Below are 534,589 nucleotides of genomic sequence, written 5' to 3' on the forward strand. Positions count from 1 at the left end.
GTGTACTTTGCAAAGTTACACTTTATTTTAAAAAAGAACACACACGCTTGAGACGATGACATTTCAACACTGAATCTAAATGAAATCTGAGACAGTGCTTTCAGTCACATTGCATGTGCAGCAGCAAGTGTCAGAAGCGGTCACCCTTTTCAAAATAAAACACCCACTTCCTGCTTTCAGTTTAATTTGAAGGATGGAATCATTTTCATACCCATGAATGCATTCAATGTCCTTACGGAGGCATATTCACCCTAGATGTGTCCATTCCCATCACAGAACCATCGCTTTCCCACACAAGTGGGCACAAGTGGATCTAAACCATCAAAAATGATGCTCACAGCAGAACAGAGACTCCTACATATCCCTGTAGGGGACAATGTATCTTTCCCTACACTTAAAGCTGGAGGCTGTTTCCTCTTTTTGTAAACAAATGAATGACCAGCGGACAACATCAAGCTTCCCTTTGATCTGTTAGTCTCCGTAGCTGCTGTTGTCTCCTTTAGAGTGCGTTTTAACTGTTGTCAACACGTCCCGTCCTCTGCCGTTGGCTTTCACATGTCTGTGAGCCCTGAGGATTGGCCATCTTTATAGATTTCCCAACGGGAGGTTATCTTGTTGATCACCAGGCTTGGGATGGAGAAGACAGCCGCCTGATTTATTTTCCTCCTCCTGAGTGAGGCAGCAGGACAAGGACATCGTGACCCGTCTGAAGCTCGGATAAGCCCGCGTGCCCATGCGTGTGCGTTTCACTGATGCTCGTTTCAGTGGGTGACAGTTTGAGCTAATGAGTGATGCTGGTGCCGGTGCTCAGGAGACGGATGCACGGGCTCAGCTCTTCCTCATATTTCAAACTCTCTGAGAGGCCTGTTTTGACACCTGGCTGTCATTGTTTGAGACTGAATGATGCTCGGATCCTCCTTAATTTATAGGAAAGGCACCCGGGTGAGGGCTACATCACACAGACCACATTTAAACGCTGAAAAATGGCTGTCAGCTCTATTTTCATATTACAGGTGGTGGTCACTTGAGAAAGCTACTTTCCAAATTTAGCAGAACACACCAGGATCTAAAACCTGCTCAGTTTTCTTCTCACATTTAAACTGCAGGTCTTAATCTCCACTTGAAAATGCACACCACTTATCTTTCAGTGGGCAATCAGGGACACTTTTCATTCTTTTATTTTTCTTTTTTTTAAGCATTTTTGCCTGAACTGGACAGAAAACGAAGACAGAAAAATATATAAACACCGCAGCGTAATATGAAAATTACACTTGGACTGGGTTGGTCCATCCTTTATATAAAGTCTGTGGTCTTGTCAGTCCTTACATTTGTCCTTTGTCTTTCCATGCCCCCCTGTCGAGTCCACCTCTTCTCCCCATGTCAAACTAATCCTTGTGCCCTGTTTCTTTGTGGTATATGTTGTTTTATGCGTCTGTATTATGCTTACTTCCCCCGCCTCGTTATATCTACAGTTTTCAGCCGTGCGTCCCACCTGTTGTCTCTCCTCCAGTTATCCTGTGAGTGCCGATATTGTCATCCGTCATCCGTCGTAGTTATGTAGTATGTTAGTTCTCCGTTTCCTTGGTGACATCTTGATCCAGCACTGCTAGGATTTTGGGCTTTTGTGTGTTTTTTTTGTTTTGTTTGAGTTCAGCATTAAAAATGCTTTTCTGAGTCAATCCCTCTTTACCACCACACTTTAGCCACAGATGGCAGACGCAAGAACCACACAGAAGAGGTAGACAGTGAAGGAAAGATGGGACACTTGTAGGGAAAAGTGATCTGACAACATGAAAACATGAACTAAATGCTGCCATTTAGGAGGAGCATTTATAAATGTCCCTAAATTATAAGTTTTACATAAATAAACCAAGTCACTCCCTTCTTCTTCCTCTGCTTCCTCAGTAGCAGAAAAAGGTGTTGTCTGTGTTAGCTCTTTAGTTTTAGAGTGGAATTTATCAATGAGATGTGGTGCATGGAGGGTATACTGAATATTTTAGTATAACAGGACTTTTGTTCGATCAGCCACTTTTTTTTAAGGATATTACTTGGACACACCCCACCTGCCTTTCTCCAGCAGAGCTGTTGCACTTCACCTGGCTTTTTCCTCACATTCTCAGCCCAAAGTTCAGAGTTCAAGCACCACATTCAGTTTTTTTTATACGCGTAGCCCCACTTCTTCTCCAAAGAGCCAAAACAAAAAATCTACATTTACACAGACAGCTTTGTCAGCAGAACTTTTCGTTTCCACAATCACATCCTCTTTACAATCAATACCTCAAAACAGAATGAGGAAGGTGTTTAACGACTGCAGCCTTTAAGCATTACAGACATAACATCCAGAATATATTTCTCTCTTAGACTGATCGCGGGCTCTGCGGAGGATTCAAGTGCTCCACTGGGTTGACTGAAGGGAAGCATGACGGCTAGAATAGAATGGAATATCTACATCATGCTTTACTCACATTTACCTGCTGAAACTGTCTCTTATATATAAAGACCAAATGCAGCAAACTGCTCAAACCCATTCGAGAATGGGTTCCCTGCCGGTTCCCCTCTAAGGTACGCTCTTAATTGCACTGATCATCTGTCAACAATTATAACAGCTTTATTGAGCTGTGAATGAGGAGGTGCACCATGCTGCGTGGAAAACAGGACTAACAATGTTAAGGCTGGAAAATATGTTGGTGGGGGGGCACTGAATCAAAGCAGGCTTAGTGAAAACTGGGGGCAGAAGTAGAATACAAATGAGGTTTAAGCTTGAGAGGACATCAAAAGGCTCCAGAGCTCGAGTAGCGACGCAGAGAAGGTTGTTATTTGATAAACTTGGCGGTGGGAGTTAAGAAGTGTGTGTGTGTGTGTGTGTGTGTGTGTGTGTGTGTGTGTGTGTGTGTGTGTGTGTGTGTGTGTGTGTGTGTGTGTGTGTGTGTGCGTGTGGATGGGTATGTTTGCGTCCCAGTGGACTCACTTATGAGTACACAGGGGAAACAGTAGAGGAACAGTACCTTTTGAGGTGTGAGTCAAGTGTTTTCTTGTGTGTGTATGTGTGCGTGTGTGTGTGTTGCAGGTTAACAGGTGCGTTTGTTTACAGTCATCATTTTGCAGAAGGTCACAGATCAGGAAGCGCGGGCTGAGTTTGTGTGCGGAAAGAAAGAAAGAGAAAGAAAGAAAGAAAGAAAGAAAGAAAGAAAGAAAGAAAGAAAGAAAGAAAGAAAGAAAGAAAGAGGAGCGGAGGGTATGTGTGTTGTTTTAGTGATGCTCATAGCCACCTTAGCCAACCATTAATGCTCTTCCTCACCGCGAGCTTGCCGGTTCCCATGGAAACGCCTCTCCGTGCTGCTGCTGCTGGCAGCATCCTATCACTCCCAGAGGCCTCTCAGAGAGATGACCGAGACGAGCTGCTTGGGATCGGTGGGGGCCTTGAGGAGCTGCGGGCAGAGAGTTTCTCCATAACTCACCTCCCATCATCCACGTACTCGCGAGCTGATTCTGTTTGTATATAAAAGGAAGCTGCTGGTATCAAACCAGATTTGAAGCTATGAATTATCTGGTTGATAAAGTGGAGTGTTCAGCAGCAAAAGAGTCAGATGTCGTCCTCGGGAATTTTAGATACCAAAGACAGTGAGAATTTGGACTCACCTGTCTGCAAACAAGAAGCAAAGTGCCAAAAACTGCAGTTCCTCAAATGGCCACTTGAGACTGGCTCCAAAAGTGATGTTTAAAGCCTTCACAGGTTTAAAGATGAAATAAACACATTCATGGCACTTCTCCAGAAGTTGATTCTGTTCATCTGGACGTAGCATTTTGTGGGAGAAACGTTTCGTCACTCATCCAAGTGACTTCTTCAGTCTCAGCTGACTGCAGGTTTCCCCAATCTTATAAACAGTACATTGCATAATGAAGGAACAATGGGCTGGTTTCAGCCCATTGTTCTGACCATTGATCAACAACCACTGACCAAAACCCACTGATCAATGGTCATGAGTGCCATTCACAGACAGTTGGGGAATGGCTGCAATCACAGCATTGTAAGATGGTGAAAGATGTACCCTTAGGCCCCCTCCTCGATTCAGAGATGGTCTTTCCCTTTTCACGTAAATGGCCTCATTGACTCTGCTCTCAAACCAGCATTCCTCCCTGTCCAGGTTGTGTACATCCTCATGCTTGAAAGAGTGTCCACTGGCCTGTAGGTGTAAATAGACTGCAGAGTCCTGGCCTGACGAGGTGGCTCTTCTGCATTGTGCCATCCACTTCGCCAGAGGTTGTTTGGTTTCCCCGATGTATAAATCCTGGCAATCCTCCTGGCACTTAGCAGCATACACTATGTTACTCTGTTTGTGTCGGGGGACCCGATCCTTGGGGTGGACCAGTTTTTGGCGCAGCATGTTTTGGGGTTTAAAAGCCACAGAGACCCGGTGTTTAGAAAAAATGCGTCTCAACTGCTCTGATACTCCTGACACATATGGGATCACTACAGGTTTTCGCTTAGGCAGTGGTTGTCCTTCTCTCCTGGATCGGCTGGAGCTTTCTTATAGCGCCTTCCCAGCTTTGAGAAGTCCAGCTGGGATAACCACATTTACTCAGGGCCTTCTTCATGTGCTGTTCTTCTGCTTCCCTGGCTGCTGTGTCTGTGGGGATGGCACTTTTTTTTTGGCATTTTTATAAAGGTATTGTCAGTCATTCTTAAAGATTCTTTAGTAGAAATTGTGAGATTTCCTTCCAGGCCACTGTATATATGTATGTATATACAGTGGCCTGGAAGGACATCAGAAAGAGAATCTGAACTTACAAAACAAATTTTAATCCTCTTTTCTTCTCCAACACAGAGGACACATCCTTAAATTTTCTCAGCAACCCCTTCAATCCATCCATCTATTTTGTGCTACTTACCTGGATTCGGGTCATGGGAGCAGCGATCTAAGCCATCAAAGAGACGTAAACCAGCATGTCCTGGGTCTGCTCCGGGGGTTTCTCTTGGTAGCACATGTTCAAAACACCTCACCTAAAAGGTGCCCAGGCATTTAAGTAAGATGCCTCAACTGCTCTGTATTTGTGATCTCATTCTTTCGTACAGCACACAGAGCTCGTGATGTAAACTGACTGGCATTAACTAAATAAAGAGATATTTTTTGAGATTGGTTGCTCAACATTGACTTGTACTGACTGACACATTGTTGGGGAAGCGCAATTTAGGAGCTCCAACACGGCGAAATCGCACTTCTTTGTTTGTGCCAGGTGCATTTTCCCTCAGTCAGTCATTTTTCTGGATTTTTTTCCCTGCACCACATCATCAGTCATTAGTGATGCAGAAAGAGGCAGAATGAGGGGGGGGGGGGGGGGGGGGGGGCTTGAAAGAAAGAAAAAGGAGGAGAACATGTACTCCCTGCCGTCACCGCACATCAGAGACACATTAGAAGTTACTGAAATGGAGAGGAGCAATCCCCCTCGGTCCGACTTCAAAGGCAGGCGGTTTTGGAGAGAAAATAAGGACAACCGTTAAAGATTCAGTAGAACTGCCAAAATCATCTGCCACTTCAAGAATACTGTCACAACATCTGATGAAGCAAAGAGCAGGGAGACGCCGCAGCGATTGATCAAACATGTAACATACGTTGGCTTATTGGGAGTGAAACATTCGTTGGATTGAAAGTAATCTGACCATCCAGCTGAGAAAATAAAATGTTTTCATTCCTCTGCTCTCACCTCACATGCCTGCTGATGCTGAGCTCCAAAAACACTAACGCTGTAGCAGGATTTCAGCTTTACTGACAGCAAACAAGGCTTAACACATGTTTCTCGTCTGTCTGGGCCTTGTTCTGCAGATTTACACCTTAGGTTCAGCAGTGGGAGCTGTTAATTAATAGGAACACCTGCTCTAAATCACTGAATCCTGCACACACACACACGCTGCTGATTAGGAAGCAGGGTCCTGCGTTACTCGAAGGGAAAAATCTGCTCTGGATTATGGTCAAGCGTGTCGCTGCGTTGCTCATATGATCGTGCCGATTACTCCAGAGGGCTGGGACATATGGCGTGGGTTTCAATCATGAGAAGAGAAGCAGAGGGGGGAGAAAACAAGAAAACAAGAGTCGACTTTTGTGTCGCATTCACACCACAGTGCTGAGGTGTTGATGCAATCCTGACACTCATCCATACAAATCCACGTATCAGTTGGAGCAGCCACGGCAGGCAGCCCGTCTCCATGGCGATGCAGCATCTCACTCATCGGAGTGCCGACTGGATCCTCGGCGCGGGGAAGCGACCTCTCGCTCCCAAACATGTTCAGCGCTCCAAAAAGAAATCAGAAGAAGCTTTGATTGCACTCATTTTTAAAACTCTGAAGAGAAGACTGTTCCAAGAAAAAACGACTTCAAACAGGAGGCGCCACAAAATGTGAGGCGGCATCAGTGTTTGGATGCAACTTCAGAAACTGTCTCTTGTGTGCTGTAAGGCAGCAGGGGGGCTCAAGCATTAGAGCGAGTATCTGAAGGAGGAAAACAATATCTGCACCCAGGAGGATTATCATAATAACTTCTATGTAGATTATGACTAAAAGAAAAAGAAGCAACTTTGTTTCTGCAGCGCAGCCCCAACAGCATGGTTACTTGAAATAATCCTCACATACTTGGGAAAAATCTGACTTTGTTTTCATCACCCTTAGAGGCTTCAAGCCATTTACAAAACATTAGACTGCATTATTTACCACAGTGGCGTGGTAGCTGTGAAAGGGCATGCCAGGTTGAGCAGCAGCAGAGGGATGCTCTGCATGTACTGAGACTGGAGAAAGAGATGGGGTTTTTTCTAAATTTGGCTTTTTCCAAAACTGTAAACCAAACTGCAACCAATAAATAAATAAATAAAATGTTCTTCTGCTGGCAACGTAAGGATGGATCCAGTGAGTCAGCTTCCATAGGTGCCTGAGTTTGCAGCATTAAAAAGCTACCAACAGTTAATGATTTTATAACTCATCCCTCTGGTTGATGGCTTCATAGCGTAGTGTTTAACAAGTGACATATCCCTGGTCTAATCCTGGGAGGAGGCTGGAAAGAGAACTAAAGATAAACTTTCCTGCATGTCTGTGCTACTAGAGCCTTGCCAACCAAGCTCGGTAGTGTTATGTCTGTGAAGGTTCTCAGTCATCCAGGTCATCGTAGTCAAAGGAGCTTGCAAAGAAAAGCATCTGGACTTCTTTAAGTTACTTGAAGATGTTTCACCTCTCATCCGAGAAGCTTCTTCAGTTCTAAGGTCAAATGGTGGAGAGTCCCAGATTTACTCGGTAGTGTTAGTTTATACCTTAACTTATCACTCACTCTACCCTCCAATCCAAATATGGTATCTTCAGACCCCAAAAGAACTGCAAAACACTAACATTGAATACATGGAATCTTCATCTCCTTCTTTCGGCTGCTCTCTTCCCTCGCCACAACAGATTATCTTCCTCCATCTCATCCGGTACCCAGCGTCCTCCTCTGTCACACCAACCCTCTGCATGTTCTCGTTCACTACTCTCCAAAATTTGATTTAGTTTTAGTCATAGTTTAGGCTTTTAAATCTTCACTTCCTAACTTGTCCTGACTTTCTTCACAACTTAACTGGTTCCGTTTGGATCTCATCTCTCCAGAATATTTTCATCACATTTTTATTTGTTGATTAAATTTACATTTCTTGGCAATTTTAGTCCCTGTTCATTAGTTTTTATTTAGTTATGATCAAATAAAGGTTGAGGATGAAAATTATTGGTCAGTGAAATGAAAACTACACAACACCCATGAATCTGCACTGGTATTTGTCTTTTCCTCCTGGCTGACAGCTCCATCCACACTCCAGCCTTTCCTTCTCTCTCGCTGCCTCCTAACATGCCTTCCCCCTCTCCTATTCCTGTGCACTTGGCCAACAGTAGCACAGTTTCCACCGGCACCCTGTTGACCAGCAGCACGGAAAGTTGTCGCTGGTAACCTGCACATGAATCATGTGGGAATCTCATCCTTGTTTGATTTGGTTTTTGCACTGGATGCCCTTCCTGACGCAACCCTCCCCATTAATCAGGGCTCGGGACAGGAAATAGGGTCCGACATCACAACAGCTGGATCCATTTTTTATACCATCTAAGCCATAAATACAAAAGCAAACACACAAAGATTGGATTAAACTGTGTTTTCCCAGTTAAAACAAAGTAGAGGGATTTCCAAGGTTAAAAGGTATTTCGCTTTTAATGCTGGGAGTATGAAACATGTGTGGCACCACCAGACAAAAGTATGCATAATAAACAGAAAAAGAAATAGAAACTCCTACATCTCCTCTGGGGTTGGTTTTCAGGGTTTAGAAAATCTATTTTTATTTTATTGGGACAACTTAGGGGGAGACAGGTACAGAGGTTTGGTGAGCTAACAGGATTCCCAGTCTTGAATGTCCAAACATAAGTACAAGCATATAAGCACCTAAACAAGAATATGCCAGAGTGAAATATGTAAGTCTGCTTTAGTGTTTTTCACTGTGCAGGAGCAGGCTCTGGCAAAACAAAAGCATTGTTTGCTCTTCTATTTTTATTTCCACATCCTCTGCATGGATCATAAATTGACGGGGAAGTTTCACCTGCAACATGCTGTTTTGGCTTTGCTGTCTCTCAGCATGATATCTTGTACTACATAACCACCAAGTAAGTGTTTAATAAGCTTTTACAGGACTCATAAAAGATATGTTTGAAGGTTTTCAAAGGCAAGTAATGTTAATCAGTTTAATTAACTATCTCAAGCTGCAAAAGCAGTTTTAACCCCACACAATTGTCCAGCTTTTTTGTCCTCTCTTTCAGTCGGTCAATTAGCCTTAAATGAATGATGAACATAATTTTCTGATTAGCCTGCTCTCATTGACAAACCTCCCTCGACTCAGAGATGATTAGACTGTAAAGTTGATCAATGGTATTGGATAGTCCTCTCAGGAGACCGTCCCCCAAACTGACCTCTTTTTATCCCGGGGTAAAATTTTATTTGCTTTTACATAAATTGAATGAAGGCAGTCTAATGGCTGAGGTGGTCCTACTGCAAGTAAAATAAAGAGCAGATTATTTCTTTTCTTTTTTTTCCTGACTTGAAGTGAAGTCTCTCTTTGAAATGTGGTTTCGCTGTTTCTGTGCCATTCTCTGATGGAGCAGCTCTGCCTGTCTGGTGCTGCATTTCTAAGCAGCTGCTTTCCTTCCCTTCATGTCAGAAATAAGGTGCATTGGGATTCCAGTCTTGTAACCCTTGTTTCTGTTGTATCCCATTGGTCTTTACTTCGCCAAGCCTGAAAATGACACGAGTATCCAGCTTTCATTTTCTGTCCTCCTAACTAATGATCACATCTTCTTTCCTCATTGTTTTTTGTTTTTGTCATCCTGCGCTGCTGGTGTTAACCTTCTCTCTTCTGCAAACACCACACAGACACAAATGTTATTTTAAGCCTGAGCTGTGAACATCAACCACTTCCCTGCTGCTGTCACTCCTCCTCACTTCTGTCTCTTTATTTTTGCTTTTTCTTCCCCACCTTTACTTCCCTCGCTCCTACCGCTTTATCGCGCAGCGACAACAACAACAGCAGCATGGTGTTTAGCTGTTGTTGGAGGTGGTGAGCAAGCCAAAAAAAAGTGTGGATGGGTGGGAGGGTTATACGCTGGCGTGCATACACAGATGCTCAAAGTGACCTCGGTCAGGATCTGAATCAGAGAAATCTTCAGGCTGTGTAGTGCAGAACAGAGGAGCGGGAAACAGCTGTCAGCCCTGGTTGAGATTTCAGCACCACAGGGAGGGGACAGCTCCCTGTGAGGCTTGCACTGGTTAAAGTTCTCATAAGATTAAAGTGAGATATATTTGGTTATTTGATATTTCTGCATTTGTTGTGTTTCCAGCAGATGATCCTGAATGGTTTGGAGAGTTTTCATCTTTCAGTGTCATGTGCGCTTGCAAAGACAGGGAGCCTTGCTGCTGATATAAACAAAACTTCTTTTTAATGATCAGTAAAAAGCACTTACTCAGAAAGCACTCAGCACTATCACCTCAACATCAATAAGATTTCTGGCCTTCTGGGGCCAGACGGACTGCATGGGTTTCCTCTGCTTGTCCCCCTCAGTCCATAGATTAACTGGGAGTTCTAAATTGATTGTAAGGTGTGGACATGCGACCTGCCCAGGGTGCACCTAAAGTTTCAGATGAGGAGGTTGCCATCCACACAATTAATCCCTGTGAGACAAATGCTCAGCTTCAGACAGTTGTTTCTAGTCTTGCATCTCTATAAAAACCTAGAGAACTTTTACTTTTATTCTTTTTTATTTATATATATTTTTTATTTATAAATTGTGTTATTTTATTTATTATTCTGTATTTATTATTTTGTACTTGATCATTTTCAGAGGAATATGTCTTTTATGTTAAGGTACTTAATGCTGATCCATGAATCATTAAAGCATGAAAAAGGCGCCTAACTGGAGGGATGAACCCGGGCTGTGTCTGCACATAACAGACATTGGCAAAGAACCAATTTTAAATTGTATCTTTAGGCACTTTTTTACCAGCTGTCTGTCAAAAAAAACCACATGGGTTGTTTTTTTTTTTTCCATTTCTTTAGTTGGGTCTATGAAAATTCCAACAATAACACAGTTTGACAGGCATAAAATAGTATTTCAGCAAATCTCAGCATGATGTCCTTAAAGAAACTGAAGAAACTGGACAAGTGGAAGATAAAAGAGAAAGTGGTAGGCCAAAAAACTATCAGCAGCAGGTGAACAGTATATGAAAGTCCTTAAGAACAGCCGGGACCTCAACATAAAAAAAAAAATAGGTTTTAAAGTGTGTTTTATTCAAGCAGTGTGTGAACAACAAAAGTGAGCCAACATCCAAAGAAGGAAAATACTTTAAGAAGAAATTACAACGAGGTTGTGTTGTAGAATGAAGGTGGTTACAACAAATATTCACTTACACAAACTCTGTTTTTGCTTTGTATGTTGTATTCCCAGAACATTCACACATGTCAGTGGTTCAAAAAAATCCTGTTTCCAATTTTCTCACTAAATTCTAAAGAAATAAGAGGCCATTAAAATGAAACTCTTTTCACTGACTTATCAATATTTGAATAAATTTAAACCTACTTTAGACTCCTCATAGTTCATCTGAAGCGCAGCTTAAATGCTTCTCTCGAAATCAATCGGAAAACTTCAAACACTACGTGAGCAATAAATAATGTCCACAGTAAAGTCTGCAGAGGTTTCCTTATAACCGTCCAAGCCAACTTAAAATCAGTGTTAAGTAACTTCAGTTTCAACTAATACATAGAAGATGCCCACGCTACTAGACTTGCATGGAAGCAGACCAAAGAGACTTAAACGGAAGCCTGAAGGAATATAGGTATAAATAATAATATAAATAGAAACGTTGGCGTTATGACATTGGCTGTAGCGAAAGAAAATTAATTATAAATTTATGTTGACCTGATGTCCCTCTTTATGTCGAACTACAGTATTTATAACCCTCGTCTTGTCCCACACCTCGAGACAGGCTCCCATGATTCTTTCACTGACTCTGCAGGATGTGTGCTCAACTATAGTCTGTCTATTACCCAGTCCATGTGAGGAAAGCATTTTATTATCAAATCTAATGCAGATTTTTGGTGAATATGATGGAAACTAGCACAGAGAAAATGTGGGTTTTTTTGACTGGTAAATACTTTATTTTTACCGAGCCCCGCAATGAACATTGAAAAAAAAAAATAAATAAAGATGAACTTTTGCGAGATCTCGCAAAAGTTCATCTTTATTTATTTTTTTCTCCAATGTCCCTTGCGGGGCTCTGTAATTTTTTGTCTCATTGGATACTTTTTTCCCCTTTTAATTTCACAAAAGGAGTAAGAGAGTATAAGTGTATCAGGCCAAAAGAAAATTGCTAGTGAAATAAGAGACTATCAGAGCAAGCTTTACTCTTTTTGTATTTATAAAAAAAAAAAAAGAGAGTTGAAAAAGTCACATTCAACATTTATTTGTGTTTAATGTGCTAAATGCAAAACCAGAAACCTGCTTCTCATTCCATTTTTATTTTTACGTTGGACATGAACTGCTAGCATATCCCATTTTGTCCCGCATTCAGTATTTTAGGATCCCTGTTTAAGTTATGTGAGCATTAAGATGACAGCAGTTACACTTCTGGCTCCATGCATATCTTTTAGTGATGCAGATGAAGTGCTGAACAAAGTGTGTAGTAATGCCAATGCTCATAAAATGATGATCATATAGATTTTATGGGCTGAGCATGCAGGCACTCACTCTGTTGCATTCGCATCACTGCATTTTGTTGTTAGCTTTGCAGTATTTGCAGTATCGCCTGTTACAGGTGTGAGTTTGCAATTCAAGTGCTGCTTTAGCTGACATTTACCTCTTTTCACATGAAATCATATTTTCCACTCTACTGTAGCACACAATGTGTGACGCTGTAAGACATGAAGCCTGGAAGTGCAGCGACTTCTAAGCAGCTCATTAATCTGCTGTGCCAGCAGTCGATAGCGCACACCAGCCATGTGAAGCAGTGAACGTAATACAAGAGGTGTTAATGAGGATGGGGGCATGCAGCAGGATTCATGTCGCAAATCATGCCTTATCTCTCAGCTCTCTTTCTCACACACACACGCACTTTCTCGCCCCTCTGCAGGGCAGAAGGATTCAGGGCAATAGGGTGGAGAGAGGTAGGAGGAGGTGGAGGAGGTATTCTAGTCCCCTTTCATTTATCTGCCAGTTTCTGCCCCAATTAACTCCCATTAATATCACTTGCCATGCTCCACCTTGAAGCTGATGCACATGCATACCTTACGAGCGCACACTCACCTGAATATGTGCACAGAAGTCAGATGAAGCTGGGCCTGTGAAATGCATCACAATGAGTGGCTTCACATGTGTGTGAGTGTGTATATGTGTGTGTATCAGTGTGTGTATCAGTGTGTGTGTGTGTGTGTGTAACATCATGTGGTGATTACAGCACCTCCTCCTCTGATTGTCCTGGTGTCGCTGCCAACAGCTGTCAGCTGGAAAGCCTTCAAGGAGAGAGGAAGTGCAATGAGGACGTGTGTGTGCGTGTGTGTGGAGAGTTACAGAGACTTCAAGGTCGTATGTAATCACTGAAGAGATGTTTGAGAAACTTTTCAGTGGCAAATTTATTTTTTCTACATAACCTCTGACCTCAGTGAGAAGAGATGATTTCCCGCTGAGTGTCAGTATGTGGAAAAGAATCTAACAACATTAGATATCATATAGTGAGTTGAACTACATACCATCCTGTCTCATTATCAGCTTCCCTCAGCGCAGCCAGAGGTGTGTAGAGTCAGGAGTGGTATGATGAGCGAGCGCCCGTGGGAGATGAGAAATCTGTAGTCCTTTTTGATCTCTCTGCGGCTCACAGCTCCCGAGCCTGCACAAGTGTGACAGTAGCGACGCACACACCTGAATGAAAAGTTAGGTGCGCACATGTGAAACCTGCCAGGTTGGCTTAATGCAATATTTTAAGCCAGGGAAGTCAAGTCAGTTATTTAAAGTGGAACTACTCTGCTTTTCCTTATTTTCTGTCACATGCATATACTGTCATTGTAAATCCAACTGAAGCTTCAAATAATAATGTAAAAGTACTCCTTGTCAAGCTTCAGGGTTTGTTTGTTTTTTACTTTTGGCTCTGTGTGATGTCAGAAAGAGTGGACATCCCTAATGCTATCTCAAGCCTAAAGCCTGCTGTTCAAACCTTGTGTTTGCAGATACAGTGTCAGAAGAAAGCTGGATTTAAGGGGGAGGAGCCATAGGAGCTTTTTTGACACTGAGAATCAAATCCAGAGATGGAAATGACCATAGTAGGTCCGCTTTAAAATCTGCTGGCGTTTTCCTTTAGAAAGTTTATATCCTCACATGAACACATTAGATATTATATTTTATATAGCTTCATTTTACAACTACAGTTTCCTATGGGTGATTTATACTGCAAGGTAAAGATCCTCTGGCACTGGAGTGAAAACCTCAGCAATCAGATTGTTCTTTATGAGCTGCATTTGTGGATGGTGGGGAGAAAGAACCTCCTCCAACAGGAAAAGACCTGATAGCCCCTCCCTGACATTGATTAAACAATCAATGTCAGGGAGGGGCTATAATATACGGCAGCTGGTTGGGAGGTGAGAGAAAAGGACAAAACAAACTATGGGAAGAAATAGGATGTGACAAAGTGGGTGAGCAGACCATTTGTCTACATTCTTAGTTAACATTCTTGTTTTGATTTAACCATATTTCACATGTAATCTGCAATAGGCAAACATCTACTATCCCGGGTTTGTTTATGTTCTGCACTTTTACAGATTATATAATATAACATCTTGGTTTAAATCAATTCATACAAGTTTGTTAAGTTAACATGTTATTTATTTCAACTGTTAATTTGTATTGTTTTGAACTTACCTTTACCTACCTGTCTTCCAGAAGCAAAAGGAGGAAATGTAGTTCTACTTCCTGCTTTATACCTTCTGGGTTCATCTGAGGTCACAGGAAGGGACCAAGGGCAGGAGGGGAAGAATTCTTATAATTTAATAAAGTTGATTTTAAAGGGTTTATAAAGAAATAGATTTAATGTTGTGATATGTATTGATTACACCAGAGTTTATGTTGCCAGTCAAGAGGAGTAGTAGAGGATGAATATAATCATGTTCATCTCACCTACCTACTGAATGGAATAGTCCAGGGGAGAAAGTGTTTGATTAAGGGGACTATTTAAGCAGACGAACTCAGGTGTTTCAGAAGAAGGGTTCAGGTCAGTGTAGCTGTGTGCAGTTTGACCTTAATTTCCGTTGATTTAAGTTCAGTTATGTTTATTTGAATTGAGTTAATTATAGAGTTGAGTTTCTTATTTGTTTCTTTGTAAATATTCTTGGGCCACAGAATGGTGAATAAATCACTTGCTACACTGGACAGCATCAGTCTCCTGCACTTCTTTAACCGCTTAAGTCGAGTCCTACCACATAGGGGCATATATTACAACAGCGGTCCCCAACCGTTTTTGCGCCACGGACCGGTTTATGCCCAACAATATTTTCGCGGACCGGCCTTTAAGGTGTCGCGGATAAATACAACAAAATAAAACTAGTACCGGTACCGAAAAAAAGAAGATTTATTCATAACACACGTGAAAAGACCCAGGAAAACAGAGTTAACGATAAAAACGATGACAAAATAACGCTGAAAACCGATAAAAACCCTGAAAACCATACATTTCACACCTGAGCCTCAACCTTCGCGGCCCGGTACCAAGCGACTCACAGACCGGTACCGGTCCGAGGCCCGGGGGTTGGGGACCGCTGTATTACAACACTAGTGAAAAGAGGAGGGTAGAGAAGAAATGCAGAATCACCTGATCCAGCTATAACTATATGCTATATCAAAAATGAAAGTTTAAAGCCTAACCTTAAAAGTAGAGAGGGTGTCTCCTCCCGAATCCAAACTGGGAGCTGGTTCCAGAGGAGAGGAGCCTGAAAGCTGAAGGTTCTCCCTACTATTATACTTTGACAAACTCCTGAGAACCACAAGTAAGACCGCAGCCTGGGGGCAACTGAATGAGCCCCTGCAGTCAGCTGGTGGAGTAACTTATCCATTTTGTCCAGTTGTTTGGTTGGATTTTTTTTGTTGTTGTTTTTTTTTTTAATGTAACAGTAGGGACCGCCAGCACAAATTAGCAGGAATATAGTGCTGGAAAGCAGGAAAGTAAAGGAGGTGAGGATAAACACATGTCTGAGGGTGGCTTTGTGGGGGCACCACTTCCTGCTTTCATGCTGTCTGATCTGCCATTTTTAGGTAAGATTATAAGTAATTTAATATAAGATCAGTCTTTCCAGATATTCTCATGTCGTAACATTGTATCTAATATAAAACTACAGGTATTTTTCATGATTATGTTTCATAATGCTACAGTTATAAAGTCAGTGCTTTGATCATTTAATTAAACCTGTGATCATATATATACGTTATCATCAGAAATATTTCACAGGGATTTTTAAAAAAATCATTTCTTCAGGTGAAATAAAGTGTTTAAAAAAGTTTCTCTTCTTTGAGTCATAAATACTTTATATCTGAAATTTGAGACCAAAAAATGATTTGTTTATGTTAAGAGAAAGAAAATCTACAAGAGAGAAGAAGACGAAAAGAGAGGAAGAAGGTTGACTAAGGACAATTCTCCATTTAAGTATATTATTTATCGTGCACGGCTGCTTAAGATGTTCTAGAGCACCATTTGAATATTACAAAAGGTTATTTATAGAGAGATCATCGGGTATCATCTGGTCTCTAGATACTACTCTGAAGAAGTGAGTCTCTAACCCTGATAAGATGACTCATTTTTTTCTTTTAGCAGTGTTGTTGCCATGTTATCTGCCCATTATTTGATGTGCCAGGCTTCACAGGGTTAATTCCACTTTGCTTCAGTGGATTTCTGCATTGCTAGCACAGTAAAACATGAAATTACCATTGCAATATGTATGAAAAAGCAAAATTAATCCGTCTGTGAATTCAATCTCTTTCATTGAATTCAGTCTCCAGAGTGACCAGAGAGGAATGAGAGTAATCGAGCTCATCTCCTCTCCGTGGTGGAGAGTTGCTCTCAGGAGTCCAATGTGAAATTTAGCTCATTACTCCTCATCCCCTGCAGCGAGTGCTGCCATTCTGAATGAGGCCTTCAGTTAAGAACCTTGTTTGGAACATTTCTGAACTGCTCGATTTGTTTTATTATTATTTATTTAATTTTTTCGTAAGTCGACCTCAAACATCAGGAGACTTTAAAACCTGGATCCCTCAGCTGCTTTCTGCCAATATAAATGTCACAGTCAGCTTTTAGTCTGCGCCGTTTCAAAACATCACTCATTTGAAGACTCAAACTGAGCTGACACGAGTCCTCGGTGGAGGATTTCATAATATTTTTCATTATTCATGACAGCGATTGTGTGCAGGCAGCTACTTTCTCCTCTGCGGCTGAGATGAGGGGGCTTTATCAAACAGGAGATGAAGAGGCTGACCCTGTTGTTGCTGCATGTTTTTACTGTTTTAGCTGCATGCCATCTGTAGGATTGTTGTAGCTGCGTGGCATGAAGATGAACGATTGCTCGCAGCCTTCTTTTTTAGACAGTTTTGGGGATAAAATCAGAATCAGAATCAGAATCAGAATACTTTATTGATCCCTGGGGGAAATTTTTTTTTTTTTGTTACAGTGCTCCATTTTAAACCAACATTAAGACAAGACAGACAATACGCTAACTAAGAATAGTACAATATATACATATATATACATACATACATACATACATAAGTCACTTATAAATAAATAGTTGGAAAAGAAACGTGTAGCTGTAGCAGCAAACAGTGTGTTAAGTGGATGCGTTGTACAGGGAGATGGCCACAGGCAGGAATGATTTCCTGTGTCGTTCAGTGGTGCTTTTCGGTAATCTCAGTCTCTCACTGAACGTGCTCCTGTGACTGACCAGCATGTCATGGAGTGGGTGGGAGGTGTTATCCAACATTGTCTTTATCTTGGACAGCATCCGCCTCTCCGACACCACCTTGAGGGAGTCCAGCTCCATCCCCACAACATTGCTGGCCTTACGGATCAGTTTATTAAGTCTGTTGGCATCTGCGACCCTCAGCCTGCTCCCCCAGCATGCAACAGCATAGAGGATCGCACTGGCCACAACAGACTCATAGAAAATCCTCAGCATTTTCTGGCAGATGTTGAAGGACCTCAGTCGCCTCAAAAAATAGAGACGACTCTGGCCCTTCCTGTAAAGTGCTGTGGTGTTTTTAGCCCAGTCCAGTTTATTGTCAATGTGTACTCCAAGGTATTTATAGGAAAAAAAAACAATGTTTGTCTGAGCGTTTCCAGCTTTGGAGATAACAGCAGAAGACAGAAGTTACACATTATCTGAAGCTCAGATTCAGAACATGTTTGAAAGCAGGAAAAAACAGTATTTACTATTAAAGATGGCATCTAACAGGAAAGCAGTGCGATCAGTTAGTGAGGTAAAGAGGGACATACATTCTAATTCTTTAGTACCCTCGTGCAAAGACTGAACCGTGTGTATTTGGCTTTAGTTCAGATATATGTTGACTTTTGTGGCATCAAACCTCTGTCTACCAGAGGCTGGAGCCTGGAACAACACTGCATATCTCCAGGCTTTCAGATGAGAGTCAGGAAGACAAACCCGGTGTCTCTTTGATCTCCTGTATTTGGCTCTGTGGGAGATTTAAGGCTTGCCGTTGAGATGCCGTGCGCTTCATCTTATTCTATTAATATTACAGCAGAAAGCCTACAGGAGCAGGTTGTTTACACAGGAGACTGTTCACTGTACCAAATCCTCTGATATAAATAAGAAGAAGTAATCACTAATGTAGTGGTGAGGACATGGTGAAACGTTTGAGTTTCAGCAACTATTTCCTAAAATGCTGTTTGTAGAAAGCTCTTTTTGAGTTGAGAGGTGATTTTGGACATTTTTTTTGGGTCTCTTCAGCGATCATGTTCTTGGTTTGATTTTTGTATTCAAGTTGTTTTTCACTTGAAAAAACAAAAGTGCTGTCACAGTCCTGTGTTCTTGTGTTTTCTTTGCTGAAGAACAATGAGTACAGATCCTATTAAAATTAAATAAATCCTATTTTATTTTGATTCCTCTGCTGGAGAGAGATCCTAAACTGCAACTTGTTTAGGATTACTGTGACCAGTACTGAAGCAAAGTGAAGTAAAATGAACTTTAAACATACTTTGATTAATTAATATAGCTCATAGTCTTGATTTAGAGAGCTTATATGAATGCATGCCAACACTTTGACAAGAAGCAGATTTTATTTTATTTGAAATCTATTTATTAAGACAAAAAAGCCAAACCAAGCAAGTACAACAGAAAAAAAAATCACTGATAAAGTAACCATTACTTTGGTTTTACTTTCAAAAAACAAAAAACAAGAAACCCTAATTCACATGCACATAATCCTCATGCATAAATAAAAGCTAATAAAGTAATTTTATGAGTAATTTGAAAAACAAACAAACAAACAAGTCAATAAATAAAGGATTGAGCAAAATGGGAGGATAGGGAAGGAGATCACTGTAAATTTGTATGTACAATTCAGCGTATTTTCCGCTAAATGAAATAATAAAGGAAGCACTTAACTACTTGTCTTTAGTATTTGGAGAATTAGTATTGACTATCCAACCATGCCTCCCCATGCAGATATCTTGTTGTATCATGGTGATTGCTTTTCCTCTGCCTTCCTTTCTCTGTGAATTACTGCCCCGCCTCAAATATCGCCTGTGTTTGTGCCTAATGTTCTGCTTTATCATTTGTCTCTTTGCACAACCTTTTCCCCAACTTCACTTTAAGACGAATGAATGATGAGCTAATGTCTTTTTAGACGGAGCTTTTGCCATGGACTAGGGACTAGGATGTGAGGGGAGGAATCAAGGTTGCGCAAGAGGCAGAAGAGAGGAATCAAAGCAATAAAATGGTAATAAAGTGAGACATCCTTGCCTCTGAGCCTTCAGTTAAATGGTCAGATATACTGGCAGGAAATGTGTAGAAGTACTCTCTGCAGGGTGGCAGATTTCTGTCAGCATATAACTGTGGAGGGGTACTGCATTACTCAAATGTCTGGAAACCTGCAAGAGACAGATTACGGATGAATGGCAAAACTGTTGCATCAAGATATTTTGACTTGCAGCCCCTAGCAGGGCTTAATCATCCAACATTATGTATCCTACAGCTTCCTCTCTTTTAAACTTCAGCTGTCAGCTGTTCAACTGCCTTTTGCGTAACATTTTGGTGATGATCAGAATTTAAAGCCAACATGTCTCTGTTTAAAATGAGTCCAAGATGTAAACCTGCAAAAGATCCCATTCAGCCCAGCAAAGGTAAAAACACCTCGGTAAAGGACACACCTGTGTATCCTCGATTAAGGCCAGCCTCCACTGTCCTCCAGAGGTATTGAGACAACCTTCAATGTGACACATTGAGATTGATGTTTGGGTTAAAGGGAGAAGGACATAGAAAAGCTGCAGGTGTTTCTCCTGTTTCTGTTTTGGAATTTGCTGGTTTTGTTACCCTCCTTTTGACTTTTGTGTATTATTTTGCTTTTTTGGCTAACAAATTAAAGCTTTTTTTGTTCCCTCATTTTGTTTGTTCTTGCATCCTCTCTCCTGGATCATGACAAACACTGCTGGAAAAAGAAAAAAAGGAAACACCAAGCAGCAGCTTTGAGCATGTCAAAATAAAGAAATACTTAAAATATCTCCTTTTCACCCTCAGTAGAAAAAACATGAAATGTTTTCTTGTGAATTTCACTCTTTACACATTCGAATCTTTGTCTTTCTGTCTTTGTTTGGATGACGTGCTGAACTCTGTGTTGACACGATCACAAGCCGAGTGGGGAATATATTAATGAATGCGATCGGACGCCAAATGAGTGGAAGCTCATTAGGAAAAAATACCTAATGAATGCTTTATAACCACCCTGCAGAAAAAGACAGAACTCTGAGGTTCCTGTGTTTGTGCTGCGTCTAATACAGATAATATAAAGAAATGAATTGCCAACAAACACAACGCTGCTTTAATTCCCTGACACTGAGGAAATTGATCTCCAAACTCAGGAAGGCAGCGGGGGAAGTCAATACCCTCATTGCCTCCTGGGAATTGTAGGCATTACAAATGGATTAGAGTGCTTTTACATCAATACTGGTTATCATTACGGTAGCCTGTTGCTGTTGTGAGGAGGAAGGCTGGTTGTGTAGTTCATCTCTGAATAACAAAGACTACACATGTCACTACTGTACCATCAACTTCTCATGTTCACTGCTTAGAGATGATGAAGGGAAAGGAGCAGGATTGAGAGGCATGAGTCTCTGACATTTCAAGAGATCATCCATCTTTTTAAGCTACTGCAAGCTCACATTAGTGTCCTAACTTGGTGCATACACTCACACAGGTTTAGGCATCTGTGTTTGTGAGGACAGTGAATGGCATAATGCTTTCACATTAGAAACAATATCCCTTACAAGACCCTGATGCTAGGATGAGAAAAGCATGCGGAAGCCATGTGCTGTCTTTTGTTTTGAAGCGTCATCTTGTTTTTTCTTCCTCTTTTTATTTGTTGGATCACTTCTTAATTCTTCCTGCAGTTCAGCTGAGATAACGACAAAATCTGCAATCTGCACACCGTGACAAAAAGAAAGCAATTAAGGAAGCAGTCTGTTAAAATCACAGGAAAACATGTGGAACTGCTGGATGAGAAACGAAAATCTGAATCCATTTTTCCTGTGCAAAAGTCTTGAGTCACCCATTATTTCTTTGTATTTTGTTTCCAAATATCCCAAAGAGCTATTGGCTGGGAAATTGGCATATATGCCTTTAAAAAACTGAGGAAACTGGATAAGTGGAGAACAAAAGAAGAAGTGACATGCTTAAAAAACTGTCTACAGCAGATGAACATTATCGGAAAGTCGTGTCCTTGAGAAACAGGAAAAAATCCAGACACAGGCATCTGTCCTTTCAGCCAATCATCTACTGATCCCTGAAGCCTCAGCAGAAATGGTCTCAGTGAAAGGGTCGCTGTCAAAAACCCAATATTAAGTAAGGGAAGAGAAATCAAAATGAAATCATTCAGTACCATCTGGAAAGCATCTGAAACAACAGCTTCATTTTTCAGCATGACAATGATCCCAAACACACTGCCAGTGCAGTAAAAGCACACCTGGATAGGAAAACACACAGTGGAACGCATCAGTCATGGACTGGCCTCCCCAGAGCCCGGACCTCAAAACAGTGTGGAGTCATCTTGACAGGATAAGAAAGAAAATTATAAACAAAATGTGTTTAGAATTTTACATTAAGGTTAACTGTGTGGTTTAAAGTAGCTTGTTATGTGCCCTGTAAAGGTGACCCAGTGCATAAGTTTATTAATTAGAAAGTATTTTGCAGTGTTCTTTTAAATGTAAATTTAATGGATCTTACTGTGCAAGCACAGCTGCACATAAGTGACTCTGTGAATGTATTTTTATGTTGTTGTTGTTGTTTGTTTTTCTGTTAATGAAATGCCAAAGTGAGCAACCAGTTAACCTTACAAGCCTGTGTTTGGACTGTGGTAGGAGAAGCCATGCAGTTACTGGGAGAACATGCAAAGTAAACACAGACAGGCCCCAGATGACCAGAATGGTTTTTTTTAATCCAGAGCCTTCTTTTGTAAAACAATCAAATGCTTTGTTGCTAGTCCTTAACTCATTTTAATTTCTGTAGCATTTATTTCCCCCTTTGGACTCCTATAACTAAACATCATAAATCGTAAATATATCTGCTCCTTCATATCATCCCCTGGGCATAGTTTCCTCTTTTTGATTTAGTTTGAAATGTTTCAATAAATATACACTGACAGGACTGTATCATCTCTGTCAGCCTGTCCCAATTCTTCACTGAAGCTTCATGATAAAATAAAATATTTATACCAAAGACCATCCACCCATCTTTTTTAACCTCTTATCTGATATAGGGAGCTTATCCCAGCAGTCATATGGCGATAGGCAGGACACACTCTGGACTAGTTACCACAGAGAGACACACAATCACACACTCTCACATCAGCACCAATTTACAGGCACCAATTAACCTAACGTGCATGTTCCTGGACTTCATTAGTAAATCCCTGCAGGCACAAGGAGAACAAACCCGCTTCAACATGTTTTTGTGTGTTACGTTATACACATTTCCCTAAAGGGAGGGCTTCAGCATAAATTTGAAATAAAGTAATGTGGATTTGGGGTGTGCAGTGGATGTAGTTCATATCAAGAAGGTTCTGGGTGGCTGCCTGTGCCTGCATGGGCTCTCTCCAGCTTCCTCCCCCAGTGCAGAGACATGAATGTTAGGATAATTGGCGATTCTAAATTGGCAGTAGGTGTGGATTTGAGTGACAGCAGTTATCTGTGTCTTCCTATTATCCCTGTGATGGATAGATAGATTTAAACATAGCTTGCCTCTTGCCAAATGTCAGTTGGGATAGACTTCAGCCCCCCCACAATGCTTGTTGGCTAGGCTGTTAGGAAAATTGATAGGTGGACTAAGGGGAATTCAATCAATATATTATTAAAGTCATTTAAATATATGGATACATTGGTAGAAAATATAGGAATGGATGACAAAAGTGCAAAATTGTAGACCACAATTTCAATTAATCCTTTCTTTTAAAGTTCCGTTGTTAAAACTGGCTCACACTTAAAATTTTAGTGACGATCAGGGATAAAGCCATAGATACGTCTGCCTAAGGCTGCTAAATTATAGATAAAAATCAGTGGATTGCCCCTTTATCTTTAGCCCAGCAGTGTGCTAAATGCAGCCCAGCAAAGGTCAGATTCAACCCAAATGACAGCTTTTTTTAAAAAGTTTTCTTTAATGATGAAAAACCCTACGACTCCCAGCCTAACTGCACAGGAATTAAAATTCATCATTCATCATAAAAAAATCTACTCGTGAAGGTTTTGTGCCTTTCCGAAAAGGCCAAACTGTCTCTCCATGAGACACAAATGAGCATAAGCATGCACACACAAACCCTCCCAGATCCTCTGACTTAGCTTTTGGCAGCAGTGTCACAATTACTACAGACCTCACAGCCTCACCGTTGACTTCGCTGCCTCAACCGACTGTGAGAGCGAGTGTGAGAGTGAGTGCGAGCGTGCGATTGTGAAAACAACTCCAAGTGTTGTTAGATGACTCTACTCTGTAACAGCTCGCTGTGTCAACGTCAGCCGTGCAAGCAGACGGCTAACGAAGGCAGCCCGAGTCGCCACATGGTGCCGTGTGACATGTGCTGGCATCTTCGTGCCTCCTTCACCAACTTTGTTTGGTGACTCTGCACTCCAGAGGATGTGTCTCCTTTTAAGAGGGAATAAATATTCATTGTGAATTCTTCTTCAGCTCAACAAACAGGAAGAAGAACAACATAAAAAGTAAACAAATGTAAATGTCATTGGCTTAAAAATTCTCATCTGTCAACCTGATGAGAGCTGATGGCTCTTGGAATGAAGCCTTTTTCAACAGCACATTGCTGTGGGCTATAAATATATATATATAATAATCATTCTTCGGTCACCCAGTCCTATCATTTGCTCACGAAGGCATCACTGTCATGCAGAAATGCACCATGAGGACTCGTATATGCCAAATTCTTGTAGGCAGTCCACTTTAATCCAAAATAAATGTGAGTTATCCTTTTTTAAATGCTGAGAACACCCATAAGACATATTTGAGAAGAATTGCATAGCAAAATGCTTTCACATTAAACACTTTGTTAAAAAAAAATAGCTGCTGGACTTAACTGTGTGTGACACAGAGACTTTAAGCTAAACTACAGGCTAGTGAGGTCATAGACAAAGTTGAAGTTGAATGTCCACCATAAACTGGCAGCCCACACTGGCTGAGGAGAGGATGCGATACCAGAATGCAGCCACATTTCTGTCCTTGATGACTGCATTAAGATTGGATAAAGAATTTGATGGCAGACAATTACCTGTCCTTAAATATAGAAGAAAAACAGAACTTTCTGGAATTCATTCTTACTCTGCCTGAGCAAATCATCCCTGGATCACTTACAGATGAGACTGCTCACCAGGTCATCTAAAACCTCCCATGTGACACCAATTCTGTCCTGTTGACACCAGCTCCTCATTAGGTTTAAGGTTTTTCACTCTCAGAGCTCTTCATGGTCAGATGCTTCCCTAAATTAGTAAATGCCTACATCCATACCTAACTACGGGGTGTATGAAGTGAGCTGATCGATGCTTCTTAGAGGTACTTCAGTCCAGGTTAACGACAAAAGAAGATCGTGTTTTTGAGATGCGGCCTCCAAGTTGTGGGATTTGTTTCCAGTTGTATTGTTGTATCTTATTTTATCCTGTAAGGCACTTTGTGACTGCCTCTTCCTTTCTGTGCAAAGTAGCTTTGTCGGCTATTTAGGTTACCTTTGAAAAAAAAAATGTCACAGTTAAGTACACCAGCCTGTAGATCCACCTTTAGCATCAATAACTGGAAGTGATTGTTTCTGTGTGACTTTATCAGTCTCTCACATTGTTAAAGAGGAATTTTGTTCCAATATGTTTTTTGGCTGTTTATTTTCTTCCTTAACAAAGGTGGTGGAGTTTAGCGAGTTTTTTCTCAAAGCAGACTTGATTGGAAATCATGGAATGCACAATAAGTGAATGTGTGTGCTCTGTGTTTTACATTAATTGTAGTCAGTGACATTCATAATTTGACCAATTATAAATCAAAGTGTGACATCCTGGTTGAATTTCCCAGCTTAAAGGTCAGTTTATGCAGCTTATTTACTATACCTAAAGGTTAAAATGTGCATAAAGCCCTACATCACCTCCTCAGACCACAGTGTACACTGAATAACATGTATTACTACACAGCAATGTGTAACACTGACATCTAATATCACTTGTCTGTCACTGTGTCCTCCTGCTCCAGGTACGTGTCTGATTCTGGGCTGCATGATCTACCCAGATGGCTGGGACAGCGACGAGGTGAAAAGGATGTGTGGCGAACAGACGGATAAGTACACACTAGGCGCCTGCTCGGTGCGCTGGGCCTACATCCTGGCCATCATGGGCATCCTGGATGCTCTCATCCTCTCCTTTCTGGCCTTCGTCTTAGGAAACCGCCAGGACAGTCTGATGTCTGAGGAGCTGCTAGGAGACAGTAAGAAGACACCTGCACACGCTTCCTCTTTGGGGCAGTTTTTATGGTGTTTTATGGTAATATTTCAAGAAATTACGTTATCTGCACCTCACCAGGTGTGATCAATTAGCAATTAAGCCTAGGCAACACCTGAAGTGTCTGAAAAGACGATAAGGGGTGCAGAGAGGTTTAACAATATAAATTATATATATACCTATGGTATGGTAGAATTTTTAAGACTGATATCGATGTGTATACCGATACCAAAACCAACATTCCAGTATGTCAGCCGATTACATTTTCTTTCAGACAAACAAAAACACAATCAAATTTCTCTAATATTTGCTATGTGTAGTTATTTATTCAAATAAATGATTCAAACAGGGAAGCTGCAGAGTGCCCTCTGGTGGATAAACTATGCAACATCAACACTCATAACGTGGTTAAAGGGTGTATCTCCTGTCTCTTTATTTTTTACATTTTCATATAAATGCAGAGGCCAATAAATTGACAAATCGGTAATATTGGCTGATAATATGAGCCTGCTGGTAATTCGGTTCAGATGAATCAGTCAATCACATCAAAACACTTGTTGTTAGGCACACTTATACAACCTGCTCAAAAATAAGCTGGAAAAGTTTTCCTGTGATTGAACATCTAAGCCCTGCAGAAAGTCATTACCCGTTGTTCGTCAGATTTGTGTCGTCATTGCAAATGCAATTTCTAAGAATAAATAAATAAATATCTTTATTACTTTCCAAACCCATTTTATAGTAATTGAGGCAGTTGGGTATACAGCAAACAAATAACGGCTGCAGTGCAATTATACCTGAAATGAGATCCGGGCTGTTTTCAAAGAAAAACAAAAGAGGTGCTACTGAACTTATTAAAAAAATCAATTTGACTGCTGGACTAAGAGAATAAGCAGCAGGTCCCACCAAGATTTTATTCCACTTCTGGCCTGGGGGATGTTTCATAAGTATTCAAAGTCTCAGGTGAAGTCAAAGCATTTTGTTTGTTTTGTCAAGCCTGGATACATTAAACCTATGACTTCAGTCCTCACTACTTTTGCTGTGTTTTTCTGCTTAACTGGCCTTTCTTCTCACATCAAAGACATCATGTTTCCCCACATCCCAGCAGCAGCTTTAAATAAAGAAAATGCCTTTTATTTGCTTGCATGATTTCACATGCACGAGCTCTTAATTTGCATACATTAGACGGGACGTTATACACCACCTGCTCGGCTGGTTTTGTTTGCTCCTGTTACCAGTGAGATTTTTCTTTCTTTGACTGGGCTCAATGACAACTACGCTCGAACCCAAAGAGGATGATTTAAAACCGCGAGGAGGCTGGAAGGAGGCAGGAATGCAGATGAAGGAGGACAGAGATGAAAAGCAATCGGAGATGGGCAGAAAGAAAAAGACGGGCAACTGAATGGAAGAATGCACCAATAGCAAGGGTTAATTGAAGCCTGGGGATGCTGGACAGAGTCATGAATTACTAATGGCTGTTTACACAGCTTGCTGCCAGCCTGTCTAAATGAATCACAGCCACCCTATCAGCCGGGACACAGTTGCCTGTTAGCTCATATAAGCAAAGTGACTGAGAGGAAGAAGCCATTATCAACCTAGAGACCGGAGAGTGAGGACAAGACAGAGGGAGAGGGATAATGAGGCGAGGAGGACAATGAGAGAGGGAGAGAGGCAAATGTAGATGAAATATGATCCCCAAAGTGAAAATGGGGGATTCATCAAACAGCAGATGAAGTGTAAATGGGATGTTTTTCTTATCCTGTCACTCAGGAGGATAGATTGTGACACCTGTCCAAGTTTGAAACCTGAGGAAATCAGAGGAGGGGGAGGTGGGCTAATTGTATGATGTTTGATTCTGTAGGGGCAGGAATGTTATGCAATACTGCCGCCTGCTGGTTATGACAACTTCTTCATACTTTCCACTCACATCCCTTTCTTCTTCCACCCCCACAGAGAGCGGTAATAATGCCATATAACGTCTGCTGATGCCATTGCAGCAACACACACACAGGTAAGTGTGTCATTGTAGAGCACAAGAACAATCTCTAAACATTCAAATAAAAATAATAATGTCTTTCCTCATTACAAAAACATTTTATCCCATCCTTTTTTCTCCTTCTTAGGCCCACTAAAACCTAAAAGCCTAATTTACTGATTGAGGTGAAATAAAGGGTTTCGTGGCAATTAAAGTGAGACTATGAATTTTAAAGCATTCTGCCTCTCTTACAAATCAATACCTGAATTCCTGAGTAATAAAATTAGTCAATAAACTTGGGGTTTTTTGAGCCTGTACTGGCTAATGTTAGAAAGCTGTCTAGAAACAGCAGATGTGTTGCTGTATTACTCAGTTAATTTACTGACTTCATTTTCTGGCTGTGGTCCCTCTCGCCTCATGAGTCAGTTTGCCTGTTGACTGTGCCTTTAAACTTTAAAGACACCTCAATCTCCTCGATCGGCCGCTTTAAAGTTTAAAGCGGCTGAAAGTTTAAAGCAGTTGATTGAAGTGCAAACAGTGGCCGCAGCTCATGAAAGGTAGCAGTCTTACTTTTTAAGCTACAACCACCACCACCACCGTCGCCACAAGCAATAAGAAATGATAATCTATTAATAATAAAGCAATAATATATTTTTGACAGTCTGTCACGTTATGTTCAAACTCTCGCATTACCCCCCTCTGCAACCCCTACTTACCTTACAGTAATAGTGTGAGAGCGTTTGGTGTTTTTGGTGTTTAACTGCTGATTATCTAAGGTGTGGATAACGGCATGCCTGATGCTGGCTTCTCATATGTAGTAATTTGAAATATAGTACACTGAAAAAAGAGAGGTGAGTTTTATGTTTTTGTTTTAAATCCATTGCTCAGTATCTAATTTTAATCTCTTAGAACACCCAAACAGATTATCTGAGTAGTTTTCGGTTCTGGTTTATTGGTTTTAGTCAGTGATGGGATTGGTAATTTTGCTTAACGAGCACAAATGAACTCACTTGTACAACTCAGAACTGATTCAGCGTGCTGTATTCCCAGGCCAGTGGTGTCAGAGCACTAAAAGAACAGTGTACAAGACTCTGTCATCGGCTCTTGCTGAAGCCTTGTACATCCATGAGAGCACCATCTCTGAGCTGACTGTTCTTGGTGGAAATGTGATTGGATAGAGGTGCTGAGATGAGGCACTTCAAACTGTACTTCTGCCATTCTTGTGGCAAAACCTTACCCATGACTGTGCCCACACCCACAGCGCCAGATCATGGAAGGTCTTTCTGGATCAGGAGCATGCCCAGACACTTGCCTGACCTGTATTTAGCCCCGATATGTCTCCTGCTGGGGCAGCACAGTGAGACAGTTAGCTTTGTTTCCTCACATAGAGAAAGTCCTTGGTTTGAATCTACTGGTCAATTGGGGCCATACCCATGGGTACTCTAGCTTCCTTACAGAGTTCAAAGATAGGCATTGGTTAGGTTAAGAGTGCCCCAGCTTGCACTCTTAATTGAATAAGATGATGGGGCGTATACCTCTCATATATCCATTCAGAAATGTGCAGTATTGTGAGCAACCCGTCACTTCTTTAGGTTCTACAGCAACTTATTGAACAATGTGCATGCATGGAAACTGAGTATATAAGGCAAAAGTGGAGTTTGTACAACTCTAATGAGCTTGAAAGTCAATATTTGGTGTTACTGCCTTTTTTCTTCAACGCAGCCTGAAGCCATGCTTTCTTGTAATTTCTTTAAGTAGCTCTCGAAGCTTTATGAAGGACACTCAAAGCTCTTGTTGGAATGTTGGCTGCCCTTTCTTCTGTTTTCTGTCCAGATAATCCCACACTGCTTCAGCAATGTAGGTCTGGGTTCTGGGGAGGCCAATAAGTGTTTCATTGTGTGTGTTTTTCTATCCTGGTATGCATATGGAGCTTGGAAAGAAAACAACTGGACTTCTTCAAGTTTAGTGAACACCTTTCACCTCTCATCCAAGAAGCTTCTTCAGTTCTGAGCTTCTTCAGTTCTGAACTGAAGAAGCTTCTTCATTCTTTATAAGTCAATGCTGAGTGTTTCAACCAACAACAAAAAAAGACTTTCCACTGAAAATGGTCAGGTACAATCACTGGACTGAAAACTTTGAAAGACCTTCAGAAAGCTTGGAGAACTATTGCTCAGAACCACTTTTTAAAAAATGACAACAATTTTGAGGCAACTCAAGACTTTGTACAGGACTGTATATTATAGTGTTTATCTATAAAAATCTTAAAAAATCAACTTTTTTTTCGACTCATAAAATAACATTTCTAAAAATGCTGGTGTCTGTCTCCATTTTATGTTGCAGCATATGAGCCAAATATTAACATTAAATCCAGGACACCAGAGTTTGCCAACCTCAGGCATGCTGTTATCCACCCCTTGTCAGGTGCAGACAATCAGCAATTAAACTCAGGCAACGCTCTCAGACTGCAGGCGAGCACAGGCGCTTTTTATCATACCACTATACGGCCACACTAACTGTGAGTTAAGCCACATTTAGTAATCTAAGTCAATAGAGAAACGATGAGAAATGGTGCGTGTTTTAACAATGTCACGTCAGCTTCTATTTAAACCAAAATGTGAAGCATGCATAAAATCTGTAAAATAGAGATGAAAGAAAACAGTTGAAAATAATCAGTCTGTCTGTTCTTTCGTATAAGAATAAGTCTTGTAATAAGTTTATGAAGCTCTCTAAACCTTAGTATGTAACATGGGGCATTTACCTGAGCATCTTTATGTGTGCATACAGTCTAAACTGCATATTATGCATTTATATAAAGATAAAAATAACATACAGATTACAGTTTGTTGCAATTTCTGAGGTATTTTTGCCCCCCCCCCAAAAAAAATTTTGATCTAAGTATGAAGGGTCTAAATAAATACTGCAAAATGAGTCCTTAAAATATTCAAAGGCCAAAAAGAATCAAATTTTTACAATTCAAATCTTATGTTAGGAAAAGATTTTGACTTCCATCCATCCATCCATCTTCATCCGCTTTATCTGGGGCCGGGTCACGGGGGCAGCAGCCTAAGCAGAGAAGCCCAGACCTCCCTCTCCCCAGCCACCTCCTCCTTCAGCTTATCCAGGGGAACACCAAGGAGTTCCCAGGCCAGCCAAGAGATATAATCTCTCCAGCGTGTCCTGGGTCTGCCCCGGGGCCTCCTCCCAGTGGGACATGCCCGGAACACCTCACCCAGGAGGCGCCCAGGAGGCATCCTTGTCAGATGCCTGAACCACCTCAGCTGTCTCCTTTCGATGTGGAGGAGCAGCGGCTCTACTCTGAGCCCCTCCCGGATGACCGAACTTCTCACCCTATCTCTAAGGGAGAGGCCAGCCACCCTTCGGAGGAAGCCCATTTCCCCCGCTTGTATCCGCGATCTCGTTCTTTCGGTCACTACCCACAGCTCGTGGCCATAGGTGTGGGTAGGGACGTAGATCGACCGGTAAATTCAGAGCTTCACTTTTACACTCAGCTCCCTCTTCACCACGACGGACCGGTGCAGCGTCTGCATTACTGCAGCCGCAGCACCAATCCGTCTGTCGATCTCCGGCTCCCTTCTCCCATCACTCGCGAACAAGACCCCGAGATACTTGAACTCCTCCACTTGGGGCAGGAACTCATCCCTGACCCGGAGTGGGCACTCCACCCTTTTCCAGCTGAGAACCATGGCCTCAGATTTGGAGGTGCTGATCCTCATTCCCGCTGCTTCACACTCGGCTGCGAACCATTACAGTGTGAGCTGGAGGCCATCACCCGAAGTCAACAGAACATCATCCGTGAAAAGCAGAGATGAGATTCTGAGGCCACCGAAGTGAAAGCCCCCCACCACTTGGCTGCACCTAGAAACCCTGTCCATAAAAATTATGAACAGAATCAGTGACAAAGGGCAGCCCTGGCGGAGCCCATCACCCACCGGGAATGAGTCCGACTTATTGCCGGCAATGCAAACCAAGCTCTTGCAACGGTTGTATAGGGATCAAATGGCCCATAGCAATGGGCCAGACACCCCATACTCCCGCAACACCTCCCACAGGACACCCCGAGGGACACGGTCGAATGCCTTCTCCAAGTCCACAAAACACATGTAGACTGGTTGGGCAAACTCCCATGCACCCTCAAGTATCCTTGAAAGGATAAAGAGCTGGTCCAGTGTTCCGCGACCAGGACGAAAACCGCATTGTTCCTCCTGTATCCGAGGTTCGACTAGCGGACGAACTCTCCTTTCCAGCACCCTGGCATAGACTTTCCCAGGGAGGCTGAGGAGTGTGATCCCCCTGTAGTTGGAACACACCCTCCGGTCCCCCTTCTTAAAGATGGGGACCACCACCCCGGTCTGCCAGTCCACAGGTACTGCCCCTGATCTCCACGCAACATTGCAGAGGCAAGTCAACCAGAACAGCCCTACAACGTCCAGAGACTTCAGGAACTCGGGGCGGACCTCATCCACACCAGGAGCTCTACCACCAAGGAGTTGTTTAACTGCCTCAGTGACCTCGCCTCCGGAAATTGTCGGGTCATTCCCCTCATCCCCAGACTCTGCTTCCTCCTCGGAAGACGTGTCAGTGGGATTAAGGAGGTTCTCGAAGTATTCCTTCCACCGCTTGACAATTTTCTCAGTCGAAGTCAGCAGCGCTCCACCAGCACTATACACAGTGCAGGTAGAGCACCGCTTTCCCCTCCTGAGACGCCTGACGGTTTGCCAGAATCTCTTCGAGGCAGTCCGAAAGTCTTTTTCCATGGCCTCTCCGAACTCCTCCCACACCCGAGTTTTTGCTTCAGCCATTGCCCGAGCTGCATTCCACTTGGCCTGTCGATACCTGTTGGCTGCCTCCGGAGTCCCACAGTCTAACCAAGCCCGATAGGACTCCTTCTTCAGCCTGGTGGCTCCCTTCACCTCTGGTGTCCACCATTTGGTTCGGGTTTTACCACCACGGCAGGCACCAACCACCTTGCGGCCGCAGCTCAATGCAGCAGCTTCGGCAATGGAGACGCTGAACATGGTCCAATCGGACTCAATGTCCCCAGTCTCCCTCAGAATGCTGTTGAAGCTCTGCCGGAGGTGTGCGTTGAAGATCTCACAGACTGGGGCCTCTGCTAGACGTTCCCAGCACACCCTCACTACACGTTTAGGTGCACCAGGTCTGTCCAGCGTCCTCCCCCGCCACCTGATCCAACTCACCACCAGGTGGTGATCAGTTGACAGCTCAGCCCCTCTCTTTACCCGAGTGTCCAGAACATATGGTCGCAGGTCTGGTGATACGATTACAAAATCGATTATCGACCTGCGGCCTAGAGCGTCCTGGTGCCACGTGCACTTATGGGCACTCTTATGTTCGAACAAGGTGTTCGTTATGGCCAAACTGTGATTAGCACAGAAGTCCAATAACAAAACACCGCTCGGGTTCAGATCAGGGAGGCCGTTCCTCCCAATCACGCCCCTCCAGGTCTCGCTGTCGTTACCCATGTGAGCATTGAAGTCTCCCAGCAGGACAACAGAGTCTCCAGGTGGAGCACCTTCCAGCACCCCACCTAGGGACTCTAAGAAGGCTGGGTACTCTGAACTGCCACTCGGCGCATAAGTGCAGATGACAGTCAGGACCCGCTCCCCCACCCTAAGGCGCAGGGAACAAACCCTCTCATCCACCGGGAAAAACTCCAACGTACCGGCAGCAAGCCAAGGGGATATTAGAATACCCACCCCAGCCCGCCGCCTCTCACCAGGGGCAACTCCAGACTGAGACAGAGTCCAGCCCCTCTCCAGGAGACTGGTTCCAGAGCCCAAGCCATGCGTAAAGGTGAGCCCGACTATGATTAGCCGGTACCTCTCAACCTCACTCACTAACTCAGGCTCCTTCCCCACCAGAGAGGTGACATTCCATGTCCCGATTGCCAGTCTTGGCAGCCAGGGATCAGTCCGCCAAGGCCTCCGCTCCTGGCCGTCGCCCAGCACACAATGCACCCAACCCCTATGGCGCCTCCTGCGGGTGGTGGGCCTGCGGGAAGATGGGCCCATGTCCCCTCTTCGGGCTGTGCCCGGCCTGGCCCCATGGACTATGGCCTGGCTCCAGGGCGGGGCCCCGGTAACCCTATCCCAGGCAGGGTAAACTGTTCCCTCGATGTTTTCTTCATAAGGGTCTTCTGAATCGCTCTTTGTCTGGTCCCTCACCCAGAACCAATTTGCCATGGAAGACCCTACCAGGGGTCAAAAGCCCCCAGACAACATAGCCCCTGGGATCCCTGGGACACACAAACCCCTCCACCACGATAAGGTAGCGATTCACGGAGAGGACTTATTCTGTAATTTGTAGCTGACCCATTATAAGCTCACTCACAGGGGGAAGATATGGTCTCATAATCTGATGAATATATGAACTATTGATAAGATTTAATGTATTTTACATACATAATTTTAAAAAAACTATTTTATACATCAGTTTAAAGCAGATTTTCCTAAAATGAGATGTATAGACTCACATGAACCCTGTTCTCCAACCTCCGTTTCACATAACTGTTGCTCCATTCTCTCCTCTTGTGTTTATCTTCTCTGTCATGATATGAACACCAGAGCTGAGAGGCCACAATAACATTAAGCATTCACTTTACTTGCATTATGTTTTTTACTGCCACCATTTTGGCAGTTTTTGCAACCATACTTCACAAGCGAGAGGTGGATCTAACTGAGAAGCGGAAGGACACAGCACGTTCACTGGGTAGAAATTTGGTAAAGCACACCCTGATGCAAAATGGATATTAAGGGCTTGGACACCACAAACTCACAGTCTACACACATACATGTAAAGCAGAGCCCAGAATAATGTTATAACATGAGAATTGGCTGAATTCACCCAAATCTTCCCACATGGTTCTTAAGTGGAAACCAACCAGTACGAAATAAACAAAAAAAATTAGTAATCACAACCCCTCCTGTCATTTACCCTCCAGCTTTCTTACCCACTGCTTCTGATGAGAAAGAGCCAAGTTTAATTGTTGTGTTTACAAGCAGTTGCCAATTATTTTTCTTGCATTATCACATCATGTGCTTAAATTATTTTTTATAATAAATAGATGATGTGCGCACAAGACCTACTCTTGGATTTAAAGACAAAGATTTTATTCAATTTTATTTATATATCTCGAAACCATAGCAACAGTCACCACAAGGCATTTAATATTGGAAGCTAAAGATCATCATGGTTCCAAATTATGTTAATGTCAGCTGATTCTACATTATTTTTCTCAGTGTCTGCAGGTCTTACCACCTAGATGTAAAGTCACTTCAGGATCCAGCTTTCCTCTCCTAGTCAACCTTGGAGCTTGGATGCAGAACTGATGAGTGGAGAATCAACATCAAAGAAGAAGAAGGACAGGAGGAAGTCTGGAAGAAGCCACACAACCTCATTATGGAGACTAGGAGACCTTTTGTCCTCCCTGGAAGCTCTTTCTGTAAAATAGTCCTCAGTTGCATCTCAAACTGCTAATTTTTGCAGGATAAATACTTTAAAAGACTTTGCCTGTCTTGGTAGGTTCATCATCACACCTGAGCTGTTCTGGAGGCGAGGATTGCAGGAGTGCAGAGGTTCAGCTGAAAAATAAAATTAAACAAAGTGTGAAAGACATGGCACATCAGCTCCAGGACACAGTTTGGACAAATACCACAGAGTGGCATCCGCTCAAATTGAATTAAATCAGAACGCATTAACAAGACTTTGACCGACACAAATAAGGTCTTAACAGACTTGAGGTCAAGGCTGTCAGATCTTCTTTCTTATCACGTCAACAAACTTCCTGCAAAGGACTCCAGCTTCGACACAGTTTGACCTTTTAATTTAAACACGAGCATTGTCTGCAGAGATGTGAGGGACTGGAGAGAATGACAGGCTGGATAAGCGAGCAGGAAGAACACAGCTGTTTTCTTATAATTAAATGTTTGATGTGATAGAATCAAATGGTAGTAATTAGAAGTTTTTACTGGTGAGGACTGTGCAAAAACAGAGTAAAATATAAGAGTACTAAAAGGGCGAAAACATTGGTTATATAAAGTCTATAATCTGTGTATAGCTGTATGTTGATTGTGTCCCTGTGCTTTGTCTTAACTTTAAATTGTACATTTTGAAATGTCATTTTATTGTACCATTAACAGTATGTGCCATAGAGTATCTTGTAATCTGGCAGTATTGTGAGGAACTAAAAAGGGAGTAAGTGCTGGACTCGAACTGTGGATAGGTTTTGTATTGTTGTATCTTTCTTATTTTTGTTTCCTGTCATCCTTCGCTGTCTCACAACAAGAAAAGAACAAAAGGAAGAAATGAGTCTAACTTACAATAAATGTGTTAATGGAAAGAGCAAAAGAACTTAACAGGTTATGTGTTTTTGTTTTGGTGCTGAGGTTAGTTGCCTTCAGGTTGGTAGGCTACCGGTTTGGCCTACTCAGAAGGCCGAACTACTTATACCCGTCTGAAAAACGTAACTTACACATATCTGTTTTTCTACACCCATTGGGTTTAACAAATAACTTACAGTTTTGGTCAGAAGTTTACGTACAGTCATCTTGGGCATGAATGTCCAAAAAAAAAAGAAAGAACTGGATCCCCAAGTTTAACATAGTTTTGGATTTTCTCTAAAACATAAACAGGCACAGACCTGGCTTTTAAGCCTAGTGCACACATTTTCAACTGGGTTGGTCGTAGCTTTGGTCATTCAGGAAGCTTAAACAGCTGGAGGATCATCATTTCAAGTCCAGAAAAATATGCAAACTGTCACCCTCAGATGAACTGGTTAGGATGCTCAGGAAGCAACAAGGCTCAAGACTGCAATGAACTGGAAACTGCTGGAACACTAGCATCAGTGTGCACAGTGAAGGAGGTTCTATATCCTTATGGACTGAAAGCATCCTGACCAAGAAGGAAGCCCCTGCTCCAAAATCAGAAACTTCAACCTTGACTGAAATTTGCAGATGTTCACACGGGCAAGCCAAATGCTGTCTGGAGAACGGTTTCATGGCCAGATAAGAAATTAAAGATGTATGATGCACAATCTTTCCAGTGTCACAAAAGAGCAGTTCAAGTAAATCATTAAAAACCCCAAATTACCATGACATTCATGCCCATGATGGTATTTGCAATTGTCTGATCACAACTGCATAAGTGATTCATAAGGGACTTTTAGAGATGCTGTTTGCTGGAAACTTGCCCTTACTCTGTGCCAGGCTTGCTAACAAGTGCTACACCTGTTTCTGTGACCCCCTGACATTATGTGACCTGAGGTAAGTATTTACTTACTGTTCTTGACACCTGTTGACCAAGCACTAGCACTTATTCTGTATATAAAAAAAACTATAATCTGACCATGACCTACATTGTAGCCTGCTAAATATGTCTTTAGAGAAATCATCTTCCATGAACATACTTACCAGCTATCAAATACTTACAGATTGGAAAACATGGTACTCATAACAAAAATGGCTTCATAAGACATCACATACTCTATTCTGTTTTCCCTCTCTCTCCTTGAATAAAAATATAGGTTTTGCACTTGAGCAAGATGCACTTCTTTTCCACTGCATGTGTGCCTTTACGGGCCTTTTTTCCAGATCACTGAGTGAAGTAAAAAGCCATAATAAAGCACTCCTAAAGAAAGTACTCCCCCTATAATAGGTTTTCTCACAATCTTTAGCGAGTAAACACAGTTAATAAGTGGAGATTAATCAGTTTTACATTACACCTGTAGATGCATACCATCCTCAGCTCGTATGTCTCACTTCTCCTAGAATTTTTTTCAATTGTTAGTTCAGGTAATTAAATATTGAATTGCTACTATGTTCATACAGTAAAATCAAGAAGCACTTCATAATACAGCCGATGACCTGTAGTGTGATTTACCCACATTTCAGTACCTGAAAACAATCTGAAGACCTTAAAGGAAATAAGAAACAAATTATATTTAAGTATTTTTAAGTGATTGTTATTTTCAGATTATTTCTGCGTAGAAGTAGATGTGAGCTGGTTTAAGTTGGTTTTTGGAGGGGAAAAACACTGATAGTGTAGAAGTCTTTAAAAACTCACAAAAACTGTATGTATCAAATATGGTGCACTAGGCAGTAAGGGGTTAAGCCTCTTCACACTGACCTATGAATTATTCAGGCAAAATAAAGCCATCTAGTGCCAAAACTGTGGATTCTGTCATGGAACAAAAGACAGCCAACATCCAAAGAAAAGCTTGGAATGACCTTCAAGAAGCCTGGCACACAGTTCCTGAAGACTACTTAAAATACAAGAAAGCTTGGCTAAGATAGTTCAGCCTGTGTTGAAGAACAAAGATTGTCATAGCAAACATTGACTTTCAAGCTTCTTAGAATTGTATAAACTGTTTGGAGTTGGGGGTCTTTTTTTTACCTTGTGTGCTACATTTTTCCATTTTCGTTTGCAAGTGTTTCAGTAAATCACTAGTAAAATATTTATATAGATAAAACAAAATGAGGGGTTGCTTAAGATGTTTTTTCACTGTACTATAATAACCTATAATAACCACTGTGACAATACATCAAGTATAGTTTTTGCCTCTTTTCTTTTATAATATTAATATTTTAAAAATACTCTTGCTTGTAAAACACTAACAGTATAATTAGCATTTGCTTATCAAAAATAAATAGATAAATTGGAAATGTTGGGAAATAACACTACATTGTCAACTATCATAGCTAATAGAAATACAGTAAGTAATATAAATACTTAATTTAATACTAATACTGCATGGTGGTATAAATTTGGTAACATCACGATCAAAATAAAAAAATACTTATTTTAAAAATACATTGAGCTGCTATGCTGCTGGCATATTATGGCTTCTGCACCTTTCTGAACAGAAACGAGAATTCCTGTTACGTCACTGTTACCACAGCAAGCTGAAGGAGTCCTGATTGTTTGCCTTGCCACCCAAGGACACCCATCAACATTCTTGATCCAAAAGGTCCACATACCACTTTTAAAATAATAATAATGACAATAACAGAAAGGATTAAATATCTGGGTTGCTATACAGATGCAACCCTGCAGCACATTATGAAAGATATATTTTTTAAAATAAAAAACTTCACATTTTCTTAGAACACGTGATGGATTGCCAGAATCTCTTCAAGCCAGTCCAAAAGTCTTTTTCCGTGGCCTGTAAGAACTCCCCGCACACCTGAGTTTTTGCTTCAGCCACTACCCGAGCTGCGTTCCAGTTAGCCTTTTGGTAGTTATCAGCTGCCTCTTTAGTCCCACAGGCTAACCAAGCCCGCTTGGACAGTCTTGCTCAGGCACCAACCACCTTGCAGCCACAGCTCAGTGCAGCACCTTCATGGAGGTGAAGGGGTCCCTGAACATGGTCTGTTCTGACTCAATGTCCCCAGTCTTCCTCTGAATGTACTTGAAGTTCTGCCCAAGGTGAGGGTTGAAGATCTCTGCCAGGCGTTCCTCCGCCACCTGATCCAACTCATCACCACTTGACAGATCATTTGACAGCTCAACACCTTTCTTCAACCAAGGGTCCAGAACGTATGGCCACAGATCTGATGATATGCTTCCAAAATTGATGCCCTGTGGTCTAGGGTATCCTAGTGCCACTTGCACTTATCTACAGCCTTATGTTCGAACATGCCTGTTATGGACAAACTTTGGTTTGCACAGACACCCAGTACAGAACACCGCTTGTGTTCAGATCTGGCAACATGAAGTCTAAGTTTGATTACAGTTTGTTCATCCATGTTCCTACTTGCACCTATGGTCACACGCTCTGAGCAGTCTAATTGAAAGAATGAGGTTAATATAGGTGGATATAAGCAGTGGAAATGAGCTAGGGTGGCTAGGCTCAGCCTTACAAATAGAATAGGAGGGACTTAGGCTACGTTTTTTGTCTGCTTGTTCACACTACAAATAAAATGCGACAGCAAACGCTCTCTAGTGTGAACGCTCAAAGCGGTCCGCATGCGCAAAAGAAGACGTCACACACAACGCACTCCGTTTATACCCAGAGCAAACAATATTGTTTGGCTGATGGCCCTTAATATAAAGACTTCCGACTTTACGTTTCCCAATTTTTGCTTTAAGTTATTTTGTTATTTACATAATAATGTAAATAACCTAATAATTATCCTTATTGCTGTTTTAGAGGAGCGGTACTTCAAATGATAGTTGCAGATTTCTGTCAGAATCTGCAGATTATACAGTACAAATAAAATGTGCACGTTTCCCCAACGTTGTCTTCCCAACAGATTCACTAACATCTACACAGGATGACCAGGAAGCGTTCGCGATGTCTTATCGGGCGCTTCTCCGGAGCTGATAACTGGCGTCTGTCTTGTGTCGGTGACGTAAAAGACGGATTTAATGCGACATGACCATTCACACAGCAGTCGCTTTCTAAAACATCGGATATGTATCGGATTCAGTACCACATACGAAAGTGACCCAGATCGGATGTGAAAATATCGGATTTGTGCCGTTCACACTGTCATACCATGATCGGATATGGGTCGAGAAGTTGTTCTTTTCTGCTTAGGCTGATTTCCACATGACCCAAGGCCAGATAAGTGGGAGAAAATGGATGGATAACTGTTGAAAGATCTTAAACTTTCACAAAGTTGTAGAAAATAACAGAACTGCTTTTATATCCTTTTTTGTGATGAGTAATGACTTGTAGGTCTAAATGTGCAGCAAACGGAGAACTCACATGTGAGTCCTGGTTGTTACCCTCACTTCCAAAACACTGAAGGGCAGAGGCAGCATCATAATCATTAAGGGGGGGGGATATAATTTTTGGCATGCACACCAGCTACTTGATTAAAATCAAGACATGTGCACGGCCATCTGCTCACATGAATCCTAACAGCCTTCAGGGGGCTGTACACCTCTTAGAGGGAAGATTAGTCTCTTTGTTAGAGGAAGTTATGAGTCATTATTGGCTATTTTGTTTCAACCAGAGACTTAAGCCTAATCACTATAGTGCCTCATGAGGCCGTAATGCTCGTTATACACTCAAGGCAAAATTGGATGGATGTATGAATATAGACGGTGTTGCTATTATTGGAACCACTACAAGGGCAGGATGACTTCAGAGTAAAGCCACACTGTGCCCTAAATCAGAAGGGTCCATCCTCTATACGGTGACCTTTTCATGACATCTCAGCTCCATGTGATCTCACTTGGCTCAGTTTCTTTTATTCTTAACTTTACTTTGAGCTGAATAAACATTTACTCTCTGGAGGACAAAGCCATCCCCACCCGCTAACATTAGGTGTGTAAATAAATCCTCGTTAGACCTTCCTCAAGGGAGTGCCTTTCCTTATTTTTGGTCATATATATGTTGCTGGAGGCTTTAGGCTGCTATAAATGTTCAGTATCAGACATTTTTTCCACTCTTTGACAAATGTCATTATTGCCAGTAAGGTCATCTACTCCTGTCCCACACTTTTTATTTGCAAGTGGCAGCCAATCAAAAAGAAAGTTAGCTTACAGGGAGAGGAGGGGTGATGCAACAACACCCACTACAAGAAAAATAAGGATTAATTTGAAGTGCAAATGATGCACAGCTACTCTATAAAGGCTCTTCCACACCGATGTGTGGTATTTCATGCATTACACATATTTTGGACTCTACTTTAGACCTATTCTTAATGCAGCTGTACACAGACTGTGTTATTTTGCAGGATGAATTTGAAGCCAATTGGACCACTGCATTTGGCAACAAGTGCACTCTTAGATGAAAACGTGCATCAGTACTGAATATACAATGATCTGGAAATGGTAAAATTCCATCATTTAAACTCAGACACACAGCTAGACGCTGCTCTGGATCAGCTGGAGTTTGTGATTCCAGGTCTCACAACATGAGCTCAGACTACCTCACTGACATGCTGAAATATGTATGAAAGCGGTCGCAATTCAGCTTCAACTACTGGATCAAATCATAAAATTCTCCCTGCTGCTGCCTTCTCCTGAGATGAAGGATAAACCCCAAATCTCAGTGTCTTAAGTTTTTTTTCTTGCTTAGAAACATCAGGACCAGCTAATAATGGCTTGATGTTGACTTGCCTGCCCCCACTGCATTTATATACTTATTATACAAGTTTGGATCTTTGTCTCACTGCTCCGTGTATAACAACCTTAAAGTTGAGGGTTTTAAACCTAAACACCGTATGAACTGTTAAGCACGATGGTTGTTGACAGTGGTACTGGTACAGTTGACAACGCTGCCAACGCAGATGCACCTGGGGTATGAATTTGAAAAGAATTACATTGCCACGTTTGAATGATCTCAGTCACAAGATTTTCAGAAAACCTGACTTTTGACCTTGAGGTCAAGGTCACCAGGAATCAAACTCATCTGAGTTTTGTTGGCTGCACCTATTGCATGATTTTGAAAAATCCTACTTCCCTATATTCTATAAGTCCACTTTAAGCACTAAATAACATCTTCAAATTTGCCTTTTGTCTAACTAGCAGTTAAATACCTACAGATATCAATTTTACAATAATATGAATTAAGAAAAAAAAAAAAAAAAAAGGTATTTTTTCTATTAATTCTGTTCCACCTCTGATTTTCACTTCTAACATTGTTCCTTTTTCTATGCTGCAGAAAAAGGATGTACTCTCAACATATCTACACAATTAAACAACTTGCCAAAGATTATTAATTAAATTTAATTTACAAGGAAACTCATTTTGGGAAAATAATGGCACACAGTTAACCCCTATCAATTTTTATTCCTATAATTATAGTCCAACTTTAAAGATTTCCTACTGCGTTCTAATGTTCCAGTGTTTGGATATTGATTATAAATATGCTGTAGGTGGGCAGTATTATTACCTCTCAGCCTCAGTTTTCTGCTGTCCTTGGATGATTTCAATCTGAGCGGATATTTGTCAAAGCAGCCGGCAGCAAAGACGACGGCACAAATGTTCCCCGGCAGACAAATGTCACGACAAGTGGTGTAAAACTGTCATTACAGTGATTTATTATAATGAACCATGAAAATAGCCAACCAGTGCAGTGTCTGTGAGTCTCTCCCCTCCACACAAACGTACACTCACACACACAAATGATTTAAAAAAAAAAAAAAAAAAAGAAAAAAAAAAAAAAAAAAAAGACCAAGTTGAATAGTTGAGGATGGGAGGGTGGAGGGGGTTAGAATAAAATAAAAATAATGCTACAGTCACAGAAACATTCAGCTTTGCCAAGAAGAGTGTTTGTATTTACAACAATATTTAAAAAAAACAAAAAAAAATAAACAGTATGGGAGCAAATTGTACAAGCATAGAAAAAAAAAAAAAAAAAAAAAAAAAAAGCGAATATGTACAACCTGTTCTTGGTGAAAGCTGGAGTAACCACCTATACATTAAATTACATTTTCTACAAATAACCATTGATATTCAAAAATAAACCGCTAACATCCTATCTGTGGGCCAGACCACCCAGCCTACCTCAGAAGACACTCGTTTTTACATGAAATCTCACGCACGCTTTGCTTATCTAAGCAGCCACACACACTGAAACACACTCACACACACAAACGAGTTCGGCCTCCTGTGGCAGTGAGGCAGGTTCCCCCGAAACTGGTCTTTTTTTTTTTTTTTTTCTTCTTCTGAATCTGCAGCGGTGAACAGATATTTGTTGTCAGACAGAGGAATAAAAAAAATATTTGTCTTTTTTTCTTCTTCTCTATACAAAAAGAGCTTTCTCTGCGCTATAATGAACCACTAGATTAAAACAAATAAATGGTGTATAGAGATGACAACAGATGAGTGAGAGGAGGAAGTAAAATGTTTAACTGACAAAGGGGAAAGGAAGAGGAAGGATATAGGCTGGAATGTCCATTGATAAACAAAGTGCCTTACAACGGGAGTCCAAACAAGACACAGAACAAAGATCCTTCCTCTCCATCACAGGAAGGATATTATAAAAACAAACATGGAGGCCAGAGAGAAAAGGGCTATGAGCACCGGGGAGAATCGTCTATCTTTATTTTTATAGTCTGTCTTGAAGATTTATTTCACTGTCCTTTTTTGTTAAAATTTTGTGTCTTTTTTGTTTTTCTTAAAAAGTACCCTTTTATCCCACAATCAGCTGTTTTTCCACTGGCCATGTGTACAGGTACATAGAAAACGTATCTACAGCGTATGGTACATGCCCCCTCACGATGAGTTCTCAGGGGCTGCCAGACACCGGCAGCAAGAAGGGGCGGGTCAGTGCCACCCTGTGCTCAGGTACCCCGAGCTGTGGAAGGGGGTCGAGGATGCAGGAGCTCCACGAGTCCCAGAAGGCATCTGGGAGGCAGCGGCCTGAGACTGGCCTTGTTGAGTCTGTTGGGGAGGAGGTGGGGGAGGTGGAGGCAGTCCGGTCTGCTGAAGGGGTGGGGGGTAGGAGGATGGGGGTACTGAAGAGTTCGCTGCAGCACCAGGGTGCATCAGTGCCGGCTGAAACCCCCCTAAGTTCTGATAGTGGTGGGGCTGCATTGGGGTGTTGGTAGAGGGGGCTGGAGGAGGCGGAGGAGGTGGTGGCGGAGGGGTAAGTGACAACAGGGTGCCTCCTGAAGGAGGCGGCTGCTGCTGTTGGGAGGTCTGACCCTGTGGGGGAGGAGGTGGAGGAGGTGCAGTTGTCATCATGAGCTGATGTTGCTGGATAGGAGGTGGCTGCAGGTTGACGTGTAGCAGGGTGGGGCCAGGCATCGGGTGTGGAGGCGGAGGAGGTGGCGGCGGAGGAGCAGCTGAACTCTGATAGTGCACGCTGTGGGGAAGAGTCTGTATCAGGGGCTGAGAGCCTGGAGGATAGGGCGGCGTGACAGAGGGTTTAAACCCAGGGAAAGGTCCGGCAGGTGAGGGGCTCTGGCTTGGAAAATAGGCTGTGGAAACAGGCGGTGCTGGCGGTGGTGGTGGCGGTGGCGGTGGAGTGTTCTGTGTATTATACTGCGGAAAAGCACTGGGCCCAGTCTGAGTCTGGGGCTGTGGTTGGTTCTGAGTTTGGGCAGAGAACAGCGCCCTCTGGCTGCGATAGGGCGAACCCTGAACCTGAGGCTTTGGAGAGTGGAGGAGGGACGATCCAGGGTAGTGGACTGGTGAGGAGGGTAACGGGGTGGGGTGAAGCTTTGTCGGTGTTAGCGGGGCCGATTTGGGTCCTGTCGGCTTGCTTGTCAGCTGGCTGGTCAGATTTGGCGTCCGAGGTTGACCATCGCCATCTTCCTCCTTCGATGGCCGACCAGAAGGTTGGACAAGAGGGCCAGGAGAACAGGGCTGCAGAGGAGACGGACAAAAGTAAGCAGAGATGAGTCAAATTAATCAATTTAATCAATGAAACTTTAACAGAAAACATGACTAAAATTAATTAAATTTAATAAAATAAAAAATAAAAATAAACTGGCAATAAAACTGGTGATGATAGCCTGACGTCAACTCACTGTGTGGGTCGGGGTCTTCTGGACACTCGGAGATGCACACTCCCTCATCGAAGGCGTATCTCCACCTTCTGTCTCACCATCTAAAAAAATAAAAATAAAAATACAAAACAGATCATCATTTAAAAAAAGAAAAAAAACATGAAAAATATAAACAGCTCTGATGGAGACAGATCTGGTTGTATGACCATTCATGGATGGTTTAAAATGCTTGCAACACATTGATAGTAAAAAGCATTTCAATACAAATACATTTAATCACAAGCCACTCAAAACACACTTAAACATTCAACAAAGAATGGCACAGTTCTTTAGTTAAATCTAGATTGTTTAATTCAGGTTATGAGAAAACAAATTACTTTATTATTCCAGGATTTCCTGCACACCAGCTGCCTTCATATTGCAAAAAAATAAAATCCCAACTAATTTTACTCTTACAAAGAAACAAAGCATTCACCACCACTTCACTCACAAACAAACTAAAAAAATAAATAAATAAATAAAAAATAGGGAAATGGGGTAACTACAGTCTTCATGTACTACAGCAGCGCACCCCTCAAACTGCTACAGGTATTTTGGGTGCTGGTTCCTTGAAAAATGTCAGTAAACATGATCAACTACTATTACAAAAGGCTTAAGGGCACTTCTGTACATGCACGAGGAGTTTCTGCCCATGGTAGGCTGTAACATATAGGGTTTGCTTCTCCATCCTCACACCGTACGATTTCCGTTTTCTTACCTGTGTCTTTGTCTTTGCTGAGCAGCAGAGCTCGGTGGTAGCTGCGCTCTCGGGCCTGCTCTACAGAAGTCGACGATGTCCTGAAGTGAAACATCAATAAGAAGACTTTATGTACTAAGGTTTGCTACCATGAATGCAGAGCTTTTTTTTTTTCTGTTTACACATTTCTCTGTAGTTAACATTTTAACACATTAAAGCACACACCACTGTCCTTCTCCTCCCTCCTTCTCTCCGGTGGACTCTGCCTCCTCGTTTGTCTGTGGCTCTCTTAAAGCTGCGGTGGTGGTGTTGGAGAGAGCCGTGGAAGCAGGAGGTAGAGGAGGCTCGCTGGTGGTCTCTAGAGAGACAGAGAAGGCGTCCACAGCTAGAGGCGGCACAGTGGAAACGGGAGAGCTGCACTCGGTCTTGGAGCCGCTGCGACGGGCTTCGCGTTGACGCTTACGGTATTCTAGCAGGGAAACCTGGGAAGAAGCAGAACCACAAAAACCATTAAGTCAAACCAGTAGAGGGCAGCATTTGAAGAATAATAATTCAACCTTTGGAAGCATCAATACTTCTGGAGTCCCGCTGCCAACCTCATTTGTTTGCAATGTATTGGTACTCTCTCTGCAGATTATATAAGTAACTAGTTATTTTTTCAGACTGTTGACTAATTAACTGTTTGTTTAAACTGTCTGGGGGCAAAATGCATTTACAATCTCATTAAGGGCCATTTAGTGTTTTCAGATAGCTTCTTTTTCATCTCTATAGGTCAGTAATCTCACCTTTTTCTTCTGTGGGGGGTTCTGTGCAGAGCCTCCTCCGTCACCAGCGCTGTCCCCATTCAGCGAGCGTGAGAAGCCAAGAGAACTTCCCTCCTCAGAGCTGGGGTGAAAGAGCTGCCCTTGGCCTTCGCTAAACGAGGGCTGGGAGCCAACCAGTGACCCCGTTCCTGCTGAGGGTCCTGCTGCAGCCTCAGGCCTGAAGGGGGCTGCCAGAGGCTCCAGAGTATGGGAGGGGGTGAGGTCCCTTAAGTTTGAATTGACTGGAGAGAAGTTCAGGCCAGCTGGTGCAGTCGGGCCCCTCTCTGGGCTTTTTATCCAGCCAGAATAAGAGGAAGCACATGCTTCTGTAGACAAGGGAGCCTCACTGGTGCTTTCTACACCCCCACTATCAGGCCTGTCCTCTCCACAGTCCACCGACTCAGCAGGTGGAGGCTGTGGACTCTCTGGAACTGACACCTTGGCTTCTGACGGGAGTCCATCTGAACTAGGAACCTTGATGCAGGGAGAGGACGCCAACGAAGGAGGACGATCGGCCTGGGTGAGAAGCAAGGGATGAAAACACAACATGAACACTGATGAGGCATAACACTAAGAACATGTCTGCTTAACAGACTTAAATTGACATTATGTTTTGGATTACTGGTTTATGTTTGGATGTAGCTGGACATTTTTATTATAGAAAAACTATTACAGCAATACTACCACATTTTCAGATAGTATAATACTGGAACTGAGGGAGACTGATGGTTAAAGTCATTTCCAAATTAAATATATTAGAGGTATGATCTTACCTCCTGCACACAGGGTTTTCGGTTGACCTCTGGTGAGTTCTCCCCTGAAGATTCATTCTGTGCAACCACAAACACACTTAGCCACTTTTTCTTCCTCATGTAAACAAACATGTAACGTTTACAGGCTTATGCATAAACACAGCTTTACCTCCTGAGGGGCATTAAGCGTTGGCGTTGGGATGCTGGGCAAGGGCTCCATGCTTGGCTCCTCTGTTCGGGGACGTGGAGGGGTGGCCATTAAGGCTGGTGTCAGCAGCGTCTCCAACTGTTCTGTCCGGGTGGGCGTGGCACAAGGGGAACCGTAGGGCGTTGAGCTCTCAGACATACAAGCGTCCAAAGGACTCAACCTTCGCTTTTTCAAAGGCGTGGGCAACTCTGCAAGATGTCAAAATGAGCATGGCATCTATGATTTAAAGTTGGCTTGATTATTTACTGTTATTAAGACTGGTTTCCTTTACCATCATTGAATAAATGCACAGTTTTCTTTGTTAGGTTTGTAGTTTAAGTGGCATTAGATTGATCTGTTCGAACCCAGACTTACCTGGTAGCGAGCAGATGCCATTATAGGGTAGGGGGCTGTCTGAGTCTCCGTTAATGGAGGGGCTGAGGGGGCCTTCACCGGGCATGAGAAGACTTGGCCGTCTGCCTGGGCTGGTGGAGCCTTCCTCCTCTAGAGCTTGCTTCAACCATCGCTGTAAAAACAGAGCCATTATAACAAAGAGAAAGAGTGCACAGGAGACATTCACAACAGTTTCAAACATCTAGTGGCAGGTAGATTATATTGTAATAAAAATATAGAAACTAACCTAAATGGTCATGGTATTAATCAAGTTACCTAGATGGTGTGTAAAAGGAGAGAAGTTTCTAATTTCAAGCTTAAAAAAACCCAAAAAAACCCCAAAAAACCCCCCCCCCCAAAAACCTCTCCTTATTCATTTAGATAGGGGCAAAATAAGTACCTATAGGTTTTAACAAGATAGCTGCTGAATGATAAATTCTGCTTCTAGACGCACTTTAGTAAAGGAGAATATAAATTCAGCAACTTATTAAAGGAAGCTTCTAAATAAAGCAGCTAAACAGTGACAGTCCTGTCCCTCGATAATATTCTGGGCGACTTCAAATGAGTTCATCCCACTGGAAACTTTTTGATGCATTCACGGAGACGGAGTTAACAAAGAATGGAAGAAATTCAAAGGCTGTGGCATTTTGGGAAAACTTAGTTATTTCCTATGTAAACAAAGATCTACTTTCCAAATCTAGCTGTTTAAGTTTTTCCCATGAGCATCAAAGAAAGGCAGGATTGCTTTTAAAAGCAGAAGTCTGTACCTTCTTGCAGGAACCAGTGGTTGGTGGCATTTCGGGTAGTTCTCGGGAACGCCGTCTCCCGGTGGGGACCCCGGGAGATGTGGGGCTGCGGTTTGCCAAGAACGGGGACAAAAAGCGGACATAGTGTTTGGGCGTGCTGTAGACCTGCTGGGAGCAGGCCAGGCCTGGCAGGGCGTTGAGCTGCGTGGCCAGCACTTCAGGGTCACTGCTTATTCTCAGTGGCCTTTCTGGGACTGGTTCTGGTGTTCGTACAGCACCACGGTCCTGCTGTTTCTCGCCTACCCACTCATTCACAAAGTGCTGTGGAAAAGAGTTTGAGAAGATGTAAAAATTCTAAAGGGTTCCTGAACATTTTTTAAAAAGCCAGAAATATGTTTCATATGCAGAATTAGACATGTGCCTGTACCTTTTTTGTTCTGAAAGTCTTGCTCCCTGTTCGGTTTCTGTCAGGTGCAGGTGAGCTGCTGTGCGGAGGACTGGTGTCGGGTGCTTGTGTGGAGATGGCCTCCGGCTCTGGCACAGTGGGTGTTTCTCCTTCAGGGGCTTCATTGGTCACAGGCTCCACAGACTCAGTTGGAGAGCTGGGAGGCAGGTCAGAACAAGTGCTGATAGTGCGAGCTCGTCGCCGCTGTTGCCCAATGTGAGTACGATTTCTTGAGAAACTTTTCCTGTTCCTCGTGCCTTTAACTTTGGCTGGCTTTAGACCTGGCTCCTCTTTTACTTCCAGAAGTGGCTATAAAAAACACATTTGAGAGTTCAATAACATCACATTTGAATACATAAATCTCTTAAAAATCTGACAATAGCTTGCTCCAAACAAAAACACAAATTTTTTATAGTACAGCTCAGAAGAAGCATTTGTGCCAACATCAATTAAAATATAAATAAAAGTAAAGTTTTTTGTTTTGTTTTTTTTGTTTATCTGTGCTCTGACCTGGATAACAGCTGGCGAATCTGCCGTCTCTGGTGTGGCTGGAGGCTCCTCCTTAATGTCACTGCGGCCCCCAACCTCGGACTTTATGCTGCCGATTCTCTCCAGCGCCTGCTCCCGTCGTTTCTCTCTCTTCTCCATTCGGGCAAAGGCTTGCAGGATGGCCTCCATCTTCCTCTCCTCTCGTGTCTGCAGAGGGTTAGATGTGGGGCATGGAGGAGGGGCGAGGGAGAGGAAGAGAGTGCGCATAGATTAGTTCATGGAGTACTACTCCCCAGAGGTAGCGGTGCAACTGGTTAATGTGTGCTACGCAGCGAAAAGCATTTCTATCTGAGTGCAGAGTGCCATATGCAGAGCCAAGTAGAAAAAAAAAAAAAAATGTCCCTTCATTTTCACAATAAGAGCAACCAAAAGAGGAGATTGGAGTGAGAGAAAAATGTAGGAGAACAAGGTGTTTTAATTTAGCTTGTACGCAAATAAATTTCCCCAGGTCCTTATAAAGAAACCATAGCTACCTCCACCTAAAACAAAGCACTCCATCATTACTCAAAGCACACTTTTGGAAAGGAAAAAAAAAAAAAAAAATTTTGCCTGCATAGGCTAAAGTTTGCTGTAAAGACAGGACTGTTAGTACGCTTTTAACTCAGTCAATCACCACTACGAGGTTGGTAGATGGGTGGGGTTGGCCATGTATGGGTCAAGTTTACCTCCTTGATTTTCAGTCCCCTCCAGCACGAAGCCGCCCCGACAGGTAGATGGGACTGCTCCGCTGGGTTGGCCTGAATGTTTAATAAAGAAACAGCCCAGTTTAGAAGAGACATGTCCCACCTAAACAAGGCTTCACTAAAAATGGACATGACTGGACTAAAGGATCTCTAATCATCTGGTGAAATTTTTCCAGCGCTAAGGTTACCTAGTAATATGCAATAACACTATGCAGGATATTTACAACTATAGAGCATCTTCAGGAATGCACTAACAATGCCAGGATGTAATTGCCCTTTTCACAGCAGTGAGAAAAACATTGGTGCCACTCCAAACCCATAGTCTAAGACCCCAAGGTCATGCAATTCCACTTGTGGCTTCTTTGGAGCTTTGGCTTCCAAAGACAAGGCGTCGACAAGTATTCAAAAATTTAGGAACAATCTCTTATAGCAGGACTCCTGCTGTAAACCGAAATCTTCACAGAATTTCCTAAGAACTAAGTTTTACAAAAACAACAACAACAAAAAAACACTACAATAAAAAGGCACAGGTCTTTTAATTCCTTCTACCAAAAGCTGGGCATTCACTACAATCACTGACCAGCAGCTTATTACACCCATCTCACAAAGAGAGTCACAGCACATCATTTGACATATTCTTAAAATCTTGATCTTTAAAGTGAGATTTAAGGTCCTGCTTGTCTGGTTGTGAATTACTGGACTTCAATCACATGTGTTTGCTTTTTGTAGGGCTGCATGCAAACAGTAGCACCAATGGCAATGATGCTGTATGTAGGCAGAATATTGATCGGTTGAAGTTTGGCTCGAGTAGTAAAGGAAACAATAGCGGAGTTCCCCACAATGAGGAAGAACAAACCGCAGTGGTAGTAAAGGGTTATTTTTAAATGTCCAGTTTCTTTGTATATTCCGACTTCTATCACAGAGGCTAAGCTAAAGGAGCCCTAACAAAAATATAAAGAAAGGGGGAGCCCATGTTAGCAATGATTTGACATTTTGACTCTTCCCACAGGCAACAGAACACCAAGGGTGAAGTGTTAGTATACATAAAATATCTAAAGAGCTGGGGTAGTAGGAAGACAACATAAACCCAGGATGCCCTTTCCACCAATAGAACTTTCAGTAAGAGCTTAAGCAGGCAAGATATTTCTCTCCCATGCAGCATCTCCACCACACAGATTTAAAAATGACCACGCACACCTACTACGCTTGTGACCGTCAGTGTGCAAATGTATGCTTCTTTGCTCGAGCAGGGTGCCCTCTTCTGCCATGTTGCATAGAAGGCAGCTTATTGGATCTCCCGTAGTCAATAAGGCCCCGGCAACAGGGCTCTACCCTCTGCAGTCACTCCCTCCATCTATCCATCCATCCATCCATCTCTCTGGCCAATTATAAGAACTGTACCTTAGCCAAAGATGAGTCAGCGATTTACACCTTGGGTCTACCATGTGAAACGGAGCTGACTGCAGGGTAATTTCCTGTGTGTGTGTGCGTGTGTGTTTGATCCCATCTCTCGGGGACATACGACCATTTGGCAGAGAGAGTGGTTGAACCCGTAACAGGCCATTTCAATCTCATGGCTACAATGAAGGTGAGAAGAGAGCTCTACTCAAACTGTAATACACACTGGGGGATAGTTTCAGTGTGCATAAAGACACAATACACTGGCAAGGTTGTCAACAGGCATGCGGCACTGCAGGCCTGTTCATGTTCTCACATGGTGAAGGGGCAAAAAAGAAAAAACAGGCAACAAATGAGAAAATAAGCGTAATGACAGACAAGCACAAAGCCTCAGCACTGTGAGAAAAGGGGAAAAGTCAAAGCTGAAGGAGGGAAAGCACAGTGGGTTTGAACAAAACAGCAACAGAGGCACCGATAATAGTGGGAGCACTAGCAGTAGATGAATGGTGAAGGAGGAGGCTGGTTTTATGGAGGAGAGGTAGAAGACAGCTGCTCCTATCCAAGCCCTTAGCAGACAAATAGTTAAGTCCACACCCAGAGCAACAGGGGACAGTTTTTATTTTTGCTCTTTCTGCTGGGTGGTAGCACGGCAGCGGGGGAGGGGGGTAAGCTGTAGCCCCTAGCTTGGCACACTTACCATCTTCCTCCTCCTCTCTGCAATCTGCTCCTCTGACTCCATCTCTACTTCATTGCTAACGGAGGTTTTGTCTTCTAGATCCTCAAATAACTCAGGATCCTGTAAGAGGAGGGGAGAGCGGGGTATGGCGCTTTATCATGGCTGATCATTCAGTCTGGCTACAGACTAGAAGGAGACAGGTAAGAGTGGAGGAGAGGTGAGGTGAGGGAGAGGCTGAGGAAGAACTTTTTAAAGATACGCTTAGATAGGTGGTTGGTCTGTGCACATTACACAACTGCTAAGTGGCCTTCTTGAAAGTTATGACTTTATTAGCACCCCCTTATTAAATTATTGGTGTAGCAGCTTGAATATTGTCATGTCCATTGGGTATCATCATGATATTAAAACCTCCTATGTCTTACTGGGACAGGTCTACTCATGTTTCTGCATTTCTGAAAGCCTGAGGCAGTCCTTTCTAATTCAAATGGAACTGGTTTCTAAACCAAATATTCAAGTCACAAATAAGATTTCCCTGAATCATGAACTCTAAAATAATTTCCACAACCGATAACAAATGAGACTTTTGTTACCGTCGGCGCCTCTGCTTGTGTTACTACTGCACATCTCTGCCAGACCAGTGGAACAAAAGTGCAGTAAGATATGGTCTGTATAAGGAAAAAAAATTAGCTGGGAGGGGACAAAAGTGGATGCATAACAGGGATGATGGGAGAGGGAAAAAAACTAAAAAAGGGAGGGAACTAAACAGGATGTACAATAACAAAGAGTGACTAACAATGGAAAACACATGCACAGACCAAAATAAACCACATGCATGGACTATAAGGGTGAGTGCATTTTAATAGAATAAATCTAAATTAAGAAGTGTTAAAAAGGGTGACTGACACCAGGCATGTTTTGCGCACCGTACATTAAAAAGTAATCTTGCCTGGTTGTTTGAGATGGAGAGGCGGAGAGGAGAGAGTTTTCTCTGCTTGCTGTCGCCTATGTTCTTGCCCTTCCCCTCGCCGTCCAAACCCACGTTCTGGTTCTGGGCCTGGTCGTCCCGTGCCAACTCCTTGTCCTTCCGATTCCCTCTGCGTCTGCCTCCAGAACCCAGGTTCTCTGTGGGCTCTAGGTTGTGCTTGAGCACCGGGCACTCCTGGTTCCCCTTCACACAGGCACAGTCCACCTTGTATTTACTACAAAAACAAACAAATAACCCAAAGCAAACAAACAAAAACAGGAGAAATTTAGTGAAACGATCTTGTCTTGCTAGCAAGCAATTGCCAGTTTTACTCCTTAACACTTACCAGCTGCCATAGTCAAAATCAAAACCGATTGTGATCTCTGTGCCCTTGGATATCGGCCGCAATGAGTAGATGTATAAATGTAACATGCCGTCCTCAATGACATGACGCACCTGAGGGACGTTCAGAAGAGTATTGGTAAAAAATAGCGCTTGCAACTATGGATAAGAGTTTTGGTTAATTAAGTGAAAAGAAGCAAATTATTAAGCACTTTTGAATGTTACATACTTCAGCATTGGGAGTACAAGAGCGGCGAATGAAACGTGCTTCGTTTCCAAAGCTGCGAGCGTCTACACACATCTCCAGTCCATCAAATTTTGAATAAAATAACACAAAAGGGTATGGCCTGAGGAGAAAAGCAAGGTCAAAGGATGAGTGGGATCAATGCACACAAAACACCTCAATTTAACATCTTAAATCATCTGCCATTACATTAAGAGTTAATTTATTTGACCTGCACTAAAAACGAAGTTGCACTCAATTTAGATTGAGACAAATCCAAGAGGGAAAACCCTTTTGACTCGTGACAAGCTTCCTAACCTCTTGAAGAAGTATCCGTTGGCCTCAAACTGCTGTCGAAGCATGAACTTGCCCCTGTACTCAATGATGAGGGAGTCTGGGGCCAAGTCTCGCACCGCCTTGAGGATCTTCTTGTTCTTCTGAACTTGACTCTGGGAGACACAAACCGCCTGACATAAACAAACATCTTGAATTACATGTGAACCCCAAGAGGGAAAGCTAGTGCTGCAGACTGCTAGAGACAAACAATGTGTTTGGGTGTTATCATATTTGTGTTACCAGTGGAGATTCACTCAGTGTGTATATTTGTACCTCTACAGGGGGTTTGAAAGAGGCTGGGTGCGTGTTGTATGCCAGACTCTTGCCGTCGCCTTGTTCTTTAACACGCAACAGGACCTGAACATCCTCAGTGTACTGATTACTGCTGGCCTCCTCGTAACGCTCCATCCACGTTTTGATCTTGTTCTCCCACAGAGACGGGTGCTCTGTTGGCTCCTGTTCGGGAGCTGCACCCTGAGAAAAACAGTACAAATGTGACTCACAGCTCAGATTTAACAGGAGCATTCTGGATTCTGGAAATGGTGGACGTGAGAGTGTTCTGTAAGTTTACCTTTACTCTAGAGGATTTTCTGGACCCCTCTCGAAAGGCCTTTAAGGTAATTAAATAAATTAAAAGTGTGAGGTTAATCGGCATTCCAAACAGGTGTTTGTAAAATATTAATTTTGTAAGTGAATGAGTAAACGTTGACCTTTTTAGCTCGAGCAGAGGACGCTGGAGGCTCTTTTTCACCACTCTTTTTGCGCTTTTTATCAGATTGCTTATTGCCAAGGCGTCCAGTGGTGAGGGTGATGGTGGTAGGCGTGTGCTGGAAGGTGGAGTAGAGCTCTAGCGGAACCTCATCTCCACTCTCTGTAGCACTGGTGTCCCCGTCTGAATGAGCAAGCGAGTTATTAGGCGTCAGGCAGGGAACAAAGAAAGTGACACACACAAAGATATAAAAAGCTACACCTGCTTCGGGCAAAACAAAAGCTAATCGTGTCATACTAATGGAAGACAAGGCTTGCTACATCACAAACTAAATTGCAGTTTTCTGCTTGACCTGCAGGTGTCAGTACATCCTGCTCTCAGGCAGAATTATATCTGGCTGTCCTGCAGGGGGAGGAGGCTGCACCCTGACACAGCTTACAACCTGCTTTACTCTGTAATGAGCTGGCCATTTACTGCAGCAAGGAAGCCAGTAAAAGCAGAACTGAAACATCTATCTGTGGGTTCTTGCTTCTAACGCCTCATAGTTCAGCTCTCAAAATAATCTAGTTTCTCTAGGTTTTCTTTTTGTGAATTACTGCAACTGCATTGAGATTTTTGTCAACAGAAATTTTTTAAAAAAAGTACAAGGGTAATGGGAAATGTTGGGAGCTTTATAAATGTGTTCCCTTACCAGATAAAGACTCTCTTTTACGGGTCTGCAGCAGGACGGCCCTCTCTCTATCGAGGTGTCGAGGTTGGCAGCGTTCACACAGGTAGGTCTCAGGAATGTTCTGTCTGTCAATGCCCATGCAGTCTATGTGCTGCCAGGCACTAAAGGGAAACGTTAAGGAGTTTTAATAAACCTTCAAGTCACATTTTCGTTCCCATTAACCACATGAAGTTACAGAAAACTGATCTAGTGAACACAAGGAACAAAAACAGGCAGCTAGATGAAAGAGGCCTGAGTCAATACTAGTCAAAGCTTGTGACTACTTGTGTCTCACCTGCACTTGTCACAACAGATCATGTAGCCATCGTCATGGGTGAAGCCACAGATGCAACGGGTGATGTCAGCCCCGTAGCTGCCATCCTCTGAGGTGCTGAGTGTGGTGCCCCTGGACGCTTCGTCCTGGCCCCCTGGAACAAACAGCCCCCCCTCTCCTTGTCGGATCAACATGGAGGGGGGTGGGGAGGCTGGCGGTGTAGGTGGGGGCCGCGCCCCATAGTTGTGGTCCTGAGAGAACAATTGAAAATGTACCTTTCATGTGATATAGGTAAACGTTGCTTATCAAAATAGTTTAGTTTACAAAACAACGTTGCCACAATGGGCATGCACTATCACTGGCAACAGAAAATTACCTCTACAACCAACACACTACTTAGCAAATTAAATGTTTAGTCTTTTTTAGGCCAAGATGTGTTAGCAACAGGTTTAGTAAGGTCCAAAGCAAAGGTTTTACAGCCCTGACTTAGTTGTTTCAGTTTCCATTTTATAGCATCTATAGATCATTTAATGACCAAACAATGAACAAAGTTCTATGTACTATTTTAAATATCCTAAAAAGATTAAGAATGTCAATTAACCAACAGCAAATCAGTTTCACTCAATGACTGAAAAAGACAGAGGTTTATGTGTTATAATTGCATTTTCCCCCTAATATCCAAACAGCCTGCCATGTCCTCCTTCCTCTGATGCCTTATGACAAGGAAGCAGTCAATATTGGTCTGTTTTCTGGGTTTCTTAAATCCTCGGGACAAGCATGTTGTGCTGCCTTTAAACCCAAACACTGCTGCATCAGTGATCTAACATGACCACCTTTCTTTAGTCTGTTTTTATCTTGGCAGCTGCTGCCATTCGTGTTCGTTTGACTGACAATGATTTTTTTTTTTTTTTAAAGAAGCGTTTACACTCATTAATGCTTGTGTTGTATAAGAAACAGCATGAAAGCATGTACTGAAAGCAATATTTTCCTTGTTCACTGTAATTCTCCTGCTCAAGGTTTGCAGGTTATCTGTATAAGTTTGAGGAAGGTGAGGAAAGAGGTGTGTGTGTGTGTGTGTGTGCTTACAGCATAAGGCAGGCCTATGTAACTGTGGGAATGGTGCGAACTGCTACTGTAAATCTGGTGTGGGTAGCTCGACTTTTCCACCACCACAGGGCTGGCCTCCACCGACTCTGGTCTTTAAGACAGAAACACAAACAAAAATTTGGTTAAGAGCTGAAAAGCAAAGTAATTCAAGGACAGTTTCCTTACAACAGTCTTAAGGATGTGTCTGCATCTGGGTAGCTACTGGTGGTGACACAGAGGTTACAGCTGCCAGAGGAAGGCCACTAAACTGTACCACCACAGTGTGTGCTATAATGTCACCTTATCCGGGCTCGTCAGGCCTGAGAGCCCCACATAACTGACGTTTTAATCCCTGAACCCACATCTGTAAGTCAGACAATCATCAGAAAACACATGCTATCCGTCACTCACACAAAACACACACTTGCACAAGTTCGTTCCTACCAAACCAGTCGATCCACTTTTCTGCCACGTTCAGTGGTGAAGAGAGAGCCTGTTTGACCGTTTAGGACCAACCCACCCTTATTATGACATGATTAATCTGTTCTTCAGTTGCTCTGTGGAAGAGGGAAGTGGAACTGGCAAAACGGATGACATGAGACAAGACGGTCCAGTATGAAAGAGGGGAAAAGAAAAGAAAAAAAAGAGAGGGAAGAAGAAGAGGAAGAGAGAAATACCAGTGCAACATACTGGATAAACAAGATGCATTTGAGATACGGACTGTTTAAGCTATGGTGCCGCAGCTATTTGTTTCAGCTCGATATCCACATGAGTGAATGGCTCAGTCATGTGAAAACACATTTGATTCAACTCTTCCCAGAGCAAGGTGTAGAAAACTGCTCAAAGGTCATAAAGACAAAGTTTTTTACTCTGCTCTCTCCAAGCTACAAAAATATCTAGGCAAAATACAATAAAGATGCTCAATAAGCATAAAGAACTGCCTCATATGGAGCTATTTTAGCAGCAAAGACAATGAGCACCCTGACCAGGCCATGTGAGACTCTGACTCTATAACCACGTTATTTTGAAGCTCGCACTCAGGTTAAAAAGCACACTAGAAAGAGCCAAGGCAATTAGGAGATACAGTGAATAATTATATAGCTTGAACAAGTACTTAAAAACACCCCTTAAAGTTCCCTTTAAACAGCGAGTCCCCAAGGCAAGCTGGTGATACGGTACCTGTGGGAGCCCTTCTCAGCCCTATTGCTCCTTTTGCATGCCGAAAGAGCACTGTGCAGCACTTCCTGTGTGTACTGCCACTCAACTATTCACTGTCAAAGTGAAAACGTAAAGTGCATGCTTCAAGTACAGAGGCGGGCCCAGTGTAAGAGGGGTGTGTATGCGTACACAACAGATTAACTGCCACAGATTAGGTTTGCAGAAAGACAGAACATATATACCTGGGTGCAGTTGGTTCACAAACTTTCTTCCATCAATGATTAACCAGATCAAAGTCTACACTTTATAATAAAGAGATGTGGGTGTGTATCACTCAGAGGAGGAAAGAAGGATTTTTTTTTTTTTTTTCCAACAGGTTGAAGAGAGACACAGGTGTTACAAATTAGTCTGGGAGGGGAAAAAAATATCAAGATAATGACAAACGAGGCAAACAAGTGAGCGAGCCTGTTCTGTGGGAAGGAAGGAAGCATGTTTGTGTGTGTGTTTGTTTCTGTATGCGCATAATTGGTGGGTTTGTATTATTCATACATTTACTCTTGAACAAAACTGAAAGTAAGTAGGGAATACCTTTTGGACTTTTCAGTTTTTATTTCTTAAAAATGGGTTATGCCATGAAAATTAGAACTGTTAATTTCATCCAGGACAGAGGGTTTGAAAACCTTCTTCCTGACCAAAACCATCCCCCACGGCATGTCGTACAGGTTGAAGAGAGACCGGTAATAGATAAATTACCTGTCAAAATAAGTAATAGATAAGGTAACAGAAAAAGTGTGTTCAATTGAGTACCAGAAAAGTACCTGGTTTTTCAATTTTCCATTATACGTTCTTCTCTGTAACTGATTTGCCATTTATCTTAAGTCACCTCAGATTTTTCCATTCAGGTGTTTAACTGGATAAGTTATTAGATATATGAATCTAATTCTGTAAACTAAAAGAAACGAAAAGCTTTTTAAAAAAAAAAAAAAAAAAAAACCCAATAAGCTTTTATGTAGCCTGCAAACAAAAACAAGTTTGACGCCGCTGAATTACAGGCACTGTGTGCATATATGTAGTGGGAGGACTGCAGATATACAGTCCAATAATCCGTGACTGCCTGCCTGCGCACAAGAACAGATGAAAGAGGGTGGAATGAGGAGAGAATTTTTGTAACAAAGTTTAACTTAAAGGTGGCAGTTAGCCATTTTCTAGTTTTGCCTAAAAGAACGCCACAAGTGTAAAATAAATAAAAGCATGGAGAGACAATATCATTTAGAAGATGAACATCTGGTGCGAGACTGTAAAGAGGCAGAGTGGACAAGCAGAGTGAACATGAGAGAGCGCAACAGCAGGGAGAGGAAAGAGAGCAGCCCCCGAAACGCCACCGGCAACGCCTTCACTCCTAAAGAGCTCCTGCTTGCTACCATGGCAACACTACGTATTCTGTCAGCAGCGTGTATGCGTGCGCTGGGCTCTGTGTGTGTCAGCGTGGACACACACACACAAATGCATGCACACACTGCATTGGCCAACAGCTGGTGACACTGCTGCAGATTTGAGGGAGGACGTGGAAAAGACGTGACGCCGTTTCTCGGGCGAGTAGCAGAGGCTGAATATAAAATAAGGAACGTAGCCAAAGTCCTTCCAGAAGTCTTGCCGCTTGGCAGCCATCTTGAAACGCATCTGGGCACTTATTTGGGTGGTCATTTCAAGGCATGATTTAGAGCAATTCTGATTTTGGTTACACCAATTATCTCACAGATTAAATTTAGGAATTTGTGCGGTAAAGATTTAAGAATCCTTGGCAAAAATAATGCTACTGCTCACTTGATTTGATATAAATTATGACCTGAGGTAGGTTAAAATAAATCAAAAGGGTTTAAATTCTTTAATAGCCATTAGGGGGCGATTCCTGTGGGTGCATAAAGACTTCTAGTTGCAGTAAGCACTCTGTGCCCTCAGTAAACACTTTCCTAACCAGTTTATGGGCTCAGTTGCAAGTTTCAGGTCATACTGAAGTGAATAGGAAAGGATGATTATCCAGACGACACTTTTTGGCTAATTAACTGTCGGTCACAAGTCATTAGGCCAATAAGAGTGTGGTTTCGTAGTTGGAGCCACCCCTCTCATCACGTCTGGCAAAAATACTCAGCTCGAGGTTTCAGAAACAGCACAGTGCCTGCATCCATCTTTTATGTCAAACATGTTCCTGACATCTCTACAGAGCAGTGTGAGCCCAACTATGCTGTGCCTCTGGTCCAGACAGGACCTGCACAGCAGCAGGTGGAAGCCCCTTTCAAGCTTGTTATCAGCCTTTGAATAAATCTGCAGCAGGCAGTCGGACACAGAGCACTGACGGACAAAGAACAAGGGAGAGAGTGAAGGCGAGGGGCTTACTCGTAGCCCCGGTGACAGCAGCACTCAGGGGGTGGGGGGTAGCTGGCTGGTGTTGGGGGAGAGACACCATATCTATGCAAGGACCACCTGTCACTCAGGGCAGTGTCCATGGCAACAGGCCCTGCGCAGTGCAGAGAGGAAAGAGGAAGGGAGGGGAGTGAGGGGTAAAAACCATGGCAACACATGCTGTCTGGGTAACAGCTCTGATGAAGGCGACAGTGGTAGCAGCAGGGAGGGGAGGGCTCTCCCTTGTTTTTAAAGAGACAGGATCCCCTGCATAAGCAGATGACGTGTGTTATTCTTTAGTCGTACGCAAACCTCTTGCTTCATTTATTTGACCACAAAACGCCGCGGCAGTGTCCTTGACAAGACTATAAGGAAACCGAGAGGATGGGCGATAGGAAGCTTGTTGCCATGGCTCCATGCACCATTTCTGCTTCACTGACTGAATGCAGTGCACACATGTGCAAACGTCAAGCTTACAGCATTAGACAAGGATCAGGGAAAAGGAGGAGGAAAAAAAAAAAAATCATACGTGGTGCCTCTGTATACTTCACACAGTCAGCTTTATAAACAGACTGCACACATACAGTGCAGATTCACATGGTAGATGTAGTTAACTGCTCAACAATGTGAACATCTACAGGAATCAATGACAACACTGAACAGTCCATTAGAGCGCACACTAGAGGGGCCCTGCTTCCTGCAAATTCCTGTCCCATTAACAGTAGCTTTGTAAATATACGAGAAGAGATCTGTCTGGAAAAAAGAATTATTTTTTTTTATTTTTTATTTTTTTTTTAAAACAGCAGCTTCAGTTATTACAGAGGGCATGTTGGGGCCCCTGAAAAGGAGAAGGCGACAGACGTGCTCAAATAAAACTATATACGACACAGAGGAGGGGTGTAAGATGAAAGAAAGGAGAGCAAAACTGAGAATGACATTTTGGTGATACAACACAACGAAAGATGGTACACAACAGTGAATAAGAGGAAGTGAGGGGGCATAAAAATGTGCACAGTAGAGGCCTGGTGTTACTCACTCTGAGCCAGCAGCCATGTCCAGGTATGAGGTGTCTGCAGTGTCCACCCCTACTGGGATGACTATGCTCATGACGTTCTCTGCTGATCAGTTCTTGTCCTACTGAGTCCAGAGAAAGGGAGTCCAAAACACTGAGGCATGCCAGCCACAGCACTCATTGCAGACATCTAAGTGCATCCACAAGGCCTGAATATAGAAGGGGGACAAAAAAAAAGAAGGAAAAAAAAAGGAAAAAAAAGAGAATTTATTAGTAAAGTGAAAGTGAGTTTAAACACAGGAAAACTGCATGATCTACCAAACCTGAAATCACAATTCATAGTGAAAATGGGGTATTTCCAACACATGTAAATGTATGATTCACACTTTCAGATGAGCAACGTTTTTCACAGGGAAGTGTTTGCCAGGAATTTCCCCCCTGACAGGGTTACCGAGCTCAGGTTAGTGGCTGATGAAAAGCGAGAGGGGAATGTTTCTGTAAGGTGAAGCCTGAGCCGCCACCAACTGCTGCTGCTGAGTGAACTGCGCTAAAGCGACCTCTGCACACTCTCCGCCATGCATGCAAGAAAGGGCTGCACTGCAAGAAAGCTCCCACAAAGGGGAGCAAGAGAACACATAGCAGTCGACCGCCATGAAAGGAGGGAGAAAAATGCAACATAAAGGCCATTCCCCCCACCCCCTTTTGACTGAATAGAAGTGCTCCGTTTTAAATAAATCTAAAAACTGTAGTGTACTGTATTTGCATGTCCACACACCTACACAGTAGAAAAGTTTAGGTTATAATCTTTTAACGGACATTGAAAAAGCTCCCCAAGTTGAGAATCAATAATTTAACTGTTAGGTGTCAGGCAGGTGTATGTAGTGCAGGAGACTGGCTGGACTAAGAATTTTTCTGGAAATAGCATACATGGGAATATTAAAATGCATTTGTATGGAACTTGAATCCAGACGGGAGCATATGTGTCAGTGTGGCTGCCCCTGATACAGAGCTCTGTTGATAAGCGGGATTAGTGGGAGGGACAGATGCTGAGACAAAATAGGCTGGAGGTCACACCTTCAGCCTGCTTATGCACTCTGGGGCCCAAACAAAGGCTCGGATCATGGCTAAGGTTTTCGTTTGGGGGAAGGTTTACAGAACATGTCATGTATTCACACATTTAGCAAGCAAAAACACACTCTCTCAAGAAAACCTGTCTCTGCATGCCTGTGTGGGTTTGTGAGGTAAGATCATTAAATCCTTCTGGAGCACTGCAGGTCTGCACATATACAGGACGACTTTCCAGGAAAGCTTTTATTTCCCAAAAGCCCCCGCCTCTCTCCCCCCTCAAACAACACAGCATATATCAAGGAAACCCTCAAATTTTTCACACTGAGGCACATGTACACCAGGAGCTTTTTAAAGTAGACTCCACAGCCGTGATGATGGTAGTAATTTCAGGTACCAATTCACCCAAAGGCACTGTTTAAGCCAGGAGGACTGGTGAGAGCCTCACAGACATGACAGCTGTCAGTTCCAGGCCTAATTAATAGAAGGAAGAAGACCCCTGTGAGTGTGCGTGTCGGCCAAGTCTGGGATCACCTTCTAAATCCTCTCCCGATTCTTTGTGGGTTAAACAGGACAACTGTATCACAGGCAGGGGCATTTCATGATAGACGCTGACGTAACCAAAACACTTTCTTTCAACAAGAATAGGGCAGTTTGCCAAAAAACACAGAAATGACAGATCCCCCCCCCCCCCCTCCCCGTATTATCAGAGAGGCCCAGTATGTTTTAGCATGGGTAAAATAGCTTCCCTCTAAAGCAAGTCATTTGTTCTCTCTTCCACCATGTTTGCCTCCACTTGGTGCAATGAATCTTGCTGTCACTACTAAGGAATGCAGACATTTAGCCCCCTTCCACTCATATAAACAGATAATCTCTCACTTTGTCCTTTCAAAAATACCTCTACAAGGAGGCTTTAAGAGTAGCATGCACACATGTGTGCACTGTGCTGCAGCCAGACACACTAAAGACTGACAAAGAACAACGGGACAAAAAAAAAAAAAAAACAAACAAACAAACAAGTACAGTACAGCAGTACAGCAACATTCCTCAGTAAATCGGCGTTTCACTGTGACTGCCTCTGCCTGCTCCTCCTACTTCCTTTAGAAGGGCCGTCCATCACCCTGGAGAAATGCAGCCAAAGAGAGAGAAAAGACACCCCCCCCCTTCCTGAGCCCAGTCACCCCGCCCAAGCGGATTTCTCTCCCTCCTCTGTGCACTTCCTAAATAAACCTGAGACAGTAACGCAGAGCTGAGGGAAAGGGGAGTGTCGCAGACACAGCTCCCAATTACACGAGTGCCAGGAGAGACCATTTAAAGCCACCTTTGGCTAAATCCTCTGCTGTTATGGAAACACATGGAGAGTGGGGAGGGAAAAGCGAGGAACGTGCACAGGGGAGGGCGAGCAGACAAACGTGAAAAAGAAATATGGCAAAAAGTGGGTAATAGTAGAAGAAGAAACCGCAGCGTGGAAGTGGTTTACATTTTCTTGGTGTCTCAGTTCTCCAAATGTGCTCACTGAATAGATTTGCTCATCCCGCTGAGAGCTTAAAAAAAAAAAAGAAAAAAAAAAAGAAAAAGAAAAAAAAGAACGAACAAACGAACGAACGAAAAAAGAAAAATAAAATTACCAAAGGCTTAGAGGGCGTGGGGTGGGGGAGGTGTACTTGGGGTATGTCTGACAGTGATGCTGCACAGCCCCGACCTGGGTGGACTCTGGGTGGCGGAGTGGAGCACAGAGCGTAAACCCAGTCTCTCCTTTCTCCTCCTTCCCTCCCTCAGCGAGGGGACACAGTCACGTCATTGTGTGTGTGTGTGTGTGTGTGTGTGTGTGTGTGTGTGTGTGGGGGGGGGGGGGGGGGGGGGGGGAATGATTGCTACCCTTTTAAGACAGAGCTGCACTGAAGTCGGCAAGGGAAAACCCATACCATCACCATCGTATTCAAATGATACTACCACAGAGAGCAGCTTTTCTCTCTCCTCAGTTTATCACCACTGCTCTATGTGCAACAGCATCGTTATTCTCGTTTTCGCAGCAGATCATGTTTTTCCTGAAGTGGGAGGAGCAAGAGGAAAATGAGGGATTCCAACTAAATCCCAGGGCCCTCTCTGCCAAGCAGATGTGACTTCACACCATCCTCATAGCTGGCTGCAATGACTCAGCTCGGAAAACGGATAAAACAAACTCCCTACACATACACTCATGTAACAGGAAGCATGACCCAAATGGATTCTCCCCCCCCGTACCCACCGGGAGACACACGAGATCTGCCTTTTTCTTCATAAATCAGTGTGCGCATGGCTGCCAGCAACACTCCCTTTGCACTCGAGCGCTGAAGGTGAAGTCATACATCAATACAGCAGGGGATATGGATGTGAGCGTTCACACAAGCACTTTTTGCTACAACAATAGGAAATGTATTGGTACGCATGAAAACCAAAGGCTCATTAGACTGTTAGGAACAGTCCGTTTAAATGTCAGGCAATGAGGAGAAGGTATTTATGCAGCTGTTTTCAGGTACCCTAAATGAGAACTAGTAAATAACTGACTAAAAGGGGAGAGCAGTGTAGCAGCAAGCGGCGTGTAAGTTCAGACAGCGAGCTTGAGCCCGTATGGCAGCAAAGCTGGGACAGCCCTCCTGTAGTCTGAGTAATGTCCTGTACAGGAGATCCCTGGGGGCACAATCTCTCCATCTCCCTCTCACTGCTGCTTCCAGAGTCAGAGTAATGTATGGCTATGTATGGTCAATGACAAGTCTCTTTAAACATCTGAAAAGTAAAACTGATGTACTAGTAGGTTTATGAAATCGACCATTCTCATATCTGCTCATAAAGTAGAAAATAATTTTTTCTACTTTTCAAGGGTGAAAAAAGTCAGCATTTGGAAGCCAGAAGGGTTGGTGGTGACGGTGTTTAAAACTTTCAGTGCTCACATTGAAAACCAAAGTTACACATTACCATCATTACAAAAACCTCTGCTAGATTTAAACACTAAAAATTAGTCATCTGAGCAAAAATACACTAGTTCAATATACTTCCTGTAAAAATACATTAGTTTGAAAGTCACGCTAAATGACAACAGGAAAAAAAAAAAGAAAAAATTGTGTTCATGAAGACAAACAAATAGGTTGTGCTTTCATGATTATTTTCTATTAATTTACACCGGGTTTCTTTAACAGTGCGAGGGCCAATAGGATTCATTTTGTCCCTTGGACTTGGGAGAGCTATCATGATTAGAGACTGAAATGCAAGCACATATGCAGCTGCTTCCTAATTACAGCATTTGGAGAATGCACTTCATAGCTAACTAAAATGTGAGCTGTGTGTGTGTGCAGAGAAAATGGGGAGCGGCTACTCAACATCTACAGGGCAAAAGAACAGCAAGAGCCACTCAGGACCCATTATAACAGTGTTTGATGATCAATTTCACGCTTGGACCGCAGTGTTGTTACATCACCAACGTCGATGACACGGCCCCTCTTTATTCCACAACCCATGAATGCTATTGTAACCCAGGCATAGCAACAGGAGAAGGTTGGGGAGGTGTAGTGGGGCTGTGGCCTCAGTAGCTCTAGCCCTAAAGCCACCTGTCAGGGAGGCAGCTTGCTAGTTTAAAGAGGGATCTGTTATGCCTGAGCTAGCGGCACAAAAACAGGTCACCTGAGCTCTGGCTTCTCCTCCCAGCTGGGATACCATGTGACTCTGCTGGGCTCCTGAGCCAGGCAGCTTTGTCTCTGGTGTTTGGGCACTACACATGTGAGATCTCTGGAGACCAGGCAGCATCTACACAGCTTAGCTCCACATGGCGAACAGACAGTTACTACACAGAGGTGCTACTGTTTCAGAGAATTAATGTCTGGAGATAAAAGAAGGGCACAAAAACAACAGGGGCTCTTCTTTCTGGCTTGTCAATACATCAATATACCAACAGACATCCTGCACACTTGTCTGGTTTCTTTATTGTCTCCATCTCTCTCTCTCTCTCTATTGCATAGTATGCTGAGAAAAATTAAACTGGTTTCCACTTAGTGTGTGGCTTTTTGATGGCACAAGTCTGCCTTGGGGGGTCAGGGTGAGAGGAAAGGTGCGTCACCTGAGACTGCCATGTCTCCAAGCTGCCTGGCCAGAGCACTCTGTCCCTATGGCAGAGGGAGAGTGGCACCTCACCTCACCATCTCTGTTAACACAGTAAACAAACACACACTTTCCTGCACAAGGCCACCAGGCACACACAGAGCCAATCGGGAATTTAACACTGGCTGGTCTGATATTCTGTGGACAGAGGGGAACACCACAAAAAAAGAAAAAAAAAAAAGACGAGGATGAGTGTTTGAATAGAGGCCTCTGCTCCTTTACAAGAACGAGCAAGGCGGCTTGGGATTTTGTGTATTAAGTAGCAAAGACTAATTAGCCATGATAGTGCCTTCTAATTCATCTAGTAGTAAAAACACCTCCACAGAGAAGATCTTTTAACACTTAATCTTATTTTGAGACAAACTGGGTTCATTACAGCATCAGATAGTATACTCCCAGAGGTTTGGAGGGGTTGGGTCATGCATTATTCCTCCTGGCCTTACACTTAAGTCTGTATTAAGGTTTAAAACAATAAAAAGTGCACACACAGGCAAAATACAACATGGCCGTTTTGATCCAACCCGCAAGACCCTAAAAGGAAAACAATGCACAGCCGAAAAATCCAATAAGAGGCAACGTTATTCTGAGGAATGACAACTGTGGGTATGTACTGCTACTGAACTCATTTCATCACTGACCTATGCAGTGGGGTATAACAGAAAATTGGCGTAGGCTCATTTAAAGGCTGAGTTAGGTGGGTTTTTTATGTTGTCATGTAAATACTTTCACTATAACCTTTAACTATGTTTTGATTCATACTTTAGTATATGAATGGTCCTTTATTTGTTCAATTTAAGTCACTGTCGCCCTGGTTTAAAGTGGGTTGATAGTTTATTAAGAAAGACCTGATGCTTTCTCTGACATGGAAGATGTTCTACTTTACACATCGTAACAAAATGATCAGGGTAAAAGACAAACAAAGCTTCTTGGCAAGAGTCTCGAAGAGGCATTTGAGCTGAACAAAGTGCCAGAGTTTTTCCCACAGGGTAAAGTAGAGGAAAGGACAGCTGTGCCATGAGCTCAAAAAAGTATCCCGGAAACTGGCTTTGACTCGTTTCCCTCCACATTTTAATTTTGAAATCGCCAGAAAACTAATGCGCAAAATTATGTTGTCTGACATGAAAAAAAACAAAGCATACACAAAACATATTAGTATTACAGTTAATTTAAAACATAAATTAAAACACGGGAGAGTACTGAGGCAGTCTGCAAGACTGCTATGTGACACGATCCAGGCAATGTTTTTCTTACTACCAAATACTTGGCATTAAATGTTGTGCAACTGTATGGTATTGTATTATGTGAGAAAACATAAATATCCCTCCCACACTGAGACATACCCAGCATTTTACAGCATCTAATAAAACTGATTTCATCTGAACATAAAGTGCAAAAGCACAGCTATCTCTTGTGACTCTCATCTTGCACTTACCAGAGGAGAATCACTAAGACTATTAGAAGAAGAAAAAAACAAAACATGTAGGGCTTAATTTACTCACGCTCAATGACAGGAAAATACAAAGCAACATTCTCTGAGGCTTAACTACATGCAGAACAATTTCCCCTAAACAGTTTGAGCTGGGAAAATTCACGCATATGTATTTAAATTTACAATTCTATCCATCACAGCTAACATATTCAGACCCTTAGAACACTGGGTGCACTTCTGTTACACTAAAGCGAATGAAGAGGAAATGAAACCCACTATGGTGATGGAGAAACTGCATAATATTGTTTAGGGTTCTCAGGTGAGATGCGGCAAAAAGAGCAAGTCTTCTATCTAATGTCCTTTGATGTCGTTGCGTTTTTGCACCGTTTTGAAACTTGAAAAGTACACCAACATGCTCCTTCTATGTCAAACAAAAGTGTCGGATTTTCTGTGGTAACATCAATAGTGCCCCAGCATTAAAACTCAAGAAAATCGCCCAAGAAGTGACGCACGTTACAGGGGTGCTATGTAATTCGTTTTGGGAACAGGAAACAGCACTAGCAGTTATTACCACAGCAAGGCAAAAGGCGCAATGATGCCGATGTATGATCCGGATTCTTTCACGCTATTATAAGCCCAACTTAAATACAAAATAAATAAACAGCATGTGTTGTGTAGTTGCTCCTCAGTGAGTACGTCGGCGCTGCAGTCAGTCCCCGTCGATAGGGGTGTGGAGGGTACAACGTTGCTATTATGTTACCACAACACCCTGGCGCTGTCGCCATTTTCATAGCGCTTTTTCTCTGGACGGCGAGACAACCGTGTAGCCAAGGGAGCCTCGCCATGGGAAGAAACCCCCCCAAGAATGCATTCAATCGCCTTTCACACACTCTACCTTGAGTATCACTCTGTCGGTACAGTTTTTGTGTTGTTACAAGTAGGGGTTTGTGTGAATTCGTCGAAAGCGAGGCCAGCGAGCTAATCGGCTAGCACTGGCCTCTAAAAGTGTAATGTTAGAAGGCTACAAGGCCTTTTTTAATTTGAATGTTAGCAGAAAATATGGGGAATCTCTTCAAATCTGTGCCGTGAATAGAGGCCAAAAATAGCCTCGGAATGTAACGACGACAAACAGCGTATAGTTAGCACAGCGAACTAGCCGACACGAATTAATACGCTGCTTGTCAGACAGGAAAGAGCGACAACATCCGCGTTAAGACACAAAAACACCACCACCAAAGCTGATTGCGCATTCACACGGTTATACCAGGTGAGGGGAAAGCGACAAATTTCCTTCATTTGTTTAATTCTGCGTAGCTTGAATCGCTAGTACAGCTGGAGTAGATGGGGCGAGATGCCCAAAAGGAACATCCCCTCCCCCACGCTTTGCAGCATTTGAACCCAATACACCCTGAATCTAAATTAAGTGATCATCGCGAAATGCACTTTTAAGTCAGAGTGTAACAAAAGAAGAGTCGCCAGTTTCTCTCCGTTTGACACCGGACGTGCTCTCAACTTCTTTATAAAGCCTGCGAGATTACTGCGTAAGAACAACTTCATAAAAATCGGTGTAGCTGCATGTAAAATGCTTTATTTTCTTTCGGGGCTTTTTTCAACGCATGAACGGAAATAATGTTTCCGTTCTATGGCTAAAGAGAGATGAGAGATGACGCTACTGCGACGGATTCAAGCTTTTAAAAAAAACACTCATGAAATAATATCGTTTTCAGTGAGCTATCGCATCTGCTGATAGACAGTACGTGCAGTAGTTTGGCTGATTATGAATAAAGCGGTTGTATTCGAAGAGTATTATTTACACACACAAAAAGGCACGAAAGTGTGCGCAATATGGCCTGCAGTGTCACTGTGTCAAACTAGACAAGAGACTCCCTATCTGGCTCCAATTATCCCGAGTCAACGTGCAAAAAACGGCTGTAAAACCGTTGCTTTTAAAGATTTTAAAGGCAGCTCACGGTTGGCAGCCTTGAATGTTGTTGACTGGACGAAGGGCTGTGAGGTACACTTGTCTCAATGTTTCTGGTGTTAAGGCATATTTTTATTTTTTAAAAACAAGGTGATCACTTGTAAATAATATTTACCTGATAACTTTGTATGACGTCTCGTGTATTGCCTCACTATCAGCGAATAGTCAGTGTCAGGCTAATTTGAGCTAGTAGCATGCGCTAGCTAGCAAGTACTGTTGGGTTGCGAATTTGATACTCACACAGCCACTTGCGTCATTTACTTATCAGGTTTTTGAAAAGAAATTATGAATATGGTAAATATGAACGAAAACCACTTGCCACTTTACGACCTAATGGTGTCGAGCAGTCCGCTTTGGAAGCTAAACTCAGCTGGTTACTGGCTTACGGTTAGCCAGCATCAGCATGATGTGCCTGGCCAGCTAACTAAAAGCCAACAATACCCTCTTTCCAAGTCGGATTTAACTAATACTTAATGCAGTTTACTCACCGTTTTATGTCCACTCTGGAGGATCCGAGTAGCGAATAAGGGGACCTGGGTAAGACCCCCGTCGCTTTCCACACAGTTTCCACAACCAAAACAATACTTCTGTACACACACACACTGCGGATCTCTGGCCAAGGTTTAAAATGTTTGTATTTAAACGTGTCCTCTAAAGACTCCTCTTCTGAGAGGGGGGTTCCCTTGCCTCTTGTTTAAACTCGGGGACCCCAAATGTAGCTAGAAAATCAATTCGAAACTGCTAAAACTACCCTAGTCAACGGAGACTTTTAGAAATTAGATCCCCTCAAAACCAGTCTCTTTTCCCTTTGCAAAAATGGCGGCCCTACCAGGACTGCCTTGACTCCGCCTCTTCTCCGTTCCTCACTCCCTCTCCATCGCTAAACCCGAGCTCCGCCTCCACACACTGCGGGGCTTACAGTCCCCATTTCACAGGGGCGCCGTGACCGTGCTCGGCGCGCGTCCACCTCGACAATTCCTCAAGAGGGCTGCCGTTTGTGTCGGTAACGCTACGGAGTAAATTTATCTTGCGCGATTTAGACGATGCCCGTAAAATTAAAACGGACAGTATGTCTGGAATCATTTTAAAATGTAAATTAAATGTACAGATTCTGAAAGATAGCGCGTGAACCTTTTTTCTTTTCTTTTTTAAACAGCTTGTTTATAACGCCAGTGCTATCTCCAAGATCATGTTTTGAAAGTGAAGTCAGCTGTGGGAATGCTGTTATCTGGAGGTTTTGTTTAAACTAATTGCTCTTTCCCCCTCCCGTTTCCTCCTCTTCCTCTCAGGATAAGAAGAAGCGATAGCCTGCAGTCTCTTAATGGGGATTTTACCTCAACACGACCCCACATAGGAAGTTTACATCAAGTGCAAATGCTACAGTAGCTATAACCTAGTAATTTGCTTTTTATTTGCTCTTATATTTGTTTATAATACACGAAAAGTAACACTTGAGCAGTCTGAGTAGATCAATCCACAATTTTATTATTAATTTACAAAAAACTATAAACTATAAATAAAAAAGCAACAGCTGAGCAGTCCCGTCTGAGTAGGTCAATCCACGTTTTTATTATCACGAGCAAAACAACATACATATAAATAGCCTGCATTTGCCACTGGCACTGGCTGCAAAGAAGCACCCAAATCCGCTACCCCAACTCAGTAGGAGGCAACTAAGCTGTTATGTAACCCCTTACACAAGACATTTTCTATATTAAACTGATATTAGGAATAAATACCCTGTGAAACATAGCGCACTGAGATTTTAATCATGGATAACTAACACCTGGCGAGCAGGAGAACACTTTGAGGGCCTTATAGTAAATAAACTTGGAAGAAATCAGTAAGTAAATACAGACTTAACGGCTTGGAGGACACATCAACTCACTTCAGTCCCATTTACAGACTTGCAAAAATCTGAGTTGCTCTTCATTTTCATTTAGTATTTAGTAGTGGATATCCGTTTTATGGCCGGTAATTATTATCAAGGAGACTCTGCAGTTAACGGCCCGTTTATTATTGGGTGTAAGCTGTAAAAGTCATCAGTCCACTTGGAGATTCTAGCAGTTTCCCCACAAATTTTATTATGATTGTGGTGAATCTGTTACGGCCCCCTGTCCAGAAACATGTCTGTAGAAATCCCTTTGACATCATATGTTCACAGAGGATGTTCTCATCGTTTCCATTTATCCACCCTCCCCCACCCTAAAACCGCATCCATTCGCGCATGCGCCCTCTCGCAGGACCGCTGCAACGGCTGGTGCACGGGCAGACAGGGTTCGTTTGATAAAAACTCGGGGGGAGGACGGAGGCAGAAAATTCTAGCAATCGTCACCCGCTTCAAACGGAAATGTTCGTAAACGACTAGAGTGGAGGTTACAGCGATAAATCTGCCCCTGTCTGTTTTCTTTTTAATTTTTTTCTTGGAGCGGATGCCATTTATGCCGTAGTGCCCACCAGCATCGTGTTGTCGGTCCGAAGACGATCCAATCTCTCCTATGTTAGGACGGTGGCGCACAGTTGGTGGGGGATTAGCAGTGGTCCATAAGCAACTGATGAAAATGGTCATTTTTGAGAAATGGTTGGTTTCTGATGACATCATGCAGTTAGTATTTGTGGGCGGGCTCTGAGCTGCGAGGGGAGAGGGGCGCAACCGGAGAGCAGCTACTATCAGGCGCCATTAGGTAACAAAGTCAAATTAAGTTTTAAGTGTGTGTGGTGTAAAGAAACACCCAAATTAACACTTAAAAGCGATGACATTTCTGTGTACATTGCGTGGAAAAGGACTACCAACAACAAGCGATAAACAAGCTTCCTTCCCTGAAATGAAGTCTGTTATCGTTGTCGTTTGAGAACAAGATGGCGTCGATGACTTTTTTTTTTCTGTTTGGGCTCAGTTCGAGCACTTCTGGGCGGCGGCGCCGTGCGCGTTCTCGCCAGTGTGATATTATTTCCTGTTTTCGTATCCTGCAAAGTTCAAGTTATGGTTTAATTTACAGGTCAGCAAACCAAGGGGTGCACATATACATTGTTTTGTGACTAATGGACAAAAAGTTGATTTTTTTTCTCGCCACGGAAATATAACGTGTGAACCTCAGTTTGAAGTCAGTCCATCATTGTCAGTGCTAGTGATGTTTAGTTACACAAGCACTTCATTTGCCTCTGTTTGCACACCAACAAACACTTCAACTTTAACAAAAGTGGATACGTTTAATTTGTAACATAAAAACATTCAGCGACACCACCCGGACTACATCTGTTTAGCTTTTGACCCCATCTAGTGGCACAGCCAGGGGACTTCATCTAGCTTTCTATAAAGTGGAAATTGGGTTTTTGGGTATAGTCTTATGTATTTCAGTTTTAATGTAGAACAGTAGTTTGACACAATGATAATATGAGTAGCCTACCTTTTGCATCACTGTCATGTATTAGTTACATTTTTTTTAGCTAAGTCATATATTTACATAAAGACAAAGGTAAATAATATAAATAAATTCCATTGTCTAAGACTGCAAAATCATATTGTGAAAAAAACCCTCATTGCTTCACTTCACATCAGAGCCTGTGGGATATTATCCCTACAAGTTGGATTTTAAAAAAGGAAGTACTTATAATTTAATCCCTGATCCACAATATAATAAGAAGCATCTGGATTTCGAAAAGATGAAACCTCATCTATTCAAAGGCATTTTCTGTAAGCCTGTGACCATATCAGATTAACCAAAAAAAGAAAAGAAAGAATAACAACAGCGTTATTGTTGCAATGTTCAGAGAAACTGACAAAAGAGTTGTGGTGAGGCCAATGATTACATTAGTCTTTGTTGAGTGTTTATTGCATCTTTTTATTTGGTTAATTAACTCGAAATGGAAGTTCACGGAGGTGGAGAGTGAATCTTTAACCCTGATTATACAACAGTGTGCAAGCATGGCAGATGGATGGCCTTCCCTGAGCCTGGTTCTAACAGGTTTTTCTTCTTGGTAAAAAGGAGGGTTTTTTTCCTACTGTCGCCAAGTGCTTGCACATATTCATCATTGGATTGCTGGGGCTTTTTTTTAATATTGTAGGGTCTCTACCCAACAATATAAAGCATTTTGAGGTGACTGTTGTTGTGAATTTGTACTAAAGTAACTAAAAGTAATTGAATATCAAACTGAAAGATAATGATTGGTATGTGATTATCGTATCATTACTCATTTACTCGAGTTAGCTGCAGTGTGCCGAGGTGGCTCAAACCATATAAAGTGAGACCAGTTCTTTGTTTTTTGTTTCTCATTATCTGACAATAAACAAAACAAAAAAACTTATGTTTCTTATGTGTTATTGTGATATAAATCTGAGAAAATTTCAGAATAATTCTTGCACTTTTTAGTGTTATGATTTTCTCCTAAATGTATCATTTCAGCCTCATAAATTATATGGGTCATTGATTTATTTAACTATTAAATTAAATCTAAAATGGCCCTAATAGACCAGTGTACTCATGACCTAAATTAAATGGGGTTTATTCAGTACCAGGCATTATTTTCTAATTGGGTGCTAACAATGGAATTAGTGTCACTGCTGTTAGGCAAATACAATCTAGAGAGTAAACTGGGCTAAATACAATATCAGTTTTTCTTATTATTAATCATGTCCAAACCATCTCAGTCTTGTGATCCTCAGCTTCCCTCTGAAGTACTCATTTCTAATCCTCCCAACAAAATGTTCACGTTTTCAGCTCTGCCACCTCCAGCTCCACCTCCTGTCTTTTTGTTAGTACCACTGTTCCCAAACCATACACCATATCAGGCTACTATCTTGTAAACGTTCCCTTTATACTGTTGCTGCTATCCTTTTGTCACAAATCACCACTGACACTTGCCTGCACTCTCTTCACCCTGCCTGTGCCCTCTTTTTCACCTCTCTTGTGCACAGGTATTTAAATTCGTCCACCTTCACTACGTCTAGTGCCTCTTCACTGTCATTCAAACGCTAAAAAATACATTGTAATTAGATTAAAATGTAAAGCTTTACATACTACTACAACGCAAATAAAATCTGAGGATGTCACAGCCCAGCAGGGTAAAATTTCATTTTGCCTTGTCAACAAAAGGGGGCGCTCTGAAATATAACACCCCTAACTTTCTGTCCAATCAGACCTGGCGTTGTTTGGAGGTTGCTTGTTGACAAGAGGAGAAGGTGACTTCTCAGCCAGCGGAGTAGCACCTAATCTAGATCTTTACAGAGTCTAAGAAAGGCTGGATTTTTGAGACAAAAGCAGCCATGTCTTCATTTGGGAGGGCATTGGGAGTCCTTCGGACCGGAGCGCGACTGCTACGACGCGAACCCGCGAGAATAACAAGCAGAAAGTAAGCCTTTAGCACGCTAGCTACTCTGTTAGCTTCAGCGGTTAGTAGCTAGCACGTCGATATATTCAAACAAGCGAAGTCTGAAACACGGCAAAGTAGTTAGGTTGCTTTCTGCATTATTTAACTTGAGTTAATGTGTGCCTTTTTTTTTTAAACACTATCTGTTTGTCAGGGCGAGTGGCGGACCGCACATTGAGCCACAGTACAGACAATACCCGCAGCTGACGAAGAAGCAGAAGTTTGAGTCGGAGCTTATCAGTGGTGTCATGTGGTTCTGGATCCTTTGGCACTGCTGGCATGACCCTGATGCGGTTCTGGTGAGTAGATACAGTGTAAACAGTAATGTGAAAATGAAGGATGGCTGTAGTCCAGAATAACACTGCAAAACCAGGTCAAATCAGGCAGAATCACAGTACTGTTAAAAAGCAATTGTTACTCCTAGCAAAAAGCTTTAAAGTAACACAAGAACAGCTGAGAAACAAACTGATGGAAAGGGTTATAAAGCCATTTATAGAAAAGAAACGCATCTTGATCATCCCCAAGGTTTTTTTGGGGAAAAAATTTATTTGAACTGAAGCGCGAAAAGCTAAAGTTTGAGAAATTTTGAGCCTTGTTACGTGTGGCATAAAACTGACCTCTACCAGAAAATCCTGAAGGAGAATGCCCTGTCATCATTTCATGCCCTGAAGCCCAAGAATACTTGGGTTATGCAGCAAGATAATTATCCAAGACACACCTGCAGGTCCACCTCTGAAGGGCTTTCACAGTGATTTAAAAAGCTCAAGGGTGCCGCAATCATTAGGTTTAGATGAGCATTACTGGATGAAGTTTTTCTCTCGCTTAAGGAATGAAATAATTTTAAAACTACAACTTGTATGTACTCTGGTTATTTTTGTGTAATAAAATTTTATTTAAACGGAAACATCTTAGTTTGGCAAATATGCAAAAAAATTAGAAATCGGAAGGGGGCAAATACATTTTCACAACACTGTATGCCTACCTATTCATGCAGTAATTAAATTAGCCCACTGGTTCTTGAACTTCTTATCAGTCACTAACAATAAAAAGCAATCAAAGTTGAATTTTAGTTAAGACAGTTACAACAGTAGCATTCAAACATTCAAAACTCAAAATTCATTCATCCTAGTTTGACGTCACTTTTTTCACCTCAATCAAACTGCCCCATCCACAGTGTTTCCTTAGACACCACAGTCTAGTGTGCATAGAGGTGATGCAGATACAGGTTTTTGTTATCACATTAATGATAACCTGCTTCAGAGTAGGTTACGTTAGAGAGAAGACATAAACAGGAGTGAAAACACCACCTACTGACAAATTAATTCTGGAAAATGGCATCACCAACGTTTGAAGATCTTATGGACTTAAGAACCCACGGCTAGAGCTCAAAGTTCATTTCAGTCTAGTTATCTATGTAGACCAACAGTTCTGAACAGCAGCTGCCTCAAGGCGCATCAGGAGTGTCTGAAGGCTTTCTTTCTCTGAGCACAAGGAAGAAATTTGTGCATATTCAAGGTATGAAACTTGATCCGTTTAAACCTTGTAGTACTCGCAGATCTCCTGACCATGAGGGTGCGAATATAGGTGCACCAGTACATCGACAGCTTTGCTTTGATGCTCGGCTCACTCCACTGTGAAGGTCTGGTGCAGCACATAGATTACTGCTGATGCTGCACCCTCCCATCACTTATGAGTAAGATCCCAAGATACTTGAATCCCTCACAGCTTGGAGCAACTTCCCTCCCTCAACCGAGAGGGAGCAGCCCAACCCTCAGTTTCCCAGGAGAGAGCCATAGCCACACTCGGAGGTGCTGACTCTCATCAGGGGCTCACTATCATGTAAAGTCATGTGATCTGGGTAATGAGAAAATCACTAGTATGAGCGGCTGAAATTAATTTCCCCATAGGCTGTTTTTATGCTCACCGCAGGAAGATTTTATAGTTAAATAAACCTAAACTAAATATAAAAACCATTCTAGTGAACCCTTTTACCCCTAACCCATCACTGCAGACAGGTTTTTGCAACATTTATGAACGGTTTGCGCTATGGTTTCTGAAAGCAGTGGTTCTGTGCTTTTCAGTGATATTGGGGTCATTACAGTAATCCCAAGCATCGTGCCACAAGATGAAGGTTTAGAGAGAGTTTGATGGAGTTATGCAGAAAACTGGCATTTTGTCAATATTTTAGTGGCAGTATTGTCTGAGTGGCAACACCGATCATTCAAGAGAACGCTGAATGTGTGACGTTGGAGTGGTGGTGTTTGAAGTGAACCATGAGGAGGGTATACTGGTCCTTTTAGGATGGCAGGCGTCAGCCTTATAGATACTTTAAGATGCTCAAAGTTTTATTATTTGAAGAACACTGAATATTTCCTTTGATAAACAGCCTACAGATCAGTTTCCTAATCTGTGTTCTGTTAATTGCAATACTTGTAGTGTGAAAGGCAGGAGATTGGCACCAAACAAAAAAAAAAAAAAAAAAGGAGAAGCACCTTCATGACACCGAAAACTCAGACATTAAGCTCAACGTAGCTCTTTAAGCTATTAATCTCGCTTTGTAGTCCATCCCCGTAGGGAGATGATGTAATGGTGTGGAGGAGGCACTCTAAACTTTAACTCCAGTTACTCTTTCCATCCCACTTCTAACCAGTGAAAGTCCAGGAGAATCCAGTTGAGGAGAGTTTGGATGAGGTAGTACAGGAGCATGAAAGTACAGCTGATAATCTGCAGTAGTTATGTGATAGAATTATGTCGAACCACAGCTGTGTCAGTATGGCATTCCTAATAAAGAGTTTGCTGTGCACAGACTTGCCAGGAACAGGATTTTATTGATATAAATTGATTGAGTTAATTGATTAAGATTCATCCCTCCTCTGCAGGGTCACTTCCCTTGGCCGGATGCTTCTGAATGGACAGATGAGGAGCTTGGTATCCCTCCAGATGACGAGGAATGAGGTGATTTATACAGTTTCCAGGCAAATGCCCAACAGGACAGCAGAGTTAACTTTCACAACATGCTGTCCAAATGTAAAGTAGATGACCAGCTCACGGTGTAAAAGTCACAACAGATGACTGGAATCTGCTATAATAGTTTCAGCCCTTTAAACTAAAAGTAGAGGTTTTGGCAAGTTGTGTTTTTGTTTGTTTGTTTTTAAACAAGCCTTTCTGAAATATAATGTCCTTCTACTTTATTTGAAATCTATGAAGTAAAAAGTACGTTTTAGTTGATCCACGGGCTTCTCCAGATTCACCAAAAGATTGAAAAGAGATCACTTTTAGCTTTATTGGTCCGCTAACCTTGCTTTGCACACATTCAGCTCCCTGCATGGCTTCAGTTCAGTGCCTAAGGTGAGAGGGCATTTCCTTTTTCTTTTCTTTTTGTCTTTTTTTTTTGAGGATTTGCAGACTTGTCTGAAAGGTTGACTCTTCAAATCGAAGGATTCTGTTTTTGTCATGTAACATCTGCCTACACATGCAGGCACTTAGCACTTTGAGGATGTTTGAAAGGTGGTGGCATCTCTTATCTGATATAGTTAAACATTTATGTATTTAGCTGTAAAGTTTTAACTAAGTCTGTAAAAGTGAGAGTGGTGCACAGTAATTTTTTTCATGATAAGAGAAGCAGTCAGATTTGTGAAGCGCTCTGGGTAACTTGGGGATATTTTCCACACTTCTTTCTGGAAATGCTTTTTAGGTGAGCGCTGCATGGGTGGAGCAGCCAGACTTCTCCCGGAAGTTGAGGGCTACAGTGCAGCTGTGAAAACCTCCAGTTTCACATGATTACTTAAATGCTGTAACCTCAGAAGCAGCTGTACTTCAGTCTGAACCCTGCAGAGGGCAGTGTTGTAAAGGTTTACCTTAAACCTTTTGCACACCTGGTTCAACTGAGGTTACACTCACAAAGTTAGTTACAAGGACAGGTGTATACGGTGTATTTTTGTGTCTTTTGATTGTCAAGCACTATATAAACTTAAATATTAACCTTTAAGTGACACGTTTGGCCACTTAAAAGAATTATCCCAGGTGCACCAGGCCAATGTAGTGTAATACATGTAATTAATCTTACAGGTTATCATGGTCAGTGTGAGGGGTGCTGATGGTAGTAACGGTAGTGACATGGTGCCTGCAGGCATCGTCAGCACATTATGTTCAAGCAGGGCAACTTCATGAAGGGCGTAAGCTGTTTATAGACAAAATGGTTTTATTCATGTAAACCATTATTCTACTTATAATGTAGTAATAATATTGTTTATTTGAAAAGGTACCGCTTCACTTTGGTGTACCTAATAAAGTGCCCGTTTCTTCTTTGCAGGTCACCACAGAGGATTTGGTTTGCCGGGCGAGTCTTTGGGCTGTTCTGAAAGTCATTGTTGTACATAGACTTAATAAACTTATCTTTAAATTAAAACAGGAAGACCAGCATGTCATTTCATTACTTTTATTTATTTACACGCAATTTCTGAAATGCATTAACAGTGTCACAGTTAGCCAGTGTTTGTATATTTCAAATCATAAGCCATTTAAATCTGGAAAAAACCATTGCAAGAACCAACACATATTTAAAAAAAAAAAAAAAAAAAAAAAGCTGAGAGCTGCATTTCAAGGAGAGTGAGGGGGACAAATACTACAGCTTATTACAAACCCTGCCTGCGGGCCAGTTCGTGTTTTTATTCTGTGAGTTAACATGCAAAGACTTCAAAGATTAAAGTGTAGTGTAAAAGAAAAAGGAGGGGTACAAAGGAAACACTGTTTTTTTTTTTTTTTTAAATGTTAATTCTGTGTTTTGGATCTCATCACTCACCTGAGGAAGGCTCACACTGTTCAGAGGGCGCTCTTAAAGCTACATGGGTGCAGAGTCAACTTAAACTAGGGTGTCTTTCCACTTAAACAATGAGCTGAACACGTGTTTGGAGGCAGTGAGTGGGAGTAACACCAAATGGGTAAAAGTAGCCTAAAGATACAATGACTGTTAAATCTGACCTGTTGCTTTTTTTTTTTTGAGCTATAAAAACTGAAAAACACTGAAATAAGAAGTTATGAGTGTCTGCATCCATGATGTGTGGCTGGTGGTTAATCGAAGGTTATGTCCATGGCATCATTCCCTGAGAGTGAAGAACTGCACACACACACCTCACATTAAAGAAAAGAAAAAGCCTCAATCATCCACATGTCAGTTCCTCAATCGCTGACCTTTTAATACATCATCTACTTTGGATCAACCACAGTGGCTCAGAATACCTGTTGTTTTGTTTTTTTTGCTAAACGGTGTGGCACTAAGTAGAGAAAGCTCAGGAGTAGATATGGAAGTTTCTTAACCTAGACTATCCGCACATAGCCCATAAACAAACCAAAAAAACCTCTACAGGAACAAAGAGGACGAGGATCGACACAGGCTCTACTCAGCTGGGAAGGGAAAGATGGGTAGCTACTCAACAGATGATCACATGAACTCTAAAAACATCCACATTTACAAAAAAATTTTAAAAGGTTAAAAAAAAAATAAAAACTCCCTACAAAGGGGGGGGAGAAACACCCTCAGGCTCACTGAGGTTTTTAGGGTGAAAATATAATAAAATCATTACCTCTGTTCAATTAATAAATAATTCAGAATCCATAAAAACAATAAAGAAAAAATCACATAAAACGCGAAATAAATTAAGCCAGAGTCGTTTCAGAGGTGACGACTTGTAATTCCTATGGGAAAACAAATTCACAGAGAGGCAGCATTTTGAGTGACTCCACCCCCACCTCCAACACTAGGTGCAGTTTTACACCTGTTAAAATTCTGCGAGCAGAAGAAACGCACCAAAGTGCTGCCTCTCGCCCTTACCTCTCTCCTTAAAAAAAAAAAAAAAAAAGTTATTGCTGGTGTGATTGAGATAAAGAGGAAGGGTGGGACACAAGCATGAGAGAGTGGAGAGACGTACAAACAAATAAGCACCATTTTGAAATTTCAGTTTCACCACCTCCTCTTTTAGCACCGCGTTTCACCTCCACCCATCCAGGTAAACAGACCCTTCGTCCTGTTCAGTTTGTCACGAATAAAAAAAAAATTAAAAAAAAAATATATATATATATAATAAAAATTAGGCCAGGGGAGAGGTGGAGGGGTGATCAGCAGAAGGGGGAAATACTAGCAAATGTGACGCAGGTGATCTTGGCATCAGAAGCAGTGGACGTCTTGCCGCCTCACCCTCTCCTCCCGCCCCCACCAACATCTCTTTTTTTGTCCGTCCAAAATGCCCACAGGAGCTTCAAGTCCACCGTTCCCTGCAGCAACATGCTCCTTTCATGTTTTTGTCTTTAGTGTGCTTGTGGTAAAGTCGTGCGCTTGCTCGTTTCCAATCCGATACCCTGTCTCCTAAGCATGCACAGTGAGCGTGTTTTACGTATCAAAGATTTGTTTCATCTCCAGGCAGTGTCCATGTGATTTCATTTCTTTTTTGTTTCATCCACCCTCCCCCCGATATATTTTAACTGTCTGGTAAAAAATACACAAAACTATCTTCTTCTCTCCCCCTGCTCCTGACTCCTCGCCCTTCTTTCAATGTCTGGGAGGGTTACACGAAGACGCGGTTGTGTCTGCTGAGCTTCAGGATCTTCCCCAGTCTCTGCTTGGCTGTGGCCATGCCTTTTTTGGGCCGTTTGCCTAAAAAAGAGAAAAATGAAAATATTAGCGGGATTTATATAGTAACATCAAATAGTGAGTAACATTTCAACTAACTATCTTCTCACAAATCTGACAAATAATCCATCAAGTGGCCTAATCATGATGATAACCATAAGTGGCCCTTAAAACGGGCCCCTGACACCAAAGAAAGCACCTACTTTATATTACAATAATTAAAGAAACTAATACAAATTAAACTAAACATTGTCAAACAGCAAAAATGAAATAAAACATGATAATGGGGCAGGGATAGCTCAGTAGGTAGCGTGGTGGCCCCATGATCGGAAGGTTGAGGGTTCAAATCCACTGAACGGCTACCCTGAGGTACCCCTGAGCAAGGTACCGTCCCTACACACGGCTGCCCACTGCTTCACTGAGTGAATGGGTTAAATGTAGAGAGTATTGATCCCCATGGGGAAATTAAAGTATACATTAATCGAAATAAAATATACTAACACTTCTTGCACGACAGTTAAGTCCTGGTTAAAATTTGTCCTGATCTTTGATCAGCTTTATTTTGGAAAGGTTTTTTTCTGTACTTTCTATTTAATTTTAAACAGTTTTTAAACACTGAATACCACCTCTCCCACTGTCAGAGAGCTAATCAGAGAGCTAATTCCCACATCCTGCACATTCCGTATTGAACCATGCTTTATCTTCTGTGCCAGTTAGTGTGGACTGAAACAGCTTCTCCATTTTTCTGCATATTAACAAGCAGAAATGATAAAAGTCACATTTCAAACCTTTTGTGGCCTGATTGCTGATTGGTGGAGGGTTCGGGGCGTGCCTCTTGGAGGGGTGCAGAGGTGGAGACATTGAGGGGTCACAGTATTGGTAGTCCATCTCTGGGCTGGGGAGCCCTTGATTGTCCCAGGCTTCGCTGCTGCTGTTTCCCTGGCTGTCTATCGGGCTCTTGTCCCCCTGCAGTCGGCGCTGGTGCTGCGCCTGTTCCAGCGGGCTGGGCCACCAGGACTCCTGGAGCGAGTCTGCCGTCTCCGACTTGGAGGAGCACAGCAGACCAGCCATAGACAGCATCCCCTGAATGGCCTCTGCTGTGCTGGGTGAGGTAGGACATTCTCTGTAGGAGGAAGACGAGACTCATTTTTAAAAAAGGTGCCCCGATGGCGCCGTGTTCACGGGGGCCTTTCAAGGATTTTGTTTTATTTATTTATTTGGTTAAACGGCCCACGGATAATCAGAATATTTGAAGAAGCATAATAGTACTGGTCACAGGCCTGCCTTGATCTGTTTCCTCACCGTTTGAGTGGTTTGTGTTTGTGCCTGAGTTTCTCGCCAGACTGGTCCAGCTTTATGTGCCCTGAGCCTGTCTGCTGCTCATCCTCGTCCTCTTCATCCTGGGAGCTCTCCGAGTCTTCGTCAGAAGATGATGACGACGATGACTCTTTATGCTACATTGGACAGAGAAATTTCAAAAACATGCCTCAGAAGACAGCGTAAAAAATGATTACCCAAAGTACACTCTGTTCAGAAACACTGAGCTCTTAAACCGGCTGTGTTTGTATAAATCCTGCACATCGTTTACCTCTGTGGGAAAGTCGCTGTCTGACTCGACATCTGACACACTGGAGTGTCCTGAGACTTCTTCCCCGAGTTCAGTCTTCATCCTCTCCAGATCTCCTGAGACACAAAGGAACACATCGTCAGCTAAATGCTTGCATGGCTACAATCGTCTGTTGGTTTAATATTCACTGAAGACTTACTGAGGAGTGCGGATTTCTCAGCTGTGCTGTGCTGTTCCTGACTGTCATACATCCTCTCAAACTTCACGTCCATGCAACCCTTGGGTGGGCCAACAGACAGTCCCTCATCTTCGGACTTTACAGGGCTGCTGCTTCCCGGTCGTCTCAAATCTCTGCACACACAAATATAAAGTTCATGTTAACATGCAGAGCAGGTGACTAATTTATATTGTAATAAACAAGAAGAGGAAAATAAATTGGACTCCTCATCTCCTGACGGCTGCCTCACAGCTCAGAAGAACAGGCTTTGTAGATTAACAAATTCATAGTTTCTGTTGCTGACTAGTAAACCTTTCTAAATTCATTTTTACTTCATGTTATTTTTTTATTCACCAAAGTGGTTTTATGTTGGTTTCTGGAGTTTGTCACCAAAACAAAAGTACTAGTTTGACTGGCTCTGCACACTGATTCACTTTGCTCCCCCACCTGATGATTCTTCCGTTGACCAGCATTAGCCGTATGTGGTTGTCTTCCAAAGACTCTGCAGCAGCAGCTGCAGATGCAGTTGACACTTTGTTGAACTTTGCGTGAACCTTGGCACCAAACGCAGGATCCTGGATACAGAATATTAAAAGTATTGTATCAGTCATCAACAACACACACAGAAGCATTTACAAAAAGCTTTAATCGGTGCAAAGCTGCATTTAAGTGAAGACTCCAACTACAATAATAAGTACATAGTGCACCTTTTGGCCTAACTAACGGCATTTTGGTTTCTTCCTTTAATGTAGATTAAACACACATTCTGAATGTTTGCTCCTTGAAGCTCACCTCCTCCAGTGGCCCGACCTCCAGCCTCTTCAGCACATCCCTGGTGTGCTGCTCTAAGATGTCCAGGTTAGTGGGTAGCTTGGGCGCATGGCGCTCCTGCTCCCTCAGTTGCCTGGCGGCCCTTCGAGCTCGCCGTGCCTGGCACAGCCTCTCCACCGTAGCTCGAGTGGACAGGCAGCCGTTTGATCCCGAAGGTACTCCACTTCCCTGAGATTTCACTAGCTTGCTACCACCCACTGGTTCCTCCTAGGAAATAAATGTAAAATAAATCATGCAGTGAAGGTTGTTACAATGTGCAAAAAATAAAAACAAAACCTACAGAATCAAATGATCATTTTTTTTAATTTAATAAGATGTACAGATAAAGCACATGTAAAACTGTAAAGGGTCAAGAAATGGTGCAAATTAATGATGTAAACACTGAGATTACAGCTTGTATATGTCTAAAATGTGGGTCACTTTTATTAATCACTGACAATACCAAAAGAGCGTCAGCTTTTCTCCCAGCTGACACCACCATTTGCATGAAGTCTAAAAAGCTCCTCACCTCTAGGTAGCGGATTTCCTTGGTCAGTTCTTTAATGAGATGGTTCGGCCTGATATTGTCTGGTACCTCGCTGGTGGGTTCGTTCACCTGCAAAGCCGCAACAGTTTACATTCAAAACAGAGGAGTGAGCAGAGAATCTGCCGCCTGCTGCTGACAGATAAGACTAAACGTGGATGCCTCCGGTGACTCCTGTGTCACAAGAACCATGTGGACTGCAGACATGTGAGGTGTAATCAGGCAGAATTTCTCACCTCTCTTTTCAACCAAGTCTTCAGTGCACTGATTAAAGCCTTGACTCCATCCACTAGGTAGGTCGGTGGAGGACAGTTGTCCTCTCGAAGCTCTGACAAAATCAAAGAAGGGAAAACTGTCACGAGTTTTAAGCGAGAAAGCTTCAAACCTTTTAAAACAGTAATGGATTTCCAAAAAGGTAGCATTAAAAGTGGTGTTCAGCAATGGAAATTTCCTGTGGATATTTTGTGTTTTTAAGTTTTGAGGGATCAAAAATAGTGGGGAAAAAAAACAAAACAAAACACGTCACACTTTGACCCTCCACTATGTATTAAAGGACTTGCAACCCTGAAATTTACTGTCATATGCAGGTAAAATTTTGCATGACTTCATTAAATATACTAATTCTGAGGGGTCAGGTGGGAGGAAGTCATTGATTTTTCATGGAAAGACCCATAAATAAATCTTACTGACACCATTATTTTCTTGCCAAATGTTTTGAATTTTTATGTCAAAATGTTATGTTGCGACAGCTCTTATACACATCTCTGTGGCTTGTGGTTTTGAGTTTTAGACTCTCACCTTTTAGCATTTCCAGGAGGTTCTTTGCCACATACCAACAAATGGCCTCAAAATAGGGAAACTTAAAGAGGTCTGGGGTTTTCAGACGACGCTCCATCTCATAACACCTACAACGCGAACCAAACGTTAAGTGCTAAAGTCTCTAGAAAACACACAAAAATCAAGATGCCACACCAGTGGCAGGCGAGTGGTTTACCTGAGCTGCATGCCAATATTGAGGTTGTGAAGGAAGTTCCCTCCGAATGCCATGCAATCCTGAGAGGTGAGAACAGCGTGGATCCAGCCTGCAGAGGGCAGCAGAGCACAGACGTTTACTCAGCTTATCTACTCTCTGGCTTAGAATGATAACATTCTTAGGGTGGGGCAGAGAAATTACACATGAATACCTGAGGAAATAGGGATTTATACTTCGCTTAATCATATTTTCTCAACATGCAGAAAACAAAATTCGTGACAACAAGACTGCAAGAAACTTTTTTATCCTGCTGAGGCACAGTCACACTCAGCAGCAGGAGATAATGCTGTCAATAACGGCTTCCACCCCAGATAAACAGTGCTCCTAATACAACACAAAGTAGGAGAAAACAGATTCTTTTGGGGGGGGGGGGGGACTGACAGAGGCTGACAGACAGGCCTGATAATACGCTTGACTGACCTACTGTGCTTCCTGACCCCAGCTTAATTCCCACCTCTCCACAGCCTTTCTGCCAAAAGCTCTCTTTCACAATGCTGCTTGAGCTTTCTGAGAAAGCATGGCTGGAAGACTGATTGAGGACATCCAGCAGTTGACGGGCTGAACTGAGCTTTGTCTCTCCGTGTGCCGTAGGGGGGCAAGGGTGAAGGAGCTCTATGGGCTTAAAAAGTCCATTGAGAGACTGATGGACAAATAATGGTATGACTGGATCCATTAGCTTCACTTCAGCGAATCAAAGCATGCTTTGGTGTCATGCTCAGTTAGTGACATGACATCAAAACATCTTTCTACCTTCTTAATGCAACATCAGCAGCGCCACCACAAGGCTGCATAGTCACGTGTAGTAAAACGCCTCAGTGCTACTTTCATCATATGACATAGGAGCTCTGTCTCTCTTCATTTTTCCCTGTAATTATGATCATTAAGAACTGTTTGGGTTGTTGCTCAGGAAGAATTTCCCTCTCTGTTATTTTCCTTTGGCAATAATAGAGGACCTTAAAGGAGCCTGTATTTTCCTGGCAGCATCCATGGGAATCATGATTATTTTTCACTTTTAAATGCACATGGGGAAAAAAACAAAACAAAAAACAGGCAGGTCAGCAAAGCTGGCGCAAAACTGTCAGGCAGTCACCAGAAACAATGATTTAACATCAGCGACACAAACAGCTGCACGTCTGAGAGTGTGGAATTTATTGTGCTTGGAAACCACACACCATTATCCAAGACTTTAAAAGTACTTTGATGACTAGTGTGTTTAGTTTGGTTCAACTAAAATGTGTGTGTGTGTGTGTTTGTCTGGTCAGTGATGTTTGTTTAGGCTGGTGTGAAAGCTCTCAATCACATCCTGGTGTACCGACCAAAGATCCCTTTCAAAAAGGTGTGTCAGGATAGCGGACGTGACTGAGCACGAAAGGCTGAGCTGATTTTAAACCCACGTGTAATATTACAAATAAGCTATGAATACATTTGTCCAAATCATTTGAGCTCTGCACTCGTGCTGACCTGCATGTTTTACCAGTCAGTCAACTGTGCTTGCATCCTTTTTTTCATAAATACATTATCTTTAAAGAGTGGATGTTATAGTGCTGTAACATGCCCTATAATAACAATAACATTGCTCATCTCATCATAAAACATATCATAGCTGACTTTTTGAGCTAATCGTGACAATTAGTAAAGTACAGATGATAAGCTGCCAGTTATCCAAATTTGATTTCTTCATACGTCCAATACCTAGAGGTCTACATAACTGCCATGCTCACGGATCATAGCCTGAACATAAACCATCATTTATCACAATCGTCACTTCTATCAAACAGTTCTTGAACATCCAGAAGATGGCGAGGTTACAACTTTCCAACTGTTTGCCAACCAACAACCAACTGTTGTACTTTCAGAAAGTACAACCCCTGTCAGGTGGGACTTTTTGTGGGGTAAAATAATCTCCCTGGAGCTTAATGTGCTACATAGTTCCTGTGATAGAAATACAGAGTTTCTCAGGAGGTTCCCAGTTCAAACTGACCTTAAGAAAGTTTTGAAAGTACACTTAAAGTCCTTTACTTATCAAATGTGACATTAAAACACCTCACTGACCTGTAGGGATGAGCAGCGTGGTTCCTTGGGGTACAATACACTTGTAACACTTATCCACTTTGTCCCCAAAGAACACTTCGCTCTGATTGGGCGAGGAGCTCCATGCCTCATATAGTGCAAGATTGGTGAGGGTGGGCTTGATCAAGTAGAAGACTTTCTCACCCTGAAAATCAAAAGAAAAAGGTATTTAAGGTAACGAGAGGTTAAACTTGTGAATGTGATGGCACTGCTCTACTAAACACCCGCCCCTCATTCAATCACAAATTAAAGTTAGCTGTAGTTTTCAGAAGCGAGGGGGTGAGACCATCATGATGAGTGCTGCTGGCTGTTTTATGAATTAACTGGATGTGAGAAGCAAGGTGACCCTTCAGAGAGTGCTAGTCTGACCTAAAAACCTCAGTATTTAAAGAAACACTGAATCCCTGAGCTTGATGAACATCAGGGTGGCATGTTCCTCTCTTTAAAGGAGAAAAAAAAAAAAAGCTCTTTAAATCCACACACTCACCCAGAGAACATGATACCAGACAGAGGTGCCTCCAAAGTCTATGTGGAAATCTGTGTAGCTGTCTTTGACCCCCATAAGGCAGTACTTCTGGACAAAGGGTTTAGGGAAGAAGGAGTCGTCTGGCCAGTAGTTCTCAACCCAGGACAACGTCTGAGCCACGTCAGGAACCTCCACCAGCTTTGCCATCCTGCGGGTGATCAGAATCATGCAGCACACTGAGCTTAGGAAAGTTTTAAAAACATATCTGTAGGTCCCTGATTTAATCTCAACCACATCCAATACTGTAGAGAGACTCGACTCTACCCTCAACAGAATAACAAGTCACTGAGGTGAGACTGTAAACGTCCAGCACAATCAGATCTGATGGTAGCTGGTCTTTAACCTGCTAGGTGCCTATAGTGCAAAGTCCATACGATGTCAGACTGCACCAGTGTTAGAACAAAGCAGAATAATATTCTCGGCATTCATCGTTATCAAGCTGTCATCATATAAGGAGCCTCCAGCATGCTACATGCTCCCTCACCTTCACAGTACTCCCAGTAGTGCAAATGCCTGTTTTGTTGTGTGCTACACTTAAAGAGAAACTGAGCAAAATATCCCAACCTGATTCTCACAAATCTGTCTAAAGTGCACGTGTGAAAACAGCTTTGGCTACATCAGAAGGACTTTAAATCGAATGTTGTTCCATTTCTTTCTATTAACTCAGGCAACTATTAAATCAGCTGGAAGCTTCCATTCAACTTTACATTGATATAGATGGCCTTGGTAAAAAATACATCTGGAAGTTTTGTCAAACCTAGTTTGCTGACTCTTGAAGATACTTATTCCTTTTTCGCTTTTAAATCACAGTGACGGACCTGCAGCATGGCTTACTTCGTGTCAGAGAACTCCAGGCTGATGAGGTTGAGGACTTTGGGTCGATGGGGATTGGTGAAATACTTGATAAACTCGCTGAGCTTCATCTTGCTGTCCGCCTGCCGTGCCACATCTATCACGTCGATGACTTTGTTACCACCTAGATGGGAATGAAGTGCCTTTTAGTTTGTGCAATATCAGATTAGATGTTCTGCAGTCACAGACTCCTGAATGAAAATCTTCAAACTTTTTAAATGACTGCAGAGTAGGTGATGGGGTTCAGAGGGGTCAGCAGCCTGCTGGCATCCTCATGTGCTTTTAGAGATCAACCCCTGAGGAAAACTGGCATTAATATGGCAGCATGGGGAGGGGTTGTAGGGGATGCAAGCGAGACAATCTGTCAATCTGTCCAGACCACCAGTCCCAGAGGAAGGGGAGTGGGTGGAGGTGAGAGGGCTGCTACGTTTAATAGCTGTGTGTGCGTGGGAGATCTCAAGCATATAAGGAAATATGTCTGTAGATGTGAGAAAAAGTGTGCAAAAGCTGTGTGTGCATGTGTGTGTTTACTCATGGGATAGAAAACAGATGCTAAAAAGGAAAAGAGAAAAAAGTCAAAGAGAGAGCAAACAGCAAACAGCTCACAGTTGGGAGGCTACAAATCACACGCAGTGACACGCAAGGCCGGAAGTAAGACTGGGGTGCAGTGTGTAGCAAGACAGCTGGTGGTTGTATTTTCCCCACACCCCTCCCACACACCTTTTTTATTACCCCTGTGCACACTTGTACACACACACACACACACACACACACACACACACACACACACACACACACCTCTCTAAAGGCCCAGCTGGCCAGCGTCTGATGACAGAGAACAGGTGGAGTGAAAAGCAGTCAGTCACACAGTGCGAGACAAAGCTGCCTGGAAACCCTGCAACGCCGAGCTCGAGCACTGGGTTCACAAACCCAATTCAATGTTTTTATTTAGTTTTTTTTTTATTAATGTCAACAAACTAAAGCACCGCTGAGCCAGCTCGAGAGACACTCAATCTAACCGACATCCCACCATAAAGACAATGATATATGACGACACCCAGTTATGTTAAAGAGCCAATTAACTGAGATAATTGTTGCAAATATGTCTTTGTCATCAGACAGGAACCAGAAACTTGTTACTCACTGCATTAATTTTAATGTAAAACAATTATTTCCTCATGAATCAAACGTTTTGGGAGCAAAATGCTGTAAAAATAATTAACTCAACACTGAAATCAAAAGATGAATCCTACTTTATTTTTGACCGTTTTGTAGGAATGAACATGATTGTAACTATGAACATGCACGGCAGGGTTTGTTATATTAAATACTGGGATGAGGGACTGGAATAGCTCCTTCTATAATAGGTTTTTGTGAATCGGGCTTTAAAAAAATATATACTTTTAATAAAGTGCTGGTAATAAGCCATTGCCTGTCAACAGCAACCTTTACTCTTCCTCAAAGCACCAGTTGGGTGCTTTAACAGGTGACCTCAAAGTTGAGCTGAGTTTAATTTGGTATCCACCCATTTTGTGCTAAGTGTCATAAGGAAAACTCATATTAATATTAGTTTAAGCCAGTCAATGTGATCTGATTAGTCAATAACAAGCATCAAGACAACTTTGATGGTGCAATACAAACTTGGTTTTCCCTTTCTGGTTTCTTTGTCAGGTTTTGCATAGTTTCATGTAAAACCTCAAACCATTTCTAAAAAGCTTTGCCCTGGAAGGAGTTTTTCAAAATCTCCAATGTCTGTGACCTAAAATGCTTTTCATGTGTGAATGAAAGACCAAAACGCATTCAAAAACCAACTTCTCCAAGACACCTTTCTAATGTGGACAGGGTCTCAGTGTAGTTAGCTTCTCAAGTGGCTTTGCTCATTTGTGTTTAGTTTTATTAGCTTCAATATTAGTTCAGTTCCTATGACAGCTGGGACATGCTCCAGCTCCTGCTACAGCCCTGAAATGGGTAAGTGGAAAAAAATTGAAGAATCGATAGTTTCAGGTTTGGCGTTTTTATTATTATAAATGAGAAGTTATTTGTCAGGGTCTCTGTACACAAATAACAATGTTCATCAGGCAGACTGTGCTAACAAATTCCATCAAACAGAGACAAAAACTAAAGACATTTTCTCATTTTTTTAAAATTTCAGTCAGTTTCATTTTTTTCTAAAGTTAGCCAAAATATTTTTTCACACCCAGTTTGAGCCTTTATTTTAGTTTTAATTAACTGTAATGCCCTTGCCAACATCGGCTGTCATCCTTCAGTTGAAAGTTTACATGCCAGTTTACTCTGAAACAGCTGGCATTAAACCTAATTTTCTACATCAAAGTACTCAAGCGGTCTAGAGGCTGGTCTCTGCAGCTGTCATCTGCATTCTTCCCCTCACAGAAAGAGAGAGGGTTGCTAACGGTGGGTCGCATTGTAACATCTTAGGCTGCGTCTACACAGGAAGTGATTTACAGAGAAACGGAAACCAGAGAAAGTTAAAAACATTCGACAACTACAGCCAAAAACAGGAAAAACACAGAGCGGGCCAACGCCAAGACAAACTTCACTCAACTTCGGAGCAAGCATTTGATACCAGTGATTGGCACATAACAAGTTAATAAATGCATAACAAGGTAACCTAGGCAACCAGAGCCTGTGTCCAGAGATGAGTGAATACTTGTTGGTAATTAAATAAATTAAGAATAATTAGGTTTACTGACTGAACCCTTACTCCTTCCTAGCAAGGGCACCTCGCCCTGGTTTCCATTCATTACAGTGGGGCAAAAAAGTATTTAGTCAGCCACCGATTGTGCAAGTTCCCCCACCTAAAATGATGACAGAGGTCAGTAATTTGCACCAGAGGTACACTTCAACTGTGAGAGACAGAATGTGAAGAGAAAATCCATGAATCCACATGGTAGGATTTGTAAAGAATTTATTCGTAAATTAGGGTGGAAAATAAGTATTTGGTCAATAACAAAAATACAACTCAATACTTTGTAACATAACCTTTGTTGGCAATAACAGAGGTCAAACGTTTACTATAGGTCTTTACCAGGTTTGCACACACAGTAGCTGGTATTTTGGCCCATTCCTCCATGCAGATCTTCTCGAGAGCAGTGATGTTTTGGGGCTGTCGCCGAGCAACACGGACTTTCAACTCCCGCCACAGATTTTCTATGGGGTTGAGGTCTGGAGACTGGCTAGGCCACTCCAGGACTTTCAAATGCTTCTTACGGAGCCACTCCTTTGTTGCCCGGGCGGTGTGTTTTGGATCATTGTCATGTTGGAAGACCCAGCCTCGTTTCATCTTCAAAGTTCTCACTGATGGAAGGAGGTTTTGGCTCAAAATCTCACGATACATGGCCCCATTCATTCTGTCCTTAACACGGATCAGTCGTCCTGTCCCCTTGGCAGAAAAACAGCCCCATAGCATGATGTTTCCACCCCCATGCTTCACAGTAGGTATGGTGTTCTTGGGATGCAACTCAGTATTCTTCTTCCTCCAAACACGACGAGTTGAGTTTATACCAAAAAGTTCTACTTTGGTTTCATCTGACCACATGACATTCTCCCAATCCTCTGCTGTATCATCCATGTGCTCTCTGGCAAACTTCAGACGGGCCTGGACATGCACTGGCTTCAGCAGCGGAACACGTCTGGCACTGCGGGATTTGATTCCCTGCCGTTGTAGTGTGTTACTGATGGTGACCTTTGTTACTTTGGTCCCAGCTCTCTGCAGGTCATTCACCAGGTCCCCCCGTGTGGTTCTGGGATCTTTGCTCACCGTTCTCGTGATCATTTTGACCCCACGGGATGAGATCTTGCGTGGAGCCCCAGATCGAGGGAGATTATCAGTGGTCTTGTATGTCTTCCATTTTCTGATGATTGCTCCCACAGTTGATTTTTTTCACACCAAGCTGCTTGCCTATTGTAGATTCACTCTTCCCAGTCTGGTGCAGGTCTACAATACTTTTCCTGGTGTCCTTCGAAAGCTCTTTGGTCTTGGCCATGGCGGAGTTTGGAGTCTGACTGTTTGAGGCTGTGGACAGGTGTCTTTTATACAGATGATGAGTTCAAACAGGTGCCATTCATACAGGTAACGAGTCGGGGACAGAAAAGCTTCTTACAGAAGACGTTACAGGTCTGTGAGAGCCAGAGATTTTCCTTGTTTGAGGTGACCAAATACTTATTTTCCACCCTGATTTACGAATAAATTCTTTACAAATCCTACCATGTGAATTCATGGATTTTTTTTTCACATTCTGTCTCTCACAGTTGAAGTGTACCTCTGGTGCAAATTACTGACCTCTGTCATCATTTTAAGTGGGGGAACTTGCACAATCGGTGGCTGACTAAATACTTTTTTGCCCCACTGTATATATACACACAATATATAGTTCGGATTGAAAACAATAAATAGGTCAATTTAAAGACTTTCCATCATGTGTAGAACTTTTTGACCAATCTTTGACCACACACCGAGCTGGCAGCAGAAATGCTCGACAGCATCGGCGTTTACTCCAGTTGTCCCATTGTCTTCAAACTGGAAGAACTGTAATCCCACACTCAGACCCCAGTCACAACACCTGTGCCTTGGCTTAATGCTCAATAGGGCATGGGAGAGAGAGATAACGTGAGAAAGGGAGTCTGTAATCTGAACTTAATTATAAAAACACTGGTGGGCTTGGTAATGGGCTTGTAATAGGAGCTGGGAAGTAGCAGGCTGTTTCGGTAAGGAAGTGCAGTGGTCATGGAGAGGGCAGTGAAAGCTTAGCCGTCGCTCATTTAGAACGCATTCAGCCATCGTCTGATGCCTGATAAGTGGGTTAAAACCCATGAACCTGGAAACTGGTTCATATTGACACACACAGATGGCGCCTGCTCAGCAATGGCCACTTAGCTGGCTGGTGTAGCGTTATTTCATTAGCTTTTAAGCAGCTTCCAATGATGCTGTGTAGTCCAATCACAGAAGTCACATCCTTCCCAGACAATAAACACTAATGTTTTGTTGTAAATTACATACATACATGTGACAACAAAGCCAAGTTTTCTTACCCACATACTGCTCCACATCTTTGACAGAAAAAGTAGAGGGGGGTAGTTTCAGACCCAGACCCTCCATTTCGGTGACTGCTATGGGGTAGTTGAAGCCTTGCCTCTCCAAGTACCTGGTAGTCACCAGCTCACCCTTCATCCGTATCAGAATCTCCTCGGCACTGAAAACCAGATTGTAATAAGTTAATTCAAGCTGCCAGTGTTCTCAAAATAAAACCATAATGGTTTTAGCCATGCAGAGAGTTGCTTTGTTTACTTTACTACCCAAACCACAACACAATATAGGTGAAAATATTATGTTTGTGGTGGTGGTAGCATTTTGACCCAAAAAGAGCCTACAGACATGCAAGCTGCTCTGTGAGGTGGTGATTAGGCACACTGAGAGGATTACCCAGGTCACTACATATCACCCATTTAATCCTAACGACAACCTTGGTTTTTCACCTGAGATAAAGTCAGGTGAGCCACTGACTTTTCATAAAGATTTCTACAAAAATGTGATCACAATCAATTACTGGACCCAGTAATGTGTTTTTCTTTCTTAAAGCCACACTGTTTTGTGTGACTAAAAATATTCCAAAGCTACACATTTTTTCCAGAATCAGTGGTCGTGAAAATGTAAATAATCCACACACTGGAACTATTTTCTTTTATAGAAACAGAATCAATCAAACTCCCACTAGATATCTGTAAACGTGAGAACACAGAACAAAACAGTTTGCCTGGCTTAAAACCAAAAGAAGCAAGCGTGTACATATTTATGTCTTCTCCTAAATCCACTTTAACCTGTATGAGCATTAAGTTAAGAATTTCGAGTTTTTTCAGCAAATTAGAAAAACAATCCAGTTGGTCAGAAGGATTAAGTATGAGAAAAAACATTTCCAAAATGAAAGAGAGAACTGGAAAAAACACAAACAAATTCTCATACATTTGCAGTTTTTCTCTTTTCCTTTGTAACTTTCTAATGCAAAGCCTTACTTAAGCCTTTAACTGCATAGACAACTTTACAGGAGCCCAATTTTGAGCCTTCAAAAGTAGACATGATTCACAAATCAGAAAATCGCACTTTTAGTTTACCTGAATAAAATATTCCACTAGGCAAGGCCTTTAGAGTTTTAAAAGTGTGGCTCTTTGGGGAGGGGGGGGGGGGGGGGGGGGGGTGTTGATATCTACCTGGGGAATGTCCTGTTTTGGAGCTCCTTGATAAACACTGAGGTGCCAGCCTGCACCGGCTTCGATCCATCGTCTGGCTCTGTGTAGTCATGCCTGTGCCAGTTGTTGCGCTTTTTCACTGCAGAAAACAAAAAAAAGTAGGTTTGAGTTTCACTGGGCTGTCTCGTCCTAATGTAATAATGCCCTCTTGAAGCACCTTCACACAACAACATTGTAAATTATGCAGATCACAATCACTTGTCACAAGCACATTAATTCACTACTCAGCCCCTGTGCCCAGGGGTGGATATCGAGGGGTTTGTCCAATCAAAGTGGAGGGTTTACAGCACCATTCAATTAGCTTCTTAATGTCTGCCCTCAGGGTTGTCAAAGGTTAACCTATTCCCCTCCCCCCCTTAACCAAAAAAAAAAAAAAAATCTGACTCGACTAACACTGCAGAGAGCGGCCTTCCCCCCGGGACTGTCCAGCATATAGAGACATGGGTGAGACAAGGCAGAGAATCAGAGTATGGTGCTGTTTTCACACATGCACCTCAAAGAATTAGGTCATACTTTCCGCTGTTGTGCTTTCTCACATGTAGCACACATCAGGAAATAGTTTGCTTCAGATATACTGGCTAATGGAAACACTTTACTGTTTAGGCTTCAGAGCTGCCAAGATAACAGATGCAAGAGGGTGCCAGGGCTCTAGAGTGCGACCAAATTGGTCGCAAATGCGACCAGATTTTTCAGTGGTGCGACTAAAAAAAATCTTAGGTCACACCGGTGCAACCAACTGTTCGAGTAAAAAAATAAAAAATTAAAAAAAAAGTCTCTGCAACTCGGAAAGTCTCCGTGTGGTCAACAACAACATATCATGCCCATATCGTGGTCTAAACCAAGCAGAGACAGTCAGGGGCGGTACCTCTCTGATTGGTCATGTACGTTTGAAAGTGCAAGTGGATAGAGAGGGGTGAGCTTGAATAAAGCGATATCAATTCATTAAATCCTGAATCGACTTTTAAATATGAATATGAATTCCCTCTTTGCTGTTTTGCTTCCACCGCGATTTAAAAAAAAAAAAAAAAAAAAAAAAAAAAATCACACTTTATGCACAGCTCTCTCTCTCTCTCTCTGTGTGCACTTCAAGAACAGTTTCCCCATCTCAGATCTCTGTTTTCTGCATTATTCATTCGCTTCTTACCCACCAATATACCGTTATTTACCGCACTCTTTCTTTCTTTTCTTTTCTTTACTTAAATGACCTCAGACAAGAAAGCCTATTTTCTGCTGTTCAATACTGAAAATATTTAAACTTTTTAAAATTATACAATATTGCAGAATATTTTTAAGGTTATCTGCTATAAAAAGCCAGGCCAGGAAAATCTCCTTCATGTTTTTCTGTGTTTTTTTCTCAGTTTGACACAAAGGCATCTGCTGTGATGCTCACAATTCTGATGAAGTCTCATAAGTGTCAGTACTGATAAATGATGAGAATTATAATATTTCTGACAGTCTGAGGCAAAAGTGAATCGAAATCAAATGGATTATAGAAATCAGTGATGATGCCCAGCCCTAGTGAGTAGCCTAGGCCTGACAGAAGTGGATGTAGCTGTGGGTAATAAGAAAGGATGAAAAGAACTATTTATAACTTTTTGGTTAAGTTAAGGCCTGATCCATCTGAAATTCATAGCCAGTGCTCTGACACGGAGCCATCAACCTCTGAACTTTGAAAAAGCACAGTGTATCCAGAAAACACATTATATGCTGCAATAAATGCACTGCCCAAGTGTCCCCTCTCCCCACTGCCTTTCAGCGGCAGGCAGCAGCAAACAGGTCGTCAGAGAAGGCCAAGATGATGATTAAGTTTAACATTGTCTACAATATTGCCAAAGAGTGCCAAAGCACTTTAAGCACAAGATTGGTAGTTAATCATTTACAAATCAATATTGTCTGTATAGACAGCAAAACCCCCCACCACTACCACCACCAAAAAAAAAAAAAAAATGCACATGTAAAACAGCGGTGTTAAGCTATGCGGTTGAAAAATTTGGGTGCTCCCAACTTTTGTGCTGGTGGTTTCTTAGGCGCACCAGTGCAACCGTTGCAAAAAGTTAGTCTAGAGCCCTAGCGTGCACAAAACAACTATTCATAAGTAGTAAATGCACACTAATATTTACTGAGATATTTGCTGCAATCTGACATTAAATGGACTATGCACTATGAAACTGCCAGGTTGCATGCACCAAGGTGTCTAGAAAAGTTCAGGACTGCAGTGTGTGTGAGTGTGTGCGTGAGAGAGAAAAAATGGCTTCAGGAAGCAGCAAAGACTCACTCAGGGAGGGTCCGTGTACGACATCACAGTTGGGACAGTGGTAAACATCAATATCCACAGCATGGTGCTCTTCTACCTGTACACAGCTGGAAAGAAATGAGATACAGAGTTAGGGCAAGTCCCCTACAGAGGTTTATACCGTTTTTAAATTGCCAGGAAAAGAAAACACGCCATCACAAGATTTTGCCCAAACATATACAAAGCATTTACTATAATAATGTATGTATGTAATAATAAACCCTACCAGCTGAAGGCATTCATTGCATTTACAATATATATGGTCTTTCCTTATACTTTAAAGTTCCTTCAGATAACTTATCCTGTAAATGGTGGCATATAAACCACTTTCAATCTAACTGAAATGAGTGGAACAGGTCTACTGCTTTACAAGCCCGTTCAGAAATGAAACGAGGACACCACAATCTTTATCTGACCTGGACAAGCTAAAGCAGATGAAACGCTCCCAAACTCCTGTCAAATGCTGTGTGTGTTTCAAGCAGAGATGCCAGGGGTCACAGGTCAAAGATAAAAAGAAAGAGGAAAAAGCAGCGCACACTTAGGTCAGGAGACCAAAGATAGCAGTTTTATTTTTTTCCCCTCCAACAAATGTTCTATCATTTCACAGTTATGGCTTCATTATTATTATTATTATTTTTTAAAAAACAAGCTGAATGATCTGGCCTCTTCTCATCATATAATTTGCAGCGCATTTATCAAGAGGAGCTGCAGTACAGCGGTGTCACTCATGCTGCTACTACCCCTGAGTATCCTGCAACAGCCAAGCCACAGGAACCAACTCACATGCATTCCTGGGTTGCATACCGGAGCAGCATGGGTTGAACAGCAACTTTGTTCGGATTGTGGACAATGTGTATAGTGTGATAAGCCAAAAAGTACAAACTAAAACTGAACTATCCTAATTCACATGACCATCCATCCATTTTCTACCACTTATTCAGGTCTGGCTCACAGAGCCAGCAGCCTAAACAGAGATACCCAGACCTCCCTCAACCCAGCTACCTCCTTCAACTCTTCAGATGGTCAAAAGAGGCAGTCCCATCCATCCGAGGGACGGAATCTCTCCTGCATGTCTTCAGTCTGCCCTGTGATCTCCTTTCAGCTGAACATGCTTGAAACACCTTGTTCCTTAAAGTCCCAGGATCCTTTCGCTTTCAGCTCTGCACACATCTGACAATCCTCCCGTGTCCTCCTTTCCTCACTTGTTGAGAAGTCCCTAACATAATTCAAACTCCTTCACTTGGGGCAACAACATATTACCAACCAAGCATGTAGACTCCACCCTTTTCTGACTGAGAATCGTGGCCTTAGAAGTAGAGCCCTGGCAGTTTAGCTTTGAGCTCCAAATCAGCCAAGTGTGAGCTGGTGATCAATGAAGCAAGCAGGACTGTGTCATCCACGGAAAAGCAAACACTTAAACTTCAGGCCACTGAAGCCTGCACCATCCAAACTAAGATTGTCTGCAATTTGTCGACTAGATGACTAATCACTACTGTCACTAGTGTGCACCTGACCTCTTCACTGATACCCAGTGCTGATAAATCTGCCCATTAGCCACTAGATGGAAGTTAGCACAAATCTATAACATTTCAGATTCAAACCCCCCCAAATGATGCAATTAGAAACTAACAAATAACTTAGACTCAATGCCCCCACAGTTTTCTGTGAACATTGAAAAAAGTAACCAAAGTAAATTTCAGTTTAGTTTTAAATTTAGCTTCCTTCTACATTTTGCCCATAGTGTCACAGTTTGAGAACCACATTAGTGTTTTACTTCTTCTGACTGCACGTGGCATCAATTTGTGGAGATTCTCTTCCCCTGAGATCAGTACTCCAAAAACAAATGAAGAAATCTTGTTGCTTTTTTTTTGTTTTTTTGTTTTGAGAGAACCAGACAGACGCCAGCTTCATTACTGGCCTACAAAATCCCTTCCTGCAGCACAGCAAAAAGAGGTTTATAAACAGGTTTGTTGCTGATATAACCTTTGCTTTTAAAGGTGAAAGCCTGCAGGGGGGATAGAGCTGACCGAAGCCTGCTATCAGCTTTGATCTACAAGGAACTACAGGAAAACTGTAAAGGAAATAAAGCAGAGGGCCATTAACTCATCAGGAAATGGTGAGCTTGTGTGAATGCCTGCCACCCCCCACATCACCCTGGTGCACAAACAGGATATCAACCATACCACACAAAATCTGAACTGTTGTTGGTTGGGTATAAGGGCAAACAAATGCATTAGTACAGTAACTAATTAAATATCCATTTAGCTGTAAAGAACTCACATTTATCTCTTTTGAAAGTTACTTTTCCACTCTCCTACAACATCCATAAAAGACAAAAAAAAAAAGCTGAGAGAAGCACTCCTGCTCCTGCACGTGAGCAAATGGATAACTAGTAGTAACAGTGTACAGTGTTTGGCTGGCGACTAAGCCTAGCTCATGTATCAGGAATCTTTGTTCAAACATGTGGCCGTTCGCTGGGGGAAAGCATGAGTCACAGCTCTCTGCCGCTGGGTTCGCTGAGACGTGTGAATACAGCGTGTGCTCTGGGCTGACGTGACCTTCTTGCTACTTTCCTTTATATAACACCGCAGTGGGAAATAAGGGCACTGTGCCACATACGCCACCCTGACTCAGCGCGCGTGTTACCTGTAATGATTACCACTTTAACCCGAGCTTGTGAGTCTATGTGGACTTGAGACAGCAAATGTAAAAATGGGAGAGGAAAGAAAAGAAAGGGGCCAAGTATTTCCTGCTGCCTTACTCGGGCTTGATGACTCACCACAAAGCGGGGTGAGTGTGCAAACAGCTCTTGAACCGACATGAACCTCATCTGCTCAGTCATACGTCATCTCAACTCATAAGATAGTGTTATCATGCATTGTAAGACAACAAAAAGGTCAGAGAGAGTACAACCAGGGTGAGCAACACAGATACCCCACAAAACCTTGCTTTATTCCCTGATAGAGCTGCCCTCTGACAGCACTGCAGCAGATTACCGAGCTAAACATCCCTTCCTGAATGAGCGGAGATGTGTGTACTTGGCTAAACCCTCGCCATCAACAGCCCCTCTCCTCCACTTCCTCTCATCAAAGGCCTCCTTCCTGTGTAACTGAGAGGGTTTATTCATTAGTCCACGCACTGTGAGGGGGTTCATTGTCCTCAGTGATCAGTGCAGAAACACAAAGGCTGGAGGCTGGCATCGCCATTATTTTAAGCTCTAAATAACCGCTCCGCATGGGGTGTCGACACACCTACATTAGGGAACTGGCAGATCTCTAATGGATGGGTGGTGGAGATGGAGAGGATATGAGGGCAGTTAAACACACCTGGCTGTCTTTATGTGCCCCAGAGGAGCACCTGACTCGTCCGAGTGCGCTCAGGCAAGGCTTACATAAACAGAGCCGGACTTGGACAGCAGTAAGAGCCACTGAGGTCTGACAGATGGATAAGGCTCTGTCATTCTGCCCTCAGGGGTTAAATCATTTTAGCCAGCTAGGCATAAAAGCAACATATCACCCGTGCATTGTTTACAGTTTGAAGGACACAGCAGGGCTTTCTGTAGTCAGCTGGTAAACAACAAAAAGAGGATCACTTTGTTGTTTATAGGGTGTCAGGGAGCCCCTGGGAGTTTTAAACAACTTAATTGTTTTCAGTGCAGGTTGAGCTGCCCTGAGGCCCGCAAGCACTGGGACTCTGTTTTCACATGTCTTCAACATGGCTGAGCCCCATTTAAAACCTAACGAGTCATCAGTCTTACGAGTGTTTGCTGCTGAAAGACGCAACACAACAAACACAGACTGAACTCGCTGTGCAGATTCACAGTTCATAACATACAAATTATTGATCTATTATTTTGGTACATCAGCTATCAGTTTGATATTGTAATTTAAAGTGGTTTTCTAAACTTCCTTTAATTTGAACTGTGTGGTATATTCTTTACTGTTATAATTCAAACTGACTAGTAATCAATACATGATGCTTTTGACCCTTAATCGACTTTGATTGAGCCAAATGTAATGTTATTTCCACCCCAATGAGAGTCAGCTGAATATAAACAAGAGCTATGAGGCTGTCTTTACTTCAGCCAATCAACTTATCAGACATCTAAACAGATGATCTGAAACATCACAGACAGCAGTAGTTTAAAAAAAAAAAAAAAGGGGGGGGGGGGGGGCACTTCCACTTAGCCTAAACACCAAAAAGGCTCTCCACAGAGGTGATCTATCTCTCTTTAGTGTGCTCACACTCTGTGCGACATTGACAGATCGCGCATTGAACTTGGCTCGCCGTAGCTCCCATCAGTCATTCGCTCCATCTCATTGAGCACCACTGGTCTATCATCGCCCCCACTGTCCACACGCACATTAGACAATGGGCAGACCGGAGGGCCTGACACCTACACTGTGATCTGATGTGACCTACCGGGGATTTACATCCATAACACTGATGTAAATTTGCATCTAAGAAACGCATGAAGCAGAGGCAGAGGCATTTACAGAGGCAGGTCTTGCAATCAGGTGAGGCTCAAAATGATGAATGGCCCTCAGACTTACACCTGAAATCTAAACCAAAGGGTATAATAGTGGGTTATACTGCTTCAGGGCACTGTTACCCCTGCAGATAGTCAGGACAAAAACCTGAAGGGGCAGCAAAGTAAACCAAAGAGGTCAGAAGATTAGTAACAGAGACCCTCAGAACATTTCTTCTGCAAACAATCATTTTGTATTTTTTTCAAATGCTTTTTTCTCATTCAGGTGTAAGTCTACCACTGTAGGCAATGTATAACTTTTAGATTAAAGTATTTATCAAATATCTAATAGGCACCAAAAAATATTCTGTTGGCCCATGAGGTTAAAGTACCATTTTTAGAAGCAGTTACAATAAAAGACAAAATTTCTCTTTTAGCACATAAAAGAGAAGATGTACACAATGTGGTCATTTTTAACTTTACACAATCTACCTTATTATCTAAGCACTAATTCCACTTAATTCTGGAAATAGTACTTTCCAGTACTCTGAAAGTAGTATGACTTTAAAGTAAAAAATAATAATTATTCAACTTTATTCTTGAAGTAGTACTTCTATCTTGTTCTCATAACAGTACTTGACTTTATTCTGGAAATAGTATTCAACTTTTTCCACGAAGTAGTAATTTTATTTTCATCTTGAAGCTACTTCGAGTAGTATTTCAACTTTATTCTCATCATTGCATCTGACTTTATTCACAAAATAGTATTCTACTTTAGCCTCAAAGAGGTATTTCCACTTTAGCATCAAAGCAGTAGTTGTTCCCAACTGGAAAAAGTATTTCTGTCTTCCTCTCAAAGCAATATGTTGACTATTTTCCTGAAGTAGTAGAGGGCTATGCTGTAGTTAATGTAGATTTAATGCAGTATTACAAATTTTGAATTATTAAAGAAATACTATAAACTAATAAAACTGAAGTGAATAAGAAACACAATGTGGAAACTAACTGAACCACAACTGAATAAAAACAAAAATGAATATGACTGCATTAAACTGTAATAAAGAGATTACTGAAAACATGGGGGGAGTTTATCAGGACTTTTTTTCAGCTTTCCTGTAACCTCACTCTTTACAAATCTGATGCTGATAAACCGTGACACTGATTCAGACAGCCTTACCACATTAAAGTACAGCTTGTTTTGTTTACTGAAACACAGGTGATAGAAAACAGGACACTCTCCAGCAACCAAGACAAAAGTCTCCCACACAAACACCAACAAGAACTAGCAGAATGAGCTCCTCCGCTTTCCCCTCCAATGGCGTGCCATCACCCACAGCCAGAGAATATCCCTTTCCTTCTGGCCTGCCTCGTGGGAAAGAGGCTGGAAATGTGGCCGTTTTTGGAGCTTTGCTGTGAGTATGTGCGTGTGTGGTGTGTATCTGCTTATTAGTCATCAATGGGGGAAGCTCCAACATTTGTTCCTTTTCTTGCTGGCAGATGACACACAGCTAGTCTGTTTTGGCGCTGACACACCACAAATCCTGGCTGCTGAGTTTTTTGGCAGCACACTTGGTGGTTACGCAATGGCTTCCGTCATTTCAACATGAGCAACCCCCCACCTTAAAAACCAAAAAAACAAAACAAAACCCAGATTATTGTATTCCTAAGCAGTCACTGTGGAAATGCACCCACACAGGCTGACTTGAAGAGTTGCCTAGGTCAGCCCATGGACTTAGAGCCACATTAAAAAAACAAGAGAAAACTGCAAAAGAAAGAAAGTCGGATGCTGAGAAAATCTCATGCTCAAGCAGTGCGTCACAATATTAGGTGTGGACTGAAATTTGTACATTTTAGGCAATGTACATTACACAACATTAAGATTCCCATCAAGATTTCAACAGCTTCCACCTACATCTACGCATGAATCACAAAAACATCTGCTACCTGCAATCACAATAGAAAAGAAAAAAACAAACCCCAAAACAAAACAAATACAACACACACACACAAAACCCAGACACGTGCCTGCTTGGTACCTTTAAATAATTCCCCTGCTTGCCACTAGGGGTCCGAGGCCATGTGCCTCCTCTTTCTAAATAGGGGGGTGGGGGATTTAAATTTCGCCAACTGTCAATCAAAAGCCAAACCATAACAATCTCCTCGTTTCCCCCACTTACTTTCTACCAATATCAAACCAGCATTTAAAACAAAGCTCATGTGTATTAAATAATAGATATAAACTACCAGCTTGCTATATAATTAACGTACAGGTTGTGCCCAAACAAGTTGAAGTTGTTTATTAGATCTTCTTGTATCATTAAGTTTAAAATACAACTCAGACGCCGCCCGAGGCTGCCGTTACCTTTAATAACCTGCCAGCTCTGGCACACTTTGTACACTAGGGCTGGTTTAACTGGATTTAAATCGACTGAATCACAGCGACATCAAAATTAAAGTTATCCTTTAAATAACTCTACGGAAAGGTAGTCACGTACGCTTTTGATCACCCGTGTTGACTGAAACAGCTCGGTATACCATCAGCTACAAGATCTACTTTCTATTGGGCTCTATTTAAGTAAATGCCGCTGATTATTATAATAACTACAAAGAGCTGGATCATGTCGTTTTGTTTAAACTTATCTGCGGCACGATGGAGTTCATTAATGTTGTTTTTAGGGGCGCGAACCCCCACTTTCGCCCGTAAAGTCGTGTCAATAGACGGTTTAAAACCTCCGTCGCCCACCGCTAACGGTTAGCACGCTAAGTTAGCCAAGACCGCTCAGAGAACCGTCGCCTTTTCTTAAAAAACAAACCGTGTTTCTCGCCTCCATGTAACTACACCTCTTTAGGATGTCGCAGACTACATACCTGCCGTGAAACCAGTCTTTACAGATGTCGCACTCGATCATAAACCGGCTCACATCGTAGGGCTGCCGGCAGACACAGTACAGCGGGGCCGCCGCCATCTTCCTACTGTCCCCAAACAACGCAGGAATGAAGCGGGCGGGGATTTAACCCAACATCCGGAAATACCCGAGGGGAGAGCCGAGCACGCACGAAATCCGCCATTCTGAGGCAATCCCACCTCTGACGTCAGTTTCCAGATTATGCATTTCCATCTGGTTGTGTGGGCACACCAACAATAGACGCAAACTTTTTTCCAACAAAGGAATGACATAAAGGGCTTGGTTTTAGGCGTTATGCTACAATCGGATAAAAGCGAAAAATCAGCCTGTAATTTAAATTATTCTGATGAAATAATCTCCATAATCTGCTATATGTATTATTTTACCATATTAAGATGTTTCTTTAGTCGTATTACATTTTAATATGGATATATTCATTGTGTTTATTGAGCTTCACCTTCCCGAATTTATTTAAATATTAAATATTTCAGATCAAACAAACTCTAATTTTAGATAAAGTTTTTTATATGATCATTTTAAGGGAAACATCTACCTGGCGCTGTGTGAAAAAGTAATCTCCGCCTAAACCTAATAAGTAGCTGTGCCACAGAACATTTTCCCAAAAGTCTCAGGGATTGTCAAGATGTTGTTGTTTTTTTTTGGCAAATGTGAGACGAGCCTTTGTGTTCTTTTTGTTCAGCAGTAGTTTTCTCCTTGGAACTCTCCCATGGATGCCATTTTTGCCCAGTCTCTTTCTTATTGTTGAATCATGAACTCTGTCCATAACTGAATCAAGTGAGGTCTGCATTTCTTTAAATGGTGTTCTGGGTTCTATTCGGACCTCCTGGATGAGCCATTGATACACTCTTTGAGTCATTTTGGCATCCTAGTGACTCCAGGGGAAGCTTCACCACTGTTCCAAGTTTTCTCCATTTGTGCATAATGGCTCTCACTGTGTTTCGCTAGGGTCCCAAAGCCTTAGAAATGGCTTTGTATCCCTTTCCATGACTATGTTTCCCAGTTGTTATTGAATTTATTTAGATCGCAGCAATGGTGTGTTGCGTTTTGACATCTTTTAGCCTACTTCCCTTCATCAGATAGGTTTTATTTACATGATTTCTTGATTCAACAGGCCTGGCAGTAATTAGGCCTGGGTGTGGCTCAGTCAATTACTTTTTGGGACAGGTAGGTTTGGATAGCTTTAAGACAATCTTCAGTTGTAAAAATCACAACAGCCCTCTTACAGAATACAATACCCCCTATATGAAACAAAGCATATAACTTCCTGCACAGTTGGCATGGAGCTTATTGTACATTAATGCTATTCTCTTCTATTCAGAACCATGTAAAAGAAGTTATCTTCACTTGATGGTCTGACCCTTAAAGCTTCACAGAGCATGCTTATATCTTAATTGATGCACAGCCACTTATAAGGCATTTAAATGTAGGGGGAGTTATTTTGTGCAATACTGGGTGTTGCATCTTTAAATAATGCAATTAAAATGTCCACAATACATGGATAAAAAGTGTTTTCTGATTGCAAATAGCATTAAATACCTATATCAATGCATATGCGCTATCAACACTGACTTAACTGTAAATCCACAACACAGCTGATGAGCTGCAAAGGCAAGAAAATGTAAGTGTGTCACACGGTCTTTATCTTTCCTGCACTGTCTTCACTGTGAAGATCTCTTCAGAAGGCGTTTTCCAGCCTGGTGGCAGACGGCTCAGAGGCATCTTAAATAAAAAATCAAAACACAACATCCAGCCCTGGTATGTCTCCATGGAGCGTGTCTGACATGCCCTATGTGCTTTGTGGTGAATAGCAATGGGACCACCGACCCACAGCTTGATCTGTGAGCTGACAGCACCCATCCCCCCACATGCCCATCTGTGCTACTCTGCATAGTCAAGCAGCCTTGGTGCATGCAGAGGCTCCAGAGTGCTCACAGCACAGAAGACAGATGTGAGGTTATCTGCTAATCTCTGCCCATTTTTTTTCTTCTTTGTGCATTTTTAAGCATGCACCAAGGTGTAAACATCCCCTTTGTCTTCAGGATGATAATCACAGCCTTGTTTGTAGTAGAATCACTATCAGTGCTTCCTATTATAGGTTTTCTCTCTCGTCAGCCCCGGTGTGAGCAGCTTCATGTCTGGTGTGCAGATCCACCGCATGCACGTAAACACTATTCCTGGAAGTTAATAAACACTTGTGAGTGTAGGCTGGTGCTGATGGATGGACATGAACAGCTCTTCTGCAGAATAAGGTGTAATCAGTGTACTCAGCTTTTTGAAACAGACGAAAATGTTGACTTTGAGTTTCATTGCAATCACTATGAGCACCACATAAACATCTATTAAATGTGTAAATAGGAAAAGAACGTGACAGTCTGAAGGCATTATAAGGAAACATGGTAATGGAGGTATAGGTTACCATTATTATAGATTTTATAACATGCATATTAAAGAACAGGATTATCAGGACAAGCGAATAAATACTACATGAAGTCAGATGAACAGACATGAAGATAATAAATGCAATAAAGATTTGAAAAAGTCTGAAAAACAAATCTAGACAAATCTCTGTGAAAGGGACACCATTGAAAAGCAATACTGGGTGCCCATGACCTTTGGTTCCTCAGGAAGCAATGCTTTAAAAAAGGGTGTGTTTTTGTCATGAAAATCCCTGCATGTTCCCGGGAACACTTTCTAAACTCATCATCTGTGAACATCAGTTCATTATGCCACATATGCCAGTTAAAGTTTTATCATGTCAAGAAGCTAAAATGTGACATATTTTTAATGGAAGATCTTGCATTTTTTTAGAAAGACAATGCTAAGCCGCATACTGCCTCTATTACAATAGCGAGACTTCGTAGTAGAAGAGTCCGAGTAATAAACGGCCCTGCCAGGAGTCCAGACATGTCACCAGCTGAAAACATCATGAAACGAAGAATGCAATGCAAAAAAAAGAATCTTATATGAGACAAAAATGGGAAAACATTCCAACATGTGCGTATTTAGACATGCAAAAATCCTCAAATAAGCATAGTCTATGTACCAAAAGCTTCAGTATGCTGGCTAGTTATCCTGATAATTTTAATTTAATTAGCTAGTGATGTGTTCAATGTGCATATGTATGTAAATATACACATTTCTGTCATATTTTTCTTGGTTTTTACACACCCAACAATTTTCACTGTAGTTCTATCAATCTAGTTTTACTTAGCTTTAGGCTTAGTGTTTTTATTTATTAAAATAATTTAATATAACTGTAAAAAAAATACACACGTACACATATTGAATATTTATTAAAGCCTGGAGTATTTCATTTATGTGATTTTACTGTATGCTGAATTATGGTGTTACAGCTTCACCTCCTGATTGAAGAGCGCAAGTGCGCTTACTGTGCGTGGGCGTGAATGGGCAGCGCGCGCACGCTGCAAACGTCACGACGAGACGAAACGAGGCAGAAGCCAGCGCGCCCCGCCCCCCTGTGTGTTAGCATCATGGATGAAGGTGTAGAAAAATCTGCCAGGTATGATTTAAACAGTAGGCAGCTGCTGGAAACGGGTGTCCAGGGACTCTGCGTCAAGATTTAACGTCTAACTAGATGACCAAAAAAGGTAAGATCTAAAAAAAATAATCGGCACGGTGTTGTTACGCTAGTGATGGACGTCTGGTTTCAAATGATCGTTAAATGTGATGCTTTCGCCTAATAAAACATCTATTATCGATACTTTTCCGGGACATTTCTGCATACAAACAGCGTCAATTCAAATTTTTACTACTCTGCCGTTTCTCTTCGATGATGTAATGCGACAAAAGATATAATAATATATGTGATGTGAGTGAGATATTTTCACATTAGCAGCCATTAACGTCGGCATCAGTGATATATTCACAGTATTTCATTAAACAGAATTCGCTCAAAAGGATTATTATGGACAAATAACTAAAGTAATCATTAATGTAATGGTATAAATGACGTTTTATTGTTATTATTATCATTGCTGTTGTAGAAAAAGTGAGCCTGGTTTAAACAAATTATGCAAAAAACAAATAAACACATTAATAATAAGAATAAATAAAAATAATAAAAGAAATGTATTATTATTTATTGATTTTTTATAATAATAATAATATATTATTATTATTATTAGCGATTATTACTTAAAAATACTTCTGGTTCTGTTTAAATAAATATTTGATTTTGTAGTGAGATAATTTTGATAATCACCATGTTTTTTTTTACAACAATTGTTTTTAATAACAATTCTATGGAACTTTGTTTCTGCCACAATTCTTTTTAGGTGTCCAGAAAACTTCAGGTTATTGCTTCAAAACTTATGCTTGTTGTCTTGACATTTTGACTTACTCACAAGTAACTTAAGTTTCAAATAAATTTGACGTTATTATTTTATCCAGTGTTTAGCATTTGGTCCAAGAGTTTCTTTCCAAAAGGTTCATTAATATTTCATTATTTTTATTATAACTGTAATCTTTTTTTTTTTACCTGATCTGTTCCTTCAACCTTTTTGCATTCAGTCCACTTGTTCTATACATTTCGATTATATTGATTTAACATGTTTGCATTAAACAGGTGTACTGTGTTAATCTGAGGCTTGTTTTAATTGTGGTGGAGGAGGTGGAGAACTGCTGTGAACCTGAAGATGAGGCGTCTGTCAAGAAAGAAAGCGCTGAGCCTGGTGAAGGAGCTGGACGCCTTCCCCAAAGTGTCAGAGAGCTACGTGGAGACATCGGCGTCAGGAGGAACAGGTGAGATGTCCCTGCGAGGACAAGACAGCAGGAGCAGCAAAAGGGAGGAGTAACACTCTCTGCTCATCTGTCTCCTCCACAGTGTCACTTTTAGCGTTTAGTGCCATGGCACTTCTGGCTGTCTTAGAGTTCTTTGTTTATCGAGAGACTTGGATGAAGTATGAATATTCGGTCGACAAGGATTTTTCCAGGTGAGATGTTATTACTAGGTTATTAAATGTTAATTAATTGTGACTTCAGTCTGTTTTTCTTTTTTACAGTATGATGTCACGGTAATCTTTTTATCCTGATTTCAGTAAATTGAGAATAAACATTGACATAACAGTCGCCATGAAATGCCAGCGTGAGTATCTCACCTTGTTTGCCGTTGTCAATGTGGAGAAGTTGCTACCTGAAGCGCTTACATCACATTAGCGCACATATTTCATCTCTGATTGTAGATGTGGGAGCAGATATTCTGGACCTGGCTGAAACCATGATCACATCTAATGGCCTGCAGTATGAACCTGTGAGTCAAGCATGTGTCTGAAAAACCTTAAGGTCATTTCTGAGGTGTCGCTTCTGTAAAGCAAACGCTCCTGTTTGTGTCTTTGAGCAGGTTATTTTTGAGCTGACCCCGCAACAAAGACTGTGGCAAAGGTAAGGTTTTGTGCAGTAAGTTTGAAAAAATACAAAATTCTGGTAATGCCTAAAATTTGGTTATCAAGTTATAAGAGATTTCTTGTTGTTTGAAAGCTTTTAAACTTGTTTAGCTAGTTCTGCAGTCTGTTTGTTTTCCAGGACGCTGCTTCTCATACAGAACAGGCTGAGAGAGGAGCACGCTCTGCAGGAAGTCCTTTACAAAACTCTCCTGAAAGGAGCTCCTACTGCTCTGCCACCACGGTCAGTCTCCTATGGGAAATAGTTTTTAATAATCACGTCTCCATTCATTTTACAAAAAGGCAAACACATAAGTGCCCACTGGATTTAGAGTGATGGATTTAGAGTCTGTTATAATAAAATGATGTGCTCAAACATTATGTGCGTAGGGAGGATGCCTCCATGGAGCCCCTCAATGCCTGCAGGATACATGGACACGTTTACGTCAACAAGGTAGCAGGAAACCTGCACATCACTGTTGGAAAGTAAGAACCTCTGTAGCGTAATAAGCATGAGACAAACATTTCTGATGCTGGAGACTAATAGTGATTCTTGATCTTTTTAAGGCCCATTCACCATCCTCAGGGCCATGCACACATTGCAGCTTTTGTGAGCCACGAGAGTAAGTTAAAATCTGGTTTTCTAATAACACTTCTAATTACACACTTTTATAATCTACAAGCAGACCAGGGAACATTATCTGTCACCATAATCGGTGCTCCCCTCAGCTCTCCCTTTTTCTGCATTCAGCAATAAATACTGAGGAAGGCCGTGGCATTTAAACAATGTTTAGACGGTACTAAGGGACTCAAAGCGTGCCAAGAAAATATCCCATTACATTACCAACAGCAGCCTGATTTGATAAAAGGCAGTGTGGATCCATGCTTTCATGTTGTTTGTGCCAAACTGTGAGCTGAATATTGCAGCAGAAATTGAAATTCCAGGTCTGGTGAGCCTGTGTGAGTCGTAGCCTTAGTTTCCAGTTGACAGGAAGTGGCACCTGATGTGGTCTTTTGCTGCTGTAGCCCATCTGCTTTATGATTTAACATGTTGCACATTCAGAGATCCTCTTCTGCAGTTTTTGGTTGTAACGTGGGGTTATTTGTGCTCTAGTCATTTCCTTCTGAGAACTGGCTCAAACTACTTATTTTCTAGTTTTGGGAACATTCTTGAGATGGTTGTGTGGGAAAACCCGAGTCGATCGGCAGGTTCTGGAATACTCAGATCAACTTAAATCACATTTCTTCCATATTCTGATTTGAACATCAGCAGGTCATCTTGAGCGTGTCTACATGCTCCCATGTGATTGGCTGTTTAGATATTTGCATTTACAAACAGTTGAACAGCTGTACCTCAAAAAGTGGCTGTGAGTGTATTAAGCATTGTTCTTACACATTTAATAGGGAATAATTTAACAAAAACCCCTGAAAACATTAAAGATGTCAAATATGTGAGCCAGATTTAATGGCATTGGAGATAAAAAGTGTTTTTCTGTTACTAAAAGAGACCAAAGTTGGCCAGATGAGAGCCTTAGGAAATCGAGCTTATAAGGTCCTGCTACTAGTTAGAATGATTGTCCACAGCCTTGATTGAATCTGAGGGTTCTCTCATCTTTGCATTACAGCGTACAATTTCTCCCATCGAATCGACCATTTATCTTTTGGGGAGGAGTTACCAGGCGTCATCAATCCTCTGGACGGCACAGAGAAAATCACATATAACAGTAAGTCACATGATTTCAGAGGATAAAACATGCAGGAAACATTTGAAAAGGATTTTCCATTGAATGAATGAGTGCATTTTTTTTTTCATAAAACCCTCAATTATTGTTTCCTGTGTGCTTGCATCCCAGATAACCAGATGTTTCAGTACTTCATTACAGTGGTGCCCACGAAACTGAACACATACGAGATATCCGCAGACACACACCAGTTCTCTGTGACTGAGCGAGTGAGTAGCTGCTAAGCGCAGAGCTTTAAACACAGGCCAATGTTGTGACAGCAAGTAGACTAACCACCACAATGTCTGCTGCCAAGGAACGGGTGATAAACCACGCCGCGGGCAGTCACGGTGTTTCCGGCATCTTCGTCAAGTACGACACCAGCTCTCTGATGGTGACGGTCAGCGAGCAGCATATGCCGCTCTGGCAATTCCTGGTGCGACTGTGTGGTATAATCGGGGGCATATTCTCCACCACAGGCGAGTGGGCTTGGACATTTAGAGCAAAACAATTAAATATGGTTCTAGCTTTGAATTCATGCAGTTATTTTATTCTTTTTTTTTTTTTTTTTTTTTTTTACTGTGCTCTTCTCACTTTTAAGGGATGCTTCACGGGCTCGTTGGCTTCTGTTTTGATGTCATCTGCTGCCGCTTCAAACTGGGACTCTACAGGCCCGGAGAGGTGCTAAACCAGGACACACAGCTGCACCAGATGAATAATCTGAACCACCACCATACTCCTCTGCTGGCTGACAATCCCCCTCGGTAGTAGACGCCGATTCCTCGGCCTGCACGGGTGACCCGACAAATAATGATCACAGTTGCTGCTTTCTCATCAGAAACTTGAGTTCGGATTTTCAGATATTTGTTTATTTATTAGAGTTTATAAAGGTTTTTCCATTGCCAGCATTACCGTACTGTATATCACAATGTTTTTCTTCCAAATGACCAAAAACATAAAAAAAAAAATAGTAGAGTTAGCACTAACTATTGCACTGTAGGAGAATGTGTACCCTGTGACTCTGGTCACATTTGATAACGGTGATGCTGACAGTTATGTTAAAGTTTAAATTCCCAGGAGGTCATTAGCACCGCTGGTTTGTTTCACAGCATTAAAGTGTAAAAAAAAAAGAAAAGAAAAAAAGAAGCCCAAAACAAATAAAAGTTGATTCCTAAATGAAATAACATGCAGATGGTTTTTAAACAGGTAAACCATGAAATGATGGCAGTCAGGTTCAAGAAGGATGACTGAGCAAGTGTCATGTTGCCTATTAAGCAATCCTCTATAAGGAAGACTTATTTATTTTATTTGACTTATTTCAATAAGTCAAGAATGTCTTTAGCAGGTCTACCACATGACATGAGTCTTTATTTAACAAAAATTGAGCCAATGTGTCACTAAATAGGCCCTTACTGCTTCCAGGAGCTGCTAATCAAACCTGCTTGATTAACTGATCATCAGCCAGCTGGCTTGGTCAGAACTGAAGTGGTTCCAGGAAAAATATATCTTTCGATTTTCATTTTCTCCTCTGTAACCATGAACGAGTGAGCTGGAAGGCGAGCATGAAAGACTGCAGCACATGTGCACCTTTACTCTTCGAGTTTATTTCAGTTTTGCCAAGCAGACTTGAAAGTGTTGTCAGAGCAGGGAATACAGGCAGTCGGACGTTTTGCAAATGACACCAGAAGAAACATGAAGTCATTGATTAAGTGATGCCGTTTGTTACATACAGTAACAGTAGCTCCAGTCTGGGGTTTATGGCACCAACAGTGCTCTGCGTTTGAAAAAAAAGAAAAAAGAAAAAAAGAAAGAAGACAAGACAGACACACTGAAGAGCAAAACTCCATACTGACAACATCATTAATATAGCCCTGTAGCTCTTTGAGAACAATCTGATGCAACTGCTTCATCGTGCAGGCCTTGTACGACGTTTCGGGTCTGAAATTAAGAGGACGGTTATCATGATTTCACCAGACATGGGCTTTGCATAAACATTTAGTTTTGTCCCTTTTTCTCCCATAAAGACTCATCACTGTTAAGTATTTTTAATTCTGTCAAGAGTAATGCCTTGCAACATATACAATACTGTACACAGCTGTCTCATTCTTTCAGTAAAAATCATACCAGCCGGTCACACTTTTGGTACACTCTGTGGGAAGCTCTGAAGACACTCAACCAAAATAAATCAACAGTCAAATAAAAGTTTTTGGTAATCTATAAGAATAATATGCAAGCATCTATTTACAGATATTCCAAATATGCAGAAAGGATGTAATGCCAGTAGAGTTTTAACGTGTTCCCAGCCCTTTACTTGGGACTTTTTAAATATAAATCTGGACTCATATCTCATGGCTCTGTCTTGGTCCAGTTATCTAGTTTTTACTCAATTTAGGAAGAATAATTTGAAACTGGGTCATGAACTTTCACATATATATGCAGATGCAGCTCAATTCTGATTGCTCAGTGCCCTGCCCCTTTAAGACGATGAAGCTGAAGTACTCTGGCATTGGGGATACAATGCCAGCTTAGATTGTAATTTAACCAGTACTTTTAAATTAATTATTCTGCAGAAGCCTCATATTCACACTGTATGTGATTTAAAAGTACCTCACGAGTCTTTAGATATCTTAGTCTGCGTCCAGAAATCAGAAGAGAAAAGAGCCTTAATCTGCACAGGTGTGGGCCTTTTTTTCTTTTTTTAAACTGCAAGCTGTTGGACATCCCAGCAACTACTTCTTTCCATTTTCTTTGGATCTACTGAAGTTGTAGTGTGTGTGTCTCTTATGCACTAACATAATGTTAAAATCACAGTGGTAAAAATCTTTTTTTAAACAATTTTCCAGCAGTGTTTGAAAAACCAGGGCTCGAGATATAACAACTGTATTTATAGGAACCTCAAAATCAGACATTGTCTTCTGAACAATTTGACCCATTTCCCCAAAATTGTTTGGTTTGGTAAATAAAAGTGCACTCTGTTGTGCAGCAGGCAATAATTTCATCCAGACAGTTTAGATTTTTAGTGGTACCTAATGGGTACTGCCAACTCAAATTTCACTCATGTTTACCACTGTGACAAGGCTGGTGAGGTCTCCTCAGGATTTCAAGTGACCTGACTTTCTATGCAATTAAACTGCCCTCTCCAACCCCACGCTGTAAGGCGTGGCATTCCTCAGGGCTCAGTACAAGGCCCACTTATTTTCTTTCATCTTCCATTGGATCATTTTAAATATGCATTATTAAATGGATCAGTTTGTCGTAGCAGTCCATTTCTCCATTCTGTGAGGTGAGGCATCTCTTATGGCTTTGTATTTAGGGTTTTAGGAAGAATTACTTGAAATTGGGGCATGACTTTTCACTCATATGCAGATGACACTTTACTCTGATCACTAAATCATAATTAATATCTCAGGAGCACTGAAAACATCTCTGGATAAGTTGAATGGGTACCACTGCTCAAATATAACTCATGTTTACCACTCTGACTTGATACTACACCAAACTGCCCTCTCCAACTTCACTTTATAAGGTGAGACATCCCTCAGGGCTCAGTAATAGACCCACTTTTTTCCCTTTTTAACCTCCACTGTGTTGTGCACTTGCAACAAGGGCATGAATTCAGGCTCCTTTGCTGCAAGTAGCTGCAATGGTCTTCAACTTTCATCTTCTATACTATGAGGCATTGAACCATTTTAACTGAATCACTCGCTCCTGCTTTGCCTGTGAAATATCTTTCCCTAACGTGCTAACCTTTTGGGGAGTTGTCTTCTTACAAAGTTTGCTTAGAAACTGTTGGGAAACAATGTGCAGTATATACTGGGCTATACAAATAAAGTTCACTCTGATTTACTCTTATTTATAAATTCTACACAGCCAAGGTCTACCACATATAGTCGGACTAGCCTTTGGCGCAGGTATAAAGATGTAAAAGTAGTAAACTTAGTTTCAGTACAAACTGCTGTACAAACAGGCAAAAAAGTGGATGAGCATTCAAACAAGACGCACGGACATCAACATCTGTGGTCATAAATAAGTGACAACTGTAACAATAGGAAAGGTGGCATCTGTATTTGTAGCCATAGGTGACTCATGTAGTTTGAGTTTAGCTTTAATACTATTCTTAATATACTTCAGATCGGTATTAAGATGGAAAACCACCGGTGAGTTTTTTTTGGGGATGTTAAAAAGGCAGTAGATTCACTCATTGCAAAGACATACAGATATCGGAATCACCCGTGTATTGAAGACAAGAACTGGAGATCCCCACAGTAAAAAAACAAAACCGAAAAAAAAAAAAAAAACATGAACTACAATGATCTCATAGAAATTTTCCTCCAACGATGCAGTGCCAGTATTATTCAAGTATGAAAAAAAGTACTTACAAGGCAAGGCGATGTATTGAGATTTAAGAGGGTGGAAAAGAAAATGGAAATCACACGAAAGGCTTATTGTTGCATATATAATTGGCCACTTTGAGACGAAAACAGTAGGTACAAAATGAATGACAACACTTCTTTTTGGACGGGGTTGGAGATTGAAGAGTGCACAAACCGATGACAGATATCCAAACTGAATGCTTAATTCATGGCTAGTAGACCTCATTTTTCCCTTCTTCTTCACATAACTGCCACCCCCACGTGTGCAGAGCCCCGCTTGTCCACATTAAGAAGGATTTAGAGTGTCCACAGTGGATGTTTTCCCTCCTGCTGACAGCTAAAGGCGAGGGCTGCTGACTCTGGCTTGAGGCGGTGAGGAAGACTCAAATGGTTAAGGTGCTGGATGCACGGAAGTAGGAGAGGAACTTGAAACAGAGGCTGACCACAAAGTACCAGATGTTTCTGGCCATCTGGGAGCGGGCGATAAACACCCTCCAGATGAAAACGATCAGCAGGGTGTTGAAGGTGTAGCGAATGTTTCTCAGTCTGGAAGAAGACAAGAGGGAAGCAGATTAAAGACTTAACATACAAGTTCTTAAAAAGCTTAAAGATGTAAATGAGATGATAAACAAGGAAGCTTGTGCATAGGTTTTCCTAATTAATTATCACAGTGAAATTCTTCCAAAAATAGAATGATAACTGGTGGGGAAACACATACTTGAATCCTGTACTTTTGAAGGCTTGTTGACTTACTTTCTCAGGTGCTGCCTGGCAGCAGGAATGTCAGACATGTCTTCGTTCAGGACATACTTCTTGGTGCCGATGCAGTAGTTCTCAATGTACTCGGGCCAGTTCAGCTGGCGCACATCAAAGTTAAATGTCTGCAAATAAGATGGCAGAAGTTGAAAATACTGAAAATAGAAACTGAAAATAAAAAAGCTGCTATTTTTGTGACTAAAAGTGCATGTTCACAAGTGTTTTCTGTCTTGAGCTCTGTTGCAGTTGTGCATGATGTGCTCAGCTCATTTACTTATTTACAAGTAGAAATACCATTATGTACTGAGAAGGTCATGGATTCATTTTTGGAGTCAGTGTTATCTATAAAATTTAGGCTCCATGTGCGGCTGCAAAAAGGAGAATTTTTATGGAAGCTTCTTTCTGCAACTAGGTTTTTTTTTTATTTTTTAAATCAATCCATAAAGTCAAAGTTTTGGGTTATTATCTCAAAATGTTTAGGTAATGAGAAGTTCAATTTGTGAGATAATAACTTGAAATTTCAATTAAGCCCCGACTGTTTTCCCCCTCAGTGGCATAAAAAGGCTTCCATAGAGGTGTTTCACAAACTAAACTTTATTTATACAGTATGCTTCTTTCAAGGTGGTGCTGCTATAAAACTAATAAAGTAAAACATTAATATTAATCCAAGCATAATTAAAAACAAGCATGCAAGTTAAAAACCCATTAAGACAACTTCCCCATCCTCCACAAAAGTAATAAAGTAAAATAAAATTATGAAGACCAAAAAGTTTAAACCAATAAAATAACTAGATGGTGAGGTAAGTTCTGAATATTATTATTATTATTCAACAACACCTGCATCTTTATGTGACCCTAAAAGGTGTATTATTGGTCCAAAATTTGCACCACGTACATGGTTAACCCTACCTTCCTGTCCTCAGGGGTTAGCTGGCCCATCAGCATGCTCATGTTCTCAGAGTTCCACTCCCAGTCCTGGCTGCTGAAATACTCCAGCAGGCCGATGGCCTTGTGCAGGCGATTGAAGATGCGCATCATCCTACAAAGACGGAGGAGGTGCAGATTACAACAGGCACAAATTGATTTCTCTTTAGGCTAAAAGTGGGATTAGAAGGAAGCTGGTCTTACTGCGGCTTCTGCCCGGAGAGGCGCAGGAAGAGGTCGTAGATGAAAGCGGGGAACTTGTGGCTGACCAGGATCCAGTACTGGTTTATCAGGTAGTTGGAGGTGATGTTGGCGTTGGGTCTTCGGAAAGCCTGCTCCAAGGGGTTTCTCTTAAAGGAGGACATCACGTGGTGCTCTGCAAATCGAGATAATTGAGGAGGATTAGTCTCAGTGCCGTATTCACCTCTGAGCAGGAAACAAAAACAGCAGGAAACTGGTTACATTAATGAACGTTTATGCACCACCAGGAAGTGACCAGAGTTTCTTTAAAAAAAATAAAATTATTAATATAATGGTGACAGAAACCCAAGGCCCCTTGATTTGTGGCGGTGATCTGAATATTCGCCTGCGGCCGGATTTAGATAGCTCTAATAGAAGAATGCCGGAATCAAGTACTTTGTATAAAAGAGTCTCTGCGCTTTTTGAAGAGGTAGGACTTAAGACGTATGGAGAAATCGTTTCCCTACATGGAGAGATTATTCTCATTACTCAGCTCCACATTCCCTTTACATGACGTTTGGAAAAGATAGGGATAAAATCCAATCATGTGAGATGGGTACAATAGACATAAGTGACCATGAACCACTGTATCTGACAATTGATTTAAACGTATACCCCAAAACATCAACTTGAAACTTGAACTCATCTTTGCTTAAAGATGTAACATTTAAGAAAGAAGTAATGAAAGAACTCAAAGATTACCTTGAAATAAATGATAACGGAGAAGTGTCACCTCCAATACTATGGGATGCATTAAAAGCTAAGAGGGGAGATCATAGCATTCGCCTCTTTTCAGAAAAAAGCAGACACAGGACGATATACGCAGAACTCTTCACGTAATAAATCAGATACAAACATCTAAAAGTAAAGCCATGCTTATGAATATCGATGCAGAAAAAGCTTTTGACTCTGTAAATTGGGACTTTCTTTACAAAGTCTTGACCAAATTTGGCTTACATAATAGAATTATTGATACGGTGAAGGCATTATATACTAACCCTACTGCAAGAACTTTTATTCGCATTATACTTAGAACCTCTGGCACAATCAATCAGACAAAACAAAGACATCAAGGGAATAAACATTAAAGAACAGGAACATAAGCTTGCTTGCTATGCAGATGACATATTAATATACCTAGAACAGCCCACAAGCTCCCTACCTGAACTGATGAATCTATGCCAAAAATTTGGGAAACTTTCTGGGTATAAAATTAATATGACCAAAACTCAAATACTTAACTATAACTATAGCCCCCCAGCTCACTTGGTTGCTCAATAGAGTTGTCATACCTAAAGACTTAACTAAATTATTTGAGGAGAATTTTGGTTCCCTGCAAAAGAGAATAGTAGATGATATCAAACGATGGGACATGATTCCCTTTCTAACTTTATACTCACGAATTGAATCAAAATGAATATTCTGCCGAGATTACTATATTTATTCCAAACACTACTGGTACAAATTGATCAAAGCCAATTTAACAAACGGGACAAAATTATATGGAGAAGGAAGAAACCAAGGGTTTGTTTTAAAACTTTACAATTACAAAAAAAAGACAGGAGGATGGGGCTGCAGTCACTAAAAAAATATATATATATATTTTCGGGCTGCTCAGTTTAAGACTGTGATTAACTGGTGTGATATAAGCTATAAAGCACATTGGAAAAATATTGAGGAGAGCATGTTTTCTTTTCCAATACAAGCTGTCCTGATGGACTTAAACATTCAAAAATATATAGACAAGGTCTACAACCCTTGGGTGAAATGTAAACTTAATGTATGGAGAAATGTTGTGAGGGAATTTAAATTGGAACAGGACTTGGCTTGATTTAAATGTATGCGTATGACTCTGATTTTGTCCCAAATAAATTGGACTCACGTTTTAAAAGTTGGTCTGCTAAAGGATTACCTACATTCGATAGTCTGATTAAAGATGGGAACTTAATAAGTTTTGATACATTGAAACAAAAATACAATCTGGAAAAGCAGGATTTTTATTGATACTTGCAAATAAGACATTATATAAAGACAACAATCAGAGTGGCGTCGAACACTAATGTAGATTTGATAGCTATGCTTAAAAAGGCATATATTGGCAACGTCAATAAAAACACTTTTCCTTTTTGTATACATTTCTTACAAATAAGCTTTCTCACTCAACTGAATATGTGAAGATATTATGGGAGAAGGAGGACTCAAATATGGGAACGTGGAATCCACTTCCTCACGAAGATGGAGAGAATTTGGATGGAAAACTATGATAAGGTTCTTATCACCCCTTGCCAAAAGACTCATTATGACAGGAATCCCCCTGTATGTTGGAGAAAATGTGGACACCAACGAGCACACCACGCTCACATAATGTGGGACTGCCCTTTGATCAGGACTTACTGGAAAGACACTCACGAAACACTACAAGAAATTTTCAACTGTACATTCCCTTTTGGAAGGAAAACAATTTTTTTTGGATGTACGCCACAGGAATGGTTTAAAAAAAAGATAAAATGTTTACTAAGTGCCTTGCTAGTTGCAAGTAAAAAATGTATAACAAAGAAATGGCTATTACAAGATGTACCAACTTTATCATTGTGGTGGAAAATAACACTAGAGATTTATAGGATGGAGGAGTTAACAGCATATGTGAATAACAGTAAGTTGGTTTTTGTCGTGCTGGGATAAGTGGGTCCAATACACTAATATACATAAGCGAATTTAATTCTCAAATTTTAAAATCAATAATCTGGCAACTGGTCGCTCCCGATTGTTCAGTGTTTCTCTTTTGTTTGGTATTTTGCAAATTGTGTTAATCAATGCCTGTAACCAGCATCGTAAACTGTAAAACTCAGACAACAAAACAAAAAAGACAGCAGGAAACTTTTGGACTGTGTATTTTAATTCAGTTTCAGGTCAGACTGAGGTTTAAGTAGGAGAGGGTTTATTTCCAGTTTACAGTTGCATGCACTTCTCCAGCATCCTTTACTTTAATGAGCCTTCTCATTAAAGAATTGCCAGGAAAAGGGTTCTTAACTCTATTCATTCATCCCTCCCATTTTAATAATTAATTTGTACATTTGTTTCATGAATTATTAGTTTACTTTCTGACTGCTTTTACACTTTGTTTTTAATTTTTGGCAGTCTTGGTCCTCCATATTCGAGCTCTATGGTTCAAATGGAAGCGTGCTTTTCAGAGGTAAACAAAGAAAATAAAAGGTCCTTTGAGGACAGGGTTTTAATACAAGGATCAAGACTTCCAGAAACTCAGCTGGCCTTAATCATGGCATGACCCTGTTTCCTCTGGAGGATATCAGGCAGAAAGTGACCATTCAATGATTTCCCCACTGGGCAGCGTGGGTGGCTCCTCCTCTTCCTCCTCTCAGCATCCAGTGGCGGCCAGCGGCAGGAAGCAGCCATGTGACCACAGACATTACATCACATGGCATGCAAATGAGGCCTTGTAAGGTTTGTTTCCATGACAACAATAATGTAGTGGTTCCAGGGACCGAGATGACCAGATCCGAGGTGACAGCCAGCTGTGGCCTGGCTCCCTGCAGCCTGGTTGGAAGCACCGTGGCAAACACTGAGCTGCTCTCAGAAACCTGGGACACTTGTGATATAAATATTTAAAAAAACAAACAAAACTGAGCTGCACTAGAGTACTTCTTTTCTTAATGTCATATTTATCTAAAAAAAAAAAAAAAAAAAAAAATCTGTTTTCTCTGAGGGGATGTCCAGTGTTACTGGGGCTCTTCTGATCCTCTTGTTTTAAATTGGCTTCATTTCTAGCTCTCTTCTGGCCCAGTGAGAGTGCAGAGTCCACACTTCCTCTTTCATAACGCGATGAGTCGCAGTGATCAGACCTAATCCCGCCACGAGCCATCTGGTCACGATTTCCTTGGTGAAGAGAGCGTGCTTGTTAATCTGAGGGTCACTCGACATCCTGCCGGCCGGATATCCACACCCAGAGGGCAACGATGTGAGTTTTTTACTCTTCACATGGAATCCAAGCAGATAGATAATCTTTTTCCTAAATTCTGTGAATTCATTTTGAGACATAGACTTTTAAAATAATCGTTAACAAAAATCAACTAGAAAGTATAAAATAAAACACTTTAATCCGCCTTCAGACACTAAATGTGTTTACTTTTCAAACATATTGCAAACAAGCTTTAAGATTAGCCTGCATCATTCACTCGCCACCAAATCCATCAAAAACTTAATTTTCTGCTTCTTGCCAGCAGGTGGCAGACTCCCTCCTCTTGAAGCCTCCACCACAAACATCACAACTACATCACAGACACATTATGTCACAACACCCGAGTATTGATTTATGACGAGGAAAGCGAACACAGACGACAGTGTTGCGGGATGCCGGCAGGCAGACAAAAACAGCTCTATAAATATCCGCCTGCAGTGACAGGTTTGTGTTACCGCACAGCAAAGAGGGTACCTACCGATCTCTCCCCAGTGAAAAGGGTTGATGCCGCCGGTCGTGCAGTTGTACACCAGGGCCGTTTTAGGTCTGCAAAGTGTGGAAGATGAAGGTCATAATGATGTCTGTAGAAGGCATTTGGTGTATAATTCCAGCTTATCTGTTTGTGTGGTGAAACTGTGCTGATATAAAAGGCTGATCTTATATTTAAAACTGTTATTCACCAGTGTTTTTAACCCTTACAGTGCACATAAAATAAGTACATAAGCCTGGTATTGCACAACATTCCAAATGCCTGTACATTACAAAATTTGAGAGGTTAAGTGTTTTCATCAGCCTCTCTTAGCAGTCTGAAATGGGTGTGGATGCCGCATATTTTCTCTGCACTCTGTTTCCCGTATGGAAAATCTGACCCTCTGAGTTTTGGTAAGACTGCAGCGAAGCAATGAGTCAGACACTCCCTGGGAAAAACATCTGGCACGGCGTGGAAATGACCCACTTGAGTTTACTAGTGTCTTCTTGTTAGTGCCAAAATAAATTTGGTAAGAATCAACAGAAAAATCTTTCAAAATCTGGCATTTAACTGATTTTCCCAGACCATTCTGGATTTTTTGTGACAAGTTCTCAGTGCAATTGTTCTCTTCACATCAGGGCCAGGTTTAGATTTACACTTACAGCTTCTTTTATCACCTCAGGCTGTTATAAAAGTACTGAAGTATTACCGTTACTCTGACGCTCACTAACAAGACACACAGGAAGACCGCGACAACAGGTTTGTGTTGGGCTGCTGGTGGAAATAGCTGCACAAAGAATGTATGCAACTCTATTTTTAGAGTCACTGTTAAAGCATCTATCCAGGTGCTTGTGCCTGAACTATATTTGGTGTTCATAGAGTATTACCCCCACTCATAACAGATGTCTTCTGTCCATGTCACAGTTTACCGAGGCCAAGTAAAACAGAGTAACCTGGGAGATTTACTCTATATACAGACGTACGACATATTCGGACATAAAACTATGCAGAATATCTAGAAAAGGGACAAGAGATTGGGTTTCTGAAGCTTTCTAGCTTCTGCTTTGACTGGCCAAACTTGCCTGAGCAGGCAAGCAGCTATTGTCATATGATCATAACTTTAAGTTTATTTGCTTGTTTTGCCTTTTGTATTGAGCCCAAACATCTGCAGGTTACAGCAGAAATCCCCACAAGTTGGCCGTTGTCCCTATACCTAAAGTGCGCTTGGAAACTACAAGTTTTTAATGGAAAGCCCTCAACGTATGCATTATGGCAAATGGAGGACATTTTAAGTTTAGGGACTGAGTTTTGGGGTTTGTTTACTCACCTGTGTACAGCAGTGTACCAGCCAGCAGCCAGAGTGAGGCTGATGACCACATCCACAGGGATCAGATCTGCCACCGCATCGTTGTTGGCCCTCATGGTGCGCAGGATACCCTTTCCCGCCTTATCACAGGATGACATCATCTGAAAACTCCAAATCTTGCCACTGCAACCAAGAGCTTTGAGATTCAAGGGTAACATGTCTTACTTACAGCTATAAAGACGCCGCTTGGCCCGTTGAAGTTGTCGATCCAACCCTGAGGCATGAAACGGAGAAGAAAAGAAAAACAGCAATGAGACTGAATCAACATTAATTGATTAATTCCAACAGCAGCACACGTGTGGTTGTGTTTCTGTGCGCTAAAGCAGCTGTTCGGGGTTATGTTACTTCCTGCGGTGGGAGAACAGAGAAGCGGGGATTGTCGGCTTCAATTAGAAACCATTAAAAATGGATGAAATCACTGGTAATAGACTGCAACAGTCTCTAATGTGCGGGGCTATGGATTCATTATGTGGGCAGAGCTAAGCCTTATCCTCGCTCTAATAATATGTTCTGGTGCAGATAAGGTGCACAGAAGAAGAGCAGGCCACTGGGGCCAGGGGTGTTTTTAGCGTGGCGATCGGCTGTCGGCTTCACGCCAAGCTGAAGACGGAGATGCAGCTTTTATTTTGCACAGCGTGTTGGGTTAAATGGGACATTTCTAAAAGCACAGACTCCCAGAATGACAGGCGCATACTGGGGTTATAAATGTACACAACACATCGACACAAACACGCTCTGCCCATCCCCCACCCGCCTCACAGCGCCTGCTGGCACGGGCTGCCAAGGCGATTGCAGGGCCAAGCGTGAGTAAGGTCTTTTGAAGAGTTGCTGCCAGGCTGAGTTTAAAACTGCAGGCAGAGCCAGAAGCTACCAACAGTCCCACTGCACAAACACAAGACCTACATTTCCTGGCTCCACATAAACAAGGACTTTCCTGTGTTGGTCTGGTATTTGTTTTCTTTTCATGCTGCATCATCTCTTCAGAGCTAGTCCTTCAGATGAACTCATGTTTTTTAATTGGGAAGAATCTGAATAGGCTGTTAGATTTCTGCTGAACATCTCTTTGAATAATCGATACATTTATGTCATCACGAGTCTAAGGCTTTTTCTGCAGTCATCAGCCTTGAGTGATATATTTATAGCTTTAACGAGGAGTCGCTCAGCAAAAAATATATATATAAAAAATAAAATGAAATGAAAGAATAAGTAAATATCTTATAAAAAATGAATAATTATTGGCAAGTTTAAAGTTTAACTCTTTCCATGCAAAATCACATAATTTCAATTAAATATTTACTGAGAAGCAATCTCGCTCACGCTGATTAGTCTGGTGCAAGTTTTCATATAAAGAAATCCACCAGAGACTGACAGCAATAATGCACTCTTCAGCTTTCATGTTTGGGTCCTTAGCGAAGCGGCCTTCAGTCCACAGCCTCCGATTTACCCTTCTGTCCTTGACGTCCGCCCAAAATCTCCCATCCCAGCAGCTGTTTAGCTTGATGAAAGGTGACTCGGGTGGAAAACGCCGGTCTTTAGCACCGACATTAGCCAATTTGCTTTAATCCAGGGCCACTTAAGATAAAAGCCACAGGAGAGCAGCACTGACCCGGGCAGGATTAGGTTGATCAATATCTTATTTCAATTTGTGTCAGGAGGACACATAATGAGGGGAGGGATTCTAGAAAAACTAGTCCGCGTCATTCATGGGTGTCCAACATGCACCTACAAAGAAACAACCAAGTCAAAAAAGGGGGCACGTTCTGAGCAGAAAATGAGCCAGCGATGAAATAGGAAAGCAAATGACTTGCACTCTGTGAGGATCCAAGCACCACAGCTCTTAATCACGACATGCATCACAGACTGTATAGAAAAGATGCAAGCAGAAAAAAAAATGGTCTGAATTTCTAGTTTTGACTCTTGTTTGTGTTCATTTTCAAACACTATGGTTCCTTTATGAAAAATGACCAATGACGACATCTGGTACACAATCCTTTAAGCCTGTTTTTATTAAGCAAAGTAAGCATAAGCATGAAGGTGGCCCTACTAACTCGGCAAATCACGTCAAATAAGGATCGTACAACCATCGCAAGAGAAATGGCTGAAAATAAAGAGTGGAATATATGTTACGGAGCAATTAACTCATAAGACTTTGAGGAACAGTGTCGAGAGAAAAGGACCATGTGTAGGTGTCAATGATTGGGTGAGAACTGAAATGTTGATGTCACAAGATCAAACTGTAGAGATTAAGCTATCAGACAATTAATTTGTTGCTTTGTTTGATTTCAATTTTTTTTATGTGATTAAAATGTAGGTGTTCACAACCCAATGACTGACATCAGTCGCTGCATCCATCGTTTTTGTACACGTCTTTACAAAAACTATGTCCTATGTCTTTGACATATAGGCTCGTGAAATTCTTTCACAAAGACGTGAGCCATAGTGGGCGTGTCAGTTCTCTCTCAGCAAGATTAAAACTAGAAAAGGTCATGGAACTTTGTCAATACTTAAAAAAAGAACATATATAAGTGTAATTATGCAAAAGTAGCTAATTTCTAAAGAGAGCAAAGTATTCAGTGAACTCACAGGAAAGGGCTCTTGCCAACTGGCTCCCACTATGGAGGGTCTGATGATGCCAATGTTGAGCTTGTCTTGCTCCTGCTGCACCACGTACTCAGCCAGGGCTTTGGTGTAGGTGTACGTGTTGGGCCTGTCGCCGATGAGCCGTGGCGTTATGTCCCGCACGATGCCATCGTCCATCCACCTGAAGCCAGAGACATAAAGCTTCAGCACTAAGCACCCATTTACAACATAATTGAGCACTTATTTTGGTGCAGTCTGAGATTTATTATGATAAAAACAATTTTTAAAAACATAGGTAGCAGGTTTGTTTTGCAGAAGAACATTAGAAGGTACAGGTTTATGAAAAAGCAATTTACAGTCCCCAGGTCATGTACGCTTACTACATTTAGACCAGCATTTTAACTCTTTACCCTGTGAATGCTGTAAAGGTCGTCATGTTGTCTTTATGGGAAAAGGAGTTAAGGCGACTTCACCTATAAGCACTGCCAAATAAATGCATGAAATAAAATGAAACGGAAACACTCCATTAGGCAATGTTCTCAAAGTTAAACCAAACCTCTGGTCCTTACACTTGAGCTGATGACAAATCTATGTAGGACGTGGCACTTAAGCTGCTTTAGTCACCCTGCAAGCCGCTATCAACCCATCTCAACCCTAGCACTTCCTTTTCATGCCATTTCAGACATTAGTGTAATATCTGCTGTCTTTTATCATTAGTTATGCATCTCTGCCTCCCCCGCTCCCCCACAGTGTCTCTTTTGTCCCGTCTTCCTCCCCTCATGCCCAACCAGTCACGGCAGATGGCCACCCCTCCGTGAGCCTGGTTCTGCTGGAAGTTTCTTCCTGTTAAAGGGGAGTTTTTTATTCCCACTTTTGCCACATGCTTGCTCATAAGGGGTCACCTGATTGTTGGGGTTTTCTCTGTATCAAATAAAACACCTTGAGGTAACTGTAGTTGTCCTTTGTTGCTATATGAATCAAATTGAAATTACTGTGACCTTTGATATGTAGGGAGAGTCTTTGTTACTGCTCTTCAAATGCACGTGGAGGTGTTAGTCCTGGACTACATTATGAATATGAACAGTTTAAAAGCAAAGAAAACCTCCTTTCACACGGAAAGGTGTGCATGTTGCCCAACTTTTGCAATAACTTCCATGGCGCAATCTGACAATAAAGCGCTTTTTTTGACAGCCAGTTGGCCAAATGTGTGCACAGGTGTGAAAACAGGCACATAATCATGAAATTCGTGTCTCCACATTCCTGCTTTTATCCCAGTCCAGGTTCACTGCTGAATGTAAGTGAATGGATGAGATCTGTGTTGGTATCGTGCCCAGGGTGGTTTAGGCCCAGCTGGATGTGTTGTGAATGACTGCATTGTTTGTTCGTTCCTCGTAATTACTGGGCTTGATTCTGACACACTCGCCAAGTGATGCAATAGTTTATCCACTCACTATTTATTGATCTTTTGAGCGAACCTTGTTACAATCCCTTGTTTGGGAGGCCCTGTCGCGGTCTCTCCCTTGGTTGCAGCTGTTGCACAAATATGCAACTTCTCTTTTTCTTTGGGATTAATTTCCACATCACATGAATTAACCCCAAGTGGAAGTATTTCTGTGACATGGGTGAACAAAAACATCATCCACTCACTCAAGGGAGTCTATGAGTTTCTTGGGCTCGACGGGCGGCGGGTAGATGACCTCATCAATGTGCTTGCGATTGCAGTTTGCATAGGCGGTGGAGATGTGAATGAAGGCCTCGAGGTGATGCATCTGCTGGGCCAGGCTGAGGAGCTGCTGTGTGGCGATCACGTTGAGCTGCAGGGCGTGTCTGCAGGAGAGGAGAGAGAGATTCATACGGTGTTAAAAAGACTGCACGTCTCTGGGAGTGTGTGTATGTAGATGTGGGAGGAAAGGTCGTGCAAATGAGTCTGTGTGGGAGGGAAAAGTTTGTGTGTGCGTGCTCAGGTTCAGTGTGTGCAGGGAAAGTCGTTGTGTGTGTGTGTTCGTGTTTGCTAGACTACTACTATCTTTGTATTTGCATGTATAAGCGTTTGTTTGCTGACGACTGAGTGTACCATTCAAATATGAATTTGCAAAGGAGCAGGAATTTGCAAAAAAATTCAAGCCGGAGCAGAGTGACACGGCGGGATAGAGAGGCATGAAATCAAACAGAGGAGAGGGAGAGAGAACAAGACTAAATGAGAAGGAGGGGAAAAACATGTATTAGCCTCATCATTTTCGCTCTTTTCATCTTGTAGTACCAGTCATAAAGCCAAGACTGAGCATTACAGCATCTACTGCGGCTCTGAATCGATGCAGAGAACGGTCCTGAACAATGCACGCTAGGGCTGTTCGATATAACGATATATATCGGATGACAATATAAAAACTTCTATCCTTTCATTTTATGCTATCGTTTGTTTCGTGGTGTCGCAAAATAAACTGTTTACGGCAATATTTTTTTCATCGTTTTGATGGTCACTGTAGTGGCTATATTAATTTCTTAAAGTTCTCTCTTTCTCTTATATTTAATATAACCACACTATGGACAGACAAGCGCCTGTTTTTATGCGTTGTGGTTAGCAACAACGACGGTAACACCATCGCCTGTCCGCTTGTTTATGTTCCACATAAACCTTTCACAATAAAGCTCAAGATCCTGTTGAGACTTTTCAAAGTAAACTGAATTACGTGAAAGTGCAGATTAGGATGAGAAGTAAAAAAGAGCCATCAGGTGCTAAAAAATAAACCTTAGACTCAAACTTTAGAACAGGCTTTTCCCCGCAGCACGCTGTGTAATAGAAAACGGCGGCCGTTACAACTTATGTCTAAAAATATAGTTTCATGCATCTGTTAAAACACTGGACTCCAGCTACATGACTCGCAGCTGGAAACGCTTCCCGCAAGACGAGCTGCCCGAGATTCACAGAACTTACAGAAAATGTTACATTTTTGTGATTTATATCGTTATCGGACGACAGAATTCTTATATCGGGATATGAGATTTTGGTCATATCGCACAGCCCTAATGCACGCCGCTTTACACCTGCAAAATCTGGCAAAGTGATAACTTGTTGCTCCTTCTTTTGTTGACTTTCTCTTCTTAAACACAGAGACTATAACCTTATAAATGACGCAGCAGCATTTCACCTCAACAGTCCAAAAGCAGAAACATTTTTTAAAAAAGTGTTTCTCTGAAGACAGAAAAATCCCGAGGACCACAAAATGAGAACAAATGCAGATAGAGTAATGAAGTTATTAATTGCATGATAGTTTAAAAGATTAAATCCCCCCTCCCAATTTAAACCATTGATAAAGTAGAAAATAAACATAAGTAGGGCCTAGCTGGCCATTTATTTATACAAGTCTAATAGATACTGGTCTTATAATGATGAGACAAGTGTTGTAATTAGCAATCCTCTGACTCTATACTGTCTAAAGCTGTTACAGCCTCCTCTTTCTGCTCTCCCTGCAGGGTTCCCTCCAGTAGGAGGCAGTGAGGCTTGTTAGGAGAATACTGGCTCACCTGTGTAGGCCTCCACATAAGCAGCCAGCCACTCATAACACCATGGCACATCTCATTCATCACCACTCTTACCCTGACTTCTCACGCCTCATGTTTATCGCTGCCATCATCTTCATTCTGCCAATGAAATCTATAATTGGCGTCCTCACCTGTCTTGCGTCACCTCTATAAAAAGACTCCATCTCTGGTGAAAGGAAGCACGTGTATCCGACTCAAACTTATGCAAGAATAATCAAGGTGCTGGCCTTTATCGTTTTAAAAATGTTTTCTTAAAGAGATGACAACAACAAAATCCTAACTGCCAGAAGAAGAAGAAACAAAAACAACTCAACCCACATGTGATTGATAATCCTCCTGTAGGCCACCCACACAACACATTTCACTTTATAAACCTCAGCCCTCAGCTGTGGATGTGCGTCAGCTCTGCAGCAGAACTACAACAACATACAGAGTCCATTTTGCCTAGAGCAAAGACGAGAAACGCTGTGGTCAGTTTCAACAGACACTGCATGATTCTCCGGCTCAGCGTGGGTGTCAATCACGAGGTCGCGGGAGAACCGAGAGGCAAAAAGCTGTGGGCGAACGGTCCAGTGGCACGAATCAGGTGCGGTCAGGCTGTTGGCAGCGGCAGGACGATGAAGACTGCGGTGGCGATCACCCGGTGAGCTTTTGAGTGCTGTGGGGGCGTGTCATCGCCCCTCCATCTTCTGGGACCATATGCAGGGCGTCACGCCAGCGGGACTACAGGGGGAAGATGGAGGCACCACTGCGCCCCTTCCTGCTCCTGACTCATCACCCATCTGTCTTTGCAGTTATGACTCAGATGCAACAACTACAGACCAGTATAGGCACTCATCAGAAACTACCAGCTATTGAGATCTGCTGACTGTGGAGGCCCTTTGAGTACAGCGTTCAAGACACTGAAGACGGTCCAATGTGGTCATAAAGCGATGGACATGGTCAGCGACAATACTCAGGCAGGCTGTGGTGTTTGAAGAGTGAATAACTGGTGCTATGGGTCCAAAGTGCCGAATGATTCATGCTCTCATGTTGTTTACAACAAATTCTTATCCTAACACCTGAATGTTGCTGCTCAGACGCTTCTTCTATTGTCCCAGTTTTCGTGGGCCAGTGTGAATTGTAGACCCAGTTTCCTGTCCTTAGCTGACAGGAGTGGCACACTGTATGGTCTTCTGCTGCTGTAGCAGCAGGGTTCAATGCGTTTTGTGTTCCGAGATGCTATTCTGCATATTTGGTGGTTATTCGAGTTACTATTTCCTTCCTATCCGCTTGAAGCAGTCTGACCAGTCTCCTCTGTCATCAACAAAGCTTTCACAAAGCTCACTGGATGTTATCTGTTTCAGACAGTTGTCTGTAAGGGTCACGGTCCTTTAGAGAAAAGCTCGAGTTAGCAAACAAAAGAAACTCCCAGCTGCTGATTTTTACTCATATGAAGCCACCGAGGTTATAAGACTTCAAAGTAATAATCTTAGAATAAAATCACTTTAAGGGTTTTTGTAGAATTTGTTTATCGGATAATTTTCCTAAATTTCAAGAGTCGTTTAATATCTGCTTAATGCTTAGACTGCCCCAAGTATTATCATTACTACTGTACATTTTATCAGTACTTCTCTGAAGCACAGAACTGTGTATTGATAAAGTGACAGATCGATGAATCAATATTAAATCACTAGCAGCTCTAATATTAACACTCAGTGCTGCTTTCTTCTTTAAAAAGGCCACTTCACCCCAAAAATCAAACATATATTTTCCTCTTATGGCTTTCTTGCAAGTTCATTTAAAACTACAATGTCAGGAAGCAAGCTAGCAGCTACCTGACATTGTAGTTCAGCCGAGGGGAGGATACCAGGAATGTTTACATCCTGTCACAGCTCATTACGAAGAAGAACCTCTACCCAAGGGTAGAGGGGCACTTGTTTCTGCAGTTCCTGGTAACCAGGTCATGATTTCTAGAAATTTTAACCCACTGCACAGAACATTATAGGGTGAAAATCTCTCTTTACTCACAGATTACCTTAGTTTGATCAATCCTATGATAAATAGAAATAAGTTTCAAGTTAAAACCAGCTTTCAATAAATAGCAATGATCCTTTAAGTGTGGATAAAGACTTGCACAGGATGAAGACCAGCTGAGGTGTTGGGCTGAAAAGCCCTGGACTGACTCTCGAGCCTTAAGCAGACTCTTCTGATTTATGGCCTCTGCACTGCTTACAAGGCTGCCGGTCACCAGACAAGAATAATGACTCTGAGATGACAAAAAGGGGAGGCGTGAGTAAAAAACCCAGTGAAGTCATATGAAGAAATAAAAGAAGAGAGAAGATAAAGGCCACTGAGAGAGAAAGATACAGAGACAGAGAGAGACTAAAGCACTAAGAGATCGATATGAATCGGTGTGCAGCTCAGTGCAGTGCAGCAGTCCTAACTGAGCTGTCACTCAAACTGGCCCGCCTCTGAACACCCATCTTCAGGGAGCTTTTAAAGAGCAGCACTACACCACGTCAGACAAATGATCTACCTCCACTCATCCATGCACACGGAGGCTGCAAACACACTGAAGGGGCGGCCTCACTCGCTTATCTTGGGAGGAATTTCCCTGCTTAAAAGAAGCTAAAACTGAAGATCTAATCTATGAATACCGGGATCATCACGTGGGGTCAACATGTGTGTAATCAGACTTACAAAATCCCAAAAATGCAGTGCAACTGAAAGTGTCCAGACACAAGCTATAAGCAGGAATGCCAATCATTCTTCTCTTTCCGGTTTCTCGGCTCATCCGTTTCACTCTGCAGATAATTTTTTACATGAAGGATCCAGTGCAGTCCAGGCTGGGCATTTGTACAGCAAGACAAAGAAATCTGCACACCATGTTTGTATATTTTTACACAAGCTTGCAGGCTCAGGCCCAGTCTATACAAATGGCTTCCCTGCCGCCTCCCAGCTATGACCAACTGACCTCAGACCAGACCTCACCGGCCTAGGCTGCCGGGGGCTTCCCATAATGGACTATTTCTTCTTCACTCCCTCTGTGTTTATACAGGACTCTGGATTTAATCATTAGATATTAATCTCTGGCTCTCAGACACAGTGAGTCTTTTGTCCGGTCTTCCTCCCATCACCCTATAACCAGTCACGACAGATGGCCGCTCCTTCCTGAGCCTGATTCTTTCAGATGTTTCTTCCTGTTAAAAGGGAGTTTTTCCTTCCAACTTTTGCCAAGTGCTTGCTCATACTGGGTCGTCTCATTGTTGGGGTTTTCTCTGTATTATTGTCGGGTCTTTTGGTGAACAGGATTCGAACATTATAGGACGGATCGTTGTTGCTTATGACAGGAAGTTACAGGTATGACTAGTCGGAGGAGAACATCAACACATTATCTAAAGGAGCACAACATAACGAGGTCATCACAGTGCTCACATCAGAATTCAACAACTCTACATTCAGCAAAGCTCCTCATAGACCAGTAACGAGCGAGACGTCCTCACTGGGACGTTGGAGCCTCTGAAGACTGACCGGCTATCTTAATACCGACTCAACACTGACTGAATCGCATCCTACCAACACTCCGAACATGCCACGACTCCCTGAGTAAAATAGGAACCATCTATTTTCTTATAGGTGATTTTACAAACTTGTAGAAACGGTTGATTTCTCCACACCCTCATCCTGCTCCACTTCCTCTTTGCGTCATGTCAATGAAACATTACCGTCATGCTCATTGAATTGCACATCCTCTGGAGTGCACCCTCTCAACAGCAAGTTCCTGCTACAAGCAACATTTACTCAGCAATAAAGACACCTTGCATAAAGTGGAACAGGATTGTAATGAGGTGTAATAATGAAACAAAGCAGCAGGAGTCTGTGTGTTCATTGTGTTGGAAAAAAAATAAATAAATAAATAAAAAAATGGATGAAATGCACGTGGTCCTCACTTGAGCGGCTCATCGAAGCGGATGGTGGCGGCGCAGTGGAAGACGATGTTGATGCAGGTGGTGAGCTTCTCCACATCCTCTGGGCTGATGGCCAGGCCCGGCTGCGTCAGCTCGCTGCTGATTGGGATGATCTTCTGGTGGAAATCGGGGTTTTCCTCCCTCACACGGTCGAAAAGCTGCCAGACAAAACAGAAATCACTAAAGGAAAGACTTTTATGTCTTAGCTAATTCACCAGCAGCGTTCAAATAATCGAACATTTAAATGCCATATACATTTTTCTTAAACTTGAAGAAGGCTGTGCTTTCTCGTAAGATGTGGACATTGGCATTGCATTGATGCTGTGTACGAAGTGAGCTGTATAAACAAACTTTGCTTATAGCTGTCAGGGAGAGAAGAACTATTACAGTCGACTCAAACACTAAAACACCATGGCAAGGAACGCAAATGTACTTTGCATAATCGCTTCAGGTGAGGAGATTGTTCTGATGCAAATGACCTGTACATTTTCATTTCACCAAAGCAGCGATAGTCAACGTGGACGAGATAAGACCGGTCAGACTGGACTGTTTAGAATCGCAACTTAACTCAAAATGTGGAAACGGCACATAGAAAGGAAAGCAAACAGACTGAAAAGTAAACTCACCTCATGAGTAGTAATGTTGTATTAGAGTGCATCTGTTTTAACAGGGTGGACCTAGTAACTCTCATTTTGCTGCTCTACCTTATTGAAAGCTACTAAAACAAAAGGAAAGATGCGTCCAATTGAGTTTCAAAGCAGCATTAATTCCAATTATAATCATGACAGTTAATCGATAAATGAGCTCTGTGAATTGACTATGAAGTCTTAATTAAAGGTGCCTTTTTTCACTAATGAATGGCTTCAACTAAAAGAAGATGGGACTAGGTGTTAAGCCAGGTAGGCTACAGATGTGAGAGCAGAGAGAGAGAAAAAAAAAAAAAAAAAAAAGTAGCGTGCCTGCCATCGACCAATGAGATTTATCCATCTGTGCCATGAGTCACACTGTGGAGTGTTTCTTGATAAATGTCTCAAAGTAAACACGGGTCAGTGAGTCAGCTTGCAAAAGTAATCTCCTCTCTAAAGAAAGGAATTCACTCCCCGTTTTATACAAAAACACTATCAGGGCTGTAAACCTCTGACCTGTATCTGACAGGGCCATTTGTGCCGCTGTTCGCCGCGCTCTGCTGTACATTCATGCTGAAACGCAAACCCTACTCGTGTTATTCCACCTGTTTACGCTGCCGTTCGCCGACTTCGTGCCGGAGAAAATATTCCAACATGGAGGCGGGGATTATGTGAAGTCTCGTCTAGATTTACCGGCTTGTGTATCACACGCCGTTCGCTGCCCGACACCCTGCAGAGAGCTGAGCATGTCAAGCCAATGTTTGAGTCAGGAGATGCTTCCCAAAGGCAGCGGAGTCAGATGTCATGCATTTATCTGTGCAGCTCCTACCAGGAAATTTGGCTTTGCCTTGCTGCACAGAGCAGCTGTGTTCAAAAGGCCTTTCACAGACAGATATTAAAGGATGAGAAGGAGAAAAGAAGGGGAGTGAGAGGGGAAGTGAAGGGATTGGCATCAAAACGCGTGCGCTCTGTTATGGAAGTGCCACCCTGTGTGTGTCAGCTGTCCTAAAAGCAGAGATCTCTCGCTTAGAGGACAGAAGTTGACTTAAACAGCTCTTTACAGTCATGCTCTGTATCCTCATCAATCCCTTGCTTTTTAATGGCACCCTACTCGCTCCCAATACTGTACATCATACTGCCCATATTAGGAACGAGCCCGCATGTACAGTATGCACTGTCATAACATCTGAGAGAAAGGGGTGGGGTTGGGGGGGTGTAAGGGATTTTCTCCATGCTCATGTAGAGCCGTTATTATTACCGTATGTAATGAAAAGTAACAGCGTTATCTCCCTCTGCTCGAGGCCAACAGCTGGTAGTAACGGAGTCTGCAGGGAGCAGGAGCAGAGGAAAAGATTCTGTGTGCAGCTTTCTCCAAAAAATATCAGCACTGCAAAAACTGTCCTTTCTGTGCTGCATGATTCAAGGAGCCGCCTTTTTTGGTTTTTCCTTGAACACAAATATAACAAAAACTGAACTTTCCCCAAGTGCTTATGCTCTGCTCTACTCGCATGTGATGAGGCTCAAGGGTAGCTGTCATCAGCTAAAAGAGCTCCGGCGGTAGGACAACGTATTCACAGCTCTGACACTTAAAGAAAGAAGTGTTAAAACTCCAACAAGTGTTTTCACAAATGCCGCCCAAGCACACGCAAAATTTGACAGTGCAACTGTGGCTTAATGAGATTTGCAACATTTCTTCAGGCTAAAACCACGTTAGCAACCCAGCAACTGAAAAAGGGTGAGCAATTTCCTCCATCCTCTGACCACAAACGGTGCAGAGCATGACGAACATAACAGATGTAAGCTGATATTCTTGATATAACACAGACAGTGCAGAAAGACTAAACTGATGAGGTTACTGCTTGCCAACTTTAAACAATATATAACAAGCTATATAATGATAGTAAAGCTGCCATTTCTCCACATCAGAAGTAGCCAGTTGAGGTGGGAATCTGGGCATCTCACTAGGATGCCTCATTGGACACCTCCTAGGTGAGGGCTTTAAGGAATATAGGGACCCTGGGGGAAGTTCCAGGATATACAGGAGAGATTATTAATACTGCTAGCTTGGGAACGCCTCATTCTCCAGAAGAGTGGACATATTGGATGTTGAATGTGGAACTGCCAGGAAGGAGGAAAAGAGGAAGACAACAGAGAAGATTCATGGGTGTAGTGAAAAATGACATGCAGGGGGCGAGTGTCACAGAGAGGACACTGGGGATAAGATGAGATGGAGGCAGATGATCTACTGAAGAAGAAGGCAAGTATTTCCTGGTTAACAGTTATCGCAGATATCGGCGCATCTCCAATATTTATACTTAAAATACTACTGTTCTTTGAAAACTAAGTTTATTTTAAAAGAAAGTGAGTGCAGCTTTTATGTGTAACAGTCCTCATCCTTCCCATAGTTTATGATTTGCAGTAGAGCTTCCTGTGATGTTCTGGATGATCTCTTAAGAGACAAGTGCCACTTTGTTGCGACAGCCCCGTCCTGACTTCACCCTACCAGCACACGTAATAAAATAAAAATAGGGAAATACAGCATTTACTCAACAGCATACGTTTATCAACTTACTGGCAAAGTCCGCCTGCAAAACATAGCTCAGATTTTCTTTGGCAAAACGAGAAACGAGCTGCCAGGAACAAAGAAAGCCTCCTCTACATTTGAACTCGTAGTAGGTGAGCAGGTACACAAGCAGCTCTGAGCAAGAAGCTGCTTCTTTCTCTCCCAGCTGCTCACTTCTCTCTTATCTGGTTGTGTGAAACTGTACTCTCTGCTACACACAGAAATGCAGTCTTCATGCACTACACAATCAGTATGCACATTTAAAAAGGATTAAATGAATAAATATTACATTTTGTCGTGCACTCTGACTACAGCTCACCAAATCATGGCACGTGCAGATCACTGAAGCACTTGTAACCCAAAGTTAAACTACAGAAAAAGCCAGAACGGAGAAAGAGCATCAGGGTCAAAAGGGTGAAAGAGGGCGTACAATGTGAGCTTCAGAGAGCTCTTTGTTACAGGCGCAGGCAGAGAATGGCATTGTGGGATTGAGGCCCTGCTTTGTAAAAAGCTCTCTGGGCGATAAGTGGCCTGTGCCAGCCTTCCACTGCACGTATTTACCACTGCACCCTTCTCCAACTCACGGGTGTTAGTGAGCAAACCGCCTTGTACAGGAAGACAATAGCCCACCAGTTTGGAGGATGCTGTGAGGGTGGGGGTGGGTGTTGGAGGGTGAAACATCACCACAGCCAAGTGTTTCAGTGCTGCATCCTGAAACAAAGTCATGGCCTTGAACAAGCAGCAGTTTCAGAAGTATAAAGTAACTCCTTTGGTTTAACGCACAGGTCTGAATGTGGTCATCACCTGTACTTCCAGTGCAATCGAGTGTCATTTTGTAGACCCAAAGGGCAATAAATCCTCCATCAAGAGTGCTTCAAGCAGCCACTGTGTGGACTTTCACAGAAACCCAACACTAATGGCACTTTCCTTTCAGCCCACCAAACCGAGATGCCATTTGAACAGCCTCACTTCTCGCTAACTGCCCTTTAACTCCACTCTTCTTGCGTGTTTTTTTTTTACTGGACCCTTCACACAGACCATTTCCTCGATTCTCCAGGACCAAAAAAGTTCAAAGAGAGCTGCACAAAATGAGCAAAAAGACGACACACAAAAGCTGTGAGATCATTGGCGATGTCTCAGACTGTTATGCTGCCAAAATGTCAGGTAACAATGGGACACAGCACAAAGCAGAGCTAATGATAGGTATGCTTTGCACGCTTCAGGTCCAACGTGACCTCCTGAGAGGCTGGTGGCCCCGGCAGCAAACCAGAAGAGTCATAATGCTTTTAAACAAAGTCCCACATTTCTTTCTTCCTCTTTGTCTTTCTTATATCAGACCTAGGAGTGTAATTTCTGTAATTTTTCTAAAGCCGGCACCTCAGTTTTGTTTACATGCAGCTCTTCTGCACTTTGAATGAGTGACAGTACATATAAAAACATCCTGTTTGGTCACCTAGGTGACAATACATCCTGTCACCGCCTGTTGTCTTTGTTCCCCAACACGTTTTCCAGCACGGCTTCCACAACAAATGCATGCAATACCCTGAATGTTTTCAATGCTTCCGTCAGACACAGGGTTGCATAACCTTGCTGGCTTCATCAGTCTTTTCAGCCCTGCAGCATGCAACAGTCCCCCTGTGGATGCATCCTGCTGCTGTCTGATACAAAATAAAAGTTTCATAAGATAATTTTCTTTTTAAAATTAAATTGACTTTTTTTTTCTTCAGTTGGATCTCGTCAGAAGTCTATTTGTAAAGTAAAACTTCATTTCTGATCCTCACAAAAGTGCAAAATAACGGACGGCTGGCTTAGCCTCAACTTTATATCGGCAAGAAAGTTTGAAATGCACTGCACAGCTGGTTCTATGGACAACGAATGGGAAGCATAGAGCAGATATTTTGATATTAGCTTGACTGCTTTGAAACCTGCACATGTAGGTTACTCAGAGGTCATCAGATTAATGGAAAAGAATGTGTGTGTTTGAAAGGAGATAAAGACAGGGGTACACAGCTACTGCCTAATGCCTCTCCATCTTTAATCAGTAAACAAATTCAGTTTCTTGACCTCGAGCCAAGACTCACATTCATGGAACCCTTCTCTTTTAATCTGTTCATTTGTAGCACCTTTCCCCGCCGACTACCTGAGACGACCATACCGGGTAGTTTATATTAGCCGGGGAAGCTCTACCACAACATGTTAGAAAGAAGCAATTAATGTATCTGTACCTCCAGTGCCGACCTCCATTTCCTGGCATGCACTGACTAAATTAGTCAAATAATAGGATACTCGCACAAACCAAATCTCCTCCTGGGCTGTCAACAAAAGGTTCTAGATAGGGTGAAGGATGCTGAATAACCATCATTATATTTCCAGATACCAGTGAGGTTCCCTCTCTCCCGTCTGCCTCAGTGACAACACCAGCGGTAAGGATTAAGCGCTGAGCCAGGGGAGAAATCAGAAATGCAAGGACTCTCATGGGAAGCTGTGAAGGAGGACAGATGTGTCTAACCCTCCTGAAGCTCTCAGCAAATTAAGGAAAAAAAATGGGTTCATTTCCAATCGTCTCCCGTGATATAAAACATACATTTTACAATCCTGTGTCACAACACATTTCAGCACACTCCTCCTCACAGTTAAAAACAAAACAAAACAGAAAACCCCCCCAAAACAATACCTGCCGTTTCAGAAATACCGCCTTAATAACGATTAGCTTTTTCTGGGTACCTGGCACCAAGATACCAAAAAATAGTTGATGAAAATAGGTGGAACAAGGTAAATGCAGGAGTGAGAGTTCTGGTTTACCTGGCAGCAAATGCCGCCTTTACAAGGCTTTATATTTCACGACTTGCTTAAGAGAGACAATACCCATTCTCTCTATTCAGCCATCTCATCCAACTGATCACGATTTGTGGGGAACAGCTCACTAAAGCAAAGTAATGAAAATGGAGGGTTTTCTCATGCCTGTGCTTACGTCGTACACTCAACTGAAGCGATCAATACGAGGGCAGTAATCAAGTCTGCAGTGACAGCAAATGCAGAGTTTCTGGGCTTGGCGTTCGGGAGGCCGCTGGCTTCCAGTCTTTAAGACAATGACCTCCTGCTGAGCGAAGGGGAATTTTATTACCCTCCAAGAGCAAAAGGAGAGACATAAGCAAGATTGTGTGCGCTGCTTGCTTTTCTGCCCATATTAAATGCTGCAGATAATTAGCTGTGCTCTCTTACCATTTATAAATGCCAAGTTCACTTGATAATTAATTCCAGCACTCCCCTCCTCAGCGTTAACTCTTTGTGCTTGCCACAGGAAAGCCCATCATTGTTTGAGTACCGGATTTACAGCAGTCTGGTGCCACCAATCTACAAGGCCTCTCTGGACCTTTTATAGTTTTGCTCAGGCAGTAAAAGGTCAGAGTGACATTAGCTCAAAACAAATCTCATTGCATTCGCAGCCATTTGCACTCTGCTTTTATGCAGAAAGAATGTGATCATTAACCACATGTGATGCACTGGATTAGACAAATGATGTCCGATTTGAGTCAATAGTCATAGTAATGATTTATTAGGTGCACCTGCTCAGCGACTCATTAATGCAAATATCTAATCAACCAATCATATGGCAGAAACTCAGTGCATTTAGGCATGCAGACACGGTCAAGTCGACCTGCTGAAGCATCAGAATGGGAAACAAAGGAGAACAGATAACCACAGTGGTAAATAACCCAAGCACCACTCCCGTCAGCTTGCTTTACCCACTACCTGGGGACCACTGGGCATCACCATCATGCCAAAGCTCAAATCCTGAACATTACCATTAGTTCACGGCTCTCAAATGGCCTCGACAGCCAGCAGATCTCAATCCTGTAGATCACCTTTGGGATGTGATGGTGCAATGCAGCTGTGTGATGCTATCATGTCAACATGGACCAGAATCTGAGGAAGACTTCCAGCACCTTGTTGAATCTGTGACATGACTATGAAAAGGCAGTTCTGAAAGAAAAGTGGGCCGAATCTCTAACAATAAAGTGACGTTAAATATTTCATTTGAAGACATTCTTTTTGAAGAATGTGGATCGTCAACAACTGTGTATATTATTTCCGTCTACTATTGAAATATCATCTTTAAGGCAACACGTCAGAAACTAGGTTCTTTCACACTGATCTGAGGGTGTTTCCGAGGACAAAACCGCCTCTCTGTGACCCTCTCTGCCCCTTTAATGACAGGAAACAGGATTGCATTCATCTCGACCAGACCAAATCTGAAACCATGTGTTTTCGTTCTTTAGTTAAGCCCCATTTGTTGACTTCACTTGCCTCCAGCTGTTCATACAATATTAAAAAGCCTTGATTCATGATTTGATTCTTTAAATACTTCAGGGTTATTTTTCTTTCAAGGATGAGATACAGAACATAAAACACATTCTCAGACTAGGGCTGTTCGATATAACGATATATATCGGATCACGATATAAAAACGTCTATCGTTTCATTTTACGCTATTGTTTGTTTTGTGGTGTGGCGAAATAAACTGTTCACGGTAATATTTTTTCATCTTTTGGATGGTCACTGTAGTGGCTCTATTAATTTCTTAAAGTTCTCTCTTTCTCTTATATTTATTATAAACACACTATGGACGGACAAGCGCCTGTTTTTATGCGTTGTCCTTAGCAACAATAACGATAAAACCATCGCGTGTCCGATTGTTTATTTTCCACATAAACCTTTCAGAATAAAGCTCAAGATTCTGTTGAGACTTTTCAAAATAAACCAAATCACGTGAAAGAGTATGCAGAGTATTTACGGATGAGAAGTAAAAAAAGAGCCGTCAGGTGCTAAAAAATAAACCTTAGACTCAAACGTTAGAACAGGCTTTTTCCCGCAGCACGCCGTGTAATAAATACTCAAAGAAAACAGCGGCCGTTACAACTTATGTCTAAAAATGTATCGTTTCATGCATCTGTTAAAACATTCGACTCCAGGTACACGACGCCCAGCTGGAAACACTTCATGCAAGTCGAGCTGCTCGAGATTCACAGAATTTTCGGAAAATTTTAAGTTTTTGTGATTTATATCGTTATCGGACGATAGATGTCTTAAATCGGGATATGAGATTTTGGTCACATCGCACAGCCTTATCTCAGACAGACATAAAAGTTGGCTAACAGACACAGATACCAGCTGTATAACAGCCTAATAAAATACCTGAATTTCATTCATCAAAACTGAAGCACAAACTTACTGGACATTAACATTTTAACTAATTAATTCTAGTAAAAATACTCCAAAAGACATCAACACTACAAATAGAGACTTGAGGTACGGTTCAGGGACTAATGGTGCAGCCGGTGTTGGGACACCTGAGAGAATACACCCACTAACTTTAAGCCAACAATCTGTTGAGGTAGGAACAGGAAACTGAAGACGTCTGGAAGCAGCCACATGTGGCACCTCCAGGGACTGCAGTTCTCAACACTTTCAGCCTCACAGAAACATGGCGTTTCAGGTAGTCAGGTAGTCTCCCTCCACATACATCTGTGGAACACTGAGCAGGGCTGAAACAAGCTCCGGAAGAACACCCCCTCTTCCCAAACGGCTTCACCAGCAACCTTTATTATGCTGGTCTGTTTCATAAACTTGACTTAATTTGTGGACTAACTACATGCAATCCTTTTCATTCTCTCTCGAGGGAGGAGTGTTAGAGCTTTAGGTCACCTCATTCTGTTTGCCTAATTCATGCTATTGCACGACAAACAACCACAGAGGAACAAATGGCATGCTGAAGGCCAGACTAGCTGCCATATCATGTGCTCTAAATAGTCATCTCTTTGCAGGAGTCAGAGCAGCAAATGCCAAGTCACTGCACGCACCTTCATCCTTAGATTGCTGTTTAAACATACACACCTCAACACACCTTAAACACACTGCAATGCACACTGGCACACATTAAGTGAAGGATTTAGCTAATAAGCACTAAATCAGGAATTAACATTGGGAAACAGGATAAGAACAGGCTGACGTTTCCCCGGGGAGCGATAGATAGATGCTTCAGATGCTGGCAGCTGGCACGAATTTCATGCCCAGCTCCACAAGTGAAGCCCAGGGTTGCCCGTCAGGGACAGCAGCAATCAATGAAACTTGAATATTTATACTGCTGGAAAGATCACCTGGCTGTGGATGCAAACAAGAGGAAATCAATACAACAGTGCAGTTATATTAGATCAAAGTGTAATAATGGGTAAACGACTGAAAACCACAGAGAAGGGAGAGGACCCCATCCATAGTCACGGCTGTTTTCACATTGACATTTAATTTGTAAAAAACGAAATAGTGTCACACTTTTGTTACTTGTGTTTCACAGAGCTCAGTACTTTGGCATCACAGACAATGATAATCTTTATGCTGGTATCTATAATGGATCATATCCGTAAGCACGTGTTAATACTCGAATACTTTTTTCGCTCCACGCATACTCGGGTGTGACCATTTCCATGACGTGTCTTAAGCGGAGGTATTTCAGGCATCTTATCATACATCAAGCAGTGATGCACTACATTCATACTAATAACTCTCTTTATGTTCAAGTCTGGGCAGCTTCACAATGACGCAAGTCAGCCTGCCGTAATTGCAACGTCTCTAAACATTCCAACTCCTTCCTGAAGTGCCTCCAGATGAACCTAATGCAGGCAGAACGTTTATGATCATTTAGAGCCATCTGTGCTCCAGCTGCCACACTGATCAGTGAACAGCCTCTCCAGCATGACTACAGAGCCCCCCCCCCGGTTACAGGATCCTGCCTTGTCGGCTAAATTCCAGAAGACCCCAGTTCCTACCGCAAGCATTCCACTTTCCACCTCTTCAGCTGACAGCCCAGCACATCCTTCACAGTTACAGAGCTGGTTCTGCAGTGTGCTGTAAAGCCTCAAACACTATGACTAGGCTTCAACAGCCTGCTAGTGGGTGGGAAAAGCATGCCACAGAGCAGGAGAGAGGCTTTTTTGTACCCAAAGGCCTACTTATCAAGTGCCTGACATGCCATTCGGCACCCGGTACCGCAGAAAGAGCTGCAGTCATCCAAATGTTTTCAGTGAATCAAAGAAGCCTCAGCGCAGACAGAAACAGAGAGAGACAGAGCTTAAATGTCAGAGTCGGAGCAGCGGAGAAGCACAGAAACAATGAGATTCCTATCGGTTTGTCCTTTTCCTGCTCGGGGCAGCTCATCTGATTGCATCCTTTGAAAAACACAATGGGACAGATCTCTTGGCCGTTACCTAGCAACAGGTGGTAAGAAAAGATACTGGCCTGGTTTGAAGGAGGAGAAGAGAGGCTACTTGAGAGACGAAGCGGTTCGCCTTCATGAATTATCCCAAATCTGAACAGAATAATACTGACCCGAGGTCTTGCATGAATACCAATTAGTAGTTGAAGCTTGGTCATGGAAACTTAATGACATCACTTCTGAATGCAGACTGAGCATGAGCGAGCCTGCGGTTGGCAGAGCATCAAGCAGTGACCTGATAGCAGACACTAATAGACGGATGCCAAAACCAATGAAAAACCTGATGGCAGGGGAAATACTGCAAACACAAGTGGGAGATGTGTTAAAAATAATAAAAAAATCTGATTGTACACAAACAATTTACAACATTATATTTCCTTTTATTGATTTTTTTTTTTTTTTTTTAATTTGCCTGCATGGTGCTGCTGTGTGACACAGATCTGCTAGTGCGGCTTTGTGGGGTTTCCCAGTGACTCCTCCAGGACTTGTTCTTCATACAAGGCTTCACTAATCCAGCTTAATGAATCCTCATTAGGCTGAAATTGTCTTGGAAACTTCCATTCAGCTAATTTGGCAGCAGTAAAGAATCAAACTGGCACATTATGATGACTGACAGATTTCATTAAAGAAAAAAAACATGTATACAAAAGGTGGACGACTGGACAGCTTCCCAAAACACAGATGTGGGGAGAGAAAAAAAAGCCAAAGTCTAAATTAGATAAATTTCCTTAAAGATGGCTTCTGTCATTTATGTAGTTGTTATAAATGTTCAAATTCCTTTTTCCCTTGGTAATTTTGAATTAAAATGGCTAACTGATGCCATAAAAAGGCAGGCAATGATTGATAACCATAATTGGTAACTGACTGAATCAGACTGCTCCCAACTGCTGAAGCGACTTCTTCTGCAGTAAACTGGAGTAAATGACCTTTAGGGGTCTGAGCAAACCCACAGTAACTAACCAGAAGCAGTGTATATATGTCAGATGAAGTGTGATTTGTTTGTGAAGCCTCGAGCTGAATGTTTCTGCTGTTGCCATCTTGCCAACAAGAGAGGCATGGATCTGCGACTGCAAAACAATTAACAGCGCACATCCTAATAATCCTGCCCAAAGAAACTTGAAATAAGCAAAATGTACAAAATGGGTTTCATTTTTTCTTTAATATGACCCGAAGAGAGCCAGGACCACGGGTCATTTTCCGACAGACTTCAGTAAGGCCACAGATACTGCCCCCGATGGGCTCTAAGAACAATGGCCTTACTTTTCAAACCCAGAAGCTGTCTGATGCCATCTCAAACGATTTTACTTTCACAGAGGCCAAATGTAGAACGCTTGAGTTAGCTATTGTTTTGAAGCCACTACATTAAACTAAGACACGTGCAACCCTAAAAATGGACTTTTTGTATGCATTTTGAAGAACTATATGAAAGATCTGATGGACTCTGTCAGTCAGTGCTTAGCGCTCCTACAGTTTCCCCATTGTTTGCGTTGAGTACCCTGGCTTTTATTACACAAACACCGTGTTATTTACTTTGTTTTATTTGATTTATTTAGTGCATAATCATTGTTCATTTAGTAACTTGTATGTATAATGTATAAATTAAAAGTGCTCTTTAATCCAAAACCCTTAGACTTCTTACAGGTTCAGGCTTTCTAGACTTGCAGCATTAAACCAAGTTAACATAACCCTAAGTATACAAATTATGCAGCTCTGTTGCTGAAGCGTCGACAAATAAACCGTTTGATCGTCAACGATTACTTTTCTCCCCTGAAAGCCACAGCAGAGGAGGGCCGTGCATGTGAAACTCCTCTCCTTGTCGCCCACTCTCGCCATTTCTGCTGAGCCTAAATTACAGGGTGTTATAACTGGCACTTTTACAGCGCTGTTGTGTCAGAGTAAACTAATTACATGGTGAGAGGCAGTCTCTGAAGCGGAGGCATCGCAGTCACCTTGACAAGAGGAGGGAGAAATAAAACCAAAAAAAACCAAAAAAACTAATACACCCCCCCCCCCCAAAAAAAGTGTTGTGCTACGTTAAGGTACGCATTCTCCAACTGCTGCTCCACTGCCATCACAGCAGCTGTGAGAATAATGAATGCAGCAGCAAGGTTCAATGAGAGCAGTAAAAATAGATGCTATCACAGGAAGGAGGAGTGATACAGAGGAGGTTTTCTTAGGTGTACTGACAGTTTGAGGCTGATGGTACACAGAGAGCAGAGGCCGGAGCACGCATCGCCTGCGAGCGAGCACATCGACGCACAGCCAGCGTCAATCCTTTGGTCCTCATCAAGTCGAAAACAGTTTGGAGGTTTTTGTTGAGTCATGCTTTGCTGCTGATACAGCTGACGCCACATATTCGGAGCTCATCCTCACCTCTCTCCTCCTTTCTTCCCTCTGCTGTTGTCTCCTTCACCCATTTCCTCTCAACCCGCAGCTTTTCTCTCTGATCTTTTTGTCCTTAGGACATCCTTTGCCCCAAAGCCTCCCGACTTTATTAAACATCCAGTGCACTCATATTCTCCTACTTCTCAAAGCACACCAGATACACAGGGGTGAATAATGAAGTGGACCCCCGGATGAACTCAAATCACTCCGGTCGGATTTTGGAGCCAAGTTGGACAGCATCGATATAAGACTGACTGGGATGGCGAGCGCAGTGACTGCACTGGAGGGTAAAGTCTCGGAGGTAAAGCAAGACATATTGAACCAGGGGGCTCATATCGAAGAGGCCGAAGCCCGCATTGCCGAAGTTGAAAGCACACTTGAGAAAACAGAAACATCACTGAACTCGGCTATCAAACGAATCGCACTTCTTGAAGCCAAAACAGATGATTTGGAAAACCGCGGACGACGAAAGAACCTGCGCGTCTTCGGCATAAAAGAGGGAGCAGAGGGGCAACAATCACTCTTCCACTTTATTAACATCCTGCTACCTAAGTGGCTGGGGCTAGCGCCCGACAAGTCATTCACACTGGAACGAGTGCATCGCACGCTTGCCTCCGGGAAACCAAACCAGAGCAGAGCGGTGCTTGTTCATTTCTTAAAATTCCAAGAGAAGGAACTGGTATATCGGGAAGCAAGAAAACAACAAATTACACATGATGGGGCCAAGATCACATTTGCACAGGATCTGTCTGCGGAGACGGTTCGGATCCGACGGTGATTTCACCCGGTTGTCAAACTGTGTATTGATATCAATGCCTTCCGTGGATTCCAGCACAACCCGTGCAGACTCGGGATCCTGTACGGTGGAAAGATCCACCTCTTCTCAACACCTCAAGAAGCCGAAAAATTCTACAAGAATCTGCCGAAGGAAACAGCAGAAGATGCTCAACACCAGTGAGTCGGTTAAACAACAGGTTAACCATTAAGACACTCCATAAGACTGCCTCTGCTTCAACATAACTGACCAGTAATTGAGTCACTGATAAGAGACCGATAAAATTTTGAGCTCGAATTTATGTGGGACAGACACTATCTCTACTTTCAAGATTAGGCTTAAAACTTTCCTTTTTGCTAAAGCATATAGTTAGGGCTGGACCAGGTGACCCTGAATCCTCCCTTAGTTATGCTGCAATAGACATAGGCTGCCGGGGGATTCCCATGATGCATTGAGTTTTTCCTTTCCAGCCACCTTTCTCGCTCACTATGTATTAACAGACCTCTCTGCATTGAATCATATCTGTTATTAACCTCTGTCTCTCTTCCACAGCATGTCTTTTATCCTGTCTTCCTTCTCTCACCCCAATCGGTCGCAGCAGATGGCCGCCCCTCCCTGAGCCTGGTTCTGCCGGAGGTTTCTTCCTGTTAAAAGGGAGTTTTTCCTTCCCACTGTTGCCAAAGTGCTTGCTCATAGGGGGTCATATGATTGTTGGGTTTTTCCTCTGTATCTATGAAGCGCCTTGAGGCGACTTATGTTGTGATTTGGTGCTATATAAATAAAATTGAATTGAATTGAACTTATGTTAACATAACTGAGCGTTTTTAAGCGCATATTCGTTCTAAGTTTGATCGCAATCGTTTTTTGGTTGTATATTAACAGCTGAACCTCAACTAAGTCTTTTTTTGTTTTGTCCTACCAAGGGTAAACTTTACTTTATTACTGGGGAAAAAATCTGTATCATATGGTTAGTATACACTGTCTGATTTATGGGGTTTTGGAGAGGTCGCGTTGACTAGTTACTCCTCAGTGACGTGGATTAACGCCCTCCAAATAATTTGTTCAAGGGAGGGGGGAGACATTTCCAACAAGGAAATGAAAATGTTCAATCAGAAATTGTTTACAAGTTCTTTATCTGGTATGTGTGAGTGTGTGAATGTATGTGCAAACCTGCTTCTTCAATTTTTCCTTTACTTTGTTTATTTAAGTAAACAGTCTGACAATATTTTATGGAGAGGACAACTAAAGAAAACATTTTGAACGTTAACATTACGACCTGGAACGTTAGGGGGATACGGAAGTTAGCTAAACTGAAACAAGTATTAAACCGACTAAAACATTTTAACTCTAGAATTATTTTCCTACAAGAATCTCATCTTACTGCATCAGAGATACATTTATTAACCAAAAGATGGCAGGGTCAGGTCTCTTCTTTTACTAGACATGCCAGAAGAGTCATTACTCTTATACATAAGTCAATCCCATTTCAAACTACGAGGGTGATTACAGATCCAAACGGGAGATATGTAATTGTGCAGGGCCGTATCTCCATGTTAGAAATAAACCTGATAAATATCTATGGCCCCAACGAGGATAACCCATCCTTCTATGAAAATCTATTTCTCACAATATCAACCTTGGAGGGCCTTTATATCATAGGAGGGGACTTTAATTGCGCCCTGGACCCTAACCTGGATAGGTCGTCTCAAGCTGACACTACTCATACCCAGACTAGAAAAATACTTTTTAACTATATGAAAGATTTGAGAATAAATGAGGTCTGGAGAACAAGGAATCCAAATAACAGGGAATTTTCATGTTATTCTAGTTCGTATCAAAGTCATTCGCAGATAGACTACTTTCTTATCTCTACAGAGTTATTACCTTGTGTTGAGAACTGTTGGTATAACAGTATTGTGATTAGTGATCACGCAGCAGTATGTCTATCAGTTAGATTGGGTGAAGTTGATCAAGGTGTAAAGCGATGGAGGATGCAAACATTTTTGTTAAAGTACCCATCATTTGTCAAATTTATAGAAACTTGCATTGATCAATATTTTCAAATAAATAAAGATGAAACCACAGCTAGTATTAGGTGGGAAGCATTTAAAGCTTACATAAGAGGGAAAATTATAAGCTACAGTAGCAACAGGAGTAAGCAATATAACCAAGAATTAAAATCGTTAGAAAGACAAACTAAATCTAATGAAACAGAATTTTACCAGAGCAATGATCCCACTAAACTAAACAATTTGACTATTCTAAGAGCCAGGTATGATAAATTAACAGCAGAGAAAGTGGCAAAAAGTTTAATGTGGACCAAACAATTCTTTTATGACCAAGGAGAGAAGGCAGGAAAATTATTGGCCTGGAGGATAAAAAAAGATGCAAGCGGAAAAGGCCATCACCCACATAAAGTCCAAATCGGGTATTATAACAACAGACCCTTTAGAAATAAACGAAAATTTCAGAGAGTTTTATCAATCTTTATACCAATCTGAATATACAGGAAACAGAGAAACACGATGCATTTCTTGATCAGTTAAAATTTCAAACCCTCTCAGAAGAGGATAAAACAGCCCTTGATAGTCCTTTAACAATAAAAGACCTGTCAGAAGCCATAGACGACCTGAATAGCGGTAAAACGCCTGGCCCTGATGGACGTCCAATGGAATTCTATAAAACATTTAAAAATAAATTAATGCAGCCACTTCTTAACATGTATGAGGAGTCATATAAGTCCGGAATACTCCCAGACTCACTGAGATTAGCTACAATAACCCTTTTATTGAAGCCAAATAAGCCTCCGACTGAATGCTCCTCTTATAGGGGAATTAGTCTTATGGGATGTGATTGTGTGTAAAGCACTCTCTAGGAGACTAGATAAATATGTGCCTAATTTGATAACAGACAATCAACAAGGTTTTGTTAAAACGAGACAAGGCTATCATAATATAAGACGTGTCCTCAATGTACTTTATGAGAAAAACAATAGGGAGGACACTGCGCTGCTATCACTAGATGCGTGCAAAGCCTTCGATAGAACAGAATGGAATTATCTCTTACAAGTGCTCCCCAGATATGGACTAGGTGAAACATTCCTGAAATGGATCAGATTATTGTATACACATCCAACAGCACAATTTTTAACTAATAATAACGTATCAAAACCTTTAATTTACAGCGATCAACCAGGCAGGGCTGCCCTCTGTCACCAATTCTCTTTGTGTTAGCAATAGAACCTCTGGCCATAGCTGTGAGAGCAAACGCAGGAATATCAGGGATAAGAATTGGAGGAAGAGAAAATGCATTTCATATTTGAGTAAACAACTCATGTGCTGTTCCTTTAGAGCAAGACAATATCTTTCCTTATGTAGGAAAGACCCTGAATATTGTATTTATCCCCAAACTCTATTGGAGAGAAATTACACTATACCAAATGGCATCCCATCCTTGTTATCCTGGAAGAGAGCATGATCATAAGAATAAAAATGTTTTTTTAAACCAGAGGATAAACAAGACTCCAACCTATCTCAGTAATACCAAACCTCCAGATCCTCTTATAGATTAACTAGTCTCTTGTTTCCCCTTTAAGCCGTCTGTACTTCCAATTAAATAACGTCCATTTCATTAGCGTTTTGGTATTTTTGATCGGACCCCATATATTCTCTCGGTGCCTCTTCTGAAGCTCACAGATGAACTACTGGACTCTGGAGACCAGGGGCTGGATTTCTCATGTCGTTAAGCTTATTTCGCCATGGCAACACAAGCTGGTGTTATAATTCAAAGGCAAATTTCTATCGCTCTGCAAACATGCTTACAGCTGGCAATATGAATAAGCGATGTCAAATGTGCATATTCACTAAATGCCACATGGTTTAATTAATGGCTTCACAGAAGAACTTTTTAAAAGTGACTGCTGCCTTTCCTCATCAATTTCATTCATTTTAAAGCCTTAAAGCCTTCAAAGAAATGCATGGGTTCAAAAAAATATATGTCCAGTGTATTGAAATATCAGCAATACAAGGTGTTTCTGCTCATAACAGATCAGTGGATCATAAGGTTTTTCTCTATAATCTTTACCTTAAACTGCCCGGAGACAACTACGGCTTAAAACTGGTGCTTAATAAAAACATTTGAATTTAATGGGTTTCCCCCCCCCCTATCTTTAGTCACAGGAAGAACAAGAAGTCCCACAACAGATGGTTTGGCCGCCGATAGGGTCCTAATCTCTACATCATGGATTCAATTTGAGATGATATGAAGAGACAGACGACATTAAGAGAGAATAAATCCACTGAAGAAATGTGCCAGGTTCTCCAAGAGCAACAGAGTTGCCAAACATCTCCACAAAAAACAAAACAGTGTGCGCATGCATTTTCATTCGTACTTTATTAAAATAAATACATAAATAAAATTGATTTAGCCTTTTGTTTAGTTCTCATCCTACACCTTTTAAGCATGTTATTTACTGAACTTGTCAAACATACATACAGTGAACCGTGGCAAAGCTTTCCAAAGTTCTACTATACTATGTGTGGTAAAAGATCAGATCATATGTGCCCATTCGGTCAGAACATTATGCACTTGTAGCTCGTACCTTGCACTTCATCATGTCGCTGACCCTCTGCTGCATGGACTGCCCAGCTTTGGGTCTGACCAGGATGTAAAGGGCTTTGACCTCAGGGCAGGACCTCAGCAGCTTCTCCACCAGCACTTTTCCCATGAAGCCCGTGGCTCCCGTGATCAGCACATTCTTGCCAGCGTAGTATTCCACTACGGACGCCATGCTGCTACCCGTTGCGCCACTGCAGATGTCTGTCAGTCTGGTTTGTGCGTCTGTTGCTTGCTCTCCTAACCCGTCGAGGTCCCGGCCTTCACACAAGTCCTGCAGAGCGAGCGGGAGGATAAGAATGAGGATAGGCAACCTCAAACTTTAAATACTGTATCAGTGTCTCTAAAGCTGGTGTCAGTTTAAGCAATGAAGCATGCAGCAAGAAGCTAAATATGAACTGTGAATCGCACTAATGCAACAAGTGCACAGTTTCGCATGAATGTCCAGGCTTTGACAGATTTAGTCTCATGTATCTGGAAATGAAAACAAGCATTTCAATAAATTGAAAAATATGCATCAGTGGTGGCACGTCTCTGTTTTGACCTTCAGAGAAGAAGCATGTAACTAGTCTGCAAACTTTATGAATATTTATACCATGAGGGGGAGGGAGGGTGATGCTCAGGGCAGTGTGACATCAGCTGCATGTGTGAGCGTGGGTACGAGTGTGTCAGGTCCACCAGCAAGGGTTCAGCAAGATTTTAAGCAGCAACTGATCACCGCTAACCACAATAACCTTTATCATTTATTCATGAATGCAAAAAGCAACAAATCAGAAATTATTTTTAACTGTACAAAATATAGTAAACAATATAATTTGGTCATAGATTGACTCTTTGAATACCACTGACATGAAAAAGCAGCTTAATATTTGATTAACAGATGAGCCATTTTAGAAGCAAACTAGTTTAAAAAAAACAAACATCAAAGTTTAAATTATTCTACTAAGGTTCAACTCACTCAAATTCAGTTTGATAGAAAAAAAAAAAAAGAAAAGAAAATATCAGTTTGGACTCTGTATCGGTCTTGAAGGGACTATCAGTGAACAGAGGCTATGATGCAGTCTAGAGATCTATTCCCAGGTGATTCAACCTCCACTTATACCTTGACTCATGTGCTTAATGACTCCCATGACACGGGAGAGTTGGTCAGTGACTCTCAGGACCATCTACAAGGTGACAACCCTATTAGAGGTTAAATATCTGAGTCTCCTTCAACAGTTGGAACTGAAGCAGCCTTTTGGATGACAGGAAAAGCATCTTCAAGAACCTAAAACAAATTCCAGCTGCCTTCTGCTGAAGCACTTCAGACTAAATATTCAAACTGTCTGCTAAAAATTCCCAAAACTCCTTTTATCCATGCATCCAAATTAAAACCAAACTTAGTTTAGAAACAAAGTAGGGAAGAATGCTTTCATGTTACTCTACTGCTCTGCTGTGTTCAGATTTGGATATATAATACGTAACTGAGGACATGCAAATATATCGCATAATATAAATAGCTTTTTATGATTATAAACCGATTACAGTGAGGATTGCTAGAATCAAAATTAGACTATTATTCCCAGCTGCAGTTACTGTATTTATATGTCACCGCTTTGATCTCGGAAAACCAAACCTAAAACAGGGAAGGCGTTAGTGACAATCAGTGTCTGAATATAAACACAGGCTTCCACATACATCACAGTTAAGTCAAAATGTTGAATGTTGTCATTGTGTTTCTTAAATTTGTAAAGTCTTGGTTCAAACTATAGGATCAAAGGCATTTCTTTGTCCCCCTCCCCAGCCTCTCATGCACTTGAAGTGAGCAAGTGCATGAGAAATTACATTACGCCAGGGGCTTGGAGGCTGAAAAGACTCACATATATTAAATGTACAAGACTGCTGGTATATTGAAGTGAATGGTATGATTTCAGTAATGACAAAGTGAGCTGCAACCTTCAATCCCAGCAAACAAGTTTGGTTTAAAGCTATAATAAAAAAAATAAAATAAAATAAAATAAAAAATTAAATGCTAAGGCTTATCTTTAACCATCTGACATTATGCGTATTCCACATGCAATAAATCACATAACTGGGTTTTATGGCAGTTTTTAGTTTTATTTGACACCTGTGTTGTAACACTAACACTGACTCTGTTGGACTTTGCCCTTATTTCCTGTAGACAATAGACGACTATAACTGAATGCAACCTGAGAAGTCACATGGCCGCAGATAAGCTGCGTTTGTGACTCAGTGAGGGAGGTTGTGCCATGAGTCCATCTGATCAAAGCACTGTGTTGATGTGTGGGCTAAAAGCTCACCAGCACACTGCCAGCATTTGTGTGCAACCACGCCAACTAAGCATTGATAAATCACACGGCTCTTAAAGACTAGATGACAGCTACCGGTCTCTGGTTGGTGTCACCCCCCCATCCCCACCACACACCAACCAGTCACACAGGGAGGGTGGCAGCGCGCCCAGTCTCATCCAACTTTTTGGCAGCAGCCAATAAAAATGCAGGACTTGACTTGTAAAATTTTCACTTGGCAACAATAGGCACAACATTTAGCCAAGACTGATGCTTGATCAGCACCTTCAGTGATACAGCAGAGCTGTGATTGTACACAAGATGAAGCTACGCTCCTTCTCTTTGCTTCGTTCATCCTCTCTCCTGTGCTGCAGATTCCCAGCATGTCTGCCCAAAGACAAAAACCAAATCCTCCTGAGCCAAACGTGGCCCAGATAACAAAAACAATCTTGTATTTACTTGCTTTCCCTCCATTCTGCAGTCTGTGCATGCAATTTTAAAAATCAGATTCCCTTTCCACACAAACACGAGGAAAAAAGATGGGTGTGTGCATTCAGTTTGGGTTTCTACATGTCTGCACTTGAAAAACAAAAAATGTGTTCCAGAAACTAAACGCCGGGGCTCCTACTGACATCTATGTTTAATCCCAATTTTGTCCCATTATTTTAATTCGATATTCCCCATCTTCAACTTTCAGACAAGGCAGTATCTCCAGATCTACCACTCTGTACACACAGATGACAACAAGAAGAGGTCACAGTCAAGGTCCTCTGCTGAGGCCCCAGACATTTCAGCCTTGTTCTTCACATAGATTCCCTGTGGACAAGAGGACAAGAGCACATGGGCTGAAAGTCACTACAGATTAACGCCTGACAATGGAAATGTTCCTGCAGCTGGAAGAGTGTTGGAACGGCCATGCATGAATCAAATTCATGAGACTGAATGCTTGTGAAACACACAAGGTTACACAACTCCACCTCCTGCTTCTCTCAATGCCTGTCAGTTAAGCTGAAGGTGTCCACCCTCTACAAGCCAACATGGAAAGTGGGGCGAAACTGTCCATTATTCTCCTTACAGGCCTTTAGTTCAGAATTATGCATTTACAGGATGACTACAAGAAGTATAGAATACATACATCCCAAGTATTTGCTGAAAGTTTATAAATTGAATTTTGGTTCATTGAGATAACTAGTAGCAATTAAAGACACTTGATTTTAAAATGACACACACACACACACACACACACACACACACGGTAAACTATATCTAAAGGAGTTTAGGCACCGCCTCACGTTAACAAGAACTCATATGGTGAGATCATGAAGTTCAGGGACAGCTCATTTTGAAAGAAAAAAAAAAAACATTTACAATTTAAATTTTGCATCTATCGCCTTCAAGATGATCTCTTCGTGTACCTCAGGACCCCCTTCCAGCATCCCTACTAAGTTTAGTTTACTTTGGGGCGATCGTGGCTCAAGAGTTGGGAGTTCGCCTTGTAATCGGAAGGTTGCCGGTTCGAGCCCCGGCTTGGACAGTCTCGGTCGTTGTGTCCTTGGGCAAGACACTTAACCCGTTGCCTACTGGTGGTGGTCAGAGGGCCCGGTGGCGCCAGTGTCCGGCAGCCTCGCCTCTGTCAGTGCGCCCCAGGGTGGCTGTGGCTACAATGTAGCTTGCCATCGCCAGTGTGTGAATGTGTGTGTGAATGGGTGGATGACTGGATATGTAAAGCGCTTTGGGGTCCTTAGGGACTAGTAAAAGCGCTATATAAATACAGGCCATTTGTAGGAGCACCATTCTGACCAATTGCATGTGTCCATCTAGGATTTCATCATGGACCACAAACCTTCATGTCGATCACTGGTGATTACGACTCCATCCAATTTGTCCCACCACCAGCCCTGTTTGCTCACCTTTCAAGGTGAAGGGTCACATTTCTGACACACTGGAAGAGGTTGGAGGTTTGCCCAAGTCAACCTCCATAGAATCTCATGTTAAAATCTCAGATTTTGCAGCGTTAAAAAGCATGTTCAAAGACTGGTGCAAAATCATGTTGCACCAACCAAAATGCAGCCAAACCCAATGACTGAGATCACGGTGGCTACAACTTTTATACCGTCTCCAGGTTTGACATGCAGTCAGTATGAGACTTCAATACAACAGATGTCCAAGGAGCTGACCTTCAAGTGCATAACCTCAAAATTTAAAACATGAAATAAATAAGCACAGTCTGAACTTTTTAATCACCTAAATTTCTGGGTAACACTAGAGATTCAGGATCTCAACATGGATGAAGGGTCTATAGATAGTTCTTTTTCCTCAGGCACCCAGCATATTCTCTTGGTTTATTTTTGTCATACTGAATTAAACTTTACTTTTAAATCCCTCAGCCTGTCCTTGTCAATCACACAGATTATGAAGGACAAGCAGATATGAGGTCTGTCAGCAGTGACCTTGTTGTGTTGTCATTGGTGAATAAGACTGCATCTTCTTTTAGAGTCTATATTATGACTTGAAAGGAGAAGTGCTGGGCAGCAAGGACAAGGCCTGAAAGCTTAAGGGACAAGCTTCTCAGGTTATGATGCCATCTTGACAAAGTACCACATCACATCCAAAGTCACTCGGGGGTCACTTTAAAAACAGAGCTGGGTGACGCTCAAGGCATACAGCTCAGCAGCAGAGGTTTACTGTTGTCTGCAGCTAATGCTGCTGCACTCCGGCCTTATTTCATGTCTCCTTTTCTTCACACTGAGGGCATTTTTTGTATTATTCCTCAAAAGCCACTCTCCACAGGAAATCCACGCCGTTTGTCTGAGGAAGCTTGTTTTAAGCCACAGCTCTGCAGTCCTTCTGCCTCCGGCCTTTCCCCACACAACCCTTCCATTACTGGGTCAGCTAAATGCAGCTGGAGACGCAGGCAAAAATCGAGCTGCACAGCTGCACACTGGCTAAAGCCATTATAGCCGGACAAAAGCTGGCAGCGGGAGGAGGGGAGTGAGTGTGGGAAAAATAGAAAGAGCAAAATGATGCAAAATGCAGCCAATAATTAAAGCAGCATTAGTCAGTGCCAAGCAGCACAAAGGAACAGTCAGGCCCTTTCACTATCGCACAGTGATGGCAGTGACAAAAAGAAACCTGAAAAGCTCTGTTAAGTATACAACCACTACTGGCTGCAGTTTCACAGTGCTGTGCCAACATGGGACTCCAGGAGATGCACCTTTATCCGCCATCCAAAAGAACCACAAAAGTCAATACATCCTGCATTTAGAGACAGAGGAATCACCATCAAAGGCTTGAATCAACAGAAGCAATAGTGGTCATCCCAGCTCCTAACCCACAAGTCCACATTTCTAAATTTGGTTTTGTTAGGCTCACCGTGCTGTTTAAGGCAGTTTCTGGTTCTTGTCTCAATGACAATCGGAAGAGAGGAAATGAGTCTCTTTTCCCTGTCCCAGAGAGACTAGATGAGGGTGGGGTAATGACCTGACCACAAGATTAAATAAAATACATTAGCTGCTAAAAGTAACACTTGAGAAAAGCATGTTAATAGTGACTACTGGGCAAGCCCTTTAGTCTTTTAGTTACTGCTATTATGCCTGCAATTTACAGTGATAAGTGAAGTAAGCTAAATTTACAAGCCTCAGATAAAAATCTCACTAATATTAAAAGCTTATAATCATACTTTATGCATGCTATTGGAAAAACATATGTAGCAGAAAAATGTAGAATGAGGAGAGATCTATTGTAATAGTCAAGCTAAAGTACTAAGTGGACTTGAATAGGTTTGAGCTTAAAAGTTAACTAAAGCTAATGGATTAGCATTACTCACTTGTAAAATATATAGCTCATAGTTTTAAGTTATGATCCAATAGTATAGATAAACAGAACTGTCAGCAACTAGTTAAAATTATAATAAAAACTGTATAAAACATGAGTAACAGTTAAATTGTTAGGCATAAATACAGCTAATAGCCCAGCCCAGCCTCACATCTACTTCACAGCTGATCAGGTGAGAAATCAACTCAAGAGGACGAAGGCAAGGAAGGCAGCAGGTCCGGATGGAATCTGCTCCAGACTCCTCCGGGACTGTGCAGACCAGCTCTGTCAGGTGGCCCTGTACATCTTCAACCTGAGCCTGAGCCTGGAGAGGGTTCCTGAACTGTGGAAGACTTCCTGTGTGGTTCCGGTGCCAAAAATCGCACACCCCAGGGAGCCCAACCACTTCAGGCCTGTTGCCTTGACTTCTCATCTGATGAAGACCATGGAAAGGCTCATCCTGCACCACCTTCAGCCACTGGTGGGCTCAGTGTTGGACCCCCTGCAGTTCGCCTACCGTTCTGGAATTGGGGTGGATGACGCTGTCATCTACCTGTTACACTGATCCCTCTCTCACCTAGAGCAGGCGGGGAGCACTGTGAGGATCATGTTTTTTGACTTCTCCAGTGCTTTCAACACCATCCAACCCGCACTACTGAGAGGGAAGCTGGAGGGAGCCGGAGTAGGCAAACAGCTGACTGCATGGACCATCGACTACCTTACCAACAGACCCCAGTATGTGAGGCTCCATGACTGTGTGTCCGAGGTGGTAATCTGCAGCACGGGGGCACCGCAGGGCACGGTTCTCTCACCTTTCCTGTTCAGCCTTTACACTTCAGACTTCTGTTATAATTCGGCCGATTGCCATATACAGAAGTTCTCAGATGATACAGCCATCATTGGATGCGTATCAGACGGGAATGATCAGGAATACAGGGGGGTCATCAGTGACTTTGTTGGCTGGTCTGAGACCAACGTACTCCAAATCAACGCCGGCAAGACAAAGGAGATGATCATAGACTTCAGGAGGAAGTCACCCCCTACAACACCGGTGAACATCCAAGGGAGAGACATTGAGATAGTGGACTCTTATAAGTACCTGGGTGTTCACCTCAACAAGAAACTGGACTGGACAACAAATACAGACGTCCTGTATAAGAAGGGCCAGAGTCGACTCCACCTGCTGAGGAGACTGAGGTCCTTCGGAGTCTGCAGGACTCTGTTAAGGACATTCTATGACACTGTGGTAGCATCTGCCCTTTTCTATGCAGTGGCCTGCTGGGGGAGTGGATGCACGGACAGGGACAGGAGCAGGATTGACAAACTGGTGCGGAGGTCTAGCTCCGTGCTGGGATGTCCCCTGGAGTCTGTGGAGGTGGTTGGTGAGGGGAGGATGCTAGTAAAGCTGACATCCATCATGAACAACCCACGTCACCCACTGCATGAGTATGTGAGTGGTCTGAGCAGCTCCTTTAGTCAGAGACTGAAACACCCTCGCTGCAGGAAGGAGCGCTCTCGCAGATCATTCATCCCAACAGCAGTTAGACTCTATAACTCCTCAATCACGATGTCATAAGTCACTGGACACTGTGAACATCCACGGTCACCACTTCATGCATAATGGACCTTCCATGACCTTCCAAGCTATATAGTTTATGTCTTCCATATTTCAAACCATATCCATAATCACATACTGTGTATGCTACCATTGTATATAGTGTATTATCTTACTTTTTTTCATTGATTGTACTTAATTGTATTTTTGTATTTCCTTCATATATCTGTACCTGAGCTGAGGTGACGCAAAAATTTCCCCGTTGTGGGATCAATAAAGTCTTATCTTATCTTATCTTAATAGTTAGCCAAGCCAAGCATATGCTATAGCAAGGAGCTAATAGTGAGGCTATTAAATACAAATACAGGCTATTAGCGCCTTGCTAATAGCATTACCATTAACTCCTTTATACAACATTAGCTAAGACTGACATAGCTGTAACTGTGAAATTGTTTGTTACATTGCATAATATAGACATTGATGGATCTCGTTAAAAGAAGAGGAAACTACACAGTAATAAAACATCACCCAAATAATGTTTTTGTTCTTTTCGTAATAAAATGTGGTTCTGATGTTTTCTTGAGATACTACATAAGATAAATAAAAGTGTAAATAACCATCAATATAGAGGGCACAGAAATCAATAATAATATCCTTAAGAAAGAAATCATAAATAAAGATCAGAATATTTCATTGTTACAGTATTTTGTCTGGCTGCTTAACTTACATATGGCTAATCGAGTGTCAAGTTCTTCAAGACAGAGCTACTAGCATTAGCCATTTGAGCATGACTACAGCATAAAGGACATGGTGCCTACATGATGAATACGAGTGTGCTCCAGCAATGGCTTAATGTATGTTACATCAGATAAACCCACTATAAATGTGACAAGTTATACACTACAGTATTAAAGACTTTTTCAGCATACTGCAGCTCAACTCCCCCGCTCTGGTGTATGAGGCAGTAACTTTGTCCCTTACACAAACCCACATAATTGCGCAGCACTTTTTAAAAGGGCCCTTATCCAAGACTGCATTATCGCATAAAAACGGCAGGTCTTCTCTCTCCCACTCCATTTTTTTTTTCTAAGGCAGCTAAATGCTAATCTAATTAGAATTAATTATATTGGCCGTGGGCTTCAAGGATTTAAGCAGGACCTCTTTAATTCAACCTTTTCACTAAACTATGAGCAAGTGTCAACACAAAGGTCAGCGCTCTCCGTTAGATATCTGGCCGTGGGAGCGCTGGTGTGTGAGCTAATGTTTCTGTGTGCACGTGTATACGCTTGCGTCAGTGCGTTGTCGACATTGTATGCGATGGCAGAGGGATTCTGTAATTACACCAGCTGTCTCTGAGTGACAGAGCCTCCGTGAGCTGTGGTGTCCGTTTACGCCTGGCTTAGACCCAGGCTGCCAATCGCACCCGCAGTGCAGCTCTCAGGCCAAGAGGTCAGGAACTTGTATTGTGTGTTCAACATGGTATGAAACCCGTGCACGACTTTCAAGTAATAAACACTGTCCTCCAATTATTGGCTGGAATCAGCAGAGTTTGATGACAACTTTTCATTTTCTGTAATCTGTGTATGATTTCAACTCTTACCGACTCTTGGGAACAAACTGCCCTCCAGCTTTTCTTGAGGACAGTTGCAGTGGTGTGTGTGAAGCATATGCAAGTTATACCTGTGTACCAAACCAAATTTAACTAATTAAAAATAATAATAAATAATTCTGTAAGACTAAACCTGGCATCAGAAAATAGTTACACTAAGAAATAAATCAAAGCAATGCATTGGAAGAAAGAAAAATGACCTACACAACTTGTATCCTTAAATATATAGTTAAAACAAAATTTGCAACACAGTGAGTTTACATCAGATGGCTCAGTCATCCACACCTTTTTAAACAGCTTCCCTCAAGGCTGAAAAAGATATGCATGCTGCCATAAGCTTCACATGTCACATGTTCATTTGAATTCAACTTTCCATATGGTAAACAGTTACAGTGGAGGAAAAAAAAAGTGTCATTGTACGTTTATTCTGAAATAGCATCGCTGGATTAAAGTGGAAAAGGTGACAAGGAAAAACTACTGGAGTTTCATGGAAGCCACAATTACTCTGATTCCTAGAAACTCAGCTTTCATGCACTGAGAGGAAACCGATCACCTGTCCCATTGTTTGAGGGCCATGGGGAGAACAGGCCTCTCCCTGAACCATCAACACCAACTCACTCACTATAATACCAAAACTGCAATGTTATACTTTGAAATTAAAATTAGAATAATTGTTTATCATGCTGATTTTTCCCTTAATGCAAATACAGGGATGTAAATGGATTCATGGACTGCACAGAGCCATAAATCACTGATTCCCAACCAGGGATCAGTCTTCAATCCGTCAACCAGACCAGCTGAAAACTGGGTTATTATCAAAACAGGGAAGACAAAACAGTGCCTTTGTACCCCTTTGTCTTGATGTCTTGAATCCTCTTTTGTTGAATTTAAATTCAGACTTTGCATCAAGAATTTGATTCAGTTCCTCCATTGTGTCATCATGCATTTTAGCGGTAGGGCAAAAAGCACGATCCATCACTTGAGTGTACAAAAATTTCAATTTACTTCTCACTACATCATGTTCATTATGTAATGAGTGATTTAGGACACAGCCATATATTTCTTTGATTTCACTGAGCAAGCTGCTGGCAGTACGAGTATCCAGTTCTTTCAGCTAATGTAAAAAACACCCATGCAAACTCAGGCTGCAGAGAGCCTGCCAGTGTTTTATGATCTATTTGAGGGAGCCATTAGCAAAATGGCTGACCAAAGTCTCACTTTCCATAGCCAGTCAAGCTTAAATACAGTATCTAGACATGTTGTGATGATGGGTGAGGCGGTCTCAAAAACCTAATTGCATAAACAGACCAGTAGCACAGGCCATAGCCGCTCTGTTGCTTATCCCGCAGGCTTGTTATTTCTAATGTGGAAAGAGGCTTGCAGGATTTAAAGCTGCCATCAGTTATCCATGCAAAAGGTTGGTGGCTCAGTCAGAGATTGGTCCAACCCAAATGCTTTCACCAAGTTCTTTTAGATTTTTGCCAAATTTGGTCTACTGCCTGACAACACGCCTCCTACTGTAGATAGCAGTAGTGAAAAGGTTTAATACGCCAACAAAAGCCCTTGTTGCAAAATGTTTTCTTCACATCAAACAAGACCAAACAGTCCAGGAAAGTTAATGCTATACATCCACTCAATACGCGACGTCCAGATGAACAAAATCAACTTTCTGGGATTTCCTAACCTGGATGATCGAGCATGCATCAAGACATGACCAAGCCACGAGAACAATTACCCCATGGTGGATATTATTAGCCTCAAACTGAAGCTTTAATGGTGTCATGTAGTCAACAATGGCTAATGATTGGTTCGTTCTTTTAACCAATGACACAAAGCTCCCTTGCATGGAAACAGGTATCTGTGACCAAGTGATTTAATGAGCTATCCAGAGCAAAGATGGATTACAGTGAACACAGAGTAATGTAGTCCTTAACACACTACAGCATCACCTTCTGTCAATGCCAGCTAGGTTTGTAATTAATGACAGAAGAGCTCTCCAAGTACCTCATCCATTTATGCATCCTTCTAAAAACCTCCACCCATCCATCGTTCCTATATGCAGATTAAAGCAGATGGTTGTGAACATGAGAGGTATGAAAACCCACAGATTATTTCATCTGCTGCTGGACAGATTAGGTTACATTAATGCAACGAGATCTCTCCACTATACAGTTATGGGGCGATCGTGGCTCAAGAGTTGGGCGTTCGCCTTGTAATCGGAAGGTTGCCGGTTCGAGCCCCGGCTTGGACAGTCTCGGTCGTTGTGTCCTTGGGCAAGACACTTCACCCGTTGCCTACTGGTGGTGGTCAGAGGGCCCGGTGGCGCCAGTGTCCGGCAGCCTCGCCTCTGTCAGTGCGCCCCAGGGTGGCTGTGGCTACAATGTAGCTTGCCATCACCAGTGTGTGAATGTGTGTGTGAATGGGTGGATGACTGGATATGTAAAGCGCTTTGGGGTCCTTAGGGACTAGTAAAGCGCTATATAAATACAGGCCATTTACCATTTATAATCTTTATCTTTGGCGATTGATTTCAGAGAGGGTGTTCCTTGTGTCACAATCACTGATCATTCCGGCACGGTTGTAATAATATCTGAAAGGTGTGACAAATTTGATAATAGGGCACATACACACAAACACACGTAGTGTTTGGTGTCAACTTCTGTGAATGGAAAGCAAATATCTTTGGGCCAGGAGAACATGGTTATTGTTACTGCTGCCACTGGAGTGTGTGTTGATTTCAGGGAAAGAAAGCATGCAATCGGCTTTGGCCGTCTGTTGGCAGAAAGATTAGAAGAAAGGCTGCTCTCTTACTGGGACTGGAGCATGAACGTGGTCTCTGAGGGCCCACTTAGAGCTCTACCTTCCTGCCAGAATAACACATGTTCCAAAAATGAAGGGGTAACTGTGGCGCACTTCAGACAGATTCTCTTCAGCTAAAAATGGGTTGGCCTTAAGATTAAATGTGCTTTATAATTCAATTTGGTCTGGAGGTAACATTCATAAAAATTCATGTTATTTACTTGTGTATCTCAAAAAACATCCTTGATTCCTAATACATCACTGATATTTTGACATGTCAATATAGCAACACAACGTCTAATGTGTTTATTCATAAACCAAACCAGACGACGATATGAGAGAAGCACATTTTTGCCAATTTAGCTCAAAATGGAACAAGATGAGCGCTCTAGTAATGTTTGAGGTTGCTTTCACCCTTATACTGCACATCTGTTTCTCTTTGGGTGAATCAACAGTAGTCGCTCATCATGCTCTTATTAAATTTGGCCTAATATCTGGTTTTCCAACAGTTTTATATCTTGATTAAGTTTATCCCCCATGCTCATCGCTGACACCGTCCAGTTTTGATGGGAAAAAGTTGAGATGAGAACGTAAAAAGTGCATTTTCAGTGATATTCTGACACTCATCAGCGCATTATCCAAAAGGTCGGCATAAGCCTCTGCTCTGAGAGTGCCAAGAAAATTCTGGAAAACCTGCATAAATACTTCCCATGCTGCCGATTCTGTTGGCTTCAGTTTCCTTTTTAATTCCTCTTCAAGCATCAGTTCACAGATTATAAAACCAACAAAAACACCTCAACTAGGTTTTAGCATCACTTTTTACTTAAGTGCTGAAAAACATTGCGGGATAAAATGACACCACACCATGAAGCTGATACAAAATTATTACGTCACAACCTCAAATCTCGATTCCACTGGATCAGACATTCTCGTATAAACAGAAAACAGCTAACAGGGCTGATTTAGGGCCATAATTGTGCCAACTTTTACTGCCTCCAGTACGTGTAATAGAAGGCAGCGTTTGAACCCTCGTTAAATCCTTACTTAAACAAGTCAGCGTTCCAACAGATCCATCAAGCTTTGACTTTTAAATCACATGTTGTGACCGCGTGCCTCAGGCTTTATCTGGAGATGGGTCTTTGCAAAACCCAAAAACAAAATTGCAAGAAATACATTAATATTTCATCTCTTACTAAGCAGATGTTACAACTCCAATTCATCTGGAACACCCCCTCAAGTCAGACAAGTGGGTGGCAGTGTATGTAAACATTAGTAAAACTTGCAACCTATACTACTGTTGTGTGACTACCTAAATGAGTCTTTTAAATAGATTTCAGAGGCGTTTTTAAGCTAAAAACAAAAAGAGCAAAAAAACCCCCAAACAAACAGAAAGCTTGCTTAGAGATGCATTAATTGATTCTTACCAAGTTGGAGCCAAACAAGTCCTGGTTGTCCCTGGTTTTCAAATTTTACTATCGGAACGGACTCGATTCAGTAGTGCTCTCACTCCCAGCTCTGACATAAGACTTCCAAGGTAAATTGATCATCTACGCCATCCGTCCTTTTCTTTGCATTGAGTTGGAAGTTTCCCGGTCGATGTCAGTCTTGTTTATCCTCCTTCTCATACTGTATGTTCCGAATACAGTCGGGAATTCTCACAAATAATAGGCTAAAATTTCTGGATTTACTTCAGCTCTACCACCATTTTTAATAGAAACTCCTTTTTAACTGAGAGCTGTGGCTGATGTAGCCACAGTAATCAAGGCGTATCTTAGCTTGCTGGATGAATGACAAACTACTGGATTAACAAAGCTGTTCAACTAGTCATTTCTTGATATAATGGTTTTAATGTGCTGGTAAATACATTTGCAAAGGTCAAAAATAATTTGCTAAAAGGCTTTGTTAAACACTGAGCTGTTTTCAATGTGTGTTGTTACAACGCTTAACTTCACAGCTCAGGGAGTGGCAGCCTTCGTCATCAGCTCTGCTGTAGATGGAAGATGCATGACAACAACTTTGACTAATCACTGGGTGAGTGAGATCTGTTCGATATTTAAAACTAAGGCAGTGCTGAGATAGTCGCTTTGGCGGCTAGCCATGTGTCCTTGTATAAAGGGCTGGGCATTTATCCAAAACATCCCAGATGCAGACAGCTGGGTTGGGCCACCCTGCCACAAATGGCCCTAATGGGGTCCCAGACAAACATCAGTCCAAATGAGCCCCAAAGGCTTATTCCATTTACTCCCATAAAAAGACAAAATCCAGGAGTTGTACTTTATGACTTAGGGTAGTAAGTTTAAGACACTCAAGCAACCAAACAAACTGAATGCCTCAGCATGAGCAGTCTGTCAGTCCAGTCAATCAGCCAGCTGTTACATCATTCAGTGGAAAATCTTGCTAGACTTGGGAGGTGAATGAGGATGTACTTGTTTGACAGGCAATACAAACCAAGACAATGTAAGAGTTTAAGATTAAAATGAGGAAACCATTTGGGGTATAGCATTGTTGAAGTTCTATTTAACAAGTAAGCACAACAGCAACTTTAAACACTAGAAGTTCATAAAAAAAGTCTAATTTTACCATCTTCGTAGGGCACGTGGAAGACACATTTAGGCTCGGAAGATTATCATGCAACAAACTGGATGAATGGATCAATGCAATTTAGGCATTTCTTAAATACTGCAGATTTATATAATAAATTCATTTTCTCTAGATTTGCAATAGAAACAGATTAAACCTCTTTTATTAGCACTAACTGCTAAATGAATCAAGGCTAACAGCTTCAAGAAGCCCCCATCAAACAAACAGTTCAAAGCAAAAACTAAACTAAACTAAAAAAAACTGTTTAGAATGATATAGAACCAGAGCTACGGGTCTGATTGGAAGATAACATCAATAGACACCCAATAGACACCCAATGCTTTTCAAACCATGTGCACAACAATGAACAAAGGAGTCTACAAATCCTATCATAGATATTACCGTCTGATTAAAAAAAAAAAAAAAAAACAACCCCACTTAAAATGTTTAAAATTTCAACAATGACTGAAAACATTACATTATATTTTCAGTATAACTCACATACTGTCGGAGCCCTTCAAAATAAAACTGAGTTTAAATCCAGAAAATATGATTATAACACACATCTCATGGCTTGATGCTGTGGAGGCAACGCATAAAGAAAAAGACCAAGTACCTCCCTTCTTATGAAGTTAAGCAACTCTTCAAAACCCTCACCGTGTTGGTTCGGAGGTTAGAAGCGCTTTATTCAGCCTGTTTCAAAGGAAACCCTGACACATTAAAGGAAGTAAAGACACAGTTCCCTTTGATATCCAACCTTTTTTACATCAAGTTTCTTTAAAACCTGGAGTGTGGGAATATATTGCATGTGGTGATTGTTGTAAGCCTTTGTGTTTGCTGAATTGTGTTTTGAACACACACCCACTAAGATAATGTCCAACCTATTATGCAACACAGGCCAAAGACTCAAATTATGTTCAGACATTGTGCGGTGGTTTGGGTGTTTGTCTTTTCTCAGGAAGTCTTATCAGATCATGACTGACTTTGTTTTTTGGGTTGTTGTTTTTTTAAAATTCTTGCTCAATTACTCAAACGATGAATCGCTTCTTAAACAGTCACAGGTCATACATTAAAGTTAGTTAGGACATGCAGGAAACCCAAATTACATCCCTGAGGCTACAACATGCTTGTAGCCATGTGTGAAGCGGCATTCAGTGAAACTGTGAAACCCCCGCTTCACTCGTAGGATCGTGTTTCTGGAAAAGCTGTCACGCTCGCAACAATGGTTTAATGCAACTGAGAAAGTAACACTGCAACACAAACTTGAACTTTGAGCAAGTAAAGCCTCGAGTCTGAAAGAGGCGAGCCATCACCAAACATGTTCAAATAGGCCAACTGATAAAACAAGATTAAAGTGAAGACTAATCTGGTCTCGCCTACATTTATTTACACTATTTAATTGGCATCAATACACTGTAAAGAACTGCCTAATAACTACAACCAAACCAGAAGTGCTACCTAGAATCATTTTCTGGCACGTTCTACAGTTGTTTGTAATACACAACACACATCTATCTGTCCATCTACACACAAGAAATCCTGATGTGAAATCTTCTTCCATGCTCCGCTGTGACTTTGTTATGACTCTGAAGCGAGTACGAATGGGAGCTCCTGGTTTAAATCTCCCGAATTTAATTCAGACGTAACCTCAGAGTGGTCTTATGCTCCAAAATACTCCCCTGTGCTGTGGTTGGTCATTGACAACATTAATCAACACAGACAGAAAAAGCCTCTAAATCCTCCAGTGGGTATCACCCTCCAGTGACAAGCGGTCATCAGAGCACCCATGTCCCTGTGGGGATCAATGTCACACCGTCGCTTCGATATTCCCCTCTGGTTATTAACAGCATGGAGGCTCACAGGAACCACAGATGGAGAGAGAGTAGCAAGGTGACATATGCTAATTTACAACATCTGCTCAAACCTTCAATTTAAAAAGAAAAAAAGGGGGGGGGGGGGGGGAGTGGTGGTATTGCATGTTTAAACCTTTACTAGTAAAATCTGATTTTTCAACCTGATATGGTCTGAAAAATACACTGATAGAAAACACTTGAAGATGTATGGAAATCTTAATATTTTCAAGATTTTTCCCCATTTACACAATAAAAGAAACTACTGTCATACAGGAAGTTCACCTAAAATAAAATACAGATAATTAGTAACATAAGGATTCCACCCTTTTGGTCCTACATCTCTTTTTCAGTGCGAGGCTAATCTGAGGACCAGTGTTGGGTGTAACGCGTTACTGTAATTAAATGACATTTATCCTCACCATCCACAGCCTTAAAGCACCAAACACTGATTCAGACGTGTTCAGGTATTCCTATGACAAAGGGCAAACCAGGGACATGTCTTCTTCATTAAGCCTGTCACAGGGGTGTGCTACTTTTAGACTATTTAGTCTTTTGGCATCTTTAAAAGGAACTTTTCGGTGTTTGTTGCCAGGGATTCAGATGTTTTGATGACATTATGCAAAAAAGTAATGCGCCTGCAAAACAAAGTAATTCTCCAAAACGGTACTTTGGTTAATAAACATGAACTTGCTTTGGAGACCATGACAAGCTGCGGAAAGGCGGTTACACTCCTAACCAGGGCTGCAACGATTCGTCGATGTCATCAACACATTGTTGACGCGTCATATTCTAAAACCACGCAAATGTGTTTATGTAAGGAAGCTAGGGGGCACAATTGCCTCTATCATCTGCCAAGACTGCAGTCAATACTAATGAAGAAGAACAGAGCGAACAGCACAACAGCTAGTTTGTTTTTTCCCCCTCACATTAATCTTAAGGTTTATTTTGAATGGTAAACCTCTTCAACCTAACATTAGGTAGTTAATCTATGGGTTGGACCATATATATCAGTTTAATTGGTTTTGAACATGACACCATCTGAGACATGATATACAACCAATATACAAGCACAGGAAGCAGAGATAAGAGTTACTGAAATAATCACTGACTAATCAAAGAAAAATTGGCTGATTAGTTGAATACATAAATATTCATTTGTTGCTGCCCTACTCCTAACCTGACACACAGTACTAGGAAGCCCAGTGTGACTTGGCCCTCATTTCCCCATCATGCAGATACAAATGACCCCAACAGAGCACTTTGCTCCTGGGCTGCAGGATTACTTTTGGTTTCTTGAGTTTCTGAAAGTAGAATGGGAGGCAGAGCCTTCAGCTTTCATGCCCTTCTCCTGTGGGCAGGATGGGACTATGGGACTGAACTGTCCGATAGTTTGTGTTTTACTCTCGTCTTGGAGCTCTTCTGTTTCTCTAACTGGTAGCAGTACATGGCCGGCCCTCCCTGATGCCGTTTGCCCTATATACACACACTAATGCCTACAATACTGCATTGATGTATTTTATTGTGAACTGAACTTTGACTCAATTAAACACAAAATAGTTTTTCTTCATTCATTCGCAGGCTGCGCAGTACATTGCCGAGGGCTGCTGCTGGCCTGTGAGATACAGTTTGAGATGGGTGGATTTTGGCTTCTTTTAGTGTTCCTTTGCAGCATTTATCATTTAATAGCCAAAAGCATTTTAGCTCCTCACCAGTTCTTGCACTGGCTTAGCTGGTATGACTGCATGATTCTGAACCCTACTGTGATGAAAAGGCGGCACAAGTAATCAAAGGAGTGCAATCTGTAGTTTTCCACATATTCAAATCATCACAAAGATGAAGCCTCTTATGTGTTTATGAAGCTGCTGCTGTTGTTGTTGTTGCCATGAAATGAAGATGTCAGATGGGTCAGAGGATATGAATGAATGCAGATAGACAGAGATAAACGGCACACCCACCAACAGGATGAGCTTTTATTTCCTGTTAGCCTTTTTAAACACTCATTTCAGGGCAGTCCCTTTTGTTCTAATTAGAATGAACTGCCACAAAGTGACAATTCTTTTTTAAAATGTATTATTTAATGCCACCAGCAAATGCTAAATTCCCTGTTTACCCCAAGGAGTCTCACAGTCTAGGTGATAGATTGGCACAAAATGTTTCACTGTGTGGACATTTATGGCTCCGCGACCAATTAACTGACCTCTCTGAGGCTGTGTTCCCCTTTTCAGAAGACCTCTAAAGAAAGCGCAGTGAAATTGAGTTGATGCAGCTCTGTTTCCCTGAAAATTAATCATAAGAACTTTCATGCATAACCAGGCAGTTGTCATTCCTGAGACATAAAGCATAGTGTAGCTTTTTGCTATGGCTCAGTTGCACACAAGCTTTTGTGGGCATCACATGGCAGCGCTGCAACAAAGAAGGCAAATTTCCAGTGGAGTCCCATTGAGCATTAAACGTAAAGCGCTATACAAATACAGGCCATTTACCATTAAACAACCTTTAGCCCTCCAGCTCCCAAAGAGCAAAGTCTGTGCGATGACCAAGAGTACAGCTAACTATCCCTAACCCTAATGGTCGATCTCCCTTTGTGCTGCCTCCTGCATGTTTTACCCATGCAGCACCCGTGACAAAACCAAACTGAGCATTTTCTGTACAGTTCATCTCCTAGTTAGATGTGAGATCAGTGTCCGAGTCTGATTGCATGTGAAAGAACACCCCTTCCTTCATTTAAAGGTCTTGAGTGTTCCCCTGGAACAAATTAACCTACACACTTTAACTGGTACACTTCACAATATCCAGAGGTGAATGCATGATATGTTGCAGGTTACAATGGTTAAGCAGGATCAAATGTTCAATATGGCTCTCTCTCACCAGGCTGACTGACGACACTAACAATATAAAGAGATTTAGGGCCGTGCGGGACCCGCTTATCTGCCAAAGAGGAAGCGCAATCCCCTCACCTCAGACCACAACTTTATATCAAAGCCCTCTTAAAACTGCAGAGAAAGCAAAAGAATCATCTTCCAGCATGCAAGTAGGCTTAGTGTGCCATATACTACTACTCTGTGGTATGCACATGCACAGAGGAGGTGTTTTGGAAAGAGCAGAAGCACATCTCCGGAGCATTTAAAGATTTATTAGATACCTGAGAAAGGAGGGCAGAAAAAAAGTGCAAGTGTAAAGCAGCTGTTGAGAAAGAAGTTTGCAAGAACACATGAAGCAATCCGGAAGCTACATGAGGGACTTTCTTTTTTTGTGTTACAAAATGCATCAAGATCATTTTAAAGTATGTGCTGAAAGAAAACATACATGTGATTTCAAACTGGACTGCAAATGCAGGAAGGCAGCGGGCCTTACCTTTCTGCAGTCATAAACACTGTCTAAACGCACACACACTCCTGGACACGGTGTGCACACTCAGCTAACACTTATCTGAGAGCCAAATATAGGCCATCCCTTGAAGATAATTAGAACTCATTTTGTGATCCCAATTTAGAAATCAGTGCAAGAAGCTTCTCATGTCGTCCTTTACGCCAGAAAGTTATGATAAGATACGAAATAAAAGACGCTCCCATGAGGAGATGCAAGACTCAGAGAGGGGACAGCCCCCCTCAACCCAAAAATGAATGATTTTAACTGGTTTTCTCATAATGCATGAAATCAGTATTATAATCTGCTTTGCATATGATCGACGAGGACAAACAGGAGGGTGTTTATATCAGATATATCTGATTTTTATCTGCCATCTTCAACTATTTGTTTGACCAGTCATGGAAAGACTTGGTATTGTGTGGGGAGTGGATACTGAACAGCGAGGGAGAGGCAAGTGAGTCACATAAAAATAAGTATTAAAAGAAAGAGCTAGGCAGATGTCATGATTTAGTACCATTTTAGCTGTTTATGTGCCTTTCTCTGACTCACACACAGTAAGCAGCCTGATGGACAGATAAAGCTCCTTTAACAAGCGCACGATGGGGAATTTATGGTTCAGAGGTGTTAGCACACGGGAAGCCTGTGGGCAGCTACTGACCATCTGCATACCTGCAGAGAGCGTCTGTTTTCAGATGGTGGCAGAGTCAAATATACGTGGTACAACTGGTCTGTGTGTGAGGTTGTAACATCTAAAGAAACAAGGGAAAGTTTAAAGCAAGTCAACTACCTTTGCTGTCAAACTACCACTGAAATTAATCAAAACTAAAGTAAAACAAGCAAATCCACTGTTCTAGAAACCTGCTGAAACTAAACTATATTCACAACAAAAGCTGAAAACCAACTTTAAAAGAGTAAATGGAAAACGTAAAATCATAATGACTACAGCTAAAGATGGCCCACCTCTTCATTAGATTTTTCATGAAGTGCTCAAAGTGCAAAAACAGATGCACTGGAGAAATTCAGCAGCGATGTGTTTCACTGGAAATCCTGATACAGTTACCAAGAAAACAAACAAACAAACAAACAAAAAAAACTGGTTGTGAGCACTTTCAGGTGGGAACTATTTTCTTCCACCAACCAGCAGAAACTTGCATCTGGCTGACTTAACAGCTGAACTAATGTTTACCTTGGTCAGACTGAGCCTCTAGTCAATAGCTATAGGGTGACATATTTACTGGGTGTAGTTTATTAAAAAAGAAAATTGTTCCTACTTGAAACTGCAACAACAAGCTTTGCTGTTTTTTCTGACGAACTTGGTGATGAGTTCTGGAAAGGGACGCTGTTAGAGAGGTTTTCAAATACCACACACTGAGTGCCATTTAGTGTAATAATAGTTAAGAGAAGGCTGATATCAATAAAGGTTTGGGGACAAATGGTCAAATATCTTTAATATAATTATACTTTTTGTTTATTGCAGGGTGAACTGTCCCTTTAACTCTCTATGGCGATGACAGTTAAATTCACAAACTTCATGTACTCCAGCCTGAAAGCAGAAAAATCACATCTGTAAGGGAATCTGTACTCAGTTTATTTAGTTTCACGGGGCTCTGATGTGCGCTCAAGTGGCTCCAGAAAAATCGGAAAGTGATAATAATAATAAAAGAAAGCAAGGCCCTGAACACAAGCTGGTCACCACCGACTGACGCATGGTGGAGAGTGATCCCAGTCAGACCCCTGAGCAGACAGGAGGGGACTGAAGTGGGTCGTTTCCACATGGCACACCACACAGACACGTGACCGTCACCGGGTCTCTTACCTGTACCCAAAGCTAACACACACACACACACACACACACACACACACACACACACACACACACACACACACACACACACACACACACACACACACACACACACACACACACCGACAGTTAGAAAGCAATTTAACGGAATTTACATCATCTCAAATCAAGCAAACGCTCTCCACTTCAACTGCGTCAAGACACCGAGCTCCACAAGCACTTACTTCCGGTGTAAGATTTCAAAGTAAAAATAAGTAACAGGGAAAAAGAATGGTAGGGTACCAACATTATTTGTTTTTAATCAATCAATGAATCCCAAGATTATTATAGTAAACTGAAAATAACCTAAAATTATTAAATTAACATTAAGCACACTTCTGCAAACTAAAATAAAATTTTAAAAATTGAGTTTTAGTCCAAATAATATAATAATTTAAAAGCCAAAACCCAAATAACTAAAGTTAAATAAGCAAACAAAGAAAGGGACTGAAAGGCATGCCAAGGTGATGATCAAACACTCCAGAACTATAAATGTTTTTATTTAACAGGGATCTTAACATCTGACAAGCTGGAAACAGAGACTATTGGATATTTTTTGCCTGAAAGTCAAATTTCAGAGTTCAGGATTCATTACTTGGCATCAAGAAGCCAAGTAACCACAAATTAATTAGATAGACAGATAGTACTGTGAGGTACTACAAAAAAGCTAAAGGAAAATAAAAATTAGACCATTAATGCGCAAAAAGTAGAGCAAATAAATCATATGCACACTATAAATCTAAGAAACTCAGGCACCAATTTCCTTTCTGCTGTACACATAGCTATATATTTGGGGATTTGAAGCTAATAACAGTATATATATTTTAAGTCTTTATATATATATTTTATTTATTTATTTATTTTAAATGAGCAGTGTAACTCAAGAGTCGATCTAAACTATTTATGCCAGTGTGAAGCGACTCAAAGTGTACAAAGCCAAACTTCAAACCATCACTTTTCAGTTTCTAATCAACTGGTGTGGTCTGACTATAAATTTTAACCTTAATATGCAGATTTAGGCAGAAGTGTTTACCTGTAACAGATGGTATATTTGCGCCAAATCTGATCATCTTCAGTACAATGTCATAAAATGTGCAGAAAGCAACAAATAAACAATTAAAATGAAATTATTTAACAGGATCCTACATGTGGTTAGCTATAAAGCCATAGTTTTTTTTTTTTAAATTGTTTTAATATGAAACCCAGCATTCCCACTTCCTGTCTAATTGGCACTATCGGCTGCCGGCTTTCCGCAGATGCTCCACGCCGACTGCGGCTCCCTCTGCCCCGCTACCCGCCGCCCTGACGTTCGGAGGCGGCTACAGCTTCGTGCTAACAGTGTGCTCTCTCTTTCCCTACACAACCCCCACCTCTACACTCAAACACATCACGGTCAAAAAGCGAAAACACAGCGAAATGTAGCAGCTGGCTGTTCACACGGACCCTCTGAGCGTTTTCTGCCCCGGCGTGCTGATGCTCAGTCCCGACCCCACATCCGACAAAACGGGTATAAGATGCTCGGCCAGCGGCGTGCCACGACACACCACCGCGTCCCTAAATCATTATCAACCACTCACCGTGAAAAGGCGGTCGCTTATGCGTGAAAGGAAGAAGAAAATCGCTCCCTACCGTAGACATCGGTCGGTGCTGGTGGATGCTTCCTCTTGAAGCTGTCAAAGAGGCTGTGCGGCGCAGCAGCTGCCGTCTCTTTGCCTCCTCCCACCGGCCGCCCCTGGCTCTGGCTCGTCAGGATACCTCCAGGGTAAGAAAAGCCCGGTTCTATAAAGTCGACAGACTGCCTGCTTGTCTATCTGCAGACTAGAGCAGAGAGACAGACCGCTACACCAATATGAGCCTCTGAGTGAGCAGGGCGTGTCACACAGCCCGTGACCCTCCCCGGTCCTGCTGCGTGCTGAGCCGCTGAGCCAGCGCCACACCAAATTTCATTAAAAAAAAAAACTGGGGAGTTAACGTAGCATGCTTGGTATGCACAAGTCATCTGTAGCTGAAAAAAGAAAGTGAGAGCTGTGTAGTGAGTTATCAGATTAAAAACTTTGATACATGACTGACACAAAAATAAAGTAGGATATTAGTAATTGTGAACGATTTGACGGATTTCATGGCTAGATTAGTACTATGGGAAATGGGGAATGTAGCTTGCAAAACACAAGAAAATGTAATAGCAAGAATATATACTAAAAAGACAAACCAGTTAATACTTATAATAAATATAGATGGCTCCAACTACGCAGAAGTGTAACGTTTTGTGCATACAAAATCCTCCTGAGAACCGACCTATGCATTTTTGTCCTCTGTAATGGACATTTGTTTTTGGTCTATGTCTTTTGATTTATTTGAGCCACCTTACTAAGTCCTGATGTAGTAAATACAGGACTTTTCATTGATATCTCATGTGTTTGGGTGGCCTCTTTCAGTGCCAAAGAGGAAGGAAATCACAAAATAAGTTCAATGTAAAGATTCCTTTCTCTAGGTTCCCAGGAGGATATGTGTCTTCTCCGTGCACTGAGGTGAATCATTATGTCCCCCTAAGACCCAGCAATTACATTACATCTGACATTTTTAGCCATCACAAATAAGAATGTTTTCAATTTAATTCACAACCAATCCCACACATAAAAGCTAAGAGTTTGATTTCCTGTTTTATCCTGTCAATTAATGGAACTCATGATATGTATGTATATGCTTAAAAGTGCATTAAGCTATACACATCCTGTTTTTATCAATTCAATTTCAACCTTACTGAAATCGTGTTGAAATTGTGGTTTTTTGCATGAAACATGAAAATAGGACAACCCTGCCCACAACCACCAAATGGGTGATCAGTGATCCTCTGATTACATCAAACAGAAAACAGGAAATATAATTATTTATTTATTTTTTTGTTCTTCTGGGTCTCAGCAGCCTATATGTTTATATTAACTGCAGTAGGTAGAAAATATTTTCCTACCTGATACCTGACATTTTATCACTTATGTTGAGCTCAGGTTGTTCAGCACTCTTCTCTCAGTGACTCCAAAGACAACTGAATTATATTAAAAGATCTAAGCTTCCTTGTGTGTTTTTGGTACACACTGGATTGTGCGTCATATCTCTTATCAGGGTTTTAAAGCAGACAAGGAAATTATGGCATGTGAGCAGAGTGTCCACATCCCAGCAGACTAAATGTGGGACAAAGATACAGGACAGTAATGCTGAGAGGCATTAATCATGTGAAGGACATATTTTATTTGAACATGACCTTCCCAACTCCCGTCAAGTTTAGTTTGATGTCATTGTCTTCCTACTCTGCGCTTTTTATCCAAATAACCTTTGAAACAGATTATTTCAGTTGTTGCTTTGTCTAGACATCATTGCGAGGATTCACCCATCGACTAGTAAATCGCTACAAAATCAAAATGTGGAAAAAAAAACTTTATTAACTACAGTTGTCAGCAGAAGTTCACATATACAAATCATGGGGATGAATGTGATGGCAAATTTGGATCTTTGATAATTTCTTTGAACTATTATTTCTATTGTGTGTCCAGCATACACCTTTAATAACTTTAAAAAACAAGAACTGGGTGCACAAGTTTGAATTTATTTTTTGTTCCCTCTTGTTCACATAGGGTCAAAGGTATACATGCAGATTCAAATGCATACATACAATCACTTAAATCTTTTAATAAGTGGTGTTGAAGGTTCTATAATGTATTGACTCTGACTTTCTACAATGAGAAAGTCCAAGCAACTCAGTAAAGATCTAAGACAAGGAACTGTAGATTTACAGAAGCTGGGAAGGTCTGTTGGAGCTATTTCTAAAATACTGCAGATTCCAAGATCATAAGTTCAAACATTTGCATGTCAGTACAAGTTATTTGGATGCGTCACTACTTTGCCAAGGTCTGAAAGAAGACCAAGCTATTACCCTGAGATGAGAGAAAGTTGGTTACGATGTAGGGAACAATGCAAGAACTAGCAAAGATCAAGCATGCCATGAGCTGGAAACTGCTGGGACACCAGCATCACTGTCCACAGAGAATGATGTCAACACATAAAGGAGGATAACATGAAACTTCTGGAATGACCTTCTCAAATACCCAACCTCAGTCCTAAATTTTAATCCGGAAATTTATGGACTATGCTTAAAAGTTTCAGGTGAGTGCCAGAAAACCAACTAACTGACTAAATGAACTCCAGTTATTTTGCCAAGAAGAGCGTTCAAATATCCAGCCAGAACTATCCCAGAACCTCGTTGATGGCAACCAAAAGCATCTGTTTGAGGTGTAACTTGGTAATGGAGATTTCATCAAATATTAATGGGGGTGTGGACATGTATTTGAGCATGTATGTATACTTTGGACAATGTGTCGAGGACAGAAAAACCAAAATAAATTCAAACTTGTCGAACCAATTCTTTCATTTTTTAAACTCGTTAAAGAACAGTTCAAATAAAAACTCCAAACTTACCATCATATTCACGCCCACTGTGAGTGTATGTGATCTTCTGACCAAAAAGCAATTTTGAGCCTTTAAAAAAACCCTCATAACAAACCCACTAATCACTCAATACTGAAATACCTCTCACAGCAAGATACTTAAAGCTCCAGCTGATACTGTCATTTCCTATCCTACATCTTTGCGTAAATGCAGGATGATGTGACTCGTGTTATGACACTGAATAGGTCTGGCTCATGAGAATGTATGGTATGCACGAACATGTGTACGCTTGTGAGTGGAAACCTCCATTCAGTGGAAGCCTTGTCCCTAATGTGTCCCCTCATGATGTGAAGTCAAATCCACTTAAAACCACTGTGTCAGGATTCATAAAGAGAATGGCTGCAAACTGGGCTTTGACCCACAAACCTCGAAGTGGCTCTCACACGCTGGCAGGATATGTGGCGGCTGAGCTGGCTGTAACAGGACAGTCTCTCCTTTTTGATAACAGGGATACAAAACACGACAGCCTTCTTCTGCCCCAGCCCTTTTCTATAGATTATCCCGGTTATGCAACATATCGTTTAGATCTCAGCAGTCAATTTTTGCTGATGTTCAATATATAAAGCTGTGGTTTAAACACATTTCACAGATGGTGCTGGTGGATTGCATGAAATAACGCACACACAGAACTTTCCAGCTTTTTTTCCGTTTCTAAAATGACTTCATTATTTTTCCTGCAACTCTCTGAAAATCTGTCCACTTAAGGGAGGGAAGGAATAGACCTTTTCTGTTTTGGAAGGCTTCACAGCTTCTCTCACATAGAGCTCTGTGAATACTGTGAAATGAGGAATAACCTGCTTTTAGGTACCAAAACAATTACTGACACACCTCCCAGCTAAGTATCAATTATGACGCTCAGGGCTATAGTGAAACAATCTGAGAGCCACACCCTGAAACCCTGACTTCTAATGAGGGACAAAGTCATTTTGATTTATCATTGCGCTGCAGTCATTTTACTGGCAGTATATTTAATACTGATGAGAAGCTACAGAAAGATTGGAGAACACCGGAGACATCCATCAAATACTACTGCTGCAGATATCTGACTCATGCCTGCTGGCAACTGCATTAGTGTGTGTTTTAAAGATACCATTAAGGCATCATGTGGAGATCCAAGTCTGTGAGGCATAGTGTTACTAGTGTATGTGTGTGTGTGCACGCGTGCATTTTAAATGAACAATTTCAACTCATGAAATTATCTTCTTATACAATTTAGGTGTTCTACTGTGATTTGAGCCTAACCATGTATAAATGGATGGGATTTCCTTTAAAAGGAAATTGAATGGCACTTTTCTTTTCTTACTAACCGATCAAAGCACTATAAAACACATTTGCTCATGCAATCATAGGTAAATGCATTTGGATGGTGCTCTAGTCTATGCACTGTAAACACTTTACCTGACATCTGTGGTAAGTTTAGCATCACAGATTATCTCAGTGAGGACGAGGACGAACGTGCACGCACCCAAGACTCGGAAGGCTTTTGAATAGAGGACCTTCTTGCTCTATTATTTTCTGTTATACATGCATTGTTGTAAAGGTGGAAGCTCACATTAAACAGAGCCAAAATTTCAAATAACGAGGTCTGCGCATGGAGACATAATCCTATTGAATCAAAAGCTCCAGCTTCAGATGGCTTTCTCTACTCTTGGCTCTGTATGATGTCAGAGAGAGAGGATAGCCCTTATATGGTAATCTGAAGCGCAAAGCTCTGAAGCTCCACCTACCTTTTGTTTGTGTGTGGTAGCCAATTAGAAGAGAGCTGGCTTATAACAGCATGTCCCACCTTGGAAGCTGAAAAATGTTCATACCCCACATCCCATGTTTGTTTGTTTTTTTACTATTAACAAAAAAACAAAACAAAAATCACTGAATTTCATTGAAGGCCCAGCATCAGTAAAGTCTTGCTTGTTTATTTACCCTTACAACAGTCATTAATTCACTCTGAAGCAGCTCTTCTTAGACAGGATGAACTGTAGGGCAGCAGTTTTTCTGAACTGTAAATCATTGAAAAATAGTCTTAGAAAATAATAATATGGAGTTGGAATGAATGCTTAATAGGTCCACTTTAAGTACTGTTTGAAAAGCATTTAAAAGGAAGTCTTTCATCTCTGTCCTCCTTAGATGGAGCTGAGCAGGCTGTTAAGGTCTGTGCTAAGCTTGTTGTTTTCCCGGCAGAGACACGACTACGGCTCTGGATTGATTTGCTCCTGCGGTGAATACACACACCAGCCAGCAGCCTCCAGCTGGCAGCAGGAAGACCCGACCAACGTTGTCTCCGCAGGAGAGCTCATTGTCCCGCCCCTGCGGTGCATCATCTCACACTCTTCCTGCCTGCAAGATGCAAACATCTATATATGCATTGGAGACACCCTATTAACCAAAGTATGACTTTTTTGTGACATCATTATACCTTGGACACCAAAGTGCAAAGCTATGAGAGTGAAATATTGTGCATGTGCATGTTTTAAGACCAAAATATCACCTGGATGATGTGTAGTGCTTTTAGGAAACCATAAAATGCTGTCCTGAGCCAAGAATGTGGTACATGATGTGACAGACAGTCGTTTATGAAACTATAATATCCCACTGGGTGATGAAATCCTCTAAACATTTTATAAGAGGAGATGTCTGACTAATAACTTTATGTAAGTTATTACAATTATGAAACCAAGCAGCATTTAAAATGAAAGCTTGGCCTACACTGACCTCTAGTGAAGACATGACAAGTGTGCACACGGAGAACAGAAGGAGCAGATTCTATTTCATTTTTTCTCCAGCATATGAAAGGAAATCCCTAATAAAAAAAAACAAAAATATTAGCATGAACAGTTAAAACCATTAACACCAGACTATTTCCTTCGGTAGTTTTGTTGTTAGATTACAATCTGGTTACCAGACGCCTCCATGTGGCCAAACTGAGACACTTCATAGGCAAGAGTTGAGCAGAGGCAGACTGCAGAATATAGAGCAAATCAATGCAAAACGGTTTGCTTAAATAATTTATGAATGATACACAAACAATGAATACATGGTTTATAGCAGACTGTAAACTTACAATTTTAATGTGTATCAGATAGAGCTGTGAAGGTAGTAACTGCTGTTTTATATTTACAGTTTGAGTTAGAACTCGATGTAATAAATCACTTAGTCAGCTGATTTAGACCAGGGCAGACTCAAATAGTTTACTTTAAATTCACTAACTGCAGCTTTTTCACTGAAAATGTAGCTTCTTCTTTTTTTTAAAGAACATTTCCACATGCGAACTTGTGTTCTGGTAAACTGATGGGCTCAGCACTGTGTATTCAGGTGATCATTAACAACATCTATTCAACCAGTCACATGGGAGTAAATCAGTTCATTTAGTCCTGCAGACGTGGTGAAAGATGACCTGCTAAAGTTCAGCTCACATAACCACTCATTACAGCAAAGGTACATTGAGCCTCGAAGCAGATTGGATACCACAGCAGAAGATCACACCAGGTGAACAAGAAATCAAGCTACAATTGGCAAGATTGGAAAAATCTTTCCTGATCCAAGTTTGAATTTCAGATGATACATTTGGATGAAGGATGAGAATTTTGGGTAAACAACACAAAAACAGGGAAAACATCTTGGCTTGTATCAGCTGTTCAGGCTGGCAGTACTGACGTAATGGTGCAGAGCATGGTTTCTTGAACATGACGTGATGAGTTCATTGTACTCAAATTGCCTGTATAGTTACCAGATGTGAATCTGGTAGGGCACCTTTGGGATGTGGTGAAACAGAAGATTCAACTGTGTGATGCTTTCATGTCAACATGGACCAAAATCTCTGAGGAACCTTTCCAGCACCTTGTTGAATCCATGCCATTAAGAATTAAGGCAAAGCGGAATCTCTTATACTCTTCATATCTACTTTATCCTTTGTTTAGTGGTTTGGTTTATGCATTATTTAACTGCTTGACTCCCCTCTCCTTTTTGGGCAATTTTTAAAAATATTTTACATATAAAACTTATTTGTTGATTAATCAAATCTTGCATTTGGAAACCTCTGCGGCCATAACAGAGCAAACAAAAACAGCATCCATACATCCACAAGGACTCACACAGCGGCACATCCTAAGAAATTTCCCATCTTGTGTCAAGAGTTTAGTTTATTTTGACAGCGTTTCAGAATATCATACAGGTAAACAAGATTTTTGCAAAAGTTAATATATTCATAGTGTTGCATTTCATAAAAATAGTTGCTCCACTTACAGTCTTTGTGACCATCAATAGTACACCGAGTCATATTTATAGAGATATTTGTTCAGGGTCTACACACTGCTATTACACTACACAGTGATACGGAGCCGCTCAGGTTGTCGGGGTTTATATTGTGGTGCGAAAGCGTGTCTTTGTTGTTCTCAAACACACACTTTAACACACCCCTAGGTTTTTTTTTTCTTTTTAAAATTTCCCTAGAAAACTACTTACAGTTTGACTCGATGGAGACAGCTCAGATGTGGAAAGCAGTGATTTGTGCAAAGGCAGAGCAAAAAAAGACACACGTTTCCCTGCTTCTGCTCAAATCTGAAGTCACAAAATAAAGGAGTAGTCCAACTAAATGGGTGTGATGTGACGGTGTGTAACTGAGGCATTTTACAAGTGACTGAAAAAGCTCAATTGTTTGCTCCCGGCTGGTGATTCCTCCATTCCTCCCATTTCAAACCCTCTGTGTTGGATTGTGTTTTTAAGTCAGTCTGCTTAGTGCGTGTGTAATTACGGATTACAACGGCAAACATAATGACTTGTGTCCCTCTGCTCACTCAAACACTATCAGTATGTCCCTCAGCAGAAGAAGGAAAGGAGGTTTTTTGTTTTTTTCTTAGGCTCTTTGATTCTCATTCAGAGAAAAATACTCAAAATTAACAGTTTGCTAGATTCCTCCCATTCAACAGCCATTCAGTGACTCAAAGAATGCACTGCAGCCCTGTCAAGCTTTGGATTCATGCAGAGTGTGGTGTGCTTACTGTTTGGCACGTTTAAGGGTGGGTGATATCTCGGTGCAGTTATTTAGCCTCAAAACTAAAAACAATAGCAAAAGGAATTAATGCTTTATCTGTAATCCTTTGCAGGGTGACTTACAGTGTTGGGGAACAGAGAACTACATGTAACTAAATTAGTATTTTTAACATTATTTTATTATTATAGCTTGTTGGCAGTTGAACATTTGTTTTGATGCAGTGATTCATGTAATCCAATTACATGAGGGTTTTTCACTACAGAAACTACAAATAAATGTTCCATAAATGCAATGAAATAGTCCCACCCATTTTTCTGTCAGTCTGTGGGTTGATCACAGGGATTTTGGTTATTTTGTAGGGCTTTTCGGTTTCATTTAGTATTACCGAGTTTTTAATTCAAAGGTCTTTTCTGAATATTTTGATGGAGGTATCTTGAGATTTTATTAATTTATTAACTCAAGATTAGGATTAACGTTAGTCCTACTTTAGTTATAACTTAAAATGAAAAATAAAACTGAACTGTTGATTGTTATAAACAGCGACGGCTTTGGCTGCGCACTAGGCTCACATTTAAGACCCACACTGAACACCTCTCCAGACTATAAAAGTGTGGATGACACTTTTATGCATGCACAATTTAAAATGGGAATTTATTGCAGTCTGGAAATAAACCAAGATGTTTTTATTGTCAAAAGGAAAGAGGGGACTTTTTTAGCTTTTTTTTTTTTACTGTAATCTACTGAATACCAGCTACCGTTGCTTATTTTTAGACTCCAGTACATTTTTTTCTGGCCACTTTATGAGTGTGCAGCTATCTGAACATAACACTGACATACTGGTATTATGACTTTAATGCTGTTGTGGCTAACAGGCTAGCAAACAGCTTTTTACACACGCATATGCATATTTGACCTCAGTGCAGTAGCTTTTTCTTTTGAAACATTTTAGTAATATTAATACTGTGTAAAAAAAAAAAAAAAAGAACTGACTTTTATCAAATTTTATTCTTTTCTTACTCATCATTGCACCTTATATGAAAACCGAGACAGTCAGCAAACATAAAGGAGCAGCTTTGCACGCTGCAAAGGTTACTAGGTTACCTCTTCTGTCTTTTTACAGGTTTGTTTTGTAAAATTACTAATTCAATCAAGTTTCCCCAACGCTCTTTATTAGTATCAGCGTAACTTTTGTACTTTTGTGTAGTTTATGTTCCAGCAACCTCAGGCAATGCTATCTGAGACAGATGAGACATTTTGTCCAACTTCACCTGACAGTCTTCATCCTAAAAATCTTTCCCTCCTGTGACATTAAATGTCAAGCTGCTTTCAAGTACCTCTGCCTGTAATCAAGAACGCGCCGTTTGAAGTCTTAGCGTCACCGTTTTATCAAACATTGTGCAAGAATAGAAAACTTGACAGGAACTGTGGCAGTTACCAAAGGCGGCAGGGCTTAGCTAGTTACGAGCTTGATGTATAGAAATACAAGCGTTGCCTTCAAAGTCAGTCAGATTCTTGGGCAGGAATGCTTAAAAAAAAAAAAAAACAGGAACCCTCAAAAGAGCTTTGGCATGGATATATATGTCTCAATATCACACAGTGTAGACAGAATCTCTTAAAAGAAATTTAATTCAGCAGCTGACAAAGTGTCACGTTCACATGAGCATTCAGTCCTTCCTTCGAGATGCAGATTGTTACGCAAGCGAGCTTCTGAGAAGGTGAGATTGATTCTCTACTGAATTAATATCAGATTTTATTAATTTGGTTTGGTTTAGGGTGCAAAGCTCTGTCTGCCATGTGGCGACGTTTGATTACACAATCTCATATAAGCAATTCTTCATGGAAATTACTGGTGTCAGACCTCATTAAGAAATCAGTAATGAAAAGCATCATGACCCGAGATGAACCACAAATAAAAAGGGACCGTGGATACCTCCGCTAATGGACTCATTTTCATACATAAGCTTGTGAAATAAATTGTATATTTCACCGTGTCACACTAAAGAAATGCAGTTTATATTTATATCTGTAGAGTGGGTGTTGTATAGCAGCCTCTGTTGAACCCTCTGCAGTATTTTCACGGTTGAACCTTTTGTCCTCAGTCTAAGGCACTCTGCCCCTTCGTTGGTATCACGCAAGCTCCTTCTCTCAGTGTCCGACAGGACACCGCTGTCGCAGATTGCTTTGATCGTTAAGCACAGAAGAAAGGAAAATAGATTGAAGAGACACTCCCACTGAAGCCCGAGTGATTCAAACAGGCCGTGCAGTCGATCGCAGCAGGCTTGCTGAGACCCAGACCTGTGATCGCAGGGCGGAACAGGAGTGTGCAGGAGCAAGGAGCTACCTAAAGATCCGGGGCACGTCGTGCTGCTTCGCTCATTTATTTGTAGACTAGAATTTCTATATGTTCACTTAAAGATGATCTTATTTACAAAATGTTCCCACATATTCATATTCGTTATAATATATCTATGTCTATAACCATCTGATAGATTATTCAAGACAGGTTCAGGCCCAATACAGTCTCTGTTAAGGCAAAGTTTCTGCTGATGAGTCGATTTCATTTCTGCGGTCGCTCTTTGATCCATTCACTCTCCTCAAAAACATCCGTTAAACATTCCTTTTCATAAAATAGACTCCACTGTGTAGATATATATAAAAAAATCCATCCGACATTTACTTCCTGCTATGTTGTTTATATTTGCATGTTTGCACCCCCCCTCAGTTCAGCAAAATAGAGGTCTTCAAAATTCATTTACTCCACAAATGATTCCCACCACGCTACACAAAGACTCTATTTGCTCTTCTTTTGTGTGTGTGTGTGTGTGTGTGTTAACTTGGATGATTTTCCAGTTCTTAAGGTGGTAGGTGTAAAATATGTTTCTCCAAAATAATTTAAAATACAGTTCCATAAATAAAACTTTAAAAACACGTGGTCCAGATCACCCTGCCCCCCTCCTCTTGGTTTTGACTGTATGGGAGAACAGGTCGATGAGGGGATGCAGGAGCACAGGAGGGAGTGAGAATGGTACTTTCATCCAGATGGGGTGGTTTAGTTCAGATGAGTGTGGCCACTGCTTTCTGCTGAAGCTGCGGGGTTATCTGCTCAGAGTGGACGTGCCTGTGCGCAGGGTGCTGGGCAGCTTGTCTGATCCAGGGATCTTCCAAGGTCCAGGAGAGACTGTGGCCTTCCTCCCCGCTGCGATGCTGCTGCTGCTGGTGCTCTTGTTGGGTAGGCTAGGCCAGCTCTCTCCCTGGCCCCTTTCTAGTTCCCTGGGCCTTGGCTTGCTCTGCTCCAGCTCCCCCTGCTTTGCTCCACTCCAGCGCTCTACATCTTCCCTGCTGTTCCCGTTAATGTGTGGGAGCTTAGAGCTGCTAGGAGAGTGAGTGGACTCTCTATTGTCCCTAGTATTTCTCTCCTTGGACCTTCCTCTGTTGCTTCTGGAAGGTTTAGGCTCTCCGCTCTGCCCGTCCTTGCCCCCTTCCCCATCAGGAGTTGGCTGCATCCTGAGGCCCTTGTGGGTGGACCTGCCACCCTCCTTCTTAGCTCTGCTGCTCCCGCTGGTCGCAGCCGCTCTCCTCGCGTGGCCGATTGGGTCTGGGTTTAGCAGCTCGGCTTTCTGGGGGCTCTTCGAATGCTCCGTCCTGCTGTCTCGTGCCACCGGGTCTCGATGGACATCCTGAGGTGGCAGATGAGGAAGGTCGGGGGCTGGGGCTAGATGAGATGAAGGCGATGACATGGAAAGGCTTTCGATGGGAGGGGCTATTTCCGACAGGCTTGGGGAGGCTGAAGGGCGACCATCCCATGGGGCGGCATTGTCTGGAATGCATATGGATGCAGTCAATAACAACATAACAACACCACTCACCCAAAAACATTAAAAAAAATAAACTCTAATCATTACAGCAATCATGCCTATTCTACAAGCTGGAAGCACTGAGGTAAATATCAGAACAGGACGATAACCTACTTTCAGACGTGTCACAGGGCAACTCTACTTTTAGACAACATCCATCTGCCTCCCATAACTCTCTTAAAGGCCTTGGCCAACCGAAAATGTTGGCGGAAAATCGAAAACAGGTTTAATGAAATGGATGATGTGTCCAATAGGGTGGTGCTTTAGTGAGAATGAAAACCATAGGGGCAGAGTGCCTCTCTCTTTTTCTCTAAAGCTGGAGGAACTCGGTATCGGTGTAGCTTCCGCATTGAATCTGCGGTGCATTCCTCCACAACTCTCCACTCTCACAGACTGTTAGCTTCTGTTTCCGCACCGATGAGCCTCAGTCCCTGGGCCATCAGTCATTTTCAGTGGTCTAGGCAGGGGGCAGAGGCTAGGCTTGCTACACCGGCGCCATGAGGCCCAATTATAAGAAGCTCTGGAGCATTTTGAATGCAGGACGAGCAGGAGGTCATTTCTGAGCAAACTGGAGCTTCACAGTGTCGGATCACTTAATCTCCCTAAATTTCAGCGGAGTCACTTTAGCACATTACAAAATAAATACCTAGATCTGTGCTTATCAAAATCATCTGAAAAGCTTATTTTTAACCGTTTAGCAAGAGCAGAATCAGATAGAGGTCAGATACTGCCAAAGATCACTTCTCTGACTCACAAAAACTATAATTCATTAATGAATGTATTTAAAAACACTTTCAGTGACAGTACTCACACTTCCACACATTTTTCATGTTTACAAAAGATTTTGGGGTGAAATAAATAGGGGAGGAATGCAATGGGGAAATACCAAATACATACAAAAATACCAACTTAAAAAAACATGACAGAGCCTGCAATGTATTTTACAGACTTCTACTGTAGACAGTTTTTTAAGCGTGCCATTTATTCTTTTGTCCTGGACTTGTCCAGTTTCCTCAAATCTTTTAAGAATATGCTGCACACCACGCAGAAATATGCCAAGTTTGAACCTTGTAATACAGTTTTATGCCTGTCAAATTGTGGTATTTTGGCTTTTTGTTTTGGTAGATTTAGCTGAAGAAATTGCAACAAATCATGTTTTTCTGACAGGCCGGTAGTAACAAAAGTTACAATTTAAAACTGGATCTTCACAAAGTCTGTTCTGTGTAGACACAACACTGATTCATCCCTTGAGTTAGATGCCTTTTAATGCTAGAATGAGTCAAACAAAAAAAACATTCCCCTGAAAGGACGGGAATGAAAATGAATGAAAAAAGACCTTTAGAAAGCGGAGAACTACTGCTCAAGACCACTTTAAACATCTGGGTCCTTGGAAGCAAAATATAATGCTGAGGTCTACAGTTTAGTGCCGAGCAGTTAGTGTGAGGGTTTACAGCAGTTACACAGGACGTATTACTCAGCATACAAAAACTGTATCTGAACTGATTTCTGTTTCTGACAAAAAGCTTTTAAGAGAAAATTACTACGCAAAACAGAAGAAAAGTTTTGAACAGAAACATGCTAAGTGCTATTTTTACATAGTTTGCTTTCATGTTTCTTTACTAAAAGTAGCAAATAACTTTGACCACCTAAGTAGCAAGCTTAAGTGTAAGTTTTGATAAATTTGATAAACGCATACCCTTAGAAAGGGCGCACTCAATATCTCAACGCCACGCAGATGAACACAAAATAACATTTGTGCTCATACTCACAGCTACATCACACAGTTTATACTCTTGATTTTTGGTGCTTTATTTTGCATAAACCCTTAAAAATCTCACAGCAACCCGAAACAAAAATAGCTCGCTCCTTTGAACATTAGTATGCTAATGCTTTAAATAGGCAAATTAATCACAGCGCGTGATTTGAATAACCTTCCAGTATGCAAATGAATTGCTTGTAAACTAGGAATGATTAAATGTTGAATCAAACCCACGCAGATTAGGCCATGTGGGTTAAAAAAATGTCGCTTCTAGGCTGCAGGGGAACTCGGATAACAGTAGCTATCTACAGATAGGGTGCCGTGTTGTCTGGCTGACCACACCGGGACTCCTTGTGTGCATGTTTCAAGATTGTAGCTCAAGGCAAGTATTAAAAAAAGCTCTCCACACAGAGAGATTAAAACCTGGGCTGGAAGGGGACTAACAGAGAAGGGCAGACATGGGGGAGCGACAGGGGTGACCACCAAGGCCAGTTGTTGATGAATAAGCCTCACAGAGAGGGGGGTTAACAGATAAGTGAGCATCATGCTGACGCAGAAGCCACAGGAGTGAGTGATGCATTGGAGTTTTACTGCCCGCAGTGTCATACAAATAAATGTCCCCTTCCAGGCTCAATTCATGCTGCGCTGAAACTTTACTGGGTAAATAATCTGCTGTAATATTTCACGTTCATTTCCCCTGGCTGGCTCAGGATGCACGCTTATATAGCTTTATTTTTGAGCCCATAGGTAGCTGTTGGTGGCTGATTTATCTTTCAGTCAGGAACAGAGTTATGTTCACTAATTTTAGAACCTCCTGCAGCTCGGTGTGATTTTTGTTGATTACTCCTGGAGCAAAAAAACAGAACAGAAAAGAAAAATCTTCAAGAGTTTGGGGCTTTTCAAAGTTATAAAACAAGTTTTGATGTGAAAACAACGCACAATACCAAAGCACAGAAAGCCAGGGTTAAGTGAAGAGAAAGAAACATTCGTATGGTCACAAACCGTGTCTTTAGAGTGGCCCGTTAGGAAGAAATAGGGGGAGCCATGCGTGTCACTTTTCATGCACATGGAGAGACTGGAAGATACCATTCCTATAGAAGGGGAAGTAACAACCTAGACCAATCAATTAGTGATAGATCACTGAAATGGACAGAAGATAAACTAGTGTTAGTTAAGACAGAAGAGACAATTAGTTTACAGCAACAGTGAAATACAGAACTAAGAGATTAAATACAAAAGGATGACGGCTACAGAGGCAGAAGATACAATATGAATAAAAATGCATGTCAGATTAATATTACTAAGAGTCGATGTGATACTAGATTAACAGTGAAAAAAATACTACGTGTTAAGAAAGAAATGATCTGAGAGACAAATAATTTAAAGTCTAGAACCTTACCGTACTCTGGGACCTGCCCTGTACCCCTCTTTAGGAGGAGACGAACCCGCCTGCCCCCAGACTTGATGAGCTCGATAGCCCTAGCATGGGTCATGTCCCGAGTGCTCTCCCCATTGATCTCAATGATCTGGTCCCCAACCTGCATGTCAGAAAGTTTGCAAAGAAAACAAAGAAAGAAGCTAAGAAGTCTGTTTGTACTTTCCTTGCAAGGTCAAATCAATAAGACATTTTAGTTATAACAATATGCTTACAGCTTTTGGTCACATGCTAAATCTAAACCAAAGCTAAGCAAAATCTTTCTGGATTGTAGACTGGGGTTTATTTGCTTTAGACTAAACGTATGGATGGTTTTTAAATAGTGCTTTTAGGCATTTTTGCCTTTATTTGATTAGTGACAATTTAGGGATACATCAGTGATGTGTCATGTGTGTAACTTTAAGCCACCAAAAAGCAAGTCTGATATATAGCCCTATTTTCCTACTTTTGTGGTTGCTTGGTCTCTTGTTATTAAATTGTTTGCATCATCTTTGCTGTGCAACAGACCAGAACATTCATACACAGCATTTATCTTCCATCCTTGCTTTCAGATCATGCCCTTTTTTGTCATTTAATTTTTCTTCATGACATACACTCGGAAATGACTCTTCAACATCAATAAACATGAAGCAGTAATTTAGAGTAAAATGCAACTGAAACATATAAAATCAAAGGCATTCATTGAAATGATTTGTCATTGAAAAATGTGCTTTGTATAAACTAAATGTATATCAGCGAAGTAAATCTGATTTGATCAGATTCCATTAAATTAAACATTTTGCATTGTACCAATGTAACAAAATTACATAGAACATTAAATTAGTTACAGTCATCAAACAATGTAGTGGTAGGCTTGAAGACATAGGCCTCACAAAGGTAACAACTACACCTATAATATAATTGAATAAATCAAACGCAGTCTAGAAACTGTCAACCTGCTTCTGTTTGAAAGAAAGAAGAAGTATTTTTTCAGCCATGAACTTAGGGCAGCTTTGTTCTGTGATCGATAAATACTTTGCTGGCTGTATTCAGAACAGCCAAATACAGCAACCACTGGAACAAGTCTGAAGCTGTGTGCATCGATTAGACGGAGTATCAATAAAGCTCAATGACCACTGAAGGGAAAACCAAACTGCCCTCAATCAATCCAAAACAAAGCAGTAAGAATGGAGCAGATAAATCTAAATGATTAGATGACCCTTGCTATTTGTATGAAATGTTTCCTTGTGAGTTTATAAGGATCAATACAGATTTACAATCACTGGCCCCTTTATTAGTTACGCCTTAATAGTACTGGATTGGATTTCTGAACTTTTGCCTTCAGAGCTGTTTTAAGGTATTGGAAACATTCTCCACAGATTTTGATCCTTATTAAGACTTTCCCGTTCCACTACATCCAAAGGTGCTATAGTCGCTTGAGATCTGGTGCCTGAGGAGGCCATTTGAGTACAGTTTCATATTCAAGCAACCAGTTTGAGATGATTTGAGCTTTGTGACATGGTGTGTCATCTGGTTACTGCTGGGGACACTGTGGTTATTACACCACCAGCAGCAGCAGCAGCAGGAGCTAGAACCAAGACTTGTTTTGATCATGTCTATATAACTACATGCATTGGGCTGCTGCTATCTGATTGGTTGTTTAGATATCTGTGTTAATGAGGTGTTAATGAGCAGTTGAAGAGGAATACATAATACACTGGTTGTTAAGTGTATAAAATAATCATAACAGCAGCAGCTCAGCTAAAACCTAAAGTTAATATTCCCAGGCCTATCCCTTCTTTATGTGACCACTCCTTGGTGTATGTGAGGATGGCTCAAATATGAAACACTTCAAAGCCCTTCATGTGAGGGCCCTGAGGTTCACTAATGGGAGAAATCATGAGGAACAGGACAAAACATGCTGAGCCAATTACACTAACAAATGGAGAAGTCTCCCAGTAATGGTAAGAGGGTAATTTTAAAGTTAGGAGTGGACTAGAGTCAAGAGAGGGGGAGTCATTACGTGTCATTACAGTGGTCTGAAGAGGTGGAAGCCAAGACTGTTCTCATTAAACCTCAGCCCCTAACAGCAGCAGAGAGTGATCTCCATTTTCATCTTTAATAAAGAGGGAAAGAAAGCTGAATGGACAGCACGTGAGCTCAAAAAGCAGGAGATGGGAGCGAAGCTCGGAGAAGTAATTAAATGTGCTGAATGATTATCGGTAAAAATCAATCACTTCATACAATTTTCTTAACAGCATCTACAGTGACATTTAACCTAAAAAAAACAAACCTGTTAGAAATTGTAAGCGCTCCTTGTTGCTGATTATTTTGTTCGCAAGAGGGTTTTTTTTCCTCCTTTTTAAGAGCCTGTTGAGTAGAAACTACTTGGCTCAAACTCAAAATGTCAGAGTGACTGCAGGGAGTCACAGAGCATGTGGGCTTTTTGGTTTCCACACCTGAGTATGTTAAAGCGCTACTCAAATCCACAGTGACAGCCATGCTTTTTAACTACCGTCTCGCATTTGCTTAAGTTAAATGCAGATTGATTCCTCGCCGCATGCAGCGGTGTGGATACGTGGATTGCTGGAGGAGGGATCACACGGCTTACACTGTTTGATCAATCAACGGTGACAAATATGAAGCGCATACATGCGTCTACTTAAGTAAAATCCTGGGGCATTGGCTTTATTTACTTATTTTACATGTCATTAGGACACAAAATAAAACTTTACAGTTCAAAATTAACCCGAGAGGGTGACCGCATAGGTGCCCTCTCGGGTTTGTAAAACTTCTGTTTTGTACATTTTATATTTTGCTTTATTTGGTAACAACTGAAACTAACCAGTTTATTATGTACACCTGTTCAACTGCGTTTTAACCGAAATATCGAATCAGCCAATCACATGGCACCGACTCAGTGTACTGAGGTATGCAGACACGATCAAGGCAACCTGCTTGAATGGTCATCAAAATGGGCAAGAAAGGGGATTTAAATGACTTTGAACATGGCATTGTTTTTGTTTTGAGTATTTGATAAACACATTTAATTGTGCAAAGCGTGGCTCCAGTTAGAGTCAAAAAAATCAATCAAACCAGGGTTTGCTGTAGGGCGCGCCTACCTTCTCACTGACACAGTTATTCATGTGAACTTGTCCTTTTTTTTTGTTTGTCAGATCCACACGTCACTCGTCCACATCTACTTCAAAATGCTCAACTTGAGGCTTCAACAAAGCACTCTAAACTAATGTGTTAGTTACTTCCATGTTTAATGAGAACTGAATGCAGCTCTTTCCAACTTAAAATGTAACTTACTGTAGTAGACTGCTACATCAGTTAATTGGTACAACATGAAACCTGTCATAGGAGTTTTTTTATGTCCAGAAACTTTACTGGTAATCAGTTTGACTTTTTCTTTCTCACTTTCTTTGTTTAATACTAAATACTTAAAAAGAAACTATCACTACTTCACAGCAGTTTGTTTACTGATTTTAAGTAGAGCTCCACAAGTATTCCTGCTTCCTTTTCCACGTCCGTCTGGAGCCACTGGACTACAACGATTACAACACAGAAAAGGAAAAGTAATATCTCCCTCAGGGGCATTTTACACCATTATCTTTGACAGGTTCATTACAGATAAGCACTGTAGTGCATACTGAGGCTAACAGCCGCAGATGTAAGAATCGGAGGACATGCAAGAAAAAGAAAACAGGACTGAGGGAAACGCCAAAGACAGAAAAGCTGCTGGGGAAGTGGAAGGGTTTTATTTTCATTTCCACTGGATTTATTGTTATTACATATATATATGTAATTCAGAAAATGTGTGTGCTGCTTTGTTTTTTTTAGCTAAAAGGATAACTGTGTAGCTGTGGAGACCATCAAACACATGACATCATGATGGCCCCATTAAATGATTAAATCTGTCTTTAACCTGCTGAATATCACCTGATGCTAAACAAAAGGAAGAAGTTAAGTTTTGGGAATTTGGGAGGAGACAAACTTGCGATCAGCATCAGAAGGACAAACCATCTCATACATAAGTTATTTTGACAGATTATTTCTTAGCTGGCACAAAAAAAAGTTGCAGTTGCAGCGTTGATAACATCAGACAATTACAGACAACACCGTGTAATGCAGCAAAGATTGAAAGCAGCTTAACTTTTAACGATGGGGTAATCGCTTTCTTAAAGGAAATGATGTCATCAAACCCTACCCTCATCCTCCCGTTGCGAATGGCCGGCCCGTCCTCTGCGAGTCGTAGGACAAAGAGGTCCATTTTGTACTCCCGCCCTCCACGGATGCTAAAACCGAAGCCCTTCACGCTCTTCTCCAGCTCCACTGTGAAGAAGTCGAAGTCCTGTGTAAGCTGAGACAAGCAGAGATCACGCATGATCAGATGCAGTCGTACTCGAGCACAAAACAGACTATGACTGCAGAAAATTGTCTCCAATAATAGTTTTTTTTTTTGAAGGAGAACGGAGCAAAAGCAATGGGGGAGGTGCTAATAAGACCAAAACTTTAGCTTCAATACATGAGGTTTTGAGAAATAACACGGCATTTACTTTGACAGACAAAACCAGCTTTAAATAGAAAATACAAAAACTCAAAATATCTAGAAACAAGCTTAGAATATAATAGAAAAACAATCTCTCTGGAAATATATTTTACTACATTATTGTACAAGAGACTGTGCAATGAAAAATATGTTTGAGGTAATTCAGTGCCACGTAACAGCTTTTTCACCATGTGAGCCCTAAAACATTATTTTAGACCCTGAATTTGTAACTTTAAAATGTTCCTCTCAGCATGTCCCTGATCACCAACCAAATTTAGAAGTATTTATACATTTATTGGCCACTGGCAGCTGAGCTGTGAACACAAGGTTGATATACAGCTCAAATTTTAAGTTTACTTGTTAGGAAGTAGTTTCTTATTTACACATCCAAAATATCATTGGTGAAATATTGGCAATTTTTTGTCATATTTATGGCCACCATACAACTTTAAGTCCATTTATCGCTCTCCTTTAACCTGCTCAGTAAGGAGAAGGAAGGTTTCTTTACACCTGCAATAATTTATAAGTGGTGGTACAGCTCTGTGCTGGGAGCCCGTTTCCCTTCTATGGAGGAGTTTGTATTAGTGCAAACAGCAGCAGGAAGACAGTCCATACATAACGGAGCACAGAGAACAGATATGCAGCATGAAAAGTAGGAACTGTGTTGTAAGTGTGCCGCAAAATGACTTGGCATCTGTAGGCAGGCCTAAGATTTGTCAGTTGGATGTGTACAGGGGTACCAGCTGAGCCATTAGCTCCTGTAAGCTGATCATGCAGGATTGCAGGCTGAGCTCAACTTTGTGACCTGCCTGAACGAACGCTGTGCTCAGTTTTAGGTTTTCACCAACTCATGTCTGGCTCTTAATTGGATTTGTGCACAGATAGCAGAGATAAAATTGAAAGAAAAAGAGTTAACAGATACTAAAAAGGCTCCGTAGAGCTGTAGGGGACTGATATGATATGATTATGTCCTAGATTTCAAATATCAATGTTCATATTGACAATCCTGTATGATTTGACCTTCAGAAAAGAGTCTGTTGAAGGATGAGTCACTCTCATCCTCAAGGCAAAGTCCTTCCTTACTTGAACTGGTGGCATTCGGTACTCTGGGATGGCAAATTGTCTAGCATCTGTGGCTAGCTGTCGATAGTCCAGCAGAGGCGGGTGTCTGTAATCCAACGTGGGCGGCTGCCGGTAGTCTGCCACGGGAGGGTGCCGGTAGTCCACCGGCGGCTGTCGGTAGTCTGTGAATGGTGGCTGTCGGATGTCTGGTTTAACATCTTGCCTCGCCTTCACCTCAGACCTGTAACTAACAGACCAATGAGAATGAAGGAGGAACTTCCAGGGAGGATTCCTACAGCTGTCATCACCACCTTTGGACATGGAAGATTACTCGTGTTATCTTTCAGCGTGCTTAGCAAACAAAAGAAACCCCATCTCTAACAAACTGCTGGGTCATCCGGCGCTGACAGAAATGGCTTGTTTTTAGTTTTGAAATGACAACCATTAAACACAACTTAAGTGAGGAAATTAAACATCACATAAAATGTTTATAATAAAAACAAACTCTCTCTCACGCTGATGAGTGCAAAGATATCTGAATACTGTGTAAAGCAGAGGGAAAGGAAATGAGGCTGTAAATTTTGGGACCCCTGTAGTTCTTGGTAAAATATTCAACAGATCTCGATAAAGAAGCAATTTATGTAAATAATTTAGCACTCCATAAGAGTTAAGTGATGTTATACAACAAAATAGTGAGCGAGCGTGAGAGATGAACAAAGAGAAGGGACAATAAGAGAGACAAAGATGAAGCTGGAAAAAGAAACTGAAAAGGGGAGAAGAGAGAGGCTCGAGCGCAAGGTGAAGAGAAAGAGAAAGGAGATATCTGACTCGCTCAGGGTACCTTTATTCCCAGAGGAACGGTGTTTCACCCCAGTGGCAGATAAAGAGCTAGTCTATAAAAAATGCTTCACTGCGTCATAAAAAAAAAAAAAATCAAGGCAGCTGCTTGTAAACCGACTCTTACCTGCTCTCGTGGGTGTAGGTCTGAGGTGTCGGGGCAGGAAGCTGAGTCACAGGGCTCTGGTGGGGCATGGGGTTGGGCTGGCTGGCAGAGGGGCTCGGTTCTGTCACTGCTTGGTTAGACAGGGAGGCTGCAGTGTTTAGCTGGGCCTTAGGGCTGTGCTGGTGAGCCATGGGGCTCTGCTTCTCCGAGCTGGGGGCTGATGGAGGATTGCTCACCTCTGAAAAACAGAATGTGATGTAAGAAAATCAAACCATAAGGTATCAGCTAAGGCTGTCTTGTCACTATAACTTGATTGTCTTGGCCACTTGAGGGCAGCACAGCAAACCTATTGTCCTCTGATAAAGTTGATCTGCTGGAGTAACGGCGCTATTTATTTCTTTTCAACTGCTAAATCTGAGCGGAAAAGGAGATTCCTGTTTAGGTTTTCACCACATGCCTAAGGGCATATTTGAGTCTTCACTTTATTTACTATGACAGAAATGAAACAATGGCCTGAAAAAAAATCAAGCGGCCGATTAAAGCTGGGTGGTGGTGAAAGTGTTCTTGATTTGAATAATTCTTAATAAAAAATATTGATATGTAGACCTTTATTTTCTATTTTAAATAAAACACAACTACTGGCAGGGTTGGCAATTTCTATGGCTACACAATATCCTCAGCTGCTTCTTGCTGTGATTGGCCAGCAGTGGAGAAGTACAATGGGTTTAAATATATCTAGCAACACAACTGCAGCTTTATCAAAGTCTATTGTGTAATCATTTGGTGAAAGTGTGTGTTTTTTTCCGGTTTTGATCATCAGTGAGTCTCGCTTACTCCTCATTGTAATGTGCATCCCTTATTGGGCCCACTAACAGTGGTCAAAAATCTACAGGTATTTCAAACTAATGGGAATACAAATGTCAGTGGAATATCAGTGGGAAGTGATGCAAAAAGAAAATCCTTTCTCGGCAGCCTTGGTTGCTGTGATTCAAGTTTATTGTGAGTAGTTAAGAGTCTCTTGTTGAATTGAAATCTTTCTCAAAAGCAACAAATGAAAAGAATCACTTGGTAAATGGGAGAAGGGAACACATTTCTCAGTGACACAGCCGGAGTGTGTTCTGTATTAGTGTTATTGTTAGAGACGTGCACTTCTGTTCCAAGCATCTGCATGCAGAGGTGTCATAAAAACAGAGTATGACTGGCTTGTGAATGTGACACAAGGCTTTGCAGCTTTCATTTAACAAAGCTAATTCAATATCTGTCATGAATCACCGTCAGCAGGTGTTTTGTGTGCGTGTGTGTCCATGTCTCACCTTCCTGTGGTATGATCCTCAGGGTGACACTAAGGCCTGCATCTTTGATCAGCTTAACGATGTCAGCGTGCGGCATGTTGACGATGGACTGGTTGTTCACCGCCAGTATCCTGTCTCCCACCTTCAGCTTCCCGCAGCGGTCTGCCGGGCTGCCCTCGATGATGCGGCCAATTTTGTGGGGCACAGCTGTTGGAGCATTCACACACGCAACAGCGGGTAAAGACGCGCTCGGCAGCAGATTGGAGGATTACGCTAGTCTGTGCTCACACACCACTCACTGCCTGACTGACTGAACATGTCTCTGCCTCTCTCATTTTGCTATTCACCTCAGGCTTACGTAAGGCATCCAGTTTTTCTTCATGTGTGTGTGGGCGAAGCACTGATGCTCAGAGCAGTGCGCCAGATATGTGTGTGACTGACGTGCTGTGGGAGGGCATGTATAATTGAGGAGCTAGAATGAGAGGCGCTTCACTTTTTACCAAGCCGTGACCTTGCCTACCCTAACCAATAAGTTTTCTTCACACTATAAAGAGACTACCTGATTATTGACAAGCATCTATGAGCTTTGCCACAATGTTTAGCACTCGAAGCAGTTGTTATGCTAAGCAGAGAATGACTGATGATGCTTAAGCACCTACTTGACTCTTTAATAATCACTGGACTCACTGTTAGTTGTGGCCGCCTCAGGCCGGTTGAGCGAGCTGATGATGACGAAACCGAAGCCCTCGCTCTCCTTTCGGCTGATTATGACATCGCTTGGTTGTGTGTTCGAGATCCCGTCTGAAGTAGCACCGGTGTTGCCCATGCCAGCGTTGGGAGCCTGGGGTGTGCTGGTGCTGTTGCCATACGTGAAGTCACTACGTGGGGAGCTGTGCTGCGTGGAGACAGAACCTGGGCTGCGGCCGTTTTCTGGACAAGACTCGCCTGTAGGGCGACGCAGAGAGGAATCAGAACAGAGGTATGTAGCTGAGTTTGAGAACCCTTCCCAAATGTGCAGATTAATGTCAAAGGCATAAAATTGTATGTTTGCACCAACAAGGTGAATCTTAAAGAGCTGTTAGCCCTAAACCTGACATATCTCAACTTGGTGTGAAGTGAATTCTTAAAGGTTGAGTGAACTGCACAATTGGAGGACAAAAGAAAAAAAACTATCTAAAGCAGATGAAAAGGATCTGCAAGTCACCTCCTGAACAAAGAAGAAAAACCTGTTAGGAAATGTTTGTCAAAATTGATGAAATTACGAACAACGAAAAGTATTGTCAGCTTTAAACCATCTGGAAAGCATCTAATTGGCAACGACTTAATTTTTCAGTATAATACTGATCCCAAACACACTGCCAATGCAGTAATAGTATACCTGGATAGAAAAAAAACACAGGTGAAACTATCAGTCATGCACAGACCTCTACGGAGACCTAAGAGGACGCAGTGTCGGATCATCTTGACAGAGAACAGAACAAAGTAAAGACAACATCCAAAGAAGAGCTTTGGATGTCCTTCAAGAAGCCTGGAGAACTATTCCTGAAGTCTACTTAAAGGAATTCCAAGAAGGCTTACAGGAGGTGCTGAAGAATAAAGGTGGTCATATCTTTATTTCAAACATGACTTTCAAAGCTCATTATAATTATAAAAATGTAAATGCTTATTTAAGATATTTTAAGACATCGGAGACCTTAAGGAGCCTAATGGGAGAGGAAAGGACTTACAAACCCTATTAACACTTACAATGTATACATTAATGATCCAGATGAAGGCCACAAGCTAAAACATATCAAAAATACATCATTGCTTCATAATACAAAAGTGCACAATGAGCATTTTCCTGTTGCAGCCAGCTGAGATGGAGTTTTTTTCAGGACCCTCTCTACAACGGCAACCCTGCTGTGTCGCAGCATTCAAATAAGGCAGCTTTTTTCGTGTGTGGATTTTTTTTTTTTTTGATGATGTAACCCTCTAGCCCTCACATTGCTATTTTAAGTAAACCATCAGAAAAGTGTAGCAGTTAGCAGCTTACAATTTAGACTTCTGAAACACAGTAAGAACAAAAATAATTTTTTTCTTCAGTAATTTGATCCTTAACAATTTGCTGCATTTAATAAGATCGTGAAATCCTTTATTTGCAGGTGACTCCAGGTGTCAAATTATTGTGGTGCGCTGAATAATACAATATTAAGTTCTTAAATGAATTAAAGTACCTTTAAACTCTTGTTACCTTCTATCAGTGCAGTTCATGCTCGCTACTACTGCTCTTGAGAACGGCATCTCATCCCAAAAATGATGTTACAAACAGCTGGTGCACCTTACAGGTTTTGTAACCAGGTGTGCGCATAGCAACAAGGCTGGAGGCATGAGCGATCTCTACATATATTTCCATGAGATGCTGTTGGAGGATCATAGAAATTCCCAGGTGGATTCCAGGGAGCTCCTGGAACAGTTTAATTCTTTGTTTCCTGCTTCTTTAATTCTTCTACTCACAATCCAGTGATAAAGCAGTGTTGTGACACTTTGAAGTAGTGTCACTGTTACATTTTTCCATGTACAATACAGAAATGTCCATCTCTATATTGCTTTTGCACTATACTAGAGTAGCTTTGCTTGATTCACAGGATCCCCCAACTTTAATATGATCATCCACAGTTTTGAAATGTTCAAGTGACATAAAATAAGTGAAAGCATAAAAGTCCCCTTCAAAGAAGCTAAAGATTCCTAACTAGAAAAAAAATATCAGCAGGATACAGAGTTACTTTCATAGAATCCAAAGATCATTTTGCATGTGGAAAATCTACACAGTTTTGCCAGCAAAGTGTTTTTCATCTTCCCCCCTAAGCTGGAACTAGACCTCATCCCTGTGAAGAATCAAGAAGCGAACATAGGACAGCAATTCAAAACACATCATTAAAACGCTGCCTTATGTCAATCTGACTACAGCTAAAGTAGCTTCTAGCACCTCTAGCATACACTGACAAAAGTGTGCATATGCACTCTGGCACACTGACTGATCGAACCCAGTGTTGTTTTCATAGTTCACTAGTAAGTGGGGCTGCGCTCTTCTGTAGTTAAACAGTTCAGGATTTAAACTGTAAATGTGAGGCTATGACAAGCTTTGTTATCATTAAAAGGTTTGAGCCCACATTTAGTATTTCTTTACCCAATGAGTGCACAAATTATTATCACATGAGGAGGAAAATAGTGAAAAAAGCCAATGATTTGTGCAAAATGTGGGTTACTGGGTGCGGGCTAAAGTGTGAGCTCGGAGCAGAGAGAGTCTGATACTTCGTAAAGTGCGAGTGGGAGTCAGACAATTAGGATGGAAGTAAGGGCCACACAAGAGGCCAGGCATGAGTCAGACTGTAGCCTTTGGTGGAGAAGAAATTGACAGACAGGGCGGACTAGAGTGGGAAGAATTTGATTGGTGAGAGGAACATGTGCATGTGTGTGGTGGAGGGCGTAATAATGAGAACAGGACAGGCTGTAGTTCAGAGGAAGAAGCGCCAGCTCAGTCTCCACGGTAAAGAAACTCAAGTAAGGAAAGGGAGCGAGAAAAGTGTGTGCGTGAGAGCGAAGGTGTGCTAATGTGTTTTTCAGAGAGGCTTCAGCATAATTACTCAGAGATTAGTATGTCGGTTTTCTGACTAATTAAACCTGAATCATTACAGGACATGAATGAGACCAGGAGAGGTAATAGAGGAGGACGAGAACAGACAGAGGAGAGGCACGCTGCACACTTTTATAATCCAGAGCAGTACATTTATGCTGTGTTAAACAGTGGATTAAAACAATCTATAAAGAAGGAATCCCAGATTGATGACTCTGCTGTTTCCTCACCTGCCGCCTGAACCCTCCTCCTGATAACCAGATTCACCTGGCCGGTACGTGCTGCCCCGTGCATCAGGTCAATGACATATCTGTGTGGCTTCCCCACCACTGGGATTCCATCAACAAACAGCAGCTCATCGCCGGGCCGCAGGCGCCCATCTAGATCCGCTGGACTCTTCTCGATGATCGCCCCGATGAGAATCTGTTTTTAAACGCAGGCTGTCAGAAAGATTTCGGACTCATAAGCCCCGAGACTCCGGAGTGTAGACTGTGTGGGTCACATGCAAGTGGGTGTTAAGTGGTTGTTATACTGACACATTAATAACTCAGTTACATGGCTAAAATATTGTTGTGTTACAGTAAAAAACAGCAATAAACACCAAAGCAGCCACAGCCAGCACTCTCTCAGGGGGCAAAGGTCAGGTTAGGTGTTCACAGTGTGTGTAGTGGGTTAAGAGAGGAGAAAATGACAGGGTTCCACGCCCACTGCCATACGAGCCTTCTCACGCGTCTCCGGACTCACAGGCTGCCCCGCCTCATCCCCGCCCAGCACCCGGAAACCGAACCCGGACTTCTGTCGGCGCAGGTGGACCTCGATGTCCTGGTACTCTCCTCCTGAGGCAAAACAAGAGGAAAATAATTAAAGTCCTGGCCTGACAGTGTGCGGAGCTCCAGCGTCGCTGTAAGGAGTATGTGTTTACCTGAAGAGTCCAGAGGGAAAACAGTCCTTGGCTGCCCAGGATCTAGATTAAAAGATGAAGACAAAGGACAGGATGTCCCTGTAAACAATGCAAAATGCACAAAAAAAATGCTCATACACATCCAAAGAGTACACCAGTAAACACAGACGCTCCCATAAAGGCTAGAAACAAGGCAGAAAGGCCCTGCCTCAGCATTATGTCACTGCAGAATTTCAGCATCATCCATAAAAGTCGGGAAGTGCTTACAGCGTGTAATATACCCATCCCTTATTTACAGCGTGAGGTGGGGTGCAAGCACTGATCTGCAATCAGGAGCTTTGCACGACGCCATGATGTGCAAAAGTAGTGAAATGAACTCAACCACAGACAAGTGGCTGTGAATGAAAAATTGATTCCAGTTGTAAGTGTTTTAATCATAGTGAGCGCTCTGCTGCGACTCCACAGGAATGATGAGAAAAAGAATCAGGACTACAGGTGAGCAGAGCGAGGCAGCTATTACCACAAATATACAGTTCTGTTTATAGAGAAGTGGTGGATTTCTTCAGTATGTCTATATTTTTTCTTTATATTTTAAGAACAATCAAAATTACAAAGTCAATTTCTACACTCAAAAACATCAAATTCAGGAAATAGGTTCAAGTATATCTGTATTTTTGGGGGTAGTTTATAATATTAGCTCACTGTTAGCTTGAATTAATTAATGGAGTAAACCCGAAAAAGTCGAACAGGTTGGCTGACTAGATAGCATGAACAAATAAACAATGCTGTTAACAAAACTTTACATCGAAATGCACTTACTGGCCACTTTATAAGGAGTACACCTGTTCCTCTGGACTTGAATAACTTTGCAAATATCTAATCAGCCAATCACATGGCAGCCACTCAATACATGTTGGCATGTAGACGTGGAGAATCTACAACATGTGAACCTTTAAGCAGATGGGTTACAGCAGCAGAAGACCGTACCTGGTGCCACTTGTAGCTTCAGACGCTGAGGCTACATTTCACACGGGCTCACCAAAACTTGACAATAGAAGATTGGAAAAATGCTGCCTGGTCTGATCAGTCCCGATTTCTGCTGCAGCATTCAGACGTTGGGGTCAAAACTTAGCGTAAAACTCAGACTGCTGCTGCTGGTGGTGTAATGATGTGGAGGATAATTTCTTTGTACCTTTTCAGTCCCTTTGTACCCACTGACCATTAGTGAAACCCGGCAGCCTACCTGAGTACTGCTGCTGACCATGTTCATCCCTTTATGACCATAATGTACCCATCTCCTGATTTCTGCTTCCAGGCATGCCTCCAAGTTCAAATCATCTCAAATTGGTTTCTTGAGCAATTGGACCCCACAGTCACCAGATCTATTTCTCCAACAATCTACAATCATGCAACTTCAGGATATAGTGTAACAGAAGATTCTCATCATGGATGTGCAGCCAACAATATAATGGAAAAAAATAAAGAAAAGGTCGAAACTGTACACACAAAACTCGAAAGTGGTGAAATTGGTCACCAGCTATTAAACTGAGCAGTAGTGACGTATGGCTAAAATAACACGCTAACAGGTAAGGACATCTGGATCAGATAACTATCTACAATTGAAAATTATGCCAAAAGTGTTTAGATGCAGTTTAAAATAAGCTCAGTTTAACAGATTTAAAGATCAAGAATGTTGTGAACAGGTTTTTAGAGTCCGTCTGACAGGGCTGCAGTAGTAGATGTAGTCAGATGAAAAAAGGTTGGGAGCACTGGTCTAAACAATCTTCGAACAATCTTCTTCAAAGATACAAACACACGCACACAAAATCTCGAGTGGTTTCAAGCAATGCAGCCTGCTTGGGATTTATTCACTCAGGATCTCACATGTCCGTCTTTGAAGTGTCTTTGACTTTAATGCGTATGAAACTGTCAAATTATATTTAAGAAAACACAACAAAACAGGAACACCTGCTTTTCCCTGTCACACTGAATAACCCACAAAACCTACTGTGACCATTTTTAATACAGGCTCATAAAGCTGAGAATGTATGCTAAAGAGTTTGAAATACCTGATCCTATACCTCAGTCTGTTTATGTAATCGCTGACATTAATTTATTAAGGGTCAGAGAAGACTGAACTTAACCACAGCTGACGGAGTCTGGGCTGGCCTGAGGTTGTGATGCTAAATAAAAGGTCACACCCAGCTTTACCTACACCAGTGAGGCGGTCAAATGGAGCACTGCTAAAATCTGTCTGTGTGTTTTTCCTACTGAGCATTACCAGGCACAACCCCTGACCTTTACTGAGAGGAAGGCAGCAGTGATCACGGCATCCGCCACAGAAGAGGAGGAAGCGACAGTGAGCGAAACAGGAAGATTTGATGAGAAGACTTTCTGACAGCCGTGTCCTCTTGAATAGCAGGTACCTCATATACAGCAGCCTTAACAATAAAAACTTTACTGTAACTTTACTATAGCAATATCCTCCAATAAACCAGAGGAAAGATACTGTCAAGCCATGAATCCATGAGACCTGTTATCAGTTATATGCAAGGCAGATGTTAACCTCTAAAGAGAATCAGTGAAGAAACTGGCTTACACACCACTGTGAGAGTGGAAAAGCCAACTCAACATAATCCGTATTTCACTATGTTTCCCAGAAACACATTTTACTTTCAAGTAGGAAAGAATGTGAAATGATGATGTGAAATAATGTGAAAGAAACACAATAATATTTAGTGTAAATGTCTCGTTACAGAATTTAAGAAAACTAATTCTAGTACCTGTGTGCTATGATAATATAGATCTGTGATGTTACTAAAATCCTTATTCTGCAAATACAAATGTGCATAAAAAGCATGTCCTACTTTCTACTGATTAAAATGCTCAATTGAGCAAAAGAATGATGTATGCACAATCGCAATAATATGTAGAATTTTATAATTTTACAAGTCACAGGATGGAAATATAACTGTGCAGAAGCACCTGTCTGATTATTCAGGGACACTTCTCAGTTTACAATGATCAGTATTTCTAGTTATCTACACAGCTTCTGATTTTTATTTTATACTCGTGGTTATTGTGTGGAAAGTTCAGACACAGATCTTCAGCTCTGAAGAAAGAGGTCAGCAAATTTCAGAAGACTTTTTCAGATTTCTGTGGAGCAACAAAAGTGACAATGAATCAATTCTGTGATTGAGAGAAAGAGTGATCGCTCTTCACTCCTCTGCCTTCCCTCGTAGAAGCTGGCCTGCTTGATTTCTAGAGAGGAGTGTGTTTTCACAGCACTTCACCTGCAGTATCAACGCTGGTACTTACGCCTACTCTCAAAGATAGCCCTGGACTTCTCATAAAGGTCATATGGGTCTGGCTTTGCCAGGGCCAAGGCCTCGGAGGCAGACTCAGGGACCGAGGCCCTGTGAAGATGGTGTGTTGGGAAGGGGGCGCTGTGGGGGATAACAGGAACCGACAGGCTGGTCTGAGCAGGGCTGCTCTGGCCCTGCTGGGACTCCCACTGCTCCAGCACCTGCAAAGCACAGCGGCATGAGCGGTCAGTATTTCCCTTCCTGCTCTCCCACTCCTGATGCTTGATTTCATCCTCAAAATCACAGTAAGAACCGTAAACTCCTAGGCACGGTTTCGTTTAAGGAGCTGTGACAGTTCACTAAACCCTGCCGCGCCCATTTATGGCTGCTACACCCGTCAAGCTTTGCCTGCTCGGACATATTTACAACTTAATAATGCATGTCTATTTTCAGAGAAAAGTAAGGAAAACTACTCATTTCTAACAAAAAAAATTATGCTTTCGACTCACAAAAAGGTGCCTGTCAATTTACATGTTTTCATGTAACCGTAACATCTGTCTCCTTCTCATTTTAAGATTAAAACATGTGGTGAAAGAAAAAACATACTGGAAAAGACTTGATGCTTTTAGCTTTGGCAAAAAGACAACTCAGGAAACTGATGATGATGCCCTGGGCATTAAAAAAAGCACCAAAGTGTGTCAGTTACAGACTCACTTGAACTCGCCGTTTACTGTTTTTTCCAAACTGTTTTAATGATGATGTGTATTCAGAATTATAATTTTACATCTTTGATTGAAACATCAGGAATGCAGCATTTTGCAAAGTCAGCCTTCGCCTTGTATTTTTGAGATAACTATGACAACTAAAGAAATACCCCAAATGTGACTACAATAGGCAGCCCTGCTAAAATATTTTAACATCTGGGAAAGAACAAAGCTTGACAGGCCTGCTGCACCTAATTGATGTGGTTCAATATTTCCTGTTAGGGGGCAGTGTTTCGCCAACTGTCAATTCAAGCATGTTAGTGAGGTTAGTAGTAGAAATAAGCAAAATACTGCCAGCTGTTTCTATTTGGCATTCAGATCACAGTGTTTATGGGGATGTGTGCAGGGAGGAAAGCACCTGACATATGTGATTGGCACATCTAGATGGACATTTAAAAAAAATGATAGACGATTCTAAGGGCCAGAGCAAAAGTTATTCTCTATCTGTAAGGTAGAGTGTGGTATATAATCAGAAATCGGATAACTTTCATCCAGAAAGACATCTGAAAATGTGCTGTCAAGCTTTGGAGGTGACAAAGGCAGTTTTGACATCACCAGTCAAAGTGTCAGCCTTGATGTGTCAGATAAGCGGGGCCGCCTGAGTCATGGCATGACACTAAGCAGATAGCCAAGATGACATGTTGACATGTCAAAAAAGGGTGAGCGACAGATCTGGAGGGAACAACAGGCCTTTTGAAAGCGAGACGGCGAGATTGGCTGCATAGTGCCATACTTTAATACTGAGAAATGCAGGTCATCTGGTTCCAGATGTACCGAGAATAAATATCAACTTCATGGAAGCTCTGGTCAGGAATGAAAAGCAGCTCCGCTCTTTGCAGTTTTCAGTCGCGTCTGCTATTGATGTGAAGCACGTCTGCATAGGGCAGGCTGCTGAGACTGGGGACCTTGTTAAGGCGGGGAGTAGACTTCTGCATCCTGATCTCTCTTTCACTCTGTCTCTTCTTATTTGAGAATAAGACACTGAAGCAAGCACACTATGGCGATGATCTACTTGATCACATGAATAGAGCGCACTGCAGGCTGACAGCATTGCTGAATGAAAAACACCTGTATGTGTTGCCACATTAAGCACTGTTCTCCGTTACCTACAGTATCGGCTGAGTTTGATTGGCAAATCTTAATAAGCTCATTTGCAAATAAAACTCTTGGGAGTTGTGGGGTGAGTGTTTGCAGGACTATAGATCAATATGGCAATTAGGAGATTTCCTGTCTTCCCTTATTAGCCAAAGTCCTCCATATTTCATTCTCTGCTGCAGAAGTATTCCTTTAACAAATTACACCTAATTATACGAGTACTAAAGTCTAGTGTCGGGGGCTTTAGCAGCTAAAAGAGAGGGGCAGGCGCAGGTGGGGCATCCAAAAAGGTGAACAAACAAGACAAGAGAGAGGTTGTGTATGCTGACTGCTGCACTACAAAAGAGTTTAGGATTACAATTATTCTGAGAGAGATGAAAGACGATGATTGTGTTGAGATGGAAGGAGAAACGATGAACAATGAGGGGATTTCAGCAGACAAAGCATCTTAAAAGCTGCACAACTGAGGTTTCCTCTGATGTTAGTTGGGAACTGGAATGGGGACAACATTAGCTGGGGTCAGGGACTGGTCAGAGCAGTGCTGGGAAGATGCCAAGGCATGAAAGGAATATGAGGGTGACACAGATAAAGCAAAATGAATCTGATCTGAGAGGGTGTTTGGTGGACAGAGTTGTTAGAGGCCTGTAGGGACAGCAAATGACAGTGTAGTAGTGTATTTATAACAGCAGTGGAGGCAGGACTCGAAGCTAAAGGCAAGTTTGCAGAGATGCCACATGACGGGTTTTTGCTCTACTGGGTGGAAAAAAAAAAAGAGAAAGAAGGTGAAAGATAAATGACCGTGGAAGAAAAGCAGGGTATAGATGTGCAGAAAAGCTTTTGAAACATTTTGCCAAATGGACAAATGTTATGAAATGAAGATTAAAAAGGGGATGAAACATATCTGGCTCATGCCAAAGCATTGAACACAGATGGATAGCAGCACTAGAGCTGTAGCATAATAGTCCTAATGCCCTGAGTGTAAATTACCCTGATGGCACCCAGCCAGGCTATGAATCACGCCTGACTTGGAGGATACAAGTCTAGTGATGTTATGAGTGGGCTACTTGGACTTTCTGCCATCTCATAACGATAAAGAAGGGCTGAATATCAAAAGCGGGACACGGACATATAGTGAGTCACCAGTGGGGGTTAGTACGACGGACAAAAGAGCAGACAAGTCACTGCTAAATTTAGAGTTTTTCCAGTTAGCACATACGTATGCACACTGCAGCCACTGGTGGTAATCTACAGAATAAAAAAGCAGAAATGTGGATAGTCTGGATTTCTGAGGATGTTGCATGTTACCTGCTTAGGGGTCTTCCAGGGTGAATAGTGACCTGTAATGTTGAGAGAACAAAAAAACAACTTATGTTTTAGACGGAAAAAGATGAGATGTGAGGCTTATTTTTACCCAATGAAGCCAGGGTTTCCAGGGTATATCTTAGAGGATAATAAAATGAAGAAAACATCTGAATTAAATTTAAACCAAATGAAGACAATAATGGGACATGACAGCAGTGTTTGTAAGTGGTAGAAAGGACGAAGAAAAGGAAGTCTAAAACATGATGAAAGCACAAAGCAAGCGATGGCAAATACATTTCTATGAGGCAGAAACCAACTGTGAATGTAAAGTGAGATTAAAATAAGACCTGAGAAAATTCACTGCTGCACATACAGAGTATTTGCTACTGATAAAACGTGATTTTTATTCTGATTTGGAGATATCAGGTAATAATGTTTGCCTTCTGTTAAATAGAAAGCGAGGCCAAACTTTATACTGATGCATTTTAAACCTGCGTTATTATATTTATAGCCACTTGGGGCAGCGGAAACAAGCTGTAAACACAACACTGACAAATTATTACATTATTACACAAGTATTCCTAAAGGAAATTCAAATCTCCTCAGCTGCTAAATGCTTATCTATGAGCAGGTGCGATTATTAGAGAAATCAGCTGCATGTTTGCTGAACATTTTAGGCCATAAATCCAAATCAGCTGCATGAATAAAAAACATTAAAATGTAGTATTACAAATCCTGATCCTCACAAATACAGACACTCTGGTTTTACTAATGTGACATAGACAAACTGTTCTATATTATCATGTACTGCACACCAAATGCCACTAGAGGGCAGTCTACTGGTGACACAGGCTCCAGAGCTCAGTCAGCTGTGACAGGTAAAAAATATAAAAATGACTCACTGATAAATGTGCACCAGCCAACACACTTGAACATGTGCACACTTAGCCTCAAGAGAAAAAGTCACGGATACAGATGTAATCCTACAAACTGAGTCTTCAGTGAGCTCGCTGACTTTCAGTGTTTCAATGTCTGTCACATGGACAGCTGTCAGCAAGTCATCCAACAATAATCAAGATAAAGGTGGGGGTCTTAGTGGAGATTCAATTCCTATGTGATTAAATAAAATCTTTAATTCAGATTAAGCTCAGATTGAGCATCAGAATGGGGAAGAAAGGTGATCTGAGTGACTTCCAATATGGATTAGCTATTGGTGCCAGACAATGTGATTTATTTTCCCACATGTGCATCTGCAGGGTTTACAGAAAATCCTCCAAAAAAAAAAAAAAAAGAGCAAATATCCACTGAGCGCCAGTTCTGAGTGAAAATGGCCTTCAGTGGTCAGAGGAGAATGAGCAGACTGCTTTGAGCTGTCAAATAAACACTCATTGCAACCAAGGTATGCAGAAGAGGATCTTTGAACGCAAATCTTAAAGCAGAGACACTACAGCAGCAGAAGACCACAGCTAAGAACAGGAAACTTAGGATCCAATTCACACGGGCCCACTACAAACAACACAAAAACATGCATCCATCCTGCCTTGTGTTAACCATTCAAGCTGCTGCTAGTGGTGTAATGGTATAGGGGATATTTTCTTGGTACCCTTTGGGCACATCACAGCCTATCCCAGTACTGTTTCTGACCATGTCCCTCCCTTTATGACCGCAGTGTACCAGTCTTCTGATGGATGCTTCCAACAGGTTAAAATGCCGTGTCACAAAGCTGAAATCCTCTCAAACTGTTTCTTGAGCTGTACTCAAATGGTCTCCACAGTAACCGGATCTAACTCCTATAGAGTGTGGATGTGCATCTGACAAATCTGCAGCAGCTGTGCAATGCTGTCATGTCAGTATGAAGCAAAAATGTTTCCAGCATTTTGATGAATCGATGCCACTTCTGGCAGTTCTGAAGGGAAAAGTTGGCCCAACCCAATACTAGCAAGGTGTAGCCAATGAAGTAACTGGTGATTGTGGGCTACTGGTAGGGCTGCACGATTTTGCATAAAATGAGAATCACGATTTTTTTGCTTAGAATTGAGATCACGATTCTCTCACGATTTTCTTTTCCAGTATAAATATTTATTGCGCTTATTAACTGCACATCAACTTCGTAACAGTTGAGACTGAACATAAAAACAATAAATAAACATAAAAACAACAAATGTCTCGTTTTGTTGTTGCCGCAAAATGTTGTACTGCTTGAAATTCCGTCTCCACCGTTGCTCGACACTGCGTGTATAGAGCAGGTAGTGCAACAATAGAAAAATAGTTGCGGGACGGCACTGTGTAGCGTTTGTCTAGGGTGTTGATCATTTTCCTAAATCCCTCGTTTTGCACAGTGTTGATGGGAGCCCTATCTTTGGTCAGGTGATAAGTGATAGCCTCCGTAATTTCTTTGTGCCTGCGGGAGTTCGACGGGTATAGGGAAGCGCTGTATAAGGTTCCCGTTATTGATGTTTGGGTGGTTGACCGGGACGGATTTTCTCCTGTCACTTTCTCATAATCCCTGACGTGCTCTCCGTTGTTTTGTCCCTGCTAATTTTAGCATCACACGGCACAGCTTCTGTATCACGTGGTATAAGGCTCCGCCCTTGTCATTTGTTGAGCAGGAAGAGTGAGCGCTTGTTTTCATGCAGATTACGTCCCGGATCAAAATGCGGTACAATCGTCGTCTTTTTTTTTTTTCTTTTTTTTTTTTTTTTAAATCGTTGTCATTTGGAAATGAGATCGCACATAAGTATGAATTGAGATCGCGATTTTCTAACGATTAATCGTGCAGCCCTAGCTACTGGGCTACTGTGTAACCAAACATTTAAACGGTGGTGTACATTAAATAATATGAATTGTTTTCAACTTAATAAATTAACAATTCTAAATTTTCTAAAGGCAACTAGTTGCTAATTTGTCTAACTACATAACCACCCAGCTACAATGATTTACCATAAAAGCCATCACATGTCCTATCCCCAGGTGATGTTTCACACCAGGAAGGTATGAAAAAAATTAACCTAGGTCTAAATCTGTTCATCTAAAGGTAACTAGGGGATCCAGAGGTAGTATAAAAGAACTGAACACTCAACATGAATCCATTGTTTCAGTTTTCACTTGAAATGAGGAAAGGCTGACCTCACTCAATACCTCTGATCAATCTTCAGCAAACATTTCATTAAAGCATTCAATATCAGCACTCAGCAGGACGGCGACTACACTAGGCAAAGAGACGTTTGTGAATATATCACTGATCTGTCAGTGCCTACAGCAATAAAACTCTGACTTTCACTTAAGTTCAGGGTGACCATAAAGTGGTTTTAGTTTGCAATGCAGTGCAGCAAGTTAAGAACATACTTTCTCCTTTCACTTCCCAATTCATCTTGCTTTGACCTTTAAAATGTTATTCCACACATTTCAGCTGCTTACAACGTTGTCCAAGCACAAGAACCAGAATTCTGAGTTGAGCGATGAAAGAAAATCATCAGTAAAAAAGTACAAGACATGCAGCAAGCATCAAACACTTGTATATATGCATTCATATACATGCAGACACAGAGTAATGAAGCACTTTTCTTTAGTGCAATTCACAGGAGCATATTAAGAAAAGGTGCATTCTCCATCTTCTTTATTCACTTTTTCTTTCTCTTGTCTTTCAAGTGCTGCCACAGTCTTCCCTCTGGGAAGCTTCAAGCACATGCAAATTGAGGGATCAAATTAAAGGGTGACTGCTCGAATTATGCGCCAGCCTTCCCAGTCTTGGCCTGGCCAGACTCCAATCGCACTGTAAAAACATTCGTCTCACTGAGCCACTAGTGGAATGATGACAACATGGAAATTAACAAAGGCTACAAAGAGAACTCCAGCAATGTTTTTCAGAGCACTGGCTCTTCTCTGTCAAAACTAGAGATGGCACGATACCACTTTTTTATGTCCGATACCGATACCGATATCATAAATTTGGATATCTGCCGATACCGATATGAATCCGATATAGTGTGTTTTAATCAACAAAACTGTTTTTTAAATATCTTGCTGCATTTTGTATAAGTTCATACTCAAGTTTAAAACAACAACTACACTAAAGCTATTCTGTTATACCTGTATGCAAAAAAAAATATTTCATAGTTCAGCAATACTGATCAATCTAATAAACTTAAACCTACACCATCCTCCCTATTCTGGTATTTTAAAGAGTACTTAGCATAAATATTAAGCAACCTAACTAATAGGGTTCCAACTCCCAGCAACAACAAAAATAAATAAATAAAAAATAGGGAACCACCCCTCACGCGCCACCTCATGATGCTTAATCGACGTAATCAACCTTAATTTGATGCAGTGTGAAAAAAAATGCACAGAAATCAATTATTTTTCAAGAAATATTAAATAGATTCAACATCTTTCTTCAACAAAATTGCAGACTGCACAGATGGTACCTTCCCAAAGGAAAAAGTACTATAGCTTACTAGGGTATATTAGACTTAACAGTTACTATATACAATAATGGACTTCTATACATTTTACATCAGATTAAAACTTTGGGTGTAAGATTCAGATAAATATTAAATAATTAAAAGCTCGACATTTTAAATGAGAATAAGAAAGAAAAGTATGTCTTTGTGCCCTCTTTTCCCTGTTAATGCCCTATCGGCCCCCCTGGCTAAACTTTGCTAGATCCGCCCCTGCACAGTTACCAGCCGTCAGCTACGTAGAAAAAGATCCTGGAGTAGAAAGTAATATTAAATACATTCTAACAACAGCTGATCAAGCTTAAACGTGCTGCTGTTGTTCAGCCGCTGGTTTCCTCTGTCTGGTGCAAAGTGGGCCAAAAGCAAACAAGAGACACGGACTCGCGACAGAAAAGCCGATCAGCTGATCATTAAGCAGTTTCATGATTGAAGTAGCAGCCGGAGAGCGAGAGGCAGTCGCTTGTTAAGCTTAACGCGGGAATGCTTTACAAACATTCAGAGATGGACTTACACACTTGCTTTACTTCTCTCGGGGATAACTTTGTCGGAGATGAAATGCCGGGTTGCTAGCGAAGCTCCAAATGCTATCCAGACCACCGACAGGTCCCGCATGCCACAGCCGCTCTATCACGTGATGCATACTGCTCCGACGTGCTAACGTTCTGAGGTGAGTTACAGCGTGTTGCAAGTTTTGTGAGGTGCTTTCGTGATATTTAATGGATCGGATTACATTTTTTATTTTTCTCCGATATCCAATCCAGTAATTTAGGTCAGTATCGGACCGATACCGATACGTAATATCGGATCGGTCCATCTCTAGTCAAAACAAGCCAAATAACATTTTTAGAAACAAACCAGTTACAGGAGCTTATCTAAAACTCAATAACAATTTCACTTTCAATGCACATGGGAGCATTTTTATCAGCGCAAAAAAAGAAAGACTTTTGAAGTGTTATAACTTGAGGGGCAGAGAAGGATTTTTGCTTTTATTCCCAAAGAAGGTGAATCAATGAACAGCTTTCCAGAATACCTAGATTTGAGTCTTTGTGGAGGGTACAGTTAGCAAAAGAGGCAACAACAGAGCAGAACCTCCACATGGGTAAAAGAACCTGAGATAAGCCAGACCGACAGAAAGAGGGTGAACTACCTGGCATCACTGACGGAGGTGATCCACGGGTTAAAGACACTGTTAGCTCAGGCATACCAGACATTTATGCAGACGTAGGTGTCAAAGTGCCCCATGGCTAGAAGTTGAGAAGGGGTGAGCGGCTGAGAGAGAACACCAAGAGAGAGAGGGAGGGCAAAAGGAGCTGTCCGTGGTGCTGAAAGCTCTTAGCCCAAATGCTAATCAGATCTGTCAGCTCAGCTACAGAGAGCTACATGAACCCTGCAGCGTCCAACTTGCACTTAAGTTCTGAGCTAACTGGTGTCCTGTCCTACTGTATGCGTCAGCCTTTTCCAATATAAGTATAACAACAGCAATACACATCAGTAAAAGTGCACAGGTAATGACTGCGTCTGACTCCACTCCATCCATGGCACAGCTTCAGGTAATAGTGAAGGGCATTTGGTTGAAGTTGTGCCTCATTTTCAATTCCTGGTTTCTGGGCAAAACTCTAATTAAAGAGTTTGGAACTGGAAATGTTTCCAGAGATGCTGGAGCTGGCAGGGACTTCACAGAAAGCACTGGTTCTCAAAAGCGCCAAATTAAATCTTACATGTTGGCTCATTAAAACCTGCTGCTGTCAAAATTAGCTTCCAATGGGGAAAAAATGGGTGAATGTCATTAAAAAAAAAACAGCAAAAAATATCAGCGGTTGTGTTACTGTTTGTTCAGAACATAGACTGTATTTAAAGTTCTGTATTGAGAGTTCTTAAGTGCCTAAAACCTGCATTATATGTAGTGACCATTAGGGGGCTCCTTGGGTTACCAAAAGTAGTCTAATTAAATAAAAAAAAACTGACAGAAAACAACCCTATTTCTTCCTTGATTTCAGCTTGAGTAAATGTTTAATTTTTATGAATGTGATGGGTCTTCGGTTTCTCAGTTCATTCAGCCGTAGCCATGCAAGCCTAGAGACCAGCTATCTGGCAACCACTGATTGCAATGCACATTCCCCAACTGGTTGCTGAGTTGTTGCTGGATGTTGTTATGAAATTTGTTCCTAAAACGTGAATGAATCAGGCCTTGAGACTGGTCAGTGATCCCCTGGCAACTGCTGGTCGCTAGGGAAAAATGTGTATTCTTCAACTGATTGGTGAATGGTTTTTAAAGGTTTTGGGCAGTCGCTATTAACACTAACTATGGGTGACTGATGAAATCTGCTGGTACCCAGTAAAAGGGCAAGGGTTTTTTTGGTGAAGCACTGTCTTTCCAACTGATTTTACCCAGCCAACAACTTCCAGCTACCCCTTGCCAAACGGTCCTGAATTGCACATATTTCCCTAGTGACCTAGAGCTTGCCAAGAGGCTGCCAACTGGTCTCTTGGCCAGTGTGATTGAAGCCTTACTTCTGGGGAGAGGTCTCAAAATAGAAGAATTGCTGTAGGATATCCACAGATGTGTAAGGAGACAAAACAGGGTGGTTGCCAATAAAATCACCTCTTACAGCTCATTAAACTGTGACCGGTGTGAGACTCGCAGCACCACCTGTGAGATTTGAGTTGCAGGTCTTCCCTGACCCAACATGCTCAAAAAGACGAGCTGTAAATATTAGCCAAGCTATTATCCATCGTAATAAAACTGTCATAATGCTGCTGAAATGATGATCTACCTCTTAACATATAGCAATTTGGCTCGCTTCTTTAGCCCACTGGAGGCTGGCCACACTTTCTAATTGAGCTGGCTGTTTTTTGTGCCCCACAGCAGAGTAACAGAAAGTGAGAGAGAGAGAGATGAGAGGAACTGACTGATATCTGTCACCAAACAACTGTCATGCTTCAGTCTCTGACACGTTCTCCAAATATTTGCCAGTTCAGGGCCAGGCACACAGCTCATCCCTTTAACTGAAATGGCAATCTGATGCGGAGGACTGAACGAGCACCACAAGCTTAAGTTTAAATAGTGTGTATATGTGTGCATATGTTTGGATTTGATTTTTTAATGGCCACTCTTTAATCCTGCAGACAGATCTACCACCTTGTGACAAAAACACACACACACACACACACACACACACACACACACACACACACACACACACACACACACACACACACACACACACACACACACACACACACTTAAAGTCAACTGGAAGTGAGATTGACAGCTTTTATGCTTTCATAACACCCACATATTTCACAAACTCCCACAACCACAATCCGACAATACTGTTATGGCTTTTTTTATGATGGTGTTACTATGACAACACACTTCTAATGTCCAGCATCAAAGATCAAGAATGGCTAGTGAGGCGAGGAAGGTTCAATTACAGGTTCCCCTCACACACTTAGACAGTGCATCCTGTTTGTGTCAGTTCCACAGCTGTATGTACAAACTAGAAAGAAGTAAAGTAACTCACTGAAGTAGAAACAAGAAGAAGCACAGGAAAAATGCGACTTCACAGGAAAAATTAAAAACAAAGAGAGTTAGTATGATCAACTCTTTGTTCAGCAAGCCTTGCCTTGCTCAGCTTGGTGTTGTCATGGACACAGAACCGAACATTTACTACTGTAATGCAAAGTGCACATGACTTCTCAGCTTTGGAAAGTCATTGTCGCACAGAGAAATAGAGTAGTTTTACTCACAGAGAAGGTGGCAATTCCTGCAATCTTGACAATGTGTATTTAAATGACGAGGGTCAGAAATGATAAGATCTGCTGTCAGTACAGTTTAAATAGTAAATGGTGAGTGGACTGGTGCTTAAATTTACAAACGGACCACTTTTTAAAATACATGTTCATCCATTCATGATAAGAATTAATAAAATTTTTTATTCACGCTATCAGATGCACACTTACACTCCGATCGCTGCATCTTGGGATATTTAGGATGCAATTTCTTGTATTTTGCCCTTTAACTTGGGCTCCACCTGATTAGCTAGATTCCTAGTGCAAGATAGTAAATACCTTTGTATCCATCCTGCTACTATTGTCTTCAAGTTTAAAGTTGGTCATACACAATGAACTATAGTAGACCCCTTTTGTTTCATTGAAACAGCTCTGATCCGTGGGACATGGACCTCTGCGGTCTCCTATATTTCTAAGATGATACTTAGAAATATGATACTTAGAGCCCAGAGGTCTACCCCACCTCTGGGCTGTGGGGTAGACCCTCTGTGATTCAAGCTTGTTCCTGCTGTTTTCCCAGGTGCACCAACAGTTTGGGATCTGTGGAGGCCTGCGCTCCTAAAGCGCGATCCATGATCAGTTTTTGCAGCATGGCAGGCTGTTTAACTTTTGTTTGTTTAAGTTTTGTCATAAAAGCAACTGATCATAACAAAGTATTTTCTTTTAAAGTTCAGTTAAATCTGTTGTTTTAGTGGTTTTTCTTCTTTTTTTAACTCAAGCTTTATTTCCATGACTCCCAAAGAACTCGTTGTTGAAATCCCGACAATAGAAGCACGCTGCCTGTTGACCAAATGAGGACATTTATGATCAAACCTTCCAGTCAATTAAGCCTCATCACCTTGAAAAAGCCAACGCTCATAATATAGTTATGATATTTATCCATCCCTTAAATTTCAGTTTGACTCCTGAGCCATTTTTGCCCAACAAATGGCCACTCTGTCGCTCATCACCAGTAATTATTGTGCCTGTGTGTATGGGTGGCACGTGTATGTGTGTCAATGCCAGACAGGCTCATTAGTGGCGATCTAGACCATTAACAGTCTGTGTCCTCGTTGCAACACCAGCAGAGATGCAGGGCTGTAATTAGCTGCCGAGACTATCATCTCTTTCACATGTATGCTCGACCATTTAGCTTCCACTAACATGCCACATTCTCCCTCACTGCTGCCCGCCCACGCACTCGCACAAACGCCGAGCCACATGGTTTGATTCACACAGTTTGTGCGCACACCTACACAACAGCCAGGCACACACTTTCCTCATCTTATCCGCACAGATCCCCAGACAAATTTTGCACGTAAGCCCCCGCACACTTACATAAACTCCCCTTGCTAGTAGTACCATGAGTAAACTGTACATTATGCCTGGTTTGACATTTCGCCTCATGTGACCACCAGCTGCTTTAGAAACCGTGCAGACCTCAGGTGAAGGTCTGCTCTCTAGAAAAGGAAAAGAAGAAAAGAACAAGGGTTTGATTCAGTGAGCCTCCTCTAGCCTCCCAGGGAATCAGTGTGTAACTAGACAGTGATTCATTGGCTGTGTGTGTTCAAGATGGAATAGTTGGAAACAAAAGAGAGAAAGAGAAGGGGAGGAAAGAGCAAGAGAGCGATGAGTTCGGCTCTCTGCCAGTAAGCCACAGTCTGTCTGCCATGTTCACACTTGCAGCTCTGTCCCCACCGGTTCCAAAGCTGAGGCGGTGCCCGCCAGGGATCAATATCCATTCCTATCGGCACAGGGAGGGAGCCAGGGGGTATTGTGCATGAAGGGCGAAATGCTGAGATTATATCAAGTAGAAAATGCGATGGGAGCCTTATTGCCATCAAACTTAGACCACTGAACTCTATATTGTGCTTTGAATCCCTTTCCTGTCTGTGGGAGGAGTAGAGTCACTGACCTCGGTTGCCTCTTAAACAAATCAAGCGCTCCTATTTGGCTTTTAATGGGATGGAGTGATTACCCAGTGACTGCACGAGCGTGTTTGAATAAATTCTGCTTTAATATCACGCATATTCAACCGTGTACCTAGAAATGATTTTGTTTTGCATACAACTGCAATGAGGCTGATTTTTTTTTTAAAACACAAGACCAACATGAAACAATTGATTCAATAGAAGTGGATAGAATCGGTTTTCTGCTGTAGCTTTGATGTGAAGCTGGCAGGCTCCTTCATGATATGAGGATACATTTTTATAAAGGGCCAAAACATTTGCACACTCTACCATCATTTCTAGTGCTATCGTTGTCTCGTTTAAATAACTGAAGGGCTAATGTTAGCCTCTCACTGTAAAATTAAAGAGATCTTTTTTATGGTGAACAAATGTAGCCTAATGCGTTTCAGATGGTTGACTGTGTGTGCACCTTTTGGCATTTATCTTTTTTTTTTTTTTTACCTCCCACGTGTAGGATTTTTAAAAATTTTTTATCAACTCACAGTTGGCTTTCAGCAAATCTAGAAAGATGGGTAAACATTAACATCATTAGAAATTATTTGATCTCTTATCAAAATTCACCAGAGACCCCAGTCTTCCTCTCTCTGTGTTGCTGTGTGTGAATTCAAGCACTGGATGAACAGATTATTTTTTTGTGCTTGGGTGGAGACAATTTCAGCTCTTATTCGTGCAGCTTATCCAGCTTGTTCTTCTCCAAGTGAATGTGCAATTAAATTTTGCCCCGTTTTTAAAAAAAATAATATTTATTTATTTTAAGGCCACAGCAGTCAAAGCAATTGTTCCCTGCCCTGAAACAAAGTGGTAGTTCCATCATCAAAACTAAAAATTGAAAGCCATCCAACTTGTTGTTAAATGTTGTATTTGTTAGTTAAGATTGGTGCTATCTAATATTTCCATAAAAGATAAAACCTTTTAACTGAGATATACAATTTTGCTGTTCCCTTATGTGAGAAGTAAGATCGCAGTCACCCAGGCCTGACGGAAACAGGAAACAGACCCTTTGCAGCTAAATCCAACATGTTTCAGAATGCGCAACTTTTACCTTGAATCTCTCAATCTCTGCTTTACATCATACTGCTCAGTTTCACATCCACCTAGTAGTAGTTGGGGAGTGTTGGCATCGCCCAATGATCTACAGGCTTGTGTGACTGAAGCCTAATATAAACACTGTTGATCATGCTCCTGAAAGGACTCCTCACCTGATGTGCCACCTTCAACCTGAACACTGTGGACTACACTGAGGTGTGGTGCACATGGATTATTTCAGTTTTATGGACAGAAACTTTGGTAATTCTTGATCAAATCTTGTTTCTGTCAGTGAAAATTGTGTGTCAAAAAATGGAGCTGTGCGATATGATGAAATATATTGGATGACAAAATTAAAACGCCTATTGTTTCATATTATACGCTATCGCTTGTTTCGTGCCCCAAACATGACAAACCTCTTCTACCATCTACCCAAGAATCACGTGAAAGAGTGTGGAGAGAGTTTACGGATGAGAAGAATAGAAATCACAATTACTTATTTGCAGAAATTGGCAACATTGTAGTCAGTTGCTACTCTGCAGTTCAGTGCATCCTTTTCCTTAACAGGAACAAACATGTAACACTGTGAACAAGCTTGATAAGCAAAGTATTCCTTTCACAACCCCAGAGGATCAGACATCGTAGTCAGAAATGGTAATGATTTAAGCATGGAAGGAGAAGCTGCAGCCATGTCTTGCTCTGCGTTTGATCTCACAATCCTGTCTCTTTCCCTCAAACCTACGCAGCTCCTATATCCTAAATATGGGATTCGATAGGAAAAAAATTCAACTTCTTTATTCAGACTTTATTCAGTCGAAAGAGAAATGAAGGCCCATGTTAAAGTCCCATTTCAACCACAGGTATATTCACCATAGAACCTTTGGAGGGACACAAAAGAAATGATCCCCTTGTAATCCCTGAAGATGGGATGATCACCCAGAACAACTGTTTTAATGTGCAGTGACCAACTATCCAGCAAAATGCCCCCTGGAGCACAACAGAGCCACTGCCCACTCTTTATAGGTGGTGGTGGTGGTGGTGGGGGTGTGTGTCAAAGGTTTAAGCATTTTCAAATTTTTCACCATCTATAGGTTTCTACTTTAACCCCATTTCTCATGTTAATTTCTACCAACAAAGACTTCTAACAAAACTGAAAATAGTTTATTGTGATCATTTACTCTCAGAAGAGTGTGTACTTTGATCTTAACAAGCTTAAAGTCTGGCAGAATTTTCCTGCTTAAATCCCAAAAATACTCTCAGGAGATGCACGATGTCTAAAAACTCCACCCCACTGGTACATTTTCTTAACTTTACTCACTTTGACACAAATTTGTGCCGTATGTAGTTGTGCTGCAGTAACAGCAAGCTGGGTGGCCCTGACATTTGTTCCACCTTTCGCATTTGCAACTTGTCATGTCACAGGCAATCAATGCCATCGGATGCGACACTACGCCCTGATGTATTGCAGTTTACTGGCGCTAACATAACACAACCAGATTTCAGATTTTTTTTGTGATGCTGTTTTTTGTAGATTTTTTGGATTACAAACCCCTTCCCCCCCAAAAACCCAAAACATTATCTTCCCATGATAATACCTCATGTCATCCCTCTATTCCCCCCCCTGTTTGCTGGCTCCCTGCTCACTAGCAGAGACATGGGCAGCCTAATAAAGAAATAAATGGGAATAAATCTATTCAGTGGCCGCTGCTGACCTTTGCGCGTGAGTCTCAGTGGTGTCTGTGGCACCCAGGCGGTTGGCATTATGATTGGTATGCGACATTACACTACACAAAGAGGCAAAACACAGAACTACAAATTGGTTGCACACAAAAAGAAACAGCAGTGTCAGTTTTCCAAACGAGTTGGCTCAGATTCCAGCTCGCTCTGCAAATGAGAGCGTGCTAAAGTTCATGCATCATCACTTAGAGGATGCCAAGATAAATCAAGGACAGGTAAACGCAAAGAGAGGAGTCATTTAACAACATTTAACAATAAGGTTCCAGAGACAGATCCTATCTGCTTGGTTGATGAAGAGCCACTGTTGCCGTTTCTAGATTTAATTAAACTCTCTAACGTTTTAATCTTCAACGTCGGTGCTTCGGCTGAGTCATCGCTGACAGATGCACCGCCGCCACAATTCAATAAGAAGGCAATCTCAGTTTGTAGGCAGATCACAGGAAGCTTACACACAACTTATGCTCTGTCATTTGAGTCATATGTATATTTCCCAAAGACAAGACAGCAACTCTCTCATAGACATTGCCATTAAAAGACAGCAATATAAAGGTTTCTGGCCTTCTAGAAGAATACGGACGTTTGTACACACTTAACACTCAATGTCCTCCATCAGTCCGCACACACACTCAGCTACACGTAGATTCGGCAAATAACAGCCCTGTGTGTGACTCATGACAAAGTGCAGTGCATAATTATGATTGTCAGAGAGTGTGAGAGGGCCTCCCATTCTGAAAAACACAGAGTTGAAAGCACTTCAGAGCCATTTACCAGTGTTTCAAGGAAAAACTGTGCCAGTTTTGACATGCTTTGATTTGCGGGCTTTTATTTGGATCTTGTAGAAAAGGTAAAATTCACTATACATGTGAAAATGAAAAAAAGAAAAGAAAAAGAAAATCAGAAAGTGGGCTTGAAAATAACACAGAAAAAGCTTACGCTTTCAGACGCAATCAGACTATACTAGGGGACCCCTAGTATAGCTGGAGTGGAATCTGCTGTCAATGAGGAGCAAGGAACAGCGAACAGTAAAGCGGACTTAGCAGGACATCTGAGAGCAGCTGAAGATCAGTAAGTCATTGCTGTGCACTGAGGGACTGTAGCACAGATTTCTGCTGTCACTGGACTAAACCGCACATGCAAACACACCAGCAAAAGACGACAGAAATGAACAAGCAGACAGGAAGAAGGACAGAGATTCAAGCTCTTCTCCAAAGCCAGCAACACTACCTTTAACACCTTCTCACCTGTTCCACCTCTCTGAACCAAGAGGCAGGTCTCAGCTCCCACAGGGCACTCCTTGAGCAGCTCCACCACCTGTGTGTGACCGAATCCCTGCACGGGCTGCTTGTTAATCTCCACAATTAAGTCGCCCTCGCACAGGCCCGGGCAGCCCTGAGGCTCCAGGACTTGTTTAACACGCTGACCTGTGGCGCTGTCTGCAATCGTGAAGCCAAACCCATCCACGCCCTTCACCATGGTCAGGGTTAGTAGCTCTCCCTGGGTCGCGCCCGATGATGCCATGGAGACGCTGTCTGGTGGCGTAGTACCCGTGGTGGGAGGAAGCGAGCCATCTAAGTGGGTGTCCGCTGGGTGACCAGTGAGCAGCTGCTGCTGGGCGCTGACCGGGTCCTGACTGGGGTCTGTAACAAAGCGTGTCGTGCGGGTGAGATAATCTAGGTAGTTATCGTAGCCCGTCCTGCCGTTCACCATAATGGGCCGCTGCTCCATGATGCCCAGTGGGGAGATGATGGTGGTGGTGTTGTTGTTGGTGTTGGCAGCTTCCTCTGGCTCATACGGCAAAGGATAACCGCGACATAATACGAGAGTCACGCTTTGGCCAATAGGTACAGACTGGAAGAGTTTCACCACATCAGCATGGGTGGTACCCAGGACGCACACATCGTTGATGTAGACAATAACATCACCTGCAGAGAAAAAGCATGGACAAAAATATAGTGGTTAGGCATAATGGAGCTGGAACATTAGAAATAATGGGCACAGATGTGGGTGGCTAAAGGCGATTAATCTCAAGAATTGTAATAAACAGAAGCCACGTTCAGGCTCTTTTTAATTTTATATTGTACTTTAATGGCACATCAAATTACAATTAAAACAAAATGACCCTGAACTGAACCAAATTGCCATAAATCTAATTGAAGCCACTCTTTAACTTTGCCCAAAGTATTAAGTGCTTTTCTTAAAAAAAAAGAAAGAAAAAGAAATCACAAAGAAAAAATATTAAATATTAAAATTCAAATTTAAAAATACAGCTCTTCATCATAACCTTGGTCAATGGAATTTCAGTTAAAACCACTTCATTTAAAAGAAGACTTATTCAGTCTGCAGAAATTTGACAGCAGTGTTCTGGGTCCTAGTTGTCTCACTGCAGAGCAATAAAAGACCCCCAGCACAGAACAGGCGTCAGTGACATCAAACGTGATGTACTGATTATGACATAACAGAAACAGCAGGAAAAAGCAGGTGTTGGGGTGGAGGTAGTTTGCAGGGGTACCAGCAACTGTATATGGGCTAATGGCTCAGTCACACCAGAGTAAAGAAAGGATGCAATCTCTTTTCAAATAGGATAAATTGGTGGCTGCCTGCTGATTGCACTGGATTTTTTTCACATTTGGCAAGCAGTTGTGGCAAACAGCTGAGCAACTGCCTTCAGTTGCAATGTGATGGCAATTGAAGGCAACCTATTTCCATACAATTGCGCTCCAACTCAGGCTGACAGCAACCACTCTCAGAAAGACTGGCAAAAGTTTGCAAATAACAAGTGTCTAATTTATAAATGCAGATCAATCCGAGTGTAGACTACATCAATGAGCCCAGTTCATCTGTGTCTCTTTGGTAGAGGGCACTCGACTGGCTGCCAACTGTTTGCATTCTGGTAATATTTCTGTAAAAGCATTGTTGCTAAGCGCCTGTGTCATTTCGCAGGTAATTCGCAGTCCTGCAACAACTACCCTTGGCGAAGTAACTTTTGTTTCAAATCAGGCTTTGTGCGGACTTTGAATGCAATCAGTTAATGTCATTTTCTGGTTAACCTCTGTAGATGTAGATGGCAACAGATTTGTGATATTTGCCCATCTATCACAGTTACTCACTGCATTATTGCAAACAAATTGCATGTAATTGCCAATTTGAACCCATTCAATCACAAACCGATAACAGAGAGACTCGTATCTTATTTTCATTTTTATCACCACCTCCATGCACCAAAGTTGCCCTGAGGATGTCAGCTGAGTGTGAGTGGTTGTAGAACTGGTGCCCATCTTTAAAGCAACCAAAGGCAACAAGACTGCAAGTTCATTGCATACGATCATAATAACTTTCATCACGCCACAGTCTCCAATCACTGCTTCCTCTCATTCAATGGCAGCATAAGCAGTTTAAAATAGATTTATCAATATCATGTGCAGAAGAGTATCAGCAGACCCATCAGCTGATGGACCCTGGCTGGTACTGAATTCAGCTGATTGTAGCCAATGTACAGGGACTATAGACTGTCCTAACAATGCTAACAATCTGTCACACTTCTACAAAGGCAGTGGTGATTTAAGAGAACAGAAACAGCTTACCATAGTGGAGAAAATCACTATAAGCAGGAAAAATGACAGCTATAATAGTGAAATATTGTGGGATAATAATATACATATGGGAAAAGCAATCATCACGGAAGGGCTTGAGCCTATCCCAGCTGTAAAAAAGAGAAAGGAAGGCTACACCCTGGATGGACAGGTAACCAGACAATTTACTCCTAGAGCCAGTTTAGCATTACCTGATATCCTTTACTGTGAGAGGAAGTTTAGAATCAAGCAGGCACACTCTACACAGACCCCACCACGGTGTCACTCCAGAAATCATTATGTAGAATATCAAATATGCGGAAGAGCAGCTGGCCTGGATTTAATATCAAGACTTCATCTCTCTACAGCTATTCACATTCTCAGCTGTACGCTACATCTGCGCTGTCTCTCCTCAGATGGCTTGCAGCTATAAACCATTTCTACAGATAAACATTACCACCGATAATGTCTCAGCTGCCTTTTAAGTATAAAATAGTGCATATGACAAGTGGCTAAAATGTTTGTCTTTTATGGTCCCAAGTGGTTTTATTTGCTTGCTGCAGTGTACTGCACTGTAGATAAAAACCAAGCCAACAATTAAATGTTCCCACACAAAAGCTCTTAACATCCAGGCTTATCTTTTTCTCAACCAGATTACTAAATATAGTGTTTTCTGCTCCACTGTGGAGGAACCATGCAGCTTTTTCAAAACTCTGGGCAAGTGGGACTAAGAAGCACAATCCACATTAAAGTCTGACAAACAGCATTACCTGGGTTGATAATGAAAACAATTACATTCTAATTGCAGGCATAATTGTCACGCTCTTTGGAGAGAGGGCAGGGTGACACTGTCAGTGTGCATTGTAAAGAGAAGGCGTTAAAAAACAGCGATCTTTTGTGATTAATAAGCAAAGCATGTGCTTTAGTGATTGGCTCTCACCTTGCTAACCACCCTGCCCAATTCTCATAAAACGTGAACAGCACTAATAGATGGTTCAATTACACTTTTATTTATTTATTTATACAAAAACAAGGCAATTTTTTTATTGATTTTCTGGATTGGCTGTGGAACTGCAACCGAGCAGCTAACCCCTCTGAGTGACAGCACACGTGGAAGTTAAAATATCACCGAAACGCTGTCTATCTTTGTAAACGGTGTCTCAAAAGCTTTTCGAGTTTAAACGCTCTGCTGGTATTGACAGAGCCAGCTCACACCTCTGGGCAATGTGACGTGAGGGACTTTTTAATTAATCTGGGTAAACGTAGCCAACATTTGCCTTGAGCATCAGTGTCAGAATCAATAGTTGAGCACACTGGCAGAAAACAAATGATGGTGCTGTGACCTCATGGCGCCCTCAAACCGCACATGTATCTCATTCTTTATAACCAGAGATGAAACGCAGATAAACCATCAACAGACACAGGCGGGTAGGAACTGTGATATAATCACATGTTTTACCAGGAATCTTTATTCCTAAAAGATGGATTTCAACTTCACACATGTGTGCCAAATTCTACCGCCTTCCCTATCTCCATATAGAAGTGACATTAATTTTGTTTATTACAAATTGCATAAGAGCGACTCATCAACTCCTCCAATAGTTCCCCTGTTACTCTGAATCTGTGTCCCCAAACCTTTTTGGCTCATTATACTTTAAAATGATGAAAAACACTCAATGATTCTCAAAAACGGAGAGTGCACACTCTCATATACTCAGAAAAACAGTTACGCAAAGCACAGGTGAGCACTAATCATAGGTCGATACGGCTGGCATGATAACAAAGCAAAAATAGCTCTACAAATAATTTTTACTTGCTTTATTTGATCTACTCATCAACTACTTGTGGCTTCACGGAGTAGCGGTTAGCATAGTTTGACACTGAGTGGGGAAACAGACACAGCCTGTGTACTCCTACTGCCCATCCCAGGCCCGGATAATTAGGAGGGATGTATCAGAAGGGCATGTGGGGTAAAATCTATGCCAAATCAAATATGTATATCCACCCACTGTGGTGACCCCTTGGGAAATAACGGAAAAACCAAAAGTACCGCATGTATTTTTTCTACTACTGAAGCAAAAGCCCATGCTACACCTTGATTGGCCTGTTTGTGTTTTTATAAGGTGATAAAGTGTTGCACGTGCATAAGTAAAAAAAGAAGGAAAAAAAAGAAAAAAAAAGGTCATTTTAGCTCATAGCTAGGTGGTTGCTAGGCAACATGATAATGTTACCATACATTCTGTACAAATAAGCTTTTGTGAATATAAATCAAATGTTACTGTTGAGAAATTAAAACCTCAGTTTGCATCCATAAGGTGTTGTCGGTACATAAATGAATAATTTTTAAAAAATTGTCATTTTAGCTCATTGCTTGGTGGTTGCCAGGTAACATGATTACATTATAATATCTGATATAGATAAGAGCCTTTAGCGGCTTAAGATATGTGCCATGTTTTGCACACACACAGACAAACAGAAAACTGGTATATTGTTGGTATAAAGATATAAATTATGTTTATGTACTGTTTATGAGACAAAAAAAGCCAAGATGCAAAGCTTCAGTTTTAAAATAAGCTAACAAAAACAAAAACAGCTAGCTACTGTATTGAAATAAGTACAACTTTGCAAAAGGAAATGTGAAATGAGAAGCAGTTGCACTGTGTAAATCCGTCTGAAACCAATGAACCTTTGAAACCAAATATTCTGTCACAACTTAACCTCCGTATATTTAATTTGAATTATTATTCGGTAAATGTTATTACTGAATAGCTATATCCCAGAAGAGGAATGTCCATTCAGTAAAAATGAAAGACAAGAACATTTATTTACTTAACATTTTTAGGGAGCAAAACTCATTTTTGTTCTTTTTTGCTATTTAATTAAACACATCAAGAGCCTACTGTCATTTTACTAAAAGAGCAATTTTCCATCACCATGAGCAGAACAAATTAAATCCATGGGAAAAGTGTCAAAATATCAGCAGATAAAACAAATTATTCACGGGGATCCAAAGAAAATGATGTATTTTTGCCATTTCGGTGAAACAAGGACAAATAAACAAACATGGCCACGAGCACGAGAGTGGAAAAAATTGAATCATCAAGAATGAGAGCTCAGACAGCAGCCCACACTAATTAAAACTGCCCTCGTTCTCTCGGTCCATTACAAAAGCTCCTGCAGGTCCCTTAAACAGTCCACATCACATTGACCTTATCTGTACACACCACGCTCAGTGGGACCAAGGCCCACGCTCCCACCTGCTTCATCTTCATTGTCCCATCCTTGCACATTCGTTATGACATATTCATCTCCATCTAATGGTGTGCTCAAGAGTCTGTCAATATAACGAGAGTTCTCTGTGGCCCTGCTGAGAAGATGAGGCCACGATAACAGAGCAGTTAAGACTCTCAGCAGGGTGGGCCGTGGTACCGACTGTGGTCGTCTGAGTGTCTGTGTGCGTCAGGCTAAATGTTAAAAACAAACAAAAAAAAGATGAAACAAATAAAAAGAAATCAAACATCTTATGGAGGTAGTGTACTTTCCCTTTTTTCTTACTTTTCGTGCAAGAATGCATTGAAATTAATTGTAAACAGATATAACACAAAATCAGGATGAAACTGCAAGAGAGAAATATTATTTCTTGACATGAGAAAAGCCTAACTGTAAGCTTAAAGTTATAATTTTTGTACTGTGTAAGGTGACACGTGATTCTAAGCGCACTATGGCCATTTTGACTGAATGCCTTTAATGATAATAAAGGTACAAATGGTTAACTGCTCATTAATTCACATATCTAATCAACCAATCACAATGCAACAACTCAAGAACAGGGCATTTAGTCATGCAAACATGGTCAAGATGACCCACTGAAATTCAAACAAGCTTAGAAATTGCTGATCAGCTGGGATCCACTTGTTACAACCAAGGTAAGCAAAAGAGCATCCCTGAACATATAACAGGTCATAAACAGGCAGATGGGATACATCAGCAGAAGACCACATCAGGTGCCTCTCCTATCAGCTGAAAACAGGGAAGCGAGGCTATTATTCCTAAGGACTCACCAAAATTATACAAATGAACAAAAAGGTTTCAGGTTGATGAGCCCAATTTCCCAATTTCCTCCACAGTCTCAATCCAATAGAGCACCTTTGGGAAGTGGTGGAACAGGATATTCTCATCTCGATGTGCAGCTGAAAAATCTGCAGCAATTGTATGACACTATCCTGTCAACACGATCCAAAATCTCTTGATGAATGCCACAAAGAACTAATGCAGCTCTGAAGGCAAAAAGGGTGGTCCAACCTGGTACTAGCAAGGTGTATCTAATGATCTATCACTGTATGGGCAGGATTTTGGCCAACAGGTTGCTAAACCTTTTGAAACTTGCTTTAGTAGTTAAGATTTTTTTTTCATTGCCGTCTTTGACTCGTGTTTTTCATAAACCTTTTTTTTCTTAAATAAAAAACATCTAAGCAAATATGGCAGCCTTATCCAAATAGGCCACACACTGTAAAACAAGGGTTGACTGTCCTCCACCTACAGACCCATTTCATTTCACGTTAAACACTTTCTGCCTCCTACATTCAAACCAAGCCTCTTAGCTTTTTTTTTTTACATTAAAAAACAATTATTGCTAAAAAGAATTATTTTCTCTACACATCAAGCAATTTAATGGAAAAAATGATCTAGAGTACATTTGGTCTTATAGGTAATATATATAGATATATAAATATAATATATGTAACTATCATACATATGTTTTTGTAGCTGCACAATCACACAGTAGATAGAGATAGCCAGGAGGTGTCATAGGGAAAAACCGGCAGGAATCAGTTATCTGAAATTGGGAATTTCACACCTCTGCCGGCCTGGGCTTCCTCCGTGTAAGCTCTGAGTTAGCAAGCTAGCACTGTTCCTGAAGTAGGACACAAAGTCTGTGGAGGCAAAGTTGGAGGAACGGGTGGGGGAGTACAGAAGGATATGAGCTGACGAGAGGAAGTGGTGAAGAAAAGATGTGTGATACAGTAGTAGAGAAGTGGGAAGGATATTTTAGTTATTTTGGGGGAAAGAATACATAAAAAAGAAATGGGAATTGTAAAACAAAGCAGGAGGATTGGACGAGAAGACACAAAACCCAAATGCTTTATATGTAGAACTATCAGGACAAGCTTTATTAGTCACCAAGGGATCTATTCTGGGCTGCTGCACCAACACATTTGTAAAAAAAAGAAAGAAAGAAAGAAAGAAAGAAAGAAAGAAAGAAAGAAAGAAAGAAAGAAAGAAAGAAAGAAAGAAAGAAAGAAAGAAAGAAAGAAAGAAAGAAAGAAAGAAAGAAAGAAAGAAAGAAAGAAAGAAAGAAAGAAAACAGAACAATTATGAGCTAGTGTTCTGCAGAAATCTGTTAAAACATTGGTGTTTTGGAGAGGAGCATTACTACAGAGGAAACACCTTGACCAGCTTGCTTTATGTGTGATAAATCACCACTATAAGCTCTGCATTTGCTGCAGAGTATAGAGACAGACACATCACTGCATACTGAGAGCATGACAAGCTGGCTACTTCTAGTCCCTTGACCTTTCAGTACAGATGGTTTGCCTGTGTGTGTGTGTGCTGCAGTGCGACCCCCCCTGTGGCCACAGCCCAACGTTGTGGGGCTTATAAAGTCCCTTTCATGATTAATGAAAGAACAAAACTGCAGTTGGTGCACGGGCATGTGCATATGTCCACACAGAGAGCTAAGACAATGCAAGCCTGGCAAGCTGCACCAGCCAAGAATATATGCAAATGGATAATACTTTTAAGTGTGTTTGAGTGTGGACCCAGTGCCATTTACTCTTGAAGAGGAAGCTCCACATATTTCTGCGTGAAGAAGTGGAGGAAGACGTACTTGGATGGTTTCGAGTAAAAGTACCCAAGTTATTCTGGAAAAAAGTAAATAATACAAAATACAACAAACCCCCCCCCCCCCCCAAACACTTGGCTTGGATCCAGAAAACAGAATTACAACACAATTATTAAACCTCAGTTTCTTTTTAAAATACAATAGCTTTAGACTTGAATGAATAACATAAACACTGAAGGACAAACAAAGGATGTCTGAAAAGATTTGGGGACCCTATTTGGAAGTCTGTAGGGGATGTGGATCTAATGGAAAGTCAACTGGATTAGTGGTTTGTTGTGAACCATGCAGTTTTCTATTTATTTATTTTGTAACTTAAAGGAGAGGGCTTGTGTGAACTTGAACACTGCCATTGCTCCACTTGTCCTCTGTCTTCAGGTGAACACTTTTTTGAGGATGTGGATTTTCATGTGCTGAACGGGAGCAGCAGGTTGTTTTATTTTTGCATTTGATTAGTTCTAGAAGTAAAACTGCCCTTTCTTAAAAGGTACGCACGTTTGTGTTTTTTTTTTTGTTTTTTTTGTTGAGTAACTGGGTCCATCCCTTCTCTTCCACTTGTCCTTATCAGGGTCCTTGTGAGTGGGGCTCTAGCCTATCCCAGCTACCACAGGGCAAGTAGTGGTGTCCACCAGACAGTAACCATTTGCACTCACATTCACAGCTAAGGGAAATTTATAATCACAAATTAGCCAAACCCCACTAACTGCATCTCTTTGGGAGGAAGCCAGAGTACCTGGAGAGAACTCACGCAAACATGGGCAGAACATGCAAACTCCACACAGAAAGCCTCGGCCAGATGGTGAAGTCTAACTCAGGGGGAGCAATGCTAACCACTGCGCTGCCCGAGTAACCGGGTCATAATATTATATTTAATGACATGCATACAGTGGGGCAAAAAAGTATTTAGTCAGCCACCGATTGTGCAAGTTCCCCCACTTAAAATGATGACAGAGGTCAGTAATTTGCACCAGAGGTACACTTCAACTGTGAGAGACAGAATGTGAAAAAAAAAATCCATGAATTCACATGGTAGGATTTGTAAAGAATTTATTCGTAAATCAGGGTGGAAAATAAGTATTTGGTCACCTCAAACAAGGAAAATCTCTGGCTCTCACAGACCTGTAACGTCTTCTGTAAGAAGCTTTTCTGTCCCCCACTCGTTACCTGTATGAATGGCACCTGTTTGAACTCATCATCTGTATAAAAGACACCTGTCCACAGCCTCAAACAGTCAGACTCCAAACTCCGCCATGGCCAAGACCAAAGAGCTTTCGAAGGACACCAGGAAAAGTATTGTAGACCTGCACCAGACTGGGAAGAGTGAATCTACAATAGGCAAGCAGCTTGGTGTGAAAAAATCAACTGTGGGAGCAATCATCAGAAAATGGAAGACATACAAGACCACTGATAATCTCCCTCGATCTGGGGCTCCACGCAAGATCTCATCCCGTGGGGTCAAAATGATCATGAGAACGGTGAGCAAAGATCCCAGAACCACACGGGGGGACCTGGTGAATGACCTGCAGAGAGCTGGGACCAAAGTAACAAAGGTCACCATCAGTAACACACTACAACGGCAGGGAATCAAATCCCGCAGTGCCAGACGTGTTCCGCTGCTGAAGCCAGTGCATGTCCAGGCCCGTCTGAAGTTTGCCAGAGAGCACATGGATGATACAGCAGAGGATTGGGAGAATGTCATGTGGTCAGATGAAACCAAAGTAGAACTTTTTGGTATAAACTCAACTCGTCGTGTTTGGAGGAAGAAGAATACTGAGTTGCATCCCAAGAACACCATACCTACTGTGAAGCATGGGGGTGGAAACATCATGCTATGGGGCTGTTTTTCTGCCAAGGGGACAGGGCGACTGATCCGTGTTAAGGACAGAATGAATGGGGCCATGTATCGTGAGATTTTGAGCCAAAACCTCCTTCCATCAGTGAGAATTTTGAAGATGAAACGAGGCTGGGTCTTCCAACATGACAATGATCCAAAACACACCGCCCGGGCAACAAAGGAGTGGCTCCGTAAGAAGCATTTGAAAGTCCTGGAGTGGCCTAGCCAGTCTCCAGACCTCAACCCCATAGAAAATCTGTGGCGGGAGTTGAAAGTCCGTGTTGCTCGGCGACAGCCCCAAAACATCACTGCTCTCGAGAAGATCTGCATGGAGGAATGGGCCAAAATACCAGCTACTGTGTGTGCAAACCTGGTAAAGACCTATAGTAAACGTTTGACCTCTGTTATTGCCAACAAAGGTTATGTTACAAAGTATTGAGTTGTATTTTTGTTATTGACCAAATACTTATTTTCCACCCTGATTTACGAATAAATTCTTTACAAATCCTACCATGTGGATTCATGGATTTTTTTTTCACATTCTGTCTCTCACAGTTGAAGTGTACCTCTGGTGCAAATTACTGACCTCTGTCATCATTTTAGGTGGGGGAACTTGCACAATCGGTGGTTGACTAAATACTTTTTTGCCCCACTGTACATATCTCTATCTATAAAACTCAAACCAAAACAGTGTAAATGGATATAAAGCATCAGGTGTGAATGTGAGTTTGAATGGTTGTATGTCCCTCTCTGCTAGCCCTGCATTAGCCTGGTGACCTATCTGTGGCATACCCTGCCTCTCGCCCTGTGACAGCTGGGATGGGCTTCAGCGTGTCTTGTGACCCTGAATCAAATAAGTGGAAGAATATGAAAGGACGGCACTGACATGCAAGAAGCAAAAACTGCAGCCGACTGGGGTAGAGCTCCTTTTACTGGCAGTATAATTCTGTATCATTCATAATGTCAGGTTTTTGAAGCTGGCATGCAATTAGCTGCGTTCCCTTTGAAATATCATTACAAGCACAAAGTTCTATACAACAAAAAAACTCAAGGGGAGCTCAGGTAAGTACTGCTGTGAAATAGATACTATACTGTGTGCTGCTTTAATGAGCTTTTATTTGACTTTGTTTAGGCTGCACTCTGAAAGAAAGGCTGACCTCATTTCTTTCACTGCATGCTGATATATAGAATAGATACTGCAAGCAGAAAGGCCACATATAATTGCTCTTCTCTGCAACAATCTGTGAGTGCGATCGTGTGCAAATGCATGCCAGCCATGAGAAATGCCATTATTTTAAATTTGCAAGGATAACTTATCTACGTGACCTTCAGCTTCTAGTTTATTGAGCAGAGATCATTGTTTGGTGTCTGTGTGTGAATACGGCTATAGATTACGTACTTAACACTGCCTCAAGAGAGCTCCTGGTTAGCTACAGGTAAAGAAAAGTGATTCAGTGAAAATAGCCTCTCTCTCAGTTTGTGTGTCAGTCACGCCTGAAGCTTACCTGTAGCCATCTTTGCATCTGCTGCGGCGGGCCCATCGGGGATAACGCTTTTGACCTGGAGGAATTCATCGGGCTCATCCCCTCCAATGATAGTGAAGCCAAAACCCATGTTGCTCTTTTGGAGTGATGTGGACAAGAAACTGCCTTTCAGCTGGGTGGGGTCCCGCGTGAACAGCGGCTTCTCTACAAAAGGATAAAAACAAGAAAATTAAATAAAATGTCTTTCCCTATAAGTTTTATTGCAATCACTAAAAGGCCCTAAAAGCTGGTGCAGGGGCTGCGCTCACAGGGTGGGGGGCAAGGGCAAAGCTTATTCAATAAGATACGGGTGTAGCCACAGGAAAACTGGAAGGGTATGACCACAGTAGCAAAACAGCACACTCGGACAAAGGCGGTATTGAAAGATGCAGGTGTGGGTCAAACGTTTTGCCTCCCGTGCAGGGCACCAATGCAATCCAAGTCCCTCTTGGCACACCTAAAATACACTAAACTGACACTCTGTCCTCGCCTCCCATGCTGGGACACAGTGGGCAGAAGAGGTGCAGACAGCCACAGTGGTGCAGTTTCTTCAGTTCCATCCCAAATTTGCAAAGAAAGCAACAAAATTCAGCAAATGCCATGCTGCCAATCAGGGATCAGTTCCAGGAGAAGATGCTCAGGGAGGTTAGGGAAGAACTGGGAGATTTCTGAAGGAGGAAGAGCTGGGAAATTTTCTGATGGAGGAGCGCCTGGAGTCGGAATGAGAGGATCTCTGCCAACAAGCTTAGTCACACTTAACCAAGTCCCTCATCTTTTTGACTCGGAAAAGAGACATGGCTAGCGTGCAACTTTGCATCCTTTGTAAGCAGTCACTGGTCCAGACTAAGCGATGCCCCTCTGTACCTGCTCTTCCCAGGTGATAGGGCAGGTGACAGGGCATGGTCACTGCACAAAAACTACCTCAAGGGAACAAGCTTGCCTGCCAGTTACCATGCTTACAGTGCGTCAAACAAGCGAAGAGTCAGCCTCCTGTGCATCTTTCTTGGCCTACTTACTGACAAAGTGCCACAGGGAGTAGGGGCTACAGACTGGCTGCTCTAGCACTACAGCGCAGGCGGATGTGTGAAGAGGCCGCTGTTTCTGCCTGTGATTGGGGCACATATTCATCCGCCGAGTCAGAACACGCCGGAGCGGGGAGACATCGGCAGAGGAGGATTTGGTATACGAAGCAGTCCTGCAGCCCAGAGCTGGCGAGCGGGAGAGGTCGCTGAGGCTATGGCAGCGCTCGGGCACCGGGCCGACCTGGACGTGGGGGGATCTGGGGAGGGTGGCACAGGGGCTGGCATCCTCCACTGGTGTCAAAGTTTGAAGGGAAAAGAAGGAGTAGAAGGAAGGAGGAGGCAGAAGTGGGTAGAGAGGAGGAAAAAGAGCCTCACTGGACTGAACAAAAGAAACAGGCTCTTCACTCAGAGTCGCGACTAACAACATCACTACAGAAACAAACCTCCACTTCTCGGATCCAGACAGTTTTTTCTAGCAGTACACATCCTACTGTAACAAACTGATAGAGAGCAGAATCAGGTAACCAGTCATTAAACAAAACAGTGAATCACCCTGAAACCCACATGTTCTCTTTGGAAGACGTCTGTTTATATGGCAATAAGTATTATTAGTCTGACCAAAATGCATTCCACCCACTGTTTTAATGAGGCATAGGTGTGAACTGACTGATATATCCTACCGTCAATCACTATAAAAATAATCTTTATGAGTAAAGCCTTTGGGGAAAAAAATTAACATTATTTTTTGGTAACATGCATGTTTTTTCTTACTTTTTCTTTCAAACAGCTTTTTACTCGTACATGCAGCTTTCCTGATTATATGACCTTGTGTGTATCTCTAAGGCCATGGCTATATAAAATTGCATCAGTGCGTAAATAGTTTGCTACATCTATTCAAATAATTTTATGTTGTTTGAAAGTGTTAGTGATTGCAGCACTGTTGGACATAATATTCAAGGATGAGGGGCTTAACACCTTGTTACGTTGCCACCCTGCTTCATTTTCAAGCCTAGAAATTCATATCTAGGAAATTAACATCTTTGTTTTCTGATACAGGATGTGATACATAAGATCAGTCTTAAGGTCAGTGTATACTAAAACATAATCTGCTTTATTATTATCTGTATTTATCTATTTGGGAGGATAATTCACAAATTAAACTCCACATTGTTTTTAACAAGACTTAAATATATCCATCGAGACTATAAACTCATCAAAAAAATTCTTTACCGAGTTCATAAATTAAATTAAAAGTATGGTCAATTCCTTATAGACTTTTTAAAATTAGACTGGTTATGCAACCAGAAGGAGTCGCCCCTTTTCAGATCCTGGGTTTTATGTATTTTGTGTCCAGCACACATGAATTTTCACTTACTGACAGGTGTTTTAAGCCTGTCATTGTCAGTTATATTTACATTTACACAAAGATTGTTCTGATTAGATAAATTACTGTTTATATATTAGCTTTATATATTGCCTGAAAAGTCTGCTCCAGTCTCCAAGGGGTGCTCTAAGAGGGGATCTGGCTTTCACAGAGCTCTGATCTGAACATGGTGGACTTAGTCTGGGATTGCATTAACAGAATCAACTTAAAAACTCAACCCCAAAACTTTGTTGTTAAAGATGCTTTGAACAACACCTGCAAAGGACTCCAAAAATTAACACGCAAGTGGACCTAGAAGAATTAGGGCTCAAATACTGAATTTATTTTATTTCATGTTGTTTATCATTAGTTTGACAATTAGAATGAATCACATTCATTAAAGCACCTTCCCAGCATTTGCATGTGTAATTGAAGGTATTAAGAGAATTTTCCTGCATCTGCTTTTATCATTAAAGCTCTTGAGAGGCTTTCTGAAGCACAATAATAAACACAGAATGGAGTTTTTTTTAACAGATATCTTTATAAATGTTCCTTAATTATAGTGCAATATTAATCTCTTAATACACAAGTAATTAATAAATGGATATATATACCCTACTAATAATTTCCCATAAAGCCAAAGGCCGTTCTTACCTCTGTAGATGGTGGGAAGGGGCAGCGAGGACAGGCCCTGGCTTTGCATCTGCTGCTGCTGGAGTCTCCTTTTAGCTTCCAGGACTGGGTTCTCAAACTGGGTCCTTCTATTTATATGACTGAGATGATAACACCAGAAAAAAAAAGAGAGGAGATTTTAGATCTCACACTACACCAGCACACCTATCTCAGCCCCTTCTTGGAAAAGATCAGATCTAACAAACGTAGCACTACAGCAGCCATAACTATGATGATTAATTGAATGGCCAGTTCCCAGATTATGTAACAGCCGCAGAACAGTTCTGCTGAGTAAAAAAGAACAAACGATTGATTTCTTCCGTAATTCAACTCGTCTTGTAACCAGAATTATGTGAATCAGTGACTGGGAGTAACCCTGCACATGGAACAGCGATTTCCTTTAATGTCCTACGTTGATCTTAATTTAGTATGTACAGGGGGGAGATAGTCACTGACTACAAATGCTGTAATTTGCCAGTGTGAAATAATTAGTCATCATTAGATACTTCTCTCCATATTTAAGACCACACACACACACACACACACACACACACACACACACACACACACACACACACACACACACACACACACACACACACACACACACACACACACACACACACACACCAACGTTCTCTCCTCTCCTTATCTTTTAATGAACACCCCAGTATCACAGTCCTAATTACAAAACAGCTTAACTTTATTTCTATATAGTTATATAATTTCAAGGTCTTGCAGCTTCTTTAATGATATTTACATGATGACAAAGGGAGACACAAAGAGCATCTCGAGAGGGATGCGCAGTATATAAGGCAGAGTGTATTCAAGTGTCACTCTGCAGGTTTTTTAAAGCAAACTCAAGCCAAATGAATTCCCCCTGCCAGTCTAAAAATAGAGCAGCATCACAGTGCCCCAGAGTGGAAAGCATCCAGCCACAAAAAATAAGAAAAAAAAGGCACCCCTGAAACAGAGAGGGGACGTGCAGTTCAATACAGAGGACAGGCCACTGCAGCAGTTCCTCTGTAGCATTCAGATGCACGATCAGGGCTACAGATAAGCACATAAACTTGCAAACAAACAGTGAGCCGTCAGCAAGCAGACATTAAGAGTAACTCTTTTCTGGCTACATCGCCAGTTTGCTCCTAATAAATATGATTAATGCGACACCAGCGGGTGATGCTGAAAATCAAAAGCAAGTCATTATGTATTAAAGATGTACTGAACTTACTCGACATAGTAGCTGCCGTAAATGGGGTCATCGATTTTCTCCCAGCCGTACGGAAGCTCTGTTAAAAAAACAACAACAACAACAACAAAAAGAACAGAAGCGATAATGAAGGACTTGTTTATTCAGTGAACTTGCATCAGCATGTTGATGTTGCATGAAAAAATGTCCGTGGCAGATTAAGTTTACAGTGCCATTTTACTGTTTGGTAATCGTCAGTGATTTGATGGTACATTAGCATGATAACTGGAAGGATTATTTCTCATCTATATTTTGGAAATTTCATCTTTTATAAAAAAAAAATAACTTATGGCAATAAGACACAAGATTAAAATCTAGCTATGTTTCCTTTGCAACTTGTCACATTGACGTGCATCAAATGCAAACTTCTTTCAGAAAAAAGTTGTAAAACTGCACCAAACGCTGTTAGATCTAGTGGCTGAATTTAAATCGGTAAAATATTTATGTCCTGCATCTTCACCAGGCTGTAAATATACTTTAAAAATATGGGAACATTTTCCATAAATTAACAGAATAAAACTAGAATGAGCACAAACTGTCAGGCTATTATATCTCAACATTTTAGTGAAGTTTTACTCTCATTTCACCTCCAAATGTCACGAGTTAGGGACTGGCTTAAGTTCCCAATAATAAACAGTACATCACAGATATTGTAAATGTCATATCAAACAATACAACACTTGTGATAAGCATCTAAATGACATATTAATTAAAGAGCAAACTCTTGGTGTAAGCAATGCAGCCAGCACAGAACTAATAAAAAACTGCAGTTCCATGAGTGGCCACTTGAGGCTGGCACAACAATTGATTCAAACCCTGTGACTGACATTTATATGACACGTGCATATGGAAGCACAAGTATTCCCAGATGAGACGGAACTCATGGAGGAAGATTTCTGCAGCAGTCTGGAGAAGATTACAAATGGACAAAAGCGCCATAACGGCGAGCTTAAATGATTGTGGCTGCTTGACGATGTCATCATCAGCGTGCGAAGCGACCAATGCAGGGAGGATAAATGTGCCATAAAGGTGTAACTTTCCCAAGGGCTCAGAAGGTAGGGGAGGCCCGGTTGACATAAATATCCAACGAGCATCTCTGGATTACATGGCAGGCATACTTGCTGCGTTCATACTGTAATATATATGTGTGATATATGTAGAAGCTGCTCCATTAGAAATGATTGTTGAATCATGAATTCTATAAACAGATTAGCTCGTCAGTCTGAGGACCTGTTGTTAATGGGCTTCTCTGTTTTCTTCCATGCTTGCAGACATTACAGTTGTCTTTCTGTTAATGTAGCCTGGTAAGCTTGACTAAATGTGTCCATTCCCCAACCTCTAACTGCAGTTGCTGTCCATGGTGCTAATCAAACGTGGGGATGATGCTATTGATATTATTGATTGCTGCTGTATGATAGGGCAGCACAGTGGTGCGGTGGTTAGCACTGTTGCCTCGCAGCAGTCTCTCTGTATGGAGTTTGCATGTTCCCCCCAGGTCAGCAGGACTTTGCTCTACTACTCTGGTGGTACTTCCGCTTCCCCTCAGAGTCCAAAGATATGCATGGGGTTAAGCTAATGGACGATTTTAAACCGCCCGTAGGTGTGAATTTGAGTGTGAATGGTTGCTTTTTTCCTATGTGTTAGCCTGTGGCCCGTCCAGTATGAAAGCAGGCAAGGGCCCAAGAAATACCTGCCTCAGTGCCTATAACAGAGCCTGTATGCCTGTGTAAAAGACAGAAACGTGTTTAAGTCAGGTATAATGAAATACCTTTGGTCTCCATAGATAATATTCCTGTATTTCCCTTCCTGTTATTATTATGGTGTACTGGAGCTTTGTGGTAATATGTGTTAATTTACAGCCCAGTTTAAGTGAAGGAGATTCCAGCATTTTATTAGTCCGTTACTTAATCTAATTAGCAGATATGTATGTCTGTGTGATGAAACTTCGCAGTCTACAGATGAACCTGGATAGCCAAGCTTGCTTGATAATTAAGAACTCCATCATCTCAGGGTGGCAAATGGCTCCATCAAGACCATTAAGATAAAGTCAAAGCATCAAAATGTAAGTTCACAAACCAGGTGGCGTAAGTCACTGTAGCGTTGTTCATATTTTATATACAGTCTATACATAAAACACAGACTATGAGTTAACAGCACATAAAATATATGCAAATATATTTAATGATATGTATTCTGGGATGATATTTGCAGGAAGCTAATTTCAACTGAACCTAAAATGTATCTCCATTTCTAAAAAAAACAAAACCCAAATCACCTGAACTCTCAAACTGCCACAGAGGCCAAAACAACAGATGTGAGTCATGCCCACCAAACCCTCCACAGAACAACATTGGATGGATTTACCACAGAAAAACCTAATTAAATGAGAACATTATGAGTTAACGAGCAAAATTAAATTGAAACGCTACGATTTGGAGGACCTCGTTGCGCTGACAAACGAAAACCTTCATCTAACACTTCTAAATGAAAAGTATAATGTGTATAACTTTTTATAACGAGAGGAAATCCATGCAATACATGTTTGGGAATATCACTCAAAGCAACAAATGTAACCTCGCAGGAAAGAACAATCTGAAAATCCCCTTTGTGATTAATCTTCTAGAATTGATAAATGATCCATAAATGTCAAAACAAGATTTTGGCAATGCCTAAAAAAGCAGTTGTAACAGCTGGCATTGACTACCTGGTCAGACTGAGAGCTTTACTTTTTTACACAAAGTGGTGTATAACTTTTGAACAGAGTGAGTGCACCTTGGCCTCTTTCTATATGTGAGATGTGCTGCAGAACACGCTGCAGTGATCAAAGGAGATCTTCCTTCCAGCTCTGACAGTTATCGGTCATACCGGACAGGACTTTGAAAGTTTTGCCCCATCTCCTCTTTTCTATACCAACAGCTCACTGGCAGAACACATCTCTTAAAAAAATGCCTAGAAGGAGTTCCCCCCTTTGCTTTCCAGGATATGAGCAATTAGCATTTAAAACATATTCCCACATGTAGACTGCAGAATTTTAGCATAATATTGTAATCATTGAATACCAGCTTGGGTACTCACTGTTAGAGGCTCGTACTGAAATAGAATCTAAGCTGAATCTAGCGTGGAGCTCGGGGACAGTGTGTTCCGGTCCTGCTCGGCTTAGATTCAGACCAGCTTTGATTAGTGACAATGCAAAGTTAATCAGGATGAGAGCAGAGATAACAGCAGAGAAAATGCTTCCTAATCAGAAAGGGAGGCAACCAGAGGGAGAACTAAAGCACCTCAGGCTCTCCTGGACTTTGCAGCTTGTTGTAGGCCCGACTGCAGCTTGTGACAAAGACACATAAACAGGGATTCACCAAAGATATGATACAATCTATGGTCACTCTGTTCAGTGTGTTAAATATCACCCCTTGACCTAGTTAGCAGACTCGATTGAGTGCATACTGCTCCTCTGTAGCAGACAGCACCTATTGCACCAATGCTAAGGAGTGTACGTGCCATATGCCTCTCTGTACCCATGCCCCCATCTCCTCCAAACAAATGATTAAAGTTTCATAAGATGCACTATTTTTTCCTGCACGCGCACGCGCACACGGTTGTGAGTGATACAGCAGTGCTGTGAGCAGGTTGACAGCCCATGGGAATTCCTTCTGTGAACAGCAACATTTCATAGAGTTAATGTTTTTGTTTTTTTAACTAGACCTTTGCTAAGTTCTACACACCTGTATACAAAGTACATACAAATTATATTACTTACTTTACACTCATGTTCAGAGGTATAACCCCTTTAGTTATTTTACACACACACACACACACACACACACACACACACACACACACACACACACACACACACACACACACACACAGGAGATCAAAGGACTCAGTCATGCATCCCAGCACTCTTCTAATGAAAAGCTTTTCTATTAAAACGTCCACAGAATATTTACAGAAACAAAAACAGTCCCTGGCTTCAATAACGAGAAGAAGACAAATTGATTCTCTGTTAAGGATAGTTTGATTTTATTAAAACTTGGCTCTTATTTTTATTCTTTTGACTCATTTCTGACAACAGTTCTCAAACACTAAAATCTGGCAACACAGCAACATAGCACTAAAGTCTGAGGGTAAAAATACACAAGTAGTAAAATAATGGAGTCACTGGAAACGAGATAGCTACAAAGCACAGAAAATATAAATAGAAAGTAAATATCTCCTAAAGAAATATTTTACCCAAACTATGAAAGTGACAAATCAGATGTTTAAACAGTTTAAGCCTGAACTACAAAATAATTGCCAGAAAATGCAATTTTTTTTATTGAACCTTCTGAGAAACTTAAAAAAAAAAAGAAATATTATTTTACATACATTTGTATATTTTTGCTACATTTGCTACATTAATTTATTAATTTACATGAATTATTTTTTTCAGGAAAGAAAAATCCCAGTAATGACGTAAAGGTCTCAAAAAACCTCACAATAACATAAAAAAAATGAGAAACACTTAGCAATAAAGGGTTAAGAAAAAATTAGCACTATTTGAATCTGATGCCGATGTTTACTGCTGTTGAGAAAAACCACTAAAAGCAAATTTCATGACTTGTTGGAATTCACTGACCTCCAGAGAGCGACCCATTCTTTCACAAACGTTTGTAGAAGCAGTCTGCATGACTAGCTGCTTGATTTTATACACCTGTGGAAGTGATTCACCTGAATTCAATGATTTGGACGGCTGAGTGAATACTTTTGGCACTATAGTGTATCACTCAGCACTGATGGTGCCTTTCTAGATGTGCAAGCTGCTAGACGTCGGGGCGGAGGCTTTTTAACTGAGCGCAGATAACGAGCTAAATGGTCCTTTTCCTCTTTATTGCTGTCCATGTTTTCCAGAAAGAATTTTAAATTTTGATTTGTCTGACCATGGAGCAGTTTTCCACTTTGCCTCCATCCCCTCTAAATGAGCTTTGGCTCAGAGAAGATGGTGACGTTTTTGGATCATGCTCTCATATGGCTTCTTCTTTGCATGGCAGAGATTTAACCTGCATTTGTGGATGGCATGGTTAACTGTCTTCACAGACAGTGATTTCTGGAAGTAGTCCTGAGCCCATGTAGCAATAAAATCATGCAGAATAATGCAGTGCCACTGAGGGACAGATGAAAACAGGCATCCAACATTGATTTTCTGTCTTGCCCTTGGACACAGATTTCTCTAGAGTCTTGAATCTCGAGTCTTTTGATGAAATTATGTACTGTATATTATGAGATATTCAAACTCTTCACAATTTTCTCTTGAGGAACATTTTTCTGAATTTGTAGATACAGCTTTTTGCTGATCGGTGAACCTCTGCCTCTAAGATCCTCCTTTTGTACCCAGTCATGTTGCCAATTATTGTAATCAGCTGCAAAAGATTTCTTTAGCTTTTTCTTTTTAGTGCCAAGTAACCAACTAGTGAGGCATTCAAAATAACCAAATTTATTATTAAACTTCTACATTTTCTCAGTTTAAAAATGTGACATGTTTTCTGTGTTTTATTGTGAATAAAATATTGAGAGTTGCAAATCAATGTGTTCAGTTTTTATTTTAGATTTTGCACAACTTCCCGACTTTTTTTTGGAATTGGGGTTGTAGATTGTCTAAACTAACTGTTGATAACAAATGTTTATATCTCTCTGATTCCCTGATTACTCATGTTTCTTGCTGATAAGACTTCCTTGCAGCAAAATCATTTTACTCCCAAATCAATTCAAGGGAACGGATTCATGCGTTTCCAATGATAGTTATTTACCTCCTCTCTTAGCGAATAAACCTTATGAAACAGGGGAAGTCAGTTTGCAGACTTAAACACTTTTCTTTACTGTTTTAATGTCTTTGCTAGCTGCTACTTGTGATTACTGGCTATAATTCAGCATTACTTACATAGTCTTTGTTTAATGTGTTCATGTGGTATTATGGCCTCAGTGCCTTACATGCTTTACACAAATGCGCCCACACTGCAGTGCTGTTTTTGTTACTGTGCAGCATGATGATAAATGCTGAACTTAGGAGGATTGTCTCTTTGCTCGCTTTCTTTTGTCTGGCTCCACTGAGTGTAGTCTATAACCTCTTTGTCAGCAGCCTGCAATGAAGCACTCACTCCTAGGGACAAGTTGGGCGAATGTGTGTGTGTGTGTGTGTGTGTGTGTGTGTGTGTGTGTGTGTGTGTGTGTGTGTGTGTGTGTGTATGCAATATAAAACCAATGCTTCTTATCAGTGGAAGGAAATGTCAAGCCAGTGTAGAATTTTCAGGTAGGAGCTCTTATTATGAAGCCCTGAAGCGAGGGGAAAAATGTTTACGACTGCTAGTCATGCCACCACATTCATCCTGCAGTCACAGGTGGAGCGCCTCTTACTACCAGCAGGAGGTATCCTGGCATCTTCCCATATTTTCTGCCACTATTATGCTCCATAATCTCTCTTTCTCTTTCTCTCGCTTTCGTCCTTCCAAAAGTATCCTTCTATCTTACATTACCTTACCACATGCAGTCTCGCCAAAACTTTTTGAAGTCAGGTTTCACGCTCACAAGTGTATTTTTTATTCTACTTTTTCCAATTTGGTCTTACAAAGAAGGTGGCGAACCACACAGCCCTCAAACACCGCAGGGATTCACCAGGACCTTGTTTCTTGCCCCCCCCCCCCATTCTCCCCCCCCATTCTTTCATTTTTCCACCTTTTGAAAAGCAAACAAGGTGAACTGAATCATTTTCAGTGCCCTGAGCCTTTTGTAGTCACCAAAAATTAAAGTTCTGTCTTACCGGATAGTGCACTGCACAGGGCTTCATCTATCATGTCACCTTTGAATGCAGCCCACTCGAGGGCTCAGGCTCAGGCTCGATCACTGAACCTACTGGGAGAAACTTCTCTCAGCTGATTAATGTACGTTTCTACTGATCAACACTGGCACAAAGTCCACTAACTGACAGAAGGTATGAAAAACACATTTGAGAACACAAAATCAGCTCAATAATTCAATGAAATACACAATATATAAAGATCTAACAAGAAATAAATGGACCGTTGTTGTCGCAAAAGCTTAGACTTACCTACTGCAGATTGCATTCTTTGTAAGTAGCAGCCCAGCATCAATTCTCTAAACTTCAAATTTAAGCTGAAAAGTGTATGAAAGGCCACGGACGACAAAGAAGCTGTTTCAATACTACAATACCGGCTTAATTATTTCAGCTTCTTTTTGAATTGCCACCTGGTCTGTATTCAGAGGCACATTCCCTGCAGCTCTGTGAAAGCTTTTAATACTTTTATTTTTATCCATCACAATAAGACAACTAGATCATCCAAGACACTTTTTACATAAGGGAGGCATCTGATTAAGGCTAAGTTTATTCTTAAACATAACAGTGAACCCATATATATATATAGTCAGACCAAGAAGAAGTCTGAAACAAGTGGTAATAGATCCTTAAATTACAGGCAGAAGTCACAAATGTGCAAACGTGTGAAGAGACAATTAACTTTATGTCCAGTGACTGAAGTGACTTCTAATATTAGGTTTAACTGCACAACTGAGCCTGAAACCCATCACCAACTGTCAGCTAAAAAAGAAACAGGTAACTGTATTAGGTATGAGGTTCAACTGCTTAATGCTTAATGAAAACATCTAAAAAGCCAATCACACGCTGTTTTAAAGACAGACACACATAAAATACTTATTTAAATCAATCAGATAATTTTCTCAGGGAGGTCAGGGATGAGTCCCTGCCCCAAGTGGAGGAGTTTAAGTATCTTGGGGTTTGTTCACAAGTGACGGGAGAAGGGAACGTGAGACTGACAGACGGTGCTGTGGCCGCAGAAGCTCTCAATTTACTGGTCGATCTACGTGCCTACAGTAGTGACTGAAAGAACGAGATCGCGGATGAAAGCGGCAGAAATGAGCTTCCTCCGAAGGGTGGCTGGCCTCTCCCTTAGAGATAGGGTGAGAAGTTCAGCCATCCGTGAGGGGCTCAGAGTAGAGCCGCTGCTCCTCCACATCGAAAGGAGCCAGTTGAGGTGGTTCGGACATCTTACAAGGATGCCCCCTGGGTGAGGTGTTCCAGGCATGTCACACCTGGAGGAGGCCCTGGGGCAGACCCAGGACACGCTGGAGAGATTAAATCTCTCGGCTGGCCTGGGAATGCCTTGGTCCCCCGCCCGGACAAGCTGCAGGAGGTGGCCGGGGAGAGGGAGGTCTGCCCTCCCCGCAACCTGGCCCCGGATAAGCGGTAGAGGGATGATGGATAGAAATAATTTTCTCCTTAAAGCATTTTATAGATACAAAGAAACGACTTATCTGCATATTGCTTTATTTTAAGATAAAATAACTTTTTTTTTAAAGATAAAGAGGCCTTGTACATTTTCACATCCTAACTGTAGCTGTAAAAAAAATACTTTCTTTTTTCAACACTTTTTATTGTATCTTTCATTCAATACTAAAGCCAACGCTCAAGGCTTTTTGTCAACTGTGTTTGCAGTGGAGCTCAACAAACAACCTCACATTAATAAAGGTGTCAGTCAATAAATTGGCCTCTTAGCAGGACACAGAAAATTTGGTTGCCGAGCTACAGAGTAAAAGCAAAGTACTCATCAGCCAGCTGTTTGCACAGCTATTCTCTTCCAATATTTAAAACCTCAATAAATAATCAGCATCTTGTTTTTTTTTAAATGCATTTTTAACAGTGAGGCTAACCTGGTTGATAAAAGCATTTCCTGTGACTATTTCACAATAAAAGCAAAAAGCAACTTGTAAAGCATATAAAGAAGTGTAAAAAAAGAAAAATATGATAACTTATTGAACCTTTTTAAGCCTTTACCTGGCATCTGTCTACTGCAACTTGACTTGACTTGGCTTGCAACAAAAACTCTGCCTGTCTGGTAAAAATCCCACTGTAGACATCAGCTACTGCAGAAAGAAGAACCACATTGTGCACACATTTAAAGCCAGCATGTCTCGGCAGATGAAATAAGGTATTAGCACTATTTGTTTTTGTCGCAGGGACAGAACTTGCTGCCCACTTGCTCAGTTGAACATTAATATACTAGACTACCTGTGAATTCAACACCCACTTTGTTCAAAATGATAAATAGTGGTGTTTGCAGAAAAACGGAGCCATTTATTTTAAGATTATCCACGGCCCACTGTGAAGCTCAGCAGAAATTTGCAGTACTAAAAGCCTGAATGGAAAAATCAGGAACATTTAACACTCAAACATTAGTATGTAATGAACCGTGTCTATGTAAATGTATATATCTAAGCGAAGGTCTTCCTGCTCTCTTCAAGTCTTTTTCTTCATAACGCCGCCATCATTATTTCTCTCAGGAACCACCAAACAACAAAGAGCTAAACCTACTTGGTTGTGACTGAAACTGAATATTTTCAGAAGACCTGAAAGTGATGATGAACTCAGTCTCAATATTTTCTCAGTCAGTCTAACCTATAATTCATGAACTCGGCTGCCTCTCCAATCAGCACTTAAAAAAATACTCTACAGTTTTGTGCTGATAATGACTATCCTGTCTGTCATAATCAAAACCGCAATCAAAGGGGGCCTGTGCGCTTTGAGAGCTGCTTACCGGCCCCGTCGGATGATTTCTGAGACTTTCTGGGCTTGTTGATGGTCAAACAAGACGTAGCAGAAAAAGCCTCACCTGCAAGACAAGCGCAGTTTACCATTTTCTGTCACACTAGAGCAGAAGAACAGAAGGCATTTTAAAAAAAGGAGGCTGGAAAAGTGGGGGTTGCTAACTTATTCTTCCTTGATCAGGAAGTGTAGGAATATCACATCAAGGAATATAACAATGAGTCGACAAAGAGAGGGAAGATAAAAACTGTTAATATGGTGGTAAACTGAAAAAGGCGAAAATTGTTATTCCATCTGCAGTAATCTACATTTGGTGACATGCTCTCCCCTTCTGTTTGGAAGGGAAGAAACCAGACCCTCCAGTACGGAAAACAACAAGCATCGATGATAGTAGATATGAAAAATATTAACAAAGACAGGGACGTGCTGTCTGTCAGAGGGGCACACAGAAGCAGAAAAATCGAAATCCTAGTTATTATGTGGAAGCACGCTTTCTTCAGGTGAAGTAATAAAAAGGCTTTTTTTTGTCTGTCCTTGAACAGAGGGGTACACTTTCCTTTGGACACAAAATCATGGGCAAAGGACTAAGGTGGAGGTGGGTTACAAAGCGGCTTGCGGAGGCACAGCCTGTACGGGAAGGTATCAGCTGGGTCATCCCATGATGCGGTCGAGATCAGATTTTATAACCCAATGTACTGTAATTGTGGGCTAATGCTAGGTTCAATAAGTTAAAAATGCATTTAAACAATGTAAGTTTAAATGATTTTAGCAAAAACTGTCATGCAAATGTTTTATAGGGAAAGAAAATAACTGTGCGTTCTACAGGACTTTATTTCTTTAACAAAAAAATCTAACTGAAATGCGTCAGTGTCTGTGCTTTGGAAGTTAGATCTGTGGTTTTCAAATGTTAAATGCTTAAGAAACACCAAAGGGTAAGCTAAAATTTTAATGCAACAAACATGTTGGCAGTACTTCTTATCAGTATACTAAAAGACAAAATCATTTTAGATACCCCATTTGCAGCTTTTTAACTTTGCATGACTTTTTCTTAAATTTTGCAATAAGCTCCACTACAAGAGAAATCACCTGCATCAACTCATCAGACACACTGACACGGTCCAGAAAAAGCTCCTGCTTCCTGTGCTCCTGACAGAAAGGATGCTTGGTTTCTAAATGTGTCCTCAGCTTGCTTGGCACCATGTTAGCATTAGCTAACTCCTCTTGACATGATGCACTTGGGCTGAGGGGCTGTTGACATCCTAGCTCCAGCTGAGACCATAAGACCGATCTACTGACAAATCGCCCCCTCCTTTTTTCTTTAGTCGGTGCGTCACACTGGTGGATAGTTGTGCTTTGCTCCACACAAGTAAGCGATCTGCTGCTCCCATCACAAATTTTATGAATCTTCTTGCTATCAGTCATGAACTTCAAGTCCAGCAACTACACTGCCTTTCATGGAGTGTTTAAATTTTGGCGGCTCTTTACTATCAGTGCAGCAAACTTGTAGTTCAGCATGTGCATATGTTTCTGTGACTACATGGCCAACAAGCTATGGCTCCCCGGGGACAACTGCACAAGCTGAGTCATTCTAACAGCTGTCAGTTAATCATACGGCTGAATCTGCTTACAGTGATTTAAAACCACACAGGCTGTGACAGGGTTTGATACACAGTGATGTGCTCATGATTTACTGCTGTATTTGTCACATGCGGGTCCAACAGATATATACCACACATATTTTTTCCTACTGGGCAAAGATTGTTTACTCAGTCTTTCAGAAGATGATTAATAAACCAATACATCTGCGCCGTGACAGGAAAAGTCAAAGCAACAGCCGTGGCTTTGACAGCAAATCAGTTAATTGTGTCACTTAATGGCAGCAGTGTTTTCCTCTGTTGTATATTTCTCCATTTCAATGAGCTGCCATTTTTTCCACAGCTTGTTTTCCTTTTAAATGCACCTGCGTGGCGTGGAAACCCTCCTTTCCTTTGCTCTACTTCAGTGTCTCACTGGTCTCTAACTCAAAGCAAGCAGACAACAGTTAAGCAGTAGAATAAAAGTGAGGAAAAAAAGCAGAATTCACAAGCTTGTACCTTATCAGGGCATTCCAGTGACAGGAGGAGATGTACTGAAGTGTGACCTGGCACTTATCCCCTCCTCTGTTGTCTCCAAAGTTCGGGTTTATTTGGATAAACTCTTTGGGAAAAACACTTACAGCTGCATGCAGCTGCAAACAGACAAGCGCACGCTTTCTCCTTTTTATTTTTTGTTTCTAGCGTTACCCTCCGAAGCACTCTTTTTTCATCCTGCTGGGGTCAGAGAAAAATTTGTGAAATCCTTTTGTTAGGTGTTAAACAAGGTAATTATGTAGAGTATAGTGTTTCGTTATAGCCTCCAGGATGCTGTGAATAACATAAAATAATGTATTAGGGTAGACTTTGTTCACATACCTCTGTAAACAAGTTTGTATAAACTAACTGATATAAAAATGCTTAATTTTAGATCAAATGATCCACTCAGACATTTATTAGGCACACCTTGCTACTGTAGCCGTTACACTTTCATGTTTATGAAACCAGGTTGAGATGATCTGAGCTTTGTGACATGAATGCAGCCATCAGACGATGGGTACCCGGCAGTCACAGAGGGATGCACTTGGTCAGCAATACTCAGGTAGGCTGTGGCATTAAAATGATACTCAGGTGGTACTAAGGGGCTCAAAGTGTACCAAAAGAAATATCCAGAACATCATTACGCCCGAATCATTGATATAAGGCAGGATGGATCCATGTTTTTATGCTGATTATAAAAAAATTCTGATCCTGCCTACCAAATGCTACAGCACAAATCAAGACCCCCTGGTGAGCAAGTGCAAATTGTAGTCTCAGTTTCCTGCTCTTAGTTGAAAGGAGTGCCATCCGGTGTGGTTGTCTGCTGCTGTAGCCCATCTGCTTCAAGACCGGATGTGCTGTACACTTCTACATACGTTTATTGTCATGAGACATAATTTGAGTTACCGTAGCCTTCCTATCAGCTTGAAGGATTCTCCTCTGATCTCTGGCACACAACAAGGCATTTTCACCCAGAGAACTGCTGCACTGGATATTTTCTCTTTGTCAGACTTAGAGATATCTAAAAATATCTGAGAATGCCTCAGCAGATTAGCAGTTTCTGAAATACTCAGACCAACTATTCTTACTCATTCTGATGGCTGGTCTGACCTTCGCAGGTCTTGACCATTTCTTCATGACTAAATGCAACAAGTTGCTGCTGTGTGATTGGCTGTATGGATATTTGCCCAGATAAGCATCTGACTGGTTCCTAATCTGACACTGATATCTAAGTACAGAAGAACATAACAAACACAGACCTGAATCAGCAGAATTATGTACTGTTCTTTTTTTAAAAGTCACAGACAAAGCACTTTAAAGTGAGCTTACTTGACATCTAAATCACGGGTGTCACTCTTATTTTGCCTCATAGACCACAGAAAATGTGCCACCACTGCATAATAACCCATACAAATTATATCCTTCTTTTAACATAATAAAGTGCAAGTACACTCGGAAAGCTTTAAACTTTAATGAACCATCCATTTCCGATACAGATGATGAACAGCCAAAGATGTGTTAAGAAAAATAAGCGCAACTGTGAGTCTACTGTCATTACAAAGAAATGCTACTTTTGTAAATCAAAGAAACCCATTGGCGTGGTATGGTAGGCCATGGGTAATGAAAAAAACCATTAATAACTTTGCAGCACAGTGCTTTCCACCATAAATCATAGTGGAAAGTCCAAAAACAATGCCGGTCTTCCCTGTAGTTTTCACACTTTGCAAAGACATCCACCTCGATCTCAAGTATTAAAATCGGCTCTGAATATTTGAATTAAAAAGGAAAATGGAGTTTAAAAAGTCTATAAATTAATCTTTCTCTCAGCTCTTTACCCTCTTTTTGGCTCTCAGACCCAAACCCAACAGTTCCTTTTGAAGAAGTAAATCTTTTATAGAACGCACACAAATATAGCTCCACTTTTAAAAAAGGCTCAGTATTTTCCTATCATAGCCGGACAGTGTAGTTTGCAGCAAACATTACTCAAACAAAAGTAAATAATGCATTGGATCGTTGCTGTGGAGTAGTACACATTTAATGCACTACTGACTATTCTGGGCAGCAGAATTATGTGGGTCATATTCTGCTACTTCCTGAACTTCAATACCCGTGTGGAGGGATATAACGGTGTGACCTTTTGATTGTTAGTATCTGTCATGGTCCTGGGCCGTGTTGGCCCAGTATTCTTAGTTCTCTTGTATTTTTGTATTCAGTTCCCTGTTTAGGTTCTGTTTCCTGAGTTGCCCTGTTATGTGGTTCCCTGTGTGCTTTCCCTTTGTGACTCTCACCCCCTGTGTGCCCCTCTATGTATTCATGAGCCCTTGTCCCCTTTCGTGTTTTATTCCATGTTTTCCCCAGCCTGTTATGTCTGTGTTCTCCCCGTGCTCTCTCCTCCTGTCTGAACCTCTGTACTTCCTGTTTTACTTTGACAGTCTCTCGTCAGTATGCGTCATGTTGTGTTCACTCCTGCCCTGTCTCGTTATGATTATCTGTGTCAGCTGTGTTCCCCGTGTGCTCCCACTTCCCTCGTTAACCCTCTGTGTATTTATGTCTGCGTCTCCCTCAGTTCTGTGTCGTAGTCTCCCTCATAGCTGCGTGGATTTCCCTGTGTCTCTCTGAAAGTATTAGTTATTGTTCCCGGTTTAAGTTTTGTATTTCTTGTGATCTGCCTTCCAGCATTAAAGCTGTGATTTTGAGTTTATCCCCTGAGTCCGTGAGTTTGCATTTTGGGTCCTCATCCTGCCTGCTACACAGCTATCATGACAGTATCCTTTAATAACTTTGGGCACCAGGGAAGCTCTGTGGCACAGTCTTAGGTTCATTTTGCTTTTTGTCTCATTTTTTCAAAAGAAAATAAATAATAATGCTTAAAGGTATCCTTAAAATCATCATAAATCAACATAAATTACCTTAATGCAGTATTGTATATATCATCTAGGTTTATTTATGCTAATTTAAAAAAAGTGCAGTGCTGGTATTTACACTGTTATTCACACAATGACATTTAATTCAGAAGCTGCATGTCACACAAACACCTGCCACACAGTCTTCCTTGCATCCAATCTCCAGGCCTCAGGCATGCTCTACTGGGGATGTTCTCAAAATACACCCATCAATCATGCTGTCGACATCTACGCCTGCCATCCCCAACCCCTCCGACTCCGCTCCCGACTGCTGCAGAAAGGCTCAAGGTGAAGGAGGGCGCTGCGTTTCGCCATCTATAATAACTCACCTGTAGAAGTGCACACACACTCACTGCAGGGTGAGTGTGTCTTCACATTCACAAACAACACCCTGCACCCCACAAAAATCACAAAATCGATCTACAAAGTCCCGCTGAGCTGGCTAAATTGACATCACAGCGAAAGGAGAGATGGCATTTCCCAGGCTGGAGTAGCGCTGTCCCATCTGGACAGAAGTGATGAAGTATCGGAGGGACACACAAATACATGCACTGGATGCCGTTTTTTTTTTTTTTTTTTTTTTTAAATTGCAGATGTGAGAAAAGCAAAGAAAAACGAGTAAAACGCTGGTCCTGCTAGTTCCCCTGGAGAGAGCACAAGAAGGAGGTGTGAGCCCAAAGCTAGCCTGTGAGACACGATAATAACTTTGTGTGTTTGGCCGTGAAGCTCCTCACATGACCAGAATGTAATTACTTGTCTGCGTTTGCTGCCCTCTGTATGCACGAGCCCCGTCTTTTGGGATTCACAGAGGCAAAAGACAAGAGGCGCTGTAATACGATTAAGCACGATCAGAGTAATAATCCCTCCCTGCAATTTATGCGTCTATTCATACTCTACGTTATACTGTATGTAGTATAACTTCCCCTGATATATAGCATATCTTCTCCAGATAGGACAAACTGACAGCTAATTAAACATGAAGAAACAGTGAGAACAAACTGCTTTTAGTTTACTTATCGGGGGAATTCTCTTTCTCTTTACCTGTGAAGGCAAATAAAAGGGAGAAAACCAGCTGAATAAGTAAAGAGGTGAGACAAGAGTATGGCCCATTCAGTTTATTTTTTTCCAGGCCAACAAATATTTGGCAGGATAGAAAAAAAAAAACACAACCAGGCAATTTTAAGTGAGAGAGTGGGAATAAAAGCAAAGAGGGAGGTTCTGTAAAAAGCCTGTCCTAGTTTTTTTTTAAAAACCAAAACAAAAAAGAAGAGGCACGAGGACACGAGGGAGAGAGGATGATATAGAGGATATAGAGGTAGAGAGTGGAGGTGAGAAAAAATATAGGCAGAAAGAGTGAGGGAGAAATATAGAGCGAGTTATGTAACTACAAGGCGCCTGTGATGTCAGCTGCTCTGTCTTCACTGAAGCTGACGCTCCTTTGAACATGCAGGAATGAGCACCCTAACCCGAGCACACATTTCTGCGCATATTTTGACAGAATCTGGTTGTATGCGTTGCAACTGACTTTAAACATGAGAGGGAACAAGTTGTCTTCACCAGAGGTGAAAACATTTACTCACATATGGCTGTTAGGTACAGCGCTGAGGTTCTAAACAGTCAGTTGGGGTTTTTTAAATCTCTATTTCACCTCATTTTAGGAGGGAAACTAGATTTTAACAGCATAACATCTGTCTGACAGCTGCAGTTACCAGCTGCTTTTAAGATGAAAGGCTTTACGTCCAAAACACTTAAAATATCATGCATTATACTAAGATTAAACACGTCACTAGTACTTAAAGCAAATTGTGAATTGTGTATTTCAGTATGTATGACCTATGCAGGCAGCTTTCGTATTCCTTAGTCTTGTGTTGACGTAAGAGATTCGGCTCGTCTGTGAGCAAAGAAAATTCTCCCTCCACAGAATGAAACCTACCTCAGAGCCGTGTAACATAGGCATGGTCACAGTGGCTTTGTCGATCACTTAATCACTTTATTTTATATACATTTATTTAAAAAAAATTTCATATTCACACTTTTCCAAGTACACAAGTCCCTCTGACTAAGGTTGGTGATTATCTCACAGGATTAGGAGATAACAAGCTCGATCATCTGGCTCCTTATTTCTTGCCTTGTTAGCCTTTTGTTTAATCACAACTGCTAGATAACAGTTGACTTAGAGAAATGATACGACCAGATACGAAAATAATTTGCAACAAAGCAAAGCTTTCCTCCTTAAGTGTACTCTGGTGACAGTACAATTCTCCTATCAAATTTGTAATAAAGAACCTTAAGTATTGCGGTTTAAGTCCAGTGCATAAGCACTTCTTCCATGTGTGCTCTTCACTTTCACTCCTCTCCTCTACACTCAAAGTCTGACTTAATACTGTACTCCTCTTCCTCCTCCTCTCTCCCTGTTGTCTCGTCACACCTCAGAGACTCCACCCCGCGATCCTGTTAGTGCTTATCAGAGCATGGCTCGGGTTCAAACATGGACACGCACACGCCCACACCTTTCCCCCAATCAATACCGAATTTACAGAGGCAGCTTTTCTCTCCTAACTGAGCTCAGCTCTCAGGGGTGGCTGGTGTCACCAGGCTGTGGAAGTTTGGCTGAACTACATACATCTCGTATGGCTGCTGACACAGAAACACACTTTGAGTTACTAAAACCTACAAAGCAGAGCAAAGTGCACACCACCGTATTATCTTCCCTGGCGGATCTTTAAGTCTTGGATCGTCAAAAGAAATATATCTGAAAGCTAAATAAATACAGAGGTCAACAGCTTAATTATGGAATTAACAAATCCCCGAACACAAAGTCAAATGAACCAAAAGCTGTGTGAGGCTGAGATGTTGATGCAGTGAGATGGCTAAAAAGATCCCAGAATTAAATAAGATTCTTTAAGTCGAGGTTTAACCCACATAACAACGTGCGCTTGCAGTTAACACCGTAACAAAATCAGAAATCTCTTTCAGGAAATTCAATATTCCAAACTATAAGGAAATTTGCCCATTTTGACCCACTGAGGTGCAGCATTCAGCTATAACTTATTACTGAGCTCAACAATTCTCCTGTGTTTTCCACTTGAGAATTGAGCAGTCACAAAGTTCAATGACTACAGCTATAAAAAACAAAAACTGTAACTAATTTAAATTTGGCTGTTGCATCCCTCAAGATTGTATCCCTGATGAGCCACACTGTTTTCCCAGGACTCCATTAAATGTGAATTTCAATATGGGAAAGAGGAAGAAGTTGCAAAGACTTAGCTTTGGGGAGGAAGGTGATGGTGAGAAAAAAACCTACTTATATTCAATATCATGTGTACTGGCGATGATGACACAGAAACCACAATTTATGCTTCGTTGACCGTCCTTAAACTTCAAGAAGTTAAAATAAACTGAGACCCGTTTCTCATGACCAGAGATCCTAAACATTAAAGCTGCGTTATTTCAACACAGAAGCCGTTTGATCTCTAAACCTTTAAGGCGCAGTGAACCTGCAGATAAGTGCTGAAGGTGCACAAGGAGAAAACCTTGAAGGAGATAACAGCTATATTTCAAACAGGTGCGTTTTTTACCTTTTTTTTTTTTTTTTTTTTTTTACAGGTGCAGTCACTGAACTTTTTCATGCGGCTGATCCCGACCTGAAGCCACTGTTATCAACTGCTATACAGTTGACTCTCTTGCCTGACTTTGATTCGTACCGCTGGGACTAACTAAGTGGATGAGACGCCCCGAGAAGATCAGCAGCGATCCTTGCAAATATCAGCACATCTCCTCATGTGGTGTGTCCTTGGTGGATAAATAGGATTGGAAGTCTTGGAGATGAAAGCACAATCACATTTGGACTAATTCCTCACAGGCGCCTTTGTCTTTGTTTCTGTGTCATTTCATCATCTTGGAGATCATTCTCCCTTTAATGTCTGAAGATTTAGAGAGAAAGGGGAGTTTCAGTGACTACATGGGGGTTCTTTTGAATAAGAGGCAATTTTTTTGGAAGGTTAAAACAGGCTATGAGTCCCCATGTTTAATGCTACCAAACCGCAAATACAAATATTTCTATTTTCACTTAAAACATGCCGGAATCCTTCATCATCTTATGTACTTTATGTAGGATGTAGATTTTATTTAACTTCATGGTACACACCAGGGAATATTTAATGTGTAGTTGATTGAAAAACAATAACCATGCAGCTCTGCGAGGCTGTAGTTATGCAGTTATGAAAATGAAAACATGTTGAGCAGGAAGTAGTTGTAGACAAAACAGTGCAAGCTGGTATGAATATCATTCGTTTTCTAGTTTTTTAAGGAATCTGACTGGTGTTAGGTCAAGAGCTGTGAAAATTAGATTTCTGATCAGGTGTTTGTGCGAGATGAAAGGTCAGAGTCACTGGAATTCATTTGTAGGTGGAGAGGAGGCAGTAGTGTCTGTATTGAATTTCTAGGGCTGTGCAGGAATATTGCACCATTTGAGTATTTGTTCAGCTAATTTTTAAATGATGGACTTGTGTAGAATCTCGGCTTGGGCGACCTTAAGGTATATTTTATTCCAGGTAACTTAATTATGCAACGTAAGTATAGTCAAAAACACAGCAGGAGAGGAAGAAGAGGATCACAGAATCTCTGGAAACACTCAAAACTACAGAATTCATTTAATTGTTGTCGAGGCGTTTCAGATATCAGTTACCTTGTGCTGGCAGATGAGCACCAAAGCTGTTATGATTTCAAACTCCATATAATAGCTGAGATGTTTTATACTGAGGTGGTTGTTCAGCTTTATTTCACAAAAGCTTGTTGTCTAATCTGCCTATGGCTCAGTGACAACAGAAAAAAAGTAAAAGAAGGATGGCAGCCTCCTTGAAACTAGGAAAACATCAGTGGTAGCCTACTGATTTTCTTTTCGCATTCAGCTTCTGATTGCAAGTAGCTATAGTGACCAACTGGTCCAAAGATGATGGCACATGTCACCTTCTGTCTCTAAACTTCTGTCTCTAAGACCAACTGCAATCACTCTGAATTTATAAATGCAGAAAAACTGCCAATAACTCTTTGCAACAAGGGACTCAACTGCCTGCCAACTTGTTGCATTCTGGTTATATTTCCATTAAAAGGTAAGCTGGCTGAGTGTCTGTGTCACTTGCTATCCTGCAGGAACTGTGTCATTATTTGTAGAGGAATTTCTGAACTTCTGTTTCAAATCTACATTTCTGGCTGGAGTAACTGGTTAATGTGAATTTCTGTGAATGTAGATGGTGACAGATTTGTCATTTCTGCTGATTTAATCACAGCTACAGACCGATAGCAGACTGACTCCATGTTATTGCTGTTTCGACACACCAAAGTCAGTTTAAAGACGGCAGCTGACTGCGAGTGGTCGCAAAGCTGGTCTCTGTTTTCAAAGCAACGAGCTAAAAGGGAACGAGATCACAAGTTCATTGCGCACTTTGGCAATAATTTGTGCCAAGTCTGTAATTACCGTTTTCCGTATTGTGACTGTAGCCTCATGAAAGTTTATTAGTACACTTCCAATTATCATTTGCCACATTTCCAAAACTAAACAATACACCAACATATGTAACTGTCTGTCATACAACTGGCAACACAGGGCAGGTTAAATTTGACCTGGGGCGAGGTGTCATTTGCTCACATGACTTGCCGTCTGAACACTCATTCAGTGTCCAATATATTTATGTGCTTCCAGGAATATGCATCCTGAAAAAACCTTGCTGCCCTCCCACCATAAACAAGCATGCACTGAAAAGAGAAACAAGTAAGCAAGGTAGTCACTTCTCTTCTCTGTCTCTGTCCATCCTATTATTCATATTCAACTCATATTCAACTGCACTGCTCCCGCAGCGCCTATAACTCAGTTGATAAACCCCCTCTTGGTCACGCACAAAAAGAAAGGGGAAGCAGGAAGGCTGGATGTGAGAAAAAAAGAGAAAGATACAACTCACTTGTGTATTTGTATTTGTCTATAAAAATGCATTGACATTCATCTCCTTTCTTTTTGTTGTGTGTTTATCGAGTGTGTGGGTGGATAAAGGACACTTCAGATCTCGCTCGGTTGAGAATAAAGAAGTCTTTGTAACCTCCAGTCTCTTTGGTCCTGGGTTTTAAGCACACATATCACGGGGCTTCCTATCAACTGCAGCGCGGGCTGCCACACACATTAGCGCTGCCTCTACATAACTCCTAAAACATACAAATCCTGTACCAGCGTACACAATTTAGCAAATGTCCTTCCACCGACTTGCAGGAAATCATGCCACTATGCAGCTCATCAGAGCAACAGGCAAGATTTTAATCTCTTGAAATTAATGCCGTGAGCAACTTACATTCCAGTGTGTAGTTAGCATCAGTGAATGTAAGAGGCAGAAAAGCATAAAAGAGGAAAAACGAATAGACGATGGAGCTGCTGTACTCACCATCCTCTTTGCATTCCTCGGGCGGCTTTGCTTTCTTGGCTAGCCTCGGGTCCAGCCACGATGTTGTCTTAGTGTTGTGGCTGTGAAGAAAAGACAGAGAGAGCGTGAGAGGCAGTGTGATAGATGGCGAGAGAGAGGAGACTTGGCACAAAGAGAGAGAAGGAGGTTGGTGGATTCTTAATTCAGCCAGAGAATCATTTCAGAGAGGAAAGATGAGACTCCCTTGAGTGCCTGCATCTAAAAAAGGTGACAAGAGAGACGAAAAATGCTTTAGGTTAACAAAATGGCAATCAATACTTTTAATTTGCTCACTGTCTCTCATTAGCGGGCGGGGGAGGAGGAGAGGAGAAGGGATAGGAATGGATAGAGGGGTGACCGGGGGAGTGATGGAGAGGAACAGCTGTGGGCTTGGCAGATTCAGCCAGAGCCCCAGGCAGAGAGCTGGATCTAGATCAGATATGATGATGTGCCAGGGAAGCGCAATGCATCTACGCGGCTTGTCTGAAGCTCTGGACCCACAATGGCCTCCCTTCATGATGACAGAACAATAGTAGGAAGGGAAAAGTCAGGGGAGGTGTTGAAAATGCCTACAGTAAAAAGATAAAGGAAGCGAGAAGATAAAGGAAGAGGATGCAGCGAGGAGACCTTCTTATATCTTTTTTTCTCTTTAATACTTTTAACTTTTATGTTTTCCCGCAGGATATTTTCTTTGCAGCTAGGCGTCAAACACATATAGATTTACAGAGAGGAACAGTCTTGAAAACATGCAAAATGCAAAATATAGAGATAATAAAGTTAAGTTAAGTGATGGTCTGTTGATGACAAAGAAGACAAAGGGAAAAACACAAAAGTAATCACCGAGCAAAAAGTAGTCTGGCATGTTTCTCTCACCTGATTCACTGAAGTGCAATGAATCAGCTTCTTTTAGGGCGTTTTCACACCGACACACTTTGTTCACTCTCGTCTGAATCAGCTGGTGACTTTGTGAACTAGTAGTTTTTCTCTGTGGCTTGGTTGCTTTTCACAAAAATAAAACTCCAAACAGACTCCAAGAAAACCTAATTGTGCCACAACAAACCACGTGAGAACTCTCAGACCACACAGCAACAAAATAAAATACAAGAAGTAGTCGCTTTTGTCTGGCCTGGTGGATAACACAACTAAGTGAGTCCCTGACTTATTTTTCAGCCAGGGGCTAGAGTTGGTTTACTCTTACAGTTTACAGCATGCAGCTGGTACCCAGGTCAGATTATGAGTAGATCATGTTAACATAAAGGAAACATTCTCGTTTAGAAACGGACCTGAGACAAACTGCTGAACTGCTCCTCTTGATGCACTTGAGTGCAAGTCTGGTCAAATCAGCACAAATGAACCAGAGTTGGATTTAAATGGACTAAACAGCGCAGATGTGAAAACACCTTTAGTTTCTGTTAACACCTCCATAGAGCTTATCGCTGTTAGGAATGTGGGGCTAGGACCCAAATGCAGAGTCAGGAAGCAGGCAAGATAAACAGAAAAAAAAAAACCAACTCCTGTTTATTGGCATAGAGTCCGTAAGGTACCATACATACAGGAGTAACACCAGGAAACACACCAACAGGGTTAATGGACACTGAGGCAAAAGAGAGAGGGAAACTGTGGCTATTTATACACATAAAAACACTGAGGGCTAATCAGGAAATAAGACACAGCTGGGAGGAAAGAAGACACGGGTTCACAGATTCAGCACTATCACAGGGGAGGTAGTAAAACTAAAAGTAAGTCACAAAAGACAACTAACTGCCAAAGTGCAACACGGAGTAAGCGACAGCAACCAGGGAATCAGACGCAAGACTGAGCTTGGCACATGGGAAAGATACAGGAGGATAGACAAAAGGAAACACATGAGAATACTAGAAACAGTAATGAAATACAACTAGAAAGGAAGATTCAAAATACTAGGACTAAATGAGAACTGAAAACTTCCCAAGATGCAAAAAACTAAACAAAATCCAGAAACAAAGCCCACAGACCACAAAAACAGCACACAGCTCGATGCTAAGACTGTAAATCTGATAGCCAAGTGCATAATTTACAGGATATTAAACTGAAATAATAAGCTAAAAAATAAGAACATCCTCTATACAGCTGCCGAATTGTTGTTGGTTCTCGGTGTCTTTTCAAATTAGTCATTTACTCAATATTAAGAGGTTTTTGAAAAAGAGGTTTTTGATCTCAACGGGACATTCCTGGTTAAATAAAGGTTAAATAAAAAAATAAAACACAAGGTTAGGGTTAGGCTAACTTGTATAGCTGTTAAAGTATATAATTTTATTTGAAAGGGAAAATCTTCTGCTTTTATATGGATAAAATACATCCTAACCCCAAAAGAGTGCCAACAACCTGCTGGATGATGATGTTTATCCAGAATACTAATTGCTGGAATATTAGAATAATTAAAATAAATATATATAAAAAAAACTACGTAGAACAACCAGATAGTTGTTATAGCCCTGCAACATTGTGTTTGCGCTGTGACTAGCTTAATTAACTGAGTTAACATGTTGACATTTGCTGATTAGTATTAAATGCTGCACAGAACAAGGCGTTTCTGTCATACAAATCAGTTATTTTAAATACAAATAACTGAAATTGAATAACTGAAAATAAATAAAATAAATAAATACATTTCATTAAAATATATATTTTCTTGATCAATCAATTAATTGTTTAATTAGTTATAGGCAAAACATGTCAGAGCAGAGATCTTTATATATTTACAAGGTTGAAACTGCATCTTTGCCAGAAATCACAGCTGTTTCATTGTAGATTTTTTCTCAAAGTGTATTGAGGTATTTTAGTCTGGACCAAAGTAACAGACTGATTGAATGGTGCATTGCTGTCCTTTGAGCTATGAACAGAAGCCTGAGTAGAAAAAAATGGACAGATAAAAGAGGAACAAGAAGCTTCATGCCAAATACAGAAGAGCATGAAGTGAACTTCAGTGCAAGTTAAAGTCTTTGGCTTAAATGTTGAATCTTTTTCATCAGAGCTTTTTATTCTCTTTTCTTTCCTCTACTTTAGCCTTTCAGTCATTTCTTCTCCATTACTACCTATAGTATATAAAACGTACTACCTCCTTACTCATTTTCTTGTCCTCCCTGTCACCCTCTCTTTTTTCCGCCTTTGCTATTTTTAATCACTTTTTTTCCCTTCCCTCTTCCTCCGTCTATTCCTCTTCTCAGACACCTCACTTCAAGAGCAGTAGGTAAACGAATTGATCTTATTTGGAGGCCAATCAAAGACAAGCATCCTCCTGGCATCACTTATGCGTAGAAAAAAACCCCTTGATGCTATAAATGCGGTAGGCTAAGTGAATTAGTTGTGTAATGTGCTTGATGGATGTGGGAGCACGAGGTTTCTCTGTTTGGGGTAGGAGACATATGGCGAGTTGTCTGCAGAGGATAGGAATTAAAAGTTTGCATCTGTGGCAAATAGACATGAAGAGACAACATGTGCCTGGCTGGCTGACAACCCTGTCTCATTTCTTACTTTGGTGCTGCTGCGAAGCTTCTAGCAGTTAAAAGAGTGCGCTCAAGCAGGCTGGGATTCAGCTGATTCTACGGAGAGATTTCTCCTAATCACTGAAATGATCAACTGGTGCAGAAAAGCCCCCAAACTTTTTCGCAATTGCAAAACCCCCTCTCTGCTATATCTACATTTGTTAATGTTTTACAAGAACTCAAATGCACACGCAATTCCCACCACACCACTGCAAAAACACACAGCAACTCAATTATTCTTATGTAATAAAAATTCACCCCATGGTTTTACTGCAGCTGTAAAATACTAACAACTCCAATGAATTAAACTTTAGAGCGTTTATAAGAGTTCTACGTAGCAAGGTATTTCTGGGGAGCTTTAAATCTTTAAAACCACCATGTATCACATATAGTCTGTGTGTGTGTGCTGAGCACAGAGGCAATTAAACAGTGCTGAAAACATAAAGTGACCACATCTTTAGCAATCTTCTTAGGATGTAAGGCAAATGACATGATCTCTGAGTATGGCGCTCAGATTCAGAGCTGTCCCTCTGACGTACTCATTTCTAATCCCGTCCATCCCGGTCACTCCCATTGAAAATCTTAACAAGCTGCCTCCAGCTCAGCTTCCCGTCTTTATGTCAGTGCTACTGTTTCCAAACCATACATCATCTAACGCTCGTCTCTATCCACTACACCCTGCCTGCGCTCTCTTCCTCACCTCGGTTTGGCACTGCCCGTTCCTTCGGACGGTTGACCCCAAGTATTTAAACCCCTTCAACTTTCACTACCTGTGGTCCTTGCAACTTCACCTTTCCACCTGCCTTCCTCTTCTCCCCAGAGCATACCTCCCACTTCACCAGACTCTCTCCCACCTGGTCCCTACTCTCACTACAGATCACAATGTTGTTTCTGAGCATTATAGTCCATGCCTGACTTCACCTGTCAACCTGTCCAATCAGTTCAATCGATTATCAATTTGTTCATTTTTCTACTTTTGTTTTTAAGAAATGTGTAAGCTGCTTATTATTACAGAGCAATGCCTTTAATGAAATTCTTGTATAATCCCAGCACCAATGTTTAAAGCAACAGTTTGTCTCATAGTTGATACCGATAATTTTTCGTGCCATGATATTTTTTAACATGCAGCCAACACAAACAGATGATTGGCAAGCAGATATTTTTATTGGTGAAGTAATATCAGCTGACATCAATGGTCAGCTGATATATTTGAGCAGCGGTCCCCAATCACCGGGCCACGGACCGGTCTGTGAGTCGTTTGGTACGGGGCCGCGATTGTTGAGGCAGGTGTGAAATTTATGGTTTTATCGATTTTTATAGTTTTTAAAAAAAAATCGTTTTTATCGTTAACTTGGTTTCCCTGGGTCTTTTCCTGTGTGTTATGAATAAATCTTCTTTTTTTGGTACCAGTACTGGTTTTATTTTATTGTATTTATCCGCGACACCTTAAAGGCCGGTCCATGAAAATATTGACGGACATATACTGCGGCACAAAAAAGGTTGAGGACTGCTATATTAAAGGATTTATAATTATTGTGACGTGAGTTTGTACAGATATCCATTCTGTCCACAGCTGCACACAACAAATGGCTGACGGTAAAAGAAAATATTCCAATAACTACGGGAATGCAAAACAACGTTCAAATTCCAATTTTAAAAGTTTTTTTGTTTACATGTATCATCAAAACAGGCTTGATATAAGTTTTTTTTTTAACATAATACTTTAAAAATGGCAAAAACAAAAGTGAAGGAAAGGAAAGTTCTAGAAAATTATATTTTGCTCATTTTTCAGAGACCTTACTTTAAAAGAAGAACGTTTTTTTAGCTAAAGTTTTTTTTGTCACTTTACACCCCGCTGAGGTCTTTAAAAATCACTTATAAACATCATCAATTTCAAGAATATCTGAGAAAAGTCTGAATGCATATATCATTCAAACACTTACTCTATGAAGTAGACTTCTCCTTTCTCAGTGTATGCCATCTCCCAGTTGTCTGGCAGCGGCCCTAGCTCATCGTTCTCATCTGGTTTGGGCACTGCCATCTTCGGGATCTGTCCATCATCTTTGGGTACCTCGCTCGGGGCCTCTGCTGGGTTGATCTGCGGGCCGACGTCCCCTGAAGCATCTGTGCTCTTGTCCTCATGTTCACTTGATTCTGAGGTGACAACAGGACAAGATGAGTCAGGCATGACATTATCATCGGAGAGGAACGGGGGAGGGCGAGGAGAGTGAAAGACAAGGGAGCTGAAGTGTGGAAAATGTGAAGGGACTGATTGAGAGAAGGGGCTAGGGGTGGAGGCAGAAAAAAGAGGAAAGAGTGATTAGAAAAAGGTGAGAGGAAGTGGTGACATTGGGGAAAGACAGGAGGGACCAGAGGGAGTGATTGAGGTTAACAAGACAGAAAGATGAATAAATCAGAGGAGACAATAGAGATTGAGAAAGTAGCAGGCGGTGATGCCCTACTTTGAGTTGTGGCAGTGTGTGAAAGTGTTAGCGAGAGAAAAATGGGAAGACAGAGAAAGAGATGGCAAGTGTGAGCTCATCCCAGAGGAAGTTTGGTGGAGGGAAGTGAAGAGGGGACAAATGAAAGTAGAGGATTGAGAGATAATCTATGGGAGGGAAAGCGCGAGGTAGTGATCTGCTTAGATCACAGAGCCTGCTGTGCTCTATTGATTCCCCTTCTGCTCTCCTGGTCAGCCCACACTCGGTCCCTTTCAGAGACAAAACTCCTCCTGAGCCGAGAGAAGCTGCCCACTTTAACAAACAACATGCCTCAGCATGACGTTTTTGAGCATCTCACTATTGCTGAAGATATTTCCACTCTTGATTTATAAAAACTTTTCAACACTTCATGTACAAATTTGAACCAATGGCATTCTGGTCATAAAAGTGGTGCTCTGCTTCAGTTTGGGGTCTCCAAAGATGACAAAAACCTTTTTAAGAAACCCCCACTACCACTAGATTGAGATTACTGTTAATAAGCAGGTAAAAACATAAAGTCTTAGCTTTTACATGCTGGGTTTTAATGAGATCACAATGTCAGAGATTTATATTATTTTATCATCCACAGCAGGCTCCAGACAAAATGAAAGTAAAGTCAAAGTGTAAAATAACATGCAAAAAAACACACAATCTACTTTTTAAACTTTTTTTTGCTTCTGATTTCCTTTCATCAATTCAGGTATTTTATGTCTCTGATCCAGTAAAACAAATATGATATTTAAAGGAAAATCATCACTTCACCCTTAGAACATTTAATCTGAGTATTTTCTGTTTGTTTTTCTTCCGCAAATCATGAATCTTACCTTGTTTGACCTCGTTGCCAAAAGGAAACCAATATTGCATCCTTTAACCAAACTTCCCTTCTCAAAATATCACCTTAACAGCTCCATAGTATATAGCCGTAATTACATCCAAAAATACAGCTGCAGCACAATATAAAAGTAAGTGCAGGGATCAGCTGAAATCAGCACTCAGACTCCTTGAGCTTCTGTGCTGCTCTGACTGATGCTGTGCAGTGAAAGTCTTTTCCTGAGGCCATGAAACCATCTTAGAAAGTCACAGGACCGAAGCGTGGCTCTGGATTTGGAATCACAAAATTCGAACTCATAATGGTGTTTTTATGATCGCCTATTCATGTGATCACGGGTTTCAGTGCGTGACGGAGCAACTCCATGTATCTGTGTTTGTGTGTTTACTTGTTATAACAAGTGAACACACTAGAAGGTATACTTAGATACGTCTTTTTAGTCTAGTCTTTCAGTGCAGAGAATGGCACCTTTCTCTATCAGTTTATGGATAACGACAAGCTCTAGAGGTTTGGCCTTGTTACACAGAATGTTAAACCCCTTTTCTGCCAATTTTCTGTATTTACAAAGAGGATAACAGCACTTTCTACAGGGCTGATTCACAAATGAGAGAAAGCACTTAATAAAATGCCCTTGTTGATTTTTAAACAGCCTACAGGCTTTTGTTGAATTGGGGAGCAAAATATGTGTTTGCCCCTTGCCTATCTGTTCTGAGACACTGTTTAAAAATGGTACCTAATGAATGATATCAAATTCTAGAGAGCAGCAGCACTAATGCTTTAATCATAAACTGTTTGTGCCGCAGAGGTAATCACTGCGAGAGCGAATTGCCGTTCACTGTTTATATATCACGTCATTAAACTACATATAAAGATATTTGTGTAACCAATTAAAAGTGATAATCTGCCGTAAAATCATTTTCAAAGAAATGCATGTAAAAACAATCTGTTCCTGCATCTGTTGCTAGGCAACCGCCCTTAAAGAGACTGTCGCTGTAACATGCAGATCAGACTGAGCCCAAGCGTGACCTCAGACCCTGCTGTCATGATGAAGCCTTCGGCAGAAGTGACCTTTGCCTCTGTGCGTCTGTGGAGGTTGCTGTCGGGACTGACCTGGGGTGACAGCAACACCGTTGCCATTGACAATGGGTCTCTCCTCCTCCTCCTCCTCGGGGGGCTCGATGCTGGCTTTTTCCATGTTGCTGACTGACTTGTTGCGTTTCCTCTTGCCCTCTGAGCTGGGTCTGGCGCCCGGGAGCAGCTGGTCCGTTACATTTAGCAGCAGAGCGCTGGGCTCAGCCGGAGGCTTTGGGGTGCCGTAAAAGTTATCTGGAAAACAAAGTTTAGCTATAGACGTACAGTAGAGTGCAAAGGAACTTTAGATTCTCATACATCACATAATATCACCAAGTTGTCAAATTCCCTGTGAAAATGAGAGCAGGATGAAGGGATCTAAAAGATGGATATCACTGACAAGCTCTGGACATCTTAAAATGCAAATTTTAGATCAAAGCAACATTTGGCTAAAGCGCAGCCTCACTCTGATGGTATATGTCCACAGCTTCTGTGATTTCCACACTTCCCAATCACTGACTACGACAGCAGCTGGGAAATGCGTTCTGTTGCCAAGGTGTTGCAGTTTCACTGAATGGATTTGATTTGGCTTCTCCCCATTTGAATCAAGTTTACATTTAGCCTATTTTATGCAAATCAGAGCTCCCCAAACCTTTTAAACTAACCACACACACACACTCTAAAATATAGACCCATTGAACAGTTTCAGGGTTCATTGCTTACCTTGGTGTTTAAAGGAACACGTTTAGTTAAAGGTTTGCTAATATATAAGAAAGCAACTAGAAGAGCTGTTATTTTGGCCCATTTTATCCTCTCCCTCTCTACTGGGAAGAACCTCAGTACTTCAGAAGGAAACATGTTGGACCCCCCCTTTTTAAGTGTCTTAAAAGTAAATATATCTGCTTCTGTTAATCCCAGGAGATGACATGACATTAAAAAAAATAAAATCTGCATTTCCATAAAATTTTAATAAAGGAAAAGCAGCACTGAAAAATAATTCCTGTGTACATAATGTAGATGCAAAGAGGCAGCAGAACGGGCACGGAATAAAGAAAGTAAGGATGAGAGAAGCGAGAGCGGGTTAGGATGTTAGCCTTGTAATGTCAGATGAGTTCTGCACTTGAGATGTTGTTCCAGCTAATTCACCATCATCTGCACAAAGACGTGCACACTTGCAAAGTAATCTTGACCTGCACACATCTAATTGCGAGCTAATCGCAACCATTTAAAGAACAGCATATTTATTATTGCGAAGTTCTTCCATTACCTCCTCTGCATATAAATCACTTACTAGCCCAGTGCCTGGATTTCCGTGGAATATAACTATGGGTTTCTGCATGACTTGGACTGAATAATAACCATCTCTCTCTTGCTCTCTTAGTTTCGGTCTCTGCTCAGAACCAACTCCCCACCTCTGGGAACTGCAGGTTTTCATTTGGCTGTGATGCAACAGCTCCTTCCACAGTCGTCTAAGTTGATTTTACATTTTACTGTCATTCAGTTTAAGTACTGGCAGCAGTCCAGTACTGTTGACAGTCTCCATCAGTCAATGTGAAAACCTCATAACCTCATGTTTATGGATTTATATATTTTTTTATTTTAATGAGTGCTGTTGAGATTTAATGTGATAAATCATTTTCTTCCAAAAAGCTGGAAAATGCTATAAAATGCTCACACAAAGGGTAACTGGAAGAGCCAATACCTCAAAACCTAAGGGAAAAAAAAGTGTGCTGGCATTTTTAGATGTGAAGTGACCAATAAAACCACAAAGTTACAGTCTTTCCTTAAGCCATTGCAAGTCTCAAGCTTCTAAAACTGCAAGTTTTATGTGACTGGCCGGACTTTTTCTTTTCGAGTTTTTCGCACAACAAACAGATGAGAGAGAGTGAGACATTGGATTATATTCATCCAAAGTCTGAGAGATTCTTCTGTCACTTAAAAGATCAGACACTACTTTCCTTGGAGGCTTCCTTTTAAATCGGTGACCTCATCCACTCAAGTGTGCCTGCTAGAGCACATGAAGGCTCTGCTTATGCGCAATTAACTAGGCTCAAGCATCTGAGACAAATTTTTACACATATATCAAGGGAAACATGAAGAAGCACCTATTGAAACATCATGTTCACATTGTGAAAAACCTAAAGGCTGCAATAAGAAATAGAAGCGAGCAGCTCTAAAGAGATTACGGAGACTGGTGGGATTAGAACCTCTGAACCAAAGACACGATTCCCGGACCCTTAATGAGCTGAAGCTGAGGAAAAAGTATACGCCGCGTGTGAACTTAAATAACTCGAAGCATCACAGAAACCTGGACTTTGAAGTTTGAGTAAGTGGTGGAAATGCTGTCACATCTAAAAGCCACGGTGATTTAAGTCTACAGTGTTACTGAAAGTAACTTCTTTTCTTAAAAAAAACAGAAGGAAATCACCTCAATTAACAAAAAAGATCAAAAATGAAACAAAAGGAAGGAGGAGCTGAGATTTCTTTGTCACAACACAATCATGAAATAAAAGCAGAGATGGTATAAATAGATGGACGCAGCGATCGGAGTGGGTAGTGTCCAGTTATGAAGCTTCACACTGAAGGTTTTCCCTTATGTAAACCTGTCATGCAAGGGGTGGATCTGACACAGAACTCATTGGCAATAATCCTCCTTTCTGACTCTAATAATAACCATAATTTACAAAATGAACTTCATATTTTATTGAATATGAGTTGGAACTAGAGATTTAGCCAACAAAGTCCTCAGAACACAAAGCACAGCAAGGCAGCTGAGAGTAATTTTCCTATAGACTTCTATACAACTGGACAGCTTTTTGCAACCAGGGGATCCAGCCCCCTGGTGGTCATTAAAAATAATGCAGCCTTTAGGTACTGAAGGCCATGTCTATCTTGTATCCATACTGTTAAGGATTTTTTTCTTAGCAAAAAAAAGAGAAAAGAAAAAACGACGGATAAGAGTTTATTCGGAGACCTCATCTCCGCCACAGCATCTCTGTTCCTTCAGCAGACTACACCAAACTCATATCCAGATAAGTGAGGATCTCTCCTGCACCGCTGAACAAAATCATCTGCTAGTACTCCTCCCGCCCATCATCATTTACAAATAACATTTTGCTATTTCATTGCCTTTTAGTTATTGTCATTGTTTTGGTAAAACTTGTTCAGGCGCACTCCAATGCATTTGTTTTTGCAATTTTTAAAGCTTAAGCTACACTTTTCATGTACCCACCGGATTCTGCAGAGGTAACGCCCCTCCCCGGGGCATCCTCGATGGGGAAGAGTGGTAAATGTAAACATCTCTTTCCATAACAGCCAACCCTAAAGCTATTTCAAATTACAGTCACGAGTTATTCTAATTTTGTCCATTTCATATCGCTCTGTGCAACAATATATGTAGAAATGTTGCAGCTGGTTTTGGTTGGAACTCACTACCTAGTAGTTAATGTTGGCTCTAACTGGCATTCACATGGTGTAACAGATGGCTTTATCTATCTGACGAGCTTCATCATTACAGCAAATATAACCTAAGGTGTACGGTTATTGTAATATTTAGAGCTCACAATCAAAACATGAAAAAACAAAAAGATTATTTTATTACGCTGGAATAATGAAAATGAATGGCAATGGCATATTTTTACGCTATCATTAAATTACCACCCAGACTCCTGTTTTATAAGTTGAAGAACACCAGGGATGTAATTAAAATAACCACTGTGAAAAAGTAAGTGGAAATTAACTGAGGAAGAAAAACTGGAGTTTCTTTCACTTTGTGACTCAGCTGATTAAAGATATTTGTTAAAAAATAGAGCAAAACAGTAAGATGTTTGGACTTTGGATGTTTGGATGTTTGCTTTTCTCTGGGAAATGTTTTCTAGGAATTGAACCTGAGAAATTCCTATTTTTTTTCCTACTAACAAGTCAAACCTCTCTCCTTTTTTTTACCAGGCAGCTCTTTCCTTTAAAATTCATGCCTTCCTTCTTTCTTCCACATCTAATTGGCCATTAAATTATTAAAATGTATAAAAGGCTGTATGATGGCCAAGCGACCGCGCAAGAAGGAACTCTGTCTCCCTCTCCCCATGGAAGGCAGCTCCCATCGCCAAAAGGATCTAACATTGCTTCTGGCAACCGACCATTAAATTGGCCATCTGCAATTTCCTTTTTTTTTTTTTGCTCCATCCTGCAGGGGCGGCAGGCTGACAGAGACTGGAGTCAGGTGGGAGAGAAGAAAGTCGGCTGCTATGTGTTATCTATATAATGGTAGGGGTCTCCTGAGAGTTGGAGGTGGACAGGCAAACTAGGCGCTGGACTTTTTGAGTGGTTTAAAATCTAAGCCTCAGGCCTGTCTGACCACAGGAAAGAGATGGAAGAGAGTATCTGTTTGTCTGGATTAGGAGCCTGAAGAGCCACTGCAGCTCAGGCTCAAGTGAGCCAAGAAAACATGAACGTACTGTGTGTGTGTGTGTGTGTGTGTGTGTGTGTGTTTCATTGAGAATTTACTTTAGATTGGTTTTAGTGTCCTTCATGTCAGATTTCACTCTCATCTCCATAGAGCCAAAAGATGGATAAATGGAAGCAGACTTGTGTGGGGGAAGTGTGGACGTGAGGTGATGAGCCCCATTCATTCAAGCTGCTGAAAACTACCCATAGTGCCACACTGAAGCATACATTCCTTAAAAAAATATAGAAATATCACAAAGAAGAATGGCCGCAATCATACGCGTTATTAAGCGTGTCTTAAATAAATCCTTACCTTCATATGTTCCACTCTCTAGCAGGGCTCCACTTTTCTCCAGTTCCATAAACCGGTCAATGGTCACGAAATTATAATCCACCCCCGGGACCTCTCCTTCCTTGGGCTGCCTGGTTGTGCCTGCAGAAGATAAGCAAGAAGAGCTATAATGTGAATAACTACTGAATGAGAGGGGGACTTTGATTAAGGGTGAGTCTTTTTCAGTGTTTTCGAGACGATCAGAACAAGCTGACCCAGGCCCAGCTCTATTCATTAAATTCCCTATCTTTACATTCCTTTTTTTGTCCCATCCTTTGTACAGCTGAGACTGAATATTTAACAGAGAGGAGAAGTGGCAAGGTATGATTTCAGGAGCTAAGTGATGCAATTTGGACACCAAGAGGAGAAATCAAATCAATTTGCATGGAGTTGACAGCATGTCGAGGACGGGTGTGGTGAAAATATTTTACCCTGTGGTAGCAGCATTTTAAGTCAAGTCACGACCATCATTTCTCCTCCAGTTACTAAAACAAAGTGTGTCAAAGTGTTTACAATGTTAAAATGAGGTACAAATGACTTCCTAAATACGTTCTCATAGCTGTGTGCTAATTAGACTAGTTAAAACTGATCCCAGCTGTGATAACACGCAGCACTCTACCCCTGAGGTGCTGAATGGGTTTTCACATCTGAGGGAGCGTTACTCACACTAAAGCAGAGCCTGTAAACCACACTTGTTAAAGCCTGACTATAAAGTATCCAACTGTGTGTTTTAAAGTTAACGGCGGAGCGTTGTGCCACCGATCGCCCCTTGTACGCAGCATGGGGTGATTTGACTTTATGTGAGGCCAGATGACATCGCTCCTGCATTACAAGTTTCAAACAACGCCTGTAAAAGTTTGTGTGTTGTGTAGATGTGGGCCAAGAAAAGCCAAAAGTACGCAGGTTTCAGTTTCCATAAACACAGATTACTGCACTTTTAACTGTATAAACAGAGCTACATCAGTTAAAGAGCTGATCTTAAAACTACCAAGTGGGAAAAATGGGTATGCTTAAGAGCCCAAGAGGATGAAATTGTTAGTTTTTCTTGGTTCACTTCATGAATAAGAAGAAAGGGGATAGAATCAGCAAGCCTACTTCATCTTACTGCCCCTAAAGGGTTTACATTGAAGGCTGAAAAACTCCTTGAGGTTCTCGAGGCTGCAAGTCGGCCAACATCAAGATCGGGCAGTTTAGAGACATTTGCATGGTTTGTGTTTTATACTTGAACTTTTCAGCAACAACAATCAGAAAATCTTGCCCTCTTTGGCAACGCGCGTGGAGGTGAGAGAGCAAGAAGAGGGTTTGATCTTCTCTCAAGCCGTCTGATCACTTCAATCACTTCTCATATGTACAAACAAGAGTGAGGCTGAATGCTTTGAAGGAGAGAGTATTCAAAAAAGTGCATACGCTATTCGCATTTGAAATGCTGCCACTTGGATCAGGTATAAACAACTTTGCCATCAGACGTGACTGAGCCTCACATGGGGTGTATGAACTCACTGAGGTCTGCTTCTTTCATGTGTCAGCGTTTAGACAGTGTGATCAACATCATCAGCCCGAGCTTAAACTTCTTAAGATTTTAAAGTTTGGAACTGAAAAAATCTGAATCCAATTAAGATTTTTTAAACCCCCTAATCTTCAGGGCACCCAAGGGTTAAAAGGGGTCACCGCTTTAAATAGTGAAGTTTGGACAAAAGCAAACAGGTAAACAAAAAGCTCATGTTCAGAGTGTTTGAAACACTTTTGTCTGCTCTTGGTTCTTAATAAATTCAGAGAATCAATATCCCTAATATGGTCCTGTCAAAGGAAAGGCTTTGCTGTGCACTGGTCCTATGCAGAGCCTACCCACAGCTTTGCAGACCATTATCCACATGTAGCCATTTACTGTCATCACTGCCAAAATATATGAAACCACCGATCTGCTGCTGGTCCTTCAGCTTCTACCTGAGACTGAAGTTACAGTATTTTGTCGTCACAGTTTTCATCGACGACTGTTTGTTTTCCAGGCGATGTCTAAATAAAAATGTATGCATGAGGACAAAAAGTATGATGAAATGTGTTGACACTTCCGTCAACAAATAAAAAGTTAAACAAACTGTTCTGGAGAGATGAGAGAAAGGCGGAACGAGTTTGGAAGTGATCCAATGAGAAGTAATCTTCTGGTGCTGTAAGGTTAGACGGGCACATTTTCTCTGCCACCAGGAAGCAGTACAGTACAACAACTAGCTTCTATGCTTCCTGATGCTCATGAAAACGTGACAAAATGTCAGCGCTTGGGAGGAAGAGAAGATTTGACATATAGACACATTTTGTCTTTGTTGTCAAGGAAACTGAGATGCTTTGTTAAATGTATGGAGCAACTTGCTGGTAAAAAATGACAAAGCAACTTTAGATTTAGTCTATCATAATCTTATGATATTTAGTTGACTCAAACTAGACTAAAATAACTTAGGTGCCTAAATTAGGACTAAAACTAAATCAAAATTTGTTGTCTTGTCAAAGTCAACACTTCTGTCTACTGTCTGTGTCAGTCACTCTGTTCCCTGTTCAAGCCCACATTACAACTAGTCAGCGTTCAACCTACGTATAGCATCATCCCTGGTAGGCTACATGCTGTCGGGTTTTGGAGGACTGCACACAACCACATCTTCGTAGTTTGCTTACCTACAAACGTCACTTTGTGTAGCCAAAGGGACATGAATGCACCACGGTGAATCAGGCACAGAGATCTGGCTTTGGATAAGTGCACAGATGCCCCATCCAACGAGTGTTAAATGCTGCATTTAGGGTGTAAGTTTAGCTCACTCTGTTGAGCAGCCTCATGTTGTTATTGTAGGCAAAGGCACAGGTTCAAATTTATGGTGTGTGTTAGCCCTGCTCTTTTGCCCAGCTTTTTTTATCTTACCTTATCACATTAAGGCCCAAAAATATATTAAAAGAAAGATGGAATTTAAAATCTTCCTTAAATCTAGATAACTGCAAACCCTTCTGAAACCTAACGTGCACTTCCCTAGCCTACATCGTCTGTGAGTGTCCTGTTTCATAGCTTTGTTTCCTCCGATTGATTTCTGGCTGTTTGTTCTGCCACTGCTTTTTTAATTGGCTCAAAATGAAATGAACTCTCCAGAAGAAAACGTTAGTGTTTTGACAGTGAAACGGTGGAGCAAAGTAGGCACACCACACACACAAGTATAAATGCTCTTCATAGAGTCAATGATGAAGTTTGAATAAGCTTAATCTTTTGTTGATGCGTTATAGCCAGTAAGATGCAAGCTAGCTTAACAGGGGAAGAAAAGGAGCTAAAATGTTTTAATGCTGATAAACTGAAGGGGAGCTGCAAGGTCTAGTATGAGATAAATCTGAACCATTTTGAACTATGGATCATGCAGAGCTATGGTAATAGAGTCCAAAAATAAAATATGCAATTGAAAATATATACGCTTGAATCATTTTTTGTGTGTGTTTCTTGTCATTCCCAGTCTCTATGTTGATAGATTATCTGTCTTTTCAATATTTTGCTCTGAAATAAAGGCAAAAACTATCCCAGAATTTTTTACTTAATTTAAATTTTTTTGCTGTGAACAACAAAACAAATCTTCTTTACTTCAAACCAGCTGCATGCCGTTAACCTTCGTGTCAAACCTTTTCATTTCTTCTTGTTAACAGGTTGATTATTGGTGCTTAAATGGAGAGAGCAAACCCCGAAAAGAATCAATGATCAGCTGGTGTCCTGGGGACTGCAGCGCCCGACTTTGTTCGCATAAGATTCACTCAGAGGAACCCTTTCATTTCTCGAGCACATGATACTGACATGACTATTTCATGAACTAAAGTGGCACCCTGTATGCACTTTTTCAGATGCTCAAATAGAAATTTACTGTCAAAACTAAAACATCAAGCTGGAACCTGCTGAGAGAGTAAGTCATGTGAGCTGATAAGAGCAAATGAGCAGCAGGGAACACCGTGGTCTACGCAAAAAAGTATTTTTGTGTTTCTGTTTGTGCTGCACCTCCAGAGGAGAAGAGCTTCTTGATTGTGTCTGTCTGCATGGGGGCTTGTGTACTCGTCAGATTAGCCTCCCTCCCAGGCAGAGCTCCTGACTGAGCAGCAGACACACATACACACGAAATTTCAAAGAGGACCTTTGATGTTGGGGGGCTATATTTAGCCGAATCTTCTGGTAGGACTTCTCTAGGGTGACAATTTCTAAAAGGAAGCACCCACAATGCCTCTCGATTTTCAGTCCTTTGTATGTGGGTCATGATCCTTTAGTGCTGATCTGTGAAAATAGAAACACCCCGCTCAAGTGCGCAGTATTTCTTTAGGAAGGTAAGTCATGATTATGTATAAAAGCCTCGGACACTTATCAAGATTTACTACTTTGTTCATAATTTAGTTAGTTTACCAGAGTCTGGGGTTAAAAAAAATCCCCTTAGGTGTGTTTCAGGAGTGTGTGAAGCTCTCCTTAAAAATAGGCATGCATACAAAACTTGAGCACAAACATGTTTCATTGATGTTTGAAGTGGGAAAAACTGAATACTACCCTAGCAGCAAAAATATTCTACCAGTTTAGAAAAAGAAAGAAAGTAAGACTTCCCTCTTAGCATTTGATTAGCATTTCAAAAATGAACAGGAGGTGCAATTTGACCAAAAGAATTGTAGCAGTTTCAGTTTTTGTGTGTGTGTGTATTTTTAAATCACAGTCATCCTCTTTTGCTACGGTCTTCTTTATTTTGGAATAAAAACTGAAGATAGAGAGAAAGAGAAATAGACCTTAGCAGATAACCAGAAGTGATTTTCACACCTTCCAACTTACACTTTGGACTCTGATTGGTTTTCCCACTTGGTCCAGGTGTGATTTAGGGCAGGTGCGAACCCAGTAAATTCACGTGGGTGCAGACAAAAACAACTGCACCGAGACTCTTGAGTTGAAATGTCTAGAACTCAAGTGCTGTGTTTATCCTCCCTTCAGATGGTCTGCTAGGGCTTTACTGCAGACACCTTCAGTTTTGGGTTGCTTTTGCTGAATGTTTTGGGTCATTATCCGTTTGCACAGTGATGCACCAACTGACCACTTATGCAGCATTTGGCTGTGTCTGAGCACAGAGTATAGCCTTGAATACTTCAGGATTCATTCAACTACTTGGTGCGACTGCTGATAGAAGTATCAGCAGTCGCACCATTAATAAGTAGTAATAAGCACTTGTGACCCAGTTCCATTGGCAGCCATACATAACATTTCCTCCACCGTGTTTCACAGATGATGTGTGTGTACTTCAGTTCGTGAGCTGTTTCTCTCCTTCTCCGGTTGATCTTGGATTCATCTGTCAAAATAAAATCCTGGTAAAGATCTTTCAGATGTTTCTTGGTAAAGTCTAATCTGACCTTCCTGTTCTTGAGTGTAACCTGTGGTTTATACCTTGTTGTAAACCTTCTGTATTTCCATTGATGAAGGCATCTCTTTAGACTTTGACAATGATACGCCCACCTACTCAACAGTGTTCCTGGTCTTTCAGGCCTTTTAGTGTTGCTGAGTTGACCAGCACATCCCTTCTTTTTGAGAATAATGTATCAGATTGTTGATTTTGCCCTAAATCCTAAAGTTTTTTGGTTTCTCTCTACAGCCACACGTCTTTGGACCTCACACTGAGAGTTTCCCTGAGCATCTACATTTCAGTTCAACTTCAGATCTTCTCTCTGATTACTTGCTCATAAAATAAAAAAGCAGCAGACCTCACCCAGACAGGAAACTCCTTGTCGGTCAATTGTCCAGTTACTTCTGAGACTCTAAAAAAAGAGGGCACTAGTGTAGTTCAATGTCTGCAATCAATCACTAATAGTTGTTAATTCAACCTACAAGCTATTATTTTTCTGAAAGCAATTGTGCAAGCCTGACAAGCTTCAAACTGAAACTAAATCATCCGGCCTGACAATGCATGACACAGTTTGGTGGTACTGTGAAAAAATAAAATACATCTCTAAAGAACATTTAGTTTCTACACATGAGGCATCCACAGCAGACGTGCTGCGCTCTTAAACAGACGTATAAATCCACCTTTACATCTTTAGAGTCTAGGACAGTCTTCAAAGGCAGGGGAAGAGATAGACAATGCCATTGAGTACTTTAGCAAATAGCAGCTCATTTCCTTGTTGTTAGCATTTGAAAATAAATTATTGTTTTCTCCCAGGAGATGCAAAACAAGAAACATAGAATGGCAGAAAGTTAACAATGAGAACATCGCACTGAGCTGTTTGTATGCTGAGTGAGAGTGAGAAGTGAGTACAGGTGTAAAAACAGAGGAGCGGATGAGAGAGCAGCTTAAGTTGTAGCGTGGGCTGCGGCCCTCGTAGCCTACAGCCATCCTGCTGCTCTCAAGTAAGTTCTCGAGCCAGATACAACTCCACAGTCACGGGCCACGAGTCCAGCCCTCACTTGTGCAGCCAAGCACCATTATCGGATGCCCCTGTCAAAGCTAACACCTGTAGTGGTTTCACACTGGGACTAGTGCTCCTACAGAATACATTAACATAGCTCGGAGCCCATCTGTATGTTAATCAAATACACCAGATGAAATGCATGACCTCTGTGTTCTGCCTCACAGTTGCACATTGAGAATAAAATCACTGTAACCTGCGCACAATTTGAACTTAACTGTAGGCAATACAAAAAAGTGCAACAGGGACCCAGACAGTCTCTGGAAAGCAGAAACATTGGCCTCTATTTAAAACAACAGATTCATATCCAGAGTATGTCCTGAAGCATGACAGAGAGATGTTGTACTGTGTATTTATGATAGGGAATCAAAGCATGTGCACGGGCCCTGAGGAAAAGATTATACCATAAGAATTCAAACAAATCATTTCCATACAGTTACACAGTGCGGTCTAAAAGCAAAGAAAAATATGGAAAGTAAAGCAAATGTTTATCTTTGATGTTTTTGCTTTAAACTGAGCGTAATGTCCTCTTACAGAATATTGGGGTAAAAAAAAATTAAGGCTCATTTTTGCAATTTCAAGGTGATGTACTTTTTCAAAATCTGCCCAAGGGCTTTAATAGGATCAGCTTAATCTTTGGTCAGTAAACCTAAAGAGTTTGATGCTAAAGTGGGGATTTAAAATTTCTGTCATTGGCTGACACTTTGTCCAGTTTGTCATAAACGTTATTTATGATTCATCATGTTTGATAAAGGTCCGCCCCTGTATGCCAATTTTCAATAACAGTCACAGCACCACCTAGTGACAACAGGAAATGACCAGAGCCATCTGCTCAGCCTCTTTAGGTTATATTATTTTGAAAACTGTGACTTTTCATCAAATGTTGCGACCCTGGCAGCATGGCCCATTTTGATATTTTGCCATGAAGCACGAAATTGCTGTAACTCAAAAACGTATTGTCCAACCTGCTCCAAACTGGCCCCAATCTGAATACAGATGACCATTAGAGCGTTACCTAGAAATGCCAGATTTATATTTAAACTGCTTCTCCTCCTCAAAAGTGGTGATCCAAAATCTTATAAAATCATGAACCTCGGCAAACTCATCAGGCATAAAGAACTGTTTGGATTTTATGGGTTGTGCATATGTGTGTGGTAAAATGGGTGCATAACGCCCATAATGATCTGCTAGATTATGATCTTTTAATTAATTAATTTAGAGATCAAAAATTTGCTTTTGTACAGATATTTTGTTATGTGTCTGTTTGCCATGCCCAACAAAACTAACGTTTTCTTACATTTATATATTTTTCAATTGCTATTGTGGACGTGCAGGTCTTTTACAATTGCACTGGAGACCAGTACATTCAATTAAATCTATCATCTCTTCAAGTAGATCCTGATTCATAGCCACTGTGGATTTACGGTGGAACAAGCAAAGTGAAAACAGTTCACAAAGTTCCTCCATTTGTCATTAAGTGGCCAAGCCCTTTGGGGTGCAGGCTCTGATCATTTAAAACAACCCTGGATAGTGGCGTTAATATCTATAGCACTAATTGGCTATTCGTTAGTTCTCCTGCGGTGCTCACTGGACCGTTCTTCAATTAAAAAACATCGGTTTCCTTCACAGTGTTGGAAAAATCAGTCGGCTTGGTGAAGTAGCCAGGCAAGGTCGAAGGAAAATATCTTACTAAACATACCTTGGCTCTTATTGGCTGCAAATGATTTTTTGGATTGTTTACTATGAGAAAACATGTTACATATTCCTGACAACAAAAAGAAATGAATTTTAGCAATAAAGTTAGGGTGAAACAAGTTGTGTTTATTTTATTTGCTTTCTGTGCAGCCCACTGTTTTAACTTTTCTTCTGATAATTGATAATGGCAGTTGTTAACATTCTTAAATGAATATAACAACAATAGCCCCACATGTATTTTATTGTTATTGCAACAGCTTTGGATGGACATAACATAACAGCTTGTTTGTATTGTTACTTTAATGTGCCCATCTCATTCTCTCTGGTTTAAATAAATAAAACATGTACAATAAAATACAGGCGCTAGCCACAGAGTGAGTGCTCGTCTTGAATCATCTTAGTGTCGTATATATGATGCTGTGTGTGAGTGTGAGAGTAGGTAGTCTAGGTAACAGCCATAGTGAAGTGACAGACTGCAGGAAAGGAAAAAATAGTGTCCACATGTCTACTACTCTTTGCTAAAGTCTCTCCTCTCTTTCCATTTTCCCTCTTATATGTTTCATATTCTAATCACACAAATCTCCTATGGGCAGAGTAATAGCATTTTCATTTAGCTACGGAGTTGCAACCTCCCCTGCATAATCTCACCGCATCAAAGCATAAAAGTCATTGTGCAATTTACCTCCATGAATTCATTTTTAAATCTTAAAGAAACTGAAAAGAAGAAAATGCCTCTACAAGTTTAACACTACAGTACCACATTCATCATGTTTATTCAAATTAAAGAAAAAGTAGTTGTGTTAAGATGTTGAGGTCAAAGACAGGATTAGACACCTTACAACCTCAAAAAAGACCAGTTTAGTGCTTAAGGCCGACCCTGAACTCCTCCGCCCCAAAACCCTTTGTTTTGACTGTCTAAAACAGTGTCAGCATGGCCTATTGTAACCATCCAAATCTAACCATTAGCCAATTAGGAAGTGATGGGCAGCTGTAATGCCCTTGCATTAGAGGGATGGATTAGTTTCCCATTCAGCAGCTGCCTGTGGGCAAATGGACTGATGGAGGACAGTGAAATGCTGTACCACGCCACTGAAAGCTGCTTTCACTGCACTTTGCCTTCAAAGACAGCAAGAGTAGCAATGTGCTTATTCACTGTTTCCAGCGATGATAAAGAGCAGGGTCTTAATAAACTGTGATTACGTATCATTTAGGTGGCAATAATGTGTGCTGAACTGGGAGTGTGAAGGATGCTGCTGTTTTCACGACCAAAGTTAATTCTGCTCCTTTAAAATCTAATCATATTGAATGCTTTGGTTCATAGATACAAAACCTCACTCTTGGTTCCTGACCAAAGATACGTAATATTTTTGTCCTATAGCCCTCTTAATGAAATTTTAGGTTCATTCGAGTTCAGTCAAGCTCGGTGAGAATGACTGCGTGTTGCTCTCCTGCTTATTGACAGCCAGTAATGTGGGATAGATTGGAGAAAGCCAAGCACTGAACCACACTCCCCTGCCTGTTGGCCCTCTGCCGCCCTCCCCTGAATTCCATTAATAGCTCTGCCCTCCAGGAGGTGCTAGGTGGACCGCCTGTAATGCAGCCAGAGATATTAATGACTGCTTCCTTCCTGATAAAGAGAGGGCTGATAAAGAGATAAAGAGGTGGGAAAAGCGGGGATTAACAGGGAAAATAATTATGCAGAGCAGAATTTTCTATGTTAAAGGTAGTACTACAAGACATTCACAAGCATTCCTTAAATAAATTATAAATTTTAATGGACATTAAAGAGATAAACCAGCAGGAGAGATATTGCAGGAGATCTGCTCACTTCTTTTTTATTTGTATTTTGTCTGACTAAACAGTCACTTGGGTTTTCTCCTATGCAAAGCACTTTGCATGATATTTACTCAGCATCAGTTTCTTGCTGTTTGTCAGCTCACAGTAGCCAATGCTTGCTGCATAACAAATGCACAAATAACACTCTGCTACACCAAAAAGACTCTCAGTGGACATTTTCCCAACAGCTCACATATCCAAAAGGGCACTTTCCTCTGAATCCTATTGTAGGAAAATAAAAGTCATATATAAATACCTCAAATACTATTCTACTGGTGCAAAGATGCAAGTAATTATATATTCACAGAGACTCAGTTGCTCCAAGCTCATGCCTGAAGAACAATGAGAGCTGCTTGAAATCTAATTTATTCAATCACATGTCAGTTTAAAGTTGGAGCAGAGCCCCGAAAATCCTACCAAACTACTGAAGTTGGAACAGGTTGTAGCATCTGATACTGCAATAACCTGTCAAAATGTGACAAGATTTCCCCGTAGATGGGATGAACACGTATTAATGCAGTTAACTGATGTGACACATAAGCTGAGCAGAGTTTTTCACTTTTTATGGCATAACACGTTGAGCGGTTCTGACATCTGAAAGAGTTTAATAACTTGCACTCAATAAAAATGGAGCTTCTAAACATTAGTAAGTCAAACTGTGAGTTAAAAATGTTTTTATTGCAATTTAAAAGTCCTGCAATCTGAATAGCTGAGAGGTTCTTTGTATTTTTGTCTTGAATTATTTACGTTCAAGTCAGAGTGTCACCAATATATATGAGCCAACATATTGGTCAGTATACTGTCATGTGAAAAGGACTCACATGACAGAAAAGGCCGCATTCGTCCTAGGTGTAGAATTCAGGATCAGACCATGCAATACTTGCTTTGCTAAACTGCAAAAAATCTGAGAGCAACATCTCAGACTCTACAAGCCTCAGTTAGCATTGTAAATGTTAAAGTTCATGACAGAACAATTAGAAAAAGACTGAATAAGTATGGTCTGTTTGGAGGAGTTGCCCTGAGAAAGCTTCTTCTCTCTAAAAAGAGCATGGCAGCAGGGCATATGATTTGCAAAGCTGCATATGAACTCCTCTGAATACCAAAGTATTCTAAAGTCAAATGTGAGGCCATGTGTCCGACAGCCAAAGCTTGGTTGAAACTGGGTCCTGAAGCACGACAAATCTACTGGCTGAAAAAGAAAAAGAAAAGAAGGTGTGGTAATGGTCCAGTCAAAGTCAAAACCTTAACCTGATTGAAATGCTGTGACGGAACCTTAAGAGAGCTGCGCATCAATAAATGCCTGCAAACTTCAATGAACTGAAGCAACTTTGTAAAGTATAGTGGGCCAAAAGTCTTCCACAACTGATAAAAACAAACAGAAAATGATTACAACAAGCTATTTCTGCTAAAAGGGGTTCTACAAGCTGTTAAATCAATGAAATGGTGCGGCTGCTGTCCTTAAACTCTAATTTTCACGTGACTGTATAAAAGCATTGGTTTATATATTGTCCAATACGCACCTATATTATATTTTGACTGTCTGCAGTACATGCAGCAGCTACTATAATTTAGTCAACAATTTTACAATTAAAATTAAGTGTGCATGCAATTGGATTCAACTCTATTTGGAGCTGAAATGATTAATAAATGAGCATAAAATTCATCTCCATAATGTCAAACACTAACTTCTCTAATGATCTAACTTTTTCCAACGATCTGCTATTTTTAATTGTCTTATAAGCTAGTAAATTAGACTTGTTTGAGTTCTGGGCTGCAGCTTGAATCAAACTGAGTGTCATGGAGTTGTACTGTGTAATACTCATCACATTAGTCCACATCCACACCCACTCAGTGTAGATGTTTCTTCATGCAGAGCTGTCACACAAACAACTGATAAATTACTAGTGACAGATCATCCAGTCATTTAAAAGACCTCTTGGTGTTGATTAAGTGCTGTGACAAACTCATTTAAGGCAAGACATGACTGTGAATCCCCAAAACTGGCAGCAACAAGTACCAATGCTGACATTCAGGGTGTAACTCATATGGAAGTTTTTTGTAAGTCTATCCTACAAATGTAATACAGTATGCAGAAAAGATAAATATACAGAGTATAAAAACAACCTACCCCTACACAGGGATGTCATCATGAAGTCTTTTATCATTGAGAGATGAGCATGCTCTTCTATTCTCGCTCCTGTTTCTCTTGTGAGAAGATGTGAATGGATTCTTTAACTGTATCTCAAGCTTCCTCTAAGCCTTCGTGTTTCTCCAGAGGCTAAGAGAGATCTCCTTTGGTCTTGCTCAGCATCTCAACTTCCACAGGGATCAAAGCCATCACGTTTGCGGCAGGCGCGAAGTTGAAATGAAAAAGAATAAAAGCAACAAAAAACACTCCTATAATTATTCAGAGCTGCGGAGGAGACCCCTGACAGACAGCAGCTGAGCGAGCGTTCGTGTCAGCGAACTTTAATCTAGAGAGATGCCCCCCAAAAATATCACGGAAAACGCAAGAAGGCCGTTTCATTTTCTCTGCAGCTATTTCAATATCTCTCAGAATCCGGCGAGGACGGGTGCATCACATTCACACACACAGTGGACGAGGAGGAGGTATAAAGAGAGGGGGGAAAAGAACATGAAGGAAAAAAGAGGGCAGAGATATAGAGATTAAGGGAACGCTGATGTCATTCATTTGGGTGGGTGTTTTTCAGAGTGTGCATAGGCAGTGATCAGGGACGTGAAAGTGCTGTTTTGTCAGGCTAATCCTTCAGTAAGGGCCACTCTGGCTCGAGCACATTACCATCCAATGACACAATCCTGTTCATCAGGATGGCCCACACCATTTTGATCAGTTTATAAAGCCTGTCATGACTGCTTAGCCATAAGACTTAGACATGAATTTCTATCAGAACAACAGCTCAAAAACTTTTCAATCAATGCTCCTATTTTAACCCTGCTTGCTGTTCAACACCATCTCCCCTCACAGTTCTCTACTGTCAACAGCTGCAATGACAGGCGAGCCAACTCGAGGGTTTCCAGTAACCTCTTTGGATAAGGTGAGGGATTTGAGCCAGTGGCTCTATGGGCCACAGAGGCTGGAATAATCATCACACTCCACATGGCGGTAATCATCTCATACGGAGACCTCCTGACCCCTTAATACTGGAGGCTAAGCTGTTTCACCCTGCCGTCACCTCTGCCCCTTTCCCACTATTGGATCTACAGCGGCTCAGCATGTGAGAGCGAGATGTGGAGAAGCCTAAGCATTTCAGTTAAAGCTATAGGAGCTCACGATTACAAGGGCAGGAAGTTAAAACCACGGTTTTAACTTCCCGTGACGCATCAAGACGTTTCTAAATTGCTTAATCCTTTTGAGCCGGAGGCTTTTGTTTTACTATCAGGCTGATTCCCACAATGTGCGGTGTTAATCATTTGGATATTATCTTAAATTTTAGCTGATTTGTGTGCGCCATTTTCCTGGATGTAGCTCCTGGATGGATCCTATACTCAAAGTTGAATAAACACATGTATAAAGTGAAAGCATTAAAAACCTTACACCTGGCGCTTGAGTCTGATCTCAGTCTGAACTCGTCACATGCTTATAATTTTCAGAACCTGTGGAATCACATTTTAACATACTGGATGGCCTTAGCATAATTCTTTATTGTCATGGCAGGCATAATGTAATCCAAACTTTGATATTTCCCCAAAAACCCAGAGAAATCCAAAGAAAAGACAGAAAAAGCTTCCACCTACGACACAAACCACAGCCTGTTTGCTGACAGCACTATGATTTACACCACTGCCAGCACTCTTGCATTCTTATGAAGACTTATGTTGTCCAACACATCGCAACACTCCTGCAAACTTGTGAAAATCTGTGTCGGCATCACTGTTGGCTGTGACAAAACAGTGGTATTTGTTGCCCTAGGAATGATAACAGGCTGGTTTGTGTCCATGTTGTGAAGCTCACTAAGTATGTGCAATACTGGCTCTCCCTCTGGTAGACCATGAGGATTAATGGCAAGCCACTGTTATGCTGTCACAAAAATAAAACTTTTCTATGTGCTTGGAAGTTTCTTCAAATATGAAACCTTCATGAACCTTCACGAACTTCATAAAACATTGAAAATTGAACTAGCTAGCAGATTAATAATAAACAAATTCCTCTAGTTGCTTCAGCTTGTAGAAAAACATTCAATTTTGCTATTTTATAAAACTGTAGTGAAGAAGAAAACATTTATAAGAGCTGGAATTGAGTGGACACATTAGTCTGTGCCGAGTACAGCAGTATGTGTGTGATGTTTTTGTACTGTCATTTATGCTGAGTTATAGGTACAAATTACAGTTAAATTAAATGTTAAAAGTGACTCAAGCTTATGATACATAATTCTACCCAGCAGCAAAAGTGAGTGAAAACACCCAAATTCTGATAATTTTTCCCCTGCATTGCAATTACTCTGTGACAGTGAAGAGCACCTCACACTGTGAAAAATATTTTCTGCAGAAACCTTCCAGGGCTGGAATTATTGTTTGTGTGATCTGTGCTAACACACTGAAGATTTTTCGAAAAGAAGCTCTAATAACAGCACCTGTGATAAATTACAAGCGCCATCATGGGGAATAATGCTGACCTTCTCAAAAACAAGCACTGACATTTCTGTCAGTGGTGCATTTAAGTCGTCAGGTGTGTTTTTTATTTATGCCTCAACTAGAGCTGGGCGATAGAACGATAACGATATGTATCGCGATATAACTTTTACTCGACAGAGAAATTAAGCTATCGCGATAGACTTCGCCGCTCTTGTCCTCTTAAAATAAAAAAAAAGTAAAAAAATAAGGTCAGCCAATCCAAACTAAGTAGCGCAGAGCCGAACCAATCACAGCCGCAGCGTCACGTCGCGTGACTTGTTACGTACAGCACAAGTGCCAAGCCGCACGTGTGTTTGTTTGGGAAGCAGGCAGTGGGTAATAATAATAATAATAATAATAATAATAATAATAATAATAATAATGGATTGGATTTATATAGCGCTTTTCAAGGCACCCAAAGCGCTTTACAATGCCACTATTCATTCACTCTCACATTCATACACTGGTGGAGGCAAGCTACGGTTGTAGCCACAGCTGCCCTGGGTAATGGAGCCAGCGCGTAATGGAGGAAATGAGTGTGCCGACTAGAAAAATCTACCGAGCGTGACCGAAGAGAAAACAGATGACGGTTCCAATGCCGGAGAGATTGTCGAACGGAAGAGCCATAGAAGTTCCGTAGTGTGAAGGTATTTCGGCTATTTCAAGTCTGACAAAAAACAGAGTAGCGTGCACTGTAAATTGTGCCGAAAGCAAGTCTGGAAATACAATAAACTGGTGCATGCGTCACACTGTGCGCCACGTTATTGTTTCGGTGAAATGAATTTCTACAATACTGTTAATTCTACTCTGCAGTGTTTAAATGCTTACATATACACACAGTTACTGTCCCTCCACACATACGACTCGGTTCTGCTTCTATGCCCCAGCTTTGTTTACTTTTTCCCACCGAGGCTTCTAGACTTCTGATTGGCCAACATTTCTGCACGGTTAGGAATCTAGCGCCACCTGCTGCTTTGGCATGTTCATAGCAGCGTTTTCCTTCATTTCTGCCTTTATGTGTGGACGGGATTATTTTTTAAAACGAAAACGGAAAATCTCCGTTTTCAAAAACACCCGTGTACGTGTGGACGTAGCCTCAGTCTCTGACTGGAAGCGCTAATTCGTCATTCGGCTTTTGTCAGACTAAAGTAACTGTTAAAACTGTTTGAAAAGCTCAGCTATACAACAAGGAGAGATTGAGAATTTCCTTTTAGTTCTCAGTTTATTTGATATTGACAAAAGTTAGTTTTGTCTGTTCTTCTGTAAAACAAACTAAGATTTATTTTTAGAATTAATATTTTGTTTCTAAGTGGAATTGACAATTTAGTCTGTTTTTGTTTGTTCTGTTTTGAAACTTAAACGCTTTAGCGGCTGCCTTTTGTGTAGTTTGCAATATTTGCCTTTATTTATCTGAAAAAGTCTCATGTTCCTTAAGTACATCTACCCTGTTGAACTTATTATGGGAAATAAATATTTAAATAAAAACAAGCTGCTGATTATTTCACATTTTACTTGTGAGCAACGGCACATTTAAATCTTACAAATATAGTTATTTGGCTTATATCGTGATGGATATCGTTATCGCCTGAAATGAAAAAAACATATCGTGATATGAAAAAATCTCATATCGCCCAGCTCTAGCCTCAACTAAAATCTACTCCGAAGTTGTTCACAAAATTGTTAAAACATCCGAGCTAATACAAATCCATGAATAATGAATAGTGGTTTTTTAAAAAGTGACAGAAAATTATTCATGAATTCTATCTTCCTTCCTGTTACTGGCTCAAGGCAAAAAAATAAAAACAGTTTTAAAAAAATGTGTTGGCAGAAGCTTCTAGAATAATGCGCTATACTTGGTATAAATAATGGTTTGTGGAAGATGTTTCTATAAATAATAATGAAGGTTGTGTTTAGATAATCTTGATCCTCTGAAGGTGGACTGAAGGATAAAGAGAAGCTGTTGGCGCCAGTAAACATATCAGAGGTTTGTCAGGACAGCAACTCGGAAAAAGCCCATGAAAACTTTACATTCCTGCACTTCAGTTTTTCAAATGCATTTGACAGGGTAGCTGTTTCCCTCCCACTCCTGTTTCAGACTTTTATTGATGTGATGGTTTTCAAGCACTTGGTTAATATTAAACTCCTTGTGGGATATTTGCTACAAAAACATTTTATAACAGCACTTAAATGTTGGCTTGAACTCTAATAAGACACCAATCTTCTGACTTTACTCATATCTAACAAACAAATCGCCTTATTTATTATCTATTTATAGGAATAAACTAAAATATGTCAGACAATTTGATTAAAGAAGACCTTTTAGCTCAAATCTAACATAAAGAAATTTTGGCTCACAGGCGGTAAAAAAGGTGGCTTTCGGGCCTGCATAGTGAAGTTAAACCTGCATCCTTTTTAATGGCCACCAGGGGAATACACCTGTGGTTGGAGCTGTTGGTGTTGGTTGGTTTGAAATCAATATTGATTTCAAACCAACCAACTATTGAGCCCCCACTGCTCAATAGTGGGGGCTCCCGGACAAGCCCCCACTACTGAGCCATCGGACTTGACCTCTGTAAACACTTCACTGATGAGTTTCTGATTTTGGGTCATGATGAATAAAACAATGCATTTTTAAAATTTTAGTCAATTGAAATGTTAGGCCTAGTGTCATATTCACATCCTTACTGGTTGGACACAGCTGGTAATCATGGAAATCTGCAAGAACCCTAACCCATCGCATGGAGATTTTTGCTGCTATACATTCTTGTAGACTGATTTCACCTAGCGACAACCAGTCGCAATCCTTGTGTAGGCCCGTGTGACCTTAGAAGGCCTTAGAAAGGAGGATTATCCAAGATGCCAGTGAGCATGCAACCTCACAGTCAGATTCAGCCTTCTGTTAGCAAGGTGAAAGCAAAAATAATATATCATATCCTAGTCTGAATCACCACCAAAAGTAACTATTTTCTTTTGGCTTTGCATTGTCCAGCATCTTTTGTGCTAATCCTTTGAAAAGCACTGCTACAAACCCAGTTGCAGTCAAACATACTGTGACCTTCTTTGCAATAACAGCGTAGATTCTCTTACTTAAAATCACATCAAACAACAGAGTACTTTTTGTGTTCTGTCCTCTCAGTGAATTCATGAGCACCCTGTCTTCCATTCACTTATTTTTACTTACTTTTCTGGTCTCTCTTACACTGTCACTGTATTTCATTCCCTCTTTGACACAAGTGTCCATTAACACAGGATCCAATTACTTGGACTGCTCCGAAGACCCTCCCACCCGCCATCCATCTGCAAATACTCAGCCAATGTACAACTCTCCATGCGTCAGATCAAATTCCACCTCCACAAATAATCCCTCACTAGAATGCTGCTGCCAGCGTCACACAAACTTTAATTGGATCCTTTTAATAGTCCTCACTATGGCCACTTTCAGCCATGTAATTAGGTTTCTCATCCTATAGAGTTTAATGGTTGTGGGATGGGTGAGAGAGGGAGAGTGGATGAGGGAAAGAACGGAAGAGACAGAGAAAGAGAGGAAAAAAGGCCAGACTCTTCGTTTTACACTAGACTTAATCCAATTTCACCCACAGAGAAATCATCTCATGCCATATATACTTTTTCAATGGGGTTTTTATGGGCCACCATAAAAACAAAAGACTAGTGTTGAATATCCAGCCTCATTGATTTTTTTGGCTGTGAGCAAAGTGGCCTTCCTTTGCTCTCTTTTTGGCTCGCACCTTTCCAAACTGGCTTCCCTGGCTAATGCAACGCTCCCAAAACGGCATCACCAAAACTCCCCGAACGGGATGCAAATGATGGGATTTCTGCAATGATTAATTCCTTCCACTTGTGAGGCGATTAGAGGGAGTCAATCAAATGAATAATATATGTATAAGCGCTCTATCAAAAGGCAGTGGCACAGTCTCAGGGATGGATGGATGAATGGATGATGGGAGAACATAAGCAGCTTAATAACAATAAATACAAAGAGGCACTCCCCCAGGGACAGAAAAGGAACTGACAAAAGTAGAGAAAGTAAGAAGAAAAAAGAGATGGTGCTATATAAGCCACCGTGGCTATACAATAGATGGATGGGTCATCCACCTGTCCAGGTGAAAAAGGACTTTCAATAACTCTAGGTGACTGTTTTGACAGTTCATACCTCAGAGGCAAAAAAGTGCATTTGTTTACACCCAAAAGTCGATTCCAAGCTGTTTTTATCATGAAGACTGATCATCTTGCCCTTAAAAATATTCCCTGCTTAAAAAAAGCAGTGCAGTCCACTCAGACCACAGGGCAACACTTCTCCAAAGGAAGTCTGATCGTGCTCTCCGTCATTAGTACGTATCATCAATGTTCAGCTCATACTGGAGAGTTGGTGGTTCGCTTGTGGAATTTTCCCCTCCAAAATAAAATATCTTTTGAAATTTGGTAAGGGCTAAAATTTACTTTGAAGGTGAATGTTTTCTTTTTCAAACTTTGGGCATCTCGTCATAATTTTTCAACCTCTCAGCTAGTAGTTAGTGACTTTTCTATATGAGTTGGCATTTTTCTGAGTGCCTCATGCACCGATTGTGGCAATCAAAGGGTACCAGAAGCCTGTGTGGCTGTGGCCTTAGTAAAATGCCATCATCATGAAGTGTGTTATGGATGATGTGTGTGTGAATGGGTGAAAAGGGCTTGTAGTAAAAAGCTATGTATTCTATTTTTGTCCAAGTCACCTTTGTTGCCATTATACTTATTTACTGTATATAGTTGCAGGATGAATGATATGTACTACATAGTCCAGCATAGTGCACATGCAATCAATACAACACTGACTGCTCACATAAAAGCTGCATGTATCATTACTAACAACAGTTATATGGTTGCCACTTTTAACCACACCAATCAAACTGCATTCTTCTTTTCACCAGTTTACAAAAGAATCAGAGTCGGCCCCACTTCAGACTAAAGCACAAGTGACCAAGAGAAGAATCTGCACTTCAGTTGCTCAATTAAAACAATGACAGTTAAAGCTGAATAAAAACAGGCTTTAAAATGGTCTTTAAATTATACACAATTGGCCGAGTAAGCTGGTTTGTTCAAGGTAATTTGACGCTAATCTCATCAATATAGTGGTTAATTCAGCATCCTGGGTATTTTTAAACTCTCAGATGACAATCCTTTGAATCACTGAGCTGCCTGATGACATGAGCACCTGCAGGTTGTAACCACAGATCATTTCCCCCTTAGAGGTAAATGTGGCATGATGCAATATAAGCTGAAACACTGGGATGATCAGATGATTAAACACTATTAAGAAAAATAAATATCTAGAAGCTATTTCAATAAGATTTTTTTCAGTTAAATATCATTTTTATTCCAGTTGTAATGCCTTTCTCTTTCTTATATGAGTGTAAAGTGAAAATCTTTTGGCTTTCAACTGTAGATCGGACATAACGAGAGATGCGACGATGAAATGCTGAAAGAGGGTTGGGCATTTTCTTAACCAATAATCAAGAAGATCAAATGAAAGTAATTGTAAACAGAAAATATGAAGCAGAAAAACTTCAAAGCAGCATTTGGCTATAACTGAAGGAATGGGATGCCTGTGTCATGACTCAGGCAAAACATGCATCTCTCTAGAAGTAAGACTAGAAATTTTAATCACCTGTCTACTTCACCTAATAAATTGTTGGGGGAACAACAAATTTGGAAGAACACAAGAAAGATGAGAAGGCCCGAATAAAGAAAAAATGACATCATTACACCCTTTCTTGAACAACACAAAACATTTATATTCAACCCTCTGCCACAACATTGAAATGCATTATAGGTTTATAATGTATACTATAAAACATGCAGCAGTGTAAAATAACCAGCAGGACCATCTGGCTGAGGCTTAATTAAATACACTTAATCACATTGGAACATATGCAACGCACTCACATGCCACAGCAGTTTAGCAGGGAGGGAAAGACAAAAATAAAATCCATTTTGATTAAGACTAAAGGACAATTTCTGAGTGGCTCAGAAAATCATTACAGCTACAATAGCGGAATATAACGAAACAATGGCGCTCAAAGTGATTCATTCATCACTCCTGGTATGTTAACCTTTCTCCCTCTTCCACCTGCTGAAAACCTCACAAATGAATCTGCCTCCTTGTGTTGGAGTTAATGACAGCTGAATGGAGAGCAGGCTGCACGCATGTCGAGCCTGTGAAACACCGGCTGTTGAATAGAATGGAGAACAATGAATGTACGGTATGCGCATATTCATAAATGTTTATAGTTAAAACTGTGGAATGTGGTGTCAAGGTTAAAATGTAAAGTAATTATGAAAATGTAATCATGATTTAGAAATGAATGTACTTCAACGTGAAGCATGTGTCATGCATGCAGCAAGTAGCTTTGGAGGTCTCTTTGCCAGGCAACCATGAAAATGGACTTTTGATAAAGTGGCAACATACACCCAAACCTTTTCCTCCTGCCTTCCTCCGTCTTCCCTTGTCTCTGTCTTCATATTTAGTTAATCTTAATATTTCAGTGTTTACTAGTTGCCTTTTATAGTTACAGTTTCATTTTAAGGATAGCTTCTTGTCAGTGTGTTTTTGCTCAGTTTCTTTCATTGCGATCTGCCTCACCCTTATTGGTTTCATTTGTGTGCAAATGTTCCAACCTGTGATTCATTAATGCCCCACGCCAGTCTGTGACCACTTAACAACCAGTGGTTGCTAGGGAAGAATGTGTTTTGCCTGATCAGCTGGCAAATGGTTGATGAAGATTACTGGCAGTTGCCACGTGAAATTAATCACAAAAAGGTGTACATTACAGCGTCAAACAACTACTTGTGGTTGTGTTGATTGCTAGCAGATTGCCAGAGTCATCTACAGATTTATGCAAGACGCTGACCTCTCCACGAGCACTCACCTTAACTACTTTCTAAATGGCAATGCTACTGTGCCAACACGTTTCAAAATGCACAACCTCTGCATTCTCCAAGTTTTATTGCTGGACTAGTAGTTAGCAAGTTTTTGCAGACATATTCTCCTGTTTTAGCCACACTACAGGGGACCACATCAATCTATTAGCAACCAAAGCAAGCAGGATGCTGCACCAAAAACCTCCTTGCTGCGAGCAGATTTGCTGCAGCCTTTAGTTTTTATGGAAGATGCCAACTTCCATAAAAACTAAAGACTGTAAGTACATGCTTGGGAAGCGGTAGTAAACCTCTGAGTCAAGTAAAGTTTCAGTAGTGCTTGGTGGTTCATTATCAGTTGTTTTCAGAGATCTCATTGTACTACTACCAAACTTCTGCCAACCACCATGGCAAGCTGCTAGACACCAAAGCACTCACAACATTGTTTTTGATGCAGAACTCTCTTTCTGACCAGTGTCACCCACCGACTGCCAGAAACCTCCAGCAACCACTATCAACCAGTCATGAAATAGAATTTTTTCCAACCAACTAGTGTTTGCCAAAGGGTCGCCAACTGCTCTTTAGACCTGTGTGACTGTGGTCTTCCTATAGTATGTGTGTATTTCTTAGATCGCTTGTTTGGACCCTTTAGACCTTGTTCATCCAATAACTGCTTTCTTTTTGCTGCTTCTTTGGCCTGCATCTTGCTTTTGAGTCTGAACTTTCTGACCCTAACCATGTAGTTTTGCTGCTATTAAGTATAAAAGAAAAATCTGGTATCTTGTGTGAGTGGCAAAATGATTCATGCCACTCAATTATGCGCTCTTGAATCCTAATGTTGACTTGGTCTCCATTAAGAAGTGGAAACTCTTCACTTTATGGACACTAACACAGATGAGATTGATCTGAAGAAGGATTATAGTCATATAAACAGATAAGATAATAAGGTGAGGGAAGCTCTTGAATCTTGTATCCAGAGACACTAATAAACTGGAAAATTATCCCATAAAACTGTGATAGTGAAGGAGAAGGAGAAGAAAAGTATGCATAATTATCCCTTATCTGCTTGCTTTTTCTGAGATTTAGGGATAGCATGCTGCTGGGCCTAAAGTTTCTTAGCTACTAGCAATCCTATATCCTGTTGTTGACTGCACGAGCAAGGGTCTTTTTAAGGGTTACGTTTTTAACAAAACACATTTTAGTTAAATGTTGGTTCGCATGTTAGCATGTTAGTTGTTTAAATTCAAAGTTCATGTGCATGAAAACATGGCCCATGTGTTTGTGTGTGTCTTCAGATAACTACGCACTGTGCAGCTTACTGTTCACCTATCTAGCCTGTCCCTGCATGGAGTCAATGGAAGGCCCTTATCACTGACTCTCAGAGCCCCCTCATCCCTTAACTAAAACCGCCTGCAGAGGCAAAAATAAATAAAATATGGGGGAAATGAATAAAGAGAAACCCTCTCAGAAAGTGATATTTTTTCCCTAGAGATGTGGCATGCATTTGTGTTTGTTTATGAGAGTGTCTGCCTAGACCTTAATGTCCTGGGTGGGTAGAAATGAAAGAGGGTTATAGAGAAACAGAAAGGCTGAAGAGAGGGAGGCAGTGGGAGTGAAATAATAAGTCTTGGTTTTTGATATAGAATGAAGTTATTACCAGCTGGTGATAGAAGGTACTTGGAAGCCAAGGAGGAGTTGGAACTTGAAAAGGCACAGAATAAAAGAGCCAAGTTCATATGATAGAAATGAGGGGAAGAAAATTGTGATAAATGTCTGTCATGAAATGAAAATCCACAGACCGTCTCCATGTAAGAATGGGCTTTGAACATTGTGAAGGGATGAAACTGCAGTTTGCTCATGTGTGAGCATCAGAGAGAAAGAGGGGTCAGCCAGGCATTTTCTATATTTCCAATAATCCCATGGGCTAGGTGGAACAGAGCTGAGAATCATGGGACGTGTTCTTCACAAGTCCCTAAAGACCAGGCGGCTCATTTCCCCCTCAGAGCTGGTTCGGATTATAGAAAAGGAAAAAGTAGAGAAGATTTCGTGGGCATAAAACATCCCTTAGTTTTAATGACTGGTCTCCGGGCTTAAAAAATAGTAATAGAGTTTCAAGAGTATTAAAAAAAAAAGGAACGAACAGGAATCAAACATTTTCTTGTTCATTACATTCAGTGAAGGTGAAGCTGTAACACTGAGTTGAAGATTGAGTGAGTGATCATTTAAGCCACAGCAAAAGGGACTTTCTGTGCTGCACAGGTTAGGAGCTCCAATTTCTCTGATCACAAAATCCAAGCTAGCTTATTTCTTTCCGGCCTTGACCAATTGCAGAGTTTATAGAAACAACTACCCTTATTCTGACCAGCGGTAGTTAACAATATGACAAATTACTCCAAGAAAACAGGAAAAATCACGCAGTAAAATACTGTTTCCCATTGAAACACTATGTATTCTGGGCATATTTGCAGATCCCCCCAAAAGGAAAGATGTCCAGATCCCATACCAATGCTATATATATTATCCTTTAGACAGCCTGCAACTACGTTATCTCCTGGCTGCAACTTTGTATTTAAGCTACTTTAACTGCTGTTCTAGTCAGCTGATAAGCTGCTCTGGAGACATCAGTAGGCACCTACTTTGGGACCATTTGTCACTTTTTTCTGACTTTTACTGACAGAAAAAAAATAATTAAGAAACCCATTGATTGTCTTGTTGTATCACAACAGACCATAAAATCTCTATAAAAAGATGCTGGGATGTGTTAAAATGAACTAAAATGCTCTTCTCCCAGACAGTTCTTCAGTGATGGATGCAGGGAAGTGATGGAGAGGTGCAGGCAGGCCGTGAAAATATATCCTGCACCCCTGGCCCGATTATCCAGGGAATATAAACCAGGTTGGTGGGAGTCTGACAGCACATCATGATGGGAGGTTGTCTACTTGAGTGACAGATGGGAATAGCCCTAAAAAACTGATGGATAGGTGAGAAAAATAGCTGAACAGTCATCCCTAGAGACCATGCAGGCTGACAAGCACAGGGAAACTAGTTAAATACAACAGTTCAGTTCAGTTCAGTTCAAATGAAATGTATGCTTAAACCTCCTTCTGACATAGTGCCGGACAGCTTTATTAATGATGTTCCGGTAAGATATAACTTGATAAGTGTTAGATCTGTTAACTGCAAATCTCCTTGTTCATCTAATAAGAAAAGGCCTTGAATCACAAATGATGTCAGTAATGGATGCACTTAATTAAAGTCTATTAATTCAGAGATTAATAAAAAACCTTTAATTAATGAAGCTAATAACAAGTGCAGCTTAATGAGAACAGTAAGGCAACAGAAGAACATAACTGGGGAATCTGGTTGCAGTCCATCATAATATGTGTCCATTGTTTTTACTTGTAGGTCACAAATTAAAGACTCTTGATCAATTGAAATTAGTGCAGCAGAAACAACAGTGGCAGTATTTTGTGGTTCGTGTTGCTGCTCCACTGCTTGTTTGTGATGTAGGTAATGGGTTTCCAATTCTGGACTTGACCTGAGTAGGAATAGTTGGCATCATCTTTATCATCTTGGTGGCCCGACACTACTCTGACTTTGTTGGTAATGTCTCAGCCACACTAGAGTAAATAGAATGGAACCCCCTCCCAAGATTGTCATCGTAGGAACAATTGATGGTTGCCCCTGCGACGTTTTTTGTATTCAACAACCAACTGCAAGTAGTTGTAGCAATCAACTGGTTGGTTAAGCATGCAGCATCCTCAACCTCTTTTGAATGCAAGTTGACTGCATAGGTTGCCTGGTGAGAAGAAACCCTGCAAACACAGAGTGTGAACTTTCAACACTTTTCCGTGACCTTTCTTCAAAAAGGTCTAACATCTAAAAATGTATGTACTGTACAGTAAATGGTCTGTATTTGTATAGCGCTTTATTAGTCCCTAAGGACCCCATAGTGCTTTACACGTTCAGTCATTCACACACTGGTGATGGCAAGCTACATTGTAGCCACAGCCGCCCTGGGGCGCACTGACAGAGGCGAGGCTGCCGGACACTGGCGCCACCGGGCCCTCTGACCACCACCAGTAGGCAACGGGTGAAGTGTCTTGCCCAAGGACACAACGACCGAGACTGTCCAAGCCGGGGCTCGAACCGGCAACCTTCCGATTACAAGGCGAACTCCCAACTTCAAACCTTTTGTTTGCATGGGGCAACCAATCAGCAGAGAGATAGCTTGAAGGGTGGGCTGCCCCAAGCTAGACAGGTACTTTAGGTTGCTCCTTTTTTCAGCACTTGGAGGACAGTAGATTGTGACAACCTGAGGCTGGGTTTGTGTCTCCTCCCAGAATTGAACTGGGAATATGTAACCCCAAAGTATTAACCATTACAACATGCCCCACAAAGTCCAACAAAACTGGAATTATTTTGAAGTGTAAATCTAATATTACTGGAGCTAGAAATGAGTTTAATAATAATCATAATGAATCCCTTTGAAAATATATAAATTATCTATATCATTCAATTCATTTCTTGTTGGTTTTTTTGGTGCTCATATAAATGAACAAAATTGAACAACATAAAGAAAATGAACAAACTATATAGAAGGACACGACATGCGTGATGAGCACTCAGATTAATGAAAACGTGCATGAGGCCTATTTTGTGCTCACCCTGTTAGCATTTTGTGCCCTTGATGTTCTAAATCTTGGCCTTAATGTTGTTTTTTTTCTATGTCTCTCTTTTTATTTCCCCATGAGTGCCTCCCAGTCTCTTTGGTGCACTGATATTTTTCCAACACAAAAAATACGACAAAAGGGCAAAATAACAGTGGAGACTAATTAGGACAAATTCTGGGATACACAAAGGCAGATGAAAGAGATTTAGGAAACAAGTGAGAGCTCGGGAAATGCTGAGGTGGGTATTAAATCTGAGCCAATCGAATTCATATAAATTGTCACTGCTCTGTCACTGCAATCAAGTGCACAGTGAATCTGAAATGTTGGCTTCAGGTTATTGCAAATTCAAACCAAACACAGAACACGAAGAACAACTGCAAAATGTAAAATAGCAGCAATATCGGTGGAGCCAAATAATGTAATATATTTTAGTGCAGCAGGTTTGCAGAATGTAGGCAAGGGTTAGGAATGGTTTTCAATCAATATGTGTTTTTTCCCCCAATTAATTTATAATTTAGTTTATAAAATCACAAAAGCATGTCTAACAAGCTGTTTTAATTCATTTCACCCACAATCTAAGGCTCAGAATTACTCTGTATCATTAACACTGTATGCACATATACCAGCTATTTTAATAGATACACCTTAATAGTACCAGGCTGGTGTTGGTGCTGCAAACATTCCTTAGAAATTTCGGTCCATCCTGACATGATCGTGCGCTTCCATGATACACCATTCCTTCCCAAAGATGCTCTGTTGAATTGATATCTGGTGATTGTGAAGGCCATTTGAGTACAGCTAACTCTTTATAATGCATTCATAAAGAGAAAGACATGGTCTGGACAAAGTACTAGACAGCAGGATATATGGTTGTTGGTCTGAAATATTCAGACCAACAATTTTGATGCTCAGTTTGAACAGGTTATGTACATGCCTAAATGTATTGAGTTGCTGCCATGTGATTGGCTGATTAGATAACTGTATTACCGAACAGGTGGTGAGTGTAAGCGTTTATATAGGCTACCATATAAATGTATACAGACTGAACTATTTATATCAACAGTATGAGCATATTGTGTCTAGTACTCCCGCAGTTTTATTTTTGGGCCATTAGAAACTTAATCTGTCATGAAATCACTTGGTTCTGTCAGTGTTCAATGAGCCTGTCCTGCGGTCACATGGCCTGGCTTCTTACCAGCTAGACTGCTGCAGAGCATTGAGAAATATCGAATTCTTCCAAGTGTTCAAGTTACATGTTCGTTTTCATCTTCATTTTTGTTGTTGTTGTTGTTTATTTATTAAAACCGCTGGAACCTCTGGTCTCAAAACACCTCCCTACAACTTTTATTGTTAAGAGGTAAAAAACGATGGATCACACACTGGGAAGTGTCGGGCATTTAATCACGCTACTAAGACACAATTCTTCAGAAGTTTCTTCAAACTATTTAAATCCAGAGGTCCAGAAATGTATCAGTCTGTTTAATTTATAAACTTTTATACTGCATCTCACTGACCTTGCAAATCCATTATCAGCTGCTCATTCCTCCTAAAGTATTAAGGCTTGAAATTTAAAAGAGGAATATACTGAATAGAATTTTTTTATTATTGAATGATCCTTTGGTCTGTAAAATGTAGGCAAATACTGAAAAAAGCCCATCACTTCCAAGAGCCTGATTTTGGAACTGCGAGGAGAGGTTTTTCTCCAAGGCAGCAGTCCAAATGGTACTTAACTTACACAATCACATTTGAGCATCTGGAATAAACAAAACCTTGGGATTTATTCTTGATCGTAACCTGGGAAACAATTGATTAAAACTGTCTCTGACTCAGTTTTTGAACATCTTCCGTGAAGAATCAGCTACTGCATAATTAGAGTTGAGTATGTGGGTCATTATTGTGTTTGCCTAAGTAAACTGAAAAACCATCAAGCTTATCTCAGCTAGATGCATATTCACCCCCCCCCCCCCCCCCCCCCCCCCCCCCCAACACCCCCTTCTCATTATTTTCCATTAATCTGCTCCAGACTTTGTATGAGACATTCTGTGTCAGGGAGAGGCTACTCAGAAACAACCTTGGAGACAGAGAGAGGGGGGAGAAGGAGGCAACAAGGAGGAGAACTGGTTTATTACCACTTCGCCTCTTTTTGATCTCTAATGGAACAGGAGATGTTTATGAATTTGGCGAGGAAGAGGGGGGCAAGTGAACAAGACATACATAGACATAGACATACATAGACATAGAAACCCCATCTGTTTCAAAAGTATCCCACATTTAAATCCAACCTAGTTTCATTAGTTAAAGCTTTCCTACCACAATGATCAAGTGCACTCCCTAACCCAACCGAATGATGCAGGCACCGCTGTGCTTTCACTATACCATGATGTCTGCACCTCGGAGAGCATCTGTCACAATTTTACATGCAGTGTCAGTGTGGGTTTGCTTCTCCGTGATTATTTCATATGCGTGTGTGTGGAAACAAATGTAAAGCGCGTCTGCTTTCATGTCCAAGCATGATAGAAGCACTCTGACGTGCTGCGCAGCTTTTTCGAGAAAAGTGAAACAAGTCTTCCCATCCTTCTGCTCCTGCTGTCGAGTGTGCCAGCATAGATGTTTGGATGCCTTTAGCTTTGGAAGAAAATGCTTAAACGTATGTTTGAGTTTTTGTGTACTTTTATGGGAGTGTTAATGAGATTTTTAGGGGGGAAAAAACAGCATGCAGAGTATGCATTTGGGAACATCTTGGCAGGCATCTCAGCCGCATGATCACTGAGCCACAGTTGCAACTTAGAAATGTAATTGTTTAAATTTGGCAGTGCTGCACGTTATGTGCTCTTTTTGTCTTTTTATTTTAGCGATAATATATTTGATTGGGAGACAACAATGTTGATTATTGAGTATTAATTATGAACAAAATGGATGGAATACATTGTTCGATTTTTTTTTAATGCTGTTTCATCTAAGAGGTTTAGATGATTGGATAGGACATAAACTGAAAGTGTGAACCACAGAGCTGACGTATTGGAATATGAAATGTTCACTTTTTGGATATTTTACAGACTAAAAAATGAAGAAATTTATTGGCAAATCAGGGCTAAATGTCTACCTTTACTTACTTTACAAACTTTAAAAACTTAATTTAGTGTTTACCGTGGAAAACTTTAAGTAAAGCTGAGGCCTATGGAGATGTTATCTCATTACAGATATTAAGCAGGGAGAGAAATGCAGACGTTGACCTTCACTGGCTTTAAGAAAAAGTTAAAAGGAAACCAAAGTACTTGAAAGGGCAACATTAAGGTTTGCACTGAACGCAACAACAATCTATAACTCACAAATATCACCTTTGTGGTTATTGTAATCACCTCACTAATAAAAATACAATAATATTCTGTTCTTTGTAAAGATTGCTGAACACTGTAATGCCTTCAGAAAAAACACTATGCACGGATCTAAAAATAGAATATAGTATTTTTTATATATAAGAACATAATATTTTATAATATTAAACTCCGAGCTTTACACTGCAGAATAACAGATTTCAAGTAAATGTAGCAGCCAGCAGTTTACTGTAACTTATTAGGGACGTTTGTTCATTTATCATGTGACATTTGTTACGGTAAGCACTGATGTCGCTGATTATTGATACAGTAAATAATGTTTAGCCAAAGCCCAAAAACAAACCTTGATATTACGCTGTCATCATGTCGTGCTAATCCATCTCTCTAACAGCCCCTGTGCCACTAAGTCCTTCATTTACTGGAGCAGCCACTGTCCGCTATGCTCCTGTCTCATTAAAGACATTGAAATATGGTGGCATTTCACATGCCGCCGTCACATTAAAAAAAAATCCTCCACAGGTCGAGGGGGAGTGTACGAGTGAAGGTCAACTATGTCCATTTTCCACCCACACATGCATATACTCACTAATGTGGCAAAGACTTTAGAAACACTGTTATAAGAAGTCCAAAGTTCACCTATTTAATCTTGGTTTGAAACTCACCAAAGATTTTCCAATGATCGTAATTTGATCACTCACACTCAAAACACTAGCCTTAAGAAAGTCAGCAGTTGGAACTAACAATCACTTTAATAAATCAGTGAATCTGCCCAATGCAATTATCTTAATAGTATTTTCAAACCTGGAGCTATCTGGTTTACCATCACATAGGAATGTTAGATTGGATCTGTAAAGTTTCAGGGAAAATTAAAGCAATTCTGAGAATAAGAATCAGTTTTTTCTTCCCCTACAATATCGAGACTAAACTTCAACAGTAGTACTGCACGTGATTTGGTGAGCTGATGATCACACCGGCTTGCCAAGGAATGTATGTTGAGTATTTTACGTGTGAAAGAGAAGATGGGAACTATGTTCTTCCCTTGCAGCATACCACCCTGCTGTGCTATATTAAATAGGAATCAAAGAGAAAAGTGGGCTTGAGCTTTGACGGTTGACAAAGCCATTGTTCATTATCTGCCTCTCTTTGATGAGTATCTGCTTTCAAAGAAGAGAGCAAATTATGCAATAGCACTCTAGAAGCCAAGGGGCCAGCATGGCATTTTCCAGAGTGCCTCTTTTCTGAGAAGAAGTAGCGCACAGGTGAAGTCAGCATCAAGTGCAGGTGAATTTTTCCAAAGTCACTGGGCTGAGTGACCTCTGATCACGGCATCTGCACAGCTGCTATAGCATTAGGCGGAGAGCAAGGAGGGAGACAGGTAAAGTGCTTTGGCTATTTTGTGATCCGTCACAAACGACGGTACACTTTAAATGTCTTGATGGACCATCTTTGATGCTCCACTGAGTAGCGATTACAGAGCACTGTGTCCATTCAGCCCACATGGGTCAAACTATAGGGGGACAAAGAGAGATCTGTGGCAGTAGAACAGAGAGACAGAGAGAAATGCACCCTGGAGGCAAATAGACCCATATTAGCTAATTAGCTTCCGCCGGTGGGCTACAGGGGACAATGACATGTGAAGTTATTTTCTAAGGTGTGTTTTTTAACCTTATTATAGCCCGCTAGGTTGAAATTCAAAGTGCTCATTACCTCTGTGGGGGCTAAAAGTCTGAAATCTGACAGATGGATCGCCATTATCTGTTATTTGGCTTTGTCTGTCATTGAGGGGCAATTTTAGACAGTCACAGGTGTACGATAAACCCCAACCTGCTCCTGCTATGAATAAATATATAGAACATTATGCTGTTAATAGGGGTGCAACTTTTGTGTTCACTATAAGCCAAATACCATTGAATTACTTTTTAAAGCCAGCTCTAAATAAAAGCAGCAGTGCATTTGTTAAATTCTGGCCTGAAAACGCACAAATATGTGCACAGACACATACAGTGCGAAATAAGTATTGATGACTCATTCAATCAATTTTCAACGTAACACTGATTTTATTCATAAACCAGAAAGATATGGACAAGAAAAAAAAAAGATTATATCAAACTTAATTTTTGTTCATTCTTAACCTTCTAAGATATTCCAGTATCAAGGCTCATCATTAAAGGAAAGGAAAGAAAATAATCCCACTTGCTTATGAAGCTCTATAAATTGCTATTTTGACCTTGTGAACATTTTGGCAGCTAAATTAAACTCTCATCACATACGATGCATAAGACTTACACGGGTGTCAGGTGACTGAATTTAGCAGAAGTTAAGTAACAAATGTTTATGAGATCAGAGATGCCCAGTGGTCTCCTGAGAGGAGTTGATAAATAGATCTATATATAAATAGATAAATAGGTTTTGAAAGAAAAGGGGAAGATATTATAAGTCACTTTGTTTGTCACTGTCATTTCATAATCATCTGGTTTAGTGTCTTGACTCATACTTGACTTTTAACCATTGATATTCTTGGTTAAACATGAATGAAAAATGAATTTATTTAACTTGAACTGCTATTTATATTGTCTGTGTATATTTAATATAATGTAGCTGCTCTTAAAAAAAATCTAACTGCTACTTGGGATTGGCAATTTGTGCAACAATAGGGTGGCTGTGGCTCTAGAGGAATATATGCTTGGGCACAATATTGAAGTGCAATAAATCAGAGTGTGAGTGTGTGAATAGACACCATTTAAATCACACAGGTCAGGAAACCCTGGAAACCACCAGTTGCTAGGGTAAAATGAGGATTCTTCTACTGGTTGGCTAGATGCCGATAACAGTCATTCAAACTGTGGTCATCAAGCCATGGATGACCTCGGCCAACTACTTGCCGAGGAGTAGCAAAGCTTGAAAAAGTGTGATACAAAAAAGGAAACTGAAAATTTCAAAGTAAAACTTGGATGCAGCAATAAAGAACAAAACCCCACTAGGGTTTATATACCTGGTTTTAGAACTGAAGAAACTACTCAGATGACAGGTGAAACGTCTTCAAGAAGTCCAGTTGCTTTCTTTCAAAGCTCCTTAGACTAACATGACCTGGATGGCTGTTCAATCAAAACTCTCCCTTTCTGCTTTGCGTTGCAGTTTTCAGTTTTACTGCTCAGGGGTGAGCAACTGACTAGTTTTTGCAACAAGTCAGTGTGTTTCATGCAAATGTGTGACTGCAGAAAACTGCGACCAAAGCAATCACCAGAAGGTGACTGAAGATGCAACACCGTATGTCTCTTTGAAACAAATTCAGCAACTGCCAGCAACAACTTACCAGCGGTTGGGGAATATACAGTTTACTAACTGATCTCTAGGCCTGTATAAATGAAACCATATTTAATAAGTGGACTATTGTAGTGGCTTGATCAATACAATATTAGATCTGCTATATTGGTTAAAAAACAAGAATACATTTATTTTGAAAATCAACCACAATAACAGGAGCAGTTTTATCCCAAAGCAGCAAAAACTCACTCCAAAATCAGTCTCGATGTGGGACCGAATCTAATTTTAAAAATCAGATTACATATGTGAAACACAACACTTCATTTTGAACATCTATATTTGATCTGCAAACCTGACAAATACGGTTTCATCCACAGTTTATGACACAACACTACAGAGTGATAATATTAAACTTTCCATATATTTATTCATAACTGTCACTACACATATCTGTGGTAAAATATTCCAATATCAAGGCTCTTTTGGAAGATTACAATGGAGCTTTTGACTGCATTAAAGGAAGCTGCACAAATCCCAGCTTCTTTGCACTTCTACAATACCTGATAATATGGTGACCTTGAAACCCACACTGACAGGTAAATTGAATTCACACCACATACAATGGATAAGGCTTCCTCAAGAGTCACCATGTGACCAAATTTAGCTGTGAAGTCACTGAAAAAACAAAAAAAACAGGGCTGTGGAGATGAATCCGTTTTATTTCTAGCCTTATCTTCACAGCACATCGCATTATTCATGTCTTCATCTCTTTTTCATCATGTGCCATTCACAACGGCGCGTGATGAAAATGTCTCACCAAATAAAGATAACACTGGCTTCTCCTTGTGGGAAATTGCAAACGTCCAGGGTGTAAATATGCACAAATATAGTAGAAATATATTACCAGAGACAAATGATATGCCACATTAAGTTAAAAGCACAATTTGTGGAGATATTGGAAATCTAGTCATAATATATTCTGTATATAGTTCACTGTGCCACCACTCCCAGGCTTGCGGTGTGAATTAAATATAACTGTCATTGTGTTTCAAAGGCAGGATATTGTGTGGAAGGCTGTGAAAAAAGGTTTATTTCTGCCGTGAAAAAGTGTCAGACTACAGAAGTGTTGCTTTCTCCAGGACAGAGACAGAGAGGTAGCGCCTTGTTGTAACTACTGCTTTATAATGCTGTAAATACGCTGCTATCTGGACAGCTGATGCTGAGAAGGAGCAAAAGATTACGTCCTAGATTTTGCTAAGCATGAATTATGCTGGAAGTAAGACATCAACAAAGCGCTCCCCAGCCTGGTTTAAACCTGTGTGTGTGTGTGTGTGTGTGTGTGTGTGTGTGTGTGTGTGTGTGTGTGTGTGTGTGTGTGTGTGTGTGTGTGTGCATGTATGTGTGTGAATGAGCTCAGGAAAAGTTAATGAAAGCGTGAAAAGCAAGATTGACTGATGCTTGCAAGTCAGCGATAGAAGTAAAACATCTCTAGAGTGCGGCGGCGAGTCCTTCTGGGGATGCAAATGAAGGAGGAGAGGACCCTTTAAGTATGCACATGCGCATACACACACACACACACACACACACACTGTCAACAAGAGAGGCTAGAGTAATAGACCATGAAGCAGACAGAGCTGGAGAACAAGTGAGGCTTTGATGTGGAGTGATGGACAGGGCCAAGGCAAGACTACACTGGCATATTAGCAACAACTTTGAAAAGACAGGAAAAGGAAAGAAAACAGGAGGAAGAGACTGAGATGAAGAAAATAAATATCGACGAGGGAATTACAAAAAAGAGAGAAGGTCTTGGAGATAGATGCATAGCAGATGAGAAACACCAAAGATATGAGGATGACAGGGGAAAACACTGGTTGCAATAAGTATTTTCAGTTTTACTTGTGCTCTTTTTCAAGCAGTCGGCAGTTGAAGATTTCTGAATTCGAACACGGGACGTGAGTAGAAAGGAAAAGGAATCGAGTTGTGAACACGGTGTTAAAAAAAAGAGGAAGGAAAGAGAAACAGAAGACACCAGCTTCGAGAAAACAAACATATTTGTGAAAAGAATGCGGCTGCTGAGAAACTATTAGCTTTACATCTCAATCACATGGTTGCAAACATAGCACTCATACATAAACCATAGCCTGAGCCCTCAAATACATATTTCATGGGTCACATCTGCGCTTAAGTCAAGAACTACATAATTTGCCTACTTGGATCTCATGATTCACCGTCGGAAAAAACAGACAGTCATATTGAATTAATGAGAAAACCCAATGTAAGTGACTAAGCGGCAGGGGTTAAAAGGGGCTGAACGTTTCCTGCTGGGGCTTGTCGACACAGTGTTCACACTGGCCGCCGAGAGCGCTGGATCCTCATCTGCTTTGACAGCGCTCATATAGAAGCCATTACACAAACATTTCCTATGGGGATGACCACACAGCGAGAGCCGTAGATCAATCTGAGCTTCCCACAATCCCTGCAGGAGATATGTCAGGGAGAAGAGGATGAAAAACGCATAGAGGGAAAGTTGAGAGAGGACAGCATCAACTGCAACTTTTGATGTAGACGAAACAAAAGAGTATGAAAATTTGAAGGGCGGCACACTGTTCACACTCATAATGGCATAGTTACCGTGTAATAAAGAAAAGATTCCTTCCTTTCAGGACTTTTAGTGATGATCACCTCGCCGCAAAGAATGAAATGGTTTTTAAACAGTGAAGTAAATTAAAAGACAGGAATGGTTTTTAATATCCAGTCTCATTTTGGATCTAACATACCCAGATTTATCAAGCTCTGCAGCTACAGAATCCTCAATCTTTTATTCAGGCCCTGCATTAGTTAGTCTCTTTGGCATCTATCTCTGACACTGCGAAGACTGTTGTTACATATATAAACGAGTGATAACTCTGCTAGAAAACATGGCAGGCTGATTGAAATCCTTAAACCAATCAAATAACTGCAAAATGTCACATCTGTGGAAACAGTGGTGGAGAACCTTTCTCACTTTGAACGCAGCTAAAGTACGAATCCATCATATATAGATAAAAAGCTAATAAACTGACAACGGTACAGACTCTTAATATTCTGTATCCCAGACCTTTGCTTGCAGGTGACATTAAGAGCAGTAGCAATAGCAGTTATTTAGCTGACAGATAAAAATAGTTTTTATTTTTTCTTATTCTGCAGCAGCAGCAGGAGCAGCAGCACAGCCCACCTGCTGAGTAAACTGAGTCAGGATGGGGTTAATGAAAATATAGCTATAAGTCCTACAATCCTTCAGGGTGATAGCATATCCTAGTTCTTAGATCAAAATTAAAGCATGTTTCTAATACTCACTAAAGCCTTGTCTGGTTCAGAATGGACGACTGGGAGTGACTACACACAGAGGCACCACCGCTCTATGTGCAGCATGGCCTGATTTAGATTTCTGCTGGGAAGCTTTGTGGAGCCTACGACACAACATTACCAGCATTTATGCTTGTGCACGGTGAATTATGTGTTAATTACTTTGTGGTTATATCCTGGTGTGGTATATGTGGAGCCAGCCGATAGGAGCAAATAAAATGGTGGGATGTTTTTTTCCCCACACTTTGCTGTGGTCAGTTTTTGTGGATTTGTCCCTCTAGTTTTTCCACTTCTTTGTACATCCCCTCACGTCCACTCCGATAGTTTTGCCAATCTCTTTCCACTATGATTATTTTTCGTTGTATTTAACGGTCAACTGTAAGTGGTGTTACTGCACAGGAGAAGTGTTTTAAAACCTGACCTCGTAGTGTTGAGTGGCACCAATCAACTGTAGAGTTTCAAACTTCCTCTGGCATTAACATCAGCAGTAAAACTGTGTGCTGGGAGCTTCATGGCAGTACGTTTTTTTTCATATAGTGTATTTTAAGATCCTAGTATGTAGGTAAAACATCCACAGGCAGACATCTACACTTCTTAATGATCAGACTGTTCAGAAAAGGATTATCCCTAAACTTCCATATATCCTTGCACATGCTAGTCGCATTCCCGATAGGGCATTTAGCCCATTGCACACCTACCCTTACATTTTGAAGCTACCTCATTGCACGGCAAATTGATTTTGGTAGTATTTCTTACTCCATTTAACCAGCACCAAGCTAATTAATTTCCTTTTGTGAAGCTTTAGCTGCTGGAGCAAGTGATTACATAAATAGCTAATAGAGCTGTTCATAGTGATGCGGCTCTTGTCAATTTCACCTATAAATTCTAAATAATGTGAATCATCGAGGTACGGGTTGTCCTCTGTACCATCTTACAAGCTGAGTTACACACGTTCACTGTCATTAACAAAAGACTGGATGCCTTCCACGAGCACAAAGCTACCTGCCAAGAAGTACGAGAGAGACAGAATGAGTGCAAGTGGGGGATTTTTATTGTTGCTGTTTTGTAGCAATGAGGAGAACAGGGAAATACTGAGACAAAGGAAGTACGAAACTACTTGAATAATAGTAGTTTTACAAAGTAACACAGTAAAGTAACTTGGTGAAGAATAAGAGCTGCTTTGCGGAGTAACCAAGCAGTGGCCAATATTCAAAGACACACTGTTATACAACTCTTTTGTAAAACTTTTGCCCAAATGGACCGTAAGCTTAATAGTGACTGATTTGATAAGGTAAAATTATCAGCCTTATGCACCTGCAGATATAACTTGATAATGATTATTAAAATCTCTGCACTACTGAGTTTTCTGCTGTGCTAAACCAAATGATTTTAAATATCCAACCAAACATTTCTGGACACACGCTCTTTTTATAAAAAATTAAAAGTATCTGTATTATTTTGATAATGTGCAAAAGTATATAAATATAATAGAAGTGTTGAGGATTAAATGATAGAAATAGTAATTCGAAATTGGCTTGGCAAGGAAATAGAGTTCCACTGGTGCCATAAACTAGCTAACTGCTATGTCTGTTTATTTAAAGCAATGTGGACACAGTAATAGGGATATCCTCAGGGTCCAAGCCAGCATAAACTCTGTAGAAGGCTTGCATTTCCTTATGCTGACCATCCATCAAGTTGAAGTCCAGCCAAATTTACTGTGAAAAACTCAAGAGAACGATTGGCAGACTTACAATACAGCTCTTGAGAACAGCGCAGGGGGTAAGGTGGAGGATCAGAAGGTGAGAAAGCAAAAAATGATTTAATAAGCTCCCTACCCCAGGAAAAAAAGGTAGAAAAAAAGTGGCAGAGAGCAACTTGTGAGAGTGCTGCAAAGCTGAATAGAGCCTGACAGGTCTAAATGAATGTTAGCCTTGGCCAGGTCTCAGAGCTGAAGGTCTACATCTCATCACCTGAATAATTCACCTGCTGGGATACTGATTCACCCCTTGGCCTCAGTATGATATAACCTGACTCTGTCACTAGGTCGCTGCCACTGAAACAGTCTCATCATAATCGCTAGGAGTGAAGTTGTTGGTCAGAAAAGTAAAAGACCCCAGGAGAAGAAATATGACTATCCCATTACAAAGCCCAGACAGGACCGATATCCCGTGTTATGGATGGTTTCACCCCCGAGGCAGTAAATCTTTCTGCCAGGCTTGGTCCAAGCTGAAAGAACAACAAATTATTATGAAGAAAAGTCCTTATTAAATGTAATATTTTTGACAACTAAGTGGTCAGTTTAGCTCTTTCCGTTCATTGTTAGATGACATGATAAATATCACTACATACATTATGTAATTATTTATATGGTATATAAGCTTGATTGACAACAGTCTGCTCATAGGACTTAGGTAAATGTTGAGCTATTATTAAAATCCTACATTAGCCAGTCCCTCTCCACCTGATGTGTAATACAGTGTAGTGAAAGACTGGAAATGATCAATAGCACACGGTTATCTACGGGCGGCTCTAAAATAGTGGATTGCAGTGTGACAGTTTAGTCCAGATTCAGTGCTATACTGACACTAATCTGGGAACCCATGCTTACAATCTACAACAAAAATCAAACAAAAAGACATTTATCTTTGTGTTATTGCTATGTTTTAGAACAGGTTAACATTTGTCCAAATCTATTTAAAAGCAATAATCAGACGCAAGTGCTAAAATGGATATTAGATGGTTTCTTTACAGAGGTTTGTTCAGGTGTAGTGGGGAAAAATGACTTTTCTCAAAATAACTTCCCATCTGGTTTGAAGATATCATTGCTGCTTTCCAAGCTACAGTCAGTGTTACATATCAGCTTTGAAGACCAGACTGACTAATGGCCTGTACCAGTGCAAACCTCTTTTCTGGTGCTAAAGAAAAGTGAATGTGAATGCAAAAAAAGCATTTTTACTTGTGTGACAGTTGTTGCCATTAACATTAATCTATTTGGTGAGAATTAATGCTTAATTTGCATAGGTGGATCCCTCAACGCAGTGGCTTACCCAGGAGTCCTTATTTCTTAGGTAGTACCTGTAAGATAATCCAGAATGAATGGACACCTATGGAGATGTATCTGTAAATTGCTATATTTACACGGTGAACAAACGTGACAAAGTTTGTTGTTTTTAATAGAAGAAATCGAGACACAGATCCATCTCCTCTGCTTTGACACGACCACACTCTCCTGCTATAGTACAGCCACTAAGAGAAATTGTCCTCCTGCAATCACTCATCTAGAAAGGGATCTTTGACAAATGATGGTATAATGATATTCATGGGATTTGAACAGGGTCTCCAGATAGTCACTGGTAAAGTTAAAGTAACGGGGGTATTATTCGTTTTGAAACTGTTTGGTCATAGTACAAGGAATTTAAAATCTGTGATGACAAGATAAAATTTTGTGAGGAGTCAGTGACCAAAGATATATATTGCAGTAAAACTACATGCCTTTAGAACTTGAAGTCAGGGGTTCTGTATCCAGTGAGGGTCCCTAGGCTAGACCTTCACATGCTAACCAAGCCTAGCTCGGATATGAGTGGGAGAGATAAAACTGAAGCCATACTGGTTCAGACGTCACCTTCCTAGCCAAACCGACTGGCCAGGAAGTGACATCACTGGAGTCATGACACTAACTCCTTCACAAGAATCAATCCCAGCATCTTTGAAATCCACCAGTAAAACAAAAACATACACAAAAACCAACAACATGGTCCAGCAACTACATGCAAATGTTCCTTGTGTTGTGTTTGTGTCACATACAAATGATGTCATGAGAGTTTCGGGCCATGTTTCTATAACAACCCCACCCACTTTGAGATGATACTCAACTGCATTAGAAAACGACTAAAACCTTGAGTCCAGCATACTGTATGTCTCTCAGCTGGCTTGAGAACACCTAAGTGTCCTACCAGAAGACCTGGAGGAGGTAACTGGGGCGAGGGTGATGCAGGCAATTCTGCTTGGACTGCTGACTCTGAGCACATCTTAAATTTTATCATTACAATGAACTAAAATGGAAAAGTGTTAATTATACGGTGAAATGAAAGCGGTTAATAGAGCCATGATATCAAGAAGCAAATCAGCAGAAGATTAAAATGTATTAATGAAAACAAAAAGAAGGAAATACTCCATCTTAGATCCAGGTGGGATAAAAGGCTTGAATGGTCTGCAGACGATTTTCAGATTTCGATGAGCTGTAGCAATCTTAAGTTTGCGAATGGCTGGACTAGACCAAGACTGTTTGCTTAGTCAGCGCTGGCTCGATCAGCACAGAATATTAAACACTTCTGTGGCACCGTTTACATTCATGAGACGGACAGAATACCAGAAACAATATAATGAACCACAACAGTGGACCTCACTTCAGCCTCAGACCGAGCATTAAGGTTTAAAACATAATGGGCAACTCAGATAGAAAGGATATATTATGTTTGCTGAAAAAAAAAAACCCACGGGGTATAGACATGTATCCTGTTAAATAACAGAAGAAACAATCAGCTGTAGCTGATCAAACAGTCTTTCATAAACAAACTTTTTTTTAATGTAGTCTCTGGTGACAGCTTCCTTCTCCATTAGCCCTTCCCTTTTCTTTCCTTCAGAATTTAAAAACTGATGAAAGCCAAAAGTGCTTGTTAAACTAATACCACAATTACTCTTCGGCAGACAGTTCCTTTCTGCACAAGCAGTCGTTAAAAGCAACACGAGCTGGAACTGTTAGCTCGCGTGTTGCAGTTCACTTCCTCCCGACAGTGCTGATCAAACAAGCCATGTTTTCCTAAGAGTTACGTGACGGTCTGATAAACATGCTGCCTTATACTGTACACCATCAGGGCTTTAGATAAAAGAGATCTTAAATCTCTACACAAAGAGAAGACAGAATGACAGGCAAGGCCACACTGCTTTTGATTAAAGGGCAAGTTCACATGATTAGACAAGGCAGTGCCCACTTTTATCACACATATATTCAAGTAGAAGCAAAAAGATGACATGACACTGCCTATGCATGATAATAAAGCAAAATTAGGAAACTAAAAAAAACAAAAGTGTCACACCTTTTATAAAGAATTAAAAGGAAGAAAATAACTGAGGCAGTGGTGGAGATGAACACTCTTTTCAGTGCTCAGACTGACAGCCGAGTTTCTGCTGTCCTGAAAGATAAAAATCTGGCAACCAATTACAGCATACAAGAGGTGAATCTAAAATGGTTTGACTTAAAAGGAACATAATGGCACGCAGGCAAACAATATACAACAGAAGAAGGCTACAGAGCATTAGGGAAGGACTCAGAAACAGATGAGTGCATTATTAGTGAGTCCTCAGTATGAGCTAGTCTAGGAAAGTAGAAACTGCTGACAAGAATTTCTAAATCAGTCATTCTGCCAGTTTTATATAGATTCAAAAGTCAACATATTTTTTATTATCATTTTTCAGCAGAGGAATGCATGCCAAAATCTAAATGTAGTCATTTCTGCTACTCATAAAAAACAACAAAACAAACACATTTTATATGCTTCAGGAAAAAAGGGTTCAGAGATGTTCTGGGTGATTAGCTTCACCCTCGGTAGAGCCTTTGTGCTCCTGGCGATCTCGTAAAATTCCTGAAGTGCATTTTTTATATTTGCATCTGGAGAAATGTAACAGCAGTGGCAGATGCACTGATAAAATCATATAATAAAACAGATGTGTTAACATTACTAAAGTCCACATTAGGTAACCACTGTCCTTCTAAAGTGACTGCATTTAAGCACCAAACACTGACGATACGAACAAAGAGTCTCCTACTCCCACTGGAGTCTTGTATGATGGATTGTGATGGAGTTCGGTGTCCAAAAAAGATGCGGGGACAATATTCTTAGGTTTCCAAGCTGACCTAGCTTTACTTTAATCAATGTCCTCATAAATGATTTATTTAAAAAATGCCACGAGTCATTTAGACAGTCAGTCATTCAGCTTAAAAATGAGAAACCAAACACTGTTATATATATATGACAAGAAAAGCATCATAACCTCTCATACAATAAGCTCCAAAAATCTATTTCAATTTTAATCAGGATCAGTGTCCTGTTAAGAGTATTTATGAGAGGAGAACTTAGCCCAACATATCAAGGCTATCTTCCTCCTGAAACCTCGCCACCTCTTTCATGTTTTTATGACATGATCCCACTCTTCTTGTGTTTCAGTGATCAGCTCACACACAAACTGTACTGAGCCTGGGCTGCAGTAAAGAGCGTGAGTCAGAGAACATTAGAGTGCAGCGGATTCAGTCTTGAGGAGACACAGCTGAGACCAATGCCAGTGCCGCATTCAGCAGAGGCGAGACTCGACATGGATTTCTCACAGAAGCACAAACTACTTGACATTTGACTTTTCTTCCTGCTGCCCCTGACGTGGGCAGAAAAGGAAAGCTAAGGGGAGTGTGTCAATTTTGTAGTGGCAGAGAGGAATGGGAGGCTGTCGCACAGGATGGAAAACCTCGGCTAAATGCTCTCATCCTGAGCGCAATCAGAGCGTAGCACAGGAGGTGGATGCTCAGGTAGCGTGTTGATGAAGGTTTCCTGTCATCATCGCTTGTGAAAGACTAATTTTATGGTAAATGGTCTGTATTTATATAGCGCTTTACTAGTCCCTAAGGACCCCAAAGCGCTTTACATATCCAGTCATCCACCCATTCACACACAGGTGATGGCAAGCTACATTGTAGCCACAGCCACCCTGGGGCGCACTGACAGAGGCGAGGCTGCCGACACTGGCGCCACCACCAGTAGGCAACGGGTGAAGTGTCTTGCCCAAGGACACAATGACCGAGACTGTCCGAGCCAGGGCTCGAACCGGCAACCTTCCGATTACAAGGCGAACTCCCAACTCTTGAGCCACGATCGCCCCTCAGGCGTCCGTATCAACAAACATTAAGGCAGAGCAAAAGCATGTTGTTTGGATGTTTTAATGGAAGGCTGATTGTCATAATAACCGTAATAACCTTCCTCTTGCTTTTCCGTGCTCAGTATCATTCCTTTACTCACTTTTTCATCTCTCTTCCTATTTTCTGGCGGTTTTCAATCCTCACTTCTGCCCTCTCCCTCTCCCTGCAGACAGAAATGCTTCTGGGGTCTACATCGATTGTAAGAACTTCACAAACCCTTTCATCACAAAAGCCCTGATTCAACAAAACCAGCTGCACTGCATCAAATGTGAGAAAACCAGCAGGTAAACAGCACAACAGTCATTAGACAGGTAATTAGAAACCAAGTAGAAAAGGCCTAGACAGGTGAAAATCATGAACAATGTGCTTCCAATGAGAGACATAAGATTGCAAACTGATGTTTTAAAACCATAATGTTCTTTCTTAAGTTATTTTTCTGAAGTAGATACAAGTCTCTGGTCTGAATTCTGACCTTTAAAATCGACAATTTAAAGGCCGCGTTCAGCAGGGATGAGGTGACTGAGAAATTCAGGGCTAAAACCGATGCTGGGCTGATAGCTGATGTCAATACTGATGTCTTTTCTGTCTTCGTCCCTCTTCTGTGCAAGGCAAACAAAGAAATCTCTATTTTCAATATGCAGCTAATCTAAAGTCTTTCCGTGCTTCATTACCCCAAATTCCTAAAAATTGATGGGATACAACAGGTGCAAAAATCATCCGCCGCCATTGCTCATTGTCTATTTGCCATCAACACGCTAAGTATCGTCAATACGTTCACTCTGTGTTAAAAGCATTTTCGGGTTATATCAATAACAGGCCTAATTATCATGGTACTGGTTGTGGACTCAGGAGCTTGACTGGTTGTGTTCTTGTTTATTATGAAAAATTCTTTGTTTGGCTTGCTGTTGTTCTACTTCTCATTATTGTACATGGTGATGGAGTAAAGGTCTATTGTTTCGGTCTCTGTTCGGTGTCTGTTGTATCTGCCCATTGAATTTAGCCATCAGCATTAAAGGCTCGTTTTTTTGTTCTAAACTTTGCCTTCTGTGTTCTGCACCGTGGTTCCTCTTCACCCCCACAATCCACACAACCACCAGATTATGATACTAAAACATATTGCTGCGTCTATAAATAAAGGAGAGGCTGAAATGGAGGTGGGTTGCAAAGCAGCTTGCAGATGCAGCAGGAACTGTCAGCGGACTAAAGCAGCCTTAAAATCACATGATATAAGATTTGCTAATGGGACATTAACTGATGTGGGCTGGCACTGATTTCAGGTGGTTTCCTCCTTTTTTTTTGGTTTTAAAATAACCTTTATTTCTAACAATAGAACAACAACAGAACAAGACATTGGAGCAGAACATGGATACGCAACACATACAGGCACAAGCCAAAATTGGTTTAAGCAGTAGGACAGAAAGATCAGGGGATCTGATGGGATTGGGATTCAGCTCCGCATAGTGCTCGATTACAGTTCAAAGAGGAACCCTACATATATGATGACCTCCCTTTCTCCACATCTGTTATTGGAAAAACACTAACTGATGCACAAAGTTATGAAAAAGGTTTAAAAGTGAGTTTTGTTTCCCAATAATTAATCGTATTTCAGGAGTCATGCCTTCTCTAAAACATGAAACACCTAAGTTGACCTTTTTGTTTAACCGTCACGTACATTGTTCTGTCTTTTTGACCCTGACAGTTACAGCAGTAATTGTGTGTTGCTTGACAAATGATTCAGTCAGTCTTTGCAGGTAATGCACTGGTAATATGACTTTAACTTCTGTGTGGTCTACCTGTTGCTGTGTCTATTGTCAAAGGCTATTTTTAGGTCAAAAGTTGATTTGATATAACACCTTGTGACAGGTCTAGCCTCCAGGGAGTCAAATCTTGAGTAAGTCAAGTCCAATTCTAGTCCAAATTTAACCTTTGGTGAATGTCAATCCTACCTCCTGCTTCTTTCCTCTGTGCACTGTGTGGTAAAGACATAAAATGTACCAAAAATTCTTTAAAAAGCTTCACAGGAGAAAGTGACAGAGTCTACAGAGACTCGTTTCTTTTGGAGAAAAATGTCTTCATCTAGTAGCCCGAGAGAAAATTTGTGCCCAGCTTTTTCTTCTGTGCAGCCGATTGATCCGAGACTGTCTGCTGGTGTTAATCAGCCACCTTTATCTGGGCCAATCAATAGGCCAAGCTCGTTTATAGTATGGAACGTCTAGACATCGTTTCACACACTGTTCCTAGTTCCCTGGGCTCTCGCAATAAATAATGCAAGTCCACTATCCTCTACTTTTGGGCCACTCTTTCCTTTCATAGAGCACGCGTTCCCACTGAAAGCAGCATTGGTTGGGTACATTGATGCTGGCTGTGTATTTGCATTTATGACACACTATGTTGAGGCAAAGGTTTGGACACAAAAAGCTTTCTGTGCTTTCATACCTATCCCAGATTATTACACTGTACCTGGGATGATCACCGATGCATGACAGCAATATTGTGGTAATATTGTGTGATGGATAAGAGTCCAAAGTGCCTGCAATGTTTTCTGTATATCATGACCAACATCCCCAAGCTGCCTCTGTAGATGGCAGAGTTCACATTTATCCGTCTACTGCAGGTAAAGGAGCCATAAAGAACATTTAAGGAGGAGCATTTAACTGTGGATCCCCCTGTAACCAGCATTGAAAATGTTTATATTTCTGGCCATCTTCACTTCTGTAAAAGCATCTGCCATTTCCTTCATCCTCATCTTCAATGGGCGTTCAGCCTTTTTCTTTCCCTCTGCTGCCAATTAACCTGTCTCTTATCTCACTTTATTTGCCACCAGGCTTTTCCCTTGTTGCTTTTCCAGCTCCATTCAACTCTCTCACATTGGTCCCTTAACTTTTCCAAAGAAACACACAAGTATACATTTGGACACATACCTCAGCAGTAGAGTCATTCGCTGTTCAGGAGTGGTGAGTAGACTGATAAGTATTAGTGAGAGAACGCACAAGCCAATGATGTCACATCGAGACAAAGCATTTTGTCTACACAGACACATTTTTGAGATGACGTGATGTAAACACACTGTAATAATGAAATTACATACTCATTTAGACATACTGTGTACATTATTGTATATTCCCTTAAGAATCTAGGCTAACACAAACAACAGTACAAATCTACAGTATTTAGCCAGCACAGACATACACACATGGGAAATCTTGGATTCTCATTTAAAATCCAACACACTGTATAAGCTCAAATGGTAATCATCCAAACAATTTTTCATGTTGTCTAAAATATGCATGTTTCTACGGTATGGTAACACACACACACACACACACACACACGCGCACACAGATAGTGTTCATTCAACAGTAGACTGTTACAAACACAGTGTAGGACGGAGCACTATCGCAGATCCTTCATGCCGACAGCAGGTGACTGTACAATGCATACATGATAGTTACCTGCTAAAATACGCGTGTATATATTATCACTCCCACTGCAGTTTATGTAAATATGCAAAATTACCTGAATGTATTTAGAGAATATAGCAAGGATTTGTAAATAATAGTAATTATTTCAGGGTTTTTTTGTTTTTTTAACCTGTCCACTTTTTTTCCAGTCAATTTTTTCAGGAGCTCTAATCAGAGGTTGGCACAATCAACAATCAACCACAATCAAACTGAGATGTATTTATCTTTCACAAGTGTGTCGCTTAAGTATTTTTTTGTTTGTTTTTTTGGCTAGACTTCTTTGCACTGGACTTTAAGGGACAGTTATTCCCTTTATACCCTCTCATTGCTCTGCAAAGGTTGCAGTTGGCAGGGTGGTCAAGTGATTGCAAAGAACGAGGGAAAGCAAGCGAGAGAAAGAGATGGTGAGTGGGCAAGGTCCAACTTCAGGCACTACCGGAGCGTGAGCCAGCAGCTCCAATTGATAGTGCCCGGGACCACCATGGTCTTCCACCACACTAAAGTCCGCTACAGGGATTTCCGAAGGGAACAATGCCCTTCACCTCAAAAGGGAGTCTGTGGCAGAGGTGACTTGAAATTCTGTGTCGTTTTCCATTTTCCTGTAGCCTGAGGATGGCTGAACAACTGCCACTCCTCTGCTCATCCTCTCTAGGTCTTGCATACTTTTTAGCATAAGCGGTCATACTTTAAGCTCAAAAAGTTAAAGCCAGGTCCCGCATTAATCTACTTTTTTTCTAGTGTTTCCAGCCACTCTTTAGGGAAATATCTAATTCTTTACCTGCTAAATGCTCCACTAAAACTTGTTTACTGTTAGCCACTGGGCTGCCAATGTACGAGGCTTTTCAATGAAAAGAGGAGTAAAGTCTGGGGCCGTAAAACCAAAACAATTAGCCGAAAGATGCGAAAATGTTATTTACAGCGGCGAGGAACTGCAGATAAATGGGTGATAATTCATCACACTTAGCTACCACTTTGATGAGTGCTGCTTTAGGATCATTTTTAAGCCTGTCCTTGTACGTGTCTAATGCAACATTGTCTGCAAGATGTATGTCATACAAAATGCATACAGAATTATACATTTTGTAGGAGACACAGTCTTCCTTATATGTTTTTATGCTCCCTTCTTAGGTTTTCCAAATCATATCAGAGATTTAAATTAGACCACTGATTGCCAATTTTCCCTTCTGAGATGCTGAGATCGGTTACTATATGTCAACACCTCTGCAGAAATTACCATATCACTATACATCTACTGTCACCTGTACATATAATCCCATTAGAAATGATATTGTTTGTCATCAAAGAGATTAGAAGAAGGCCGCAATGCGATTCCATATTTATCCATGTTTTAAGCTGAATGAGCGATAGTAAACTACTCTATTCAGTGTGCTCATTTAATTTTCACACTTCGCAGCACCAATAGCTGGAGAAGAAACACTTAAATGCCGCTGTTTATGGTAGATATGTCGTCTCCTTTCTGGATTGCTTCACACTGATACGAATTCTCAATTTTTTGCTCGCTTACCCCACCCATTCACTGACAGCTACTTTGCATTACGTAGCATTATCTGCTTGTGGATTCTCATGAATACGCAAGTATTGTTCTCATCAAAGAATCAAACACACAAACAAATACCCCCAAGAACAGAAATAGATCCACTAAGGAGCTACAAAGACAAACAAACTGCACTCCTCTGTTTTGTCCGAGCGCAGCTGTAGTGCTCCTATACATCTCAAGCAGCAGCTTATTGGCTCTGAGCCTCAGCAGGGAATCGAGACACATTTGTGTCTCTGCTCTGTTCTTCGTCCCTTAATACAGACTGTATTGGTTTACGCACTACAGCTGACCTTGTGGGAGCCAACCTGGTCCTCAAACAAATGAGTCACTGCCCGAGTTTCAGTTGGGAGCTGCTATTAAATAGATCTGTTTACCAGATGCAGAGGGTCGGAGAGTCTGCTTATGTGTGTCTGTCTTTGTAGGACTGGAACACATGTTCAAGTTGCACTTTGTTCTGAGTTTCCCTGATTACTGATGTTCCTCTCATTTCAGTGTGACTGTGGAAGATGGTTAGGTCAAGTCAGAATGAAAGCAGATGAAGAGGAGGCAGGAGAAAAAGATTTCAGCATAATGCTACTGTATTTATAGTCCTTGCAGTGGTGTCCCTTTACGTCGCCGTTCCAACCTTGGGAGTCACTGAAGCTCAACCTACCACCACCATAATTACCTGCTCCCACCAATGCTGCGTTTCTCTTTCCTCAAGTGGCTCTCTACCATAAGACAGCCATAAAATAAACTGCAGCAATGGTTCAACTCAAAAAGTCATTTAGCTCCTATGTGGCCCCATAAAAGGACCCAAAATGTAAAGAGAGTTCATGCGCAAGAAGAACACTTTTTTATTGCCATCTTCTAAAAAACAAAGCTCTATATGAATTTGTGTTATCGATTCATAAAGTTGTTAAAAGGAATCCTGCCTATGAAGGCATACAAAGCTTATTATACTACAACTGAATCATGAAAAAATAATAATAATTAAAATGACATCAGTTGCTGGACCTTAACAAGCCAGGCATTAAACAAAACGCACATCAAGGCGATCGCACAACAAAACCTTGGCGTCTATGTGCTCCTTGCCAATCAAGAGGGCGTGTGTTTGTTATACAGCCTGCTGAGCTGATTAAACAGTCAGACCGTCAGGTACCTTTGTGGTCAGGGTTGTAGTTTGCTTTTAGAGGAAGCAACTGCCTTAGAGGATGGTTTGCCTAGTAAGAGATCCTCCAAAATGTCCTGTATTTCATGTAATTTTCACTCACCATCTGAGGGGGTTCAGACCTGTGTAAGAAAATTGTAGGCACAGCATTTGGTTTTCAAATGTTGTACAAGCCATAAAAAAGACTCACACACAAAGGCAAGGTAAAATCTAAAATCCAAATGTTGAATCCACAAAGCAGGCAATGGCCATACACGAGGAAGCAGTCAGAAAGGCTAAAAAACCCAACGGAGGAGCAATAAAATTAAAAAGTCTACGAAATAATGAAGGTAAAAAACAAGGAACACAGCAGACAAAACATTAAGACTCAAGAAAACAAAAAGTGTGAGAATCTGTCTAGAAGATTGAGAATAACTAACAAGAAGTAACAGACTAAACACAGGTAACACTGATGAAGGTGGGGCAAACATATGAACATTGTTTAGATCAATAAAGTATCCACCTGTCTATAAAACGGGAAATTACCCAAGAAGCCCCGCATCACGACAATAACCAGCAGCATTTCTGAGCGCTTTCAGTCGACTAGATACTTCAAAGGGAAGTGCGAGGGAGGTGTGGGTCTTTGTTCACAAGCTTGTTTCTGTTCTTCTTGTTATCAACAGCCGCGCTGTGAAAACTAATATAACTTTCCTTGTATTCATTCAACTGGAAAAGGGTGGCATTTTCTTCTATACTGCTACAATAATGGCCAGCTTGAAAAAGCAACTTTGTAATGTTAACTCTGGAGTGCAACCACTTCTGATCACTGCCTTAGAGTGAAATGAAATGAACTGTTTCCATATGATTTCGGTATATTAAGGTATTTGGCATTTAGACCAATAACAAACAGGTATGCCACACAAATGAGGGTGGAGCAAACACCGTCAAACACCATAGGAGAACAGGTCTGTATCAGGGTTTAAACAGTCCCGTTCCAGATACAGAACAACAGCACGATTTGGTAAGAATCAGGTTTGTGCCCACCAGGCTTATCACAAATTTATCACTAAAACAAATGCTTGCTGCTGCTGCTGGAAATGAGGTTGATGAGAGTGCAGAACAATAGGGCCTAACAAGCTTAGTACAAGCAAGAGGAACAGCAGTGTTGGTTGTTGTTCGTCATAAAATAGCTGCATTTCATTAGCCTTTGATTAAGTGTACCTGGTAATACGGGTGTTTATTACCGAGTTTCAACAAAGGATTCATAGCGTCAGTGGGACCTTAAACATGCCAGGCAGGGCTTGAATGATTAGTGAGTTAATCACATAGGCCAGCCAAAACTTTGGGTGCTGTTGTGATGTGCTGTTTTCATTATTTTCTGACATTTGAAAGAAATGTCAGAGAAAAACAACAGAGACATTATTGATGAAGGAAAACAATCCGCTCTACTGCCTGGTGAACTAGAGATTCATTTTCTTTAGACTCCTCCGAGTGAAATAGGTTCATTTGCAAAATACTAATCAAATCTGTACACAATCATCACTAGACTCTAAAATATCCCTCTTTGTGAAATATAGACCTCAACTGAAAAAAACAACAACAAAAATGGGGTGTATTATTTCCATTATTTATTTATTACATGCAGACAATCATTTGAGTCTTTGGCAGGTGGAAGATGAGCTCTTACGATTGACTATTAAGGGAAATATTTTGTATTCTGTTCATGATTTTCATTACTGACATTACTGACTCCTCATCCTCAGTTCTGATGTCATCACTCTGGTCCAGTTATCTTTTTGTTCTGATTAGTTTTCTGTTCTTTAAAAACTATTTTCTGTTATGAAACTCTGCCTTTCAAACCAGCAACACTGGTCCTCCCCTTCAGCTGTCCAACTCATCCTGGATGTTCAATCATTCCTGTGTCTTCCTACCATCTGCACTCCCACCGTCTAAATTCTCTACTATGTTGCCCCGTCGCACTAATTTGATGTGAATTTTTACCATTCACCAAACAAACTTTCTTCTACCTGTTCCTTTCTATAGGACAAAAACAATTTGTACCAATAGTTTTGACGGCTCATTCTCTCGACTTTTTAAAGTTATTTTTATGAGTTAGCTATGCAACAATTCTCAAATTCTGGGAAATCATATCTCAAGAATTAAGCCGCACAAAATAAATTCAACAGGCTTCTTTTTTACAAAGAGCTGGTGCAATCAGCTCCATGAGAGCAAACAAAAACAGGATTTCCTCTGATTGCTGGATGTGGAAGACAGAAAAATCTGCAATAATAACTGGACCGCTCATATTTGCTCTCCCGTGTTTAATGTTTCCAATCTGTTTTGTTTTGTAGGACACATAAGCCAGAGCTAATATAAACAGTTTAAACAAGGGTTCTTTTTCGGATAAATATTGGAGTAGGCAGTGCGAGCAGGAGAGCTGTGGATGGTGTTTGACAGACACATGACTGTTGGCAGAGCTGCTGTGGCTTGGCAGGAGAACAGGCGACATATCACCAGTCTGTATCAGGGTATGATGCTCTCACTGGCACAGATATACATTAGAAATTCAGGACAGGTTTGACCAACATGTCTGCATAACCTACATAAACTCAGACAGACACCGAACAGACAGGTCGGACGCCACTAGAGGTCTCTCTGCATGAACGAAGCGCTGCACTGTGGAGAGCTCATTTCTCTCAAGCAGACCCCCAGGGAGTAGGAGAGGATAGGAGTGGATAGAGGAGATGTGAGGACAGGGCCACTCTCTGCTGTCCTTGTTTCGCTGTCAGAGAGCTTCACTTCCAAACGTGAGCGGAGCCTCTAATGTTACCAAGACCAAGACTTCTTTAAAGGTTTCTGTGAGGTGCCGCAAAGTCAAACAGCTCTGTGAAGCGCAGCTGGAGGGGGTTTACTGATTATTTCAGCCTCGTTTCCTGTTCAAAGCAGACCTTTCCACCACAAAAAAGAGTGGGTTCCTTTCCAGAAAAATATGTCCGCTGAATGCAAATGTCAAAATATTAGAAAGCGGATTCATGATGCAATATCGATCGCCCTGAAAAAAACCCAGCATGCTCAACAGAGGTGATAGAAATAAAAAGAAGCAGAGAAAATGAAAATTTTATTGATTCTATAAGAATCTCTGTCTCAATTTAGCAGCGTCCAGGTTGAGTATTTAAAAAACAAAAAACAAAGACATATTTAACCATGCTGTTAGAAAAAAATCCAGAATTACTTTCTGTGCAAAGACCCCTGATTAAAAGAAAAAAAGGAGAGAAGTTGGTGTAATCTCGGACTCATGACCATGATACAGTGAAACATCTGTGTCAATAATTATGTCAAACAGTGAAGTGCCTCGTTTCATCTGCATTGTATTACATAATGGCAGAGCCAGGCGCTTATGCAATCACGTCTACTGTGGAGCTAGCCTGCTTTTTAATTGGAGACTGAATTATAGACTGTCCTAACCATAACCACGCTTGACTCTGCAAAGGAAAGAAGAGCAGGGCTGAATAATTTTCCATCAGATGGGGGAAATTTTAATGCAGGAATTATAGTGAATTTCTAAAATGTTGCCAGTAGGGAAACACTAGGCTGGGATTCAGAGGAAAAGCACCACATACAGTAATAGATGTTGTGAAAAGCTGCTGTTTCAATCTCAGAAGTGATCTCGAAATTCCAAACTTTCTTCCTCACCATGCTTGATGAGTTATTTAGTGAAGATCTGGTAAAAAAGGGGAAAAAAAGCTTGTTTTCTCCGAACAGATGTGCTCCACGCTACTTTGATGTTATCAGTCGAAAGGCTGACGAAAGCACTGGACATCAAGATATCAATTTGTTTTCCGGGATCTTCCACAACAAGAAAGCAGAGCTGCTGAATGCTGATGGTGAGGAGGGACTAAATCAATCATTACTTAGGGCCTGATGCTGCGTTTGTTGCACTGAATTTATACTTTTCTGTGGCTGCTTCTGTTCTTTTGATTCTAAATCCTGCTGCAATTATTTCCCACAAAATAAATTATTTTGTGTGTACATCCAATATTTAAAATAGAAATGTAACGCAAAGTTTGCTTCTCTATTAATAATCAGATCACTCACCAGTATGACTTTGATGAGCTGAAAACTCACCAGCTGTCTTTTATTTACACAGCTGACAAGTTACGGCCTAGCTACCTGTACAAATCATCTTAATCCGCAAATATAAAACATGCAAGAATCCGCCTCGGTATCAAAACAACCTGGCTGTGCTGCCGAAAAGGCTCTGAATGTTTGCACTGCACACTTTGGGCACATTGGTGGTGACTCAGTGGTGACTCTGAGGTAGTTCCAGTGCATCCATCAGATCCTTGCAGATGCTCGGTTTAGGATTTGCAGAGTTTGAGAACCGGCTCTTGGGTTCGTGTTATGTGGAACGATGCATTCCCCCAATGCAGGAGATCAAGCAGTGCTATTTCTAATACAGCGTGTGGCTCTTTCACATATCAGTTTACATCTAAAAAATTAGGAATTCTTCAGTCAGTTTTCAGTGTTACAACATAAATTTTTCTATCGTTAAGGTATTTGCTACAGCACACGGCTGTAGTGCGGTGCAGTTGTTATTCTGTTAATCATTACACGTAGAATAAAAAAACTATTACTTGTAAGGGTTTCTACACCTGTCACATCCACCTGTCTGCATCCATTTTTACTCTGTGTTTGAAGATGTGCCAAAATGTGTGTGTAACGTCTGAATGTGCCGCAAGCTCTTCAAGTGTTTAAATAATGAGAGAGAGAGAAAGAGAGTGAACGGCTCTCAGGGAGAGACAAACAGTGAAAGTATGTAAGTGTGTGTGTGTGTGTGTGTGTGGGTGAGAGAGCAAGTGTATGTCTGTGTGGTGGTTAATGATGAAGATATGCTGTTCTTCATAGCTCCTCTGAGTTGTTTCAACCTGCTGCTGTTTCTTTGATGATCCCCAAACACACACACACACGCGTGCGAGCAAATATATACAACACACGCATCCCCACCGTCTACCCAACCTCCTTCACGTCATCGGCGAGACCTTCTCTGAGCAGTAATCCTTACGGACCCTTCAGAGTCATCATCAGTCATCTAGGCATCTACATCTCTATGGCAATGACCTAAATTCTTCCAAGTGTGAGCAAATGTATGCATGTGTGTTTGTTTTATCTTTATCGATGTTAATGCTGTGAATGTCTAACATGTAAAAAGCAAGCACGTGAAGCCACACAACTAAAACAGGAATAATATACTGCAGGCTGCTTGCCAGTGACTTTCAAATGACATGAGTTTCTGGCAGATCTGGAGGCTATATTGGCAGGATAATAGAAAGAAAGACTGCAATGTGGTGAGATTAAAGCCTAAAAATAAATTGTCTTCATGATTAAAAGAAATCAACCTTGACTGTTGGAAGGGGATGGGGAAGAATGTTTAAAAGCCATGACAGTACTGTAAAATAAATTCAATTTCAAACTGTTTCACAAATGTGCCTTGTAATGACACATCTCGCGATGATTATTTTATTTTAACTCAGCAACTGTAGGTCTGCTTAATGTGCTGCTCTCTTTGAAGAGAAGACATGCAGAGAGAGATGTGCAAAAAAGTGGGAAAAAAAGCAAATCTTAGCGAGCCAGAACCAAAGATTTGTCAGACAAGTAACTAAAAGGTCACCAAGTTGGCGACCTTTAGCCATGTTTTTCAGCTAAGCTTGTTTTAGAGTGTGCACTCCAGAAGCTGTCATCACAAACAGAGAGTGCAAGCTGGCCAAAAAAATCAAGTTTCACCCAATTTAAATAAAGAAGAAACTCACAAAAAACTTTGGATTTTGATAAATTTATAAATGATTTATGGACTGTAAAACCTGCAGTCAAAAGTCTGGAGTTGCATTCACTGAATCCACTGTGCAATGATTTTGTTTATTTTTCTACAAGTCTCATGATTTAAAGGCTCGACTACCAGAGTTTCAGCCAAAAATGTTGTTAAGCCTGGTGGCTGTGACAGGACGGGAGAATGAGTGGTGGAGGTGGAATATTGCACATGATTAATGTTACTATTATGCTAATTGTGTGGCACAAATGGAAAAGGTGCACAGGTAGCCTAAAGGTAGCTGATCTCGCCACTTCTATGGAAACGAAGCAGGTGTGTCAGAAAAAAAGAAAAAAACCCACACAGATACTTGACAGAGAACATCAGATCACAGTTCCTCTTAAATATACAATGAATGAACATTAGTGGTCAGATATTAGCTAAAAAAGTAAAAGCTTTTTTTCTTTATTAATTAAAAAAGCACTCTCTTAGATTTTTTAAGCTGTTTTATATGTAAAAGACAAAAAGATACCTTAATTGTATTCTACAGAGGCAGGCCATTTTGGGCTCGTAATATACTGATTGTAATGATGCCAGAAACTTGGAAGTTAGAACCAATACCAGTAGAATTAGATGATTATCACATGTCTTGAAATATGTCTGTCTTATCTTTTGTTGAAAAAACACTGACTAAATTGACTGACTAACACTGACTGCTAAGAATTTAGCAATTCCCATCCCATCCCATTTAGGTATGCCATTAGCTACATTAGCTTAAGCATATAACTTGTTGTAAATACTTTAGCCTATAAAAACATAGCTGCCTAGACTAGGTAACAACAGAGTTCTTGCCCCTCTGTTGCCCCGCCCCCCGTAAATCTTTCTATATCCGCCACTAACCACGAAAAGCACCCTGACTTTTTTTTTTTTTAAGACTGAGCTACCGCAGCAGCTGTGTCTGTCACCATCTGTAGTTTTTCCTGTGGACATCTTCTTCCTCCCTATCATGTTTGAATAGCCTAAAACATTTATAGATGTTCCTGGAAGAACTGCAGTCTTGGTACCAATGCTGTGAATGATACTTACAAGTACAGCGGCATTTACAAGATTTTGGTGTCAAACTGTATTTTAAGCATCTGGTCAAATCCTACATTGATGAGACGATAATTAATTGTGGAAATATCTAGTTTTTGCATAAAGCAATGTATTGTTCTTCCATTACGGCATAAATAAGATGATTTCTTAACTCAAGTACAACCCTAGTAGTTCATTCGGTTTTAGATAAACTAACTGATATCAGTTTATTACAGAGGGAAGCATGTGGATTTTTAAATTCAATGTTATACTTTTATAACTAATGGATTTCCTGTGAATGAGTATAACTAATAAGCAGAGTGATAAAAATCTGAATTCACATTGCATAAATCTACTAATAACACAATCTTTCTCTGGTGTGAGAAAGAATTTGAATCTCTGACATAAAACCTTTTGTATTGTTGCTATAATTTGAGTGTTTTTTTCCCCATCTTGATGATACGAGGTGTCTTTGAAGAGTCTGAAAATAGCCTCAGAACACCCGTTAGTGACCTTCTAGTTTTCATAAAAACAGAAGCTAAGCTCTAGTTTGAATATTAATAGATGAAGGGCACAAATTGGGGCTATTCTACTTTCAGCTTTGCTTGTGAATGGAAGCATATGTCATTGTTAGCATTTGAACTAGCTATTACTGCTCTTGTTTCTCCAGAGAGAAAACAGCAACAGTCCATTACTGTGAGCAGCACAGGTTCGTACTCTGTATGTATTGTGTGTACGCTCTTGTTTAGTTAACAATGCAGCTGCTGCTTTGAACCTGTGATCCCATTAAACAAAGACAAGAAACAACAGCATCTCTGACACCATAGCTAGATTATCCGTGCATGTTATTAATATTGATTGCAGCAACGCCTTTAAATATTATGCACATTTTAAGTGTGTCTTGGAGGGATATTTACAATTTCAATATGCATTCTTCAGCAGTGAAATACCACTTGCTGTCTAATTAGTTTTCCTCAGAAACATTTACAAAGGGCTCTGAAAGGCTGCGGGAAGCTTGATCTAAAAGCTCTCTGACACCAAGCAGACTGAGGACAATTTCACACTGTGCTCGGCTTTTATCAGTCTCAATAGAGAAAGGCGTGTGTAGGATAAATATTGTGTTCGAAGCCCACGCAGAGGTCAAAACTGTTCTGGAGTTCTGAGGTTAAAAAAACTGGGATAAAGAAACTACCAGTTACTTCTGTTTCAGTAACATTCATGTTTAGTTGATCAGTACAGGATGAACTAAAAGTAGCGATTTCAAAATTAAAAGCATCACAATTAAAAAGAAAATGTTAAAAATGAAGAAAACACCCCACCTAAAAGCAATAAATGTAGTGCATCTCTAAATATTGAGACTCAAAACGTGAACTAGTTCTTCCAAAATTAGCTCTTTTCTGAAGAGCTTATTTCTTTTGAAGTTTTTTTCCCCTACATATGGCAGCAGTCTTCCAATTTATTTTTGAGTGAAGAGCGTCTGGTTTTTGATTGAAGCAACATCTCTGCTTTGGCACCTGAGACCCAACAGCAGAGTGTGCAATTACCTCTAAGGCTGGGGAAACATTATATGACATTAAGGCTGATTATATCCAAGATGAGACAGACCCGTTGGAGCTTTGTGAGCAGACACAGAGAATCATAGGAGTTGTGTGAAAGTTAAGGTCTTCAACTCTTGCTCTTACTCTTCAAGCCAACCAATACAGTTACTTGTGATTTAGTGGTACAAGAACAAAAACTGATCTTTTCCAACCTATGCAAATTGTAAGCTCAATCTCTTGTTCTTAGTTTAAAGGAGCGACACCTATTGTGGTCTTCTGCTGCTGAAGTACGTCTGATCATCTGCATACCTTGGTTTTAATGACTGGTTATTTGAGTTATGTCCCAAAAATGCTTCAGTGGGAAATCGATGTCATAACTTATGACATAATTGGAAACCCTTCTTATCCCAACCATGCAACTTTCCATGCTGTTCGGTCACTGTGGGCTGCGTCGACTCGCCATGGAGTTACATTTCTCGGGAGGTGCTGCCAGGTTATGTGGAAGATTACGGCGTAGAGTTAAGAGGGGTTTTCTATTACATCCTAAGTTAGGATGTGGCTTTTCAGTTGATACATAATTCAGGCATTACAGTTGCCTTACTATCTACATTGAATCAGTCTGGCCATTCTCCTCTGGCCTCTGGCATGAACAAGGCATTTTTACCCAGACACTAACTTGGTAACCATGTCAGAAGCATCTTCTAAATAATACATAATATAATAATCTGTTATAGGAAAGGTTGTCTGAAAAAGACTGACAGCAGGGAAGCTGCAAAGAAAACCAGATGAAAGCCACAAGCTGAAACCTGCATTAAAAAATAAAGTGTGTGTGTGTGTGTGTGTGTGTATATATATATGTATATATATGTATATGTATATATATGTATATATGTATGTATGTACCCATATAGAGGTTTAAGCTCTTTAAGGGTGCGTTCATTACAAAGATACGTTCTTAAACAAAGGTCTGTTTTGTCACAGTATTTTCTGTAATTAAATTTCTACAGTTGAGTAATATGTATGTGTATATGTATGATATGTAAAAACACAACTATCTACAATAAATTGTTGAAAGGACAAAGTTCCTTTGAGGTGTCAATACTTTCTTTTTATACTAAACTCTCAAGAGAACATAAATGTTTGCATTACAGCGGTCCCTCGTTTATAAAAATATATAAAAAAAATATAATAAAAATTATAAAAATATCCCACGATTGATGAAATCAGCCAACTTTATATTTTACTATTATTATAGATGTTTCAAGGCTGTAACAAGCATGCAAAATTGAGCAATAAAAATCTGTGAAACAGTGAGGCAGCGAAAGGTTGATTTGATTTGCATTCAAATATCTCAGTCAATACAGAATAAAGATTACCACAAAGCAAGAAAGCACAAGACAAGGCTAATCAAAAGGTATTGGCTGAAGCATATGCTTATTACGTCAACCCTTTGGTGAAGCGAGGGACCACTGTAAATCCGTCATGCAGCTGTTTTTTCCCAGTTATTTAATCATGTAATTTAGGTACTGTGAGCTGGAAGTTGTGGACGGGTGATTGTGTAAATTGCCTTGAAGCAGGTATCTAATCAAAGTAAAATATGGTGATTTTATTTCCTGTCTGATGGAACTACATAATCTGTGATCGGTTTTCCAGTGGTCAATCGTCTTCCTTTTCTCTTCCAAAATCAATTACTGCTAACGCTAGCAATGTAGCCCTAGCCTTTTCCATCCTGCATTCACTCTTCTAGCTTCTAGGCTACGTTCACACTGCAGGTCTTAATGCTCAATTCCGATTTTTTTGATCAAATCCGATTTTTTTGTGTGCTCATTTACACCACAAATAAAATGTGACAGCAAACATGCTCTAGTGTGAACCCTAAAAGCGGCCCACATGCGCAAAAATTTTGCTTTAAGTTATAGTTATTTTGTTATTTTCATATGGCCTAAGAATGATCCTTATTGCTGTTTTAGAGAGGAGCGGTGCTTCAAAGGATAGTTGCAGATTGCTGTCAGAATCTGCAGATTATACAGTACAAATAAAATGTTCATGTTTCTCCAACGTTGTCTTCCCAACAGTTTCACTGACATCTGCACTGGATGGCCAGGAAGCATTCACGATGTCTTCTCGGGCGCTTCTCTGGCGCTGATAATTGGCGTCTGTCTTGTTTCAGTGACGTAAAAGGCGGATTTAATGCAACATGACCATTCAAACAGCAGTCGCTTTCTAAAACATCAGATATGTACTGGATTCAGTACCACATACGAAAGTGACCTGGGTCGGATTTGAAAATATCGGATTTGTGTTGTTCACACTGTCATACCATGATCGGATATGGGTCGCATAGGGTCCAAAAAGTCGGATTTGATGCGCTTTCGCCTGCAGTGTGAATGTAGCCTTTGTCTCTTGTGCTGTAGTCAGTTGGATTCCAACTACACCGACTGGGACTGCGTCTGGCAATGGTTGTTTTTGTTCTGCTCTGGAGAACTGCTGCAAGTTGAAAGGCCACTCTAGCCAGAACCAGCAGCATGTGGAGAACCTGTTCATTTATGAACAAGGACTACTGTTGCCAGCTGCAGTCTAAGACAGTGACATTGGACTTAATCATAAAGATGACACTCGAGCAGCAAACAGAATCTGACTCTGTGGGGAAAACAAAGTTTGGCTCCTATAGCTGTTTGGCCATTATTATTAATCACTACAAATGTACTTTATGCAGCCAAGAGTTTTAAATTGATTAAAGCAATTCTTTACACCAGAAAAGCTATTTGTCTTTGAAGACATTCCAGGAGTTAGATGTTAATGTATATAATCTAACACAAATAAATGGTGCTTTACAAGAACATTATCTTTATTATAAATAAACACACAGAAACATGTTTGTTTTTTTAAGAAGGGATAGGGAGCATTTTTTGTAAAGGCAGAGGAAGTATTTGCATATTATATATTAAGCAGTAATATTTAGAACACACACCCACACACATATCAGTACAAGATTATTGTATTGATGTGCGTGTCCCAAATCTGACTTCTTATCAGCTGTGTGCGTCGCTTCACCACCCTAGAATGAAAATAAATGAAAAAGTCAAACAGCGCAGGTGCAATCTTGTGTGTGTTCTGTTCTCGTTCTTCAGAATCGAACATAATAGCCCTCTGCCACCTGTGCTTGTTGCAAATCATCACTTTTACACCATGTCTCCAAATAATAAGTGACCGATGTCTGGTGCTGAAAGTAGCTAAACAGGATCCTTTGCTCCATGCATGAGTTTATCGATCGCGCGTCCTTGAGAAAACACTTTAATTTTGCGCCAGGTGGTGCAGGCATGTAATGTGCTCTTTAATAATCTTTAGGGTGATGCTGATTACACAGGGAGAATGAGTTTATAGTCTGGCAAACCTCCGCAGACCAGCGCTGACATCACGTCTGTCTCCATGGCAATGTGGAAGAAACGTAGGCTGTTGGTATCTGGAAGCAACGCGAGTGAGGAGAGGAAGGGAGGCAGAGATAGAGGGAGACAGACAGAGAAAGAGAGTGTCGGAAATCCTCTAGGAGAGGCGTGAAGGAACATAGTGTCAGGAAGCTACCCGCTCTGAATACTAATATAGGAGGCTATAGATGGACAGGCGAGCACGTGCACACCCAAACTCACACACACACCGGTCAGTGACACGGTCTCTCTCAGTTTTGTCAACAGTCAGACAGTATCAAGTGAAAAATGGCCTTTGAGCACAAATGTCACCAAAGCCAACGGTGATATTAAAGACTATTGGACTAAAGCTTCGGGCTGCTCTCTCCACAGAGAGCCGACAGCCAGCGAAGAAAGACAAAAGAAAATGGAAAAACAGATAAATATGAAAACCTGTTCTCACATCTGATAAAGTATTTCTTTCTGTCAGTTTCACATCTTGAAATAAAAAGACCTCTGAAAGGCTGTGACTATTTTGTTAGAGCCACGTAACTCTTCAAAGCCTTTTAAGTGTCCTAAATTTCACCACCCACTAGGTTAAAATCAATCATTAAGAAAATGTTTTCACATTGGAAAGTACGTTTTTGTGCCAGTGTAGCCGTAGCCTTTGCAGAGCCGTGTTTTGCCTTTCATAAATGCAGCAAGAAAATCTTGTCAATTCATCTTTGTGGAAAAGTTCAAGCTCAATCAATATAAGAGCCTCTTGTTTGAGTCTAGTCCAGGGGTGGGCAACTCCAGGCCTCGAGGGCCGGTGTCCCTGCAGGTTTTAGATGTGTCCTTGAACCAACACAGCTGATTTAAATGGCTAAATTAGCTCCTCAACATGCCCTGAAGTTCTCCAGAGGCCTGGTAACGAACTGATCATGTGATTCAGGTGTGTTGACCCAAGGTGAGATCTAAAACCTGCAGGACACCGGCCCTCGAGGCCTGGAATTGCCCACCCCTGGTCTAGTCTAATAGTTTTGGAAACAATAACCCCGGCCCTGAGAAGTCCTCGTGATTCATGCTCTGTACTGCATGCAGGTTGGAGGTGAGTACATAAAGGACAGGAAATGCTGCAGATAGGCAGAAGTGTCCTGGAAAGCAGCAGCTGCTCTTATCTGCTTCCAGCATGCAGACACTTCAGAGTAAGGAACACGGGGTGATATGATTCTGATGTGATGCTATATTTTTAGTAACTGACAATATATTAATATCTCTACGAGACAGATTTGTGTTATTGACGCAGCACAACCTTTATGTATGCTAAAAATATCAAAATCAAATGCATAACAATATAAATCTGACACTCATATTGGTTTCTTTCTCTTTTATTAATGTCAGCGACACCAGCCTTCTAAGTTTTATTAAATAATATTCACAATATTGATCCAGCGCTGAAATACAGGCTGTCTGACTCTGACATGTAGGAGGAAGTGCACAACATGTAACCTAGGGATGCACTGATCCAACACTTAGTCTTCGTTATCGAGGTCAGTCCATGTTGGCCATTTAAATTCATCTTGTCCAATTGTTACAACATCTGACATCAACAGCGTTGCACAAGTTGCAAGAAGGGCTAACAAATCCCTCTTGTGGTATTTTATATTAGCTCCATGGAGAAGTGTGCTTATTGGAGAAGTTTGCAGCTCGTTTTTCATGATGAATAGCTGATGAACTGTGAAAGTTTGGACCATGTACAAAAAATTGGGCACAGTAAACCATAAAACAGTTGCAGAAGACTTCGGCACGACCAAACTTTTGCAGCCGAAATTGTTCCTTTGAAACAAGCCAAGGACCAGGTCTGCAAGCGCTTGTAGTCAGCTGCGATCTTCAAACCAATCAACAAAATGGAGATAAAAAGCCAACAGACACAGTCTGCCATCGGTCTACTTTGGTTAGTGAATTAATGGAGTTCAATGGCGTTGTTTTTTGGGTTCAAAAAATGCACTGCAGATTAGTTAAACTGATTAAGCTACACCGACTCAGTGATCGCAGTCAGCCCACATCAGACTGTAATAGTTTGTAGAGAGGTTGTCTCACACCAGGCAATCTCTGCAATTGCCTCTCAATCAAAACAGGATTTTCCCCTGCTGGCCATTAGATTCAGTAGCATTGCAGTTCTAATTTGAGGTCATTGCTGTTCTGATTTAGGGTTTTTGAAAACTTTCCATTTCCTGAAATTTATATAATGCCTTTGGTTTGAATAATTAGGAGACAATATGTATAGCAAGAAAGAGAGGGAAAGTATGTTTAGCGCTGTAGTTATGTCAGCAATTAAGTAACAGTCACCTTTCTGAATTTATACAAAATAAGTGACAATTTGCAAAACTGCTTTGCTGAATTGGTATTCTCCTTCTATAGTGTAGCACCTATACCTCAGTACCTTGACAGGCAGACCTGCCATAGCTGGCAGGTTGTCAAGCCTTGGAGTTCTTTAAAAGATCGAGTGTAGGGCTGTTGTTAGAGAGACCTTCCTTTTTTTTTTCCGAAAACCAAAGACTCAACTCAAAACTGGCAAAAATTAATTAAACAGTACACTTTCAAAGGCAATCTGTTAGGTCAGAGCTTATAGTAACCAAAACATAATGTGATGTGCTATTTTCTCCTGTGTAGAAGCTGGTAGAGTTTAGCAGTTCTCTGCTGCCTAAATCTTGACTCCGTCATGCTTGTCCAAGTATGCAAGCTCAGTGTCCAAACAGGTTTACATTAGACTCAAATCACAGTCTGACACGTTGGCAGGTGTAGTAACACTCACTGACTGATCAGGGCTTAGTAACTGTTCAATTATGCATGAGCTCATAAAACAACAACAAAAGGTCATTTGTTGCAGAGTAGGCTGAATTAAAATGTTGTTTTACTTCATGAAAGTAAGAAAAAGACATCAGTGGATCTCTATGTAGGTATTCAATTCTGATTAATCAACTGCAGGAAAACCACAATAATTACAGAGGGGACGTACAGAAGTGCTGAGATTCTTCTGCTGACTTTCCCTCTGGGCTTGTGCTGGGTCTTTCTAGGATGCTAAATGGATTTGGACTTGTTTTGGCAGCTGTTAATAAAATACAAACTTATGACGGATCGTTAGCCCAAGTAGAATTATGTTTGGACCTTGGATTCAACAGATACGTGAACACAACAACAGGCGTGACGCAGTCTGTGCAGCAAATAAAACAAATTAATAACCAAGAAATCTATTCAGGGTTGGCTTAAGCCTCTGTAGGAGTCGTGAGGAATCCCGAATAATTTTGTCTTCTCGTGTGTTTCTCAACAGCTTTGACCTATTTGTTTGGTAAAGTCACCCCTCTAAATATAGACATTGGTGGGATTGAGAAAGACAGGGGGGCGAGAAGAGGAGGAGGCAGAATTATCAAAGTACTTTATGGTTGAGCTCAGTGTGAATTAAATCTGTTTTCTCCCCGCAAAAAGAGAGGTGGGGAATAAGGAGACAAGGAGAACACGACAAAGGAATAAAGGCGCACAGCTTAATTAGCAAAGACACAGATCAAGCCGGGGAAGCAAAGCAAACAGAAAACGGTGGTCTGCGTGGTGTCACGTACTGTTTGACTGCAGCAAATTCCCCTTGCTTCTCTACTTTTTTTTCTTTTTAAACATGTGGTCTTTCTTCTTTTTTTGCCTGAAAATACCATCAGGCTGCTAACAAAATCAGAGGCACAGAACATTATGTTTCCATTTCTGATAGACAGCGTTGAATCCAGCAGATGGAGGCTGTATTGTACCTGTTTACCACACCAAACACTTCTGTTCAGTGCTTGGTTCATCAAAGTGTCCTCTGCAGGCTTGTTCACTTCGGGAAGCACTGAGCTATTGATTCTGCTGCTTTGTTAGCCTTTCTGTATAAAATAACACCTTCTTCTCTATAGAGTTGTTTGCACTTTAGGCAGCTTTATGCTTTTTTTTTTTCTCTGTGTGGGTGCACACATGGTATATGCATTTATCTAGATCACTGTTGAAGCAAGCTTGTGCAGATGTCTGCTTTTAGACTTCTTGTAAGACGTGCCTCTTCTATCAATGTTGCTTCCTTCCAGACACAATGCTTGTCCACCTAATCCAGTCCCAGTGCTCTAATTGGCTAACTGCAGCCATTTTCTCTGCTCTGGGGAGCGTGGAGATTAGGGGGAGTGTGTACTCGTTGCTGCCCGGCGCCTAAATGAGTCATGCTGTGGGTACAATGTCTCTCCGAGGGATAGATGGAGCACGCCCACACATACACACAGAGTAAGGACTCGCCACAAGATTACTGAGCTAGGCTCGCCAACACTCAAAACACACGTATAGATTATGATGTGTTATGTCTTTAACACAGAACCAGTAATAATTTATAATACTGATTCCTGCCGAGGTTTTCCCTGCTCTCATGTAAATATCAATAATGAATGTTGCCTGGGGCTAAACACTCGAGTTATGTTGTTCACAATACTCACAGTTCATGAATGCTACATGAAACACTACTATTGCACAGCTCTGTTGTTGGCTCAAGATGCGGCATTAAAGACCAACGAACACACCACTGCTCCAGCTTCATCTGCAATGTTTAAAACCAGTTATTTTAGCTTACGTTTCATTTATCAGAAGACACTGATTAATTAAAAAACTAAAGAAAGTACTGTAGTTACAATTAGTGAAGCACAGATGTGATGTACCAGTGCCTATGCCAGTGTTATTGAACAAATTGGATACTGGCCAGATGTCTTTGATCCACATGGAAAACTGTCTCATGGTGCAAAAACCTGAAACTAATATTTTGACAATCAATTCATGTTAATCAACTTATTCATTGAGGGAAAGCGTCAAACACTAGCTGGTTTCAGCCTTTCAACTGTTATGATTCAATGCTTTCTTTGCTTTCTTACTGGTACTCAGACTCAAAGTTTTCTGAATTGAATTTTCTTTGACAGGTACCCTCAACCTAAAGATTGCTGCAGGCTAAGCACACGCCTTCGTACTGGCAGCACTCTCCAGAAGGACAACACAACTCACAAAGCATGATAAAGAGCTGACTTGGTCTCCAGATTCCCTTTGTTTATGATCCAGTCAAGCAAGTCTAATTCACAAAGGCCATACCCCACAGCCAACAGGACCCAAAGGATCATGATGCCACACATCAGATTACAGATGGACACGGGACAGGTGCAATAGCCATGTCCATAAGAAAGTGGATCAAAATGCTAATAATCAAATCAATTACAACTAAATGCCTCCAATCTTCTTTTCACCAATGCATGCACAGTTTTCTGCCGTAACAGTCATTAAAAACCTTTTTAGACCTCTTTGCAATTTAAACACGCAACATTGTAAAATCAATAAAGGAATTAATAAAGAAACAGACCTATGATCTTATTAATGTCCATCTTTACATGCGTTTGTTAGTTATTAAGTCACTTTGTAATGACAAACCCTTCCTTATTTAAACTGAGGAATAAATTATTCCATATGTATATTATCCTCACTAATGATCCAAATCAGCTCAGCAAATACTAAAAAGGGAGAGAAACAGCGGCTCTATTGAACAGGTTCTCTGTGTCCATCAATACTGTGAGTTTACTTTTAAGGGGAAAAGTGGAATAAATGCACACCTGGTTATCATGCCAAAGTCTCAAAATGAAAAAGCTGTTCAGTTGTTACAAATTCAGAATTTTCAATGCTGATACTACGCGTATTTGTTGAGGGATAGGTGCACATACTGTATACAGCTTTGTTCACAAACACAACAGCATTCAGACCGAGATACCATTCAAATGTAATCTACTTAGTCTTTATGCTGCTTTTATCATTCATAAATATTGGAGTAGGCGGTGCTTTAGATGTTAGCTGAGAGTCACATGATTGTTGGGGCAGCTGCTGTGGCTTTGCAGGAGAACAGGGTTTATATAAAGATTTGATGTTCAACAGCATATACGCTATAAATGAAGCACAGACTTAACCAAAGAGTTCTCCAAAGCTCCCATAACTGCACCCAGACAGAGTGAGCGAGGCAAAGAACCATCGAGAGTTCATTTCTCTCAAGCAGACCCCGGGGAGAGGGAGTGGATAGAGGAGATGTGAGGACAGGGCCACTTTCTGCTGTCCTTGTTTCCCTGACAGAGAGCTTTGCTTCCAAACGTGAGCTGAGCATCTAATGCCCATCAGACCAAAAGACTTCCTTGAAGATTTCTGAAGCACTCGGAGGTGTCGCTAAGTCAAACGGCTCAATGAAGACAGCCATAAGGTTGCCAGTGATCGTTTAAGCTTTTTTCGAATTCAGAGGAAAAGACTTCATGGGTGCACAATCGCTGAAAATGTTTATTTCATTCACAACGGATCTCTTCTCAATTAGGAAAGCCTGTATTGTTGAGTAGTGGTGGAACTGTGAGAGAAATTGAATTTATCCGCTCTACTTTGAGGAGGAAAGGTTCTATTTGCATGTGTAAGTACTATCTACCAGGAGAGGTACTAGCTATAATCCCATTAATCAGCATAATTGGCTCATAATTGGCTCTCATCACGTCCCTACAGATGCCATCAGTCAAGCCTCAACATTACTGCCAGACATCTCAAGCACTGGCTCACTCTCCCTGCAGAGATGATACAGGTTTGGTCTTTGCTGTTACACTGGAGAAGCAGTGTGCGCAGACAACAAATAATGATCTTCAAGCCTCACTAAAAGTCACTCTTTTATCCAGTAAACAGCCATGTGTAAAAAAATACGCCGAGACTTGCTGCATAAAAAGCAAAAGCAGACATCTACCTTCAAATCCCCAAAAAATGAGATGCGGACTGGCAGCAGTGACAGAAATCAATCACTTTGCAGTACGAGCAGAGCCGATCACCTGTGCACATGTTCAGGTACATGTGAGCAGGTGGGTGTGTGACAAAAGACTAATGAAACCAGACGTGTGCATCTCACTCCTGTGACAGATGTGTGATGGCTCGGGGAAAAGGGCTTTCTGTTTCTGAGAACTAACGCAGCTGCTGAGGCAGAAATGCTGGCCACTTAAGAAAAGACACAGGATTTACAGTTTCACAACAAAACATCAGAATGCAGTTGTTTTGGAATTATAAAAAAAAAAAGATTTTAAATCTGTTTTCAACATTTGTGGAATTGGAAAAGTTATAAATAACTAAAGCAACTACGTTTCATATCTGGAGTTAGGCTTTTTTTGTTCAGGAAAGACAAACCACAGTATTTTTTATGTTTGATGTTCCTGAAGTCTTTAAAGTCAAGTAAACTTAAAAAGGAAACCAACTACTGTGGCAAAAGCAATTAAACAAACCTAACTTTGTAAAGGTTGGTGAAATTCTAATTAAAAGTAAGCAGCACTTTTTGTGCGCTCCACACACATTTTTTTTAAATTCAATCAAGCTGTTACATCTCTAAAACAATAAGCAATATTAACCCAATTCTGGCAAAAAAAAAAAACCCACTGGCTGAAATAAAATTTAAAGTTATTCAGTACGATTAAGTTAGATCTTTAAAAAAATAAATGCACGAATCTCTGTTTGTTAACTTGTAATCAGTTGAGAAACCATGAAGGTTCTTATCTATATCAGATATTATAACATTATCACGTTGCCTAGCAACCACTTACCAATGGGTTAAAATGTAACATTTATGCACCTTTGATGGCTTATAAAGGGCACTGTATCATTTTGATTTCAACATTGATAACATCTCATTTACATGCACAAAATATTCATCATGCTTGACATATTATCATTAAATTGTCTACGAACCACCATTCATTAAAATGATCTATTTGTTGAACCTAAAAAACTTAGTGAGAATCTACTTCACAGCAAGTTCTGTGGATCTAAATTAAAGTTATTAGTTAACAGTTATTAGTTATCTGTAATTTACATCCACAAAACTTTCATTTTGCATCTAATCTGACATCATCATGTTGTCTAGCAACGACCTACCAGTGGGTTAAAAATGAACATCTGTAGCGTTTATGCTTAGAAAACTATCATATAATTTTTATTTTATGTCAGCAACATCTGATTTGTAACCACAAAACATTATGCATATTTTATGATGTCATCACGATGCCTAGCAACCTCCTAACAACAGCCTAAAATCACTGGCATGTGCTAGTGAACTTAACATAAGGGGGCCAGGACATGAGCTCTACTAATTTGACAAGGCTTTGTTTTTTCACTTAAAATTGAACCAACTCAGAAAATGTGATTACAAAAAACCCTGTTTACTATTTTATGTTGGACAACAGGGACAGTAGCTAACATTCAAACAACTGGTGATTAGCTATATGTTTATGTGTGTGCACTTTAGGGTTGCAGCAAGTGTCACTGGCATACATTTTAAGATAGCTTGTTGGCCTGGTAAATATGTCAGAAGAGCAACATTATGGTGTTATTTGGCATTTGTCCTTTAGGAGATGATTTTTTTCTCAGTGGAGTTCTCAAGGAGTTCTCTGTGGGAGATCAGAGGGTGATATAGTCGTCCAGTTATCTTACACTTAAACAATATTAACATCTATTCTCAGGAGATATTTTGGGATGTGTATGTGTTAGTAGCAATTCCCACAGCCCATATACTGCATGGCTGGAGAGACGCTGCTTTAAGTAAGATTTAATAACCCAGAACATCGACACGGGAGAAAAATCGCTAACAAATATAGCGACATAGCGATAACATTTTTAATGCTAAACCCTAACCCTGTTCCTGTCCACAAAAATATACACTGAACAGAAAACTTGGTTTAATTAAAATGCCAAGTTAAGCTGAATACATAAGTAGCTTAATACACGAAAGGTCAATTAAATATGTATCTGACAATACAGAAGACAAAGCTGTTTGCCAGGCAAAGTGCTGAAACTGCTGGCCCTGTACTCCAACCTCTTGGGTGTGGATGCGTCTAATGCACATTTTTGTGATTGTCTGTGAGTAAATGCATTGTATGTTTGTCTGGGGAGGCGCACTGCTCGTGTCAAACAAAAGAAAACGCACTTGCTCTTTGTTGATCAGTGTAGCAATCTAACCTTGAGCAACCAAAGCATCTTGCTGCGCACTGAAGCGCACTGCAAAACAAAGCAAACACAACTGAGAAACAGACAGAGGTGGAGTAAGTAACGGAGGGAAGGAGAAGTGAGCCAAAAAAAAGGCCATGCATATTTTTGTTTTTCCTTCAGTGAACTGATCGGCAGAAAAGAAACTAAAAGCCTGTGGTGACAGAGCGCAGTTTATCTGAACAACCAGGTAAAAAGATTCTCTGGAGTGAGAAGGAATCAAGTAAGCGCTGCCTTGCATTTTGCCGAATTGGATGAGAATATGAAAATTCAACAGCTGACTGTTTCTTCTCTTTAATATTGTACAATAAAACGATTCTGGGGCATGGCAGGATTCCAGTGAAACAGTGTGAGGGAGAGAAAAAAAACCAAGATAAACAAAAGAGAGATAATTTGTCTTACCCTGTAAGATAAATTGATCCCCCAGCTTTTGATGCTCATTTAGTATTCCGTGTTCAACTCACTAGTAGCACACTGAGCTCTTGATCGGATTTGCTGGCGTACTGGGGATAACTGGTTAAGAAGTATTTTCCAAGAATCAGTTTTGCACAATAAATTTGATGAACTTTTATTAGTATGAAAATACAATTTCTGACAGAAATGAAACACTATTTAAACTGAAATTAACCCCACATCTTTACTGAGGAGTACAAAGGAAGCTGTAAGCTTTTGAGAAATAGTGATTTTATTTATATTGCAATATTTATGTCAGTATTCATTGATGTGAAAAAAAAAATTGTAATCAGATTATTTACCATATCATTGAGCTCCATATACTAATACTGTGTATATGTTTTTCAAAATGAAGCAGCTTTTACTTTGAAGGCCAATAGTGTTTGATTCTGGTTTGGCACTAGTTAGCAAATATTCACAATCTGGTTCTATAAACCAAAGCAAGATCAAGGAGGTGTTTGGTGCAGTATCCTATTCCATCCAGTGACAGCAAGCAACCACTCCCCAGTCAGTCGGGGAATCCACATGACAGAAGGTTGCCAGGGGGCGTCATTGACCAGTCCCGGGGGCCTTACCTCCATCAAGGCTGATAATCCCCTCGACATGAAGCACAAACTAAATCCTTGGATCAGAAAAATATCAGAATGTGAAATCGATTCTTGAAAACATATCACATCATATCTCGGTTTGCATATGTGATGGCAAAGAATCCAGTCAAAAATTCCTGAATCCAGATCTGATGCCAGGCCAAGTCCCACTTCTAGTAAAATGTTCACGCAAATACATGCAGAACTTTTTCCTGCTAAGAGGCATGAAAACAAACAGAGGCAAACCGAAACAATCACATAACCATCCTGGCGGAGATAATTAGCAGACATTGGAAAACTCCTCCAGGGAATCAGTTGCCTTGACAAGAATGAGATGCTAGACAAAAATGGATCCTCAGACAGGGAAGTTTTAAATTTTTATGTGTTGACTAGTACTCTCTATTGTCCCGGCCTTGTTTGGAAGCGGAGAGCAGGTTGAAGAAATGGTTATGATTGTAAATACTCTCTGTTGGAGGACAACCTTCATACATCTTGACAATTTGTGTATTCATGTTTTTTCTCCTTGATATCAAGAAGCAACAAATATTATTGTTTGACAGCTGTGGTATGTTCCTAGATGACTTCAGATCAGCCTCAGAAATGTTATGGCAACACTTAGAACAAGGTAAGACTAAAAACATGACATAAAGCTCTATCAATATCCCCAAGTGTCTCAAACAGATTCAACTAAAATCCCCAACACCTTATTTCTATTAACAGCTCTGTCTTAAAGACAACTTAAAACATCTGAATACAAATCCCGCCTGACACTTTCCCTCTGAAATGGATCAGAAGTGATAATATTAAGCCCATCTGTTCAGATAAGGACATCTACAAAATCCCTCGAGTTATGTGTCACTCTAATAAATAAATGAAAACGGGACTCAAACAAACAAACATACTGTAAAAAGGGCTGAACGCTAATCCTACCCTTGGAGACTGCACTGTGCCAAAAAAAAAAGTCAAAAGGATTCCCTTTCGCTGGTAGCATTGTGATTGGTCAATCTGCTTTACCTGAATTAGCTCTTCAACCTGTGGGAGAGCTACTGCATGCTGTAATCTCGTTTGAAGATAAGATGAAACTTTAATCACCCCTGTAGGGGAAGTGGGCCATTGCAGCAGCAAAAAAATGGGATGTACTAGATAATAAGACAAATAAAAAGGCCCGAGATAACATAAGAAAAAAATAATCAAAGGGAATGAAAATGTTTATTATCTCTTTTATTATCTGACTGTATGTTATTGACCCAAATTTGGGACCAGCGTGCCGTTTTTTCTGTGTCGGGATGTGTTTGTACACACCGAGCGGGTTGCTTGACCGAGACGTTTGCTGCATTGCACCATGCACTTTGGAACAAAATGAAACCTGCAAATGTTCACAGTCTGTGGCTTTCTCATAAAACGTCATGAAAGTTCTACCTGCGTCAGCTGTGACCTGAGCTTCGACATCAATAGGCTGCAGCATGTTTCAATCTGTCCAATTGAATGCCTGCTGTAATGCTGCTATTAGGGATGATTTGAGTGCATACACTTTCCGGCGTAATATCATTACCATCCAAACTGAATACTTGTAGTGTCAAGCTTATATGCGTGGATCGTACCAAATAATGATACAGACAATCTGACATTCTGATAGCTTTCCCTCATTCAGCAGGTCACTATATGAGATAGCGTAGCAGCCTCTGCACATTCAATTCCCCATCCCACTGAGGTGGCAAAGATGGAATATTTCATTAGGATCTGGGCTAAACAGAATCACCGCTCTGATATATCTGTGGGAGCAGGCAGGCTAAGCAGACTGAGCATTTGTCTTGCTATTACCTAAAGCCACAGAGAGCAGGGGAAATTATTACTTGACTATCACATACATGATGGTCAAAATCCTGCTGATGCTATCTGTAGCAACACTCTGGAGATCATCAGCCTGGGTGACTGTGCACCTTACTGTCAACTGCAGTGTCACACTTACTTTGCACACTTCATGGAAAAGCACATGGGGTGGCGGATGAAGAAAACATTAACTTCAAAAAAGAAGAGAAATAGCTGGTGGACAGAAGGGTTGGGTTTTTTTAACATTTGGGATACCCGATACCGGAGAATGATCCCTAATCTTAGCCTCAAACACTGAAACTTGCAAACACCAAAAAATATGCACAGAATTTTCCTTCGAATAAAAAAACACTATGATCTCTTTTTGTCTGCCTTAGCTTTACCATCCAAAAAAGAGCCAATTACTTACACAGCCCCTGTAATTAACATGAGGGAAAGGAAAGCCTAATGCTGCTACAACTGGAGAATTATGACAGAGAAGCTGTCTCTAATGAGACAGGCCTTGGGGATTTTCTTCTCTCTTCTCTGGCCTTACTGACTCCTCAGGTCTCTACAATGAGTGGTGGCACAATACCATAGCTGTCACTTTGAAGCCTATGATTTTTATTTTTTTTTAAAAAAGCAGAAAAACAGGTGGGAGGCAGTAACGCAAATATATAATTTTATGAAGTTAGTTTACATGGAAGCGACTATTTAGAAAGAATGGTTCAGAAAAAAAGGACAAAATGTTTCCACAACAAACTGGTCCATGAATGTCAAACGCTCAACATTTTAATCAGCCAAATTCAATCAGCCAAAACACAGACAGACACACATACTTGAGGACTAATTCCTCTTACACGTGATGAGAGTCCGTTAGTGACTAGTGTCAGTTATTAATTGGTAATAGCAGTGGTAAATGTCAATAAAAATAATACGAATGAATAAGAATATTTTCCTTTTGCTTATCCAATTCAGCGTCATGGGGAGGCTGGAGCTCATGCCAAGTGTCACAAGGTGACAGGCAGGGCCACACCCTATGCACCAATGTTTGAACATTCAGTATCGGCCTTATTGAAATATATCAGCAACATCGTTTTTGAGCCAGATAATTTTAGATAAAACATTTGTAATAAAGACATCTTTCCTTAAGCTATATGTGAAAAAAAAATAAACAGTAGATAAGCATCAAAAAGATGTAGTACTGATTGCTAAGTTGCTCTTTCAAACGCCGAATTACTCATCAATGCTTCCTTCGTTCAACATTGAAACAGAGCTGTATATTCACAGAAGTATATCTACTGTACATACTGATGGAAAACAAAGACTTTCTAATCAAGTTATACTTCCCCTAATTAGTACCCTCATAATGACTAAGATAATATGATCAAGATCCTTATATAGCTCTGTAATCAGACTACTACTGTCCCTTTTCATAATAAAATTACCAGAGCAAATATAAATATGGAATAAATATTATTCAGCCTTATGCGTGTGCAGCTCTTTCCAGAAGGGAAGGGTTTGTCTTATGGTTGGTCAAAGAAATGCCCTTTTGGCCACAAAGGCGCTGGCCACGAATATTAAGACTGTGGGTCGGTGTGTCCCCATGCTGCTCTCTAGACCGAATCAGTCTGCAGGCAGCGACCTGAAACACCAGTCAGAGAGGTGGAAGAAAGTTGACAGACATCTCAAACATCACACATGGTCAGTTATTGCTCTTTTGAGTTTTTAAAAGAATGAAGATTTTATGTTAAAGTCTAGAAAGTAGAATATTTTGTAGGCCTGTCTCAGGACCCATCATTTAAGTGGCAGCTAAAACTAACCCCAGAACAACTGTCCAATCATAGCTTAGCAACTGTAACCTCTGGTGAGCACAGTCAGTTAAATTAGAGTTCTAGTCAGAATCTCTGACAAAGTATTATTTTATAAACGGCAAAACCCTGGAAACAAATGATACAGGTACCAAGTCCCTGAGCTGCCTGAATAAGTCAGCCAACAACCACAATTTACACCAGAGAAGAAACACAAAACATCAAAATCTGAAGACCTTTGCGGTTTATTTGCTGTTAATATGTACAAATTAAACCAAGAGCGCCGCGTTTTAACCCAACCCCAGTTTCTCTGCCTGTTCACTCTGTTTCTCTGGTACAAAATCTGGCACCGTAATAGAAACGTTTACGAGCTCCAGTCACAACATTTGAACAAATTCGATACTCCAAATTTGGTTAGAGTAACACTTATTAGCAGCTCTGTAATTTATTTGCACGTTACCTCGGGTATGCCAGTCAAACAAACTGGCAGCTCACAGCAATAGTAAGGGTGATAATCAGATGTCTGATGAGTGGAGGGTGTGGTGCCTCTGGAGAAGCATCCTCTAGACTATTTGAAGACAGCCACCTAATTAACAAGTAATGGATAAAATGCTATGGGTCAAACTGTGTTTAAATGCTTGAGCTGCCACAATGCCCACGGCAGCTCAACTGCATCCAAAGTTTCAAAAAGTACTACTCTCATACATATCTGGAATTTGTAGTTCGTAGCATAAAGCCTCTTCTTATATGCCATTTTAAAACAATCTACTTTTATATATATTGTATGGAGCCATTAAGCTCATAGCCAAGACAACCTTCCTGTTTAAATCAAGCTAGAAATGTTAACAAGTCAGTTGGAAAAGCAGTTTTTAACTAATGGCGGTATCCTAATATGCTAATTCATGTTAGTTTAATTAGTTAGCCACTGATAAAATCTGATAATGACAGTTTTCATTTTAACCAGAAAAAACATGGCTCGCTCATTTTTATGCTGGGAATTAAGGACCCATTGTTCTAGTGATAATAACAGTAATCAGAAGGGTGCAGGGACGTCGTCGTCTCTCCTTGTTATCAACCTGCAGGATTTTCTCATTTATCTCTCAGGTGTAGCACGCACACTGTATTCTAGGTTTGGCACAAAAATGGTATCGGAAACACACTTTAAAAAAACCTCTCTGCAATTCACATGTTTATGCATATCAACACTAGGGCTGCCACGATTAGTCGACTAGTCACGATTACGTCGACTATCAAAATCGTCGACGACTGATTTAATAGTCGACGCGTCATTTGAAGCTTTGTAAGATCCCAAAAGCAGGAATAAGTAGCAGGATTTAAGAGTGTAATAACGGACTGAAACAGAAGATGGCAGCACTGCATGTACAAGGATGCCAGCTGCCGTTAAACCCCGAAGAAGAAGAAACTGTGTCCCAGAATTCATAGCGCGGCCCAGCGCAGTTGTCAACAATGGCGGCAGCTAGTTAGTTTTAATATTACTCTTATTATTCTTTCTGGGTCACAAAATAAACGTTTAACATATTTTCAGGCGAGAATGTAGCTGTGTAAACCTCAAATATCTGCTCAGTTTATCAAGACACCAAATATTTTCAAAAGCGCTCCGACGTTTTCGGAGGCGTCTGTTACCCACTAGCTCGATAGCTAGCCGGGGGCCATGAGAGCACCGGACTCCCGGCAGATCGTTTTCAAACCCACCGCCCTACTCAGGTTAAACATATACAAGTCACTTAGATAACTTAAAAATGTTATTGTTTGGCTTTTTTCAGTATTTTATTTGTTCCTGAGTAAATCGGCTGAGTTTATTAAACTCCACCGAAACAATCTGCACATTTAATTAGAATTCAATTAACTATCATCTTGTCTTTATTTTTAGTTAGCACAGACCTTAAACACTTAAAGCTGTAAGCTAATGATAGTTATATAAGAGCAGATGCTGCTGGTGCAATAAGCTGTACTTTTACGTTCAATGGATGATGATCTGATTAGTCGACTAATCGCAAAAATAATCGGTGACTAGTCGACTATCAAAATAATCGTTTGTGGCAGCCCTAATCAACACCCAAAAACTGTGCACACAATTCTGCTGGTTTTCTAACTTTACTTATCACAGGTACCAGAAGTTACGTTCTACTTCTGATCAATACCATTTTCTCACATATGTTGCATCATTGTTTTTATAAAGGAACAGAAAACTCCTTTGTCACAATAGGGTTGGATTCAAAACGATAGCCCGAGTTTTGCAGTTGGCGATAAGGCCAGCTCAATGGTGAACAACAGTTTGAGCTGTGCACCTGTCTGCGCTGTCCTGCCAAAACAGATACAAAGCATTTAGTAGAAAAAGTGCTAGGGGAAGGGCTTGGAAAAATATAGATGGGAGGTTTGGTTGTGAGCATGTGGTGGTGAGATGAAAAACACAGCACTGTAAGAAATAAATAAATAAAAGGCTTTCTACACTTGCTGGTTCAACGAGTTCTTTCCACATGTGGGTAATAAGGATGGAGGTAATAACTGCAGTCAGTCGACAGGAGAGTCGGGAAAAGTGCCCCAGATATGTGCTGATAAGAGTTCAGTCCCAAGGCACATTTACTGTGATGGTGCATAGTATTGTTCTTTTTAAATATCCGATGATGGTGTGAAATTTTGAAGCTAATGTGGAGAAGATGAAGTAAATCTTTGCAGTGAAACTACTTAATAATACCAACTTTAATCTATTACTGTCTGCCTATTCTCTGATTCACAGAACAAACTGCCACCTAACAATATATGCCCTGTGTTTGATTGACTGAGCTAAATTTGCCATGTTGCGCTAAGGGCTCTGTGTTGACAGCACTCTGTGAATAAGACATACTTAGACTACTCCTTGTGGACACAATTATGCGAGTTGAGGTTTTACTCTCTTACCCAACAGTTTCTATTATCTCCAGTGTCCAACTTAAAGAAGCAGTCATTTTCAATCATAATCCAGGAGCTTCCAGCAGGCTGTCATGGGAGCGATGTGCTGCAGTGGAAATATGCCCCATTAAGATTGTGCCGCCGTTCTGTTAATGCTTTCGCTCCCATTTAAAATAATTCATGCTTTGGAATAAGAAAAATGTGTAAATACTTTTTTGTGAAACCTCCTGAGAAGGATCAAGGTCTTCGTCATTCCCCCAAAGACACCAGATCATTATACCAAAGACAGCCGAGGAAGCTCTCATTACAGCATCATGGTGAGGTGACCGCAGGCGGCACACCTGATGGATCTGTCTATCTGACACCGTTTCTTCACTTCCAAGGGTAGGAGACAGCAGGAGCTTGATGATGAGGCGTGGTGATGTTGAGGAGGTTTATGTGATGAAGGCCAATTAGAGAGCAAATCTCACACCTTTTCCCCTTTGCGTCTAAAAGCCGCATCTGCCAGCGAGCAGAGAGTGCCGCGTCACGCTTGCCACCCGGCACATTCACATCTGTGTCCTGCCCTGTCAGTCAACCCCCTCCCACACTCCCTCACCCTCAGATGAAAACGCGCACACCTCTCTAACATATGGATTATACACTCAATTTTACACCTTGAAATCCTATTTCCAGCAGGCGGTGTACTTTGTGCTGACCCCGAGTTGCCAGGTTTTTCTGACCTACAGTCTTGGCTTGGAGAAAGTGGGATGAAGTAGAGGGGAGTGGGACAGGAAGGGCACAGGGAGGAAGGGAAAAGAAAGGGGGCTGAGGTTTTAAGAAGAGTTGAGCCTCTGACGCAGATGGGGAGTGGAAACGGTTGCCATGGAAACCCGGCCCTGCCTCCAGTGAGTCAATGAGTAAGTGAGGAGAGGGAGAGCGGAGTAAATGGATGGATGAAAGAAAGTGAGCTTTTGACTAGAGGTATTTGTCTGATCTGCTTAACCTTCTTCACAAAGACTGACAAAATAATATGCAAGCAGGCAAACAAGCTCACGAGCAGCACGTTTTCCTGTTTTTCATGACCAGGATAAAAAAATAAATAAAATTAAATTTATAAAACACACAAACTGCTCTTCATTCATCTCCACACCAGGCCTCATCTCAGAGCTCCAGAGTAAGCAAGGCCACTCTGAGCTCCTCATTCAGGCTCACACTTCTACGGTTTATTGGGTTTCTCACAGAGATGCTAAATATTGAATGGCGGGGCACTGGGGAGCTGTTAGACTGTTCTTATTATCCTGATTATTGCCGTCATCTATCAGAAATCAGGCTATTAACCAGAAACACAGACATGTGACATGCTGCAAAAAAGAAAGCAGGGCCAATCACAGATACCTGTGTGATCTTACAAGTTACATACTGGACTTGCAAATCTTCTTTGCAATGAAATGCACACACGCACAGCAAAAAATCCAAATCAAATCAAAACAAAACAAAACAAAACAACAACAGGACTCAGGGAGAAAAGAATGAGGGGACGAAGTAAAGATAAAGACGGAGTAGCAGAGCAGCAGGAAAGGAAAGGAAAGCCGGAGAGAAAGTCATATTTCCTGCTATGCTGCAAGACTTCAGAATGATCCAACTGACAACTGTGGATAGGCAGATGGATGTCGAGTATGTCTCTCTCTCTCATTAGTAAACACCATCCATATTGTGCACGGCTGCCCCGGCCATTAACGCAAAGTCAGTGTCCCTGTAGGCGTCAAACTCCCCATTAACTCACAGTATCAATCTCTACTTCCTGCTATTTAAGCATATGTTGTTTGCACATGCATGTAAAGGCCAAAGAAAACAAACACATTCACACATTAATGCAAAGACTCATAAGAGGCAACTTGTGGGCATTAAAAACACATGCGGGAGTATCCAATCACACCGGTCATAAACTTTACGTCTCCATTAGCGGATGTTCGCTGAAACGCTCTTTCTTCAAGAGGCCCACCTCTGCTATCAAATTGCTTGTCGCATTCTTTGCAAGGTAGCCAAGCTGTTAGCAGTGAAGGCAGGGTTCCCAAAAGGATCACAGTGTGGGGTTCTATAATTGGGCAATAGCTTCTGTAACAAGGAAAAAATTGTCCAGCAGCTGGTATATTAACATAGATTTCGTGCTTACAGGTATACACATGTCCCTTAGTTTGAATTGTGGATAATGCTGCAAATGCTATTTAATGGCAGCTATTGTATTTACGAGATAAGAGCTATCACTTAATGTCATTCCCATTTACAACAAACTTTTGGTGTTGCAGCTCAGCGGTAGCGTCTTGCGTTGGTCTCTGGTGACGTCTGCTCAGTGTTTCAAACAATAATATAAAATAAAACAATGTTCTAAATATGTTGCTTTTATATTCCAAAGAGTTACATTGGAAAGCAGATTACAATACAATTCATCTTGACATAATGTCATAGTTACTAAAATACATTACATTAATTTGTTCTGTAACAATACAGCACACTAAGTCTGTGGTTGGGTTATTTTACGATCATAGAGCAATGTTGTCACAATGTCACCATTTGCCGCTTACGACATTCTTACCTAACAGGTAATGTGTTTAAATTGTGATGATTTAAACTGTTTAATACAATTTAACACTTCTGTGAGTGCTAGAGGCCATCACTGCTTTGAACTGTGCGATAGTCACCGCAACAAACTGTAAAAAAGAAGTCCGACCATACGGACGGAGGAAATTACCTACCCGTTGCACTTCATGATTATACATTTTTTTCCTCATAAAGTCTTTTTTAATACAACGTGATGTTTATTTTGCCTATTTATGTTCAAAGTGGTGGGAAATAATACATATAATGAAGAATGGTATGCCTTCTGGCATGGCTACCAGGCCAAGGATAAGTCTCCATTATGTGAGAGTGCAGTATCTTTTGCAGTCAGATCAACCTTGTCATGTCCAGGTTTAAAAATATGGCAGATATGCTCAGCTTCCATCCATCCATCCATCCATCCATCCATCCATCAATACAATGTCTAGGACACAGGAAACACCTCACTTAAGAGACACCAAAGAGGCATCCTATATGTATGTGTTTAAGTCCCAGCGTGACATTAGGTATCGCGCAGGCATTAAAACCAGAGGAATACAAGTATATCAATCCCTGCCCACCAGTTCTCACTTAAGACAGCGAATGACTGGAACACCTCAAACCATATGAACCCCAGTGGCTCATCCTGTGGCAGGTGGGCCCATAGGAGGTTTCAAAACAGATCATGGTCTATTCCATTATAAGGACCAAATTTTCTATTTCTATAATTAATTCAGTAATAGCCTACTATTAAACACTAATAGTCTGCTCCACTGGCTCCTGACTCTGGGCTGGGACCCTACAAAGTCTAGTAATTTAAAACAAAAAAAGGGAGAGTGGAAGATTATTAACATTAATGGAAACAGAACAGATAAATTAAATTATATTACTCAGACTCTATTTTGATCTTTGCCTTTTTTTCTTGTGGATTATTGGATCATTTCTGGCATTTTAAGCTTTTGTATAGACGGCTTAAACCAACATTTTGTTACAAATAGACACTCTAGATCTTGTTCTAAGAGGACATGTTACTTACATTTCTAAGAAGTTGAAAGGAAGTGACAAACTGAGCATCTCCTCCCTTTTCTACCTCCAGATGGCCTCCTGATCATCAGCTCTATTATTCAGAGACCATCAATGACACCACGTAACTAAGTGCTTTATTGCGTCCACTGAGATAAAAAGGAGTGCTTGAAGTGTTCTTGTATGAAGAAAGTAAAGTAAAAGAGAAAAATCAGCCAGGCAAGGAAAAACAACAAGAGACGAACAAATATAATAAGTACATGAAAGACTGAGTGGCTTCTGGGAAATGAGTCATATTATCCTGATGACCTTGATATTTTTAACACATTTTTGTTTCCCTGTAACTGAGGCACTGTGCATATTTATATTTGATTTGGTATTCGATGGGGAAACAAGAGTAACATTTGTATTTTTTTAATCTTTCAGTTGACCTTCAAGTTATTTACTCTAAATATCTAAACACTTGTAAATTAGTTCAAATATTTATAGCATCTTTCAAATAACTTTCTGCTCAGCTGTGACGTTATTAAATGAAAGCACAGTCAGGAGTCACTCTGTTGTTTAAAAATATATATTTACTCCATTGTCGTGTTCTTTCAATTCACTCTTACCTAAATAATTCATCCAATACAGCACACTTAGGTCTCATGACTAGTCTGCACACACCTTGTTTCACTCCGCTTTCTATCCCTCCCATCAAATATATATGGATTACCAGAAGATAGGCCTGATTTCACATGGGCTCAGGCTATTAACGCTCTGACCTTGGATTTCAACCAGGCAATTTGTCTAAGAGCTGGCACAGCCTTAGCTGCCCTCGCCGACTCCATCCAAGCCTCACGATTGGTGTGAATGGCAGTAAGTCTCCTACTGTCTGCCCGTCAGCCTCCATCCCCACGAAAAATGTCCTTTCTTTACCACTCAAGGGTTACGTGTAAATTGTGATGATGAACTACTTCACATCATGCCTTTTCTCTCTCACCTCTCAACCTCCTTTAGATTCATCACACATCTCGGGAGTCTTCAGTGCAACTCTTTTTTTTATCAGTTTGAGAGAGGGGGCTTTACTTCATGAATCTCCCAGTGGTTTGTCCACAATTAGCTCATTTAAGTCAAATGCTCAATTTAAACCTGGCATATTATCAGTATCCTAAAAGAAAGGTTTGCACAGTGTGTAAATATGAATAAAAACACAAACCAATGATTTGCTTGTCTTTTAATCTCATTGTTTACTAGAAATAGTACAAGCACAAAGAGAAAAACAAACTTTTGGCTGCTCTGTTATTGCATAGGAGTTGCCAAAATGAACGGATCTGCTTGTTTGATTTAGGATCCTCTCATTTTTCTGGGCTTGGGATCAGCACTGGGAGTACACTAGCTTGTGACGTGCCGAGGCTGGGTTTGTATTAACCCACCGCTAAGCAACTAAACGGTGCCAGTATAAAAACATAAAAGAGAAATTTTGTCTTTAGAAAAATAAGCTCATTTATGCCTGATTCATCTCTTCACTTTAAACTTTCTGCTGTTTGGAATCTGAAATAACTTGTTTGAAGGGGAAATGTCTTCCCATTCTTTACCATGGATAAGATTTCAGATGCTTAGTCGCAAAGGGACACTTGTTGTTGTTGTTGTTTTCCAATAAAATAATCTTGCATCGCTTAACTTTAAAATGTTGTCTGAATGGCAGCACATGTTGCTCTAAAACTTGTAGATATCACTGAGTATTAATGGTGCCTTCATAGATGTGCAAGTTACAACCTACTGTACTACTAAAGCCACTCTGGACTTGGAGGACTGGAGGACAACGTTCAATCATCAGACCACATGACAGTTTTCCAGTTGTCCTCTCTCTGGCCAGAGAAGGTGGCATAGTGTTTCTGGGTCTAGTTTATATTATACAGTATATGTTTTTTTTCCTTGGTAGAGACTTAGGATACATTTGAGACAAACTGAGTTTTCAGAACTGTTTCTTCAGCCCATGCAGTGATTTTCTAACGCAGTGCCACCTGAGAGGCTTTCAGTATTGGTTTTCAGCCTTATCTTCTGCCTACAGATTTCTTTGGCTTCACGAATTGATTAATGATATGACTGTATGAGACAATATCACTAAAGTCTTTGCAACTATGTTATTAGCTAGGTTATTCTTAGCTAATCCATTTCACACAGCATCCCAATTTTTTTTGAAAACAGATGCGTACACAGGACATTTGAGACTGTTGGAAGGATTTTTCTCATAAGAAAATAAAGTACAAATGAATCTGGTTGAAATACACTCCAGTTGAAGACCAACTCCAGATGTGTCTTGTCCACGTTGATTGCTTCGCAGTCATAGTGCATTGTTTCTTCTCAATAACATATGTTTTCCATATTTAAAAAAAGAACACATCTATGCATCCAGATATAAAAAGCCTAGTTCAGTCATGACTAAGCCCTCTTCCTGTCAGCAGCACTAAAGCCCATTGTTAAACCTTCATTAATGCACCAGTTAACCTCTCTTTGCCATTTCACTATGTGGTTATGTGTATACAGCCCGTGTCCCTATCATCAAGCTTCATCCCCTTTCCCCCGTTCCTTTTCGGATTTCTTTCCCTCTATTTGTTCCTCCATTTGTTCTCAGCCTTTACTGTTCACCTCTTCTCTATCTTCACTGCCTCACTGGCAGTTGCTCTATGAGTGGTTATCAGAGAAAATGATGCTTGTATTGCAATATAAATAGGTCTCTTTTTGTTTCTCCTGCTGCATTCTGTGCAGTCAGGGAGACATAAAAGTGGTTCCAGTGATATTTGCCTGCACCTAGGCTTGAAGAATGCACCTCCATTAGGGGATTCAGGGTGGAGTTAGCCACTAGACAGCTGGGTCTAAATGCACAGCTAGGCTAACAAACAGTGTGCACAGATAAGAGTTTACAGACAAACACCCTTTAATATGACAGTCCTTTAATGGACGGCTGAACATCCAGGAAACAAAAAGCAAACAGGAATCAGAATAATACTTACTAAATATTGTGTTTTCTTAGCCCTAGCACATATAACATTGTGCGATAACCTGATAAAAGAAAATGTCTTCCAGCATACAATATTTAAGACTTAGATAAGCATTCAGTTTAAAAAGCTATCCTGAACCAAGAACACCAAGTATCAATAGCTTAAAGCCCTCCAAATCTTATCTTTGATTGTCTACAGAGCACTTGGTTGCAGCTCTGTGTTCTTGTGAGGCAGTTAATGCAGCTAATTAGAGACAGAGCTGCAGTAAACATTTGATTTTAAAGAGTCGAACTTCCAGACAAGGCTGATTCCAGCTAAACTAACACTCCAGCGGCTCAATCGATCACCGCACAGATAGATATTTGGGGGATTTGGGGCTGAAAGCAAAGGGACATGGCAAACAGGGAAAGAAAATATCACATCACGTACTCACATCAGAAAGAAAATTCAGTATATTCAGCACATACCGCGCTTGAAAAATACTCAGAGGGGAAACTGTTCACGCGAAGCAAGAAGCTGGATCGACCTGTCGGGATGCCCCTGTTGGCCCCCTGTTCCTCCCACCCTCTCTGCATGTGTATGAGTTCTGCTGCATTCAAGCACTAGACAATGTACGCAGCGGACTATACACAACAACCTATTAGTTTGTTACATTTTCTGCAGCTCCAGAAACCAACCACCTGCAAGAGTACTGCCTGCCCTCAGGCTTGCTCTCTGTCAGCGGGGTATGTATAAAATTGCCTGAAAATGTGGTAATATGTTGAACTTGACCTCAGCTTTAGATCTATACAGTCCATTGCTCTTGAGCTTTTGAAAAAAAAACACAACAGACTGCACAGCTGCCAAAGATGAATCATTAACACAAAGTGAGAGAAGACAAACCTGTTGTTATTATATAATTGGATGTTGTGGCTTTCAGTGAGTTTTATACAAAAAAGTTTAGGGTTTAGGGTTAGGGATAACTCTCAAGGCTTCTGCAGCAGTACATTTTTCCACATTAGAATACAGTTAGAATACATTAGAATATAAAATTGCAAAAAAAGAAAAAAAATCATAGCCTATATCTTTTTTTTAAAGTTGCAGGAAATGTAGACAGCCAAATTCATGGCAGGAAACATTTTTGCAACTGAAAATATCACAACAGTGCACATAAATGGCTCCACTCACTCCACTTGAAGGGTAAACATTGCTGCTGTCTCTAGTTGGCAACAGAACTGTTAGCAAGCTAAACAAAGTATTCAATCCATATGTATACACACACACACACACGCACAGGTATTTTGGTAAAGTGTGCTCTGGTCTTTCATCCACATGTGAATGGTGTTTCGGGCCACTAAAATCAAAGCTTTTGAAAAAATACTTCAGTGTTTCGATGAGGAAAAGGAATTTTTGTCTTGCAATGTCAAAGGTGTGCACCTTTATCTCCTTTTTTTAATGTTAAATTGTGCACATTGCTATCATCTCCAGCCTTCCGATTGGCTAACAATTCATACAGTTAGGGTTATATCACCACATGTTGCTTTTGACTGTGCTCTTAGTGTCTCTATGTGAAAATCTCCATCTTAAAAAAATACCTGCATTTGTATGTGTGGATGTAGTCTCATATTTGTTAATCTACAACAACTGACAAATAACCTGGCATACACCTCTGAAGGAGAGCAACGTGTAAACATGGTTTGATGAGGTGCGTGGACAATCAAAAGAAAAAGAAAAAAGGAATTAGGAAAAGAATGCCGCTGGTGCTAGCGGTGCTAATTTCAGCAACACTTGGAAACCAACCTGACAGCATAAGTTTGCAATATTATGCACACATTATGCAATATGTCACAATTTTCAACAAAATTTACAATGTGATTTGATCACTGAACAATGTGATTATTGGCTTTAAATTGCTCTTAAATACGTCATCCTGGGCTCAAATTTTGAAGCTTGATATTGTAAGACTAGTCTGCTTGTCATCTCATTTTTTTCTCTCTTTAATTAATTTACAGGCATGCTTAACCTTGATGTCATCAGTGACATCACTGTGGTCTGAAACCTCGTCACAAAAAGTGGGTATTTAAACACCATGTAGAGGGCAATGAAAGATGCTATTGAACAGTGTGGGACACTGGAGATCCACATGCAGACATTAGGCCTACTTACAGCTCTGTTACACAGCTGAACTGACAAGGTGGATCTATGGTTGATCTGAGGCAGCCAAAGTCATCCTATGTCAGGCAAGGTCCAATGTGGCCAAAAGAGAACTGCAGATGTGAGCCAAACACTCATTTCTGTCTTGTTTGTTGGCAACTTACCACATTCAAACTGTCACAGAGCGAACCTGGAGCTTTTACTGCCCCCTTTGAAATTGCACACTTGGCTTTATTGATGATCTACCCTTGGCAAAGCACTGAATGTAAGTGTCTCACTCAAGGAGGTGAGTGAAGGGAACAAGGATGGACAAAGGGAGGTCAGGTGAGCACAAGGTAACTCACAGGGGACGGTGCGGAGGTAGAGGTTGTCCCGGATGATCTGCTGCAGCTCGTGGTCCACTGAGCCTTTCTGGAAACGCAGGTTGAGGTAGTGGCGCAGGTCCTTGTCTATCACGCCCCCTGGAGGAACACAAAGGTCAATAATCAATAATCAAAAGCACCAAATTCAAATAAATGCAACTGCTCTAAGACTGATACCAAAATTTGTTCCAGTCAATTTATAGAAGGAAAGAGCCTAATCAGCCTTTGATCAGAAATGGGGACAGCTGGATGTGTTTGTGAATTATCCAGGCAAGGAAAATTGCTTGCCTCACACGTTTTTTTTTCTTTTCGTGCAAACCTCAACAACAAGCAGAGGAAGATCCAAACACTGCAGCATCAAATGACCCAGAATCTCCCAAGACCACAGTAAACAATTTAAATTCGCTGAAAATCCTACAATCCAAACACTAATGAACACACTCGGCACTCACAGATCCAGCATTTGTCAAGCGCGGCCACGGATTGGCAGAGGTATTAATTGGAGCTGTGGCCAAACACGTGTGGAGATATGTCTACACATAAATCAGCCACCAACTCCCCGAGGGGCTGTTTTTACTCCCTCTTATTTGCCCTCACCTGGGTTACCTCCCCCTTCTTTTCTCTGTGTCTCTCTAGCAATCCCAGCTCTGTAAATGGACTTCAGTTTAAAACCAGTGAATCCTGCTGGCTCAGCAGGACTGAGGGGGTTAAAAAGTGATCAAGGGACCACAGACAAATGGAGGTAAGGGATAAGCGGGAAGGAAGGCAAAAGCAATCCCGTGGCAGGGGTGGGGGGGGTAGAAAGTAGCAAACTAAAACAAGCTTTACCTCCACCTCCTCCTTCTGCAACAAATACTCCATCTATCTACTCTGCCACACACTCGTATAATCACATTTGAAATGGAGGCAAGACAGGACGGCTAAGTGGAGGAGGGGGAATGGTCGGCTGATGTTACTTAAGGGATTCCTCACGGTGTCGCTTTAGCCAACATACTTGTCATGTTTGTTACTCCTCTGCATGAACCGAGTGGATTTGACTAACCTTCAACATCCAGTTTGAAGCGGCAACTTGGCACAGTGCCACATACCACTTAGCTGCCCCCTTCTTTACCCCCGTGTGCTCCCGAGGCAACGACATCCACGCATGATATGTTGGAGAGCATGCATATCACCAGTGCACACATGTAGAGACGGGGGTATCCACACAATCGACTGTAAACGAGCTCAGAGGGAAGGTGGGTGAAATAGCAGCAAATATAATTAGTGGCACATTAATTCAAGAATAACCTAGTTTGGAAGTTTTCTGTCATACTGGGGATCAATTATTCAGCACATTCTGGTTCTTCACTTCTGTGTTCTTGAACTACACACACACACACACACACACACACACACACACACACACACACACACACACACACACACACACACACACACACACACACACACACAAATACAGCAAGATGCATAAATCCCAAACTATTTCACGCAGCGTTGCATTATAATCATGCAAACCTGAAATACAGAGACTGGCTCCATCTGAGTCTCTGTCAAAGGTGTAGAGCAGTACAACCAGCCAATTTACATTTGCATAAGAAAAGAAGGCAAGCTGGTGAATCTGCATACTGAAAAGGTGACACACACACACACACACACACACACACACACACACACACACACACACACACACACACACACACACAAAAGCACAAAAATTAAAACAGTGAATGGCACCTCTTCCACAGGCAGCGGTTGTGCATCCACTACACAGAGAGAGTCACAGTCCTCTTTCCACAGGTTTTGTGATGCAAATAATCTCCACTGGAGGTAATCTTGCGCTGTATCTCTCCCGATGGAATCCCCCCCCTCAAACAGTACTGTCCTGTCCCTCAGGTCCTCAACTCTGTCTCTGTTTGCCCAGTCCAGCAACTGCCAGTCAGCCCGCGAGCTGAATCACCTCTCTCTGCACTCCACAGAGGAGAGATGACACGGGCGAGCGCAGCAGAATGAGTGGTTGAGAAACACTGAAGCAAAGAGAGAGAGTGTGTGTGTGTGTGAGAGACGGTGGCAAAGCGGAGGGGAAGGGAAGTGTGTGATGCTGCGAGTGAGGGAGAGCGACTGTTGAAGCACAGCTTTGGCTGTGGGGACCGATCGCAATGAAATCCCTGGTTTTCCCTTCAGATTCGCAGGTCCTGCAACGCCCCCCATCTGCTGTACAGTGCACTACATGGGTTTTTATATGCCTATTAGTGAATAAAAGCAAATCTCTGCCACATCGTCTTCCTTGGCTTATAGCATCCAGATGGCTTGGAAATGACCATCTTCCACCATCAGAAACCATGTGGCGAAACTAAATAATATGCTTCAGCCAAACGCAGTGCTGTCTCACTCCCACAGAACAGTATTCCTACTAATTAATTTGCTGTTTGTTTACTCTGTGTTTAGAAACCCATAGGATTTTTTTCATTTCTGGTCACGTCATACGTGCCATCTTGGCAATGACATTTATTCTCTGTTTCAAATTGAATCTTTGTAAAGCTTTACAGCACACTGATGTTGATACTGATATAAAATCCCATATATGTAATGTTCCATTTTCTAAAACTTCCCACAATGTAAAAAAGGGTTTGGTTTTTTTAATGGTTTATCAGCAATAAGAAATGCATCTTTTTGCTCTTTGTGTTTCTTGAAGCAGAGCTGGATGTCTAGTTATGAACCAGAGACTAAACAGCAGTTTTCAATGAAAGAAGACGACGCATGAGTTCAGGAGCATGACCAGGAGTGAGCTTGTTTTTTTTCACATTTTTTCACATTTCACATTTCACTTTTCCACATTCACAAGGACGTGTACTGTGAATTCATCTTTCAGGATCAGACTGTCAGGGCAGAGTTCTACTGCAATTTCCTGAAGCGTTGGAGGTAAGACACTGGTCCCAAATCAACTAAACGGTTGTGCGTGCCATCGTGCCATTACCTTGCCGCGCGCAGGGCAATAAAAAATGTAGGAGCTTTTTGGAGCTTGCCAGATTTGACTCCCTGTGACTTCATCCTCTTCACCAAACTGAAATTCAAGTTGAAGGGTCACTGTTGTGATAGAGCGGAGATCAAACACTTGCAAGTGGTCTGAATGGGACTTCCAGGCTAAAAATAGCAGCAATACTGGAACAAGAATACTACCTTGAAGGGAAAACAACCCAGGTAAAGGTTTTTGAGATATTTAACTTCTATTTGAGAGCGTAGACAGCAAAGCAGGGAGAAAATTACATAAAATACAGCAGCACGTAAACTAGGTGTGAGTTTTGATTTACACGGGAAGATGTGTACTAGTTTATATTCATACAGTTTAGCTATTGTCCCTAAACGAATCAGTCTCATTCCATTACTCGTGAAGTGGAATGGTTTTTATTATACACTATATTACCAAGTATTCAATTACTCATCCAAATCATTGACTTCAGGTGTTCCAATCCCATGCATGGCCACAGGTGTATGAAATCAAGCACCTACTGTAGGCATGCAGACTCCTTCTACAACCATTTGTGAAAGAATGGGTCGCTCTTAGGAGCTCAGTGAATTCCAGCGTTGTGGCATGATAGGATGCCACCTGCGCAACAACTCTAGTCGTGACATTGCCTCACTAGTAAATATTACACAGTCAAGTGTTAGTGGTAGCTAAGTGGAAGCGACAGGGGAACAAAAGGCACTCAGCTAGGAAATGGTAGGCCACTTTTTCAGTAGTTGCAAGTTGCCCACTAGTGCACAAAGCAAGGTCCATAAAGACATGGATGAGCAGGTTTGGTGTAGAAGAACATGACTGGCCTGTACAGAGTCCTGACCCTTAACCCAATAGAACACCTTTGGGGTGAATTACAGTGGAAACTGATCTCACAAATCTACTTCTGGAAGTATGGCCAAAAATTTCCATAAACAACAAGAATCAGTTAGAGCAACCACCACCACAGTCTCTACTCAATACATCCCAATATGTGGCCACAGATCCAAAAATAGATTGTGTGAGTATGTGGGCAGGCAAGAGTGCATAAGGGTGCAAATCAAGCAGCAACTCTATAGTCAATGAGGTGTATAAGGATGAAGGAGGTCTTTTAATGTGATGCAAAGTTGTTGTTTTTTTCCTGTTAAGGTGGTTCCTGACAGAGATGCCCTCATAACATCACAAAGCTGCCAATGGGGAAAGGTGAATGACAGAGCGAGCGTAAAAACAAGAGGGCTGGAGGAAGTACAAAAAAATGACTGCAAATTGACAGTACCCGAGGAAAATCCACTCGCTGATGCATTATCAGCTTAACATGAATCAAGCATTCACGTCTATTAGGCCGTTATTGCTTCCACTTTCACCTTGAGCAAATGGCTCCATGCACGCAAGACATGAAAAAGCATCTTAGCACGATGCAAAATGAAAAGACTCCTCCGTGCAGTTGAGGGAGCACTTCTGGTGTGTTTAGAGCCAAAATCAGATTTTTTTTATTACTGTTTCTAAAACAGATGGATGAAGGAAAATTGTTGTTGCTCTGCAGAAGAAGACAATTCCCTGTTTAAGCTCAGCAGGTGTCATGTAAATCCCCTGGGAGGCTGGGAGAGAGAGAAAGAGCGAACAGCCTGTGGAGAGTCAAAAAACAAGAGAGCAGCTGGTTCCTCCAGGGGATCAAGGTGTTATAAGAGTTAACTGCCTCATACCTAGGCACAAACCAGTCAAGCTCACAGAGGAGTTCTGGCTACCACTGCAAGATATTAAGGTGGAGGAAAAACTCTCAAGGACAGCAGTCTACTCTAAAAAGATGTCAGTTTTTAAATGCATGGCATATGGCATATGCCCTTTCAGTTCATTTGCCTTCAACAATTTAAACTAGGCTTGCAATGAATTATTCATGGTTGGTTGCACTTGGCTTGCAGTTGGAAATAAGTTGTTGACAAATTCTTAATAATAGATTTCCTTACTCAGCTAAAACATAAACATAAGAGACGTTTGAACCACGTCTTCAGCGAAGCTACTCCTGCATCAGAGCAAAGCAGCACTTGTTTTTAAGATCAGTTTTACCCCAAGAAAGAAAAGCTCTTTTTTCTTCTAATCTAGGCTGAGTTGGAAAACTTCTTTGCTGATAAAATGGGACGTCCATTTTTAGAGACAGCCTCAAGTGGCCACTTAAGGAACTACAGTTTCCGGGACTTTCACACCAGCCTCGTATTTCAGCTCCAGAGATGGCCATTTCCTAATATTTGCATTTGTGATTGAAAAGATGTTGTCACCTCTAAAACAACCCCTTGGTCAGAAACGTCTGAGTGACTAAAGCTTGTAAAAATAAAGACAAACCACCTCACATGGTCATCTTGATGGACTAAATACACAACCGGCATATAAGGATCAATATATTGTCTATTGGCAGAGCCTATTGTCATTTCAAGACTTTTTTGCCCTTTTTGATCATTTAAGAATTTAACAAAATCTTCCACAATTGCCCAAAGACCTTTTGCACTGTCAAGAACAGCGCAGCATGGAAGATTTCATGCTGACAGTCAGTCAGCTTGGAGTGCTGTCATCACAGCTTCAATGACACTATTTATCACACGCGCTCCAAGGGCATCCGTGAGCAGGCGCATATGTAGCATCATCACTCAGCGTGCACGCATGTGTTTGTGTGCGACTTGAAGTCAGAAAGAGCACCAGCAGACAGCTGTTTGGATAATCAGACTAATTAAATGATCAGGATGGGCTTAAAACCTTGCCAGTTTCACCAGACACACACTGCGCTCTGTTGATTAGTCTTCAATAGGAAAGCACGATGCCAACTCTGTGGTGAATCGCTAGAATCCATAAACGCCAACTGGCTTTCAGATGGAGCTACATGCAAATACACACAAAAATATTATTTAAATAGTTCTGGGACAACATTTTTTGCTCCTACCACCTACATAGGTTTACATGAAATGAGAAAAAAAACTGACAACCCTCATTAATCTTTATGCCTCAATTTATATGATTTAGGGTAAAAGGAACAAAGCACTGTTTTTACAATTCGTAGCTTCTTAACCATCAGTCAAACAGCTGCTGTTATTTACAACTAATTTAATACAGAATTGGAACAAACAGTTGTCCCATGAAACAGTTGTATTCATCTTTCAAAAGATAACATAATGAACGATGTTCGAGAGTCAAGGAAATGAATGAAAGCAAGTATACGTCTGGAATATGAGCCTTCATGTTTCCTTTGTTAGAGCCGAATGAGTGGGTCCATTCAAACAGGTTTCTACTTAAGATGATTTAATGAACGCCATTCATCTAATATGAGGAGGTCTGATTCGATGACTATACAGACATACTCTACACAGGCTTTTTTGTACAGGTGGCTGAAAGGCCTTTGGAGTCTGCTATCTTTTCAATATTAAAATAAATGAATGATATACGTTATCGTAACGAAGAAAATGATATAATGATATATTATATCATCTGGAAGGCTTTGGGTGGATTTAAGTCTGGGACTGTTAAAAATAGCCCTTGGAAATTGAAACTCACGTGAGGGTTTTCAGAATTCATATTTTCACTGTTTTGGTGATACCAGGCTGCCGTACATAATGTTTTGCTCTAGGAAAAAAAATCCTCTCAACACCCATTAAATGAACAAAGGTTGAAGCTGTGCGATGTTATTATAGAGTCACTAATTTTCATAAAGAGAAATTGTGCTGGATGATTAGATTTTAACTAACTCTTTATTTTATAGCCTATCGCTGATGCCTCGTTTTTTCTAAACCAACAGGGATATGGAACCGTTATCGGAAGGAACATGATAGCAGCATCACACATGGTAACACTTAAAGATAAGTGATATTTTACGGGAGGACAAATAGTCTAACAAGACTGAAAACCCTTATAAGATCAGTACTTTGAAAACCAATCATCAGAAATGGGAAACAAAAGTATTCCCACAGCAATTTTCTTATAAAGCATTCTGCTGAAGTCGGGTCACAAATTTGAAGTAATTGTTAAACATCTTTGGCCCAAAGAGATGTAGAGTCAGACTTTTAAGAACCTTTTTAAAGCCAAAATATATATTAAAAACAAAATACAAAATCACTGGAGGAGAGCAGATTCAATTCAGCCTTTTTTATTGGACGCCCACAGAGGTGCAGGTTCAACAAAAACAAAGAGGAAAGCAAGAAGCACCGAAAGAGAGTAGCCCTTAAGCATATGCAGGTCAGAGGCTGAAAGTGACCAATGCCCCTTATATTGAGAAAAGAACTGCTGGCGCTTCCTTCTTTTCCTGTATGGCTGTCACGGTACTGGGTCGTGTGACCCAGTGTTTGAGTTTTTATGTATCTTTTGTATTCATTTGTGTTCTAGTTTAGCTCATCCAGTTAATTTCTAGGCTGCAGTTTAGTCCTTTGTTTCTAAGTTGTTTCTGTCATCTCCCCCTGTACTGTCTACCTGTCATGTTTCATGTCCGTGTGGTCCTTGTTGTCAAGTTCGTGTCATGTCTATGTCTCCATGTTTCCTGTTTTATTTTGAAAGAGTCTGGTGTTCTTTGTTCATTGTATTTAGTTTCACTGCCCCTGTCCTGTCATTAGGTTCATCTGTGTCAGCTGTTCTTCCTCATGTGTTTCTACTTCCCCTGATCATCCCTGTGGGTATTTAGTCTCTGTGTTTCATTCAGTCTGTGTACCTTCCCACTGGTCAAGAATATGCCATTTGGTTTATGTTGTTTTTCCACGCATCCACGCGATGAGGTTCCCTGCAGGTCATGTTCATGTCCGTTTCGTAACGCCATTTGGTTCACAGTTTCCATGCATCTGCACAGCATTCTGTTCACAGTGATCATAGTTATTCCTTTCAGTCATGTTAGGGTTTTTCCAGTTTAGGTTTCTGGTTAGTTGCGGTCTCTGTCCCTGTTATGTTTTGTCTACTCCCGTCTGTATCAGCCCAAATGAAGGCTCGCTTTCAGTTTAAGTTCACTCCCATCTCCTCACCTGTGTTCGCACCTGGGTCCACCACACACACCTCCGCACGGTCTGTCTCCACAGACCGTGACAGTGGCTCTTTAAATCTTGGTTGTTTCAAACTTTAGGCACCAATTATTTTCCAATTTGAGTCCAAATCTTAAAACAGTTACATACTCATCATTACCAGGTTACCAGATTACATTCCTGTTTATGGTTAATGTCAGCATATATGGTCAGAAGCAATGGCCTGTTATGACAGATTTACAGTGTGGTATATGTGCTGACATTTCTATGATGTAGACAGCTTGTACTGTCAAAATTAACCATACATCTTATCAATTAAGGGGTGAAAGAGGTGTAAAACTGTCATAGTCAACCATTAATACAAATTATGAGGTCATAAAATAGGATTTATACATAGACAAAGTATTTAGTATAAAGTATAGATGGAGTATGATAACAAATGAATAAAAAGTAGAGGGCACTCAGCCCTAATTTTTTAAAATTAATTTTTATACATATTGAATATATGAAACAAACCCTTAATATATATATATTTCAGTGTGTGTGTGTGTGTGTGTGTGTGTGTGTGTGTGTGTGTGTGTGTGTGTGTGTGTGTGTGTGTATATATATATATATATATATATATACACATATACACATACATACACACATATATATCAATCATAATTATATGACCGTCGAGTATATGTTTTGTACAGATGTCATGAAAACCAAAACTCATGTTCTGAAAATACAGGACAAGACCCTGAAATATGGCTCCAAAGTTTCACCAAGTCCCACAGGTGATTACACAGCATGCCTTCCTTCCATTGCTTTATGCTGACCAACTTCAGCTCATCCACTGCCACGGAAATTCATTCACCCCACCAGCTGCTGACTTATATGTGAGCATTTGTGTGCGTTCCTGATGCTCAGCATCTGTCTCTTGGCAAGGAAAGCCTGGAGCCAGAAGCATAAAATTCTGGATAGATTCAGCACATTAACAGAAATGTGCATACATATTCTTGTTGTCCAGTTTATATCGCTGTGGATACATGTTTATTTTTTTAAATAAATATCCAAAACTGCTCAATTTTATCGACAGGAATCCTTTCCATTCAGTATCTTCACCCTTTAAAGGATGCAGAAAATTCCTTAATGTCATTGCAGTACATGAATGAAATCGAAAGTAAAGAAAAACGCAATTTGAAAGTGTAAGAGTTTTTTTGCTGCCATCAATACTAAAATCACAAATAGAACAAAAACTGCTGAAAGGAAGAAAATGTGCCAACACCCCTGTCATTGTAAAACAACACGACCAGAGGTTAAATAAATAAATAAATACACATGGAATAAAATAACTGTCAGACTACAACCATCATCCCACATGATCACACACTGCCTCTGCTATTTGTAGCATAATCAGTTAATTAAGTCACTCTTGTTTTAAATCAGTGATCTGATAGAAATCCTTCCTATAGCTAAATCTAAAGAGGAGAACTGGGAAAGGGTCTCTAGCAGTGGACATATATGCATGTGGATATCAGATGAACAGGTAAAAACTATTAAATAACATAACTTTTCCCCCCTCTAATCTTCTTTTATGTTTTTACATCACATCATGAGCAAACTTCCCTTCTCATAATACAAAACCACCTAGGGCTGTGCGATATGACCAAAATCTCATATCCCGATATAAGAATTCTATCGTCCGATAATGATATAAATCACAAATCTGTAAGTTCTGTGAATCTCAGGCAGCTCGACTTGCGGGAAGTGTTTCCAGCTGTGCGTCATGTAGCTGGAGTCGAGTGTTTTAACCGATGCATGAAACGATACATTTTTGGACATAGGTTGTAACAGCCGCCGTTTTCTTTGAGTATTTATTACACGGCGTGCTGCGGGGAGAAGCCTGTTCTAACATTTGAGTCTAAGGTTTATTCTCAGGTTTATTCTCATCCGTAAATAATCTGCTCTTTCACGTGATTCAGTTTATTTTGAAAAGTCTCAACAGGATCTTGAGCTTTATTGTGAAAGGTTTATGTGGAAAATAAACAAGCGGACGCGATGCTGTTACCGTCGTTGTTGCTAACCACAACGCATAAAAACAGGCGCTTGTCTGTCCATAGTGTGGTTATATTAAATATAAGAGAAAGAGAGAACTTTAAGAAATTAATATAGCCACTACAGTGACCATCAAAACAATGAAAAAATATTGCCATAAACAGTTTATTTTGCGACACCACGAAACAAAGGATAGCGTAAAATGAAACAGATGTTTTTATATCTTCATCCGATATATATCGTTATATCGAACAGCCCTAAAACTATCTATTTGGGATTAATTTGGGTTTAAATCAGATTAAAGCAACAAGCAAAGGTGCCTCTTTGAAACTCTTGGGTTGCTTTTACAGTGTTCTTCAGGTCAGTATTCATTTATACTTTTTGATCAATATTGATTTAATATATATGTCAGTATACTTCAGAATCAATCCTGCTACTTCTATCAGCAGTAATATCAATAAACACTAGTGGCCTGATTTCACAGACAGATATATACACCATGCTTCTACCAAACTTGACAGATAATTTGGTGTGCTTCAGATCACGGGCTGTTTCCCTCCTTCTCCACACTTTTTATCTTCCCATCCTTCTGGAAGAAGTTAATCTTGGTTTCATTTGTCCAAATAATTTTATTTACCAGAGCCTTTTAGATGTTTACATTTTTTTTATAAACTCTAATCTTGTCTTTCAGTTCTGGAGTGTAACCAGTGGTTTGCACCTTATTGCAGAGCGTCTGTATTTCCATTCATGAAGTAATCTTTTGATTACAGACTTTGACAATGATGACAGTTTTATGCCACTTCTTAAATCTTTGCTGTCTCTCTGATTAATTTAGGTCTGTCAGCCTGATGATAGCCTCCTTCACTTGCATCAACACCCAGTTGGACCATGGAAGCCCAAACCTAATTCTGGCTTTTATGCAGACTTGTGCAAACAAACATTTTTGAACCTGCCATACACTGAAACACATCAGACAGCTACTTATATTCATGAATGTGATTTTTGTGGTATGGCAGAGGTGAACTAAACGTTTGGCTGAGCTTCATTTAAACCTGATTTTGTGTAAAAAGGATGTGATTACACAAAGTGTTCTACTGAGCAAATTATCTGCATGCATGAATTTTATTTGATACAAACCAGGTGTGATTTTAATGTGTTGATCAGCTGCAGCATGTATGAGTAGCGTCACGGCTGAATTGGCATGCAATGCGTGTTTGTGCTGTTTACGGTTAGGCCTAAAAGGTCAGTCCCAAAGGGTTTGTGATAAATAAATACTCTATAAACACTCTAGAAATGCTAGATAAATATTGCATTTACACTGATTGGAGCTGTAAATAAATACTAGTACGGAGAACCTTAAAGGTGTTTTCATTAATCATTTTTAACAGTTCTAGAAATTATAGTAAATCAATACACACTGAGCTTTATTGTGAAGCTCAGTGTGTATTGAGCTCAGGGGGTTGGGAAGCGTATCTGTAACCGGAAGGTCGCCGGTTCGATCCCTGGGCTCTCTGTCCTGGTCGTTGTGTCCTTGGGCAAGACACTTTACCCTACCGCCTACTGGTGTTGGCCAGAGGGGCCGATGGCGCGAAATGGCAGCCTCGCTTCTGTCAGTCTGCCCCAGGGCAGCTGTGGCTACAACCGTAGCTTGCCTCCACCAGTGTATGAATGCGAGAGTGAATGAATAGTGGCATTGTAAAGCGCTTTGGGTGCCTTGAAAAGCGCTATATAAATCCAATCCATTATTAAATCCAATCCATTATCAGAGATCAGTAAACACAATTTAAGCTGCTATATCTCTCAATCCCACTCTTTAAAAAGAAGAGATATTTGGCAGATTAAACTGACCACATATCAATAATGCCTCTACAGGCTGCTAGATCGAGCTAAATTTGGCAGCCCACATTAACTTGACAGCCAGATTTACCCAGATTTACCACTCGCTGCTGCAAAGCACTTAAGCACTTTGTTCCACAACACCAAGAAAAGCACAGTGGGGGGGACTGTGGAGAAGGCAAACGAACTCAACAACTTCTTCAACAGGTTTGACCAGCCCACAACCCCCCCACCCTCACCCTCACCTTCACTACAGAGTCCTCCCCCCACTCTCCTGCCTCCCTCGCTTCCCCCCCTTCCTGACACCATGACACCCCCCTCCTCCAATCCCTCTCTCAGCAGCAAGACATCTCCCCCCCTCCCCTCCTCCCAAACATCTCCCAGTGTCACAGTGGATCAGGTCAGGAGGCAACTGAGGAAGCTTCGCCCCAGAAAGGCAGCAGGCCCAGACAAGGTGTGTCCTAGGATGCTAAAGGCGTGTGCTGCTGAACTTGGGGAGCCGCTACAACGAGTCTTCAACCTCAGTCTGCGACTGGGGAGAGTGCCCGCCCTATGGAAGACATCCTGCATCGTCCCGGTCCCCAAAAAGAACCGGCCCAATGAGCTGAATGACTTCCGACCGGTGGCACTGACGTCACATCTTATGAAGACTCTAGAGCGGCTCTTCCTCAACCTCCTCCGACCACAGGTACAACATGCCCAGGACCCACTACAGTTTGCATACAAGGCGGGTGTCGGAGTGGAGGATGCCATCCTGTACCTCCTACACAGAGCCCACTCACACCTGGATGGGGGAAAAGGCACGGTCAGGATACTGTTTCTTGACTTTTCCAGTGCCTTTAATACCATCCGGCCCTGTATGCTTCAGGAAAAACTGAACAGGATGGAGGTGGACCCCTGCCTGGTGGCTTGGATCTCCGACTACCTCACCGACAGACCACAGTACGTCAGGCTGAAGGACATCACGTCTGACACAGTGGTCAGCAGCACAGGAGCACCACAGGGAACTGTGCTGTCCCCTCTTCTCTTCACCCTGTACACCTCTGACTTCTGCTACAACTCTGAATTATGCCACATTCAGAAGTTTGCAGATGACACGGCCATCATGGGGTGTATCTGGGATGATCAGGAAGAGGAGTACAGAAGTCTGGTGAGGAACTTTGTCGCATGGAGTCACACAAACCACCTGCAACTCAACACCTCAAAGACTAAGGAACTGGTTGTGGACTTCGGGAGGTCCAGAGAAGGTCCACTGCCAGTTCAGATAGAGGGGGAGGAGGTGGAGGTGGTCAACAAGTACAAGTACCTCGGGCTGTGGGTGGACAATAAACTGGACTGGTCATGCAACACAGAGCACCTGTATAAAAAAGCCCAAAGCCGACTGTACTTCCTCAGGAGGCTGAGGTCTTTTAACATCTGCAGGAAGCTCCTGAGGATGTTTTACCAGTCGGTGGTTGCTGGAGTACTTTTCTATGCTGTGGTGTGCTGGGGGAGCAGCACAGCAAAGAAGGACTCATCCAGGCTGGAGAAACTGATCAGGAGGGCTAGCTCTGTGGTCGGCATGAAGCTGGACACTCTGGTGACAGTGGCAGAGAAAAGGACATTAAAGAAACTGATGGACATTATGAACAATGCTGGGCATCCTCTGCACACGGCCATAAACAATCAGAAGAGTCTGTTCAGTGACAGGTTGCTTCTCCCCAAGACAAGAACTAACAGACTTAAAAACTCCTTTGTCCCACACGCCATCAAACTGTTTAACTCCTCTCTGGAGGGGAGAGGGAGGGGAAACAGGAGGACAAAGGAGGGGGGAACAACTAAGCTGTAGTGCCTCTTCACCTCACTGTACAATACCTTGTGCAATACTTTTTGTAAATAGTCAACAGTGCAATAGACTCAATACTTGAAATGTGCAATTCACTTGTATTTTTATTTTTTATTCCTATTTATTCTATTTATCCCCTTTGTATATTTTATTTATATTTGTCTCTGTATTTATATATGTGTGTGTGTGTGTGTATATATATACATATATATATATATATATATATATATATACACACACACACACACACACACACACACACACACATATATATACACACACACACACACACACACACACATATATATACACACACACACACACACACACACACACACACATACACACACACACACACATATATATATATATATATATATATATATATATATATATATATATATATATATATATATATATATATATATATATAACAATTCTGTAACTGTAACTTCGGTCGTTGCTGTGCTTTTTGGAAGTCGAATTTCCCAGAGGAACCCACCCGAGGGATTAATAAAGTTCTATCTTATCTTATCTTATCTTCTGCTTCCTAGGTTTGTTTCACACCTTAAAGAGAAACTATGCCTGAAAACAACAAGCACATATCGAATGACTTTTAGGATATGGGAGCCAAACTTTACAGATATACAGCCTATCCCCATATCCTACACTTCTAGCTTACAATTTCTCAATTTGTTGTTTTTCCCTTTCACACTATTGTTGACTGAGGGCTTCCCAGAGACTAGTCCAGCCTCCCCCAGCATCTCTACTGTTACAAATAACTTTATCTTCAAGTGTTGTCTCTGGAAATCAAAACTATGAAACAGAAGAAAAGCATTCAAGTAAACCCTGTTTATTTACAAATGTTTAATGTTGATTTTCCAGTAAGTTTTAGTGGATAGGCATGAATGATCTCTTAGCCTCTTGTTTAAATTCCTGGATCTGATTCTTATCACTTAGAACTACATCAGGCCAACCTTGTAACTGCTTTAAAGTCTCCAGGAGTCTAAAAATGACTCGTGTGTGGCCAGCTTAAGATGCATTAAACAGAATAAAAACTTCAAAAGCAGTCACCAGCTGAACACAGCTCTATAATGACTTTCACATGTCACTTTTCTCTCCTTCCTTTTAGTCCTTCTCTGCTATTCTCCTGCCCTCTTCACCTTCTCCTCTTTCAGGCGATTCCTCTGTCTCCCTCCCCCTTTTCTCTCTTCTCCACTTTCTCCCAGGTTTCTATATTTGTAGAAGAAACATAATAATCCTCAAATGGTGTTGTTTATTTATTCATGAGTAAGGTCACTAGTTTCAAGAAGCAACTAAAAGTCGCCGTTTGCCTCATTAAATTGTTGAAAGTTTGTTTAAAAGGACTGAGAGAAATGTCCTGCTGTCACACATGATGAATGCTCGACGCTAAAAGGTTGCTCATTTCGACACACGGCACATTAGCCTGGAACGTGGGTAAGAGGAGATAAAGGCCATTTAAAAAGCCTATTTAAAAACAGCAAAATGTCACACTAAAATACAATTATTGCACTGGGGCAAAATGAATCTGTGTGAGAATTTGGCACCAAGTTTGGCGAACTTTTATGTGATTTTTGCCAGCGACCAGTTACACTTCAGTGATAACCTTCATTAAAAGCAAGAGAAGATATTAGATTTGGTTATCCATCCATCTCTTTATTTAAAGATTTACTGTGAGTTTAATTAATTATTTATTTTTTCCTCCTCTGTATATTCTGACTTACAAAGATGATGTACAATTTTCAGACAATAGCTGTAAATTTCTCAAAAAACTTTCTTCAGTTTATCAGCCATTATTAGCTATTTACCTAAATATAGGTACTGGCATTTATATCAGCTGACAAACAGTCAAGCTGCCCTTAAATGATATTTAGAACTGGGTGAAGTGACCTCAACTTAGTCAACTGACTGAATAGTTTATAAAGAGTAAACATGCTAAAGCCAGAGTGCTTTCAGCTCAGTAAAGATGATGTGTTTTTGGTCAAGTGTGGCATCACAAAAGTATTTATTTGACATAGGTTTTGTCATCTACAACACGCTAGCTCCACAGATTAGAGTAATAGCTTCTAATATTTGTGTTAATTAGGAAAATGTAGCTGCAAAATAGAAGCCTTTCACTGATCTTGTGGAGCTTCGAGGTTCTGATTAGTGCTGCGAAGATGAGATGAAGAAATAAAGCAGTTAGACAATTCTCCCCTTAGTGAGAGTAGCAAAGGCCTAAAAGGGAAGGGAGCAAGAAAGATCAATATTTGTTTCTTATCCGGACTTTCATTATAAAGCAGGACCCACATCGACTAATCAGTGGCGTGGTCCTCTCATAATAGACCCGTTCAAGTCTACTGAGCTATGAAAAAAAAAAAAATCAATGAAGAGAGCTAAAGAAGGGCTTAAGAAAATAGATTCATTGTGTGTGTGTGTGTGTGTGTGTGTGTGTGGGGGGGGGGGGGGGGGGTTGCAATTTACAATGCAGTTACTTTATATTACATTTAGTAAATCTAAATATAGTATAATAAAAAGGTTGTGTCAAGCAAAATGACATCAGTGCTGATGTAGAAGAAACAGAAGACAGGAAATGATCACAAATCATAAGTTTGCCAAATTTATTTATTAGAAGAGAAAACCAAGGTATTCACAGGTCTCCAGTGGGAAGAGTGTGACCAATTACACTGTACCACGATTAAGTGGACACAGCTTTCCTTTGCATTGGGGGAGATTATGGATAAAATGTGAGTACACTCCCCTTTTATCGCCAAATGAAATGGTTTCAATAATCAGGCTTAAGTTTCACATTGTTTATATCCTGTCTGATCATGTGACTCGCCAGCTCTCTGAAAACAAGGCCTAAATTGTAACGAGGTAGAGGACAAGTCTCATACACGAGCCCGTCGTACATTAGCATCTCACTGCAACTGAAGTATCTGATTGTCCCGAGTGCTGGCTTAGTCAGCAAGACTCCAACTTAAACTGCATAAAACCAGCTTTTTGGTATTGATGGGTCACTAGGTAATAGCTAGGTAAAGCTATAATGGTTACCACTGGGTTTTACTCCAACACGCTGTCACTGATACAGCACAGTTCTCATTACACCTTGCTGGGGCCAGTTTAATTGAACTAACACAATCAGAGCCCAGAAGCGCTTCGGTCTACAGAGCTCGGCAGTGCAGGTAATAGAAGCTGATGGAAGAAAGATTAAAAATATTGCTGCTGAATCACGCTTTGCATATCTCACGTTCCCTTCTATGTTTATTTGTGCTGGCAGAGTTGAATTATGGGGAATTATAAGGGAGCCATGTAAGCTGCTCATGTAGCTTTCTGAGAGCAGAGCTGAGACGATATTGTATGTAAATGTTCCTTTAGCAAGTGTAATGGGGTAAAGTGGTCTATGTGCAAAGTGAGCTGCTGAATATTCCATTCAATTATGTTTTAATGAACTGTGACAATGTGAGGCTCAGAGGGGAAATGCCGGTGAAGTATTTGCTGGGCATTAAATAGGAGAAACTGCAGGAGGGCTGTGCAAAGATGCAGAAATGTTGGCTGTTTGACTTCGTTCACACAGCCACAAACACCCTGCTTTCACAAGAGCTAAAATGTAATCCATCAAGCCTCCGCCGCTTTTCCCTCTCCTCTCTCGCTCTTGTACACACTCGCATAGGTTTGAAGTGATTTAGTAGGTCTTTCTCACTAACACAAACATGCGCATGCACGTTCACATCTGAGATTTATCGAAAGCTAGCCCAGTCTGACCTACACACTTACTGTAGCTCCAACACTCGCCTCCTCGTCACAACCTGCGCTGTCAGGATAGCCGCCACACACAGCCAATCATGGCACACTTCAAAGCCCTTTTCGCCCAATTGCATTTGGCAGTTCGGCTCCAGATCACAGCGTACTGAGCAAAGAGGAGAACGGTTTCGGAGTTAACGTCCCCCAGCAGAATGCCTTTTATGGATAAACCAATACATTGTAAAGAAAAGGAGATGCACCAGGGAGTTCACAGACATACTATACAAGCAGCACATACACAAGCAACCAACACAAGTCGGCACCATCTGGATGAGACCATTTAGTGTGCAGTGGAGACTACAAGCTGAAGTAAGAGTAGATCATTTGAGGTAATCAAACTCCAAGAGGGGCCCCCTGTCAGGTCAGATCTCGATAGGTTTTCAACAAGAATCCTCCACAGCTCTTCGCTGTTGCACTGGGACCACTCAGCAAGCGGTATTTTGGATTTTGGTGTGCAGAGGAAGTTTTTGGAGGGAAATGTGTTTCGAAGTCTGAATCCCTACAGTGTCTTATTAAGTACCGAGTATCTGGGACGTGGTCCTGAAGAAAAGGTCATCTGCATACTTTGAAGATGCAACATGCATATTAACTACTTTACATTTGCATACGAATGAAGCTATGTTGGATTTTGGTCGCAACTTGGCTCGAGATTTGTTTTGGACACAGTTTCTAGTAAGATTCGTGAATATTAAAACCTGCTGCACCACTCATTTATACTTGCACTCATATAAACACTGGATCCAATGAGCGTGTCTAGTAATGTGGAAAAGTGCACAACCGTTCAGGTCTTGAAATTTTGCTTCCACGCTGCCAGCCTTTCTTAGCTTTCTAATGTGGTTCTGAGCAACAGTTATCCAGGCGTTCTGAAGGTGATTTACATGTTTTTCTTTGGACATTAGCTGATTTTTCATTCAGTCTTTGTACCTGACCAATTTCAGTAGAATGTTCTTCTGTTTGCTAAGCCACTCAACACTTAATTGAATTAATTTAGCAACAAACCAATTTAAATTGCATGTTTTTTTTACTACCACCCTGTTGCAAAACACATCATTTATTCCCATTTGTTTGGTTGAAACTATAAAATGCCAAAGAAAACTGTTTGACAGACAAAATAGTATTTTTGTTTATATTAGATGATACAGAGCTGATAGCTCTTTAGCTCTGCAGAATGTCATTCAAAGGTTTAAGGAATCTAGACAAATGGAGGACAAAAGAAAAAGTGTTAAGCATAAAAAAACGTCTACAGGAGATTAAAAGTATCTGAAAAAAACAGGAAAATAAAATCTCAAGAGCTGACATAGGACCTGAGAAATGCACCTGGCCCTTCAGTTAACCAATCTACTGTAAACAATGTTTTCAATTATTCCTAAAGTAGACCTGAAACCTTCTGATTTTCATCTCAGCTTACAATCATAAACCTTAAAGCAAACCATGTGACCAGGATTAGTGGTCCCCTCAGAGGGACTCAGCTTAGATTCAAACCTTTGTCGTTGTATTGTGCTAGCTTTCATATGCATGATGTACCATGAGCAAATCTACTACTGCTACTGGTTCATCCAGGTCAGCCCTCTCAACTCCGCCACAACAGTGCAACCGGTCAACCATCTCAAATTCCCCCATGTCACCCCCCCAGAAACATCCCCGTAACAGGCTGCCCACGGCTATCTGCACTGTACCGGTTCTTGCACGCATAAAAGGCTGCTAAAGAGCTCCAGCTCACAACTCAAACACACGGTTCAGTTATTCCTCTTAGTTTTGTCTGTTGCTCTCACAAGCTGAACATTACAAACTTTTTTCTTCAAAGTTTCTTCACACAAACAATCACATCCCTTTATGCCTTTTCGTAGAACTTCTCTAAGCTATTGCTCTTTAACCAGTCTCTCTAAATTGTGGCATTTCAATGCTTCCTCCACCTGACATTTATAATAATTTCATTAGAGCCTTTTGGCATTTTTGTCAACTGCCCTTTACTTTTGGGAATGGCACTGGAGCTTGCAAATCTCTATGTGTGTGGTTTTTCATAGTCAAATCTGCTATTTTTAGTTTTATCTATAACTTCCTTCTCACATTTGTTTTCTTTCTAAATGTACCGTGCTCTGATCATACTGTTTTCCAGTCAAACAATTGAAAATTAAGCCAGACGCATTAGATCTTATTTTGTAAGCTTTATAGGTTCCTGCAAATCTGTGATGAATTCAAGTGATAAACAGGACTGACCAACCGCTTGATTGGTTAAGGCTTTTTAAATTCTAAGTGCAACCTATTACCTGTAAAGCCCTCCAATGGAGTGTTGCAGACTAAAGAAAATCAACATTTAAACAGGCCAGTGCATGGCCTGCTTTCCCAATAATGACTGTGCAAAGCAGCACATTGATTTTTTCTGCATGAGAGGTTAATTACAAACTCGACAGCGGTCAATGGCATGCATTCAGCGGCATATACAGACCTTTATATCTGTGTGTGTTAGCATAGCAATAGGAAAATGAAAAAAAGAGTTCATTACATAAACCTGAGGTCAATTTCAGTTTCAGTGACGTGTTCAGTGAAATTGACCTCAGCTTGAAGGGCTTCAGCAGAGCAATGGATGAGAAAAGAAATTCTGCTTTACAACTACTGATATGTGCTGCCATTTACTGTCTAGAGCTACCTTAAGTGCTTATGTTTGTTCTAGCAGTGTGGGTACAAAGCACTACACATAAAGGTTTTCATAACTTCAAGAGAACAAAAAGAGCCTCTCTATAGAGCTGCTTCAAAGCTCCTTGATGTGAGCCTGGAATATTTCCCATGTTCTCAAACTCACATGGTATAATACAAACTGGGAGGGGGGCAGCCCAACATGGGAGTCCTGGTGAAAGCTAAATAAATGCTTTCAGCATAACGTGGAGAAGTTAATAAAAGGACTGTCAAGTAGATGATGAGCAGATAACATGCTAGATATGTTAAGAGTAGAAAGGAAAGTAGAAAGCAAAAACTGATGAGACTAAATGTAGATTTTGGGTAAAGTAAACATTCAGAAGCTCTTTCTGTGGAGCGAGTTTTTCCTCAAATATAACCACCACCAAGTATGAATGCTGTTTCCTGTGATTATTGTAGTGATTAGAGCAATCATCTCACTGAATATGTGGGCTTTGTGTTTAACGCCTCTGATCAATCTCCAGCTTGATGAAGCTTGTGAACTGGAAGTCTAATAATTTCCTCTCATACTAGTGGAAGAGTCTTTACTTCAGTAGGTAATATTCTACAGGAAGCTTTTTTGACAATAAAATGATTTAATTGTCATCACTTGTACTGAAGAAAATCATGAAATATTTGGTAGCTCCAAGCTGCTGTATTTGAGGATTTTCGGCTTCTCCGTGTATTTAAAGTGAATGTGTTTTGGATTTGCACTGTTGTTCAGATAAAACGGGCACTTATAAGCTGAGCAGAGCTTTAAGAAACTGTGAGGGCGCATTCGAAATGAATGGGGTCAGGAAACTTGCAATGAGCCATGAAACTAATCATATTTTAGATCTATTTTATGTCAATATAATGACATCTGATCATGTTGGCTTTATATAGGAATATTATCTTAAAAGTGTGCATGTGTCTATCCTTCATCTGGAGCTTCTCTGCTCTCTAAAACTGTTTAGACTGTTTTGGAGACTGCCTTTAGGAAAAAACTGAGGCACTCACTTTAGTCTCTGTTTCTTAGCCCACTGTGTGCAGACAAATGTCACTGACCCTTAAAGTCACATAGTACACAGTATCATGCAAGTACTGTGGGCATGTCTGCATAAAGCCACGGGAAACATTAATGTCATAGCTGATGTTCATGTCTGAGCAACTAAATGCTGTCACTTTAACAGATGCGTGAAACCAACAACGCTACATAGTCCATGTCTGAGAAGAGCTCAAGAATGTTTACTTATATTTTGCAGTGCAAATGATTCTTTCGTTTTCTTCTAGGTGCCACTAAGGGAAACGCCACCTGTCATGTCCCATCACTGTTGCATGCTGGTTGACGTAGTTCAAATAGCTGAAGGCTGCAGAGGACTCAAACCTCCTCAGACAGCTCCATCAACTGGTTTACCCGCATTTCCATCTGAGCAAATGACTGTTTTTACTCCTCTTGCAGTCTCAGTCAGGGACACAAATTCACGCAGTCTTGCAGAGCCACCCCATGCAGGCTGTGGCTGCAGCCCAAGTCCCAGTCGCCCCGAGGGCCAAGTGGGAACACGCCACAATGGCATGAGATTGAGACTCCGGCTCAAAGCCCTCTACGAGCGTGCCTTCTTGCTCAACAGTTTATCAGCATCAACGTCAAACCGCTCAGACTACTTTGACTGTCTGAAGTGTGCTGCCAGGAATTGACCTCTGACCTCACTGAATTAGCCTCTTCTTGAGGCTATGTTTACAGATGGGGTGGGGCATCAGTTGCAGTTACAAATTAAATGAAGCCTTAGCTACAAATTGAGTTTATTCATTGCGAACAAATACCTTCAGCCCTGAAATCTCTTCTTTCCTGAATCTTATTACACAGCAGCTCTTTTCTCGTCCTCCTGTTGCTCCCATCCTGTCTCGCCCCACCCCTACCTGTCATAACCAAAGTGGTGTCAGCAGAGAACTCTGAAGAGGGAGAGGTTCATCAGCAAATGGCTCCCTAAAACCCAATCTCATTTATATGTAGATGAAATAAATATTGATGTGCTGCCACCGTCCTGTCGTGTTTTGCCTAATTGATGCCAGCCTTCTTGTATCACTAGTGCTAGGTATGTCTATTGGCAAGAGGCTTGCTTGGTGATATGACTTGTCACAGACAAAACAAAGCCAGAGCAAGTGCTTAAAGTGAGCAGACAGACAGACAGCGCTACGCAGTCCCCGGAAACAAAGCAAACAAATGAAGTGAAGTGACACACAGACGAGAGAGAGAGAGAATGAGAGAGACTGGCTGAGATGATTCATGGATGGGTGGGTGTGTGGAGAATACTGATAATCAAAGCTGAGCCATCCTGTATGGATAAAGCATTGCACAAATAATAGAATGCATTCAGGGCTGCGACTACTTTTAACATTAGAATTATTTTGTTGGTTGCGCCAGAAAAAAAAGAGCGGTTTTGCTCGGTAGACGGCAACGTCTGTCTGACATCTCAACAATTCATTAATGGACTGCAAATGAAATTTGGAACAAACATTTATATCTCCTGGATGATGAATCAATCAAGAGGTCCAATCTTTGACTTGCAACCAACCACCTCCAAGCTAACAGCATCTTCATCAGCCTGATACTTTGTTTTACTGCTAATAAAATTGAATACATACTTTTTGGTCACTTGCTTCTCATTGATCCATTCACACTCATTTTGATGACAATCAAGAGTTCTTCACTTAAATTAAGTAAGGTATATTTTTGGTGTTACTGGACATGAAACACTCTTTTTTTTATCTGGAAAGGTTGGGTTTGAATACTGGCATGCACCAAACAGTTGTTTTTTTTCAGCACACCTGAAGAATACCCATGTGCATGTGCTCATCTCTTGAAAGAGGATTTAGCACATTAGGAAAAGTGAAAACTTACAAACGGCCACCAGCGCTGGCTCAAAAACCTCATGGGACGAAAAACATTATAAAAAAGCTTCAACTTCACATGAAGAAAACCAAATAAAACAACATATTAATTTAAAATAAGTTAAATTAATTACCTTTAGTCAGTGTCAGAGGTCTTTTTGGAAATAAGGAGAGGACAAATACCTACTTTACAACAAAATCAAGAGTCAACTAAAAGATTTGCCTCCTATACCAAATATATAGCAGTCTCAAGACACCCCTCATTCCTTTACATTCTGCTTCCACTTTAAGTGATCTTGAGGAACAGCTCTCCAGGTTTTCTGAAAGTCTTTTCTTTGGACATAGGCTTTTCCACTCATATTCAGGTCCAGTCCTTGTACCTGGTCATTTTTAAAACAACTTAACACTGACCTGTGAACCACTAAAGCATACAAAATACCCAGTGTTTGGTCTACAAATAACAGACAATTAGAGCAAAGAACCGATTTTAAATTGTATCTTTAGGCACTTTATTATAAACAGCCTGCCAAATAATTTGTTCCTATTTCTTTAACGAAAGCTACAAAAAATACTAAAGACAGCGCAGTGTGACACACATAAAATTGCATTTTTGGTAACAGCTATCTGTAAAACATGGTGAAGCCTCTGTTTGGTTAGGGATGCATTTGAGCCCGTGGAATTATTTAGGCAGAAAAGTACCGTCAGTCTTTGATCCACAGTGCAATGCCATCTGGAAAGTGTCTTACTGGCAGTGGCTCCATTTTTAACCAAACACACTGCCAATGCAGTAAAAGCATAGTGCCTCAACAGAAAAACACAGTGAAACACTACCGTGGATTGGCCAACGAGGGGAGAACAAAGGCAGCCAACATCCAAAGAAGAGCTTACAATGTCCTTGAAGAAGCCTGGAGAACTATTCCTGTTCAACTGTGTTGAAGTATAAAGATAATCATACCAAATGCTGACTTGTTAAGCTTGTTAGAATTTTAAATTCTATTTTTTGCCTTATGTACTAAATTTCCATGTATGTTTGCACATTTTAGTAAATCATTGTACCTATTTCTGATGTTCTATATAAAGAAAATATGAAGAAATAAAGGATGGCTCAAGATTTTTGAGCAGCATTGTGTATATATATATATTTTTAAAAAAATGCTCAGAGCCAGAATTTAGATTTCAAAACAGACCCACAAAAGATAATGAATGAAATGATTATGTGGCTAAGAAGTGGCTTCATCCACCTCTTTCACATAGCCTGTGGCTGAACTTTAAGCCTCATTGCTTATTCCAAAATATTACAATGCAAAATGATGATCACAATGAAGATTAACTTTCAAATTTGCCATTACTATTTTATTATTATTATTTCAGGAGATCATTTTGATTACCACCCTTCATTAAACTCAATTACCTAATTAGCTAATATACCAATGGACTGTGTCTGCTGTGCTTAAATGAGGCTTGCTATTAGGCTTGTGATAAAATCACTACACACCTGCAGGTGATTGTCATTAGCTCACAGACCTGAAGAAACATTGTCAAGCACACGCTAGTTTAAAAAAAGGTAATTATTGTGACTCTAGCTGGCTGCTGTCCAGGTGAAAATGGAGTTAGTACATTTCAAGTGGAGGGGGGAAATATATGCTTTCATTTAGACACGCATTAAGAGGTTTTACATGGAGTCAAGTGGCACAGAGGCCGGCTATAGAAAACAACAGCAAAATAGAGAGAGAGCTTCTTTTGTATTGGGATCAGTCCTCTGAGCTGTCACAATATTGTTGCGTCAGTGCCACACACTCTGCCGCTGTAAAAGTCTTTTCAGCATGAGCAAAAAATGTCTTCTGACATGTGAAAATTCTCAAGAGCTGCTATTTGTGAAAGTCGCTGGCATAATGAGGATGAGCCAGGCAGGCTGAATGCCATTTATTTTTAATAGGCTGTGTGGAGCCTACCGCACGACTGTTTATCTATAAACCGGTCCAGAATGAGACATTTGTTACAATAATTATTAGCCTGCCAGAAAATCAACAGGGAACAAATTTAATAATTACCCTGCAGAGGTGTCTTGTGGACAGTCGAGTTTTTCATTAAGTTTTAATAAGCAAAAAAAAAAACCAGAGATACCTGAAAAGTGTCTTCAATGCATTTCATTATGCAAACACTTGCAAATTCCTTTTTATTGAATACTTGAACTCATCTTCTTCCTTGACTTCTTCTGTCTACATATTTTGGTCAGTAAAAGTCAACATGATAAACTAGATACAGTATAAACTCGCAATGCTTTACTTACATAGCTGTGTCATGTGACCATAGAGCCGCGCACCTGTTTATTAAAATGGTAGTTATTTTTGCACATTATTCTATGTAAAACAACATTGAGCAACCTAAATATGAGAACAAAAAATGAGTGACACTTGGATCATCACCCATACTGATGAGATCGAGCTTGGCGGTTGCATCACCTCTAAAATGTCGATATCCGTAGATAGCATGCATCTACAGCGGTAGAAGTGCTGTTATGTTGAGAACTGTCCAGTGCTGTGCTCTCCGGCAGAGACTTGTGCAGAGGGAGAGAGCCTGCAGCCCCAGTCCTATTTTCAGCTTCAGTAGGCAGAAGAGAGCAGAGAGCCAGGCCAACTCAGGGCAGACAGGATCAAACCCCAGACCTGTTTAACCCTACACGATCCACTTCACACAAACACATAAACACACAAACACACAAGCACGTGACTCGGCTTTTTTACAGTGCCGCCAATGAAACGTATTACACTGATCAACGTTACACAGCACAAATAATATAACAATAGTCATGAAGCACATCTAGATATTTCTTAACAGAACAATACAGAGGCTATACGTTACCCATTGATAACAAATTGTGAGAATTTGTTTTTAAAAAAATTGTTTCCGTTTTAAAAATACTACTGAAGGAAAACAAGAGTTTAAGGACATCGTGATTGAACACCTCCCCTGTATTTGAGCAATGGCCAGCCACAGTGCAGCACCTGGGGACCAACTCCAGATGTAACCCAATGTCTTGGTCAAGGGCACACTGACAGCAGAAAGGACTTACTATGTTTTTAATGTTGGGAGAAACCAGAACTGAAATTAAAAACCACCCTACCACATGTTACTACAAATAATATATTTAATAAATGTGCTCACTATATGACTTAAAAAAATATGTAAAAGAGAGGAACCTTTCGGTGACTAACACCGTGGTCACATTACGTGGGATGAATGGGTTTAATAGGAAAGCTTTAACTGAGCCGAGTCAAGATAGTAAAAAATTGCAGGTTTGCTGTTTACGATGACGGCATCACATGTGTCTGAATTTTAATTGTTACAATTTAACAAGAGAATTAGTGATAAAGCTGAAACTGGTGGTTTTAATGCTATTTAGAGGCTTGACAGCAGTGAAGACTTTGTTGTAGTAAACAAACAAAAGTGACACTCCCAAAAAATATTTATGCCTGAAATGTTTACTTTAAGTAATTTGATTACATGTAAATTTTTCATGTATTTTGTTGCACAAGCACAATGTAAAACATTCAATTTAATGGAATCTAGTGTGAAGGTTTACATGATTGGTATACATTCAGTTTATAACAGCATTTTTTTTGCTTAATGATTAATTATTTGAGTAAATAAATCTTTAATTTTGTACATTTTAGTTGCTTTTACTACAAATTATTGATTTATGTTACTGAAAAAAATCATTACATAAAGAAATAATTATCTTTTGAGTGCATGTTAGACTCTGGAGTAATGCTAAAATTGCTTATTTTCTTCTAGAATAATCTGCTTATTTTTAACGACCTATTATGTAGAAGGCCATGTTGCCATGAACCTCTGAAACTACTATTTCACAAGGCTCAGCTATTTTTGCAAAGTAAAAATAATAAGAAGTGGCCAAACAAGCACACGCAATGGCAATTAATTAAAAAAAATGCTTCTATTTATTATGTTGCACTGACTTTTAGATCGTATAAAAATGTTTTTAATGTGTCATCTGTGTACTACATCATTAATTAGCCATCTGTTGTTAACCATGAACCCACGGACTCTCAGGGCAGCCTTACAAATGGATATTTGGCTCGTGATTGATTGTCAAGTGAAATGTCATCTCATTTCACCTCATCAGAAGGAACGAATCACATTACATTAGTCTAAATGCCATTGACACATGCTTGCAATGGCACCACAGTGGGAATACAAGCACCTCTCTGGGAGACATGTTGTCAACAAGCGAAACTAAAGAGAGAGGGGAAACACTGCTGGCCATTTACAGAGCTGGAAATAACACTTCACTGGCTTGATAGTGTTTAAGGTTAACAAAGCCCTGGCATAAACAATAGGCAGCAAAAGGTTAACATAGCAGTCAAAAAAATGCAACAACACACACGTAATACTTTAGACAGACAAATGAAAGAGAGTATAAAAAGAAAAAAATGTAAAACGGTAATTTATCTCCAAAAAAGTTACAAATTGAAAAATACCCTTTTGGATTTTCTTGATCGCTGATAATTTCGTGATTCATGGTGTAATGGTCCCACTGCTCACCTGTCAAGCCAAGCCAACCGCAACCCCCACAGGCTTGGAGAATCAATACAAGGATTACTGTAACTGATCTTGTGGCTAACAGTGTCCCAACACCTTTCAACCTCCTTTTTTTCTGGGAGACTGTTTTGTTTAAAAAATAATGAGAAATTAAAAATGTCTTAACTAGTAGACCTCATTAATGTGTGAATCAGTTGCTAATAGACAACAAAAATATCCCTGTCAGCATCCACTGCAAAAATATCACAATCAAATCCCCAAAGAAGACATTAAGCTACCTATTCTTTGAAAATGAAAATATTATCATTTATTCATATGGGCTTTATTAAGATAATACATTTAAATACATTGAAATACTCATTTAAGCTTCTAGATAACATTTGGTCACTGGACATACAGTACTGTGCAAATGTTTCAGGCAGGTGAGAAAAAAACGCTGTAAACAAAGAATGCTTTCAAAAATGTTAATCATTTATTTTCATCAATCAACAAAATGCAGTGAATGAACAAAAGAGAAATCGACATCAAATAAGTATTTGGTGTGACCACCCTTTGCCTTCTTCTAGGTACACTTGCACACAGTTTTTGAAGGAATTCGGCTGGTAGGTTGTTCCAAACCTCTTGGAGAACTAACCACAGATCTTCTGTGGATGTAGGCTTCCTCACATCCTTCTGTCTCTTCATGTAATCCCGGACACACTCGATGATGCTGAGATCAGGGCTCTGTGGGGGCCATACCATCACTTCTAGTACTTCTTCTTCTTCTTTACGCTGAAGATAGTTCTGAATGGCTGTCTGTTTGGGGTCGTTGTCCTGCTGCAGAATACATTTGGGACCAATAAACAATCATTTATATTTCTGAAAGCAGTCTTTGTTTGCAGCATTTTTTCACACCTGCTTAAAACTTTTGCACAGTACTGTACATTCAATGTCAACTTGACTGGACCCTTTGTGCCTTCAGTACTGCACTAACTCTTTCTGGTAAAGATTCAACAATGTGCTGAAAACAGTCATCTGCGATTCTGGTCTATGTTTATATGATAGGATCAGACAGTTGCTGCGCATTCATGATGCAAAGCTCCTGTTCCACCACACCCATAGGTGCTTTATTGGACTGAGATCAGGTGACTGTGAAGGCCATTTGAGTACGGTGAACAGTGATTTCAGGTTTGTGACATACTGGAGTATCCGGCGGGAAGCAATGGCTTTTAAATGATGCTTAATTGGCACTAAGGGCACCAAAGTGCGGTAAGAAAATACACCACCAGGCTGAACCATTCTTATAAGGCAGAATGACCCATGCTTCTATGTTGTCTATGCCAAACTACCACTCTATTGTCCAAACATTTTCTTCTGCAAACCTCTCCTGACTAATTTTGGTGAGTGATGGTGGACTCAGTTTGGCAGGACTGTCGTCTGCTTCTGCTGCTATAGCCCATCTGGTTCAAGGTTCAATGTGCAGATCTACATAACTTGTTGTTGGTTGAAATCAACGAATAATTTTTGCTACTAACTAGATGTTGTTTTGTTCCAGTCTCTGCAGGAAACCCCAGTTCATCAAGGTACGCTCATACTCTCAGCATCATTTATATCACCTTTCTTCCCCATGTTCGGTTTAAACTTTAGCAGGTCGTCCTGTGAATATCTACGTGGCAACATGCAGTGAGTTGCTGCCATGTGATTGTCTAATTAGATGTTTGTGATAACAGCAAATTTTCACCTGCATTTCATCAAGTTTAAATAAATTTAATTTCTATTTTATGTTTTACTTTTAAATTGGTGCAGTCAGCAGTGCAACAGTCACACCTGGCACTTACTGTGAGTACATGCTGAACTTAGTTCTACACAAGAATTTATTCATGTAGTGTAACCATTTTAACTTAGTTATTACCCGTTTCCACCTTGTGTAGTTCTTGTCAGATTAAATCTGAAATAATGAGCAGTTGATCCTGGCTTCAATTTTATGACCAACGTGGGTATCAATTATCCATTACTGTGTATATATACAGCAGTTAATACTACAGAAGTACACTAAGGTAAAAACAGACATTAAAGCATTCTGATAGGTAAGCTAATGCTACCAAAGTTAGCTATATTGAAAGCTAACTGATGAAAGCTTGCTACAGCTAAGCAACTAGCTGAAAAGACTGTGGTTATATTTAGTGGTTAGTGATTTGGAAGTGCAGGAATAAGTGCTGTTTCATACTTCAGAGAGAACGGTGTAAATATTGCCATCTTTTTGTAAGTCCTTTTATTTTTCAGATTGTTTTATTTATTCACATATACAGCTTTATACGTTTGACTCGCATGATCGCTAACTTGTGCTTTTTCCTTTGCTTGAACCCACATGTGGAAACTTGTTCTGTGCTGTTAAAAAGCTTTTGCTCCCTCTTAGAGCTGAATTACAGCTGCTTCACACTCTCAAACTCAGAAAAGGTCAGAATATAATAAAGGCTTTTTGTAAAAGTACATTTGAAATGCCCTCTTTCACCACACATTCACCTTTTATGTGATTCTTTTTTCTAGTTCAAACCCATTCCACTCAATTGTTTCAAATATTAAAAAGCCTGTGAAATTCTTTTTTTTTCTTAAACGCAACACACTTTTGATTTGGTGAAGAAGAAGATTTGTCTTCTTTTATTTTGCCTGGCCAGCTTCACAGCAGACGTTAAAGTAGAACGGCATCCTAGAGTCAGTTTTGTAGCTTCAATGTCATTTTCAAGGACAAGTCAGCAGGGTGCAGATGTTGTAGGGTCATTAGTTGGTGTCATGATAATTTATGTAACCTCTTCTTATCCAGAGGACCCATTTACTTGTTGTAAAACGCCATTGTATGTTTGAGTCAGACCTACTTTTCCCCCCCCCACTGGGATTGATTAAGCCTGTCACCACTACTTCCTTTTATAGTGGCCAATCAGATCTGAACACAAATTGTAAGCACACAAGATTAAACATTTATGTTACTGAGACTCTGTTTAAGCACTCTGGCTCTGATTTTTATTCCGGCCACCGACTTAGCAGAGGCAAAGCAAATATTCTGCCTCATGTTTCACGTCCCATTTCTTGGTCTTTTTAGGTGAATGCTATTTTTGCATGCAGGTGTACGCTTGTGTGAAGGGGGGCTGTGTAAGTATGAGACACGGAATGTGTGCGTGCATGCTTTTTGTGTGTTCAAAGTCTACATCATGTCTGTGTCTTCCTTTCCGGGGAGGGGTGAAGGGGCCTCGATCTGGCTACAGCTCGATACTGCCATCTATGGGAACTGACAAGCTCATATGGAGAGCTGGAGATCCGGCCTGGAGATAAAACAAACTACAAGGTACTGCGAGTTCTGTTCCAAGTCAAGTCAACTGAAGTCAAGTGGCTTTATTGTCATTTCAACCATGTGCAGTGGTACAGTACCCAGTGGAGCGAGACAACGCTCCTCCAAGACCATGACATATAATAGACAATCAACATGGGACTACATAAAGTGCAGGTCTGCAAAAAAACGAAACAAAGACACAAGAGTTCAAAGGAAAATTGCAACAATGACAGTGTATTGTGCAAAAGACTGAGCATTGTGCAAAAAGTAACTTGATATATGAAGGTGTGCGTGTCTGTGTGTATGAGATTGCTGTTAACACTAAACAGTTTTAATACTAAAGAGTTTATCAAGTCAAGTCAAGTCAAGTTTATTTATAGAGCACATTTAAAAACAACCAAGGCTGACCAAAGTGCTGTACAGTAAATACAGATAAAAATACAATAGAACACAATTTCGTAAAACACCTCGCTGATCAAATAAAAAAATAAACAAATAAATTAAACCTTTCTAAAAGCCAATGAAAAGAGGTGAGTTTTAAGAGCAGTTTTAAAAGTTTCTAGGCTTTTGGAGAATCTGACGTGAGGAGGTAAACTGTTCCACAGTCTGGGTGCAGCCACAGCAAACACCCTCTCTCCCTTTGTCTTTAATTTATACCTGGGAACATCTAAAAGCATCAGATCGGCTGACCTCAAAGATCTCCTGGGGCGATAAGTACTAAGGAGTTCTGACAGGTAAGAAGGTGCAGTGCCATTTAAAACCTTAAAAGCCAGCAGTAAGATTTTAAAATCAATCCTAAAAGCAACTGGGAGCCAGTGGAGAGAGCAGAGAACCGGAGTGATGTGGTCTCTTTTTTTTGAACCGGTCAACAGGCGAGCGGCAGCGTTCTGCACCAGTTGAAGGCGATGTAGACAGGAACGATCTAGGCCAGCATAGAGGGAATTACAGTAGTCCAGCCGTGAAGTAATAAAAGCATGGACCACTCTTTCTAGATCGTTCCTGCAAAGGTAAGACTTGACTTTGGCTAAAATCCGTAAATGATAAAAAGATCCCTTAACTACAGAGCTGATTTGTTTATCAAGTTTAAAAGCATTGTCAAAAATAACTCCAAGACTCTTAATGGAAGAAGTGCAATCGGAGGTTAGGGGTCCCAAAAAGTCAAGAGAGAAGTTGGGATCTTTAGGAAGCCCAAACACAATGACTTCAGTTTTGCTTTCATTAAGGTGTAAGAAGTTAAGAGTCATCCAAGTCTTAATGTCAGACAAGCAGGAGAGTAGCGGCTGCAAAGAAACATTGCAGTTCAACCTCAGAGGGAGGTAGATCTGAATATCATCGGCAAAGATGTGGAAGGACACATTATGTTTACGGAGCACATCGCCCAGAGGGAGCAAGTACAGAATAAACAACAGGGGGCCTAGTATGGACCCCTGAGGTACGCCACAGGTTAAAGGAGCTCTGGGAGATGACAGTTCACCAAGGTGAACAGAAAAACTCCTATTATTCAAATAGGACTGGAAAAACTTTAAGACAGTGCCCTTTAAACCGACACAATGTTGAAGGCGGGCTAGCAGTATGTTGTGATCTACAGTGTCGAAGGCTGCTGTCAGGTCCAAGGTTACTAAGACAGCAGCACAACCAGAGTCAACAGTTAAAAGCAAATCATTAAAAACTCTCAGTAGGGCGGTTTCTGTGCTATGCCGAGCTCTAAAACCAGACTGGAACTTCTCATAGAGATTGTTGTTGTCAAGAAATAGCTGGAGCTGCGTGAGGGCGGCTCGTTCCAGTACTTTGGACAGAAAAGGGAGGTTGGAAATGGGCCTATAGTTAGAGAGTAGGGATGGATCTAGATTAGGCTTTTTAAGGAGAGGTTGAACAACAGCGTGCTTGAAGGGTGTTGGAAAGCAACCAGAACTGAGGCAGGCATTGATCAGGACCAGAAGGAAAGGTCCGACTGAGTCCAGAACCTGCTTCAGAAGCCGAGAGGGGATAGCATCGGTGGAACAGTTGGTAGTCTTAACCTTGCAGACTATTTCATGCAGCTGAGAGAGAGAGATTGGTTCGAACTGATTAAAGGCAGAATGGCACAAAGACAAAACACAGGGATTGGAAGGTGGAGATGGAATGACAGACTGCAGGGAGGAAATCTTGTTTACAAAGAACTTTAGAAAGTCATTACAGAGGGTGGCAGAAGGTGTGAGGCTGGTGGATATGCAAGGATTAACAATGGAATTTAAAACACGAAACAGAGTCTGAGGTTTATGGACACTACTGCTAACCAGGTTTGATATGTAGGAGGACTTGGCCTCTTTTACGGCTTTCTGATAGGTTAAAAGAGAGTCTCTGAGGATATTAAAAGAAATGTGCAGCTTGTCCTTTTTCCATTTTCTCTCAGCACACCTACAGGTGCGCCTGAGAGCACGAACAGAGTCTGTAATCCAGGGTTCAGCGTGAGCTTTGGGACGGAGTGTTTTTAAGGGAGCGATGAGGTCCAAAATAGAAGTACATGTTGAGTTAAAAAGAGCAGTTAAATCTTCTGCACACAAGGAATCAATCCAGTCCACCATGGAGAGCTCAGAGTTGCTAAAAGCAGCAGAAAACTGAGATGGTACATGGGTATTGATGATCCGGTGACGGCGTGAGGGAGGTTTAACTGCAGCATCAGAACAATGTGCAGTGGCAGAAAATAGAACAGGAAAATGATCGGAGATACACGCACTCTCACAAATTTCAGAGATGTGGATACCCAAGCCGTGAGACATGACAAGGTCCAAAGTGTGACCCTTCTCATGTGTGGAGCCAGACACACACTGAGTAAGGTTGAAGGAATCCAACAGTGAAACAAAGTCTCTAACCAGGGGTTTAGATGGACAGCACACATGAATATTCAGGTCACCAACAATAAGAAAATGATCAAAATCTACTGAAAGCCCTGAAAGAAATTCCCCAAACTCACTGATAAAGTCCTTGTTAAATTTGGGAGGACGATATACCACTGCAATCAGTAACGGAGTGGATGAGTTTAGTTTAAAAAGCTGTAGTTCAAAGCTGGAAAAAGAGGAAAAAGAAATCTGATGGCAGTCATAAACAGATTTAAAAACACAGGCGAGGCCTCCGCCTTTGCCAGAGGACCTGGGAGTGTTTAAAAAACAACAGCCTGGAGGAAGAAGCTCAGAGAAAGCCACAGTCTCACCAGCGCGTAACCAGGTCTCCGTCAGGAACATAAAATCCAGGTCGTAAGAAGAGAAAAAATCCTTGAGCAGAAACGTCTTATTGGAGAGGGATCGAGTGTTGATCAAAGCCATAGATAAGGTGAGATCAGTAGCTGTCATCGGGGTTGATATGCGGGTGAGTGGGCGTAGGTTAGAGTTTGTAGCACCAAATCTGCGGATCCGTGGCTGTAGGAGAGCCGATGACCGAGGACCCGGAACGGAAACAGCAAGCGACGGACCCGGAGAGTCACGCAGGAAGGGAGCAGACACCAGGCGTGGGCCGGAGATGGCAGAGAGTCGCCTACCAGAGGAGAACGCCGCCGCCGGCATGGCGAGGAGTGAGCCAGATGACCGAGGGAGGCGCGGGCCAAGAAGCGGGCCTACCGGTAAAGCCGGAGCAACAGCAGGCGGAGTTTGAGAGACGGTTTGCACCCAGGGTCCTCTGGGCTGGAGTGAGCCCCTCACCGCAGCAGAGTAGCAGAAACCCATCTGAGCGAGGGGAGGATCAGCCAGGCAGGAGAGTGATAGAAATGCCTTTGTGCGAGCCAGGAGACCAATTCGCTTCCCTCGTCTTCTCCAACGTTTTTTCCGGTGTAGCTTGGGAGGGAGGAACCAGGTGCGACGTAGGTAAGGTGGAATACCATCGAACAGTGGAGGCACACCGCTTGTTTGTCCATCAAAGACAGAGGACAAAGGTGCTGACACTGCTGAGTCTCGAATGATAAAGAGAGTTTGCCGGTCATAAGTCCGGAGCGAGTTGATTTCCACAGTTAAGGCAAAAAACAGCAAACAAAAAACCAAAAAACAGGAGGAGGAGTGACGGCGAGCCGAACATACTGGCGCCATCTTGACTTGTAGCTCCAACAGTAATCGGGTGTATCAAATCACTCGTGGAAAAAAAGTAACATTTCTGTCCCAGAAAGGTGGGTGAAAGAACAGTTTTTAAGGACACACTGCATGCGGTAATGAGATATGCCAGGTTTTCAGCTAATAGCTCTTTGGGAATCACCTTGTTGGTTAAAAAATACATTTTTTATGCCTGTCAAACTGTGTAATCTTTGGGATCTTTTGTACACTCAGCTAAACCAATGGGAACATTTGTTTCTGTGACAGGCTGCTAGTAACAAAGTGCCCAAGAATACAATAAAAAATTGTTTCAATGCCAGTTTGTCTGTTATTTGTAGATGCAGCATTGATTCATCCCTCAAGTTAAGCACTTTTTTACGCTTGCATCATAGGTCAGTGTTTAAAAAAAGAAAATTTCTCTGAAAATGATCAGGTACAAGGATTGGGCTGAAAATGAATGAAAAAGCAGCCAATGTCCAAAGAAAAACATTAAGATACCATCAGAAAGCCTGTAGAAGTATTACTCAAGACCATTTTTTAAATCACAAAAAAGTCTGCCTATTTGAAAGCAACATATAAAGAAATGAGGAGTGGATCAAAACTTTTGCACAGCACTGTAAAAAATAATATTCCGCTACAACAAGAAACAATATTTCCCTGGATTTGTAAGTTAACCACTAAAATGAATAATTGTAGCACAGTGGCCAAAGAAATCTAAGCTCTTCACATGGCAGTTTGGGATTGCAGCCATAGATTCATGATAATCCTTTTAGAGTCAGGTCCAGCAAGACCCCTCATGATCTGAAATACAGTTTTTAGACCTGAATTTCACAGAAAGGAATAATCAGCGCTTCAAAGGCAAACATGAAAGTCCAAACGTACAAAGTCATGAGGGTTTCTGGCAGGAGGCTTTTAAGAAAGATAGAGGGGAAAGAAAAACCCACTAAAAGTCTCTCAGACTTCTCAACTACCTGGAAAAAATTAAAACTTATTTGAATCCATAAGCAAGCAAATCATAGCTGTGACTTGATTTTAGATGACTAAATTTGTGCGAGCATGTTGTTGAAGATGCCATTTTATTTAGCCGCTCTGTGCCCATTTCTCATTACTTGCAGATTTCCTCTGGAGTCCTTTATAATAAGACCATTGCTTAGGACGGTAATCACAATCTGTCAAATACTGAAGCGACGTCTCGCACTTTATAAACACAGCAACTGTCAGTCAGCGCTGCAAAAATATTTGACGACAACAGCTACCCTGAAACGACGAATCTGTACACCCCAACAAAAAGATATACCCGTCAGGATGACCTGCTAAGCCATGGGTAGTCTTAATTATTTATTGAGCCAAACATAGCAGACATGATAATACAGAGCTTCTCTATATCCTGGAAAAGACTTTGATGTTGTTTTCTTAGCCAAACCAAAAACAGGAGATTTTTTTCATACTGATCTTTGAAAAGACAATCTCTAATAGTTCTAACAAAAGTAAGATCTGCTATTGATTTCTCCACTCCAGTAGTATAATCACTCACCACGCTTCTCTTCTCAGCTATATCAGCTATTCTCAGGCATATAAGAGAAAAAGCAGTATATGGAACGGAACTAACTCCCAACTTGTAGTTCCTTGGAACACATCTCGGGTGTCTTCCTTTCAAATTCAAAGTCGGCATAATGATTCGAGTGTGAGACCCCTACCCTGGAAACAGACAGACACCTTTAAAATATTTGCAAGCTATACCTCTTCAGCCTGGAGTCTCCATTTCCTTTTGTGTCAAACCAGTCAGCTACTTTTACCTGAAGCGAATGCTTTCTGATGCATGTGCGACATCTGTATACTAATTACTCATAAACGCACGCTGCCTGGCTCTCCCAGGCTCGCTTTTCAGCAGTGACGGCACAATTAGTTCACAAATGAGGAGCTTATATTCGTAGCCTTGCAACATTGAGATTATTCGTCTCCCAGAGGGAGCAGAGAAAAGCTGAGAGATTTGAGCACTCACCTTCTCCACCAGATAACCTCTGCACTCCACGAACACGAAGGAAATCCTACTGTTATGGTTGTCACATTTTACATTAGCATGCACAGACTCATGACAGGTTAACACACCTGGAAGAAAACACACCTGAACAAACACCAGAAAATACGCAGTGGGATTTCATGATTCAGAAAGAGTTTAGAGTGTGTGGCACTGAGTTTGAGCAAGCATGTGTACACTACACACACAACATGATGCACATCTCATACAAACAAAATGGAATAATAGATGAAATGTGGTTACATATACAAACACGAGATCTAGTAGTGTTTATGATTTTTTTCTGGGTCTTGGTGTTTCTTTGTCCTGGACAAACAATATTCTGATGATTATTTATTGATTGATTGTTTATTAGTTGTTGTTTTTTTTCTAACATCAGTGGTAAAAATTGATTATAATAAAAATGAAAATCATGACTATTTTTATCTTTAATATTATAATGCCCATTATTTAACATGGTGATTCATTAGCATAGACATCAAGCAAAGACTATGACTAAAATTAAACCAAAATTAGCTGTCAAAATGAACTCTCTCTTTTATTCATACATATTGAACTAAACAGCAACTGAGTCTTAGCTTTTAGTAAATGGTAAAAGCATTCTGCTGTAATTAAAAGAGATGTGTTTGACTTATAAGAAAAAAAAAGTGAATGCACAAAATGCAATTATCTTACCCCAACAGTTATTCATAATTCAAAATAGGGGAATCATGTGGCCTGTTATCACTGCACAGTTTAAAATCTGGCATCTGTGTTGATATGCATTTTCTTAAGAGCTAAAGGGCATCCTGCACACCTGAGAAGATCACATTAATAGAAAACTATGTATACTGGTTTAATAGCAGCATATACAGTCATACATGTTTCAGGAAAATAATGCAAAACAACAGTATGTGTGTAATATAAAAATCCAGGTGCTGGACAGTTTTTCATACATATAAAAATAAATAAGGTTTGATATGTTTTCTTTGTATTTACATTTATTATGGGGTTTAACATGCTGTTTTTAAAAGACAGAGAAATCAGCACAGAATCCTAATTGTAGCTTTCATCATCAGATGTGTCTGAAAGCGGAAACTGGAGCGACTGTTTTCGAGGTTCTGGTAATAAATTCCAAATATAAAGCAAATGAGTCATATGCCTTTCATGGAGGTACATTTATTTCTGAGCTGTTGTATCAGGGTGTCGACCCGTTTGGCTTTGTTGTAGTAGCAGTACTTTTTCTAAATTCCTAGGTCACCTTCAGCAGGTCCCTGTAGGCTCAAAAGTCTCCACCTGAGAGAATTTTCAGCAGAGTGGATCACGCCTTTCGATTTGACGGAGTTGTAGCTGTGCTATGGTTGTGTTGCTAAAGTAGGAGTGTCTATATTCAAGATAAATGACACTTCAAATTCAGTTTGACAGCACTTTTCTTTATTATCAGGTGTGTTTCCAGAATCACTAAAAACTGCTGTAATCAAACCTATACTGAAAAAGGACAATCTTGACAAGACACAAATGAACAACTACAGGCCGATCTCAAATCTCCCGTTTTTAAGTAAGATCATTGAAAAAGCAGTTTCTCAACAGCTCAGTTACTTCTTAAAACAGAATAATTGCTACGATGCCTTCCAGTCAGGTTTTAGACAGAACCACAGCACTGAAACTGCTCTGACCAAAGTGTTTAATGACATATGTCTGAATACAGACAGTGGAAAAATGTCAGTCCTAGTTTTACTGGATCTCAGTGCAGCATTTGATACAGTTGACCACAACATATTACTCAAACGACTGGAGAACTGGACAGGTCTTTCAGGAACTGTACTAAACTGGTTCAAAACATACTTAGAAAACAGGAAATACTTTGTATCAATAGGTAACTTCACATCTGAGCAGACAAGTATCACATGTGGAGTTCCCCAAGGTTCCATCTTGGGACCCCTTCTGTTTAACATCTACATGCTCCCACTGGCACAGATTATAAACAACAACAAAATAAACTATCACAGCTATGCAGATGACACACAAATATATATCACAATGTCACCAGGAGACCGAGGCCCTGTACAGGCTCTTGGTAAATGCATTGAGGAAATCAATGACTGGTTGTGCCACAATTTTCTCCAGCTAAACAAAAACAAAACTGAGGTAATAGTCTTTGGCGCCAAAGAAAAACGATTACAGGTCACCAGAGAACTTCAATCTATACATCTAAAAACCACAAACCAGGCGAGAAATTTGGGTGTAGTGATGGATGCAGACCTAAACTTAGAAAAACACATTAAGACAATAACAAAGTCAGCTTACTATCACCTCAAGAATATATCAAGGATAAAAGATCTGATGTCTCAACAGGACCTGGAAAAACTAGTCCATGCATTCATCTTTAGTAGGCTTGATTACTGTAACAGCATCTTTACAGGTCTACCTAAAAAAATCAGTCAGACAACTACAGCTCATTCAGAACTCTGCTGCTCGAGTCCTCACTAAGACCAAAAAAGTGGACCACATCAGTCCAGCTCTGAGGTCCTTACACTGGCTGCCTGTCCGTCAGAGGATAGACTTTAAAGTTCTGATGCTGGCCTATAAAGCTCTGAATGGTTTAGGACCAAAATACATCAATGACCTCCTGACCCAGTATGAACCATCCAGATCCCTCAGGTCATCTGGATCCGGTCTTTTATCAGTTCCCAGAGTCAGAACCAGACACGGAGAAGCTGCATTCAGCTTTTATGCTCCTTATATCTGGAACAAACTCCCAGAAAGCCTCAGATCAGCTGAAACACTCAGTTTATTTAAATCCAGGTTGAAGACTCACCTGTTCTCAGCTGCATTTGAATAAAGCACCAAATCCACACTTTAAGCTTAAATTTCAAAACTTACATTTAACTACTGATTTTATCTACTGTTCTGATTTTATCTGTTTTGATTTTATATACTGTTTTGTTTGTTTGTTTGTTTGTTTGTTTGTTAATTAGTTAGTTAGTTTATTTGCTTGTTTTAATCAATTTTAAATCATGCTTTTTATTTGTTCTTGTTTCTAATGTCTCTGTAAAGCACTTTGAATCACCTTGTTGTTGAATTGTGCTATACAAATAAACTTGCCTTGCCTTGCCTTGCCTTCATATGAAACTCTCATTAAGTGCAAAATAAGCTCGTTCAACAGTGAGTGAGGAAATGCATTCTTCTCCTAAAAACAAATCAGATTCATTTCCGCTAACACAGATGCTGGAGGCAACTGGAGTTCTCAGATCTAAAAGAAGAAGTAAATAAAAAAAAAAAACCATAACAACGTATTCACCTGACTAATGGAACACATTGATACGCCTGCCTCGGCCTTCAGACAGACAATTTTCCAGATTCTAACAGCATTACCACAATAATGAACTCTATTTGTCATTTAGATTTGCTGAGACCACAGAGGTCAGATATTCTGGTGTGAAAATAATTACGTATTAGTCTGCATAGTGGCCTATACATGGTTATATACCACACCGGAGAAACGGGGCGAGCCAGCGCCAGCAAAGACTAGATTCAAATATGTTACTTCACTATATCAGTCAAATATTCAAATATGTTGTAACACAGAGACCTTAGGTACAATTGTTGTCACAGCTTTTGAAATTTCTACTTGTCAGACACTCAAGCTGCCTCTAAATCTTACCTTGATCTTTGTTGTGACTGATAATGAATTTTAATCAGGTGATTTAATTAGTGTTCATTTCCAGCATCAAGGTGATGCAATGTCTAAGATATGAAAGGGTATTTAAACATTTAATTTGTTTCTTTTATTTCTTAATTTGTTTATTCACTGATCTAGGTAACTATATTACTTTCACCTTAAGGACCTATGACTTTAAGGTGGAAGAGGATGTGTCACAGCTAGTTTAAACAAATATGTATCATAAGGGTGTAAAATTGTGTTTTTCTCTCAAGAAAATCTGGTAATCATGATTCAGCATTTAGAATATAAATAAAATGTATCTGTTGGATATAATATAAAAAAAGGCTTCAAAACAGGATTTTAACATACTATTTTAGATTTGTTTTTGATATAAACATAATTTAGGCACTCTTTTTAGGCTTCAGATTCTAGCCCCAGAACATTTTGCTGTTTTTCTTACTGTGAAAGGTACCTGTTTAACTTTGACTGAATGCATTCTGGCACCAGGCAATGATAAGTGTCGGGTGCACTAGTAAAATAAAAGCTTTGAGTGGCAACTACATGCACTTGTAACTATTTTTCCCAACCAAAAAAAGAAAGAAAAGAAAAGAAAAGCAAGAGAATGTTGAAATTCTTTGAAGGCGTAACATCCATGTGGGTGTAGTTGCTGACAGGAAAGAGAAACCAATGGGAGCAAAAGCTCCAATGCAGAGCAGTATTGTCCAGATATTTTGCTAGGCACCAAAAAAAACTCTTCTAGAAAAGTAAGACAAGTTGCTGACTCTGTGTTACAATGTCAATCCATTCGCAACAGTGGGGTAAGCTAAAGGATGATAACCACTGCTGACAGCAAGAGAGAAACAAACAAATACAATAAAATAGTTTATGTAACAATTTTGGGCCTAAAACATAGCATATCCTTCTTTTTTACCATTGCCTAGTAGCACGCAATATCCTGCTACCACCAGAAAACGATGCACCAGAAACTTGTTAACTAGCCATTAAACCGCAAAGCTGGAAGAAGAGCAGCTACCAACTAAGAGGCACTCGACTACTAAGGCATGTGTTGCACTGTAAGATTAGATAGAAAAGTACAAACACACAAAAAAATGCATAACCAAGGATGACTACAGCTGTCAACTTCTTGTTTAGAACTCCTTAAACAAGTATTGGTTGCCAGGGCATGATATTTAAACAATAGGTGAATGGCTGTGGGGGGACTAAAGCCTATCTCAGCTGACATAGGACAGAAGGCAGGGTACACACCGGACAGACTGCTAATCAATCATAGAGCTAACAGATAGAAAGACAACTATTCATGCTCACACTAACACACTGAGCCAATTTAGAACAACCAATTACCAAACATATGTTTTGGACTGTGGGGTGGAGCCACAGGGCCTGAAGAGAACCCACACAGGCAAAGTGACAACATGCAAACTTCACACAGAAGACCTCTGTAAGCCAATGGCTTTGAATTCTTACTCTTAGTTGGTGGCACTAAACACCACACTACTGTGCTAGCTAAATGATTCCCAGTAAAATCACTGAATAATAATTTTGCATGAAATCTGTAACTGTAGTGCAGAGGCTTGGTGACAGAACAACGATTCTTGTGTTATACTGAAGCTGTTTGATAATACTCGACATTCTAAAGAAGCACATTTATCCAATAAACCTCACAGTAATGGACTAGTTTGGCGTGGTGCAGAGCAGGCTGTGATATCCTTGAACACTTTTAGTCCAAAGTTTAATATTGTAATTTTTAGTGCTATTCACTATTACTTTCCAAATTCCACATCAATACAATGGCAAAGGATCAGAAAGCAGGCAGCGGGCTAAATTCACAAAGAGCAGTAAACCTCAGAGCCACAGCAGCAGACGAGATTATTACATGACCTGTCTGTAAAGAAAATTAGTCAACGGAGCTCATAGGAGTCCGCAACACCCACCTTAGGGTTAGCCCACCTGGAAAATAAATTTTAACCTTGCAAAATATTATTTCAGATAGTAGTAGATGTAAACACAGAAGTTACATCTGTGTTTGTAAATTTAAAACCAGTCTTTTCAATAAATGGCCACATGGTTTGCATCCCACTATCAACCTGGAGCCACAGGACAAACCAGAATGCATCCGGTAACATGAAGATCCTTCTCTCCAATCAGTCTAGATCCAACCAAGATATTTTTTCCTCTGTCCTCTGTGCACTGATAAAGACTTGTACACAGAATGCATGGCACATTATTGAAGCAGCAAACTATTCTTGGTGGGTGAGTGGGCGTCTTGCCCTGTTTCTGAAGGGCTTTCATAGCGGGATGAGCATAGCACAGTGTGTCTGGTATGATGAACACACACACACACAAAGTTTAACAGAAACACACATCTACAAACAAAAGCACAGCAAACACACATACACACTGTTGCTGGTGCCCTTTCTGCACAAAGAGTCTTTAGTCCTTGGTGCACTAATTTGCTTATTAAAGGTTTATTAAACCTTCTTTAGTACTCCCAGTAAAGCCTCTATACTGGCATGGAGAGATGACAGCTTTACATACATTAACAAAAAGCAAGCAGAAAACAAGAATCCGGAGCTATGGCTGAGAGAGAAGGGAAAAACCAACATTAGCGAACGGAATGGTTCACGAGTACGTGTGAAAGAAAAATGTGCAAGCGAGGCAGAAGCACCTGCAGGGAGAGTAGGAACTTATTTCACGTATTTCAGCTGTGTTTCCACCTAACTGCCGAGTGCATTTTAGGGGCAGCTTTTGAAATGTCACAAGAATGAAATATGAATTACTCACATTTTTGACAGAAAGGTTAGAATGACTAAAAGCATTTGCTGTGCGGATAAACTGAGAGAAATGTATCCATAAGAAATTGGAATGGGTTCTGTAAGAACTGATTAGTACTGGGAAGGGAGGTGAGGTTGGGGGAGGGTATTGTTTTTGTTCCTTTGGCAGCGTTTACGATATTTAATACTGCCTGCAGATAAAAACAACAAAAATGTGATGGCTAATGCCGCAGTAATGCCCAAAACAAGCCTCTTACATGTATAAGTAGCAGCAAATGGTGGCCTCTGTTGGGTCTAGACATTTGAGAGATGACACTTTGTCTCCCCACTCCCCAGAGCCATTTCTCTACTGTTTAGCCATATTATTAAACCTTTTTTCTGGAGCAATAATAGCAAGCATTATTCTAAAAATATGGTTCCACTTTATTTGATTGAATCACATAAAAATAAAATTCCCTCTAACTTGAAACAATATTACTTCTAAAATGATATTTGGAAAAGCACACCGGGTTGTACTCACTGGATTAAAAGACAGAAGAAATCAGGAAAACATAAAATCAGGAGCAGCAGAGATACCAAGAAACCATACTGGGCAGTCTCTGTCTTCATATTTCCTCTCAGGCATTACTTCCATCTAATTTGTCTGTAATTAGATGACCAGGATTCATCCTACTGGGTGATTAATTACTCACAAAAATGATGAGAACCCCACCACCACCACCCAGGTAGTAACCATAGCAATATGAGGGGTGCAAACACTCGTCTGTAGGAGGAGAATAATTGGTGAGTGGATCTGTTCCTCCGATCATTAAGAGCTTATTTAGATACACAAACCATAATTTGATTTGAAAAACAGTGAAGAGGTTTCTAATCCTGTGATTTAAGTAGATTTCATACAAAAAAATCCAAAGAATCTTTACTGTACAATTCAACGTCTTTCATCACAGAGGCAGTGGTTATAAAAGCTTCATTCATTCATTTCCACATGCAAACTGAATTCCTCAATGAAATTTAGGCTGAAAAACCTTAGATATGAAGCATTTAGACAAAGAACTAAAATTTAATCTGTGAAAGCTGCTGGGCTCTGAACAATGTTAACAAAATGATATAAAACAAAGAAGGGGTGGAAGAAAAACTCGAAAACATAAATCACCCTTAAAAATAAAAATATGGAAATGTGTAAAACAAACTCATTAAAAGCCTCTTACTTATTAAAAAAAGAAAGGAAAAAAACAGCAGCAGCAGACAACGCCCACGGGACAGCTTTTGTCAACAGCATGTGTTTTTCAGTCAAACGCTGCTTGTTGACACTGTCAGTCAGCTGTCTTAATCTGACCTTTTAACATTAGTACTGTGCAAAAATAGATGTTCAGGCTTTTATCCATCAAAGATGCGCCTTCTTGTTTTTGATGTCATTCTGCAGGATGACACAGTATAAGACCAGTTTCATGCAACAACTCCCTGATCTCAACATGAGTCAAAGAGTATGGCTCTATTTGAACGAGCAAGTCACCAAATGCTTCTGCTCAGCACTCAAATAAACAAATAAACCCCACATTTTCTCATTCATATAGGCTACCAGGATAGTTACTAAACTGGCCACTATGTTCATTTGGTAGGTAATGTATTTGGATTACAAAATGCAAAAATTGAGAGCTTATCAGGAAGTAGCCAATTTATAAAACTTAAAGTTAAACGTACAGTGCTTAACAACAACAACAATAAAAACATTAAATCTGTCAAAAAAAAGCTTAAATGTAAAAATGATATTGTTATAATTATAATTACCTTTATAATTATAAGGCAAATAACAAACTGGATTCGTGTTTTATGCCCAGTTAAGTTGGCACACTGAATCAGGAATATGGGCAGCAATCTGTGCCATCAGAAACTGAATTTGAATAAGTTACATTTGAATTTGAATTGCTCAGACTGAATCTGAATTGTAACTTGAATAAATGCTTTTGAAAACCGAATTTGAATTAGTCTAATTTGAAATTGAATTTATGGTTTGAAAATGATCATCACTAAATTGAAATTGAATTTTATATTTTGAAAATGAATTGATTTGCTTTGAAACTGCATTTTATCCTTTAAAAATTCAGCTCTCGAATAATTTCAGTTTCACTTCTCACCATTCAGTTTCAGTTCTACAATTCAATTTCAGTTCCAAAATTCCGTTTTTTGGAACTTACATCCGGTTCCGGTTCAAGCACAGATTAATAGAACTACGTTTTACTAGCGGACCGAAAGTGTTACTGACGGGAATCTACAGCGTCTTGAGCTGAATTAAGACTTCAGAAGTCATTCGTCATGTCGAATGACCAGCGGATGAACTCTCAGGTTGGTAATAAATGTACTACATGTATAAGAACAAGCGTCATGTTAACAAATGATAGCCGTACTGTAACTGTTATGCTTATTGTAGCTGCTAGCTAAAAACGCTAATTTAGCGTAGTTTGCCCTGAATTCAGCTTTGACAACAAATATGATCGACTGTTTCTAGTAGAATTCCAAAGTTGTCATCTTGGACCCTCTCAGAGTACCCCCTCTGTATGCTTGCAGAGACACCTACAGTAGGGAAACATGCAAAACGGTGTCCAAACCTTTGTGTTTTAGCTTTATTTATGTCTTACACAGCATCCCAACTCTTTAGCTAACTTAATAACTTTAGCTAAAGTGAATAGTTAGTCTAATTCATTAGTGCAGCATTACTGGGTCACCTCTGTTTGAAGTGATATAATATGATATACAACTATCACTGAAACAGCAAACTTTGTAAATAAGCAAACAACACTTCTCATTCTCTAAACGTTTGGCCACAGCTGTAGATTACACTATCAGTGCTTGTTCACTCTTAACAATAATAACATTTCTAAATTTACTTTGTGCATTTACAGGTAAACAATATCTAATATTTTATCTAAATGACTGCTTTGTCTTTGAAAAGGGTGAAGAGCCTGAGGCCGGTGACAGTCCAGTTCTACTCTAAGTACATCCTTACAGTGGCTCACAGGACAAGGCCACATTCCTGCCCTGCCAGAAGAGAAGAGAAGCTTCAGAGTCTTCATCCGTCAGTAACACTTTCGGTCCGCTAGTAAAACCTAGTTCTATTAATCTGCGCTTGAACCGGAACCGGATGTAAGTTCCAAAAAACTGAATTTTGGAACTGAAATTGAATTGTAGAACTGAAACTGAATGGTGAGAAGTGAAACTGAAATTATTCGAGAGCTGAATTTTTAAAGGATAAAATGCCGTTTCAAAGCAAATCAATTCATTTTCAAAATATAAAATTCAATTTCAATTTAGTGATGATCATTTTCAAACCATAAATTCAATTTCAAATTAGACTAATTCAAATTCAGTTTTCAAAAGCATTTATTCAAGTTACAATTCAGATTCAATCTGAGCAATTCAAATTCAAATTTAACTTATTCAAATTCAGTTTCTGATGGCACAGATTTCTGCCCATACAGGAATTAATAAAAAATAACATTCAACCACTAAAACTATTTTTTATGTTCATTAATGCCAGTAAAAAACTGTAATTTGGCACTTAAACAAAAAATGAAAATGATGCGCTTGACTATTTTTTTCTACCTTTTTATTAAAAAAAAAAAAGTGAAAATTCATGGATAACAATAATTATTACCATTAAAAATTCTATTTTCAATTAAAAAGCTTGTGCTCATTGATGGATTAACCATTACAGAAACATAAAAAAAATTATCTGGGTAATTACCAATAGTGATCAATTGGAGCAGCTGAGACATAAACCTTACACTGAGTGGTTGTCTAATAAATTTGTTAACCCCTGTAATGTACAGCAGATGTACAAGGCTAGACTTTAAGGTCATGTTTTTGACTGGGATTTATTTTTGAACATTTAGCTTCCAATCTACCAACGGTCTCTTTCTTTTCCTCTTCTTCTCACTGACCATTTCTACAGGTGAAATGTTACTTGCTGAGACAAGGGCTTTCTGCAAGCACCTGCAGCCATGTGAAAACTTCACTTAGTCATATGAAATCAGTAGGTATATCACAGCTAATCAAAGCACTTGATCAACTGATCAAAAGCAAGTGTGACCACATCTATAAAAGCAGAAGGTTTGGCAGTTTGATGGTCTGGAGCATTAAGGCGACACCTGCTATCTCTTCATGGAAGAGATACATAACAACAATCTTCCAGTAAGTGGACATCCCAGGAAATTCCCCTCAAGGTCAGACCATCTTCAAAGAAATTACAACTTCTGCTAATGATGTCTGTCAACTCACAAACTGTAAATCAGTAAAAATGTGCAACACTATACATTCACATCCACTGTAGCCAACTGAATTTGAGTATAAATGTGAACATCAAATGTCTCGGTAATATAAACCAGGCTCTGCTACAAGCCTCGTGTTACTTTTCAAACACAGTCAATTAGAGAATGTGCAAATAAAAATAGCTGGAACATCTGTTAGAGGTTAACACACATTGTAATGAACAACAATATTATACACAGTACATAACCACTAGATATACTGTATATGAGTGACACCTTGTCCCACCTCTGTAACAAACTACTTACAGAGTCATGGAGCAAAGCAAGCCGCTTATCACTTCTAACACCCACAGCTGTAGCAGGTGACGTGCCGTTATATGTACCAACATGCTGACACACAAAGCCTGAAGATTATGGAAATAAATAGATATGACTGACCATGCTGTATGCATGAGGCAGCAGCAAGGAGTGAGACATTATACATTCAGATTCAGATGCCTCAGGGGGGCTCAGGGGAGCAGTTATGGTGCAGCGCAGAACAAATATTGAAGTGTTGGTGTAGCAAGAAAACATTATGACTGAAAGCATAGTAATTTAACAGACGCATGTGTTGCTTTTTTGGGTGTGTTTATGCATATTTGTATTACTCTTGCTGTGGGGACATTTACCTCTCTATGCAGTTACAGTGTTTCTCTTTTGGGTACAAAATGCTATTCTAGATAAAGTAAATCATTACATTTCACGGTGAAGACTTGGTTGAAGGTTAGGGTAAGATTAAGATAAGGTTCAAGACAGGGGTGACTTGAGAGGGGCTGTGGGAGTTGATGGCATTACAATTGCATTTTAGGGTGAAAAACTGGGCTAAAGGTTAGGTTTAAGTCTGTGTAATTGAAGCCTATTAATTGAGGCCTTACTCACAGACCTAGAAACTCTAGTTGATGGGGATAAATGTGTATTCGCTGACTGGCTGTTGCCAGGTGAAATCAGTCACAAAGAGGTATACAGTGCGCTGCCTGAAACGTTCCTCTGGTTGCTAGCAGATTGCTGTAGTCGCCCCTAGTTTGCATGGGACTCACCAACTCCCTGTCTTTGCCTGTGTTTGCAGACAAGACGGCATCATGCAAACTACTGGTGACCACAGCAACCTATTAGACACGAAAGCAATCACACTGGTTTCACTGCAGCACCGTATACCTCTTTATGACCAATTTCTAGCAACTGCCAGCAACTTCCTGCAACCTCTTGCCAACCAGTCCTGAAATACCTACTTTTCCCTAGCAACCAGTGTTTACCACTGGTTCACTGACTGGTCTCTAATACTGTGTGACTGGGGGCTAAGTAGAATTATTATATTTACTTACGCAAAGGGTCTAAATATTTGTTATAATGCACTTGTCAAGTCCCCTTTTAAATGAAATGTCATCTGTAAACACAGGGCTGCACAAGAGCTTGAAAATCCCACTATTTTCTACTGGTTTAGGTTGAATTCAGAATTAGTTTAGGGTTAGGAATGCAGGCCTTATGGTCATGGTTAAGAGAAGTCCCATGAAATTAATCTAAGTCAGCGTATTGTCTCCTAAAGGGACAGAAGAATGTCTCTGTGTGCATTTGGCTATGTTTGCATGCAACACAACAGATGACAACACTTTAGCCGGGGTGGAAATAAAATAGATTCTGGGCAGCTCAGTGCAAAATTTGAATACAGATAGTTTGTAAAGGCACATTTATACAATATTTCTTATCTGCGAATGAATGATTTATATCCAACATGAAGATATGAAAACATGGTTCTTATGAAAATACATTCCATTTGTATTGAAAACCTGATGTGTGGAGAATATCAAGTAGGTGAGTGCAAATAGTGCAAAACCAGACTATCAGTGCATTTAGTTTCTGAGAAAAGCTGATTGCTTTATAGCACATAAAAAGATTTCTTCAGTGCTCAAACAGGTAAATGTGCCCTTTTATGCTTTTACAAGAGATGGAGGAATGAGTGGATTGTATGTGTTCTAAAAGATATATACCAAGAAGATGTTTTTCTTACAGAGAGGTTATTATCTATAATCCTATCACTGTTCATGTGAAGGCCTTTGAACTTTTGAGAGCAGAGGCTAGCGTCCAGTAATGTCAAGAGGAGGTCGAGCTGAGGTTGTGGCTCCCAGGTCTTCCATGTGATTATTCAGACATAGCACGAGTGGGTGAGGGTGAGCTTGCATATTCAACATGCTTTATATAAGTGTGTGTATGTGTCTAACAACCATCTGTTTAAGCAGCATGAAGAAAAAATAAAAACAACCTACAACTACCAGTGGATTAAAACCATTTGGCATGCAGTAACATGGGCCAAAAGCAGCTGAGTAATAGTCCCAGCTGCACGGTGAGTCAGAATGTGAATGGTTCAGTATAAAAAAAAAATAGATACTTGGCATATAATTTGATTTAATCTCACTTCTCTTGTATATATGCTCCCTAGAAAAAAGTCAGTGATGCATATCATGTCAAGAAGTACTTATGCAGTCTTACAAATGGACCTTGGGCATCTGTATCCATCACTACTTTTTAAAACATTGCGCTGACCTTTAAAAGAAGCTGCCTTGAATTATCAAGAAAAAATTTCTTCAATAGGCTAAATTTTGAGCACTTTGGCAACAGAAGTTACCGGACAATAAGATAAGCATGTCTGTGTGGTCATCTTTCAAAAGAAAAGGAAAAAGAGTAGAAAAGAAAGAGAAAAAATGGCAAGATAGGTGCCCTGTCCATGTTTCAGAGGGAATCAAGGGAAATATTTGCAACTGTGCTTGTGTGAGTGTGTGTGCACAAAATAGTTCATACAAAAAGAGTTTTTAGAAGTTTGACCTTCCTTCAACCCGGCAAAACTGTAGCCACAGCAAAGGTTAGAAAAATACAATATTCATAGAAAGATAACAGCCTGCAAACATTTGACATTATTCATAAAACCTTCTTCTCTGCAAGCTTCTGAGAAGCACTACCTCCATTTTCACTTTCTTCTGAGCCACGGCCTTCTTGCCTGTTTCTCTCTGTGTGTCAGAGAAAACTTGGAATGCACTACTTTCTCCAAATGGGATTTGCTGAGAGCAGCACCTCCACTTGATTGAATCCCAACCCAAATTTTTTTGTTCCAAAGGACACAACTGTGCCACAAATGGAAAGAGGCCGGCAGCCCGAGTGTGTGGCCTTACTGGCCGGCTCCCAGGTGTGAATGTGAAATGGGGTTTGATGAAAAAAGGGAGCAAGCTCATTTGACATTCCTTGGATAAACAGAGGTAAAACAAGTCGCCAGCCATGCTTTGAGCTGTGTGTGACTCACAAAAGATCTTTGTTTGAGAGGATAATGTTTGGGTATAATGTTTATTATCCTTGTTTAGCATGTTAGCCTGACACCATGCTATAATAAGCACTAAACACAACGCAAAGGTTAGGTTGACTGAAAGTAATTTGGCAGGTATAATCACAAGCTGTAGAAAAATACTGATGTGGCCATTTTTCCTGTTTTCTGCAAACTAAGCGCTTTATAGCTCAGTCTAGGAAATCAAATACACTGGATCCTAAGACAATAGCACCTTGTCAGTCACAAGGCCGACACAATTCAAAGTATTCCCTATTATAATCATACTTTATAATCTCATAGGTTAAGAGAAAACATTTCTCATACAGTCAGACTTTGTCTTATCACCAGAAACGTCACCCCCACTGGCCATTAGAAAAGAATGCAGGTTTAATGTACTTTCACACCAAACCACAAATGTCTGTGCAAATTTAAATAGCCATCCTTCCAGTAGTTTTTAAGATATTTGCATGTGGGTCTAAGTAGTTTTTAGAAGCAGATGCTATCTGTCCTGCTAATCTGAAACGTTTTAATAGACAGTGTTGATTTTAGATTTTAACACAATTATTTGCTTCTCTTAAAGACTGAAGCTACATAGACTTGTATGTGTAATATTGGGCCAAGGCACCAGAAGTACAATACTACCTCAGATAACCTGAAAACATTGTTGTTTCTTGTTTGTTTGTTTGTTTGTTTAACTCTAAGAGAATCTTAAAATATTTATGTTAATTTTGTCATTTTTTGCTCTGTGGTCTTGAAAATGGTATTGAGAATTTTCTGAGGCATCTTTATCAATATTTAAATGCTAATATTGTGACAACAATCATGCAGACATCAAGAGCCTCACTGGATCAAAAACACCTCCATTATTTATCATAAACTACTTGAAACTGAAATATTGACTGAAGATTTGCACCTTATATATGATATGATTCAAGAAAGTGTCTAATGCACAAAGTAATTCTGCTGTCACCATTTCCATTACATTATTTACTTGCACGCTTTTCTGCACAGGAGGAACAGCTGGTACCATTATCTATAAACTCTAATGAATCACATGTAATTTTTACATAAGCGCATGAGGTCAAAACATTTCTTTTGGCAGCTTTTGTCTGCATTTTGTTCCATTGGATACCGAGCTCCAAAACAGGCTGAACCATCGTAATAATCATAATTTTGAAAATGTCAGGTTGCTTTTTCATGCACTGCCTGTACAGCCCCTCCACAGGAATGACGTCTAACAACCTAAAGACATTGTGACAGACTGACCTCATCCCACAGTGAAGTATAGTCATTTTCGACGGGAACAGTTTATCCTGTTCTGAGATTAAAATATCCAACCAAAAGGCCACGATACTTTGTGTCATTAAATAAGTTAATGAGCAGAAAAATGAAGCAATAACCTGATGGACGCAGTATGCCAAGGCCAAAGTATTCAACAGGCTCAGCATGTTCAACTATTATCAACAACCAGCAACAAAATTTCATAAAGAGAAAGTGAAATCAAGTTAAGTAAGTTAAGTACTGAGCAACTCTGAAGGGAAATAAAGAGAATTTTCTACAGCGCCTACACACTATTTACCTTTCTGCATAGGTTTATTCCCCTTATTTACTACAGGTAGTAAGACAAAGTGCTTTGTCTCTATTCTCCCAGATTTAAATTGGAGAGAGAGCATCCCCTGCTGCAAAGAGATTTTAATTGCTTTAAGCCAATAAAAAAAACCAAGGCGGCGAATGAATGGCTTATGTGCTGCTTCCCAGGCAAAACGGCAAAGGCAAACCATCGTGCTCACACAGATTTCCTCACAGCTAAATCCCAGAGACTGTCTCATTGTTTCGATCCTGAGTGAGAACAGCAGATAGGGAGGTCATAGCAAAGAGAGCGAGAGCCGAGATAAGTTGAATGAGCAGATTTTCATTTTGACATAGCTGCTCCCAAGGCGCAAATTGCTCAGTCTGAATCAATGAAGTCATTCTTAAACATTGCAGAGCTTCGAGACTCTGGGAACAAAGTCCCCGAATTTAACAGAAATATACAAATAAGCCATCAAAAGCAGGGTGACAGCAAATACGGAGACTGATCTGTTGTTTCCGGCACTTTTATGAGTTTACACCCTCTTGTAGTCTGTTGTCAGACTGTGGTGATTAATCTGCCCATCTGGGGAGGACTAGAGACAGAATGGATCATTCTTGGGTCTCAGGGCTTTCTGCCACTTTGTTACCCTGGTGAGGCCATCTGGGCCAGAGGAGAGCTAATCAGTCATAAGCAAGCCGCAAGCCTTATCCCATGTGGCCACCTGATCACCCACAAGCATCCAGACTTGAATCAGAATTATTTTTGTCAGCATGTGAGAGAAATGCAAGTTTGTTGTTTTGGCAGATACAAGTAGTTATGAACACTGTGCAAGAAATGCTCCTGTTGCTGCTGCAAAAAGAATCGAGAGTCTGCCAAGAGTAAACAAAACGACAAAGACACTATATATGATGTGGCGCCATTATGAAATGCATGATCTAATTTGTCTTACAAGGTCAATAACTACTACAGCACTACAATGTTAAAAGATGTCTTATCATCATCATCATTATTATTAGTCTTGTTATGACGATATTCCTCTTAATTATTTGGTCCTGATATCTGACATAAATAGTTAAATGTGCTCAGTGTGTATAGCTGTTGCTGTAATTTTCTGGGTCGAGCTATTACTATAAAAGACCAGGCTTTGTTTAAAAAACTTACTTGATGTGCAATCTGTTAAGCCTCTTTAAATCTTAACATTCTGTTTAAAAATGACTCATCATTAACTCCTGGCTCAGAGAAATGATTGTAGAGATTCATTAATGAAGGACTTAAAGACGGGGAGATGTAAGTATAAACGCTGCCTTAGAAGCAGGAAGAAGGATTTTGCTTATTTCTAAGAATAGGAGGTCTGTTCAAACATATTACAGACCAATTGTCATTTAACCTCGAGATATCTTTGCTGCGGGCACTTTTGGCACTGCTCCTGTCATGTAAATTCTCCTCAGACCTCCTCTTTGGAAAGACAACTGAAACAATATACTGCCCTAGTGCTTTTTATCTACCGCTTAGATGAGGCTGCACATCTGTCATAAGCCCTTACTTTCTATTGTTTTTGTTCCAGCTGCATTCTTTACATTCCCGAGGTTGTGCCTCCTGTTGACTCCAGAGAGGAGGGAGGAGGGGATAGGACACTCCTGCGGGCTCATTCTGTTTAACTCGCATCAAGACTCCTTGTAAGGTGTCATTTAGTGAGTTTAGCAAGTCTTTGTACAGTGGCATCTGGTGGTTACAGTTTTCTGTTATTACAAAGATGATTTAGAAATGGATGTGGTCACTTGATCACATTTACCAAAAAACTAAACTTGGCAGGATACTCTTACTTTAAAGTCTTTGATCTTGTGACTTTTTGAGAGGGCAAATTTTAAAAAAAGAAATGTCAGTTTCATATCAGTCAATATTCAGCAAACGGAGCTGGCACAGGAGTTGCTACATGACTTAAGTGTGCGACTGGTGTAGTGCACCACAGATGACTACTAATCAGTAAGACACCAAGAGCCTAGAGGCAAAACCGTTGTATTGATGCCAGCATCCATTAGGTGAACTGCAATTAGCACCCTGCTGCTGGAGTTTGCGCACTGAGTGAACTCGCCCAAAACAATGGCGAGGAATAAAAAAGACTGCCATATCATGCTGCAGTGCTGCATGCACTGTGTCTGTAGCATCACAACTTCGAGACCAGGGTAAATACTATATGCATGTATTAGTATGACAAAAGAATGACTTAAGAGTTACAAAGGTGCCAATATCAGAAACCTGCTGCACAGCTTACTGTGCAAATCTTTTGCTCGGCATCTAAGTTTGCGGTAGATAATTTGCTGTTGGCTGAAATGAAAACATTCTGAAACAATAAATAAGCTACATTAACAAGTAAGCAAGTAAACTGGCACATCAGCGAATCAGCCTTTCCATTCCAATATAATGTTGCAAGAATAACATCTCTGCAAAAAAGCTGAAGCAGTGATGCTCCATCACAATTGGTCTCTGTATTTGTTCCACAGTGAACTTAAATATAACTCACGCACTGACTCACTTACCGCTAATATGTTTATTAAGTCACAATGTTTCAGACTGATTGATTTTTTTCCACGTAAACAGAGAATATCCTTATATTCAAGTATGCAGACACACATACACGCGCATCCATACTGTTTACTTTCAATCATCCAATCAGAACTTAATGGCTTACAAGCTTACAAGTTTTTCCTATCTTCTACGAAAACATTCGCACAGGTCAAAAATGGAACAATGGTTAAATTGATCTATCCAGCAAGTACGCTACACAAGATTTGTGTATTTCCCACCCAAACAAGTATATAAGCTGCTAAAGAATGAAAAGAAAATATCACAACAAGTAAATAACATGTTCATGAAATGACTTCGAAGACGCATCATTTAAACTCCCCGTACTACCTTCAGAAAACTTCTTCTCTTTATTAAAATTACATTTTTGGTTATTTTATGATCGAACATTTAAATCAAAGAGAAATTATGACATTACATTCATCACTTAAAAATGTCTATAAAGTAAAGTCTTGACCTGTATCCCATTTTCAAGTGGGCTCTAACTACATAATCTCTATCCTCTCAATGAATCACACTCATATGTCTGGTTATTCTATGTTTTAAGTCTCTGAAAGTTTTACCTACATACATGAAGCCGCATGGTCAGCACATCATACATAACCTGGGTAAATGCACAGGATTTTCACTCCCAATTTAAATGTTTTTCCCCATGTGTGGAGTTGCTGTATAGTTTTCTGCCCGATGATTGTGTTGTCTATCCACATTACAGCTCACATTTTAACCAGAGTATTCTGGGATTAGCCCCAATCATTTACACTCTTAGAAAGATGGCTTGGTACTTGTCAGTATCTGTTTTATTTGGAATTAAGCCTCCTAACACATTAATTACCTGGAAAATTCATCGCACTAAACACCAACCAAAACATCAGTAAATATTGTAAATAAATAATGTTTGACTTGATGGGAGTTAGGTGTTGGAATATTAGTTTTGCATTCCACAAGCACCACAAATTCTTAAGGTTTTGTGGCCAATTATGTTATATAAAGGGTTTTTATTTTACAGTGACAACCTGGCAACAGAGATATGTGGCAAATACTACAGCCAAACAGCAAGCTTCTCTAGATATTTTCAAGGTAGTGCTGAGGATGATAAATGACTGGGAGCAGTAGTGAACATCAGCTGACCATAAACAGTTTAGTACGGTTCTTGAATAAAGACTTTTAGGTGGCCATCTCTCTACCCTGTGGATGTAGTGGGAGGAGGCTCTGATAAGTTACAGAATGACATGAAATTCCCATCTTTCCTAACAGCATTAACCCTCCTGCCTTCTTGGGACCTTTTTGTGCCACTGCTATGTGTTAAATGGCTGCCATTTCCACTGTGTTCAGCGGAATATAACCAAACTTGCCACAGGATAGTTTTTACCTGTCAATGTTAATATTCCAGTGTGAATTCCTTAAATCAGCCTAAAATGGCTGAGCAGCAGAAATCCCCACACCCATCACCCTGGGGACCATTTTCTGCCCATTGACTTCCATTATAAACGCTATTTTTCAACCCCAAATTATCATCATATGATTTTATTTTTTCTTCTTTTCTTGGATGTCAATGAAGACTCAGGGCCTTGAAGTTTTAATTTTTAAATTGCAAAAAAAATGCAAAAAAAATAATGGCAGGTCAAAATGTATGTTGGTGCCAATCTTTGGTCCATCTAAAGGCCTACTTATAATGACAATCACATATTACTTCAACTGGTTTTTTGTGGAAATATTTAGTTTCGTTTTTTGGTTTTTGGGGCTTATAACACAGGGCGCTCATGTAATAACACTGGGATTTGAAGGGTTAAAACAACGAAAATATAATTAAAACTTTACATGAATATTTCAGGGAGGAGTAGTTTTACAAGGTTGGCTAATTTAAAGTGGAATAAAATATGGATATATGGTCTTTTTATGGCGTGGCTGAGAATGGTCCCTAGGGTGATGGGTGTGAGTTTTTTAAAGGATGGCAGGAGGGTTAAGGCAAACATCTCAGCATGCTGTGGGCCAAGCTGCTATGATAATTTGCTGAACCACAGTAAACATGGCTTTCTGCAACAAGTAGAAATGCCTCCAGGCTGCACAGTGGCTGCACCGGAATGTCTTGGACAGTTTTTTTAGGCGAATGTGTGTATCAGTTTGACCTCATTAGTACCACGGGCCAAGGCTGTACAGTCCATGAGCCAAGTCTTTACACCCCCCACTAGTTTATACACACTAGACGATAGCTTGTTTGTTGGAATGAATCCGGGCTGCTGCGAAACGAGAACAAGTGTTTTTGTTTATTTGCACAGGAATTAACTTACACCGTTGGCATGTTGATAAGGGCACCAACGTTGTAACATGAAAGGTCTTGGATATTAGCAGAGAATGAGAAAGCAAACACACCACACACACACACACACACACACACACACGTGCATGTAAATGCAGACGCTATTCGTTATTCACTAGCATACTAATAAAAAATGAATTTGCTCGGGCAAAGCATGCAGTGCAAAACACAAAGTGCAAATTATTCCAGAGACAAGATTTCTATCCTTTTTTCCCCTTCTAGTGTAAATTCTCAAAATCAAATCTTCCATGCACCACTCTTTTTCATGCAAAACTGTGCACATACCATACCTCCCCTCACCCACCAGCATGGATCTGTAAAGGCGCACAGGTGCACAAAACTCGACACAAGACTGTAATGCTTGATGACAAGAGGCCAAGACACACAATCACTCATGAAAGGCGGAGAGAAGAGAGCGTTTAGAAATGTCTCAATGCCTTCCTGTGCAGGCAGTTAATGTACAACTTAAATAAAGTGGGCACATTCAGCATGGAGACGTCAGCTGGATAGAGGTCAGTGTAACGGAGAAGGCCAAATTGGTTCTGACATTGTAGAGAAAGTGGGCATCAAGATACAGTAGGCAAGGAACGCTGAATTATTTGCTATACATCATATATATGGATTCGATACAGCAGATTTCATGTGCATGGGCATGAAGCAGTCAAGACAGACCCTCTTTGAAATTGGCAGAGAATAATTAGTTATGCTGATTCATCTGCATCCAAATGTTAATGGTTGTAAAGGACCTGGAACTACATCAAAGACCTCCACTACAGTATTGTGAGTTAACAGTAAAGTGATGCTGAGCTCCAAGCGATTGCATTGGAGAATTATTTTCAATGCAGTCACCATCAACTGGTATTCTAGTACATGTCCTCCCAGCTACTTTGGAGGTTCCAGCTGCAGATTTAAGGCCACTGCACAGCAAATGAGAGCTAAATTTAATTCTTGGACCCAATTAAGTTGATAGCATTTAAGCAGAATAATAACCCTACTCTGCTACTAACTGCAACTAAACAAGATCCATAATTAATGTTGTACCAAACAGCTTTAACATTTTACCCATTTCTGTTCTGTGTGATTGTGAGTGATTTAGTATGTGACCTGTGAAAATACTGATTACATGACAACATGCCTCACTCAGGTTTACAAGCAGAGCTGCACTGGACAGAAAGTGTGTGCATTTCAGTGACACTTCCACACCTCTTAATGGAGTTGTTAGTTTATGAAGATCCTGAATCTTTTAGTTCACCTGGGGATTAAAACTTGACAAAAATGTACAAGTGCAAAAGCAGGGGAAGCAAGTGGTATAACTGAATAATTTTAGATCATAACACAGCTGTTTTTCAGTCTATTTAGTGCATTCTGTAATTCTAAACGGTGTCGGGAACAGCATCTTTTCAGGGGCGGCAAAGCTGGCAAGACATTCTTCCAGTTGGGACACATTCAGCACCAAGGCCCTTCCTGTAGCATTCCGTCACAGATACAGAAAAACACCATACAACTCCTCTCTGCATGGGGTCTGGGTGTCGCAACGACACCTACATTGCAAAGTGGCACAGGAAGAGAGACGGGGAAGCAAAGTGAGAGAGCGTAGGAAAGCATGAGAAAGTGTAGTTGTAGAAAAATGAGCGGGGAGGTGGAAATGTATATATCATGTATATATCTATCCACTTAGCACTTTTAATTCTTATTCTTATTTTTATATTTTTATGACAGTATGTTTGCACTGAAGCACCGCAGCAATTTCCTAATGTTGTAAACCTGCTCAACATTTGGCAATAAAACCCTTTCTGATTCTGATTCTGATTCTGAAAGGAAGCTTTGCAATGCAGTGCTCGTTTGGCTCACCTAATTAAAATAACAATGGGTGCTTTTATGTTAGTATAATAGAGACCCATCGCTCATCATAATGGTTAGGAGCTCGGCCTGGCCAGAGGCACATGAATACAGTCAGGCACAAGAATCAGGGCAGGCTCGTATCCCTTTGGAATTACCTGTATGTTTTGTCTTTATTAAACAGACTGAGCAATCATTCATATGACAGCCTCAAAAAGTAAGTGAACATTTTGTTTAATGACTTTTCAAAAACTATTTAAAGTCCAATTAAGAAGATGAAATTTAAAGAGTGAGTCGTAGAGGTTCCTCTCCCTAAAGGCAAACATAGTCTGGATTCTGACAAAGTCTGTCACTTTCAACAAAAAGACTGGTTTGTTTCATGTGTCCTAAAAAGTGCTGCAGAGATGCACAAAGGCTGTAAATCCTACTAAAAAAAAAAAAAAGGAAAATCTGTTGCTAGTGCTCTTCCTAGAAGTACATGTCCTGCAAGGATCACACCAAAAGCACAACATGCAATACTGAAACAGGTAAAAAGGGACCCAAGGGTAACAGCAGAACACCTACTGAAATCTACAACCTGCTAAAATCTTTATGTGTCCCTTAGGGCAAAAAAACCTCAGTAAGTCTGATGTTAATTAGAGATGGACCAATCCGATATTACGTCTCGGTATCAGTCCGATACTGACCTAAATTACTGGATCGGATATCGGAGAGAAATAAAAAATGTAATCGGATTTATATCGGTATCGGCAGATATCCAAATTTATGATATCGGTATCGGACATAAAAAATTGGTATCGTGCCATCTCTAGTGTTAATGCTGTTAGGGAGACAAAAAAAGAAAACACACACATTGCAACACATCTTAAGTTTGCAAAAGACCTGTTCACAGAACATGGTAATGACTTCTCTTAATGAAGTTTTAAGAACAAATGTATCTTTTAAATGCTTTTGTTACCCCTTCCAGTGCTGTGTGTCTCTATAATATTTGCAATGATGCCAATACAGAGAACGAATTGAACACCAGTGACAGATTTAAAAGGTTGTATTCTTTACTCAGAGGAGAAAGAGATTTTTTAATGTTTTAGGCACCAACTTAAGTGGTTCCCCACCTTTGTAAAATAAATGAAAAACATCTCAAGATGATCTTTTACTTATTAGAAAAATAACATATGATAAGACCGGGATATATAAAATTAAAAAAAAATTGCACTCATCTCATTACGTGTTAGTGAGTCATTAGACTACACTCTCATTTACAATCTCACTAGTTTCTCTTTTCTCTCCTCTCAGCTTGTCTCACTCTGAGTGCACCTCCTGACACACAGTGTGTGAGGCTGAGAAGCGACAGGTGAAATGTAATTATACTGAGGTGAGCTGTGTTACTGTAAGTTCATTAAATGCTTCCCAAGAAGTGTTAACCTGACTGTTCTTAATTTAAGATACGAGTTAAATCAACACCATTGTTTTTTTGTTTGCTTTTGTCAGTAAGCAAAATGCCTTTTATAACAAAGTAATACTTCTAATCTCAGCATATCCATGGGAACACTCAAATACCATGGGAGAGTGAATATGTATGAAATCCAAACTGTATGAAGAAATTTTACAGGAGAATTGCACAGCACAGTGGCTCTAAACATACAAGTAAATGCACACTTATAGCGATAGGGAAGAAAAGATGAAAATCTTGTATTAAACCTTAAATTGATTGATAGGCTTGACCTAAAGACAGCTCAATCACAACATCCCATAAATAACACAGAACAGTTTCATAGTAGGAGTTCCTCCTCACCACTGTGCTAGCGGCACCTCACGGAGGTTGAGTTGGTGCTAAAGCGACTTCTACCAGGTGCAAAAGTCCAAGAGGTCCAAGAGATTACTCGCTTTTTGCAGTATGTCACTGTGAGTGGTTACTCTTTGAATTCAATAAGGACATAAAAAGAACCGCTATCTGGGCGTGTCTGTAACTGTAACTTCACTGTTAGGTGAAGATTCCTAAATAATTTGGAAATCATCAGTTCAGAAATTCAGTTCTTTCCAAAGTGTATTTAAAACTTTGTATTGGAGTTGTAGTGGTCCTGTGGACTGAAGGAGCAGCTAATAGAAAAACTCTTCGGGTCCACTGAACTGAAGCCAGAGGCAACTGGACAATTTAACGAGCTTAGAGAAGCCAGCATCTCAGCATTAAATATTATCATAGCAGTCAGACTTTTTCATCCGGTTGTTCAATCTGACGTCACTAGCCGTGTCTGGGCCTAAACTCCGCTGCAGGTCCATATATCAAACGATCACTATGGCATTACTGAGAGTTGAAAAACTGTCTAAAGTCTTTCATCTTTAATAAAATGATCAGCGTTCTGCTCTACCAGGTGTAACAATTGAGTTTAACATCCAGGCATCCATGAAAACAGAATTTATGACATTTAACGGAGTTAGAAGTTAGCAGGGAGTTAGCTCGCTAGCTTCTATCTAAATACAATATAGCATGTCCTGACTGCAGGGTTTTGGAAACAAATTAAAACGTACAGCTCTGCTATCACTTCCAGCATAAATGAAGACAGAAAACTAAACAGCAGTGACGTTTGTAGGGTTACTGAAGTTTGGCTGGCTGGTATATAATGATGTGCTACGTGACCACTAGCGACACAGCTATGTTAGCATAATATAAACAAGCTAACTTTTTTTCCACTCGATAAAAGTTAGCATGAGTGTTCTCGGTGGTCAGGAACAAATGCAATCGCATGGCTGGATGCTGTAAAAGGACCAAACTTCAGCCAGGAGAACAACTGAGATAATCCATCCACAATACGAGGTTAGTCATTCATGTACTGCTGCATGGGCTGGGCTGCAGTTACATCCTAAGGTTTTAAAAACTGAGCTTAAATAAATGATTAGCGGTAATAAAAGCCGAGGGAGGTCAACAGTGATCACTGACTGTTTTAGGAGCTTTTTGAGATCAAATAGAAGAAAATACATAACATTAAACATGTTAACAACACAAAAGCCATATTAAACGCAGACTACTTTAGACCCGGAAGTAGGAATCGTCGCGTCATCACTGAACAACCGGATAGTGAGGTATAAAACAGTTTGAACTGGACTCTTTTTTTATTGTCAGGTTTTTTTTTCATTAATATTTTCTTTATATATTTATTGATAGTTCATTTAGAAACAAAGACTCAAATGTACTTGCTTGTACATAGTACTGGGTGCTGATGTAGTTGCACGCAATCCAGCACACAAGGCTAGCTAAAGCCCAATCAATATATCGGCAATGTTTAAATGAACTATTAGCCAATTAGGGTATGGGCACTTATCAGCCAATAAATTCAATTTAAAGAAAGTAAAAAGAGAAACACCCTTCAAGTGTTGATGCTGCATAGTTTGTCCACCAGAGGGCACTTGTGGCAACAAAATAAGTTGTTTTGATTTTTGTTTTTTTGTTTTTTTACACTGCACTGTTATCTTTATAAGGATTTATAAATGCTAACAAATTATTTGTGTGTCTAAAAGAAAAATTAATAATGGCTCATGAATCAGATTTTTTAAATCACCAAATATCAGGCTAGCATACCAATAGTTAATAACATGAGCTAGGTGATGTTAATAATGTTACCTGACTACTGCCATAACAGTAAAATTACATCTAAGTACGTGTGTTTTAGCATAGCACTTTTTGTTCATTTTTAAAAAATAAAATTTTATGTTAATTTGGCATTAATTATTATTTTGTGGCATCAAATTTGGTGTTAGAATGCATTACACCAACTATTATCGTCATCCCAAGAAAACAAACACTGCAAATGAAGTATGGAAATAACGGCATGGGACCTTGAGGCAGTAAAAAAGTCACAACTGCAAGAACTAAACTTGCTGGTCAAAATTAACAAAAAGGTCAACAGAGTCAGGAAAAATTATTATCTGAATATATAATAAAAAAGCTTCGTCATTTCAGTCAATTTTTAAATGTGTCCATTATTTTGTTTTAGATAATCACAGCAGGCTCTAATCACATACTAACACTTGGTTTAGATATTTTGCCATTTCACTTTTATCCACTGGATACTCCTCCAACATCGCATTTATCATGCAGAGCATGTAGATGTGGTTAATGTCACACCATAATCATTCTCTAAAGTCAATAAAATATTTATGGTGTCTAGTCCTAATGAAACAGAAGATAAAAACAAAAGTCAGGGAAAAAAAAGTTTAAAACTCTTCTGGGTGAAAGTTGCTGTGACTCATTTAACCGTCCTTCAGCTTCATGAGATTGTCATCGGAATAAAATGTGTTTTCTCTTCTGCTTTTATACACAAACATAATAATGGAAAGAAGAAGAAAAGAATGGCAGAACAAGGTGAGGGAGTTTGAAAACTAGATATTAATCAGTGCAGAGGATAAACAGCAGGGCAGCAGTAACAGGAGTGAAGAACTAGGGTGTTTTTGCTAATTGTTAGAGGAGGTTGGGCAGCACTTCTAAACAGTATGTTGCGTTGGTACAGGAGGCACAGAGGTCACACACTCCCCTGACCTCAGTCTAATTACTGCATACCCTTTGGTGGAAACAATTCTGTAGAGAGTTTCGAAGACATGAGGACATTGTGATGCCAGACGGCTGCCTAGCCCCCTTTGTACCTCCCTGTGGTTCAAAAAGCAGCACAGCATGGCTCTGCTGCCCAGGGGCAAAGAGAACTAGTGAAAGCAAGTTTTGACTGCACATCTCTGTGCTCTACATTCTCCACTAACTGGAAATGTACTTGCTTAACATGTAGGAACAAGAAAGTCCAACTGAAATTTTGGCCAAACAGATATCTTCCACTTTTTGTTTAGTATTATAAACACCAAGCTCCAAATGTCTGACTCAGAGGTGCCAAAAGGATATAACAGCTAAGAGCCCTGGGTTATTTAGAACGCTGTAGCACTATATGGCCAATAACCAATACAGTTGGATCATTCCAAATAAAATCTAATGAATTTGACTTCTAATAATCAGCTGATATTTTTTTGTACAATAACTTCAGTATATTTAATAAAGCATTACCAAATGCTGCCTTTATACTTTTAATATAGTTCAAGTTACAGGCTCTTCCCTCCACCAACAACCCCTAGGAGGAAAAAAAAAAGACACAGAATAGTACTGAAATACAAATTTAACTTTTCAGTACTAGAATAGCAAAGGACGGGTCAAAGACAACGGTTATGACTTGATAAATACACCATGAACGCAAGGTGTTAACTTACCGGGCACCATTGTGAGCTAACATTAGCCAACGATGGCAAAGGCAACCCTAAATCCGCTCAATGAAACACCAACCAACACTGGACACCCTTAGTTTGACATAGCTCCCAGTTCAGTGTAAGCTAAGAAAATAGCTTCACCTCCTTGATTTGTAAAGCCCTGCATTCATACAGCGTTCTGAAAAATGAGGGCTTTTGTTACATGCTCAAGACAATGAAACCCAGGTATGTATTTTTGCAGGGACACAGAACTTTATTGTATTAATTTGGGCAACTGTGGAGTCATGTGAGACTATGATAGCTCATTATTTAACAGAGGACTGGCGACTGCTTAGCGTGCGTCTGTGTGTTACTATTAGCCTGCGTCTGCTCACGTGCTGCGCATGTGTGAAACAGACCAGCTTATAATCAGACATACACGATCAGCTGGTGAAAGCTAAGAACCCTGGAAATGGGCAATCTCTGGTCTTCGGCCAATCAATCTTTGCATCACTATCAAAAACAGTGAAATTCTAATGATATAAAATGATTAAATGAGTATGTAATCACCTAATTATAGTAAATTTATTTTTTGACTACTAAACTGGGTGTTCACTAACTTGGAAATTCTAGGATATCTGCACACCCACACTTACACTTGAATGTAATAATACTTAAGTGGCTGGTTTAGTCAAATAAAGCTTGTTTAATGGAAGACGCCCTTTCTAACCCACGCTGCTTATTTAGCTTGACAAGCAGGAAGACAGAGAGGCATGCAATTAACTATCCTGCAGCTACTCAGGCACAGATCATTACAATCAAGCGTGAGTCACTGACAACGCATTTTTTAACATAATTTCTTGTGTGTGTGTTACTATTAGCCTGCACCTTGTTTTTCTTGTATTATGAAAAACTACCACGGCCAATGAACGATCTAATCTAAGTGCCATCCAAGTGCAGAGGAACTGGGCACAGCTGAAGATTTGTCAGTGCGCCCCAGGGTGGCTGTGGCTACACTGTAGCTTGCCATCACCAGTGTGTGAATGTGTGTGTGAATGGGTGGATGACTGTGTATAGTGTAAAGTGCTTTGGGGTCCTTAGGACCAAGTAAAGCGCTATACAAATACAGACCATTTACCATTTAGAAAAAAGGGCCTGACTGTTGTACAACTGTGACACATTTAAAGATTAGTCATCCAGCTGCTTGCCAAATAATAAAAGATGTTCTCTCTGAGGCTGAGCCAAGGCCAAACGCTATATTCCTTGCATAGTACAAAACAATCTGATGTAATTAAAAATATCTCTGTTTAAAATGATATGCAGTATCTGGGATTGATGCCACTCGTGACACACAAAATCACTTTATTGCAAGAATGAAAAATGGAAGACGCCACTGATGAAAATAACTCCTCGCTTCCTTTAAATGTGTCCTGTGAAAATACAATAACAGACTGTGGTGACAATTTAATCTCATTGCAGTTTTTTTTTTTTGTAGTGAAGCAAAAAGACAACAGCAGAGTTTTAATGTTTTTTCAGCACACTGAACCATGCACCATCTCTCAAACAGACGGCAGTATTACTAATTCCTTTGGAGTTTTTCTTTTGCTCTGTTTTTAATACAATAATGTAAAAGTCAATTAAGTAGAAATTAGTACTTCAAATCACGTGCAAATAAAGAAATAAAAGCAAAAAAAAACCCCAAGCTGCTCAAGGATTTTGTGTTAAACGAAGCAAAATTGGTGGTCAAAGCTGTGTTTGTCATCAGATGTGCTGAGAAGAAAACAAGTGCAGAGTGTCTTCTCCTCTTGCTGTCTGTCAACACTCCTTCCTTCCCTCTTTTTTGTGCTTTTTCTGCATCAATTGAGCATCAGGTGTTTGTGTCTCTCTCATTGCCTCCTTGTCTTTCAGGCAGACCCGTGGAAGGCATGAATAATGTCTACGAGCACGGGGACAGCACGGCCTCTTCATCTCCTGTAACTATTTTAACATGCTTCTCTCCCTCAGCTCCCAGTGGATGAGATGAGTGTATGAATGCAAAGGATGGGGACAGAGAAAAAGGGTGATAGAATAGTGACAGTGAGAGACCATGCTGCATATGTAAAAACATCCCAGGAGTGTTGATGTGAGCTGGCTTAAAGCAGCTGGAGGTGACCTCGCTTCAGGCAAAACTAACATCATGGGTTGGGCAGAGAAATGTTGCTAAAGGGAAGCTAAAGGCTAGTATGAGAGTTGACAGGAATCCCAAAAAGTCAAAACTACATTCCGACAACACTGGTCTCAAGCTTATGAACCACTGGTGTGAAAGAGGAGAGTAAGACAGATGTGGTCAGCACACAGATTTGTTGCAACACAGAGACAGTTATTGAATGGACATGCTAATAATGTGTCTCCTTGTAGAATCTATACAGCTGGGCATTAAATCAATGTCTTGTTTACAGTCTTATTGCAGACTCCTTGTGTTGTCAGAAACTGCTGCTGTGTCAGTTCTGAACTGCAATTCTTCTGCACACACCACAGATAGATCAATATATCAGGTAGACACTTTTGTTTTCTTAATTGTATATGTGCTAAATGCCATCATTGGTCGAACAATACAGTCTACTTTGCTAGATTACACATGTAGACTGGCAATTGAAAAAAAGAATACGTATGTATATATATAGGGCTGTTCGATATAACAATATATATCAGTTGACGATATAAACTACAGACACTACAGACAGACAAGGGCTTGTTTTTATGCGTTGTCGTTATTTCCACATAAACCTTTCACAATAAAGCTCAAGATCCTGTTGAGACTTTTCAAAATAAACTGAATCACGTGAAAGATCTAGAGTATTTACGGATGAGAAGTAAAAAAGAGCCGGCAGGTGCTAAAAAATAAACCTTAGACTCAAACAGAACAGGCTTTTCCCCGCAGCACGCCGTGTAATAAATACTGACAAAGAAAACGGCGGCCGTTACAACCTATGTCTAAAAATGTATAGTTTCATGCATCAGTTAAAACACTCGACTCCAGGTACGCGACGCCCAGCTGGAAACACTTCCCGCAAGACGAGCTGCCTGAGATTCACAGAATTTACAGAAAATGTTACATTTTTGTGATTTATATCGTTATCGGACAATAGAATTCTTAATATTGGGATATGAGATCACGGTTCAGTTCGATACTTTGGTGTCACGGTTCGATATTTTTTCGATACAAAAAAAATGTTCATGCCTTTTTAATTTGTCATTTATTAAAATTATAAATATATATTTTAACTCAAAAGTACAGTTTTTAAATTTAATGTTGCTGAAACAACAAAATAAAAAAATAAATCTGATTGAGGAATCACTCATCTTTGGAAAAGAGAGTTTATTACAGAGAAATGGCTCTTTCCAAAATAAAAGCTATACTATACGCTTCTTCTGGGCTATATTCTCAGCAGCATATTAAACATATCAGGTCCCCATGAGGAGAATCATGTGCTAACGGCTGTCTAAATGACTCGGGTAAAGTTTGTAGCATGTGTGCTTGTTGTTTTTGTCTGCTTCCACTTGTATGAAGAAAGCTCCACTGTCTTCATCTCAGCTCGAGCTAAACTGAACAGTGAATGAGTTTAGACTTTCAGGAGGAAGACCTCAGTTAGCATGTTAAATGTCAAAGTTCATGACAGTAGAAACATACTTAAAGCATGGCTTGTTTTAGAAGGGTTGCTAGGACAACAGACATGGCAGCACAGCTTAGGTTTGAAAAAGAATAGGAGCAGAACACAAGACTTACAGATAAATGTCCTTTGGACAGATAAGACTAAAGTTGCAATGTCTGGCCATAATGCACAGGGCCACTTTTGGATAGCTTTGGATAGCTTATTTTGCAGCCACTAACCTGGACACTTTGGAGTCATTCAGTCAACCATGAACTCCTCTGCAAACCAAAGTATTCTAGAGTCAGATGTGAGGCTCTATCTGACAGCTAAAGCTTGGCCAAAAGCACACAAAAGAAAATCTACAACAGAAAAGAACCAAGGTGCTGCAATGAGCCAGTCAAGTCTAGAACTGAACTTGACTGAAATACTATGGCAGGAAAATTAAATTAATGCCTCAATAAACTGAAGCAAGAACGGACTAAAATTCTTCCATAATGATTTGGAAGACTGAGAAAAGCCACAAGAGAAAAAATATCCGTTAAAAATGATTCTGCAAGCTAAAGAATCATAGTGTATACTTTTCACAGGACTGCATAGTCATCTTTTGCAGAAGAACACACAGACAGACAGACATCGGGGAGACTGTGGCTCAGGAGGTAGAGCAGCGTGTCTACTAATCAGAACACTGGTGGTTTTCAATTTCTGATTGCATGCCAAAGTATTCTTGGAGATATTGTATATGTATATGTATCATGAACATCTGTTTGGTAGTAAGTCAGGGTGACAGAACCTGACAAAATGTTTTGCCGAGAAAAAGGAAGTAGTTCTGCTACTTATCCTCAAAAAAAGAAAAAATCTATTGTGCCCAAACCAAAAGGGAAAGGAACGACCCCAGATGGATACAAATGCAACCATCCTCTCTCTCACACACACTTGTGGTAAATAAAAAGAGCATTTGATCCTCGCCAAGGGATTGGCAGTGAAGGACAGAACGACCACCGAGGCACTCAGAAAGGCTTTAATCGCTCCATATCGATTGTTCCCTTTTTTGGTGAATCAGCAACAACTGGTAAGGGCTGAGGAGTTTGCTTAATATTCCCTTCTCTCAGAGAGCAGGTCAGCCAATTTCACCCTCCCCAGTGTCTACGCTTCAAAATATCCTATTTAGATCTCATTTATATTCATACCACTGGCTGTTTGAGGATGTCGAATGTGAGCTTTTCCCTACATGAAATATGAAAACTTACAATATCTCCCTCTGCAAAATCTTATGGTATCCAGGGGGGCATCTATCAAATTTTGCAGGTTACACAACAGCAACTTTGTGATTCATCACGGCTTCACAACCAAAATCTGATGTTTTCTTTTGGTTCATCATCTGCCTAGAGGGCTGCTGGGTCTGCACTATTCCACTTTCAGAATTTGAGTGGCTTTTGATAAAGAAAGTGCCCAAAGGAGGCTGAAAATAAGCTCTGTGCAGAAAAAAAGTGTAAATATGACAGCTGTGATTTGTTGCAAAGATGAGGAGAATCGCCACATCTTTTGGACAAAAGAAGTGTCACTGAGATTTGACAATAAGACAGGTAGATATTTTATGATCAGTGAGCATTCCTGCCAAACAAACAACACGTCTAGTATCTCTCAAAGCAAATCTGTGTACATATACAGTATGAAATAAATAAACCATTCACTCTCTGGAGCTGAAAATACTGTACTTTTACACTTACTGTCAAAAAAAACCCCAAAAAACATCCACTACACAATACAGGCTCTCTAGGAAACAGATGAGAGTTGCAGTTCCTCTGTCTACAGTTCATTAAAATTCACAGACTTGCTGCAAAAACAGTCTTGCTAATTGCTGGATTACCAAAATCATTCATCAATTATTAAGCTGCACAAGCTCCCTCTCCCACCAGATGAGCACAGGTAAACCGATATCCTCCTGCTCAGACTTCACCTGTGTCTGGCACATAAATAAAAATCCTACTTAGACAGCATGTAGGTGTGTTAATATGCAAGACTTTTAGCCCATCTTTATTTAGAAAACCAGGACTAATAAACTCACCAATTCTAAAGTAATTCTTGACCTAAGTCTTGCCACTTGGTATCCATCTGAGTAATGCCTCCAGGCAGTTATTTGGACTGTTATTATGAAGCCACTAAATAAATGTATGAGGAAACAGCCAATGGTAACGGAGCCATAAACACAGTAAGTCAGAGACCATCCTGAACCAGTCACCCCTAAAGGGAATCTGGGTGCTCTTTTATTCTGCAGCTATGGGCCCACTTTACTCCTTAGAGGGACAAAAGTGCAGATTTGCAAGTTAGTCAATTAACTTGTAAGCTTTTTTTGCATTTTTGTGATACTTTGAGGATTCATCTAAAGCCATTAGTTTTTACAGAGTCCAATACTTTGGCTTTTTACCAAATACCTGCAAAACCAATTACATTCCCATCATCCTCACCTGCACTGTCCATTGACAAAATCATATTATTCAGTGTGTTAAACTGCACTGTCACTGTGACCTCTTAAATAGTTTCCTGCACTCTCACACGAGTTAAAGGGAAAATAAGAATTTTACTTTCACAGAGACAGCTTCACGCATTCTTCTATAAATCAAGTTAACTGTAATTCAATAACACAAAGACACAAACGCACACAAAAACACCAGTGTACTCTGGTATCCAAATTTAAATAATGCACAGCACCACATATGAACACTATACACACACAAGTGTTTACAGCCTACTCATTGCTCAGTCCTTGGAATTCTTCAGCTTGCCACAACAGATGGTTGATGTTGACAAGGAGGGAAAGACAGTCATGTGTGTGTGCGCATGCGTGTTTGTGAGAGTTTGTGAGTATGTTATCCTTATCGTTACCTGTCCCTAGAGGTGAGCCTGGCAGTCAGTGTAACAGAGGTAACAACAACAACAGCATCTCTCCACCAAGCTTCTGTCAAGCATGATTGGACAGGATGTGGTAAGTGGTGCTAAGGCTCCAGGGAGACACACATATATAGACACACACATAGACACAAACACATAAACACACACAGTGGAGGATAGCAGGTCTTTATGCGTGCATGTGATGTGTCTGTTTGTGTATCACACTGTCTGTGTTGAACTTGCTGGTGCTACTTTACACTCTCAGTGGGGTCTCTGACAACAAGACAGATGAGTCTGACTGCACTGACAATCATTACCACCCTCCCAACAACAGTGTGTGTCTCTGACTCAACACAACTTCTCAGGGATTGCCCAGCCCCATCTTTCAAAAGCCCAACAGACCTGCCACCAGTCCAAAGTCATCATCATGTAACGTCGGGTTGCGTTTAGTGGTTGAGAGGAGGCGGCAAAACACCTAGCAGGGTAGCCAAAAGAATACACACTCACGCTGGCGTTGGGGATTCCACAGTGTGTTCTTTGATATACCTTCTCTTCATCAACCATATAAGCCCGGTTGAACGGCTGCAGCTTAACAAACATAGCGCACAGTGTTCGTACAACCCATAACGTTGCAAACAAAGGTGTCTGGAGAGGTAAAACATAAAATCCGTCCCTCCTCATGTACTAGCGTGCAAGCACATGTCCACACCATCACAGAGAGAGAGAGCAGAGAGACCAGTGGCACACACTGATGACACCATCAACCCTCGACTTGGGTGTCTTAAAGGGACACCACACCATAACGGCTGTTACATATCCCCCCCCGGTTAAACAAAGGCTGCCCTCAGCCGGACCCAGGTGACCCTCCTCCCGCTACCCCCTTTCACCACACATAGCTACTTTAGGTAGTAAGCAGGTCGTGGAGGAATTGTTACACACCTGTACAGCATTGGTACAGTCCAGACTTAACCAGCCTCCATACATGGTCAGCAGGATAAGAAGTTAAAACCAAAACAGGGAAATGTACAGTGCAATATTGACAAACTGGCATACATGACAGTGTCCCACATGGTGAATGTCCATTTAAACAAATGTTAAAGAAAGAAAATAAACTTAGGATAGCCAGGACAATTGCAGAATGAAATTCCCTTTTTCTTTCATTGCGTTTCTTCTACTTCACAAACTTGCAACAGACAGCATAATATGTGAAAACAGTACCAGAAAGTACTGTAGAAAACCCAAACAACAGTCATGTTACAACAGTAACCAATACGAAATACATAAGAAAAAAAATTCAAATTCAGGAACTATGGCAAAGCTGCATCGAACCCACGCCCAGGAAACGCAGGTCCACGCGCATCCAATGGAGCCACGACGAAGAGGCCAAACAGAGAACGGCGCCACAGTCCACAAACCACGCTGGGGCAGCTCCAGCCGCTGCCATGGAAATGCACCGCCGCGACCCTTTGATCCTCCCGACGTCCTCGTCCAGGCCAGCCTGGTCCGTTCCCGCGAAACATGGCGGACAGCCACTTTGCCGCGTCGTACCTTTTTATGTACCAATCATCAACTGCTCGAAGATACTGCATACTGAGGTCCAAGAGAAGATGTTCGGGCGCCATTATGTAACGTCGGGTTGCGTTTAGTGGTTGAGAGGAGGCGGCAAAACACCTAGCAGGGTAGCCAAAAGAATACACACTCACGCTGGCGTTGGGGATTCCACAGTGTGTTCTTTGATATACCTTCTCTTCATCAACCATATAAGCCCGGTTGAACGGCTGCACCTTAACAAACATAGCGCACAGTGTTCGTACAACCCATAACGTTGCAAACAAAGGTGTCTGGAGAGGTAAAACATAAAATCCGTCCCTCCTCATGTACTAGCGTGCAAGCACATGTCCACACCATCACAGAGAGAGAGAGCAGAGAGACCAGTGGCACACACTGATGACACCATCAACCCTCGACTTGGGTGTCTTAAAGGGACACCACACCATAACGGCTGTTACAATCACTCACATCACTCATTCCATTGGCTGGGCATGCACCATTGACTTGATAGTGTCATATAGGGCTGGGCGATATGACCCAAAATTCATATCTCGATATTTTTTAGCTGGATGGCGATATAAGATATATATCTCGATATTTTTTTAAGCCATAAAGTAAGAACAAAAAGAGTTCTTAGTCAAAGCTGTGTCCCAGATGTCACACAGGCACTTTTATTAACATACAGCACAGATGTACATGAAAAATTACTCAAAATTAAATTATGAGCATTCATTAAATAATAATGCTCCATAAATAAAAGAAAACAAGGTTGTTTTTGTGCTAAACAAAGAGCTCACAATTGTGCAGTCAAAATGTAAACTAAAAGACGCTGAGCGTAATAACAAAGACAGACAGATTTTACAGCTGCTCTGTTCCCAAGTTTTACTGTGTGACTGATAGCCTGGAGTTTGAAATCCGCTTCATAACCACGTCTCTTACAGGTGCCATTTATGGTCCTTATACACACACAATACGGTAATATTACGTTGAGGCACAGTACGTATCACTCCGCGAAGCTCCTCGGTAGCCGTAATGCGCCGACAATCTATCAAGCGGTGCAGCTCCGTAGCTTACCAAAGTCGTACTCAAACATTTTTGACAGATTGCTGAGCGCCGTGTACCACATAAAATCGGTTCGTGGCCACCAAGCACAACCAGAATTCATACATAAGGCGCGCTATCAACTTTTGAGAGAATGAAAGGATTTTAGGGTTAGCGCGGTTAGCTCGTTAGCGCGGTTAGCTCGTTAGCACGTTGACGCCGTCCAGCCCCACGCATGGGGCGATGCGCAGTAACTCGTTAACGGAGATTTGCCGTGTCCGTCTTGTCGCTGCCTGCACGTGAAGCGATGGGGTAGGAGGGGGAGTTGTCTTCAGTGAAGGCGAGGCGGAGTAACGTTGCGTAGAGACAAAAGTGGACGAAAGAGAGGCAAACTTGCGGCTCCACAACTATAATTATAACGTAACATAGACTATATCGATATAAAGGATATTGTCACATCTTATATCTCGTATAAAAATATATCGATATGTTTTAAAAACTCGATATATCGCCCAGCTCTAGTGTCATAACATACCACTTTTCCCTTGAGCTATTGAATAGCCTGCATGGTGCCATGTTATAGACTGTTCTTTGGTATGGATTTCCATGCTTGAGATACAAGTCTGGAAAACATTTTTATCTTAACCTACAGTTTCTGCTGAGACCTGCTCTTTTTGTATGAATCTGCTTAGCTGTCAGCTATGCAGCATGCACAGCTATATGTATAGTTGAAGACAGTGACTCAACTATTGCAGGAGCAGTCCTAATAATGGAAGTCAATATGCAACCAAAGACTTGTAAATAAAATTGGAAGGTTCAGAAAAAAAAATGACATGCCAAGATTTTAATGAACGAGCGTATCTTTTAATTTATGAATCTCTATTAAATTAGCCTCTCTGGCTTCACGCTGTCAGTCAGAAACAAATCATCTTTGCTGATGCAGAGTAAAAAGCAGACTGCAACAATTCAGAAACTGAGGCTGAATCCACGTTTCGTGTCCTGCTAGACACGAACCAAACTGCCGCCACAGCTGTTACTCCATTTCAACCATTATTACACTGCAAATAGAGGCAAGACTGGGTGTTGAGCAGAAGAGACACCGTGAAAGCGCAGGACCTCAGTGCATGAACAGAAACACAGACACATTAGGAGGATTATGTGACAGTAATGTCCAAGAAATGGAGGGATTGCTTCATCTCTATAGCTAAAGACCTCCGTCAGACAAATGTTGATGCTCGAGGAAAGTGTGACTTATTACACTTTTTGTGTTTCTGTAGACATATTTTTTCAACGTAAGTTAAAATAGTTTGGATAAAGGGCATGATATGCTAAATAGCAAAGCAATCATGTTCGTTATGCTAATTAGCCATACGCAGCTGTGGTGTTAACATGTGACCCAAACATAGTAGCCTTGTAAACGCAGTTGAAAAAAATATCCTGGTAAAAAAAAGAAATCAAAAGCTAACAAATAATGCACTTTATTTTTGTACAAATAAAGTCTATTTATTCAAAACTACAGTGCCTGAAAAATATGCAGTCACAGAGTGAGCAGTTAAGCTGCTGCTGCTCTGCTAGCATAATGCCACCCCTCCTGTGTAGATAAAAATCCCAGACTTTACTACCAAAGATTCAAAAAAAATCCTCAGGCAGACAACCAGGGAAACCAGTTTTGGTTTGGTTAAAATGTCAACACTAAAGCCTTGAAAAATTTTTAGGGTAATCCCAGGGAGGTTCCCGCATTAGGAAAACTCTACCCCCCACCCCCTCCAAGCCAAATCTGAGAAAAATATGTTTTTTCCTTTCAAGCGCTTGAAGCATGAAGGGTTTGTCATTTAAAGAAATTTGTCACATTAGCATAACCCTTTCTACTCTCTCTACCCTCTTTGCCCCAGTATTTCCCAAGCTGCTAGCTTTCTTTAACTTCCAAATTGCCCTAGCAACAGGTTAAAGGGTGGCTTTTAGGGCACATACAGGCCCAACACTACTCTTATACTACAGTAAATACTTGGTGTTGCAGTTTTTGTTTTTTATTTGATCTGTAACATTCATACATAATTCCCAAAAAGTTAATCAATGGCGGCAGTAATGAGACAAAGTTTGAGGCTCAACTTGAGCAACAAGATGAGAATGCTTGTTGTTTTTCTAACGTCTAAAATTAACTCTGAATTATAGAAGTTCACATTTAAAATCAGAGACTCGTCAAAGCCAGTTGTGGCCAATCCTGTGGGAACTCAGGTCTGCTACAACTTTGGCAAAAGCGTATTGAAAGTGACATGTAATAAAAGTGCTGGGCTGACAGACTGACCAGCACTGCTGTCTCTATAGAACCATGGCTGCTGCCATTTCTGACTTGCTAAAGCTCCCCAAGCTCAGGTTGCTGTAATGACTTTCTCTGCCACCAGCTAACACAAAGTGGACAACCAGCTAGCAGACTTGATTGGCTTCAGCTTACCTAAAAACGCTCCTACCTGCACCCCCAACACCACTAAGCGAAGCTCAATCAGCATACGGTTCTCAGTCACGCTGGAGTACAGCCACAGTAAGTGTGTTCTCACTGTAGAGGCAGTGAAAGATACAGTGACAGACTCCATAGCTGGCTGCATTAATCCTTGGTAAAAGCTGAAATAGGAAACTGAACTGGGACATTTGAGTGTGCAGGAAGGATAGAGTAAAAGCAGCAGTAGATGTGATATAAAGATAATTTACCTTGATGCTTCAGCAGGAGCATTTATGATTTTATTTTCATGCAGATTTCCCACTCATGACAGCTCTTTTTGCTCATGGATGTGACTGCTTAGAAACCATTCTGCATGCTTAGCGTATACCTGACTCCTCGCTAAGAAGCAAATAGCAAAAGACGTACTGAAATAGGTTAACATGATTGTGACAGAAACTACAGCGTGGGGGGTGAGAAGCCCGACAATGTGTTAATTTCTGCTTATCAGAACACTCGCCTAGAGTTGCATCAACAGCATCTGCCACTTTGTGTTAATTCTGCGAATTTAAAGTATTAACATCCTGCCCCCTGTTCTCACACAGAGCTTTGCATAGGCGAATCCCTCATCACCACAGCTAGCTGTTTCAGCATACATCACTGCTATGTTTTCCTCTTACTCAATGTGTACACAAATCACCAATCTTAATAGGGATCAGGAGAAGTGTTAAAAGAGAAACAACAAGCTGATAAGCTGCAAGCAAAAATTCCAACATGTATTGCACATTTCAAAAATCAAATTCCAGTTGCTCAAGGCATCGCAAGTCTCCCAACCCTGTTATTAACTCCTGACAGTTATTAACTCATTAGTCTTCCTGATATCAAGATGCATCTTCCGGGGACAGACATGGGTGTTCATTCAGTGACTTAGCTGTACTGTAAACAGCCAGCATACTCGTTCCTTTTCTTCTGTAAACTTCATGGTGAACAATTGAATGCAACATAATGAATGTCTGAACCCAGGAGAGAGACTCTGAAAATGTGCATCATTATTCTTTACTAGCATCTAATCCACAGGGGCCACAACAGCCACATGATGTAGTCTTAATGCCACTCTTACATTATCCATAATGTTCTGCTCTAAGCACAATTCATCATTTCTCTGGGAATGTAACTTTTCTCTAATATTCTTCTTTGTGTTTTGCGGACGTCCTAATTATGTCCTACAGGGCACACCTGATTGCTGATGGCAAACTAATCTAATCCTCACCTCAGAGACTAATAAAAGCCCTGCTATAGTGTGTGTGTGTGTGTGTGTGTGTGTGTGTGTGTGTGTGTGTGTGTGTGTGTGTGTGTGTGTGAGAGAGAGAGAGAGAGAGAGAGAGAGAAAAAAAAGATAATACCCAAGGATTTCAGTTGACATGAAAAATTAAAGACGCATACATTATGTAGGAAATTAAGTACTTAAACTCATAAACAGTACTCATGTTCGCCAAAAGAATCAAGATCCACGTTTTTAATTACAGAGAAGAACACGGTAAACGCTAACAATCCAGACAAGACATCCCAAGAGAAAGAGAGAACACCTTTAGAGTTGTGGCATTAGTGAAGCAGCAGAACACTGCAAAAGAGAACGATGTATTATTCAGAAAGGCCATGGACATCTTTTGGAGATCAACCATGCATGTAAGCCAGTCATTGACCCTGTTCCGTGACTGGAGGCAGAAAGAAGCTAAACAAAGCACAGCTTATTACTGTTTTATTGGAATGTAGCAGCCTCATTGTAAAACAATCAGGTGGCTACATTGCATTAAAGTACTTTAATTACTGGCAGTATGTCTACTTCAACTTGCTCTTTGTTTTAAAGCAAACAATAAAAGTTACATTTAAGGGTGTAAAAGCAAATCAATTAATGGCAGTGCAAAGTGTTTACCTGCTGTAATGCCTTAGTTGTAATACTATGTTACTTATTTCCAATAATTCAAAGATAGTGTGAGAAGGTGTGGAACGATTTTAACAACAACTTTAACAGCAAAATTAAAAATCATTACAAAGGTATTTTGTTTCTCTGGCACCAAATGGGAAATAATTACATAACAAAAGAGAATTCAACACGAAAACAAAAAAATATTTCATTATCAGTATTGGATGTCAGCCAAAGAGGCTTGTTTTTAGTTGAGCTTAAGGACAGGTACACAATTTCAAAATTGTTTTTCAAGACCACAGAGTCTTGACTAGTCACAGTAGTGTTATCAGTTCAAAATAGTCAGTGTAACAGATGCCACTGTGCTGTCAATGTTTGGAGCTGTTTAAAAAAAAAACTAGGTAGTGCTAGGTTATTCGCTAACGCTAGATTGCTTGGTTTGTCAGTTGCATCCATAAACTGTACTGATTCATCATACTGACAGAGTTCATCTAATTAGCTACAGGATCGTGCAAAATTATTGAGCCACCTCTCATTTTTTATATTTAGCTAGGAGAATTGTAAAAAGGCGCACTGATTAATTGAAACTAGGGCTGCCACAAACGATTATTTTGATAGTCGACTAGTCACCGATTATTTTTGCGATTAGTCGACTAATCAGATCATCATCCATTGGACGTACAGCGTACAGCTTATTGCACCAGCAGCATCTGCTCTTATATAACTATCATTAGCTTACAGCTTTAAGTGTTTAAGATCTGTGCTAACTAAAAATAAAGACAAGATGATAGTTTATTAAACTTCACCGAAACAATCTGCAAATTTCATTAAAATTTAATAAACTCCTTGCTATCTAAAATATAACAGGACACCGGAATAAATTCTCGAGCATCTCACACTTCTGATAATCAGCTGTCTGCTTGACGTTTATTCAGCCGTGTAAAAACTATAACTTTAATCTCAGCCAAACCGATTCACTCAGGAACAAATAAAATACTGGAAAAAGCCAAACAATAACATTTTTAAGTTATCTAAGTGACTTATATATCATGTTTAACCTGAGTAGCGAAAGACAGCGGTGTGTTTGAAAATGATCTGCCAGGAGTCCGGTGCTCTCACGGCGCTAGTGAGCCTAGCCCCCGGCTAGCTATCGAGCTAGTGGGTAACAGACGTCTCTGAAAACATCGGAGCGCTTTTGAAAATATGTGGTGTCTTGATAAACTGAGCAGATATTTGAGGTTTACACAGCTACATTCTCGCCTGAAAATATGTTAAACGTTTATTTTGTGACCCAGAAAGAATAATAAGAGTAACATTAAAACTAACTAGCTGCCGCCATTGTTGGAAACTGAGCTGGGCTGCGCTATGAATTCTGGGACACAGCTTCTTCTTCTTCGGGGTTTAACGGCAGCTGGCATCCTTGTACATGCAGTGCTGCCATCTTCTGTTTCAGTCCGTTATTACACTCTTAAATCCTACTACTCATTCCTGCGTCTTTTGTGATCTTACAAAGCTTCAAACGACGCGTCGACTATTAAATCAGTCGTCGACGATTTTGATAGTCGACGTAATCGTGACTAGTCGACTAATCGTGGCAGCCCTAATTGAAACATGTGCAAACATACAGTAAATGCAGTATATAAGGCAATATTGCTTGCCTAAGAGGTCAGGCTTTCTTTTAATTTCTTCAAGTAGTCTTCAGTAATAGTTCTCCAGGCCCTTTGAAAGACATTCAAAGCTCATCTTTGGATGATGGCTGCCTTTAGATGATCCCATACTGCTAAAGTAATGTTGAGGTCAGAGCTTGGGAGGCCAGTCCATGATTGATAGGGGTTCATTGTATGTTTCTCTAGTGTTTGGAATTATTGCCATGCTGATAAATGAAGCTGTTGCCAGTCAGATGCCGTCTAGATGTTATTGCATGGCGGATCAAAATCTGACGGTATTTTTCTGCATTTATAATTCCTTAAATTTTGATAAGAGCACCAACAACACTGACCGAAATGCAGCCCCAAAGCGTAACAGAGCTTTACAGAAGCCTGTAAGCACAAACTGTTGTACCTCTCTCCTGATCTCCTCTGTACATGCTGAAGATGATTTGAACCACAAATTTCATAATTTGGATTCATCACTCCATAATACCTGTTGCCACTGATTTTCAGTGCAGATCTTGAATAATTTGGCATATCTCAGCCCCTTTTCCCCAGTTTCCTCTCCCCTAATAATGGTTTCTTGACAGTCAGTCTTCTATTGAGACCGTATCTGATGAGGCTTCAGCAAACCACAGATGGATCAAATAAAAGGTGAGATGTATGCAGGATTTAATGGCTTAAACAAAAAAAAGAGTGGCTGTCATATACAAACACTGGACTAAAAAATTCAGTGAAAGACCAGCTGATGTCCAAAGAGATATCTTGAAAGATCATCAATAAAATCTGGGGACTGTTCCCACAACAGTTTCTTTCTGGCATCTTAGTTTAACACTTTTCCACAGGAGTTCAACTAACAGACTAATAACACATTGGATTGTCCCTTGCCAAAACCAAACCACAACTTTGACGCAACGTCCAAAAACCTGGATGGTCCATAACATTTTAGACATAATGCTCCAAAATGCACCAACGGCACACAGTAAAGAGGTCCAACTTAACACCTGTCATTTAACTACAGTATCTAAGTGGAAGAGCTATAATACAAGCCCCACTCATGGGTCTAACATGAGTCTGATCCACTTTTGGAGCTAGCTTTATGCGGCACCTAGAGGGACTGCAATTTTTTAGCACTTCCGCTCTGGCTTCACTTTTCAGCTTCTGAGATTGCCCCTTGTTCAAAACCTCAAATACCAAGAGTTTCTCTCTGTGAGCAAAGGTTTTGTTTACAGCTGGGTTTGAGCAAAACCTTCAGCTACCCTCAAGTACACTGCGAAAACAAACAACGCTCAGAATTTCAAAGCTTATTCTACCCACCCATTATTATGGGATGTTGCTCATCCTTGAATCATATTTGGGTTTATAAATGCAAATTTCTTTGTTAAAAAAAACAACAACTAATAAATAAATAAAAACACACAATAATGAATGAGAACCCAATAAGTAATCTGTCAAGCATTTCTGAATGCGAGGTGCACACTACATTAAGAACAAGGACATCAGAGAAAAAGCTCTGTTTACAGTGTAAACCTGGCAGGTGTGCCTAGAAGCAGATCATCCCCTGCTCTATGCTATATGTAAGAAATAGGGGTGCAACGATATTCGTATCGATATTGAACCGTTCGATACAGTGCTTTCGGTTCGGTACGCATATGTATCGAACAATACAACATTTGTAATTTATTTTATCAATTTTCCTTCTGATGATGCTGTCTGTGTTGAGCGCTCAGTGAATCTGTGTTCGACTACTCCGCCTAGGCTGCACTGTCGAGCGCAGATCCACTGAGCACTCAACACAGACAGCATAGTCAGAAGGAAGAGCGCAGGGCAAGCTAGCGAGACAGAAGTTAAGCTCTCCTTGCAACAGGCAAATTGAACCTCATTCAGATCTGGCGTTTGGAATTATTTTGGTTTTCATGTGACGTATGACCCTGAAGGTAAGCGAGTCATGGACTAAAGTAAAACAGTATGTTGGATGTTCCATGCAATGCTCAATTACATTGGTGTGAACTAGTGTGTTAGCGCAGTTAGCTCGTTAACGTGTTGGCCGTCTAGCCCCATGCACGGAGCGATCGGCGGTAGCTCGTTAACGGAGATTTGCCGTGTTGTGGCGTTAAGGTCATTTCAACGAGATTAACCTGAAAGCACTAGTGGGAACACAACGAATATGACTGCACATTTACGCCGACATCATCCTAGTGCAAAGACAAGTGGAAGCAGACAAAAAAAAGCAAGCATGCTACTAACTTTAGCCGAGTCATTTAGACAGCTGTTAGCACATGATTCTCCTTACGCTGCTGAGAATATAGCCCAGAAGAAGCGGATAGTATAGCTTTTATTTTGGAAAGAGCCATTTCTCTGTAATAAACTCTCTTTTCCAAAGATGAGTGATTCCTCAATCAGATACAGGGCTTGCAATATCGCTAGCCCGAAGTCCCGGAGCTAGCGATTTTTTCAGTCGGGCTACCAAAATCTATCTCTTCCCTGCCCGTCGGGCTATTGTAGGAAAAATATATGTCAATGCTTTTGCATTCTTTCAGAAATGTAGCTGGGTAATTATGTCATTGGCATCGGTGAGCCACTGTCAATATGTGACATATTGAAGTCGCGTTTGAATTTGCGCTTGTTTTTTTGCTTTCACTTTGCAATCGTGCGAACTGTGTATAGAGAGCGACAGCACTGATCTGTGAGTGATGATAATTTGTGCACCAATTCCTCTGACATCGTCTTATTAATCGTTAGCTTACTATGCAAACATGACAAGTGAAATCTCCCGCAGCAAGCTTAAACATGTGAGAGGTTGATCGCGCAGAGAATCGCTGAGCTTATGTGAGTGCGTGTGTAAAAGCATTTCAGTTCTGCTGAGCCAAATAAGACAGGTCAGGGTGAAGAAGTGACAGCCAAAGAAAAGCTTACCACAAAACGGAAAAGGCAAAAAAAGGCAAAAAGAAAGTGCAGCTTTATGGTTTCATGGACAAAAGAATTTCTGTGGCTGCAATATGATGAGCTAAATAACCAGGGCTGCACATAAGTGGTCCGCAGGTGCGCATTTGCTGTCAAAATAAAAAACACGCACAAGGGTTAGGGTTAAATTTAAAAACTGTACTTTTGAGTTAAAATATATATTTATAATTTTAATAAATGACAAATTAAAAATGCATGAACATTTTTTTGTATCGAAAAAATATCGAACCGTGACACCAAAGTATCGAACCGAACCGAACCGTGAATTTTGTGTATCGTTGCACCCCTAGTAAGAAAGGAACACTTCAGGCAATGTCTCACGCTTATTCTACTCATAACCGGGATGGATCTTGTGTTAACTTTTTGATCAACTGATACATTATTTAGTCTAATGGAAACCCCTTCAAATTTCCCAGAGTCCAGCTTTAAAATTTGCCCAAGTCAGTGAAAATCCAGAGGCATTCGGGACGCTCTGCAGCGCGTCTAAATTAGTTGTCTCTCTGTTGGCTCTGCGATAGACTGGCAACCTATCCAGGAATGGATGGAATAAAGAATTTGTAAACAGACACATTTACACATCTTTAACACTTTTATCTGAGGATAAGATCTACACACTGAAGCACTAAAGCCTGAAAGTTCAGGTGAAAATCTCAAAACACTAAATGGGTAAGTAGTGCCTTTTCATGTACTGTTGTCATAGAAACATTGTTACCATGAGGCGCCACAGACTAAGACAAATCTTCTCAAAGTTAAATGCGTTTAGCGGCTTAAAAAGAGGGAGAGAGAAAGAGGCAGAGAAGAAATGTTTCTGTAATACTTAATATAAAGGCCACAATCTCAGATCACACACAAAAGCTAGTCCTGATTTGCCACATTTATCTAAATAAAAAGAAGAGGGTTGCATTTATGATTACAGGTCTTATATAATAAACTCTAGACCCTCGAGGAAAGCTGGCTCTGAGATTAATAAACGTACGCTACAGTGGAGCTTGAATGTTCATAATGCCTTTAGATTTTTTTTTTATATTTCTGCATAAAACATTATCAGCTGTAATGAATGGAAATGACACATGTGAGGGTCAAGAAGATTTTGGTCACTCTTGCCTGTCACCTTTTGAGAATTTTCCTGCACTCCTTACACAATCTATTCCATTTTGGGACATTGCTGGTTTTCCTTACATGAACTGCTTGCTTCAGTTTCTATTCGATTAAAGTCCGAATTTGGTCGTTCCAAAACATTCTTTTTTACTATTCTTTGGCAGCACAACCTGTGTACTGAGGGTAGCTGTCTTCCTGCATGACTCACTTTGTCTTGAGATTCATTTCATGGATTGGTGTCCTGACATTTTGTCTTAGTATGGTATTTAGTGGTGTCTTCCAAATTGATGGTTCCATCAATGGCAGGGGGGTTCGAAACAGGTCTTAAACCATGACATTACCACCAACGCGGGATGCAGTTCAGATGTCTTCACCTGTCACAGAATGAAGAGTTATTGTACAGCTTTACAGAGAACAGTAGGAATGATTTCCTTAAGCATTCTTTATGGCAGCGAGGTTGAATCAGTCTGAGGGAGAAGGAGCTCCCGTTGCCTCACAAGTGTGGAGTGGGTGTCATGGGTTGTTCATGATGGAGAGCAGTTTGTTCAGCGACCTGCTGTCCCTAACTGACTCAAACGCCTCCAAATTTAACCAATGATGCTTCCAGCCTGGTGGATTAGTTAGTTGATTGAAAGTAGTGTGAAGCAGGGCACTTTGGAAGTGTTCACACTTCTAGAGTAGTAAGTGCGCAGATATAAGCTCACAGTATTTACCTTGTCCTTTATTCCATTTCTAAACTTCTTAAGTTTTTTTTTTTCAAGCTGCTCGACCTCCTCTGATGTGCATGCCAACAAAGTAGGTTTTGAAAATGACAAGAGTGCATAAATTTAACTAAGTTATTTTCTCGGTTATAATTAGAGTACCATCTGGAAACTATGTACTGACATTTTTGTTTTTGTTTATGCGATACCACTTGTCATATTTGCTCAATCCAGCATGAAAGTTGAATGTAAATAGCATTTTCTTCATTTTTGTGACCTGGTAAAAAGTATTACACTTTTTTTTTTTGCATTATTGTGAAATATAAAATATATACATATCACTGCTTTAACTTTTTTTCTGTATTTTAGACATCTTTGACAAATCAGTTCAGATTGATCTTGTAAGAAAAGCCAGTGAAGCTTTTATCCTTAATAGCTTTTATCTTTAATGTTCAAACATGACCTCAGATTTCAAAGTGTGAAAAAAAATGCTGGAAGTTGGCCGACAGACCAGAATGCTAAAGTTTTACAACAACAAAAAAAGAAGAAGAAAGAAGAAGGAAAAATCCCAGCGCTTAGACCCAGTGGGGATGTCAGGCTTGGTTGAAACCCTGAGGTTCTTGTCCCATGCTTTCAGTTCCTTTCTGCAAAAGTTCTATTTTAGCCTGAAAAACATTGTTTGAACAGCCTTATGGGTTGTCCATGTGACCTTTTCTTAAACTACAGCCAGGACTCCTTCATGACCTTCTAGAGTACTCCTCACCTCCCTTTTGGACTTTTCTTTATTGGTTAGACATTCCTGGAGAGGACATTATTATTCTTCTATTTTCTTAGTTTGGACATAATGTCAAACTTATGCACAAGTTCAATAAAGAAGTTCTGTATTTGCTCATTCCTTGCCACTTTTTCAGGCCGTCCAACACAATTCTGTCCTCATCACTCTGAGAGCCAATCAGAATCTCCTCAGTGCGCCTTAAATCTCAGTGCTCTTCTACCATTCTGCCTTTCAGACTTTCATACATGCAAGCCAGAACCTTTTCCTCTCCCTCATCCTGGCCAAGGAGAGATCTTCATCCAAGTCTCCACCCGCTTCATCTCCATCACCACCAGTGTCTAGATTCTGACTGAACACACCTCACTCCAAGCTCATTCTAAAATTTACAGTTAGATCTTGATGTACAGATACGTTTGTAATACTGAATCATTTCCTCAATGACTGAACGACCAGCTGACCTCTTTTCTGTCTCTCATCTGTTTAATACTACTTTAATTAATATCTATGCACAAATACAGACATTTCTAGAGTTCACCAACTTTCAAGCAGCACGTGATAAACAAATAAATAACCATAAAGATAAAAAAAAAAAAACTTTCATTACACAGTCATATTACCATATAACATCAGAACAAGTGGACTGAACTGTGCTCTCTGACTCGCTCTGCTCAATAAAGAATCTACTGAGACAGATTATAGGAGTTTATGTGCGTCTGCTTGAAAGTGAAAATTTTTATTATTGAGCACACAGCTGCAAGGGCACTGCAAAAGCCTGTTTTTCCCTCCAAAATATTTACTTAATGTACATATCAATCATAATAAAAAGAGCTCAACACTGTAAACAACCGATCGCGCAAACACGAGCACAGCTATGGGGAAATATCAATCACTTGGAAAATTGCTGGAGGATATAAATATTTCATGAAAAAAAAGTTAACATTTTAATTTGGTATAGGCTTGGCTGCCTTTTGAATAAATCCCTGGGGTGACGATGAACACACACACACACACACACACACACACACACACACACACACACACACACACACACACCCTGATACACTTATGCAAGCACACAAGCTAGGACTTTGATCCAAAGCTTCTTACAGGGTTTCGCTGATTTTTCACCCCAAAATGAGACCCCACAGATCCCGGTCCCGGCGTACAACACAAGACACGGAGAGTCATTAGCTGTTGAGATCAAAACCACAGACAGCCAGAGGAGCGTGTCCGTGACATAAGAGCTGCACATCCGGAGGACAAAGCTGACAAGAATGAGATGAGTCTGAACCAGGGACAAGTTAGGAAATTCTTTTTGACTTGTGCTCTTTTTAAAATGTGTGTTCTGGCTACTCCATATACTGCAAAACCAAACATTTCTTCAACAAACTATATAGCCTCTGGACCACATAATCACAGCCTCATGTGTATCCAGCGCAGCTACTACACTCACTTAAGCAATCCACAGCACTTCCCACGTAAAAAAAAGAAGCCCTCTGTAGTAATCCTGTGCAGGGGGGCTTTTGCTGTTTCATTGCACCGAATACCAAGCTAACGGTGACCTTATCATACTTTATGATATTTTTCATTTTCTGTGACACAACTATAATGTTGAAATAGGGACTCTGGGATTTGCTCTAATATTTATAAAATTTCCCTTCCAAATCCAATTTAGTCCACTCAGTGAAGCACAAATTGGATAATAAATATTGCATACTTAAATGTGTGCTCTAAAGAAAAAAAAAAGAGAAAAATTATATGTAATTCAAAGGTTAAACTGAAAATATAGTGCAATTTTCTTTTATTTAAGAATCTGGCAAGAATAGCAGAGGTTCCATTTGGGCAAATGGCACATGCATTAAATGCAAAAATGACCAGTTCTCTTCATTTATGATCATCCCCGCAACTCCATGTAGGCGTCCATAAATGGCCAGCAAAATTACCCCAAAAATGACACAATCCTAACAGCTTGCTATTACAGACAAACTGACTAAAACTTATCAAAGTCAGTCCTGATTAATTTTCTGCCAATTAAATAATTGCTTATTTTTCTTCCTCTTTTTTGTTTTTAAATCAGGACATAAAATGTCTCAGTAATTTAGATTTCTAAATATAAGAAAGATCATGTATGACTGTAATATTCTGCTGAAATAAATGTGTGTGCAAGGCTCAATCCAATTTAATCTGATCCAGCATCTCACATAATCCACTGTTTATATCTGTGGTATCATGCCAAATATATTGGATTAATACTTTGTTACACTACTGCAAGTACAGCACGCCTAAAGTAATCCATATCTGTAAGCTAGTAGCTGGGTTCAAGGCTGAAGGAGTTGGCGCAATACTTGTAAATGACTTCTTATGAATTATGAATAACACTGGAATGTGTTTTCTGACTGCCACAACTGTAACACACCCCCTAACTCGGACGAGTGCCAAACACATCAGGAGCACACCACGACCAACACAAAAACACGCCACAAACACCTCTTAGATAATCGTTTCTATACGCCTAATAAGTGTAGCAACAAAATAACGGCATCATTATAATATATATGTGGCAAGTATGTGATTTATTTGCATGGTTTACTGTAAGTATGGAGCCTTGGGGGTAAGCGCATCAGTTTTGGGAAACAATAGGTGCTGTCAAAAGAGAAAAGCGCGTTGAGGGGGGGAAAGCTAACGGTTTTCAAAAAAGAACCGAAAGAAAAACTGCGACATGCGAGAAAGTTGCGCCGAAAGCTTACAAACCTCACCTTGTTTGACACACTTGAGTCGGAGGGGGTCTTTGCTGTGCTTGACCACAGCATGGACGTCCCTGGTGGTGAGTCCAGCCACAGGGGTATCATTGACTTCCAGCAGGAGTTCATCCTGGAAGAGTTTGCCGCTATGGCAGACCGCTCCGCCCGGGAGAAGCTCGCCGATAACCGGGAACTGTCCATTCTCTGCGCCGCCCTTCAACTCCAGCCCCAGTTCCCCCTCCTCATTCCTGCAAAGGACACTCTCGTGGACTTTGTTTGTCCAGTGGTTCTTCTTCTTCTTCAGGGTCTTGGACATGGCTCGAAGAAAGGGAAAATCACATGAGTGCGGCTGTGGAAGAAGTTTTGTCGCTCTCGGAAGTGCCTCAGTGTCACGGCAGCACTGTAAAGTGATCGGTTTCAGTGGTAAACGCCAGCTGTATCCATGTCCTCGCACACACTCACGCGCACAGCAGCTGGATCATCAGCCTGCCTTTGCAATAACTGAGAGCTGCCGAACTTGTGCCGCCTTCAGGGGATATTTTAAAAATCGGAACTCACACGATCGCAGTTTATGCAAACACCATCGCGAACAAGAAAAACGCAGTTTAGGAGAATTTACACTATGTGAATAAGTGATTGTAAGAAACACTACACTTAAAATTTGATAAAAAACAAACAAACAAACAAACAAACAAACATCTGTGTAGATAATGATTAGGTGATAATGATTAGCTCCTGGAGAAATATAGGTGGTTTTGTGTGGTGATGTAAGAAGTTATATTATTAATTAAAAAGTTTGGCATTCTTGTTTTCTATTGTAGGACCTTAACTAGTAAAATGTAGAAAACAAGACTCAAACCAATTGCAATCTGACTGCATCTACCAGCAGAAATGCAATAATATGCAGTGAGATATAGTACTTGTTCTTAATGATAAAACTAGATTATACTTTGTTATTATTTCACTTTAAAAACTTTGCTGACATGTGCAATAGAAACACGTCATCTTATTAAATAAATCAATGAGGCAAATCAGTATTTATCGTTGTAAAACCTTTACTTGCATTCCACACATTCCAAAAAGGAAGTTCATCTTGAGCGCCAAGAATAAAGCGCTTAAAACTTCTCAACTTCGAAATGCACAACATTACCAGTGTCATTTGAAAGCGACATCCAGCTTTGACCAACCCAACTGACCCGGAAGTGAAAGCTGAAGAAGGAGGAGAGAGACAAGGGTTTTCCCAAAATCCAGCTTTCCACGAAAAGAAAAAAGAAAAAGGAAAGAGGGGGAGGCAGAGCAGCGGTATTTCCACTGGCATGGCAGCAAAGAAGCGCTAATAACAGGGGGTTTCAAACCACAAATATGTCTCTTCTGTTTGACACTTGTTTACAGACACTTCTAATACTACAGTTTTAAAATAAATGCGAAGTATCTGCCACAGTGTAGCCGGTGAGACCATAACTATAACTTTAAAGATGTGATCATCTGAGTCTACTCAAATTTCTTTTTTCCTCCCCCAGCATCATTGCGATTCCTTTCTCCTTAAACATGACTCTGCTTCAATTAAAGTCTCCTTCTGGTTTGACAAGAAGCTTTGAGGGTGACTTCAGTGTGTTACTTGAATTGAAGCCCCAAACACATTTTTTTTAACATTATTTTCAGGTGAAGTTGAAGGCAAGATTGTATTTACTTGAACAGCCTCGAGGTCTTGTGTGACGTTTATATTACGGAGCATTTTCAAAGGCTGCAAGTATTTATCAGCTGAGAATTCCTCCTCTATATTGATACTCAGATTTCAGAATCATTTGTTCCCTCTAACGGCATTTATGATCCGCTCGCTTAGTTGGTTTGTTGTAGGCCTAATAGTGCTGTCATGCACCAGAAAAAAATGGCTCTTAAGTGAAAATCCCCTTGTGTTTATCTCCGACTAGAGGAAAGGGACATAAAGCAAATGGAGAATTGGCTGACTATAATCCGTCTTCAAACAAGTGTGTGTTGTGGGTCTCTCCGTCACAGCACTGACATCCTCCAGTCTGCTTGGTGATGAAGCCTTTTCTCACGTAGTTACTGATCCCATTCTCAGTAATGATAGTTTGCCGCTTTTCTGCCACAACTGTATGGATATGCAAAGATAATTGCTATTCTACAATGCAGAGTTATCAGTCATTCTTAATCCTTTTCAAAGCCTTAAAAATAGCATTTTTCCCCACAAGGAAGCATTCCAGTAATGACGTGAGATAAGTGCCCTGTTTTAAACCCAAAACGGCTTCCTCTTGTGTCATGATGTCATTTATTCCACCCAGTTCAAGGAAAGGTTGTTTTTAAGACTTTTTTTTAATTCATTCATTCAATTAACTGTTCAATAATGTTTTCTCCATATTGCCACTACTTGTAAAATACCAGTAAAAGCTGATGGAGATATTGATACTGACAGCAAAGGACTCGATCATTAAAATGTTGTGTAAGCAATTTTAATTGTTATAAAAAAAATTAATAAAAAAAAAGAAGAATACCCTGGTAGCTGTAAGTGGATACTGAGTCATGGCAGCCTTACAGTGCATGGTCTCCGCTGCATCAATCTGGTAGTCTGGGGAAAGAAGATGAGCCAAATCTGGCAATAACTACAATAACTGTATGGGAGTGTTAAACACAAAAACAGGGGTTTTTGGAGGAGGTTTCATTGCACCATGAGCAGGCAGATTAACTCGTGTCCTGTGCAAGAATGGGACTTTCATGGAACAAACAAAAATAGATGGAGCACTCAAAGTAGTGCAAAGCTGCACAAAGAGCAATTCATGAAGGTCATAGGAGTCAAACTGAAATGAGGAGTGCTGTGTGGAAGTTTTTTAGATTTCTCTCATTTCTTTACAATTTGCTTGCAATGAGCCATACTTGAGTTCTCTGGGCTTTCTGAAGATCTTTTAAAGTTTTCCTTTGGACACTGTCTGATTTTTCACTCATTTATAGTCCAGTCTTTGTGATCTTCTCACTTTGTACTGGTGGATCAAAGTCTTTCTAGAAAGCACATGTTTGGCAACAACCTTTTTTTCAGCATGACCTCAAAAACATGGCCAGCGCAGTAAAAGCATACCTGGATAGAAAAACACATAATGGACCGCTATCAGTCACGGACTGGACTCTCTAGTGCCTGGACCTAATCGTTACTGAAGCAGTGTGGGATCATCTTGACAGAGAACGGAAGAAAAACACAAAGGCATCCAACCTCAAAAGAAAGATCTTTGAATGTCCTTCAAGAAATCCAGAGAGCTATTCCTGAAGACTACTTAAAGAAATTAAAGAAAGCTTTCCTAAGAGAGTTCAGGCTGTGTTGAAGATTAAAGCTGGGCATACTAAATATTCACTTTCAAGCTCATTACAATCATACAGACTCTGTTCTTGTATTTCCATGTTTGTTTGCACATCCTCCAATAAATCTCAGCACCTATTTTCTTTTTTATGAGTGATGGTGCAAGACACTTGCATAGTGGCTGTCCAGAAGTTCTTTGTTATAACTCGTGCAATGAATGTGCTTTTATGTAAAATATGAGATGCATAAGTCCCGTATAACTAAGAAGATTAATACTACTCTTATCTTTATGTCAAAGCTAAGCCAACTTTGGAATCACTATCCTGGAAGCAGTCGGAGACAAATGTAGTAATTCCCTGTAAAAAAACACTTTTCTTTTTGGTGTAAACGAACTACAGATAACATTATAATTTCTGAGCTAGGGTTGTTTGCATGGATTATGTTACCCATGGACACTCATCATAGCTGTACCTCCACACACAAGAAGGCACATGCAGCAAGCACAAGGCCTTGAAGCACGTGTTATTCTGCAAACTCAACTTACCTTCAGCAAGGATGCAGAAACACATACTTTATCGTCTAAATATGTAAAAATATGTACATTTAAACTCTTCCAGGTTCAAAGTCCAAGAACAAAAACACGCTGAGCAAAATTGTTGAGCAAAATAAGGAAATGCACATCTGAAGATATAGTTCCACAATGGACATCAAATCAACATTGTTTTGCAATTAATTTTTGCTCAAAACAATCTTTGCTGTCCTTGAGTCATGATGACAGTAAAGCAGCAGACAATGCTCTGTTGTCTCCTCAGCGGGATTTGGAGAAGTGCCTCTGCATTCCAGAGGTGGGAGCACTGCTGAGTGAAAATTTAAAAAAGAAGAAGAAAGAATCCAAACAAAAGAGAAAGGGAGTATTTTAACAAGGGTAGGAATTCTGGAGGCAGTGTTTGAACAAGGAGAGGAATGCTCTGTGCGTGGCAGAATAAGTGCCAGGGAGGTGAAGAGAACAACAGCCCAGGAAATGAAAGGACTGGAAAAACAGTGTGGGATTAAAATGTGTTAGATGTGCTGGGTGGGCTCCCGCCTGCCACACTGAGCCTTTAAAAGTGGATTGAGGAAAATGGGTTTTTACAACAAATAATGTATATGTTTGGAGAAGAGCATTTTCAAAATTCCTGTTTATGTGATCGTTTTCCTGGAAGCACAAGGCACAGTACACAAACAGACACTTCCTGCCTTTTCTACAGATTCAGATTGCAGGAAATCATTCTGTTCAGCCATCAGTCACATCTACACGACCAGATGGGAGTTCATTGGCTCAGCCAGTGATGCTGCCCCTGGGATTGTTACACTGCTCTGCTACATGATGTAATGGTTATGACAGGCCTTATTGCAAGATAATTAAAGCTGGTCAGGAATAAAGTGAAACTGCCTGACGATGGCTTCCACCGCCAATGAAAGAGGAAGTTAATATCCACTCTGTGCGAGCGAACGCTGCCGTTCCAGCTCCAGCTGAGTCATTCTTGGTGATTTGGCAGGTTGTTTTACAATGTCACGCTCCGTACAGGAATGAGTGAATGACTGTGTGTGGCCACTTTGTCTTATTCAAGCCTGGTCAATCTCAGGCATCTGACCTGTTTACTTTGCTGCCATCTGTTCTACCTCGCAGCACAGAAAAGATTCAGTCTGTCACTCTCCGTCTCCTGTTGCTTGACCTCAACTGAAAAAGAAGTGCCAAGAGATGTTCAGCTGAATCTCATACACTGCCGATGTCATGGGGAAACGCTGTGAATGCCGAGAAAATGTGGAGGCAAAACAGGACATTGCAAATTTCCCAGATCAGGTATGTTATGATATATTGTTTAAAAACAAAACAAAAAAATGCTAAATTAATGTATTGAAGTCAACGTATTTAAAAGTAACTCCTGTGTGCTAAAAGCTGCAGCTTCCGACCATTTTCCACGCTTGGTTCCCGATGGGTTTTTTTCTCCTCAAGAGGATATCAGCAAGCAATGGGTTATCTGCGGAAGTGTTTATATTCTGGTCTCATTCACGACACACTCCAGAATATCTATTTCCTACCCAACGGGGTAGTAAGTTTTATTAACAAGTCATGCGACTCAGATTGGTCCTGTGCCATGTACAACAGCAACATACAGTCTAACAATCCTTACTTGTGGGTCACTCTAAAACGTCCGTGCAGCAACACAATCCATTGTGGAACAAACCATCTTGCAAACAATAATTCACATTATTACATCTCTTCTCTTTTTTTTGTTTTTGGAAAACCCTGCTCCAAGTGGAATGGCGGTCAAAAGGCTGAACTCTGACACTGTCCCCTAGCTTAAAAGAGTCCATGTCTCGTGCCGATCGGTCATAGCACAATTTTTGGCGCTTCTGTTTCATCTCCAACTCCCGCAGGGCTGGAATGACTTTTGGCCTTAGCAGGCTCGTCCTGGTTGGCAAAAATGTCTGTGTCCTCCTGCTGAGCAGCCTCTGAGCTGGGCTGGTCACCATGCCTTGCGATGGTGTGTTGCGATGGTCCAGAATCGCAAGACACGGGTCCTGCCCTGCCATTTTTGCCTTTAGCAGCAGCCTCTTTGCTGTCTTCACTGCTGATTCTGCCTTCCCATTACTCTGAGGGTAACCTGGTGAAGATGTTTTGTGCTGGAAATCCCACAGTCGACTAAATCTCAGAAACTCACCGGACGTATACTGTGGTCCATTATCTGAAACAACAATGTCCAGGAGGCCCTGTCTGGCAAAGTGAGCCTTCAACTTTCTAATCACTGTGATGGACTTAGTGTCCGGGAGATAGTCAATTTCCCAGAAGTTTGAATAGTAGTCCACTGTGATAAGGTAGTCCTTGTTGTCAAACTTAAACAGGTCTGAGCCCACCTTAGCCCATGGTCTAGTCGGGATCTCATGTGGGACCAAGGTCTCTTTCTGCTGTCTGTAGTCAACTGACCTACAGATGTCACACTTAGTCACATAAGTCTTAATTTGTTCATTCATGCCTGGCCAATACACACACTCTCTGGTTCTCCTTAGACAACCTTCTACACCTAGGTGTGCCGAGTGTAGTCTAGCTATGATCTCCTGTCTCATGGTAGTCGGGACAACAACACGTTCACCTCTAAACACAAGTCCATCCTGACTACTCAGTTCATCCTGGAATGAGAAGAATGGTCTGATGTCACCGTCAGTGTCTCTTGTCAGTCGGCCAACCTCTGTGAATTGTATCTATGAGGATCTGTAGTGCTTTGTCCTCTTGTGTAGCAGTCCTTATGCTGTTTAGTCTGTCAGGTGAGATGGGTGCATGAGTGACCATGTTAATGCTCTCTATCTCCTCCTCTATGGAGCCCTGTGGTGAGCACTCTGGAAGATATGCCCTACTCAACGTGTCTGCTAATAACATGTCTTTGCCTGGCACATACACCACATCTATGTCATATTTCTGAATGCGCATAAGCATCCTTTGCAACAGTTTGGGTGCGCTCAACAGCGGTTTTCTTACTATGGTCTCTAAGGGTTTGTGATCACTGTGTACCACCACTTTGCGACCATATGTGTACTGATGAAACTTCTCCATACTGAAAACTACAGCCAAAAGCTCCTTTTCGATCTGGGCATAACCTTGCTCTGTACGTGTAAATGCTCTACTCGCAAAAGCCACAGGCTTACCCGTCTGCATGAGTGCTGCACCTAACCCTTTGTCAGAAGCGTCACATTGTACTGTCAGCTCTTCCTCTGGGCAGTAGTATTTCAGGACAGGAGCCTCTGCTATAGTCTTTTTCAGTCTCTGGAATGCGTCTTCATGTCGAGTCGTCCAGTTCCACTCACTGTCTTTGTGTGTCAGTTGTCTCAGTATGTCGCAGTGGTCAGACAGATGTGGGCAAAACTTTGCTAAGTAGTTCACCATACCTAACAGTCTCTGTACTGCCTTCACGTCTGTAGGTCTGGGCATTTGTTCTATAGCCCTAACCTTCTCTGGGTCTATTTTCAGACGGTTGCATGTCAGCTGATGTCCAATGTACGTAGTCTCCTTCTGTTTAAATTTAAACTCGTCTGCGTTTAACTTAATGTTTTTCTGCCTGCAACGAGTCAAAAACTGTCTCAGCTTCTCGTCATGGTCACGTACTGCTCCAGCATCTGTGTCCCCCTGACCCGTGATCAGCACATCATCTGCAATGATGTAGATCCCTGCCAGTCCATCCAAAGCTTGTGTGAGCTTCCTCTGGAACACTTCCGGAGCTGGACTTATCCCCATTGGCATCCTCAGCCATCTGTAGCGTCCAAATGGAGTCGAAAATGTTGTCAGGTAGCTCGACTCCTCCTCCAGTTTCACGTGCCAGAACCCACTCTTCACGACGCAGACAGAGAACACTTTAGCCTTTGACAGCTCCGTTGTAGGGCTTTGTTTAAGGGTTTTGGATCTATGCACACCCTTAAGTCCCCACTCTGCTTTTGGACCACAACCATCCCACTGATCCAGGCTGTGCTGCATTCTACTGGTGTAATGATCCCTCTGCGCTGAAGATCTTGAAGCTCCTTTTTTAACGGCTTTATCATTGCAATAGGGACACGCCGTTTTGGTAACTGCACAGGTTTCACATTTTCATCCACCTCGAGCCTTAACTCTCTTTCCAAACAGCCATCTCCTGTGAAAACATCGGCATACTCTGTTTTAATCTGATTCATGTTCCACTCATTGGCTGTTGGGTGCTCTGAAGTAACGATGCTGTCCAGTTTCAAGATGTTTTCATAGTGCACTTTTATGAGTTTCATCGCTTTGCTGGCTCTCTTGCCCAGCAGTGGTACTTTACAGTCTTTGTCACTTGAAACTCCAACAGATACAGTTTCTGATTTCTCGGGTTACGTAGCTTAACTTTGCATTTTCCCAACGGCTTTATCTTACTTTTGTTGTACATCATCAACACTGTCTGTGTGTCCTCCAACTGTGTGTTCGGGCTTAGCATGTGGATTGGCATTACATTACAACTGGCACCACAGTCAATCTGAAAATTTACAATCTCTTTGCCCATCAGCATGCCTGCAAAGAGTTGAGTGCCTCTCACTTTGTCAGTGTTCTTTGTATTTGAATCATGTGTGTCTGCCTCTGTAACACAGAGAACATCCTCATACTCATCACTCTCACATGCTGTCACGTTGTGTACATTCCTCCTTGTCTTCTGCTCTGAATGTACCATGCATTTAACTGCAAAGTGGTTTTCTCTGCCACACTTTTTGCATTTCTTCCTGTATGCTGGACATTTTTCTTTTTTTTTTCCATGTGTTCTGCCACAAAACTTAAAGTCCACTGCGTCGCCGATCCGTTTCTGGCACGCAGCTCCACGCACAGCATGCACCTCCTCCACTGCAGCTTCCGAAATGGTTTTGCTGTTTTCCGGCGACAGCTCCGCAGCGCTGTATGCATGCATCCAGTGTCATGTTTTTCTCACGCAGCAGTCTCTCCCTCAAACTCGGGTTGTTAAGTCCACATACAATCCTGTCACGAATCAGTGAGTCCCTTATTACGCCAAAGTTGCACGTTTTTGTCAGCAGCTTTAACTCCGTCACATAGCTGTCGATTGTCTCACTGGTGCCTTGGTTTCTCGTGAAGAACCGATAACGCTCTACAGTTTCATTAACTACAGGATTGCAATGATTGTCAAACTTCTCAATAATGTCCTTAACTGTCCACCGATCTCTCGCTGTGTCGCCCATTAGCGTGTCTAGCAGCTCCCTGCCGCTCTCCCCAACGAGATAACTGAACAGGCTTACTTTTTTCTGTTCGCCATCTGAGTCCATGGTCAGCTCCAAATAGAGCATAAACTCGTCCCTCCAGGTCTTCCATGTCCGTGATAGGTTACTGGAGTCCAATACCAGCGTCGGCGGCGCTTTAAGGCCCTCCATGCCTCGCGGTGGTGCTAACTCGATTAGCCGCTAGTTGCTCACCGCTCCGACAGGCGTCTCCCGGGGGTCCACTCCAGCCGTGCAGCTTACTCCGCTGTCCGCTCCGCTGCCATCATGTTATATTCTGGTCTCATTCACAACAGACTCCAGAATATCTATTTCCTACCCAACGGGGTAGTAAGTTTTATTAACAAGTCATGCGACTCAGATTGGTCCTGTGCCATGTACAACAGCAACATACATGTCGTGTCCAAATTCATGGGCTGCATCCTCCTGAGGCTGCATTTGTAGACCGATTACGTCACAGCGACGCGCCGAAGGCTGTCCAAATTCGTAGACTCCTCTGAATGCAGCCGACAAATGCGTCCTCCTTTTCCCCGAATTTGAAGGATGGGTCGGGTGAGTCCTTCGTGGCCTACCATATCCCAGAATTCATAGCACGGCCCAGCCAAACTCCAGTTTCCAACAATGGCGGCTGCTACTAAGTTTTAAAATTACTCATACTAATCTTTCTGGGTCACAAAATAAACTTTTAACATATTTTCAGGCGAGAAAGTAGCTGTGTAAACATCAAATATCTGCTTGGTTTATCAAGATATCGCATATTTGCAAAAGTGCTTCGACGTTTTCGGAGACGTCTGCTACCCACCAGCTCGATAGCTAGCCGGGAGCTCGAGGGTTACTGATGCGGCCGAGAATGGCACAACTCCCGGCACATCATTTTCAGATCACCGTGGACTTTCGCTGCTCGGGTTAAACGTAATATATAAGTCACTTAGACAACCTAAAAATGTTATTGTTGGGCTTTTTTCAGTGTTTTGTTTGTTCGTGAGTAAATCGGTTTGGCTGAGATTAAAGTTATTAGAATAGATTAGATAAAATAAAACTTTATTAATCCCCCGGGTGGGTTCCTCCTTGGTTTTTACACAGCTGACTAAACGTCAAACAGAAAACAGATTAAACAGAAGTATGAGACAGTCGAGAATTTACGCCAGTGTCCTGTTATATTTTAGATAGCAAGGAGCAGACGGCTGAGTTTATTAAACTCCACCGAGACTGCGGTGACGCTAATCTGAAGGCTAGACCGTCCAATTTCACGGCCGTTTACTTCCGGCCTACCCGACCTTCTGAGGACCCGGCCCACGTAGACCGCGAAGGCCGGGTCCTCAGGAGGATGCAGCCCATGAATTTGGACACGACCACAGCCTAACAATCCATTGTGGAACAAACCATCTTGCAAACAATAATTCACATTATTACAGAAGCCAGGTGAGGGGCAGCCAGTCAGAAAAGAATTGGGCTTTTAGGAAGGAGGGGGCTTAAAAAGATAGTTTGTTCCAAACAAAAGTACTGAAAAACTGCAAGTGAGTATAATACAAGTTGTTAAAGCTAGCTTGTTCTCATTCAACTTCATTCTTTTATATTTTACATTCTAATGCTTCATAATAAATTATGATAATAGCACAAAATAAAATAATAATAATAAAATTTGCAGACGTCATTCTTTCTCCATAATGTTACGTACTATAAGTAAGTAATGTTGAACTTTTACCGGTAATTGAGAACGTTTGCATCATTGTGATTTTAGAGAAATATAGAAACTGGTTCCTCTAAATTAAAGCAACAATTGCACTCTCACGCCTTCACTGGAATTAAATCACAGGTGTTCTAGAAATTGGTTGTGGTCTCAAACTGAAGAAAACCTGCACACCCCAGCCACATTCTTTGATTAGGAACAAAGGATTTTAACATGAACAATAGATGCACAGTGACTTTTTTGTGTATTTTCGCAGCATGCTGAGCCCCGTCTCAGTACAAAGTGAAAAAGCCACTGTTAAATCATGATACAGGGCAAGGGCCTCTCCCGTGCACCTCCATTGCAGGGCCCCCAGCTGCTTTCTGTTGCTGATGAACAGTGTTGGGAAGGTTACTTTTAAAATGTATTCCATTACAGAATACAGAATACATGCCCCAAAATGTATTCTGTAACGTATTCCATTACGTTACTCAATGACAGTAACGTATTCTGAATACTTTGGATTACTTAATATATTATCATGCTTTTTACAACAACGTGAATGTACTATTGCTGTATGATTTATTACTATTACTGAAGGTCCGCGACTCCGAACTGTAGTAAAGGGACCTCTGACTAATACGGCGGGGTCGCTGTCGGCTCGTAGCCGAAAAATAGCTTTACTTTGTTGTGTGGGTCAACTTTTCTTGCGAGAGACGGAGAGAGGCGTTGAAAGACTGCTCCAATGGACTTATTGTTTTCGGAGGAAAACACGAACACGGTGTACAGTCGAGTCTTAATAGCTTACTTACAACTGGGCTCGTCAGGCACTCTTCTTGGCTGCAGTGGTTATTATTATATTTACATGCTTCCAGCTCCCGTTTTTCCTCGATGACAACTCGTACCTTTCCACTCCCCTTTTTCTCCCTCCTCGCGCTCACAGACCCATAACGTGTATGGCAGTCCATTCTCCCTGCAACAGGGACTACACTGCCCATGATGCAACATTCTTTAGAGCTATGCTTGTAGCATTCTGCCTGTTAGCTTAGCACAACAACAACAACGAAAAGGCGCTCTCTCACCCAGGAAACACACAGTCGCAGAGAGAGAGAGAGAGAGAGAGCGTCGCCCTGTAACCATGGCAACCGTAACGCTGCCGCCTGGAACAACAGAACGTAGTTGTCAAACAAAACCCAAACAGTCCTGACCCGCGACAAAATGAAACAGGAAAGTACCGCAGTGTAATCCATTTATTTCAACAAAGTAACTGTATTCTGAATACCACCTTTTTAAACGGTAACTGTAACGGAATACAGTTACTCATATTTTGTATTTTAAATACGTAACGGCGGTACATGTATTCCGTTACTCCCCAACACTGCTGATGAATTAGTCAGTACATGCATAATAGCACTAGAGGTAAATCAAAAGACCTCAGGGTGAAATTCAGGGCTTCTACCATCACCGCATTTGATTTGATTGTCCTTTGCATAATTTTTATGGTATTTTACCTTCACTAGTGACCGGTGTTTTGATGGTCTGGTCTCTGCCCTGCGGTCTGACTGTTAATTTATGGCCTCTCTTGGCTTTCACACAGGGCGATTTAGGCGGCATTCTGGCACAGTTGAGTTCTCACGAGACCGCTACTTCACAAATCCAGCTCTCTGCAACAACATCCAGCATCTCCACCTCTGCTTTTCCTCCCTCATTCCTCCTCCCCTATCAGCTCAGACAGATAAGTACCTCACTGAGGGCTTTAAACTGCCTCTAGGGCTGCAAAGAGTCCCATTGCTCAGCCCCGTAGACACTAGACTCTCCTACCCTCTCACAGGGGAAAAGTTGCATTTACGCTATCACAGTCAGTCATCTGCCTTCACAAGGTGCATCGTTCATCAGAGAGGGAAGCCGTGTCACTGTTGCCATGCAATCAACAGCGTGACAGCTTTATAGACTTTCACAAGCCTCCTCTCATATCCCATCACAAAGCATATCTGACAAACCAGCAGAGACAGGTCATCAAACTAGACGACAGCAGCCTATTAGGGATGAGGTGTAATACTTTCTCAAATAGAACTGGTCAGCTCTTTATCAACATTTGTACTAATGCACCTTTGTATTCCCACGAAAATGCGGATTTGTTAAGTAATGACAGATTTGTCTGCATATCATGTCTAGGATTGGTGGATGAGTGGGAGAGTGAACATTTTGTTAGCTATAGCTAATAGCTATGGATGAGCTATTTTAATAGCATGGCTGTCATTCCTAAAGGACTGCTACATTTAATTTTAAGGATTTTTAAAGCTTTAAAGATATACGCCCATATGTAGAAGAAAGGCAACCAGAGGGTTCAAATTGGGAACCCACTTTATTTTACAAGTTGGGCTGATCAAATAGTGCTTTAATATAGACCCGGGGAATTTTTTTAAATAATCCCATACTTTCCTATCACCTACAACATAGAAGCATTCTGGTTAAAAACACAACACCATCTCAAAATATTTCCTGAAGCAGAATCATCATATCTTTGAAGTATATCCCATGCAGCTTCTGGTTGGATTTACTTAAGCAGTTTCCTCGTCTCCACCTTGTCCAGTCCCTACATACATAAGGTTCCTTATCACAGTCTAACATGTAGGCACATTCATGCTGTTAGACATATGACTAGCATTATAAAACCTGGCACACAATGCCACCGTTATGGCAGTAGGGTAAGTGACTGAATATTGTACTTTGTCTGTGACATGATGCTGCAAAAAGGAAGCCTTGATCAGCCAGACTTTTACAAAAGTTGAACACATGAGAAAAAACTAAAGACAACTTTGCAATGAGGTCCAGAGGCCCAATTGTGTCAGTGTGAAAGTATACTTGCATGGAAAAATGTTATATCCATATATCAAACCATAACTATGGCATTACTGAGAGTTGAAAAACTGTCTAAAGTCTTTCATCTTTAATAAAATGATCAGCCTTCTGCTCTACCAGGTGTAACAATTGAGTTTAACATCCAGGCATCCATGAAAACAGAATTTATGACATTTAACGGAGTTAGGGTTGCCAACTCCCTGAAAAATAAATAAGGGACACCTCGTGGCCAGGGCCGGGCGACCCAGTTGTCTTCACCCTTCCCAGTGTGGTGAATTTTCTAGCTCTTTTTTTGTGTGTGAAATTATTTTTTTAACCCTTTGACTTGAATTTGATTTAAGTAGATGTGTATTCTTTGTGATATGAACACATGTGAAACAAATGATCATTTAGCCATTTATTTTTAGCTCAAAATGACAACATTAACACAGTAAAACAGGTCTCCTTCTTAAACAGAAGCCTGTCATGCTTAACTTTTGAGAATATAAGTAAATCTTTCTTTAAAAGAACTCTGTCCTGCTTAACTTAAAATAATAGAAAACAATAGAAAGAAAAACATTCTTGTAACAGTGCACATTTAGTGCATTTAGTACAATCGGCTTCAGTTGAAATATTATTTCAGCTTTTCTAATGCTAATCAGCTGCTCCTGTTTGTAAACCCGCTTGTTCCCATGATTACGCATCTTAACTCATCATCATTATTCATCTATGTATTACTTTTATGTATTAGTCATCTATTTGTTGTAATCATCTATCCTTGCAGTTGTTTATTACACAAAATAAATTATATTATCACACTTCTGGCCACATAGCGCTGATATTCATTGCACATGCCCATATTAACTTTTTCCAGCCAGGTGTTTTCCTTTTCCCATTCTTCCCTTTCTCTGAGGGGAACAAACATTGCTGCTCTAATGCTGGGCTTACACTGTGCAGTTTTTGGCCCATTTTGAGCCGATTTTTGAGTGATCGGACCGATTTTGGCCTTCATCGTGCATCGTGTAGTATACGTGGGGTAACGAGAAGTGATTAACACCTCACGACCAGCTCCCGATCATCAATCGCTCTTGAGGTTCTCACCACAGCTGCTCACGCTGCTCGCGCGCAAACACGTAAACGTTGGTGTAAAAGATGGAGCAGCACGGCTGTGCAGCGTGTGATCTGGACACAAGCGATGGAGGCACAACTTGTAGAACTTTGAAAAGCTCATCCGAGCCTTTTCGATGTGGCATCACAAAATTATCACGACCACAACAACCGTGAAAACAGTTGGATTTACACTGCTGCTCAATCACAGCTGCCTGATGAGTGTTTTTCATTAGCAATTTAGCAAAGTTGATGGTGGTGGTGTGTGTGTCTGTGTGAGTGTAAGACGGAGAGAGAGAGAGCGCGACAGATTTTCTGTTATAACCTTCATGTTATGGAGGCACAGTGTGAGCACTCAGGTCGCATCAGAGCATCGGGCGGTATAGTGTGAGACCTGCATCGTGACCTACCAACGTCTAACCCCTGCGAGTCAATCGTGCAGTTTGAGCAGGAGCTGAATAACGTGACTGAAAAAATCGCAGTGTCTGCCCAGCTTTAGGTGTACTGTCGTCCGAGACTTGCACCGCCGTGTCGGCGTTTGTTTCCCTGTTGGCCATGCTTCTTGTTGTGGTCATCTGTTGTCTTCCGGTATTTTCTCCGTAAGCGACCTTTCCTCGACCAATGAGATGAGCGGTAATCTGAATTGTCATACTCGAATTGTCATAAGTGTGCTGTCAGCTCATTGGTCACAAAGCAGGAGAGGGGCTGGGAATTATGTTTTCAAACAAAGCGTTAATTCCATTAAAAGTTATAGACTACTTTTGATTCTCACTGTATTACGGGACAAAGTGCGTCCCTTATTAGCTCAATACGGGACGTGTACTTTTGTTTCGAAATACGGGACGATTCCGTATTTTAAGGGACGGTTGGCAACCCTAAACGGAGTTAGAAGTTAGCAGGAAGTTAGCTCGCTAGCTTCTATCTAAATACAATATAGCATGTCCTGACTGCGGGGTTTTGGAAACAAATTAAAACGTACAGCTCTGCTATCACTTCCAACATAAATGAAGACAGAAAACTAAACAGCAGTGACGTTTGTAGGGTTACTGAAGTTTGGCAAGCTGTAGCTAATGATGTGCTACGTGACCACTAGCAACACAGCTATGTTAGCATAATATAAACAAGCTAACTTTTTTTCCACTCGATAAAAGTTAGCATGAGTGTTCTCGGTGGTCAGGAACGAATGTAATCGCATGGCAGGATGCTGTAAAGAGACCAAACTTCAGCCAGGAGAACAACTGAGATAATTCATCCACAATACGAGGTTAGTCATTCATATACTGCTGCATGGGCGGGGCTGTAGTTACATCCTAAGGTTTTAAAAACTGAGCTTAAATAAATGATTAGCGGTAATAAAAGCCGAGGGAGGTCAACAGTGATCACTGACTGTTTTAGGAGCTTTTTGAGATTAAATAGAAGAAAATACATAACATTAAACATGTTAACAACACAAAAGCCATATTAAACACAGGCTACTTTAGGCCCGGAAGTAGGATTCGTCACGTCATCACTTAACGACCGGATGTGCTGACCGGAAATATTGTTAGGTACACCTGTTTGTCAATGCAAACACTAATCAGCCAATCACATTTCAGCAATTCAGTACAGTAGACATCTAGACATGATTGAATTCAAACGAACATGGCGTGAACGTGAGTTGTTGATGTGAGATGGGTTCGTCTGTGTATTTCAGAAACTGCTGATCCACAAAGTTTTCCCCACATAACTATTTACAATGAACGGTTAAGAGGGAAAAAAAAAGGTGATTGGCATTTCTCAGGGTGAAAATGTCTTTTTTGGTGCCAGAAGAGAATTGGCAGACTTCTTTGAGTTAATAGAAAGCCAACAGTAAATCAAATAATCACTGATTACAACCAAGGTATGCAGAAGAGCATCTTCTACATACCTTGTGAAGAAGGGCCTGTATACAGTAGGTTCTGCCCTGGCACTTTGACTTTGTCCCAAATTCCAGTGGTTCTGAACTGTCTGTAGGTGTCAACGTGAGTGCAGATAAGTACCTCTCTGTGTGAGCTCTATAATGGACTGACAACATATTCCCACCTCCTACGACTGGTATTTGGACAAGAAGGTGGATGGGTGGAATAATAATCTCATCGTGACAGAAACGATCTCGACAAATCACGGAAATATATAAATATTTTTTTTACTTCTCTAAATACCATGTTTTCTACAACAGACACACTGTTGTAGATTAGTGTATAATCCCAAATTAAAGTTAACATGCCCTTACAGTCGCTCTGTCAAAGGGAACATTCAGAGTTTGAGCAGCAGGCTGAAAGGTTACACATTGCCTGCAACCAGTGACACCAACACCACCAAATGCCACAATGAAGTTTATCCTAATGTTTTGAAAATTCAACAGAGCAGTGTTATAGAGGTTAGCTGGGGCTTTCACTATCAGTGTAATTAATATTCAGAGCTTGCAGCTATACGAGCTAGTGCCCCTTAGCCTTCCCCAGTCCCTTGTTTGTCCAGCATGAAGGAGTTTGTGTTGCAAGACAGATATCTTAGCTTCCAGCTAACGGACTCACTGAGGCTGTCTCTGCCGCTGAATGATTGCGCGACCCCGGCGAGCTTTTCCCAAAGGCCTTTTCGGTATTCTGTTCACACAGCCTTTTTTCAAAGACCCTCATTGATCAGCTGCTCCTTAAGATCCTTTTTTCTCGTTTAGTGAGGAGTAACTGTTACATCACTGTCACAGAAAATGAATAAATGATCATGTGATTTATGAGGAAACGTCTGGATCGCGGTTTCTCATCTTACAAATGTGAATGTTCTTATTTGTTGCGTTTGAAATCTAGAATAATAGTATTAAAAAAATCAGTACAGGGGATGATTTGTTTGGATATAAATTCATGTAACTTCTTTATTTTGAATTTACATAAATTGGGATGAGCTAAAAGTTTCTGGTGTTTGTGCATTTCCCACAGTTTAAAACCAAAGCATTAAAAACTTTTGATCATATAAAATTAGTTATCATAGTAATAGGTAACATTCTTGTTTATGACAAGATCAGCATTAAAAACATGCATTTTTAGGGCTTTGGCACGTCCACTGACAGGCGGGCGCAGCTTTGTCTGCTAAGCATCATTTCAGCTAAATGGAGTAACTGGACTGTGTTTGTGGTGTTGGTGCTTTTTGAGGAAATTTTAATGTACTTATCTGATCAATAATAAAGGGATTGCTGTGTGGTTAACTGTCCTAACAGATAGTTCTCAGCCACTTTACATACCTTCCATCAGTGGATTGCATTCAAGCAGTGGGACTGGACTGGTTTGCTTAAGACTTCGTAGATCTACTAAGATGCTGAATGATTTACCAGGGAAGAAATTTGCTCCTCTGTTGATGTTTGAATCTGGCTATTGATTATACGGTTGAACACGAAGGGAAAAATTCTGAAAGAAAAGGAAGTGAAAAATCTACCGCTTTTACACATTATTCAGATTATGCAGCAGTATTTCATGTATATAAATGAGTGATTTTCAGTCGAATGAGGCATCGTTATGAAATATAACAATCCCTGTCACTTCATGAACTCACCTGAAGGTTACGTTCCCTTCATAAATGAGCCTTTCCACCTCTGATATCATCAAAGGCCCTCTCATCCCCTTTTGACTAACTACCATGACCTACAAAACTCCCAACCACGTCTTCTCCAAACCTTCCACATTAATCAAATGCCTTATTTTTATTCATCACTCTTCTCCCATTTTCTCCCCGAAGCCCTTTTGACAAGGTAGCACCTCCATCACTGCATTCCACTGTGTGTGCACATCCTCTGTCATGCAGATGCAGCCCACGGCTTAATTATTCATCCCCAATCTATCCTTTAACAGGAGCCTACACTACAAGTCACTCAACCTCAGTCAATAAATATTCTCTTTGCTAAGATTAGAAGATTTTTGCATGACCTAGATATTAAATCAAGTTATTGTTCCAGCTCTGTCATGCTACATTTTCCTCTGACAGTTAAGGGAAAGGAAAGAGAGAGAGAGAGAGAGAAAGGTAGAGCGGGTGTGAGGCAGATGGATGCCATTTTAAATGAATGCTTCAGTTCAACAGTGACCCCTGCTGTAGGGTGCAGACTGCCTTTTCCTCCCTTCAGGCCAAATTGCTTTGAGGACACTTCAGTTCAGGGGGCCAGCCTTTAGTTCGGCATCTCCTCCATGCCAAAATCCCCCACACATTTTTAAGCATATCATCCTGTGTGCGACCTTCCTTATCCAACTATTCAAACATAATTGTACAGACTCAAAAGTTATAAAGCAAAACAATACTGCAGGATTAAATGGGATGCCGTGATCTTTTTATACGTCTAAACCCTCATTGAGTGCTGCACAAACTGTTTCATGCATTTACACCTTTCTCCCAGGGTGCCTTTTCATGAGTTTGATGAATCACTGTACAAACAGCGTTGCTTTTCTGACGACTATAAAGAAACCTTTAATCACCGCTTTTCAAACAGGCTCTTTAAAAATGACCAATTTAATAACATTTGTGTTGGGGGAAAACTCTGTAAAAGACCCAGGAGAAATAAAGACACAATGAGACAAAGTTACTTTCTTTATCAAACGTGTACACGGGTGAGCTGCGAAGAACAACTCACCCCATGCACAGTGGCTTGGTAATTTTTATAGGCACAGAGCACAGAGACAGTGAGAACAGGATAACAAATAATAAACAGATAAAATAAAACAACTCCATATATGGTGCTAGTCTCGTCAGCAGAGAGCTAGGGAAGATAAAACAATCTAAAACAATATGTCCCAGAAACAAGATGTGTTTGCTGGGAAAGTCTAAAAAGATAATTCTAAACTAATCTAACCATAGGCAGAGGGCAGACAAAAGGCATCTTTGTACATTTAAAAGAAGGTAAAGAAACATAGAATCATTTTTCCTGTAACATTCCCTCCTGTTTTAACTTATTTTAAATGTATACAACAATTGTCTGTGAAGGTTATTTATTAAGTATCTTAAGCAATTTTTAATTTTCAAAATGTCAGCAAAGCAGGAATGTAAATCATGTGGTCCAAAGAATAAAACAAATAAAATAATAAAAGAACAAAGAAAAGCATAATAAACGAAATAACAATAATAAAACTAAAACTACAAAAACTAAAAGAATAAAAGAAAAAGAATATAAACCTTATGTTGTACCTGCATAAACTACTAATGTGTTAATCAGTGCATGATCACTTGACAAGTCATTTTTAATCACCACGTCATTTATTAGCAGCTATTACAGGTTCTCCTCTAACAGAATTGCAACGGGATGCTGTTCTTCTTGAGGCACGGCAACATAAGCAGTCATTGTAGTTGTTATCATCTTTGAAATCATTACTCTTAGGCATGGCAACACACACAACACTAATATGAGCAGTGCTATCATGATGAGACCTAGAAGGAAAAATGGCTTTGCTACAGCAGCCAGCCATGAACCGCTGAACAGCCAGTCCAGCCAGCCTTGTGCTGTAGCTGCTCCAGGTGTGTGGTCAGTGACATATTTCTGCAGAGCGGTCAAATTCTGCAAAGCTTCATAAATGTCTCCTCCAGTTTCGTATCCATCAGGGATAAAAGTGCAACATGTTTCCCCGATCAGCTTGCAAACTCCTCCTTGTGATGCTGTTAGCAGGTCTAGTGTCAGTCTGTTCTGCAGCACCATCGTTCTGATGGCCTGCTGTTCTCCTGCTAAGGCGGTTCCCAGGGTCTTAGTCAAGTTGATGTGTCGTAGCAGAGCATATCGGTTGATTTCCACATGATCCCGCACCTCGGCAACTCCAATGCCGGGGATCAAGCTCTGTAAGAATTTCACTCCTCCTCAGATGCGAAACTCTGGTTCCTTTACTGCTTGGTGCCGTCCGTGCACATCCTGTCTGGTACTGAGTCTTTGTTTGTAGTGGCATCCGGTAGATAGGTGAGTAGGCAGCTCCCCCACTGCCCGCGATCCATTGTTCATCACACATACTGGCAGTTGCGCTGCGTTCAGCTTGTTCAGTAGAATTACATCAGGCAGTGGGTCTGAGACTTGGGGCCAGGTCAGTAGGTAGGTCTGTCCGGAACAGTTCACATTTGTGGGTGATGATGACCTCCAGGTTGCTTTTGCTGGGATGCTGTAGTTGGCCTTGGACCAAAGAGTACCGTAGCCTGGATGTGTTGCCAGGCCCAACAGACACCAACTGCGATCTTCAGGTATGCTGTACGGCCACAGGCCAGACGTCTGTGAGGATAGGGGCATATGGGTACATGCATAGCAGTCAGTTTTGTTATTCAAGTGAGCTGTAGTGTTCATAAACTGCCACCAGAAGTTAGTGGCGTAGCCATGGGGAAACTTGGTGTACTTTCCTTTGTCATACAGTGTCTGCCTTTTCTCCATATAGCGTGACTTGTTGTCCCTCACGGAAGCAAAGGTGAGGAGCCCGGCCATGGTCAGGGCCGCTGCAGTTGTTAAGAGCCACCACCTCATGACGACGGGACACACCCTCCTGTCGCGAGTAGACCCCCCGGCCAGGAAAGCTGACCCCTCCACCGGGCGAGATCACAACAAGTGGGCAAGCCTGCTGTCAGCTGTGTTTAGATGGCTTCACTGACTCGCCTGCAGTGACTCTGATGGATCCAGGATGGACGTTCCGCAATTTTGCAAGCGGTCGGTGTAGTGAGGAGGACTTGGTATGGCCCCTCCCACCTGGGTGTGCTCCAGTTTTTCCTTTGGAGCACCTTGATCAGAACCCAGTCACCGGGCTTTAGTCTGCAAGACACTGGAGAAACATCATCAGGTTGTTGATTATGTACAATGATCTCTTTGTTTTCTAACAGCTTAGACATCCATTCTGCTAATGTGTTTTCTCTGATTGCTTTGTCTATTGGTTGACTGGTGATGGGCAGTGGGAACGGCCTGCCATGAATGATTTCAAATGGAGTTAGTTTATGGGAGCCTTGCGTTAAGCGCATCCACATTTTCACTAAACCCAAACATTCAGGCCACGGCCTTCCTGTTTCTGCCATGCATTTCCTGAGCCTTTGTTTTGTAGTGCCGTTAGTTCTCTCTACAAGGCCTGCGCTCTGAGGGTGATAAGCACAGTGGTGTTTTATGCTGAAACCGAGTGCTTCAGAGACCTTAGTGATGACATCATTTACAAAATGAGTGCCGTTGTCTGATCGTATCAAAGCTGGAATGCCATATGTGGGTATGAAGTGATTGCACAGGCATTTTGCTACTGAAATTGCATCTGCCTTTTTCACTGGATAGATTTCCGGCCACTTTGAGAACACATCTATAACCACTAGGGCGTATTTCGACCCTTGACATTCGCTTAGCTCAATAAAATCCATATGAATTGTGTGGAAAGGGTGAGGCGGAGTTGGAAAACGGCCTCTTTTTGGTCGCAGGTTACCCTGAGCATTATATTTTTGACACGTCATGCACGTTCTGACAAATTGTTTTGCTGAAGTTTCAAAATTTACAGTGTAGAAATGAGAGTTGACAATACAGGTCATTCCCCCCGATGACAAATGCGTACAGCCATGAGTCACTAATGCCGCCATCTTGTGGAGCGATTTTGGCAACACTGGCTTGCCATAACACATCATTAAATCGTTTGTCAGAACTGCACCGTGTTTTAGCCATTTTGCCTGCTCTGCTGTGCTTGCTGCTTTTTGTTCACTTTGCAACACATCCAGTGGAATCTGATGTGTGTTTACTGCCATCAATGTCATGTTTGTCTTTTGTGCCGCCTGTTTTGCTGCTCTGTCAGCAAAATTGTTGCCTGTAGTAATGAAAGAGTCAGTAGGCTTTGTAAGAGGTTGGCATGCTGAACCGGTTTTCCAGTTGGTGTAATCATTCCTCTGTTATGCCAAATTTTTTGCAAAATGATGCACAGCAGAGAAAACATACTGGCTGTCTGTATGTATATTTATTAGTTTGTCTTTGTGTATTTCACTTTCGCGTATCACAGCTATCAGCTCAGCGCTCTGTGCAGAACATGAAGAAGAGAGTGTTTTTGCTTCTATTATTTTACTATCTGTGGTTACTGCGTAACCTACACAATTTCGGCCTGTGCTGTAAGGTCAAATAAGTTCTTAAGTGGCTGCCTCAAAACTGTTTTGCATTATTTCTCTGTGGCCTACTCCTACAATCTCGTGTGAAGTGACCTTCCTCTCCACGGTTCTAGCAGGCGTTGTCTCTATGTTATCTGCTGTTTCTGCGTGGCTGTCTGCAGCCTTGGTGTTTGTGACTTTGCTCGCCTCTCTGTTCCTGATACCCACCTGCGGATTAGTGTTTTAGTCTGTTGTCAACACGTCAGCCTTATTTTTAAGTTACAGAATGCTTCTTCTTTTTTTTCTTGGTTTGGGAGAATAGATGCAACACTACATTTTCACTTAAGGCAATTTTAAATAATTTCTAGTTTTTCAAACAATTCATGGATCTCACACATTTCAAACTTTCAAGTTAGGGTTGTTTCCCATTTATACATATATATATATATATATATATATATATATATATATATTTAACTTTGCATTGCTCACAGCTCATAGCTCACAGCTCTAAACCTAGGCATTTTTCAATCATATGCCTAATCACTATGTGTCACTGTGATTCTCAAGTATTGTCACAAGTTCGTTTAAATTCGTTTCCAAAACCAACAAAATAATCAAACAAAAACAAAAAACATAAACGTGTCAGGACACAAAAGAAAAAGAAAAATGCTGCCACCCGAACAAGGCAGAAGTCTGCATATGTTGGCTTTTAATAGCATGCAGCTTGTAACATGGTAGACTAATGTGCCTGTGTTAATTCAGCTCCATATTATTGTGTGAAGTTGCACTGGGTTGGGAGTGGTTTTGTGGTTGTCACATTTTTGGTGAGCCAATGGCTGGAATGGGGTTGGACTAATTAGAGGCAGGTGTACTTGATTGCACTGATACACTGGTCTACATATAGCCCACACTACAAACACTGCTGTGTTGTTTTGTCTCTCTGTGCAGTCCAGGGCCTATTATATGCCACAGCCTAAAGGCAGCAGAGTTCCAGAGGCTTGAGTGACCACTGACTATATGCTTGCAGGGTGGTGGGTCTCCAAGGACAACTTCTAACCCTGTTAAAGGCAACATGTGGGGTGCAACTTGGCCGTGTGGCATAGCTGGCTCTGGCCTTGGGACTGTGTGTTTTTATACAATTCATAAGTGGGACACTGGACTGTTTTATCTTTTATCTCTTGATATATTTTTCGTCAATAAATTATCTTTTAGAATTTTATTGACTGTCATCTTTTTGCCCACGACTGAGACGGTTGGTCAGACCTAGAGTCTTTCTTTGGGTGTGTTACAGCAGCTTCTGCTCTAAAAGAAACAAAAAAGAAAAAGAAAAGAAAATGTGGAACATGCTCATCAGCTTAGCAGTGTCTACATATTTAATTCAGCTTCTCAATCCTGTAGTTTTAGCTGTTGTCTACAGGGTTTTGCTTATTGGTTGTTATTATAGGTGTGCTCTATATCTCAGCAATGTGTCATTCTAGGATGATAGGTTTCAAGCTGGTCAAGTGCCTCTATGCACTTCATTAGTTTAGTTATTCTCTGTATTGTCTTCATCTCACATGTCATTACACTGAGTTTCAGCAAACCTTAAGCTTGATGCAGACTACTGCTTAACAATTATCCACCTCACATCATAACCGATTAAGGTGCCTCTTCATATTAATATTATGTCATTGTTAATATTATCCTCTTTGTCTTATATGACAGCAATAGCATATTATAATATTTTATCAGTGTGTACCATTATACTACTCCTGAGCCAATTTGTTAGTTAGGATCATCTTATTCAGCAAACAGATAATTTTGAATTCATCCAATCTGCGGTCACATTTGTTCTCTCTGTTGCATGGCGGACCAGGCAGTTCTATTATAATATATTATTTATATTTTATTTTGTATCCATCAAGGGCTTCAGATGACCTGCAGAATCATCCTTTTCCCAAGGTGGAGACAGTTACCTTTTCACACACTGTCCTTGGCTGAACAGTGACACAGCCTTAATATACCTTATTTATGTTATTAAAATATTTTCATGTGAATTATTTGCTTTATATTCATTTTATACATTGTGGGCATGGTCATCATGCCAACTGTGTTTCATTGATAATATCACTTTACAGGTTGTTATCCTTGCTATTATTAATTTCAAATACTCTAAAGATAATTTCTACTGTAATTTTCCCTTTGTTTATCTTTATTTCGTACTTTTTATATTTATATCTACTCAGTGGGGTCTGTTTTCAACCCTTTTAAACTACCTCAAACTACTTTGATCTCTAGTTTTCACTTAATAAGGGATTATTATGTTCTTCCTGATATGGGTGTTGCTGCACATGCGGCTGCAGGAATGAGTGATGGTTTACTAAAAGGATTGTGGACACTGCACAGTGTCTCGTCTTCTGGTTTTACTAAACTGGCAGTTGGATTCTGTTCTTCTGACTGTTTATATTTTGTTTTCTTAAATCTCTCTCTGTTTTTGTCCGGCGTCTGGACTTTTCTTTTCTCACCACTGCTCGTCAGCAGGAATGAGTTTTAATTTCACTTGCTTGATTACCCATCTTATTTATGTATTTACTTATTTTTGTTTATTAAGTAATATATACACGATACAGCTGCTATCACCTTCGCTGGTATTAGAGACGAGAGTGGTTGCTCACACGCCCTTCTACTTTCGGACTATTTCCAAAAGCGGTGTGAACTTTACGAGACGGAACTCGACCGTTCTCTCAACTCACCAGCACGTCAGTGAATAGCAGTAAAAGAAAAACACAGTAGGAGCAGCTCAGTCTCTTATTGGACCGTGAAAATTCAGCTTGCTCCGTTAATTAAAACAATACACACACACACATTCACATTCACACCTATTCGCGCGATCGGAACCCTTATCATAAGGGGAGCTGCCAGTCTTTCTGTAGACGAGCTACTTATTCCGTAGACCCTGTCTAGACCCAGCTGGGGGAGCTACCCAGAGCTCCAAACCTAACCCACAGAAGTGGGGAGCTTCCAGTCGACGAGCTCCAAGCTACCAGCCGACGAGCTACTTTAAACCCACAGAGGTGGGGAGCTTCCAGTCGCGACGAGCTACTTTCGCTATTTTAAATTCCCTGAATTTAAAATACGCTTTTACGCAAGATTGTGTCAGTGTGTCTGTATCTACCTGGTCGGTGTCGCCGGGTCTGGTCCACCTCGATCGGGCCCCACCACCGTGGGTCGCTTTCTAAGACGTTGGCCAAGACCCGAATTTAACGCTCTTGGTCTTTTTCCACACACCTGGTGTGTGGGCTGTCGACAGGCGAACAACGTGGACTGGTCACGGAGATGGGACACGATGGAGGTGATCCGGCTGTCGAAGGACCAAGAAATGTTGGGGGGAAACTCTGTAAAAGACCCAGGAGAAATAAAGACACAATGAGACAAAGTTACTTTCTTTATCAAACGTGTACACGGGTGAGCTGCGAAGAACAACTCACCCCATGCACAGTGGCTTGGTAATTTTTATAGGCACAGAGCACAGAGACAGTGAAAACAGGATAACAAATAATAAACAGATAAAATAAAACAACTCCATATATGGTGCTAGTCTCGTCAGCAGAGAGCTAGGGAAGATAAAACAATCTAAAACAATATGTCCCAGAAACAAGATGTGTTTGCTGGGAAAGTCTAAAAAGATAATTCTAAACTAATCTAACCATAGGCAGAGGGCAGACAAAAGGCATCTTTGTACATTTAAAAGAAGGTAAAGAAACATAGAATCATTTTTCCTGTAACAATTTGTTTTTTAAATGATTGAATGCATTTAAGCAATGAATATTATGTAATTTCTACATATTTTAAAACATACCTTAACTGATCTGTGACAACCTTGTGCCTTTTCAGGACTGATTATTTCAATGCTTTCTCCTTTCAGGTAATCCTTGGCCTCCTACCTCTGGACAAACACTTCTCCTGATCAGGACCATATATAAGCTGCTTTCCACCAAAGGTGGCTGTCTTTCCCACTGGATGGATGGGGTTTGTCAGGCATCCAGCTTAGATTTCAATTTTTTTCCTTCTTTTAAGTTACATGTATTTTTGGTCACCTGTTCTGCTTGGCTTATCTTTCTTGGGTTACAATTACTTAAATTTGAACTTAGATTAAATGCCTGCTGTGTCAGTCTCCTTTCTTTGTTAGGTCTTGAATAACCTGGGAATAACACTGCAGACAGACACACACACACACACACACACACACACACACACACACACACACCATCCTCAGAGAATGTCTGGAATGAGTTTGCCCCAAAACACACGTATCCATGACACCTAATCCTGCACTAATCGTCAACTTAACCACTTATATATACACAAGACCTGCAGACTGTTGCTTTGCTGGTTTAAAGAAGCATTAAATCAAGCTAAAACAATTCTGGATGATGAGCTTTTGTGGGTTTGCTCTGAGTTCATACATCAGTATGAGCTCCATTCACAGTAAAGTGCATATACTGTAACATAGAAAGAGAAGTGAGTCCCTAGCGCACAAGGATTTTTATTCGTTATATTTATATTTAGGAAAGTGTGGTGGGGTGGTGGTTAGCACTGCAGCAACAAGGTTCAAATCCTCTCTCTGTGGAGTTTGCACATGTTCTCTCCGGGTGCTTTGTCTTTCTCCCACAGTCCTAAAACATGCATGGGTTAGATTAACTGGTGATTCTAAATTGGCTGTAGGTGTGAATACAACAGTGAGTGGCAGTTTCTCTGCATTAGCCCTGGTGATTTGTCCAGGGCGTGCCCTCCCTCTCACCTTATGACAGCTGGCATAGGCTCCAGCTACAACCTGACCCTGAACTGGAGAATCAGAAGAAAAATTTAGATTTCCTCTAACTTTACTTTTTTACAACACAGTTTCTCGCAGATTTAATCAACAACTATTTTGTGAATTTTAAATATTCATTTTTTAATACCTTATTTTTTTGAATGCTGTCAGTATGATTATTTTTAGATGTCAGGAATGCAGTTTCCCCCAAAACTCACTCATACGGGACATCTAATCCTGCCCTAATCCTCACCTTGACCGCTCCTCTGAGCGACAGGTGTAATCTTTCTTTACAAGACTGGAAGACTTGAGTTTGGAAGATCGAGCGTGGGGTATTTGAGGGCATACAAACCATGCCAGGGGGACCATGTCTGACCAAGTCACAGCAGTCCCCACAGCTGCAGCCTTGTCAGTGCAGTCAGCATGCTTTATGCTCCCCAGTTGCAGGGAAGAGTAATCACTTTCTGCAGGAGCGGTGGAGATTTAGCTGTCTGCTTACCTTCAGCCTGAACCGTCACTCACTCAGGATAGAGCACCTGCCTGGAGGCTGCCACGGAAAGCATACATCATCCACCTATCATATCCTCATCCTGCTGCTAACTGCTATTACGCTTTATGAATCAGCGTGTCAAAGGGAAATATTCATGAAAGGCAATTAAAATAACTAAGAGATCCATCAACCGAAAAACACAGGAGCTGACAAGATTACCATCTTGATGAATATTTATCAAAAGAAATGGCAAGATCAAAGGGGTTTCTACTGCTAAAGCACATGCAGACCTCTCAAAGAGCTGAGGAAAAAGCAAAAAGATGCACCATGGTGTTTGCTCACAGATGAATTTGTTAAATGATAAGGATGTTGGTTTAAACAGACACCGGGGACTTGTGGGTAGATGTGGCTGCAGGTGGAGGAGCAGCTGAAGAAGCAGGACGATTTGACTTATTTCTGCAGGCGCCGATATATTTAGGAATAAGGCACTGAAGCCAAAGAAGATTTTCTAAAGGCTATGTCAGACAGATAAGACAGAGTTCAAAGTACTTAGTCCCAGAACTCCATATAAGAACAACTTAAAGTGCACAAAAGGACCAAAGAACCTAAAAAGCAAATATTCAAAGAAATCTTTTTTTCAGTTTAAATATTTTGCCTTTAGAAATACAAAGACACAATAAAATGAAACTGAAACTTTATGCATTGCTACTTCCTGCAATCGTGTAAGAGAAACACTCATGAATGTGGATGTGTTTCTGAAAATCTAGAATTCAGGTCGCCACTACTTGGTGCATCTCTCTCCGACAACACTGGGATCCAACAAGGATTATTTGATGCCCGAGATCGAGAATATTTTGGTCTGGATGCAATTGAACTCTCTCAAAAACAGTTGAATGGAGTTTCATAAATTGCCATGACAATTGCTTTTTCGAAAGTTCAGCGACCATCGCGCAATACGTCACTATCCGCATGTGAAACAATGACAGCGCATTAAATGAGTTTAGGATCCTGCACAGACATGAAATGGTGTGAGACAGATGTCAGACTTTTACAAGGTCCATTAAAAGTATCATTAAATTTGCATATGACCCAGGACTGAAGTTAGTTGAAGTGAGGACATGGCAGGAAAGGTTCCTACAAAGATCCTCATTACTCCAGTGCTATCACCCTCCTAAAATAATAATAATGGATACTTTATTGATCCCCATGGGGAAATTACTTGTTTTTCTCTGCATTTGACCCATTCACTCAGTGAAGCAGTGGGCAGCCCACTAAGCAGGCGCCCGGGGAGCAGTGTGTAGGGACGGTACCTTGCTCAGGGGTACCTCAGGGTAGCCGTTAAGTGGATTCGAACCGCCGACCTTCCGATCATGGGGCGACCACTTTACCTACTGAGCTATCCCTGCCCCTAAAATGTGCTTCTGTGCCGACTGTTATCTAGTCAAGCTGATATGTGAGTGAGGGGAAGAGCAGATAGCCTCCTGTGCTTTCCATCTGGCTATCGTCTTACACTTTATGTTTACCAATGAGCTTGTTGAGGAGATGGCGCCATCCAGGTCGACAGACGGGTGATGTGCAGTGCAAGCCTGTCCATGAATTGAGGAGGAAAATTGGGGCGGTGTTACAGCCACTGACTGCACTATTTGTACCTGACCAGCTTTTTAATGTGACTTGACTTCAAGAGTGGCCTTGGCACAACTTCTGCATTTTTATGCTATCCAGTGTAGATCTAATGTTCCCATATCTCAATCAAAGAAAGGTGAAACTTGGCAACTTTAGTTCAGATATATATATATAAAGTCTCCCAGTGGAGAACACAGGGGTGCGCTTGTAAGGCAAATAAATGAGAATGTTAATAAAACTTACCTAAGATAAAATGAAATGCCTCTAAGGGAAGCAGGCAGGTTCCTGTAGAGCGAGCCAACATCAGTTCAAACAAGAGATAATCTGCCAGAGGAAAAAACAAACAGATGAGTGGAAAATAGGAAAACAATTGAGGGTAAAACACAGGAACACCAGGGGACAAATAGGGAGTTAGGCAGGAGCACAGGATGGTGAACAAACGAAAGGACACGGTCACAAACTCTCACACAAACAGCTTGATTGGGTGACAGGATGCAGGCGGAAACAGTTAGGCCAGAGCAGGCAATCACAGGCGCAGGAAAACAAGGAAAGGAAACACTATCGAGGACACACTCTGTATCTCTAAGTACTTTACCTTGAAGATAGCAGTAGATGTAGCAATACTATCTATTTTACTATCTCTGGTAAAGCTAGACTACCAGCAATAGTTATTTTCCTTTTCAAACTGACTGGAAGAGCTTTTAAGGGCCCTTGTAGCAAAGAACCCAGCAAGAATGATCAATTCTCACCCAACTTCTTCTCTTTTTCAGGCATCACATTTGATTGTACAGGTTAGCCTGTAATGTGTCTCATTTTTGTCAGGAAAATAGTGAGAAGTATTTTTGCAAGTACGAGAACATGCTCAATGCCAAGAAAGACTATTATTCCCAGTTTCTGATTTCTCAGTTTTTTGTACATTTGTCGTACTTACGTGTTTCAGATTGTCAAACACATTAGAAAATATAATCTGAGTAAATAATGAAATGTCATTAACTAAAAGATTTGAAAAAGTGGTGCATCATGTCACAATCCAAAGGAACTCAAGAAAAGCTGAAAAACAAAGTCATTGACAGCTATCAGTCTGGACAGGGTTGCACGGCCATTTCTAAGGGTTTGAGACTCCAGAGGACCGTGGTGAGAGCCGTTATCCGCAAATAGAGAAGATTTTGGAACATTAGTGAACCATCCGAGGAGTCAGCTTACGAAAATTACTCCAAGAGCACATCACGTACTCGAGAGAGTTACAAGCAGAAAACCACTGCTGACCAAAAAAAACCCACAGGCTACTCTTATGTTTGAGGTGGCTTTAGTGGAGGTCATTGAAAGGCTGGTGGTTCAGTCTTTGGCTACTCTAGTCTCCAGTCTGCATGGCTTAGTATCTTTGTGTAAGATACTGAACCCCAAGTTGCTCTTTGATGCATTCATCAGAAATGAAAGTGTGTAAATGTTAGATAGAAAGCTCTTGAATGGGGTGAAAGAGGCATTTTGACGAGTTCCAAGACCTGTGGTAAAATATTCTGTGGACTGATGAGGCCAAAGGTGAACTTTTTGGAAGTTTGAGTCACAGCTTTTTATAGAAAGAACAACGGACCAGTCGCTAAGCATGGTGGTGGTAGTATGATGGTCTGGGACTGCTTTGCTGCATCAGGACCTGGAAGACTTAAAATAATTGATGGAACTATGAATTCTGCTCTCTACAAGAGAATCCTGAATGTAACACTTGCACAGTAATTATGACCAAACAAGTTCAGAGCTTAAACATTTAAGCACTGGCTTTAAAAGAATATTTTAATGTATTCTTTTCCGTCATTTTTTTTTAGTATGAGGGCCAGAAACCAAAACAATGAGCTTAAAGGTGCCAAAAACATTGAGGAGGTACCTTAACAATTTCTCAGTCCTCACTTATCAGATGCCGACACTTGATCACCAATCCTTGTCGGCATCTGATAAGTGAGGACTGAGAAATTGTTAAGGTACCTCCTTTAAGCTCATTGTTTTGGTTTCTGGCCTGCTACATTACTGGTTTAATGGACTGGCACGCCATTCATCAGTGTCATTTTTAGCCACAGCAGGCAGCTCGCAGATTTAGTGAATAGGTGGCAAAGAGGAGCAGAGAGCAACTTAAAGGTCAGGCATGCTTCTCAGATGTTTCCACAGAGCAAAACTAAACAAAACAAAGGGTGAATATTGCAATTACATGCATCAGATGGCCAGAAACTCAAGAGAACACTTTGTTAAATGGATCATATCACCTGCAGCAGCAATTTGATTGTTGGGGCAATTGTTTGTACATAGGATAAAGCTACCTCATATGGGGAAATACAGATATATTAACAACTATGAATGTGGGAAATGAGGCACAGCTCTGGGAATTGGGGGTCTTGATGAATCGTATTGTTGTGGCTTGTAATTAATGGGAATGCTGTTCTGCTGGATGAGCGGAGGCAGCTGCGTACTTGTTTGCCATGTCACATTGAAATCCAATTATGTGTCAGTGTGGCATTTGCAACTTGTTTCTAATGACTCAAAATGGCAAATTAATTCATGTTTAAGGGATTTGGACATACAAATTATACTGTGTTTACTTGGCAAACCTGCAGTCTTTGTCCCATCCCTCTAAAACTAGAGTCTTTGGATGTAGGGATAATACCGAAAATATAGATTAGGAATCGATTTGAAGTCCTTTCCTAGCACCTAAAAAGCAAATATTTATATTGTTAATTGAATATCAGCGATTTACAGCAAGAACGTTGAAACAGATGACTAGCGTAATTTCATATTCATGTTCAAAACACCTGAGCTGGCCTGACAGCCAGCAGCTAATATCCTCGACTCCACTGGGTGCCACAGCACTGATTAAGCTCTGATCCAGCTCATAACCACCCAGTCTAATTCCAGGAGCACAGATACGACACCTTAGGGGGTCTTTGTGTTTTATCTCAAAATGAGGTCCAACCATTTAGTGACACAAAACAGAATTGTTCTGGAAAATAAGGAAAAGAAGAATGTAGACTAAATGGTGAGCATCCAGAGAACAACGGTGGTTGTTATCAGAGGGAGGCAGGGCACTGGGAACAAAAACAGATGTTGTGTTTTCTGCTTAGATTAATTCTTTGCAAACACATGTAGAATTTCTTTATATTGATCCAGACATTGCTTTGTTGAAATTTGCATAAAGCTTTGTTTTATACTTTCCTCCCTCCTATTTGCAGTGAGTCAGTCTCCATAAAAGAAAACAGATTGTATTGCAGTCTCAGTTATGAGGGAAATATTCTCTCCTAATGCCATGCTGACAGATTTGCTTTCCCCAGCAGTGATGGTCTCTCATTGCTCCATCACTAATTCTATCAGACGTCACACACTTTTGCAGGCACTAACCCCCCCCCCCCCCTGCTAAAACCGCCTCCGAAAAGACATGAAAAGCCTCATAGTCTGACAGCTGAACTGCAACTGATGCCTGTCAGCGTGATGGGCAGTCAAAGCGAAGCGGGGAAATGCACAGAAACAAGCAGTGATGTCAGTGCCCACTGAGCATCACGCATGACAGCTGCAGCAGTGTATCCAATGTGATGAACGCGCTCCTCATCACACCATGAAAGGTGAGCATCTGTTTGGATGTCAGAGTCATGCATCTCACAGCAAAGTTCCTACAGAAGTTAGATAGCTAAGCATAACCAAGTAAGACTTGGGAAGATAAATGGAACAAAGAGCACAATGTAAACACTTGAAGTTGAAGTGATCAACATATTCTGTTGTCATAGTTTACACTGAGCAGTCAAGTGCAGTGGCAGTGAAAATGTTTGAAAGGTTTAATGAGCAAAAATCTCAAAATAAGAAAACAAGTTAACTCAGTAAGACCTAGATGAGTGTCTTAGAGCAGGCTCTTTGCAGGTCTGGCAGGAACCAAACACAGATAAGGGATTTCAGATTCTCTATTTAATTCAATTGAGTTTGATTTATATAGCGCCAAATCACAACAACAGTTGCCTCAAGATGCTTCATATTGAAAGGTAAAGATCCTACAATAGTACAGAGAAAACTCCAACATTTAGATGAAACCCTAATGAGCAAACACTTGGCAACCGTGGGAAGGAAAAACGCCCAGCTCAGGGAGGGGCAGTCATCTACCACAAAAGTATGTGAGTGAAGGGAGGAACATGGGGCAAAAGATTAATAATGACTAATGATTAAATGCAAAGTGATAACCACTCAGCGCGTCATGGAAAGCTCCCAGCAGCCTAGGCCTATTGGAGCATAACTAGGGGAGGATTCAGCAACTTGGGGTTAGTATCGTTCCAAAGGTTATTTAGCATGCAGACTGGAATTAAACCACCAACCTTCCCATTAGGAGGTGCCCTGTGCTATCTCCCGAGCTACAGCCACCCTGAAAGTTGACAGAAAGTTAATTTTCCTCATCCGACTATTTTTTCAAAAACTAGCTTCCCGATAAACAGAATAAACTTTCTGGCATGATTAAATATCTAAGATATTTGATGTTACATTTTCTTTTGTTTACAATAAATAGCATCTTTAAGCAAATCAATATATCATGTTTATATTGATACCAAGCAGAGTAGCTGTTGTGGCCTGTATTTTATCATCTGAAAACCTGATGATTCTGATCATCTGTTTTTCCTTCTAGTTTTTTTTTTATTTTTTTTTTTATTTTTATTTTAAAGGTGGATATTAAAGACGTGAGAAAAAATGAGAAGACATGATGTAGGATTGTGGCAAAAACCCTCACAGGCATAACTAAAATGCAGGCTACAAACAGAGTGATTTTGCCATTAAAAGACTGGAGAGAGGTTGTGCACACGGAATGGGAATTCCAGGGACAGTGGACAAGAGGGGGGTAATGGAGGATAAAGCTTCCGTAGTAGGGAGTGAAGGAAAAGCGTGTCAGTCTGAGGTAGGCTGCTGATTGGGAGGTTGTTTGCTTGCTGGCAATGAGAGGAACAGGCGGCTAATGAGTGCGAGACACAGGAGGCTTCTCTTGTTAGGTTAGTAACAAGATACACTGGAGCAGAATCCTTAGAAACAAATCTTTAGTTGGCCTTGAAGTGTTAGGACCACTGCAGCTGAAACAACAATCTGATGAAAAATGGATGAAGAGCTGCTTTAGATGGGAGGCAGGTGTGCAGCATGAGGTGACAGCACCCACTCAGACAGACGGCAAAAAACAAACAACAAAACAAACAGACTGAAAACACATGAAGGAAAATGTCAGCAGAGTATTTCATAGTATTTAGTTTAAAGATAACCTTAAGCATAACCCTTATAGCTCAGCCACAACAGAGTGAAAATAGGATGGTAACCTCCTTCTGACAAGGAATAACTGGTGGTTTCAACCAACCAGCAACCAACTGCTCAGAGGTTGATCATGCAAAACCCTCAACCTTTGGACAACCACTTTTGATCAATAGTTGAATGCACAGGTAATCTGATGGATGGCAACATGTCTCTTTGCAACAGTTCTCTGTATGTTGACAGCAACAGATTTGCAACAGATGGCAAAAAACCTGAGGTTTTTGCTCATTTACCAGAGTTAATTGCAGTATGATAAACAGACCTCATGAAATTGCCAGATTTAACCCATTCAATCACAGGCTGATTCCATCTTTTTACTGTTTTATCGTGGCCTTGATGCACCACAGTCACTTTGAGGATGGTGACCGACTGCAAGTGGACACAAACCTGGTTCTAATCTTTGAAGCAACAACCCCCCCCCCCCCAAAAAACAACAAGTTTGCAAGTTAAAAACTTTGGTTGTGCAGCCACTCTTTTCTGTAATGTGACTGTAGCATTAATACCTATCATGTTTATGGATTTTCTCTGATACTACTAGACTAGCTTTGCATGATAAACAGTAAAGCTACCTATTTTAGCTTCTCTCACTTTAAAATCTCACCTTTTTTTGTTTGGCTGCTATTTGCTTGGCTTCTGTGAACAGAAATCAGTGCTTGTAAGTGCAAGCTACACCACATGCTGTATAAGGAAATCAGTGTCTAGCTGATGTCAGCTAACGCAATAGTAGAAAAAGGTTAGAAAATCATTATTTGGAACAGTCTGGAGCCTCAGCTTTAAGACCAGCTCCTTATTTTTAAACTCTGACAGTTTAAATATAAGACAAAAAAAAAAAAAAAGCAGGAAAGTATTTTAGGCCTCTTTTAAACATGATACCATCAGAACATCATAATGGTTGAACAGTTATTTCAAAGAAAGATGTCTAGTGGAGTGGGTGATATTTAAAGTAAAAATCATTATTAAGACTATTTATTCTTCTGAACATACACACATACATTACACTACATTACCGCCATAGAGAAAGCTACAGTGTCCACTGAAGAAGAATTCATTTTACAAATGTATAATTACACCTAACTGGGCCCTCAACATAATTGTGTAGCTACAAATAAGTACAGAAAGTAATTTAGTGCCAAGTTCTCCCCCATGGCACTCAATGCAGGAGGCAGATGAGAGGGATTTTTGAAGGGATTATGAGCATTAGCACCCCACTACCTCCTGCCCTGGTGGGCGTTATTAGTTGGCTGAATATTTTATTACGAAAATGTCTTTGTCTGAATATCTGCTGTGCAAAACCCTTCTATCAAAAGCAGTCAGAATTACTTCATTTTTGACTTACAGAGAATAAGAAAGGCTGATGCTAAAAACCACAAGTTGCAACTTGTGGTTTTTAGCATCAGCCTTTCTTATTCTCTGTAAGTATTGTATTGTATTGCAATACATCAAACTGAAAATAGACTAAGCAAAGAAGAACATGTATATTTAAATATGTACACGATTGTGTCCTTTTATGATCTTTTCAATAATAATGGAAACACACATCCACTGTGTCTATTTCACGGTTTGACTCTCCAAAGCGTGAAATAGACATGCGTTCAAAAGCTGCTTTAAGCTACAATAACAGCAGAGGGAGATTTTAATTTCAAGCCAACTTGAAAATAATCACGGTAAAATGTTTAAACAGACATTATTAACACATTTACATGTATATACATATTAACCGCTTAGCTTAATCGTTTCTGACAATGAATGTACTTCATACGTTTTTATTCACTACTGACTTCTTACCTGTATGTTTTAGTGTGATATTGGGTTGGGTAAAACTGCACTTCTCTCAGTGAAGAGAAAAAGCCGTCAGGACATGGAAAAATGCATAAACAACATGAGGATGATGATTTTTGGACCAGGGGCTTCTTTCTTGGTCTGTATCCTCTCAGTCTATGATGCTACACTTGCTAAACTGTGAACAGTGACACTGATGTTCTAGCAGTTTCCAGTTCTTTGCTTGCTTAAACCTTGGTGGTTCCTAGATTGTTTATGAACATCCTAACTCTTATAAAAGGATGACAGTTTGGGTCTTCTTCCAGACCTTGCAAAGTGGTGACGTATCTGAATAACTTTTAGACAATTGTTTAAACAGATGATCTTGGAATCCAGAATTCTTTAGAAATAGTACAAGAAACTTTTCCAACTTTTTTAAACCTGCAACTCTTTGATCTTCACTGAGATTCCTGGACTTTCCCATTGTGCAACAATCATTAAGAGATTTAAATGAGCGTATGTACGTTTAGGCCTTTTTGAATTCTTGTGAATGGTCACAATAGCCGAAGGCCAGTACCAGAACTGGACTCCAATGCAGAAACTGGACTTAACCGTACTGGGCACAGAGCGACATGGAACGTAACTATGGTGTGGCGCCGTGGTTGTGGGCCGAGAGAGGGTAATGGGAATTGGAGGAGCGACTGGAGCGTAACAGGTACGTCTAAAGGTTGTACTGAGGAGAGAGGAGAACGGTGTTAGAACGGTGGAGTAGAGAGGAGCACTTGAAGGAGGTGAGTATATCTGGATGTTTAGCTTTCTTGTAGCTGGAGTGAAACAGGCTTTGAGGGAGAGGCAGTGAGTGTCTGGGTGAGTTAAATGGTGCGACATGGCTAACCTGAGTTCCGCAGGATCTGACAGTGTGTGATGGCTGGAGGGCAGGCAGGTGAGGCTCAGAGCGATTTCCAGAATGAGATTATTATTCAAGACAAGAAGCTGAAGCCAAAGCTTTGTCGTAGGAGTCCAGGAGAGCTAAGGCACAGGAAAACAAGATAAGTAACGCACTTAGTAGCAAGAACATGGAGCATAGTCTGTGGTCCCCACATGCTTCAAAAGATCCACCATCATCCCTGTGCCCAAGAACAGCAAACCCTCATCCCTGAACGATTACTGGCCAGTTGCACTGACCTCGGTAGTAATGAAGGTGTTTGAGAGGCTGCTGAAGAACATCATCTCCTCCTCCATCCCAGACACTACAGATCCGCTGCAGTTCGCCTACAGATCCAACAGATCCACAGAGGATGCCATCGCCCACGTCCTACACACCACTCTCAGCCATGTGGACAAACAGGGTAACTATGTGCGAATGCTGTTTGTTGATTACAGTTCAGCGTTTAACACCATAGTGCCCTGCAGACTGTTCACAAAGCTCAGGGATCTGGGACTTAACAGCCGTCTGTGTGCATGGGTGTTGGACTTCCTCACTGGCAGAACTCAGGTGGTGAGGGTGGGCAGGTGCTTCTCCAACAGCATCACCATCAACACAGGAGCACCTCAGGGATGTGTCCTCTCGCCACTGCTCTACTCCCTCTACACTTCAGACTGTGTGGCCACCCATGGCTCCAATACCATTGTGAAGTTTGCTGACGACACAGTGGTGTTGGGTGCCATCTCCAACAACGATGAGGCGGCCTACATGGATGAAGTGAAGAATCTGGCATCATGGTGCCAGGACAACCACCTCCAGCTGAATGTCAGCAAGACCAAGGAGCTGGTGGTGGACTTCAGAAGGGGTCAGCACAGAGACTACAAGCCCATTATCATCAATGGAGCTTCAGTGGAGAGGGTGCAGTCCTTCAAGTATCTTGGTGTCCACATCTCCTCAGACCTGACATGGGCTGCCCACATTCAGGTCCAGACCAAAAAGGCTAGGCAGCGCCTGTATCACCTACGACAACTGAGGAAGTTCAGGGTCTCTCCAAAGATCCTCAGGATTTTCTATACAGGGGCTGTGGAGAGCATCCTCACACAGAACATGACATCGTGGTTTGGGAACAGCTGTGTGAAGGACCAAAAAGCTCTCCAGAGAGTGATCCGTACAGCAGAACGCTGCTGCAGGATTGCTCTCCCCCCGCTTTAGGACACCTACACCAGGAGATGCCGGACTAGAGCAGCGCAGATACTGAAGGACCCGTCCCATCCAGGCAACAAACTGTTCCAACTTCTGCAATCTGGTAGAAGGTTCCGCATCATCCGGGCAAGGACAGGAAGACTCAAGAGGAGCTTCTATCCCCAAGCCATCCGTGCCCTAAACACACACACCCGCCCTCTCACATCATCTATAATTGACTGAGACAGGACTCTCTTCCAGACACTCTAAACCAAGGCACAATGTACATTTCAATTCCTTTAATTTTAAATATGTTTATATTGTCTATCCTGTAAAATAGTCAGATGTCCATTCATATTAATGTACAGAATTCACCTGCTTGCTGCTACTACTGCACATTCACCCAGTGTATATACTATATATATATATATATATATATATATATATATATATATATATATATATATATATATATATATATATATATATATATATATATATATAAAATGTTCTTCCTCTACACCCCCCCCAATTTTTGCACATGTCGAGGAGCGTGTCAGGCTACATTTCACTGTGTGTTATACTTGTATAACTATGCATGTGACAAATAAAGAACCTTGAACCTTGAACCATAGGAGCTGATTCCCAACTTGAAGTAGCTGAGGAACTGGCGGTAAAGGAGAGTCAACAGCTGTGTGCCAATCAGGGGCTGCATCCTTCGGAGGCACCGGCCCACGTAGACCATGAAGGTCGGGTCTTCTGAATAATGCAGCCCCTGAATTGGACAGCAAACGTGGAGTTTAAATCGCTCAGCCTGATTGCTCCAGGTGCACAGAGCTCCTGGAGAGGTTGCAATCCTGCCCAGGGGCCGAGACCAGAGAAACTTGGGGGACCTGGTTGAAATTTCCAGCTCCTCACCCGGATCATGACAGAACCTGTCTGGAACTGAGAAAATCCAAAATAAATTCAAACTTATGCACCCAGTTATTCATTTAGAACGTATTTAAAGATGCATACTGTACAATCATTCCACCCCGGAAAAAGTAAAGTTCAAAGAAATTGTTAAAACCCCCAAATTACCATCACATTCATGCATGTATTCTTTCTGTTGGTCTGCTTTCCCCTCTGATTTCTCCCTGAGGATGAACCCTAGCTTCTAAAATCTGTTTTATTGATCTAATTAATTTGAGTGCTGGTCCTGTCATTGACAGATGGAACTCTGAGTGATATAAAATATTACAACACACAATACACATCTCTCCACAGAATATCTAACTGAGATTGATGATGACAACTAGTTTTTATTTCTTAGTTTGTTGGAGTGTAATTCACATCCACTGCGTCACTGCAGCAGAGGAGCTCCTTGAGCAAACATGAATAATTGAACTGGGTCTGGACAAACACGACTCCTGATTAAAAACACACTGTGACAACATTAAGAGCTTTACAAACACAAATCAGCAGAAAATGCATAGGCAGGAAACCGTGGAGTCCGACAATCTCACCCTAGGGGACAAGTTTCCTGCCTGACCTGGTGATGATTTAAAATAGAATAAAATTTAAATGAAGGAATTGTGGCTGTAGCTAATAGAGGTGAGCTCCCTCGCCGTTTGTCGGCAGTGCTAAGGAACAGAGTCTGGCTCTCTGTGGGAATGGCTTTTACTTTTACTTCAAACTGCAGGAATACCAATGAGACATTCATAACTAGGACCGCCGCCAAAACAAGCTCTCAAAGCCTCCTTTCTAGATGGGCTCTGATGTCCCTGCTTAGTGCAGTAATAAGAAGTTGAAATTAAGTATTGGGGCTGAGAGAGAGAGTCTGCAGCGGAGGACTGCCTCTTCGCATTTCTCACTCTGACTGTAGATGGGGGTTAAGTGGGTATATTACTGTAGGCAAAGATCAAAGAGATGATTATGATGTACTGTGAAGTTGCACTTGAGACTAAAAGCGCTTCTTGGCAATGTGTCATTATTGTAAACAGGCATTACTTCTGAGCATGGATTGAAGTTTGATCAGGATCATTCAAGGCTCCAATAATTGACAGCTAAATCACATCAGTGCCTCACTTTCTTTTTTTCTGCATTTGTGAAGGTGATGCAAAAGTGACTCCATTTAAGCTATTTCATACCTTTCTGTATTGTTTACATATCTTAATCAAAATTCTGAATTGATCTGATGAAAAAGGTTTGCCTGTCCACAAATATACATTCACTGGACACACCTTAACAGCAGTGGATTGGACCCCTGTTTTGTATTGAGAACTGCATTAATTTTTCATATTGATATGACAGTTTCACACTGTTGCTGAAGATTTATGATACAAACTACATCTCAAAGGTGCTCTATTGGATTGAGATCTGGTGACTATGGAGTCTGTTTGGGTACAGTGACATAGCGTGTTATCCTGCTGGTGCAGCAATCAGAAAATGGGTACACCTTGATCATAATGGGATGGACATGGTAAGTGAATACTCAGGCATAACAATGCTCAAGTAGGCTGTGGTGTTTAAATAATGCTCAGTTGCTGCAAAAGGGATCAACTGTGCCAAGAAAATATTCTCCACACCATTACACCACCAGCAGCAGTCTGAATCATTAATACGAGGCATGATACTCGATGTCCAGTTATCACACAGAAATCATCTCATCAGACCAAGCAAAGTTTTCCAGTCTTGTATTTGTTTTTTCTAATCTTGGTGAGCTCATGCCAGTGTCATTTTGACTCAGTTTCCTGTTCTTGGGTGACTGGAGTGCCACCCAGTGTGGTCTGTAGCCCATCTGCTTTGGGGTTCAATTTATTGTACATCCAGAGATGCTCTTCTTCAGTAGATCAGCAATTTCTGAACTACTCACATCAGCCTGCCTGGCACAAAATAACATGCCACGTTGAAATGTGTCATACCTAAGTGCACGTCTCATACCTAAATGCACGAAACTGCTGCCACGGTTGGTCAGATATTTGCATTAATAAGCAATCGAATAGGTGTACCTAATAAACAGGTACCTTAATTAGAATGCACCTTGGTAACAAAGCTAGCTAGTCGGTCCAAGCATTAGTAGATAACTCCCTGTCCCATGCTGAAAACAAAACAAAACAAAACAAAACAAAAAAACAAGTTGCTGAAGCCAAAATCCCAACCATCTTCAAACAATAAACTAAATGCGACTGTAACAAATCTCTGGATCAACTAGTACAAAGACTTTTTAAATGTGACATACTGAATGTCCTGTCCTATTTTTTAAATGTTATAATCATTAAGCCATTCAATAAATACTTGACTCCATGTATCTTTGTCACGAGCCAGTTTTTGAGTTTACTTGATAGATGTTGGTGACATTTCCCATAACCTGTTATATACTCTATGGTATTTAACCTCCTAAGACCCGAACTCTTCCACGGCATGCATTTTTAATTTCTCTTTGATATTTGGGCATATTGGGACCCGATGAACGTAAATACAAAGAATTTTTTTTACCTGATTTTTGTTTCTAAGAAAAATAAGAGCCACATATGAGGATATTTGTTTAAAATTTCGATAGAACAGCAGCAGTATAATGTCCTCGTAAGTGGATATCAGGCCCTTGTAGAGCAAAATTGAGTATTTTGGTCTAAATAACCCAAAATGTGATGTCCACATATGTGGACGCCAGGTCCTAGGAGGTTAAGGCAACTGTTGTTTAAGAACCAGTGTAAAACATTTCAATTCAGATTCAGAGTTGCAAAGGTACTGCATCCTATTACCCCGTATAGGGCAGGGTCTTGACAGTACAAAGACCCAATGAGGTCGAACGTGCTTCAGTGCACTTGTTCCTGATTGCGTACCCTACCGTTTCCCCATTTCCTCATGCACATTATTTGCCTCGCCTGTCGCTAATACCTTTTTGGAAGCAGTGAAATGCACTTTACTGCTTTCTCTAGTCAAGCATCAGGAACTAGGTGTTTTCCAGGCCAGTGAGTGTGTGTGTGTCACTCTGGCCGCAAAGAGCAAGAGAAATAAAAGCTTTGAGAGTGTGCGAGCATCAATTCATTATCAAGGAAATGTTGAAGGGCTTTGTCCTTTCACCTGCTTCTCACTTGAATGGAGCCATATTGCTTTGTCCAGAATGTGTGCTGCTCGAACTTCCTTTTATTCCTTGCTTGACCCCTTTGCACGCTCTCTGTCTCCCTCCTACAGTGCTTGTTTTCTCTTGCTTCTTCATATTCTTCTTTCATGCTCTTTTCTTCTCCCGGCGATGTGCTTATCAGTGTGATAAGATATAAGATAGGACATGAATGGAATATTTTAGAACTTAAGTGCTGTAAACAGTAACAGTACTTTTTAGAGGTGCAGCTGGGAGAAGCTAATGTGTGGCCACTGGCCACTTTAGGCTGGCTCTAAAAGTAAGTCAACACCATAGACCACCATATTAAACTGTCCAGCAAAATACTTTGTTCAACCAGAAGTGAATTTCTGCACAAGTCACCCTTTTATTTTGTATTAAGATGTGTAGACAGTGTTTGATGTGTGCCGACTCTGAGTGACTGGGTGCTGTTTGGTCTTGTTTAACTGTTGGTTGTATCAAAAGGAGTCAGATGGTCATTTTCTTTGGAAATACATTATTTTAAGCCTGTTTACTCCTGGAAGAAGAAGCATCCCATCTATTATTTTTTCCCCTGGCGCTGTGTATGTGACAGCCTATTACAGCAGCTCACATTATTTAATTTTTAAAGAGTTCATGTGTTGATAACTGTGATTTAAGGACTTTTTGGTTGGACACTGATGTTAATCTGAGCAATAAGAAGAAATGTGGAGGGATTGCACTGATTGTGACCGAATAGAGGTGTAAAACTGATAATGCTACTGTGAAGGAACATTTCTGTGGCCTGGATATTGAAATGCTAGCTGTTTTCATGCTTTCATTTTACTCATCAAGGAAAATCAGTCTGAATTGACACGCTGTTTGGATTCCTCCATCAGCTGACGCAGAGGTGATCCAAATGACTGGTTAATGGATGTGGATAATTTATGCATCCAGACTGTCCTCTGTATGTCATGGTGTGAGGAATATGGAGCCAAATGCAAGATGGGTTAATATAAAATATACACACATTGAGGGCTAAGGGGCAATGAGTCACATCTGGAGAAATATACACATCTAAAAATTTACCATGAAAGAACACAGGGAAGGCAAGAAAAACTGAAACAAAAAATGCAAAAATTAAAATTGAAAACATGAGCAAAAATCAGATAGCTGAACTAAAATGAAAACCGCCTGAGAATATAAACATAAAGAAACCACATAGGAAATATCTGCTGAAGGTAAAAGAATGCAAAACTCAAAATACAAAAAACAAGAATCCAAAGTAGATAAAAAAATTAAACTGACTCCAGTTTCAGAGCACTTGCAGAAACTATTTCTCTGTGTTTCAGCTCTGTTTGCCTCAAGGACAAATACAGATCTTTACACCTCATATTTAAAACCTGCATTAATTTTACATTTGAGCTACTTAATGTATCATTCATATATATATATATTACACCTTAAAGATGAGGTGTAAGATAATCTGTAAAGGGCTGAATGTTATGCAAAGTTTTAAAAAATGAGATAAAGTGCTGAGCTTTAAGGTATATATAACAGTGATCACTGGTTCCTTTGAAACATACTGTATGTTTATTTCAAGCCAAATGATCCAGGATCGCTGAATTGGAGACCTGGCTTCACACCCTTGAAAAACCAAAAGCTAGGCAGATTGTTCCAAAAAGCCAAGGAAACAGGATGGCCGGGTACGGTGAGGAGGAAGCATAGTCTTAAACAGAAGCTCCTGTACATCACTAGCCTGTTCATGTGTCAACCCATTTTCCCCTTTTCGGGGACACACCCACCGGGAATCAAACTCTGTTAATTGGCGATTCTGTTCTGAGACATGTGAAGCAAGAGACACCAGCAACCATAACCAATTATCTTCCAGTAGCCGGAGCAGGTGACACTAAGGGAAATTTAAAACTGCTGGCTAAGGTTAAACATAAATTCAGTAAAACTATAAGTCATGTCGGCAGTAATGACACCAGGTTACGTGAGTTGGTCAATATTGAATCGGTGTGTAACTTTGCCAAAACTGAACCAGGTGTGACATGTTTAGCCGCATGTTTTCCTTAAATTGCTGTCTGAGTGGTGTCCAAAAAAATGACGTGGACTTTATAGATAATTGGGTAACTTTCAGGAGGGAACCTGGTCTTGTTAGGAGAGACGACATCCATCCAAGTTTGGATGACGCAGCTCTCATTTCTAGAAATCTGGCCAAATTTATTAGACCCCCCCAAAATGTGACTATCCAGAGTCGGGACCAGGAAGCAGAGTTGTAGCCTTCAGCTTCTCTCCTCCTGTTATTCTCTCAAAAGCCCATCCCCTTAGGTGGGGGCAGGATGATTATGTTAGTTTAAATGGATCAACACTCCTGAGTTATTGTCAGAAGCGAGGGTGTATCAGCAATCTTCCACTCCAGCTTGTTAATCAATCAAAGACATTTGAAAGCCTGACACTTGTCCACCCTAGCCTAGCTGGGAAAACTCAAAAAACTGTTTTATTTGTTATCTATTGTCTACTTGGACCTCGCTTGTCTGATTTTTTGTAATAACATTTAAATTTACAATAATTGATTTCATAGAAGTGGGAAATAGATTCGATCACAGAAAATGTGTTTCTGAAAGTGCTGTAACTAAGTTTAAGAATATAATTCATCCACTGATATCGTCCTCAATGCCTTGTGCCAGCACAGTGCAGAGCAGCTACCTGATGGTGACTATGATGTAAATATTTTTACTTCTTCACTGCTTACAACTCTGGATACTGTAGCGCCTCTGAAAAAGAAAGCCTCAAATCAGAAGTACTTGACTCCCTAGTATAATTCTAACATTTTCACTTTAAAGCAGATAACTCTTTAGATCCCATTCCTACAAAAACTTTCTATAAAGATGTCCTGCCATTAATTAATGCTTTACTCTTAAATGTAATCAACCTATCTCTAATAATCGGCTATTTATTGCAAGCCTTCAAGCTGGCAGTAGTTAAACCTTTACTTAAATAGCCATCTCTAGAGCCAGCTGCCTTGGTTAATTATATATCTCTTTCCTTTCCTATCAAAAATGCTTGAAAGAGTACTTGTCAAACAGCTAACAGATCGCCTCATACATTAGGTGCTGCGTCCTCATGCTGCATAATCTGCAGACTACCTTGATGTGATCATCCACCGTGATCACATCTGTCAAATGGGAGGCTGCGGTCCTTGAGACCCTGAGGCAGGCGGGGCTCACGGCCAACCTGAAGAAGTGTGCAGTTGGACGGAGGGAGATACAGTATTTTGAGTACCACTTGGGGGGCAGTCAGGTGCGTTCACAGGCAGAGAAGATGGCAGCCATTGGATCCCGCCCTGACGAGCCCGTCGACTGATCTCACCTGAAAATCGTGCCCCAGATCTGGTCCAGTGGATGGAACGGTGGCCAGGTGGCATTTGTACAGGTAAAAAAAGCTCCCTATAGGGAGTCGGTGTTACACACACCTAACTTTTCACTCCCTTTCATTCTGCAGACCCGACACCTCAAAGAGAGGGCTGCCGCTTTGTCCCAGCAGGTAAGGGGGGGGGGGGGACAAAGTGTGTACATCAGCCAGAAGCTGACCGCATGAGAAACGTGGTACAGCACCATGGAGAAGGAGTGTCACTACGCTATTATCTCGTGGGATGCTCGTTCACCTGCTCAGACCACAGGGGGGTAGGTTCGGCAGGACGCGACTCCAGCCTCAGTCGGGCAGTGGGGATGTGTGGCAGGGGTGTTGCACTGGGCTCAAGGGGCTGTGCCAGGAAGGCTAATGGAGATGATTGTGTTAATGAGGTCTCTGTGACACAAGAGATGAACAACTGTTTTCTACACATAACAGAAAACTTTACTGGGAGCTTGTCACAAAACAGCCATTTCTTTTCTTGAATTTATGAAAAATGATAAAAATTAAAAAGTTCAAGAGGAAAAATACAATTTTTACACCAGCAAGGTGATTCCCAAAGAGCTATTAGCTGAAAACCTGCCATATCTTGGCAAAGGTGGAATGTTTCAACTAAATTATCAGGAAAAGTGTGGGCTATGGGAAAAAGAAATTTTGCAGTAAATCACGGTGATCTCTTGGATCACTGGAATTATCCTCTTGATCTCTCTTGTCCTTCTTTTGTTCCAGACATTTTGAAAACAAGTTTTAACAAAGTCCTGGAGAAGTGCCCAATGCTGGAGGACCTCCTGCTTTACCCCTGGCTCAGATAAACTCATCTCTGACACACACACACACACACACACACACACACACACACACACACACACACACACACACACACACACACACACACACACACACACACACACACAAAATTCACATTTTACCATACAAATGTGATACAGTAACCAACTTTCTTTCTGTTTGACAGAAAAAAAAATACGATACGATATCATAAATTTGGATATCTGCCGATACCGATATGAATCCGATATAGTGTTTTTAATCAATACAACAGTTTTTTTAATATCTTGCTGCATTTTGTATAAGTTCAAACTCTAGTTAAAAACAAAACAAAACACTAAAGCTATTCTGTTATACCTGTATGCAAAAAATACACTGCACCCAAAATATTTCATAGTTCAGCAATACTGATCAATCTAATAAACTTAAACCTACTCCATCCTCCCTATTCTGGTATTTTAAAGAGTAAACAACTATTAGGGCTCGAAAACTCCCAGCAAAAAAAAGAAAAGAAAAAAAAAGGGAACCACCCTCCACCTCATGATGCTTAATCGATGTAATCAAATTTAATTTGATGCAGTTTGAAACAAAATGCACAGAAATAAATTATTTTCCAAGAATAATTAAATAGATTCAACATCTTTCTTCAACAGAACTGCAGACTGCACAGATCGTACCTTCCCAAAGGAAAAAGTACTATAGCTTACTAGGGTATATTAGACTTAATAGTTACTATATACAGTGATGGACTTCTATACATTTTACATAAGATTAAAACTTTGGGTGTATTATTCGGATAATTATTTATTAAAAGCTTGAAAGGGTGCCTCAGATCTGATCCAGTGGATGGAGCGGTGCCAGGTGATGTTTGTGCAGGTAAAAAAAGCTCTCTATAGGGAGCCGCTATTACACAGACCTAACTTTTCCCTCCCTTTGATTCTGCAGAAGGATGACTCAAAGAGAGTGCTGCTGTTTTGTCCTAGCAGGTAAGAGCGGTCGAGCGCCTGAGAGTACATCAGCCACAAGCTGACCGACTGAGAAACGCGGTACAGTACCATGGAGAAGGCGTGTCTGGCGATCCCACGGGTGGTTGATTCACTACGCTATTACATCATGGGTTGCTCATTCACCCTCTGCTCAGACCACAGGGAGATCGGTTCGTCCGGATGTGACAGCAGCCTCAGTCAGGCTGTGGAAATGTGTGGAAGGGTGTTGCACTGGGTTCAAGGGGCTATGCCAGGAAGGCTAATGGGGCAGGTGGAGATGATTGTGTTAACGAGGTCTCCTTCCTTTTAGTGACGCTGGGGACTTGGGATGAGTGTGGAGTACGCTGCAAAGCTGACTGCCAGGAAAAACCACAAAGGAACATTTCTGTGCTCTAAATAAAAGGTCAAGGTCAAGTTTATTTATATTTCATTTCCAAACATGCGGGTTGTGACAGTTTGATAGAATAATGTCAAATAAGTTTTTTTCTTTTGGCATCTTTTACATTTTTTTTGATATTGACGCCAACAGTCCTTTAGCATATGGAGTGACACTTGTAGTTTTAACTTTTTCCACTTTTCCGCTGAGCTCGACGGCACTCACATCTGCCAGCTCAGGTTGTGTCGGTCTGGCTGCATAAAAACTCAGGGATTTTACAGTTCTGGTTAAAAACTGCTGAAAACTGCTCAGCAGCAGCGCGAGGTTTAACTGAGGTACAAGTAAGAGTATTTGGGGTACCACTTGGGAGGGGGGCAGGTGCGTCCAAGAGCGAAGAAGACGGCCGCCATTGCATCCTACCCATGTCCCAAGACCAAAAAGGAGGTGAGGCAGTTCCTGAGGCTGCCTGGGTACTATTGCCAATTCACAGAGAAAATCCGGAGGAACTAGCTCAAAAAAGCTAGGTGGAGATCTTAATGTCTGAGGTACCAGCTTGGGTAAACGTGTGAAGGTTACTGTAATCCACGCCACATCCACGGGTCTGAGGCCACTTAGGGAAGTAGAGTTTTGGGACCAGCGGATCAAATGTCGTAGGAGCTCTAGGGACAACAGGCAGGATCCATCAAGGGGTGTACTCTGCTGGTCCTGTAGTTCCACGAGAAGCAAGAAGATAAGCCCTGACTCTGACGGGTGTACCAGCTCGCCTTCCCTGTTTCCTTGGGCGGTTCTTCCATGGTGAGGTGTGAGGGTGGTGGCACAGGTAGGCTGGAACAGGCGACTCAGAAAGTAAGAAGTCCAGACACTTTTCTTTCCAAGTTCCTTAGTCCTAGGACATCTGTGGACATTATAAAAAGGAAAAGAGGTAGCATCAGCCAAGACAAGACAGGCAAAGTTGACTGACACGATGCCGTCCATCTTACTCCATGTAAGTTTCATTTCAAAACTTCTTCAGAGAACTGAAGAAGCTTCTCGAATGAGAGGTGAAACGCTCTTTATGAAACTTAAAGAAGTCCAGACGCTTTTCTTTCCAAGTTCCTTAGACTACAATGATCTGGATGACTGAGAACCTTCACAGATGGTTTGACTACAGTTCTTTCCTTCATTCATCATATCTGATTTCAAAACACCAAGATGGGAATAGTTTATTTGAAGAATTTCAGTCATGTTTTAGAGCTCATCACAGCCTAGAAACGGCTTTTGTCAAGGTTAAAAATGATCATCTTATGGCCTCTGACAGTGGAAACATCTCTGTACTTGTCCTGCTAGACCTCAGTCCAACATTTGTTCCTGCTGATCATAACATTTTATTACAGCGATTAGAGGATGCACGTTCCTCAGGGTTCAGTGCTAGGACTCAATTGTGTTTACATATATATATACACATGCTTGCCTTAGGCAGTATCATTAGAAGGCATAGCATACATTTTCACTGCTATGCAGATGACACCCAACTTCATTTACGGTATTCATGAAGCCAGATAACACACACCAATTAGTTACACTGCAGGAATGTCTTAAAGACATTAAGACCTGGATGGCCTTTCTGCTTCTAAATTCAGATAAAACTGAGGTTATTGTACTCGGCCCTGAAAATCGCAGAAATGGGGTTTCTAGCCAGATGCTTACTCTGGATGGCATTACCCTGAAAAACTATTTTATGCACTTATTACTTCTAGGGTGGACGAAGGCAATAAGTTATGATCAAGATATCCTAAAAACTTTCTGAAAAGCCTTCAGGTGATCCAAAGTGCTGTAGAGTACTGACAGGTACTAGAAAGAGAGAGCATATTTCTTCTATACTGACTTCTCTTCATTGGCTCCCTGTTAAATCCAGAATCAAATTTGAAAATCCTGCTCCTCACATACAATATCTTGAACAATCAGTCTCCATTTTATCCGCATAACACCGTATCACCCTATTAGAGCACTTGGCTCTCAGACTGTGGGCTTACTTGTGGTTCCTAGAGTATTTAAAAATAGTAGAATATGAGGTGAATTCGGGAGACAGACACCCTGTTTACTTTTAAGGTTAGGCTTAAAACTTTCTGTTTTGTTAAAGCATATAGTTAGGGTTAGATCAGGTGACCCTGAATCCTCCCTTAGTAATACTGCAATACTTCTAGGCTGTTGGGGCATTCCCATGATGCACTTAGTGCTTCGTCTTCAGTCACTTTTATCACTCACTATTGTATGTGTTTATACACCGCTCTGCATCCATTTGTTATTATTAATCTCTGTCTCTCTTCCACAGCATGTCTTTGCCCTGCTTTCCTGCAATCACCCCCGACTGATGGCGGCAGACAGCAGCCCCCCTGCGCCCCATTCTTGAGATTTTCCTTCCCACCGTCACCAAAGTGCTTGCTCATGGGGGGGTCATTTAATTGTTGGGGTTTTCTCTGTTCTATTTGCATTTTTGTAGGGTCTTTACCTTAGAATATGACCCACCTTAACCTCCTAAGACCCGAACTCTTCCACGGCATGCATTTTTAATTTCTCTTTGATATTTGGGCATATTGGGGCCCGATGAACATTATATTTGTTTTTAAGAAAAATAAGAGCCACGTATGAGGATATTCGTTTAAAAATGTGATAGAACAGTAGCAGTATAATGTCCTCGTAAGTGGGTATCAGGCCCTTGTAGAGCAAAATTGAGTATTTTGGTCTAAATAACCCAAAATGTGATGTCCACATATGTGGACGCCAGGTTCAAGGAGGTTAAGGCAACTGTTGTTGTGATTTGGTGCTATATAAATAAAATTATTTGTTAGGTTACATTATTGGAAAATCATTTTACATTGAGAGTTTGCAGAAGTTGGCTGAGGATGCAGAAAGGGACTGTCTGCCATCCTAGCTTGTACTATGAATTCATTTTGTTCTTTTTCTAATACATGACATTAGCAGGTTGCCTGGTTGTGGTGGCAAAAAACTGAGGAAAGCCCAATCAGCTGACTAACGTCTCTTGCAATGAGCTGGGGGACCACAGAAAAAAAGTGCTACTGATATATGCACTTACATAGAGTATCACTAAATTATTTATAGGAATTTGTAAATGTGAGTCTTCCTTGTATTCTATTTTATTTGGTGTTAATATATTTAGACATACCTACATTTAGAATAGCTTAGTACTTGCCCGCTGTGTACGTATGGGAACACTTGTGTTTAAGACATGACATATTTTTGATCTTATATTTGATCAGCATTAACACACAACAGTGTGAATGAATATACAGTATATTGCATGCATCCACCCGTTTTTACCTGTGGAATTTCTGGTAGCTCCTCATGTCTGTAGCTTCAGTTAATCCACTGCTGTAAAAGGCTTGGCAAGAAATCCAGCACTGCATTTGGAAATCATAAGGATTCTGCAAACCCCATCACTGGCCTGCAAGAGGTCAACCACACTGCTGATTCTACATGGACATGTCAGGAGACGCCTGCTCACAGCCCGGGTGCCACCGCTAGTTTCCACTTCAGTCTTCTGCAGAATGCCAAAACAAATGAGCAACAACTTTCCAATATTTTCTGAGTGCCATCTCGCTCTTTTCGAAAATATAGAGAGTGATGCAGCTACATGAGCGTAGCGTGCATAAAAGATGAGTCATGAAATAATGTGAAACTGCATATGAATGATTGCTCCCGTTTTTCTGCTCCTTTCCCTCAATACTGAGGAGATAAAATAACAAAAAAAAGAAGGTCACATCTTCCCAACACTTCACAATTGAATAGGTTGTCCAGAGGGTTCACAAAAGATCAAGGTTTTGTTTGTAATATAAGATAAGATAAGATAAGATAAGATAACCTTTATTAGTCCCACACGTGGGAAATTTGTTTTGTCACAGCAGGAAGTGGACAGTGCAAAAGTTATGACGCAAAAATTAGAATACAATAAGAATAAATACAGTACACAGCTGTACAGAATAGAATAAAATAATATACTATATACAGTAGAATAAAATAGAATAAAAATATACAATAAGATAAAAATAGAATACGAATGCTATATACAACTGAGTAAAAATACAACGATGCCAGAAAAGATTATTGCACTTAGTGTTATTGCACATGTGTGGATGTGTGTGTTTGTTCAGTTAAAGTCTTTGTTGTGGAGTCTGACAGCAGTGGGGAGGAAAGACCTGCGAAATCTCTCCGTCCCACACCGTGGGTGCCGCAGTCTCCCACTGAAGGAGCTGCTCAGTGCTGTCACAGTCTGCTGCATGGGGTGGGAGACGTTGTCCAACAGGGATGACAGCTTAGCCGCCATTCTCCTGTCACTCACCACCTCCACTGGGTCCAGAGGGCATCCTAGAACAGAGCTGGCCCTTCGGATCACCCTGTTCAGTCTCTTCCTGTCCCCAGCAGAGATGCTGCCGCCCCAGCAGACCACGCCATAAAAGATAGCAGAAGCCACCACAGAGTCATAGAAGGTCTTCAGGAGTGGGCCCTCCACTCCAAACGACCTGAGTCTCCGCAGCAGGTACAGCCTGCTCTGCCCTTTCCTGTAGAGGGCGTCTGAGTTATGAGTCCAGTCCAGTCTGTTGTTCAGATGAACACCAAGGTACCTGTAGCTGTCCACAGCCTCAATGTCCATACCCTGGATGTTCAGTGGTTGCAGTGGAGAATGCTTGTGCCTGCGGAAGTCTACCACCAGCTCCTTGGTTTTACTGGCGTTGATCTGGAGGTAGTTCAGCTGGCACCAGTCCACAAAGTCTTGAGTCAGTCCTCTGTACTCCTTGTCGTCCCCATCAGTGATGAGGCCGACTATTGCAGAGTCATCAGAGAACTTCTGCAGGAAGCACTGGGTGGAATTGTGGGAGAAGTCTGCAGTGTAGATGGTGAAGAGGAACGGAGCCAGAACCGTTCCCTGTGGGGCCCCCGTACTGCAGACGACCCTGTCCGACACACAGCCCTGAGTCCTCACATACTGTGGTCGGTCGGTGAGGTAGTCCAAAATCCAGGTAGTGAGGTGATGGTCCACTCCAGAGTTCTCCAGCTTGTCCTTCAGAACCGAGGGAAGAATAGTGTTGAAGGCACTGGAGAAATCAAAGAACATGATTCTCACAGTGCTTCCAGCGGTCTCCAGGTGAGCGAGGGAACGATGTAGGAGGTGAATGAATAATATGCACAGAGAGAAGGGGCAAAACCTTGGTTCAGCGTTTCTGATGAAGTTTGATCTTCAGAGGGAACTCTAAGTGAAAGTACAGAGAAGGGTGAAGTGGAGATGCAATATGGCTATCACAAAAGAACAGCAGAATGACTGGGTTTGTGTACACACATGCACAAACATGCACGCGACTGTCCTCTGTCTGTGTGCACGCAGAGCATTATGATTCTCCCTGAAGCATAAGGAGAGGAGACGATGACAGATTTCTTTCCCCTTGACTGTCAGTGTTTCCGGTCTCTGTGTGGGCCGATAACGCGGGAGCTTGCTAATTAATTACCTATTGATGCATTTATCGTCTACCTCAAGTGTTCATAACAGTCAAACAGCTGTGGCCTCTAGGATGTGGCGTTCTGATGCCCTGCAGATACTCGGTTAGGTTGCAATGTAGAAACCATGAAGTCAGCTTCTTCCCGAAAACACAAACCTGCAATAAAATAGAAATAGCTCAGAATAAAAAAGCAAAAAATAGCACATGATTCATAGTTTTTGAAGAAACTACGGAAAGAAAGGAAGCTTTACACTATACAAGTACGTGTGTGGATGTTAAGAAGTGGCTTTACATCAGCACCTCACTGGTATTTGAAGCTCAATAATTTTATATGAGCAGCCTGGATGACTGATGTTGAACGTTAAGAGAGCTGCTCAACTAACAGAAAATCATCAATCAGTGCTAGAGTTGCTGTCAGTTTTATTTAACACTGAATCATCTCTCAGCTCACTGTTTTAATTTTATGAAAACTGTTTTGGTTAACTCTCACTTTTGTCAACCTTGGTTTCAATGACTAAACCAAGGAGACGACTACACACCAGTACAAGTGAAACATGGACGAAGTGACTCAGCTAGAAACACAACTCCAAATAAGTCTTGAGCTACCCTTCACTTCTTTATACAAGGAGCCAGATTCAAGTAGTCTTGAACATCAGTTCTTTCTAAAGGCCTTTCAAACTTTTCATTCGGACACTGGCTGTTATTTTAGTCATTTGCAGACCCCCCCCCCCCCCCCCCCCCACCCCACCCCACCACCACCACCACCACCACCACCAAACTCAAGGTATGGACCAGTGTTCTGTCTACACATAACAAAGAACCAAACTATATGTTTAAGCACTTTGATACTAGCAGCCTATCTTAAAAACACATTTCCCATTTCATGAGTTGACTCAATGAAAAATATAAAGTTCTGACACAGTTTGAGAGACATAACATGGTATTTTTGCTCCAGCAAAGCAAATCTCAAAGAGCTATTTGCCAAAAACTTGGCATATCTTGGCTTAGTGTGCTTTGTGACCATTTTTATTTTTTTTAGGAAACTGGACAAGTGGAAAGAATAAAGAATAAGTGTCAGGCCTAAAAAAAATTTTGAAGCAGGTGAACAGTATCTGAAAGGTAGGTCCTTAAAAACAGAAAAAAAAAATCGATCAAAGACCTGAGACATGACCAGAGAGATCCATCTTAAGTTGATCCATCTACTGTTCACTGAAGCTTTATCAGAACTGGTCTCAGTGGAAGGGTGGCTGTCAAAAAGCCATTCTTAAGGAAAGGAAACAAAGAAAAAAGGCTGAAGAATGCTAAATTTAACAAGAAAGTAAAAAGCCACCAGACTTTTGGTCCTATTGAAGTCTATGGGACTATGACCCCCAGACTTAGGTCCATATCAAATAAATGAGTAAGACCATTTTCTGAATGTCTTCATCCAAGCTTCAGAATACAGGATTATGCAGGTTATGATCATTTTGGAGGTGAATATGGAGAACATATAATACCAAACACCAAAATAATTGAATTTCTTTAAGAGGAAGAATGACCGTACAAGCTGTTGCCACAGTAGACGTTTGTCAAAGCAGGAAAAGCACGTGTTAACAATGGCTTCGTTCCAGTTGGCTCTGTGGCATTGCTTATTGGGACACATAATGGAACTGTGCCATCATTACTCTGATTGATTGTGCCTTTGATTTACCAGCCCTGGCAAGCTAAGATGCTTTGAAAAAGGTCCATTACTGTTCACTTGGATGCTGCAACTGAAGTTGAATATTCTGAGAATATAAAAAAACAACAACAAAAACCTAAATCTGTGCCTAACAGGGAAAGCTTTAATTAAGACAAATATGATAAATGCACTAAGAAAAGCTTTTGAATTTTAGACACTAATGGTCTTGGAGATAAAGATCAAAGCTAAAAGCCGAGCATTTGGGAGAAAGTTGTTTGATAAAAGTTGTTTGGTAGCGTCTGGTGTCTCCACGTGAGCTTCCATCTTAACAGCACTTCTGCCTCCACATTATAATTAACTTGACAAAACTAGACCATTAGGGAGAGGACTGGCAGCCTCTGTGGGCTGCTACACTACATTTCAGCTTTCATACCACTGTGCTGGCTTTCATGGGAAATGTGCTTTCTTTAACTACACAGTTTCTGCTTCATTGTCTTTCCACAAAAAAAAGCAAAACAATTTGGGAATATGAGAATTTAACTGGGAAAAACCTAAACCACAGTCACAGAGGTTCTACTACAGGCTTGCGATCATGTAAAACTCAAAATCTTCACTATATTTTAAATAATCGTCACCTTGTTGGAAGTGCCAAAGTTAATAAAACTGGCAAGAAATTGAAGTTAGAGAACTGGAATTCTTAATTAACTGGAGATATGAGAACATCTTAGAAAGCAGTTTAACGGTGAGATTAAGCACGAATGGGCTTCTTTAAATATGCATGAGATAATGTTTTGAAGTTTAAAATGATTCTCAAAGGGCAAAGTGGAAGATTCCCTCCATCTACTAAAGTCACTTCAGGATCTAAGTTCTCTCTGTAAGTTTCGGGCCTCTGGCTGTAAGTTGAAGGACAAACCTGAAGATCACTTCAAATTAAATTTTTGTCATCATCATAGAGTTTGTCATAAAAGGCTGTAATGGGAGAATTATTGCTCCGGGCTAGTCTTGTTTTCCCCAGTCTTGTGACACTGTTTGATGTTCCATGGTGATTGGGATTGCACCCCCACACCTTTCACTTCCCACCTACTGCTCATCTCTTTGTTGAATCGGAGTCATTTTACACATAGCGATGACTGAGTTGACATAAGTCCTTGTATTCCTGCCAGACGCTCCAGGCACAATTTTCTTCTTTCATTAACTTGAATAAATATTGCTGCCAATGCAGTCAAATTTAAATAAAAGCTCACTTTGTCGTGTATTGGGAAATCTGTTTTCAGACTAATTTGGGATTTAGCTCGCAGAAGAAAGGACATTAGAAGTGTGACTCACTCTGGAAGATGGAAAACTCCGGTGAGGTCATAATGATCAGGTTATACACTGACATGCAACGCAGCTGGGTCGACATCAGAGCAGTAGTCGTTTTGTGTTTGTTTTGCAGACATAGTTTTACATGTGGAGCTGTTAAAACCACTTCAATCCACTCTTTCTGACATCATACAAAGCAAAGAGCAGACTAACTATCTGGAATCAAGCTTATAGAACAGTGTGTCGCTTAATGTGCACTGACAGTATTAAATAAAAAATCCATCCATCCTATCAGATATACCTTGATACTAGTTGATTGGATCCCTCTTTTGCCTTCAGAACAGCCTTACTTCTTCATGGTATTGAAGAAAGTGTTGAAACATTCCTTAGAGCTTTTAGTCCATGTTGACATGAAATCATCACACAGTTGCTGCTGATTTGTCAGCTGCACATCTGTGATGCAAATCCACCACATCCCAAGGGTGCAGTGTTGGATTGAGATGTGGTGACTGTGGAGGCCATTTATGTATGGTGAAATCATTATCAGGTTCAAGGAACGTGGACCGTTGGTCATAAATAGATGGATATGGTCAGTAATACTCCGGTAGTTTGTTGGTACCAAAACCCCACAGATGGTTGTGTGGCAAGATTCCAATAGATCAGCAGCTGAAATGAAATACTCAGACCAGCCCGTCTGGCACCAGCAACCATATCACATCCAAACTCCCTTAAATCACCTTTCTTCCTCATTTTGTTACTAACTTTGATGACAAGCACGACTAACTTATTGATTCCTTCTTCTATATTGTTCACTTAAAAAAAAGAAAGAAGAATCTTTGTCCTGGCATGGAGCCGATTGCTGATTACCCATCAGTCTTGCTGATGGTGACCATAGTTCACAGTGAACTCATTCTTCCTCTGGAAAATCACAGAAGCTGTTCTTCTAATAGCTTCTGTGACAGGCTGGTGCTGGTGTAGGGTGCATAAGGTAAAGAAATACGCTTCAGGTTTAGTGCAATCCCTAGATGATCCCTAGTCTCTTTCTTTTTACTTATCTAATAAAAACACTCTCAGTTTTGGAATTGCTTTAGATTAGTTGGATGAGGTGTGATGAAACAGATTTGTGACACTGAAGAGTAAAAACCATCTGATTTACATTCAATCACATAAGGAACCACTGGGCATGTGGTTCCACTGTAACCTGCAATTTTACCTATTCAATTTTGTGCAAACACCAAACATCGGCTGCTGCATAAAACATATCAAATCAATATTCTGAGAATCGTAACTTGTGAAAAGAGTTGTGTCTCTGGCCACCAACCAAATAAACATGAATTTGTCCACCAGCACCAGGGCCTCAATTCTCACTGGAAACAAACTGCCTTGTGGTGGATCCCACTGTGCAGAGGTACACAGCTCATGGTAAACTCAGTTTTCTTCATCCACACCAGTACATTCATCACTCACTGCCTGCCCTGCTCGCCAGATTTGGCTCCCTGATATTTTGTCCTCATTTCCAATATCAAATTGTATTTGACCCAGAGAGCAGTGCAGGTGCAGTAGTCCCAGTGGTCAGTCCCAGCAGGATTTCCAGCAAGCAATCAAAATAGCAGGAACACCGGAAGTGTTTCAGAATCCCACAACGGGAAGGCCGTAGAGGATCCATCTGCCATCCTTTATGTTTTTGCTGTTTATCAGTGAACTCACTGAATCTTTTACCCGTTGCATGTTTGCAAAAAGCAAAAGATTAAAATAACATGGAATTATCCCTTTTTGTTCATGGATTAAAGAGTGCATTGTGAATTACTTATAAGCAGGGCTCGCAATTGATATTGGAGATGAACAAGATGAAATTTAAGCATAACTGAATGAAAAAAAAAAATCATGCATCATGTCTGTGTGATCAGATTTGAACACGACAAATTCTGATGCAAATTGAAGCAACTCAACATTTAAGGGTTGTCAAGCAGCCCAACTATCTACAAACACACAACTTCTCACCAAGTTAACAAGTGTTTTAATAAACTGTTGCCACTGAGTACCAACAATAGCCACAAGAAGTGGTTTTGCAGCCTGGATTGGATATTAAATAGTGATAAGTAACTTTGAACTGTTACAGAACATCACCTGTCACCTGCTTCTTTAACTTTTCTGTGCTCCTGCCCAGGATACCATTTCTCAGAGTTTAAAAAGACCTCAGCAGTCTTCAGTGGGACACTTATTGAGATAATTTTAGATGACACTACCTGCAGGCAAAGGTGATTATTCATTGCCAATCATTCAGTCTTGGCACTCAAACTGGCATCCACCACATTAGTTGGCAGGGATGGGGCATTGAGGCACTGCGGTGTCTAAATTGCTTCCACAGGGCAATCCATACTGCTTACACAAGTTAGTCCTGCTTATCACGAAGTCATTACAGCCTGGGGTGGATTATAAAAATCAAGCACTGCCCAAGCAACAAAGTGTGTGTGGAGTATAAGAATCAGTGGTCTCACTGCGCAGCGGTGTGAATTTGACAGGGCAGCGCCGACTTCTGTGTGTGTGTCTAGATGTCTGTGTGGGAGATAGAGGGCGAGTTTGTGAGTGAGCTCCTCCAATGAGGAGAATGCGTGTTCCTCTCACGCTCCGCTGAAGCATGAAAAACATAGTCGACAAGCAGGCTGGCAGCCAAATCAACACACGCTGTTGGCCAGACAAAGACTTTAAACTCCCTTTTTTCCCTTGAGATGTGACCTCAGAGGGATGGAGAAAAAATTAATTCATCAGCTTTTTGTCTTTGGTTGTGACATTACCAACGACAATATGATGATACTCACGCAATGCCATGCTCGTGTTGGGATCCTGCCAAAGCAATATGTTACATGTCTGATGTTTCATCCTGATGATGACATCAACACTTTAATCGACAGACTGCTTTACCGTGATTGTAGATGGCATAAATCATGATGCACAGGGTCAAAAAGCTCAAATATACAGTGCTGTGAAAAAGCAATTACCACCTTCCTAATTTATTAGGTTGTTGCTTAAATTCTAATATTAACAAAGATAACCCTTGTAGTAGTAACCCCAGATGTTAAATGACTCTTCCATTTCTTAAGGGAAAACAGCTTTTCAAACCTACCTGACCCTGTGTGGAAAAAGTAATTTATTGGAAAGCTGATTTCTGTTTCAATAGACACATCCAGGTTTGACTACTGCCAGACCTGCTGAATAATGAAATCACAAAATAGAACCTGTCTGACAAAGTGAAGTAGGCTAAAAGAAGCAACTTATCATGCTGCAATCTAAAGAAACTCAACAGCAGATGTTAACAGAGTCATGGAAAGCATTATAAAGCCGTTTCTGAGACTTTAGGACTCCAGCGAAGTGAGAGCCATTATCCACAAATGGAGAAAGCTTGGGACAGTGGTGAACCTTCCCAGGAGTGGCCAGAGAACCTAAATTACTCCAAGAGGACCTGGTCTGTGATGGTCTGGAGCTGCTTTGGCGCTTCAGCACAACTTGCTGTAATTGATGGAGCCATGAATTCTGCTCTCCACCTGAAAAATGATAAAGCAAGAAAAATGAAGTCTGGACTTAGATCCCACTGAGATGCTTTGACAAGACCTTAAAGAAGCGTTCAATGCTCGAAAAACCCTCCATTGTTGCTGAATTAAAACTATTCTGCACAGAAGAGTGAAAAATATGTAAATAAAAAAAAAAAAAAAAAAAAAAAAAAAAAAAGAAGGAACGGAGTAAATACTTTTTAACAGCACTGTGAAAAACCGCTGTATAAGATAATGTTTTGGTCAAAGAGCCATCATCAGCACAATTTCCAACTCATTTTATTTTTGAGAAAAGGAACGACCCTTCATAAGTGGTCACATAAACGAACACTATACTTTGCACGCGTACTGCAGTATTTGTCATGTGTAGGCTGTGTGCAGGTATGGAGGTCCCACAGTGCAGACTCCGGAGACAAAACTCAAAAACAGGTTTATTACTGAACAGAAAAACCATACAAAACCTAATGTTACGTCCCTCTGCAGCCTCTAATCTGCTCAGTGTGTTCAGCTGGTGCTAATTGGCCACACCTAATCAGGTGTGGATAAAAGCATACCTGAGGCAAGCTTCCCAGGGAGCTCACTAGTCTTTGCCTTGGTATCACCAGCCATTTTAGCCAACCTGATAGTCCATTTTAAGATAAAACCTCTTTTCACCTACACTCTGGTATTTGTCTCCTTTTTTATGTTGTGGCTTTTGAGCCGGGTCGTAACACTAAACTGGGCAAAATCTAACAAAACACACACACACAGGGAGATGCAGGAAGAGCTACACAGCATGATGGAGATCGCAACATAGACAAACAAAAACACAGGGCTTAAATACACAGAGGGAGCAATCAGGGAATGGGAAACAGGAGGGAAACAGCTGGGGCAAATCAGGGCTGACGAGACAAAGGAAGCAAAACATGATACAGTAAACTGAGACATGATGATGATGAGAGATGATGAGATAGCCTTTATTTGTCAGTTGCAGTTGCCCACAACCGAGATGACAGACCTCGCCGACCGTACATACAATACACAAACATCACACTGGGGAGACAGGTCAGGCTAGGTAGCAAGGGGAAAAAACAACAACATCGAAATGTGTAACACAAAGGATAATACAGGAATGCAACACAATATCAACACAATAAAACACAGACAAGCAACATGGGAGAGTATTCCAGTGTGTACAGCTGATCTGGGACCGCTGCAATCTTCGATTGCGCTTCCAGCTGATCCGGTGTCCACATCGGATGGGAGGTAAGCATGTGAGGAGGCGTTGGATCCGGGGTAGGGAGGGTGATAGTGAGGGCGTATCAGTGTACGTGCTTCGTGCGTGTGCGCGTGTGTGTGTGTGTGTGTGTGTGTGTATCCTGTGTTCAGCTGAGAGAAAGTGTCACCACGCCCGGTTGAGCGTCAGTCAACAGTCTCCAGTGGACCCAGTTGGCCTTGAAGGAGGGACAAAGACCAATTTTTACAGTTGGTCTAATGTCCATCACTGGTCACCAGGACATGGACTTCAAAGTAAAACAGGAAACAAAAGGCGGAGGCGGCCAGGAAAACAGTTCCAAAAAAAAATTAAAAAAATTCAGGGTGCCGGCCCGGAGGATGACTGCACAACAGTCCAAAACATTTCAGCTCAGGAGGCCGACAGTGTGAAAAGCAACCGCGGCGCTGCAGGCGAAGGAGGTCCGGAGGCCGGCCGCGGGGCAGGACCAGTCGAGGGCGTGGAAGCCGCAGGTGGTGGATGACCGGACTCACCAGAGCCATCAGCAGCAATCAGGGAACGGGAAACAGGAGGGAAACACAGCTGGGGCAAATCAGGGCTGACGAGACAAAGGAAGCAAAACCTGATACAATAACCTGAGACATGGACTTCAAAGTAAAACAGGAAACAAAAGGCACAGAGACGCGGACTTAACAAGGGGATAAAGCAGACAGGGGAGACAGAGCAACTAAAGAACACAGACAGAAACCAGAGAGCAGAACATTAACAAAGAAACCAAAAGACTAGAAACAAATAATGGCAAAATCAAAAATCAAAACTCCGGGTCAACGACCCAGGCACCCTAACAGTATCGATCGATCGATAGATAGATAGATATCCTCTTCTTTTTTTGGAAAGAATCCCATAACAGTAGATAAAACAGTGGGATGGGGTGTGGGTGCAGTAAGGAGGTGCCTGGCTGACAGTCAGTTTAGTGCAATTTGCTGTTACTGGCCAGGACATATAAAATTGTGCTTCAAGGAAATGCATATCTACTTATTATTCTTCAAGCTGCAAACAATATTGGCAGTGCACTGCTCCAATCAGTCTTCTAATCTCTTGCATTGTATTGTACAAATTAAAAAAAATCTCCAGTAAAACCATGGGGTAGCTTATTATACAGTGCAAGCCACCTGCCACTGAGAATGACTCATAACACATTTAATATCTTCAGTACTTTAAAAAAAATACAGGTAACAAGTTGCTTATGGTGTTCGTATTTGGCACAACAGCTGTAACTTATTCAAAGCTACCAATTAGTTGTGACACAAACAGGATCTGTCAAGGCCACATCAGACAGCCAGGTTTTGCAGTGAAATCACTTGTTACACGATGGTTCTCTTGATTGTTCGTTACTGAAGTTACATCACAGGTGTGATGTGATCAGGTCAAAACTATATTACTTGCCAGTAGTGATGGCCAAATGAAGCTTTCCGAAGCACTGAAGCTTGTATTGAAAAACGGTTCATTACTCGAAGCTTTTCAACACAGTCCTCTCCGGTGACATCTGGTGGTGAAAATTTTGAAGAGCAGCTTGAATCTGCAAAATAAAACGGACTGCTCAATTATCAGTGCTCACTCAAGAGTGGAGTTCTCTCTGATATTGGGCCACCGTTCCGTTGCTTTGAACATGTAATTGGTTTTGTTTTCTCGATTGGGGGGCTGAAAAAAATGTAATGCGTATTTGCGTAATACATTTTGATCAATAAACTTTCCCTATTTAAACATGCACTATGGTGTGGCCTTTCTTTGCTCATAACTCCTTGATGTTGGTAAATACAATAAGTGAGCAATATATATAATATACATATGATAATGCACAGCACATTATGGAGTATGCCCCTGCTGTGAAGTCCTGCCTCCATCTACTTGTCGTTTAATCACTGGACAGCTGGACAGGTTCATACAAAATATTAGATTAGGCCAATTGTCCTATACATATTTTTGACCTAGGGGTGGGATTGATTGTGAACTGGAAAGGGAAAATGCTTAGGAAGCTGAGTACGGCTGCATCGTCACTGATTTGTAGAATCATTTTGATTCGATACAGGATCCGATTCAATTTGATTGGAATCTGGAAAGTTTTGCCTCAGTCAGAAATATTACAATTCTGGTCATGTATCAGTATATATCCATAATTTCGTATCTATTAAAAGAAAGCTGACACATGTGAGACTTAATTAGAGATGTAAACAGAGAGTTATGAAACCTGCAGCTGCAGAAGCCAGCGGGGAAAAAAAGAGGCAAACACAGCGCGGACGCGCCGACACACCAAAATCTGACTCTGACGCGTCGGGTCCGCGCTCTGTGTTCACGTTTGTATGCAGAATCCGTAAACCTGCTCCCAGTTACTGTTTTAGCTGCATGGTGTTTGACGACATGTTGTGAGGTTTAACCTGAGATGCTGGCGTTTCAGGCATAATAACGTTAATTTACAAATCGACACGGGATTTTAATGAATCAATATCACTTTATTCAATTTAGCATGGATTGTAATCAGAAAAGCGATAATCAAAACCCACCCCTAATCAAGAACTTGCAAAGTAAAAACATGCTCTATGTCAGGTAGCCCTTTTGTTATTTACATTTAAAAAGAGGATTAGTGTTACTGTGCGCTGGCTGAGTCTGTTTCTTTTCTTAGAAATAGTTTCTCCTGCCCTGGAGAAAATCCACTTGCATGGAACAGAAGAGGCTGTGGAGTGCAGGAACTACACTGCAAGCTGGTAGATATGCAGGTATCCCTGGGTCCTGCAGACTATCACCTAAAAACAATAAACAAAATGATTTTCTAAACTGTGTAGCAATGTAATGTACGTATAGTGTCAAATACATTTTTGTAGTCTTCATTAGCTTTAATTCACATGGAAGTGTTCCTAAAGTCATATGCTGTAATGATATTTACATTATGAAAACATGATTTTGGACATTTCAAGTTTTTCACTTCGGCAGATAAAATGAACTGAGCAAAATCAACTCAAAATATTCCCACACGCCAGAACGTCCTCTCTTCCTCGCTGGCTCCATATCTGTCAGTGGAATGATCACCTCGTCGCTATCTGTCACCATCAACACACTCCACGAATCCCGTGGATGATTCACTTCCTTATATCCGTTTGAATCAGGTACCGAAGCAGTTACGTGCGTAATGAAGCTTCGGACGTCACTGGTCACGTGACTTTTGCCAAACGAAGCAAGCCTCGACACAGTGCTTCTGAACCAGTGTGTTGTTTTTTTTCGACACACGCTCCGGAGCGTCAGCTTCAAGCGGGCCATCACTACTTGCCAGCAATAGTCGTTTTTAGGTTCCCACCCCTTTAAATTCAAAGTCAGTATTTGCAGGAGTGATTATGGTCTCATTACTGTGCCCTCACTAAATATTACAAGAGGAGAGTCATTTCCTCTGAAATAAACACTACTATCTCCTTTTCTGGGCTATTTAAAGGGCCGGTTCATTTAAACTACCCAGGGTGACTACAAGCTGGATGCTGACAGGCTTGTAGTGACAAGAAAGTCAGAGATAAATAGGAAACTATTTTAAAACACTGCAGATACGCAACGGTATGGCAAAGAATTCATGATAACACAAAGAATCAGAGCACTTCCCACATGAGAATACAATTATGTCACTAACATAAAAATGTCTACTTGCAGGACTACTTGAGTTCTTCTTTGCTTTCGATTGTGATAAAGCCTTATAAATGTGTCGTTTTCTCTGCTTGTAAAGCAGTTTGCGACTCGTGTTTTGAAAGGTGTGATAAAGATAAAGTCACATTTGCTGTGTGTGAAAGTTTGGGCATGGGCAACAGCAACACTAACGTCTAATATATTAGAAGCAACACCTTTTTTTCTTTTTAACCAGATAAATAAATAAATAATAATAAAACTCCAACGCCTCAATAAGAGGACATTTAAGGTGACTGTTAGCACGGCAGAAAAATACCTCTGAGTGTTGGGTGCAGTGAAGTGGTCATGCTGCCATCTGCTGGTGGGAAAGGCCAGTTAAAAAGTTGACATGTATTCTAATCTGCTGATGAGGAATAAAAATACAGGATACACGTACATGAACTCAAGTTAAAGACATGTGGTTTTACCCTCAGCGATGTGATGACTGCAGGAGTGAATCCACTAATCTAATGTCAGAAAATATGGGTAGGTGGACCACATCTGAGTAACTCTGTGATAACTCCCTTTGAGCCTCTCAGTGGAAAAAGACTCATTGTTATGAGTCAACTTTTGCTGTATCAACAGAAGTGCAAGTACACACACTACAGTGTACACTGAATTTGTCAGTCACACAGCAGGGATGGTTTGAAGCTGAGTGACTGTCCTATCGATTCAAAAGCTTCTCTTCACCTCTGCCAGTCATCCGTGCCTTAGTTTCTGCTATTGATCCCTGTCCTCGCACAGAAGCGGCGGCAATGATCGACCTAACAGGCAATGTATTGAAGATAAATTTCACAGCCATATCTCCCTGAGCAGTCTACAGCTGAATCCACTTTTACTCCTCTAATTACTGGAGTGTGTCAGAAAATAACACAGGATCATTTAATTCATATTCTCTCAGATGTGGCTAGCACATTAAAATGAGTAATAACCGCCCCCTTACCGTCGCCAACACCACTCCTTTTCCCAGCAGCTGCCTGTGGGCATTCTCGTGATGAGACTTCCAGTGACTTTCTGGCCTATCAGTTTGGAATGATGTGCAACGGCAGGCACGACCCCCTGTGTGGGCAAACAACAGGGTATTGTTTTGAGGCACGATCACATCAGTGGGGAGTTTAGGGTGGAATGGAGCAAACACACCCCATGCCACACACTGATGGCTCGTGCTTCACACCGACAGGAAGGGAGACGGACTGCAGGAAGTTGAGGACAAACCCTATTTTACACTTTCATTTATTCAATCAGTCGCTTCACTGTCTCTCACACAAATCCATTTCCCTTCTCAGAGGAGTAAGACACAGTAGGGGACACCCTGCTGCATACTGAGATGAGAGGCACGGGTGACATATTGATTTCTGAACGCCGACTTACCGATCTGCCATAATCGGATAACACTGCTTTTCATTGCATCACACTGTAGGGCAGGAGTGAAACTGCTTGTTTTAGACACAGGGAATCCTCCATTAAACTTTATCCAAACAGTCAGCTCAGTGGGGGTCGCCTAACAAACAGGAGCCGAATGGTGGAACATCACAAACAATGTAGTGGTTGCAGGAGACATCTGTTCATTTTCTCTGCCTCTCTCTGCTGAAAAACACGGAGAAGCCTGACTGGCCCGGGTATGTGTTTTTTTTCTTTGTTGCAATGATTAAATTATGTTTGTGGGCTTGACGCAAAGATGCATCGTCTGATGGATGCCAACCACACGTGGCCTTGGTTGATGAGCTGTTTCCACAGCAACATGGAGCCTTTATCGTCATCAGACAGAGAGCCGGGTTACGCCGGAGCAGGAGTTCTTTAAATAGCCATCAGCAGTTCACAACAACACATGATTAGGCCGACGTCTGAAAACTCTCAAACCGCCAGTGTTTTCACCTCTACGATAACAATAGCGCTTATTTATAGAACAATTTTCAAAAATAGCAGAAGAGAAACAGCAAAGTAAATGGTTAAAAAATGTGAAATGAAGGTGAAAAAGGTAAAAAAAACAAAACAAACTGAACAACAGAAGAGATGCTGTGTGAAGCGGCACACTGCTGTCCTAATTCATTTTAAACACATGTGCTACAGATCATGAAGGCAGTCAGACTCTAGGAAAAGAATAATACATCTCATGTTGATCTACTGCACACGTGGAGCTTATGCGTCCAGGAGACATATGGATTTAAAAAGCAGTCTAATAAGAACAGTTATTGCCATGTGAAAACGTTTTCGTTCACTTTGAGATTTTCTAGAACTAGATGAAAATAGTTCATACAATTCATACAAGACAACAGTGTCTCAGGGTCACACGTGGCTTCTTTTTATGCATCGTAGAGCTTTAACTTGTATTTGTGGATGGCATGGTTTACTGTGTTCATGACCGCTTGCAGTGATTTCTATGATGCAATCATGTTTTTTTTTTAGTGCAGTGCAGCCTGAGGGCCTGAACACTACATGCACCTAATATTGATTGTCAGCCTTGTCTCTTGCTCATAGAGATTTCTTCACATTATACTGTTGAAAGTCTTCCCAATTTAAAGTTGAGGAACTCTATTTGGATTTTTTCCCTACAGTTTGTAGATGCAGTTTTTTTTTTGCAGATTGATGGATCTCTGCTCAAGCATAGGTTTATGCCAATTGTTGCATTCTCTTATTCACATTTTACACAATGGAATTTCTGGATGACCTCGGGAAAATTAGTTTGCAATCATCTTATGAACAGTTAGTCAGACTGTTTACAAATCAAGGAAATTCAAGAACAGTCAACCAATGAAAATCTCTTGAGGAATGAGATGTGTAAGAGCCTAGGAACAATTCTTAGCAATTAACGCCCATGAGCCAGTGATCGGGTAAACACTAAACAATGGTATTCTTGGCACAATTGCAAGGCGACATTCACTTCATTTTCAAAAGAGAACTCCCCCGTCTGTCAGCAATTTGCTAAAGATCATTTGGAGAAGCCAGAAGCTGTTGGAACAATAGTTTGTGGACAGATGAGACCAAAATAGAACTTTTGCTTCGGGTAGAATGAGAGATTTGGAAAAATGCTTTATTTTAGCATCAGATTCTTATTTCAGGTGTGAAACATGGTGGTGGTAGTATCGTGGATCGGGTCTGTTTTACAGCATCTGGGACAACATGACCTGCCCATCACTGATAGGGCAACAGATTTGTAAATTATACCAGAACATTTTAAATCAGAGGAACATAGTAATGCAACCTCTTGCTATAAATTCCCAAACAACATAAAACATCCAGACAACATTTAAGTGACGACGGGATGACATCACAGAAATTTCACAGTTTTCAACCAGCACTGAATGAACGCTCAGCCAGCTGTTACTCAATTTCCAAATGTTTGCTGGGTATTCTGGCAGATTCCTTTCATTTTCACACAAAGAAGCACTCTCTTTCCTCAACATACTTCTCCCAAGAGGGTTGCTAATATAAATAAAGGTTATGTAACTGTGTGTGCTGATGTCTCTTTGTAATCAGGTGGAGAAAGTTTTTCTTTTGCCCTAAACCTGACCAATCTAGCTGCTGGTTGTGTAAAAGTGGAGTAAACACAGCTGGTGCCCGTTTCAAAGCCACTGAAAGCGGGAGGGGTTTATTAAAAGAGTGTCTCATAGTGAGTAGTCCCTTGCTCTTAAAGAGCTTGTTGATGTCCTCAAGCCTTTTATCTTTAAAAGGTTTGTGTCTCGTACAAGATGCAAATGTGATCCATGTAGCAGCCTTCGTCGCTCTTTATTATCCCAGAATTTTTACCTTTTAGTTTTTGATTTACTGTAAAAATGTGTTTCGATGGTTTTTGCTGACATGTCTTACTTTGAATCCTAAATTAGTCAAACAATCAAATAGACACTACGTAGCTAGTGTCTATTCAGTGAAAATATAAAGTTGCACACCATTAACTTCATTTATTTTGGTATTTATGTGGCCATAATTGGCAATTTAGTAATGGATTATTGCCCCAGGAATAGTTTTGAATTACTGAATAAACACTCATTGTACAAATTTGAAATCTGATCTCAAATGGATACAAACTGAGGTAGCTCTGTTTTGGGGAAAACTGCGAGGGTCTCAACACTACATGCCTTTTGTTAGGGAAAAACAAATATTGCCATGATGAAGATAAGCTTGCCATGTGACACGGAAAAGTGATAACAAAATAAAGAACAACTCCGTTTTAAGCATATACAATGAAATGTAACTAAATCGACTAAATTTTCAGTTTGGACTGTCTTTGAATTTGTTATAGAAATGTCTAATAAAATGTTGTTGTCCAGAACATTACATTTTTAGAACAGTACAGACATTAGCCTGTATTAAAATACTGTCATGTACATCATATATTATTTTCTGCATCAGACAGATGTGGCAACACGCACTGCTTAGTCATAGATGTAATTATCAGTGAGTTGTAGGTGGAGACTGACTCATGTGGGAAGCTTCAGTCAGAGCAGTGTCAGCACAGAGATGTGGCAACATCAGCTGCGTCTTCAAGCAAGTGGAAATGTAGGAAGTGACAACGGTCTAATCCAATAGGAGCCAAACGCCTCTGTAATACGAGCGCAGTCATGATATTACAGCTCAGGAAATTCGCTTTAACTCTAAACCACGCTGTGACCTATTAGTTTACACACAGTTGCAGTGGTGTTGAAAAATCTCTAGAGGGTGCTATGAGTAAAGATGCTCAGGAGGTTGGTGCTCAGTGTAGGAAAGGTTTGTCATTAAAAAAATGTAACGCAGATTTTTAATAAAATGCCTTTGAATCAATCACGTTTCAGTTGAATTTAATGAAAAAGGGCAGGATCTACGTCAGAACGATGTAGAAAAAGATTATTTGTATGAAGAGAAAGACATTTTATGTTTTTCCAAGTTGTAGAATGAAAGTATTGTATAAAGGAGAAAAACTGCACTGGAAAAGCTAAGAAAAAAAATTCCAGGATCTGATTGGATGACTGGTTAAATTGGATAATATTACAGCAGGACCACAAAAAGCCATTAAGTAGATGCATCCACTCTGACTCTTTACTGCTGATAGTCGGCTCCTTCTCCTCCCTTTCTCCCCATTAGATCACAGCCTGCTTCACCTTAACCACCCTGACCGCAATTTCCGGATACAAACACGAGGGTGGGGTGTTGGGCGTGTGGACGTGCGGGTGTACAAACAGAAAATGATAAATAATTAAAGCCAGCTTTATAGCATGGAACATGCGGAAGGAGACATGGCTTAAAAAGAACACAGATGGAGAGTGGCTGATAATTACGTCTCAGATTGATTATGTGCTTTGTCTCTGTGAAAGTTTCTCTTTGGAATTAGGCATCGGATTCCTCTGAAAGTGCCTCTAAATGATCATTTACAGGATTAAATATAGATGAGTTCTGCTTCAAACGTAGTAAACCCCACTCCCTGCTCCATTAACAACTACCTGTCTTTACATCAGCTGATGAATACAGATGAAAACATACATTTGGCCGAAAGCAGCCCATTAGCATATTAACCATATGTAGAGGCATTTGTGCTTTTGAGAGGATGAAACTGAAAAAACCTCTTCCGTTTCACTATAGAAGGCCATACTAATGAATGCAACTTTGTTTTATTTGACAAAAGCAGCCAAAAAAAATAAGTGCATGGCATGATCTTACCAATAAGGTGTGATTTACTCACAGGAGGAGCTCCTTCCCACATGCAGTCTAAGTTAGCAGGGGAGGAGGTCCAATTAGCAGAAACCAGATTGCCCGGCAGTATGACAAGAGTACATGAACTTTTTTATTACCTAGAAATGAATCATAAATCTAGGAAATCTGAATATTGCTACCCCTTGTCCTTGTCATCATCTATTTGACAAAAATAATTAACTAGACAATCACGTGACAGAATCACGCCAGCTGCAACACCAGTGAGTTCTCGATCATGGAAAGTAGATGCCAGCTAAAAGTAACTCATGCGAGTTCATTAAAAAGTCTATGAAGAGGAAGACGGGCTGTAGGAAAACTTCATCAGACTGCACTTGCTATATTTCCCGCCACATGACTACATGGTTTCTCTAACACGGTGCCTGTGTAGAGTCAGTTCTGGCCTGGTGCCTTTTGAGAATCAGCCTACATTTCAACAGATTTAGAAGCTTAATGTTACAATGAGAAAGCTGACTGAGTCGTGGCCGACAGGCTTGTGATGCTTCAACCACCAAAGGTGTAATTGCCTTCAAGGCACATTTTCCCATGACAAACACACTCGAAAACACTGACAGGCAAACTCAAAAGGTGAAAACATTACCAGTCATGCTACTGCAGCTTGCAGTAAAGTAAGTGCAAGAACATCACCGTGCCAGTGTTTGTATTTACACTGCTTGAAACATTATCACACATTATCACTGAGCCTGATAAGTCCTCAGCATTAAAGCTGTAACAAGTTATTTTAGGACTGGCAATGTGATACTGGAATTTGAGTCTGGAAACTTTCTGTGTAATGCTATTGTCATTTCTTATTTATTTATTAATTTTGTTGGAACACGTCGTCCACAGTTTTGGCTGAAAAGCTCATGTGATTGGCACTGGGGCTGTAATGTTCCTCAGCAGTGGGCATGCAGGAATGTTAAGAGGGAGGAAACGCACTGTTTAATCCCAAACATCCTCATCCATAGATGCAGGGCTGCTTACTGGACTATTGTTCAGGCCACTGAGACTGAAAACAAAGTAGCACTGCTCTGAAACTCAACAAGCTTTCAGAAAAGTATGATCACAGCCATTTTCTAAGCAGTCCTCAATCTTTTTGACCCATGACTACATATAAAACATATACACAGCTTCAGGTTTAAATGTGTTAAAACTGCATCCTTTCTAATGGCCACCAGGAAAACAGCCCCCTGGACCTTCTTATGCTAAATACTCTCCTGGTGAGTTTATGAGCCCAATCGCTCCCACCCGCTGTCAGGAAATGCACCGTGACCAATTTAAGATGACGTAGCAGCAGACTGCAGCATCGTGAAGTCTCTGTTTCAACTTGTGCCGAAAGTGTAGATTTCAAATTGTGTTGAAAGACCAAGTAAATTAATACTGCTTTAATGCTTTTTCTTCAATATTGCTGTCATGTTCAGTGCCGTATTTCTCCAGTTAGACAACAGTAGTTGTGATACATCCTGAATAGAGTACAAAAACACCTGAGACATTTCCTCTACGTTAATGTAAATAGTTGTAAATAGTTGTATATAACTATTGTTGTTTTGCAAAGTTTCAACGTACCTTTTTGGATTTTACAGTTTATATTTGCATTTCAGCCTTTGGAAATTATTTTTTAAAACATGTTTGAGGTTTCACATTAAAAAACTAAACTAATACAAACTTTCCTACTCCGACTAGATGGTTTTTGTCATGATTTGCACTGGCAGACTGCGTGGAGGGAGGAAGAGGACCCAAAATGCAGACACTTGGAACGAAACTATAACTTAACAAAAGGTGAACTGTTTATTTGTGGCTGGGAAAAGGTACAAAACAAAAGGAAGATGCACACTGAGGTGAAACCAACTATGAACTAAACTAGGAAAAACTAAATGCTAAACACAATAGACAACGAACAAAACCTCGAATGTGATAAACCCTGAACATGGAAAAACCTGGAAACATGACGAGAACTCACCAGAGAACCTCACAACGGAATGAGGTTTTAACTGTAATCACAGGAGGTGATGAGGGGAAGTGGAAACAGCTGATTAGAATGAACATAATGATGCCACAGGGGAAGTGAAACTAAACACAATGAACATGGGACACCAGGCCTCTTCAAAATAAAACAGGAAACATCATGAGACGCAGACATGACAACACGAGCTTGACAACGTAAGACACGCAGACGTGAAACACATGAAGGTCAAGGGAGACTTAAACACAGGGGTGAAGACGCAAGAGGAATCTAATAAGATAAGATAAGATAAGATAAGATAAGATAAGATAAGATAACTCTTTATTGTCATTGCACAGTCATACATAGTACAGTAGTACAATGAAATTGGAAAAACTGTCCTACGTCGGCACTACATATAACACAACACGACACGATATGACACATCACAACGTAACAAACAACACAACACAGTATATTAACTTAGTATAAAAAAGAAGAATAAGTGTATGTGTATTGCACACTGTTATTATTGCACATTAATTATTATTGCACCTTGTTATAAATATAAATATTATTGTTATCGTTTTAAACATTGTTACCTCCCCCTAAAAAGTCCAGGGAGGTATCCAGTCAGGTCAGCTATTTACATTGATCAGGGCTATTGCCCTGTTGTAAAAGCTGTCCTTGAGTCTATTTGTTCGGGACCTCAGCAGCCTGAACCTCCTGCCAGACGGCAGCAGCTTAAACACCCGGTGTCCTGGGTGTGTGCAGTCCCGTAGGATGCTGCGTGCCCTCTTGAGACAGCGAGTGCTGTACAGGTCCTTCAGGGAGGGAAGAGGATGTCCAATGATTTTTTGGGCTGTGTTGATGACCCTCTGGAGTGCCTTTCTGTGTGCTGTGGTGCAGCTGGAGAACCACACACCGATGCAATATGTCAGCACACTTTCAATGGAGCAGCGGTAGAAGACGGTCAGCAGCTCCTTCTTCAGGTCCATTTTTCTGAGGATTCTCAGAAAGTGGAGACGCTGTTGGGCCTTCTTTAAGACCGCAGAGGTGTTAGAGCTCCATTGGAGGTCTGTGTCTATGTGCACACCCAGAAACTTGAAACTGGAGACCCTTTCCACGCACTCCCCGTTGATGCTGACAGGCTGCAGCTCGGACTTCCTCCTTCTGAAGTCAACTACCAGTTCTTTTGTTTTGGTGGTATTGAGGTCCAGGTTGTTGTCTGCACACCAATCTGACAGCCTCTGAACTTCAGCTCTGTATGCAGTCTCATCTCCCCCTGAGATGAGCCCCACCACAGTGGTATCATCTGCAAACTTGATGACTGTGTTGTCTGGGTGGGAACTAACACAGTCATGTGTGTACAGAGTGTACAGTAGGGGACTCAGTACACAGCCTTGTGGAGAGCCGGTGTTGAGGCTGAGGGCTGAGGAAAGATGAGGCCCCACTCTAACTCTCTGTACACGGTCTGAGAGGAAGTCTCTGATCCAGCGGCAGGTGGTGGAAGGAAGTCCAATTTCCAGCAGTTTATCTATTAGTCTGTCCGGGAGTATCGTATTGAAAGCAGAGCTAAAGTCAACAAAGAGCAGCCTGGCGTAACGGCCCTGCACTTCCAGGTGAGAGATGGTGGTGTGGAGCGTTGTAGCAATGGCATCTTCAGTTGATCTGTTAGCTCTGTATGCAAACTGTAATAAACTGTAATAAACAACGAACTATAACAGAGCAACATAGGCAAGAATAGAAATGAACTCAGATAAGACCTCCAAGTAAATAATTTGCCCACTCCAGCTCCTAGACCAAATACAAACAGTGGGGAAGAGGGTTAGCTCAACCCACCACAGCTCCCAAGCTAGCAAGGAGTATATATTCATGCTAGCATTTATGGCGCCTAAAACACATTTATGATACACACATACTACACACTTATCACATCTTACAAAAACAGGCTTAATAATGACAATAACTGAACTAACATCGCAATCATAAACATCAGGGTGGCTAAATATGAATTATGTGTGTTTTTAAGGTGTTGGAAAGAAATGACACCCACCTCTCCCACAGGGGAATTGTAGAAAAAGGGGAGAGGCAAAAGGGGTACACTGTATTTATAGTATTGCACCAAAGAAGAAGAAGAAAAGAATGAGGAGGGGCTCTAACTGATAATGAACACAACTACAGGCTTGGAGGTCCTAAAAGTCAGGTATAAAAGGAGCAGTTTGGGGGTTTAGAACACATTTTGTGTAATTATAACAATGTGATTTATGACTCTGTTACACTGGGGCTGCACAGCGTGGTTAGCTCGTTTAGCTTGTTAATGCGTTAGCGCCATCCAGCGTTAACGTCATTTTAACGAGATTAACGCTGACAGCACAAAAATATATTAAAACTCAAAACGCTGGGTCAAATGAGCCAGGATCGACAGTTTTTGTGTGATTTTGTGAAATATAAATGTAAAATCAAAATTAGGCAAGAATTTGATACTCTTGACCTTGGATGATTAAAGTCATGAAGCTAATTTTGTAAATGTAACATGTTGAATCCCATAAAGGCGAGCATGTAGTGACAGAGGGGCGGGGAAGTCCCCTTTTAACTGAAAGAAACCTCTAGGATATATATGCTAAGAGAGAGTGGCCATCTGCCACAGTAATTTGTGGTGAGGGGAAAGAGAAGAGAGGAAAAGAAGAAGAAGACAAAACCAACAAACATGACATAGCACAAACTACTGGATAGAGAAAATACAAAGTTAGTGACAGACACTCTACAGCAGCATAACTAAGAGATATCAAAGAAAGTGTAAAGCATAATCTTAAAAGCTGTGAAGGTTTCCGCCTACCAAGAAAAAAAAGAGAGCTGGTTTCATATAAAAGAAAAATTCAACTTTTGAAAACTCTGGGAACAAAAAGTAACCCTGCACTCTAAGCATCAACAGGGTACTATCAGATCTTTAAGGTTTGGTGGCGTCTGATCATTCACGATTTTATGTGTTTGGAGAAGCATTTTAAATTCAGCTCTTGATCTTACAGGAAGTCAGTGAATGACACCAAGGAGTATGGGAGAAACATGATCTATTTCTACTCTCTGTTAGTACTCTGGTGCACCATTTTGGAAGCTTTTCAGCTTTTTACTTATTCACAAGGCGGCGCCACAGTGTCTCCTCCCAGGGTTGAACTGTAGACCTTTGGCTTGTTGGGCAAATATGTAAACCACTGCATTATGGAGTCACTCTTACAGGACACGCCAAGCACAGGTAAATGGGAAGGCACTTCTAAAGACTAGTTTCACGTGTAGCTTTCTTGGTTTGGTACCAGCTGGCTCACGTTCATATGCGGGCTTTAGAGACTTTGCGGAACATGGGGCATTTACTGGACCAGTTTACTAACTTTATGGTGGATCTCCTCCTTTAGTACTGTTATAAAAAGCCCTTTAGGTAAATACAAAGCAAAGCTATTTTTGCTTGGCACTACAGCCACCTCTATACAGCAGATTTGCATGGTGATATTTAGTTATGTTGATAGAAAACAAATGTTAGATGAAGAGGATTTGCTTACTTAGGCTAGGACATCACTGTCTGAGCTGCAAAGGTTTCATCATGTTTACATGGCCGCTTCTTTTCTACTTCAGAGTTTTATATGTTTATATGTTTTATAAACATATAAAACTCTGAAGTAGTTTTATATGTAAAACTACTTCATATCTGAAGTAGTTTTATCAGTCAAATCTGATGGTTTTATATGGTTTACAAGTCTGCTCTGAAGTTGAGCTGGATGTACCAATCATATTCTTGTTCAAGACTGAGTGATCCATTATTGAAATTAATGATGGGTGCATACAGAAACCAGGGATGGGAGAGTTGGAGGTAATTAAAAGTAACCACATGGCTGCAGAAAAGGGAATATATGAGAACAATAAAGAGGTTATTACATTAAATGAGTGAACAATGGTATCCATAAGACCTGTAAGCTAGTTTTAGCCCATAAAGCTCACAGCGCTTTCTGGTCTACCTACCACACCGATAAAGCCCTGAGATAACAGGCCCATTTCTGACAAAAAGTTTCTCTTAAAGGCCACGTATGACTGTCGTCACTCTGAGGGCTCTGAAATTGCCACTTGACAGTGACACAATGTTCCAGTTGAAACCCCCCCTTCCCCCGGTCCCCCTCGTTGCCCGAGACCCTCCCACCCCCGTCGCCAGCCACGTAGAAACATCAGGAGCTATTTATAACATCTTCACCCCCTCATATGAAGGAATATCTCTCTGTTTTTCTCCTCTCTCCTCTCTCGCTTCCTCGCTCACTGTTGCCATGGCGCTGTGAATCAATGACATCACAAGTGTGTGCATGCTTGCGCGTGTGTTTGTGTGCGGAGATGAAAGCTGGAATCTGCAAACTGAATGAACACAGCTAGCGAATATCAGGTGACGAGCAGAAGCACAGACAGCAGGCATCCAGCTGGAGCATGCACACACACACACACACACACACACACACACACACACACACACACACACACACACACACACACACACACACACACACACCAAACTCATACGGCCCTTCACCCACCCACTCGCCAACCCACACACGCACAACCAACCAATCTGTCACGCACCCTGTGACACACAGTCAAACAAATGGACAAGAAAAACTAATTGGGTTAATGATGATAACTGCTCATGCTTTTCAAAATGCCTGCACTGTTATGTTAGCTATATGCAACTTCAAATAGAAGTCAGACCGGGCTGCACATTTATATCAAAGACCTGAATTTAGACTATCTCAGATTAATGACATCGAATATAATCATTCACTCATTGTTTTATTGAACTTATAGGAAACGGCAAAACATAAAAAAATGAATTTTGGATTTACTTACATTTTACATCTAAGCTTGTGCGTGAATTTGGATGTTTGGGAAGGGCAAAAATCATTGCAGCAAACAGAATGTGGCACCGTTACTGTTCTAACTGTATTAGTCTGCTTTCTTAATAAAGTTTTACCAGCTTGTAACAGGATATGCATTTTGCTGTAAAGTTGGGCATTTTACTACGTTGTTAACTTAATTACTTCGAAGCCAGCCTCTGCTGATCCCGAATTCCAGTTTATGTGATTACCTGTTTAAATTATTCCATTGTAATTGTTTTTTGGATTTATGTATGCTTATGCATGTTTTTAAATAGTGCATAGCATCATGATCATTTTATTAGGGACGACTACTCAATTGCTTGTTAAGTCAAATATCTAATCAGGTAAAATCAGCACAAATAAACAAACAAACAAACAAAAACATTTGCTTTTACGCGTGTAGACATGCCTGAGATTAAACTGAGCATCAGGAATGAAGGTGACTTAATGTTGCCTGATCTGATGAGTCCTGAAGTCAGAATTTAGTGTAAACAACATAAAATCATGGATTCACCCTGCCTTGTATTAACTGGCCAGACTGGTGGTGGTAGTGTAATGTTGAGGGGGTTGATTTCTTGGCACACTTTTGGCATTACCGTAGTTTGCCCTGCTTGTAGCAGGTTAACTCTCTATGTCACAAAGCTCAAGCGCTTTCTACCTGGTTTCTTGAAAATGACAGTGAGTTCACTGTGCTGAAATGCCCTCCACAGTTACCAGAACTCAACATAGTAGAGCACCTTTGGGATGTTGGAACAGCAGATTTGTATCATAGATATGCAGGTGATGAATCTGTAGGATCATTGTGATGATGTTTACAGCACCTTGTTGAATGAAGATTTAAGGCCGGTTTAAATGTGATAGGGTGGGGGCGGTTAACTGAGTACAAGGTGCACCCAGTAAAGTGTCCAGTTAGTATATGTGTTATTGTATTTGAAATACTCTCATGTCTGGGATGTGATAATACAGTGGGTAAAATAAGTATTGAACATGTAAATATATTTCTAAACGGGCAGTTTAATTAAATTCTCACTAAATGTAGGTAACGATCCACCCAAACCACATATGCAAAGGCCATAGATGTCCATAAATGATGGTTTGTATAATAAAGAGAAATGGCATAGGAAAAAAAATATTGAATACGGTTACTGATATACCAAATACATCTAACACAATACAAAAGCCTTTGTTGGTGATGAAAGCTTTAAGGTGCCTTGTGTATGGAGAAACTTGCTCTGGTGTGATTTTGGCCCATTCTTCAAGTCTTAAAGGTTCAGTGGGCCCCTTCTATGAACTCTGAGTTTTAGATCTTTTCATACATTTTTGTTGGATTCAGATCAGGTGATTGCCTGGGCCATTCTAGCAGATTTCTTTTCTTTCTCAGAAACCAACTGAGAGTTTCCTTGACTGTTTGTTTGAAATCATTGTCTTGCTTAAACATCCGCCCTCACTTCATCTTCATGATCCTGGTAAACGTCAGCTGATTTTTATCAAGAATGTATTGGTACATTTTTCCATTCGTACTTCCTTCAATTATGTGAATTATGCTGAAAAACAGCCCAACACCATGATGTTCACACCTCCAAACTTAACTTTTGGTATGGTGTGATATGCAGTGCCTTTTGACCTCCAAACGTAGTGTGCATTATGGCATCCAAAGAGTTTAGTTTTGATCTAATTTGACCAAACTATATCCTCCCTATTTCACGGGCTTGTCTAAATGTTGTTCAGCAAACTTTAAACATGCTTGAACGTGGTTTTTCTTTAGCAATGGAGTCAAGCATTGCATGGTTGAGTGCACTACTTACTGTTTTTTTTTTTTGTTTTTTTTTAATGGCATCTCATTTCATTGTTATGCAGACAACTCACAGATTTACCTGCCACTGAAATGTTAATCTGAGTTCTCTGAAGGTTTTACTAGATTGTTTGGAGGATGTTAAGGCATGGATGGCCTTAAACATTCTTTAATTTAGATGAACAGATCTTGCAGGGAGCCCTTGCTTGTGGCTGGTTAACGGGAAAATTATTTTCTTTCCACTTCCAGATTAGTGCCCCAACACTGCTAACTAGACTCTTTAGTAGTTTAGAAATTCTTCTGTAAAAAATGCCATCAGTATTTTTTGCAACAATAAAGCTGTGATGGTCTTGAGAGTGAGTACTGGATTTACCTATCATGAGATATTTCACATGTGACACCTTGGTAATGAGACACCTTTTTATAGGCTATCAGTTGGGACTGAACCAGGTTTCAGCCAGTGTGCTGACTTTCTTTCTTCAAGTGTTCAATACTTTTTCCCCGTGTCATTTTCTCTTTAGCACACATAACTTTATTAATAGACATCTATGGTTTGATTTCTTTGCATGTGAGGATTGGATGGGTTGCAAAAGTATTCGGCCCCCTTGAACTTTTCCACATTTTGTCACATTACAGCCACAAACATGAATCAATTTTATTGGAATTCCACGTGAAAGACCAGTACAAAGTGGTGTACACGTTAGAAGTGGAACCAAAATCATACATGATTCCAAACATTTTTTACAAATAAATAACTGAAAAGTGGGGTGTGCGTAATTATTTAGCCCCCTGAGTCAATACTTTGTAGAACTACCTTTTGTTGCAATTACAGCTGCCAGTCTTTTAGGGTCTGTCTCTACCAGCTTTGCACATCTAGAGACTGAAATCCTTGCCCATTCTTCTTTGCAAAACAGCTCCAGCTCAGTCAGATTAGATGGACGGTGTTTGTGAACAGCAGTTGTCAGATCTTACCACAGATTCGCGATTGGATTTAGACACCAGACAGGTCAGGGATAAAGTTATTGAGAAATTTAAAGCAGGCTTAGGCTACAAAAAGATTTCCCAAGCCTTGAACATCACACAGAGCACTGTTCAAGCAATCATTCAGAAATGGAAGGAGTATGGCACAACTGTAAACCTACCAAGACAAGGCCGTCCACCTAAACTCACAGGCTCAACAAGGAGAGCGCTGATCAGAAATGCAGCCAAGAGGCCCATGGTGACTCTGGACGAGCTGCAGAGATCTACAGCTCAGGTGGGGGAATCTGTCCATAGGATAACTATTAGTCGTGCACTGCACAAAGTTGGCCTTTATGGAAGAGCGGCAAGAAGAAAGCCATTGTTAATAAAAAATCATAAGAAGTCCCGTTTGCAGTTTGCCACAAGCCATGTGGGGGACACGGCAAACATGTGGAAGAAGGTGCTCTGGTCAGATGAGACCAAAATGGAACTTTTTGGCCAAAATGCAAAATGCTATGTGTGGCAGAAAACCAACACTGCACATCACTCTGAACACACCATCCCCACTGTCAAATATGGTGGTGGCAGCATCATGCTCTGGGGGTGCTTCTCTTCAACAGGGACAAGGAAGCTGGTCAGAGTTGATGGGAAGATGGATGGAGCCAAATACAGGGCAGTCTTGGAAGAAAACCTCTTGGAGTCTGCAAAAGACTTGAGACTGGGGCGGAGGTTCACCTTCCAGCAGGACAACGACCCTAAACATAAAGCCAGGGCAACAATGGAATGGTTTAAAACAAAACATATCCATGTGTTAGGATGGCCCAGTCAAAGTTCAGATCTAAATCCAATCGAGAATCTGTGGCAAGATCTGAAAACTGCTGTTCACAAACGCTGCCCATCTAATCTGACTGAGCTGGAGCTGTTTTGCAAAGAAGAATGGGCAAGGATTTCAGTCTCTAGATGTGCAAAGCTGGTAGAGACATACCCTAAAAGACTGGCAGCTGTAATTGCAGCAAAAGGTGGTTCTACAAAGTATTGACTCAGGGGGCTGAATAATTACGCACACCCCACTTTTCAGTTATTTATTTGTAAAAAAATGTTTGGAATCATGTATGATTTTGGTTCCACTTCTCACGTGTACACCACTTTGTATTGGTGTTTCACGTGGAATTCCAATAAAATTGATTCATGTTTGTGGCTGTAATGTGACAAAATGTGGAAAAGTTCAAGGGGGCCGAATACTTTTGCAAGCCACTGTATTTACTTTGAAAACTGGTGACATGTTCAATGTTTATTTTACCCACTGTATCGAGAAGAACTCCAGAGGATGTGGAAGGTGAAGGTAACACTGGTCCCAGTTGTAATGTATCTTGTTTTTGTTTTTTCAACTATCCAAGCTTGCGTAGGAAAATATGTTAATTTTAGTGAACTCACCTTATAAATCCCCAACCAGCCCACTGTAAACGGGTGGGCCTATTCTCTGCTACTGAGAGGTCACTTAAGAGCACAAGGCTAAAGCAGCAGAAAATAGAAATCGCTTGAAAGATAAAAGAGTTATGCGATAAAAGACTCGACCACAAACAAGCGAGACATCTGCTGTATTGTGGAAACTCCAGTGTGTAAAAGAATGTGTCCAGACTGAGACTGAGTGTGTGTCCAGTTTGGCATTACACACTGTCCATGACATGGCTGCAGAGCAGATAAGCTTGTCTTATCTTTGTTGCCAACTCCTACCCCCAGACAAAGTGACCGGGAGGAGAGCAGACAGCAGTGGAACAACTCTGAAATAATGCCTCTATTGTTCAGTCTATTTACACCCCCCTCCTCTCCCTCACACACACTTCAAACATTCCCCACCCTCTGTTTATTGCTGCGAAAAAAAACTCAACAGTGTTGCTTTCTTTTTGCTTCATCATGGCTGCCCCCTTGTTCACTCTGGCTTCTTCACCGTCTCATCTTTGAAAGGTGCTATAAATACAGCATATGCACCCGCACCCACGTAAACACACTCTAACTCCTCCAACTGGCAGCACCCATGGGAGCCACCCTACCACAAACACAAAGCCTAGCCTCACACTGTTTTGTCTCATTTATCTCTCTCAGATTTGTTCCACCTTTCTGCCAACTTCCAATAGAAGTTTAAACATCGGGATGCCACACTGCAGCTAAAGAGCGAGACAGCACGCACGCAAATCAGCAGTGTTTATCAGTGTGCAAACAAACCACACATGCAAAAATATTTGGGGCACCCAGATCTCTTAAAATGCATATTTGAAAAGGGAATCCCTTACTTCAAGAGAAGCAAAGGGATGTTTGAAGCACTGCACTGTTTTTTAAAAACTCTTGCGAAGCCAGACTGTTCAACTTGCACATCTTACATATACTGGATTCATTACTGTAGCACTGACACACCTCATTGCTCAGTTCATTAGGTTTTACTGTAGGTCTGCTGCTACAGCCTTATGGCCATTAGCATGTTGTTTGTAACAGTGATAGGTTCTTAGTTCATTTTATTTTGTTTTATTAAAGATGCATTTTTTTAGCCTTCATTGCAAAATGACAATAGAGTGAAAACAGGACAAAAGATTATGGGATGACAAAGTGGGGCAGGATTTGAACCTGGTCCTTTGCATTAAACATATGGGTCACTTGCTCTATCCAGTAAGCTAAGCTAGCTTAAGACACATTCATGTGACGAACATAAAACTATGACATAATCAAAACTACAATAAACTTAATGCTAATACCAATACCTATTTTGAGTACTATTTAGAAACACTTGGGGCTAACTAAAAGCATATAACCTGTAGGACATAGTTTTTAAACATGGCCTACCAGCCTAGAATCATTTATCGTTAATCTTTAGCAGCTGATGAGTCAGTTCTGTTGCATAAGTGCCCTGCCCTTAGATATTTTCTCTCATGGAGAGATTAAGAAAGACCACTGTGGTCCCTTATAAAACCCCAGCACACACGGTTCACCTCCCTTTGCCCTTGGCCATGCTGAGGATCGTTGAATATGATCCGAGCCCTGCAGCAACATCGGAAAAGACAAAGATGGACGTTCCATAAATGCTGGCAACTTTGGACATCCATGTGGCCTATTTCCTCCTGCCTGAGTCACCAGGCTGTGGCCCCATCTGCCTCATGCCACTCCAAAAGAGTGCAATTGACAGCAGCAATTCATGAAACCCATTGCTAGCGATAGAGACAGAGGCAGCATGTACAAGTCAAGGCGACTGGACAACAAACAAACAAAAAAAAACCCACAGTAGCTATTGGACATAACTCAAGTTATGTTAAGTCTGCTGCCGTTAAGTTTTCTGCTTAGAGGCCCTCTGGCTTCTTCTTTAGTTGATAATTCTTCAAAAGGAGATGAGTGGTGTATATTATGGGATTAGGAAATCAGGGTGCCAGGTTACTACCTCCTTCTATATCAGCAAACCTTCCTAACCTGAAAGCCAAGGGGTCACATTTAACAGAACATTAAGGCAATTTTGTAAATTACAGTCATCTTAAATTATACTTAGAAACAAGCATTATCCAGGGTATGGTCATTGACTAACTACTGAAGTCCTTAGCTAGTGAACGGTTTCACAGTCAAATCTACCATAGCCACTGTGGTTTGCTGACTATAAATTTAAAGCCTCAAGTTTTGGTCAGTGCCATCTTTGTCTTTTAAATGTCTTGACAAAGAGCTGGATCTGACTGGGAAACCAAGATCACTTCCTGCTAACACAGTAGAGACTTGTCAGTCATGTAATTCAGCCATTCAGATCATAAATACATAAGTAGCCATACTTATGTTTGTATTCAGAAGAGTCATTCCAAAGAACTTTGACGGTTTAAGGCCTCACATTTTAGACCTAGAAGCTACCTTCATGTTTAATACACAGTCTATGCTTCACAGCCTGCCATGGTGGCTAAAAAAAAAGCCATAACGTAAATTAGATACAAATTAGGCAAGAGAAAATTGCATACAGCCACGAATGTGTCGAGACAGTCCTACAGCTGCTTTACATTCCAGTCAACACCAAAGTCAATAGGCAAATGAGATCAAAGTGACCATGTATATAATAGCAAATACACGCCAACCTGTTTCACGTAGTAACATCTGGGCATGATCAATTTTTATTCAAAGAAGCCTTACCTTTAGATTCTACTGCAGTAGCGCAGCATTCAATGCCAAAGAGCAAAACAAATGTGCTAGACGGAGGCTGTTTGTATCAGGCATTATAAGGAAAGCACAGAATATATATGTGCACATAGTTTGTGTCCCGAGCTTACCATTCATAAAAATTCCAACTGCCAGTCAGACTACAGAAATAGTGAAGTACCAAGAATGAATGCCTGAGCAAATACTGAGAAAATCATCTAAGCAAGGAGTTGCTGCAATTTAGATACATTATGAATAAAAGCACTTTTACATATAAGGTTTATCTGGTCAGAAAACACAAAAAAATCATTTTAGGTTTTTGTCCTTGAGTGTGATGTCTAAGGTTGGGGTCAGAAGATTGCATACAGTGATCGTGGGCATGACTGTTTTGGTATTTATTTTTTGAAACAATTTCTTTGAACTCTTTATCTTCTAGTAAGTGGTGCTGGTGGTTCTACAGTGTTATATAACTTCACAAGACAAAGGCCTATAATTTTCTCATAAATGATCATAATTGACTACAACTGGTGGATTCTCTTTTTCAGTATAAACAGGGTTTGTATGACAACTGATCAATACAATCAAGAAAGTTCAAGAAACGTCAGGTTCTTCCCACATGGTGGAAGGTCTCTTAAAGCAATCTTTTTTGCGCCACGGACCAGTTTATACCCAACAATATTTTCACGGACCGGCCTTTAAGGTGTCGCGGAAAAATACA

The 534,589-nt window shown here is 41.0% G+C and overlaps 7 protein-coding genes and 1 long non-coding RNA gene across 23 annotated transcripts in view; 3 read left to right on the top strand and 5 right to left on the bottom strand.

Annotated features, from left to right (window-relative positions):
• lhfpl3 (LHFPL tetraspan subfamily member 3) overlaps positions 1-36,112 on the top strand; it is a 66,542-nt gene extending 30,430 nt beyond the window's left edge. The window contains exons 2-4 of the mRNA XM_080887930.1: positions 25,522-25,752; positions 27,717-27,774; positions 35,016-36,112. Coding sequence (XP_080744056.1) covers positions 25,522-25,752; positions 27,717-27,739 — 254 coding nt within the window. The 3' untranslated portion in view covers positions 27,740-27,774; positions 35,016-36,112. The remainder of the gene's footprint in view (positions 1-25,521; positions 25,753-27,716; positions 27,775-35,015) is intronic.
• A 6,647-nt stretch (positions 36,113-42,759) lies between these two features.
• kmt2e (lysine (K)-specific methyltransferase 2E) lies at positions 42,760-71,548 on the bottom strand. Of its 6 annotated transcripts, none has more exons than XM_080886060.1 (25): positions 70,858-71,548; positions 61,788-61,972; positions 57,194-57,305; positions 56,129-56,358; positions 55,816-55,955; positions 55,126-55,307; positions 54,987-55,025; positions 54,689-54,889; positions 54,398-54,546; positions 54,086-54,203; positions 53,861-53,970; positions 53,497-53,749; positions 52,572-52,670; positions 50,459-50,530; positions 49,755-49,940; positions 49,227-49,553; positions 48,821-49,120; positions 48,036-48,186; positions 47,643-47,869; positions 47,495-47,551; positions 46,704-47,237; positions 46,144-46,400; positions 45,940-46,019; positions 45,204-45,283; positions 42,760-45,039 (listed from the first exon to the last, which is right to left on the bottom strand). In XM_080886060.1, exons 2-25 carry the CDS (start codon positions 61,856-61,858, stop codon positions 43,996-43,998), a joined length of 5,019 nt encoding a protein of 1,672 aa, XP_080742186.1. In that variant the 5' UTR covers positions 61,859-61,972; positions 70,858-71,548; the 3' UTR covers positions 42,760-43,995. The 6 variants fall into 6 exon arrangements, with proteins under 6 accessions (XP_080742186.1, XP_080742187.1, XP_080742188.1 ...); XM_080886061.1 differs by having other exon boundaries at positions 54,398-54,528; positions 70,858-71,546; XM_080886062.1 differs by lacking the exon at positions 50,459-50,530 and having other exon boundaries at positions 70,858-71,547.
• A 3,964-nt stretch (positions 71,549-75,512) lies between these two features.
• ndufb2 (NADH:ubiquinone oxidoreductase subunit B2) lies at positions 75,513-80,144 on the top strand. The gene is made up of 4 exons (XM_080886067.1): positions 75,513-75,718; positions 75,891-76,035; positions 78,616-78,691; positions 80,049-80,144. Exons 1-3 carry the CDS (start codon positions 75,633-75,635, stop codon positions 78,688-78,690), a joined length of 306 nt encoding a protein of 101 aa, XP_080742193.1. The 5' UTR covers positions 75,513-75,632; the 3' UTR covers position 78,691; positions 80,049-80,144.
• A 136-nt stretch (positions 80,145-80,280) lies between these two features.
• Positions 80,281-106,004, bottom strand: kdm7aa (lysine (K)-specific demethylase 7Aa). The gene is made up of 18 exons (XM_080886066.1): positions 105,871-106,004; positions 98,517-98,602; positions 96,203-96,320; positions 95,030-95,190; positions 89,963-90,104; positions 89,090-89,276; positions 88,585-88,747; positions 86,494-86,581; positions 86,298-86,404; positions 85,736-85,827; positions 85,485-85,571; positions 84,938-85,183; positions 84,593-84,720; positions 84,128-84,279; positions 83,950-84,044; positions 83,664-83,815; positions 83,150-83,484; positions 80,281-82,385 (listed from the first exon to the last, which is right to left on the bottom strand). Exons 1-18 carry the CDS (start codon positions 105,966-105,968, stop codon positions 82,297-82,299), a joined length of 2,526 nt encoding a protein of 841 aa, XP_080742192.1. The 5' UTR covers positions 105,969-106,004; the 3' UTR covers positions 80,281-82,296.
• A 3,375-nt stretch (positions 106,005-109,379) lies between these two features.
• Positions 109,380-117,347, top strand: LOC308399388 (endoplasmic reticulum-Golgi intermediate compartment protein 2-like). Of its 5 annotated transcripts, none has more exons than XM_080886623.1 (13): positions 109,380-109,537; positions 110,557-110,690; positions 110,773-110,881; positions 110,987-111,033; positions 111,131-111,198; positions 111,289-111,329; positions 111,471-111,572; positions 111,719-111,814; positions 111,896-111,951; positions 112,954-113,052; positions 113,182-113,279; positions 113,366-113,528; positions 113,651-117,347. In XM_080886623.1, the coding sequence occupies exons 2-13, from the start codon at positions 110,585-110,587 to the stop codon at positions 113,815-113,817; spliced, it is 1,152 nt and encodes a 383-aa protein (XP_080742749.1). In that variant the 5' UTR covers positions 109,380-109,537; positions 110,557-110,584; the 3' UTR covers positions 113,818-117,347. The 5 variants fall into 5 exon arrangements, with proteins under 5 accessions (XP_080742749.1, XP_080742751.1, XP_080742750.1 ...); XM_080886625.1 differs by having other exon boundaries at positions 113,721-117,347; XM_080886624.1 differs by having other exon boundaries at positions 109,382-109,537; positions 110,515-110,690.
• LOC308399387 (fatty acyl-CoA reductase 1) lies at positions 114,634-177,571 on the bottom strand. Of its 3 annotated transcripts, none has more exons than XM_080886621.1 (12): positions 176,798-177,567; positions 153,446-153,733; positions 135,209-135,384; positions 129,381-129,560; positions 127,737-127,914; positions 125,323-125,367; positions 125,115-125,233; positions 123,797-123,864; positions 119,307-119,478; positions 119,088-119,217; positions 118,176-118,303; positions 114,634-117,968 (listed from the first exon to the last, which is right to left on the bottom strand). In XM_080886621.1, the coding sequence occupies exons 1-12, from the start codon at positions 176,804-176,806 to the stop codon at positions 117,806-117,808; spliced, it is 1,656 nt and encodes a 551-aa protein (XP_080742747.1). In that variant the 5' UTR covers positions 176,807-177,567; the 3' UTR covers positions 114,634-117,805. The 3 variants fall into 3 exon arrangements, 2 of the variants coding, with proteins under 2 accessions (XP_080742747.1, XP_080742748.1); XM_080886622.1 differs by having other exon boundaries at positions 114,635-117,968; positions 176,746-177,566; XR_013972152.1 differs by having other exon boundaries at positions 117,829-117,968; positions 119,074-119,217; positions 176,798-177,571.
• An 8,692-nt stretch (positions 177,572-186,263) lies between these two features.
• Positions 186,264-449,602, bottom strand: magi2a (membrane associated guanylate kinase, WW and PDZ domain containing 2a). 4 transcript variants are annotated; one of them, XM_080887520.1, is made up of 22 exons: positions 449,109-449,602; positions 361,116-361,232; positions 274,343-274,462; positions 269,626-269,841; positions 267,150-267,360; positions 261,665-261,744; positions 240,595-240,652; positions 239,346-239,464; positions 236,289-236,471; positions 224,723-225,403; positions 210,521-210,552; positions 207,370-207,577; positions 204,073-204,114; positions 203,895-203,986; positions 203,381-203,573; positions 200,222-200,479; positions 199,556-199,741; positions 198,264-198,480; positions 197,321-197,546; positions 195,896-196,048; positions 191,668-191,806; positions 186,264-188,472 (listed from the first exon to the last, which is right to left on the bottom strand). In XM_080887520.1, exons 1-22 carry the CDS (start codon positions 449,407-449,409, stop codon positions 187,751-187,753), a joined length of 4,554 nt encoding a protein of 1,517 aa, XP_080743646.1. In that variant the 5' UTR covers positions 449,410-449,602; the 3' UTR covers positions 186,264-187,750. The 4 variants fall into 4 exon arrangements, with proteins under 4 accessions (XP_080743646.1, XP_080743645.1, XP_080743644.1 ...); XM_080887519.1 differs by having other exon boundaries at positions 197,321-197,540; positions 203,871-203,986; XM_080887518.1 differs by having other exon boundaries at positions 203,871-203,986.
• A 60,987-nt stretch (positions 449,603-510,589) lies between these two features.
• Positions 510,590-515,524, bottom strand: LOC308399981. Of its 2 annotated transcripts, none has more exons than XR_013972285.1 (3): positions 515,398-515,524; positions 514,732-514,770; positions 510,590-511,350 (listed from the first exon to the last, which is right to left on the bottom strand). It is a non-coding gene; the product is annotated as an uncharacterized lncRNA (long non-coding RNA). The 2 variants fall into 2 exon arrangements; XR_013972286.1 differs by lacking the exon at positions 510,590-511,350 and adding an exon at positions 513,444-513,553.
• Positions 515,525-534,589: the final 19,065 nt, after the last annotated feature.

Source organism: Rhamphochromis sp. 'chilingali' (assembly GCF_963969265.1).
Source record: "Rhamphochromis sp. 'chilingali' genome assembly, chromosome: 7".
Taxonomy (NCBI): domain Eukaryota; kingdom Metazoa; phylum Chordata; class Actinopteri; order Cichliformes; family Cichlidae; genus Rhamphochromis; species Rhamphochromis sp. 'chilingali'.

Coding starts and splice junctions, on each gene's coding strand:
- LOC308399388 (XM_080886623.1), top strand. CDS start 110,585: ATGAGGCGTCTGTCAAGAAAGAAAGCGCTGAGCCTGGTGAAGGAGCTG. Junction 110,882..110,986: donor GTCGACAAGGATTTTTCCAG/GTGAGATGTTAT, acceptor TCCTGATTTCAG/TAAATTGAGAATAAACATTG. Junction 111,952..112,953: donor AGCTTTTGTGAGCCACGAGA/GTAAGTTAAAAT, acceptor TTTGCATTACAG/CGTACAATTTCTCCCATCGA.
- LOC308399387 (XM_080886621.1), bottom strand. Junction 119,479..123,796: donor TTTTCACTGGGGAGAGATCG/GTAGGTACCCTC, acceptor CTCGATTTGCAG/AGCACCACGTGATGTCCTCC. Junction 119,218..119,306: donor CTCTCCGGGCAGAAGCCGCA/GTAAGACCAGCT, acceptor CCGTCTTTGTAG/GATGATGCGCATCTTCAATC.
- kdm7aa (XM_080886066.1), bottom strand. CDS start 105,968: ATGGCGGCGGCCCCGCTGTACTGTGTCTGCCGGCAGCCCTACGATGTG. Junction 84,280..84,592: donor GTCAACGGAAGAATCATCAG/GTGGGGGAGCAA, acceptor TTGTGTGTGCAG/AGATTTGAGACGACCGGGAA. Junction 83,485..83,663: donor AAACACAAACCACTCAAACG/GTGAGGAAACAG, acceptor TTCCTCCTACAG/AGAATGTCCTACCTCACCCA.
- kmt2e (XM_080886060.1), bottom strand. CDS start 61,858: ATGAGCATAGTCATCCCAGTAGGGGTGGACACTGCAGACACCTCATAC. Junction 55,956..56,128: donor ATCTGTTGTGACAAGTGCAG/GTGAGACACAAG, acceptor GTTTCCCTTTAG/TGCCTGGCAGCACATAGACT. Junction 52,671..53,496: donor TCTCCATCTCAAACAACCAG/GCAAGATTACTT, acceptor CTCCTCTTACAG/GATCCTGAGTTATTTGAGGA.
- magi2a (XM_080887518.1), bottom strand. CDS start 449,409: ATGTCCAAGACCCTGAAGAAGAAGAAGAACCACTGGACAAACAAAGTC. Junction 261,745..267,149: donor GGAGAAGTCTACTTCATAGA/GTAAGTGTTTGA, acceptor TTTTCTTCACAG/CCACAACACTAAGACAACAT. Junction 197,547..198,263: donor ACCTACACCCACGAGAGCAG/GTAAGAGTCGGT, acceptor TTGGTCTGTTAG/TTACAGGTCTGAGGTGAAGG.
- ndufb2 (XM_080886067.1), top strand. CDS start 75,633: ATGTCTTCATTTGGGAGGGCATTGGGAGTCCTTCGGACCGGAGCGCGA. Junction 75,719..75,890: donor GCGAGAATAACAAGCAGAAA/GTAAGCCTTTAG, acceptor TCTGTTTGTCAG/GGCGAGTGGCGGACCGCACA. Junction 76,036..78,615: donor ATGACCCTGATGCGGTTCTG/GTGAGTAGATAC, acceptor CCTCCTCTGCAG/GGTCACTTCCCTTGGCCGGA.